The sequence below is a fragment of the Dermacentor andersoni genome, chromosome 4, assembly GCF_023375885.2.
Source record: "Dermacentor andersoni chromosome 4, qqDerAnde1_hic_scaffold, whole genome shotgun sequence".
In the NCBI taxonomy this organism is placed as follows: domain Eukaryota; kingdom Metazoa; phylum Arthropoda; class Arachnida; order Ixodida; family Ixodidae; genus Dermacentor; species Dermacentor andersoni.
In genome coordinates this window covers 125994325-126464365 of record NC_092817.1, presented here as the reverse complement: position 1 = coordinate 126464365, position 470041 = coordinate 125994325, and the positions used below count along the sequence as shown (strand labels likewise).

Below are 470041 nucleotides of genomic sequence, written 5' to 3'. Positions count from 1 at the left end.
CTAAGTATAACCCGAGAAATGTACTTCCGTGCAGCAGACTGGACGCCAGGATGACACCGAGGAGCAAGCGAAGGACGATGAAAGTAAGTAGGCAGTCCGGATGTAGGCTGAGCGATTGCCACGCAGAGTTCGCGTGTTTGCTAGTCGCGCCAATTAACAACCTTGCCCGTGTGCGCTTGGCTGGTGTCGGTGACCATCTCGGCTCAAAAGATACGTTAGCCGATCGCGCATGCCAAGAGGGGCAGCCTGTTAAAATAAGCACGTAGAAAAATTAAACGCTGTTCACTGACGCAATCGGCCACGAAATTCAGATACGTGCATAAAATTAATGGCGTGCGCCCTGATAATCCAGCGTTGATTAACTATAAATGTTCCTCTAAACGCATTTCGCGTATGCATTTATTTGCATGGCTGTGATCTATGCTGTACCGTTCCCTCAAGCTGTTTTGAAAATGCTCTAACATCCACGACCTATTCGTGACGCGGCCCGGGTGCATGCATGTGTGTGTGCGGAAACGCAGCTGCTTCCGAGTGTCGGCCGGTTCAAAGCTGTTTTGCTTGTAACGCAGAGAAGCCATCGACAGGCGTCGGTCCCAACGCGGCTCCCAGCGGCTGGGTCCAGGGCATAGCCTCTGGTGTGTACAACGTCGGTGCCGGAGGAGTGAAATGGGTGGCGTCGACGACTTACAACGTTGGAGCCACCGTCCTCGGCACTGGAACCCAACTGGCCCGCAAAGTAGTCGTGCGCAAGGACAAGTCCAAGAACGAGTGAAGAGCGACACGTGTGAAACGGAGATGGCCGCGGAGACCGTTTACGGCACCAGTAGTGTGCCAACAGTTCCCTCCTGTTGCATCGCGACGACTTTTCCAATTTCTCTTCGACTTCACGATGCTACCGTTAATGCCGTGAACGGTGCAACAAGGGTCAGCACGAGTCCTGCACCAACTCGACACATTGCCAAAGGTGAAGGACTGAATACAAAGGGGGCACAGACAGGTGAATCACGTTAGCGTTCGTGCCATGTGCAGGTCACATGAAAGCGCACCTGTCTGCAATAGGATGCACCAGGCCATATTGCCTCGCGTGGCAAATTTATCATTTAGAAGTGAGGAAGTCGCTGCGGCTAGATTATACTGTGAACCAGAGCTTGCTGTTTAGCTGATGAATGTGTGCTAATTAGGTGCTAAATGTTTTCAGAAAATGGTTTTACACTTGCAGCCGTTCTGAATTTTGATGCACGTGTTTGGAAGTCTACATTGACCAGTGTGCCTTACGAGATGCTTTGCAGTGTCATAGCGAGCTAGAGAGTCGAGCAGCTTTGGCCCAATCACTAGCACAAATGAAAGTCTTCTGTATAAAGTCCTATATGTCTTATTTCTCACGGGCATGGTTTGTAACTAGCTTTTTGGCCGCAACATTTGCTTGCATTGCACATTGGGCCTTTTCAAAGGAGTTAGCGCCTCTGTCTTCAGCTAGTGTGGTATGTGTATGCTTGCAGCATGGCATATTCTTGGCTCAGTCTTGTACAGTGTATTTCTGCAAATGATGTTTTTACTGTCTGAATGTACGCTGCACAGGGGTCTTCATTACGAGACTGACTTCGACATCTGTTATAGCCACAAAAAGGAATTGATGGAAAAGGCGTTGCATGATCTACTAGGGAGTCTTTTGCTCCCTGCCGGTCCAGAAAAAGCACATTTATGTTATTGCACAAGGCATTCTTGCTAGCTATTGTCACTAGTCTTTTTATTGCAGCAGAGGAATGATTTTGCTACACTCCTTTGATTGCTTAATTCATTTTATTCTAAACTGAAAAAGTGTACCTATCAGCACTGAACGTCTAATTGGAGAAGATGAGCCATATAAAATGGATTTTTAATGCTGCAACCTTCCGTTAAAATGCGAGGTTTCAGTGGTTTTATTCTTTACCGCACGGTTGTACGAACTGATGTCAAGTGTTATCGTGGGGCATTCACATTTTGCAAACACCTGCATCACTATCACTCTTCAAATGTAGCACTAGTCGGAATAAGAGCCTCCAGAACTGTGACCTTCGAGGTCATTTGCACTAGCAGAGTTGGAAAAACAGACACAAACTGGTGACCTCTAGTCAGGGTAATAAACACAATTATGGCCTAGATGCAAGAGATGGCTGCTCTGGCACTTGCAATTATAGCATGTTCACTGTGGTAGCACTTTGAAGTCTCGGTTCATGTGCGTGGTGACCCACGGGTGGGTCATCGGAAAGTTGCACTCCCTTTGAAAGTTCAAGGTGCACGGAGATGGCGTGACATGCTAGATCAGAAACAGAATTTTTCTGCTTGATTTCTAGCAATGATGTCACTTGCACACTGTGGGAATGCCCTACACAACCGGACAGAGCGAATAACTGCAGTGATCCATGTTGCAGTGAACATGTTATACAGCAAGTTTTGTGATCTTGCAAGGTTCTTTTGACTGCATCAAGCAATGCTGATAACTGGTAAATGCCAGAGAGCTGTAAGCTTTTGTGAAATACTTTAGCATGATCTCATGTCTTAGTTCTACACCCATTCCGTGCATGCATTTTTCCACAAGCAAATACCCACTGGCATTACAACAGGCAGGAAACCAGTCCAATAAGCATTTAATTTCTTCAAAATATCGCCACACTTTCTTTTTCTTCTCACTTAAATTATGCATCAGTTGTTCATCAAATGGGTACACAATACAAGCTTTCTATGTTTAAAAAAAAAAAAAAAAAACATGGGTAGAAAAGGCAATCTCAATGAATGATATTAGTCTGAAAACAGTGAACTCTACATGCGATGCTTTTCCAAATATGGTCATATTATACTGTACAGGATTCAGCAAAAAAATAAAATGTAGCATGCCCCAGTTGGCAGCTGGGGTGTTTTGCCGATGCTTTGGTTACCTTTTTACACTATTTACAATGGCTCTACATACATAGAACTGCAGTAGGCTGTGCACACAGGCACCTGCAGTGTCCCAGAAGTACAAACGCCCGTGCCTCAACTTTCCCCCTCTGCAGGCGGGACAACAGTACAGCCTGCTGAGAAAAGCAACACTGACACTCTTAAGGCGAAATCTTAACATTCCAGTTAGCAACATTAAAGCAACAATGTGCGGTCCGTTGCCTCTCCACCGCACCTAAATTGAGCATTCAACATTTTTTAGTTGTTTTTTTGCTCCTCCTCCAAGGTGTGTTAAGCCATGCCATATGCTTAAATTTCTGACTAAGCGTGCATTCTTTTTCGACCTCAGCACAGGCTGAAATGACGCAGATGTCCGTCACCATTAACCACTGAACATCGTAACGCCCTTTTGTGCACATAAGGGCCCATGAAACCGGCCAAAGAAATGGCAGCGTGGCTACATCTTCCGAAACGTCACAACTTGAAAATTCCTTCCAGAGACATAGTATGGAAAGAGACAAAAAATACTGCTACACAAGCTGTACAATAGCTATGGAAATGCTTGACAGATCAGTGCCTACAAACAGATGTGATGACAGCAAGAGTTTTTGGTAATTTGTCACAAGACTTGCGGGATAAGGATTGTGAGAGGAAGAGGAAAACCAGACTGCAATGGTGATCAGTTGGCGCTCTTTTTTTTCCTGCCGCATTTTAATTGGTAAGGCACTGCAGTCTTCCTTTCTATCAAGCACACATCTTTATATTCAGCATCTGCCTTGCCGTCACCAAACTTCTGTTAAAGTGCTTGCGCTTTGCATGAATAAAAAACAAACTTATTAAAATGCATCAGAGCAGCTAATTAGCGTGCGCAACATACCAGAGCAAAGCTTTGCACAGTGGCACCACTAAATGTTCACAGCTCGTGCATTATGAAACATACAACTGAAAAATCTCTCTCCCTTCATATTTGCACTTTCAGTAGTGGAAGCTGTCATACACTCTTATCACATTTTAGTCTTCACACAGGAATTCAGTCTCTTTGTCACAGTTCGTTGTTGCACACTGTTTGTCGAAAACACATGAATGATGAGAGTACCAGAAGTCTTCTGTTTTTTCCAACGACTGCATTGTCCCATTTCATTTTTAAATGTGAATAACATTTTCATGTATGTAGCAACACCATATCAAGAAAGCACTTCCTTTGATAGGCACCATTTTCCACCAAACATAAACTGATAAGACAATTTCCAAAAAATAAGTTAGTGAAATTATTATGACTGCTGCTTCATGTATGCATTTAACACGCAATGTGTGCAAATCGCCTTAGATACATGGTTTCCGACAGGCAGAGACACTTCTGAACACAGGACTGCAAATTCAGACACAAGGTGCTTAGAGATGCTAATCACACAGTACACTGTTGGCTAAAGGCATCTAAGAAATGTGTATTCAATCCCCTGTCAATCAAAAGTTTGTTTGCAGACAAGGCCGTTGCAGCTACGCCAGACAGTGTTGCCGTGAGAAGTCCAGCAATATGCCAACACTAAAAGGTGCAGATTTCAAGCAATAAAGGGCAACACCTAAAATTCTTGTGCACTGAAAGTACTTTGGGAAGCATACGAACTAATGAAACATGCAAGGCAGCATCTGCTCCAGGTAAACACATTTTAAAACATGGGAAGATGAAGTGAAGGCGGCTCTACGTTCAGTCCAACTGTAAGCAGCTTGCACAACAATGAGGAGGTGAGGCAATGACGTATGTGTGGTGATTGGCAAGTGAAACAGACAAGCAAAAAGGCTCATGTCTAAAACATCTCCGGCTCCAAAAGATCCCCCCCACTGTACTTGTAGCTCCAGCTCTTGTAAAGCAGACCTGCGCTGGAATATTGCAACTGCTCTATGCCATTAACTCACCAGCACGAGCAGTGCCCTGCCCACATCATCGCAAGGAACAGCCAGACTGGGGACGGAGGGAACTGTCGCGATGCCAAAATCTGCTTTTGATGAGCATCACACACGCAGATAAAAGCTAGACAAGCACATTTAAGAAGCCATAAAACAAGGGCTCAGGTGAGAGCGCATGCTGTACACTTGCTTGGAGCGGCAGCCGATCTCGGCTGCTTCTCCACCTCCACGACTCTGCCCAATTTCCTATAAATGTAGGGTGGCTTACCTAACCTGCCTGGTACCTGGCCTTAAGTCTCGCAATATGCATGAAGGGCATGAACACAGCAAATAGAAAGCTGACTGTCATTCTCCAGTCATACGTGATCACCAATTCATGCGGTGTGTCAGGTTAAAGTACGTGCACAGGTGACGACGGGTGGCAATTGGCTGCTTGGCTGAGTATGCAATGCAGCATCTCACCTGAGCCCGACACAATTCAGGGTCATAGTCATCACCATCATCCGTCTATTTTATGTCCACTAAAGGACAAAGGACTCTCCCTGCGATCTCCAATTACCCCTGTCCTGCGCCAACCGATTCCAACTAGCACTCGCGAATTTCCTAATTTGATCACACCACCTAATCCTCTGCCGTCCTCTACCAAGCTTCTGTTCTCTTGGTACCCATTCTGTAACCCTTAGGGTCCAACGGTTATCTAACCTGCGCATTACATGACCTGCCCAGTGCCATTATTTTCTCTCCATGTTAATTAGATTATCGGCTACACCCACTTGCTCTCTGATCAAGGATCATATGGTACTACAAAATAAAAGTAAACGAAGTAAAAGTTTAAAAGATTTAGGCTGTAAAGATTCAAAAAAGCCCTTGTCCTTGCAGAAACTAGCAAAACCAATTTGGTATAAATTACTAGCACTTTTGTCCATTTTTCTTGTGCAATAAACGACTTGATTTAAAAAAGGGAGCATGTAACTTTCAGTGGTGCCACGCCCGAAACGTTATAGGGAAGGGAGCAGATGATGCGTTTGCGAGAAGGTCATGCCGAACGTTGCTTGCACGCACTAACACACATACACACACACACACAGTAGCCACCACCGAGAAGGAGCCAGTCAAGTTACACAAAAGCTGTCGCCATATTCTCGTCATTTTCACCCTCAGACGAGTCTTCTGCTAGCGATGTGACCGCAGCAAGGGCACGCATTCTTGACTTGGCGCGCACTGTTGTCCGCACAGTTCGAGGAAGTCGTGGGTCAGTGCAAAAGTCAGGGTCGGGAACCACAGGGTTTTCACGCAACACATCACTGGGGTCCTCTGGATACGAGACAGCTGGTGGCCGCTTGCGGGCCTGGAAAAAGAGGAGCAGTTGCAGTAACATTATTCACTAGCCAGCCAATGACTGAGGCGAAACTGTAGCTGCTCAGTTCATCACGGTATAACGAGAAAGGATACCAAGGCAGACAAAATAATTCTTTTCCCACATGGTGTCCTTTTTTACCCGTGCCCATCTTCAGCTGTGCTTCATGTTAGGCGGGGAGGGGAGGGGGGTGGCAATCAACCTGCTTTAGTGTGCTGCGGCTCGGCAGCTCATACGGTTCACACAATAATATAACGAGGACAGGAAGATCAACATTAGCAGATGACAGTTCGAGTGAATGGTCAACCAACGTGTTTCCCCAATAGGTTCCTGGAGGTTTCTGCAGATGATAATTTAGTTTAATAAGTTCTTCAAGCAATCCAAGTCTGTACACACCAACAGGTCTGTTGACACGGTACAGCACCATGACCGTTACACTGGTGATTCTCATTCTCAGCCACCGTCAATATACCACAGTACTGATGCAAGTCACCTTTACAGATTCTCTTTTTTATTTTTATTTTTTCAAACTCGTCCTGAATGGCCCTGAGTGACACTGGCTAACACACTCGGGGTTTGATTTAGTGCACATAAATAGCCACAATAGTGGAAAGATTGATGGCCATCGCAGTATCGCAATTTGTAGTGCAACACATGCATAATGCGAAGGTTGTGGGTTCGTCTCTCAACAACAAGGTATCTTTTCGTCCACTTTCATTTTCCCTTTTCCTTACTACTTTCCACATTTCAATTTCAACCACAGCAAATTAGCCTTATGCTTTGCTTGGCTTCACTGCCTGTTGGCTTTTGTGGTTATTAAGTCCCTATAACACCTACTGAACATGGTAAACGAGATGAGTTTTGAAAAGCTGAACTGACAAAACAAAGGACTAAGGAGGACAAACACGTACGTTGGTATATTAACAACTGAATTAATTTAATGCTTACGGCTACACATATAGTAGCATACGCGCAAAAAGGAAAAAAAAAAATCGTATTGTCCGTGCCTCGTATTGACCACATAAAGGGAGACAATAGGTGACTGCACGTCACCTGCAGGCGAGATGCTCGTTCTTTAGTCGTCAAAACTACCAAGGGCGTGCCTACGCACGTGCTCCACTCCTTAGATATCTCAATGGTATCCAGGACTTCCAGGTCTTTTTCTTCCTGCTGCCGCTTTTCGTTGAAATGCTAAGTCGATTAAAATGGGCTTGGCATGCACATTTCCTGCAATGGACTGCCCGGTGTCCACAAGTTGCTGTTGTCTTGAGTGAGGCTGCATCATTTTGTTTGCCCAATGTAGGCACAGCCACATGATAACGAGGATGTGATACACGACAGCTTGCTGGCACTGCGTCTACCTTCTTTTGTGGTTCTTTTAGCATATTTCTCTTTCCTTGGTGTTCACCCGTCTGCACATGGTCAATGCCACCTTTGGAGCTGAAAATGCAATTTTCAAGCTCTATATGTTAGTGAACTTTCTAAAAAGCCAGCGACTCGCACTGTGAAAATGCAGAAGGATGGCAGGCAGTCTTCTTGCCTCTTCTTCATCTGTCAAAGTCTTGATGTGGTTCTTTTGTTTCAGCTTCTTAAACGTTGTCTCACCGATGGCAACTAAAATCTCTTGGGCGCAACCCACGTCACTCAGCCTTGCAGCCTGTCACTTAAGACTGTCGGGCATCTGTAGGTGGCATGATCTTCCAGTAGTCAACATTAAAATTGCAAAAGCAATTGCTCAGTTCCTTGATCCAACTGCAACTTCCCTAGTTCTTTGTTTTAGTTCAGCTGTTCAAAACTCATCTTAGCTATGAACCAACTAGCTCAGTTAAACACTATTCTGATCCTAAGTGAATCTGCTTCATCACTAGACAATACCATCATCAACATCTGAGCCCAATATTATTCCAGCGCTCAAGGAAAGGAGCTTACAGTGTTGTTGTAAGGCAGCCCGATTCTCATTCAGAATCCAGAAATTTGTGCCACATTCGGCACATGCAGTAAAACCTCATTCATCTATTTACGTAGGGGGGGGGGGGGGGAAGGGAGGAAAAAAATAGTACCAACCAGGAGAATGTGCACAGTTCAATCACACAGAAATTTGCGATTCAACTGTAGTGGACATCAACTTTAGCCAAAGTGTTGCATGATCCAACCCGACGCAAAAATCCTCTTCTGACTCATCAAAGTGAACGTGGATGGTGTACCTGTTACGGCTCTGATTGACACTGGCGCGCACGTATCTGTGATGAATGCTCAGCTTCGGAATTGTCTCAAGAAAGTCCTCACTCCTGCCCCACCACCTGTGGTCCAAGTCGCCGACGGTGGAACACCAGCCGTTATAGGCATCTGTCCGGCTCACCTGAGTGTCGCCGCACATCATACATCTGTTTAATTTTGTGTTCTAGAGCACTGCCCTCACGACCTCATCCTGGGCCTTCACTTTCTGTCTACACATTCCGCTTTGATACACTGTTCTGCTGGTGTTGTGCAACTCGCTCTACCTGCTGCTATTGAGCCTCCCGATAGTGCTCCGATACGGCTATGTTCCACAGAGCATATTCGCCTCCCTCATCGTGCCGTCACCTAGATAGGTGTCTCCGCTGTTCCACCTGTACCAGATGGTGACTACATCGTATCCCCTAATCCGGATGTCCTGCTCTCGCATAACGTCGCTTTTCCTCACACCGTCATTACCATTTCGGACAACACGTCCTGCCTTCCGCTTGTGAACTTTGGACTCTGTACACAAGTACTCCAGCGTGGAATATCCCTGGCGAAAATAATGCCAGCCAGAGACTACCACATTTCGGCTTTAACTTGTGACAGCTCCTTGTGTTCAACTCTCGCTTCGCCCCCTGTCCCTTCAGACTTGAATGCCCTAACAAAAATGATTGCTCCCAACCTTCCGCCCCAGCGTGCTCAAGAACTACGTTGCCTCCTTGCCTCATACTGGGACATATTCAACCTTGGAGGTTGCCTCTAGGACAAACATCCGTCGTAAAACATTGAATAAACACCAGTGATGCAGGCCCGATCCATTGGCAAACCTACAGTGTCTCGCCTACTGAGCGACATATCATCCAACATGAAGTTGACAAGATATTTTCTCGAGACATCATCGAACCTTCTTGCAGCCCATGGGCATCCCCTGTTGTACTAGTTAAAAAGAAGGACAACAGCTGGCGATGTTGTGTCGATTAACGACACCTAAACAAGGTAACAAAGAAAGACGTCTATCCGCTACCACACATTGACGATGCCCTGGATTGCCTGCATGGAGCAAAATACTTTTCGTCCATCGACCGTCGCTCGGGCTACTGGCCAATTGCCGTCGATGACACGACCGCGAGAAGACAGCTTTTATTACTCCCGATGGCCTGTATCAGTTCAAAGTAATGCCTTTCAGCTTATGTAATGCCCCGCCCAAATTTGAACAAATGATGGACGCCCTCCTACATGGTTTCAAGTGGTCCACCTGCCTCTGTTACCTGGACGACGTGATTTTTTTTTCTTCAACTTTTGCGACACACTTCGAACACCTATCGACAATCCTATCTGTTTTCCGTCAGGCGGGGCTACAACTAAATTCGTCCAAATGCCACTTCGGTCGTGAAATTTCTGTGCTTGGGCACCTCGTCGATTCTTCTGGTGTACGCCCTGATCACGATAAAATACGGGCAGTGAAAGACTTGCCCGTGCCAACATGTGCCAAGGATGTTAGCAGCTTCTTGGGCCTTTGCTCCTACTTCCATCGGTTTGTCCAAAATATTGCGAACGTTGCACGCCCTCTCAATAGGCTCCTCAAGAAAGACGCCGCATTCATTTGGGGCCCTGAGCAAGCTGGTGCTTTCACCGAGCTGACTGCGCTGCTTACGTCCCCACCCATTCTCGCTCACTTTGATGCGTCAGCTCCAACAGAAGTCCGTACCGATGCCAGTGGCCACGGTATTGGAGCTATCTTGGCGCAGAAACAACAAGGGCGAGAACGTGTTATTGCCTATGCCAGCCGCCTTCTTTCTTCTGCTGAGCGCAATTATTCCATCACCGAGTGCGAGTGTCTGGTGTTACGTTTCGCCTACGACGCGCGGTATAGCCGGCGCAGATGCAACGGACGCCGGGGCTTCGTTCAAAGCGGCGGACATTTTGGCCCGTTCAACGCCGCCGATACACCTCCCTGCCAAGCGCGTCCAGGCGTGTTTCAGTGCCACGTGTCTTCATGTGTGCGTGTGTGTGTGTGTGCCCACGCTTGTCAAAGCGCGGCAGCCGGGGAGAGGAGCTCCCCAAGTGTGAAGCGAGGAGGTCTGAGCGGCGCCGGTTCGGCGGATGCGTCACTACACTCGTCTCAACATGTCTCTCAGCGTGTCCGTGCCCCGCCGTCACGTGGTCTCGTCACGAGGCCTTCCTCTTGCCCTCGACTCCGAGAGTATAAGAGCAGCTGCCCCCGGACGCCGAGAGAGAGGCTCCGATTTCTGCTGTTGAGTTACGTGCTCTCCACTTCGGTCGACCTGACCGCCCGCTCTTTTGCGATGTTAGAATAAACAAGTTGTTCTGTTACCAGTTGACTCATGCTTTGCCGGGACCTTCGGATGCTTCCAGTGCCCCAGGCCGCCAGGCCAACGCTACCCTTGGGGCTTGCGACCCGATTGCAACAACGGGCGTCAGCACTGAGATTCCAACAACTCGTGCCAGCGGTGCGATATGCAACAACTGGCTGGTAGCGGTGAGATCGCGACAACGGAGGCCAGCAGCGAAGATATGCGGTTGACTGTATGCTGAGCAGCACAACGACCATCCGGGAGCAGTGCAACGAGCCCTGTGTGATGACTGGTTCCCTGCAGCGGAACGACTGCGCTGAATTCTTGGCTGCGAGGTTTGGTGAGTGCGGGACTTTCTTCTTCTGAGTTTTGCCAGGCTTTTGTTAGTGTCAGAAACAGAGCTGGTAATTGTGGTTGTCGTTGCTGCCGGGTTAGTTTGCGGCAAGACAATAGAAGGCAGTAGAGAAAGCAGCATTCAGAGCAGCCATGGATTTGAAGTCGTTGCGCAAACCGAAATTGCTGGAGCTTGCAAGAGAGTTGGGTCTGGATGTCTCAGACAAACTCAGAAAACCAGAACTGCTAAGGGCTATTCTTGAGTTAGAAGCTGAGGATGACGAGCTGTCGGAATGCCTTGAGACCATTGAGGAGAGGGAGACGGCAACAAGACAAGAGCGTGAACGTAAAGAACAGATAGAACGAGAGCAACAAGAGAAAGAAAGAGAGCGCGACCGTCAACACGCTTTGGAAATGAAGCGTCTCGAGTTAAAGATGGAACGCGCTCGTAATGGAAGTCAGGCACACGGTGCAGGAGAACGAGTATTGTTCAAAATGACTGACCTGATGCGGCCGTTTAAGCTTGGAGAGGACATTGGTTTGTTCCTGGTTAACTTTGAGCGAACGTGCGAGAAGCAGGGGTTCTCTCGGGAAACGTGGCCACAGCGCTTGCTCACTTTGTTACCCGGCGAGGCGGCCGACGTAGTCGCTCGCTTGAATAGAGAGGAGGCAGAGGATTTCGACAAAGTGAAATCGAGTCTGCTAAAAAAGTACAGGCTGTCAGCGGAGGCGTTCCGTCGGAAGTTTCGGGAAAATGAGAAAGGTAAAAGTGAGTCATATACAGAGTTTGCCTACAGGCTTATGTCAAACATGCAGGAGTGGCTCAAAGAAGAGAAAGCGTTTGGTGACCACGAGAAAGTTCTGCAGTGTTTCGGGCTAGAACAGTTTTATAGTCGGTTACCTGAGAACGTGCGGTACTGGGTCTTGGATAGGCCAGACGTTAGTACAGTGGCTAAAGCCGCTGAGCTAGCCGAGGAGTTTGTGACGCGTCGGGCTCGCGGAGCTAAGGACGGTCAAAAGGGTGAATTTGGCTCCAAGTTTGAGAGGCCGAAGTTCACACCCATGAGAGCAAAGGGGGACACACGTAGTTCGGATGCGAGTGAAAGCAGTCCGACCGAACGTAAGGAGACGGCGGCAGCCGAAGCCGAACGCAGAAAACGGTTCGAGATGAGGCAAGCGCGCGTGTGTTATACGTGTCAGAAGCCGGGTCACTTTTCGGCGCAGTGTCCAGAAACAAAAACAAAAGTTGTGTTTTTGTCGTTATGCAGCACTGACGAGAACATGAAGCTTCTCGAGCCTTACATGCGAGACCTCCTCGTGAACGGGAAAGAGTGCCGAGTGCTTCGCGATTCCGCAGCTACAATGGATGTAGTTCACCCCTCTTACGTAGAACCCGATATGTTCACGGGCGAGTGCGCATGGATCAAGCAAGCCGTGGAAGCTCATAGCGTGTGTCTGCCCGTAGCAAAAGTGCTTATTGAAGGACCTTTCGGAGCGCTTGAGACCGAGGCCGCAGTGTCATCTATGCTGCCCCCCCAGTACCCGTACCTATTTTCGAACAGGTCCGATCACCTCCTGCGCGAGAAGGGGCTTTTGTTTGGTGAGGCTAGCGTTCAGGCCTTAACCAGATCAAAGGTTCGGGAGCTCGCTGCAAAGGCGGTAGTTGCGGGGCCGACGTTGTCGAACGATGAGAAAGGGTCAGAGGCGCAGCAAGCTGATATTCAGAGCACGCCCGAACTGAATAAAATTGAGCCTGTAGCGTTAAAGGCACCAGATACTGGAGAGGAAATTCCCGATGCGGGAAAGTTATAAGAGCTATCTGCAGATTTGCTCATCGCGCCTACGTCAGACGGACTTAATAGGTTGCTAAAAGTCAGCCGGTCGGCTTTGATAGCCGAGCAAAAGAAGGATGGCAGCCTAGAAAACATACGCTGCATTGTCAAGGAAGGTATCGCCAAGAAAAATGCTCGCTTTGTGGAAAGAGGTGGGGTCCTGTACCGGAAGTATCTAGACCGCAGGGGAGTGGAGTTCGATCAGCTGATCGTGCCTCAATGCTATCGTCAGGATCTGTTGCGCTTGTCGCATGGGGGTTCGTGGTCCGGACACCTAGGAGTTAAGAAAACTAAGGACCGTCTCTTGCAAGAGTACTATTGGCCAGGGTGTTTTCGGGACGCAGACCACTTTGTGAAGACATGTGACACCTGTCAGCGGGTGGGCAAACCAGGGGACAAATCGAGGGCACCGTTGAAGTTGGTACCTATCATTACGGAGCCTTTTAGACGGCTCGTTATTGATACAGTGGGACCTCTGCCGGTAACAACCACGGGGTACAGACACATTTTGACTGTGATCTGCCCAGCGACAAAGTTCCCTGAAGCAGTGCCGCTTAAAGAACTCAGCTCAGTTGAGATAGTCAATGCACTACTGTCCATATTTGCGCGAGTTGGTTTTCCTGCGGAAATCCAATCAGATCAGGGCACAGTGTTTACTAGCGCTTTGACGACAGCCTTTCTCGAAAGGTGCGGGGTAAAGCTGTTACACAGCTCAGTGCACCACCCCCAGTCGAATTCCGTTGAGAAGCTCCACTCAGTCATGAAGCGCGTGTTGAGAGCATTGTGTTTTGAACATCAAACTGACTGGGAGCTGTGTCTGCCTGGGGTGATGTTTGCATTAAGGACCGCACCGCATGCGGCTACGGGGTTTTCGCCAGCTGAGCTAGTGTACGGTCGCTCGCTGCGTTCTCCGCTTCGCATGCTTCGATACGGATCACTGCCCTCTCCAATGGCTGCAGACTATCTCTTCCACAAATGGCCGCCTCCTGCGCTGGAGCCTCGCTTTGCAACAGTATTCCTTTGAGGTGCGTTACAAAAAGGGGAGTCTCAACGGTAACGCCGATGGCTTAAGTCGAAGCCCCTAACGTGGGAATCAGCCTCAAAATTGTTTGTTACTGATGTTTTTCTTCCTGAGGCAGGATTTTTAACATATTGCTTTTGTGTAGTGTTTCAAAGTGATGATGTGCTTTCTAGTGCAATTTTCCGATTTGTGGACGCGTTCTGAGTGCTGCTAAACTACTGTAAGGAACTAGGCAGTAGTATAAAAGGGGAAAGAGCCTGGCAGGGCTTAGTGAGGGTTGTGCCGTGCTTGCTGACTGAGCGGTTGAGTTTCGGCGTAGTTCTAACGCTTGCCGGGAACGAGAACAAAAATGTCAACTCTCCCGAAGTCACTTTGCAGTGTCCTGTGTGAACCTGAACGAGAGAACGAGGCCTTCTCTGTGCGCTGCGCTCAAGAAACGCCGAAGGACGCCCGACTTCGGTTATGAGCATCATCGAGCGACATCCTTCCGGACAGCGGACGCAGTCCCCTGTCCATCGGGATCTCCCTCCCCCGGCGGGGCGGTCTGTTACGTTTCGCCTACGACGCGCGGTATAGCCGGCGCGGATGCAACGGACGCCGGGGCTTCGTTCAAAGCGGCGGACATTTTGGCCCGTTCAGCGCCGCCGATACACCTCCCTGCCAAGCGCGTCCAGGCGTGTTTCAGTGCCACGTGTCTTCGTGTGTGTGTGTGTGTGTGTGTGTGTGTGTGTGTGTGCCCACGCTTGTCAAAGCGCGGCAGCCGGGGAGAGGAGCTCCCCAAGTGTGAAGCGAGGAGGTCTGAGCGGCGCCGGTTCGGCGGATGCGTCACTACACTCATCTCAACATGTCTCTCAGCGTGTCCGTGCCCCGCCGTCACGTGGTCTCGTCACGAGGCCTTCCTCTTGCCCTCGACTCCGAGAGTATAAGAGCAGCTGCCCCCGGACGCCGAGAGAGAGGCTCCGATTTCTGCTGTTGAGTTACGTGCTCTCCCGTCTCTCCACTTCGGTCGACCTGACCACCCGCTCTTTTGCGATGTTAGAATAAACAAGTTGTTCTGTTACCAGTTGACTCATGCTTTGCCGGGACCTTCGGATGCTTTCAGTGCCCCAGGCCGCCAGGCCAACGCTACCCTTGGGGCTTGCGACCCGATTGCAACAACGGGCGTCAGCACTGAGATTCCAACAACTCGTGCCAGCGGTGCGATTCTAACACTGGCTATTGTTTGGGCAGTGGGTAAATTTCGCCCCTATTTGTACAGCCGTCAATTCAGAGTCGTCACTGATCACCACGCTCTGTGTTGGCTTTCGTCCCTCAAAGATCCTTCAGGGCGCCTTGGCCGCTGGGCTCTGCGCCTCCAAGAATACAACTATTCCGTTGTATACAAGACCGGCCGGTTACATCAAGATGCGGACTGCTTGCCGCGCCATCCTGTCGACCCTCCTGACGTTTCTGCGGCCGGCATACCTGTCACCGTTCTCTCTCTGGCTGCTTTTCGCGATATTAGAGCCGAACAACGTTGGGACGCCTCCTTGCAACACCTTATTCAACGGCTCACTTCAACGACGCCCGATCCTTTCCTTCGCATGTTTGAACTTCATGATGGTATATTGTACCGCTCTAACATGCGCCCGGACGGCCCTGACCGACTCTTCGTCGTGACTCAGGATCTGCGTCAGACTGTTCTCGCCCAGCTTCATGATGTACCGACTGCAGGTCACCTTGGCGTGTCACGGACTTATGACCGCATTCGTCGGCGCTTCTTTTCGCCTGGTCTGTACCGTGACATTTGCCGTTATGGCTACGTGTGACCTTTGTCAACAACGCAAAAAGCCGACCACACTCCCTGCTGGTCGCCTTCAACTACTTGACGTACCATCAGAACCATTCTTCCGTGTAGGTGTTAATCTTTTGGGCCCTTTTCCTACGTCTGCTTCGGGAAACAAGTGGATTGCTGTAGCAACAGACTACGCCACCCGATATGCAATCACACAGGCTCTTCCAACAAGCTGTGCAACCGATGTCGCCGACTTCCACCTAGAGAACGTCATCCTTCACTACGGCGCCCCTCGACAGCTCCTCACCGACCGAGGTCGCTACTTTCTTTCTAAAGTTGTCAATGACATTCTACACTCGTGCGCGACTAACACAAACTTGCTACTGCTTACCATCCACAAACGAACGGTCTAACCGAGCACCTTAACCGCGCTCTTACTGACATGCTGTCCCTGTATGTCTCCGTTGACCATCGCGACTGGGATGTTGCGCTGCTGTTCGTTACTTTCGCCTATAATTTGTCTCGCCATGATACCGCAGGCTTCTCTCCATTCTTCCTCTTGTTTGGCCGCGACCCTACGCTACCTTTCGACACCGTTCTGCCTGGTAGTCTGAATTCCACATCCAAGTACGCCCGTGAAGCCATACTCAAAGCACAAGAAGAACGCCATATTGCCCGACGTCGACTTGTGTAGTTGCAGGACAATCAGTGGCGCTTATATGACGCCCGCCATGGTGACGCCCATTACACACCGGGTGCCCTGGCTCTCCTTAGGTTGCCCGTCGCGACGCGTTGGCCTCTCGGAGAAGTTACTTTCACGCTACTCCAGCCCTTACCGTGTCTTGCGTCAAGTAACTGACGTCACATACGAAATAGCCCCTCTTGAGCAAACCGTGGCTCAGCATCGCTCCGACATGGTCTACGTCGCGCGTTTAAAGTTGTATCACTCACCCGTCTCATAACCAGCACCGAGCCGGTGCTTCAGCCGCCGGGGGTCATTTGACACGCTGACGAAGAAGATGTTTTAATCTTGGTCGGAAGAAGATGACGCTGTGAACTTCGCACGCTGTCTACAACATTGTCAGCTGCTATAATTATTGTAAATATCCTGTAAATATATGTCTGACTGTTTTTAACCCCATAACAATACAAGGCCTACGATGCCACCAGAAACATGATGATGACTTCGTGCTGCCTGCAGCAGGAAATGGCAACGAGTTTGGGCGCAGTCCTTTGATACTTTTCTACTGGTCATTAAACTTCAGGTCACATTTGCTATAGGGATGGAAGCTTCTGTTAGGGGCACCACTGAAGATGAAAAGGCTACAATCACCAGTGTCGTAGGCTCGCTTTGGCAGTTTATAACAATTTAGATGTGTTTAGACATGGTTGAACTAGGGCGACACGGCACCGATATTAGACTGTGGACTTCCTGTGAATGCTGTGCAGTGCTGGCAGCCATGTCAGTGAGAGTAGAGTTGTCGTAGGCAGACAAGTCGAACAATTTTGTAGTCACACTGCAATGACACAACGGCCTCTGCACTGATGCAGGTTCCGTGGAATTTTCGCCCCCAGTTCCTGCACGCGCTGCTCGCTTTTTTTGTTGTTTCACTCATTCTCAAAAAGGCATTTCACATATTCACGGCGAAGAATCACTGGCTGAGAAAAAGTGGATGATGTGAGCTACCGGTGATTTCAGGAGCCCCTTGGATACGACGGGGGGCTGTTACTCACAGCTGCTCTTGCTTTTCATACTCTTAATGACCCATGCAGTGTGCTATTGTTAAAGGAAACTATGCATACACAAGCGCTCCCTTAGAGACTGCGTAGCTCTCTCTTGAAAACATCGATGCCAGCTGCACACTTGCATAACAACCAAGTAAGGGGCATTGCAGTATTGTGGTGCATTGTATTGGTCTATTGCCATGGTGGTGTAGTGGCTTTGGCGTTGCGCTGCTAAGCCCAAGGGCGCGGGATGGAATCCCGGCCGCGGCGGCCAAATTTCGATGGGAGCGAAATGCAAGAAAAAAATGCCCGTGTACCGTGCATTAGGTGCACGTTATTTAGCCCAGATGGTCAAAATTCTATTGACACCATACAGTGTCCGAAACTTCGGTCACCGTTTTACATTGGTCATACAGGAGACAAGAGTGGGGTCTGGCTCAGCACCAGCACGATCACTCGCTGCTACCTGAAAGGCAAGGCTGTCCTGTTGCCAGGGTGGAAGGTATTGAATATGGACAACAGCCCACAGAACAGTGGTATGATCCAGGCTTGACTGGAGAGGCTTGACTCGGTCCACTGCGGAGCTAATGCAGTTGCTGGTCCACACCATGCCACTTTCGATGGTGCGGTAAAACAGAGCTTGAGGACTTACTTCCATTTATGAAAGTGTGAGCGACCCTTTTGGCACAGCGTGGGCGCAGATTTATCATATTTTGCTGAAATGTGGCAGGATGGAGCAGGGTTCGCCTCTTGACACAGTTCAGCACAATTGGAGCAGTGGTAGCATCACTGATATTCTGAATTAGCACTACACCTTTCTCTTTCTCTGCTTTATTTCAAAGGTATCTATGTCTGACGATACCATAACCGCCTTTTCACTGCTCACAAATATGACAGTGGTGCCATCATGAGGCAGAGGATGTTACCACTGTGATCGCCACGTGATCTTATAGTCATGCCAATATGAAAGCTTGGTGTAATGATAGGCCTTGTTCTGCATCAACACAATATCGCAGTTCAAATTACAAGGAAAGTAAGGCTATCCTTGTCTTGCGTATTTTTGTCTCCTGTTATGGTTGGTCATAATAAGAACATGTTAGTGTGTGGCAATAAAAATGTGAACGGTGTCCCAACTATACAAGGGTGCAACATGGTTCAATGCAGCACACAATGCTGGCGTTATGTGTGCCACCAGTGGCATAGCAGGCACTGCGCCTCGTTGCTGCAAGAGACGAGACTGACGGGAAACATTTACTGTCGAGACCATAACATACACACAGCAGCTCAACAGCAACGTTGGAGTGCCTATAATGTGCATGCCAGCAGTGGAAGGCAGAATGCTGCCCTTGCTTCGCCACCAAGGTGACTGAGCGCAGCATTGACAGTGAGCCCACTTCACTTAGTCATTTTGGCAGCCGAGCGCACTTCACGTTGCTGGATACCCTCTAACCTGCCACATGCAAATTGCTCATTCACAGTCAGCGGGACGGCATCACAACGGCACTGGCAGCGTGAATGCACCTTGATCATTGCACTGAAGGCATCTCAAAAAGCTGTGGCGATGAGAAGCACCACCAACAGCACTGCAGGCATCACGTCATGGTGGTGCATGAGATGAGATCGTAGGAAAAGCCAAGAAAGGATTAGATTTGCCTCGGTGTTTACTGTCTATTCCGCTCAGACTACCAGTGTATAGTACACCATAGCTGCTCGACAGGAACGCAATTGTAGTGCACACAGTGCTCATACCGGCAGCGAAAGCCAGAACGCCGCGTTGGCTCCGGCAGAGCCGACTGAGCACACCTTGACCGCGCGTCCACTTGGCTTTGTTGCTTTTGCAGCCAAACACACTGCCTGTCTCTGGAGACCTGCTAACCCCCAAGGTGTGGGCCACACACATTCCTTGATACCATGACAGCATGACAACACCTATGGCAACCACGCTAATGTGCCTCAAATGTCCGTATAATTTCTATTGCAATAAGAAGGCTGCAAGGGCACAGCAGCGGCAACATTCTGTTGCTGTACACTTAGCTTAGGCATTTCCATCGGGGGGAAGAAGCACCTTCTCTCCTTTCTGTTGTGCATGGGTACAAAACACGTGCTGCTGCACGTGTAGTCCTCTTGAGCAGGATTTCACGAGGGTTCATAACAGTCCACAGGACATAATGGTAATGCCTAGAGAGCTCTCACTTGAGAGGTTTATGAGACACAATCTATCTTCTGTAGCAAAATATTTCACATCTTTCACAAAAAGTGTTGGGCCTTCTTCTCACCATCATGTTTGCAGCACAACTTACTAAAACAACCTTGGCTACAGTCCAATTATAACTTCCTGCAATCAACACCTACCTGCTTCCCTTTCCTCGCTGGCTCGGATGAGTTTGTCAAGCTGACATTGTTGTCACCAAACTCTTCAAGCTCATGGAAGTGCTGCTTCCGCGAAAGCAACGTGAGTTGCAGTGTATCCATGCCCTCCTCCATCACACCGTCTGTATTGAGCTCCACATTGTAGTTGTTGGCCTGCAAACAAGACGACCAACATAGTATAGAAAATAGACCTAGGTACGTGCGCTATTACAGAGCTTTCGCTTGTATTGGCTTACATGATAGATGGACAGCCAACACTACTGAACTTGGCGACAATGCAAGACAATTACAATAACATCTCACAAGATTGACCCCTGCTAGATAAGAAAATGGGATCATTCTTGTCAATTGAGACATATTCGACCATGCGCCAGTTAATTCACACAACCGCCAAAGCATGGCCAGCGCAGAGCACTGCAATTGAGCAAAAGCGGCATGGGCAAGCCTGGCGTTCCACCGAAATAAATCAGTGGACTGCATCTCCACAGCCGTCAGCAGCAATTGCACAAAAATGGCGAGAACACTTCATGCTTTTTTACTGAAGTTAGCATGATGCACGGCACTGCATCAGGCACATGGCTTCAAGACTGTGCAATTCCTACTTGCGGTAATCACAAAGATAGCAACCGCACATTTTCAGCCACTGTGGTGAGTCCGTTGGTTAAATTTTTATTCAAGTGCAAGGCATGCAATGCTAACACTGTCGTCAAGGGTAAAAAGCAATCATACTGTGGCCCACATACTTGCATCAAACATGCCGGCTACATCGTGGTTGACGAGTAGATGCTGGGGATGTGCACACTGTAGTGAAAAGCACATCTGCTTGGACGAAGACATGTCCTAATCCTCTCGGCGTCAGGTTCTATCGGAGGTGACACACCCCAAGTGTCAGCCTTTTTATGCGTTTGCATTCTTTGGGCACTTCACACATTTTCCGGGGGCTACGTATCTATTTATCTATGTATGTATATCTATGCATGGATTATCTAACTGTTCTCCCGCCTACCTGAGTCACTGGGTAGCCCACCGAGCTGCTGTACTGACGTAACCGGGTTTGACACCTACCATCGGACCAACATGAGTCATTGAGTTAGTAGCAATGTGTACATATGTGCTCCTCTTCAACCAACATCTTTCATCCCGGCATGGGTAACTCCAAGATGTGGAACTGGGTAGATACAGCTGCTCGAAGAAACTCTTTGACGCCGATCCACTGTGTGTGTGCCATTCGATCTGTGCTGGTTTTCAATGAACCTCTTGATGTCAACTTGGGTCACTGAGTATGTGTCAGTACGCATGTGCTTCACTGAACATCTTTGATGTTAACTCTGGTAGCCAGATATCTGCCACTGGGAATGTGCCCACTCTACAACGATTAAAAAAGTATCTTAAGTTCATCCGATTCTGAGTGGAATCAAACCCATGTCACAAGGATTCCTCAAAGACAGCCACCCGACGCATTAGCACGCTGCGCCACGAATTCACTCGGTATGTGCCCCTTTTCAAAGAATGCTTTTGACACCAATGTTTCAGTGAGCTGTGCCATGGATCCACTGGGTGTGTGCCCCTCTTCACTGAACCTCTTGCCAACTTATGTCACCGAGTATGAGCCACTTAGTGCGCAGCAAGCGAGGAAACAATCATGGTTTGCAGGCACCAGCATGCCACGCTTCTTGACTCGGAGGCCCCACATGGACTTTTCGGCAGTGCCACTAGATGGCATAGCACGTTCAGAAAGAAGCACGAGAAAGGAGCCCGTTTGCCGCACGACACATTTCACAGCATGTGCACGCACCGGCGCGCCATGCATTTCAGAGGCCATGCGCAGACTGCATTGCTAGATGGCGCCGAGTGTGCTTAGGGAAGCACGAAAGAGGAGTCCGACTGCAGTAAATGTCTCATACATGACTGCTTTCGGAAGTGGCAATATGTTGTGTCGCTATACAGTCAATGTACAATTTTTCAGGCTCCCTAGGGACTGCGAAAACGTCCGAAAAATCGAGTACACGCAAAAACGCACCATTTTATATGTAATTTTCTCGGATGGAAAGTGCCAAGAACGGCATATCAGACTTGTGTAACTCTGCCAATGCATCATTGAGGTGGCTCTGAAAAGAACTGTTTATAAAAACAAAAAATAAAAATGCGACAGCGGGTGCCGTAAATGTTGCCGGCGCTATCATGAGCTGGGTCGACGCTGCCTCTTGCCACCTTAGCAGGGCGACAAAGATCGTTGATCCTCTTTTGCATGGTGTTCCGCTTGCATGCGATTATGTTTGCTTCAATTTCAGCCAGGGTCATATCATCGTTGTACACTGATGACAGCGTCATAAGTACTCGCGTCAACTTGGAGCTCGTCGGCTCTGCAGGTGCTGGCTCTCCATCCTCGGTGTCGGAGTCATCCGAATCCATTGTCACATGACAGACTATTTCATCACCAGTTAATTTCGCACAGAGTTTGAGATCTTTGTCAGCATCGGCGATTGCTTCAAAAGTTATGAAAAGATCTTCAACTTGTTTTTCATGAAATCTGAAACCATTTGTTTCGAAATTCCAAACTTCTTGCCCACGTCGGCTTGTGACTGGCCGCTTTCAACTAGCTCAACGATGGCAGCTTTCTTTTCCATCGTCGGCCTACAGTAAAAATTTGCCTGCTTCGAAGCCACAGGCAAAGATGACGAACAGGTAGTCAGTGCCATCGGTCAGCAGTGAATACGTTTGAGGAAAAGCACAGAACCAAACAGCGGAAAGCTTCAAAGCGAACTCTGAAGAAAGCGCACAGCAGCACAACACGATCACATGACCTATCACAAGTCTAACCAAAAACACATGTCGATAAACACAAAAGGCTATGGCCATAGCTACGACTGGCTACAGCTGCCAACAGATCGGCGTGAGAGATCACTGGTCTAAGGTTTCAATACGATACGCTGGCCGCGGTGCTGTGGCTGGCTACGGCTGGCGAACCGGCATGTGAGATAATGAAAATGGCGGCGATGGATGCCACTTTGGACCTGCGATTACAGCCTGCAAAATGGGACGGCAAAGAATTTGAGCGTCTGAAATTTCAGATGTTTTTATACATAGGCTCTATGGGGCACCTGATGGAGCCGCAAAGGAGTCCGAATTATGGGGCACGTCCGAATAATCGAGCGTACGGAAAATCGGAGGTTGACTGTATTGATTTACAGTCGCCGACCGTTTATTCGGACCTCACGGGGACTGCGGAAATGTCCGAATAAACAGGTGTCCGAAAAAGCAGATTAAGAAAAAAAAATGAAATCCTTTATTTCCACGCACTTATTCGGGCTCTGCAGTAGGCTTGAAGAAATCGTGAGTGCGCCGTTGCACGCTGTTCCGTTTACGCGCAATCAGATAAACCTGAATCTCGGAGAGGGTCGAACGGTCACTATAGGCGGCTGAAAGCACAGTCACTGCTTGTGCACATTCCGCATGCGACAGCAGCGTAGCACATGGTGCGTCATCTTCCGACTCGGAGTCATCGTCCGGCGGTGCAGCATAGAGAATGGGTGCAGCAGAAACCTGACGAATGATCTTGCCGTCGTCGAGTTCTGCGCATGTCAGTACAGCAGTGTCAGCACCTGTGAAACTCAAATGAGACGGTGTCCGGAATCGCAATGCAACCACTGCGCAGGTCTCAGCAGAACTTTTTCCGCGTCAGTAGGGAGCACATCGGAAGGCGACAAATCTTAGGCCCCCCGGCACCCGCACTGTCGGCGCCATTAGACACTTGACGCGATGTTTCCGTACGCCGCGTTGGAACACCGAAACCTCGACACAGCACACAAAGCAAACACTATCGTGCCGACACCAGTCGCACAAACGAAAAACGCGGCCTGCTCGCATCGTCGTGCGCGAAAGAAACAAATCAGCTGCTGGATTGTCTTGACATGGATTACTAAGCTGAAACCGGAACTGCTGTACGCCCATTCTATCGAACCAAGCAGAAACGATGATGATGAGCGGGGATTTCCAGTAGCGCCGCTTCGTGGGGCAGCAAGGAGGCTCCGTTCAAAACAAAAATGGCGTTCAGCAAGTCGAACTATGCGCCGGTCAGAGTCGGTGCATGATGCCCTCGATCAAGTTGACTCAAGGAGTGTCCGAAAAATCAGACGAGAGGCTGCAAGGTGTCCGAACTTTCGGCAGTTGTTATACATTATGGTCTATGGGGAGAACGGTGGTGCCGCGAAGCTGACCGAATAATCGGGCATGTCCGAATTTTTGGAGTCCGGAAAATCGGTCGGCGACTGTAATGCATTACCATCGACAGTCATCGTAAGATGGGCTCTACTGCAAGTTTATTTTTTGGGGGAGGGGGGGGATATAAAAGGAACACAACAGTTTATTTTTGGTTATGGAGAAAGGAAAAAGAGACAGATAATAGCAAATGCACTCTTGGTATGGTCCTCACATAAATATCTGACAAAAGGAATAATATGCACAGCAGACTCAGGACCACCATTGTTCTCAGTACTTTTTTCACAGTGTCAGGGTCAGAATCTAACGAGGTTGAAGCTGCCTCTTCCTCGTATGACAGTCTGTCATCTTCCGAGTAAGAATTACAGCCAAACCTCATTAATACGTACTGGCTTAATGTGTAATTGCGGTTGTGTAATTGCGGTGTAGTTGCGAAGATCCCTCCACCCAGCCTTCGTTGAATTCCATGTATTGGCTGACCGATTAAGCCATAATCGCTCAGTGCCTACTAAACGGTTAGTGCGTACTATGTTCTTTCTTGTTCTACACGCACAGGCACAAAATCGGCAAAATCTCACGTGCCCAGATGTTTGATTATCGAGTTGTGACACCCAGACGACAGCCGCCACCGATAGAGAAAACATGGCCACCATGACATATTTCCTGCTCATACAGCTGTTGCCGATTACAGCGCACAAAAGCATGGCCTTCGAGATTGGCTTCAGGTAACGCAAAGAAGCTGCCGATAGGGTTGCGAATTTGCTGACACCGTTGAACCCAATCCAATCCAAATCAAGTAGTAACCCCACAGAAGCACTCTTTTTTTTTTAGTGCGCAGGTATTTCTATGTTTACCCAACGAGAAAAATGTCCCTCCGTCCGTCCGTCCCGTAAGACGACCACTTTCAAGATAAAGCCGACAGCAGCGAGCGACTGTACCTTCACGCTGCCTGTCGCTTCAATACAAACAAGGCAGCAAGAGCACAGCGCCCATGAAGCTCTCAGCACAAGCCACACCCTGCCTCTTTTGCAGATTACTTTGAAGATGTGGGCCTGCGTATCTCACTTCAGCGTGCAGCAGTGGAAACACAGCACTTGGAGCTATCAGCAGTCGGCACTCTGTCTGCGTCGCTGATCTCAAGATATGGTTAGTGTGGTCGTGCTATATACGCAGGCGCCGCTGGTGTACGTTTGATTACAGTTCATAATGGTTCGAAGCGGTTGGATAAAGGCTAAACCCCATGAGACCGATTTTATGCGCAACAATGATGAGCAATGGCTTTCAGCAACAAAATGGGCCGTCCCTTGAACAGATTGCTCAGTTCTGGAAACCTACAATCCTTTGCTTGTCGCCCAGAAGTGCTATGAGCAACTAGCCAATAGCGCGAAGCTGGAACTGAATGTATAACCCTCAAATACTACCGACTGTCACATGGAACAAGCAAACGATTGGATTTTTGCACGTGCAAGAATAAGAACCTACTGCAAGACCTTCAGGAATATTTTATGCTGATTTTTACAGTAAAATACATCAACTAAAATTAATAAGCCATGCGTCATGCTAGTTTCAACGCGTATTTGCTGCCCTCATACCGGCAACACTGGGAAGATGTCGCTCAAAATCATCATTCGCATGGAGTACGAATTGTAGGCAACGAGCAAACATGACAGCCATCTCCATCACATCGCTTGTTGCTGTCGCAAGATCACTTGCATAGAGTTTATACTTAAGGTGCTAATGAGCCATAACAGGCTATAATGATTGGAACGTCATCAGTGCACCGGGTGCCACCACCTGTCGTACTTTGCTTGCGTTATCAATGCACCTTGCACCGCCGTCTGTACCAGTTCATGTCGCTGCAGCACTATCATTCGTTTGTACTTGCCGGATCAAGTTTCATAATGTTGATAATGACACCGGGCTGCTGCGTGGAGAGGAGCAAGTGGCACAATGCTCACGCATAGTTAGACAATTCCCACAGAAGTTCCTGCGTGAATTTTTTTTCTTCATTCAGCCAGTGTGTTTACGGTCATGGTGTTGTCGTGATGTTCAATGGTCTTTGCTGCGGCATGTCGTGTTTATGTTATCAAGACGTTGATGGTGTTACATCCGCGGAGTTCTTGGATACCGACATTGTTGCCGCCGTCGCACCTCGCTCATCTTTAAGTGAAAGCAATGACGACAACGACAATGTAGAAGTGGTCCCTGGCCTTTCATTAACTGATGCAGCATGTGCTTTGAGCGTCATGCGAGCTTTTGCAGAGAAGCGGGGCCTCGCGGACTATCTCGCTCGCGGCCTTACCGAGGTCGAAGATGTCACGGCAAGGTCACCATGGCGGCAAGTGAAGATCACCAATTTTTTGCTGCCTACCCACAAATAAAGCCTGTCTGAGTACGTGTATTTGAGAGCATTGTGACGAAGTTCTTTTCTGGCTGGTAAGTAGCTTCTAAACTGGCATTGGCAGTTAATTCATACACCGTTTAGTGCGTGACATAGAAACACATGGCGAGCATGGTGCGGAAACTGCAGCCATTTGTCTTCACTACTATCCTAATACGGCACGTTTCTGCTAAGGGTGGGCGAATATATTAGCTGTGTTACAAGTTTCAGCGTATGAATAGGGTACACTTCTAACGTATCAGTGTAAATGTGGCCACTATAGTTGCTGCTCGCGATTTGTTGTGTGGCCGTGAGTGCAGACGAGAAGAATCGAAAGGAGCCTTTTTTGTTGTTGTTGGCCAAAACCATTATGAAGCCTACAAGTAAAAAAAGCCAAGGCAAGTTTGGTTGTAGCTTTTTTTCATGGAAGTGCGGAAAGTGATGAAAGGAATGAAATGGAGCATCTGCTTAAGAATGTTTGGTGCGTGCAGACCTCTTGGTATGTCTTCAAGAGTCGTTTGCGTAGCATTTGACAGCATTCGACAGATGGTAAGCATGATCATCATTAGCTAGGCTTGGCACACGACATATCCCTGCGACAAGTTCGGGGTGCGATCATTACACAGGAAAAAAATCTAATTTTGACGACAAAATTCAGGGGTGCGGTCATCACACGAGTGCAATTATCATGCGAGTAAATACGGTAATAATTCGTGTTAGCCTTTGTTGGCTGCATCAAAATCATTCCTGGCCACATGGTTTCTAAGCCTCGTTTGACTCGCCGCCGAAACGGAAGATGGCTGATCCCCCTGCTGATCATCGGCAATGCACGACGTTGCCACTATAGATTTGAAAACTAAGTACTTCTAACCAATGAGGCAATCGTCGTGAAAGTGCTTGCATTGGATAGTGACAGCAACGATAACACAGTAGGGCAAGCTGCCTCAGCATTGTCCTCACAGGAGACCCGGCAGATGATTCAGTCTCTCCACTGCTTCGTTTTCGTGAGCAACCTTTCGTTGCACTAGGTGGAGCACCTGTATGCCTTGGAGAAGGATGTCGACAAGCTTTGCGTAAAGCATGCAAGGGTGACGGAGATAGGGTTTTCTTGTGCAAGCTAGTGAGAAGTACGTGGAGAGATGCTTGTGGCGATCTTAGCGCAGCTTTTCTTCTGGATTTCTGAAGCTGACAGGCTGCTGCGGCAACCTCACATTTTGTAAAAGGCCCCTTTTGGGGCCACCAAAGCGATGCCTTGGCGGAGCTTGCATATCGCTTGCCACCCGTGACCCCTCTTTGCAGTTGTTATAGCAGTGCCATTCTTTGACGCTGGCAGAAGTGGCTTGTAGCAAGCATGTGACACCCCCTCAGGCATAATGTTCGTTCGCCGCTAGGCTCAGTGGCCTGCCAAGCTCGGCAGGCAACATTGGTCACCGCACTGCAATAAACACCGACGAGCATGGCTGCTCGGCAGTCAGTCATCGTTCAGCACCACCACGTCGCGGAGCGTCCGTCTATCGGAGGGTGCCTCGAGCCCTCCCTTGTTCACGAACCCGGGTGGATCGTGACACACGCGATTGGAGAGCCCAGGAAGCAGTTAAACGAGTGAACACAATCAGCAGCCGGATGAAGGAAGGTGGTGGGGAGGGGCACTGGCCTGCCCGCCACTATAGTTTTCTCACAATAGCTCTGCCATCTCCCTATTTTGATTTTTTCATGCAACTCGGTTATAACAATGTAATTTTCGTGGCACTTGAATATTGTTATAAGTGGGTTCGGCTGTATACTACCTATCATTCTCATGCTGGCTGGACCGTCATAAGTTCCAGCTCCCAAAGACAATAGTGCCACACTTCTCCCTGGTAATTTTTGGAGGAAGCGCTATACACGAGACATTGCATCCGAGATTCCAACAAAAACGACAAAGTTTAGGCAAGTCCATGTACCAACAATCATTCCCACGCTTTCTGGACCATCGTAAGTTGCAGTTCCCAAAGACAATACCTTTACACGTTGGTCCAGAATTCTCTTAGTATGTGGTACGAGAAAGCCACTCACCAGTTGCAGTGTGGAAGCGAAGTACCGAGACACCTCCCATACGTGCCGGCCCCTGCAGATCTGACGAAAGTAGAGGGTCTGCTTGGATGGCGCGTCGGAAAAATGGTCCAGCACTCGGTTGCAGTAGGTGCGAATGTTGAAGCTCTCCCGCTCCTGCAAGCAAAGGCACAACTCGGTTGTCGCGAACAGCATACCAAAAGACAGGAGGACAGTGAAGGAAGACATAGGGCTTATCACCGAGAATGACAATGTGCAGATGCAAAACTAGCATGTGGTCTCCAAATCCATGCCTGCAGCGACTGTGTAACAGAAGCCAATTTCAGAGGCCATGCATTTGATGAATGCATTTGCTGGAAGCTACTGCGGAGCCACAAACACATCATAGATGCCACATTTAGGACACTGCCTGTACATATAGGTAAATGATAACGCATTAAAGACAAGGGACGACCAAAGCAGCAATAAACACAGGGTGCTGTGTGGCTATGCACAGAATGCATTTGGCAAAAGCTGATTTAAATCGAAATGCAGGCAGCTTTTGCGGCATGTGCTCCCATGAGTAACGAAAGAAAACGCCTGTTTCTTTCAAGAAGCCATTGAGGCTAAACACACTTCCTGCAATAACGGGGCACTGGGTTTCTGCTTATACATATTTAACTAAGGAGCATTTGCCAGTGGAAACTTTTCACCAGCGCGTCAAAACCAAAAACATTTTTTGGCCCTCTAACAACGCCCAGCGTGCGTTGTTTAGTCGCACGGAATGCAAGCTTGCTCAGTTTGCACAGGCATCATCGTGAAGGGTCAGATGCATTTTTCAACCACATCGTGTTATGCCTGAGAATGTTATTTCTACTTTTGAATACTTTGAGCTGCACAAGTAGCATTTGCCACAACAGGTGTGAACTGAAGTCTGGAAATGTAAATGTCACTAGAGAAAGGCAAAAAGTTAATAAAAATTGGCAAGAACGTCCTGCCCTACCTCTTCGATGTCGAGCATAGGCCTGATTCGACTCTCCCAATCAGCCACTCTTTTTTGCAGGTCAGAGAGCTGGCACTCCGACAAAGGTTCCTGCAAATATATAAAAACAGCAGCATGTCAATACATCCCAATAAGGGTGCGCATTCAATATTATTACATAAGACATCACCACATTGAGGAAATAATGAAGGGATCATGCGTAAGAAAGTGTTTACAAGACGGGCATTGATGCATAAAACAGAATGGCTGTTGAAACCAATCCCAGCTACACCTTTCCAATAGTCTTTTGTTGAGTATAAAATTCATCTTTGGCACGTGGCCTACAAAACATGGATCGAGGTGCTTTCATGTGTGTCATCTCCTGTTTGCGTGTGATGACAGCCGTTTGGCAAACTCGATTCTTGAGAAGCACTATCCCACTGGCAACATGGTCAACATTATTTCCGGTGCAAGCACACATCCCGGAGCCACAGCCACAGCAGATACCCCACAGCCTCGCTATCAATTGGACATGAGAATTTTGCTCCCATGACTTCTTATATTCGGTGGAAGAACTACAAGCTGGCGCATTTTTTTTTAAATCCTAAAATTTAAGCCGGCCCTAGAATTTGGTATATGATTATTTGAAAAAACAATAGGCCTAGATTCAAATAAATACGGTAACTGGTCACTGAATCCTACGCTGCATCGACATGCACCTTTTTTTTACCTCGGGCAATCGGCCACGTTCAGGAGGTGCACTGTCTACAGTTGGAACTGCCTTAGCAATGGAGTTGTGACTCAGTGTACAACAAACAATTCAGGTTTTCAAGACCACAACCTGTCCCCAGCTAGACCCAATTTGCCTTTAGTATCCCATCAAAGGTCCCCTCATCATGCCCCATAAAAAAAATTTCTACACTAAGTCGTACAGCATAATCCAGTGAGTGTTCCACAGCCGACTTCCACTAATTCAACCATGATGGGACCAGTGAAATTGGTCAAATTATCTGATGAGCCGAATTAAATGAGCAGCAGAAAAAAACACTGAAACACACCACTGATATATTTGGCAGTATTTTGCCAATTTCAGGATCGAAGAACGAAAGTTTAAGCCCACTGAAATGTACAGGCACTGGCCGAGACCTTCGGTCGAGATAGAATTCGCCGAAAAATTGAATTAAGTGGAGTCGAATTAAAAGGAGCCCACTGAAAAAGGAATATTCAAGGAAGATTTTGCAGTAGTGGAGAAGGAAGCCAATGAAATGTTGAAAGGCACCACAGGCACGATTGTGGCATGGAGCTACGTTTCAGCCACATCGTGGCTTGATAAGGAAGCTCGCTTCATGCTCGTGTGACAGGGAGGCATAAATGCCGCTTCGCTCGTGAGCGTCTGCTAAAGACATGAGAAGTGCGCTCTTTCGCAGTTCACAGTTTTGGTTTTCGAAGTGAAATTGTTCGGAATTCATTATGATGCAGAAAGTAGCAGCATCAGCTTTCTGGATTTCTGGAAACATCTCGACGGCACCAAGCACGCCGTCTTAATACAGTGCCAGTAATGCCTTTGGCTGTAGGCACCGACGAGCCTGGTCCCAATGCACGTGAAAATGACAGATATTACTGGCGACACTTTGGAAAGGCTCCATGTAGTCTATGCATGGCCAGCGGGCTTCTATTTTCATGATTTTGCTTATCTCGAAATTTTTCCCAGTTTTTTACAGCTTCCAGTTACAGGGGTTTACTGTACTTGCCACAATTGCAATGCGGAGAAAAGTGAAGCAAAACACCTATGACATGGGGGATCTGGTAACATGCTTACATGGAACTCCTGCAGGTAGCTATGGACCAGCTTCTCGTAAGAGTCTTTTTCTGAAGACTCATCCGATGGAGGTGGGCCTGAATGAAGAGGGAATTGATTGAAGGCATGAGAAAAATGTGGTTACAACACAGCACTGTCACTTCTGTGCATCGTCTAACAGCACCACCAGACCACATAAATGTGCAAAAACCTGGAGCACCCTCTGAAACATGTTTAAAGTGATAAGGAAGATGAAATGCAAACACGAAATGCACACCACTTTGCTTCTTAAGTGTGCCAGCTCAAGACTTCGAGAACTTCTTGAAACAGTTTTGTCCCAGCAAGGAAAACATTTACATGTAATGTGAACACGCACAGTGTTGGGAGGAATGTGATGCAGCATGACTGTCAAAGTGCAAAAACATCTGGAAAGTAAAGTTCCATAGACACAGCGCTAAGCAAGCAAGATTTGTAGGTTGCATTTGCTCACTTTCCATGAGAGAAAGCAATGCCATTTATTAGGATTACAAAGGTGGCGGAATAAGGTGCTATCATGATTTTAGCATTCAGAGGCATAGGATGGGAATGGAAGGCAATGGACATGGAAAGATGGCGGAGGCACATGAGGCAGTTTTTTAAAAAAAGAAAACAAATATAAAAACAAGGTTTCAATGATTTCAGCAGAAGCAGAGTTACTGGCAATCATAGGTCGCCTATGCGGCTATCCCCTTCGTGGTGTTCCCACTCCTTTAATGCCTTGTATTGCGAAGGCTACGGTGGAACTGGGCGTGCCCAAAACACTCCGCCTGATAAACGTCACTGTGGCGCGCAGTTAAAATTTGATTTTGGGTGTTCACATAGACCGCATTATTTCTCATTTTGGTGCCTATGATGCGCCAAACAAGGTTGTCCTCAGCAAGCCGCAGTGCGCTCAGCGAGCGAACTTGTCACGGCACCCTGCAGCAGCCGCAGTAGCTATGCTACGTAGCAGACAGCAGTTACATGCAACTGTAGTGCGTATGTGCAACATTTGCTTTGTGCATGACACGGCTTGAGTGCACGCTCGCACTCACACGCTCCAGTCTGACCACGCTACATGGTGCGGACTGGCTTTGTCCTGCACCAGCTTGACAAACAATAGTAGCCACATCCAACTTGCGCATTTTGAAGCACTATTAACAGCTCAATACAAAGTGAAGCCAAGGCGTCTAGCCAGGAGTGGCCAGGAGTGGGTACATGCTGGCAAGCATGCATGTGGTCTGACCTTCAATTTCGCGTGGTTCGAGGCTAGTTGAGGTTCGAAACTAGTCTAAATGAGTGAGGCCCGATGGCTACGACAGAGATAAGCATGGTGGCCAAAGTGTAATTCTTACATGGGTGGCCGCAGCTGAAGGTGAGCAGACGACAGTTGGCTTCGTCCGGAAGTATGTAATTACTATCAACATTCAAAAGCAGATATTCGCTTACTTCAGCCTGCTTATTAAACTACGTCAATGAATACACACAGTAACAGTAGGAAGAAGCATACTGATCCAAACACCCTTCTTGATTCACGTCAGCTACTGGCCAATAGCAGCCACGTATGGGAACCTGCTTTATGAAAAAATAAAGCAGCCCGAAAAGAGTGAGGAGGTTTCTGTTGAGAAGAGAGAATTTGAAAGAAAGAAAGGTGACTTCGTGCGCCGCTTGCGAGCTCTATGTGCCGCGCATGACTGCAAAATCTGGCCAAGATTTTCACAGCAGCATCTGCAGGCTTGGAGTGATGCCTGACACCGGCAAAAGATGCCGAGAGCGAGTGGGGCTTTACTAATCCAGGTACAACCAAATTAGGAAGGCCCACTAAGCATCAGCAAAGACACTCCCTGACCAGAACAGGAATTGGCCTCCCTGGTGCAGTATTCGGCCACTTCATCCCTCATGATTCCTACAATTAACCCATGGCCCTCTGTCCCCAGCAGCTGCGGAGTACCTGACCAAGGCGGTGGTGGGACCTGTAACGCAGCAGAGGGTGCTAAGAATCTCTGGACCCGGACAGGCCGCCAATGGAAACTGACCCTGGCAACTTTTAATTGCCGAACTCTGTTGAGTGAGGCAAGCTTAGCAGGACTCTTTGAGGAACTATTGGACATTGTTTGGGATATCTTCGGCCTCAGTGAGATTAGAACTGGTGAGGTTTATACATTGCTGAATAACGGACATGTCCTCTGCTATGGAGATCTCCCAGATAAGAAGCAATACAGGGTAGGATTCCTAATCCATAAGGACATAGGGGGCAACAGTGATGAATTCTACAGCATTAATGAGAGGGTAGCAGTAGTCATAATCCAACTTAATAAGAGGTATAGATTAAAGGTAGTACAGGTCTATGCTCCAACATCCAGTCACGATGATGAGGAAGTAGATCAGTTTTACGAAGATGTTAAATTAGCAATGAGAAAGGTACAAGCTAAGTACAGTGAAACCTTGTTATAACCGTACTTGGCCGGAGCTCGGGAAAGGTATGTACTGAAAGGTAGTACTGCTTAATCGAAATAGCACGAGATCGCCCATTTACCTGTCAAAAACGGAACTCAGAGAGAGTGCGATGACAGGGGAAAAAACATGCAGTATCTATTCACTTTGCGCGACAAAAGTGTTATTTTCGTTTGATGCCGCGGCGGCCTAACAGCGACGACCGCAGCTCAAACTTACTGAAGCTTCGAGCCAGCTTTTCATCCAGCCCCCTCTTCTCGGCAAGCACTCGCATGGCAGATTCCTCTTTGGTGTTGCATATTCTCTGTGCACGGGCGCGGTAACGCAGATGTCGCGGGGTGCCGTTTCCATTGCGGGGTGCCGTTCTCGTCACGAAGATTGCATTCACGAGGCTGCCGTAACGCGCAGCTTCTGCCACAGTCAGGCCTGAATCACCCGTGCTGTCGCTTTCTGTGTCATCCTCATCATTGTTGCTAGGCGACACTTTGGCAACAACAGAGGCAACGATGGCGAAAAGTCGAACCTCATAGCCAACATCTCTTTGCGGTCGCAGCAGCAATGCCGAGGAACTGCTTCGCATTCCGACTCACGTCATGCTGAAGCTCGGATAAAAAAAAACGCCGGATGCTCAGCATAGAAGAAAAATTAGACATCGTTCGTGCTACCAAACGTGACACGAAGAACTCGGCGCTGGCACGCGACAGGGATCTGCTGTTGACTACGGTGTGTGGCATTTGCTTGTTCACACGGCGCCACGGTTTATAACAGCTGTGTCTTACCAGTACTCACGTACGGGGCAGAAACCTGGAGGCTTACGAAAAGGGTTCTACTTAAATTGAGGACGACACAACGAGCTATGGAAAGAAGAATGATAGGTGTAACGTTATGGGATAAGAAAAGAGCAGATTGGGTAAGGGAACAAATGCGAGTTAATGATATCGTAGTTGAAATCAAGAAAAAGAAATGGGCATGGGCAGAACACGTAATGAGGAGGGAAGATAACCGATGGTCATTAAGAGTTACAGAATGGATTCCAAGGGAAGGGAAGCGTAGCAGAGGGCGGCAGAAAGTTAGGTGGGCGGATGAGATTAAGAAGTTTGCAGGGACAACATGGCCACAATTAGTACATGACCGGGGTAGTTGGAGAAGTATGGGAGAGGCCTTTGCCCTGCAGTGGGCGTAACCAGGCTGATGATGATGATGACGGCGCCACAACACTCTTTGGCTTTGCGTTTTCACAGGGCGCCACAACGCTCTCTGGCACGGCACTGAAAATGATGATGATGTCGATGTGGCTTCACGCCCAAATGCACAGGGTGCTTGGAAGCCGTGGTTCTGATCCATGGTCCTGATCTCTGAGGCTTGTTGTTCTTCCGTGCGACCCGATGGAGATGACGCACCGCTGTGTTTGCGCGACGAAAAGTGGAAACATTACGTGTTAACCGATCTGTACGCAATAAGCTGGTATGGTTTATGCGGATACAAAACACAACTATGTTCAATGGCCGCCGAGTCAGGGATTTGAATTTACTGCGTTTAAAATGAAACTACTGTTTAAGAGGGTGCGGTTTAACGAGGTTTTACCGTATACAGTCACCGACCGATTTTCCGGACTCCAAAAATTCGTACATGCTCGATTATTCGGTCAGCTTCGCGGCACCGCCATTCTCCCCATAGACCACAATGTATAACAACTGCCGAAAGTTCGGACACCTTTCAACCTCTCGTCCGATTTTTCGGACACTCCTTGAGCCAACTCGATCGATGGCACTCGCCCCCACTGACTCTGTCCGGTGCAAGGCTCGACTTGCTGAACGCCATTTTTGCTTTGAACTGAGCCTCCTTGCTGCCCCACGAGGTGGTGCTACTGAAAATCCCCGCCCATCATCATCGTTTCTGCCTGGTTCGGTAGAGTGGCTATGAGTGACTACAGCAGTTCCGGTCTCAGCTTAGTAAGCCATGTCACCATAGCCATGTCAAGGCAATCCAGCTGCTGATTTGTTTCTTTCTTTGTGCACGAGGCTGCGAGTAGGCCACGTTTTTAGTTTGTGCGAATGGTGCCGGCGTGACAGCGTAGTGGTGTTTGTGTGCTGTGTCGAGGTTGCGGTGATCGAACGTTTTAGTATATGGAAACATCGCGTCAAGTGTCCAATGGCGCTGATAGTGCCCACGCAGACTGCGCTGGGGAATGCTGGCAAGCGTGGTACCAAATATACCCCAATGTCAATGGCGAAAAAGATCGCCATTGTGGAGCAAGTCCTGAGCGGCTGGTCTCAAAGCGGAGTTGCTCGAGAATTTAACATCTCGAAGCAGACTGTCTCGGATTACATGAGAAACCGGACGAAGATTCTCGACGGAGCAACGAAGTCTTCCTCCAGCTTGGAAAGGAAAAATTTTAGAGACGGCAGCCACCCGAAGCTCGAAGAAGCCCTCCACATGTGGTTGTGTGCTACAGTTGCCAAGTGGATTCCTGTGTCTGGAGACCTTCTGAAGCAGAAGGCAGAGACGCTCGCTCTCCGGATGAACATCGAGGGCTTCATGTTCAGTGACGGATGGCTCCGTAACTTCAAAAAAAGGTACGACCTCGCTTTCAAGAGGATGTGCAGCGAGAGTGGTGCCGTCGACCGGACCCTTGTTGCGAATTATCGCTCGGAGACTCTGGAGTCGCAGTTTTCGCCAGACGACGTTTTTAACTGTGACGAAACCGCCCTATTCTATAAGATGCTGCCTGATAAGACCCTTTCTGTGCCTGGCGATCCCTGCCACGGCGGGAAGCACAGTAAAGAGCGCGTCACCATCATGGTAGGCAGCAACATGTTGGGGACAGAGAAGCTTCCGCTTCTTGTGATTGGCAAATCAAAAAGACCGAGGTGCTTCAAGGGAGCGAAGTCGCTGCCCGTCTGGTATGAGGCCAACAAAAAAGCATGGATCACGCAGCAGCTGTTCAGCGACTACGTCCGCAAACTTGACAGGAAGTTCAAGTCGCAAAACCGGAAGGTATTGCTTTTTGTGGATAACTGCGGTGCACACGGTCACATCCATGATCTCGAGTGCATCCGCTTGGAATTCCTGCCGCCCAACACCACGAGTGTCCTCCAGCCCATGGACCAGGGCATTATAAAAAATTTGAAGGTTCTATACCGAGCACGCCTCTTGAACCGCATGGTCGTCTGCATCGACGCCGGCAAGCAGTACGCTGTTAGCCTTCTGTCGGCTATAAACATGCTTGCGGATGCCTGGAAGGCGGTGGCCCCTGCCACTCTACATAACTGCTTTCGGCACGGTGGATTTGTTATAACCGATGAAGTGAGTGCCATGGAGGCCCCAGATCTGTCGCCTTCAGATGTGCTCCCTACTGAAGCCGAAAATGTTCTTCAAGACTTGCGCAGTGGTGGCATTGCGATTCCGGACACTGTCTCATTTGATAGTTTTACAGATGCTGACAGTGCTGTACTAACGTGCGCAGAACTTGACGACGACGAGATCATTCGTCAGGTTTGTGCTGCCCCGCCGGATGATGACTCCGAGTCCGAGGATGACGCACCATGTGCGCCGCTGCCGTCGCACGCGGAGCTTGCACAAGCAGTGACTGTGCTTTCAGCTGCCTACAGTGACCGTACGACCTTCTCTGAGATTGAGGCTGATCTGACTGCGCGTAAACGCAACAGCGTGCAACGGCGCATTCACGATTTCTTCGCGCCTGCTGCCGCGCCCAAATAAGGGCGTGGAAATAAAGGATTTTTTTTCTGAGTCTGTTTATTCGGACATTTCCGCGGTCCCCGTGAGGTCTGAATAAACGGTCGGCGACTGTACTATAGTAATGGGCGACTCCTATGCAAAAGTGGGGAAAAAGCAGGCTGGTGAACAAGCAATTGGCAAGTGCGGCGTCGATTCTAGGAACGCTAGAGGAGAGATGCTGGTAGAATTCGCAGAAAGGAATAAGCTTCGAATAATGAACACCGTTTTCAGGAAACGTAGCAACAGAAAGTGGACCTGGAAAAGCCCTAATGGTGAAACAAGAAATGAAATTGACTTCATACTTTCTGGTGATCCCAGCATAGTGCAGGATGTAGAAGTGATAGGTAGGATAAAGTGCAGTGATCATAGGTTAGTGAGGGCTAGGATTAACCTCAATTTGAAGAAAGAAAGAGGAAAATTGACCAAGAAGAAACAGGTCAACCTACAGGCCGTAAGGGTAAAAGCAGACAACTTCAGGCTGGTGTTTGCAAACAAATATGCAGCCTTAGAATAGAGAGATGAAGATGACATAGAGGTAATGAATGAAACCATAACTAGGCTGGGTTCCAAGGCAGCAACTGAACTGAGAGGCAAGGCACCAAGGCAACCAGTAGGCAAGCTCTCTCGAGTAGGACCTAATAAAGAAACGACAAAGAATGAAAGTGACTAACTTAAGAGATAAGATAGAATGCGCAGAACTGTCAAAACTGATCAACAAGGCAAAAACAAGGGATATTTGAAATTATAACGTGGGAAAGACTGAAGAAGCCGTAAAAATGGACGAAGCCTGATATCAGTGCGAAGGAAACTTGGCATAGGACAAACCAAGATGTATGCACTGAAAGATAAGCAGAGTAATATCAGCAATCTCGAAGATATAGTAACAGTAGCAGAAGAATTCTATACTGACTTGTACAGTACTCAGAGGAGTCAGGACATGTCCATTCGAAGCAGTAATGAACAGGATACAGAAACTCCTAATTTAACTAGCGATTAGGTCAGAAGGGCCTTGCAAGACATGAAACGGGGAAGAGCAGCAGGAGAAGATGGAATAACAGTAGATCTAATCAAAGATGGAGGAGACGTAACACTTGGAAGACTGGCAGCTCTCTATACGAAGTGCCTATCGACTCCAAGGGTTCCAGAAAACTAGAAAAATGCAAACATTATACTAATCTACAAAAAGGGAGACATTAAAGAATTGAAAAGTTATAGAACTGTTAGCTTACTCCCAGTATTATATAAAATATTCACCAAGGTAATTTGCAATAGAATAAAGGCAACACTGGACTTCAGCCAACCAAGGGAACAGGCAGGCTTCAGGAAGGGATACTCTACAATGGATCACTTCCATGTCATTTATCAGGTAATCGAGAAATCCGCAGAGTACAATCAGCCTCTCTATATGGCTTTCGTAGATTACGAAAAGCCATTTGATTAAGTAGAGATACCAGCAGTCATAGAGACATTACGTAACCAAGGGGTACAGACCGCTTATGTAAATATCCTGGAATATATCTACAGAGATTCCACAGCTACTTTAATTCTGCACAAGAAAAACAGGAAGATATCTATAAAGAAAAGGGTCAGACAACGAAACACAGTCTCTCCAATGCTATTCACTGCATGCTTGGAAGAAGTATTCAAGCTATTAAACTGAAAAGGCTTAGGAGTAAGGATCGACAGCGAATATCTCAGCAACTTTCGGTTTGCCGATGACATTGTTTTATTCAGCGATACTGCAGATGAGTTACAACAAATGATTGAGGACCTTAACAGAGAAAGTGAAAGAGTGAGGTTGAAGATTAATATGCAGAAGACAAAGATAATGACGAATAGCTGGGCAAGGGAACAAGAGTTCAGGATCACCAGTCAGCCTCTAGAGTCTGAAGAAGTATGTTTACCTAGGTCATTATATCACAGGGAACCCTGATCATGAGAAGGAAATTCATAGAAGAATAAAAACGGGTTGGATCGCATACAGCAGACATTGTCAGCTCCCGACTGGAAGCTTACCAATATCATTGAAAAGGAAGGTGTACAATCAGTGCATTTTACCGGTGCTAACATATGGGGCAGAGACTTGGAGACTGACAAAGGAGCTTGAGAACAAGTTAGGGACCGCGCAAAGAGCGATGGAACGAAGAATGCGAGGCATAACGTTAAGAGACAGAGAGTGGCTTGGATCACAGAGCAAATGGGTATAGCCAATAATCAAATTGACATTAAGAGAAAAAAATGGAGCTGAGCAGGTCATGTAATGTGCAGGTTAGATAACCGTTTGACTATTAGGGTTATAGAATGGGTACCAAGAGAAGGGAAGCACAGTCGAGGATGGCAGAAGACTAGGTGGGGCAATGAAATTAGGAAATTCACGGGCGCTAGTTGGAATCGGTTGGCGTAGGACAGCAGTAATTGGAGATTGCAGGTAGAGGCCTTCGTCCAGCACTGGACATAAAATAGTATGATTACGATGATGATGATGATGATGATATGCTATCCGAGGAATGTTTTTTCACCAAGCCCGAGGCGTGGTTCAGGACCCCTTTAACAGTATTTCATGATCCAAAATATGCAAAGAAGCCTTATGTTGCCAACAGGCTCCAAGAAACTTCTGATTTCACCTTTCTTTTTTTAGAAATTAGGAATATTCATTATTTGATTCGATATTTGAAGGTCTTTTTTCTGGAATATTCGTATTTCATTCTATTAGAAAATTTTGTTATTCGAATACTCTTAGTGACAACATGAGAGTGAACCAACAAGGTAGAAAATTGTAAGTGTGTGGATTCGTAAGCAAGTTGCACCATTTCAAGGTGCTTTCATTTTTGGACAGAGCTGCTGCTGATGACGCATCAATTTGTATCCTAGATGTGTGGAGGATCACATAAGAACTTTCTTTCATAACTCAGCAGGTGAAATAGACACCGAGAAGGAAAGAAGAAAAAAAAAACATGCCCAAAGTACGCCTCCAAATAGAGCCCAAATTACACTTTTCAGTTGGAAATTAAACACAAGGTGTATTTTCATCACACTACAGAGGTGTGTGGCGATTTTAGTAAACCAAAATACAAGCACAGAATACTCACAAGTACCATACAAATATGGGCACAGTATTTGCACAAATTTTCATTGCAAGAGAATTTCAAGCAACCATGAGGAAGCACCTTTATGACTAATGTGATAAGGTAGGCTGAACCAAAGTTTCACTGCATGCATACCTTGCTCAGCCACCTCGGGCAGCTTGATGTTGGCACAACATGCCAGATCGAGGTCCTTCTCTTCTTCTTCTGCCCCCGGAAGGTCATCACCTGAAAGTATAGCCCAGAATTTAGAACTGATAATACAGTGGAACCACGATGACACAATCCCATTTCGTACGATTTTCTGGTGCCAACGTTCACGAACAAGAACACAAAAAATGACCCAACACAATTACGCATATATTACTGGTTGATAAGTTCCAGGTAAACACAATCTTTCGGAACCAACGTTCAGTACATCACCAAAAAGCAATCGTATGACACAATTTCCGGCCACTAGATCTCATATAAAACATGACATGAGGTCCATGCAATCAAGAACAGTAGCCACAGCAGCTTCCCCACAGTACTCACTCGCCCATGTCAAGTGAAAACGCTGGTTAGTACTCAGTTTCCTATCCCGGTACCAGAAATCTCCTCGAGGGTCGTCGCATGCCACATTCACAGCTACTGAATCTGCCAACCCTATGCAATAAGTATTTTCACTTATCTGTTCCGTTTCACAGCACACGCGGCATGCTGCTACTGAAAGTGTTCTGGGGAAAACACGGGGAAGGCGGGAGATGGAAATTCAAGACGATGAGGAAAACGAGAACAAGGTGAAAGCAGGAGCCAGGCTCCTGCTTTCACCTTGTTCTCGTTTTGCTCATCGAAAGTATTCTGCACACTTTTAACAGGTGATAACCAAAACACCCCACCATTCCCTGCTGCAGGCGGCGTGAAGTGAGCGTGTTTTTTTTTTTTTTTTTTGGTTCTGGCGGTGTCGTACTCTGGCGACACCTACGGATTACATTTGCTATATGCACAACGAAAATGACAATGCACACCTTGGGCCTCTCGTACCTGCCAGCTCAAATGTGCATTGGCGTCTCACGCCACTACGCTTCGCACTGAGAGGGCACGCCAAAACATCCTACCAAAATGCCCGGTGAAAAGGAGCTGCTGACCTAGGCCCAATTCAAGGAGCAGAAACATATGCCTGCCGAAGCCGCGAAAACGACGATGCATGTCTCATGCCGCTCAAGCCCCACTAGCTCAGCGCACGTCAGCAACTTGTGCAGCAAGAGTTAGCGCAACGCTTTGTATTACATAGATGTCAGCTACAGTTGAGTCTACGAAATGAATTAGTGACTTTGGATCGCACATTTACCCGGCTAGTACAAATTCTTTTCTTGCATTTTTTTCCAAAGCGTATGAACGAGGTTCTACTGTAACTTGCGGCAAACGGTAGCGTGTACAGTAGGAAGCAGAAACAACAGCCGACTTGCATCACATTCAAAGGAGAATGTACTGCCATTTACTTGTGCAATACAGTCATTTTAATTTTCAATATCTTGGCAGGGACTGACTCTTACACTTCAGGCTGGTGACTGTACCTGCTAAAACCACAGACAACATTGTAAATAATGTATACGAAATGTAAACACTGGCTACAGACTACACAAACATTTATTCAAGATTTCAGAGCCACTGATGAAGTTTTACTTCATTATTCATCGCTGCCATCCTCAATATTATTTATTTATTCATAATACCTTACAGGCCCACTGAAAGGCATTGAGTAAGGGGGGTTACATTCGGACATCCCTTCAGCCTTTCCTACTAACTGACCTCGTTACTGCCTCTCCTGTTCTACCATTACATCATTTTATCACTTAGGGAGATGGTTGGGTCGCAGACCAAGAATTCTTTTATATCTTTATATCTTTCTTTATCTTTACTATTTACAGGGCCTCAAAGAACCTCGAACATTTACTTACACATTTTAAATAAGCACCCACATCATGTACTGAATGCCATGACGATAATCTTTGGTGAATGCAGCAAAGCTACACAGTGCGGGGACGCCACAAATTCAGTAAGTGATCCCATGCTTTTCTCCTGGCCTTTTTGGTGCCTCTTCGCACATTATGATGCCAACAGGGTGCTCCAAGTAACATCAACAAGGTAAACACTGTCAAATTGTCAGCCTACAAGGACCTACAACTTCCGGTCCATCTGCTAGCGAGCCTCCATGCAGCTGATGCATGCATGCATGCATGTATGCACATGCATGCAGAGTAGCATGCATGTGCCCACATGTGTTTCAGTTTGCGATTTGCAGTGCAACATCACTGGTGTTTCAAGTACACATTTACGAAAGTTTAAAAAAAGAAAAGAAGGAAGAAAAAGAGGGAGAGAAAGACATAATGCAAGTCCGTTTCCACACCGACACGATGCTTCCGCTGTAATCTTTCTTGGAGGTGCTGATGATGTTCACCCTGCAAACGGTATCTCTGCTAAACACAGTGGTACAGTATCATGTTGCAGATCTGGCAAAGCACTGGCGGATATCCTTCGTCCATTTGCTGGCACTTGCTTCTTTCTGTATGTGCAGTGGGTTGTCGAGCCTCCAATAACGTATTGTAAACAAAATGGGCGGTGGTCGCGTATGATATCATTTGCAGCATAGGGTCTATCGCAGCACTGCTTCGCAGGAGCACAGGGCATGTTTTGGCATGGCAGTGACAATGGGTAGCCAAAAAACAAGAGTAACAGGATGTGCATGGTGCTTAGAAACAAGAAAAAAGAAATGCGAGCATGACGTTGGTAATGACATATTGTCCACGTGCCATTTAGAGGAGTTTAGAAAAGAACATTGCGAGGAGAAGAGACTGCTCAAAAGGGGAGACACAAAGGAGAGGGAGATGCAAGCAGTGGCTGCATGCTTGATCATAAAATACCTGCAACTCTGTTTTGACGGCATCATTCTCAAAAACTTTTGCGGCTACATGTTCACTGCAACTCATACACAACTACCACTACACAAAAAATTTTCAGCCTTAGGGTTGATTAGGGGCCCTTTAACCCTTTGAGAGTCAAAGGCGTAAACATGTCCCATATGATCGATGCCATATATTTACGGCCCCAATCTTATGTATGAAAAGCACGCTAACTTCTCAACTCTTTCTTGCCTAGCTAGTGCTGCCATACTGTGTGGCTAAAGGAATTTTTTTTTGCTCCGTAGTCTCTTGGTTTTCATTCCATGGCTTCTTCACGCTGGCGTTTCAGCATCCACTCAGGCATCCATGCACGCAGCGGCATGCAGCGGTTAGGTTTTGTTTTGTTTTGTTTTGCAAGTTGTTTTTGTTCATTGCACTCGTTAAAATTGATGTCTCTCTGGTTTTAAGAATCAGTGCTCGATGTTTGCTTGTTTATTGCTGACAGGGGTGCGATTACATCTGCTCACAGTCAGGTACTGCTATTTACAAACAATGCTGCCATGCCTGTTTCTTCTCTCAATACTCATGAAAGCTGATTGCCGCTCGTTGGCAATGCGACAAAGAATTAGTGCAAGTTTCTGACTCGTGTGATTTTTCTGTCGGGTGCACAACCATATAATTTTCTTGTGTGCGCTCACATACATGGTTCGATTATGCTATGGGCGTGCAACGCTGGTTGCTCCGCTGCAAGTGAGTCAAGCAGTGATTCATCCAATGAAGACTGCTGCCCAAGTACAAAATCAGAATATATCTATTTCAGTGTACCTACATTTTTATTCTTAAAGGGACACTAAAGGCAAATACTAAGCCGGCGTGGACTGTTTAGGTACCATTCCAGAAACCTCACAACGCTTGTTTCGTGACAAGGAAAGACTTAGTTTACGAGAAAATTGCATCTGGAGGGTCCGAATAGCTTTTTTTGAAATTCAAATCTCCCGCCACCCAACCGGGGGAGTGGTGACGTTGCATACGCCATCACCACCCTTTGCTGCTGTCGGTGAGTAAAACGGCGCCCAACAGGCGGCGGTGCCAAGCCAAGATAGGGTGGTGGATTCGCCACTGCAGCTGCTTTTTGGTCAAGTGGCGTGCGTAGACCATTCGGGCATCCCGCAACATCACATGGAAGTTGAATTCTCTGCTACGTGCAGTTTGTGCGAGTTTCGCAAGCCAGCAAAATCAGCAGAGCCCTATGCAATAACGAAACTACTGAAACGCGAAAGCATGGGTGGCGCGGAGTCGAGCGAAAACAAAACCTTTCGACCGCGCGCGTCGTTGTCAAGGGTAATTGCAATGAGTTCTTTTTTCTAAAAATGAAATAGAAATGGACAAGTAGCATTTTATTTCATGTTATAATATAACACAAGGTTGTTCTTTTGCAACAGGTGGTTGAGTACTAGTGACAGAATTTAACTGAGGAGTGCTTCCGTCATCGAGCAAGTACTTGAATGTCCCGGGGGAGTCTCTAATCATGTCCTGCATTTACCTCAATTTCTCGATTATGAAGGCTCTGTTTGCAATAATATTGACACCTTAGTGTTTCTCGAACACTCATTTATCACTTAAGCTTGACTTAATATTTGTTTTTATTGTCCCTTCAATATAAATATTTGTGCAAGGCCATCTGGACTTGTGAATAAATAATACCTCTTTACCTACAGAAAATATATTTTCGTCATTTTACAGTTACTCTAAAGAAGTGCAGTAATTTTGTTCCAAAATACGCAAGTCGAAAGATTTTAAGTCCGCAATAAAAAAATTCAACCCTACAGGGTCACATTTGGCAAAAAAAAATTTACCCTCAAAGGGTTAAGTTATGGTTCTTAAAATTTGTACATGCATGCTAATTCATGCACTTATTTCGAAAATGAGGTTTGCAAAATATTAGTTCTTCCGATTTCCCTTAACAAGGCATCAATGGCTTCTGCATGAGTCAAGAAATGCAATGAGACCAACCTTACTGCTCTTCCTAACCTAGAACACCAGGCAGAGTTTCAACTTAAGCTTAGCACATAAAACTAAATATACATGCAGAAATATTGAGCACCATAAGTCGAAGACTAATTATTTTATTTTTTTAATTTTTGGTCTAAGATCTAATGCTCCCTTATAGGCTAACTGCCTATATATTTTCTATATCCACATCTTTAGCTTGGTCATGCCCATCTCCGAGTGGAGACAGAACGCATCGAGGCTGTGCTCGCGAAACGAAGACAACCAGATGCAGAAAATCAGCTTGACTCTGAAAACAATACTTCAAGCGATACTTCAAGTGTCTATGCCCCTGTTATTTGTATGTTGTATAGATACAAATAAAGTTCAAAGTTCAAATTAAAACAACATAGTGGGCATGCAACGACATGGGCACAGCTTGCAAAGCAACTAGCAGACGTGCAGGACTTGCTCAGTGATACACGGGAGTGGTACAAGGAAGGAAGCAGACGACCCGTGTGCTGGTTCTCTACAGTTTGTCATACGTCACTTCCGGCGAGTGGTAATGGTACCTTTCTTATTCAGTTTCAATATGAAAAAGAATCATTCTTGCGAGCATTTTGTGACACACCCATTGACATTTCAAGCTTAAAATTATCTACCCACATTTCAAGCGTAACATTATCCCCAGAGGTTACCGTATGTCTAACTTATCTGAAACTGGACTTTTTACATGTTGCAGTTGGCCTTTAACTCATTCCCTACCATGGGGAAATAGGTGTTTTTTGTAGGTTACGCTAGATTTTTTTTTTTTTAAGGAACTACTGCAAACAATATTTGATGTAATACATACACAAAAAGCAGAATTAATGCACTTTCAGGCATAAAAGTTTTATTAACGAGATGTATGCCATAAAAAAGATATAAACTGCCATAATCAAGATTGTGGGATAAAATTGAACAAAGATTGTAAAGAAAAGAAACTACTAAGAAAAATATGTAACAAAAATTGTGAGACATCCAAAATGTATTCCTGTCTAATAGGCACTACCTCTGAAAAACATAAAAAATTTTCATTGAACAGGTATTCCACGACAAAAATTTAAGTGCGAGTAGCAAGAAGAAACAGACAGGACACGTCCGCACGTATACGTTCGTACTTGCTGGAACCCCTTTTACGTTCACCATGCACCAACTGGCCCGGCAAACCACACTACTAATAAAGCAAGCACTACAGTTCGGTGTGCCAAGTTTCAGCCGCTGATGTTCCGGGCTGGTTTGCATCGTCATCGCTCTCAGAGTCAAAAGTCCGCCAAAAAAGTAGCATCATGAGACTGGCTGCTGTTTGATCCATCGATAAAATCAGCCGCAGATGCAGCGGAATCATGACATCTGCGATCTTTCGAAGTGCGTGGGCCGCTCCCTGAGGTGGACATTTTTGTTTAGAACTGCTTAGAAAACAAAAATATAGCTCTCCTCCTTTATGTCCAATGGCACAGTGTGTCCATGAGCGGTGTGGTCTCGAAAGCGGCATTTCAAACCAATATTAGCAGGCCGCCATTTTTACATTCTACTTTGATGATCGTGAAAGTTGAAAGCATGTTCAAAAATCACCGCTTGGTGGGAAAAAAGCGAACTGCTTAGAAAACAAAAATATAGTTCTCCTCCTTCACGTCTGATACCGCAGTATGTCCAAGAGTAGTGCCAAAGGTCTCGAAAGCAGCGCTTCAAACCATCATTAGCGAGCTAACTATGCCCAATGGGCGCGGTACGGAAAGAGTTAAAGGGATGCAGGTCCTAAAAAGCCGAAAATCTGAAAAAAAAAAAAAAATCTGATGATGCACGCACTAGGCACACCTTTAGTCAGCCAGAACCGTGGAGCTGCTGTGGCGTCAGGCAAGCATGCTTGTATCGCAACTTGGAGGCCCAGGTTCGATTCCCACCCAGACCGATGTGTACCAAGCTTTCTTTTCAAATCCATTAATTGACTTTGTTTACAATCAACAATCACAATCGGCATTCATTTTGCATAATTACCTACGTCATAATTAGGATATTCATAATTACTCATGTACGCATTAGTACGTGTCCGTTAAGTTACAGACAACAACCCACTCACTAGGTCACCTTGGTATCCCCCCCTAGCGTCCACAGCGGCTAAGACAGACTTCAAACGGCAGCTGGAAAAGGGGTTTAAATTTGAGTTTCCACATAACAGAACTGTTTTCTCATATATTCGAATTACTATCCGACACTATCATGTCTGTAGGCTGTGTGTAAGTCATACTCTACAAATTTTCCAACACACTTTACTTTAGGAAATTGAATTATTTCAGTAATTCCTATGCGCCACGCGGAGGGCCTGCATGGTTTGGGATGACTTTTCTCTAACGGACAATGCCACCGAAGCCGACACCGGGTTTTCTGCACCATGGGGCCCTTAACGCTATCGCATTAATACAAGTTGGTCTGTTTTCTTACCAAGACAATACTTTCAAATCAATAAAAATAGCAGCACCCCTAGGCTAAGTCTTTGGCATTGGGGCCATGCACTTACGTTTTGTATTCGGCAAGATGAAATTGCCGAAAAACCCTGCAAGAAATATGCATTAAATTTGTTTTCAAATGTTAATACTTTCTGAACCAGTGCAATATATAATAAAACTTATAGATTTGATATCACTGAAAAACTGATCACGAGTCTGAATCTTCATTTAGACTGAACCAAAATTAACAAAAAATACATTTTAAAACCCATGTCCCCCTTTAGGAGCGCTCAGTTCTCAATAAACTATGGTGATCTCTGAATTTCATTTTGAAACATTAATCTACCATGCTAGCTTGACTCAATGTTTTCCCCTTTGGTATACCCCTGAGTGCAGTCATCGTCCAATTTTTTTTACTCCCTAGAGGGCCACGAAAGCGTTTGAAAAATCAGGCAGCCCTAAAAAATGAATGCATCTCTTTTTTATTGCCCTCAATGGCTCAAATCACTACAGGCATGTCCTAAATAGCTCTGAAGGTCTGCCAGCACACTTAGGCGTACCGGTGTTCGTACTATGAATGAAGACAGTGGGTGTGCACGTGTGTAATTAAAGAATACGTACTGTGTCCCGTGACTATTGCCCCTTTCCGACACTTGGCATGCTTCACTGCAATACACTGCATATGCTTCGCCGCGTAACATTGTTGTATCGAGGCGAAGCTAACTTTTAAAAACCTGCATTATGCAACGTGCCGTGTTTCACGAGCTTCGAAGCCATCGGCGAGGATTACAAAGGTGGAGTCGGTGCCATTGCTGACAGCGGCGAATTCTTCAAATTAAAAACACGGCACCAAACAGCAAGAAGCTTGCTAGCAAACACCGAAGCAGCCAGGCATATCGTTGTCGCGATGGTGGCTTCGGCTGACAGGGATCTACGTGCGAGAGCACTTATTCGAGGCTGCGAGATAATCGAAATGGCAGCGGTGGTGGCTTTGTTTAATGCCGTTTCGAACCTGTGACCATGGCAAAAAGTCCGGAAAATCAGATGGCGAAGGGTTCTTGCATCTGAAGTTTCAGACGTTCTTATACACTGACTCTATGGGGTACGTGGTGGTGCCGCGAAGACGACTGAATTATCGGGCATGTCCAAAAAATCAGTCGTTGACTGTAGTCTTGCTGTACTGGATGCACTGAACAGAGGGCTTGCCACGTCTAAAAGCTCAATTCCCTAACGCCGTTGATTACGACTGTGCTCCACAGTGCAAGTAAGCTGTGTCAGCCAGTTTGTACATAACTGAATGACTACAGGAGGTACACGGGCACAACTCATTGCAAATGGTGAGAGTGATTGCAAACACTGCATCGGTAACAAAAAGTGAGAGGGGAAGGGGGCATACGAAAGGTTAGCTAACCTGCAAGGCAGTAGAGAGTGAAAAGCCCATAACATTAACAAATTTCAAGTAATGTTACTGAAACGTTTTCATAAGAATCTGCAAATTTTGTGCATTTGCCCTAATATTTATAAGGAAATGGTAAGGGCTTCACTCTACTTGTACATTGTGCACCCTTCACTTTATCATGCCAGACATGGGCTACATGCAGAACTTTCTCAAGGGGTAGCCATCAAGTCATACATGGTGATATTTTATGAGTAGTACATACAGTTACACTTACATGGCATGTCGTCGATGTCATCCACGTCCTCGGCTGTGTCTTCAAATCCATCCTTCTGTGACCATGCAGAAAATATAAATGAGGCACTTTATGTCCAACAAAGAAGACGAAAAAGTTTTATTCTATTTTGGCTTTCTTCAGAGCACAGACGTTTCAAGACACTGCAATATGCAGAAAACTTGCAAGTGTCAGTAAGAGCAGTTCAGTGTACTGACTTCCTGCATACTGCTAGTACTAACAGTTAAGTCTGTAACAACTATTAACGGCAACTATGTAAGAACTGGCCACCAAATCTGGCTCCTGCAGCAAATTCCCATATCTGAGCAATTATGCTGCTGATTACCACGAGACAGTGCTGCAAATACGGAAGGCCATGCATCCCAAAATTTTGCATGCATAACTGCATCTCGGCCATAGATTCCAGATTTTGGGGCTGTTCCTCCAGCACCAGGCCCTAACAACATGGAAACGTTTGGCTGTCGAAATGTGTGAGCAAGTCTCATTTGCCTGCAAGTCACTTGGGCATCGTAAATTCGTCATTCCGAAAAGTTAACGAGAGAACATGGAGCTCTTCATCGTGCTAAGGCCCAGAGGCTGGTCTGCCACAACTGAACTACCTTTAAACCCTAGCGATAGTTAGGGTTGCAATCGATGACTACTCTTAACCCAAATAACTGCTTGTTTATGTCAAACACAAACAACACGTATCAAAGACATGGCATGTACAGTGTGCATTTTTCACCGTATGTGCAGAAATACATGCAGGAAATGCTCTACGTGAGGCAGGCTTGTCACCAATGACTGTGGGGTGCAATCTGCGTGGCCTCGATTATCTACTCATTTCTAACAAGCACACCAATATTTCTTCCTTTTTTTTTTTTCTGGAGAAAGATAATGCATGCTAGGGTCCAGTAAACATAATTGTTGGGCAACACAATGCAGCAGTTGTAAGTGAGCTCTGTCCTTTCCAGTGAAACGTTCCTTCAGTGGTCAATCATTTGAATGACGCCTAGACTATGCGAGCTGCTTTTTTTTTTTTTTTTCCCCAAGAAGCGAGCCAGTGCTAGAGTCTTACGTCATTGTTGCTCTCTCTTCTTTGTTCGTGCTATGCGTCAAGTCTACACTCTGGGAAGCTGCGGTGCCATGCGCCGAGCTGTTGCTGGCATTGCCAGCTTCTGTGGTGTTCCACACAATGCAACGGCTGTGTGTTCCCTCAACAGACGTTGCATTACGTCACTGTCAGTGACGCTCCCCAAGGCAGCAAGCACAAGGAATCGGCACGACCACAAGAGAGATTGCAGATGTTTGCTTGATCCTTCTGGCTCTCCAAGATGTTCTGAGCAGAAGACATTTAGCCTAGGTAAGCAGAGACCTCTGGTAGGATGGAGGCAACATTCTATGAGTATTACATGCCCCTGGTAGCCTGCAAACAAAATGACCTCAGAAGAGGTCGGGCTTAATTTAATGCTTCGTGCTGAAAATGTGGAACATTAATAACAATAAACTTGTTTATCCTATTTACAGTTTGAACTGAATTGATCTGAAGCAAGCAGCTTCATGTAGGTAGGTCATAGCAGATGCCTTGCCCACTGACTCACTTTTCCGATGAATGGTGTGTGTTCATAATGTTGCTTTAGAGCTCTCCCACTGGGCCCCTGTGAAACCTACCTAAGACCCCCCTAGTTCTCAGACAGTCGGAGTAACACTGGCCTAGGCAATAAAGGCCATGTTCCCCCTGTCCACTAAACTGCCCAAATTCATTCCAGAAGCTTCAATTCATCCTACTGGCTTTCTGTGCCTACATGATTCTAAGGGACACATTCTTCCATTCCTATCGGCTTCTGCCACAATTAAAAAGATGCTTCATGCCCACACAGCTCTGTAATGCAGTAAACCTGTGCTAATGGTTGCTGCCAAATTACACATCCTTGTTGCTTGTCACAGCTCTTTGAAAAGTTTGGTTAACAAATCACTTGCCTGTCCTTTTCCAAAGGCTTTTAATTTCAATGAAGTGCTTGGATTCTGTTAATATTTTACCTAACAATTTCTTATCTATGATTTACAACAAATGTATCATGTTTTTTAATTAGTTGCTGCCTACTTCTTGTTCTTAAATTTTGTTTAATTTTATCACTCATTGCTTTCTCTCATAAAATATTTAACCTTTTCATTTTTTTTCTTTGGTTGGTGATACACATGCCTACTAAGTTGGTCTATTTCACAGTAACATTACTGAACAAGCTCTACTTCTGTCTCGCTGCTATAGCTTTAACTAGCCAAGCAGCATACGAGTCTCAACACTGTTCGGACAAAATACGCCGGACACAGATCAATGGCTACAGAAGGTTCATTATACGAAACTGAATGTGACGAGAGCACACACACATCAGTGCAAATGGTGCACCGAGAGCGATTGGCAGCATTGAACTGGTGAAAGAAAGCTGAGAGGGCGCGGAAGGGTTGACAGCTCAATGTTTAGGAAACCTGCGCACAAAATACAGCTTAGGCTTTGATACCCTGCTAGGCAGGCAGTAGCCAGTGTTGAAGTCCTGCAATGTTCACAACATAAGAGTAAAGCTACTGCAATGTTTCCACATACATTCCTAAATTTCATGGATTCGCCCTGTTATTTTTAAGGGAGTGAATAAAGTTAAAATTTCATTGAAAATAAGTACATAAAATATATGAAAAAAAATGAACGACCTTTGGAGACCTATGCCAATTCAAGCAACTCTTACATCAAAGACAGCAAAACAGCAGAAAGGAATTCTCGCACCTTTCAGAAGTCCATTTGCCACTCCAATATCTACCCAAGCTTTCACATACACCTCCACTGTACCCAGTACAGTTTGTTGGATATACTGAAGCTTTATGGCTTCCCTATAACAAAGCTTTCTACGTAGACCTGCATTTTTCTCTAAAATCATGTAAGAAAGGATGGTACAGCAGAAACGTACTCATAAAATACTAAAATTATTCTTAGCCAAAAGGACTGGAGACTATACCCATAAAATGGTTTTTGAGTAGAACCCCTCTTAGGTTACCTCTAATGTGGAGCCGCTGAAATGCAATTTATGAAACAAAGATTAAGGATTACTGGCTAAAATAAAGCACACAAAGATGTCTATTAGAGTGAAGGACTCACAAGATACCTCTTACAATTTCCACTAATTAGAAGTTTGTTCTTTTCAGCAACACGCTGCTGTCACAAAACTTGATCCATGAGGTGCATCATTTTGTTGTGCACAACAGGCAAGCGACAGATGAGGAAGAGTGGGCGCGCATCTGCACTGCGAAGGCATGCTAGCACACGAATTAGAACTGATGTCCTTCGTATACGGACCAATCCACAGCTTTTATCATGCTGACGTCACGAGCACAACCCTGTTGGCATCACGACGTGTGAAGAAGAGAACAAAAAAAAGCTGGCAAGCAGCATGCAATTTTTCTTTGAATTATCAGAATTGGTTTAGGGGCCCCTTCTCTGTGAAGTGAAATGAGAGTGTGTGATGGCAGGATGCACTTACGCTCTGGTCCTTCCCTTTGTCCATCTTCTTCAGGGCTTCCAGAGTTTGCCGAAGGTACCGCTCCCCTCCCGGTAGGACTTCCCCTTGCTTCCGCAACTGCAGCTCCTTGGTCAACACTGCAGCAAGAGATGGCAAGCTTCTGCAGGACACAGTTCACAAAAACAGGCTGAATCATTACATCCCTTCTCAACCGCTCGCTTGGCAGCAGATTTAATTGAAATACCATAAGCACGAGGAAGGGGTTAGGATGTACATAATCTGCCCCAGTACTGAACTGATTAAACAGGCCACTTCTGGGCAAGAGTTATGATGTTATCACGAGTCAGGCATGGCATCTGCTGCTGAACCTCCAGGTCAAGCATCCCAATGACTTGGGCTTGTTCGTGGCGCTTGAGATAGTGGCTGCCGCATGGGTTGCGACATGTTCGGCTGTGATTGTACATTGTTTTAAGCATGTTGGCTTCATTTCCACTCGGCAGGCATCACGCCCTGATCTAGCAGCACTAAAGGAAAATTTGCCCAAAGGCACAACTCGATGACACTGTTGCCAGTGCAGTGCCGCCATCGCTGACATGGGGTGAACTTTGTGCCATGGAAAACAAAGTTTCAGATATCCTCAATGTCGACAAGTTTGTATGCGCCAGTGAAGATGTTGTGCATGATAAGATGACCAATGAGGCTATCATAAGTAACGTATGTGAAGCTGACGACGCTAAGGACCAACAAGGGCCAAAACAACAGAAGATAAGCCTGCGGGATGTGTTAGATGCCTTTGATACAATTCATTTGTTTATTGACAAGTACGACGATGGTGTGGCAATGGACCCCGTTTTGCAGTGTCCAGGCAAGGCTCGGCAAAGTAAGCTTCCCTACTTTGGCAATAAAGATTTATTTTACAAGCCATTTTCATGTCTTTTTTGTCTCATTCTCGCCCCAACGAAATTCCAGTTAAAGTGAAATTTTTCGCTCTCCCCAGCAGTTTCATTATTTCGAGTTTCAACAGTGTAAGGCGAAATTCGCACTGTCATGCAGCCACGTCTAAAGGAAGAATTTGTATATAAGGCAGAGGGTGACTTCACGGCTAAGCATTCTGGCAACAAGGTGTCTACCAAGTTGACATTTCCAAATTCCCCGAGCTTTCCAGGTTTAACCAGAGTGCCTTTGCAATATTCATAGTGTGACACAGAACTTTCTTTTACGTGAAGACGGGCTGACACCATGTCGCTCAATGCTGTCACTCTCTAGTAAACACGTTAAAAAAGAAGTGATTTAATTCAGTTTCAATAGTAAGAAGTAGTGTTTATTTTATTCAAAAGCGAAACAAAACAGAGGGATTAGTAAAATGCACAGCGAATCAAATATATTCGAAAAGAAATGGTAGAACCCATTGCAAATCGAGTCAAGCATTCTAAAGAAAATAAAAAGGAGATGCATACAGAAGCAAATATTTTCGAATATGAGCTATTTCTATCAACTGGTAGCAAGTTCATGCCTGGTATGAGGCCCAAACTTCGTCACAAGTGAGATTCTCTCAACAGCTGGTAAGTCAACGTCAACTATCCTGACATACCCTCAGCCCGTGCACAATGCCTGTGTTGAAGAAGAACGTAAACTTTATTTTCAAATCAATGAGATTCGAGACCAGCTTTTTTTAGTGGGTCTGGGCACCCGCCGCAGACGAGGTTCCGAGACCTTGTCTCGAAGCGGCTTCCTCGGCTCGCTGGACGGCCCAGAGTTGTGCTGTAAGGTTCGAGCTGAGCAGTGCAGTCATCCAGCGCTAGCGGTGGCTGGCGGTGGAAGAGACGGAGGAGTCGGCGCTGCCCGACTTGTTTGTTAAGTCCTGACGGAGCTAGGCCAAACGTCAAAGGAGCTAGGTCTACTGCTGCCGCGGTGGTGGCTACAGCTGCCAGCAGATTTGTGTGCGAGAGCACCGGTTCGAGGCGGCGAGATAATCAAAGTGGTGGCAGCGGTGGTTTTGATTAATGCCGTTTCGAACCTGTGATCCCAGCAAAAACTCAGGAAAATCGGACGGCGAAGGGTTCTCACGTTCGAAATTTCAGACATTCTTATACATCGACTCTACAGGGTACATGGTGGTACCGTGAAGCCATCCAAATTATCAGGCATGTCCGAAAAATTGGGCGTCCGGAAAATCGATTGTTGACTACAAGGTTCGTCCAGGCCGACAGAACAGATTGAAATGATCAAGCAACGCGGACAGAGGGAACAGTATCGGGCCTTTTTTTTTACTTGATTTGATTCGATATTTGATTTAGAATTCGGTATTTGCACACCCCCAGTAATATTGCTAGTAAAAACAGAATCATCAAAAATTGTCTACGGCAGATAATGCAATTCGGTCCCGTAAGCCGAGTTACCTGAAGAGGTGGACATTACTTGCACAACCAATTGCAATAAGATGTTAGCTAATTAAATAAGTTCCACTAATTACCTATTTGATTATACAAAGTAGGGCAGATGCACCCGATTGCAATATTAAAGCCAAACAATAATGAAATCAAGTCTATTTAACAGAAAACCTGCACTTGGCATCAGTTCTGAGAAATAAATCTTCGAAATCTGTGACAGATAGCACTGATGCCCCAGTTCAGACTTGGCATTGCTGCATTTTTCGGCAGTGTCAAGTGTAACAAAAGGTAAGCAGATTTCCATGTTACAGACGAATCTCGTTAATTCGAACACATTTAATTCGAGCTTCCGGTTTGTTTGAACTGACACTGTGGTCCCGTCAAAGTTATATGCATTCCAATGGGCGAAAATGCCTGGTAATTGGAATGCATAAGCATTTGCGACTTTAATTTGAACATACCGCGCTCCGACAATGTTCTCAGCAGTGCGCCAAATCATCATGTAGCGGACCAGCATTGCTCTTACCCCGCCATAGAGGAAAAGCTTAGGAGAGACTCCCCAGCACCGCACGGAAAGAATAAAAGAAACCATAGCTGAAATTTCACCCTTTCTCAAATGGCAAGGTCACTGTTTCTGCGCCGTGCCATAATGCCCCAGCAGCACTAGCGGCGAAATGCGCACCACGGGAGGGATCAGTACCGTGCCAAGGTTTCGCGGCTTGCCACAGCAATAAGCGAGCCGCGAGTGGAGGAGACCAATAAGAGTGGCCTCTACAGTGACGTAAGTGCGGGAAACTGGTGTCATGCAGGCCCATCCGACCGCTCTATTCGTACTAGAGCTTGGTTCAGCCGGGCCGCTCGTTTCACAATATTGTCTGCTCGCATCAGCTCTCGCTCGCACTTGTTTTAGTTGGCTTGGTTTGGTCTCGTTCGTGCTTGTTTCTTTACAATGGCGGGTCTAAACCAAGACTTCTCGATGAAAAGGTTGTTGGAGACAGTGCATCATATCCAATTCTGTACAACAAGGCAGACCCTGAATACAAAAACGTGAAGGCAACAACCAGTACCTCATACTCTTTGTTTTTTGAACACGGCAACAGAAAGGAGCGCACCAACATGATTATCATCAGTGGAAACGACTTCACCATCTTGATAGGACATGACCCACGTTAAGAACACGGGACGAAAAGAAAAGCACACGAGCATGCAGAAGGAAGCAGCAGCGGAGGCCCAGTCCGGCCTCGGCAACTGTGCTGCTTCGGTGGCTGTCATAGGTGGCAGAGGTAATCAGCGCACTCCACCAAGCTGGCAGGAAAGCAAATGCTTCCCTCCCGCCCTCCCTCTAACTCCCTAACCTTCGATGGCCTGCGCGTGCGCGCCTCCGCACTAACGCCGCCGGCTTGCTCCTTGAAGTTTCGTTTTCTGCCGCTATCGGGAAACGAGCGCTGGCCGGCGTGCACAGTTTTTCATGGTCCCCACTCGCAGTGTGCTTGCGCGCTGTGATATTTCACGACTCGCACCGTTAGTGCATCGTGCTATGGGGCACGAATACTTCAAGCACAAGCCCTTTTTTTAATTCAAATTTCTTTTAATTCAAACAAATTTTTTTTTAATTATCAGGTCCCTTCGAGTTCGAATTATCGAAACTTGACTGTATTTTGGAATCACGTCCCAATAATTCTTGTGCAGTGATTAGGATGCAACAATGGGGCATCAAAGAAATTATATGCCAACCAGATGACTATCAGCTGCGATAGCCAAACACATCACTGGCAGGGAATGAAATGTGCAGCTCACCGCTGCCCTTATGTGCATAATATAGGCGCACCAGCAATTCTAATTCGTCACATCCCGTAGGAACATTCCTTGTGCACTGATGACTGCAGTAGACAATGATCCCATGTGTTTTGCTTTTTTTTTTGCTAGTCTGAGTCTTTTCTTTTATTTTTGCTTGTAGATGTGTGGCACTACAGCTATCCGATACTCCAAGGTGGTGTCAAAGTTGCAACAGTGCAAGAGGTCATGTGACCGGCGCTGTGAAGGCACCTCTCGGAGCCCAATTTTCTAAAAATATTTTGACTACCGCACTCTAGAATAGCGCAATTTTCAGAGCTTAAACTTCACATTTTGTTTGACTATTTCACCACTTGTAGAAATGCCTGAGGACCATGAAAAGAAATAATTAAAAATAGAAAATTGACCAAATTGACTATTCTTGTATGTCCCCATGAAACCAGACTTTCTACCATGCGATTGATGGTCGACGGCTTAGAAAACTCCTGCTTACAATGTGGATAGTGGCTCTGCTTGACCCAGATGGCGGCAACGGGAACGATGACAGTCGAAACAGTCTCGCCATCCAAGGAGGCACACTCGTCGAAGGCTCGCTTCCGCGTCCTCCGGCGAATCACCAGCGGCTTATCCTTCCCCAGCACTTCCTCCATTGGGTCATGTAGCCTCTTGACAACTATAAATGGCTGTGCTGGATGTTGCTGCTGCTGTTTCCATGGCAGGAAAAAATGGAGAAATAAAATTTAAGTCAGAATTTTAGCACGACAGCTATATTTAAATGAACTCTAGCATGACACAAATTGTAAATGTAGTCGTTAAAAAGTTGCAACTGACGTGAAAATCGCCTTGTTATATGCAATATTCATCACAGGCACACACGCAAATATAATAAAAAGAAAGTGGAATCATGTGCTTTCAAGAGAAATGCAAACATGATCTTGATGGTCTGTTGGCAGCTTGATGTGGAAAATGGTCTGTTGGCAGCTTGATGTGAAACACATGGCATGTGGAAAACACTACAACCACATGTTGCACTGTTAAAATACAGCTGTTTGATTGGTGTGATCACACGGAATTGGCAAGTTGGCTGACAGGTTGCACTCTAGCCAAGTCAAGCCATTGCCAAAAGAACAGATGCACGTCCAAGATGGCCTGTTTCAAGTTGCTACGCATTTGGCAATATTTGCTAGCAGACAGGGGTGTAGCCAGGAGAGGGGAGCGGGGGGGGAGGGGGGGACACGGGCCATGTGCCTTCACCACATTTTGTTCAACAGCATGGTGCAGTTCCCATGGTGCTCGACAAAACAAATCCAGATGGCGAGTACGAGAGCTATTTTCATTCCTGAAGGTGCTGAAACTTATGGCATCCTAAAGAAACTCCCTTCAATAACCTGCAGTTTGCCTCACTGTCACAAGCTATGTGGCCCGCATGCTTCTGAGAAATACTGTACGTACTCAATACTTTATGTTCACACTGCGAAACAATGGTAACCAGTTTGCTTCATGCAGATGTGTTTAAAGGCCTGCGCCACCACTACCTCGTGCTTGACACGTTCCTCCTTGATGCGCTTGGCTAGGCTTGACTGCCGGACCGGAGGCACAGGCACTGTGGATGTCTCCTCCACATCTGGCTTGGCTGGGCACTCCTCGAAGGCCCCGATGTCCCCACAGAAGGGCACCATTTCAGCATCCTCTGACATCGGCAGCGGAGAAGCTGGGCAAGGTACAACAGCGGCAACAATTCAATGAAAACGCTTCGTCCTTGAGATGTCCCCCAAATAATGTCCCAATATCCCTGCAACGCTTTGACAAATACAGAATAACCTCGTAAATTTGAACTCCATGAGGACCGGAAATTCGTTTGAGTAAGACAGAGTTCGAAAAAGCCCCTTCAAATATAGGGCCCGAGAAATTGTGCGGTATGGCGGGCGAAACCAACATCACTGGGCTCGCTTTGAAGTCTTTTGTCTTTCCTCGATCAGTGCACGAGACGACATGTGCCGGAACAAGCTTAGGTTCCGTGTAGGGTCCAAGTACGGTAATACAGTAAAACCTCTGTTAAACCATAGCACTTAAACTGTAGTTTCATCTTAAAAGTAGTAACGTCAAATCCCCGACTCAACGGCCATTGAACATAATGTGTTTTGTATCCGCATAAACCGTACCAGCTTATTGCGCACATATCGGTTAACAAGTAGTGTTTCCCCTTTTCATCGAGCAAACACGGAGCTGCGTCGTCTCCATCGGGCGGCCCGGCAGAACAACAAGCCTCGGAGATCAGAACAACGGCCTCCACGTGCCCTGTGCGCTTGCGCATGAGGCCACATCAACATCAACATCATTTCGGCAACGTGCTAGAGAGCATTGTGGCATCATGCAAGCGAGGAAGGACTCACATCATGCCGAAGCTCTGATAGAAAAGGCGCCGGATGCCCAGCATAGAAAAAAAAATTGGACATTGTTCGTGCTATCGAATATGACCCGAAGAAGTCTGCACTGGCACGCGACAGGTATCTGCTGTTGACTACGGTGTGTGGCATTTGGAACGAAAAGAAGTTACTCAGCAGCGGTGCTGCAACCGCGAAGAGATGTCGGCTACGAGGTTCGACTTTTCGCCGTCGATGCCTCTGTTGTTGCCGAAGTGTCGGCTAGCAACAGTGATGAGGACGACACGGAAAGCGACAGCACGGGCAATTCAAGCCCAACAGTGGCAAAAGCTGCGCGTCACGTCAGCCTCATGAATGCAATCATCACGACGAGAACAGTACCCCGCAATGAAAAAGGCGCCCTGCGACTTCTGCAGCGCTGCTGCGCACGTGCACGGAGAATATTTAACGCCAACAAGGAATCTGCGCCATGCAAGTGTTTGCCGAGAAGAGGGGGCTGGCTGAAAAGCTGCCTCGCAGCTTCAATAAGTTTGAGGCTGCTGTCGTCGCTGATAAGCCGCCACGGCATCAAATGAAAATAACACCTTTGTCGCGCGAAGTGAATAAATACTAAATGTTTTTTTCCCCTTTCATCGCACTCTCTCTGAGTTCCGTTTTTGACAGGTAAGTGGTCGATCTCATGCTATTTCGGTTAGACAGTACTACCGTTTAGTGCGTACTTTTTCCGAGTTCCGGCCAACTACGGTTTAACGAGGTTTCACTTTATACCACAGCTGCTCTCGAAGCGAATATCGAATAGCGTAATATTTGAAACTATGTATTTGAATATTCGAATATTCACACAACACTATAGATAGGCTTAAAACAGCTGAAGTAGGCAAAGAATGCTGATGGCATTGAAATTGCCTGCAGCTAAAAATCAGACATGAAAGCAAAACCATGTTTGCTGCACCGGCAACAGCCTACCATCAGAGCCAATGGCGTCACCACTGTCATCACAAAATGACGAAAGAACATGTTTATGTGGAGGCTGCTAATGAAAATGCGCTGCTTTCATTATGAAAGTTCATCGTAACGAGAAGCTATTCACAAGCTAAGCCCGCTAAACCAAGTTGCATCACATGTATTTCGCATTCCAGAGGCTTGCATGGGGGCATCCCAGCTGAATGAATGGGCTAAGTGGTTAGTTAAGGTGCAGACTATTGTCCTGTTAGCCATGCTTGTGGAATGACTCAGAAAATGGGAAACAAGCACAAAAAACTGCACGAAGGGAAACACGTGATGGGCCATAAAAAGCAACAGAGAGCTGTCCGACAGTAGGTATGAATAAAGCCACATTTTGTGCTAACTTCTCCATATTTCATTTTCTTTTTTTCCTTCCAGTTTTTCTTCCTCTCTCCCGATCACAAAACTCAGTGGCACACTACTTTTCGTGTTGTAAAAATAAGATGCCTGTTAGACTCAGGGGCGCATTAGAATCCGGCAACTACAATCCTTTTAAATGGCAGTAGAAAGAAAAGAGAGAGACCGAAAAACAAGGAAAAGCTGGCAATCTAGTTTAAACAGAGCCAATGGCTAGAATCATGCAAAGCATACCTGGTCCACAATCATCGGCCATGTCCAAAGGCGTGTCCATCGGTGACATACAAGGTGAAGCGGTGGGGTCAGAATCCCGACAGCACTCTTGCTGCTGCTGATCCTGGGACTCGGCCATTTCGTGCACGCCGGTGTAAAGCCGATAGTCAACTCGGTAACCCACCACGTCGTTCTTGAGGCTGCACACACAAGAGAATATGTGGTCCCTGTTGAGTGGACTTCACATCCAGAAGCTCCACAGTGGGCTATAGGCAATGCCACAGCGGATGGCTCCAAATTAACTTTGAGTGCCAACCAAGGTGGCTTTAACCTAAATCTAAGTACTGTCGCCGACTGATGATTCAAGCTCGGTCGAGACAGTTCAAAATTCAGAATATCGAATGTTTCAGAATATATTTATTCCATGAGTGGCTAAAAAGATTGTAACATGTTGCTGCACACACATACACTTGCATGCGATCTGTTGCCTGTATTTCGACCATTGTCGTGCAGTCACTAAAGATAGACGAAAGTATAACCAAAGCAGGCACCCAATTTTCATTGGTTGGCAATGAAAACTTGAGCAGAGGCTGACTGCACTCCGACAGCTAAGTGATCACATGCTTCTTTACAACAGTCACTGCACAGCAATTGATTTATTGCGGCCCACGTCAGTGCCGACACCAAGCGTGGAGTTGGTGCCGTTTACGAGCTATAAAAATTTGTAACAGGAGAAAATGAAGGCACACAAAACCATGTCACTATTTATCTAATAAAAGAACAAATGCTTGATGCATATAACATGAACAAGGAACAGCAAATGCAGCCTTTGCAACTTAGCTGCTTGACTTGGCTTTTCCTGAGGTTTGGATGCTGTCGGTGGCCACTGGATCGACTAGGCTTCCTGGTTTTAGTTTCAAAGAGGCACCACCGATGTATCAGAAGAAAAACATTGCTCTTTCTGCTTGTCTCGTCAGCAGAATTAGCACGTGGTTTGTAGGCAGGTGTGCAAATCACCAAACTGTAATCAGTCAGAAATTTTGGTTGGCCTCTAACGTATGTGGGATTAATGTTAGTGCCACAAAGCTGTCCGAATTGTTGATCACGTCAAAATATTCGGCTGGTGACAAAGAGGCACCACCGATGTATCAGAAGAAAAACATTGCTCTTTCTGCTTGTCTCGTCAGCAGAATTAGCACGTGGTTTGTAGGCAGGTGTGCAAATCACCGAACTGTAATCAGTCAGAAATTTTGGTTGGCCTCTAACGTATGTGGGATTAATGTTAGTGCCACAAAGCTGTCCGAATTGTTGATCACGTCAAAATATTCGGCTGGTGACTCCACACATAGATCAGCAAAATAAACAGAACTCACCCAGACTCATTCCTAAAATCAATTTCTCGCACTCAGACCCAGACTCACCAAAACTGTAATCATCTGGGCTTAGCCTGACTGCCGGGTAAGTCTGATTGAGCCTGAGTGAGTTAACTCATGAATGAGTTTGCTGACCTATGAATACAAAAAAAAAAAGGACTACATAGATATTTTTGCATATTGGCACCATTTCACATGGAGGCGGTAATCACTCCAGTGACACCAGCATAATGCCACAGCCACAGAGCCACAGCCATCGCATTGGGTAGAAAACAAGTGGTGTAGCCCTCAAGATCCTGCAAACCCTTCTTGAATATGGTAAGCGAACCAGCCTACTTGTTCTATGCTGAGAATGTCCTAATCACTGGCCCAGCATAGCACTGAAAATCAGCATTAGTGGACAACTTGTTCTTCAATCTGAAATTCCTACTATCATACAAGCCACATGATTGGATAAATCAATAACAAATAACTATTGGCCACTTTCATTTTAGTGTTGTAAATGAGCAGGTGTTAGATATGGGGCTGTTTCCTGAGCCTACTTCAAATTCCCCAGACCACTTCGAATCGCGCCACTTCTAAGTAAAGGATGCAGAAACACGGATGACACATTCCAGAGGATCGCTCGAGCCAACAAGTTCACGTGCCAACAAGTTCGTAGGCCGCGGTAGCTATTCAATGCTTGAGTTTTCCAGAAAACGATGGGATCGCCCGGCATTGTTGCAAGGAAAGTGGGTCCCGAAACAAGACGGCTGTGATGTACCGGGAAGGCCTGGCAGCGTCGCACCGGTCGCCTTTGAAGAAGGCATTTGCCACCACAGAGGGGCCGTACCACCGGGAGCAGGAGGGCCCTCGGACAATGGAGCCCAATCATCCCCCCTTCGCCGCCTTTGAAGAGAGCATTGCACCACAGCGAGGCAAGACCGCGGGGAGCCGCCGGGTGTGACCTCACCGCACGGGTGCCTACCATTGGCCGAAGGTGGCGTCATCGGAGCGGACTCTCCCATTGGCCGAACTTGACGCGACTTCCAGTCCTCGAAGGGTTTAAAAGAAGCATTCTAGAGAGACCAGAGCATTCCCTGATTCACCTCTCTCGAACTTCTTGCCGCGGGCCGCAGCGTCCGAGTTGCTGCCGGCCCGTAATGACTGTACGACTGTTACTTGACTCTCACCTCTCTGTAGATAATGTAAAATAAACCCTCCCAAGTTTGTTTTTCATCCCGAAGTCCGTCCTCAACCCCTACACAGGGCAGTGGAATTAGGCTACAACAAATTGAGTGAGAAAGACTATTTGCATACTTTGAAGGGCACAAGAGAAATACTAAGAAATACAACTACAGTCAAGGACCAATTTTCCAGATGGCTGATTTTTCAGACATGCCTGATAATTTATGTGCCTTCGCGGCACCACCACATACCCCGTAGAGCTTATGTATAAGGACATCTGAAACTTTAGATGTTGAAACCACTTGCCGTCCATTTTTCGGACGTTTTGCCATGACCACAGGTCCGAAATGGCATTAGATGAAGCTACCACTGCTGCCGTTTGGCATTCACTATCATGGCTGTGGCGATTTGAGCCCTTGAGGGCAGTTAAAGGCATGCATTCATTTTTTTCGGACAGTCCTGATTTTTCAGATGCTTTCCCAGTCCCTAGAGAGTTTGAAAAATTCAACATTAGAGAGTTTTAGTTTAGTGGATGCAAGCGGCTTGCGTACGCAAGAACTAGGGGCGACAATGCTGCATATGCGCAGACCACTACATCTACTTGAGTTCTTGGGTTGTTGGGGTGGCCGAAAACATAGCTGCCCCTAAGAGGTGTCACGTTACCCACGTGACACTCGCAGTGCGCGAGAACTTACGAGAAGCGAGACCAGCCGAGACAAGCTGCCCATCCCGCCACACATAAGGAGAACATGATTATGCTGCACGAGATGCCTAACTACAGTTTACCAAACGTATGTTTGGATTGCTTCGGCTCGGCCTCAGTCATATTTTGTCTTGTGTTGACAGACATCGATTTTATATATACTAACAGCTTTTAATAAATATAGTTTAATGTACATTACTTCATACGCTTGATTTCATATTTAAAAAAGAAAAAAGATAATGCAGCAATGATCAGACAATGGCGCTGCGAGCACGTGCGGCCCCAGTGCGGCTTGCATTTGAGGTCACTAACATATAAGGTGTTTCTGCTTGCGTACGCAAACGCACCCAAGCACTAGGGGCCACAAAGCCTCGCGTCCCCTACACTAAAGCTCTCTATTGACTGCACTTGATTCGTAGACAATGACGCTCACACTGTAAATCCATGTCTTACTGTGCAGTGCATAAAAGTGGGCTACTATGTAACAATACAAAATTATTTATTATGATTAAGCATAAATAGCACAATTTAGCTCAATTTTCAATGTGACGAAGGTTTCTAGCTATGCATACAACTTCACTAAATTCAGGTTCAGTAACATTTGCAATTGAACATGGCTCCAAATTATCCACTCACTCGAAGAGCTTGGTCTCCTTTTCTGTGTCAAAGACGACCATGGCCAGAGGTCTCCGGCGTTGCCTCCTGAACTGATTCCGCTGCGCCGCGGCCTGGTTCCGCGCTGCTTGCCTTGGGGTCGGCAGGTCATCCAAACTGTCCGCAAGCTCCATATCTTCGTGCATCATAAACTGCTGCTCTCCACAATGAAAAAAAAAAAAGAAAGTCAAGAACACATGCTGTGAGCTCAGAGCACAATTCACAAAGCGCAACAAACACAATTTTGTCGCATGCTATCAATATCACCAACTTGCATGGATAAGGCCATCTAATTGGTGTTACTCGATTCTAATGCACACTATTTCCTGGAGAAATTTGCTAAAAGTGACGCAGATACCAGATTCGAGTACAAAACCAAAAGTGCGTACCGACAAGCTAGAATAACTCAAACATTTCTGTAACCATATTCAACAGCAGCATGCAACAGTGACGATAGCCGATGCTCGGTCTTCCCTGTCCTGGACGTAATAAATTTTCCTTTTTCCACACGAGAACACATACAATTTTCCACTGCTTTCTCTTTTGACATGAAAAACCGATGAAAAAAATCCGTTCTCTCTCTTCTCCCTTTTTTTTTTTTTTTTTTTTGCGACGCGACGGCGCATGCGCCTTGCCCTGGCGGATGAGTCAAGAAACGTTTTGGCACGGTCGCACGCGCAGCCCGATCACGGAGGAAACTACCCCGAAAAAAAAAAAAAAAAAAAAAAAAAGAGGCGCACCCGAACGCTTGTGCCGCGCACCGCACTGCAGCTCTACCGGTGGCTTTACGTCAGCGCGGCGCCGAAACCGTGCGTAGCGCACTACTGCAACTCCACGTTTAAAACGGAAAGTGGCCAGAGCTTCGTCCGGACTGCACCGTGAAGCATGTAGTATCCGCCTTTCAAGCACTACGTTGCTGACGGTGTCTTCTTGGGCGTCGGCCCCCTCCCGATAGTGGTGGCAGCGCAGGCCCGACTTCACGTACTCGCTAACACTGGCCCGATACGAGACCGACAAGACGTCGACGCCAAATTGGCCGACTATATTTCGCCGACACCATTTTATCACACCAAGCCGACAACGACGTGACCGACGAGCGCGGCGCGTCTCAGTGCGACGGGCTTTCGTGTAGACGGCACCGACAAAATCGGTGTACCAACCGTCGTTCGACCGATCCCCGCGCGATCGGCCGCCCAAACTGACAACGCGAAAGCCGCAGCGCCCTCGCTTGTATATATTGTTACGTAACAATATAATTAATCGCGCTTAACATAAGCCGAAACATGCTTTCGAAGTTGAAATGCCCAAGCATCAGCCCCCTCATGCCGTGCACAGGATGTTTGAGACTCTTGATCCTGTTCGGCGAGAAGTTAGGCATAGCGGAACCGTCAGGTTAGTGCGCCAGCAGCTACCGGAGGACGAAACTGCTAGGACGGACGAAACTGCTACCGAACGAAACTGCGACACTGCTCCAGGGCGTGCCTGCATCGGCCGCACGGTTAGCACAACAGTGCGCTCAGGCCTTCTTACCCTGTGGTGGGCGAGTGCTACATCCATAACTAATCGCCATTCACAGAACGCAAGACAGACGCTCGTCTTCGTTTCGTCAACGGCGCTGATACGAGAGAGATACCAAGCTACATGCACGCATGGTAGCGAAGCTGCCATTAGAAGCATTCAGAAGTGTGCGCCGTGTCGGTTTCGTCCGGCAGCGGCGTCGTCGACCCTAGCCGGGTATAATAATGCGAGGGAAGCCGACGATCGCGGTTATCTCGCCCGCGCGAAAGGGACGAATGTGAAGACGGAAGAGCGCAGTCTTCTCTCGCGCGAGGCACCCAGCCTTGCGGGGCGCCGGGGGGAGGGAGGGGCGTTCTCTCCGGCTGCAACTGCGCACGTGACGGCTGCGCGCGGTCGCCCGGCCGTATCTTGTGAGCGATCTGCGTTGCGGGCAGAGTCTAGGCACGTCGGCGGCTCGTAGCTTCGCGCGTGCTGTATCCTCGACGCTCCCTTTGCGTTGAAGCGATAGACAGCACGAATGTCTTTTCGCTCGCTGCTGCTGCCGAGTTTCCTCACGACAGCGTCTTGACACCAAGTGTCCTCAGTCATCGTGCGTGATGTGCGCGCTGACACCATGCTTATTAATTTATTTAGCAAGCGAATGATTACAAATTCATACGGCCGATAACAGTACTACCCTTACTTCGTATGGCTACCTGCTAATTGCTATCGCAATCGATGTTTAGCATTTTGGGCGAAACTGCGTCTTTTTTTTAAGTGGCGCGCCGATCACACCGAGAAACAACGTCGGCGGCGCGCCGACGTCTCGGTGCACACCTCTAGCTCCCATAGAAGCCCATATGGCCTGCACAAGGAGGTTAAAGAAATGCTGCAAAGTTTTTATTTAACCTCCTTGGTCCTGCAATGGCAGTATGGTTGGATGGATGGATAAGACTGAATCCTCTAAATCAGGCAGTGGCTCACGCCACAAAGCCCGTGACTACTGATATATTTTGGACGTAGTGGAGGGTGAAATTTCCCTCTTGCCTTGATTTTACCCACCAATCAGATAAACTCTGTTTGGTCATTTCTACCTGCTTAAAGTCTATTTTGCCTCCACTGTCCATAAACCCTAATGCTTTGAAAAAATCAGCCCTGTTGCTTTGAACTGTAGGGCGAAGCCCTTTACAGAAAAGTACTACATGCTCAGTAGTTTCCTTCTCCTCTCTACACGCATTGCATAACGTGTATATCCTTTGGTATTTGACTCGGTATATCTTAGTCCAGGCTTCAAACAACAAAGAGCTTCCTCTAGAATTATCGTAGATGGTATTTTCGCAGTGCTGGTTTTGTCTGCATCCCCATTTTCCACAGACCCCTCTGTTTCTTTAATCCTTTTCTTAACCGATGATTCTTGGTTTGCCCCCCTGCTACTGTCAAAACATTTGCTTGACAATTTTCTCATTCGATTCCTTCATATTGTGTGAACATCCCTCATGCACAAATAACTGAAAGATTTCCTAGCGCACCACTTTTCCCCCATTTCTCGCAATTGCTCCTAAAATTCTATCTTGCTGCTAGCTTCTCTGCCTTCAAATGATATTCATCCCATGTCACCCTGTACCTCCTGATTTGGTGTACTTCCGTGTGCACCCAAAGCAAGCCTACCTACCCCACGTTGCTTAATTTCCAACCTTGCTTGAACCTCTGGTCTTATGCACAGGACCACATTGCCGAAAGTCAGACTAGGAACCATCACCCCTTTCCAAATCCCTCTCACCACTTTGTATCTATTGAAATTCCACAGTGCCTTATTTTTCATAACAGCTGTATTCCTGCTACCTTTAGTCATTACATATTTTTCATGTTCCATTAGGTACTCAGCTCCATAGTTTATCCACGCACAAATATTTGTACTTATCCACTGACTACAGCATAACCTCCTGTATCCTATGCTCACCACTCTGATTATCATAAAAAATCATGACTGCTGATTTTGATTACTAAACTTCAAACCTAACCAATCTCCCTCTTTACCACAGATGTCCATCAATCCTTGCAAATCTTCCTTGTTCTCAGCCATTAATACTATATCATCCATGTACATCAGTCCTGGTAATGACTGTTCAATCCATTCTCCTTGCTTGAAAAAAGAAAGATTGAAGCCAAGCCCGCTCCTCTCTAATTTGGTCTCTAATCTTTGTAGGTACAAAATGAACAACAAAGTTGACAGAAGGCACCCTTGCCTAAGCCCGCGCTGTATCTCTATAGGCTCAGATGCCGCTTTTTCCCATTTTATAAGCACCTTGTTCTTTTTCTATTTCGACACACTGCATGAATGAGAACAGATTGTCCTCTAGCCTCCTTTGTTTCCGGAATATATTTTGTAGTTCCCCCAGCACTGCTTCACCCTCCACACATGCCTACAGTCTGTCCTTTATAATCTGCATCACCACCCTGTAAACCACTGAGTCGTTATCGGACGGTAGTTGTTTATGTCAGCTTTGTTCCCCTTGCTAATCCCGCTTAGTCTCCACCCATCGGGGGCTTTAGTGTCGAATTATCGTTTTGCTCACTACCTCTCTCGATGTTTGCTTATTCTTGGGGCTTGTAGAGACACAGCAGCGCCACATACATTTTGTGGGGCTAACCTCTTGGTGGAAAAAAATCTACGTTTGCCATTCAAGGCTTGTTGCGCCAAGTTTTCTACTGCGCCAGCTCACATCACATATCAACATTACATTGAAATAATTCACAAAAACAACACTTTAATCATCACTAACACAGCACACATGCCACCTGTAGTTTTTTTTTCTGGTACTAAAGACCTAGCTAAAGCATAATACTTAGTGAAAAGGCAGTTAAAAATAATATTACTGATCAAATTTGATGAGGTTAATACTATATATATTGACATTACTTTTTATGGCTACACATAAGAGAGTTTTGATGACATAAAAGTGTTAGATACCGTAATACAGTCTCAGCATATCGGCACACATCGCCACGAGCAAACTTCAGAAAGCCGGCACAGTTTCGTACTCATAATAATTCGTGGATGCAAGCAAACAGCCTGTAACTTCACGTTTCCATATTCTTATGACATTGTCTGTACTTTTTCAAATGTTTCCATTGGTGGCACATTGTATGCATAATTTTGATAAACTAGTGTTTTCAATTGCATTCAATTGCATGAATATTAAAGCCTGTCAATGATTAAAAGTAGCGCCATCCTTTGAACTGTTTCGCTGTCGCGCAAGTTCTCTGCCTTTCTCACTTACCCACGCCTTTTGCCATCCGTCTCCCCTTTCCAATTGACAACCACCGTCACGTGACAGTGCGCGCTTTCGAAAATCTCACCGGCACCATTCCCTTTGCAAATGAATGAATATGCACCGTAGTGTACATAGTATGTTGTTTGCATGGTGACGAGACCTTCTGTCGCGAGTGCTTCGTTAAGAACAGCGCGTTTACTTGGCTCTGTTTCTACTTGTCATCATAAGTTGCCGTAATCGCTTTAGCGAAGGAAAAAAGGTTTTTATGCTGCCATCCAGCAAGCATGATGTGGAGCGAAGATATGGATGCACTGGACTGGTCACACAAACCTCAACGGGCTGCCGCCTGTGCACTTTTGTAAGCTACATAGGAGGCTCACAAATAATAAAGTGCAACCAAGGTATTTATTCCCAAGCTTTTACACTGCGCAATGTTACTACGGACGTCGTGCACTCCTCCGTTGTGCACCATGTCGATGCAGTTTTTCTTCCCTATCTATAGTGTGCATTTTATATATATACATATATATATATAAAATGGAGTGATACCTAAAGACTAAAATTTGCCTTTTAACAGCAAAGCTGTGTAATCTTTAGTTCCGCTGTGGAGCTTTAGCATAAAACTCAGCCCAGCTGTGCATCGCCTCACGTTGCCTAGCAACTACCTGCGAGAGCACCGAGTCACAAAGCCTCCTCGCATCCCACGCACATAGGGCGGAGTCGTGATGTCACAGGCGAGTAAAAGCTCAGAACAGCCGGCGCAGCGACATGTTTCTCGGCTCCTATACTCCGTCCGTACGTGCTGCTGCCATGGGAAGACCGAAGAAAGTCCGCACGCCCGAAGAAGCGACTGGAAGAGCGCCCAGGAAGAGCACCGTACTGCCAAGCGAGAAGTGATGCGTCGCCGCTGAGCTGATCCAGAACACTACGCTGAAGCTGCGGCTGAGAAGGAGTGACACCGAGCCGAGGATCCCGAGTTTCAGTCCAGGGAACGCGAGTGCCAGTGCCTGAATGCTCAACGTCAGCGAGAAAGTGATCCCGGCCTGCGACTGCTCGAAAACTGCCAGCGTCCAGCCCCCCAAGACAACAACTTAGCAAAACCTATGAACAACTTACGCAAATTTCTTTTAAGCATGTGTTTTAGCCGTGAAAAAATATACAGAGTCAATTAAATTGTTATAATACTCAAGAAACAAATCAGACTCGCACGCAATGATACTTTAGCAAAAAAAAAAAATTTTTTTCAGGTTTGAAAGTTCTGTGGGGAACGCTGCTCGTTTGATCTAAATTTACAATCTTTTCACTGAGCTTTTTCATTAATGTTTGTCCGTGACAAATCGGTTTCGGGGAATATGATGTTTAATTAATGTAGCACATTTTTAGTGTTTTGTTGAATGTTTAGGACCATTTTTCGGATGATGAATTTGAGCCTTTGATGGCATCGCGAGAGTGCTTTGCAGACAACATTACTGCGGTAATGGAGTGTTCCTTGCTTAACTACTTCGTGAACGTAACTTCAACACCCACAAACTCGGCACTAAGGTCTTCAAAACAACACTTGCATTCTGCGAAAATAATTGGACAGTACAAGTAAGTGTACAAAGTTGTTCAGACAATGTTAGTGTATATCACACTCTGGCCCTCACATGTGAACTCCATTCATAATCTGGCTAACCAATATAGGGTGCCCCTTTCATTCTGAGGTAGGTAAATGAAATAAATAAATAAATAATGTAGCACATCAGTGCAAGCGTGCGTAAACATCACTGAATGCTCCAAGGTTATAAGCCAGGGTGCACATTCAGTGTCAACGTAATAAATTTTAATGTTTATTGTAAGGCATTAAGCAAAGCCATCATACTCAAATGGCTGATGTGGTTTCAGTCACCACTTAATGGCATAGCTGTATAACTTAGCAGTTACAGTCACCGATGCTCAAAACAAATTTTATAGCTTCTATTTCTGATCAACAGATTGGGCATCCATGCTTCAGAGCTACTTGCGACGATTCACAAACTGCACTCAGTGTAAACCCATGCAAAGAAACATGAACACGTGCGCCCATGCTATCCCTATCGTGGCTCCAAAGCATACACATTTTACATTTCCCCCCTAAAATTTTGTTCATGCCCCATTTTCTTCTTACCAGGTTAAAATAAGGCTCACGGATGCAATTTCAGTGCAACAGGAAAAAAACAGGAGCTAAAACAAAAGTGTCAAACTAAAATGTTATCACCCCGCTCGCATTAAAGGGTCCCCGAAATTGTTCGGACAAATTTTGTACACGTGTAGGATACGGCTACAACATTCACGCCACCATTTAAGTGAAGCGTCTCATATTAAGAGAGCTATGGATGATTACAAATGAAGCTTATTTCAAATAATTACTTCTGCCACGGCCAATAATTTTACTTTTTGCCAAATTTAGTAGCCACACAAGCATTAAATACACGCTTGAAATGGCCGAAAACTTCATTAAACAGCAGGAAAGAATAGACGGTTTTCAATGGAACTAAGATTGGGAAATGAAAATAGCTTGTTAACATTGCAGACTTCGTTAAATCTAGGTTCGTTATATCAAGGTTATCTGTGGGCATTTGTGCTTCCAGTGTGCAATGTACTAAATTGTTGCACCAATTGTTACTAAATGTACAATGTTGCACCAAATTACAACAGGTCTGTAGCTTTCTTTCACATGTGTTGCACAATCTCTTGATTTGCGAATGCGAGCAGCACGATGTTTCTCAAACCTTCATAGCGTAGCCTGTTATGTATGAAATGGAGCAGAGTAACCACAATGCACATCCAGACATCCCGCAGCAACCGTACAGGCAGTGGAAAGCAGCAGGCAGCACCTGTGGAAGCTTCTCCATCAACAATTCAGTCATCTGACTGTTTATAGTATAATGAGGAGGCTGACTATCTTACATTTCAGAAATACGATAATTATACATTAGTACAAATGCATTCTGCCTTGATGCCATATAGAGAATCACAAGCAAAGGTTCAAGAAAACAGAAGAGCTACAGACAATTGCTCATGAAATTGCTCAAGCGGCTGTGAGCTGTTCAGTCATTACGTCCTAATCTGTGGACAGCTCCTTTAGCACTATACCCCATAGTGCCAACGTATAAGAATGTCTGAATTTTCAGATGCAAAAGCGCTTTGCCATTCTGTTTTCCAGACCTTTTGCTGTGGCTGCAGGTAAGAAATGGCATTAATCGAAGCCATCACCACCGCTTGATTATCTCGCAGCTTTGAACCGGTGTTCTCAGATGCCGATCCGCAAGAAGCCGTAACCACCACCATGGTAACGCTAGGCCTAGCTACTTTCAGATTCACTGCCATGCTTCCAGATGTTCAGTGCCATGTTTTTCATCGAAAGAATTCGTTGCTCAGCAATGGTGCTGGCTCGGCCTTAGTAATCCTCGCTGATGGCTTCGAAGCGTAGGAAGCATAGCACTTTACACAATTCCAATTCCCAAAAGTCAGTTTTGCCGCAATAGAGAGATGCATCGATTGCGATAAAGCGTACCAAGATTGGAAAGAGGAAACTGTCACGGCACATAATATTATACCTTAATTATACACGCATGCCCGTACCATCGCCGGTCACAGTATGAGCCCCGACAAACCTAATAAGCTTACTGGCAGGCATTCAGAGCTATTTTGGATGTGCCTGTGGTGATTTGAGCCATTGGGGGGCAATAAAATGCATGCATTCATATTTTTGTAGTGCCCGATTTTTCTGACGTTTCCGTAGCCTCTAGGGAGTCCGAAAAATCAAATGTTGACTTTAAATGACTAGTATATACTAAAGAAGCAATCCTGGCAAAGTTGCAAAGATGGCAATTGTCTAATTTTCTTATAAATAGCCTTTAAATAGCACATAAACACACAACACATTCACCTGGTAATTAGCGGATATGACCTAAGTCCCAATATGCCACCTGTCCCAACATGTCCCAGCATGCCACAGGAACTCCATAATCATAGGAGGTGATGCCAAGGAGACACCGTCATTCTCAACAGTCTGGATTACATGTAACAAGCTGTAATGGTGGCGTTTTGTTCAGTTTCGGTACCAAAAATGTTTTTCTTTATTTTTCATCATGCATCCACTCATATCTAAGACGTAAAATTCTGCACGAAGGGCCTGCTCCATATCCACACTATGTAAAAAAAGGCTGTTTACGCAGTACAAAATTTCGCTACAGTTAGCCTCTAAGCCACTGTCGCAAATGCAGGTAAACCAGAAAGCACAGCAACACATTCTCATTGCTTTTGCCTTGTTTGCATGTGAATTTATACCTGTACAAGGAAATCCCGATAATTCGAAATCTCCTCATTTGAATTGACGGATAATTCAAACTGCTCTGTTGGTCCTGGCAAAGTCCTATGTAAATTTGAATCGAGAAAAACCCCATCGAATCCAAACTCCAAGAACTATGCAACAGTTATTTCAAACAACATCTCTCACTCCCGTGTACTGCTTTTCAAACAAACCCAGGCCAAAGGCGAAGGTACGATGCGCCGCCAGCTACCGTAATGACCTGTGCCATAAAAATGAGCAGGACAGAGGCACGAGGAGCCAAGACACAGATCATAAAGCACGCACCACTCCTTTCCCCTCTGCCTTAAAAGGAGCAGGAAGGAGTACCTTATGCGCTCTTGATCAGGTTACTAAGCGTTACCTATGTGCCTCCCCCCCTCCTTCCCTCCCTCCTCTTAGTGCGTGCTTGGTCAAGTTTCTGTCCCCTTCACCTGTCCCCTCCCTTCACACACACGCATGCTTGACCACATTGGCTACGCACATCTCCCAGCACATGCTTGATCACGTCGTCTACAGCATTTGACACGTGGGAGTACGGCGCGCGTCAAGCCATCAAATCAAATCAAATCAAATCAAATCAAATCAAGTTTATTTCAACATACAACTGATGCTGAGGACCGTGGACAAAAAGCCAGCAAGGCTTGACGTGGTCCATGGCCCACGTCAAGTTAGTCACCATTAGCCACCATTCCTTCTCTGTTCACTCTCGCACCCACAGCAAATGGAGCGCGAGGCACAATCCTGTCGCACTTGGGACTTAATATGAAACCTAGGCTTATTTCGGCACATGTCACATACTGATAGAAAATACTTTTTCAATGCGAGCCCAGTGACAGTTTTGCTTTTGCATGCGGTACCACACAATTGATTGGGCGCTATATTTAAAGGGGCTCTCTTTAGTTCAAACTCTGTTTTCGAATAAATTTCTGGTGCCTACTTCGAGTTCCAAGTTAACGAGATTCTACTGTAGTAGAAAATAAATGCCTGAGGGGGATACCGAGTGAACACAAAGCAAGGTGCGCATTATTACTGAAAATTTATCAAAGAAGAGCGGCATTATATTTGCTTGAGCCCTGTGCGCCTGCCATGCACAATGAATTCATTGCCCAAATGTCCATGCCCTGTAGCTCACCGTGTCATCTTTTTTCCGCCGCGCTGATGATCCGCCACCTTCTTTGGCATTCTCCTGTGTGTCGCCTTTTAGGCTGCAATGAAGATAAGGCAAGATTTGGAATGATGAGTGGTGCACAAAGCAATCAGCACAATGAACAGATATGCTACCCGAAAGTATTGGTAAAGGAGCCACAGAATGTTACCAAAAACATGCCTTATTTTTCAGAAGATAACTGGAATAAAGCAAGGCATAAAGCAAAGCATAAAGCCTAACCTAACAGTCTATACTGTTACAGCATATGTTCTTGTTTGCCTTCAGTACACTTGATCCTACACAACCTACTGATATCAATATGATCATATTCTCATGGCTGAGAATCACCACTGAGGCATCTTCATAATACAGGGCACCAATGTCGATTTTTCATAAAACAAATAAAAGCTGCTAGATTGGGAGCTTAGCTGTAGTTGTGGTACACTGGTGTACACACCCAACAAAGAGGATGAAAAATTGGACTTTCATTGTTTCGGCATTGTAGAAACACAATTTCTGAGCTAAAGATTCTGACAATTGCACTATACTACCTTTCCCAGCTGGATTTTTCAGATACCGTATTTACTCGAACCTAACAAGCGCCTTTTTTCCGATAAAACGGGTCCAAAAATTGCATGCGCGTTAGAATCGAGTACGCCCCTAAATATGCATTACCATATCACCATCAGCATTCGAAAAATGGCCGCCTCATACGCGTTTCTAGCCTAGCTGCCATTGCTTCCTCCATGTGCATACCTCCATGTTGTACGTGTAACCAGGCGCTGGTGTAACCTAGTCTACCACCTGTCTTCCCGTTTTCTGCATTTATTCAACCAGATGGAAGCGCTGACTGCGAAGACACACTAAGTCCACCATGATGCCGCATTTAACCCTTTCGCTGTCGGACGTTTCTGGCCGTGACGCACCCCCAGTGTCGGCTTGGTTTCAGGGAACGAGCATAACAGGGAATGAACATAGCAATTTATTTTTGATTATGATTGGTATACAAATAACATAGTCAATGCAATATGCACATTTCAGTGTTCTGCAGCTGTTGTTAGTAAACATCATCATCATCATCAGCCTGACTATAAAATCCGTTCAACATCCGAATCTGACGATGCAGAACCCTCTTCCTCTCATGCGACTTTGTCCGAGTCCGAATCCGAGCTCGGCTCGTATTCTGAATCGGAATTCAGCCACCGCTCCCATGAGCAGACGAAGGTCCCGCGCGCCGAGCCATCCGAAAGTAACCGCGCGCAGGGAGGACGCGCTTTCAGTCGCCCGCGCAACGGAGAGAAATGGGACGTTGCGTGATCAAGAAGACAGAGGGAGATGGAAAAAGGCTAAACAAAGTTCGAAGGGCTTTACGTTTACTGCTGCAAGTCGGAAGCGAGGGTGCGGCGAGAGAGCGAAAGCAGCAATCGAGTCACCTTTTTTGGAGAGGCAACGGCACGTGCGCCTGAACTTGACGCGCCGTAGCAGGCACACCAACAGAAGAAAAATAAAAACCTTCAAACCAGCGGAGATTACAGAACAACCCTTTAACCCATAACCACACGCGCGCGACGCATGATCCAGCGAACGCGGAGCCACCGCGCCACTCAGCAAAGAGAAAGTGGAGAGTGGCAGTCGCACCGTACTCTTCAATACATGGACTAACACAGGTCGGGGCGAATATACGAACTTGTAGAAAGAGTCAACAGATGGCGTGGCCAATCCAGGAGCGCCTGCTTTGCGCTCAGGCGCGAAATTTTGAACGCACGATAGAGAACGTACCGGTACGTCAGTGACACCGTGGGGGGGAAGCGCGATGACGTACCGGTACGTCCGTGACAGCGAAAGGGTTAAAAGGAACATTATCATGCACGCAGAGCCAGACGGAAATTGAGCCACACCACGGGCGTTCGGAGTTCCCAAAGCTTGCATGCGGGACTGGCGCAAACAGAAGGAGAATATTTTCGCCAGCAAAGCAGCAAGGAAGGGTTTCAGTAGACCGAAGCAGGGCCACTTCGCCGAAATAGAAGAACTGCTCGCGGAATACGTGCAAGAGCAGCGAGCGGCACAGCGGCCTGCGACAACCGATCTGCTCAAAGTACGGGCAATGCAGTTAGCTCTACAGAAAGGGCTAATGCAGAGTGACTTCAAAGCGAGCAGGTGCTAGCTATCAAATTTTATGAAAAGGCTTTTCTCTTCGAAGGCTGACAGGGATATGCCAAAAATTTCTCGAAGAATATGAAGAGAGATTGCACAGTTTTCAGCGGTACGTGTTGAAGTTGCGCCATAGAAACGGCTACCACTTCGGACAGAATGGAAATGCCGATCAGACGCCGCTCTACTTTGACATGCCTGACACCACAACCGTTGAAAAGAAGGGGGCGAAGCAAGTGCGCGTTTTGTCTTCTGGCCACGAAAAAACTAGTCACCGCAATGCTTTGTTGCCCTGCCGATGGGCCCAAGCTGCCCCCGTATCTGATCTTCAGGCGGAAGACGCTGCCAAACGGAATTGTGTTTCCGAGTGGCATGATTGTGCACACAAATGAAAAGCGTTGGATGACCCCAGACTTGCTCGCTGACTGGATTGATAACGTTTGGCGGAAGAGACCTGGAGGCAGTTTGGGTCTGCATGGGATGCCTGTGTTTGAAGCGTTCAGGCGCCGCCTTGACATCAAGGACAAGCTGGCTGCATGCAACATCAACCTTGTCGTGATACCCGGCGGTATGACATCGCAGCTCCAGCTGGTCGATGTTTGTTTGAACAAGCCAGTGAAAGATAGAATTCAGGCACTCTACACCGAATGGCTTGTCAGTGGCTGCCATGAATTCACGCCCGCCAATAAAATTTAAGCGTGCCTCACTGCAGGACTTTGCCGGATGGGTGAAAGATGCATGGTGCACGATCCCGTCTACCATGGTCAACAAGGCCTTTATTAAGAAGTGCGGGATTTCGAATGCCATGGACGGCACCGAGGATGAAATGCTTTGGTCTGTTACAGCGGTAAGGAGTTGTCTGCTGTGATGACGAGTAATATCTATTGCCCTGTGCTACTCGTACCGGCGCAGTGAAAATCTTGGCGGCAAGGTACACCACTTCCATTTGTGTTTTTATTCATTGCAACTTTAGTGCATTGGGACACTGTTTTTTCCAAATTAGAGAAAATAGTATTTCTATACAAAAGCACAAGGTGCGCGGTATTGTACTTTTTTTGGGGGGGTCATGGAAAATGGGTGCGGTTACAATCGAGGTTTTCATTTTTTTTATTTTTTGGTCTCGGAAAGCGGGTGCACGTTACAATCGAGGGCGCATTACAATCGAGTAAATACGGCTAGTTACGAGAGAACAAAACAAACAAATTGTAAATAATGCATGCAATCCAGCAGGTTTATTAGCCAGCCCAGCGAAGTGCAAGATTACATTATTCAGTACTTAATCTTATTATCCTCAGGGTAGCTGGCCATTAGTGTAAGTGCCTGTTCTTGCATGACTGATTGGAATAAGCAACGCAAAGAAATATCTTCAGCTTCATGAAGACACGCTGTTAAAGCAGCAAAGATGGAGAGCATGCAAATTACAATGACTCCCTCTAAGATAACTCTGTGCAACAGGCTTTACGAAATGCTTGGACTGTTTGTGTGGCTTAAAAAACCTCTCTTCATGAATCTTGTCCACAAAATTGTGTTGACTACGTTGTCTACGAAGATATCACCAAATTCTGCCTGTACCATGCCCTCACTGCACTTCCCTACCTTGTTTTTGTCATTCAAAATGTACTCAATGGTGTGCAGATCTGAGCTTTTGAATCAGCATGACCTCAAGATTTGAGATACCGCAGTTTCGGCAGAGTGACACTGTCCAAAGAGGCCCAGGACATCTCTGCGTTTGCTTCTGCCTGTCGCACTGCTAAGTCATAATGTCTAAAAAAAAGAACCCAAGTGGCTCTCACATTTTGTACGTGCCTAAGTACATACACGACACGCTTAAAAGAAGGCAGCCGACAGATGGAATAGCACGCTGTCGGACAGAAGTTACATAAATAAAGAGAAAGTGAATCAGAAAGGCTGTCCAACGTTTCGATAGGTGAACCTCTCAAGTCTACCTGTCGAAATGTTTGCCATTTTATTATAGAACCTATTTTAGAACCTTTAATTTCCTTAAATCAAAGATTGTTATGTCGAGATTTGACAGTCTTTCGAAGTGTCCAGTGTCGAGTCTTGCGAAAACGTATGGAAAGTGTGAAAGCACGGGTGAAGATCGAACTGATTAACCACTGGAAGGCACGCAGTTTGTATCGGATATGCATGTTTATGCATGCAGCTCAGAGAATCCTGTCTAGATGCGAGCACACAAAACTTGACCTGCGTCTGTCATTGGGTTCACGGTTTAGTGTGGGTCGTCGTAGGAGACGGGACGTGCAAGGAACGATCGCCTCATGCAAAGACCCTGCCACCCAAGACAAGAACGACACCACAGATGCTGCCATGCCTGTGCCTAGATTCACAGACGTGCTACACAGCACCGACAAAATGTAGAGGTTCATCTGAGAAGGCAATGCCATTGGTGACCTCCTTTCAGACGCCGCTGCACTCAAAAAGAGAGCTCTTCCTGCATGGTTCAAAGAAAGCCTATAAGAAACTGATAAATTTTTTTAAAGTGTGTAGGGGAGAACAAAACCATCACAGTATCACATTTACTTTTTTTGTTGGCTTGGTTTCAGAGTCCTGTAAAGCGTTAGCCTATGGTTTAAATTGAAGCTCCTCACAACTTTGCCACACAAAGTTCTGTTTTAAGACATAATTTTGGTTGGCCATATTACATGACGCCCGGATTATATGACATTCTTGCTTGGTCTCAAGAAAGTCATATAATCGAGGTTTCACTCTGAAATACACAAATAAATATGTAAATAAATATAGCATGCCAATTGATTCACCGAGCATCGCTCACACCAATTTAAGGTTACTTTTCTTTCCTGTCTAGCACCACGCCATCACAGAGAAACTTTCTGTAACAAAGAGCACTTTCTCAGTATAACACTAAATTTGCCCATCAGATTGGGGTGTAAGAATTTTTAGTATTACCCATGTCCAAAATTTGTTGCACTGCCCCGTTTGAGCTAAAGTCCCTGATGAATAGAGCCGTTCTGAAGCTTCTGTTAAGCCTTCGGTAGGTTCAGAGCTTGTCTGTTTGGCCAAAACTTCAGTGAAACAAGTCTCTCTGGTGCCTGCATGTTTTCTGAAAGGGATACTAGTGTTCTTTCTTTTCCCCAGAAACTTCAAATACGTAAAAAAAAATGAAGAAAAAAGTACAGATGAGCAAAGGTCACTTCACTTTACTTTCATTTCAAACCCGGTAACACACACTGCACAAAAGTTGTGGTTTTATAATAAGACGTGAATAGAAAAAAAAAGAGAATGCCTTGCGAACCTACTGCATACTGTTTTCACAAAACTTCGATGATCTGCGTGGAGAAGAAAAAGCAGGCAAAGAAAGAAAAGAGAAAAGACAGTAAGATACGAGGAAAGCCCACACAATCTCACATAAGCATTAGTATAGGCAAATTTGGCAACGAAACAGCAGCTGGTAAGTGCGAAAGAATAGCAACAGAAATGCGTGCAACGACACTGAGAAAACCGAATGATCAGAGAACACTACGAAGTTCAGCAACGTCTATCTACCTAATAGCATGCTCGCCGACATACGCAGGCTAGCTCCTACAGGTGTGCACAAGTCTACAACGGCTCATACGATCGAGACGTTAACCATGCTCACATTCGCACGCCAGTTTGAGCTCAGTGTTGCCAGATCACTTGTATCGAAATTGACCAGCTGCAATCTTAACCATGGTAAACCCTCATGATAACGAAGCCATTTTACTTGGATTATCACTTTATTCGAAATTTCTCGCAGTCCCGACACAAACACATGCATTTTAAACTGGAGTACTTGTAGCACGCCGATAAGCTCACGGGTGTGCACTCACGGCGGCGTTCACAGCCTTTCACGCCGAGCGAAGCATGCCGTGCTGGGCAAGCAACCGACCCTCTCTGTCGCCAGCTACAGCATCGCACTGCCTGCACACCCTACGCATTTAGCCACTGCCAAAGTACGCACGAAACAAGTGCACCGGTGATTCAAATCTACGTTGGCCAACAGGAGCACTCCGTGTGCGCCATGTGACTGCAGTAACAGATCGCTACGCTAGCGTTCCCTCTTTGCAATCACTTTTTCTTGCTTTTATTTTCGAGTGCAGAAATACGGCGCTGCAGCTATCTTAAGCTCGTATCACTTCTATTTAGAGTAATACCAAAATGGCGGCACTGCGTCAATTAAAATTCACAGGATCCGCGGTGCGATGGCACCTACCGAAGGTGGAATTTCTCGCAGGTTTTGATGCCTGCACACAAGGAGAGTGCTGTTTTCTCGATTTCTACCACATAATTTGTTATAATATTTCACCATGAGGTGAAAGAAGGTCCAAGGATCACAACAAAAATATAAATTGGAAGATAAAGAATGTTGACTAAATTGACCATTTTAACTATCTCATAGAACAAAGCCTATATTCTTGGTGCAAAAAAGCAATAAGCCATGGAATGCCAAGAACAGTCAGAACCCTTCTAAGAGTAAAAAGTGGTGTTCATTTGTTCTGATTCAGAGTAAACGTGCTAGTGGAAGAACATCTACAGGACCCACGAGAACAGCAGGGCAAATGATTTACACATTCTTTTTCGGCCTCTTCACTCACCTGCATATTTTGCTAGGACAATGTTTAGTCCAAAGCCATGAACTACAGCATCTTTCATAGCCCCCTGTGTTACACTGATAAGCTGAAACTCACAAATGAAATCAATAAGCATCAAGCATCTGACTGATGTTGACATGCCATGGCTTACCATTTTTTTTTTTTAATGCAGGAACATACGTTTCATTAAGTGAAAATTTACTTTTGAAACACTGGCATCCAGATAATGAAGTGCACTGTGATGTTACTTTTCTTATAGTATTGCGCAAGCTTTGGCGAAACCCTACAATGTAAAATATAATGCGTTGTAAAAAGTGCCCAATGGATGCTTAATGTCAGCGACCCCATTTTGACAAAGGAGGGTGCCTGAGCTACAAATCGTAAGTGGTTGGCCAACAGTGAAATCCGAGTGAACTGCTGTTATCACGTCCCTGTAGCAAATAAAATAGCTTCATTCAGAGATGCAAGGTAATCACATAAGAAGCAGCATTAAATAAAGTAGTACAAGAAGCACCGAGATCAATTCAGGCCAACACACTAGTCAAGCAGAAGCATGCAATGTGCGGGGAAAAAGAAGAAAGAAGGTTACCTGTTATGAACTATTTCTCCCGCCATCTTTTGTACAAGGGAATGGAGGTATTCCACCTGTGAAATAAAAATATCAAGAAGTGAAATAAGCCATACTACAGAAAGTACAAACTGACGAGGGTTGGTCGCACAGCCTAAAAGAAAATGGATTAGCCGAAAGACTCAAACCAGCAGTTGCATTTCACCTAGCTTACAAAATAGCACTGATGCCAATTAGCCTGCAGCAGTGAACATAAGGATGTAGTATTGTTTTTCTTTTTTTTTCACACTTTAGGTTCATTGTCACCATTCACACACACGGGCGACCAAAACAAGGCGCTGAACCTCCTAGCAGCCTCCCTAACACCCAACTCCCCTCGCAAGGTGCCTTCATGTCTCACATTAGCTTCGTGCTTGCTAGTTGCAAACTTGCCAGTGCCTAACCAGTACCACCTATTCAATAACGCTTCCATCATAATGAAGGAATGAGAAAATTTGTGCTCACCATTTTGTGCCTTTCAATGCAGATGACAGTTCCAAAATTACCTTTCCTAGTTTGACGTAATAGTTCTGCGGAAACCCGCAAGGTGGAGAGAAGTATTTAATTAAGGGAAAAATTTGGCATCGACCCAATCGTAGCAATTGCTGTAAAGGAAACCCATATGAGTTCCTCGAAAGAAAAAACCTCACTGTTGAAGGAAAATTCGTTCTGGATAGGGACTCGAACCCGGGACCACTGCCTTGCCGGGGCAGTCGCTCTACTGGTAGAGTGGCGGCCTTGAAAAGGCGGTGTTTTCGGGTTTGAGCCCCGGACCCAGGACAAATTTTTCTTCAACTGCGAGGCTTTTTCTTTCGAGGAACCCGTATGGGTTTCCTTTGTAGCAATTGCTACTATTGGGTGGGTCGAATTTTTCCCTTGATTAAACACCTTTCCTAGTCACCTGCATGTCTTACAGAAGACCAGCTACTATGAAGCAAAGTTATGCCTCTTTTACTAGACATAGAGGGGGCAGGAAGGAGCAATTGCTCCTTGCCCCTTTTCTCTGTGCAGGAGCATTTTCACAGACAGGGCACTAAGGAAGCACGTTATAGCAGCCATGGGCCTTTTTTTCAATCTTTCTCCTTTATTCTGCCACTTGCACAACAGTATTCAAGACTTTACTGATTCCACAAACTGGAATCAGTAAAGAGAAAAAAATATACACTTCCTTATTCCAGAAAATATCTTCTTTACCTGGTTCACTACAGCACCTCATCCATAAAAGTACTTCTCAATATAATACTTTTTACCAGCAAGACTGTGCCTGGGCAGCTTAAGACATAAAAATATTCAAGCAATAACTATGCATTTCATTCTACAAATTGTCAAGCATTATTTAACGTTACCATGTGACAAATTATACAGGAGAAAAAAGAAATATTTTTCAACCCCAATCCGCATAAAAAGAAAGGTGATAAAAAGGAATGGCAGTCTTGCAAAGGACCTGAAAAACTCATTACCTCAAATTTTACAGCTGTGGCTTTGTTAGTAACAAAGAACGTGTTTCTGATCTGCATATACCTCAGACCAGTCATTCTATTCAACATTATACTGTAAGCAATATGCCATGATGCTTTTCTAGATATCGCTGCACAAAGTAAAAAAAATATTTAAAAATTTCTCATATCACCTTTTTGCCATAGACAAAGGCACTTCCTTGGATCAGAAAGGCTGCCTGGGTGAAATTTACACTGGACTCGCCTTCCTGGTAGGTGATCGGAGTTTGTGACAACTGAAAAAAAAAAAAAGAAAGAAAAAGTCTGACTATTATGAAATTGCCACATATACATAAAAATAAAAAATAAGAATTTGCAGCTCCACCCGAAAGGCGAAGCACCAATTGCGTTAGCAAATTAGTAGATAGCTGTACGAAGAATAATAGTAGTTTTATCGGCCGTATAAGCACGTAAACACTCGCTTACTAACTAAATTAACAATGATAGAATGTGTAAGCATGACTCAACGAGAACGTAGAAAGAAACAGACACACAGAGACGGCGCTGTCTTTGTGTGTATGGTTTTTTCTACGTACTTGTTCAGTCACGTTTACGTATTCTATCATGGATTCAAACCAACTAGCCCATCAACGTGTTTTAACTAAATTAACCAGCACAGTGTCACGCGCACACAGGTAAACATGAACACATCTCGCTCGACGAGCGCGGAAACTCGCTGTGAAAATTCTGGAGTGAGGAATCGCGGAAGCAGCAAGCGAATTGACTTTCATGCACGTCTCGCTTCAGTGTGAACGAAAAGTAGAAAGCACAATGCATACGAAGCTACCGGCACTATGCGCACTCTGCAAACATCGCAGATCGTTTTTAAGTGCGCCTGGAGTGTCTATATAATTGCTATCGCAATAAAAAAAAATAAGAAGGTGGACAGTGCAGACTGCCTCCCTCTTCCGTTTAAAAGCAGCAAACATGCCTACCTAAGCTATATACCTATTGACGGTTATGACAACTTGCACTCTGCTTTTTGACATACAATCAGGCTTGGCTTCATAATGTTTCTGAACACTAATGAGAGCTATCCGACTTCCTTCCATCAAGGGAAACCTACCCAACACACCCAAATGCACAGTTAGAGAATATTTCTAACCTCATACGAATACCATAATGCCACCTTTCGCAGCCTATCTGTCAAACGAAAGCATCAAATGTTGGATTACGTAGATGTCAATTATAGATGAGTCTGCGAAATCCTATAGTGACTTTGGATAGCACGTTTTCCCGGTTAGTATGTCTTTTTTTTTTTTCTCACGCTTTATTCCAAAACGTATGATCGAGGTTCTACTGTAGTGCAATGTTCACTAGAATGTGATCCAAGACAGCATATTTAGTTTGCCCACAACAAGATGCAAACACGGCTTTTGACAACCAGCAAGCCCACAATGCACCACTACAGCGTACACAGTCAACCAGTACATGAGATCTCATCTGACACAGAGGTACGGATTTCAGCAAACACCATGGTCACAAAGCTAGACATTTCGACAGAATTACCTGTCTAGTTGGGAAATTGATTACGACTTTCAGACTAACTTTCGGACTTTCGGAGCCTGTTCCTCCGAAACGTCGGGCTAATAAAATTCGCTTACTTGGTTGGAGTCAGCCTGAAAGTCCTAATCCTGATCATAAGCAAGTATGTATTAATATTCTATTGCGATAGTAAAGACAAGTATTTTAATTCACAAAGCCTCTCTACAAAAGTGGTGTGCGAATATTTGAAATTGTGAACATTAGATTCGAATCGGTTCGTATTCAATTCAATTCAAAAGACACTTTTATTATCTGAAATCTTCGAACCCCCAAAAATAGCTGTTGTCGGATTTCTAAGTAAGCTTTGCCACAGTACAGTGGTGTTATGCAGCGAAGCATGCAAACTGTTGTGTTGAAGTATATTTGTCATGCAATGAAGCATATAAAAAGTAATTTGGAGGCACTGTCACAGGGCCTATGCTGGTGCTAATGGCTACCGGTCACTATAAGCTCAAGTACTCACACCGTCATACACCTTCATGCATATGGACAACACCAGCCACCAGGTGGAAAACTTTGCCCGCTATAAATCTGGCTAAGCGTCAAAAAACTGTTTCCAAACTATAAATTTGGCCAAGTAAGAAGCTTGGCAATATTTTTAGATCCTTGTTCTAAAGTATTTAAGTACCACCAGGATACTTCAATGGCAGATGGATTAAAAACCTGGCTTTAGAAGAAGCAAGGAAAATTTCAACACCAAGGAACCCAGATATGTCCTCAACAACGAAAGCTTCTGAAGAGGCTCCTTTCACCTTTAAGTGTATCATTGCATAAAGCAGCTTGAGCCCTTGTTACAGCAATGCTCTAGCCTGCTGCAAAGCTGTTGATAGTATTGTTTACACAAGCGAACTGTTCGTGCCAATAATCAACTACCTTAAGCCAAATTCCCCAGCAGGTCATAACATCATAAACAAGATGGGGCTAGGACAAAGCATAGAAAAAGGCATCGTAGGCATTGAAAATTTAATATAGGCAACAACATTGAAATAAGCATTTATAGCTACGATAAAGGTGTCACTAAAATGTTTCTAGACTAATAGTTCGCGCTTATATGTTAAAAAATCAGAGTATTGATCACTATTTCATTCAAGAGTATAACACACATATGTGAATTAGCTTAATAGTTTGCTTCAATTCACTATATATAACAGAAGCCACAAGTGGAGAGCTCTCAGACAACAGTGCTGTGAGCCCCCATTCACTTTGCCTGGGAGCACTTACAAAATAAAATAAAGTAATAATAATAAATAAAAATAAAAAAGCTGTTGTAGCTGCTGTAAGATGAATATAACACGTCAATTTGACGGAAGTTTACAACATGGAGGGAAAGGGAAAAGTATCATGAACCTAGTAGCAGTATGGACCTACAAAGGAAACAGAAGTTTTGCTTCATAGTTGAATAATTCGTCCTGGTGCAGGGATATAACCCAGGACCAATGCCTCTCCAGAGCAGTTGCTCTGCCATCTGGGCTAACCAGAAGGCAAGCACATCACAGAGCAAGAACAGAGCATCACTGAGCAAAAAAAAAACAGTTTTGCAGAAATCTGCAAGGTGCAGGAAGATTCATGAAAAGGATCATCATCTATCCAACAGTAGCATCAAGCTATAAAGGAAACTAAAACAAGTTTTTTCAGAACGCTTCTGAAAGAAAAAAAAAAAGTTGTGTGCTGATGAAGAAAAACAGGTAAACTGCATGCATTGCTCTGGTGCAGCTAACACCCACCTCCCCGAGGTACTGGTCCAGGTATGCAGCAATATCGACCTCGAAGTTCTTGGTCAGGTCTCGGATGGGCGTGAGCAGGTTGGCATAGCGCTGTTCTATTTCCCGGTCCTGGGCCCGGTGCCGCTGGGATGAGCCCCCCAGCCCATCCATGTTCTAGGACTCTGCATTTGTCAATGTCATACAAAGTGTTAACAGAAGAAAGTCTAAGGAAAAGCCCAAATTATTGAAACAAGAGAATACAGTTGGCACAGCAAGCCGGACTAGTTCTAGTTTGCACGCATAATTCTAGCGTAAGCAAGACAAATGTGGCAGGTAGAGAAAAATGAGTACGCACAAACACTAGGCTTCAACTACCGATTCAACAGCAAGAAAAAAAATAGTTCAAGCGCACAAAAAATATGTGAGTAAACCATACTGCTGCATGTGCACCAGGTGCGACTTTCCTTAGATACAAGAGCTCTATTCTCACTGATTGCAATGCTGACGATTACCACGAGCCAGATACTCGAAGTCTGAGAAATTGTTCGTTTTTTTGTACTTAACGACTGTGCTATTTGTTGAGACACATCGAAGTATTCAGCCAACAGCCCTTTTGGCACTGTGTGAAGATAGCAAAGATAGCAAGCTTGGCACAGCGCTATTGGCCATATATGTGGATGCATCCAGTGCACAGTCTCATGAAAGTTAAACTATCAACAAAAGTGATTGCCCGAGAATACCTCACCAATAGTTGAAGGCCAGAAATTGTGTCTACCTGCCTGTCAGTTTTAGTGATGCACTAGAATAATGCATACTGTGGGTATCAAGTTCGCTATGGAACAAAAGACAGCACATAAAATGGTGCAAACACAAAAAGCGCATTTATTGGGCCTTTTATATTTTAATGCCAGCTATCCAAACAATGTGGGGAAATTAATACGCTATAAAGAATAAAGAAGGTTTGACTCGCCACGCAAGGATACTGTACGTGGTTTGTTTGCCCATTATGTGAACTGTCGCTTGCGGGTGCACTTGTGCGAAAGGAGAAGCATTTGAACGATTGGAAGCCCTTCACAGGTTGGTCCCTCGGGACACACTAACAAGCATGCGAGCGAAGAGGACAAGCAAAGCCGAAGAGGAGAAAGCTAGTCCTTGCATCTGAGTATTCATGGCCAGTCAGGTGGTGCTACCATCGAAACACTCGGGCCATCTCTCATACCAATGCATAACGAGAGTTTCTCCACCGCATGTGTGCTATGCAGGGAAAACATAAGGTAATGCGAGAGAGAGTCGGGCAGCCAGTATGTGGGGCCTCAAGCACTCTAGGAACAAAAGAAATGACAACACAGTAGTGCAAACTGAAAATGGGCACTTACAGCTCCTTTTGTAGGAGAATGCACGCCCATGAACAAAAACCTTTCCATTTGAATTTCAAACCAAAGCACTGTATATATCACAACTTTGGAAGCAACTGCAGTAAATATTGAGTGTTGCAGGTAGCATAATCGCATTATGGCGCCGACAGCTAAAATTCACCTGGAGTCCTAGGTCAGCACACCAACTCGTGAGTACACTGACCTCTACTCGCTGCACATATATTTCGCAAGCTCGAGGTAAAATGTTTGTGAGTGAAGAAGAGTGGACATAAGTGTGAACAGAAGCGAGTTCCAGTCATCATCATCATCATCAGCCTGGTTACGCCCACTGCAGGGCAAAGGCCTCTCCCATACTTCTCCAACTGATCGTGGCCATGTCGTCCCTGCACACTTCTTAATCTCATCCGCCCACCTAACTTTCTGCTGCCCCCTGCTACGCTTCCCTTCCCTTGGAATCCAGTCTGTAACCCTTAATGACCATCGGTTATCTTCCCTCCTCATTACATGTCCCGCCCATGCACATTTCTTTTTCTTCACTTCAACTAAGATGTCATTAACTCGCGTTTGTTCCCTCACCCAATCTGCTCTTTTCTTATCCCTTAAAGAATAAAGTGCATACAAACGAAAGTGAATTCGAGTGGACGCAAGTATAGAAGTGACTATACTCGCGGAAAACTTTCAGCTTTCATTTTCTTACCATGTTCAAAAAGTGTTTCAGGGCTCCTTTAATGTATGAGTCCGCTCGCCTACCCCCTGTGGTAGCTTTCATTTTTGGGATAAGCGCTGGAGAGAGGAAAGGCGACGACAGAATGCACGCCGCAGTTGAGGTGTCTTAAACAAGCAAAATGCTACTACTATGGCTAGCAACATTTGCTGACAAACTGGAGAGAAAGTGTGCATGACATGAGGTGGAGCAAAATCTTGTCTTAAGAAAAATGTAAACAAATGCTTCAAACCATATGAAAGATGTCAAAAACAACACATAGATGCCTAGAATGCACTAGGTTCATAGCTGGGCCCCCATAAGATGCACGAGAGTCTCCTTTTGTTATTGTGACTGCTCATCAACAACATAAAATAAAAAGTGTTTTTGAATAATGTTTACCTAAAAGAAACAGTAGTGATTTTTGGAACCAATGCAGTGTGATTTCAGTTTCGCAATATGAAGGTACTGGTTGGACAACTCAATGTAACTTTCAAACTAATGATGGTAGGAAGATAATTTCTCTTGCAACAGGTTTCTGAATGTTGTACATACATAAAATGTAAAAAATCTTGTGCAAGAAAATGGACTTTTGAATGTGGCCTCCTTCCTTAAGCAAACACGTCTCACTGTATTCCGTGTGCTGCATAGACAAAGACCAGGGTAAGCATGGTAACATTTAACATCACCTCACCCCTCTCGTACTGCACCAGGCGCTGAACAACTTAAACATTTGCTATCAACATCACTGCAAACTATTGTCGATCAACGCAAACAGTACAGAAAGCTACGCTTATGCTGATTCCCAGGGATCTGCACCATTCTTCTTAAATATTCTGGTGCGTTGCCTAGAGAAATGCAAATTTAATAATGTTTAATATTTACCAGCCCATTTCTAAAGGCATAGAAAAAGAATTCATTTCAGGCTGCTCACGTATTTCATCCAGCACAATCTTCCCAATTTTCGAAATGGCTTCAGGAAGAATTGCCAAACCGTAGCAGTGATTGTGACACGTAAAGAAATAATAATTGAAGCCTTTACCAACAGGCAGATGATTATGGGAATCTATCGACATTTTTAAAAGTAACTTGATCTGATGAACCATTCATTACTGCTTCAGTCCTTTCCTTTCGCCCGTCTTTTTCTTGGTGATTTGCATCTTTTTTTGGTGTGTGAAGTCCTTCTGCAGTACAATTCCTTTAATGTAAGAGTCAATATACTTCCCCACCAGTCACCCTACTTCCCATAGAATGGAACAAGAACATGGACCGTGAGGGTAACTGGATTGGATTGGACAAACTTTATCAAAGGTCCTGCAGGACGCACGTCAGCGGACACTGGGCGTCTCCCATGTAGGGACCGACAAGGAACACCTGGCAGCCACCGCCCGATTGCGTAAATGGTATCTCCCGCACTATGCAATGGCTGGCAAGAATACCTCAGAGATGCAGAAAGGCTGCCCCAGAAAAACACTTTGGAAAATAAAATATTGCACGTAGCTTGATCACCTCTAGCACTACAGCACTCAGAAAAGTCAGTCAGTCAAGCAATGAAAGCCCCAAGCTGCTATAGACGAAAGCCAACCCGTAGTCACTACACCACATGCGCCAGCAGATACAACAGCCGCAATCACTGGCCAGAACACATTAGCACACCAGACGCAGTGTCGCCAACATCAGAAATGTGCAGCAAAATGCAGAATTCGCGGCAAATTTGTAGCATTTTCCCATGCTTGTTGGCTCATCTCTTTCGTTACTGTGAGAAACCTGCTCATTATCAGTGCTTTTATGTTTTAACATTTTATTTCAATATGTAGAAGTCGCAAAATACACTGTGATACATAAAATTATAGCCTGATCACTGGTATGTTGAATGGACATATAGCAGTAATTATTGCTCAGACAATTTTTAGAAGTCTTTTTGACTTCTCAAAAACTTTTTTCACCTGACCCCTCTTTTGAGAGAATTCTTATGTGAAACTTCAATGAAGCACCTGAAGCAACATGAATGGAAGTAATAATGTGCCATTTTAGTACTGAGAGCAAAAAGAAAAATCTGAAATATACAAAATATGCACCTGCTTCCTAATTCCCAATTTTGTAAGTCAGATCCCACAAAAATATTATTATGAAAATTTGTTGGCACGAATACTAGCCACAAAGATGCCCATGCTATGTGGGATGGCACTAGCTTCACAAATGTGAAGATGGGCAAGTTCATTTGTACTGGGAGCATTTGTTTTAACTCATTGCAGCAGGCACCTGGTCTGTTTTCTACTGCACTCTTTGGGCTTGCCAGGCAATGGTTGTCAGGTCAGGAAGCATGCAGAAGCCTCCTCAAACTTGATTATTGCATTCTATCGGCTTTTCTGTGCAAGCAAGGTGCACCAGTGTGTGTTCAACTGGCACTGGAGCCTTTTCATGCTTTGTTCAGTTCCTGTACAGTGTTGTACAGTAATGTGGAATTTCACACAATATTGTGCAGTAACGAATAAGGGCACTTGAATAGGCGATGTCCAAAATTAACAGCTTAGACAGCTAGTCAAGCTTTGATCAAAGGTCAGTCTGAAATCGACTGTGTGCTATTGTGTGAGTGAGGACCCCACACAATGGGAAGGATTGCTCTGTAATAATCTGTGCATATGCTGTCAAAGTGCTGACGGATAAAAGCAACCCATGGGTTGCATTTGATATTAGTCGAACACAATTATCAAAATAATACATGCTAATGAGCATCTACTGTTGTTTGAAAAATTGTGAAAGACAGCCTATACATCTGAGCAAAAAAATGACAACCCGAGAGAAGCTTCTGTGTGCTATCTGCTTCTGTCATTTAAAAATTATCATGCAAAGTTGAACAAAGTGCAAGTTTTGAGTGTTGTTATTGAAGAAGTGTCAGCAGCACCGGAGGCTAATCTCCAAGATACCTCCAGTTGAAGATTTACTTTTCCAGGTTCCCCAATATGCCTAGAAATTCTAAAATCTTACAAAAAGCTAAAGTTCAGGTGTAATTTCAGAGGGTGCATGACATTGCTAGTAGAAAAATTCCAACAGGAATGTATGACGTGCAGAAAAACTGTTGATCAAATTGATCAATTTCTGTAGACAGGGTAATGACAGACTTAAAATTACCTGTTCAATTAGTTTAACTCGAGGTAATTCATGTGTTATTTCACAAATAAAGTAAGAATGTGGCAAAAAAATTTTTTTTGCCACATCCAGCAAGGCACATGTCTTAAGCTTTCGTTACTTGGATGCAATAATTTTTTTTTTCTAATTTGAGGCACTTTCTCCACAAATAATGAACAAAAATAGCAAAGACTATGTAACTCATATCCGAAACGTTGGATGTTAATTCGCACTCCCTTAGTTTGCAGAAATGTACTCAAGGTATGCACAGAATCAGCATAAGTGACAGTTACACGCACTCATGTAGCACATAGGTGTGAAGGTCACAGCACGTCATACCTGCACCATTCAAGTCAAACTTCTAGACTCCTTCGAAACGCCAAAAAGTTCACAATCTACATAATAAGATGATATACAACACTGCTATTTAGTAGCATTTAGAATTCCTTGCAAATTTCCACTTTGACTCCTAAGCTTCAGATGCATACATCCAAGTGTCTTGTACCAAAATACAGGCCATCATGCGTACTGGTTATCCACGATGCAGAGATTACCTTGCTTGCAAGAAATTAGCAATGCTCATCAACTACTGGCAGTGCAAGCTTAGTTTGGGCACTCATTTTATTTTCAAGGGTTTTAACAAAATTGTTTGTAAATTACGCAAGCAGTGAGGAAAAGTGTCCTTTTCAAAACAAACCTACCTTCCTTTCTTTCCCACCAATCCATTTTCTTTTTCATCTTATTTTCTTTTTTTTTTTGCCGCAAACATAACAGCTAACTCACAATAGTGTTGCACTGAGTTTTAACACTGGAAGAATGAAAGAAAATGAGATATAAGAACAAAGCCAAATGACAGATGGATTGTGCTTTGTCCTACCAACTTGTGTTCTTTCAATCTCTCAGTGTTAGTGTTAAAACTCTGTGCAACACAATCACGAACTTGCACTAACTAGCCCCGTTCATTATTTTAGTAAAAAGAAAACATATGCAATGTATTTTTAGAATTGATGCCTTATGAAGAAAAATTTGACACAATAAGCAAATTGGGAAAATCGTGCACAATTCAATCTTTTTGGTTAAAAAACAATGTGGGATTTGAAGTATTAGCAGTACTACAATGTTTTGTTACACCAAACTGCATAGCTTCAATGTATAAACATGGCGCGCGGCATTTTCGAGGCAAGATACCACGCTACCATACTTCTGCAAGCCGTTCACTGCCTTACAAATGCTGCACAAAGCTCATCAATGAAAGATTGCAGTGATCACACATGTGGAAGATCGACTATGCCATGCACTCTACCCACAGACCAACCAACCCTAGGGATTTATCCCTAGGTCTAGAGATCTTGAGTTCTTTCGGAGAGTTCTCGTCAGATTTTAAGGATATTTGCATGTTTGCGTGCCGTGGCGATTTCTCGAGCAAAATATCGTCGTAGTATGTGCTACTACTGCCAGCTGCTCCGCTACATGGTGTGCTGAGGAGAAACTGTAAACCTTATCCTATAGATCTCATACGCGAGAGAATGATTACGAGGGCAAATGACAGGGACAAATATGGAAAGAAAGAAAAACGTAGCCACGCGTCCCATTATTGTACAAAATCAGGAGGCGAATACCTACCTTTTTGCCGTCGTAGAGATCAGGGTTGCGTTTTGCTAGGATTCTGAAGTCCGCTGTCTAAAGGCAGACGGCCTGTGCACGAAGTCACCTCACTTCACCTGCATCTTCACTAGCAGAAATCTAACGGACAGGAATAGAGGAAAAAGCCAGACCCCGATCACGAAAAGCAAACACCTGTGACTTACGCGCGCTGAAACATAAATGAAACAAATCGCAATATAGAAAGGTCACGGCGTGTACATGCAGGCATGTGTTCGTCTGTAACTCAGTTTGTGTTTGTCAAACAGCGTAGACTACACTGTAAAAATAAGTAAGCGCGCCCTTATTAGCAATGATTAGGCTCGTAAGGCCACGCCAAGTGACGCTGACAGGCATTAAACAAATTAAACTACTGCATTACATAGATTTTAGGAGGGATCGGCTTCATCCGGGAGTAGACTACATCGAAAGAAAAGTATTTTAGGCATCGAATTAGCTACAATCACAACTTTTTTTTAGGTCCATGCGTATGTCAGTTCTTGGTGAAGCACATCAAACGATATAAAAACGATCTAAGGACGAGCTAAAGACGATCGCCAAAGTTTTAGCGCCCACATCGTCGCGCCAGACATCGGCCGCCATAATTTGCTGTGCCACTTCGGTGTGCCGTCTCAGTTTTCGATGCGCCCTGACAACGTTGCGATCGCATGCAAAAAAGAGATACCGTGCTGTCGCACCGCTGGTTCGGCGGCACAAAAAAGTTTACAAACAAGATATGAATGTCCTGCGGTGGACATCGTGCCGAGGCCATTTTGAATGCACTCCGCGCCAACGGCTTTCTTGCACAGGTCGGTACACGATCAGCGATGCGAGGGAGGGCACGACGCTGTGACAGACAGGCCTCCGAGCGCTAAGCGAGTCCGATGATTCACACTCGGCGTGAGGAATTGTAAACGTGAGTACATTACTTACTCGCAACCACTGCAGTGACGCCAGGCATAGTAGTATTCAAGCGAAACCATTGGAGACCGACATCGGCATCAACAGAACATTGTGCATAGTAGCGGTTTGTTTTGAATGTTTTTGTTTTGAGTTTACGCTTTCCCGCGTTTTATTTTGTCGCAACTCGGATTTGCCGTTTCTCGATAGTCATCAAATCTCGGCTTCTATCTCGGTGTACGCAGTCGTGCACCAATACAAAAATTAGTTACGAAAATTAGCCGCAGATCAGGGTGTGCAACCATAGAAAAAGACATTGTGCAACTGTGCCTACCTTGTTAATTTACTGCTTAGAGCCACCAATGGGACGCTCACACTTGTTTCGTTTTGTATTAATTACCTCAGTTACACACGGTTGTGAATATACTTCAGGAAAAATAAAGTATACTAAATCTGCGAAAACGGAATCTTTCGCATCTTCGCATGCTCTAAAATATTTTTATCAACCACGAGGGGGCGATAGCGCTTTCGAAAGCGAACCCACCCTTCGTGTCTACGAGTACGACCCGTGCGACTGGAAGGGAAACAGGAAGAAAACGAAGCTGCTGAACGAAACTTCTTTCGTCGCCGTGCGGTCGTTGTTGAGGGGCTCAGAATGGGGCCTACGCGTGTTACGCGAGATTCTTTTCTCTGGGCAATGTCTGTAGTATATCTTAGTGCATTTGCGTCCATTTATCATCAAATGCCCGGTGGGTACTCGGAGATCAACACAATCATTAGAGCCGAGTTTCTCCCGAGTTGTTCTTAAACAAGTAATTGTTCTTGCCTTGCAGACAGTGCTAAAGAACTTGCTTTCACTTCTGTGTTCGATCGTGAATGACAACGTTACTTCGGCGTTGTCGCGTAGCGATCTGTTTAAACGATGTTATCAATCTTCTCTACTACGTGCACGAAGGCATTGATTGGCGGGAGCCCTGGTCGGACTCTTCGTTGTCATGATAAACAGTGGCTTTATTTTCTCGCTCTTGCAGGGCTCTATGGGGATCATGGAGTCTTGCCAGTAAGATCGGTGATTCCTATAGGTATGTCGTTAATATAATTCTTTTGATCAGTTTCACATTTCAATGTTATTGTTGTCCCTACAAACGCAGCGTCACGCTTTGCCGCTGTGCACACAAGTTGAGCAGTAGTGCAAATGTTGCGCGTAGTCGTCAGCCAGTGAGAAATTGGAGCTAAAAGAGCACTTGTTTGCTAATCGTAATATAGTGTGGCTTGCTAAGGAAGTGTGAGATATCCCAGTATTAATTAAATCCAAGAATGCAAAGCATCAATCAGTTTGACATCAGCAAAGCTGCAATGTCAGACGAGATATTCCCATGTATTGTCCCTGGCAAAGTGAGAGCAGTGTCTGCAGCTTTGTTTCTCATTGCAAGTCACGTTTTACGTTATGCTTCTGTTAATAAGTGTAAGTAATTATTGGCTCTTTTATTTATAACCTTCTCGGGAAGCATTTTCATACCTCCTGTTATACTGCATAATTGCTTTTAAGTGTGTGCAAATTTTCCTCTAAGAACAGCCAAATAATTTTGGAAGGGCACTTGTAATCATTTCTAACAAAAATTAGTGAAAAACTATTACCTGTTTGGTTACAGGTGCTGACCAAACTGCACTAAGCATCTTTTCTGGCTCCTTTGCTTAATGCTAACCTGTGGCACGTTAAATGAAGCCTACAGAAGGCAAATTTATGAGACTCTGTTTGCTTTTATCATGTGCTCTCCAATGTGACACACTACTGGAACATAAGAACAAAGGTTTTGCATGGTCCCTGAAATTGTTGTAGCACACTGCTTTCTGCATAGCATGCAATGCAGCATGGTCTCATTGCTTGCTGTCAAGTATTGATTGATTGATTGATTGATTGATTGATTGATTGATTGATTGATTGATTGATTGATTGATTGATTGATTGATTGATTGATAACACAAAGATTCTGGCATGCATTGGTAAAAATAAGAATGAATGTATGAAAAGAATAAACCTTGGCATATATATATTCACAAAACCATTACTGCCATGCGTGTGACATTTCGATGTTCCTGTTTTAGACGCAGCTCACTTTCAGACACCTGGACAACTACAGAGATGACACGCCAAATCGTCTAGTGTGTTGCTGCTCGTGTGTGTCAATTTCTGTGGTTGTCTGTGTATCTATAGGTACCAATAAACTTATTCTACTACAGCAGTGGTCAACCAACTAGTTTACCAATATCTCTTTAGTAAGTTTGTTCCTGTATTTTGAGCATTTTAGCATTTGTCATTTATGCTGCAAACTTCCTAGACCCCTGGTTATCAATACTGATGCATTCATACCTTCACCAGACAGCCACACCAGACCACCTCAAGAATTGGCCCAACGAGCTGCTGAGAGGCCTTCCTTAATATGGCTGGCACCAAACTTCGGCCTCAAGGTGGCCACCATGGCCGAGTTTCTGGCATTCCTAGGCATTGTCATGTCCTTCATGGCCTGCGTGTCATCACGCTTCAGAGACTGCATCAACTTTGCACTCCTTTGGATACTCTATTTCTCAATTTACCAGGTGAGTTCTTGCTCACAGCTCTTGCATGGCCTGGAAGTTGTCACTCCCAAAGCCCTACAGTCACTTAACCATTCTTTCTTTGTGACTTTTTTAAACGAGCAGTAGGTGGGCAGTCACCCTGCAATTGTGGCAGTTAGGTTAGGTAATGAAACAAAAAGGAAATTCGCAGTTTTATTCATACCCCAATAGTATGGTGTCCGAAGAGTTTTATTCTTGAAACACTTTCTTTAGGGGCATATCAGTAGTCCGCATGAGAAAAACCCAAAATAGCAAGCAGTACTTGCAGGCGTGATAACCTCCCATTAGTGCTATTTATGTGTCAAGCCTGTATATTAAGCACATTTAGAAAGCTGTATTTAAACTGCTCGCTGCTATGGCTTGTTAGCTGTAGCATTCTGTTAATGAAAACAAAATCACTGGTTCCATTTCTGATCGCCATGGCCAGAATTTGATTCGGACAAAGTGCAGGTGTGCTTGTGTACTTGTATTAACATGCACATTAAGGAACCCCAAATGGTCGAAGTTAATCCCAAACATTCCACTCCGGCATCCTCACTACCTAACTCTTTTCTTGGGATGTTAAACCACACAAATGAATCAATCAGTGCATTGAAAATGCCTGCTACAGTGAATGGTTCTACTAGATATATCATGCGCAAGGATTGTGTAAAATGGTCACACAGGTAGGAAGTAGCCTGCGCACCATAGCCACTTTTCTCAAGCCATCGGTGTGATCGCGATATCATATTTACTCGTGTAATGCATGCAATTTTTTTTTTCACAATGTGCAGGCCTTGCACAAAACAGATGCTTAAGGTAACTCACTGAAACCTTGAATTGCACTCTGACTGCTATGCAGAATAATGCAACCACTGCCACAGCCAACTACAAACACTTTTATTCAGTCATCCTCATCCCTTCTACTGTCTTCATTGTTTGACGAGCTCGCGTTATAGGCACCCTTCCAAAACTGGTCGTCCTCCATGCCATCTATACTGTTTGAGATCATTACCTTGAAACTCTTGATGATAGTCTCAGAACGAAATCGCATGCCATGTATTCAAAATCCACATGCAGACCTCTTACAACAATGCCCTTTTCGCGTGCCTGAAACCATTGTCCAGCTAAACAACGAGCTTTAGCACAGCCGGTACCATAGAGTTTCTCACTATAACACCTAGAGGGTAATCTGGCGCCACCGTCTATGGGAGTTTCTTAAGGGGGCACCGTGTCGTCATGGGAATGACGGTATATGTGTCTGCGAGGCTCGTGTTGGCTGGTGTTGTAAGAGGCTTCGTCTAAAACGTGGATATGGCTACGCAAATAACGCGTTCTCAAAGTAAAATCTTCATAAAATGTTTCCATTCACGAATATTACATCTTTACTCACCCACGATGCATGACCAAGCGAAGAAAAGCAAGAACAGACGACCAACTGTTTTAAAGCGAGCGCGAACCTTGTCATCTGTCCTCCAACTTTAGCGGCCCGCTGATACTTTTTTACGAAACATGTAGTCGTACACACAATAACAAGTTCTCATAGTTAAACAAAACATGTTTTCGCGTAATAATAAAGCTAAAACAGCTTTTCACGTGCTGTTCTAGTAGAAAATGAATCATGGTGACAGACGAAATGGTACTTGCCAAGCGCGTCTTCAAGGTGTCCTGTCTCTACGAGAACGATGCCAATCCGAATCCACAATATACCGGCATTCCCATGCATACCACAGCGCAGCAGCGCCAGATTTCCCTTTAGGTAATGTAGTGAGAAACTCTATGGCCGGTACTACCGAAGCATGGTAGATATATGCTGCAGGATCTGGCAGGATATGGTGATGTTGATGATGCTAATGTTGGGAGGACAGTAACTAGTGTCATCTAGTAGCAGCTTATGGGAATTAACCAGCACGTGAGTATGTGTGTGATGATTAACGATACTTTTTTTTTTTTTTTGCTAAAATTTTTTGCTAAAGGGTGGGTCTAAAAATCAGTCTACAGAAAACTAAAGTAATGGTTAACAGTCTCGGAAGGGAACAGCAGTTTACAATAGGTAGTGAAGCACTGGAAGTGGTAAGGGAATACATCTACTTAGGACAGGTAGTGACTGCGGATCCGGATCATGAGACTGAAGAATAAGAATGGGCTGGGGTGTGTTTGGCAGGCATTCTCAGATCATGAACAGCAGGTTGCCATTATCCCTCAAGAGAAAAGTTTATAACAGCTGTGTCTTACCAGTACTCACGTACGGGGCAGAAACCTGGAGGATTACGAAAAGAGTTCTACTTAAATTGAGGACGACGCAACGAGCTATGGAAAGAAGAATGATAGGTGTAACGTTAAGGGATAAGAAAAGAGCAGATTGGGTGAGGGAACAAACGCGAGTTAATGATATCTTAGTTGAAATCAAGAAAAAGAAATGGGCATGGGCCGGACATGTAATGAGGAGGGAAGATAACCGATGGTCATTAAGAGTTACGGAATGGATTCCAAGGGAAGGAAAGCGTAGCAGAGGGCGGCAGAAAGTTAGGTGGGCGGATGAGATTAAGAAGTTTGCAGGGACAACATGGCCACAATTAGTACATGACCGGGGTAGTTGGAGAAGTATGGGAGAGGCCTTTGCCCTGCAGTGGGCATAACCAGGCTGATGATGATGATGATGATGATGCATTTCAAAGTTCGGGTGCGAGCCTCTGCACAAGGGCAGGTTTTACATGAGTAAATATGGTATCTTTGAATGAGTGAATGCTGATAAAGAAGTGGCAGAAATTGTTCAATCTGAGACAAGTTGTGAAAGTTAGGACAAGTTGTATTGAAGTGGACGCAATTAAAGACATGGTAGGGAAAGGTGGCAAGTGGTGAAATGACAAAGCAAAACAGAGGGGAAAAGCAGCACAGATAAACAAGAAGTGCTGTGAGCAGAGAGCTGCACCAGGTAATGAAAGTAAATGTAGAGTGTGGAAAGACGTGTGGCAGATTGTGTTAAATTGTGCAAGCAGAGAGAAGCAGCCGGAGTTGGAGGTAGAGATGATAACTGATAGAATTTTCATGCACCACTCACAAGCACATGGTATTTTCAGTGAGGAAGGAAAAAATTACATGTTCAAACTTGGTTCGTGCTTTCAGTCAAGCGATGAATGATTTTGACGATCCTGTACAAGCATACTGAGCTGCTAGGGTACGTCCTTCTGATCATTAAGTGGTGCATTTAAGCACTCCACGCAAAGTGTGTAATTTATTATAAGATTTTAAAAATGTGCATCGCTACTGACCAATACAGTGGTGCTCTCGTGAGTTTTCAGCTGCCCCATTACCATCTGCGTAGTTAGCGCAATTGACGTCAGTCGGGCAAGCTATCCAATTGGCTATCGAGGTTGCATCATCGATAATTTTTCCAACTTTATAGTGATCAAATGTTGTTCATAATGATTGGAATGTTGGTTAATTTGTTTCTATAAAAGAAGTAACAGAAAGAGAATACACAATGACAATTTATCACTGCACTCAAGCACATGCCAGCACGCAGCAAGTGTCGTCTGCATCCATTACAACATGCTCAGTGTTGCTGTGAGCTTCACAATCAGTGTTGGCCTCAATGTTTCTCTTTGCGGGGACCATGAATTGCCCCTGTTGCGTTGTGGGCTGCAAACCTAGTGATTGGCGACCTGTGAAGCTGCGACATTGGTCCCTCTGCAAAGCAACAGGCGAGCAGATTGGCTGCAGTGCATCAGGCTGTCAGTATCTGATGGGTGCCACGATCTATGTGTTAGTGGCCGTCACTTGATGCTGGAGGATTATTGCCACAATAGAAAGCTTTATTGAGTCCGGTATTCTGCTAAACGTTGGTGGACTGGCCGTTTTGCAAGATGGGCGGAGGCGCAGAACAGAGGCCTGCAGGGCGCAGCCACCTGGTGGCACAGAGCTCACCCAGACAAGCACAGGGCTAAGATAACAGTAACCAAGTGTATTCTACTTTGCTGCTAGTGTAAATTTTCAGCAATGGTGTAATCATTAACACGACTTTTTAAATTCTTAAAATTTTTTACACTTGGTTACAGCAATATCAGTCTGTGTTTGGCTTATTGAGCTCGGTGCCACCAGGTGGCTGCACCAAGCAGGCCGCTCACATTTTTACACCTCCACCCATTCGGCAAACAAGCCCAGTTCAGCTGCGTTTGCCAGGATACCGGACACGCGCGGCACTGCGACAGAACACTCGCATGCTGCTTGGACAGCTCTCACTGGGAATCGACGGCCAGGCGGCTAGTGGAGAGGTTAGAGAGGCTTCACGCACTGGCTCCAAGGTACCAGAAGTAGACGACACAATGTCACATCCTGACTTGGAGCCAGTGAAGCTGCTGAGCTTAGCCCCGATCGCTCAGCAAATGAGTTGAGGAGGAAAAGCGTGGCTAGCGAGGTGGGTAACTTGTAATCATTAGTAGCTGTCTTAGTAAATGAACAAAAATAAAAACGGAACAGTAGAAAATACAAATAAGTTTATCCAAACAGTAAAATGAATAAAAAAGCTATCAGGTGTTAACACATTACATGTTTCATTAACAAGTCTCTAAATTTTTTAGGATCACATTCATTAACATCGTGATCAGGCGAGCAATTTCATGACTCAGTCAAGGATGGTACGAATAATTGATATAAGCCATGTCATGATGCATCCACCTATTAGATACTCAAACCGAAACTTCTTTATAAAAAGAAAAGTACTATAGTAAAACATTAAGGTGCTCTCCCAACACTTGCCAGTATTTTTTTGGAGATCTATAATGTTTGAATCTATATTTAAGGGAAATAAAAGGAAAAAGGGTTTTAACCGTATTGCTAAATTAGCCTTCTGCAATAACAAAAAAACATTCTTACCATGAGAAGAGACTTGGTAAGATGGAAAAGGCGCAAGAACAATAGACGGCAACATCGTCTTGAAGTTCCCAAACCAGCTTGCATTGACATCATTAATTTTGACAGCGTTTGCTAGGGCCTAGGTAATTGTTTTATTGGTAAGGTGGACTGCATTGTATTCTAAAAGAGGGAACCAATTTTGAGAACTTTTGCAAGCCACTACAACCTAAATATGAGCGGAGATCAGTGATGTCACACTGACATACAGGTGCAGGAGCTACGACGCAAGGTTTAAGAAGCGTAACTTTGATGTTCATTTTCTCTTTTAATAATACAGCGAAATGAATGAAAATAGAGTTTTCAAAGTATAATTTACCGGTCTAAACTGATTTGATGTTTCTATAATACAAAAAGTTCTGTCAAAAATTGTCATGTCAACTCTTCTTGAAGATAGCTGAAGCTGATCAGAATGCTCTTGTGCTTCTATTCAAGCTTTCTGTGTTGTATGAGTACTTCTTAATCAAGCAAAGACGTTTGTAGCTGCATTATACAGATGAGAGCGAGCATCTGTGTGACACTTGTGTTATCTTCTTCTTCTTTTGTCAGGTTGGCCAAGTGTTCATGTGGTTTCAGTGGTGAGTTTGGACTTTTATAAGCATGCATTGCTTATGCAAGCTGGCACTAAATTAGTGACAGCGTCTGTTAATAGCATAGCTTGGTACTGATTAGTAGAGCATCTTGTGGTCTATGCAGCATGGTGTTCACAGTGTAGCCATAATGTTAGGTTACTATGCTTGAATACCAGGTCTATTGTGCGGGTTCTGAAGCTAATTGAATGTTGTAATAGTTGTGATCACAATTGTGTACTCTTTGTATTGTTAGAAGCGAAAACTGCTCCAGTCAAGGTTTTTTTAAAATGTTCACGAGGTTGAAGGTGTCAAGGTTGTGCACAAGCCAGTGTCCACACACGCCAGGTTTCTCCTGCAGCCAAAGGACCGATTGTCTTAGGAGATGTGGCAGGGAATTTTTTACAAAGTCTCATGCTCTAAGTGCTCCATCGTTTACATCGGTGAAACCAAAAGCTTGTCTCACATAATACGCCAGCACGAGAATGATGTTCAGAAACTTGAAATGCAGCGCAGCACTCTCACTGAACATTGTGTGAAGCATGACCATGCGCTTGATTTAGACGGCGCCTCTGTGAGTAACACCACGACCAACCCAGTGAGGAGGCTCTTGCTTGAATCAAGGCACATTCAAAGTACTCACAGCAACATCAATCAGTCATTGGGAACGCTGCCCCCTTTGTACACCCACTGCCTTTGCAACGCTACAAAGAGGAGGAATCACAACACAAGGAAGGCAGAAGCTCAAAGGATGCTGTTTCTTTAGCCGCTTCAGTCGCCCCCTGAAGAAGAGACCGCACCGATCCTGAAACATCAGGAACTTCTTAACCTTAGCTGGAGCAGTTTTCACTTGTAATATTATTACCGACTTACAAAGAATGATTGCGCCCGACTTGCCATCCGAGCATGCTCATGAGTTCTACCGTGTTCTGTTTTTATACTGCGATATCTTTACTTTAATGATCATCCTTTGGCCCAAACAACAGCTTTCTTTTAGACATCTCATAAACACCGGCGATGCCCCTCCTATTCATCACCTCTCATACAGAGTATCGCCGGCTGAGTGTCAAGTTATCCACAAAGAAGTTCGCAGAATGCTTGCCAAGAACATTATTGAACCATCGTGTAGTCCTTGGGCATCACTTGTTGTCCTGGCAAAAAAGAAAAATGGCTCATGTCAATTTTGCGTGGATTAAAAGAGTTACAAAAAAGGACGTATATCACCTACCTCGCATTGATGATGCCCTTGACTGCCTCCACAGTGCTCACTATTTCTCATCAATTGACCTTCGCTCCGGCTACTGGAAGATTGCCGTGGACAATCTGGACCATGAAAAGACCACCTTTGTAACATTTGACATTCTTTATCAATTCAAAGTGATGCCGTTCGGCCTATGTAACGCTCCGGCCACATTTGAGCGCATGATGGACTCCCTTCTTCGCAGTTTCAAATGGTCCACATGCCTATGCTACTTAGACAACCTTATAGTATTCTCCCTCATGTTTGCTGCACGCCTCTAGCGCCTCTCAGCACTTCCTGACGTTTTTCATTGAGCCGGTGCGCAACTAAATGCAACAAAGTGCCACTTTGGCTGTTGCCAGATTACCGTGCTTGGACACCTTGTTGATGTGAACGGAGTGCAACTGGACCCAGCAAAATCCATGCTGTTAGGCGCGTCCCTGTTCCGAAGAGTATCAAGGACATCCACAGCTTTATCAGCCTATGCTCGTACTTTCGCCGCTTCATGAAAAATTTCGTGGCCATCACATGACCCCTTACTGAGCTTTTGAAGAAAGATGCCCCTTTCAAATGGGGCAATAACGAGGCCTCTGCGTTCTCGCATCTAAACTACATTCTCACCTTGGGGCCCGTTATGGCCCATCTTGATGCTTCTGCCCCTGCCAAAGTTCATACCGATGCCAGCAGAGAGAGAGAACAACTTTAGTGAAAATGCCTGCAGAGTCGGTTAGGCTCCCTCCACGCAGGGAGGACAAGCTTTTACCGCGACGCGGCCACTACGTCAGTCTCGTGCATTGTGCTCCTCGAGGCCTTGGTTCCTCGTTACTTCCGCGGATCCGAGAGGGCCGCTGCCCCCTTCCTGGGGGTGCTGTCCCCCTTCTCTTGGGTTTCGCACGGTCGCTGCCTATCTAAAGCTGCCGAGACCTGCTGGACGGCCTTGAGTTGTGTATCTTGGTCATAGCTCCTCGTTGCCGCCTCTAGCTCCGGCAGGATTGTCGTCTTCTCGCTGGCTTCTTGTGGATTTATGCTGCAGTCCCAAAGAATGTGAGCCGCGGTGGCTCTCTCCTTAGCGCACAGTCTACACACGTCACTCGCGTACACGCTTGGACACACATGCTTAGCTAGCACCGGGGTGAGCAGGGACCCCGTCTGTAATTGCCTGTATAACACTGCCTCCTTCCGGGTAAGCCCCGGGTGAGGTGGCGGCATAGTCTGTCTGTTAAGTCTGTACCACTTCACTATTTCGTTGAAGGTGGTCATCTTGTCCTTGGCACTGCACCACGACCAACACTCCGAGTCGGCCATGCTTGCAGCTGCGCGGTTGGTTAGTCCTCGCGCAGCCGAGTTGGCCGTCTCGTTGTGGTTCACGTTCCCGCGTTCCGACACGTCACTGCCCATGTGGGCCGGAAACCACTTGATCACCACAGCGCTTTTGCGTCCGATGTCTTCGGCCTTGCACAGTATGCGCGCAGCCTCACTACATACCCTACCCTTGGTGTAGTTCTTCACTGCCGTTCTAGAGTCACACAACACTGTAGTGCATCCGGGGTCGGAGACGGCCAAGGCGATGGCCACCTCCTCCGCCCGGTGCGCCTCTCGAGTTCGGACGCTCGCCGCGGTCTTCGTTGCACCCGTCGATGCCCCGACAGCCACGACCGCGTATGCATCGCTGCTCCCTCGATACTCCGCCGCGTCCACGTAGACGGCGCCTTCTTCTCTGGCGTGGAGGTCGACGAGAGCCCTGGCTCTCGCCAACCTCCACTCCTTGTTGTGTTCGGGGTTCACGTTCCTCGGGATTGGGCAGACCCTGAGCTTTCTGTTGATGCTATCCGGTATAGGTACGTCTTTCTGCTGCTTGCCTTCCCTCGGCTCGAGGCCAAGGTCCCGCAGTATCTGTCTTCTGGTTCTCCTTTCAGAGAGACGCTCGAGTTGCGCCGTTCTCTGTGCCTCGGCTATTTCGTCCAGCGTGTTGTGGACTCCCAGCGCCATGAATTTTTCGGTGCTCGTGCTCCCGAGGAGGCCGAGTGCCGCCTTATACGCCTTGCGTATGGTGGCGTCTATCTTGTTACGTTCGCTCAGCCTACAGTCGTGGAAGGCGGCCACGTACGTTATGTGGCTAACTGCGAAGGATTGAACGAGCCTAGTCAGGCTCTCCTCCTTCATCCCCACTCTTCTGTTGGACACCCTCTTGCCAGCAGCCACGGAATCGGGGCAGTACTAGCACAATGTCAGTGCAGCAATGAACGTGTTATCGCTTATGCCAGCAGGCTCCTCTTAACCTCCGAGCGCAACTATTCCATCACTCAGCGTGAGTGTCTGGCTGTAGCATGGGTGGTTGCAAAGTTCCACCCATACTTATATGGCCGACCCTTTTCAGCCGTCACAGACTGTCACGCGCTTTGCTGGTTGTGCTCACTGATAGGTCCTACAGGACGACTTGGTCACTGAGCGTTAGGCCTACAAGAACATTCGTATTCTGTCATATACAAATCTGGCCATCTCCACAAGGACGCCGATTGCCTGTCCCGCTACCCAGTCGGCCAGCCTGATGACATCGACAGTAGCACCACCAACGGCATTTTCTCTGTGTCCGCCTTCACTAACATCACTGAGGAGCAGTACCGGGACCCATCGCTGCAAGCACTCACCGAGCACCTGCGCTCTTCACCTACCGATGCCTCTGTTCGCCGATATGTTTTCCAGGGCAGCATTCTGTACCGAAGGAGCTTCCTTCCTGATGGATCTGATCTTCTTGTCGTGCCCAAACATCTGCGGCGGACTGTGCTCTTTGAGCTCCATGACGCACCCACAGCAGGACACCTTTGGGTATCGCATGTACGACCGCATTCGCCGCCGCTTCTATTGGCCCGGTTTAGCTCGCTCCATTCGACACTGTGTTACTTCCTGTGATTCCTGCCAGTGCTGGAAAGTGCCTCAGGTGTTGCCTGCCAGTCATCTCTGATGTTTACTTTCTATTGTGTTGGGGGATATATCGCACCCTAGCAAAAAGAAAAATAGTAAACGAAATATGGTAGTGACATGTGCACAAAAAGTGAAGAGCAAGAAGAAATAGAGAAAGCCAAACATGGAAGTGATATGAGGTAGACTAGAAGACTAGCCTAGACTAGCCGTTATGCTAAAGGCCATCTGAACAATATCAAAGTGTTAAAAGGTGTGGCCAGTCTAGGTAGGATTGACTCAGGTATAACTGGTGAAGTTGGAAGCAGCATGCTTCCAGCTACGCCATTTTACTTACCAGTAAATTGTATATGAAGCCTTTCAAGACAGTCTTAACAAAGTGAATGATATCCTACGGGAACAGGTCATGAGCTTGTGTGCTGAAAAGTCAGCTGTTCCAACATTCACAATAATGGGCCTCACGGATTTCAATATCTGTTTTGATGATCACCCATTGGAAGTAGTACATATCACCACTTTTCACTATTGTTTTTGAACACTACATAGTGTGCACCTCAGCCCTTGGAAGCACTGGAAAAGAAAAGTAAACTGTGTTAACCACGCAAGGTGCTATTTGGTTTGTACCGCTGGTTCTAAGTACACTCTCCGGAGTCATCTCAAAAGCCAAGTGTGGCATAAAGGGTCATCGTGCCATCGTTCTGAGACTAAGTTGTACTCGCACAGAAGCTCCACATGCTGTAGTGCACAGGATGTTGTGACATTGGCTCCTGATATTTATTGAGCATTATTTCCATCGTGCCTTTGTAGGTTTGTAAACGTACACCCCATCGTTTATATGTTCTGCTAGGTGTGTCCCGTGATGAATGTTTACTGTCATTCTTACTGTGCTGCTGTGATGAGGCTTTTACTTACGAGAACAAAGGTATTGTCTACCAATGCCTTGACTGAGTGATTACCACCACTTAATGTTAGATTCACATGAGTTGGTTGCCAGGTTTGCATGTGCACAAACTTTGCCTCAGCATGTTGCCTTACACCAGGCACCAGAATTTTGCAATCATACCGCAGAACTTTCTTACACTAAGCATAATTTTTGAAATTAAGACCAATTAAATACTATATTGTGACATGATGGTGTAAGAATTTATTACTTTTATTCAGTAGTTTGTCATGGCACATATGAAATCAGAAATGTTGCTTACAAAAACAAAAAGGACAGATACAAGATAATTAAAAGAAATACAGTCAATTTCCATTAATTCGACCCTGACAGAACTGACGCTCTTGATCAAATTATCCAGCGGGTCAAATAAAAAAAAATGCAGAAACAATGCCAAGACACACAACTGATTATTAAATTGGCAATAGTATTTTCCAATTTCTAACATGCCCTCGAATCAAACAACCGTTCACTTTGTGTGTGTCCAGACTAGAAAACAAACGTGGAAATGACATATCTCCTATCCAAAGTAGATATGTAATATGCACCTGATCTTTTAGCAAGGTAAAGGGGCAAGAGTCAAATATGTGTTGCACAATGGTGACCAGTTTCCTAAAGTCAGCTCTGCCACACAATTTTTTTAAAGTCAGGTTCCTTGCAATACATCTCTGTTATATGGTAAAGCACACAAACGCCGCGAAGATGGTTTTAGTATCGTGTCCAGTGGCACCGGGAAGGCAATCATCGGCGCAGTTTTCGTGAAAAAAGAAAGAAAGCTGCATGCTAGAATAAGTTAAATACTCTAATCAGGCATTGGGAGCTACGGTTATTTATTGAAGTTGTTCCTAGGGCGTGCCAAAAATGGGCGTTTTCGACAGGAGATTCTTGTTGTGTGTTCAGTGCATTAACTGTCCCCTAAGCTCTGCCGAGACAGATACTGCCACTAAAAAGGAGCTGCTATTGGTGTCACCATAGGGGTTAGGCACGTGCATGCTGACTGATCACATTCGAATTATCCAACAATGGACAATCTTAGAATTGAAATAATGAAAGTTTGGGCTCGCAGAGATGCCTGGGCGCCAGCCAAGACCGTTGGTCGGGATCGAATTAACCGAAAAATCAAAGTAACCGGAGTTTAATTAACAGAAGTCAACTGCACTTCAGTTGTTTCGAAGTCAATGATGTTTGCATACTCTGGTTAATAAAATTAGAATTGGTGGCACAGCTGGCATACATGCATGAGTAACAGGTTATCATCAATGGTAGTTTACTGTCACTGTCAGGTTCAGCAGAAAATGTGTACTTTATACCCGGCTGCAGCAGCCACATTGCAGTGGAGGCAGAATGCAGCAACGCTCTTGTGTACTATGTGTGTGTACTGTGTGTACTGTGCATTAGGTACAGGTTAAGGAGCACCAAGTGGTCAAAATTAACCCGGAGTCCTCCAGCACGGCACCCTCATAGCCCATTGTACAAATTCATAATGTTAAATCCCACATTTCACTTTTTCTCCCTGTCTCTTCAGCCTGAAATTGCTGTCACTTCATCCTGAAGCAGCATCAGTTATGCATTGTCCTTGGTGGAGCTTTTGGTGTTGGTGTCATTATTACCTTGCATGGCGACTTGGATGGTCACACAGCCATACTTCATTATTAGCAGCAGTATGTGAAACCTGTGGCATTTGAGGGGCCCTCTCACACCTCCATCTCATTTTCATGCGTGGGGACAGTCATTTGCTAACACCTCTCTCTGGGAACTGCCATTTCAGCAGGCATGCAGAGGGCACGGTATGGACACACTGTGGAACCATACTTTTTTGCACAAACAATACATTTCCCACCCACGCTTGAGCCTGTGTGATAGCATGAGTGTGCATCACTGGAACAATATCGAGAACTGGGCGAGTCAGCACTGACACATATTTGCGAATGGCACGAAAGACAAGGGATGAATGTCCTATGTGTCGCAGCTATGTGACCATTATTTTCAATAGTCCTTTGTCTTGTGCACCATTCACAAATATGCATCACTGGAATAGGCCTCGATTCCCTTGCATTTGACTACCCCTTGGACTGCCCCCTACCTAAGTTCTAAACTGCAGTGTTGATTGCTCCATTGCTATGGGCAAACACTGCACAGTCCTGCTATGAGTTAAATGCGGCACTTTGCTGCTCATGCTCTGCCTATGCTGCCCAGTCTGCCCCTGCTGAGAATACATGCCCCAGTGGTTTAGTCTCACTTGGCTCTTGCGAGTGCCTTCGTCCATGCTCTCTATCACGGTGTGGTGCGTAGTGTTTTGGGCCTGAAAAATCGACATCCGTTGACCTCACACTACATAGCCTTCTTTGCACTGTACCTGTGAATGCACCATATCTGTGCACTCTGCTGCCACTTTCCTCCTTCTTTGTCCTTGTGTTGTTACGCTACCTGAAGCAGCTACGAACCCAACTCTATTTGGACCGAACAAAATCGAAGCAACACAACTTTTTTAGTAACATCGGTAACATCTTACTGTCAACTGATCCATTAATATTCTGCAAAAGTACTTGCTTTATCATGTTGCACATGCTCACATCAGAACCTCCATATGCAGGGACAGAGAGCTCGTTTCTCTAGTTCGTTCAGATAAAAGTATCTCTTGTTTTCGTAAGCATATGGATCACATACATAGATACAGGTTTAATATCGCGTAGTAGTTCCTCCCTTTCACTTTACATCTTGGTCTGCCACGTCACCTGGTGACATTAGAAGTGTACACGACATTCGTTTTTCGTCGTCAGTGACATTGCAGCAGTACATCTCTCATAAAGTATCCCGTTTTCTCGAAAACTAGTCGCAACAATATTATTACACGCTTGACACATAGTGTCGCTAACACCTAGCTTTGTGTTACACCAGATTATTTTAGCTTATTTCTAGTTTATCTTTGAAAATGATGAAAGCTGTTGCCCACGGCTCTACTGCAATGTCCCCTCTTTGACCATCACATTTTCTACTGACTGTCAATAAGCTGGTGGCCTGTTCACTTATCTATTCAGCTGTATCTGAAGACCGTAAAAGCCCATCTACCTAAATTTTTGACAACACCCTTGTCAATGAGAGTAAGAAAAATATAACTTATAAATAAGGCCTTTAGATCTTTTAGAATGAGAAGTCATATTTCTCTTCTTCAGCTGTTTTTATACTCTGTTAAAAGCTTGTGATAAAAAGGTCATTTTAATGTGGAATTTTTCTGAGTTCTAGCTGCCCTCTGCTGTGGCTGATTTCTCAGAAGTTAGCAGTTATTTTTTTCCTGCCGGCGAGGAATGGAGAGGTTTTTTTCATAGCATCGTAATTTTATTCCACTGGCTTGCTCATTTGTCCAGAACAGGTGGTGCCAGTGTTCTTAGAGATTTGTAAAAGTTTGGGTCCGTCAGCATGCCAGTTTCTTTAATATTGACTCTGTCATTGAGGTTTACAAGTGGTATGACCAAATAGCTCCAATGTGCAGGTTTTCGGCATAGTCTTCGCGTAAACACTGACAGCCTGCAAAAGAAATTATTTTTCTCAGGGACATCCTGCTGCTGGAAGCTGGTTTCCTGTGCATACTGGTGGCGCCACTAGGCATTGTCCACCGGACACTAGGGCTGAACTCGAGCTGGCGTCTGCCACACCGGCCGCATGATGAGGTCAGCCTATGGCTCGTACGATGGCTCCTGTTCCGATTCATGTTTGCTTCCGGGGTGGTCAAGCTCACCAGCGGTTGTCCTACCTGGTGGGGACTCACAGGTGAGCATTGCCACTCGCTGCTGCTGGTGTAAAGGTGTGCAGAATGAAATGCGACAGAGAAACTTTTGAGTAAAACATTCGATATGTTACTCAATAGTAACTTGTCATGTCACTATGAATCTGGTCGCTAATGATGATGCAGACTCTGATCTTAGTGTATGGGTCAAAATTTATCGGATATCGCACAAACTACAGACCTTAAAAACAAGAATATGCACATTAGTCCTAAATTGATGCATTTCAATTCGGGAACATTGCACACCAAATGGAAAATATTAGGTTAAACTGAAGTGAAATGTTTAAGGAAGTATGGTAGCGTAAACACCCCAAAAAATCTAATTTGCCATTTTGGCACAGAAAAATTGACTGCACTATCAGAAACAAACCTGCGGACCCGCGACCTCGAGCGCCTGCTCAAGGCGGTGCAAATGTCGCGCCGAAGTGTGCCGCGCGCCCTGGCGTTTAAAAATGGCGGGCAGAGGCTGGTTTGTTTATCGTTGTCATTCGCAGTTTTCTTCGTTACGCGGGTTTTCTTTTTTTTTCTTTTGTGTGCATGGTAAGTAAATGATTTGTACTAAAAAATCATATATTAATTAAAAGAAAATCAGACATCCACCCAATCATAGCAATTGCCACAAAGGAATCCCATATGGTTTCCTCAAAAGAAAAGCCTAGCAGTTGATGAAAAATTCGTCCTGGTCCGGGGCTCGAACCCGGGACCACCACTTTTCTGGGACAGCTGCTCTACTATCTGAGCTAACCAGGCAGCTAGCAGATGGCAGGGCAAAGTCGAATTTGTTTACAACTTGAAGCAAGAGTTTGACGTAATAGCCCTTTGTAGAAAAGAACTATTACGTCTGTGGGGTTCTCCTCCCATACTCTTGGGACAAAGGAACGACAACACAGTAGTGCAAACAATCACAAGGGCATTTATTGCACCTTTCATAGATCAGTGCCAGCTAGCCAAGTTGCTATCCACAAAACATGCCGATGGGCGCGCGACAAATCTAGAAGTCCAACTCACCGCGACCGGATAGCGAGCGAATATGTTTGCCCCATGCTGGATCCCAACACCTAGTGGTTCGCGTGTACGGTCACGCAAACGGTGGCGCGTTCCAAGGCGGCCACGCGAGACGGTCTCGCAGAAGCATGGATCGGCGCACGCGCGGCACGGCACGTCCGCACTGCTTGCTGTCTCGAACCAAAGAGAGAGCGCCTTGTCCTTCGGCGCCCAAGTAACCCCGCCTGTCGGCGGCATTAGCAGCGCAACACTCGCGCCATCTCTCGTACTGCGCCTCAACCACTCCGACCGCCGCGGGCGCCAGGCCACGCAAGCCGTGCAGGAAAGCCGCGCATCCCCACACGTCAAACTCTTGCTTTTGCTTACGTGGTCGTGGTCGCCTCTGTTTCGAGTTTCAAACTTTTTACTTGCCCAGAAGATGGCACGATCGTCCAGCAAATGGAGAAGAAAGAGACCTTTCAAAAGTAATTGGTCTTCTGAGCAAATGCATTCATGGACGAGAACAGAGCACCGATGAGTCGCTCAACCAACTCATCTGGTGCCGCTGCCCTAAGAAAACTTTGTCACTGCTTACACATTGAAGACAGCAAGTAACAATGCCGTAGCCTACTACAATGATGGTAATTCTGCACGAGAAGCTGTTCTGGAGGCCCTTGGTCCGTTCCAGGTCTGTTTTGTAATATTGCCCTCAACAGGATGGACAAAGAGCGTGTTGAGTGCGAAGAATTGTTTGACTCTGCTACGGGCAAGGAAGGACGATGGATAAAAAGGAACACTAAGAAGTGTTTTGGAGACACCCGCAAGAAAGTCAGCATTGTTATGTATTCTCCTGGGGAATTTATAGCATCCACAAGCAGTATTCGAACATAAAACTTCATCTTTTTCAAATTGCATACTTTATGAATTTTTCAAATTCAGTGTACCCTTTCTCAGAAAGTATTCATCTCATTCCAGTGAAACGTTGTACACATGTACTACAACCGGTCATAAATATTCTGAACTAAAAAAATCTCTGATGATCTGAATGATAACACAAAAAAATTTACACTGCAAGAAATGACTTTGTGCGAGCAGAGATACATATATTTTTTTTTTAGTGCGAACTCCAAAGTGGATATGATATCTCTTTAGTTCAGATATAGCCTATGGGTATTTAGAATAACACAGTGTAATATCATCACATTCCTCTGAGAGGTTGCAGAGAAAAGGTACATCAAATAATTAAGCTCACCTGAAATTTTAAGAGTGGGCCACAGGAAAGGCAAACCATCTAGGCACAAACAAAGCGTCTCTTGTTGTACCCAAGAGCATTTTTTGTAAGCGTGTGAAGTTTGATGCGAATATCTGCAGCCGTTTCTAAAATGTTACGTTCAAACTAACACGTACAATTTATCCTACCATACCTCCTTAAGGCTTCGAGGTATCTGAAGGAACACAACCTTCTTTACAGTAATTGTGGAGTTCATTGCAGTAACATGCGAATCAAGTCCTATAAATGTTGGCCCTCACTCATGCTTTCTTGTGTGCTCTATGTCAGCTCTGCCACCATGCTCCGTTTGCCACACCAACTGTCCTGATGATGAACCCATAAAAATTATCCCTGGAGTTAACCCATGAAATTATCTTTGGTCCTCAGCTCTTGGGAAATGCAATGCGTGCTGTATTTCAGCAAAAGAGGCTTTGTGGGGATATAAAGATAACATCAGTGTCACAACAGCCACTTTTTTTTTTCTGGTATGTGTTATGTAATTAACAGGAATAAGATTGAAAACACTTGCAGCAAAAAGTGCACAATGAAGCTTGTTCAGTGAACGCTATTAACGTAGAAGGATAGTATTATCCTACAGTAAATTACTAAAGGTTGGACAGATGGGACGTTGCGTTATGCAAGGTTATGCAAGCACCACACAGCAGTTCAGGCACTTACTGGGGGAAGGGATTTGGCAGAGCGTTGTCACCTGTGCTCATGCACGCCTGAGTATCAGAGTTGTAATATTCTGCCCAGGTTTCTTGCATAGAACTGTATGCAAATACTATCGGAATTCTTGTGAAGTAAAGCAGGTGAAACGTGCATAGCCACTTAATCAGTGGTAGTTTCTAATTCAGGATAACTTCTTGTTTAGAAGTCTCTGTGCGATACGTTCTTGTAAGTGTTGTGTGATATAGGCAGCCATGGATAAGTATTGTGAATCGAGGGTTGTACAGGTCTGAAGATTTGGGTAAAGCTTGGAAATGGTGGGCAGTAAAGTTTCATTTGATGTCCAGTGCTTGTTATGTCTATTGATCCCATCCCTTGTTCCTTAGCCCTGACTATGCACTCTGGCATTCGTAGAACGAGTAATGTTGGCAGTGGTAAGGGATCTAAACAATGACATTCTGACCTGCAACACCTTGGTCTGAATCACGTGAATGCCCCAGTTTTAAGTTCCTTACTTTTAAAGGTCATGTGATGCCCCGCATTACTCAGTTCATTACTCGCATAAATATAAGCACTGCAAAACTTTGCATGTCATTACTGCAGCCGTAGTGGCAGGGTTGAGTGTTTGCCTAAGCTGCACGAGGATGTAGTTTCAAAACCACTCTACCACCGGTTACCCACCAGTTATTCAAATGGGCACAGGCACCCCCGTCCCGGTACTTGGGCTTTCTTTAGGGGTGAGCTGCCCTGCGAAACAAGCCTGCGCCATGCAAATCCCATCAGACTTTGTGGGCACAACAAAACCCTTTTTCTTGGATAACGTTCTCCTGGCACCACCTCAGAATTTCCAGCCAAGAGCGAACTTTTTTCACCAGACATGGAGCAGAGCAACTATGTTAGACTATGGCTTGTATAATGTTGTGATTCCTTTTGTTCTTGTACTTACAGTGCTCACAAAGATGAGACACAAAAGAATGGCATGTGCGCACAATGCTGTTTGTGTGCATGATCTCTTCTTTTTGTGTGTGTGTGTGTGTGTATTATTGTCTTTCTGTGCACTGTACATAGAAGATCATGCATCACGAATTTACCCAAGCCACCACTCCAGCAGGCTATCATTGCTTTCACGTGATTCAATTTTTTTTCTTATAATCCACCATTCCCAACCAGTCGATACTGGCGATAACGTAAATTGAGCACCACTTAGGGCAGAATGGTTGCGTTGCCCTGGGCCTGTGTGTCATGTTCAGCAACTTCGCCATGAGTGAGCACTCTTAGGATTGCACCTCACTTGTTCCTCTTTCTCTAAGATGATCGTCTAACCTCATGAAGAGAGTTCAGATACTTTCTACCACTGTGTCAGTGCAAACCAGGCGCAGTTTTGTTGTCCCTGTTGTCTTCGTGCCTGCTAAATTCCTTTGGACTCTGATGGCCTTCAACGTTTTTTTTTTTTTTTTTTTTTTCATTACCCATTTCCTTCCCGTGCAGCGCTCAATCACCATTTCCAAAGCCAGTGCATACCAACACCCATTGCATGGTACTTCCACCACCTTCCCGACTGGATTCTCCAGCTTGGGGTGGTCTTCACGTTTGTGATTGAAATAGCCATCCCACTCCTGTTCTTCGTCCCGGTGCGCCCTCTAAGGATATTCTGCTTCTACAGCCAGGTGCGTACCTTCTGGCCAATAGTATATGCTTCACTGTCATGCAGTAATCAAGAAGGCTTTCTTTTTCTGTGTTTTTTCCCCCCTTTCAGTTTAGCGTTATCTTACTGCACCATATGCAAGGCCTTGGCTGTACATGGGCACTTTCAGAATTAAAAAAATGAATGAATGAAAAAAAATTAAAAAGAAACCGCCACTGTGAATACTCTATTAGGCAATATTAATATAGGGAAAGAAGTTCATCAGCTTGTCTCACAGGCACATCAGATGCAAATAAAATGAAGGCATGAAAGGTGCACTTAACTGTAGTAGCCTTTCAATGCACAAGCAGGTGTATGCAAGGAATTGCCATGATGTATCTGTGTGTTATGCTTGCCTTCTGGTAGCAAAGGCGCTGTTTTGTATCTTTTCACTGTAAAATGTAAGTGATAGAATTGTTGAGAATTTTTTATATGTTGTTACTACTTGGGGTACCGTTCCTTTTCTCGCTTTTTCTGTCTCTGAAGCCTGTAGCTCATCTTTGACTACATCTTCAGTAGGTACTAAGAACATTTCTGAAATGCTATGTTATTTGCCTTGCAACCCTGATGACTTACAGAACTGTCCTGTAGTATGCATCAACATGCTGTTGTCAACTCTGAAAACTGCGTGCAGTGCAGTTTCTTCTTACTTTTTTGACATGTTCAAGCCAACATTGACAAAAGGAAATGTGCATTTAGTTGTGTGCCTGATAATTTTCGTACATGTGTTAATAAGCAGGTTGAAGGAATTGGCTCCAACGGAAAATCCTGACTTACGCTGGGCTGGCAGACTGTACTTTCGAAATTCTCCCTGCTTTCGTTTGGCAGAAAATTATTTATCAGCAACAGAAATGAATCTCGTATCTAAGCTGTGGTAAAACTGGCATCATTATGTGATGTCCCAGATTGTTGCATACGTGTGCACATTTATTAAAGGGAAATATTGTCATTCACCCGACTTGTAGCACAAAGCTACAAAGAAACCCATACAGGTTTCTCAGAAAGAAAGCTTCGCAGGTAAAGCAAAATTCATCATCTGGGGATTTAACCCGGCACCAATGCCTCTCCAGAATGGTCGCTCTACCGTCTGAGCTAATGAGGAAGTTAGCAGATAGCAGAGCAAGGATGAATTAATCGACAACGCAAAGTTAAGGGATTCTGAACATGGCAAATCAGTTCTGCAGAAGCCCACAAGGTGGAGGAAAATTTATGAAAGGGAAAATTTTTCATCCACCCGATCTGTAGCATAAAGCTACAGACTAAATCCATGCAGGGTTTGTGTGGATGACTTTTTTTTTTCCTGTACGCTAAAGAAGACTAAAGGGGGAATATTCAGTTTTTCTGTATTAGTAAATTATGCTTCTGCAGTAGCAAAGCCAAGTAGCACTCATGCCATCAGAGAAGGCTTGGTTAGTAAGAAAAGACCCGAGAATGAAAGACTGATGGTGATGACTCCGTGAAGTTCCTGCGTTGACTTGCCGTGACATTACGGATATTGGCAGCGTCTGCTCATAGGTTTACTCTGTTTCAGTAGTTACGTGCAGCAGAGCCAAGGCTACGCAACCCGTGAGCACAGATTCTTGTGCAGCGAGATGTAGTGCCACTGTTTGAAACCCGTTGAATGACTAAATGGCCCTGACAAGTGGTCTTGTCAGCATGCGTTCAGTTGGAACTTCCCTGCAGGTCGCAGGGCAGTTTATTTTGTGATTTTGCTTCATTCTTTAATACAGTATTTATTGAGGCTCTGTGATACTGAAAATAGTGTGCTCTACTTGTTCGAATGAAAACATGCAGAGAACAAAAAAATTAATGCAATGCTGCCATATAGACATAAATTTGCATTTCAAAAGTACAAACAATTAATTGACTTGACAGTAGATAAATTCATACGTATTGGTGGCACAGCCACAATGCCACACAGGACTCCCTCTTGGGTAGTGCTTTGTCATTCACAAAAATGGCGTCCGCAGACTTGCTTGTGAGGTATCGTTCCAAGCTGCTCTTTTACACGAAAGGACCGAACAAGTTGGCGTTGAATGTGCGTGAAACAGCGTGGAAGGAGTTCTGTTAACGTGCACGAATTCTAATTAAGAATATGGATGCAATTGCGAAGGTCAGTGAGCACACCGTGTACAAGTGCAGGGATCAAGAGATGGTGCCATCATTCCGTAGAACACGCTGGTCAAGTGCTCCTTCTAAGCCCACCTTCCCCTCTATATCTCGAAATGTCTTGAAGGTGCTCGCCTTTTTGGTGTCGGAGCAAATATGGAACAAATTTTTTTACAGCTTCTATCGCAACAGCTAATCTCGCTGCGCAATTGCAGTCTTAGTAGATGCTGCTGCCGCCTGTGTTGCACAGCTCGCCCTATGAGACTACAGGGTGTAGAAGGGCACTTTAAGATGTGTTTGCCCCCCCTGATTGGTCTAAGAAGCCTGTAGCTTCCACAGTGCTGCACAAAATTACTGAAACAGAGTATAGTCAGTCAACAAGTCCACTATGACTGCAGTTCTTGAAGTCCTGATTCTTGTCCATGATGACCCAGTAGTGGGTCACTTGTCGTATCCCTCTCGTGCATCGTGACTCACCAGGGAGTTGTGCTCCTTTAAAACTTCCTCGAGGTGCAGAGAGATGGCACCACAACATGTCAAATTGGAAACAAGAATAATTTCTTCTATTTGTTGATTTCTAGCAAATATGCCACTTGCGCACTGTAGGAAAACCCTGTACAATCACACAGAGAGCATAACTGTCGTGGCCCACCCACGACCCAAGTTGAAATGAATGTCACCAGTCAAACTATTACAGCTTAGTTTGCTCAACACCTTGGCCGAATTAATCAAAGCTCAGAAAGTCAATCAGATCGAATGACTGAAACATACATCGACCTGAAGGCACGTACTCAGACAATTAGATATCCAACATAAGAGTTCGCCCCTGCTCGAGCCCCTGTCAATTGCACCAAACATTGGCCCCCATACCTCGTAATATGCACCCCGAACACCATAAAGGCAGGCACGCTGCACATGCAATGGCACTGCACCGAGCTTACGGTAATGGCCGCAACACCTTCTATACAGACGCCGCACGCTACATCGACATTGCAGCTAAAGTGGTAGCGGTGGCCGACTGGAGAGGCGAAACAGTATTATCGGCCACAATACGAACCGACAACTGCATGGAAGCAGAAGAATGGGCCATAGCTCTCGCCATCAGCGCTCAACCCCCAGATAAGATAACATATATTCTTACAGATTCCCAGCAAGCATGTTGAAACTACGCAAAAGGCTGTATTTCCCCGATGGCTCATAAATTGCTACACAAGAACCAACATATCCCACTAGTTCACCTAGTTTGGTTACCTGGGTATGCATCTGTCCTGTCCCTGGCAGTGAGCGGGTTCATGCAACAGCCCGAAGCCTCACTCTCCGGGCGCCAGCGGAAGGCCAGTCCAACCCAGACAAGGTGGAAAAGGTGCCACTTACATACACGGCATATGCTACAACACTACAGACTATCCCGTAGAACGTTCCCTCCACCACATAGGAAACTAAACCGTGCAGATGCAGCCCGCTTGGCACCAGCTCCAAACTAATACATTCCCCAGCCTTGCTCTCCGCCACACTTTTTACCCTACCCAGTGTCCCGATAAATGTCCTTTCTGTGGAAAACACCCAGACCTCTACCATTGTACGTAGGAATGCTCCAAACCTCCTGGCGTTCCTACAATACTCCACACCTCCCAATCCCAGTGGGAAGCTGCTCTTTACAGCACAGCCTTGGACGACCAGCGATACCTGATTGACAGGGCTAGCCAGATATCAGCAGCAAATGGGGCTCTGGACTGAGGGCTCCACCCTCTGGGACTTCATTACCAAATAACAAATAGCAAGTTTCAACTACTTTGTCTGCACCAAAATGGCCCAAGCACGAGGAAGTACTTTGAAATCTGTGATGTAATACTAACATAACAATGCTGTGTTTCAATGCAAGATAGGCGAGAGGGAAGCTTGGTATTCATTTTCTCCTATAATAACTTTTTACTGCCAAACGAATGAGAATGTACTTTTGAACGACCTACTACTTTACCCATCAAAACTAATTTTACTGTCAGTCTTTGGTGATCCTTTAGTAAAGAAAGCTAGCTAGCCTGGGCCAGAACCTTGTCACTGTCTATGGTGTCACAGAAAGCTTGCGGAGCATGCTTGTGCTGGCTTCGCTTTCTGTTTTTTACCTTGCATCATTTTTCACAGTGTTCTCTACAAAAGGCTTATATTCTCTTCTGTGGGGATTCTTACATGCCAAGACCACAATCTGATTGCGGCACGCCATAATGGTGTGCCCAGAATTAATTTTGACCACCTGAGGTTCTTTAACATACACCTAGATTAAGTACACGAGTGCATTTCCATTTTGCCCATCCATATCAGAACACGGCCGACCACAGTTGGGAATCAAACCCAAGACCTCATGATCAGCAGCACAACGCCACAGCCACTAAGATACCGCGGCGAGTCTGTAAAAGTTGCCCCCCTTTGCTGCTTGGAGAGTGTCATCTACCAGTTTGGCTTAATATTTTCCTTCTGGGGCCTTTTGATTCATCTGCCTGACCAGGCGTATCGAATTGTGCTTATCAGAGGGTGTCCTTAGTGCTATACTCACAGGTCCCTGTTTTGTGTTTCAGGTTTTTCTGCAGATGATGATAATTGCCACTGGCAACTACAACTTCTTCAATCTTCTTACTATGACCCTGTGCCTGTCACTGGTCGACGATGAGCAGCTACTCGGTAATGCTAGAAGGAGCAGTTCAGGTGAGACTACCCGGCACATTGGACCAGCTGCCTTGTGGCATTTCTGATGTAGAGCAAGGAGTTGTGCATTCAACTTTTGGATGCAGCAACTGCACTCGTGGAAGTGTAGGATGCAGACATTATAAGCTTTTATCTGACTGCAGATTGTTTTTGGCGAATTCAGCAAGACTGTTCTCTTACCTTATCTTAAGCACATTTATGCGAGTATTTAACCCTTTCGCTGTCACGGACATACCGGTACATTCTCTATCGCGCGTTCAAAATTTCGCGCCTGAGCGCAAAGCTGGCGCTCCCGGACTTGGCCACGCCATCTGTTGACTCTTCCTACAAGTTCGTATTTTTGCCCCGACCTGTGTTAGTACATGTATTGAAGAGTACGGTGTGACTGCCGCGCCCCCCTCTCTTTTTGCTGAGTGGCGCGGTGGCTCCGCGTTCGCTGGATCATGCGTTGCGCGCGCGTGGTTATGGGTTCAAGGGTTATTCTGCCATCTCCGCCGGCTTGAAGGTTTTTATTTTTCTTCTGTTGGTGCGTCTGCTACGGCGCGTCAAGTTCAGGCGCACGCGTCGCCGTTGCCTCTCCGAAAAGGGTGACTTGATTGCTGCTTTCGCTCTCTCGCCGCACCCTCGCTTCCGACTTCCAGCAGTAAACGTAAAGCCCTTCGAACTTTGTTTTAGCCTTTTTCCATCTCCCTCTTCTTGATCACACAACGTCCCATTCCGTTGCGCGGGCGACTGAAAGCGCATCCTCCCTGCGCGCGGTTACTTTCGGATAGCTGAGCGGCGCGAGACCTTCGTCTGTTCATTGGAGCGGTGGCTCTTACGATTCAGAATACGAGCCGAGCTCGGATTTGGACTCGGACAGCGTCTAACGCGACGAAGAGATGAGTTCCGCATCGTCAGATTCGGATGTTGAACGGATGTTATAGTCAGGCTGATGATGATGATGATGTTTACTAATAACAGCTGCAGAACATTGAAATGTGCATATTGCATTGACTATGTTATTTGTATACCAATCATAATCAAAAATAAATTGCTATGTTCATTCCCTGTTATGCTCGTTCCCTGAAACCAAGCCGACACTGGGGGTGCGTCACGGCCAGAAAGGTCCGACAGCGAAAGGGTTAAAGGAATCTGCTTACTGCTTTAGCAGAATGGCAATAATAATTTTTAATGCCTATCTTTGATAGTATATGCTGTTGCTATGGGAATCGCTATATTCATACAATTCTTTCAGTACATTTTGTATTTGAAGCCCAGTGAATTTTTGAAAGGTACTCGGTGAACCGTTTGCTTTCAATGTGAACACATGTCTTAGATGTGCCTTTTTATGTATTAGCAGCATTGCTACCACATCAATAATAGGCCTTAAAAGTGCCCGTTTACTATACTTCATCGTTTTCCTCAGTAAAATTGTTCATAGCAGATTAAAAGAACATTTAGTGGATTCTAGTAGATGTTGAGTGTTCCTTTAGCTTAAGCCTTGCAAGCGAAAAAGAAAATAGCAGTGTCCATAGTAAAGTCATAAAAAAAGGCGACTTAAGCACAGGGTGATCCACACTATTGAGAAAGGACTTACCCATCAATCACAGACATCTCTGCAACACAGTGTAGCAGTTCCTTTTTACTTATTTAAATTTATTCATACAGCTATCTCGATGGCTCTGACATCGGAATAGTGTGTCTGTGCATGGGGAATGCGGGATTACATATTTCTGACAAGAAGCACTTGAAACTTTTGGAAAGTTTATGCAGTGGAAAGAAAAGAAGTAAGAAACTTTTCGTTGTAGGAAAGTTCCTAAGATGCATACTGAAAATGAAACATTAAAGATGACATAGTTGGTGGAACTGTGTAAACAATAACACCTAGCCAAGCAAATATGTCTATAGCTAGGAAAACAGAGTATCTGGCCGTGCCCCAAACATTATAGCATCTTTAGTGTTCACTGGTTCTTCGGGTAGGTCATTTCATTAGCATATGGACACATGGCAAAGAAAATGCATTAAAGGTGGTTAAAATTGAGATCATTGTGCAGATTGCGGGAAGTGTTGTGTGACCTGACAAGTAGCAAAGAAAAAGCACATTTGTTGTAGATAATTTTGTACTACAGACAAAGAAGTGGGATAGTATTTCTGTGCAATTCCAACGATTGGAATGGTTTCCTCCTGTGAAGTAGGGGGACTGCCGACACTGTATTGTAGCTGTAAAGAGGGGCTTTCTTTTAGTTCGAGTTCTCAGCAAAGAGCTCCACTGCAAAAGCCAGTCAGCTTAGGCGGTGCAGAAGCAATGGTTGTTGTATGGTCGGTTCATTGTTCCCCAGTGTAACGAAGCAACCCACTCTGTTGGACTGGTCACAAGTCTGGCAGCAGGAAAGGTCAAGGATAAAAAAATAATTTTAACGAACATTAAAGAGACACTAAAGGGAAATAGTAAGTCAAGCTAAAGTGATAGATTAGTGCTTGAGAATCTTTAACGCGTTGAGATTATCGCAAGCAAAGCCTTAGTAATGGAGAAATTTAGGTAAATGCAGGACACGATTAGAGGCTCCCCTGGGACATTCAAGTACTTGCCCGATGACAAAGGCACTCCTCATTTATATTCTGTCACTAGTACTGAACCACTCGTTATAAAAACATCATTGTATTGCATTATAAGACTAAAGAAAATGCTACTTGTCCAGTTCTATTTCATTTCATTTTTATAAATAACTCATTGACTTTACCTTTGACAACGACGTGGGCGGTCGAAAGGTTTCGTTTTCGCTCGGCTCTGCACCGTCTGCACTTTCGCGTTTCAGTAGTTTCGTTATTGCGTAGTGCTGCAGTGGTTTTGCTGGATCGCAAAGCTTGCACAAAGTGCATGTAGTAGGGAATTCCACTTTCATGCGACGTCACGGGATACCTGAGCGGTCCACGCCATTTAATCAAAAGCAGCTGCAGTGGCGAATCTACCGCTCCATCTTGGTTCGGTTTCTTCATGGCCGCACACATTTGCATTTTCTGCAAAAAGCATACCGGCATCTGTCATGCGCTGTTTTACTCAATGACGGCAGCAAAGGGTGACGATGGCGTATGCAACGTCACTACTCCCCGGTTGGGTACCGGGAGATTTGAATTGCAGTGAAGGTATTCGGACCCTTCAGATGCAATTTTCTCATGAACTAAGTCTTTTCTTGGCGTGAATCAAGCGTTGTGAGGCGTCTGGAATGGTATTTAAATAGTCCACGTCAACTTAGTATTTGCCTTTAGTGTCCCTTTAAGTTGGCATAAAATTAATACCAAATTTTCCAGTCTATAAGTCAGGCCTCCGTCAAAATGGTAATTTTCTGGGAGGAAAAGGTATACAAGTCACATCATAAGACACACCTGTTCATTAGATAAGCGATTTAAAAACTCGTTGAGGATCAGGTCATGAGAAAGCGTGACGAAAATACATGCTTGCAGTGGCCGTCGCCTCTGCATACATCCCGTGGTAGTCAGTTTCGACACGCGTGCAAGGACCTTCGAACGTCTGGACAATACTTTTCAGAAGTATTTTATTCCGATTGCATGAACAATGCTAATAATAGCTTACACGACGGCATTTAGTCAAAGCCATCAAAGTCATCCTCCTCCGAGTCGCTTATAAACAATGCAGCTACTTCAGGTTGGAGTTCTACTGGCACATCACTGTCGTCTTCCGACACGCTGGTGGAGCACACTGGAGGCTTTGCGCCAGTCCCGAATAATTTCCTCATTGACTTCGAATTCCCTCCCTACTGCTCCGTTTCCATGCTGTACTGCAAATTCAACTGCACTGCACGCAGCTCAAATTTCACCTCATAACTTCGCCAACTTTGCTTCGCATGCTGCATCATTGTTCACGAGGCGGCGACGACACACGCAAAGTGCGCAGCGACAACAGCAACGACGGCAAGAAAGTGTAGTTGCTGTGCACGGCAGAAGGTGATGCGCGGTGGTTCATCATTTGATGCCCACTCAATGCAAAGGGCGTGGCCATAGCATCTAATTCGATTTTGACTGTATATAAGCCACACCATTTTAAAGTTGTACTGACAAAAAATTCCATAAAGAAAATGTGACTTATACACCGGAAAATATGGTATCTAGAAATTCTGAAATTAAGAGTTAGCCATTACACATATGCAGTGATAAGAATGACTAAATAAACATTTTCGGGAAAGAAAAAATTAACAGTATAGTAGAAAGTAACATTTGGTGTGCATTCTTTGTCTTGCTCGAGAAATTGAAAATGCCGTGAAGAACTTTCCCTGTCGCTTACACCCAGAGCAGTAGAACTATATGAAAGGGCTGCTGGACAAGCTAATTTCAGGCCAAGCAACAGCTTTTTCTTGGAACTATAAAACGATGACATGTTACGAAGAAATTTAATCAAGGGGACAAAGCCAGATGGGCAAAAAACGAAAGTATAGGGAAGGTGGTTGGGTACTGTCCAACTTAGAACAGTATGAGAGTCTTCAAACTTTCTAGTGGAGCAGGGACAGGGCCTAAACTTAACGGGTCTTCTTCTTCTTTGAGGGCAGTGCTCGTGCTCACTGTTTGCTCTTCTCCAGTATAATGAATCCTGACAGCCTGTCAGTCCTAACTGTTGACAACCCTGCATAAGCAAGCTTACCATTATTACCATTATTAATTTCATTGCGACTTTTTTACGTCCATTGTTAATGCTGTCTGTGCTTCCAGGCAAGTCTGGCCACTTCCGCCCTTTGGCCAGAACTGTTGCATTGGCGGTGTACTGTGGTCTTGTGTACGGAACCATCAAGTTGTTCCACCTGCAGCTTGACGACAGCTGGGCGGTGAGATCAAAAGTCGGTGAGTACATGTAGGTAGATTCGCATATCGCACGCTGTGGGGTTCTCACCTGTGCTCTTGGGACAAAGGAACGACAACACAGTAGTGCAAGCAGTCACAAGGGCATTTATTGCACCTTTCATTGACTAATGCCTGCTAGCTGAGTTGTTATCCACAAAACATGCCGATGGCACGCGACAAATCGAGGAAGTCCGACTCACCACGACCGGATAATGAGCGAATGTGTTCGCCCCATGCTGGACACCAACGCCTGGTTGTTCACGTGTACGGACACGCGAATGATGGCACGTTCGAATGGTCATGTTGATCCGTTCCAGGGTAGGCCTCACGAGACGGTCTCGCAGAAACATGGATCGGCGCACATGCAGAACGTCTGCGCCGCTTGCCGATCCCGAGCCAAAGAGGAAGAGCCTTCTCCTTTCTGCGCTGTTAGGTAGCGTTAGCAGAGCCACAATCGCGCCATCTCTCGCAATGCGCTTCAACCAGACCGTCTGCCGCTGGCACCAAGCCACGCGGCTAAGCTGGATTACAGGAGACGGGAGCTATGTGGGAAAACAACATATCAGGGGACGCGTGAGAGTCACATATCCCCAGAATGCCCAGAATGTTTTCAAGCTACTGTTAATGCATGGCAGAATTTCAGCACACTTCAAAATCTCGTAGAGAGGCACAATATAAGTTAGCCTGTGTGCCTGTCTCTGTTTTCTTTCGTTTCTTGCTCTTTTTTTTTCTTTCTAACATTGTTTTTTTATGGTGCATATTTGCTTTTGTCATAAATTACATGATTTATATTGTGAATAACATTTTTGTATTTGCATTTTTGTGTTACAGCTAGTGTGGTGCATGTGCAAAGCTGCGAAAGGGCAGGACATTGGGCTTTGAGTTGATTAGTTATTTAATTGCTTACCACCCGTGGGGATGCACGACTCTCTCACGTCCTCTGACGTTTCCCCGCATGGGTCTCGCCTCTTTTGGAATCCGGCTTCCTCACATTGCATGTGCGCTGTCGCTATTGGGTAGTTGCGCAGAAGTACGAGAGATGGCGCTAGTCTTCTGATGTTAGCGCCACCTGACAGCATGGATACTCAGGCAAAAAAGGAGCAAGCTACCTCTCTTGGGCTTGGAGTCAGCGGCGTGTGTGGACGCATCATGCACCCGCCATGGGACCACGAAAGGCTTCAGAGCAGGGCACCAGGATGGGCGAATACGATTGTTCAAACACGCTACGGTTCGCTGACTGTACACACGTACGATCACGCACTGGTGTCCGGCATGGGGCAAGCATATGCGCTCCACATCCTGTCGCTGTGAGTCGGGACTTTCTCGATTCCTCAGTGCCCATTGGCATGTTTTGTTGGTTGCAATTCAAGTATCTGGAATTGGTGTATACAGTCAAACCTCGATATATCGAACACGGATTATCGAATTATTGCGTATATCGAACAATTTCTATATCACATGGAAAATCGCATGCATTTTTAATTCTTTATTTCGAACGGGGCCGGATGTAAAATGGATATATCGAAGTCCGCCGCCCCAGACCAAGTGCGCTCTGTTGACAGGAGGCGAGCTTTCCCGCAACACTCTCGAAAATAGCGGCGGCGCGATCGGCGTACCAGACTGCTGCGTACGCAGCTGCCCACATCGGTTGCGCCGAGGGCGCCATTTGAACGTAGCGGCGTACACACGCGGCGGCTTGGAGCCAGCACGGCCGCCTCAATCACGCGCGCACGGCGAGGCTTGCCCCCGCCGTGCGCGCGTGATCGAGGCGGCCGGGGAGCCAGTTGGAGTGCTTTGTCGGTGCTGAGCCACACATCATGTGCATTGCGGACTTCGTTGGCGGTGACGACAGCACCGGAACAGTGGCGGAGTTAACAGACGTGGATATCGCGGCAGAAGTGACTGCTGAGCGGCCAAGCGAAGACGCTGCCGAGGCTGATCCAGCAAGCGCTGATGTTGCCCCGCTCCCGACTGCAACTGAGGCTGTAGCTGCTTTGGCCGTTGTACGCCGCTACTGCGGCGCAATAGAAGGCACTGGACTGTCCCTTGTGGACCGTTTGGACTATGTTGAGGACGCCGTGGTCAAGCACGCGGTTGCCAATATAAAGCAGGCTACGCTGCTTCAGTACTTTCAGCGAACAAAATAAATACTTTGTTTGAAGCTTCATGTGAGTATCTATTGCGCCACGATTGGTTCATTGATTGATTTGCGCTAGTTTTTGACGCGTTTTCTACGTGATTTTATATATCGAATTCCGGCTATATCGAACTATTTTGTGATCACCGCGCTGTTCGATATATCGAGGTTCGACTGTGAAAGCCTCAACAAAAACCCTTTTGATTATTCACACTACCGTGTTGTGGTTCCTTTATCCCAAGGGCACTTTTTAGACTCCACACACCCAGTTTCTGACGTTCGCTGTCATGGATACTATGCCACTAAACAAAAAAACACCCCTTAATGCCAGGCACGTACCCAGGGAGGGGACCTCCACCGAAATTAAGTGACATACCCCCCAACGCCCCCCCACACACACACCACCACCCTTCACACACAAACCTAAAGCGCTGCCAAATCAATCTTGATACTCGACAGCTACTTGGCGGTTGACATTTTGCAGCCTTTCTCTCTCCTTTTGGATGGCGGTAGTTATCGGCATCTCCTGGAGTGTGAAGGCGAATTTTCTCATCGATTCGGTGCCCGCGCAATTAACCCGAGATGCATTCGATGTCACCATCTATTGGAACAATCATGCAAATCGCTGTTACTTCAATCTTCTTTGTTTAGACTGATCCAGGGACCAGGAAAGGGATTCGGCTCGTAGTGAGCTGTCTGTATTCTCGTGGAAAGACTTGCAGCCGGAGAAAATGCCAGTTGCATTTAACTTTTCCTTTTGCTTCATTATTTCCTTAAGAAATGGCTCACCACGACGCTGGCAGATCCTCGGAACCATATACCCGCGATATGGGTTAAATAAAGTGCAAAATAAAATAATGCAAAACAGTGTCCATCATCAGACCCTGCAATAATCCTTAAACCCATAAGCAACATGACTGTCACTCGTTACCTCATCTGGTATTTCCCAAATTGCACAGCACTTCGCGTGCAAAATTGGCAACTAGAAACAAGAGTCGCAAGGAGTTGAGAAATTAAGCAGTCTACTAAGGGAGAGATCCAAGGCAGCAGTCAAACAGGAAGGAAAAGCGAAAGTTAACAAATTTAACCGTTGCTTGCAAAAATATTCATGGATTCAACATCTTTTTTATTTAAGAAGGAACTAGAGAAAATGCGGCTGGAAGTGCAGAACAATTCTGTGTGTTTTGAATGACGTTTCTGCAGTTATCAGTCGAGCCGCCTGATGCAGCCACTTCTCTGCTGTGCTAATATGTGTGTGTTTTTCTAACCTTCCGCGGTGGGTACAGTATGTCTAGAACCACAACGTCCTGCACTCTACGCGGTTGTACAGGACTGGCAACCACGCATTGTTACTCAACTTCTCAAATAACAGTGCGAGTCAGTTTTGGTACTTAACTTGGTAGAGCAGTAAACAAGGGATTCAAAAGAACGGCGATTGTTCCGCAAATATATATTTCTCAATAATTCTTCCAAAGCTAATTCAAAAAACGCTACTAGAAATCCTTATTTTACACTTTCGCTTGCTTACTTGTTCTTGGCAGTGTTCTTCCTGCACGAGTCCATTTGATGTGGTTTCTTGTTTGCCAAGTAAAGGAGAGGTGTATCTCACAGGGGTACCCCCCCCCCCCCCCCCCCCCTAAAGAAATCCTGGGTACGTGCCTACTTATAGCACTGTTTTTGTGTACTAAATTTCTTTGACAAAACATCTAGTCCTTGAATAAGTAAAAAAAAAAATACAATGTTAATGTAACTTAAAGCAGTGGTGGGAATTCTGCTACACTTGCTACAACCTGCTACATTCTGTTAAAGCTGCTACATCCTTGCTACAAATGAGAACTGCTCCAATGCTGCTTCAGGACAAGCTGCGCCGCTCAAACAAGAAAGCCACGGCAAAAAGGAGTTGTGGTCAAAGCCATGTAGCGGTCGCCACCTCCCTATGCTAAGTGCTGTTGCATCTCATGCCATTCATAAAGCTAAATGAGCTAAAGAGTCACTGTGCTAATCCAATCCAGTGCATGCTCACACATTTTCATTGTCTGCCGTTAGAAAACTGAATGAGCCATATTTGTGAGTTGTGCATGGATGAAGTTCTGTCGGGCTCATTTGTGCGCGCTAAGCTCGTTCCGTTGTTAGCGTGTTCCGCATACATAATTCATACCAATGGCGTGGCCTTGGTGGGAGAGGTGTTACCAGCGACGCGTACGTCACGCATTCAGCACGGCGGCTGTGTCATGGCACTTGGTGAACTGAGGCTTATCGCCTTGCATGTATACCTTGCTGTATTGCATTATCCGTGTTTGCACGTTACACAGGGGATTTGTGGCTAGGCTATTTCACTGCCTAGACAACTTTAGGGCTAAAATAATATTGCTCAAACTGCTGTCCTGCGTACCACATCAACGTGTTGCTGCAAGGTTTTGTGCCTTTGTGTGGCTTGTTTTACTGCTGTAGATGCAAGGTATTTTCTGTTTTGAGCATGTAAGGTGTTTCAGTGCTGCCGCGTGGTGGTTATTATCTGTTAGTGAGCAGTCGCATGAACAAATTATCTTCCACGAGAATATTCACTTTGATGAGCGCCAGTACTCTGGAACCATTTTTGACAGGCATGAATAGTGTCCAGCTGATAACCACTCAGAATCGTTATTGTTGGCTGCTAAAAAATCTGCTCTAATTCGTAATTTTTTTCTGCTACAAAGCCTGCTCCAGGACGCTCTTGGCCATTCCCACCACTGCTAAAGAAAAAAAAAAGGAAAAGAAAGTTAGACCCACCCTTGTAACCTGCAGGGAGGCAAACTAGCAACAGCCATAGCCTCACTTGAGTGTGTGTATGTGTGTGTTTGGGTGCGTGAGTATGCACATCTGGTAAATAAAACTTTGTGAGCACTCCACAAGCAGCAACAGCTTTGTTTTGTGGCATCCAATGTTAACTAGCATTTGCATGATTTCTTAGCTGTGAACTGAGGAGGAAAGCCACATGTTTCTTTATACTGTTGGTGCAAACGATGAATACTGGCACTAACAAATGCTTTAATGGCACCATGTGGAGACTGTGGCAACATTTAATGAATATAGGGTGTCTGGGCTTCTGCGTACACACATACGATAGTCCAGGTATACCATATTGTTACATGAAAGTATGCCATACTGCTTTCCTCAATACACGAGGTGACGCAACTGCCTGTTTAATAAATTCTGCATAACTCTTCGCCAAAATCCTTACAAGACATAGGGTTCACAGGGAGATGGAGACTTGGAAGCAGTCAAACAAGGAAGCCTCTAGCCAGAGGCTTCTCATGTTCATCAGTCATGGGTAATTTCTGTGCCCATGTGTCACATATAGTACATTCATTGCAATCAGATTTTTGCAAGACTGTAGTAACTATACTTGTTATAGATGCATGGGTTATTATGTGCACTTATTCAGTGACACGCAGCATTCTTTGGTGGGCCTACTCTCGCAGGAAGTGTACATAGCCAATTTTAAAAACAGCGTTTTGTTGTTACAATGAGACTGAGCAACAGGTGATATTCAATTCCCCACCCCACCCATTTCTCCTCTTCCTACCATTGATGGCTTCCTCAGAGTAATGGAAGCCAATCTCGAAGGCCCTGCTTTTTTGTATGCTAAAGATGCCGGAAGCGATTGCAGGAGCCAGAAACGTGCCATGTTCGCCATATTTTGCACACCACTTATCCCTCTAAATGGCTTATACCAGTAAAACATGGAGCAACAAGGTCCCAAACCAAAAGTCTCAGGGACACCTTTTAAAATAGTCTTCGACATTAGATTTAGCAAGCCATGCAGAAAGCCCAAGAAGCACTTTGCATTATGTGACTTAAATAAGTACACCCATTTGTGCAGTCTAGTATTGGTTGCATAGTCGGAGTCCCATTGCATAGCTAGGCAGTGTTCTAAATTGTTAAACATGCATATTCATTCCCAAATATTTGCTCAGAGGTTTTGAGGTTCCTAGCTGTGGATGCTGTTTGAACTCTTTGCTACTTAGCAAATGTGTTCTTTCATGATCATGTTGCAGATTCTAATCTGTAGTGCACCTTGTCCTTCATTTGCAGCCTTCAACAAAGAAAAGCTTAACCAGTTCCTTCGCACCGCAGTGCCTCTTATGGTGTGGGTCGGAGGTGCATCTCTGGCTTATCACATTTTGATGGCTCTGTACAGGTAATAAGTTAATTTAGTTTTGTGCAGTGTTGGCCTTGTTTTGTTAGTTTTGGCCTTGTTGGTGCAGCATCTTTTCTAGTAGTTAGGGCAGGAACTTGGCTCAAAATGAACAGAAGTCGAGAAACACAGAAGCACTTTTCTTTTTACGTTCAATAATTTTTTATTAGAAGCCACATCACATGTTAATAATATAATCAAAACCACTTTTAACAATCCCAGATATGTATAACAAATTATTGGTTATAATGACCACATTTCACTGCATTTACAATTTGCCGAGCCTATCTATTAAAACTGCATCCAGATATAACGAACTTTTTCAAAAGTGCTGCGCTGATACAACGAACACTTAAAACCCAGTATCAGTAAAAGGAGGACGCACGCAAAGATCCGAAGCACGAAAGTGCTACTGAACTGGATGCACGGCAGTGCACCTCCCACTCCAGTCCAACAGCAACAAACATACGACCAGCCAGATGAGCTGCACACGGATTTCTGAAGCTGCGAGTCGCTTCTTTCAACCATGCTAAGGTAACCATGCTTTCAGGACATATCTCCAGTGTGCCTCAGAGCGAGGCAGTACGGTGGCTTCCGAGCCATGGCCTCCGAGATAAGATCCATCTCTGAGGCCACGGCTTGCGGCACTGCTTGCAATCTCGGGAGGCTACAGCAGCGACGCTCTCGTTCTCGTGCAGTTCTCCATGCGGCACCATGTGCACTATGCCTTTTAGGGCAATTTGGACCAGTGGCTGCTCGTGTGTTGCTATCTCATTGTGGATATTCACAGGGCCCAAGTCAGTATGAATGCATCACGACCCATTGCTGCCTCACAAAGTTGCAAAGAGCCAGTGGTTAACGCTGTTATGGAGAGATCATGGTTCCTTGGCGCTTCGTTTACATTGTTGTGGATAATTATATGCTATGACATTCTATTTTTCAGACTTAGTACATTTTAGGTTGAAGTGGCAACGAAAAACATAGTTTTACGGTTGTCGGCACGCATGTGGCTGATGCTGCAGCCATAACGGCAAGACCCTTGATAAATACTAGCATGCTGCAGTAGTTTACGCTTCCAGCCAACTAGAATCCTTATATATACTATGCAGAATCTACTCATCTCCTGCTGATAGTAAAATATGTCACAAGCCCTCGAAGGGAAACGACGAGTGCACTTGTAGTTTCAAAAGGGCAAGGGATTGCCATGCACCGTTTTAAAAGAGCTACAACACAGTTTTTCACCTTTAGATGACATCTTTAACGGAAACTTGCCGCTAGAGGTGCAAAAGTGCAGCAAACAAAAATGAAGATACTGAAAGGCAAAGTGGTGTCGAATCGTATCTGCCAACGTCAATTTTACTCTCATTAATTTTTGTGTATTTGATGCGTTTTGAAGGCCGAGTTCACATATGACGAACTACTGATAGAACGGCCACTTTTCGCGCAACTGTCGAGATCATTATAAACAGGTTCAACTATATAGCCAAGACATATACCAAGCATGCACAGAGCTGCAAGAAGGGACCACACTTTCCTAGCAAAGGAGTGATAGCACACTCTTGGCCTAGCTTATCTATTGTTGCAGATTAGATTGTTAATCTGGTCATTTCATCTTTATGCCTGTACACGACAAAGCAATCATATAACAAAGAGGCGAGCAACAAGCACTTGTGTGTTTGTCTTGACTTCCATTACTTTTGTCCCAAGTTTCTTTCGTTAAGCACTAGAAAAGATGCCATAACCATTATTATAGCGAAAACATTGTGCAGGTTGAATCAAAAGCCAATCCAACAGTTTATACTTAGTGCCACACTGTGGGTATTCGGATCTGTTTGGCACAGTTCGCTCGGTGGTCGTGCCATTCTGTTGCTGAGCAGGAGTTTGTGGTGGGTCCGATTTCTGGGCGCCGCTGCTGCATTCTAATGAGGACAGAAAGCAAAAGAATGGCTCTATTATCGTGCTTCGGGTGCATGTTGGACAACTTCAAGTAGTCAAAGTTAATCCCAAGCTGTTCCACTAGGGCAGCTCTCATAGCCATTGTGTTGCTTAAGGGATCTAAACCCTCTCAATCAGTCATGGCTTCGGTACCGGCTTGATATTCTCAAAATGTGAGTTCCTTTTTACTTTGTATCCTCACACTTGGAAGCTCCTGATTGTTTTCCGCTATCTTCTTTCCCTTGAACACAAAAAAAATTAAGGTGCGTGAGAGAAAACAACAAAGTATTCATCAGAAAATCTGGCAGACTTATGTGTCTTGCACCTTGTCATCCACTTTGATAGAAAGTTTCCACCAGGATTTGGGCAAATAAAAGATCTTTTACCACCTTGACAAATATAAATAAACTAAGGCATAAAGCTAAGGTGCTACCTAGAACTGAGGACAGGAGCAATCAAATCGGGAAGTTGTAGCTACTTGCCAAACTAGCATGTTAACCTAGGATGACTGACCTAGCACTTTCTGTTTGGTGTTTGATGTATGAAGTGTCCTCTGCAATTTGATCGTCAGAAGCAACAGTTGATTTGGTGGTTGCTCTCTCAGCATTAATTGCTCTCTCTTGTTAATTTAGTGATTGGAACATTTCGTACTTTCACTGTGTCCTTCTGTTCTTTCTTCAGGTCAATTGTGAAAGAAAGAAGTGTCCTGAGTAAAATCTTCTCGACGTTGGGAACTATTTTCATGGGAACAGCAGCTGTGTGGGTCTTCTGCATTTCTCTGGTCCCACTCTCGGAACTGGACCCTGGCTTCAACAGAAAACTCTGGCCCACGATTCGGAGCTGGCATTACAAGGTTGAGCCGTTCCACCTGACAAGTTCATATGGGCTCTTCAGAATGTAATTATTAGACCTTTTGTTCCTCCTGCACACCTTTAACCTCTTTTTTACTGTGACAGCAGTTAGAACGCTCAAAATTGGATTTAATTTGTCCATCTGTCCTCTCCATAATGCCATTGTCATGACATCGCTATTATCATTATTGTGTTGTTGTAAAGCTCCTCTTCATCCCCATAGAAAAGATGAATGGGCACAATATGAAGATGAAGACAAGCTTAGAAATACATCGACAAGACACACTCACTTCCAACTGTTCTAATTTAAAATACTAGCCTCTGTTTTTGTACATTGCCAGCCAATGAAAAACATAACTTTACCTAGATAAAATTACACAAATATTGTGTTTATTTGCCACACGAACACACCGTCTTCGGGCTCGCACAATCCTCTCCTTTCTGAGCGATATAGAAGTCTTCTTTTCAGACTCGTTAATCGTTTCTCTGGATATGAACCAACTAGCCTACCAAAATGCAGTTTTCACCCTCGGTTTCATCTGTACAATACATCACCAAAGAAAAACAAAACTTTTCTGCCCACCACGGCCACATCCTTTAGGTATCAAACACCTGCCCCTGCATCAAGGAGCTATATGCACTGACTACTGAGCTACTGCATAATATTCACACTTGGCAATGTGTGTGCGGTTCTGTTGTGCAATTTGTGTAGAGACTGGAGTGGTGGCATCTGTCAGTCTATCTCAGAGGCCAGAGTAGCTACAGTTGAATCCCGCTACAACAAAATTTATGGGGCGCGCGAAAAATTTTGTTGTCGTGATATTATTAAATACATAGGTGACACGGCACTTCGCTGACACAAAAAGCAAGCTTTTATTCGAAAACTCGGTCAACTTAGCGTGTTTGCACTTCTTGCCAAGCAATGGCGCAACGCGACCGCCAGCAGAGCCACTGCCTCATCGTCATCCTGGGACCTGTGGGGATGCGCGACTCTCGCGCGTCCCCTGATGTTTTTCCCGCATAGCGCATCCCCTGATATGCTGTTTTCCCGCACGGCTCGCGTGGCCTGGCGCCCGCGGCGTGGTACAAGCGCGGTGCGAGAGATGGCGCGACTGTCGCGGCGGGGTTACTCGGGCGCCGAAAGGGAAGGCGCTTGGCCTCTTGGGTTGGGGACGCCAGGCCGCACGGACCTGCCGCGCGTGCAGGGCCGCTCTTTCCCGGCGGGTCGGCGCGCGGCGGAGGACGTCTCCCGCGAGCGCGCGGCGACCGATGCATCTGCGAGACCGCCTCGCGTGGCCGCCTTGGAACGCGCCACGATTCGCGTGACTATACACGCGAACGACCAGGCGTTGGGATCCAGCATGGAGCGAACATATTCGCTCGCGAGGACGCGGTGAGTCGGACTTCTAGATTTGTCGCGCGCCTATCGGCATGTTTTGGGGATATGAACTCGGCTAGCAGGCATTGATCCATGAAAGGTGCAATAAATGCCCTTGTGACTGTTTGCACTACTGTGTTGTCGTTCCTTTGTCCCAAGAGCACGGAGGAGAACCCCGTATCTCCCACAGACCCGATGCAATGCCTGATTCTATCGAATGCATCCATAGCCTGCCATGGTAGTCTGTGGTCCAGGCTCGCGTTGCACGACTGTTTCATCTTCATCCGATGAAACACAGTCTTCCCGGACGGTATCCAGGATTTCTTGGTCTGTCAATTCTTCGCGCACCACCAAGCACGAGTCGGCTTGGATGCACTCACTGGGAAGTACGTCGGCGGGCACATCTCCACTTTCCTGCAGGGCTGCTCATGCAGCTGCGACTTCATCAGACGGCGACCCATCTCTATCACTACCTTCGTTCTCAGAGTTCGAAGTCTCGGCAGCCTGCACAGTGAACCCAGCTTGGTGGAAGCACTTACAGATTATGGCGCTTCTCGATGCGCACCACAAAGCGGCAATCATTTGGGGCACCATAAAGAGGTCCACTTTGGTTTTGCAGTCCAACTGCATGTTCAGAAGCAGCCTTTGAATAAGGCGCTCACAGTAGGCCCGCTTGATGCTCTGGATGACCCCTTGGTCGAGAGCTTGAACGATAGAGGTGCAGTTCGGTGGGAAGAACTTTAGCTGTGCGTTTTCCAGCTCGGCATCCTCTATGATGTGGACGGAACAATTGTCTGAAAGTACACAATCCTTTCGGCCTTGCCTGCCCATATCCCAATCAAAGGCTTCGACCCACTCTCCAAAAATAGTTCGGGTGATCCTTGCCCGAGTGTTAGCCACGTACTTCATGGGGAGGCTCTGATTTCCTTTGAAGCAGTGTGGTTTGGCACTTTTTCCTATGATAAAAAGCGGCCGCTTGTCCAAACCGTCCATATTAGCACGCAGGAGCACGGTTATTCTCTTCTTACTGTGCTTGCCTCTGTGGCAGTGTAGTCTCTTAAAATCCAGGGTCCTGGTGGGCAGCATCTCGTAGAAGAGCCCGGTCTTATCAGCATTATAAATATCCAATAGTGCGTAGTCTTTCAGGACACTTGCGAGGCTGGCTGACATCCACACAGTGATGCCGTCACTATCCGCCGAAGCGACTTCACGGCACAAAACTTTGCCGATGAGGCTGTGGCATGACTTGAATCTGTTCATCCAACCTACGCTGGCCTTAGTCATCAGACGGCGACCCATCTCCATCGCTACCTTCGTTCTCAGAGTTCGAAGTCTCGGCAGCCTGCACAGTGAACCCAGCATGGTGGAAGCACTTGCAGATTATGGCACTTCTCATTGCGCACCACGAAGCGGCAATCATTTGGAGCACCATAAAGATGTCCACTTTGGTTTCGCAGCCCAACTGCATGTTCAGAAGCAGCCTTTGAATAAGGCGCTCGCAGTAGGCCCGCTTGATCACCAAAGAAAAACAAAACTTTTCTGCCCACCACAGCCGCATCCTCTAGGTATCAAGCACCTGCCCCTGCATCAAGGAGCTATATGCACCGACTACTCAGACTACACTAACAGTCTGTCCAACTACCTTTTCGAAGGTCTCGTGCACTGGCTGATTCACTTTCTTGTGCTTCACTGACATCCCAGTAGCTAGCGCTTTGGCTATAGCATCCTTGCTCTTCAATATATTGTCGAAAGCTCACCGGAATTCCAAGTTCTTCCATGATGACTGATTTTTTTTCTTTCCAGCTTCAGCCTGGGCGATAACTCGAGCCTTCCCTTCTAGTGACAAAAACTTGAGTTTCTCTGTCAGCTGCGACATGCCTCAGCTGACGATCCAACAGCTTTGAGGGACAATGACCAAATGGCGTGCAATCATTAATTGTCAAGCGTGCACCACCCGAAATTCTCGTCACACCCTACCGGGAGGTGACCTCGCAAACACTACTTCGTTTAGTAATTGGTGTTGTACACAGGAGCCATTTTTACAAAACTTTGTAGAAGATGAATAATTAAAAATACTATAAAATCAAAATTATTGCGTGTATGTTATTTTATGCGCACCATTTTCCTAACCAATATGACCCAAAACATTTCCTCAGATCTCATATGCTCCTCCATAAGAGTGCGTTATATCGCCATCACCAACGCGGCATGGCGGCTCTCTGTTTTGTTTATGTTGTGTCGTAGCCTGAGCAGCTCCAGTTTGTGTATCTTTTTATGCTATCAAGGTCAATGGTTGGTCAAGGCATGATAAAACAGTTTTAGGGGTTTCGATAAGCTGCAGTTTAAATAATTTTTCTCATGTCTGCTCCGTAAAAACTTCATTGTAGTGAAAATGAGTCCACGGAGTAGTCCATTTTGTAGGAAATTTCGGTGAATTATGTTCTATGAGACATTGATGGGGAATGAAAAAAATCTTTGTTGTGGCGAAAATTTCGTTGAAGTGGACTTCGTTGTGCTGGGACTCGACTGTAATACTGTAATAGACAAAGACAACATTGGCTGCACTCTAATACTTGCCGCAGATAGCTCAATAGACAGCTAAGTGGACAGTGGCAACTTTGTTTAATTTCATTTCTGATGATGCTGGCAAGAGAGACATCTACGGGCAGGCTAATTTGCTGTTCGAACAAGGTGGCATCTGACGGGCTTGGAAAGTTGACTTAGAAAGGGCTTGTAAAGTCGAGATAGCAATGGAGGGCTCAGAAGGTCAACGGGAACGTCATCTGCTCATAGTAAAACATAATCACGTTTTCGTACACGCTTAGTCAGAGCTATGTTTTCATAGGTTTCTCAAATGCAAAGTGTTAAAATATGGCTATAATATGTGCTTTTCTTAGCTTTTCCCTGCTGACACAAGGTGGCGTCATGTCGCAGAGATATCTTCAAGACGGTTCCAGATGTGTTTCATTACTTCGGCTTGAAACAGCTGTTAACATAGACTGTTTCAAATGCTGTCCAGAATTGAAACACACCCATTGTGTGCCTTGCAACTAAGTTTCCAAGAATGGAGCCATGCTCAGTGTGAGAACCTGCTGCTGCTACAGTAAATGAATTGAGAACCATAGGAATTACAGAATTCTGCAGATATTTTTCCCCTTCCTGCATACAGTTAAACCATGATATAACGAAGTCTGTAAAATCAGCAATTTGCTTCCTTATATCAAAATTTCGTTGTATTGGAATTCGACCTTTTGTGCAAATAAGTATAGTCACTGATTGATTTTTCTTACGCGGAAAGGGGCCATAGAATTTTCCAAATTATCGGGCAATCGAAAAAAGCAAATTTGAACCGGAAAACAATTTATTTTGATGAATATGGGCATTGGCAACAATGATAAAGTTTCATGCCACATCGACAATATCTTCACATCGCCCGTACAAATTAAGTGAAGCCCCCGTGGCTGATAGCATCGCCCACACTAAGACGACGCTATCATGAAAAGTGCCGGCAGCAGGGAGCGAATGCTTCGTCTGCCTCTCACACCGAGTCACACCCTCCAATACTAAACGCGCTGGAATATAGCTTACATGATGCCACGCCGTCTCAGCATGCCCACTCTTTGCACATGCGGCAGATTACCTCTAAAGCAGGGTAGGCATCTGCGTATGTGCTCAGCCACACTTACAGCCACTCGCAGCCACGGCCGAGATGCATGCCAACTTATCCCCCCACCCCCCACTCCTCATGCGCACTTGATTGTGTTGCCATGAGCTCGCTCCCCTCCCTTCTTTCGCTTTGCTCATGCAGGAAGGCGGCACTTGTGAAGCCACCGTTTTTATTGTCCCACCCTCGCACACTATCACTCACACCTAAAGTATACAGTGCGTGGGGCGCGATAGGATCTTATTGCACTTGGACTTGTACGGAACATGATGCGGCTCCACTTTGGCGGTCGCTCTTGTCACGCCAAGCACAATTCGAGAGGTGCGTTTGCAAGCAGCCGCTTGTAATTCAGTCATTTGACCATCTGGTGTCCGCGGAAGTTTCCATTTGTCTTGGCATTCCTTTGCAGCAGAAGTGAAATTTCGTTGTATTGAAATCGCATACAAACACACTTCGTTATATTGAGGTTCTAAATATGTGGTGTTCTGTGGACAAGAGATTATGAGAAGTTAAATACTTCGTTATACCGAGAATTTCATTACATTGAAGTTCTTTATATCGAGGTTTTAATGCACCAGAATTCAACCAACTACAGTAGAACCTCGTTGATACGTTCCCGTTACATACATTTTCCCGGTGCCAACGTTCACTATCGAGAACACACAAAATGGCCCAATAGAGATACACTCATTTTTTACTGGTTCATACGTCCCCAGAAAACATGATTTTTTAACACCAACAATTGTCACGTCACCAAACTGCGATTGCGTGATATGTTTTCTGGCCGTTAGAGCCCATGTAAACAAGAAATTGGATGAGGCACGCGCGATCGAAAACTGTATATAGCTACCCACCGCGGCAGCTTCACCACAATACTCATCCGCTTGTCTCACATGAAAACCCTGGCATGCACTCAGTTTCGCACTCAGAATCTAATTTGCTACCTACAGTACCTTAACTGGTGTCCGATTCAGAATTTTTCATGGGTTGTATTAGAAGAGCTAAAATCGTATATGATGTAAGCTTATATAGAAGACCATACAGTTAAACCTCAATATAACAAAATTCTCGATATAATGAAGTATTTAACTTTTCTTAGCCTCCTGTCCATTCAACACCATATATTTAAAACCTCAATATAACGAAATGTGCTTGTATGCGCTTTCAATATAACGAAATTTCATTGCCGCCGCAAACTAATACCGAGACAATAAACAGAAACTTCCGTGGATACAGATGGTCAAAGGGTTAAATTACAAGCGGCTGTTCGCAAATGCACCTCTCAAATCACACGCCTCATGACAAGAGCGATCTCCGAAGTGGAGCTGCATCATGTTCCATATAAAGTCCAACTGTGATAAAATCCTATCACAGCTCCCGCACTGTGTGCTTTAGGTGCATTGAAAGAGTGCGAGGGTGAGACATGAAAGATAATGGCTTCACGAGTGTCGCCTTCCTGTGCGAGTGAAGGAATAGAGTGGAGGTGAGCGAACTTGTGGTAATGTAATCAAGCGCGCCAGTGAGGGTGGAGTGGGGAGCAAGTTGGTGCTCAACTCAGTTTCTGGCGCACGTTTTGGCCGTGGCTGTAAGCCCGGCTGAGCGCACACGCAGCCACACACCCCACCTTAGAGGTAACTGCCGCATGTGCAAAGAGTGGGCGTGCCTAGACGGTGTGGCATCATGCCACTCCTGTGTTGCCCATCATGATAGCATCGTCCCATTGCGGGCAACGCTATCAGCCGTGGGGGCAGAGTGCACGTGAAAGCATGGCTGGCTTCACTTAATTCATACCGCCAGTGTGAAGATATCGTCGATGTCGCATGAGACCGTATCATTCGTTGCCGACTCCCAAATTCATAAAAAGGAATTGTTTTCTCATTAAAATTTTCCTTTTTCGATTGTCTGATAATTTGGAAAATTCTGTGTAAGAAAAATCGATCGGCAACTGTACTTACTTGCGTAAAAGGTCAAATTTCTAAATTTCGATATAACAAAGCAAATTGCCAATTTTACCTACTTCTTTATATCGAGGTTTAACTGTATGTGGAGAACCATGTCACCAAAAAGAAATGGCCTGTTGTGAGCTTCGTTTTCATGTAACTTGCGCAGCATGACAGGTGTTGGAGGGCGACCAGAGCTTGTCCTGGAAGGAAGTGACGACCCAAATGGCCCATGGGTGGAGCTGCCATTCCTGTACAAACCTGGAGACGTGAACCGCCCACCACCAATTATCAGTGTGTATCAAGTGATTTTTGCAGATGTGGGGAATATGTCGTGGCTCCATCAGGGATAACGTTCAAAAAGAAGAAAGTAGCTGGAAAAAAAAATGTTTACGATAATTTTTAAATTGTTAAATGTGCCCTTCAGCACCTTTTTAAAACCGCATACACCCTGGATTAAGTGCGATGCCTCTCAGTGAAAATAGTCCTGAAAATGTTTGTTCGAAAGTGCCTAATGGTAACAAAAATATCAAGAAAAGAGCACAGTGTTTACGATCCCTATTGCTTGTCACCACATTTCCTCACCGCTCGAGCGGTGCTGATAACAATGCCCTGCCTATTGCTTCCTTCTTACTACTTCTTTCCGTGATGCACTTATGGTAACCCTTCAAGGCTGGTGTCTCAAAGAGGTGCCAGAGAGTGACAAAACGGCAAATGGCAGGATTGGCAGGATGCTTCAACCACCACTTCCTCATTTACCAGAAAATTGTAGAGGCATCCATGCACAAATGAGGGAAGTAGCTCATGATCACGAACAGTCTATCCAATAGCTGGCGTCTGTGGGCTTTTGCACTGGTCTATGACGTCATGGGTAGGGCATGATAGAGGGGGCCTCAAAAGCCACAGAAGAGAGCAAGAGGTCTATTATGTGAAATTGGGAGCTACCTGCTGCGATAATATTTGGCTCACATATTTGTGGCAGCATTGTCTGCAGATCACAAACATTTTCTTATGGTGTTCACAAAGTGCTACAGCTTCCCTTAAGCAAACTTATTTTCAATGCAACACGCCTGCTAATTGATGGCTTAGCGGATGTTTACTATGCACAGCAGCTGCAGTTATTAGGTGGAAGATGTTTGTGTGATTGCTCTGGTGCCTTGCCTGCACTATTGACCTGATGCACTTCATTTGGGCAATACCGGGTGCACAAGGTATTTGGGGACGCGGCTTCAAATTGTCATAGGCATTAACATTCTCTTTCTGACTGTCTAGGCACTCAACTTCATCTTCAGCAACCCCTGTGCTGCCCATCTATTTATTTATTATTTATTTATTAACATTTATTACTGGGTAGCAGCTTCCAGTTTATGACATAGAAGACAAAGCTGTACACTCTCCCGGTCACCTTACATGCTAAGCACAGCGACTGCGAGATCGCCACCTTGAATGTCTCGAAATGCTTTGTTTTCGGGTTGAGGCAAGAGTTCATGACAAATTATCATCTATGACAAAGAGAAATAAGCGTTGCCAGTGATTAGAGGCCATTCTGGCAGTTGTGTCTCACCAGCCAGTGGAGGTTACCACGAGTCAAAACCCCAAAAAACCAGTTATGGTCATTGTCAAACAGCTTCAGGTTGCACAGTCAATATAGTCAAGCGTTCTGTGCACAGTTTCATTAATTGCCACATTAAAGTACTGGATTTGCCAGCTTCAACAGGGCCTGCACGACCCAAGATTACCTGTCTGAATTTCTGCAGCCATGTCATGCTCAATGTGGCTTCCCAATTCCCAATATTTAAACCTGCTACGCTGATACGTATGGGGGGGGGGTCACTGAGGGGGAAGCTTAACAAGTAGCTATGCAATGCTTTTAAAAGCTCTCTAGAGGCTGATATTGTGGAAGCACTGCCCAGCATCAGCACGCACTATGTGATCCAAGCATGCAGTCATTATCAAAGCCGAATCAGTCAATACTTGAAGCTGAAGATAATATTATACAACATTCTTAGAAAACAGTAGTAAAGGGAACAACGTAAAAAAAATCGGGACAAATATATTGAACCTTGTCTAAAATATCGTTCCTTACTCTGAAGTCGCCACTATGTCCTCAAATACCTCGCCCAACCAGTAGTCATCATTAGTCAAAATTGCAGCCTTCAAAGTGAGCTCCACAATGAGACACTTGATCTAACTGTAGCACAATGGTTCATTGTGTGTTTGTATAAAGAAAGGTATCAAGAGTAGTTGTGTGCATTGGCAGATCAGTATCTCCTAAATTCTGTTTGCTATTTGCATTAAAACAGCCCCTGCAATAATCGAGAGTTCGACGGAAGCCCGTTTGGTCAGGATGAGACATGACAAAGAAAGGCGTACACCGACCAAGTAAAACTTATTAAAAAAACAAGACGTTTCAGCTTCCATACGGAAGCCTTGTTTACAGTGGGGCGAAAAAAGTTCACAATGTTCACAAAGTTCAAAATGGGGTGAAAAACGTCTTTTAATAAGTTTTACTTGGTCGGTGTACGTCTTTCTTTGTCAAGCCCCTGCAATGTTCTGCATGGATGCTAACCATTGTTTCTGTATCTGCAGTCCCACACCAGCCTAGGCTTGACTGGCAGATGTGGTTTGCTGCACTGGGTGACTACAGGCAAAACCCTTGGTTGCTGAGCCTGGTTTACCGTTTGCTCAACAATGATGCATCAGGTATGCCCCCACCTTCACCCTACCCTTCATTTCTTTTTGTATTCATGGGAAAGTGCACGTTTCACAAAGAACTCTCTTGACAAACATGCCATTACATGAACGATATGTCAGTGATAAACATTTGAGAAAAGGTGCATTGTGGTAGTGCTTTTTGAAACAGTGCAACACAGTAGAACCTCTTTAAAACGATCCCGTTTCATACAATATCCGGGTGCCAGCGTTCGCAATTGGGAATGCCAAAAATGACGTAATACATTTACGCTTCTTTTTAACCGGGTAATATGTTCCAGAAAAGCACGATTTTTTGGCACTAACATTCAGTGAGTTACCAAACTGTGATCCAGGGAAAACACGGGCAAGACAGGTCCACTTGTCGAAACGTTGGCTCCTGCTTTCACCTTGTTCTTGTTTTGCTCATCAAACTGTGATCATATGTTACGTTTTCATCCACTAGATCCCGTGTAAATAAGAAAAGGTGCGAGGCACACGTAATGAGCTGTAGGAGCCCGCAATGGCAGCTTCCCCGCTATACGTGCCTGCCTGTGTAGCATGAAAATGCCGCCACGAATTCAGTTTTCTATTCCAATGTCAGTATACCACCTTGCGGGTCGTCACACAGCACCATTCATAGCTATTGCCTCCAACTAATTGTTATAATTATCTTCACCTATCTTTTTCACAACACATGTGTAGGTGTAGGAAGTATACTGCACACTTTTAATAGGTGATAACTCAAATGCGCTGCCATACCCTGCTGCAGGCGGGTCGAAGTGAGCATCATGTTTCACTCTGGCGGCATCACGACATCATATTTTGGTGTTGCCCACCAGGTCAATTTCGTTTCTGTTTCCCATCACCATCTTGAAACGACAACGCGTGTGTCAGGTCACTGGGGCCGTACGGGCCACACGAGCTCTACGTGCATCAACATCTCATGCTGCAGCAATTCTCGCTGAGTGAGCACATCGAAACTTTCCACCGAAAGGCTCTGCCCGAAGAAGCTGCTGATCCAGGCCGAATTCGACGAGAGCAAACGTATACCTGCCGAAGCCGCAAAAATGACAACACGTGTCTCCATCCGCTTAGGCCCCGTCAGATGGGCTCGTGTTGGGGTCTCATGCTGCAACAGTTTGCACAACGCTTTGCATTACATAGATGTCAACTACACTTGAGTCTGTCGAATTTTCGAGTGACTTCAGATCATACATTTGCCCATCTAGTATGTTTTTTTCTTTCACTTTCTTTTCTTTTTTTCTTTCGTTCTTTTCTTTTTACAGATTGCATTAATGAAGCTCTACTGTACATAAATTTCTTTGTATGTTTTGAACTATGAGATTACACATGGAAGAACTTAAGTTAGCCATTATACCAGTTCTTTCAGTATCAAGAGTGTCTAACTTATTAAAAATTGGGATATGACGTGATCATGGTGTGGACAAGTTCTTAAGGGTGGGATGCATTAGAAACTGTCTTATGATTACTGATGTCTATAATTACAAAAATTAACTATTTAGCTTTAGAATCACTTATTTACCACGCATTTTGCACTCACTGATTTTCTGTGCTTGAGACAAGTTAACTCAGTTGGAATCCTAAGACCAATGTCAGTTTAAAGGTATCTGGCAAAGTGCATGAGTGCTCATCGTACCATTTTGCCATGAGGCCTTCCTTAGCACTGCGAGGCAAAACTATGCATAACGGCAGCATATGTTGCCATTGATTTTGGAGGCAGCTATCTTTAAACCAAAACCATTACTAATTGAAAATAACTTAGTGAAGCTTAGTTGATTAAGGAACTTATTTGCAATTATCAAGCGGTTACTGATGTCCACCTGCTATAGATTTTGGCTGGCCAAAACTGTTCTTATCCTCTATTCTTAATAACTTAAAATGTTAGTTGCAGAAACACCCTGTATCTGGATACTATTGCTAGGGGTTAATGATCATAATAACAGTGCACGTAGTGGATAAGCACCGAGATTGGTTCTGTGCAAACAATAGCCTAAGTTTTGTTCTGCTTCTTGTGCTCCTCGTGCAGCGCTGCGCTTGATGAACTTGGAGCGGTACCCCTTCACCCGCCAGCCTCCCACATACATTCGTGCCACGCTGTACAAGTACTGGTTCACCAAAATGGACACCAGCAGGTAGGGACTGTTTAGCAAGCAAAATGAAATGCCTCTGTGCATGTAATGCTCGTGTGTACCCTAAATTGCTTGCAGTGAATGTTTGCAGCTAGTTAATGGCAAACCCATTATGTAAACCCATTAGGTGAGCTGGCCTCATCAGCTGTCTAGCCATTTGAAAAGAAACCTGCGTACCGTATAAATCGGAATATAAGTCAAGATATTGAAAAGACTAAAAAGGCTAAAGTCACCCCTTGTCTTATATAGTCTTCTTTATCAGAATGTGAGTTGTAGTCAGGCATCCTATGGCATGCATGTTGACAAACACATAGCTAAAACCATATTGCTATCCAAATGTGGTTGCTTTCCTTTTTCTTGTCACTGTTTCTTCGTGTGTGCACATGTTTTCGATCTACCTCATTTGTGATTGTTTTTGTCTGGTAAGTGCACAGCAGCGACAAGCAGAGACATCTTTTTAGCAGGGTTAAAGGTTGTGGACTTCACCAAAGTGAACGGCAACACGACTGCTCAGCTCCAGTTTGCAGTTTCTGAAAAAAATCAGGCACTGTTGGCCGGCAAAAATAGAAAAACTGTTGGCATGCGAACCACGTAAAACGTTATTTCATAGGTGTCGTGCAGTGCATACACAGCTTGTGGACGCACTTGCGGACTTTGTGCGTGCAGCTTCGTGCATGCTCGCTACCAGTGACAGAGCAGTCAGTTCTCTGAAACTGTGCAGCGTCGTCGTGAAAATAAATGCATTTCAGCCATATATATATTTTTTTGTTCTCTCTTTCTCGTTTTTTTTTTTTTCGCATCAAGGTAAGGGGTCGACCTACATACCCATTCGACCTTCATTCCAGTTTATCCGGCACTTAACGGGTCATACATTGAAGTGATTGAGATACCATGCCAGCCGATTTTTGTTCCTGTGATTATCGTTCAAGGCATTTGATCAATGCAGACTTCAGACAGTAATTTCCTTTCAAGCAGCAGGAGGAAAATGTACACAGAATATTAGGTCAATGTGTGCGATCTATTCTCTTGTGTATGTCTCCCATGCACTGTTCGAGAGAATTCAAAGCAAACTGTGTGAACTTATTCAAGAACAAACTTATTCTAGGCCCAACATGGGTGGGGACAGCGCAGGCAGTGGGGCAAGTGATATGGACAAGACAAATGCACTAATAGGAAAGCACATCTGTCCTGTTCAGAGTCACTTGTCCCGTCATCTACACCGTTGCCATCTTGAATGTAAACAAACTAGCCCAGGTTAGAACCCTCATTTTAGGCTGGCAAAATGTGTTTAAATGAGAGCCACTTTTGTTGGGTGACCATATATAGCCTTGATTTTCTTGTGCCGCTTTTAGCCTTTGATTTACCTCTATATGAAATTAATATCTGCTAGCTCTGCCTTAGGTGACCTTGACGTGTTGATTGTGTGCCAAGTAACTTGTCTTTGATAAGCAGCTGCTTTGGCTCTCGTACTGATTGCCACATTTTCCATTAAAGTGGGCGTGCCTGGTGGTACCGTGGCAGTCCCAAGGAATATCTGCCCCCAGTCCACAAGAAGCAGCCTTTCCTCAGGGAATTCCTTCAAGAGCATGGGATTCCCATGGTGAGTGAAAAGTGGCGAGCTTTTGTTGGTATACAGTTGACTCTTGTTACAACGAACCCTGATAATCCAACAAAAAACGTCCATTTTATCTGAAGTTCGTAATATCCGAAATGCCTCTCTTCCAACACTTTCGTTGCAGTGTCTAACAATTTTATTGCAAAGAGTCAGTGGTAAACGTCCAAAGTAAAAAACAAACAAAAAAGTCGCCGTTTCGCCCGAAAGGTGAAGCATCGATTGAGATAGCAACTTAAGCAAGATAAGTGCGGCAGCAGCAGCAAGCGAATTGACCTTCTTGCTGTTTCTCGCTTCAACGCAAACTAAACGTCGAAAGCATACCGCATATGGAGCTACCGGCACTCAGCGCACTTTGCCCACATCGCAGATCGCTTTGCATGGGCGCGCACTTTGTCCACATCGCAGATCGCTTTGAAGATGAGGCCCGTGCGGGCGTCACTTTGTCCACATTGCAGATTGCTTTGAGATGAGGCCTGCGCTGGAGCGCACTTTGTCCACATCGCACATCGCTTTGAAGATGAGGCCTGCGTGGGCTTGCACTTTGTGCACATCGCAGATCGCTTTGAAGATGAGGCCCATGCGGGCGCGCACTTTGTCCACATTGCATATCGCTTTGAAGATGAGGCCTGCACAGACTTGCACTTTGTCCACATCGCAGATCGCTTTGAAGATGAGGTTCGTGCGGGGCGCACTTTGTCCACATTGCAGATCGCTTTGAGATGAGGCCCGCGCGGGCGCGCACTTTGTCCACATCGCATATCGCTTTGAAGATGAGGCCTGCACAGACTTGCACTTTGTCCACATCGCAGATCGCTTTGAAGATGAGGTTCGTGCGGGGCGCACTTTGTCCACATTGCAGATCGCTTTGAGATGAGGCCCGCGCGGGCGCGCACTTTGTCCACATCGCGTATCGCTTTGAAGATGAGGCCTGCACAGACTTGCACTTTGTCCACATCGCAGATCGCTTTGAAGATGAGGTTCGTGCGGGGCGCACTTTGTGCACATCGCAGATCGCTTTGAAGATGAGGCCCATGCGGGCGCGCACTTTGTCCACATCGCATATCGCTTTGAAGATGAGGCCTGCACAGACTTGCACTTTGTCCACATCGCAGATCGCTTTGAAGATGAGGTTCGTGCGGGGCGCACTTTGTCCACATTGCAGATCGCTTTGAGATGAGGCCCGCGCGGGCGCGCACTTTGTCCACATCGCGTATCGCTTTGAAGATGAGGCCTGCGGGGGCTCGCACTTTGTCCACCTCGCAGATCGCTTTGAAGATGAGGCCCGCGCAGGCACACACTTTGTCCACATCGCATATCGCTTTGAAGATGAGGCCTGCGCGGGCTCGCACTTTGTCCACATTGCAGATCGCTTTGATGAGGCCCACATGGTTGCGCGCATTGTCCACATTGCAGATATCTTTGAAGGTGTGGGTCATGGGGCGCACACTTTGTCCACATCGCAGATCGCTTTGAAGATGAGGCACGCACTTTGTCCACATCGCATATCTTTGAAGGTGTGGCCCATGCACTTTGGCCACATTGCAGATCGCTTTGAAGATGAGGCCCGCGCGGCTGCGTGCTTTGTCCACATTGCAGATATCTTTGAAGGTGTGGGTCATGGGGCGCACACTTTGTCCACATCACAGATCGCTTTGAAGTGAGGCACGCACTTTGTCCACATCGCAGATATCTTTGAAGGTGTGGGTCATGGGGCGCACACTTTGTCCACATCGCAGGTCGCTTTGAAGATGAGGCACGCACTTTGTCCACATTGCAGATATCCTTGAAGGTGTGGGTCGTGGGGCGCGCACTTTGTCCACATCGCAGATATCTTTGAAGGTATGGCCCGTGCACTTTGTCCACATCGCAGATCGCTTTGAAGATGAGGCCCGCGCGGGCACGCGCTTTGTCCACATCGCAGATATCTTTGAAGGTGTTGCCCACGGGGCGCGCACTTTGCCCGCATCGCAGATCACTTTGAAGATGTAGCCTGCGGGGCTCGCACTTTGTCCACACGGCAGATCGCTTTCAAGATACGGCAGCCACGCTGCACGTAGCAGCCACCGGAGTAGAACCCCCCTCGCTCTCGCCCCCGTGCCTCGCTCGCGTGATATTGAGCCGAGATCGTTGGCTGACCCTCGCAAGTCAGCTGTCAGCCCGTGTCGACACGACAAAAGTATGTCTTATATGCCCAATTTTGAAAAAAATTGCCGCTAATTTCGTCTGCTGTAGCAGATAGTCCCTTGTAGTGTGGTCCGTAATAAGCGAACTTCGTTGCATTAATAAAATAGGTAGAACACACTCAAACTAACATATGGTCTGTTATATCCAAAGGTCTGTTGTACGCGGGTCCGTTGTAACGAGAATAGACTGTGTTTGGCTGTTTCTTGCTGATGCAGTGGCATTGCAGAACTCTTCTACATGCTACTTTGTGTAAGATGTTGCAACGAGGGAACTTACTACAGTGGTTAAAAATTTAATCTTCACTCTCACTTTACAACTAATTTTGAATTTCAGAAAAGACAACTAAAGCTGCTTTCAACATAAGCACCCAGCTTTTCAGAATTACTTTATCCCATGTATCAACCAGCACAATCCAACAGAGTATTTGCATGTCCAATGTCATAGATTTTGGATGGCCACAGGTCCAGCTTGTTTGTGGCTGAATTTTTTTTTTTTTTTTTTTTCCTTCCTTGAAATTCTGGATGTATTGAGAGAAATTTGTTTGCAACAAAGCAGTTCCTTTTGCACTGTGCACAGAATCCTAAATAAGCACAGTATCATACTATAAATACATTTACTTTGTGCCCTTATCGTTCTGTGAATATGTGGGACAGCCACTATTTTCTTTACTGCAGCTTCAACAGAACTGAACTGAGGGAGCATGTTCAAACTTGCAGAGCTGCGACAAAAATGACAACCTCATTATAAAAGTGTTTATGATGCATCGTAGCTAGCGCAGTGCTTGGAACAACTTTGGAATCTGGATGGCTTTTCCCTGCCATATGTCTATTGCTCTAGCAAATGCAGGAATGTGTGTCTCCCCTGTAGGAGCCCCAAACACTTTTCATCGCAGTTGTTGGCTCTAGTATGCTTTCTCCTGTCATACATTCGATCTTGGATATATCAAACTCGAAAGGGATCGCGAAATAGTTCGATATATCGATAATTCGAAATATAAAATATGCATGTCAAAAGCTTCTCTAACAACTCCGCACATATCAAGGCAGTTTCCCGATGTCGTGACTAATGGGAACTTACCGATCTGTGCCTCCAAGGCACAAAAAAAAACACACACACACACAGCGCAATGACCAGAGCACTTTATTTCGGAAGAAAAAGATTGTGACCTTTGCTTGCTTTTTCTTCTGCACCATCAAGTTCATTAAGCTGTCCTCAAGCTTGTTGACAGTGTCCAAATTAGAAAGGCCAGCTCCTTCCATTGTGCCACAACAGCGGTGAATGACGCTGAAAGCTAATGCAAGTTCAGCTGCAGTGCATGGTGGTTGGTCCTCTTCGTCGGAACCTTCGCCGCTGCTCAAGTCCGCGCCGCGGCAACCGATGACTTTTTCTCGCCAGCCTCCACCCGTCGAATGATGTCCGCCTTTGTTGAAAAATCCAAATCCTTGCGTTTTTTCGCGGCCATGGCTCCGGAACACGTGCCAAAAGCGGAAAGAAAAATGCACTGCACCACACGAGTCTCAAGCCTTCGCGTTGGCCTTGTGAATAAAAGGAGCAAAGCGAATCGAAAGATGCACCGCTCCGCATCTCCGCACTAGCACAAGCCCAAGCTGCACTGACCTCGTTCGTCTCGCTGCGCCAGCGGTGTCAGCCAACCAAAACACGGGAAGCGGGCGCCTGCAGTCAGCGTGGTTTTTCCCTCCCGCTTCCCTTTCACACCCACTCGCACTCCAAGTGCTCCTCGTCACGTGCCTTTTTATCCACACGCACCTTTCTCAGAGTGCGGGGCGGCGAGCGTGAGATCGCGGGAACATCGCGAGATATTCGTGAGGAGAAGCGCACTTGCGGGGGTGGGGTGCGATGGGAGAAGCGCACTTGCAGGAGGGGTGTATGGTGGGAGAAGCGCACTTGCCGGGGTGCAGCTCAGCACGGCGTTCGATACATAGATATGCCGGTGCACGAGAGTTCTATATACGCGAACAATAGCGCTATAATTTTGCATGGGATTCCCAAGGGGATTTTTCAACTGTTCAATGTAGGTAATAATTCGATATATCCGGGATCAACTGTAGACAAATGAAATAGATGATAGCAAAAAAGGCCTCGCATAACATGTCTCTATGCCCAGAACACTAGGCCAGCCGGACAGCTTAAAGGCCAACAATTGTGCTATATGTTTAAGTACCCTTTTATAAGTGCAATATTGAATATTGTTGAATAGAGACAAAACAGGACTTTTGTTTCAGATGTTGCCATCAAAGACATATGTGCTGAAACTAGACACATGTAAGGGCAGCAAGAACAGCAAACTGCACGTCACTGTATTTTTGTGTGGCAGCATGGATGGAAGCGATAAGTGCCCCCATTTGTCATTGGATAGTAAAAAAATCCCCGCTGCTTTTGTGGTGCTGCGAGGGTCCCAGTACACTACTGCCACAACCAAAAAGCGTGGATGACTGGAACTTTTTCACAAGTGGGTCGTAAAGTTCGATGAACGTATCAAGCAAGCAGAGGGGAAGGTGGCGCTCATCCTCGATTCTTGCTGTGCCCATCACTCCATACCGAAGCTCTCAAGTGTGAAAGTTCTATTCCTGCTAACTAACACCGTGGCAGGCCTGCAGCACATGGACACCGGCGCGATCGCCAATTTCAATGTGATGTACTGTCTCCACATCCTAATAAGTTAGTGCTTGTGATGGACATGGCCACGCAGTCAAGCCAGGAGCAGCCAGACTTAAAGATCAGTCTATTTATGGCCGTACAGTTCATTTTTGCAATGTGGTCCGAAGTCTGTGGTTCTGCAGTGAAGAACTGTTTCAGGAAAGAAGGCTTTGTTTGAGGCAGCAGTGACATGGACGAAGCCTGCAAAGCTCCCGCCAACAAAGTGATGTAGGAAGTCTGGTCCACAGTCAACGAGGATGCATTGGAACTCTGTGGGTTTCTACATGTGGACGACGCATTGGAAACTCTGGAAGAACTAGCCAATGCAGCAATCATAGCAAAGGTCCTAGCAGCCGATAACAGCGACAGTGACGATGGCGATAGCAGCGACAATGCTGCTGGGCAGGCTGCCCCAACATTGTCCTCGCAGGAGGTCCTGTGGATAATCCAGTCCCTCTGGGGCTTTATCTTGGCAAGGGGCCTTCCATTGCACTAGGTGGAGCACATGGATGCCCTGGAGAAGGATGTCGGCAAGGTTTGCGGAAAGCAGACAAAGCTGACAGACGTGGGCTTTTTTTGTTCAATCAAGTAAGAAGTGTATGTGGAGAGATCGCGCAAGCATCTTGCTTTCCGAATGTTTACTTGCCCTGTTGTGATTCACAAGGCATGTGGCGCTCCTGCCCCGCTGACGAAAGCATGGCACCCGGCAAATCACGAGAGCGCAAGCGAACGTTCGGAAATCAAGATGCTTGCATGTTCTCACCCCAGCATTTCTTAATTATGCTGCATTTCTCAAGCTGAGAGACTGCATTGGCAATCTACTCTTTCTTTCTTTTTAAAGGCCCCTTTTGGGGCCACCAAAGCAATGCCTTGGTGGAGTTTGCACACTGCGTGCCGCCCATGACCCCTCTTTGTATTTGTTATAGCAGTGACATTCTTTAACAAGCTAGAGCAAAAATTCATTTTCTGCGCAGCTACACCACTGGAATTTTCGAATGCCTTACAGCTTTCAAAAACCAGCCCCCTGCTTGTCGCATGCGATAAAAGCGCACCGGTTAGCTGCTACAATCAATGAAGCTTAGTAGGGAAAGCTATGTGTCCGCATCACGCCTGTAGCAAGGACCACTTATCGAGTTAAATGAGTGAACAAAATCCACAGCCTAAAGCAGGGAGGTGTAGGAGAGGAGCACCAGCCACCCCGCCGTTATAAAGCATCTGTACTGTCCTCCTCCTTTTTCTTGTTTTGTGGAACCTGATTATAACAATTACCAGTTATGACCATGGATTTTTTTTTATGCTTGGGTACTGTTATAGTATGTGGGTTCGACTGTATTGTAGATGCCTCTACAGCAAATATCACTACAATGAATGTTCCTGTACAATGAAGCAATTCATGCATCTCTGGTGGCTTATTTGTTCCTGTATAACAAAATCACATAGTATCACTGCTACTGCCCTTTGTAAGTACCATTGAGTTTTGCTGCGCTTAGGGAGCACCAGTCACACCACAACACAGCCTACACGGGAAGGTCTGGACTCTGCAGCAGCTATGGTACCATAATTTCCCCCTCTTTTCTCGTACCTTCATGATGATCATGGAACTGGTGACTGGCGACATCATAGAAGTCATCAATGACATGAATCAGGTGAAGCTTGACAAAATCAGCAGTGATGAAGAGCCTGCAGACGTAGAAAGAAATTTGAAGACTAAGGAGGCACTATCGGCATTTGATGCTCCACAGTTTGACTTTACATCTCTCCCAGTCTCGTCAAGGAGCATGCCGTGAACCTGGAAACCATGAGAAGAGTAGTGAACCGGGCGAGTTGGTACAGGTTCACGTGTTGAGGGATGGACGAAGTGCTGTCCATCGTATTGTGTCTTTCTTGTGCTTCGCATCAGTTAGAGCGTTACCCTCACAATATGCGACAAGGTCACCTACAGTGGAACATGTCATTAGATGAAGTGTGCAGAAGAAGGTTAGCAATTTCTTTCGCTAAGTTTCTGTTGGATACACTTTCAATAAAGGTTTTCTTTCACTGAGTGTGCTTAGCCTGGTCTATTGCAAGTAGTACAGTGTGCAATCTTTACAACAAAAGTGCATTTACACATTCTCATCAGCCGTATCGGGCACATATTGACTGGGTGTTGTGCACAGATATAGACTGCGATACTGTAATCTCTCTCTCTTTTTTGTGATGTTATTCTTGGCAGCTCATGTGTGCTTACCAGCAGTTCAGTTTCACTGTCCAGCGGACACTTAAAGGACCCCTAAACCACACTAATTTAGAAAAAACAATTTTAGTTAGTGCCAGCTGCACTAGTCTACAATAAACATACAGCTGCAATAATTTTTTGAAGTGGTTTTAAAGGCGTTTGATGAATGTCTACATTCGCTTGCAAGGAGCACATGATTTTTTTCTTGAATTTGTGGCTGGTCTACAGTGCTGCCATGTTTGCCAAACATTATTGTCACACTATTCTATACACAAATGCATGTTTATTTAAAATGTGTTCAAAATGTCAAAGGTAGTTCGGGGGCCTTTCAAAGCAGACATGTGGGTGCTGTAGCAAGTTGAGAAGTGCCCAGCTTTGCAGCAGACACTTTGTGGCAGATAATATATGTTCTTCTCTACAAAGTGTAAGCCATGAATTGATGTGTTTCCTTTAACAGTGCTCTGTATCATACTATCCTAATGTTTGCACATAAGGTTGGTAGGCTGTTTAAAGGCTCATTGCATTGTCTGTGCTGTGGTACACGCTTTCCTTACTTATCCTTCCTATGATCTGTACTCCCCATTGAAGTTGATGTTGATGCATGGGCACTTTGCTAAGTCAAGCTCAAACACTAGTTGAACTTCTTGAGTGCAGCATGCTTTGGCGTTGCATCAGCTTGGAGCTTGAACAGATGGGCACACATTGAAGACGAAGAAAAAGAGCAAATAATTTAGCTGGTCATTTTAATATCTTGTGGACTATGCTCTGGTCAAGTGCCTTTTTCTTTCTCTATGCATTCTTCCACTTGTCTTGCCGTACCAACTCATTGAACTCTCTGGTTTTAATGTATGTTGAGCTACAAAAGTCTCCAAAGGTAGTTCACAAATAGAACTGTCTTAGCAGATGAGTTGTTTCTCTTTTGCAGGATGCACCTAAAACAAAGTCCACAAACAAGTTCCTTATATACATCCTCAAGCACTCGAGGAAGTTTGCAGAGAAGATGTCGCCAACATTGTACATCTGGTCGCTCATCTCTACGTCGTTGGTGCTCAACGCTGTCCGAGGCATGTTTTGACCCGGCCAGCCCAAAATGTGAATTTCAGTATAGCCTACACTTTGTGAAAGGCGCAAGAGTTTGGCAGATGTGTGCACAGGGAAACCACGTGTCTCCTTGAGTGTTTTAACATTTGCACATCATGTAAAGTACTCGTTATCATGTGTGTTGGAACTGGTGAGGTTTTGACAGATTGTCTACACTGTCCACAGCTCTTGCCTGACCATATATTCAGATTTATGTGTGGCCTAACAGGATGCCCAAATTTTCCCAATTATGCATTGTAGTTTCGAACTTCCAGTGGCTGCAATCCTCCATTTGTTTTGTCTACAAAATTATTCAGCTAACTGAGTATAAGCTGTTTAATGATCACTTGCAATGTACATTAGAGAACTTCCCTTGCGAAACTACTGTGTCCACCTGCTTTTGTTAAAGTAGTCACAACTTGTATTGTATCATTTCACATGCTAACTGCTAACATGCTAACTGCTGACTGAAGCAGTATTTCTTATGTGGCATTAATCAGTCAAGACAGCCTCTACAAGAACAAGCGTTTGCCCCTAAAAAGGGGAGTACTGTGTAGAGAAAATTGTGGTGGTCGATAAATATGGGGATAAAGATTTCAGTACTGCTCATGAGGATTTTCGTGTGTGATTTTGTTTGCCAAGTCATGAAGGTTTGTATGTAATCATGGTGCGAGTGTTAGGCTAGAGCCTTTGCCTTATTGCTGTTTCCAAGGGCCAGGAGGCATTGCATTTGTCATGCGAGTTTTAAACCCCACTAAGTGAAAGCAATAGGGATCTGATATGCTTGTTTCTCTGGTGCCATATGGAAGAGGATGTAAAGGGTGTGATGTCTCGACTGAAAGGCCAGCGTCTGGCTTACTTCGAGAGCATGCAAAGTGATACCAGCACTGGTTCTGCGACATGGAGGGACAGCCTCTGGTTGCTCCCGAATAGTGCAGAGAAAGATGACGGTGTCTGCAACTAACTTAAGTGTTTGTGGAGTGTAATACATCGCAATGAAGTGAAGGGCAAGCATTTCAAAACCTAGGAATGTTAAGGTTTTGAACATGATGAAATTGCCTCTAGGAATGCTACATGTGTAGCACAGGCAGAAGAACTCGTCTTGTAGGACAGGTCCATGTTAAGAGATACCTTGTGCTGCCTCGGGGAGAGAAGGGAGGCAACGTGTTAAACACAGGCACGATGGCTTGCACTGAAAGAGAATGATATACAAGAGGCTTCTTAACGCTTCACAGAATTATCAACTTTCAGCTTAAATGTGCAACACGCATTGTGTGTTAATACGGTACATCGAAACATACAACCACCCCTATTCGGCGTTCCGTTGCTACAAGCCTGGTTATTTGAATGTTGTTCGCTTGGCTTCCGTGTAAGACCGGAATTCTGTGTAATTGTTGTACCGTTTGTAAAGGGAACACTACTCTGCAGCTGCTGCACATAGTATTAGCACTAGTATCAAATACAGTACAATTCGGCCACTTTGTGCATTTCTCATTAACATCTGTAACAGGCTGCTACTTATCAGAGCACTTCTTGTGCAGTTTAGAAGTTTGATTGCATGCTTTTTCTACCTTGTGATGAGAAATAGAAAGACGTGATCATGGCTGTTACCTTCACTACAAGGCGCCATAACTAGTCGCATAATCTCATTAGCCTAGTCTCAATACCATAAGATCTTGTTATTGTGTCATGATCAGTTGGTAAATGTTTACATGTATTCATCACTGCAGGTTCAGACTGCCTATTATTCAGCAACATACACTATATTGTATTTTCATTTTGTACTGTTTTTGTAAGCAAATAAAAAAATTTCACAGGAAAAGGACAATGTTGTGCCTTCAGATTACTTTCTGTAAGAAGTTGCAAAGCTACATATATGCAGTCAACGCTAGAGGCTTGGGAAAGTTGGTAATTCATGGCAAAACAAGCACAGTGCAGATGACGATGCAGAAAGACGTGCAAACATGGTGCTGACTTCCAACAATGTTTATTGGCGATGCAAAGACAAACACTGTAGAACTTTGGTGATAAGATCCTGTTTGTGCCATTTCTCGGTGCCAATGTTCACGATCAAGGTCGCAAAAAATGACCAGATACAGTTGCGCTTCTCACCCGCCGTGGTTGCTCAGTGGCTATGGTGTTGGGCTGCTGAGCACTAGGTCGCGGGATCGAATCCCGGCCACGGCGGCCGCATTTCGATGGGGGCGAAATGCGAAAACACCCGTGTACTTAGATTTAGGTGCACGTTAAAGAACCCCAGGTGGTCGAAATTTCTGGAGTCCTCCACTAGGGCGTGCCTCATAATCGGAAAGTGGTTTTGGCACGTAAAACCCCGTAATTTAATTTTTTTTGGTTGCGCTTCTTTTTTACTGGTTAATACATTCCCAGAAAAGACTATATTTTGGCACCGACATTCAATTCATCGCCAAACTATGATCGTATGAAGTTTTCTGGCCACTAGATCCCACGTGGACAAGAAAAGACACGAGGCACGCGCGATTTAGAGTAGTAGGCACCTGCCACGGCAGCTTCCCCGTAGTACTCGCCCACCTGCGTCATGTTAATGTGCCAGCACGCGCCGTTTTCCTTTTACAGTACCACCAGTTCCTCTTGAAGGTCGTCACATTCACAGCTATCATTGCAAGCCCTATTGCAATAAGCATCTTCACTTGTCTATTTCACAGCGAGAGTGGTATAGTGTCGTTGAAAGTGTACTGCACACGTTTAATAGGCGATAGCCCAAATGAGCCGGCATTCCCTGCTGCAAGTGGCATGACGCGAGCCTCACGATTCCACTACTGTGCTGATTGAGTGTAGCATTGATGGTTCATCCACTTCACTTTGTCATTTAATCTGTATAATTGCTATCGCAATAAAATCTTTTTCTTCTTCTTTTTTTTTTTTTATCGGGATGCAATGCCCTTGGTCCAGGGCATTTTCTTGGCACACAGCTTTAGTGTTAGTGCTTGGTGGATTGTGCCACAAGATGTTGGTCTTTTCTAAGGTGTCATTTGCACAAGCCACGCCAGAGAGCAAGTGAGCAGGGTGGCAGTGCCCGCTGCCATTTACTGCTGTCACTGTAAATGAGTTCACTCCTGGACGTATTGCTAAGTCTGCCGATCCCTTTTTTAAGTTGTACATCTGTAAACAGGGCTGAGCAGTCGATAGAGTAAATAACGTTTTGTGTATTACAGAAGAGTGAAGACTCTTGGCACAAGAATGTGTACGTAGTTGCTGTTTAGAGTGATTTTCGTAACGCACTTCTACACAACTGTGCTTACGACCATGGTTAAAACAACCGACTGATCATAATGCCTCTCAAAGTTGTGTAGATAAAGATTTATTGATGCAGTTCAGTGAAATATTAGTGTGCGAAATAGAATCTACTTGTAGGCGTGTATGAATGTCCAAATACAAATCAAATAGCCCTTGCAGTTTGATTCGTATTTGATTCAAGAATTCATTATTCGATATTGCCACATATCGCGTTTTTTTTTTTCTTGAATGTAAGGCATAAAACACTTGTTAACAGTCTGCAGAAAAAAAAGAGACTGATGCAAATGGTGAGTGTTCCGAATTCTTTTGGTACAGGAGCGCTGCAGTTGTTGCACAGAGGACCAGTTTCTACACAAACGCATCAAGCAAGCAACCTCTCACTAATTTCCAGCCATTCAGATAACCATTCCTCCCCTGTATACGGCTTATAAATGGCATCTTGATTGAGTTAAAACAACTTCTTTGTTCAATACCTCACCACATTTGCATCCTTTAAACTCGTGTGCGGTGCTGTAATGCAACACCTTACATGCACCTGGCAATGCACCGTTTCTTTGTTTCATTTCAGTCATTGTCGCAGTGCACCAGATATGTATAACCTTTCAGTTGTTTCTCATTCATAGCTCCTCAGTTTACTGTGCGTGTTGTCACGAATGGCATAACATGTATAAAGTAATCTAAATTTTTTTTACAATATGAATGCCACAAGACCTTTATATATATTCCATTTTGTCCGAAATGAGAAAATATGTGGTATTCAATAACTCATGTATGAAACGAGTTATTTTTCAAGAATATTTGATTCAATTAGGAAAAATCGCTATTTATACAACTCCACTAGACAGAGAAAGGGTTGCGCAAGTACAAAGCAGCAATGTGCTGCCATACAACCATTACATTGCTGACATCGCAGGGCATTGGCAGCACATTGCTGCCAATGTCAATAACTGTCAACAGCTTATCAATAGCACATAGCTTTGGTGTAATGCATTGTGTCAGGAAAAAGCTATTTCCACACATAATCCAGCATCCAAAAAATTTAGATTTGCAATGCTGCCATCACATAAAAGCTGCTTGACAAGCATCTTCAAGCATCAAGCATCTTGGCATGAACATCCAACAGAGTGTTGCAAATATGGGAGGTAGTCAAAAGAGGAGCAGGCACGTTTTCGTTTGGCTGGCAGACAACTGCTCTTGAACAGAAAGCAGGGCTAGCCGACTAGTCGCACCTCATTCTGTAGCATTCTGCTGCTCGGTCTGTGCTGCTTAGGTACTCCACCCAGAAGCTTGAAATTAACTATTGTGAGCAGACCATGACGTCAAGGTCATTGAGGTCTCCTTGTGCTGCGTTTTGGACAGGGTGTTCACTACATCGCAATTTTCAAGTTCTCCGGTTTTTCAGTCTTTTCCCCCCACTATTTCTATTAAATTTTCCTATCAGTCTACGACATTTGAAGTTCAAGTGAAAGAGAAAAATAAAGGATTGTTTATAGCTTACCAAGTCACTATGCCAGCCCATAATTTTTAGCAACTACTAGCAGCAAGCTGTAAATCAAGTGGAATGCTCCACCAGATCTGACCAAATCATGTTTCATGGTATTCCAACCCCTTTGCCAGGCTCCCTCACAAAATCGGCAAAAGACACGGTTAGTTACAGATTGCTAGGTTCAGTTAAAAACTTCACCCGCCATGGTTGCTCAGCGGCTATGGTGTTGGGCTGCTGAGCACGAGGTCGCGGGATCGAATCCCGGCCACGGCGGCCGCATTTCAATGGGGGTGAAATACGAAAACACCAGTGTACTTAGATTTAGGTGCACGTTAAAGAACCCCAGGTGGTCGAAATTTCCGGAGTCCTCCACTACGGCATGCCACATAATCAGAAAGTGTTTTGGCACGTAAAACCCCATAATTTGATTTTTTTTTTTTCAGTTAAAACCTTTGCTTCCTTCTGGCACACCACTAGCTTTGCCAGTGACACAGCAGGCACCAATTTTCCCGATTCAAAGCAACTGGGGTGAAAAGTTTTCCCGCTGAATTTTACATAAATGATAAATTCCCTGAACATTACAGGTTTATAGTGGTAGACACCCCTTTCAGTTAATTTTGATGCTATGCAATGAGACATGAATGCCAGTTGCTCTGTTAAGGCATCAGATTAGACATCATATCCACAAAAGCGTGGCTGTCCAGAATGTGGTCCCGGACCATGTAGTGAATGCATGCAACAGATTAGTACCATGGAGACAGTGTAGCAATCTATTTTCACATGCAGAGCTTATCTTGTTGATTCGTAAATGTGAGAGCAAGAATACAGTATTTGTGACTTTGGTAAACTTAGAGGAAAAGCAGGGATTTGTGTGTGAAGGCAGTTGCCAAGCGAAACAAGCAAGAAAGTTCAAGGCTGCCAAAGTCTATCAGCTGCATCCGACTTGCCAGAAATCCAATGTGGCAGGCACATTACTAGGAGACTAGAGCAAATGAACAATGCAATTTAAGATACTACACTGTCATTAGCACGGAAATTATTTTAATTGCTTGCCAAATCCGTGATCCGATTACGAGGCACACTGTGGTGGGGGACTTCGGATTAACCACCAGACGCTCAAATGAGCACCATGTGCGCTGTGGACGAACATCTTTTGCATTTTTCTCCCACCTGAATGCAGCCACCAGGGCTGGGATCGAACCTTTGACCTTGTGCTCAGCAGCACAGGACCATATTAACATGGCATTCATTCATTCAAATAACTTTATTCAGTGCCCTACGATTTGGTGGGGTGGGCCTGGACCCCGCCTAGGTTTCAGGCAAGGGTTGTTGGCCCTTGGCAGCTTCCTCGGCTCGCTGGACGGCCCAGAGTTGGTACTGCAGGTCCGAGCTGAGCAACGCAGACTCCCAGTGCGCGTGGAGGCTGTTGCTGTTTGAGGCTGCATCACTGTCACCCTGTATTACAGCCGTACATTCCCATAGGATATGCTCTAGGGTGGCTCTATAGTTGCAATGTCTGCACTTGTCCGTTGGGTATAAATCTGGGTGTATTAGGTGCATAATCGCTTGAGTCGGATAGGATCTGGTCTGTAACTGCCGCCATTCTACAGACTGGTTTTTGCTTAATTTTAGGTGCGGCGCCGGGAATGTATGCCTCTGCAATCTATGGTGTGTAATTTCGTGAAATCTGGTCATTCGATCTTCCCACTCCCACTAATCGGTAGTCGATGAGGCGGGGTTAACTGAGGCTCGGTCCGTAAGTTCTCGGGCCATGCAGTGCACCACCTCATTGCTACCGTCTGGTAGTGTGTGAACGGGTGTCCAGATGAGATCGACACTTTTGTCGCAGTTATTAGCTAATTTTAGGCAGGTCAGCTCAAAATTTATTACTTTTTTGCAATAAAGCTCTCCTTCATGCCTGTATGCGTGAATTAGTGCTATGCAAGAGAGCTTCCACTTCAGTGTTTTGAACAGCAATACAAAAACAGGAAAAACACAAAGCTACACCACATCAAAACAAAATTTAATTTTTAATATCTCTTAAACATAAGAAAAACAGCACAAGGGACAACAGCATAAGCATGGAGCACATCACAGCACATTTCGGTGCATTGTCAAATGTGAATGAAACCTCGCTACAACATAAATTGGCATTTCTTTTCTTTTACAGGGAGTTCTGTTCTTTAGACGTGTGCGCGTTCCTGGGAATATATTTTCTCAAGTTTAGTGAAAAAAACATTTTATCTAGCATCGTAGACTTGAGCATGCTATGGAATGCAATGCGAAGGTAAATTATCCGCTGATAAGCTGAAGATACTGTCAATTCCTGAAAATATTTGGATAGCCTTAATTTTAATGTGCAGCAAAGTCTAGCTTATTTGCTCTTTGTTCGTCCAGTGGTTCATTACTGCGAGAGTAGTCATACATACTTTAAAACAGTCAAATTTGCATTGTTGCAGACCCCGCAGGCTACCTCACCACCTGCCTTGCAATACCTACACAGCTGCCCTAACCGTGCCAAATGAACATTTAGCAGAAGATGCTGGGCCTACGGAAGATCTTGGCAGTACTGTGCCTCCCCACCAGAGCAGCGAGCTGATCCAACATCACAGAAACCATAAAATGAAAACTACAACCGAGTTATGGTGCTAAAACGGACCATCCCCCTGTCAATGTTATACATCATGTGCAATTAACTCAATGCACAGCAGAGATTGTAGGTCACTTGGAACAAACAAGAGCAAATTACCATTCAAGATAGTGAGTGCTCAAGCTGGAGGACTAGGCATTATAAATGCAAGCTGCTCCCACAGCTGCACAATTAAACAACAGAAAACCCTGCATTCATCAGAAAAAGTTCAGTCGGCTTGCATGGACTGAGTTCCTCTCAGTCAATGCTGCTGACAGTCTCTGCTGAGTTTGCAGCGCTCGAGCAAATTTTTGCATCCTTGCAAAGAATATGCAGGTTGCAAGCAGCAGTTTCACTTTGTGGCTGATGTGTAGATCTCGTGGTAGACCTTCTGTCGATGCTCGAGAGAGAGCACAGGTGCCAGCACAGTTTCCATAGAGGCAATCCGGGACTGGAAGCGACGGCGGTCCAAAGCAATTTGCTCCCAAGGCCCCTTGCGTTCCAAGTCATCCGCATTGTGCACCTCGATGAGCCTTTCACCCATAGGAAAGTTGACCTGCAACAGAAAAAAAAAAAATTGAAAAACTGCCCAACTGTTGATACACCTGCCAAAATACCATGCCTCAGGCCTTTCTTTCAGTAATATTGGCATTATGTAGTTATTCACTTTACATTATACACCATACATTTAGAAGAGCGATGAATTGGGCTAGTTGGCGTGCATTCATTTTCCTCGCGCTATGTGCTGGAAGACACTAACAGGGGCGAAACGAACACTGGTTGTAAAGAGGAACCAAAGAGACAGAGGAGTGCAAACCTACAGCATTCTATCGATCGTAATACCTACAGTAACCTAACTTTTGTACTAACAGCTGCTTTATCATTGCCCAAATTTCACAATTAGGCTAAATTTTTTGGTTCTAGATCTTCAATAAAGCACTTGGCTTCTTTGTTGGCCCGGATTGGAACACCACTTTTTGTACGCACACCTCACTGTTGAATAAGCCAGCTTCTGCAGACTGGTTTTGCTGCCTCTTGGCAATGGAGAGCTCCTCAAAACTAGGCAAACAATAAGCATTCTACTGAACAATGCAACCCACCACTTATAAAACAAACATGAAGTAGTAGTAAATAAACAAAATAATTTTAATGTTCAAATAAGAACACATCACTGCATAGACAAGCTGTAACTAACAGCTTGGCAGCACATTTGCATTCTAGAATGAAAAGAAAAAGTGCACTGAAGATCAAGGTCACCAGTGACTCATTTTCCTTGAACATTTATAGCTGTACTGGCAAAGAAAGGAAAGGGAATAAAGAAAGTGTCAAACAGTTGGCCAGTTGGAAAAGTTCGCCATGCATTTCTGGATATTGCCTGAATGCCACACTGAATGTGTAGGCTGGAAGAGATAAAACCATCTCATTGCCACTAATGGCTTTAACAGAAAAGACAAAATGATGGCCCACCCCCATTGTGAAATGCTCAAGTGTCTTTATAGCACTGAAAGTTTTCACTTCATTTAGTTTCAATGTCCAAGATGATCTATCAGTGATAAAATCATCGGTGATAGAAGACCATTAACAATGACATGGCTGACACCAACCACTAGCACAGTGATAGGCTCCACATTAATCTAATTGGTTTATCTACAGAAGCATAGTGCAAGCCACGAATGGCTCACCAATACGGCTACCATGATGCGATGTTCAGTCTGTCCTCGTACATTAAAAAAAGAAATTGCCGCCTAGATTATTAGCCGTTTAAGACATTTGTGGTTGTTCTCTGCTTTGTCAGATAGCCACATGTACGTGACAATTCATCAAGAATGAATGAAGAAACTGATACAATGTGTGCCAATTACTCAACTAGCATATGCTATACGTTTATCCTGCTTTTGGAAAATCTCAGGCATAAATACCCATACTTGTTCGATGTGCTACAGGTGTCTTCTTACTATCATTTGCTTTAAGCTGCTGCTTTTTGCATAACATGCAGCAGCTATCCTGTGCTCAGTTATTACATTAACGCTCAGTTCTACTGGTATGCGTAGGTAGTCGTAGCAACACAGTGCTGCCTCCCAGAACTAGATGCAGCCATTGCCATCACAGCCTGCCTAACATCACCTGCTGTCACACTAGTTATTAATAAAAATGCAGACACCAAGAGCTAATGCATCAACAAATTTCCGATTTCAGAACCAGGAGTCTGCAACTTTCGGGCCTTGAATATGTAACTAACAATGCCAATCGCATGCTTGGTTATCTGCGTCGAAACTTTTTTGATGCCCCATCGTCCCTGAAGTTAACACTTTACAAAACCTTGGTACGTTCTAAATTAGAGTACGCATGCGCCATATGGGATCCTACTCAGACTACACTCATTCAAACTCTTGAAACCATTCAGAACCGCGGCGCACGTTTCATCTTGTCGAATTATTCACGTCATTCCAGTGTCACATCTATGAAGGAAACCCTAAACTTGCCTGACCTTTCGTTGCGTCGAAAGTCATCTCGCCTTAGCCTTTTTCATAAAATCTATTATTATAACAACAAGATGAAGGACGTTTTGTTTCATCCACCTCATTACTTATCTTCAAGGACCGATCATCGCTTCAAGGTGGGGCTACCTTCTTGTCGCACAAAATTGTGTAATGACTTTTTTGTTCCTAGAACAAGTGTCGCATGGAACCACCTTTCCTCCACAATCGCCAGCATTGCTGATGACCACCAGTTCAAGATCGCTTTACAAGACGCCTTGTAATACTTGTTTGTTTGTTTGTTTGCTGCACGCCTTGCCATTTCTTCCCCACTCCTTTCTGTAGTGCCTTTGGGCCCTGAAAGTATTTTAAATAAATAAATAAATAAATAAAATGTTTTCAAGGCAAGGCCTAGAAAGCTAGCAACCTCTGACTTGCCTGGAATGTGTTGAATGCAACCTATAAGCAAAGCATAGTCTGCATTTTTCAGAAACAGCTTCACTAAAGTTAACTCTCATAACATCTTAGCACTAAAGTATGTAGATAATGTATGGGCCATTGAAACCACTACAAGCTGTACACAATGCAATACTCCTGCACATAGGCACTTACAAGGGGCTATAGCGATTCAGGATGAATCAGACAGATATGCTGCAGCTACATGTCACTTTTGACTTCCCACTTCAATTTCACTAAATATGTTCAGTGCTGTACTGACTTTGTTGAAGACTAGCTATTACTACACTTGACAAAAATCTCTGGCCATAAATTTTTTTTCACGATGTCAAGTTTCTACAAAAAGCTATGTGAGAATACAAATGATGTATTCAAAGTAAGCAACTGAGAAACAATGTCAAATAAATAAATAAGATTACAAATGCAGGTGCACCAGTGAAAAACAAAGCTTGCCATTGACAGATGGGCAACACAATTCTTTTCTTAAGAGTTTGTGGATAACACTAAGCAAGTGCAGATATTCTGACATAATAAATCATGACACCCAGAAGCCCCAGTCACTTGTCGCACAAGCATACTTCTGTCATATTGTTCTAAAGTACCCTTTCCAAGCTCTTATAAGTTCTTGAATCGCGTGTTTAACATACAGAATTGCTACTAACTCTGGTTTAGCGGCAGAACATAACATTTTGCGATTCTCGACTTTCGGTCATTTTTACAGCTCTACAAAATGCTTAAAAAAACTCCAGCGGCTGGATTACATAGGGAATTTATTATTTAGTGCATATCAGTGAAGTTATAAATATGCTACGTGCTATTGCTTTTACACTAACGAACGAGATTCGGGAGTACGCAAAACGAACAGCTGTTACTGCCGCCACATCACACCGGCGTGGCAACTTTCCAGCCCTTATCTGCCGGCTACCAAGACCAACGAAATAAAGCAATCATTAGCGACTCGCATACGTAATGCCGGCGGGAACTGACTCCTTCAACCGGGGGCAAATGCGCAAACACAAAAAGGGCTCGCTCATTCCCTTGCACTGAGGTCGCGTATCAAGATGGCCTTCTGTGTTTAGAGCGGCCGTACTAGTAGCGCTTATCGGGCACATCACCTTTGCTGCGCGTGGCGGCCTGTCGACGTCTTCCCCATAATACATTCGGTTCCACTTTTCGTTGGCGTCCTGCACCAGCGGAGACACGGGCAGGCGACCGTCCACTTGATCCCCGTTTCGGCACTGCAAACTGGAACACGCGTCGGAGAGCACCGACACCGAAAGTAAACTGTTCAGCAGCGGCATCACCAAGACGTCAACGGAAAAGTCGCTCGTTCCTCTGGCACCGTCGTCCACTTCGTCCCAATCGCTGTCAGTGTCGCTGAGGTCTTCGTTGCCTCCCAAAATGAACGCGATGGCGGAGTTGACGTACGGCGGCGAAGGCGACACCTTCGGCGCCTCGTTGACCTGCTTTTTCTTTCGGTCCACTTTGCTTGGACGTGTCGACGTCGTTCCGACGCGAAATACGATGTCTTTCTTGGTGGGGGACCTCGCAATGCAAATGCCAGCAGCGCTTGGCGGCACGGCCGCACCGGAGCCGTCGGCTGTCGACGCCGCGCGCACAGGCCTCGCGCGTCGCCGCCGACGCCGGTGGTGGTTCTGTTTGGGCGGCATCTCGGTGTTGTTCGCAACACTTTCGAGGCTAGAACCGACCCGGTGTTGGTCGTGACGATTATCGATACACATTGTCAGTCCTTGCGCGGTTCCACTACGGTCGGTGGCAAATCGCTTGCGACTACAATCTTCGCGCGTTTTTGCCGAGCGTCCGGTCAGCAATTCTTCCGCAGAGTTGCTGCAGGCCACAACAGGACAGCTGTAGCCGCCAGTGAAAGGATTCAAGAAGCCATTCTTTATGGCATTCTTCGCAGCGACCAGGTCACACGTGCTAATGTCTCGTTTTTGGCATGGTTGGCTCATAGCACGGAACATGGTTGGCTCATAGCACGGAATGACGGCACGCGATGAGTCAGCTGCGTCACTCAAAATTTTCGCTCTGCGGGAATCTGTCCAGTGTTTCCAGTGGCTGCTGCGCAATCACCATTCGCCTGTGAGAAGGGCGACATGGTTCCTACACGTGGACCGCCGCTTGGACCATGGTTCGAACTTCACGGGCTTGCCGATGGAACAGAGGTAAGGCTTACCACGGGCGGTTTCCCCCTGAACTCGAGGATCCGTGCGAATGCCGCGCTCAGCGATAATCATGCCACAGTCACAACCGCTGACAATGCAGTAATCACCATCGAACACTAAAGAAACACTTGGCGCAACGACAACTTTACAGCAGACCATTTCTTACACGATACCCCACAGCTGAATTCGAAGATGAAAATGGCTGTGTTTCCTACGTCAGACCCCTCCGTGCACATATCAACGTTGTCGACGTCACGAAAAAGAAGAGGAGGAAAGCTGTAAAAGCTTCCGGCAGAAGAAAATACCCACGGAAAACCTTCCGCGCCTACCAAGTGCACGAAGCGATAAAAAAGAATCGACCACCGCACGCATCATTGTATGTGATTGTTGAATATATTTTAATATGATGCGCTTGCGAAATCTTATCACAGGGAGGTACTGCCCTGAACCGTAGTAGCTTTTGTTATCGAAAGGCCCCAATAAAAAAGGTAATGCAACGCAAATTGGCTGCGACTCCGATGTTGCAAATAGTTCTTGACAATATCTCTCTATAGCGACCTTAAGTGATGAAAAGTCACATTGTTAGTCATTCAGTAGCAAGTAGAGATGTGTAGTCGTACACTTTTTTGCTGTAATCTTTAACTACAGCACTTGTTACGCCCATTTTACGCCATCGGGGATTGCATCAGCCCCGGCTGATACACACCCGGCATTGGAATCTAGGTGCTCGTTGCTTATGTCTATGCTACCTTCTAGTCGCATTTCTCTCGCGTCTCAGCCGAGTTGGCGTAAAGTTATATTGCAAGCGAAAAAAAAAAAAAAATCCTAAATGGAGGTGCCGGGGTTCGAACCCGGGGCCTTTCACATGCGAAGCGAACGCTCTACCACTGAGCTACACCCCCAGGATATGCTGACGTGCGAAAATGTTCTATACATTCTTTACAAATTTCAGTAACTGTAAGCTGAGAGTACGTATTGTTATAATGTTAATAAAGATATTGTACATTGCTCCTATGAGCAGCGGTAGCCGCTTTAACAATATATATGCAATCATTCGTAGTCACTACAGAAGCTGTTGCGAGAGGGAGAGAGAAGTTGGGCGAGAGAACTGCGGCATTCTTTATTCCATGGATTCCATGTGCGGCCAGTGCGTCAGGCAGAAACGGCAGGCGCTGTCGGATTGCGGCATGTTGCGGCCGCCAAAAACGTGATCGTGATTCAGGCATCAATGTATCGCCGAAGCGTAGCCCGGGAGTACGCTTGGCCCGTTTACCATATTCTATGCGTTTACTACTGCCCAAATCATACAAGCTAAACGGCAGTCGTTATCAGACGCCATGCGAAGCGTGCGGAGGAAAACCACAAAAACTTCGTTTCGCGCGGAACTACGAACTTTGTTGGCGACTGCCGTGAGACTCAACATGCCACATAGCGCAGTCGATGAATGTCTCGAAGAGGTGTTCTTCCGACAGAAGCGATCGCCAACATGTGCGAGCACTTCAGCAACAAGTGTCTGCGCGCGAGTCACAAACATCCTGATGTGGTGCTCGATTCTCTTGGTATCCTTCAGAGTGATCCTTCACATTTGCTTTGAGGGGATGACTCTAGACAGATTGTACGACAGGTACACGTACCCTGGGCTTCGAACTGCTCGGTTACTTGCCTTACCATTGCTGAGCCAGTTTCCATCGTTAGCACGTAAGTTTTTGGTTTTTCTTTCAATACGAAAGCCATGACACTCAAAGCCGGTCAACGAGCGCGCACTGGGCTTGCGGCCCGTTTCATTTCAGATTACCACGATACAAAGTGCCTGGTTCATAATCCATTTTTCAACCCAATGAACGAATCGGAATGTTGGCCTTGTGAAAACTTCAAGGCAATTGTCGACTTGACCGGTCATTCCGAGATTGCTGTGAATTACGTTTGGAGCCTTGTACCCTTTGTTGTAAAGGTATGCTTTACTTTTAAATTCGGAAACGTGCGTAGTATGTGAAGAACGCGAATCGCACATTTAGCAATTGTCATTCTATGTTTAGGATGCTCTGAAGCACAGCATCAGTGGTGAGCACATGCACGAGTTCTTAAAGGCCCACCGTGAACTAACAGATGATTCGTCTGCCAAGTTCTATTCGACTCTCCATGGTGTGCAAGAACCCCGCCATTTACTTGACTGGCAAAAATGGCAACAGGTGGATGACCGTTATTTTCATATATCGTGGTAAGCTAACTACTGTATTTCCTTGCCTACAATTAAGTTGAATTCCTATAATTGGACAAGTGCATTGCTTGTGCACTGTGCAGTATTGCATCATTCAAAGAAACATGCTTGCAAATTTGGTTTCTGCACTGATATATGTAAGTGTCCCTTTTCCTGCTTTCTAAGAAGTCTCAAACTCCAAGTGAACAGACAGCTTGACACTTATCCTAACTGCCTATGTCATTGTAGGACACCCGCATTATTTAGCCATGTGACACAGTTAACACACCTTGTGAATCTTTTTTTCTTCCTGCCCAGTGCAACGAGTCTAAAAAAGCCCACCTCGTTGACTTTAGTATCCAAACAAATTTTGTCTTTCTATGTGGATGCCTTGCATGTTGTCATGGGCACCATTTCCCTAGCCTCTACTGTGGCATTTGAGACGAGTGGGTCAGGACAATGTGCTGTGTTTAGCTACAGGTACACCATCACAGTGGCCTCACACAGCCAAAATCAACCTGCTGCAGTGACTTAGTGGTTACAGCATTCTGAAGCTGAGAAGCAGAAGGCTGTGGGGCAAATTCTGAGGCATGCAGTATGCATAAAAACCGCTTGTGTACCAAACTCTGCGTGCAAGTTAAACATATCCAGATGGTTAGAATTCATCTGGAGCTCTCTATTTTATGGCTTCTCTCATACTCTTCACTTACATTGCTTTGGGGCATTGATACAAACGAACAATGAAACCATAGGAAGTGTAGTGGTAATTAAATGCTATGTTTAATTGAACTGTATTAAGGTAAAGGGAAATAAATGAAATTGCACGAGATACCTTGCCACAGTATGAACGAAACCCACATTCTATACATTACATTTTAACAAGTTCCTGTTTTCTTTTCGTCTGCTTTCATTTCTCTTTACCTAATTATTTGTACACTTCAATTGAACATCGCATTTAATTTCCACTATGCTTTCTGTGGCTTCAATGTCTGTTTCTACACACTAACAAAAAAGATGCAGCCCCTTGTATTCCCTTATTCTTCTCAATCGGGACATTGACTCCCATGAATCGATCAGTGTAGCCAGATTCAGATTTTGTGCTGACCTAGGCAACTCTAATTAACTTTAGCATGTACCTTAATAGCGTATACATGTAGACGCAGTGCACCATGACATTTGAATTGTGCACGTCTGTCTTACAGGCAACTGGCATCCCCTCCAGCTGCACGCATTCTCAGGCAGGTTTTTCACAGGCCTTACTTTGTGCAAAACATCTCCGAGGTGTCCCTGCAGAGGTTCCTGTTGTTTGATGGTCCCGACGCACCAAGTTACTACCTGGTATGATGCAGAGTCTGCACTATGAACTTTGCACACCTTATCGACTTTGCAATAATATCTGTTTAAAGTTTTTGCTGATTTTATGTGTTCTGCCTATGTCTAGGCCAATCCTTAGTCACAGAGGACCTTAATCATGAGAAGGAAATCTACAAAAGAATAAAAATGGAGTGGAGGTTATACAGCAACTATTACAATGTCATGACCAGCAGCTTATCGCTATTCTTGAAATAAGCAGGGCACCATCATTGCATTCCACCACTACTAACATACAGGAACATGGAGGCTAACAAAAATGCTTAAGCAGCAGCTAAGGGCCACGTGATGAGCAACGTAACAAAAAAGAATGATGGACGTAACCTTAAAGGGGCCCTGCAACACTTAATCAAGGCCACCATTTTTGTTCCAGAGCTTTTCTTAGCATGCCAAATAACCAAGAGTAAAAGGAATTATGATAATTCATCCACACAAACTCAAGTTATCAATTGCAGGAAATTCATAATGCAAGCAAAGTTAAAGCTACCCTTGACTCAAATTTTAGTGGCTCAGAATGCCACATTTCGCTCTCTCATGATGTAGAACTGTGGCACCCAGCAAGGTATTGGTGTTACATTGTGGAAGTCAGCATGTCATGGTTTCCAGGCTCACTCAGCTTGTTGATGGTGTCATCATGGCCTCCGGAGATAGGGCAGCACACGGTCCAATCTCGTAGGCCATGACGTCACTTCCATGCACTTCTATCATCACAGCAGCATCCATGAGGCTGACTGGCGTGCCATGAGCTCGGTGCTTTGATAAGTCATTCCCATGGATACAAACCTTTGTGCCTGGCTGTGTGGTAATTAGGCCATAATTAAAAAACAAAAGATAATGCCGTAGTTCCTTCACAGTACTCACAATATCATGCAAAATCATTACAGTTTTAACAAGTGATCATAATGCTGCGCTCCGACGCCACATACAAAATGCATGAAGTTGCCACACCATGCGGATGCTATCAGCGCTTTAATTTATTGCTTCATTAAGTCATTGGTTGTGATAATTGACGTGGACATAATCTTAAAAAAAAAAAAAGCTGTATAAGACTTTGCATAGCACAATGTTATTCAGTGTTAACACATTGGCACTATAAAGAACATGGCGGCACTTCATATGTCTGTGTTTTTCATTATTACGTGCTCTGTTAGTGCTGCCAGGTAGCGATAATAGTATAGATCCTGCTATGGAAGGCAGGTTACTTGGATCGATAGACAGAGCCCAAGACGTTTGCACACAGATGTTAGGGAAAGTGCGCTTAACTCAATTTCTTAGCATGATTTCGGCCAACTACATGGTCAATACTTTATTATAATTTAGGCATTACTTGATTAATCAGTTGACAACCCCAGTAGAAAAAGCACAGTGTTTTAAACACAGTATGGTGCAACATGTTGCAACAGTGCAAATGCTCAACGTATTCCATGCATAGCGCATGTGTGATGTCCATAAGTAGTACCAAATAAAGCCTACAATCAAATGCGACGCCTGAGTGAAACTTGAGTGTGAATTATCCAGTGGTATAGTTGGAAAAGGCTTTCCGAGCAATGCAACGTGCTTTACTATAGAACTTTCCCATGTTTTATGCTTGCTGTGGCTAGTATAAAAGTATTACCATTTTGTTTCATGTTTGATCTTGCGTACTTAATACTGCAAAGTATTCAGAAACAGTTAAAAATATCAGAATTAGCAAGCAGTGAATACTCTGTACAAAAACCAGATCGAATAGGACAATATCCAACTTGTTCTAAAGTTTCGAAGCCTAATGATATGCCCAGCTGGGGCTAATCAAACAGTATCAGCATGCCTGTGATTGTGTGCAAAACCATTTCTGACACTTGTGCGGTGGCGTCAAGACCACATTTGGCACTGACTGAACTAAGGCTGGATTCCCAATTTGCTATCAATGTTGTGAGGACATTCTCACTTGTCAAAACAAGCTTCACTATATCCGGCACTCCTAATCTCATGTGTGATACGAACACGCCAACACATCTTATCTCTGCTTCTGCTTCTGACACAAGCAGATGGCAGAGAGAACAGCAAACTTATCCCATCGTGGACAAACCCACAAGTGCATCCCAATCACACGAAGGCCACGAGATATTTTTTTTGTCAACTTTCTGCTACTTTCTTTCTTTCCTGTCCTCCTTTTGGAGATGATGCAAGAGGTTGATGAAATTGCCAACAGTCTGCTGGGATTGTTTGGAAATCGGTGTTAATGGCAACTGGTGGTGGTGTCCTATGCAGCCCGAAACTGACTTCTCAAGTTCCTGGCTTGTGCAAGTAGAGGGAAACCGGCTTGTGGTGCTTGAACCCTCAGAACTTTGCATCCGTGACTGCCGTCAGGTGTCAGTGCTTCTGAAGCCCAATGACGTCTGTAAGTGCCTGCAAGGAACAGCCATTGGGATGTTGTATTCTATGTGTTCTAAAGTGTAGTATTTGTTTGCTGCTCAGTGCTCTGTTAAAAAAGTGGGGTGGTCATTAACACTGAAATTTTAAAAAATATGCTTCTCCACCGTGCTAAAGTCGATATCTTTACAACACCATGTTGTCCACAAAAGTTTTGTAACATTTTTGCACTGTGCTTCTTGAACAAACCTTTGCGTTTTCGCTCCTTGGTACCACTGTGCTTCTACTACTGAGGAAAACTGCATATATTCTTAGCACTGCACAATTCTTCTATAATTATGCCATCTACAACCATATGTTGCTTATAATAATAATAATAAACTTCCCCAGCATCATCGGATCTTTTTCTTGGCTCGATGCGATAAAAGACCGAATATAGCAGTGTGCCTGACTTTCAAGTATCGGATGCAGTGAGACAGTTCTGGACTTTCATACAACTTTTGAAAACAGTCGGCATGAAGTAAGAGGAAATATTTCAGTTCCATAAAGTAGCATATGCCAGGTTGGCTGAAATTGCCCGAGAGAAACCCGTACAAGCACCTCTGAAGTTGAAGCAGCAGTGTCACGCAGTCAAAACGATGTAGTGAAACAGCTGGCTGTAGTGCCCACTGTGATTGCCAAGCTTTGCCTCCCACAGAATCAAGCCCTGCTGGACATGTGCACATTCAAATTATGCAGCACAGTTTCACCAGTGCAGGAGAGCAACCTCTGAGCAAATAGTGTAGCCATAGGTCAACGGAATGAGTGAATACTCACTCGTACTTGCTTAGCAATATTTCAGAGTAATTGCCTACGAGTGCGAATACACGAGTACGAGGCTGTGTACTCACACTCTTGTATTCATGCTCATAGTCGATCGCTCACATTCCTGCACCCGCCCACTCAATACTCGCTCGTGTTCATAGTCACTTCCACTCACACTTACCGGCACCAACTCACACTCAGACTTGTGACACTCGCACTCACTGGCTCACTTACGTACTCACACTTGCTGACAATCACTCACATTCATATTTACATTCACTTAAGTCACCATCCCTGAACTTCGTTTGTACTCACGTTAACCGGCACTCATTACCGTTCATGCTTTCGTCCACTCATACCCTTCGTCAGTACCAAACGCTCTTTCTCACAACTGTGAAATGAGTGGAGGGAGTGCACTCACAGGCGAGTATCTATGAGCATAGCCAGAGATTTGTGCAGGTGGGCTTAGGGCTTAATGTTGCACCTGGCGTTTGTCTGACTGCATCGTCATGGTTGAAGGAGGACCATGGCATGATAAGGTGGAAGCTTGGGCGAGTTGGTGATTCAATACCGACCTGTGTGCACAGCACAAAAGACTAGGACTGAAGGAAGAACACAACACAGACGCTGACTTCAACTGATCTTTATTTGCGAAATCGCCAGAACTATATACAAAAGCGAAAGTAATCAAAAACAACTTTTGCATTATGTCACACTGAAACCCTATTGCATCGCAGCGAGATACTTGATTTCGTTTTTGGTCAGGGCAATAGACGGCATGCTGATGCAAAGGTCACCCAGCCACTGTCTTGTCAGCCTCTGATTTCACGTGTAAGCTGTTCACAGTGTTTGGAGATTAAGACAGTTTTCAAATTCAGGGTCACAATGACAGTCTCTGCAGAGAATGCCGAGATTACTTTGCACGGCGGTGTAAACATTGTAAAAATGCTCTTTCAATCGCTCATTTAAACATCTGCCTGTTTGGCCAATCATGTAAACAGCACCCAGGGCGCATGCCACAAACCGCTTCCTATGGTTAGTAGTGCAAATATTTTGCCGTATGGCATGAGCATTCGCACGCCTACAGAGCACTGATAATTTTTCCGGGGCAGAAAAAACAACTTTAACATCTACTTTACTGCCTATCTTCTTCAAGCTGTGTGATATCTTGTGCAAGTAAGGGAGCACTGCGACTGGCTTATTGTCTCTGGCGGCGCAGTCAGCTGGTGCTTTGCCTCCCAGTTTGATTTTCTTTAATAACTTTTCTGCTACTGAAACCAATAAAAGCTCGGCATACTCGGCGAACGTTAGGCAGGAGGCTTGCGCAAGGAGACTGCGCGTTAAAAAGTGAAAGCAAGACTTATTTAGGGCATCTGTGAAGCAAAGATTTACAATGCCCCGTTTAACCAGCTTGGAATGGGTCAACACATACGAAATCTATATGATATAGATACGAATCTATATATACGAATAGGCCAAAAACGAAATTAAGTATCTGGCTGTGATGCAGTAAGGTTTCATGTGTGACATAATGCAAAAGTTGTATTTCGTTACTTTTGCTCATGTATATAGTTCTGGCGATTTCGCAAATAAAGATCAGTTGAAGTCAGTGCCTGTGTTGTGTTCTTCCTTCAGTCCTCGTCTTTTGCGCTGTGCACACATGTCGAGCATGGCACATGGATGTGTCGGCGCTCTGTAGTTTTGTTGAGGTGAGCTCAGGTATAATAGTGGCCAGGGTAGCAATAGGAATTTTCAACTTTGTACATATCATCATGAGCAAAAACAGAATAACCAAGCTCACATTTTTTAACACTTGTCAAGCTTTTGCTCATTGGAGCACCTATTGGGTCCCTGTCTATGCTTTTTTTTTTTTTTTCAGTGCCAACTGCTACAAAATTTTGGTCTGTATAAAAAGCCAAGTTTCAGATTGGGCAGTAGATATAGTGCAGCCTTCTTGCAAAATTTCGCATTTGAAACACAAATGGCTGCATAACGAAAGATTTTTAAAAGTAGACGTTTATGATACTGACACTGCAAAAAAAAACAAAAAAAAAACATCGCCATTACTGCTTGCCAAAAATGGCACATGACTCGGAATGCACAACTCCTCGGCATGGCCTCCAAGATTAGGTGCCGCCCGCGGCGTGCTGAAACATTATGTGGCAGCGTATTGGGACTTTTTATATCCGCTATCCACCAGGTTCACACATTGTTTTAGGTGCTATTTAAACACTTCTAATAAGAAAATTTGACAATTGCCTGCCCTGCCACTTTGCCAAGATTGCTTCAGTAGTGTATACTTATAACTAATTTAGCCAAAGTGAAATTTCACTGCAATTGGCCTTTGAGAAAAGCTTGATGGGTGCTGTTGTGCTCAAGGTTGGACTGCAGCAGGCAGCTTCTGATTCTATTGAAATAAAGTGTGGGGAGCTGGTGCACAAGGTGCCTTCTATGTGTGGCAAGTGTGAAGACTAGGAACACTGCTGTTTGAGAAAATTGTAGCAAACTTGGCAATGTGTGCATTTTTTTCCTAATATATGTCTGAAACATACAGTAACTTGAATAGGAAGCATTGGGAATTGATGTTACTGAAAGGCTGCCACGCAAACACAGACACAAGTAGGAATGAAGAGGAGAAAACAAATGCCAGCAGTGCTTGTGTCATCCTCATTGTTGCTACTTGTGTCCATGCTTGCAGTTACACGAGTCCCTACCAAGTTGATCAACTTTTGGCCATTCTAAGTAGCATTGGGGAACTGGGTGCCACCTTTCTTGTTATTCTAAACAGGTATATTCAAGCCTGTGAAAGATGGCAGAGTGCAGCCTCCTGAGGTGGATTGCTTGAAGAGGCATGCATTATATACTTCTATGATAGATCACAGTGTTCAGACAGGTAACTAACAAAAGTTGCAATAGCTTAAAACTATTCCACTATGTTTTTATTTAAAATCTGCCATTTGGAATGCAAACAGAGTGAAATAGTTTTACATTGTCAAGATGAAAGTTTCAGTAAACTTTTCAGTTGCCCATTTAGGGCATATATGTTGCTATTGTGGAATTGAGGCCAGACTTTAATACAGTAGAACCCCGCTGTTACGTTCCTCACTGCTGCGTTTTCCCGGCTGCTACGTCGTTTTCATCCGGTCCCGGCATAGCTTCCATAGGATCCAATGTATAAGGAACCCCGCTGTTACGTTGTAGCTGTGAAAACGTTCCCGCATGATACGTCGCAACTTAGCACCCCGAACCCGCCTGGGCTTAAGTAGACAACGCGCTCCAACCGCCATTTTGGCTTTTGACGAGTTTTGGCTGGGCTTGGCCGGGCTTGGCTATGGAACTGGCTGTAAGAAGCCGCACGCCAGTTCGAGAGGCCGCATGAGGCCGCCACTAAGTGGCCATTCGTGAAAAATGATCTTACTATCATCACTGTGATTACGGTCACCGCATGGTTGTTGGACGGGTCGACTCACGGAGGAAGGAAACTCGGGAGAGGCCCTGACGTCACTCTTTGTGAAGCTAAAGTGAAACTGGAAGTTGGCGTTGCTCGTGGCGTTGCTCCGCCTATCGGGCCTGCTCTCCTCTCTTGTTTACGTTTCTCCCACGCCGCGCTGCGCGCAACCGGGCTGCTCGGACGCGCGCGCTCCGCAGTAATACTAAACAATCGTTAGCACGTTAGCATGATTACGCCAAAGAGGGCAAAATTTCCCGCGGATATTCGTTCGTTCGTCCGTTGCCATTGCCGTGGCGCGGTGACGACAAGAAGCACGAGCCGCATGATGCCGGGGAGTTGCCAAATCCTAGCTTTGGAGAAGCCGTCGCGGCTCTGGACCTCCTCCGCAGGTACGTCGCACCTCACAGCGACGCTGACAGCAATGCGGCCTTCCAGGGTATTGAGAAACGTGTGGCGATTTCTAGCGAGCGAAAGAAACGGCAAGCCACCATTCTAGACTTTTTTAAGTCCTAAGCGCACTCTGTGGAAATAACTTGTCTATAGTTGAAGCTGCACTTTTTTAATTCATTTTCGGAGCTTTCCTCACTGTTGCGTTTTCCCGGCTGTTACGTTTTTTTTCCCCGGTCCGGTGAAAAACGTATGAACGGGGTTCCACTGTAATGCCCATTTGTGAGAAATCCTAGATTTGAGATATATGTCCCGAACCTGTGCTCTCTAAAATACTGGGTGTTTCAGCAACAACTGTTTCCAATGGTTAAAAGTGGTGGAATTTTCAACAAAAATTATCACTTTTGTTGAAGATTCATAGTAGTGGCATACATCAGAATTTACATGATAACCAACAACAAATCATTGGTAAGTAACTTCTACAAATCAGCTTTTCAATTAAATATGCTTTAAGGGTATGTTACAGTTGTAGATTAACGAATTAGCGAGTTCCGAGAAATTCTGCTAAGCTTTGTACCCAGCTTGAGAAGGAATGTTTTAACTGAAATGCAAACATATTTTGTAGTAAACTTTGCATTTGGATATATTGAAACTGGCACAAGTTTGTGGACTTCAACTAAATGACTCGACTTCAATACTGCTATGCTTTAGTTCTGCAAATGCAACATGTTCCGTAATGTAATTAGAACAATGATTGAATCCTTATATCTTGAATAACTGAACGTTGCTATTGTCTTGCACGTGGCATCCATGTGTCCATGTAATCCAGCTGTAGCCATTGTCGAAATCAAACAGCGCGAAACGAACTAAGGACAATAGACTTAGACAACACGGATGCCGGGCCTATTGTTTTTCGTTCATTTCACATTGATTTCGACAACTTACTACTTGCCATTTGCATCTGTACGACTTCCCAAAATACCTTTATTGCTGTCTTTGAAAGGAATTTGTGCAGCTTAAAAGAAAAGGTGTTATGATATCTAATTTGGTGTCCTCCTTGAAAAAGAAGGTACCATGCCAAGTAATCCTGTACAAAGCTAAGGTGAACTTGTTGAGCTAAGAATACGAAAAATTGTGACAGCTGGACACTTTGCACTCTTAAACCCCAGTTTACTTATTGCACGAACCCACAAAAACTGGCATAGGGGACTAAGATATCAGGAGAAAAGCTAATGTAATTGCTGTACTAATAGAGAAAATTTCAATCATTTTTCTTTACTACCTTGTGTGCATGGATGCACATACTGATTAGAGTCTTAAACAACTATTTAAAGAGTGTGCAAGCATTGAAAGTTTGTTTCATGAGTCGGATACTTATTTATTCACAAATATTGAGGGCGGCAGCATGGACGATCACATCCAAGTTAAAACTGACATTTGGGCTAGTTGGTTTCGCTTCATCTCGGGTAAACAGCGCAAGACAGACATGGACAAGAGGTAAAAAAGTGATGGGACAGGCGCTGACCCGCCGCTTCCTTCAGTGATTGTCCCATCACTTCCTTAGCTCTTGTGCACATATGTATTGTGCCGTTTACCCGACATGAATGCAAGTTAGCCCTGTTCTTATGCAGCGGAGTGTACTTTCAGCATTAGAGGCTTCGATTTCTTGCGATTTAGATTGTAGCGTAAAATCACTCCTTACGGTGTGCAATGTACTTTCTCTTTTTCAGTGTACTTCAGCAGTACAATCTCCAAGGCAAGGTTGATACCTGTTCATGTTGGAGATCTGCCAAGTATCACATATCTGGGCTCGTTCTACTGAAGCTTGTGCTGAAGGAAAACGGTACGACATACCACAGCACTGAAGTGGATAATTTTCAAGGCAGATTTGTTGACCCGTTGCACAGATTTCGGTGTCAGTTAATGTTAAACAGTTCCTTCGGAATAGCATTTACTTTGCCTTTTCAACAACATGGCACGTTATAGTTGTGCAATCAGGTGCACCTGGATAGAATGTCAGGTGTTATACCCACACCTGCTAATCTGTGAACTCTAAAATTAGTGAAATTCAGTGGACACGAACAACATCCACAGGGGAGAGAGGATATCACACTTTTCTTTCTTTCTTCTTTTTTTTTAGGCTTGCCTTAAGCATACACTTTTTATGAGGCACATACAGATTAATGCTGATTTATTTTTTTAGACACAGGACACAAGCAGCAAACTTAGCATAGCAAATATTAAGAAGCAACACATTGTTTTTAGGTTGCGGTGACTCTCTCAATGACTTAGGCGTTTCTGTGAAAACTTGCTTGAAGCAAGTGGCCCTCCTGCATCCTTTCACCATCAGACTTCCAGCGAAAGGTTTGGGGAATGACGGGCAAAGCTTTTTCGCAAACAAAATTTATTTTTCATGAAACTTGCACAACAATCGTAAAGCAAGCCCAAATTCGTGTAAACTTAAGACGAAATTCGGGAAAGTTGGCCGGTATGGCACAACTCGGGTGTTCTGGCTGGTTTTTCACTTTGCTTTAAACCAGTTTAGCTTTTTCGATAGCTTTGCCAACCACCTATAATCTGCAGAGCTGTGACAGGGGAGAGAGAGCTGTGTGTGGCTCAAGATCTCGGTGGAGCGTGGCATTAAGCTAGTACCTGATGCAACACAACGAATCACTTTTGTGATCGCATGTAGGTGCATGGCGTCTCCTGTTCACTTTGCACCAAGCTGTCTGCAAAGGCATGTGGTGCACAGTAGCGTGCCTCGTTTGCCGCCACCCGTGTGCTGCATGCATAAGTAATGCCATCTTTTGTCCTGTGGAGAGTTGTTGACAATCAAGCTTTGTGAACAGCCTGTTGTGCCCATGGAAAGTGCAAATGGTGCCTTTCTTGCCATTCTGTTGAATAGACTGCCATTCTGTGTGTTAAGACCTCCTCATACTCCATTTTGTACCTTGCAGCCAACGCTGCGGAAGCTACGCAAGTGGTGCGCTCGTAGAAGTCTCACTACGCACATTTCAGAGTGCAGTTGTTCTTGATTTGCAACGCTTTCTATGAAGTAACTACTTCATTTATTACTACTACTTGTGGGTCGTAAGGTTACGTCAAATCCCATATTTGGGTGCATCTTTGTGCTTCCAGTATGCCACCTACTATGTTTTGGTCTTACGCACGACCTGCCTCCCCCCACAGCAGTTAGACCTTATACAGAACATGATGCTGTTCCACTTCGACGGTCGCTTCTGCTCCGCTTCGAAGGTCAAAACGCGCGGCACGCGTGCTTTGTGAGGTGCGTTTGGAGGTGGCTGCTTGTAATTCAGCCATCATTCCCTTCGTGGCGGCAGTGAAATTTCATTATATCGAAATCATGTATAAACACACTTCGTTATAATGTGGTTCTAAATAAGTGGTGTCCGATGGACAAGATGTTATAAAAAGTTAAATACTTCATTACGTTGAAGTTCGTTATATCAAGGCTTAACTGTATTATACTGATCTTAGCGTGTTAAAAGGGTGACATAGAGGGTGCTAAATGCCCGCACATTGCGTGCCGATGGAGCAGCGTGAACAGCTAGTAGCATAAATGAGTTCTGCAAGAAAATCTCATAAATTTAGCCAAGATCCCTTTTCCTTCTCATTTAAACCAAGTGCGATTTTCTTTTTATTACCGATAATTGACTGCTTTTGTCAAGATGATGTATTTGCAGCAGAAAGAGCTGTTCTTTCATTTCCAAAATGCTGGTGCCAGCCCCCTCACATTTATGTAACCTTTTATGATATATGTTCAACTGGTTGTTTCAAAGGTGCTACTATGAGAATAAGTAGGCCTAGCAGGTTATAATCTGACTTCATTATTCATGCTCACTCTGAAGCTTGTGCTCCACTTCACCAACTCCATGCAATACAGCAAAAGCTACAGACAGCCATAAAAAAAAGGCTCCTCTATGTCGGCCTGTGATCGTGTGATGTGGCCTCCGTGTGATGCCAACTGAATAGAAGCTTCATGAAAGGATCAGTGACGTGAAATGGGCATGCCCCCCAACCCCCCCGCCCTTCGCAGAACACGCAGCTTACTCTCATTACTGATTGGCTGGCATGCATCTGCTGCAGTGAAAGGAATTAATGGGATGGAATTAACAGCCAAACCTGTGTACGTATAGCGCTGCTGTCTAACATGGCCAGTCAAATCTGCTATTAGGTGGGAATTTCTCTTTGCCGGAACAGCGGCATACTCTTTTATCTTAGAAAACTTGTGTGTTGATTTAGGCAGATCATTCTTGTTTTTGTAGCTGTGTGTTGCTTCAACTGTGCTGCTTCTGCAAAAACTTATGAAACTGTCGGCACTTGTGAACTTGCAGGTAATCCTTCTCCTTATCCATGAAGAAATGTTGCTCAAAGCTAAAGGACACAGCACACATTATATCTCTGCCTTTTGGCTGGCACTCTGATGCACACAAAGATAGGTTGATAGTTTCCAGCAATTGCAAGTGCGCGTTGCACTCGGATAATGAAACGTAAAAATTATTTCCTGAACTGGTGTTGTCTCCGTCAGCATTGTTTTTGCGAACAGTTTAGTTGTGTTGCACATTCACAGGGTTTCAATAAACAGCAACAATATCCCATACATTCCCCTCTGGAAGAGCCAAACAGTTCTGTCTATTCACCACATGAACAAGCAAGCACTGTTGTTGACTGTGTTAGGACATATTACTATTTTACTGTTTGAGCAAAAGGTCACTCAAGGTACTGGGAGAAGTGTTTTAATACTGGTGTCAAAAATGAGATTGGAAATGTGGTGGAGGTTTTGCACTGACTGTGCCGTCATGTCAAAGTGAAGGCATTGCCGAAAGTAATTGTCCTAGACTGTATTCCTTGGCCTTCCAACAGAGGTGCGATCATCAGTTGATAACATCTTGTCAGATTCTGTTATATACCAAAAGGTGACCTGAAGGCACAAGAAGCAAAGAATGGTGTAATTGTTCTGCACCATTATTTTTAATTCTTTCTTCTATGTTGTATTGAATTGCACGGTATTGCAAGATCTTGTGGGACATGGGATGCAACATTTGCTACACAGCAGGTCTGTTTATCTTTTCACAGTTAGGGGTGTCGCATATTGAGTATGCAAGTTTCTTTGTCTTTTTGCTACAAGTGTACCGTATCTGCTGGGATCTACCGTATATACTTGTATAAGGGCTGCACTTTTTCCTCTGTAATCTCGGCTGGGTGCGGCCCTTATAGAAATCAAGTTGATGACGGCCCGCTAAAGGTTCATATTGTTTTCACAGCTGTAGCAGAGGGTAAGAGAGGTGAAAATGACATAATGCTGCAGTAAACGACCTCAGATGCCGGCCCATCATCCCTGACCAGCGCTCACCAATACAGGGCTCCTTTCTCTATAGGTGAAATGCCACAGATCTGACTAGAAACAATGCCAACACAATCGAGAGGATGCGCCACACAAAGAAAGAATGGCGGCCGGCCTGAGTGGCTTAGACGGAAAAGCAGCTAGCATCATCTAGCGGCAACATAACGTCACTTTTCGGCGGGCGGTCTCAATTTTTTTCCCAAAATTTTTGCACTCTAAAGTGAGGGTGTGGCCCCTACATGAGTCTATATGGTAACCTGACCCCAAACCTAGGGCAATGGCCTCATGTTGGAACATCTAGAAACTTAAGCTTCCTCGAATGTAAGCCAACCAGAATGTCAGCAAAACTGCACATTTTTGCCTGTACTGCGCTAGTCACAAATGTTTTAGGTGATTGCATGCAACAGACAAAAGGCTCGCTTTCCTGACACCAGCTTACTTCTGACTGCTCCACCATTTTGAAAAAAGAACAACTAAAAACATTAGATTCAAACAAACACGGCATTTCTCTCACCGATCCCTACAGGTTGTGAAAAATATTGCACATTGTTTAGGAAGATGTCCGTGGCACCCATCTCTAGGGAGCAGCTTGAAATAATGAAGCAGCAAGTCTGTATTACAAGATTCAACATCTGTACCATATTTTTTTCCCTCTTGTGCCAAGAAGTACTTGTGCTAGTTGAGGGTGAACAACTGTTATATTGAAGAATGCAGATGAAAATTAATGGTTTACAGGGGTCAGTTTCAATTTTAAAAAGAGATTATATGCTGGTAGCAGCACGTGCAATTTTCAAAGGTCACGAAATTGACTTGAGATGTCAGCTGATTGAGTTTGAGACGCTTTGTGAACAGCATTTAAGTGAGCCAATATTTTTGCAGTTCATTTCACCAGTGTCGCAAATGTTTGGAAAAGCAGGCTGGTACAAGCAGTGATTGATGCTCTGTTGCATTATCCAGTTGCGTGTTTCTGTTGTTAAAGCATACAAATATTTTGTACATAACAGTGCCTTCCCTTGACAGGTATTAAATAATGCATCCATTTCCAGCAAACAAAAGCCAAAGAACGAAGGTGTTAGCAAAGTCGGGCTGAATTTCTGACACCTATGTCACAAGTGCTCAACTAATTATATATTGACATTTTCATTCTCACTATTACAATTTAACCAAATGTAGTGTGTCACAAGCGTTCTTGTGATGCTAAGTGTTTGTTTACAAAGCTATTTAGGACATGCATTTTAAGCTTGTGTAGCTTCTTTATTTTCTTACTGCTAGCCAGCAGGGTAAGTGGGCCTTTACCAAAATGTTCAGCTTTAGAGACTGGCTGTTCGTTTTTTTTTTTTTTTTTCTGTGTGATTAAGACGAACTGTGGCATTCTAGTCAGCTAATCATCAAGCTTTGACACTAAGTTTGGATTAATAAAGTGGTCTTAAAAAGAGTGTGTCCTTAGTGCATTTTATACCATGAACAAACATGACCTGACAGCTCCTGTTGAACACAACTGAGATTTCATAATTTATTTTGCAGTTCAAATTACACCAATATGCAATCCACAATATTTCACTTGGTATCTGCGCACATACAACTTCTGGTCTGCATGCAGCCAGTACCTTGCAAAGCACACAACAGAAAATAAAATGTACCAATGTAGAAGGCGCGTTAGTAATAAACGGGGCAAAAAAAGAAAAAAACTATACGCAGTGCTTAGATGTATTAAAACATTCCGATTATTTTGGTTGGTTAACAATGGCAGCTAGTAATTGATTCTGACAGGCTCCAAAACTTGATGCTGTGGTTGCTAATACTTAGGTGCACTCGTGAAGACTGCCAGATTCACTATAGCAAAGAAAAAGAAAAAAACTGCAGAGGTTAGTTGCAATGAACGCTTCTTTAACACTGCAAATAAAGTAGACACTACCTTTGTTATCACTTGGAGCATACTAACGGCACAGCTCATATATTCTTTTCACTGTAATAACAAGGGCTTCTCGCCACACACTGCTTGCTAAAACATCGTTATATATAAACAAGCTATAGTCATGACTAGTTTTCAGAATCCAGCTGCGAGAATAAAAAGTCTATTCAAAAGACGAGCTGAAGAAATACTGTTCTCTACCTTTCAACAAAAAGGAAAAGAAGAGGGAAAGAAGGTTTAAAGAAAGCCGAAAAGGTATCGGAAGCATCCTTCACAATTTGCTGCCCTTTTCACAACTGAAGTTTTCTGCTCCTAGAGAATACCAGTATGCAAGATTGAAGTTGGACAACACTGATCACTTGAAACTACTGAACACTGCAGACAACAAACACTTCACGAAACAGGCTGGTGGCTAACCCCAAGGAATGTTTTGTTTAAAAGAACCGATTTCTCACGGCAGTGCTAAAACAATTGTCTTGTTATTGCATGATGTGCAAAATACACTTTGTGTGTCCATCAGTTCCATTTCAAAAAGGAAAAAAAAAAATTTGCAGGCACAGTCCAGTTGTGCAATACCACTAGCGTTTTAGCAAACAGTGTCACCTATGGTAGGGACTCCAAACATATCACGTGGAACATAACACGTGAAGCAGGCAACACTCGAGAAGTATGTACCATGACTGGCATGTTTTGCAGAGAGACAAAATTCTCGATAAAAACTGTTTGAACCTGAAGCATTATAAAGGTGCCCATCCACACAAAAAATTGGGGTGTATGCTAAACAAAACGTTTAAAGTGCAAACATAAACGGCCATGCCAGGAAACGTACTTGCTAAGTGTTATATGTTCTACTTCATCAAAATCAAACAGTGCGAAGGGAACAAAGGACAATAGACTCGCACAGCGTAGCTGCTGACTCACAGCTAGCGCCTGCGTTGTCCAAGTCTATTGTTCTTCGGTCCTTTCGCGCTGTTTGATTTCGATGATGCTAACCTACCAACTTGACGTTTTGATGCTCAATTTGTTTGTCAGTTCTTTGCATTGCTTTCTATTACACTAATTTTCGCACGTTAAGCTGTTGCTGCCAGAAGGCAGAAAGAAAAATTGCCAAAGCTCAGTTGCGTCTCTGAATTCTGGCCTATGCATTTGTGCTGCTTACTTTGAGATTAGACTGATCAGACTTCACATCTTGCTGACTCCAAGGGGCACCAAGATAGCGCACCACAAATGTGATATCTCTCTGCATCATAGAGGGCACTGTGCTTTTATTTTCCACCGTCTTTTGTGCATCTTGATCTTGCAAGCACACAATCAGTTGTGTGGCTAACAGCATTTTCACTGTTGAAAGCTCGAAGTGTCGCTTAAGAAATTAATGCTTTTGTAAAACCCCAGCATGGGAGACTGATCGCATAGTGAGCCCAGTGTGTGTCATGAGCAATTTCGCCTGTTTCATGCGCCATGGACAAATTTCCTGCCATCAGTGGCACTGTTTGTTTCTTCACCCAGCTCAACACAGTGCTGAACTGTGCCTATAAAGATGGGCATGCTTGTGTAAAGCCTCAAAAAATTGCAAGAATAAAAGCTGAAGTTATAACAACAAAACCCGAGTCGGCAATTTCACTGCAAATATGTTCACCAAGATGTCAGTGAAACAGAAATGGCCCGCATGTTGTTGGTCCTAGTGATGACAAAATGCTTGCGGGGGGTTTCTTAATTGCCACATTCATGGCACATAATGTCAAGCACAGTGAGAGCATACAAACGTAGCATCAGCAAGGTCAGGTTGTTATTGCTGTACCAAAATGAAGCCTGTACGCAACATACAACCTTTCATGAAACATTGCAGAGACTCTTGGAACTTTTCAACTGAAAGCAACTGAAACTCCCAACACAGAATAAATTCTTTTTAACTCTTTCTTTTTGGTGGAGACAAGAAAAGCAGGCACACCAAAATGCAACAACTTCAGTACATTGCAATAGGGCATACTGCAGTACAAAATATAGTAGCTGTTCTTGCGAAATAGAAAGAAAAAAAGATTGCACTGTATTTTTCCCTTATTACTTCCTATAGGGAAGACACTTTCCGCAGACCACATCAATCACAGGCACGATCTCACACCGACAGCCAGCCAATGGAACAACACGAAATTGCTTTCTACGAGCTCCGAGGGCTAAGCTACAGACATGCTTGTTTAGTCTCTCACGATCATGCAACCACAGAAACAGTAGCCATGGATGCAGACGAAACACAACGTGCACATCACATACAACGAAGGTTACACAACCTGCAAGTGTCAGGGCATTCAGGCATCCATCCCAAACGACCTAGCACTAAGGCCAGGCGTGCCCTACCCTGTTCGAAGCTGTGCAGATCAAGGCTTTTTTTTGAAGACGTTTGAAACTACCCCAAGTCACTCCTTTACCACTACTGGCTGCCATGCACCTAATGGCATACATTACACTCGTCCTACCGAGATAATGAGCACATGAAACATGCCTGAGCATATGGCAACACCTAAGTAGTGCACATTTCATTGCAGCGGCCAGCTTTATTTGAAATGGGTGTCAAGCAAGTCACATGCAGCTTTTAGCGTATTGTGGTAGGTGCGTTAGCATTACTGTAATACTTGCGAAGGCTTGAATGTGTGAGCCTATTCCATTGGAGGTAGTCAACCTGTCATATTAAGCTCACTTTTGTCAACAACTTTGAAAGCCGAAAGAAAGAGAAAATAAAAACTTTCAGAAATATGGCCGCAAATGCAGCCAGGGCTGCAAAGCTCATCAATTCAGCTCATCAATTCACATGGATGTGAATTGATGAGCTGTCACTGAAAGGTAAAGACGGAGCACATTTGCCTAAGCGCTGCAATTCACATCCGTGTGAGCCACGACTGGACAAGAGGCGGATTCTTGGAAGAAGCAAGGACACCACGGCACATGAATTGTTAGAGGCGTTTCATATTAAAGAGCGAGCCTCGTCTTGTATTGGCGACACACCAGTTTTACTTTTGCATGCAGAAAGAAGGTTTTTTTTGATAGCTGGCTGTGATTAGGGTGTTGTGCTATTGAAGCTGTTTTTGTATGTCGTGCATTCGCCTGCATGTGTATATTGCATGTTATCCAATAGAGAATAAAGAGTCGAAAGTTGACACTCCCCTTGCTCCCTCCCGTCCTTCCTTGTTTGCGCAAAAGCGATCATATTTATCGTCCACTCAGCAAGAAATTCTAGTTACTCTGCTGAATCTTGAAGTGAATTCACTCATCGCATGCGTTTTCTTTTGGCTGCCCATGTAGATACATTTTGCTGAACTTTGGTTTGATGACCCTGCAATAATACAGAGTAGTGCTTTCAGACTTTTGACATTGCAACTTACTGTTGCCCCTTATTATGGGTGCCCCTTAATCTTGGCTTCCACATTAACCTAGTCCGCATGCACTAATTACCATCAACTGCGCTCCTATGTCGCCAAATGTATGTCCAGCCACTGGCACGTCTCGCATGCCATCAGTACCGCAACTAGCCACAACAGGGGTAAGCTTGCTATTATTCCTCAACCTGAACACCTGCATTTACAACATGCTTTGCCTTTCACAATATTTACATGCACAATTCATTTTATCCTGCTGCACTCTGTACAGGTTTGCTTGAAAGAGTACATGCTCTTTTTATGGGTTATGTACTGTTATCCTGGTGAATAACGGAGCTAAGTTTTGAGATGCCTTCACTGCAGCATTTCATTTTTCCCTTTCTCATGTAATTGCGGAATGGCAGCTCAACAGAAAACTGCTTACATGGGCCACCACAACGCATGCTTTACCGCAATGAGTCGCAGGTTACGATTTCAGTCGTAGATGGAGCCTTCAGGACCACCGAAAAAGAACAAAAACCAGGCAATCTTGTTCGCACAACTCTGTAGAACTGAAGTGGCATGCCCCAGTGTGGTTCATATTTATATACAGACTGTGTCACAACTCAAAACTGCACTGACAAGATGGGCTTGCACTTCCAAGTAGTACATTTCACTTGTTTGCAACATGCTACGAGCGCAACGTTGATCAAAACGAGCAAGCACGTATCTGAGCCTTTCTAGATGTACGTTGACGTCACTGGAAGTTACAGGACACAATCCGAATAACTTCACCACCTTCGAAACTGAATTGTAGAAGCGAGCTATTGAAGAAGGTCTAGCAAGAAGGTCTGCTCACAAGGGAAAAAGCAAATGCGCTGCCCTGGTCATGGACAAACAAAAGAAAAATGAACGAAACGTGACAGAAAATGACAAAGGAATACTGTAACGTTGATAAACGTGAGAACTTTATGCCAAACACAAAATAAAAAGAGAATGCGGCTGCCCTGCTGAAAAAAGAAAAAGAAGAGGGGACAGATGACGTCAACCTATCACACAATACCAGCAGCTTATGCAGCTCCCATCATCGACAAGGGACCAAGAGAAACAAGCTAGCCAGTGAGATGATGTACCAAACATGAAGTCAACCAACCAGGCTTGTGTTGGGCTCTTGGAAACACAAAAGTACCTCAAACAAGAGGAAGAAAAAACAACAGGGGCTCGTTTAGACAACAACACAACCTGTCAGATGTGCAAAGCCGAAACATCAAAATGTGCAGTTACTACGATTTCAGTAGCAGGCACTGGTTGCAATTACAATGTGTTTTCTTACATGCAAGTGTTTCGTGTTACTAGTTCCAAGTCACACACGCACAAAAAAGAAAAGAAAAAAAAAACAGATTTAGGTCATACAACTGCTGAGGCACATAAACAATAAAGGCGACGTCAAAATAAAAATGCCTCCAGTCATCTTTTAAATTGTCTCATTTAGTCCACGACATACACAACAATTTTTGAACAGACAGCGGCGGGGAGCCAAGTGTGATGAAAGTAGTACCTCGCAAGAGAGAAACAGCAGGACGAAACCAAGAAACCGGAGAAAAGCTACCTTTCCAGGCAAGTCTCCGGACAAGAAGATGGAGGCCCGGCAAATTTCTTTTGCAAAGAAAAAAAATCTTTAGAGAGTGTTTTACAGTAGGGAAACAAGGGTTGACGGTACGGTGGGAGCAAGGGATGGGGTACACAAACGAGGAAAAATGTGAGAAAAATTGGGCGGGTGTCAGCAAGTCAACAGCGGAGACACGCAAGGAACGTGCATCCTGGCCAGAAGAGGAGCACTAGAGCACTTTCTGCTTGAGCTTGCCCTTGAAGATCACCGGCAGCAGGGAGAGCAAGGCAAAGATGGCCAGCATGGACACCGACCACCAGGAGATTGCGTCTCGGGACGAGCTCAGCTTATGCAACGTGGTGCCGGCCTGGATGGCTACAAATGATGGCGGCGCCACACCTGCAAGCACCGTGTGACAAGGCAATGTCAGGTCCAGATCACCACTGGCAAACATGTTGAAGCCAAGTTCTGTTAACTTTACTTCTTCAACTGTACCTGAAAGACTTAATCGGCAGGAAATTGCTGGTATTAAGACAAGGAATCGGTTTAGACTGGAGAGTATTCAATCAAAAAACTGTTTTCATGTGCCTCACAGGAAAAGGTGGTTTATTCGCAGGAGGCCTGAAGCTCCCTTCCTCAAACTTCATGGTCGGACCACTGTGCCAGCAAATAAACAGACAGTAAAATCTTGTTCATTCAGAAAATTGGTAAATTTAGACTCTCCCTCTGGTGCCAGCAAATGTATGCATTATTTAAGGGCAGCTAACTTTCGTTAATTCGGACACATATTTTGCTGCGTAACAGTCGATTCAGACGGATAACCCCTAGAAATAACGAGCACTGCAAATGTGTGACGCAAAGAGCAGTGTGTATGCAAATGACAAGAAAATTTTGTGCCATTTAACTTCATTTAGCACCGCGCATGGCACTTGTTTAGGAAGCATTTGTTTATTGCTTTCTCAATCCATTTGACAATTTTTCATTCTGTCAATTTGGACATCTTTTTCCAGTGATATGAAGTTCAAATTAACTTGATTTTACTGCATATATAAAACGAACAAAAAAGAATCGACATTAAAGTCTAACATGCATTTTCAGTAGTCAAGTTTCATAAGCACTTCTATATAAAATTTCACACTTATGTTGAACTTATGAAGGCTTTCTTGCAAGTGCCAATATCAATGGGTGTGTCCATACAAAGGCAATCAAATGTGGTTGAATAAGGACTGCGAACAAAAGTAAATGTCAAGACCACTAGACGATGGTGTTAGCATGCAGGCAGAAGCACTGGTGCACCTGAGCGAGCAGCTGAATGGGATCAAGCAAGTTGGGATGCGCTACTGGACTGTTGACTGAAATGTGCAGCTACAACAGACACACATACAGAGAAAAGGACCCAAGAAACAAATAGATAATGTGCGAAAAAGGATGCGTTTTCTATGCCTCGCCCCCCAACCCCCTTTTTCTGCAACTTTGTCATTCCAGCAGCAGGTTTCAGTGAACATGTGCGATCATCTAGCGCCAACCTTGACTCTTTTACTCAACTGCTTCTGCCTGTTGTGCACTGTTGGCACACAAACGCTGACTGGCAAAACCGTCTGACAAAACCAGCTGCTCACCTACAAATGTACCCAGAAAGAAAGGGGCTATGGGCACATCTATGACAGGTGCTGTGACGTTGATGAACCAGTTAGGCAGGAACGGCGTGACGCGCAGGAAGATCATGTAGTTGAGCAGATTGTCCTGATGCCGCGCCACCTGCATTAAAGGCAGAGCAAGGAGTCAGGCAAAGGAGCCTGGTGATAGGCAAGGCCTTTTGATAGGCCAAAAAGAAGAAGAATATGCAAAAGGACACAGACAGCATTTCATGATGCCTTATTTTACTTTCAGAAACAAAATTTTAGCACTGTTTTCTTGTTATCAATATTTGTTTAGAACAAGTACTGGTATTTAAAAACATTTAGTTTTTGTAATATAGAACTCTATATTTTTTGTCCTTTTTTTTCCCACTTTGCACAACTATACCGTGGACCCTTAATAGGAGTCCACAGAATTGTCTTAGCAGACCATACACAGCCATCCTGAGCTTATCATCCCAATGTTATGCCAATGCACTACAAATGCAAGAAGAAAAACTACAGCTTCTTTACAGTAAGCAATTTCCAAGCAGTAAGAGGTGAAAATGGGCTGAGGGGTGATTGTAGGCATTGAATGCCTCCTACAGCACAAGCAATTCCAACTATGGTGAAAAATTTTCAAAAATGTGAAGTGCTTTGGTAGAAAAACATGTTTTCCAGTCATGTGTACATGGAAAACATCACCAAAAGTTCACTGTGACGTTAGTTACACTGTTAGCACAAATTCAGCTCTAGGCTTTGACACTATAGTACAATAATTTAATAGCTGACTTCACTAAATGATTCAGTGCAGTTTTCCAGGACTGCTTCTTAGGTGGATGCTGAAAAAAGTTAACATAGCCACGTTTTCATCACAAAAAGTACAAGGCTTTGTTGTCACAACCAACCCCACTGATCTGTGTAAGACATCATGAAGTGGCCACAGCAATGAAAAATCTGTTGGCCTGTGTAAGAACTTCATGAACAGATTTGTTATGTTACCACGTGTCGTTGTATTACCTCATATACACTGTTCGTTTTCATCAGATTACCATTGTTGTGAAGTTGCTCAGCGAAAGATGCACCTACGGTGTTCAAAATTTCTGTAACATTGTTACCAATTCTAAACCAAAGGAGGCATGCCTGATGAGCTATCACATGTGTTGCAAATAATGTTGTACATTCTCAAATTTACGCAAGCGCCAGCGGTTACTCTTAAATCTACACCTAGTCATGTACAAATAGTGGACGCATATGGTCCGCGAGATTAGATACGACAATCAATCACTCAACTCACTGCTACCACTGTGATTTGAGTCGCTTGTTTTTCTGGGCACAAGTTTGCAACATAAAGAGTTGGACTGTTAACTCAAACTTCTAGCAGTGTTCGGTTCTTCACCGTCACAACAAAGTGACATCTGGTGGAGGTGCTTCTCTGTCAATGTTCATGACATACCTGGCAAGCCACGAGCCAAACCCAAACTCATGAAAAAGAATGCCAGCAGAAAGTAAAGTGACGACATTGCGCTGAACTATAACAAATTGGATGAATCAGAGTAGCCTTGGCCTGGCAATGGCTACAATGTTGTACACAGTAGTACTAATTAGTAAATTCTGATAAGGAGAGAGAAAACTTGGCAGAAGTTTATGATGCAATGCCTTTGACGCCCTATGTTCACATCGTAAGGTGGTAAGCTGCTGCAGTGGTTGTTACCTGCTCGGACCACTTCAAGGCCTTGGCAGGAAAGTACTTGAACACCAGGCGCCTCCCGACCAGGTACGAGAAGAAGTAGCAGAAGGACGCTCCTAACGCTGAGCACTGCAGAGGAGTAGGCACATGTTGCTCACAGATCTCACTGATTGGTTGATTGACATCTTAAAAAGAGAATGCATTAAAAAAAAAGGACAAATTAAGTAAGTGAAAATAATACTGGGCACTCATTGCCCTTCGAACAGACTGCACACACACTGTTGAAGTTTTCAGTCCTAGAGCAGCGTAAGATATGTGAGAGAGTGAGCTGGGGGGGGGGGGTGAGAGACAAAGCCTTGTTAAAAAAAAAAATATGCGTGCATGTTTATATGTAGCAGCATTTGTCCTGCGACGTAAGCCTACGTAACAGAGGAAAAATTATACGTATCAACCAGGGGCATTTACCGAAATCTTTACTGCCTGCACACATCAAACACACAGTATTATCTTTACCCTGAGAAAGTCACACTAATATACGCTAAACATAGCCGTAAGTGCGCTCCCAACTTCAACGGTCTATGCATCCTTATTTAAGGACATATAAACTGACCTAATTTCATTCAACAAGTCAAGTTTCACTAATTTAACATTAGCAAGACCATACAATTTATTCAAATTATATGAAACTTCAGATGAAAAGAAAAAGGTCTACTGGCTAGACATCCACTAGGCATTCATTTGGAGTACCATTGTCTGCATTCAATTTTCATGAGTTGTGCTGCACCAAAGTGGTGGCATCTGCTGACTTCAGGCTAACTTCAGGCTTCAGGCTATCTTCAGGCTTCAGGTTCAGGTTTCTTCAGGATTCAGGCTGACTTACTGGCTCTTGGTCAAAGAGGCAATTCAAGATATAGTACCAGTATAGCTCAGCTACATTGCAACACTGAAATGCTGTTATCAGCCCTTTTGCCGCAATGTTAACGAACTACTCACAGTGAGGACCAACCTATCCTCACAGTCAGTTTTCTATGACGTATCAAACTCGGAGTGACACCATGAGTAATGTTAAGTTAAGCTGGATTCGCAAATTAATTATACTGCTGGAATACCAGAAATGTCACTCCTACTGTGAGTCTTGGTAAACCAGGGATATGCAAAATCAAGTGACAGTTTACAGCTCTCACACTAGCTGCCCATGACATTATGAGGTTTTGGCAATGCCTGCTCAAAACTAGTTAGTATGTTCATCAGGATTACACTGCAGTCTAAACGAAACAAGGACTCAAACTAGTGAACTTCAAAAAGCTTTCTCCATAAAAACAACTTTGGCATCTGAAAACAACCTAAAGTTCGCAATCTGTGGTATAAAGGTTATAAAAAGGAATAAGGTGCCTCAGAAAGGCTGGCCAACGTTTTGACAGGAGGGCCTATATTCGTCGAATGCAGCCTCGTCATCCTCGGTAGGTTAGTTTTGACGGGTTAATAGATTGACGTCATGCGCGGTTGTTATCGGTGGGGCTGGCTGTAAAGGGAGAGACTGCAAAGAAAATGAGCGCTGTTGCCTGATGTCTCTAGGCGTGGTTTCTAAGATGAGGGGACAAGAGCAGGAGAGTGGGAAGGCAGGGTTAAAAAAAACGAAAAGCAACAGAAAAAGAAAGGCATAGGAGGCTGTTGGGGGAGCGAAAGGTTAGCGAGCCTTCAGGGGTGTCGTTGGCAGCATGCTTTTGTGGCGTTAGAAGAGCCCGTCAGCCAGTCAGTGCGCGAGTGACAAAAAAGAAGGAACAAAAAATTTGTGATGTCATACGGAGGTCATTGGGAAACTTTTGCAATATGATGCAACCAATAGTCACACATCGTGACAAGTTCACTATGTTGAGACACTGCCCTAGGGCTGGCAGCAAAAGCACAAGGTTTCAGTTTCTTCTGAGCTGTGCAAGTGCTCAAATTGCTGTCATGGTTGAAAGCAGTTAGCCAGGCACTGTCACGCTACAACTCTGCATGTGGCCTGAGTGATGATCAGGGTCTGGAAGAAATAACTCCTGTGCCAGGTGACCATTGCCCTCATTGCACAACAATATTCAGATGGTGGGTCTGTTCAGATGAGAGTCCACATGCATCAACTTTTTTTAATTCAACAAAACTGTTATATCCTTCAGGCACCATTTCATTAAAGTCCATTAAAGATTTAGTTTCGCCACATATTTTTTTTTTTAATCTTTAGACTCATGAAAAGCAATTGAATTGAATTCTGGGGTTTTACATGCCAAAACCACAATTAGGTTATGAGGCATGCAGTAGTGGGGCATCTCCAGATTAATTTTGACCACCAGGGGATCTTTAACGTGCCCCTAATGCACAGGACACGGTGTTTTTGCATTTCGCCCACACAGAAATGCGGCCACCGTGGCCGGGATTCACACCCGCAACCTCATGCTTAGCAGCACAACACCATAGCCACTAAGCCACCGCGGCAGGTAATCATGAAAGGCATACTGCGGCAGAACAAAATTAGAATTTACAATTCTTCAGTGTGTCTTGTTAAGTTTACAAATGTATGAATGTATAATTATGAATACTAACTCTCAACAGGAACGTAAGATATGAGAGAAACTATTTCATATCCAGCATACTTTGGAAGCACTGATCCTGCCACTTGAAATAGATGCAAGGTGTAAAACATTGTGAAAAACAGTGAAAGATGTGAACATGCTACATGATGACACACTGATACCGAGAGCAAACACTCAGACATCCATATTGCAACACATTTTACTAACACACCAAGCACATATTATTTAAACTTGCATGACAGGCTCAATACGAAGTGTTTCAAGATGTTTGCGACACATTTTAAATACCATTATCTTCATCAGTGCTTTTTCTTTTGATGCACTATGTTGGCGTCACGGTTCTCCCCCACAGTAGTCTGCAGTGAAATGCCACCCACCGTTCTGGTTGACCGGTCACAATTTTCAATTCTTTTTTTTTTCCCTGTTACCCTCGAGTGTTCCTTCATCATTAGGGGAAATATCAGAAAGAAAAATGACATGTAAGTTGAGCAAATTGTACTTTTATGATGCACTGTCGGCAAAAACTGAGTAGAAAATCGAGCGTCAGGGGATGCCATCGCACCACAGTGTGCGAATTCCCACTGATTGAATGCTGCCATTTTGGAACCATCATAAAGAGGAGAGATCTGACCTTCAAATGACCATAGCACCATATTTCATGGCACAGAAATAAAGCAAAAGAAGTGAAGGAAAAATGAAAAATACTAGTGTCAAAACTCATTACTGCTGCCATATGGACACAGGAAGCACTCCTATTAGCTAACGCAGATTTTAATCATTTGCGCGTACTTTGCATGCATTTTGACAGCAATGAGCTGTGCATTTATTTGTCCTGACAAAGTTTGGTGATCGCAGTAGGATGTGTCGCTGGCTCCCACTATTTTCATTATTGCATCCAAAATTGGTGAATTTAAAATTCGAAATGACCGAATGGTCCTACAGAAAAAAGAGAGGGGGCTAATCGTGCGTGTAACCTCCCCACCCTTTCTTCAGTCACAAAATGTCCGCCCCTAAAAAATTTCTGGTGAGAACCCTGCTTGGCGTGCACAACTGTGCACACAGCGCATGAATGGATACACCACAGCAACATCATTCCACACATTGGCACCAAAATTATTTTTCCTAAGTGTCAAACTTACGAGGCAAACCAGGAACAGCGCCAATGGGAACGGAAAGAGGAAACCAGAGAGGATGCTCAGGAAGATTGAGCCTGGGATCGCAAAGGACTGCAAGCTGTACACACACTGCTGTCAAGGAAAAACACTTGTTCTTTTACAATTCAACTCATGCACTTCTCTATGTACGCAGCAGATAAGTGCAACTCATAAAGCTACCACATTTCTCAGTCCAGCACTGCCGATTCGAGAAATTCCAGTTCAAAGGCATTCCTGTAAGCAAGCCAAAGCGTACTATACTAATACAATATACTAGTAACACAGTGCCATGTTCAAAGGTGCAATACTAGTCTCCTATCATAATGCCTGAGCCAAATACATGTACAGCTATTTTTAAACGTAGGACAATTTCTTGTCACTGTGCCCATAGATGCAACCCTCCACGCTCTCCCGATATCACAAAGCTAAGACAAAATCAGAATGCCTGAGGAACCTGAGACAGAAATTTATTATATCAATTCTGTTTTGACTGATACAATACAACACCAGAGTCACAGCTAAACAAAGAACTTCATTTTCAAAACAATGGGAAATGTCATTTGAAACCAATGAAGGCCATGCACTTTGGTGGGGCTGTCTGGAGACTTGCATTCACCATGCCACAACATACCAGTAGATACCTTATAGTAACTTAATGACACTTTTTGACTATATATTTCTTACCTTCTAATCTTTCTTTATCCCCTCTCCCCTTCCCAAAGTGTAAGGTAGCCAACAGGGCAAGGCCTTCGCCTTTCCTTCTTCTTGCTCTTTAATACAATGCATAACATTTTTAGCTGCACAAATATTTCAATTTTTCATTACCATTTGCAGTCTCTTAAAGTGGCCCTGAACCACTTCTTGGACTTGGTGAAAAAAAACGGCAGTTTGCGGATAGCATATGCTGCTGTGAACATCTCAGCCGAATTTTGCAGTATTCATGCACGGCGTGTGGATCTCGTAAGCGGAGAGCGAAGTCACCTTCCTCTCAAATGCCCTCTTTTTTAACAGAAGCCTGCTCTTCACTCTTTTCTGGTTGATGAGGTGACCTCACCTGAGAGTTACGGCGCTGCACTTATTTGTTCATGTTTCCACCTAAAAGACACACTCTCTCTCTTTTCTGGACACGTTATTTCATTATATAGCACATTCCCATACACGGCTGCTATTTGCCAATAGCCAGTATCAATCTAGAAGGGTGTTTGGATCAGTGCACTTCTTCCTACTGTTATTGTGTGTTTATTGATGCAGTTTAATAAACAGGCTGACGTAAGCGAAAATCTGCTTTCATATTTTGATAATTACGTACTTCCGAAAGAAGTCTACTACTGTCTGCTCACACTCAGCCGCGGCTACCCGTGCAGGAATTTAACTTGGCCACCCTGCTTATCATTGGCATAGCCGTTGGGTCTCACTAATTTCGACTAGTCTTGAATACTCAACTAGCGAAATGCGAAAGTTGTGGGTTCGGTTCCCACCTGTGGCAAGTTGTTTTTTCATCCACTTTAATTTCAATTAATTTATCGTTTCCTTATTTCATTTATTAAGCACAAGTAATTTCCCCTATGTTTACCTTGTTGTCAGTGTTTGTTGGCTTCTTACGATATAACTAGCCTAGAGCCACACGAAACTTAAGACCAGGCCACACGCACGCTTGCAAGCGCCCCCTCACACGTTGGCGGCTCCAGGTAGACTTTGCTTCGTAATGAGCAACTCATAGCATTTCAAAGTGCGCAAGTTGGATGTGGCTACTATCCGTCGGTCAAGCTGGTGCAGAATATAGTGAGTTCGCACCACATAGCACAGCCAGACAGGTGCATACGAGGGCAAGCGCACACTCTAGCTTTCTTGTGCACAAAACAAACGCTGCAGTTGCATGTTGCTGTGGTCTGCTACATAGCATAGATAACGTGGCCGCCGTGGGGTGCCGCGACAAGTCCACTGGCTAAGCGCACTGTGGCTTGCTGAGGACAACCGCGTTTGGTCGTCGTAGGTGCCGAAATCAGCAATAGTGGCATCTACGTGAACATCCAAAATCAAATTTGAACTGCACACCATGGTGACATTCAGTAGGCGGAATGTTGTGGGCACATCCCACTCCGCCGTAGCCTTTGCTGTGCAAATCATTGAAGAAGGAGTGGAAGCACCGCGAATGGTATGTTTGATTGCTAATAACTCCGCTTCTGCTGAATACACTGAAGACCTTTTGTGGCAAAGTATTTCCAAAATAGTCAAACTTATCTTCAAATGCATTTCTTGACTTTGATAAAAAGTGTTTCAGGGGCCCCTTTAAATCTGCATTCAGCCCAGGAAAAATTTAGATTGTTGCTGCTCCAACCTTAGATTATATTGGTACACAGGTAACCTGACAACCACGAAAGCAAGGCAGTTGAAGCATGCAAAGCTGCCACTTTTTTCTCAACAGCCTACATATTTCATCATTCACAACAGTACACTTTTAGCTTCTAGACTCTGCTTCCACATGATAGACATTAGAGCTTGCACATTGGAAAATTTTGTTCAGAGCACATTCATCAGATTCAGTGTAAAACTAGAATGTCCCGCCAAGAATTTCTTGCTGCAGTAAACAGTTTTTTAATAGAGAAGGAAGGAAGAAAATAGCTTCAAATTTCAATTTTCAGTCCATGTTTGGTCAAATTAAAACAAGACTGTGAAATGCCTCTGTTTTATACAAATGTAACTGAACTATAACAAGCCTTGCTGTTGCCATACTACAGTCAAAACCTGCAACAACGAAATCCCGCGACAATGAAATTCTCCCAACGAAATATTTCCGTATCCCCGGCGAACTCCCATAGGATTCAATGCACTTAGTCCCTCTGGACAACGAAATGTTGCTGTACTACAATCCCGCATCCATGAAATTTGCCAGAATGTAACCCTACACATTACCTATTCGCGCAAGGCTAGCAGGCTCCAAAATGTGCTCAAATGCGATTGCTTTGCACTAAAATTGCATAAAGTACCTCCAAATTATACTTGCATGGGCGCCACCATTTTTGTTTACAAAAACAACCAAGCACCAGAAGCGATTGTGTGTGCCACTAACATTTGATGGCCACCATCTTTGTTGACGGCCCATTTGAAGTGGGACACGTTGCTACCGACATGTGACGACAGGTTTTGCACACCTAGTGCAGTGCATAAGGTGCGCCTCGGTGACAAAAGTCCAGCAAAAATAAGGAAATACACGTCCTACCAATGTGTAATTGTTTATGGCACTTGAGATGGTGGTCGCAGCATGAAGTGCCACGCATCGGGCTGTGTTTGAGTGATCGTCTGGAAATACGCATCCCCTGCTTCAAGAACACCGGTTTTGGTGCCACCCATAAAGCATTGCATGCAGATTCGGCACCAGACGTAGATTTGCACGAAGGGGCCATTATATTGAGTGACTGTCTTCAGGTATACAACATACAATCTTAGGTATACAACATACAATCACTTTCGAGCTCGGCGCCAGACGCATCAGCGCCCAAGGGCTACAGCGTGTGCTGGAGAAATGCTGCTGCATGCGTGGTGCATTGTTGCTCTGCATCCGGTGCCAAGTTACACAAGATCTCGCAAAACTGATCGTATCTCACAGAGCAAGTGACCGAGAATACTGCTCTAAAGCATTACTGCCACTGTTTATCGATGCATGCAGCACACTTTGTGCCGTCAGAAATGCAGTTCTCTATCCTTGAGCAAGCTTGCCAAATTAGGCTAACAGAATTTTCACAGTAAAGTTACATTCTGCAATGCATTACCTACCTGTGCCATCTCATTTTGCAACAATAAAATTCTCTAAAAACTAAATTTTTTTTTGCTTTCCCCGTTCATTTTGTTATTGCGAGGCTCAACTGTATACCTATAAAACGCAATATTTATGACCATTAAAAGAAGCACATCAGCAACAAACGTGAAAAGGATACAAGATGTAGGTGAAAAAGAAGCCAGATGTGACAGTGAAGAAATAACGATCTGTGTATCTGTTGAGCACTTGTCCCAAGCCTTTGGCATCCTCTATATCTCGTGGCAGCTTCATGTGCTGCTTTTCAGACCTGCAATGTGGGTGGACAGGTAATATCAGAATTTGAGTGATTGAATTCTACTGACTGAGTGATCAACTGATTGGGCTACAGCCAAAGTACACAAGTGAGACTACCAGAAACACCACAGTGGAGATCTATGGATTAATTTTGACCAACTGGGACTCATTAAGATGCATCGTGCTTGGTAAGTAAGTTCTATATTTCCATTCCACTCCCATCCATAATACCAGCAATGGTCAACAGAAAGAAAACCACACACTTGGACAAAACAAACGAAAAAGAATTCTCTCTCTATATAACCGTGACACTACAGTCACATGCGAAGCAGCGCAGTTTTTAGTGATCTTCAAAACATTTGGCCGGCACTATGGCATAAGCTGCTTGATCTGTTGGAGCTGGCAATACTGGAAAATAGGAATGAAACTGGTGACCTCCACGGCACAGCCATGGCAACCACTCTGCTGTTGCCAATAAGCAGCATCGCTGTACAGCAGCCAAAGCTGAATCTCGCTGTTTACGAGTGGTACAACCATCAGCCAGCATGTAGCGAGCAGCATTCGTTGAGTTGTCATATTCCTAATGTGAACGGGCGCCAAGCCGGGCCAGGTAAGCACAGCAATTGCTTTTTGTACTGTCCCGTCAAAACTGTAGTGTCCCGAGAACTCTTGAGGTAGATGGTACTCGTTTGTTCGCATTCTTCACTTAACAATCGGCACATGCTAAACACAAATTTCGAACGTCAGTTAAATTCTGTAGTTTTAGCACTTCTACAGTCACAAGTGCTGAAGTATGAGAAATTATTCATTGGAAAAAAGAAGACGTGCTTTGCAAACAACTTAAGAATTGACTTCTTGCAAAATTCTGAAAGTCGGCTTCTGTCATGGAGCAAAAATTATTGACGAGGCGAAACAGCGTCCGCTCGGGTGTCCCTGTAAAGTCACAGCATCAGGCACGGCGCTGATGCGCCCTCTGTCGCGAGTCGGCTTGCCAAGGCAAATTGCACGTGGCACGCTCTTCAAACAGACAATATATGAGACAATATCACAATTTTTGTGTGTCACGTCCATACAAGAAAATGTATGCACAGTTTTCGCTGCAGCACGACAGATGACGTGTAAGGCGTGTAGTAATCGTTTCCTCCTTGCCCGACCACTACTTTATCGGACGGCCCTCAATTGTTGTCACGGTCTAGCCAGATTCCTCTTCTCATATACTTCTTGCTTCGTGGCTTCTGTGCAATGCTCAAGTCTCACCAAGCTCTCTTGTCTTCAGATTACAGACAAAGACCGGTTGGCATTCCCTGCTTTCACTTTTGAACTACACATACAAGTTAGAAGTGGATACGTGAACGAGAATTTATGGTTAGAGCAAAGCTTTTAAGGGCGGGCAACGCACTATTTTGCAGATAATCTATTTGGATTTTATACTCACGGTTCAAGTGTCGGGAAATTCCAGTATACTAGAAAAAGGCACAGTAGTGAAGATAGAAATATCATCCCAAGAATCAACAATGATCGTCTTGTGCTCCCCCTTCCATGTTTCAAAGGCACTGACAGGGTCTCTGCTGATGGAGAAGAAAGCAAAAAAAAAAAAAAATGAATACATGCCATAAGATTTCACCGCAGTATTTGGATACAACTAAAGCATGTCACAAGTGTCAATGGACTAGTAAGAATTGGGGCTCGCTGGTTTGACAGCATGACAAAACTTATAGTATAGATACAAAGGCAGCCAAAAAAAGATCACAGATGAGCCCCAACTGGCTGGTGGTTAGCTCTCGTCTGTCGTCTATCTTTATGTTTATCTGTGTGTTTCTGTACTACATTTTGTCAGCGCTAATAAGATTAGGCAGTGATATTCACTGCTTTGTTGCGTGCCATAATGTTTATTACATAATAAAAAGCATACTGCACTAAGCCAACATGGTACAGAGATACCAGCAACGTCTGCAATGGGGATGCATGTAGTCCCTGTCATGTGTGTTGTTTATTAATCCCCATTCTCTTTGCACAGTTCTATTTTCATTCACTTATGTTAGGAAGTTGAGCAATGTTAAGAATACCAAGAAAAGAACACAGTGCGGCAACACAAAGTGTCACATGTTGTTGCACCATTATAGCGTTGTCTTCTTGGTGCGGCTCAGTTTTTTAACCAAACAGATCAACTAGCCCAGCCTCCATCTAGTCATCCTATTTAGGCACAGCTGTCCAAACACTAAGTTGGCTCGTCTTGAACACCATAGACGTTGACCCTTTCCATGTCATGGATGAACCTCTCTCGTCCAAGTGTTCTTTTCGATATACAAAAGTGACGAGTTTCACTTTCCTTTCGTCCTCTGAGTGCCCCAGATGTATGGCAGTAATTTTATCATTTTGATATTACTGCTGCACTACTAAACGGCACAAGATTTCCAGAAAACTGAATTGTTGTCACAGTTGGTGGAAATGCAGTTTAAGTCCCGCTCTCCTGGGTTTTAAAAATGGTAGTGCAGAGTTAAGCAGCTGCGGCTACAACTGCCATTCTTTTTAATGCCACAAAGCTGGTGTTTTTGTTCATCTCTTCACCTCAAGAAACGAAGCAGACGCAGAAAGCTTTAACGAGTCGCATTCCACGTTCCCACTTGGTTCTAACAATTGTGAGGACGAGTTTCTGGCGACCCCTCTGACATGGACGCAGCTCGACGGATACGTTTGGCCGCCTGCGTGTCTGCGATTTTCTCTTCTCACAGTGCCAGCAATGACGTGTTTTGTGGAGACATCTAAAGCACACTTGACTTCTGTATCAAAAAATGTTAAGCCTTTTTCTATGGCCAAGCCTATCTGCAACTCAGTGAAAAAGATTGATTGCAACAGACAAGACGAAATAAAAGACTGCTGATATTACTATAACAAGAGCTGTTCTAAATGAATCAGCCCAAAAAAAATTTCAAAAATTTTCGTTATGTTCTGGAAAAGAAAACTTGGCACAGAAAGCGTTTACATCGCTCACATATTCCAAGACAGGACACAAAATTGCACTGTGAAGCATACCTTATGTATGTGATCTTGTGCACACAACTGAGCCTTTTTACACATGAACCAGGTTTAGCAACATTTCTTTAAGGTCACAGAATGACTGCTAGTGAAAGACCCACAAAACTGTTAAAGGAGCCACCTCTGTACATCACTGAACTATAACTGCCCCCCATGTGCTTTTGCTGTGGCTATTAAATAGAAAATTTTTCTCGCCAGTTCCCCTTTCATAACATTTTATTCCTCTCAATGCTTGCGTCACAAGCTCTTTCAATTTATAAAGCAGCAAAGTTATTGTCTTTCTTTTTTTTTTTTTCATGCGATCTTCATGCCATGTTAGTAGTTGACTGATGACGGGGCTTAGATTTCAAGAACTATGGGGTCATGAGTGACACTGTAGTCGAGTGTTGCTGATTAATTTTTAACACCAGGTTTTTTTTAATACGCCCCTAAATCTGAGTACTGCAAAGTGTTTTTGCACTTACGAGCTCTTGCTTAAGAGCAGAGCACCATTGCCACTTAAACGCAACGGCGGGTAAGACATACTAGTGGTTTCGTCTCTATGAAAAACTTAAAAATATTAGCAATGCTGGACAATCTTGACCTAAGAGGCAAAGCATTGCAGTAAAATCTAACAGTCAAGCACTAGATTACATGACTACATTTCTCTAAACGAATGTCTCCATGAAAAATGTGGGTCTCAGACAAGAATGGAACACTATGTGCTTTCTCAGCAATGCTGAGAACACAAGCACATATAAATTATAGTAAAATTATAGTCAATACATTCACCACCATTTTTAATGTGACAGCCTAAACATATGATCCACCCAGCTGTCATCTGTCACCGCCTGTCGCTGCACAAATTCAGAAAAGTAAAAAGTGCTTTAATGTCTGACATAACTTCCCGATTTATGTGAATCTGTGTAAACACAAAACATTGGTGTTCATGCGGGAAACAGTTTTAATCTACAGGAAAGAAACAGAAAAAAAAAGTGGTAAGCAAGTTCTTGTTTCTATGGAAGATTTTGCTTAGTAATGTATTGCAAGATGTTTCAAACGAACTGAAAACATTTCACAAAAGAAAATATAGTGAAGGTTCCAGTATTCCTCTTATAAAACATATTTGATATCTCTTACCCATAGCTGAACATTTATGAAGCTGGCTAAACTTTAGACAGTCGCCTTTCCAAGACAAAAGCCAAAATTTTCTAAAGTGGCACACGTTCCCAATAATGGAAAAACTTTTGTTAGAGAAATGGGGTCATCCGGCAACTGGAAACGTAATGTGCTCGAATATGTTTGCAAAATCAAAGCCTGAACGGCGCGACGCACACCGCTTTTCTCGGCGTGTTACCACAAGTATCGGTCTTACAAGTGACCATCGCAATGCATGTTGCTTTCCTTCTCTCTGTCTTTCTTTTCGTCTCCTTCCAGTGCAATCCGAAAATAACAACCGCCACGCAGTGTAGAAACATTTGGAACACTCGTCCCCTCAAAACATCAGGTGATCTCACGGGCGCTTTGTGCATCGCCGTAGAGCTCTGCGATTAACTGCGCAAAAAAGATCAGAGCCCGAGCATTCGGTCGTTGAAAGTGCAGCTGGCATCCTGCGCGTTGCCTACGCACCAGAACCAAAACCCACATTCGTATGGCGAAATTATGTCAAGAACATGAACCTTTTCTAATCACCCAATGAAACAAACGCAAGTGTACGTCTCAGTTTGCAAATGTCAAAGATACATCTGACACCGGCAGACGAATTTCATTCAAAGGGAAAAGGTCGCACTTGTTGACGCAAATCCTTCATACGTTAACTGCTAGGCGGAGTTTTCATCTAGAACATTATGACATTCGCCTAAACTGGTTATAACCGACAAGTGTACAGTGACGTGTTTCCCTTATCGAGCTACGCAGATCAATAAACCCACTTCTACGTAGACCAATAAGCCCACTTAACCTTGAAACATAGCCGTCGCAACGGGCTACAACAAAGCTCAGTCCGGAAGCACGAACAGACTTCAGGGACGACGCAAGCTTTAGGTCAACCCTATTTTGAAGGACACATATACTATTGAAAGGACATCACATGCACATGACGTTTAAGTATACGTGCGCCAATCTACGCAACGAAAGAATGAAACCATGCAGAATAATCCTGGAACATACCTTGCTTCACACACGCATCACACTCGGCTGCCATTTTTAAGCAACAAAATTTCCTTGATCCACCTGGTGGGGAACAAACGCGGTCCAGAAAGAAGAAAACAAGCCCCGCGAAGTCCCTGAAAGCTCCTTTGACAAAAGAGAAAACTGCAAGCTAAGGAAATGTTATGCCATAAATAGTACAACATAAACTAATCCTCACTACAAAATTTGTTACGAAAATGTGCAGTGAAAGGAATCAAGCAGTTTCAGTTTCATTTCTGCGCATCCCACTACGACACTACGCGCTTAGCAACGTATCGCAAATGGCTACATATGAAAATTTATCAGCCTTTCATCTTTTATAATTCCGATCATCGGCTTCATCATGAAACGCGCTCCTAAGTGAGTAGTGACCAGATGCTAAAACATGACATTTAGCATCATGACATTCGACAGGCAAGGCTCCGTTCTTTCAATGCTCTCAATAATAAACAATAATGCACATCCGATTCGCACGAGAAAGCCACTTTTGTTGATCGATTGATCAAATGTTCTCCAAAATTCAAAAGGTGTAAATGGCCCGATGAAGCTCTCTGTTCCGGCATAGGGTTTGGCTGTCGTACAGCTCTGTAGAAACTAATTACATCAGTGTCCTAGTAAAATAGCCAATAAATGACGTATGGGCACTGTCGACGTACACTACATCCACAACATCAATATACAATTACAGTAAATATATACAATGTTCACATACATTTAACGCAGCAGAGAAAAAAAATTCAACAATGGCACACTTGATGCAAAGATACGATTTGGGCATACCTACGTGTCACATGTCTACAATTAAGCAATGATGCAAAATACAATCGATTGCACATAAAAAAGATGAATTCCGTCACAACCTCGACAGAACTCATCTCACGACGAATGTCGCTGTTAATGCGATTAGCATTAAAGCAATATAGCAACCAACTATACGCCACCGTCGAAATGCGTCATGAGGCCTGCACTGCAGCTAGGTTCCTCTCTCGCACTTTATGATGATAATGATTTATTGGCATTCCCTTTGAAACGGGGCGGTGACAAATAGTCACCTAGCCGGCTTGAGTTAATCAGCTACACTCTACATGATTTTTATTCTAGTATTTTGTATACATATCCTTAATATACTTTTTTTATCTCCCTCAAAGTCTACCTTGTACCACTACGTATGCTTTTAATGGACGATGATGATTTATTGGCGTTCCCTTTTGAAACTGGGCGGTGGCAAATAGTCACCTAGCCTGCTTGAGTTACTCAGTTATGCCATACATGTTTTTCATTCTAGCATTCTCCTTAATCTTTTGTCTCTTTGTCAAAACTTCTGCCTGGGCACGCTGCGCCATCTATCGGTGCCGCCAAGGAGTCCGTGCGTGACCTTCCCGGTGCGCCGCGCGCTGATGCGTGCGAACGCTGAGAAACGCGGGCTCCTCCCTCGTGATTTCCTCTGAACACGCCGCGCCCTCTAGTGCCGCCGCCGCGAAGTCCGCGCGGGATGGCCTCCGAGATGCCGGTGCATGCGAACGCTGAGGATTGGCCTCGCTGCCCGCGCGCATTCGGGGTGCAGCGGTAAAGCAGGGCTGCTTTGTTTGAGGAACCCACGTGACGCGAGTTCTGTTCCGCCCTGCAGCACCGGAAATACATTAAATGATTTTTTTGTCTTTTGTTTTGCACTGAAGAGGCATTGTGAAGGAGGTTGATATCGCGGCGTACCCCACATCATACATACATACATACATACATACATACATACATACATACATACATACATACATACATACATACATACATACATACCACAACGCGGGTTATGTTCCCCATGATGCTAATCGCATTAAAAATTGCATTATCCATAAAGACCGGAAGCGCAGAAACTTGGGAACCGAAACTAACATAGTGCCATAAGTAACTTCAAAAAAATCCACTTCGCGAACGCGTAACGCAATCTTGGGGTGGCTAGCGTGTAAACAAGAGGCTAAAGGAACATAAATGGTCGTTGAAAGGGGCTGCACACATATGCCTCGCCATGCACTGTCACGATTGTGGCTGTATTCCGATTTTGGAAGGCACAAGGATCGTCTACAGACACAGGAAAATGATAACGCTTAAAATATCTGATAGGTTTGGAATAATCAAATGTCACGACGCGTGTCTATAGCTGCCCCTCGCTTGCCTTATGCGATCGCGAAGGGGCCTTTTTGGAAGGTAGATGTGGCACTACGTGAATTTTGGTCCCAATGCTGTCTCATCAAATAAAAATTTGTATGAAATGAGTTTTTGGGTACAGTACGAAAGCCAATGTCCTTTATTGCATAAACTGATGAACCATTTTCCCTTCTTTATTTGTGGGCAGTACGTTCTTACAGCGCAACGATATATGATAGTGTTCAGCGTCATCTGTTCTTAGTTTCTCGAAATTCGGAGTATATTTTTGATCTTTCACTTCCACTACAAAATTTGTACGCTTTCTTTTTTTATTGTTATTCAGAAAACACATATCTTGCAGTAGATCTTCCCCTGGCTTTTTCTCAATGTATAATTTTTCGCGTATACTTAAGCATTTCTAAAAATTTCGCGCAGTTAGTGTTTCTTTCTTTTTGTTCGTTTGTTTTCGGTTTGAACTGAAAATGCTAAACCCTAGCTTTATGAGATAACATAACGAACTATTTTTTTTTTTCAATTTTGGCAAGCTTCGCTAATTCTGTGAGTAACAAATGGCCCATAAGCGCTGAGCGATTGCTGAGTGCACAGGTTTGTGCAATTTTAGATCAGGCACTTCGTCCCGAAATTCGGGCTCAGAAATCTCAGCGTCTCTCGTAAGATCGTGCTTCATATTCATATGATCTCAATAGCGACGTTCAAACAAGACTGTGTTGACTCATACAATTAGGATAGATTAAACGCGACGAATATTTTTTTATTGTTACTTAATATTGCGCAACGAAAACTTTTTTGAGCTTTTTTTTTGTCAATGCGCTTCCCGTTGCCGCGTGAAGATGCCAGTCAGGTGACACGTTTAAATTATAATCCGGGGTTTTGATTACGTGGCAAAAAGCACGGTATTATATGAGGCACCCTGTGGTGACCACCCGAGGTACCTTAACGTGCACCTACATTTAAGTATACACGAGCGTTGTTGCATTTCGCCCCCCACCGCAATGCATGCCGCCGTGGTCAGGATCGAACCCGCGACCTCGAGCTCAGCGGCGCAATGCCATAGCCTGTAAGCTATCGCAGCGGATGAAGTAGACAACAGACAGCGATATGCGGTTGCGCAGTTCCGCTTGACTGAGGTTAGGCTGAGGCTGTTCGTAGTGACCCCATGCGGAGAAGAAAACAACTTGGGATAGGGAGCCTACATGAATCTCAGCACCGAAGGCGGTCATATGTTTATGCTTGGGAGTAAAACCCCTTGATAATTTGAAAGTAGCGACACTCTCCTCCTCGCGGCGCTTTCCTCCTCGATTCTCCTCGCCCGCCGGCTGCACACGGCACGCTTTTTCTCCTGGGCTCCCGCGGACGGGCCGCAGCATTCTGTCGAGGCGTGTTACTTTGGGCCAGTTGCGCACCCAAGTGGTGTTGAACATTTTGAGAAATGCTCTTAACAGCATCTATAATGCTGAAGGCAACGTTTATGAGGAGGTTGGTATTTTCTTAAAGCCGTGTGAACGGGCTATAGTAATGTAAAAGGAGCTTTGAGGCGACTTCTATGCTACAGACAATTTTTTTGCCACGTGATGCGATACTTTACTTTGTGCGTCTGATACAGTGTTACTTGTGGCACATCCATTTGTGTGTGGCTTATTAAGCGAAAAACCTTAGATCTCTGTTTGAAGGTCGCGTTGTGAGCTACAGAAAATATGACATCACCGAAGGAAAGCCGGAAGCGAACCAAAGCATGTGCAGTCGTGTAAAGAGATTAGTATTGATTAGCAAAGTTAATGATTCATTAGTGATTGGATTAAGATGGATGAAGGTGTATTAAGAAGGATTAAGGTGGATTAGGGTGAATGAAGGTGCATTATGGAGGTTATTGAGGATTAGGGAGGATTAAAGTGAATGAAGAAGGATTCGGGTGGATTAAGGTCGATGAAGGTGGGTTATGGTGAATGAAGGTGGATTAAGGTGCATCAAGGAGGATTAGGGTGGCTTAATAAGGATTAGGGTGGGTTAATATTGATGGTGTATTATGGCGCATTAAGGAGGATTATCATGGATTAGGGTGCCATCAAGTGAATGAAAGATGATTAGAGAGAAATAAAGAGGATTAAGGTGCATCAGGAAGGATTCGGTTGGATTAAGGTCGATGGAGGAGGAAAATGGAGAATTAATATGGATTAAGGTACGTTAAGGAGGATTAAGGTCGATTAAGGTGGATGAAGGATTGACATGGATTAAGGTTTATTACAGTAGGCTTTACAACCTTAATCCTTCTTCACCCACCCTAATCCTCATCCATCCTTATTACTGCACCTTAATCCTCCTTAATACAACCTAACCCACCTTATTCCACCCTAATCGGTCTTAATACTTTCATCAAGCCTAATTTACCTTAATCCACCTTTATGCTCTTTCATCAACCTTAATCCTTTTTCATAACCTTCATCCTTATTCATGCACCTTATTTCACCTCAATCCTGTTTAATAACCCTAATACACCGTAATAAACCCTAATCACCTTAATCTACCATGATCCACCCAAATCTGTCTTAATCCTCCTTTATCAACGCTAATCGACCTTAATTCTCCTTCATCCACCTTAATCCTGCCTAACCTTTGCTCATACACCCTAATCGACCCCAATCGGTCTTAATACACCTTCATCAACCTTAATTCACCTTAATCCTTCTTCATCCACCTTAATCCTTATTCATGCACCTTAATCCTCTTTATTATACTCTAATCCACCTTAATCCTCCCTAATTCACCTTAATTCAATCGCTAATGAATCATTAGTTAACTTGGCTAATCATTCTCTTATAGAGGGGTGGACATGCTTTGGGTCGCCTCTGGCCTTCCTTGGGTAACGTGATATTTTGTTCCCAACGCCACCTTGAAACAGAGATCTAAAGGCTTTCGCCTTAAAACTTAAAGTCAATGTGGACTAGCTATAGCGCTCATCACCTGCAATACAACGGGTATACTTGCTACTAATTTTTTCAGGGCTTGCATTCATTGCATGTGACTGACGCACAGAGCGACGTAAGGTAGAAATAATAGCTCCTCTACAAGCCGCTATTTCAATTCAAGGGGCGAGGAGGAGGTGAGTAGGTCGCGCGGCGGCGGCAGAGTTCAAAGAGTGGCGGTACTTTCAAATTATCAAGGGACTTTAGCTTGGGATAGAGTTACTGCATATGCTACCAAAGGTATATGCTACCTTTGGTGGCATATACAGTAACTCTAGCTTGGGAGCAGTCTGGGCTCCCTCTATCGTCAAAGGAGCGCTCGCGTCCATGAATTTTATACTTGCCTCCAGAGGCTATGCGGCGAAGACGAAACACGATGCAAATTTCCAGACCAGCGGGAAACAAATTAAAAAAACAAAGGAAAAAAGAAGTTTAATCGCTTGAAACTAATTTGATAAAGATTTCTCAGTTTAGAAACTATACAATGTGCCATGAGATGTAGTATTTGGAACATTTTTACGGTAACCACCTTAGTATTCAGTCGGTGGCTTAACGTACGCTAGAAATAACTTTCTTTTTTTTTTTTTGCATATGTATCGTCACTTATGCGCACTACTGCGCAATATGTCTGCCTGAAAATATTTATCGCTATATTGTATTCAACTAAAGCTACTGAGAACATGTAGATGGTATAGCTTTTATAAAATTGAAGTTGTTGTGTCAAGCCATCTTTTCGAACAAAAGGCGGAAATATTTTGGGAATTACATTTTGGTCAATTCTAACGGGATATATATATATAATGGAGGAATGAATAATAAAATAGGAATGCAAGTTTTTGTGTAAGGCCTCCCTTTATTCTCCCGAGAAAAATTAGTCTGGCTTTCTTAATGAGTGAGCGCGCTTTATGGCGACGCCTTTTATGGCGCATATACTTTCGCGGCATACGAGTAAGTTCCGGTGGTGCACATGGGCGGAAAATAAGCCGGTGCAAAAAAAGAAAAAAGGGAGTCAGCAAAAAATATTTTACGAAATGACTTTTGCGTTCTCCTGAAGCGCCTAAAAATTTTGAACTCGGAAACCGCAAATGACCAAGAGCCATGGTAGGTTGAGACAGTTGGTGAAAGGCTGAGACAGTTGGTGAAAGACAGTGATAAGGTTGGCGTATTGACGCGTGTACTTGTTTATCTTTCTCGCGTGACCGCTTTTCGCCGGCTAACAAACGATATCGCTCGGCACAGGAAGCGCCTGCGTGTATCGGAAAGTTTCTCGAATGTTATCGACGGTTCCATCCGTTGTCTGTTGTCACGGGACCAGGCGTAATCTGATTACACGTATCCGCGGCGCGAATTGTGCACCACTTTCTGCAGGACACGCGCGCGCACCAGCGATTACTCTGGAACCTTCGACGACCGATGTGCATAAAAGCTCGACCCGCTCGGGACATTTTCGACGATCGCCGACTTTGTTCGCCGCCATCGTCGTGCGCGCGAGTTCGCCCAATAAAGAGTTATACTTGTAACTCGGCGTTTCGACACTGCGTCGCTATTCGCCATCACTGCCACGTGGCAATATTATTCAGCTGTTTTATACCCCAATAAATATATTATTATTATTATTATTATTATTATTATTATTATTATTATTATTATTATTATTATTACTATTCACATTGCGCCTTGTTGTGTGTAGTACAGTATTCTTTTCAAAATTGTTCCTTTTATTGGTCGTCTCTTTTTATACTTACATTCCGCTGCAGTTTTGTTTTGTTTAATGAATGCGTGCGCCAGCATTCAGACCCTATGGTTCTTCCTGGGCACGGTAAATAAATAAATGATTGATGATTTATTGATCGATTAATTATTATCATTATTGCCTTGTTAAAGTAGTCAGCTGTCCTATGGCTGGACTTCAACATGTACGTAGCAAGTATTCTGTCTGTATTGACATATTTTAGAGTTGCTTCTCCCCCCTGTTCTGTAGATCTGTAAATAATCATGCTGTATGATTAACTCCATTTTACGCCCCGACCATCCCGTGTCGCGCCTTCTTTTAAAGTGCGGCAGCACAATAGCTCCGACCTGCTCTTGGGAACTATAATGAAACTTGATTGATTGATTGATTGATTGATTGATTGATTGATTGATTCATTCATTCATTCATTCATTCATTGTGAAAAGAAGGCCGCAGACATCTTAACACCGCAGGAGACATTAGTGGGCGTGGCACCGGCAAGCTAAGGTTTGTTATCAAATTGCGCTTCTGCAATGGAAAAACGGCTACTGTTATCGTGAGATAAGAATTGGTATAAGTCAGAAGTGGCGCAAAAGCGAGAGACGGTTGACGACGCCGCCCTGAACTTTCCGCCACGAGTTTGCTGTGACGTCATAAATTTCGACATCGTCTGCTCGGGCCTAGATTATTGTTTACAGGTGAAAGCGCGACTAGATATCGCATACTAACGAAACCAGGCACTCAACTTTAGCAAGCTTCGGATACTTTTAGTCCTCAAAACGTCCCTAATATAAGGATTACTTTGGCATCAAAGGCGTCTCACAGAATTGAAGCATGATTTAGCATTGCTTTTAGTGTTTAATTCAGTTTTGGGAACATCCCGCCGCTTACACTGTCTCACCAGTTCTCAGTGCAGTGCGGCTGAAGCTGCTCGGTTAAGCCAGTCAGGACGAGGACCGGCTGCCTGCAACAGAGGAAGTTAGAAGGCTTCCTTTATTTTGCGTCTCGAATCCTTGCGTTATCCTTCCATCTAGCCCGTGTCCCGGACTATCAGTGCACGACGGAGGAGCCCTCCTTGTGGTTCTCGTTCCGGTTGCCTGACGCGAGCCGCCCGCATAAACATAGCCTCGCTGCACTGCTGGGAACTGGCGGGGCGGAGCACAGTAAAACACGGTTCCTCGAGCGCTAAATGTATTTCGATATATCGAGTAATTCCATGTATCCGAATTCGGCATAACGAATTGTTATGACGAGTTAGTTGTACACACGCGTACACAATAGAGCTGCGCGACATTGTTGAAACACCCCCATGATGACTGACTCCCGCAGCAGCATGCGGTAAACCCGATAGTGTATCTACCTTTCCGCCGGGTTATACACCATGTACGTCATATCACACCCAGGAGCATAACCAGGGGTGGGAAAAGCACATTGGACATATGTACTCCCCCCCCCCCCCTCGCATCCGCAATTTCTGTGCACCAGGATCTTTCTGTCCAACCCCCCACCCTCTTTTCCTTCCCACCCCCTCCATCTCCGGTCAAGTGCATGCCCCCCCACACCCCGTTCCACTAAAAAATATCCTGTCTACGCCACTGCTATACCCGATTACTTCCGAACATGCTGTCAACATATAGAGCGCAACTCGCTTCACCCAGGTTCGTTATAAGTGGCTTTGAGTTTATATATAATGTGACAGCGTTCATGGAAAGGGGAGAGTATTGCGCCGAGTTAGCGCTAACAATACAAAACCATAAGCGACGGGGATTTCCCACTTTACCATGGAAGAAAGGAAAATAGAGGCGTGGCGATTTCATTCAAATAATATGCGCGTGGCATATAAACACAAAAGCGTCTTTCAACGGCCCACCAGACCGCTTCCTAATCGTTTCTTTCTGGAGTCGTTTGCTTACTGTATACGCCATGCTGAGTACTTTGCCAGTAATGAGCGCAGCGCAAGGCGAAGACACGTCTCCATTGACCCAGACGCATGCCTAATCGTTTTGCTTCCGGAGCCACAATTGGCCGACAGACGTACAGCATATCATAAAGCCGTCTGCTTGAGGCCGCATATGTGGCATACACAACGCAAGCCTCGGTATTTTTTTTTTTTCATAATTGAATGGCGCTGCCGCGTATGAGGTCTATAATGAGGCTGTTATGCCCTCCTCGGTCGATTCATCCACGTCGGAAGTGGCAGAATGATGTCAGCACAGCTCGTTCGGCGAAGTCGTTCCTTTGCATTTAACCTCTAAAACTCTCGATATCGTTTCCACACTCACTAAAAACGGCAAAGAAGCGTCAGAGAACTTTCTTTCTTTTCTTTTCTCGTTGTTTTGAGCCTTTCGTTTCACTTTCTCCATTTCGTGCACATGAATAAACCAACGGTGCGTATACCTTGTAATGCGCCACGGGCGAGCCTTTCCGTTCCGGCGCACACCGCGGGATCGTCCATGCGTGCGGGGCATTTACGGCAGAGATTCCCCATTGCCGAAGCTGTAGCGTGCCTACTCGCAACAGTGGCTGTATCCTGCGAGCGGCGACCATCGGTGCCCAGTCGTCGTCGTCATCGTCGCGCTGTTTTTCGACTGCGACCCGAACAAGGAAGCCACGCTTGCAAGGCAGTGGCGCTGATTGAGAGAGATTGGGTTGAGAGCGCTGGCGACGTTGCACTTCGCAACATTGTTGCCTTCCGTGCAGCGTTCTGGGGCGAAGCTTAAAGCATTTCGCCGCGGCCCTTGACTGCCGTCGTAAAGAGTGAACTGTTGCTGTGTGCGGCACCCGAAAAAAAACGGGAGGAGTTTAACGTTCGTCATGACGCCCAAAAAGTGTATATAGCTCGGTGCTGACGGACATCGGTTCGATCTGACCAGCTGCAACGAAGGGTACTCATTCGCGGCAGCGACTGTTCCTGCCGGCACGGCAGCCATTTGCAGTTATACCATAGTCGCCGACGCGCACTGTGGCAGTTTCGTGCCCGAAGGAGGACGACATGGCGTCCAAGGTGGCTCTGTGCTGCAACGTCAAGCTGGGGCTGGGTGTCGGCACGAACAACGTGAACGCCAGGGACTGTTGCGCTCCTTCGAGGCCCTACGTTCGCGACTGCAGACGGGCCCTGGATGATCCCGAGAACTTCTGGGCCGAGACAGCCGCGAGGCTCACCTGGTACCGCAAGTGGGACAGGGTGCTCGACCAGTCCAGGAAGCCACGGACCAAGTGGCAAGTAGCGTTCGTACAGTGCACTAGATATGCATGCTTTCACGGGTCGCACGTCTAGAGTGTAAAAATTTTCCGAGCCGTCTGCTCCTCCGCGAGCGACAATATCGGTCATCGGGCCTGGTGCTCCGAAACTGGGCAGATCGAGCGAGAAACTCTTATGTATCTCGGCTTAGTATCTCCTACCGGGTTTCGATACGCGGCCCAAGCGTGAGGTCCGGTCTCACGCGTAGCACCTTTAAGGAACCTTAATATAAGAACTTTAATATAAACTCAAAATTCATATTTGTATAGGTTTAGATGTGGGGCTAATATCCGTTCAATGTTTTTTCTCCGTTTCGTTCGGCCAAAGTTCATTGAAGGTTTATCTTTGTTTCGTTCGTCTTGGGCGAATTATTCGGGACCCTGGAACTTGGGTATCAGTGTGAGCTGCGGCAGGTCTGCCCAGTATAACAGCACCCCTACAGTTAAACATGACATTTACCGGAGCAACAGGTGTAACATTTGCGGGATAAGCCAGGTGGCGGCTAAACAGCGACGCAATTAGGGTGCCCACAACTTTTTTTCCCCCTCCGATATCCTGCTTTTTTGCCTTCTTTAATACAGAATGCCAATAAACAGTCGATCAATCAAGGTGTAACTGCGTCCAGGCAAATCGCTGCAACCGGGAACAATAGATGAAGAATCGAAAATCGTCAACGCTCACGTAGGAGAGGTTTAAAACAGATTTTCAAAGAAAACACAAGTTTAAGACAGATACGACCCAATTACATACCACTACCCAGACAATAAAGTATTGCTTAATCAATAACTAACAGTCGATCGTAATTATGCTATTTTTCAACATTAGATATGTGTGCGCAATATGTCTGTAAACAACACGTTGCGCAAACATGCATACACGCCCCCCCCATACTCACAATAAATATAATTGCAGAGAGAGAAACGCAGAATAAAAATAAAAGAACGTATTCGCGCAGCCGTGTGTGAGATAAATTATTAAATATTAGATACGAAATCTGAAATCATCATGTACAGGTGCGAAATTGCGCACTTCCTTTTGTTGGTCAATGGTAGAAACGCGGCTGCTCTAGCTTATTCGGTGGTAACACTGTAATCAAAATATTGCCTCCTGAGGAGCACAACCATAAGTATGGCCCTTGCTCGTTCCAACCTTTATATTTGTAATATGGACTCTCAATATACCAACGATGAGATGGCGTCGAATCCGTCTGTACGTATATAGCAGAAACTTTTAAAGCTGGCTACTCCGCAACGACAGTCCTAATAAGGAGAAGCTTGCTTCTGAAAATCCCATAGATTTGTTAGCGAGGCATTTACCAATGTATGCGTGTAGTTTAAAAAAAATGTTGCCATGGAAACGGCAAGCGCCCTTGTGATTCATAAATAAATAACAAAGGCAGGTCAGCAGCTATCGAACACGTTGCATATTGATTCTGACAACGGTGAACCCAACCGATTGCAACATCACTTGCGACCAAGTGCACCGTGTGCACGCACTCTGCTAAACGCTGACAGCGACTGCAGCGCCCGCTAGAGTAATAGTGACGTCACGATTGGTGCACGTCAAAGGCACGGCAATTATAGCGAGTAGACGCAAAACGGGTGCAATTTGGCAAAAAAAAAAACAGTCACGAAAGCAAGGCCAATCGTCAGTCATGTCGGAAGCTAGTGCAGTCGACTCGTGTTAACTCGAGTACAGAGCCAGGGGCTACAGATATTTAAATAGATAGCACGTTCCCAATAACGGGCATTGAATAAGCAGAATAAAGTAAGTGTGACCCTAGGAAGCTGCCTGGAATCCAGCGGTTTCTTTCCTGATAGGTAGAGATGTCTTCCGGTCTGGTTCCGGCGTGTCCTCATCTGTAGAGTTTTCTGTATATGGGTTGCCGTCTTCCAAACACAAATTGGGCGTGTATTAGAGCACCCGCCAATGTTCGGGAGGCCAACCAGAGCCGCTGCCGGTAAGCCACCTGTGAAATAAGCAGAACGTACTCCCGGCCAGGTGCTCGGCCATTACGGTATCCGAAAGCACCAAGAAAGGGCCTTTTCCCAACCCGAGGGCGCACACATCTGTAAGGTGCCACATGTATGGCACAGAAAATTTCCACAGTTGGCGCTGGTCCCCACATGACGTAGATTAAATTTTGTAAAGTGTGATGCGGAATAGAGTTAGGGCTCATTGCTTACAGAATTGGTGGTGTAGAACCGCGACATGAACAGTTTATGGGGACATACATACGTTACATCTTCTCGCGTGCATGTCGAGGAGGCTGGTGGCACCATTTCCCAGTGGCGATTGAGATAGATAGATAGATAGATAGATAGATAGATAGATAGATAGATAGATAGATAGATAGATAGATAGATAGATAGATAGATAGATAGATAGATAGATAGATAGATAGATAGATAGATAGATAGATAGATAGATAGATAGATAGAAGGACAGACAGACAGACAGACAGACAGACAGACAGACAGACAGACAGACAGACAGACAGACAGACAGACAGGCAGGCAGGCAGGCAGGCAGGCAGGCAGGCAGGCAGACAGACAGACAGACAGACAGACAGACAGACAGACAGACAGACAGACAGGCAGGCAGGCAGGCAGGCATGCAGGCAGGCAGGCAGGCAGGCAGACAGACAGACAGACAGACAGGCAGGCAGGCAGGCAGGCAGGCAGGCAGGCAGGCAGGCAGACAGACAGACAGACAGACAGACAGACAGACAGACAGACAGACAGACAGACAGGCAGGCAGGCAGGCAGGCAGGCAGGCAGGCAGGCAGACAGACAGACAGACAGACAGACGGACACAGACAGACGGACGGAAGGGCAGACAGACAGACGGACAGAAGGGCAGGCAGACAGAGAGACAGACAGACGGACAAAGACAGATAGATAGATAGATAGATAGATAGATAGATAGATAGATAGATAGATAGATAGATAGATAGATAGATAGATAGATAGATAGATAGATAGATAGATAGATAGATAGATAGATAGATAGATAGATAGATAGATAGATAGATAGATAGATAGATAGATAGATAGATAGATAGAAGGCCGGCTGGACGGACGGACGGACGCACTCTTTATTGGAAGCAAATATTTTTGAAGGCGTGCACATTACTGTTGATGTGCTACTTTGCATAAGGAGGGGAAAGGGTATCGAAAGATTCCAGAGAGGAATCAGGGGAAAATGTGCGGGTAAACCTGCAGGTGACACAATGGCGAAAAATTCAGGCCGTTTGACGACGTGGGGTGAACCATGGTTAACGCTTTCCGAGAGGCTCAATTTCCGAGGGGTATCGGAACAATAAATCCAAGGCCCGCTACCGTTCTGAAGGGCAGGGCATAGGACCTATAAGACGCCACGTAACGCATTAGCGGAGTGTGACAAACCATGTACATTTGACGCTCAAGACAAAATCTCTCGTCGAGGTACGCGGGCCGTGTTCCACCGTTTCTAAACTGACGCGCTGTGGTGGCTTTAGTGACTCGTTGCGCTGCTAAGCACGAGGTCGCGGGCTCGGTCCCCTGCGGCGGTGGCCGCATTTACATGAGGGCGAAATGCAAACACGTGCTCCTATACCGTGCATTGGGCGCACGCCCCAGGTGGTCAAAATAATTCCGGTGTCCCCCGCTACAACGTGCCTCATAATCAGATAACGGTTCTGGCACGTAAAACCCCAGAATATCATTGTGGTTTCAAAACTGGCCACAGTTATCGCCTCGCCACCATACACGGTAGCCTTAAGATGTCAAACGAAGGTGTGTTTAACTATTAATGAGATTTAAATTTTTTTCCACTCATTAGGCATCTTCGTCTTTATCTATATTCGAAAAACCAACAATCTTGAATTGACCGAAATCCATCAACCGGCCTATTTGGTTTGAGCCGCTTGTTCTTGAGCGGTTTGAAAACGTATAGCGAGCGTGGTGACAACCAAAATTTTGAAAAAGACGTGTCGGAATTAGGCGGGAATTTCGGATTACACCCGAGTTTGAACTGTCGCGAGTTGACTGCGCTCGGAAATTTGTTAGAGATGAGCCAAATCTAGTCGGAGGCGGTCGCGTCGTTAAACATCGTAAGTCACAACAGTGGCACTGCCTATTAAACAGAGGCTGATCGGCCACAGCCCCGTGAAAGGCCCGATTGCCTTTGCACCATCGAATTAGTTCGCCAACAGGCCCGATAAACAAGTCACTACCGCATCCGCGAGCTAGCGTGCTCATTTTGTCGCAAACAGGAAGACAAGAGAAAAAGGAGGTAAACAAGCCAAGTTAGCGAGAGAGAAAAACAGCGTAATGGCCTCACAGCGAAGAAAGTTCACCGATGAGTGTCTGCCCCCCCTCCCCTCCTCCATTTCTCCCTCAGCGGCGTTTTATGTCAAGTGTTTAAAAGCGACGTTCGGTCCTTGGAACTGCAAGTCCTTCCTCCAGGGCGGCGCCTTTAACGACTGTGAGAGGTTAATTACGTCGTTATAGATGCCGCCCACCATCGTTTGCGCGAAGCATTAAGGTTGAATGCGCACGGAAGCGAACGAGTTGACGCGAGCGCACTGCCTATACAGGGAAGAGAGCGGCTCGAGCGCGTTCTCCCTCGTGCACTTAAGTCCTAAGCACGTTAAGGAGATACTCCTGCGCGGGAAGCACAGCGCGAAACATCACATGCGCAGAAATTGTGTGCACGAACACCTAGCGCGGCCGCGCCTTGCATCGCAAACATCTAACCACGCCGATAGATCGAGCTTCCTGCTACGTGATCTTGGTGTGAAACGCGTATTATCACAGTCGAGACGAAACGGAATGCCAGTGAAGAAAGTGGGGAATCACCCCGCCTGGCCGCATGTCACACAGATAGATATATGTAGTGTTTGCGGCCGAATATTCTATAAAAACGTACACGGAATCTTAATCTTGTCATCATCATCAGCCTGGTTACGCCCACTGCAGGGAAAAGGCCTCTCCCATACTTCTCCAACAACCCCGGTCATGTACTAATTGTGGCCACGTCGTCCCTGCAAACTTCTTAATCTCATCCACCCACCTTACTTTCTGCCGCCCCCTGCTACGCTTCCCTTCCCTTGGAATCCAGTCCGTAAACTTTCATGACCATCGGTTATCTTCCCTCCTCATTACATGTCCTGCCCATGCCCATTTCTTTTTCTTGATTTCAACTAAGATGTCATTAACTCGCGTTTGTTCCCTCACCCAATCTGCTCTTTTCTTATCCCTTAACGTTACACCTATCATTCGTCTTTCCATAGCTCGTTGCGTCGTCCTCAATTTAAGTAGAACCCTTTTCGTAAGCCTCCAAGTTTCTGCCCCGTAGGTGAGTACTGGTAAGACACAGCTATTATACACTTTTCTCTTGAGGGATAATGGCAACCTGCTGTTCATGATCTGAGAATGCCTGCCAAACGCACCCCAGCCCATTCTTATTCTTCTGATTATTTCCGTCTCATGATCCGGATCCGCCGTCACTACCTGCCCTAAGTAGATGTATTCCCTTACCACTTCCAGTGCCTCGCTACCTATTGTAAATTGCTGTTCACTTCCGAGGCTGTTAAACATTACTTTAGTTTTCTGCAGATTAATTTTTAGACCCACTCTTCTGCTTTGCCTCTCCAGGTCAGTGAGCATGCATTGCAATTGGTCCCCTGAGTTACTAAGCAAGGCAATATCATCAGCGAATCGCAAGTTACTAAGGTATTCTCTATTAACTTTTATCCCCAATTTTTCCCAATCCAGATCTCTGAATACCTCCTGTAAACGTGCTGTGAATAGCATTGGAGAGATCGTATCTCCCTGCCTGACGCCTTTCTTTATTGGGATTTTGTTGCTTTCTTTATGGAGGACTACGGTGGCTGTGGAGCCGCTACAGATATCTTTCAGTATTTTTACGTACGGCTCGTCTACACACTGATTCCGTAATGCATCCATGACTGCTGAGGTTTCGACAGAATCAAACGCTTTCCCGTAATCAATGAAAGCTATATATAAGGGTTGGTTATATTTCGCACATTTATCTATCACCTGATTGATAGTGGGAATATGGTCTATTGTTGAGTAGCCTTTACGGAATCCTGCCTGGTCCTTTGGTTGACAGAAGTCTAAGGTGTTCCTGATTCTATTTGCGATTACCTTAGTAAATAGTTTGTAGGCAACTGACAATAAGCTGATCGGTCTATAATTTTTCAAGTCTTTGGCGTCCCCTTTCTTATGGATTAGGATTATGTTAGCGTTCTTCCAAGATTCCGGTACGCTCGAGGTCATGAGGCATTGCGTATACAGGGTGGCCAGTTTCTCTAGAACAATCTGCCCACCATCCTTCAACAAATCTGCTGTTACCTGATCTTCCCCGCTGCCTTCCCCCTTTGCATAGCTCCCAAGGCTTTCTTTACTTCTTCCGGCGTTACCTGTGGGATTTCGAATTCCTCTAGGCCATTCTCTCTTCCATTATCGCCGTGGGTGCCACTGGTACTGTATAAATCTCTATAGAACTCCTCAGCCACTTGAACTATCTCATCCATATTAGTAATTATATTGCCGGCTTTGTCTCTTAACGTATACATCTGATTCTTGTCAATTCCTAGTTTCTTCTTCACTGCTTTTAGGCTTCCTCCGTTCCTGAGAGCATGCTCAATTCTATCCATATTATACTTCCTTGTGTCAGCTGTCTTACGCTTGTTGATTAACTTGGAAAGTTCTGCCAGTTCTATTCTAGCTGTAGGGTTAGAGGCTTTCATACATTGGCATTTCTTGATCAGATATTTCGTCTCCTGCGATAGCTTACTGGTATCCTGTCTAACGGAGTTACAACCGACTTCTATTGCACACTCCTTAATGATGCCGACGAGATTGTCGTTCATTGCATCAACACTAAGGTCATCTCTTGTAGTATGTATAGAAATCGTCAGGTTTCGTCTAGATAAAGAAGAAATATATTACAATGTGAGGAAGCTACACTGCACGAACATGAATGTATTATAAAGCTTTACAGAGCGCGGGGTCCATATGCCTTCATTTTTTAAGGATAATGCACCATCACGAAACAGCATAAATTTTATATCGACTGACAGCGGTTGCCAGACAGGGACACGGTGATACTAATGCAGTGACATGCATACGTAACAATGATTGAAAGTCGCGTATTGTTAAGGAGGGAGGTACTATACGTGCAGTCGTCCGTTGGGAAAGAGGCATCTTTGTCAGGATGCACCTTGGTCAAGTCGATCTCATGCAGGAAGATGGCGTCTTTGTCGGGTGCTGAGTGGTTAGACGAGTGGTCTGCTATGCTGAGACTGAACCCCGCCTCCCCAAACCCCCCTTTCCGCGAAAGGTGTTAATCAGAATGCCTATACACCGCTCTGCACAGGCTGCCTTTAATTCCTCAACATCGGGCAAATGAAAACTGCGCGTCCGAATCACTGTGAGCAATGCGTCACGGTAATCTGTGTTTTGGGTTGATTGCGTAGCCTTTCTCCCGGATTCGAATGCGGTGTACTGCCAGATTAAGTGGCAGCATACATGCTATATAATATAGTACGGTGCTAAAAATAGCAGACTAGAAGCGGCTTGCAATAACCAGAGAGCGTAAGGTGGACGAGCGAGACTATAACCGCGCGCAGGAACGTCTACCATGTATTAAATGTCATAGTAGTGTATACTGCAGCGTTCCTAGCAAGAAGTGTGCTATATAAAGGACGTAATCTTACTGAAACGGGTACTGTCGGCCACTTAATCTCACTTCTTCCGCTCTCCCCTCATCCCACTTTTTTTTCGTCCTCTTTCATGTGTCCAGCTATAGCGCAGACCGCTTCACGCAGTTTTACCAATCCTTTATTAGATATTGAAGGACTCTGCTTTTATGTGTACTGCAGGAGGTCACAGACCACATCTGTAGGGTTGTCACCTAAGTCCGTTTTTCAACCGGTATAGCCGCGGGTTCGATTTCACGGAGCCGGCTCGAACCCCACACCGGCGCGCCGCTTTCTGGTTTTCGTGTTCTCCCATAACTTGCACCAAAACGCTCTCTCGGATGTTCGTGCTACCAGACAACTAAAGTGTCGAAACCATGCACGCGCTCTTTCTTAATTACTCAAACTCTTTTACACGCAAGACCGAACCGTCCACCCCTATCGTTATCATTATGTTTTTTGTTTTTTTCTGAGCGCATCAACTGCTACTCTATGATGCGCGCCTTCTCAGAGATCCCCAATTGTTGGCGCTTGTTGGCGTCAGCTGGCGCAACCATGGTTTGTGCCACATGAGAAACACGGACGCGCATCGTTCGTTCTCCTACCCCCCCACATACCCGGAATTACGTGATCTGCGAGCGGGCTAAATTTTACATAAAGCCTTATAACAAATTGTTTAGAAAGAATCGCTATCGCGCTCACTTATCACTGTTATACGAGCATGTTTACAACGTCCGAGTTCATCATCGAAATCGCGAATGGATGTCGAAAAATACTGACTAAAGAAACTGTTCCATGACGCTTCCCGCGTTGCCACTGCAAGATTGGACACTGTGACCGGTTAGCTTTCCGTTGTACTTACAAAAAAGAAAAGAAAAAGAAGAAAAGTAACCTTAACTTGCCGTTGATTTGCAAACCACAAGAATTAAATAAAGCCTTTCAAAATTTCCTACCGACCGTTAGGTACACCTGAAGATCCCCAATGTATTCTCTCTTTCGCGGCTTCTGCATTGGACCTCAGAGCCAGAGGAACGTCTGCAACGACATTCGCGAATAGCTCTGAGACACAAGGAGGGATGTACCACGTTAGTTTGCCGAATCAATATTTGGATCCTTCGCAAGATTGCCGATCGTTTTCGAAATCATTCTATTACGGGCCAATTTGCTGTATATATGTAGATCGTCCGAGCGTTATTTTTTTTCTTCTTGATCTGACTCTCTAAAACGAACTAGGGCGGTTGCTTGGGCTAGTTGGTTATTCATGATAAAAAATGACGTACAGCGCGAAGTACGAAGTGTATGCATCGTCTCTCGCAGTCCTTGTCCTTCGCGCTGTACGTCATTTTTCATCTCTAAAACGAGTCTACTCCCGTATAATCAGCAGAATTTCCGCTTCCATACCCCGCCTCGCTTCCCCTCTTAAGTTTTCTCTCGTCTCGTTCCCTTTAACCGCCGGGACTCTCGGTCGATCCCCCCGTGTGCTATATAGTGGGTAAGCGCCACGGAATAAGGAGCGAACGAGCAATCGTAGGAGCGGTCGCGCGTCGCTGTAGCGCGCATGCCGGCCGAACATGCTGCTGGTTCGGCGGCTGCTTCTGCCGCGCGGCCACACGTCGCGCTGCTGGTCGCCGGCGCCATGGACCCGCGGACGCCGGCACTGCCACGGACGCGCGTTTACCGAGAGGTACTCGCGCGGCGGGTCGAACCTCTTGGGCGCCGACTACGCGGACGCCTACCGGTCGGCGCTCGAGGAGCCCGATGCCTTCTGGCCCGAGGTGGCCCGCAGCCTCGTCTGGGATCGCAAGTGGATGCGCGTCATTGACAACCACCGAAGTCCGTTCACCAAGTGGTGAGAGAGAACGCTATAGGGGTCCGTTTGTCTGTATGTCTGTCTCTCTGTACAATGGGACCGCTGGGAACGAGGATTATACAGCTATACCGCATAGGAGGTTTACGTACCATCCAAGATTAAAAAAAAAAAATTATCTTGGGTCTTGAAGCCCTGCAGGCAGTGATTCAACACACCAACAGCCTCTCTCCTTTCCTGCCCTTCCCCTGTTATATATGCGCCACAAACGACCCGGCAACGTGTTTTAGTGTTTGCGACGCAACAAACTCTGCAGGCGCTCATCCTACTATATATCGCGCCGCGTCAGCTGTCTCGTCGCACCGCTCAAAAAATTATAAGTAGAGGAAATGCATGGCCTGGCCACGAGTTGGACAGGCCCGAGAAGGCGCCGCCGCAGCAACTGACTTTGCACAGCGGACGAAGGAGAGGGAGGAGGAGGTGTCCTCATGTCAGCTAACGGGGGCGTTCAAAGCCCTGCTGCGTTTTTCTCAAGTCTCCGTGAACGTTTCTTCGACGGTGCAGTTTCTTGCGGCCGTACGTAGCCATATCGAATATCCACCCGCCGTTGTTGCTCAGTGGCTATGGTGTTGGGCTGCTGAGCACGAGGTCGCGGGATCGAATCCCGGCCACGGCGGCCGCATTTCGATGGGGGCGAAAACACCCGTGTACTTAGCTTTAGGTGCACGTTAAAGAACCCCAGGTGGTCGAAATTTCCGGAGCCCTCCACTACGGCGTGCCTCATAATCAGGAAGTGGCTTTGGCACGTAAAACCCCATAATTCTAATTTTTTTTTCATATCGAATATCCGCTTTCCTTTTTCTTTATTTGTCGCGCGCCATTGTGCATAGACTGTTTCCACTCCCACTGTGTAGGGTAGCGACCCAAAATTTACCTTGGTGAACTTTTTTTTTCTTTGTTTCTTCCCTCCTGGAGCACCATGGTGACGCGTCGCCGTCGCCGAAAAAGAAAAGTCCATCCATTGAAAATCCAACTATTGCATCGCCAACCGATACCACCGGGGCCTTCCCCTTTCCAGAAGGGAACGTTCACGCTGCCACACTTTGGGACAATGTCGAAAGAGGGGAGAGTGAATCAAAAGTTGGAGGAAGGAAAGAGAGGATCACGTTCAACAGCTTGTAAGGCATGGGCTCGAGCGGCGCTGTATTCATATGTCGTAGATTCTTGAATACAAAAAAAAAAAAGGTCAAGTAATAAGGCGCAAGATATTGATATGTGGCTTCGCCGTCTTGAAAGTATTCAGATAAGTGGACAACAATATAAGCATCTCATCTTCGTCGCCGGCTCTGACGGGAAACACGCGCTTGAGCCAAATAAACAGTGCCTGTATGGTTCCACCACTGGTCGCAGCTCATGCGCGCCTGGTGATTTAGCCAGTAAGGGCCGATTTACGCTCGAGCCGCCCATCGCCGCAAGCCGCACCGCACGCGTGCGGTCGCGCGAGAGATTGCACGTATCAAACACTTGTGCACAAATTTCGGTTTACAATGTGTAAGGTATACACTGTGCACACAGTGTATACCTTACGCATTGTAAACCGAAATTCGTGCGCAAGTGTTTGATACGTGCAATCTCTCGCGCGACCGCACGCGTGCGGTGCGGCTTGCGGCGATGGGCGGCTCGAGCGTAAATCGGCCCTAAGCACGTTAAGCCCGTAGGGTAAAGCCGCGCACCCGAAGAGACCAATTAAAAAATGAGTCTATAACACGCACACTACGCGCTGTTTCCCCATTTGACTATACGCATGCCTGCCACCATTCGCTATCTGTTCCCGCTCCCGCCACATTTCTCTCTTGTACGCCCTTTGTTCTTAGTTAAACGAACTAAGTTGAATGAACTTAGGAGAAGTCATGATGTGATGCCGTGATCGGCCTTTGCGGGGGTACGTGCCTTGACCGACGTTGAAAGAACAGGCAGAAGCGCGTGATTACAATGAATCAACGAGCCCAAGAATGCAGAACCACACGTCAAACTCGCATAGACAGTCTCCAGTCTCGCCGCTATAATGCGTGTGCATTATAGCTGCGAGACTTGGCGTCACGATTTGCTCTGCGGTGCAGACACCTTATGCAACTGGTTGAGCGGTCGAGTGACGTCAGTAACATACCGGCTTGCACGCGCGCGCTCTGCAGGTTTCCGGGTGGCGAGATCAGTGTGTGCTACAACGCCGTCGACCGGCATGTGGAGGCCGGGCGAGGGGACAACGTGGCCATCATCTACGACAGCCCCGTGACCAACATGGTGGCCAAGATCACCTACAAGGAGCTCAAGGAACAGGTGCGTATTTCCCCGGCACTGATAACTGTTACCAACGTGCGTATTGCCCTCAATGTCGGCGGCACGATCTCCCGACAACCGCGTTCTACTCCGGCGGCAGCTGCGTATGGCGCAGCCGCGCAAGCCGTATCTTGAAATCGGTGTGCGATGCGGACAGTCTATAGGCGCCCAGGCGCACCGAGGTCCGATATAAGCTTCGTGTGCACTACAGCACCCATACGCTTGTGGTTCACCCGCGTTCGCGAAGTGAAACGTCACTGTGACTTTTTTTGAGAAACTCCCGCTTGGGTTTCCTTTGTAGCTTCCTGGTATACGAACACGTGGATGACGGTTCTTTCCCTCTCGTGAACCGTCCTCCACCTTGTTGGCTTCCGCGCCGAACTGATTTGCCAAATGCAGTCGCCCCGCACTTCGAGTCGGCGATTGATTCCACCTTGCTCTGTGATGTGTTGTAGTCTCGTGGTTAGCTCAGATAATAGGGCGACTGCTCATCTCCGCGCATCCGGACTGCGCGTCCAGGGTTAGGTTCCCAACCTAGGGTCAACTTTTCTTCGGTTAGACGATAAAAAAAAGTTGTGTGGTTTTACGTGCCGAAAACCAACATATGATTATGAAGCACGCGATTAGAAGATAATGAATCGCGGATTATGCGAAGGAAAATGTACATACACAAAAATAATTAAGAAAATTGATTGGAGCATAGAACAAAGTCACGACCAGCAGCAAACCGTTACATACAGAGAAACGAAAAGGGTGCAATCATTATTGCATTCTGCCGGTACTAGTATATGGGTCAGAAACTTGGCTGCCAGCGTACAAGCCTGAGAAGAAGCTAAGAACCGCGCAACGGGCGGCGGAACGAAAAATGTTAGGCGTAACTTTAAAATACAGGAAGACATCGGTGTTGATTAGAGCCGCAAGTGGGGGTAGCCGGTATTCTGGTTGACATTAGGAAGAAGAAACGAGGTCGTGCACATAGCCATGGGTTTGTGACGGTTATACAGAATGTGCGCCAAAGTAAGGGAAGCTCATTTGGACATGGCAGAGAACTATAGGTGATCTGACAAAGTTAAAAAAGTTGGCAGGCACAGGATGGTATAGGAGATCGCTGGAAGAGGCTTTCGACTTGCAGTATCCATGAATTATTATTATTATTATTATTATTGTTGTTGTTGTTGTTGTTGTCGTTGTCGTCGTCGTCGTCGTTATAAAATATGTGCGTTTCATTCTTAATTATTGATGTGTATACGCGCATACCCGTATTGTTTGTATAACTGTTGCCATGCTTGGTGTCACAACGTATCTTTGAATACTGCCTTCATTCATATAGTTCTAGAGTTTGCCTATTCTTGTCCTGAATGAGTTGCTTTGACTGGATTTCATGTACACGACCAACTACTTTGACGCGGGCGCTCGATCGACTGTGTAAGTATTGTATGGTCTCGCACGGGCCCTTGCGATAAAGGAACGACGACACAGTGGTGCAGAAAATCTCAAGGACATTTATGGCGCCTTTTATACGCCAGTCTAGCCAGTCGAGTTTACCGATGGAACATGCCGATATAGGCGCGCGACAAATCGAGGAAGTCCGGCTCACCGCGACCGAATAGCGAGCGAACATGTTCGCCCCCATGGTGGACGCCAGCGCCTAATCGTTCGCCTGCACGGTCACGCAAACGGTGGCGTGTTCGAACGATCGTGTTCGTCCATTCCGGTGTCCTGCTCCTAAGCCTTTAGCAGGAGGGTCCCGCGAACGGCCGGCGAGCGTGCGCAATGCCCACGCAGCTAGCCGACCCGAGCCACAGAGCAACAGGCTACTGAATGAGTAGCCCTTTTGCGCCCGAGTAAACCCGCCGTTAGGGGACGTTAGCAGCGCAACACTGGCGCCATCTTTCGCACTAGTCTGCAACTAACCGACCGTCGCCGAAGTTCACGCGGCGAGGCCGGACTGCGGGAGACGCGAGCCATGCGTGGAAAACAATATCAGGAGACGCGTGAAAGTCGAGCGTCCCCGCAATATATTGTGCCCAATTTCACGTGAGCCAGTACCAAGACCAGAATGTCTCGATACTTGGGCACATCAATAAGATCATCAATTGATTGATTGCTTGATTGATCGATCGATCGATCGATCGATCGATTGATTGATTGATTGATTGATTGATTGATTGATTGATTGATTGATTGATTGATTGATTGATTGATTGATTGATTGATTGATTGATTGTCATGATGGAGATTGTCTGTGCCACTTAGGTTAGACTTCGCGAACGAAGCGAACAAACCTCGAGAGTCGTTTCCCCTCCAGGTGTCCCGCTTGGCGGGCGTTCTGAAGGGGTGGGGCATCCGCAAGGGCGACCGCGTCATCATCTACATGCCCATGATCCCGGAGACCATCTACGCCATGCTGGCCTGCTCGCGCATCGGCGCCATACACTCACTCGTCTTCGGCGGGTTCGCCGCCAAGGAGCTCGCTGTGCGAATCAACCACGCCAAGGTCAGTGGTGCGGCGTACTACATATACAAGCCACATCCTCCGCTAAAGCACACGATGCTTATACTAAAAGCGCGTCGGTACGCATACGCAGTATGCAAATGCGCTTCGAGGACGCACGTGTCGTTTCTTGCGCGCTTTTGCGATCTTCGCGTGCTCGCGTGACAAAATTCATTTGCTAGAGGCGAAGGCCAAGGAGGTATAATGAGTTATGATATGTTACTATGGAAGCATGTTGGTACAATAGGTAAACGGCAGCCCTCAACGTGAAAGGAGGTTCCTTAAATCAGAAGATACGTAGGACGCCACATTGAAATTTACGCGACAGCTCATAGTGACGTCAAAGATTTTGACAGCGTCTGCAGTGCTGGGACAGAAGGATAGGAAGAGGAAGCAGGAGAGATCGACCGGAACAACGTGTCTCTAGTGGGCCTAGCCGATTCATTACAATAGCTTCATTTCTCTGGCCACAATTAGGTCGCCTCTATGCTAAAATAAATAAATAAAGTGTTGAGAATTAATGTAAATAATGAAAAAAAAAGCAGAACGGCATTTCCGCGTGTTGTTCAGTAAACCATAGTGAGTGATTATCACGTCAAGATCATTAAACGTGGGTAACTGTACACCTCGAAGAAAGGAACAAACGAACAAGCAAACGATTACGAAGAACAGTGCATTGCACGATGCAACAATGTATCATTGAACCGTGTGATGCGCTGGGTGTGGTTACTCACAGTATAAAGTTTTTGACATCATGATAATCGCTCACTATGGTTTAACCCTTTCGCTATCGGACGTTTCTGGCCGTGACGCACCCCCAGTGTCGGCTTGGTTTCAGGGAACGAGCATAACAGGGAATGAACATAGCAATTTATTTTTGATTATGATTGGTATACAAATAACATAGTCAATGCAATATGCACATTTCAGTGTTCTGCAGCTGTTGTTAGTAAACATCATCATCATCATCAGCCTGACTATAATATCCGTTCAACATCCGAATCTGACGATGCGGAACCCTCTTCCTCTCATGTGACTTTGTCCGAGTCCGAATCCGAGCTCGGCTCGTTTTCTGAATCGGAATTCAGCCACCGCTCCCATGAGCAGACGAAGGTCCCGCGCGCCGAGCCATCCGAAAGTAACCGCGCGCAGGGAGGAGGCGCTTTCAGTCGCCCGCGCAACGGAGGGAAATGGGACGTTGCGTGATCAAGAAGACAGAGGGAGATGGAAAAAGGCTAAACAAAGTTCGAAGGGCTTTACATTTACTGCTGCAAGTCGGAAGCGAGGGTGCGGCGAGAGAGCGAAAGCAGCAATCGAGTCACCCTTTTTGGAGAGGCAACGGCACGTGCGCCTGAACTTGGCGCGCCGTAGCAGGCACACCAACAGAAGAAAAATAAAAACCTTCAAACCAGCGGAGATTACAGAACAACCCTTGAACCCATAACCACACGCGCGCGACGTATGATCCAGCGAACGCGGAGCCACCGCGCCACTCAGCAAAGAGAAAGTGGGGAGTGGCAGTCGCACCGTACTCTTCAATACATGGACTAACACAGGTCGGAGCGAATATACGAACTTGTAGAAAGAGTCAACAGATGGCGTGGCCAATACAGGAGCGCCTGCTTTGCGCTCAGGCGCGAAATTTTGAACGCACGATAGAGAACGTACCGGTACGTCAGTGACACCGTGGGGGGGAAGCGCGATGACGTACCGGTACGTCGGTGACAGCGAAAGGGTTAATAAACAACACACTGAAATGTGGCTCTCCTTTTTCACTATTTGCATTCTTCCTCAATACTTTCTTTTTTCTTTTTTTTTTTACTAGGATAGCGGCTACTCCATTGTGGCCATGGGATTATATGAAGCTATTTTAATAAATCGGATATTTATTCCCCACTAGAGACGCGTTCTTCCGGCCAACCTCTCGTCCTTTCTCTTAATTAATATATCCACCTGTGCCAGCGCTGCAGACGTTGTCAAAATTTGTGACGTCACGGTGCGCTTACTCGTAAAATTCAATGCGGCGTCGTCACTAGTCAATCGCTTCCACGTCTTTTCTGGCTTAAAGAACCTCCTTCCACTGTAAGAGTTACCGTTTAGTTACTGTGCAAACATGCTTCTATATTAATTGACATAGCAAGACTCATTGTTCCTCTTGAGCCTTCGCCTTTAGCAAATGAATTTATAGATAGATTGCAGCTTCTCTTTAAAACAGCAACTTTTTAAAATCAAGGAGCAATTTATAGCCGTCCTTTAGAAAGCACAATTCCTACTAGTGAGCACTATGTATATGAATAAACATGCGAAGTTATAGGGACCCTAATTTTTATAATCTGCTATCTGCACCTGTGCGCGCCGCGAAGTTGAAAGGCCAGCGTAATGGAGGAAACTACAGTTAGCCTGAACGTTCCACAAAACTGCCATCGTTCAGCATAATAGACCACGGAGCAACGCGAAGTAGTAGTCTTCGCTAAATTAACCTCTATACGGCTCTTTACGCACCACGCACTTCGTACGTTAAGAGGTTAGTTACAGTCCGCAAGAAATAGTAACCTAACATTTTGCTTGCGGTTACTTCTTACTGGTATTATTATCTTATTTTTCACAGTTGCATAAACTTCAACACGGGCAAGTCGAGAACTTCCGGAGTGCTTCCTGGCGTTTTCAGGTTCAGCTGGGCATTTGTAACGGTTGTTCATTCTCTCTCCAAAGTGCACAGTGGGGACAACAACTAGCCACCGAGTGCTTGCAGGGTATAGCCGGCGCTAATTTCCGTCGGTTTGTTTCCTGTTCGCGTTTCAAGTAAGAGAAGTTATGCGTACTGAGCTTCAAAAGCTACCAAGAAGTTGTGAAGCACAGCCTTTCCTAGTAGCATCATCTCCCTTTTTGCTCTGTTCACGCAGGCAGACGCCTGCCTGTCGGCCAACTTCGGCATCGAACCGAAAAAGACGGTGCCATACAAGGCCATCCTGGACGAAGCCATCAAGATATCCGAACACAAGCCCAAGAAGTGCCTCATCTTCATCCGCCCGGGACAGGCAAGGCGCAAAGAGACGACGTGTTTGGGCGATCGTTTCATCTCTAATCCGCCGCAGTAACGGTTTTTTTTCTTCCAAGTAATGCAAGTAGAGTTATGAGAGGATATTTAGACAGTCTAACGCAATTTATTTCTGCTGCTTACGCTGGACATTGCAGTTAGACGCAAGAGAATCAGGATAAACGCGTAGCTTTTCGCCGAGCTTTGCTTTACAACATCATGGTAGTCGAGCGAAACATTGATTCGGGATAGTTGGTAATCCAGAACGCCTAGATTTTAGCGCACAATAATAGATGCGATAAAAGGCAGAAGGACATGCGCAACCACTTGTGACTGTCTGTCTGCGTTTTGTCGTCTTTGTAATCACGTATTATAGCCGGTTTATCTTCTGCAGCAGTTGTCCTTGTCATCTGCTCTAGCCGTTTGGTCGTCTGCACTAGTCGTCTCTGCCATCTCCATCAGCCGTTTTGTCGTCTGCACTTAGCCTGCGCTAAATATCCAAGGGTCATGGCAGTCACGACGATTTCAGCGCATAACCCCGTATACTGTATGCCGCCTGTTCACGCAATGAACTTCGGGTGCGCTCAGGACGACATCCCCATGACTTCGGGTCGGGACGAAGTGTGGACGGAAGCGGTGGACGCAGCGCAGCCTGCCGAATGCGTCCCCATCGAGGCCATGGAACCCCTGTACATCCTCTACACCTCCGGAACCACCGGTCTACCCAAGGTGCGCCACGAGAAATCTCATTAGAATTGGGACACCGAGTATGTCCTGGCTGCTGCCTGGCCTAGTAGACAACTTGGACCACTGAGTACGGGGACGTCCGAACTGACAACTTGCTATGTAATGCTAGAACGATCAAAATCTAAATTAAACAGAAAAAAAGATGCCCGCGGGGACCATACAGAAGAGCTGGCAGCACATTACTGCATGCAAGAAGAAGGAAAAATAAGAAAATGAGATATGTTCCGCAAAAAGATAACATATCTACAGCATATGAAAAAGAAAGACAAAATATGCAAAGTTGGAGCAAGTGCATAAAATTATGATCAGTTACGATTACCAATTTACTGTAGAAGGTGCTTGTAATCGCTGTTAATCTACTGCATCGTTATCATATACATACGTAGCCATTCATCGTCATTTCCGATCTTCTGTTTCTCCTCGGAAAGGCCGGCGCGTTGTTTTTCGAATAAAGCGCGTGATCGATCGCTCGGCCTCCGTAGTTAGGCTTCGGACAGCCGTTCGGTCCGAGCCGATGACGGCTCGCAGAGGAAAACGCAGTATTAGTACTGCGCAGTAGTACTTCTGCAAGTGCGGCGACGAAGAAGGGCAAAGCGTCGAGAGAAATAGGTAGACGTTCGGCGAGGGTCGCCACAGTCATTTCCTTAGGCAACAACACTATTCAAGTATATTAGTTCTTTTTCTCATTTACCTTATTTTCAGCCTACGTTCTGATACGGTGCGTGATGCAAACGTTAAGCAAGTATTTCGACTTATTATTGCCTGTATTATTTTAAAAGGTATGTTACAAAAAATTTTAGACGCAAGAAACTATTTCATATCAATTTCAGTGCAGGTTAAAAGTTATAGATCTTCATTTTTTTTAAAGTCAGCATGCATCGCCGAAGTACGTACATCTACGTGGAATCAGCAAACACATACCGCGAAGAATACGCGTTGCACTGCGCGCCATATTGCACTCACAGTAGCGCCATCTGTGAGCTGGCTGACTTCGTCGCCATATTCTCTTAATCGGGCGAATGCTCTGTTTTGTATACCAGTTATAGACTCGGCTGCGTCTGCATTTGCTAGTGTGTTTCTTTATTTCCGGGCTGGCACGGTATACTTAGTATTACATGACGTTTTCTAAGTTGGAAACAAATCTGCGAGGCGTACCAGGGTGACCGCACGCCACGTGGCCGGAGTTCCTGCTGCCGGTGAGGCGTATGAAACACCCAGCGCGACGCATGCACGCGTTTGAACCTATAACGAGCCTCAGAGATCCGTTGCGTAATTATACTCGCTACATTCGTCTCGTAGTTCGCCCAAACTGTGGTGTAGTTCAAGAAACATACGAGACGATCGTAATCGCATGGGTGCCGTTCTACTGTTTACATCGAAAATCGTTCAACTGTTATTTCTAGGTACATTGCGCTACTGTAGTTCGTTAGTTGGACGTGGTTTTGGTTAGTATTAACATCATGCCGTACGAGCCTCAAGGCGCTCAAAGTAATTTTTGTTGTTGTTGTTGTTCTGTCTTGTTCGGCCTGTCCTCTCCGACGCACCCACGCACTTTGCGGAAGCCGTGTCCTCACATAGAGCCGTCGCATTCTTTTAATACGGTAACCATTGCATATATCACAAGACAGCTCGACCTACGTTTAGCCAGGACACCCTGTACATAACCGCTAACAGGCGACCTTCGTGGGAACGGCGTGCGATCACGCATGCGTTTTCCCACAGGCTGTGGTCCGTCCAGCGGGCGGCCACGCGGTCAACCTGCTGTACACTCTGGAGAAGGTGTACGGAGTCAAGGACGACGACGTGTGGTGGGCCGCCTCGGACCTCGGCTGGGTGGTCGGGCACTCGTACATCTGCTACGCGCCCCTGCTCAAGGGTGTCACCACCGTCCTGTACGAGGTACACCGAGTCTCGTGAGACGCGCTGTCGGAACGTTGCCGGGTGGCGGATGGGCGTGGATTAGTCGTCGTGCATATACTTTCCGTACCGTACACGCTGAACTTATTAAATTAATTAAATTATGGGGTCTTACGTTCCAGAACCACGATCTGATTATGAGGCTCGCCGTAGTGGGGTATACTCCGGAAATTTGGACTACCTGGGGTTCTTTAACGTGCACCTAAATCTAAGTACGCGGGTGTTCTCGCATCTCGCCCCCCGTCGAAATTTGGCGGCCGTGGCCGGGATTCGATCCCGCGACCTCGTGCTCAGCAGCCCAACACCATAGCCACTAAGCAGCCGTTGCAGGTATAGCGAACTTATTATTGCATATAAAGGTCACATAATTTCCTTGATGACTGTATGGCGGGAAAGCGAGCGTAACCTTTTCGGCCTCCGAAGTCGTCGATCACTTTCAAATGCATCCGACCAAATTTGAAAAAAAAAAAAAAAAAAAAAACTAGGCGTACACTCCTGCAGCGCGTCCTTTGCTTACAAATGTTGAGCTAATAGAATATTGCAGCAACAGCGTACCGATTAGAATTGGCTTTCCATATTGAATTGTGGGTACGTGGAGGAAGAAAAACAGACTTGGAGGAAACGTCGCGAGTCAATCTTGAAGTCTAAACATAAAAATCTGCAGGAAAAGCTCGTGGGAAATAGGCCCACACTGCGTGATACGCAAGGAACAGTAGAACGGAGAACAGGCGGCGAGGGCCGATCGTGACCAGGGCGTAAGCTGTCTCGAACCAAACAGTGCCTTGAACGACCTGGGCCTGCTTCTCAAGAATCAACGCGCAGCTGGGTCCAGATGCAGTCGGGTGAGGTTATAGCGTGCCGAGGCCTGTCGTTGCGCTCTTTCCTTAGTAGTCGTTTTCTTTCCTCCATGTGGGGAAGTACCGTGCAACGGGACGCATGAATGAACACAGATATGCGAGTGCGACGAAGCTCGTATAGCTTCCAGTGTGTTACTTTTCGTGCCGTTTTTAATAGAATTAAACAGTATAGTAGAGAGCTGAAAGCTGGGCTTACCCGCCGTGGTTGCTCAGTGGATGGTGTTGGGCTGCTGAGCACGAGGTCGCGGGATTGAATCCCGGTCACGGCGGTCGCATTTCGGAGGGGGCGAGATGCGAAAACACACCCGTGTACTTAGAGTTAGATTGCCGTTAAAGAACCCCAGGTGGCCGAAATTTCCGGAGTCCTCCACTACGGCGTGCCTCATAATCGGAAAGTGGTTTTTGCGCGTAATACCCCAGAATTTAATTCATTCTTTTTTAAAGCTGGGCAAACTGACAAGCCGGTCGCGTATTGTCCACAGCAACTACGAAGTTTGGGAGAGGGGTGATGTGTATGCATCAAGAAACGTCGCGAGAAAAAGGAGAAACGATATATACACGCGCCTTTTTCTTTTCCTGATATTTCTTTTTTGCGTGCAAAAACTACGATTCGATGATGAGGCCCGCCGTAGTGGGGGACTCTCGATTAATTTTGACTACCAGGGGATCTTTATAACGCGCGCCCAATGCACGGGTCACGGGCATTCTTGCATTTCACCCTCATCGAAATGCGGCCGCCGCCGCCGCCACCGGGATTTGATCCCGCGACCTCGCGCTTAGCAGCGCGACACCACAGCCGCTAAGCCACCGCGGCGGGTCGAATATTTCTGTTCGCCATGTGCCTGTCTTCTTTTCTTTTAATTGCCCTCTTTCACGATTTTTCTCGCCTCTTCGTTTCTGGTTTCTACATTTCTACTAAAGTAATCTTTTATTTTGCACTTTGACTTCTTTATTTGTTCTTGGAAGTGTTCTTCGTGCGCTGCTTTCGTGCGCAAATCCATCTGACGTATAGTTCCTTGTTTGCCAAGTAAAGGAAAGGTGTATCGCACAGGTGTTCCTGTAAAATACACCTTATTTCATTTCTCTTTTGTGGGTTTACGCGTTTTTATGGCGAATGGTGGACGTTATTCACATTTGTAATAGTAACGTACCCCCCCTAATTTGCATATAAGTTACCTTGTGTTCGGTAATGTATGTATGTATGTATGTATGTATGTATGTATGTATGTATGTATGTATGTATGTATGTATGTATGTATGTATGTATGTATGTATGTATGTATGTATGTATGTATGTATGTATGTATGTCTCCGAGCACGATGTACGCAGACGTCCCGCGCGGCTCGCTTCGTCTCGTCCTCGGTGCGCAGGGCAAGCCCGTGGGCACTCCCGACGCGAGCAGCTTCTTCCGGGTGGTCAGCGACTACGGCGTCTGCGGCATGTTCACTGCGCCCACGGCCATGAGGGTCATCCGCAAGGAGGTGCGCGCGCCGCTCGCTCAGTCGTGACAGCTTCAATCTGTGCCTCATTGCATACACGCAGGATCCCGAAGGACAGCTGGGAAAGAAGTTTCCTGGAAAAAAGTACGCACGGTGCATTGTTGCCTTTTTTTTTTCTCTCTCTCTCGTTCACTGATAGATAGATAGATAGATAGATAGATAGATAGATAGATAGATAGATAGATAGATAGATAGATAGATAGATAGATAGATAGATAGATAGATAGATAGATAGATAGATAGATAGATAGATAGATAGATAGATAGATAGATAGATAGATAGATAGATAGATAGATAGATAGATAGATAGATAGATAGATAGATAGATAGATAGATAGATAGATAGATAGATAGATAGATAGATAGATAGATATGGAGGACTGCCGTGGCCACTGTTTATTTCCTGAACCAACCAGCCAATAAGTTCCCGAAGCGTCAAGATGAAGCGACGGCTGCTAAGTCCGGGTGACTAAGCTAAATTCGACATAGCGTCGCGGCCGTGGCCGCCGGCGGCGCTGCTGAAGCAGACGGTCGCGCCGACGCAGAACCGTCCATGCTCGCTACCGATGAGTCTTCTTGAAATATATGTACTTCAATAGAGAGAAGATGCGACGAGTACGGGTAAAGACTCTGTAGGGGGGACATAATTGGAAACAGGAGCGGCAGTCCATTGTGTCGGTCATCCTCGATTCCGTGCGAACACGAAGGGGGTGGTAAAAGGAAAGCAGCGGTTCTTGGCTACTGTCGCCGCTGAGGTGCGAGACGTCAGCTCTAATTACGTTCTCCGGTTCAACTAAAGTCAGCAAGTTCCCTCGCAATCTGACGGAAGTGCCCGCGGGTATCGATCCCACGGGCCTCTCGCATTACAATGATCAATGAATTGCACCAGAACGCTAGAGCAAAAGAATAGAAAGTTGGGCGAGTCGGTACGGTAACATATTCTTGGTTTGTAGGTCTTATAGTTTACGTGTGTGTCACTTCGCGCTACAAACCAAGAATTTCTTCGTTGCTCGTATACAACATCAGTGCATCAGTGCTTCGGTGTTCACCAAAGCAAACTTCACGCGGCGATAAATATAGGGTTCAACGTTAGACCTCGCTTTTAGCAACGCTTATAAGGCACTGCGATGAGGTGAGACGCACCCGGAAAGAACCACTGACTTTGGTCGCCGCTGTGGAGACAGTCGGTCTGGGATTCCAAGGAACTTCCGAAGTTATATGTCGTACACACGGAAATGTGTTTCGCGATGCGCCTATAGCAGTCGAAAGGGCTCGTGTCTTCCAACTTATGCAGATATAAGGACCGCGGCTTGATTTCCGCGTGGGTGTACTGTGTGCGTGATCTTGTGCGCATTCACTGTAGTCGTAATATCGCCTCGAAACTTGTTCCACACGAGGCACCCTGTTTGAGCAGACTGCTGCCGATTGCCGTCTGAGTTTTTGGCCCGAGCCCGTGGGGGGGGCGCTTCACGGGTGCTGGAGAATGCTCCGTTTCCTCTTTACAGGTGGAGATGAGCTAGGGAAAGCGGATCGAATAGCATTTATTTTGTCTTGCTATAGTATAATACTCGAAACAAATACGCAAATAACTAAATGAATGCAATGTAATTCGTCGTGCTTGTCGTTACGACGTCAGACGCGTTATCTGTAACGAGGAATTGTAGCTGGCGAGACTGGAAGTTTTCAGACGCATGCGCTTGAAGACAGGAAAATATATATCACACGGTTCGAAGATAAAAACACCACGCATAAGAAATTAAACTAAATTTGATTAAATTGTGTGGTTCAGCGTCCCCAAACTGCACAGTGGTTTATGAGGGACCCGCCGTACGTGGTGGAGCGCTGCGGATTCATTTTTACCGCCTGGGTTTCTTTAACGTGCACCTCAATCTAAGTGCCCGAGAGTTTCGGCATTTCGCCCCCATCGAAATGCGGCCGCCGCGGCCGGGATTCGAACCAGCGACCTCGTGCTGAGCAGCAGAACGCCATAGCCACTGAACCATGTGGCGACGGACGGGTGAGAAACAAAACTACAACGACGTTTCGACTCCCTCGCGGGTGCCAATTAAGCGAATCTAAAAAAAAAAAAAAAGATACTGCGGCAAGGCCGTCGCGTCCTTTTAGTTTTATTTCTTGTGGATGACACCTTTGCTTTTTTTAATCTTATACCGTGCTTCATTCCGACCAGACAGGCCTCCGTCAAATCTTGGATTCCCTAGTGAAGTTCTTTGCTTATACGCGTGCAGACACTCTTGACGTCGTGTTCTTCTTATATAGAGATGACGTCGAGCTTGTCGTGCCTCGAAAACTGAGTACGTGTACTCGGTAAGGGGTGTGCGGAGGTCGGTGTAACTGAAGGAGGAGGGCTGGAGAGGATGTGAGGGAGGGGGGGTCTCAGAAATATCTCCAACAAGGGACGCGTCAAGCAACCACCTCGGGATACCCCGCCAGGCTGCGGCACCTGTTCCTGGCCGGCGAACGGTGCGACCAGGAGACACTCCGGTGGGCCGAGCAGGCGTTCGGCGTTCCCACGCTCGACAACTGGTGGCAGACCGGTGAGTACACGCACGCGTCCGCACTATAGTGTCAAGGACCTGAAACCTGTACGCACAATGACCAATAATGAATAGAAGAAAACTGTGGCCGAATGGCTATAGAGCATCGGGCTGTAATGTTGGGAGGTCGTAGTTCGATCACGTGGTTGCGTGTCACGTAACCTATCGCGTGAATTGCGTATCCGCCGTAGGACACGTAATTACGTTATTTTCTGCGTCCACGGAAAGGCAGCAGCAACCGCGGTCAGCAAAGTCCTGGAGGGTTCGCTAAGGAACATTTGCTTTAAGATCTGCACCTTTACGAAAGTTACCGCGTCAGGGTGTAGTACGAGTGCGCAGTTATACGGGGTTGTAATGCACGACACAATCATGACATTTTACAAGCCTGTACGTATCTGCTACTTGCGGTGGACCTCGACAGCTTTCAGTACACAGCATGCCGAACAACGTTTGCGAAAGATGGCTTCTTAGCAACGCTAGTCTTTGCGAGAAGCTCACTTCAACAATTCACTTCGTTTTACAGGAGGCGGCTTTTTCGCTGGGAATACGTATGAACTTGCGTATGTGCCTTTGTAACTGAAAATGAAACTTTTTCTTTGCGTTTATTCCTTTTCTGATCTACCATTTGCGGTCTTACCATTAATTAAACGGTGTTGTTGAAGGTCACCCAATAAAGGGTGATGGTGAGTTACATCCCCAATTTAGATTTAGGAAGGTTTGTTTTCAATTGCAACAGTTTCGCCTTTCTTCGTTTTATGCTCCTTAATTCCTTTCATACTACAGAGACCGGTACGCCTGTGACTTCTACCTGTGTGGGACTAGGCAACACTACACAGGTTCCAGATGAAGCGACGGGACTGCCAGTTCCAGGATGGAACGGCAAGATATTTTCTTTCTTCTGTGTTATTTTTTTTATCTCCGAGCACTGCAGCGAAAGTTACAGGTTGCATAAGAATCATAACTTCAACAAAGGCCCGTTTGTTTCACAAGCGATAAACCTGTAAACTATGTTGTTTTACGCTTGTCGAATGAAAATACCAACAAGCGGCACACAATGGGCTTTCCCTAAAACACGCCGTCGGTTCTCGCTCCTGTTTGGCTGAATACTCCAAGCAGCCGACGTCACGGAGTACAGAACACGTTATCACGTGACTCAGCTAGCTGACAGTGAGCTATGATCCACAACGAACGTCACACTGTCACGGCACTTTTGCTGTCCAGACACTGGTGTTGCTAAAAGCCGAGCAAATCGTTTAAAATCAGTTCGTCGCATTTAGACGACCGTGCGGAATGACGCGTAGAGAACGAGATAGCATTACGGCGTCCATAAATGTGTGCCACGTCCATAAAGACGCGCCACTAAGCTACCGCGGCGGTAAAAATATCTATCTGAACCCAGTGGCCTACAGCTATTGCTAGCCGGGCCAATATTCAGAATTGTGTATATTTTCCAATAAAAAAGCAAACTTAGATAACGCGACTTGGGCCTGCCCCAAGAGTAAGCTAGGTAACATGACCAACGCTGAGCAGTGGGAGGCCGTGCTGCTGAGCTCGGACCCGAAGGAACAACTCCGCGTCATCCAGCTCGCCGAAGACGCCGCCAGGGCCCAAGGGCTCCTGGCCGACGACTAGGCCCTGGGCCGCAAGACCTCCTAAAGAAGGCTGGACAATGAAAAATCTTTTTTTCCTCCTTACATGCACACACAGACACCATCATCGTCAGGCCCGCCGAGCGGAATGATGGAACATGTTTCGTTAGAATGTGAAGATGTCTACCCAGCTGTCGGTTTGGGCTCCACTGGCCTGCTTGAAGCCATTGGGTTCAGGGATAAGAGCGGGAAAGTAAACATGTCCGCAGTAGAGATTAGTAAAATGCGATTGGAGGTTTGGTGGCGGAAAAGTAGGGATGCCACAAAGGTACGGAAGCGTACAATAACGAAGTTCCCAATAGTTATTCAAAAACTTTATGCTGGGAATTGTTTGTCTGTTAACAAGAAAAAAAGATAAGTAATACAATAAGTGAGTGAGTGTGCGAGTGAGTGAAAACTTTATTGTAAATGTCCGGCGAGTTGGGCGGGGTGGGGCCATAAGCACCCCAGCCTAGTTGACGGCCTCGAGTCCTTGGACTCGGGTGGCTGCTTCGGCGTGCCGGACGGCCCACAAACAAGCAAAAAAAAAAAAAGAGCTTGGTGGCGTAGCTTACCTTCCTGTTTCACAGGGGACGCTCATTGCATCTATCGATCCATCCAGGAGGCGCGAACGTGCTCACGATAGGCTTTTAACCGTTGCAATTGTTCTCGGCGTCATTGAAACGCCCGAGCTTTCGCCGCACTTTTGGTAGCGTGACACAAACTGTTTTTCACAAAGGCGGGTAGTAACACTGCCTTGTAAGGAGGGCGCCCGAATGCCAGTCAATTGTGAGCAGGCGGTCAGTTTATGTACAATTTTTATTTCCACTACTTTTTATTTCTTCTAAATAATAAAATTACACTCAAACGAAAGCGTCGCCTAGGCACACTACAACTCTGCTCGATTTTGGTTTTGTCACAAAGATATATTAATGTAGCATTTACCAAATAGAAGTCGAGTCCGCCTAATCATTTCTTGCATTTTATTGTTTTTCCACTGCTGCAGTGAAGATATTGTTGGAGGACGGCTTGGAAGCGGCTCCCAACCAGCTGGGTAACGTGGCCATAAGGTGAACTATTTATTGATCACGACACGTTTGGTAATGACGCGGTAGGCGCACTGTGCATGAGTCCTTTCTTCAAAAGTCGAGCCGTTATTAGGTCCTGCAATTTCTCTATAAATTGGGCAACTTAAAAACGATTCTGCTTGTTACACTTTTTTCGTGAATTTATTCAACGATCTCACTTAACTATTATGCGAAGTCTGCGTGCCGAGGTGTAGCTTACAGGGTGCGCCATAATCACTGGCACGCACTCTGGCCGATAATTGTGCCTCTGATTTTTTTTCTAGCTTCGCCACATCGTTTTTTCAAACATTTCTTCAATATTTATTCTGTATTTTGACCGTGCTTCATGCTGGTTTGCTTATTGCATGGCACGCCCATGCAATCTCGTCACTGAGTGAGGCCAGACACTCTACTTCCGAGTTCGCCGTAATTTTGAAAATTCATTGCAATATTAATCGCCTACTGGGCTTTCAAGGGTGGCACACTTAAGGACTTACCCCTTAGGGTTCTTCCTGTCCCTTTGACTACTTCTGACTTTAAAAAAAAAAACTCTTACGAAGAGGATCCAGTAGCCAACCACGGAGAAGCATCATAAAGATGTCCTTGGAGCTGAATATGTGTCGGCGACAACAACGACAGCGGTAGTGCAAAGGAACGTCAAGATGTTCCCCTACAAACTCCGTAGGAGATATAGACTGACGGAGTTGCGGAGAAAGGGAAGATGGGGGAAAAAAGAGCCGGCTGCTGTTAACACGGGTCGTGAATGGGAAACACTTGGCAACTGTATTCACCGGTGAAGCCGAGGATCTGATGAAATATCGTCTGGTCGGGAAGAATCATGGCGAGAACTGAAAACAGACGCCGACCTTCACTGGGCTTCATGGCTCTTCATTCTGAACGAGGTTCCCCTGTGGGGGCCAAAACGTCAGTTAAGAAACAAAAATTTTACCCACCTTGGACGGTGTGTGTTTTCCTGTTCTCGCCATGCATTAATCACCGGTGGAAAAAATTTCGTGGTAGAGGTCCGTCAAAACCGGAACTCTCGTGCACTTGCTCGGAAGTCAGAGCTTCCTGATGCAACCAGTTGGACTTTTTTTTTTTTTTTTTTGTCGAAACTCGCATCCGGCGTCTGTCTGCGGTAACCACCACTTGGCTGCATTCCTCTTCTTTGTTTTTGTTTTTTCTGCCAAAAGGCTCAAATATCGACACTGACACATACCTTAAAGCTATGCTTAAGCCTCCATTCACTGCCCTGGTCCCATGGTCCCACTTCGGTGAGCAGTCTTTGACTTTGCAGCAGCACTACAATAGAAGAGCAAATCAACACCACAACAGCGGTGTCGCGCTCTCACGCCTGACTTCATTACAGCCGGCGAGCTACCCTGACCCATGGACTTTCGTGTGGGGGATATTCTCGACAAGGAGACCCGTGCCCTTCAGCACACCAGCACGGTGGCCCTGAAAGCATCGCTGGAGCGAGCGTAGAGAAACAAATCCCCCGGGGGATACATTGGGGGCGGCAGTTGAATCGTAACTATAATAGAACGTCGAAAGGCCGTTATCAAGGCCAAGAGTGGAGATATCGAATAAAATGTTTTGCGTGGCATTCCCAATATATAGGGTTAATGCCCTACAACAAGTTTCCTGGTATGTATGTTTCTTTTTTCTTTTTGATTCTAAAGTATACTAGGCATAAACCTCGTGACAGCATTTATGGCGCACCCTGTAAAGGAGAAATAACTACCCCACTACTTGGGCAGATCGAGCTTGCAGCGCCATTTGCAGTTAAGTTTTGCATTGTCCCGCTAAAGCAATAAACAGACAGCAGTGAAAACTATCAGTTTCGCCATTAAGGCGAAACAACTAATGCGATAGCAACATGTTAGAATATTACGGGAAGTGTAAGGCTCGTAGCGGTAGCGGCAGTGGAATTGAAGTAAACGCAAGATGACTAAGTAAACAGGAGCTGTTGCGCTAGGGATCCTCCGTTTGAATCCTGCCATCGGACACTTTTATGTATGCTTATTAATTAAAGCCAACGTATTTCCTAGCGACTTTACCACCTCTTTTCCGTATCGAGTATGTTTCAAACCTCTTTCCTGGGCCGTTCCCGGAGGTAGTCCCGTGGAGTAATTAGTTAAGCACTGTTTAGATGAATTGTTCATTATTCCAACACGCATTCTGATACGCATAGTACATTCGGTGTGCTTGCGCCAATTAGCTCGATTCAAGGTACTGTCTGATTTCTCGTGCGACAAGTATGCAATGTCCGCCTCTTCGTTGAATCCAGCCCAACGACTAGAATTGTGCAAACAACCACGAGGAATCGTATATATATAGTCTAAGGAAATACACTTTGTATATTTGTGCGGTTGACCTGAATATGTGGTGTGCACTTTCCCGTAGGTTGCCAATGCCCCCTGGAGCCCTGTCGACATTGTTCAGAGCAGACGACGTTTTCATTGTCAAGTACTTCGAGAAATTTCCGGTGAGGTTTACAAATACGCGCGTTCTACACGGAAGTGTGAGGCTATAATAAGATGCGTCTCCAACAGGGCTATTACGACACCATGGACACCGGCATGTTGCATAAGAACGGCTACGTCAGCATCTTTTCCAGGAGCGACGACGTCATCAACGTCGCCGGACACCGCCTGTCAACGTCACAGATTGAGGAGGTAGGTTGTTCGTACATTTATGCTGGCCATTTCAGGCTGTTAGCCAGAGAAGGCTCACACTCTATACTTCAACGTTAAGGATAATAAGAACTGCAACATTATGCTACCAATTAAGACTAAAAGGAAATAATAATAAATAAGCTTCAGAAAGAGCGACACGGTTAGGAAGAGAACAGAAACTGACTGTAAAGGTTATCTCCACGGTGAGCACATTAGTATTTAACAAACAGGCAATGCACTTTCGTAAATTCACTTTGAGGATGTCTGCGAATGAATTTGATGTTGGGCCTTCTACAAGAGAGACCGGAAGCCGACTCCATTGCAGAAGGATGACAAATGCCTCCTGTATTTGCGAACCGTGCATGAAAAAAAAAATGCTTTTGTATACCTCAGTTCGGTAGGAAAGATCATTCAGCTGTTTCGTAAAACTATATACGTGCGTATCGTTCAACAAAACCCGGCAAACCGCGTCTTTGTGTCCCGTAGGTTTTCTTCTCGTTCCTATCCTCTTTGTGCTCTAACCCCCCCCCCCCCCCCCCCTCCACATTGGATACACGAAATAATTGCTGCGTGGGGAGTTGGACGGCGTTCAAGAACTGTTGTGACGTGCCACAGCAGTGGCACCGACTGACCGCTATATATATAAGCGGTTGCACATCGTGACCAAGAGCACAAGTAGGTGCACTGAGCTCTTCCGCGCTTTCCACGCATGACCCGAACGCTTCCCGGGCGCGAAGGCCATCATGAAGCACGACGGCGTCGCAGAGTGCGCGGTCATCGGCGTTCCGGATCCGATCAAGGGAGAGGTCCCGCTCGCCCTCTTCGTTCTCAAAGATGGTAAATATGGCGTCGAACTCATCGCGCGTGCTTGTTCTCCTGTTATCCGCAACGGTGGAAGACACGTTCCTGCTGCAAAAAAAGAAAAAAAGAAACTGCAAACGCGTCTCGGCTTATTGTAGTGGAATGCCTAGATATTCACCAAGACGGAACCGTGGTTAACGTTCACCTTCCAGAAGTGCTGTAGAGGCGTTTAGAATGTCGAAGAAAAACAAAGGCAGGGAAGAGATGCGGGAACGATGGTCGCAGGCATATGCAACTTTGCCAAATAAACCAGGGATATGCAAGGGGATAGAGTAGGGTTACGGTAACGCGCGATCAAGCATAGCTCACACAGGCTGACTATATTAATCACCACTCCTACTAAAAGCCGATGCCACCGTAAATCATCGTAATCACCATTAGCGTCGTTTGGTTGTTTCGAGATCGCGCCACTGCTTTAGAAGAGGCATTATATTGGCGTTTACGTTCAGACTATGGAGCGTACCTTAGAGGGCATACAAGCAGTAAATCTAAGTATGCGTAAGAGTCCGGTGTTGTAGCGTTTATACTTCGTGAAAACCACAGCTCATTTTTCGGAGTTTAAATGTTTACTTTAAAATATGTCGTTCTATATTTCAGTGTGAATGTGGTTGCGTGAAAATGTGGAAAAATTGGTTGAAACCATCAGCGTAATATAACCCTTGGGTGCCAACAAATATAAGCGGACAGTTTTTTTTTGGGTGAAATGATAGAGTCGGTGTCTTTTTTTTCTATGCCAGCTGTCGTGAATCTGCATGCATCGGATAATAGATAGCAATAACTGTGATGGAACTCCAAGCGGGAGTACGTCGACGCCTTGGACGATAACCCATGAGAGAGGGCTTGACAAGCTAAGAAAAAAAAGAAGAAAAAACCGAAAGACGGGTGGCGACGCCACATGGAAGTTCGCGCACCAACTCACCGTGACGTCAAAGATTTTGATGGCGTCTGTTCAAGCCTAATTATTCTTTTTATCGATAAAGATGGACTACGTTATTTTTATAAGAGCCACAGATTGGACTGAGTAAGTTTCAAGAACTTTTACTGAACCACAATTGGCCCAAATAGAAAAAAAAATTATTGAAAAATCCGTGACGTCACACTGACGTACCGGCGCTGCGGTTTCGGCTGGAAATAAAGCAAAAAAGAACAAACAAACAAAGTGAAATTTGACTTAGTTTGCTATTTTAATAGACAACTTATTATCGCGAAATTAACTAGAGTTTTCGAAGAATGCATCATCAGTCTGAATTGGTTTAGTGTTCCTCTTTAGTTGATGCGACCAGACTCCTCAAACGCCAAAACGGGACAGGAGGGAACGGTCGGAGGGGGGAGGATGTCGGAGATGTAACATTAATTACATTCAACATTTGCTCCACGTTTGGTTTATGTGAAGGGAAAAATCTTTTCCAAGCTCTTGAGTAAATTTGCACTTGCTTTTCGGCATTATTCCACGTGCTTCCAACACCACATTCGTCACAAGCAAGACGTCGTAAAGACGCCGTCGCCAGTGCAGTTTGGTTTGGCTACGGCCCGTATGTCAATGCATTGATAAGTCCATTGTGGCTGGATCGAGAAAATGTACGAGCCGTAAAAATGGTTGTGCGTTCTTGGACGGGTGCAATCTGATAACTGTTCGGAAAGCGAGCCTTTCCCATGTCCTCGCGTGATTGACGAGAATCCCGCTTTCGTAAGCAAAATGGCCACCACACGCCAAAAGCGAATAGCCGATTCGGTACCGCGGGGCAGGTATTTCGGGACAACTCTCGAGGTCCGGATAGGCAAAAAGCGGGACAAAACATCGTCCCGCAGGTAAGCCGCAGGACATCGGGACCACGGCAGCAAAAACGGGACATGTCCCTCCTAGATCGGGACGTCTGGTCACCTTTAGTGCCCCTTTACACTGTCATAAATATCGGATAATTAATAAAGTAAACGTTGCCTAATTACTCAACGTAAAGCAACGTATGGCGACCTTGTAATGCGTACAGTAGGATTGATTTGTGTCCTTTAGTGAGCTAAATTATCAATGGGGTACAGATGCCGTAGTGAATGGTTCTATCTTGGCCAGCTATCCTAGTGTTTCTGTATATCGACCTGATCGAAATGCGACGGAGGATCGAACCAGTAACCTCGTGCTCAGCAGTGGAACGAACGCCATGGCCACTGGGTCAACGCGGCCAGTCTACGCATGCGTACATGTTTAATGGCATCGAGAATAGAATGACTTGCGGGATCGCCATAATGCGCACCAGAGAGTGATGATATGTGACCTAAAAAGGTGAAATTGGGATTCTTGTAGTCCTCAGATTAATGCCAGTTCTATGTTTCACATTTGATTTAACTTAACTGATTTACGCTGATCTTTCGATCGGCTGAATCCTATTTGTCGATTTCTCTGTCATCGGGACAAGTCGAAATGCTTTGCGGCTAAGCAAGGAAAAACTTTCCTTATAAATGATATAACGATGTATTTAATCATGATAGCAGTATTATTAGCTTTCCTTTGTAGTCCTAATTAAAATTTATTTGGTACCGGTTCTGCTTGTTCAATGCCCAAGCGGCGCAAAGCAACGTTTACAGGGCTGACGTTGGCGCCAAGTGAGCCTTAGGACAAACAAAGGACTCCGAATTGAAACAAGCTCAGAATGGCTCACGTCGAAAATACTCTGCGACGATTGTAAAGGTTGATCAGCTTGACGAAAATTCTGTAAAAAATGCTCATGCGATCATTGGTCGTAATCCGGTTTCTCGTCGCGTCACAACCTGCCCTGCATATAGTTTTTCTTTTTTTTTTCCACAGCCAAATGCTTAAAGTGTTTCAAACTAATGCCCCCCCCCCTTTTATTTTTTATTTGCTGCGGCCTCATTTCGTTCCAGACCTTGCAAGAGGCCATTGTGTGCCTGACGAGGTGGCCGAGTGGTTAAGGCGTTGGACTGCTAATCCAATGGGCTCTGCCCGCGTGGGTTCGAATCCCATCCTCGTCGTAAAGCTCCAATTTCGTCTTTTTTTTTTCAGCATTGGTATCTTTCTTCTTTCCCCACGATTACACCCCTCCCCCCTTTTCGTTTTTTTATTCACTGCGGCCTCCTTTCGTGCCAGGCCTGGCAAGACGCCATTGTACGTCTGACGAGGTGGCCGAGTGGTTAAGGCGTTGGACTGCTAATCCAATGGGCTCTGCCCGCGTGGGTTCGAATCCCATCCTCGTCGTAAATCTCCAAATTCCTCTTCTTTTCTTGCGGCATTGGTATCTTTGGTCCCCGACGATTACTCCCCCACACACACTTCTTTTCCTTTTTTATTCACTGCGGCCTCCTTTCGTGCCAGGCCGGGCAAGACGCCATTGTACGTCTGACGAGGTGGCCGAGTGGTTAAGGCGTTGGACTGCTAATCCAATGGGCTCTGCCCGCGTGGGTTCGAATCCCATCCTCGTCGTAAATCTCCAAATTCCTCTTCTTTTCTTGCGGCATTGGTATCTTTGGTCCCCGACGATTACTCCCCCACACACACTTCTTTTCCTTTTTTATTCACTGCGGCCTCCCTTCGTGCCAGGCCGGGCAAGACGCCATTGTACGTCTGACGAGGTGGCCGAGTGGTTAAGGCGTTGGACTGCTAATCCAATGGGCTCTGCCCGCGTGGGTTCGAATCCCATCCTCGTCGTAAATCTCCAAATTCCTCTTCTTTTCTTGCGGCATTGGTATCTTTGGTCCCCGACGATTACTCCCCCACACACACTTCTTTTCCTTTTTTATTCACTGCGGCCTCCTTTCGTGCCAGGCCGGGCAAGACGCCATTGTACGTCGGACGAGGTGGCCGAGTGGTTAAGGCGTTGGACTGCTAATCCAATGGGCTCTGCCCGCGTGGGTTCGAATCCCATCCTCGTCGTAAATCTCCAAATTCCTCTTCTTTTCTTGCGGCATTGGTATCTTTGGTCCCCGACGATTACTCCCCCACACACACTTCTTTTCCTTTTTTATTCACTGCGGCCTCCCTTCGTGCCAGGCCGGGCAAGACGCCATTGTACGTCTGACGAGGTGGCCGAGTGGTTAAGGCGTTGGACTGCTAATCTAATGGGCTCTGCCCGCGTGGGTTCGAATCCCATCCTCGTCGTACATCTCCAAATTCCTCTTCTTTTCTTGCGGCATTGGTATCTTTGGTCCCCGACGATTACTCCCCCACACACACTTCTTTTCCTTTTTTATTCACTGCGGCCTCCTTTCGTGCCAGGCCGGGCAAGACGCCATTGTACGTCTGACGAGGTGGCCGAGTGGTTAAGGCGTTGGACTGCTAATCCAATGGGCTCTGCCTGCGTGGGTTCGAATCCCATCTTCGTCGTAAATCTCCAAATTCCTCTTCTTTTCTTGCGGCATTGGTATCTTTGGTCCCCGACGATTACTCCCCCCCACACACTTCTTTTCCTTTTTTTATTCACTGCGGCCTCCTTTCGTGCCAGGCCGGGCAAGACGCCATTGTACGTCTGACGAGGTGGCCGAGTGGTTAAGGCGTTGGACTGCTAATCCAATGGGCTCTGCCCGCGTGGGTTCGAATCCCATCCTCGTCGTAAATCTCCAAATTCCTCTTCTTTTCTTGCGGCATTGGTATCTTTGGTCCCCGACGATTACTCCCCCCCACACACACTTCTTTTCCTTTTTTATTCACTGCGGCCTCCTTTCGTGCCAGGCCTGGCAAGACGCCATGGTACGTGTGACGAGGTGGCCGAGTGGATTCTGCTTCCGGCTCCCGAGCTGAACGGATCGCGGGATCATGAGCTCCAGTGGAGCGGCTTATGCGGCTGTTAGCCGCGGCAACAGGCTTTCGACATCGGAAGATAAGGACTACCAGATTATTTTGCCTCGCCTACCTACAGGACGCATCGTGTTAAACACAGTTTTTTTGCACGGCGACACTCGTGTTCGCCCGTTTCGCGTAGAGGATTTTCGGGACGCGCTTCAAGCTCTTGGTATGCTCTCTGGCGTCGTCGCCCTTGGAGCGTACCAAATCAACCACGTATGGGCGGTGACGATGAAGACAGCCGAGATGGCCCAAAAGCTGGCTGCACTGAAGGAGCTTCAGGTCAAGGGGCGTCGCTGCCTGGTCATCGACCCTAAAGAACAGCAGGTGAAGCTTCGTCTTCACTGGCTTCTTCATGGTGTGGATGATGAAGACGTAAAGACTGCGCTGGCTTCCTTTGGCAAAGTCACGGAAGTAACCCGGGAGCGCTGGCGGGTGGATGGCGTTTCCGACAAGGGCTCGACGACCCGAGCTGTGCTGCTGCAGCTGAAGGCTGGACTGAAAGTCGACGACCTGCCCCATCAGATCCGCGTCGCCGGCGAGCTTGCGCTGGTCGTAGCCCCAGGTCGCCCCATGCAGTGCCTGCGCTGCCGGGGCTCTGGTCACGTTCGTCGAGAATGTAAGGTTCCCCGTTGCTCCCGGTGCAGGCTTTTCGGACACAACGACACGGACTGTGTACGTTCATACGCAGCAGCCGCGGGGTCGGCGGAGAGCGAGCCGTTGACATCAGACCACATGATGGACGTGACCGAGGCCGAGGATGCGGCCAAGGGAGCTGGAAGCGGCAATGCGGTGGCAGAAGCGAGCGGGACGACGACGCCGACTAAAGGAGGACCGAATAATGTCCCTCCTCCCGACGAGCCAGAAACCGCACTAATCAGCGTCAGGGTGACCCAGAAAGAAAATGAGAGCCGCCAGCCGGCTACTGATACTACGGAGGCAGCGGAAAACGACAACGCGACCCCTGCTAGCGCCCGCGTCGAAAGCGTCTCGGCACCGGTGAAGAGGTCCCTGCAGCAGGAGGAGAAAGTTGACGGAAAGGCCAGCGGTGACTCCGAGGCGCCGCCCGCTAAGACGCTACCCGGCAGGCGCTCCACCCTCAAGCCTAAGCCTAACCTGGAGGCTGACCGTAGGCTAACCCCGAAGCCGACCAAGGACGACCTCGGACGACGGCCACCGGATGGCCACGGAGGCGTCTAGCGGTCAGCTAGACGTTAAGGTGAGCACCATGCTCCGGGCCTTCTCCCCTCCCGTTTAAATCAGTAATGGCTACCAACCCGTCGCTTAGCCTCGGCACGCTAAACGTTCGAGGTCTGGCCGCCAAAAGGAAACAGAGTCAGGTGTATCGACTGCTAGTGGACCACGACCTCGACGTTTTAGCAGTGCAAGAAACCAAGGTAGACGGCGAGGAGGAGACCGGGAGCATGGTGCAAAGGTTCACGTACAACTACTATACGGTAGTGAGCCACGCCTTAGGGACTTCGGCGGGGTGTGTCTTGTTCGTGAGGAAGCTTCCAGGCCTGGTTATAGACGGTTACTTCTCGTGCTCTTCCGGTCGACTTGTCGTTTGTGATTTCAGCTATTGCGATGTCCAATGGCGCGTGCTGTGTATTTATGCGCCTAATACGGTGCAAGAAAGGGTAAATTTCTTTTTGAACTTGAAGCACCACTTGTCTGTGCACAAAATGATAGCCTGTGTTGGGGACTTCAATTGTGTATTAAACATCGAAGACAGGTCTACGCGACGCGTAATTTACGACAAAAGCAGCGATATCATGGCGCAGATCATACATGAATTTGCATTAGAGGATATCGCTCAGTGTTTCGGGGCTGACCGAGAAGTGAAGTACACCCACTTCCAGGGAACAAGTCATGCACGATTAGACCGTATCTACCTGTCATATCATTTAGTAGAAAAATGCCAGTGCTATGCAGTTACTGCCGTATCCTTTTCTGACCACTGCCTGGTAAAATGCAGGGTGGGCAGCAAAAAAGAACGAAACGAATTCGTCTGGGAACTGTGGAAAATGAATGCTGAGCTCCTACGGGATGATACCTTTAACGAGACGGTAGTGAATGCTCTGAATTCTTTTGGAAAAGACAGTTCTATGAAATTGGGCGAGGAGTGGGAGCTGTCGAAACAAACTATTAAAATCAAGGCAATTGAAAGAAGTAGCGTACTACGATATGAAGAGAAGGCAAGAGAAAGGGATTTAAAAACATTACTGGAAAAATTTGTGACGCTCGAATGCATGCAACCCGGAGCTTATCAAGAAGATATGCGTGCTATTAAGAAAAAGCTCGAGGTTTTCGATGAAGAGCGTTATCGAGGCGCGCTCGTGCGTGCGAGAGCAGAAAGACTAGCATGCGGGGAAATGCCTTCGAAAAGAGCACTGGGATTAGAAAAAAAGCACTCCAGACGCAAACAGATTGAGGCCATCCAATATAACGGGGTGGTAGTAACTGATACGAAGAATATAGGGCGTGCTTTCTTTGAACATTTCCAAAAGCTTTTCGCATTCAGGCCCGTCAGCATGCAAAGATTCAAGGACTTATTTTTGCAGCGAATGCCACAGCTGTCGAGTGACGTTAAAGAAACGTTGGAAGGACGAATAACTGAACAGGAAGTGATAAAGGCCATCGAAGACCTGAACCCTGGCAAGTCACCAGGTCCAGACGGTCTTTGTGCCGCTTGGTACAAATCGTTCAAAAGCCACCTAGCTCCTATCTTGACCGCAATTTTCAATGAAGCATACGAAATGAAAATATTTCCACCATCTTTCGGCCAGTCCCATACAGTACTAATACCTAAAACAGAAGAGACCGAGAAGCTCAAGCAACTTTCCTCCTATAGACCCATAGCGCTTACTAACTGCGACTACAAAATACTGATGAAGGTGCTGGCACGGCGTATGCAGTCAGTCATTAAGGAAGTAGTCGGCCCACACCAAACGTGTGGCATTCGCGGAAGAACCATCTTCACTAACATTCACAAGATGAAGTGTGTGCTGGAGTGTTGTGATGCCATGTGTGATGCAGTAGCGATCCTCCAGCTTGACTTGGAGAAAGCATTTGATTGCGTTTCACACGAGATATTGCTCACCATCCTTGAACATGTTAATTTTGGCCACATAATCACTGAGGGGGTGACCATGGCGTACCGGAGTTGCTATACGAGACTTATAATTAACCAAATGCTGGGGGCCCCCATTAACGTGAAGCGCTCCGTTCGCCAGGGTTGTCCACTCAGCCCACTCCTGTTTTGTGTTTACATAGAAACGCTATGTCAGGCCATCATTGAAAATGAATACATTAAGGGATTTTGCCTCCAAGCAGCAGAGGTGAAGTTATTGGCATATGCTGACGATGTGGCCGTATGTTGTAAAGATACGCAAAGTGTATTGAACGCTGTGAGTATCGTCAGACAGTTTGGTAATGCCACTAATAGCTTCGTGAACTGGCAGAAATGTTTGGGGTTTTGGCACGGGGGATGGGCGTCCACCCCAGACCACTTTTCGAACGTCACCTGGGTCACGACGCCAGTTAAGTACCTTGGCGCACCCCTTGATGCCTACAAGGACAGTAGCGAGTACTGGAAGGAGCGGACAAAAGAATTAAAAGAAAAAGCCGACCGATGGAACGCCGGTCACCTGTCAATGTTCGCGAAAGCAACAGCGTGCAACATGTTTCTCGTAACAAAGATCTGGTACGTAATGCAGGTCCTACAGTGCTCTCGGATTAATGTGCAGAAACTGCACCGCGTGTTCGCTGTTTTCGTGTGGGCATCGAGCTGGGAGCGATGTAGCCGAGATAATCTCTTTCGGCGCGTGAAGGATGGTGGTCTCGGGTTGGCGCACCTCTTCTTGCGTCAACTAGTAAACAGGTTCTTCTTTTTTCGAGACACAAATGACCCATTTCTACGCACCGCTATCCAAATGAGGTTGTCAAGATCACTTCCCGAATTCGTTGTAGGCACCGAAATAATGCCAGGACCAGTTCGTGGTTTCTTTAGGGAAATAATTCAGAGTGTTTCCTTTTTGCGTGTTCGTTTTTCTAATGCATATTTGTGGAGTGTAAAACGGAAAAAGTTATATCGTGATTTATGTGACAGTGTATTGCTTGTACCCATGTACAGAGCCCTGTACAGTGGGGGCCCAGGCCTAGATGTATTGAAAAGGGTGAAGAAGATGCCAGTTCAACCAGCCACTAAATCGTTCTTCTTTAAATTACACACAGGTACTCTACCTGTTAAAATCTTTCTTGAACAACGTGGGTTCTACATGCCATGGGGAACCCACTGCCTTATATGTAAAAAAGAAGAAAGCATAGATCATGTCTTCATCCACTGTTGGGAAGGGGTCTTTTTCTGGGACGTGTTACAAAGGACTCTAAAAAAAGAGCTACCTATAGATCCCCACGGAATCAGGTTTCTGCCAGTATATGACGACGAAGGTTTCCCGTACGACCTGATCATGCTTACGGGCCTCCACTGTTTATGGCGCGCAAGAATGTCGGGTTACCATTGTGACCCGGATGCCCGACCGGCGCGTCTGTACTTTTGTGAATCCATGCAATGGTATGTGGAAGTGCAGAAGTTGCAACAGCCTGTTCCTGAGTGGCTGTCGAGGTTTGAACCCCTTACAGCACTAAAGGAATTTTAATCCGACAACGTCGTGCCACAGTAGCGGACGGCAACGAATGTAAATATTACTGTTCTTTTTTCTGTTTGTGTATTCATTCGTATTTGCTTCTTTGGTCTTTGTTTATATAATTTAGGAATTTGTGTTGTGATATGTCGAGAACTGGCAATAAAGAAAAAAAAAAAAAAAACGAGGTGGCCGAGTGGTTAAGGCGTTGGACTGCTAATCCAGTGGGCTCTGCCCGCGTGGGTTCGAATCCCATCCTCGTCGTAAATCTCCAAATTCCTCTTCTTTTCTTGCGGCATTGGTATCATTGGTCCCCGACGATTACTCCCCCACACACACACTTTTACTTTTTTTATTCACTGCGGCCTCCCTTCGTGCCAGGCCTGGCAAGACGCCATTGTACGTCTGACGAGGTGGCCGAGTCTTCCTCTTCAGCCACCGAGGTGAGCGGACGCGGAATGTCGGGCTCTTCGCGAGCGGCTTCAGCGACCCTTTTGGGCCGCGGTATCAGGTCAACTGAAAAACCAGGTCAGGACTACCAAATGATTTTACCAACGCTGCCAACAGGTGCGTCCGTTCTGCATACGGTGTTTTTACATGGTGACGTTAAGGCGAGGCCTTACAGAGTGGAACATTTTCGAGACGCTCTTACACGGCTGTCTCTCATGCCGGAAGTGGTTGCACTGGGTGCTTATCAAATGAACCATCTGTGGGCGGTGACTTTCAAGGACGAAGAAGGGAAAAAGAGGATTATCGCTGCAGACGCGTTTGATGTCAAGGACCACCGCTGTGTGGTCGTCGACCCGTGTGACAGAGGCGTCCGTATCAAGCTCTACTGGCTCCTTCATGGTGTACCTGACGACGACGTTCGCACTGCCTTGTCGCCTTTTGGCAAGGTGACTGAGATCACCAGGGACAGGTGGCGGGTACAAGGATGCGTTGACAAAGGGTCAACCACCCGTACTGTCACTATTAAGCTGAAAGCAGGCGTCACCGCTGAAGACTTGCCCCACCAGCTGCGAGTGGCGGAAGATGTTGCGCTCGTGCACGTCCCTGGCAGAGCTCCCCTCTGCCTCCGATGCCGTGGCATCGGGCACATACGACGCGAGTGCCGGGTGCCACGCTGTGGGCTTTGTCGTCGTTTCGGCCACGACGAGACCCAGTGCGTCCGAACCTATGCCACAGTGACAGGCCCGGCATTGAAGGAAGATGTCACAGATCACTTGATGGACGTGGTCGACGCAGTGGAAGCCGCAGGCGAAGGGAAAGAGACCCAGTCCTCGGCGTTAACGCCCCTGAAGAAGGCAACGACTGTTAATGAAGACGAGTCATCGGACGGCTGGAAAGACCCATGGTATGACACGGTGGAACCAACTAACTCAACAGAGGTCGAGGTAAAAGAGGCCAAAGATACGTGCACATCAACAGAAGTGACGACCGGCGAACAGCATGACACTGATGACACCGTGATGGCAACGTCAAGTAGTGCACCTGCTAAGAGGCTTCACGAAGAGGCGGATGAGCAAGAGGAAAAGGATCAAGAGACTGCGAATGATGAGCCTCCTCCGAAAGCTACCCCGGGACGCCGACCGGCGTTCAAGCCCAAGCCCGGCGTTCCAGCCAAACGCCGTTCTACAACCCAGACGCCTCCGCGTTAGCGCAGGCGTTCCTGGGTTAGAAAAATTGTTGTTAGGGTCTGGGGACTGGGGTTTGTGGGCAGGATGTGCGTCGGCCGTCGTCATTCGGCTATGAAGTCCAGAAAACCATGGTCCGCCTCCGTAGACCGTCGAGTCATCGCAGCAGCTGTGAGACGGACGATGTGTGGTAATTGGTTTAGTTTCTCCTCCCGTTAAATGGTAGCTAATTTTTCGACTGGTCTTTGTGTCGCGACGTTGAACGTGCGTGGACTTAGCGGGCGTAGAAGGCAATGCCAAGTTAACCGTATTCTTATTGAAAATATTGACTTATTGGCCATTCAAGAAACAAAAATTGCAACTGATGAATGCACGGAGCAAATGGTTAACGTTTTCCGCCCTAGATATACCGTAAGTGTATGTCATGCGGCGGGTAGGTCTGGGGGCTGCCTTATTCTTTTGCGTAGCAGTATTGCTGTAGTTGAAGCCGTCACCTCATCCCAGGATGGTAGAATGGTCCTCTGCGATTTTACTTTTTCAGAGATGCCTTGGAGGGCTATATGTGTTTATGCTCCGAACGTAGCACGGGAGCGGGAAGTATTTTTTGGTGATATTCAGCAGTACTTGAATTGTGAAAGACATGTCATATTACTGGGTGATTTTAATTGTGTTTGCTTTCCAGAAGATAAATCTAAGTTGACTAGTGTTTGTGATAAAAGTGCGTTGCTTTTAAGTTCGATTGTAAGGCAACAAGAGCTTGAAGACATTGGTTATGTGTTGTCAAGCGGAAATCGTACCATGTATACGCACTATCAAGGTCAATGTCATGGCAGGCTAGACAGAATTTATGCTCCGTTAACCCTTGTACCGTTATTTTCAAGTTATCAAGTGCTACATGTTAGTTTTAGCGATCATTGCCTCGTTATGTCAACCATAGGAAAGAAACAAAAACCATCGAAATTCAGCTGGGACTTATGGAAGCTAAATGATAAGCTTTTGCAAGACGACGTTTTTCAAAAAGCAGTTCAAGAAAAGCTCGAAAATTTGCTCAGCATAACTACGTCAGCGTTCTTCATTGCAGAATGGGAACTCTTCAAAAGAGACGTTAAATTAACCGCGATTGAAAGAGCATGCGTAGTCTATCACAAAGAAAAAGAGCGTGAGAAGGAATTACACCTTAGGCTAAAATACATGCTCACCGCAGAAAGCTCTTCGCCTGGCTTATTTTCGAAAGAAATCAAAGAAGCTAAGTCGGAACTTGAAGTCATGGATGAAGAAAAGTACAGGGGTGCGATATTAAGGGCAAGGGCGGAGAGCTTATGGATGGGGGAGACGCCTACCAAGCGAGCAATAAGTGACGAGAAGAAACACGCTGTTTCCAAAGAAATAACAGAAATAACTTATCAAGGGGAAGTCACTAGTGATGTTGGAATGATTGAACACGCTTTTGAGTCTTATTATGAAAGTTTGATGGGGAAAAATACATGTGATATCGAAAGGTATAGAACTGACTTCTTGCCATTAATGCCAACATTGTCAGACGAGGTCTGTGAAGCGCTTGACAGACCAATAAGCCTTTCAGAAGTTGAGGATGCGATTGACGAACTTAGTCCCGGCAAGTCACCGGGGCCTGATGGTCTGGGAGGAGCTTTCTATAAGTGCTTTAAAAGTGAAATAGCTGTAGCATTACATCGCGTGATAAGGGAGATGTACGAGAATAAGGAAGCACCTCCTTCTTTTCGGACGTCGCACGTTATTTTAATTCCTAAAGCAAAAGATCCTGCGCGACTTGTGGCGGTTGAAGCCTACAGACCCATAAGCTTGACGAATACGGACTACAAAGTTTACACTAAAGTACTGGTGCGACGATTGCAGACCGTTATAAAAGAACTTATGGGCCCCCATCAGACATGCGGAATCAAAGGCAGATCGATCTTTTCGAATATACATACTGCAAGGACCATACTGGAATGCTGCGATGAAAGAGAGGACAAAGTCGCTATGATACAAATTGACCTTGAAAAGGCTTTTGACAGAGTCGTCCATGATGTCATATTTTTGCTCTTAGAACATGTTAAAGCCGGTGCAGTGATAACAGATGGAGTAAGAATGGTGTACAAAGATTGCACTGCAAAGTTAGTAATTAATAGGAAATTAGGCGCCAGTATAAAAGTGGAGTCATCAGTAAAACAAGGATGCTGTTTGTCACCTCTTTTATTTGCCTTGTATTTGGAGCCTTTCTGTTTGAAAATAATTAAAAGCCAATCTATTCGTGGGTTTATCTACGCAGGAATTGAGACTAGAGTTCTGGCTTATGCAGATGACGTGGCAATTTTTTGCCGTGATACAGAAAGCGTGAATAACACTATGAAAGAGGTTGTTTCTTTTTGCGCCGCAACTGGAAGTGTTGTCAGCTGGACTAAGTGCCTAGGCTTATGGCACGGCAGCTGGACACAGGTACCCGAGTATTTTTGCAATATGAACTGGAGCGTTACCCCTGGAAAATATCTTGGGGTGCCATTACAACATTATCGTGACAGTGCCGCGTATTGGATCGAAGAAGTAAAAAGAGTTAAAGATGAGACAGAAAAGTGGGGCGGGCATAATTTTTCGATGTTTTCAAGAGCTAGTGTTTGCAATTTGTTTTTAGTTGCAAAGGTGTATTATGTACTACAAGTGTTATGCATGGCAAAGATTTCGGTGCAGAAACTTCACAGAGTGTTTGCAGTATATATATGGGGATCCACTTGGGAGAGAACTAGCCGATGTAACTTGTTTCATTCGGTGAAGAATGGAGGACTAGGATTAACACATTTGTTTTTGAAACAGATTGTTAGTAGGTTCTTTTTCTTAAGGGACCAAAGTGATATATTTCTGCGTACTGTTATTCAAGTGAGATTGAGTTCTTCTTTGCCTGAGTGGGTTGTCTCATCAACAAATGAACGTACTCGAACACCAACTGGCTTTCTGAGGGAAGTTGTTATGTCCTTTTCTTTATTGAAAGCGCACTTTTCGAATGAATTTTTGACTTCAGTGACGCGTAAGAAACTTTATAGTGATCTGGTTGATGTTTTCTTGCCGCAACCTGTTTACCGTATGATGTATAACTTAGGACCTGAACGCAATGTGCTGAAACGCGTTAGGAAAATGCCGGTTAGATCTTCAGCGAAAACCTTCTTTTTTCAATTGCATTCGGGCACTCTCCTTGTGAAGCCATGGCTGCAAAGCAAGGGCTTCTTTGTTCCATGGTCTGTTAACTGCATCATATGTAGGAAACCTGAAACTATTGAGCACATCTTCTTGGATTGCCATGACTCAGTTTTCTTGTGGGATGTTCTCAAACGAACTCTGAAGAAAGACCTGCCGTTAAGTCCTTTCGGTATTCGTTTCTTACCGTGTGCAGACACAGGGGGAGTGCCGGCTGACTTGATAATGCTTTTGTGTATGAGCAGCGTGTGGAAAACGCGTATGGATGTCAGGAATGCCCGCGTAGATGAAAGGTCTGCGAGGGAACACCTAAATGAAAGTCTTAGGTACACGCGTGATGTCCTCAAGCACATGATTGAACCACCAGAGTGGTTTCTGGAGCTTGACACTTTGGTGTCTGTGATATCCTCTTTGAGTGCCTTTTAAATATGTACAGTCTGTCGAAGTGACGTAATATTATTTTTCTGCACCAAGTGACCTACTTTGTACGCGTTTGAGTTGTGTTGAAATCAAGGTAATAAAGAAAAAAAAAAAAAAGACGAGGTGGCCGAGTGGTTAAGGCGTTGGACTGCTAATCCAATGGGCTCTGCCCGCGTGGGTTCGAATCCCATCCTCGTCGTAGAATTACTTTTCTTTTTTTTCGGCACTGGTATCTTTTTCACCACGATATGCATTTCTGGATAATTTGGGTACATAAAGCTGCTAAATCAAGGAACTTGTTAAGATTGAAAACTAGGCATTTTGGTATAGCGTACTAGATGCTGGATAGCGCAACATTTCGACGGCACACTCAGCACTCCATTGTGTGTTTCTCTTCTGTGTGTTCCGTCAAAATGATGCGCAATCCAATACCTAAATGAAGAAACTGCTTTCCGACCGGAAACACGCGGGAACGAAGCGCCCGTGGTAATGAGGCTCGTGTATGGCGGCAAATTTGAAATCGAGTTTGACCATTATTGTTACAAAGGTGGCATGCAATTGAAAGAATCGAAGCACGGGGCTTCGATTCTTTCAACAGCTTGTTGGAGGTGTGGTGCCAAATTTGAATTCGAGTTGCATGTGCCAGTTGCCCTTTCTGATAGAAAAGTGTCACGAGTATGGCGGTGAATTTGAATTCAAGTTTTATGTGCCGATTGCCCTTTATGCTAAGCGTGCAGGTGGAAAAATCAAAGCACGGGGCTGCCCCCTAGTACCCTTCTTCTGATGTATGCTGCGGCAGCTGTGATCTACGTAGCAGCTGTTTCGTAGCATAATTATGCAGGGTGTATCAGCGAACACTTTCAAAATTAAAAAAAAAATTACTTGGGGCAGATAGCACAATTCTAGTTCATGAGCTTTTCTACTCGAAGAGGTGGACATTGCTTGCACAAGAAATTGAAATGCATAAGCGAGCACAATTCTAGTTCATGAGCTTTTCTACTCGAAGAGGCGGACATTGCTTGCACAAGAAATTGAAATGCATAAGCGACTAATTAACAAAAATTCACCACTTAAGTTTTTAAGTAATTGGCTTACGGTACACATTGCAATTTACAAATTCATCCACTTAACAATAATCATATCTACTTGAATATAATTGTGTGGATGGCACCACTTACAAGATATGCGTCGTCAAACTTGCAGTAAAAATGCACTGCCGTTCCACGTACTCACTTAACAAAACGTCGTTTTGTGCATTGAAGCACAAAAGTAACTGGAACGGCATTTCCCCGCGAAATTCGGGAATCAATATCTCGAAATTGGTGTCATCCTGAGAATTCGTTCCAGGCGGATCCGCCTTGCGAACTGCACGGCTAGAATCTGTAAGTTGCCATATGCCTCAAGATAGCTAGTTAAAAACTTAACGAGCAATTTTTTGTTAATTAGTCGGTTATGCATTTCAATTTTTTTGCGCATGTCGCCTCTTCGGATAGACCAGCTCATGGACTAGAATTGCGCTATCTGCCACAGGACATTTCTTTTTTTTTTTTTTTTAAAGGTTCGCTGAAACAGCCGGTATATGTAATAGACTAATCGTTCACGACAGAGGCCACGTGCAAGGAACAGGAGCGGTATACGATCAGCTCGTTCACAATACGTATATAACATGTTTGTTTCGTTATAACCTCCAATCTACACTAAGCACATTGAAGTGACATCGTTTGTTTCGTAGCTAATCGGAACAATTTTCGACCTATAGCATACCAGAGGCCGGACAAACATTTCATATTTACGAGATTCTTTTCTTCGTCCTTGCCTAGCGAAGCCCAACGCAAGCTTCACACACAGCATACGCCAACTTTCTTTTTTCTTTTTTAGCTCGGTCTTCATATGTTGGTTTCTCCAGTGACAGGTGTTCTGGGTTGCAGCTGCTTCGGATTCATCTCTGGCTGCGTCCTCTTATACAGTGTTGTTTTAACAGCTGTTTTTTTTTTTTGAAGTTCACCAAAGTAATGTCTGCAAAAGAAAAAAAAAAGAAACACTAGACCGAAAAAGAGGAAGCAGAAGCGGGGGGACTCGTATGGTAGCAGACAGCTCTTGACGTCCACATATTTCCCCGTTCGAGGATCGACGGACGCGCATGGCCAGATGCCGGAAACAGTGACAACAAAAGAATGGGCCCGCGTCTCGCTCGCCAAGCTTTTGTTGCACTCTACTTTTTAGTTGTGCATGCATGCAGGCGCTGTCCGCGAGATATATTCAGAATATTCCATGTCTGTGGCTCGAGAATAGCGTTGTTGCAAGAAACAAACAAAGGCAACACTTTTACCATTGCTTCATGCTTATTTCTTTAACCGAAGTTTATTAAGAATAAACCGTTTTCGCAAAGACAAAACACACAGGCAGCAGAGGCTGTCAAGAAGTCGCTATATCTCTAGGGATATCTGCGGGTGGCCAACGTGGCTTTCCGCACATAGGTCATCGCGCTCAAACTGGTCATTTTAATCAAATTTTGCGGAAACAAGCCGCCATTCGGCACCTTTAGGTCGCGTTTGCTTGGTCAACAGCTACATAAACCGAGGGATAGTATCAAACAGCGGCCATGGCGCGTTCTAGCTAGCCGCCTACATTGAGTGATGGACTCTCTGTTCCCCAGCAGGTACCTAGGAGCGATCCCCGACAGGATCCCTATGTACGCTCCCTAGAACTACCATGGCTGAGTTGTTTGTGCCAGCCCAGCTAGGATTCGGACACTTGTTACTGCTACCCGGTATTGATACGTAATAAGGGTAACGGTGGTTCGATCGTCATGGCGTGTACGGCCCTGTGAAATTTAATTAGGGAGCTTCTGCATTGGAATCTTGCATAGATCAACATTCAACGGTGAAGCCTACATGCATATACATTAACGACACGCTTACAAAGTGATTACGGTTCCACAGCTATTCGCCTGTGTTCGAACGGACACAGAAACTTGGCAAAAAATATAAAAAATTAGAGAGACAAACGTTCGACGAGGATGGGATTCGAACCCACGCGGGCAGAGCCCATTGGATTAGCAGTCCAACGCCTTAACCACTCGGCCACCTCGTCACACGAACACTGGAAGCTTTATGAATAAGATTCTGCGTGACGTCAGCTGCCGGTACAACTGTCCTAAACCTACAGATTTCGTATATATTGCTCTGGATCCGCCAGTCAGCCATATATCTTTGAACTTGAGTATAGTGCACGGATTGGAACCACGGATTTAGTTTTTCCTCCACGGCGTGAGCCTTGAGAAACTCCTCTATGAGGCCATGGGGCATTACGTTTTGGGCAAGGTGGACTCTTCCCGGAGTAAACCAGCGGACGTTATCTTCCATTTTGTATTAGTAGCACGTCAGGAAAGTTCGCTGTTCGGCTAGTTCGACGAAAACGGGGGAAGAAATAACACAAAAAGCAGGAATTAAAGTAAAGAAAGAAAGGCTGTTTTCATCCTGACACGATGTTCATATGTCAGATTCAGCTTCGGCAGATAGGAGGCCACCCTTGCCCAAAACGACACGCGTTGTTAAAAAAAAAAAAAAGTGTTTTAACGCTTTTCCAACGGTAGTATGATGTAATCAATTTCGAAGCCGATTATTCCGGAGACGTTAAATTACAACTCACGTGCTTAACTCCAATATGCTCAATTTGTTCATCACTAGCCACTCGTGCTGAGCAAAATGTACGCATGCGCGATGCATAACGCCGTTAACGCCAGCATTTTCGGCGCGACACCGCGAGCGCCATTGACAAGTGCGTGCCGATTTGACCCTGTGCTGCAGACAAGTCGAAGGCGCTGGAGCAGGTCCGCCGAGAGATCATCGAACTGGTGCGCAGCGACGTGGGACCCGTGGCCGCCTTCAGCCTCTGCAACCGAGTGCCGGCGCTGCCCAAGACGCGCTCGGGCAAGATACCCAGGAAGACCATCTCGGACCTGGCCCGCGGGAAGAGCGTCAAGGTGTGCAGAGACTGCACTATGTCGTGTCATTCTGTTCCGCACAAATGTTTGTCATACTATCTTCGTACGAAGCAGACACCCGCAAGTCGACAGAAGGCCTACGGGCTTTGAGCAGTGACCTAAAGTGCGAAGGCGAGGAGCCAACTGAAGTTTGTCCCATCGAAACGTAATTGCTTTCGCTTCCTGGCGTTACGTCACTGCCCAAAATGCGCAAGCCTTCCATTTTCAGGTGGAGTGACGTCTAGTCTTGTGGGGCCAGTTGCTCACCTTCTGGTGCCAGTATTGCTTTGTAATAGACACGATACCGCCGTCATACTTGATGCAATGTAGTGAATTTGGCTGCGACCTCTCCGAAGCTTTTCTTTTTTCGTGATCAAAGGTTGCGTGGCAACCTCAGTATAAAGAACACGGACATATATTGTCGGATATGGTCAATACAAAATTTGATTTTTTCCCGTCGATATACTGTACGCTTATAAGAAACATCGGATATAACGAATGTATTTTCGTATCGGATAAGAGTTTGTTGTAACGAGGGTCAAGTGCCAACAGCGACACAATCAAGCAACTCCTGCTCGTGCGTGCCCGCTCATGTTGTCTAGCATCTACAATTGGAGCTTCGCGCGAGGCTAGGCGGTTTACCCTGAGAAATACTACCTTCAGCTTCCGCCGAGACATCTTCACGCGAGAAGGGGGTGCATTTTAGTGACACATCTTTAGCTTACAAAGCCCTTGATATCACGTACGTTCCGATAAGATGGAAAATTAACAAGCCCGTTTAGCTTTGTTTTTCTTTTTGATACAAGTGTGCCCCCGCGGCAATGCCCTGTTTGTGGCGCTGCAGGTACTCGTGTAAATAAAATAAAGCCAGGAATGGCCCATCCTCTACAACTTGATATGAACGGCTTTCTTATGCAAAATGTAAACCAGGAGGCAAATTTTTTTGGTAGTTTTGGTCGGAAAGTGAACCAGTAGACTTGTGCATAAGTTTTAAAAGCATTTCAAGTATAATAGGACCTCGTCCATACGTATTTGAAGCGAGAGCGAAGGAAACGCGAGAAAACCATACTAACCGGGGTAGTTGGAGGAGTATGGGAGAGGCCTTTGCCCTGCAGTGGGCGTAATCAGGCTGATGATGATGATGATGAACCGGGAGAAACGTACAACCCGAAGTAACTAGAACATTTGATAGACGCAAACTGTAGTCGACAGCTACGTAACGCGAAACGCTGCGCGAGTCGTTGCGGCCCGAGACGCGTTTTGCTGTCCCACTGCGGAGTGTTTTACGACGGCGACGGGAAAACGAAACGAAATCGAGTTCGTAAGCGACGCCGGAACGAAAACGTGACGCTCGCATCGCGCCGCCTGCAGCAGGGTATGGCGGCGCGTTTGGATTATCGCCTACTAAAAGCGTGCAGTACGCTTCTAACGGCACTACGCCCCACGCGCTGTAAAACAGATATGTGAAGATGCTTATCGCAATAGGGTTGCTGGCAATAGTTGTGAATGCGGTGTGAGGCGAGCCGGGAGATATGCCGTTACCGGAATAAGAAACTGAGCGCGCGCCGGCTTCGGGTATTGCGGTGAAGCTGCTGCAGTGAACTGTTCTCGATCGCGCGCGCCTTGCGCATTTTCGTGTTTACATGAAGTCTAGCGGCCGGAAAACGTATCATACGATCGCAGTTCGGCATGTACTGAGCATTGGTGCCGAAAGATCGTGTTTTCCGGGAACGTACGAACGGGTAAGAAATCTGCGCAATTCTATTGGGTCTTTATTTTTGCATTCCAGGGAAATCATACGCATCTGGATCGCATCGACGAAGGTCTACTGTACTTTACAAGTTGATAAGCATACTGTGCTACACTTGTCAGCTTGCACGTTGAAGCTTTTGCATTACTAAGTGCTAATGCCAAAATAGGCCTTTGCATCTTGATTTGCTTATAATGCTAGAACATGTGCTGTACATCGTGTTGCAAAAGTGGCTGAAATAAACGCAACACGTCCTACTTGCAGACCAGTTCAGGGTTCAAAATCAGGAATTTTTTTTTCTTGCAGATCCCAGTCACAATTGAGGACCCTTTGGTGTACAAGGCAATCAAGGCAGCACTTACTGAACTTGGATATGCAAAGGATGCACCCGATCCAAAATGAATAAAAAGTCTGCGTAGCTGAATGTAATAAAACCTTGCATTAAAATATAAAAATTTTGAAGCCTGCTCATTGCCCACTTGCATCTATGACATACTATGTATTCTATCAACAGACACAATAACCCCAAAAATTAAGAAAATTTTTATTGAGAGACATCTCAAAACCTTTGTGTAAATCCCAGTTGTAATTTTTTCTAAGCGCCCATCTTGCAGAATACTGCAAAGTGCATTCAATAGAAGGCTGTACTTTGGGCACACGCACATGCACAAATAATGCACAAAACCCAGCATTTTCCAAGCCAGGTTTGGACATCACCACACTGAATAGAAACCATTAACTCTTAAGGCATAGTCAATATACCTGAACAATATCAAGTAGAAATGACAATTTCTTCTAGCTACTAGATGGAAAAAGAGGTCAAAGTTGGAGGGGTTAGTGTTGGTTGTTTTTGTGCACGAGTGTGCGTGCCATAAAGCCACCGGCACTTTTTTGAGTCAGGAGATTAAAAAAAAAAACACACACATTACCACAGTACAATGCCACTTACACAATTTACACAAGCACACTGTTAATCTGGAGCTTAATTTTCAGCAAGGCCACACAGTGTTGGGCTTCATTAAAAACACTTTATTCAGATGTCGTACAAATTAAGCCAACGTTTTGAGCTCGGAAGCATCACATTTTGATGCAGACTGCTACACCAAGGAAGCTTTCCTTGTTCCCTAAGTCGGCAAACACCAGTGACCAGCCAATTGGTGTATTCTGCTTGGTTGTCCCCACAAGTGGGTCATGGCACCCCAGCCTCATACTTGCAAGCCCCACGCGGCAGGGAAGGCTGATCAATCACTCACCTGCTTCGCCTCTCCCCCGCTTTCGTCCCACTCACCCCTATCCCAACCTCACCATGACTACAATTTCACCAGACAGGATTTTTAACAAGGCACATGACGCTGTGCCGTGGATAAATGGCAAGCCAACTAGTGAAGCTGCACGAAAGCTGCATTGCGCAGCCTTGGCCACCAGAGTCTCTTTATTGTTTTTACATCCTTAAATGAATACAAGTGCAGGCACAAAGGAAAAAGGATGTACGCACAAGTATTAAAGTGGGCTTTTAAGCAATCACGCTGCACAAATTACTCTATTTACACTTGATCTCACATGATCAAAAAACACTCCCCGAGCAGCACAATGGTGTAACGAAAACTGTTGGTGCTGTCGCTGGTGGCACAACTGTGAAAACTGCACGTTAGTTTCTCTCTGAGACCACGAAGAGCAAGCCAGAAAAGTAGTCCTAAAAATAAGGAATACATACGAGCCCCGATGTGCCTGCACAATAATAAAATTAAAACATGCAGCACAGCTTTAATTAACACGATGTTCGCATGACGGCACACAACAGCTGTGCGAATTCTGAAACAGAGAACACCCGCTCTACGCTTACAAAAATTCTTTAGCTGCATGCAGTGATAGCTTTACGGCTCAGAGCAGCACATTCACACGGCTACGCTGCCTTTCTAAAGGCACCGCCGATACTCAACCCCACCACAGACCACCACCACCTCATTCACAGCCAGTGAGCAACCGCAACGGAAGGTCACCTACATATTGCAGCCAGCCGCATTGATCTGGCACGGGCCAACGCCACATGCGAAATTTAAAAAAAAAAAAAAGAGAGCCAGCTGTACAGATGTGGCGTTGGCTGGCTTCTGTCGTCTGGCCCTCCCTTCTTTTAACACCTGGACACCGGATTAGAGGTGAGAGGGGGGAGAGGCATCGCAAGGTAGGCAAGCGCACAGACACAATGAAAACATGGGTAGGGGAGATGCTGACAATGGAAGAAGACGTGGATGCCGACAGCGACGCATGTGAGCGTGCGACGCTGGTGAGTGAGAGAGGGGAGAAGGAGATGTGAGAGGATGTGTGGCCCCAGCACCTCGGCCTGCTCACGAGTATATCCGACCCCGCCAGCCTCTGCTGCTGCCCCGGAACCTGTTGAAGCCGCCCCGGCCACCGCCACGGTTTACAGGCACTGCAAGTTTTGAAAAAGTAACAGTGAGACGAAAGCATGCACTTTTGCTGCTGTCTCAACGGCTCGCATTGCATGTCATGCAGGATTATGATACGATACTTTTCTTGCCTGAGGTATCCCAAGGGTACCTACAGAAAGTCTGAAGGGCTGTACAGTTGCGATCATACTTAACCAGAGCATGATCCTTAACCAGAGCCTTGAGTTCCTTTTCATTTCTCCTGCGGAGGGTTCAGGAGATTTCTGTTCTGGGTGCCACGAATGTGCTAGTTTAATGCGTGTTCCTTCCAAAGCATTCTTTTTGTTCTTTTTCTTTGTCCTTACACTCCACATTTGTTAAAAGTAACTATAGATGTGCTTTATTGCTTGGGTCAAGTCTGACAACAACTGTACATTTCAAGCATCTCATCATGCATAAATGAAATGCAAGCAAACTAATGCTAGATTAGGTAGGTTGTGTTTCATTACCCAAAATGGTAGCAAAAGTACAGCCTGTGGCCAATGTTATCTTGCCAGATTGGGGAGCACTCGAATTACCAGCAAAAGTCCATGTCCGATGTCATGTGTGGCTTTAGTGTTCGCCTCCTTTAGCTACTCTATGGCCAGTGATATCATAAGAAAGCAGAAGCAAATACACCACAGTCCAAATTGAAGAGAATTTGCATAACCGCACCAGCCCTTCACTTTCACTCACTTTCGAGGAATCGTAATGGACGCAAACTTCTTTTAACCAGGGGCATGCGAATATCTAAATTTTCAAATATAAATAGAATACAGATACCTAGCTTCCGAATATCAAATAATGATATGCACATGCATGTATTAGCCAGTTGGGTTAATTTGTTGTGTTGGAACATTGCAATTCCATCGTCAATGTTCAAAAAAATAGACTAGTAAGCCGTTATACTTAAACATTGCGCATTTGGCTCATGTTAACTGGGAAAATTTAGTAATTCCCACTAGATGGCTTTGCCAACCTATGCCTTATTATACCGCACCAAATGCCCCTAAACTTGGGGGGATTTGACCTTGTGCCAGTCGTCCATCGCACTTGCTGTCAAGTAATAAGCTCAGAATTGAGAATATGCTGCAATATATATATATATATATATATATATATATATATATATATGTAAAGGAAGAGAGAGAGAGACAGAAAGTTAACCCTCGCTGTCTACAAACCCATGCCCCTTGGTATCGAGAGACTGGCTTTCCCGCAATGTTTCGACGTTTAGTGGCTAAGTGTGCTTTACAGGCGAAATTTTGCTAGCAGCACGAAATCACAAAATTCAGCAAAAAATCCCTTCAATAATCTTAGATTAGAAACAAATGCTAAGAACCATGTTTACTCCCGCACAGGAAGCAATATGTTCAATTTGATAAGAAAATTTGTATCCGAGCGAATATTCAGACATTTTCAAACATATATTTTTCGAATCGTATATGAATATTAAAAATATAATATTACAACTTTTTGATTAATCACGCACCCCTACTTTCAACATCTGCCTCTCTCATCAACAAAGTTTTGGAGCATAGAGGCACACAAAACAGGTGCAGTGTGGCTTTGTCCTTGAAACTTGCGCTGAATAAGAAGGTTGTCACTGAGTACAGTTATGTCATCTCCCTGACTGCAATGAGAGAAGAATGCTCAGGCACTGGTTGTAAGGTGATGCTGGTGGACACAGTGCAAGCGTCCTCAATGAGGCAAAACTTTTAGGTTCAGCACTGCATTTGTACACAGGCTAGCTGACCGAAGGACAGCATCAACAGTCCTGGGAATAGAACAAGTTCACTCCGAAAACCCTACGCATGACTACTGCTGCACTTTACCAGTGTGACATGGGTAAAAACGGCAGTATGACTTTGACAACATAACGACATTGCGATGGCAATTCTAAAGTGTTGGCGATGACATACTGACAGCAGAGTCACAGCAACGGCATGCTGGCATTGAGATGACGAGGACTATACGAGGATGATCGCGTCCTTATCAGAAAAATTCTTGCAATAAATTCCTTGGACATTTCAACCAAACATGGTTTTTAGAGACTAAGCAATAAGCAGCTGCCTAAGGTTCATGAGCCACTGAGAAAACATCCAATGCCGCAATGAAAAAGCAATATTATCATGCCTGCTGCACCTTTATGAGCAATGGCTAAAAAACAGGAAGGTGTACGCAATCACGGCTGCAGTAAAGCTGTGAATGCATTATTGATGCAAGCTTGGCTAAAACTAACGTGTACTGTGATCTATGATTTAAGAAAGGAAGGAAAGAAGGAAGAAAAAGAAGGGCAAAGCTTCTTGCACTTGGAGTTACAAAAGGTACTTCGATTTCGCTGCACTTCCTAACCAGATTCTTGAGAAGGCTGGAAGCTGTGCTACACGAGTTCATGTGCCAATTTAGCTCTACGCCTGTGTTCCTTGTGACCCTTGCAAATCTAGGAGAAAAATGTAGCAACAATCGAACTCTGTCATCTGCTACAGGTGCTTAATATGCCTTTTCTTCAAATGTGCATGTAGTAATAGGGTTGGTATATATTTTAAAGGGGCCCTGAACTACTTTTTATCGAATTGGAGAAAGGTATTTGAAGTGAAAATAGGCTATTTCAGAAATACTTTGCCGCAAAAGGTACTTCAATGGGTTCAGCAGAAGCGGAGTTATTGGCAATTAAACAAGGCCCCTGCTGTGCTCCCGTTCCTTATTCAATGCCTTAAACTGTGAAGGCTGCATGCCCACAATGCTCCGGCTTCTAAATGTCACCGTGGCGCACAGTTGAAATTTCATTTTGGATGTTAACGTAGATGCCACGACTTCTGCCTCTGGTGCCTACGACGCGCGAAACGTAAGCCAAACGCGGTTGTCCTCAGCGAGCAGCAGTGCGCTTAGCCAGTGGACTCGAGGGAGCATCTCACGGCGACCGCGGTATCTGTGCCACGTAGCCGACTGCTGCTTGATATTAGCTATCGGTCAATAGCAGACATCTAAGGGAATGACGAAACAGTGCATCTAAAAAAGATTGCGGACAGGGCATCTGTTGCGTACGACAGCAAAACTTGGCTGAGATGTTCACAGTAGCGTATGCTGCCCGCGAACTACGTTATTTCACAAAGCCCAAGGGGTGGTTCAGCGCCCCTTTAATGCAGTAATCACAACCATGGTAGTACACTACATGACGGCCGTGGATGCTATTTTTTCACTAGAAAATTGGTTTCAAAAGAATACCTGATTAAACAAAAGCTTCTTACAAGCTTTTACCAACATGTACTGACAAGCATTCATGCATCGAACTTGTATTAGTACCTTGCCTCCCTTTGCCAGCAAGCGCCACTGCTGTAACCAAAGCAAGAGAGTTTGTGCCCACCATATCCCCGGGGAACAAGTATGGATACTCATTCACGAATACTGTTGTAGGCTATGTACTTGCTCACACTCGAGTTACACTTGCCGGCCCTCACTCGCATTCCTACTGAACAGCACTAACTCGTGCTCACACTAGTTGTTTCCACTCACACTTACCAACAACAGCTCACGCTCATATTACTTGTGTCAACAGCCACTCACCGGCACTCACTCACATGCAAACTCATCGACTGTCACTCACATTCACACTTGCGTCTGCTCGAAATCACCGTCACTGACTTTCGTTTGTACTTGCGTTAATTGGCACTCAGTCCCATTCGTCTCTCGCTGACACCCCATTTCATGCCCATCAAACCAGTGTGGCCACAGTGCAAGCCGGTCTACTTGTGAGTCGGTCTGATCGTCAGCGAGTATGCAGACCTGTGCCGTGCACATACTGTGAATCAAATAGTGATGCCCTACGTCTGCAAGCAGGAGTTTGCACAACACCTGCACTTTCAAAGTAGTCAGTGCAGGAGAACCGCAAACATGCGCTGAACTGGCCTAGCATGAAGTCAAGTGAGGGACAAAAGTGCTGCACTCCCACAACTGGTGCAGAAAGTGTGGCCAAATCAAAGAGACCTAGGTGACAGTGCCCACCCCCCTATTGTGGCTGCACGGAACAAGAGACCTGCTCACTCTGGAAACCCTGAACTTTGGTGCTGTACTTCCCGCCAGGAGGACTGTAGAGCTCACGCTCGTTCTTGGACGTGGGAAGTGTCCTCTTTGTGCCTTTGTTCGTATCCTCGGGGAAACTGATGCGCCGCTTCTCTCCTTTTGCCCTGAGCAGTGAAAAAGACACGTGGCAGGTGTATCAGCTAGAGGCCCCAGCAGCACAGCTAAGCTCTAAAAAACACTTCACACCCTTTCGGGCGCATCTTTGCCCCACAACGATAATCGTCACCTGTCCTGCTTGCGTTTTCTTGAAAAACTCTGCGTTCGCTACTTTCCTGTCAAGAATGCTATGTCATGCTGATAATGCGTATGCTGTTTGTGACCTGAATAAAAGAAATAGGAAAGACATGCAAGACAGATGATGATTATTAAGGGACAAAAATGTGCTCCCAAAGCATGTGGACTGTTTTTAATTAAATGTGCACCCAACAACCGCCCCTGCATGCATCCTTCCATTAGTGCGAGGCGCCAACACAGCTGACAGACTACTTGGAACATTGTGATCGAACAGGAAGTGGCCTTCTGTTGTGCAGACGGCCAAGCTAGTGTGGCTCATGTGTGTCTGGCATGCAGTAAACACAATTCCTCACTACACGCCTTCTGCAAACACCCAGGCTGTGCAGGCACATAGCCTGATCCTCAGTGATGATACATAGAAGCAAAACAAAGAATGCAAGCAATAAAAACAATAAGTCCTTGCTGAAAAATTTTCATGATATAAGGCCATTAAATAAAACAATCATCAAATGGAAAACCTCGGAGATACATGCAAGGCTATAAATGTAAAGAAATACTGCTTACCCTGCTGTCGGAAGCGTCTGAGCGCTGTCAGAAACTGTCTTCTCCTACAATACAAACAAATAAATAAGCTGTTTAAGTAAATTTATGTTACAAATTCATGTTACTTAAACTGTGCAAGTGCTCTTGTGCACTTCCTTTTCATTCCAGTCCATCATCAAATGTAGCGATGTTCAACAGTGAGTTAACAGAGCTGTACTTTCGGCTGGAAATGCTAAAGGTGTAGATTTCATTAGTGCAAGACACGGGTCAAGAAGGTAAACTTTTGAAGTGTATGCTAGATTTGAATGAAATTCAAAGTGTCACTAATTGGAGGCTGTTATGAGCTCTAGCTTGCACCCAGCTGTTCATCCTTTTCAGCAATCGGTACGAGCGCCCGCTAGTGGTGCCACTAGAGAGCCTTCAGAAAGTACAGTAAAACCTCATTAATTCAAATTTGGTTAATTCGAAGGTTTTCTGCGGTCCTGTATTTTCCAATACCGCATAATTCGAACCGGCGGCCTAGGCCAACTCGGTTAATTCGAAGATTTGAGTGCTATGCGGCCATTCCCGATCCCCATTTCACTGCAAACCAGACGAAACGACGGCCGTTCAGAGCCACCAGGCCACGCCAAATAGCAATCGCGATTATTTATAGACAAAGCACCGGACTCGTAGTACTGCTAGCACAAAAATCTGTCCACGGTATGCCCTGCGCACTGCCAAAACACGCGCCTGGAGAGGAGAAGATGTGCTTCGCTGCCATGCAGTGGGCATACCAGTTTTTGTCACATGCTCTTGTCCCCCACTCCGCACGCTCCTCGTAGTCGCAGCGTCAGCACGTGTTCCATGCCGCTGCCACTGGCTGCCGTTCGCCCATTCTCTCTCTGCGCCTGCGACGCCGGTCTGCACCGTTTCTTTGAGTACGGTGGTTAGGGGTGTTGCAGCTAGCATGGTGTTTTTTTTTTTTCTGAACTGTGCAGAAGTGTCAGTGAGCGAACATGCCAAAGTATAAGACTTTAATGCTGCAGCAGAAGTTCTGCTTGATCCAAGAAGCGGGTAAGAACACGCATTCCAAGACCGAGTTGGCTGAAAGGTGCAGCATGCCCCTCTCGACGTTGTCCACAATATTGAAGAACAAGTCGAAGGTACTGGAGGCCTACAGCAAGACATATTCTTAGAAGCAGTCGCGGGTACGGGCTCCCACGTACCAAGATGTGGAATCAGCTTTACTTTGCTGGCTGTAGAAAGCAAACGCAGCCCATCTTCCTGTCAATGAAACGATACTGCGGGAGAAGGCCAACGACATGGCTCTACAACATGGGCACGGAGAGTTCAAGTGTAGCAATGGATGGCTCAGCCGTTTTAAAGAACACGATAATTTGACCTTCGTAGCTGTCCGTGGCGAGAGCGGCAGCGCAAACGAGAGCGTCGTCGACGACTGGAAGAAGCACACGTTGGCTCCGTTGCTTAGCGAGTACGGTGCAGATGATGTGTACAACCTTGACGAGGCAGCCCTTTTTTACAAGATGCAGCCCACAAAAATGTTCGCAGCGAAGGACACCGCGGTCAAGGGTCAAAAACAGGGCAAGGAATGAATTACCGTTTTGTTCGGCGTGAAAATGTGTAGTAAACACAAGCTGCCGCTACTCGTAGTTGGAAAGAATGGGAAGCCTCGCTGCTTTAAAAATGCACGGCTGCCACCAAAGGATGAGCTTATCTACCGGCACAAGAAAGCCTGGGTCACGGGCGCAATATATTAATATTACATTCGGCAGCTTGACCGTAAGTTCGCGGCCACAGGCAGGAATGTACTCTTCGTTGTTGATAATTGCCTGGCGCATGGTGACATCCCACACCTGAAAGCTATCAGGATGGTATTTCTTTCTCCGAACACCATGTTGATCTCGCAACCAATGGATCAAGACGTCATTTAACACACGAGGAAGATTTACCACCACCACCTGCTCAAGTGCATGCTCCTTTGCTACGACAACGGCAAGGAGTACTTCATCGACCTCCTCGGGGCCATATGTCTCATTGTGTATGCATGGAAGCAAGTGGAACCCACTTTGATCATGCGGTGTTTTGAACACGGTGGCTTCTCAAAGGAAAGCACCGCCGACGCTGATGCTGACTATTCATGTGCACTTGATGAAGAAGGAGCCGAATATTGCAACCGCATCAATGCACCCTGCGCAGAGGATAACGAATCCGGTGCAGTCCGCTTCGCCGAGTATCTGAACTTTGAAAATGATCAACAAACGTGCTACTCAGACTTGGAGAGTGAAGCTACTGCTGATGTGACCATGTGCGATGACCGCGGCGACGACGCTAATGAGCCCTCCTGAGCACCAGCTCTCGGGGAAGTTATCGGATCGCTGAACGTTATCCACAGTTTTGTTGAGTGTCACGGTGGAAATTCTCAAATGCTGCACGTAGTTGGCCAACTGGAAAACATGACCCTTGGAGCCTCGAACTACAGGATGTGGCAAACCAGCATCTCTGATTACCTTAAGTAATCCAATGATCGCCGAATAAAGGCAACGCATTCCTGCAGCGAAATTTTTTGCCTGGGGTGCATTTTTTTGTGTGTTCGGTTCATTCGAAAACCCGCTTAATTCGATAAAATTTTTGCAGTTCTGATGACTTCGAATTAACGAGGTTTTACTGTATCTAACTGTGGAACATTAATTATTAGAGATGTTATGGCTTGCATGAGCCTTAACCCTTTGAGGGTCAATGACGTAAATATACAACGCCATGAACGAATTCCAAAATGGTCGATGCCGTATATTTACAGCGCCGTCTGTATAATTAAGAAGCGCGCCAATTTCCCAACTTCTTCTTTTCTGTCATGTGCTGCCACTATGTGGGAATACAGGGAATTTTTTTCGCGCGCCTCACCATCTCACTTTTCGTTGCATGGTTCGTTTTAGCACTAGTTTGTTCCCGCGCGTCTATATGCTACCACTCGTGCATTGGCACACGCGCGGTCTGGCGGTGGCTTGGGTTTTGTTCCGCGGGTGGTTTCGGCTTCTTGCGCTTGCGAAACTGATGCCTATCTTGTTACTAATCGCTCAAAGGGCGACCGCTTGTTTCTCGCTCGTTTAGTGCTCACAGGGGTGCGCATAGGAAGGATGCCGCCGTGCATGCGTTTCCGTTGCTTTCTTTTTTTTGAGACATGCGAGGCCTATTTGCCTCTGGTTGGCGATAAGATGAAGATTAGCGGAAATTTGTCACACGTTCAGTTTTTTTGACGGCACACAACCATACAGTTTTCTTGAGTGCGCGCACCTACGCAGTTTGATTACGCTATGGATGTACATATTAGTGTAAAAGCAGGAACATTTGGGTCTTGCGAAACATCCTAGTGTGCGCATTTTCAAAGCCTTGAAGTATAACAATAGATACAATTTTCAATTCTTATAAATCTATTTCCTTTTTTTATTGTTGTTATTCAAAAATGAAGAGTACATATATACCAATGCAAAATATTTTTTTCTCACTTTACGGTCACCCTAGAAAAATTACGGTACATTTTTTTCGATATAACTCCCTAAGAAGAATTGGAATCGGTAACAAAAAAATCAACCCTGGGCTGTCGCATCTGGCGAAAAAAATCTACCTTCAAATGGTTTTTTTAAAAAGGACTGTACTTGTTTAGCAAAGCTTTCTTTCTAAACAGGCTCTTCATCAGGCTTGCAAAGGAAGGCTGTTTGCGAGGATGTGGCCTCGGCAAAGCGAGCTATGTGAAGTGTGGCGGAATGGGAGTCGGACGGTGTGCATGGGTAATCCCAATATCTTTTTATGAAAAGCCTTTTCTTTTCATAAAATTTGATAGCCAGCACCTGCTTGTTTCGAAGTCACTCCGCATTAGCCCTTTCTGTAGGGCTAGCTGCATCGGCTGTACTTTGAGCAGATCAGTCGTGACAGGCTGCTGTGCCGATCGCTGCTCTTGCACGTATTCCGTGAGCAGCTCTTCTATTTCGGCGAAGCGGCCCTGCTTCGGCCCACTGAAACCCTTCCTTGCTGCTTTGCTGGCAAAAATATTCTCCTTCTGTTTGCGCCAGTCCCGCACGCAAGTTTCGGGAACTCCGAACGCCCGTGATGCGGCCTGATTTCCGTCCGTCTCCGCGCACATGATAAGTTTCCTTTTAAATGCGCCATCATGGTGGACTCGGCATGTCTTCGCAGTCAGTGCTCCCATGCTGATTGAATAAACGCGGAAAACGGGAAGACAGGCGGTAGACTACCGTATTTACACGATTGTAAGTCGACCACGTTTTTAAAATTTGGTAGTCTGAAGTTGGGGGGTCGACTTACAATCGAAACCAAAACATAGCCCTGCCAAAAAAGCGAGACCAACAGGAGCTACAACGTAGTTATAATTTTATGTTTGCTCTATGGCCCTACCCATATCTTTTCGCTATCCTGCGTGTTTGTTCGCTTTTCGGAAGGGTTTTTCAACATTTTTGAGAGTTTTACAGTGTATGCAACACTCATGGGGGAGGGGGTTGATAGTTGATGGAAGCGCCGCTGTTCTCATTTGCGGCGGCACCCTCAGAACGGCGGCGCTTGCGGGGAGTATCGGTAGTTCATGGAAGAGCAGACACCGCTCGCGGGTTTCTCTTTCTCTGTTGAAAGGCATTGGCCATTGGTTTCACGCGTACCACTTGACTGCCGGCTATGTGCTACTTCTATGCTTCCCCAGTCATCAGGAGTGCTCCAGGCCCACTAATCGTTTGGCACTCGTTCACACCAGCGTTCAAGAGGGCTGCCATCCTATATGCCGAAGAAACAAATCACTGCGCAGCGGGCCGCGATTTCGATGTTTCTGAACGGGTGGTGCGAGAGTGGCGACTGCAGCGAAGCAAAATTTTCACCTGTAACGGCAAGTGAGAAATTTCCCACGTGCCGAAGTCTGGACACTTTCCGGAGCTCTAGGCTAAGCTTGCGGCGTACGTCGCTGAAATGCGTGATCGGTCCCTGCCAGTGAACTGCGACATGCTCATGAAACAAGCCCGGACCTTCACCTTAATTTTAAGGACCTGCTCCGTCGTGAGTACGAGTGGCTGGCGGTAGAATACCACGAAATTATGCCAACCGGACCTGTCAAAAGAGCCTCCCTGACGGCTGCGTGTGGTTGGGTGCATTCGGCGTGGGCTGCTGTTCTACAAGATGTCCTGCTGTGGTCGTTTGCCAAATGTGAAATTTCGCTGGACCACAACGCGCTGTGGGACCGCAGCAACGATGATGATGGCAGCACTAGTGAGGACGAGTAGTCCAGTGACCATGTCAGCTACTAATAAATTTTCGTTATCGAATGCGCCCTCGGTTATGCTTTCGCTTTTTTTTTCTCCTGTCACGCGATATGGGGGGGTCGACTTACAATCGCGTAAATACGGTAGGTTACACCAGCGCCTGGTTACACATACGATGTGGAGGTATGCACATGGAGGAAGCTACGGCCGCTAGGATAGATGCGCGTACGAGGCAGCTATTTTTCGAATGCCGATGGCAATATGGTAACGCGGATTTACGGTCGCACTCGATTCTAACGCGCATGCAATTTTTGGACCCGTTTTATCGGGAAAAAAGGTGAGCGTTAGATTCGAGTAAATACGCTATTTAATATGAACATGCCGAGCTCACTCTATGTTACCATTGCTGTAGCCTCGCCACTATAGCCCAGACCACATGCACGCTTGCGGGCGCGCGCAAGCTCGTGTCTGCGCGCCCATGCATGCGCGAACAGTGTGGCATGGCTCACATGTGTCGAAACGTGGCAAAATCTCGGCGAACAGCTCCTCTCTGTTATCGCGTGCTTGTTTTCCTTATCGCTGTCATCTCGTTGCGGGACATGCAGAAAGTGTCCCCTTTGGCCCCCTCCAATGACGGACTTTTTTCTGATCGATGCTGAAGTCCACACCCGGCTTGAATGTTTGACGATGCCTCCGTGGCTAGCACAATTTTTCATTTGAAAGCGGCACTATAGTGGCATCGCCTGTTTGATGCCATTACGATAACGCCACGCTATGGGCCACACCACATGCCAATACGACACAGGTCAAAATAGCGACATTGCTAGTGTACTTCAGTTGGCTACTGGCGCGGTTAATAGCGGCTGCGATACTGACTTTTCGAGATGGCACTGGCTATGCACCATATTTATCATTTTAAATTACAACCTGGCACGTTCTTTAAAATCCTCGAATCTAAGCCGACCCTAGAGTTTGGCATATGATTATATGAAAAAAAAAAAAAAACTATCGGCTTAGATTTGAATAAATACGGTAGGTATGGGGTGTGTCTGGTGCTAGTAATGTGAAATCTCACAGAAGTGACTCGTATCTTCAAAGGGGGTCGACCGAGAATACTGCCCCGGGAATGTCACAGAGCAGCCCCCCCACTCCTAGCAAACAGAGAGTCCAACTAGCCCAACAAAAAGTGCTGCTTAAGGGGGGACATGGGTTGTGGAGATTATTACCTGCACCTTATGGCCAAATCTGATGAAAATATACAAGCTTACTTAGTTTTTCGTGCTGATTTCAAATATGCAATAATCTTTCTTGTAGGTTCATTAGTTCAGGAGACTGACGGTGCTGCCACTCTATTGTTTCCGGAGACAATGGAAAAAAAACTGCTGAGCAGAAATTGAATATTATTGCATAGCTAGATACTATAATGTGCAATAACTGCAATGCTGCAAAAAAGTTTTCAAATGAAATTTTAATTAGCCATTCTGCAGGTGATCAAAATTCTTTCCTTGACCTAAGGCTACCACACCAAAAGAAAATTCATAAAATGGAAATATACATACGCACAAATTTGAAATTCTGCTCTCAGCACTTTGTAATATGTAGATTAGGCTTTCTGCTAAAGAAAGAATTAGTGCTCTAGCTGTTCTAGATCATGAGATATCACTTCGACAGTCTAGTGAAGTGACCCAAAAACATGTTTTGAGAAAAGTGAGAAAACGTGCAAAACCCTACTTTATTTACAAATTTACAGCTGTAACAGCTCAGTAGGCACCAGGCATGTAGTCCTGCTGACTCCCAGCTCCGGTGTGCCGCTTTTTGAGGGACTGGCGCAAATTTTGTGATGCTTTGCATTTCTTGGCTGATGCTGTCATTTGACGCCTATATTTCTCGGCCATGAGGGTGCGACTTTGCTCGCTCGGATTTAGACATAGTTCTTTCATTATGTCCTTTGAGGCCCTTGCCCTTGCACACAGCGATGTTCCCAGTATGGCCCACGTTCAGTTCGGCGTAAAGTTCGCGAACCGACCGCGCGCAGTCGCTCGTCAGATTACGCGACGCGCGATCGGCCGCTGGCGTCAACTTCGTCTTCACGTAGCTCTGGCACGTTTTCGTGTGAAGAGCCCGACGGCTGATGCCCATCAACGAGACAAACGTCATTGAGCGCGGTCTGTCGGTTCTCCGCTGCCTGCATGGCACGCGTAGCCAAAACGTTCACAGCAAAGGGTTTCATTCGTTCAGCACTGTGAACGCGCGGCGAGCTCCACACCGACGCAATCTCTCCACAATTTGCGCACATAAAACGCAGCTTCACAGCGAGTCCATATTCCCGCTCGTCTCGGACGATTTATAAGGCACCACTGCAGATGTTGCAGTTCGCAAATGTTAATAATGTGTTCACGGCACTCAAATCCACAATCGTAAACGTAGTCCCATCAGGCGGGCGAAGTGCATCGTCGGTGCTGTCACCCACACTCGCGTTTCCTCTCCGTCGCTGGAGCGGAAGACAACTCCGATAGCTTTGCTTTGGCTTTCGCTTCCTCCTCCTCCCGCTTGGAGGGTTGCCGGTAGATCGTATCTTGCCGTACGCGAGCGCTGGGTCGAAGGGTCAACGGCTGGCGGACTTGTCACAGTATCCGCAGCAGCCGATGCGGTCGTTAGGCCTGCCGTTGCTGCATCGACGATTTCGGCATCGGTCGCTGAGGTTGTGGCGTCCTGAGCGTTTTGCAGTGTTGAGCAGCGTTTTTTGAAGTTTTCGATGAGTGTCCGTCCCACTTTTTGCGCACCAAACTTGTGCCGCGTTCGAAATTTGCGTTCCGTTTCAGATATCGCGTTGACACTGGGGCAAGATGGCGCATCTCAGTGCGCGGCTCCAAGCGCGGAGCAGACGATGGCCATGCAGTTCCGCCAATCGGGAGGCAAGCTCAAGTCACGTGCACCGAGTGACGAATAGGAGGGCGTTCTAGTACCTTTCTTTGCCGCGCATTTTATAAGTGGCCAATGGCTGAATGGGGCCCGTTCTGGCGGGAATTTGAAGGGAAAAGTCGGCTCTTTCAAATGAGACCAAGATGTCCGCGCTAGCACACGTGGAAGAGCAGGCGCGCGTTTCGGAAAATATGCCGTTTCAGCGCAAGTTCCGCCTGAAATTCAGCTAGTACATGTCGTATAAGGCGTCACTGCGGCTAAAATACTGATGTTATCGGTATGAAATTAACAATATAGATGCAATAATAGCTGTACATTCCAAAAATGCAAGAAAAAAAATCGAGTTTTTTTCGCGATTTTTGGTCGCCACAACCCGTGTCCCCCCTTAAACAGAGAGAAACTGGAGACATACATTTGTGGTGACAGGCTTCCACGAAAGCGTGATTGTCGACTTGAAAGAGGGGGGAACGTGAAACAGGTCCCGGATGAGAGCATTAATGTTGGACGTAGTCTTCAAGGCAGCAACCTTCAACTTGTTCTGCAGCAAGGGGGAAACAAAACAAAACGAGCAAAGGAATCAGATGAACCTCAGGGCAGAGATGTGCAACATTCCGTAACTCGTGCTTTAAACAAACATTACAATTGTTGACCCTTTGAGGCTTTTCGCTGCACATGTACGGCACCAGTCTTATGTTTGATACTTCACGCATTTGACACCAGTGCTTTCTGAGAGGTGCTCCCATCTCTATTGAGTTGCCTAATGTGATGTGATATTGTGTTTCCACTGACCGGTGTGCATAAGACTTGTTTACCTACCAGCGCTTCATCACACCACGTGTTCGCGCGCATGTTGTCTGCTACTTCTAAGGTGTTGAGCAAGACAAGAACAAGGTAAAAGCAGGAGCCATCGTTTCGAAAAGTGGACTTATCTTTTTCAAGGTGTGTGCATAGAGGAGATGCTATCAATTTTTTATGGTTGCCGCTATCGCATTGCTGGTAGCCCAGTGCTGCCAATGTTCAGATACTAATCAGTTTTCTTCTTCTTTGCCTTTGGTTGCAGTTCGCATATTCCCGTACGCTGGGATGCACACAGTTGTAATTTTGGTACCGCTGTGGCAACTGCTCTAGTGTTTCTTCGGACTTGTTTCTGACGCATTTGTTCTCCTGATAAAACAAGCTTTTGGGACAACGAATTGATAGCCATACATTTTGCTGGACATTTTTCTCTATTTCTTATTGTAAGTGTATGTGAGTGTACACTGTCGATGAAAGTAAAGCATTTTTGAGACAAAATATTGCCTGCAAAAAATTTGTGCTCTACTACTGGAAACTGCAATACAAAAAATTGGCCACACAGCACGGTTTTTGATAAAAAAAATGCGACCACTCAAAGGGCTAATCAGGACTTTTCCCCGACACCCACGTGGCCTCGACAGAGTCAATGCATGTAGTGAGTTGAAATTCTTGGCCCCATGCAAAATACTGTTAACGTTTAAAGCCCCACCTATACTTACTGCATATTGAATGCTGTATTTACTTGGAGATTTAAACGTAGAATGAAGGAACAGCCGGCAAGTCCAAAAAGCGATGCTGCAATAAGCAGCAACTCGGAAAGGAAAAGTAACTGCAGATGTTTGACAAAAGCCATATTGCTGCTATGCGAAGAAGCCCCACTTTGCAGCTCCCCCCCCCCCCCCCTCAGGTAGCTTTTCTGTGGCTCCATTTGCTGAAGAGCATTGTGCAATATGTGTGCCCTCCTCCCGCACAGTGGCTTGTGCTTGAAGAAATGAGGAGAGAAGTTTGCGTCACATCATGTGAAAACAACATCAAATTACGAAGTTTTGCATCCCAAAGCAACACATAGGCTGTGAGAAACACCTTAAGCTCTCTGGATTGATCTTGACCACCCGAGGTTCTTATAACGTGTACACCAAAAGCTCGTAAATTCATAACTCGTTAATTTGAAGTAGCCACCGTGGTGCGTCCAACAATATATTGAAAGCAATATGCAACAGATCCTGCTAATTCACACTGAAATCTGCACCGTCAACAATAATTCGAACTCCATGCTATCATGGATAGGGAGAGTGCTAGTGCATGGGAGCACGTTGGCGACACTGGCACCGCCACGCAGGCCACACAGCTTTGCTTTTTCTATCAGCGACAAGGACGATAACACTGTCGCCGCGCGTTGTGTTCTTTGTGTGCGAGTGAAAGCCTGCGAGGGTGACCTGGCAAATCTCTCGTGTCGTGCACGAGGCACGGGAGTGAGGCGAGCGAGGGAGGGAGGGGGGATGTTCTTTTCCGGCGGCTGCTGCTTACAGCGCGGCCATGCGGGCGCCGTATCTTGAAAGCAATCTGCGACGTGGCCAAAGTGCACGCCCGCGTGGCTCTCATCTTCAAGTGAACTGCAATGCACAGTGCCGGTAGCTTCGTATGCGATGTGCTATCTACGTTTCGTTCGCGTTGAGCTGTACGAAGGTCAATTCGCTTGCTGCTACTGCCGCGTTTCCTCCCTCCAACGTTTTTCAGCAAGTTTCCACGGTCATCGAGCGAGATGCATACATGCTTACCTGTGTGTGCATGACACCGTGCTTGTTAATTTGGTTAGTAAGCGAATGTTTACAAGTTTACACGGCCGATGAAACTACTATCCTTACTTTGTGAAGCTAACTACTAATTTGCTATCACAATTGATGCTTCACTTTTCTGGCGAAGCTGCGTCCTATTTCTTCTCCACGCCAGTCAGCTCGACGAACACGTGGATGGAGCAAGAGCAATCTCGATGTCAGGCACATCGGACCGCATTGGCCGCGTCCGGTTATGTTGGCTGCGCCAGTGCTTCGAAGTATAGATGTTGTTGTTGATGCCAACATGACATAGCGTGTGTGCACACGTGGCCATGCCATGTTGGACTATATACAAGATTTTTTCCTCTGACTTTCATCAGTTCGAATTTCGTATAATCTGAATTTTCGTAGCATCCCCGCGGAATTCAAATTAAGGAGCTTATACTGTACCTAAATCTAAGCACAGGAGCACCTTTTCCTTTTGTCCGTATTGGAATGCAGCCATGGAGGCTGGGTATTGGACCTATGATTTCCTGCTCAGAATCAGAATACCACAGCTACTGAAAAATTGTGGTGGGTCACACAAAAAGAGAGCTCTGCAGAGAACACAGTTCAGAGAACAGATGCAGTGCTAAGCTTGCTGTATTCTCAACTTCTTGCCTCTTACATGCACTCTAAGGGAGGGCACCTACAGTCCAGGAATAAAGTACCATATTTACTCGCATAATGATCACACCTTTCTGTCCCAAAAAAATTGATGCAAATTCAGGGGTGTGATCATTACGCGGGTTAAATTTCCTGCAAAAAGAAATAAATTTTTGTTAGGCCTGCATTTGCTGCGGAATGACAACAGGTCAACAAATAGGCGGCTTCCGCTGTATGTAGCGCGGGACACCAAAACAAAAATGGTGGGCGGCGGAGCAAGCCGAACACATTTTTTTTTTCTACTCGTGAGTACATTACGTGCATTGAAACAGTTTCTTCTGTATCAGTAAGGAATAATATCGTTAATATCGGCAAGTTTGCGGCAATAACGTAGCCATGTCCACTTTGAGGCGACAGAAACAGATGGGCGCGCTTAGCTGCAAGTGACATAGGAACACAAGGCGGGCAGGCTGCGGAAACTGCGGCATTTGTCTTCACTACTATCCTAATACAGCACGTTTCTGGTAAGGGTGTGCGAATATCTTAGCTGCGTTACAAGCGTCAGTGTATGAACAGGGTACACTTCTAACGTAGTGCAAACATGGCTGCTATCGTTGCCGCTCGCGATTTGTTGCGTGCCCATGAGCGCAGACTAGAAGGATCAAAAGGTGCCTTCTTTTGTTGTTGTTGACCACAACCATTATAAAGCCTACACATAATAAAGGCAAGTTTGGTTGTAGCTTCTTTTTCTTTTTTTGTCATGGAAGTGCGGAAAGGGATGAAAGGAATGAAATGGGGGCATCTGCTTAAGAATGTTTGGTGCGTGCAGACCGCTCGGCTTGTCTTGAAGAGTCGTTCGCGTAGAATTCGACAGATGGTAAGCGCGATCATTATTAGCTACACTTGGCACACGACATATCGCTGCGGCAAGTTTGGGGTGCGATCATTACACAGGAAATAAAAAAAAGCAAATTTTGACGACAAAATTCAGGGGTGCGATCATTATGCGAGTAAATACGGTACTAGTACACTTGACATGCTTCATCCCATCCTGCATCCAACCTTTATCAGTAGCTGGCTCACATACTACAATCACCGACCGATAACAAGGGATATGGAAAAGTTGGACAACCTCGCGACACTGCTACTGGTTATATAAACTTAAAATGCATAAGGACAATCGAAACTTCGGACTGCGCCAGTTCAGTAATTAAAACTGCGCCTGCACAACTGGCTGCTAATTTGGCCACAGAGTCAATCAGAAAGAGTGATATTTTTGTTTGTATACACTGCCTATGGTGTACGTTGCAGCATGGTTGCCGGCCATGCTGCTGGCGCCTTCTCAAAACCGAAACTAGCAAGACCTAGTCCCTCCAGTAAGTCATCCGTTGCACAGAACAAGCCAAGCCAAGCAGCTGTGCTCTAAAGGCTGCATCTGCGATTTGTCGTGCCAGTTCCACGTGTCCAGCAATTGCTTATTTACGTCAATGACACGGTCCTGTGCGACCCTGTGTCATCGAGCAGAAGCTTGATGACGCTTGCTTCATTCGCGATGTATGCACCGATGACGGTGGTGATAAGCGAGGGAAGTGCAGAGAAACGACTGTCGAACCTGCAATCATTCGGCTATTGCAACACAGATAACTTTGTCATGTTAACAGGGGTTCGGTGCACGAGATTCCAGGCAAATGTATGTGCGCGCAGAAATGGATTGACAAGGTTTTTGGCCACTTGTGAAATACTTGATTGTTATAAAATCCGATATTTGAGTTTCCAATTATTCGAACTTTTAGACGGTTCCCATCAAGTCCAACTTATTGATCGGCCACTGTAGACCAGTCTTCCCTCTTCTCGTTCCGGCTTTGTAGAACAACTCCGTAAGGTGCCAGGTGAAACCTAGTACCGTATTTACTCGCGTAATGAACCCACTCGCGTAATGAACCCACCCCCCACTTTTGTCGTCGAAAATTGAATTTTTTTTTTTTTACGTCGCGTAAATAACGCGCACCCGCCCGCAGGGTCGGTGTTCAGCATGTTCGCGTTATCTCGGCTCAATTGGCCGGCGCTGTCGACTGTCGACGATCATAAAATTGTCTGATCGCGCAGTGATAAAATAAACATCATTTGAAGCCAACGATGCTGAACACCGGCGACGCGAACGCGGGTGACGCGGGCGTCGACTGCACGCTTTCGTTGATCGTTCATTGACCTTGCATGATTCGTTGGTGGATGCGCAAAGGGCTTTACTGGGGCGTCCTCTTTGAAATGGGGTGACGGCAGTTTCCACCACGCTCGGCTATTTTCTTTGTATTTCTCGAACCAATTTGTCAAACTTCTCTAGATTCTTTTTTTTTACAATGATGATGATGATGATGCAGGTTGCCGAGTGCCATCTATTAAATGCAAAGCAAACCTCTGCTTATAGCGCCATGCATGCGCGGCGGCGGCAGAACGAAGTAAAGACAACGCACTTGGACAGCGTCGGTCGCCATTTCGCCAGTCCTATTTTGTTGCTGTTTAAGTGCTTCGCTACGACCTTTGCATTATTTCGTGCGTGCTGTGCATTTTCTGCGCGTTGTGCGATGGGGCGTTACGCTAGCTACACGGCCGGTTTTAAGCTCAAAGTCGTGGAGCATGCTTTGGAGCATGGCAATCGCGCGGCTGGACGGCATTTTAGTGTAGACCCCGTGCGTGTGCGCTACTGGAGGAATCAACAAGAGGAACTCAGAGCGACGAAGAAAGATCGCCGGGCCTTTCGCGGGCCGAAGCAGGGCAAGTTTCCTCGCGTCGAGGAAGAAGTTCTGAGCTATGTGAAGAGGCTCCGCAACGAAGGATGTGCCGTATCCCACGAGCTGATACAGAATCACGCGCGGGCCACTGCAAGAAGTCACGGCATTGCCGCGAGTGAATTTAAGGCGAGCAGTGGTTGGACGACTCGTTTCATGCGCTGGAACGTGTTGTGCCTCAGTGCAAGCGATATGAGTGGAAGCGTGGATTCAGATAGCGAGCCCGAGTGAGACAGACCATAAGCAGCCAGCAGCATGAAAATAAAAATGAATTTTTAATTCACATTCATCGTGTACGTGTTTTTACTATAAAGGTAAGGTTGGGATTGCGATTTTCCTATCTTCATTGTGACATGAAATTTCGACCTAAAAAATATCTAAATTTTTTTTCCCCGCGTAATGAACCCTCCCCCCAAATTTATGTCAACTTATCTGGAAAAAAGGTGGGTTCATTACGCGAGTAAATACGGTAAGAACCAACCAAGTTCTGAAAACCAAGAGCTCTAGCATGAGAGATAATATTACAATAAAGCTTCACTTTTGTATTCTTGATAAGAATAGCATAGAATAAGGCATAAGGCATCGCTACAAAATAGCGGCCCTTGTTTATATGTTTGGCATTGCTTCCACACAAAAGCAAAAATGCTGGTCATCAACTTAAAAAAAAAAAAAAAAGACAAGAAAAAAAAGACAAGAAAAAAAAGAGCACCACCTTCCAGACTCAAAAAAGTGGCTCATCCTTATATGTACTGTACATCTGAAATGTGGCCACGTACCTCATCTGACTTCAACTCGGAGGGTTTTTTCCCTTGAAGCGCCAAGCGAAGTTTTTTTATGTAGCCTTGGACACCACGTGCAAGGTACTGCAACCTGAAACAAATGAAAAAAAAAAGAAAGCACAGCCAGATGTGAGAGAAAACAGAGAAATGAACTACATTCATTAGGTATGCTCTCTCATTAATGCAAGACAGATGATGATGTGGCTAACATTTGCTTTCTGTGACTGAAAGAATAATGGATGAACTCTCCTGTTCTTTGTTTGTATTGTCAATTAGCAAGACTGCTCAGTATAGGAATCTATGCCACACTTACAAACAAAATCCATGTTCCTCATACAGCAGCAGAATCTCGATGATACGAATCTCTTGGGACGGCACAAAAAAGTCATATTACTTGAAGTTCATATCAACCAAAAATATAAAGAAATCAGGAGACTTCCAACTTGGGCAAATTTTAGGTTTCATAATTTTTTTTTTCTACAATTTTCTTTTTCTGCCATGTGTCTGGAGCCACAGCGAGCAGACTTGTCACGGCACCCTGCGGCGGCCACGGTATCTACGCTACGTAGCAAAAGCAGCTACACGTAACTGCAGTGCGTTGCACGACAGGACTGGAGTGCGTGCTTGCGCTCATGTGTTTCAGTCTGGCTGTGCTACATGGTGCGGACCAGCTTTGTCCTGCATCAGCTTTACCAACGGATAGTAGCCACATTCAAATTGCATGTTTTGAAGCATTGTCAATAGCTCAATACGAAGTGATGTCTGCCAAGGTGTCTAGCCAGGAGCTGCCAGGGGTGAGTGCACACTGGCAAGCATACGTGTGGTCTGACCTTAAGTTTCGTGTGGTTTGAGGCTATCACTGAAATTAGCGAGTCCCAACAGCTACAACACTGATAAGCAGCATGTGCCAAGTTTCCTTCCTGCACGAGCGGGCACGGCTTAGCATGAGCCGACAATCTTCCGGAAGTACGTAATTGTTGTCAAAATTTGAAGCACAGATTTTTGCCTACTTCAGACTGTTTAGAAAGCGGTGTCAATAAATATACACACTAACAGCAGGAAGAACCGCACTGATCCAAACATGCTTCTTGACTGATGTCAGCCACAAGGCCAAACGCAGTGCTCTATGGAAATCTGCCTGCTGACGTCAAGACTGCTGCTGGCAGCCCCAGAATGAGTGAGGAGGCTTCTGTTGAAAAGCGCGTGCTTAAGGGGAGACGTGGGTCCCAAAACTAACTTTGTTAATTTTAGTGTGAACGGGATGATATTTAACAGTATTGTTCAGCTTTTTCTGCTGATTGCAAATATCTAATTAGATTTTGTATATCTTCATTAGAACAAATGATGCAAAGTATTTAATAAAAAAATTCAATCAATTTCTTGCGGGACTTTTCAAAAACTTAACGGGGGACACGGGGATCAGATCGCGAAAATCGCAAAAAAGATCGATTTTTGGCAACGACGCGTTTCGGTATCTGCAATGCCTAATCTACATTGTATCAAAATGGTTTGACTGAAAACGCGCTAAAAGTGCCCGAAAAAAATTAATTTATCAGTGCGTAGGGCGAGAAGACAGCTTTAAATCGCGTAAAATCACCGCAGTTCGCGGAGCCCTAACTCGTCTTTCCCGCCACCGAACGCCGCCATCTTGGTATCGTTCGAAAGCTCGGTTTCGCCATTCCGTTTCTGAATTCTTCGGTCGTCGCCATCTTGTAACAAACACACAAACACAAAAGAAGCGCGGGTCTGCTAGAGGCGGTCACACGGGCCCTGCGATGAAAGCGGGCCTCCGATTGGTTGCCGTACTGAAAGGCGTCTCGCCATTGGTTGCTGCTGCAGCAGCGGGCAAGCTGGCAACCACAGCGGACCGCAGTTGTCTGCTTTGAAAACCACGCCGGCGTCGTTCTTCGTTTGACACTCGCAGAATTCGGAATTATGAAAGCTCCCAGGTCAGTGATGGGTCGTCGCTCATTCGAAAAGAACTTTTAAATGAAGCATGCCTTCGGAAAATGGAAGCGCAAGCCTCCTACGGCGAGAAAAAGACGGCAGCCAGCGGGGGAAGCGGAGAACCCGACTGAACACGTGGATAACGTGCCGCGTTATCTTGCACCGTGCGATTCCAGCAGCGATGCCGACAATCGCCCTGTGACATCGACACTGATAACCAAGCCACCGGAAGACGTGCCCACGGAGGCTCTCGCACCTGTGCGTACGGCCGCGCGAGTCGGCAACCGAGATCGCGTTGTTGGAGGCGACGCGGGTCGAAGGTCTCCATCGCCGGCAGAGACGGCGTGGTGTTTCCGATGCATCGTGCGACAGGGACACGCAGCCTGCGAGTAAGCTTCAACCGTCGACGAGCTACATACTGTATGGTGACTCAAGGCTCACCAGACGAATCGTCGCACGATTCAGACGCGCCTCGAGCCGCGTTTTGTGTCAGCGGTGACTGCGGAAGCGCAGGCATGCAGTGTTCGCGACTCCCTTAGCGCAGTGTCCGCGACTGAGCGGAAGCAGCAATGCCAAGAACAAATTTCGGCCCCTTGTGACTGAATTCATTATCATGCCTGTTTCCGCGATGAACTCTTTGATCGCTAAAACTCTGAGCCCAAGATGCCAACAGCGTTCTGTGGGTGTGCAGTGCGATACCAGGCTCGGTCTGGCAGTGAAAATGGTGGTCATGCACTACTCCAGACGGCGCAAGAAAAGGATAAAGAACGCCTGAAGAAGGCATCCAAAGCCCACCAAACAATAAGGCAAAGGTGTAAGAAGATGCCTGACAGCAATGATTCAAAATATTACAGCCCTGGTGCTTTTTTAATAAATTTGCAGTGCTTTTAAAACTTTGCAGCCAGTTTTCTCAATTGCATTTTTTTGTCAATCACCTCGCTCGTGGAAAGCGTAGCACAACAATGGCTGGACCGATTTTGGCCCAGTTTGTTTTGCTGTGATCCACAAGCTGTGCTGCACTTAAAGACAGTCCTGAAATGTTTCTTTATCTTTCCATTATTTAACTATTTCACAATTACTACATGGCTCCATGCAGTGAAGCACAGTCATGTGCATGTTATGTTGAGCAAAAAATTATTAGCACACTAAAAAAAAATCGAACACTGTCTTGATGTAGATTAGACATCTGGGCAAACATGCAAAGTATTCCCAGCTCCCTATCATGTTTCGTTACTGTGCCAGGCTTTCCACAAGCAAGGAACTTATAAATTCTTATAAAACAAAAACTAATTAACATATCCTAATGAAATTTTAGATTTGTCTCTTTACTGCAATGTGCAGTGTGTGTGCCAAATTTCAGCCCTTTCTGTCAAGAAACAAAAAAGTTAATTCTGATCCCCTCCTCCCCCCTTAACTTTGTCAAAAGGAAAAACAAAGTATACGGCCAGAACGCCAGAGAGCAGCTCTAGCCGGTGATGCTATTTTTATTGTTCTCAGTGCAATTATAATGCAAAAATACCAGATGTAAACATAATTTCAATATTTTTGCTAATTTTCATTTGTATTTAGTGGCAAATAAAATTTAGCCGGCAACTTTAGAAATAAATAAATAGCATCACCGGCTAGATCCATTCGACACAAATATATTGATACCAAACATCTCGCTGGAACTTAGAAAGAACATATGAAGATCCCCTGTAAGGCAGTGTGCGGTGTCCAAAAAAATGAAGCTGAGAAAAACGAGTTTGAACTTTCAGTTCACTATAACTTTTAATGGACTAACAACATGGCAATATAAATTGCACCACCATGTAGCCCTGTCTTTCAGCAACAAGTTCATGACATATATATGGCCATTTTGCAAAAATAACATTGAGATATTGGTTGCAAAATCATGCATAGTCATTGAAAGCAATGCCAGAAAGCTAGCACCACGAGCTTCACATTCCTATTTTAATTCCTTGTTGTACAGAAGGCACACAAATGGCACCCCTATGCAAATAAAGTTGCGCAGAGTTCATGGCCACAACAAAATATGTCCTTTCCACAAAGTTTATGGCTACAACAAAAAATTTGGATCCAATCCCAGTGGTGGTCGCCATATTTCAATGGAGCTGAAATGCAAAAAAGTTCCTTTGCTTGTGTTGTAGCGCTTCCCAAGTGGTCAAAATTGGTCCAGGATCATATCACGGTTTTGGAACGTAAAATCCCAGAACTCAAATTAAAAAAAGAAATTATCTCTTGCACACTCACAATTGTGCATTCAGCAAAAGGTCACACCTATACCTATAAAAGCCCAGGACTGTAGGCAGAGTCTGTTGGTGGCTTGTGTCTCTTTGCAAGCTTGTTTATCAAAGCATTTCTGTTTGTGTGATCCTTGTTGGACATGTGAAGCCTCTGACGATCCTTTCGCGCATGCCACACGTGGAGCACTCCAGCACAAGCTTGGCACAGAGCCCGTACTCCTTCGCGGGGTCCTTCGAAAGCATCAGCGTTTTCTTGGCGCACACGGGACACGGCATAAGTCCAAAAAAGTCTTGCACCACGTATAAATCCACGATCGCAAGTTCCGTTCCGCTGTCGCTGACGTCCTCTTTCGTGTCAACACCCAGCAGCTCAAACTTTCGCTCCGTTGCAGACTGCGACGCCAGGCGCGTTTTCGCCTTATCGGCGATCGCTGCGCGCTTGCTTCTTTCTTCGGTCGTGAAGAAAACGGTATCTACGCGGTCTGCGCCAACACGCGAGGCATGGGTGGACGAAGTGTTGATGCTAGATGTTGAGCGACCAGCCTGTCGGGAACACGGGAATCGGCACTCAAACGGAGCCGGACCAATAGGAGCGAGGCGCGCGGGGGGCGTGCGTGCTTTGGCCAATCAGCGGCACGGGCGCATCCTTCAGAAATGACGCGATAGCGTCGGTTCCTCCTCACCTACGTCATATTGAACCGGCGCAAAATACGCACAAAGAAAACAGCTTCCAAACAAGCTCAAAATGGCGCCCGCCGGCCAACGCGTTCGCAAATGACGATGGGGCGAAGTTCGAACATTTCTGGCGATTTGTTGCTAATTCCGCGGCCACTCTGGCCCGTATAAGTGTTTGTTTTTATTATTTTCCGATTAAATTTAGGTTTTAGATTTCACGGAGGGATTCTTGAATGTATAAACGTAGCGAAAACGCACTTTTCCGAAAATCGACTTTTTTGCGATTTTTTGACATTTCAAGACCCGCGTCTCCCCTTAAAGAAAAGAAAACACACACACACACACAACGCAGCAGCAGCAATTGTGTGCTTTGCTTGTGTTCCCCCTGTGTTGCACACGAGTGCAAAATTTTGATGAGAGGCTCACAGCAGCGAATGCTATCCGCAGAATGCTTTTTTCCACCATGCCGGAAAAGGGGTTCGGCTATAAAGGCTCAAACTAGTGAGAGTACAGCGGACAGATTGGTGTACAGTATTTACTAGATTCTAACGCGCCCTTGATTGTGATGTGCACCCATTTTACAGTACCGCGCACCTCATTCTGCGGCGATGCGTGGCAATGCATTGCACAGAACTATTCCCAGTGACTCACAGAATGTGCACAAATGAGCGAAACGTGAAATTTTGCACAGAAGCTGCTCTACAACAACACTATGTGAAACCAGGGTTTGCACGAGGTCCTAAATGGCAGTGCAGTTGGCCTTTAAGGCCAAGTCTGCGTGACCTACCTGAGTTTGAAGTCCCGGAGCCGTTCAGCCGATTCGTCGGCAGTGAGGAACTGCGGGTTGCGCTTTGCCAGCTGGTGGAAGCCGTACATGAGGCACTCCACGTGGCTGAGCTGCAGCTCGGGCTCAGCCTGCTGGTCTGACGTATTCTCAGTCTCCTCCCCGGCCGGAGGTAGTGGCATGAGCTCCTGTTAAGGGGAGACGCGGGTCTTGAAATGTCAAAAAATCGCAAAAAAGTCGATTTTCGGAAAAGTGCATTTTCGCTACGTTTATACATTCAAGAATCCCTCCGCGAAATCTAGAACCTAAATTTAATCGGAAAATAATAAAAAAACACAGTTATACGGGCCAGGGTGGCCGCGGAATTAGCAAAAATTGCCAAAAATGTTCGAACTTCGCGCCGTCGTCATTTGCGAACGCGTTGGCCGGCGGGCGCCATCTTGAGCTTGTTTGGAAGCTGCTTTCTTTGTGCGTATTTTGCGCCGGTTCAATATGGCGTAGGTGAGGAGGAACCGACGCTATCGCGTCATTTCTGAAGGATGCGCCCGTGCCGCTGATTGGCCAAAGCACGCACGCCCCCCGCGCGCCTCGCTCCTATTGGTCTGGCGCCGTTTGAGTGCCGATTCCCGCGTTCCCGACAGGCTGGTCGCTCTCGTGCGCGCTGCGTGTTTGTGTGGTTTCATCGCGCCGCTGTGAACGTTCGGCCGCTCGCTGCTCTACAACGTTCGATAAAGTGTCTTTTTCGCTGCCCGAATGGCTGGAGGACACCGTCGTATGAAAACTACTACGCGTCAAGTGTTCGGCAAGGCGCGAAGGCGGCCGTGGAATGCGCGACAGAAGACGGATAAGCCTGCCGTGTACCCGGAGTTGCCGGCTGCTGGTCTGCCTGAAGATTCTGCCGGATTGAGTTCCGAGCTGCAACCCAGTACGTCTAGCATCAACACTTCGTCTACCCACGCCTCGCGTGTTGGCGCAGACCGTGTAGATACGTTTTCTTCACGACCGAAGAAAGAAGCAAGCACGCAGCGATCGCCGATAAGGCGCTAACGCGCCTGGCGTCTCAGTCTGCAACGGAGCGAAAGTTTGAGCTGCTGGGTGTTGACACGAAAGAGGACGTCAGCGACAGCGGAACGGAACTTGCGATCTTGGATTTATCCGTGGTGCAAGACTTTTTTGGACTTATGCCGTGTCCCGTGTGCGCCAAGAAAACGCTGATGCTTTCGAAGGACCCCGCCAAGGAGTACGGGCTCTGTGCCAAGCTTGTGCTGGAGTGCTCCACGTGTGGCATGCGCGAAAGGATCGTCGGAGGCTTCACATGTCCAACAAGGATCACACAAACAGAAATGCTTTGATAAACAAGCTTGCAAAGAGGCACAAGCCACCAACAGACTCTGCCTACAGTCCTGGGCTTTTATAGGTATAGGTGTGACCTTTTGCTGAATGCACAATTGTGAGTGTGTGCAAGAGATAATTTTTTTTTTTTAATTTGAGTTCTGGGATTTTACGTTCCAAAACCATGATATGATCCTGGACCAATTTTGACCACTTGGGAAGCGCTACAACACAAGCACAGGAACTTTTTTGCATTTCAGCTCCATTGAAATATGGTGACCACCACTGGGATTTGATTAAAATTTTTTGTTGTAGCCATAAACTTTGTGCAAAGGACATATTTTGTTGTGGCCATGAACTTTGCGCAACTTTATTTGCATAGGGATGCCATTTGTGTGCCTTCTGTACAACAAGAAACTAAAATAGGAATGTGAAGCTCGTGGTGCTAGCTTTCTGGCATTGCTTTCAGTGACTATGCATGATATTGCAACCAATATCTCAATGTTATTTTTGCAAAATGGCCATATATATGTCATGAACTTGTTGCTGAAAGACAGAGCTACATGGTGGTGCAATTTATATTGCCATATTGTTAGTCCATTAAAAGTTATAGTGAACTGAAAGTTCAAACTCGTTTTTCTCAGCTTCATTTTTTTTGACACCGCACACTGCCTTACAGGGGATCTTCATATGTTCTTTCTAAGTACCAGCAAAATGTTTGGTATCAATATATTTGTGTCGAATCGATCTAGCCGGTGATGCTATTTATTTATTTCTAAAGTTGCCGGCTAAATTTTAATTGCCACTAAATACAAATGAAAATTAGCAAAGATATTGAAATTATGTTTACATCAGGTATTTTTGCATTATAATTGCACTGAGAACAATAAAAATAGCATCACCGGCTAGAGCTACTCTCTGGCGTTCTCGCCGTATACTTTGTTTTTCCTCTTGACAAAGTTAAGTTTTTGAAAAGTCCCGTAAGAAATTGATTGAATTTCTGTATTAAAAAATTTGCATCATTTGTTCTAATGAAGATATACAAAATCTAATTAGATATTTGCAATCAGCAGAAAAGGCTGAACAATACTGTTAAATATCATCCCCTTCACACTAAAATTAACAAAGTTAGTTTTGGGACCCACATCTCCCCTTAATGCCAAGGCAGGATATGGTATACAGTGTAGACCGCTTATAGGCTGTCAGAATCACAAATATTTGCACTGTAAGTGGTACTGCAGCACTAAAGCTATAACTTGATATAACGAAACAGAAAGTGCCTATTTTTCTCCACAGCAGGGAAAGAGTTAATCTTTGCACTACCAGATGGCTGCACTGCGCAGGCTGCTCCCGTTTACGCTAAAGCCCCTTCACCATCGCGGTAGTAGTGCAGAGGGGCTTTAGTTTATGCCTCCACCCATTCGTCAAAACGCCCAGGCAGCTCGCTTGGGGTTAGCGGAATACCGCCAGCTGGCTCAAAGACATCCAGAAGTAGACGACACATGGTATCATGATGCAGAGCCAGTGAAGGCAAAGATTAGCCCCAATCACTCGGCAAATGAGTTGAGAAAAAGCATGGCTAGTGAGTAGGGCAACTTGTAATTGTCCATAGCTCTCTTAACATGAGATGCTTCACACTAAATTCTAGTGCAAATGTTCTACTACAGTTGTACCCTATGCGTATACAAATTTTTTTACAAACCATTACAAACATACAAACCAGACATGTTGGAAGCATATTTGTACGACAGAAGGTATGCCATTGCACTTAGTGCGTAACGGTGCTGTACGCTAAGGGCACCAGGCTCACAATGCTTGTGAGTGCCAGTCAGAAAACATGGGAGTTCAGTAGGGAGCTTAATGTTCTTGGTTGTACTCACCAGAAGCTTCTCAAAGACCAGCTTGAGACATGCCTGCAGATCCTCAGCTGAGAGGTTTGTGGCAAAGGGCACCATTTCAGCCAATAGTTTGAGGAGTTCCAAGGTCTCGGCATCTAACAAGGGCTGGCCAGGAAGCACTTGTTGACACAGGTGGGTGACAAACTTCGATGATGACACGTATGGCTGCACAGAGTGGACGGTTTAAATTGATTGTTCTTTGACATTGGTTCGAACAGCAATTCAGGATTCTCTTTCTGGGTACACAGAATGCAGAATTAAATGTCCAAAAGCAAGTTCACATTTCCCCACCTATAGGACTTGGCACATTAGTTTAAGGGACTCCGACTTTACTCATCTGTCTTGTGCGTATATGATCATGTTAAAAAATTGTACAGCCTAGCAAGCAGTTTAATTTACTACTTAAAGAAGTAACAAGGAACGTAATGCAGCATCTGTTAGCTGAAATGCTGCTGCAGTTGTGTTGCAACAAAGCACCAATCGCGTAATTACCCAAAAGTGAAAAGAACCGCCATGGTTGCAAAGTATAAAAGCCTTTATCCTTTGACAGAACTCTCACACTTTTCATTGTAACTAATGCCGATTACATGTGCTGCTGCAAAGGTGTGCATAACATTATTGCTTGTGGGCCCACTGTGGACTTCTACCAAACTGACTTTACTGATGAGGCTTCCTAGGTGAGGCGCTGCCAACAGCAGACTCAAGATCACCTTTTGGTGACAGCAGGCACCTCTGCCCTTGTGTTGGAAAACAAGGCTGTATGAATACACCAAAATGGCACTCAACGAAGCACCATGAATTTCAAAAGTACGGTATTATTTTAACGCGTTAGCAATTATATGAGCAGCCCAAGCATATTTCTGCCGTCGCCGTAATTTTCCGTCCAAGGGCGATAACATCGTCCCTGCGTGCTGTATGCTGTATGTGCTAGTGAAAGTGTGCGAGGGTGAGCCGATGATGGTAGCTCAACCTCGTGCGTGCAAGGAAGGAAAGCAGGGAGCAAGTGTGCAGTTTTCCGTCACGTGCAATGCACTGGAGGGAGGAGGAGGAGGGGGCATTCTACTCTGTCAGCCGCGCGGGCCCTATCTTGAAAGCGATCTGAGATGGGGACAGAGTCTAGGTTCACTGAGGACCGATAGCTTCATGCGTGCTGTGTTCTCGCCCCGTTGTTCGCACTGATGCGAGAGGCAGCATGATGGTCAATTTGTTCGCTCCTGTTGCCGCGCTTCCTCCCTCCAGCGTCATGACAGCGAGTTTCCACGATTGTCAAGTGAGACATGTTCATGTTTGCTTGTGTGTGCAACACTACGCTTCATATGCGAATGTTCACAAGTCTATACGGCCGATAAAGCTACTATCCTTACTTCACATAGCTGTCTACTAATTTGGTATTGCAATCAATACTTCGCCTTTCAGGCGGAACTGCGACTTTTTTTCATATTTGGGCTGTTCTGGTGAAAAAATTTTTTTATCGGAATTTGCTAGGTTCAGTCTTTCTCTTCTTTATTTAGAATGCAATGTGGTGCTTCTTTAACCCTTTCAGGGTCAATGACGTATGTGCATGGTGCCGTGAACAAGTCCAAAATGGTCGATGCCGTATATTTACAGTGCCGTCTGTGCGTTTAAAAAGCACACCAATTTCCTAACTTTTTCTTTCCTGGCATGTGCTGCCACTATGTGGGAATACTGGGGAATTTTTTTCTCGCGCCTCCCTCTCTCGGTTTTCGTTACATGGTTTGTTTTAGAGCTAGTTTGCTCCGGCCCATCTATATAGTACCGCTCACGCATTGGCGCGCGGGCGGGCGAGTGGAGGTTTGGGTTTTGTTCCGCAGGCGGTTTTGGCTTCTTGTGCTCGCAAAACCGACAGCTACCTCGTTACTAATCGCTCAAAGGGCGACCACCTGTTTCTCACTCGTTTAGTGCTCACAGGGATGTGTATAGAAAGGATGCCACCGTGCATACGTCTCCTTTTCTTTTCTTTGGAGACTCACGAAAACTAATTACCTCTGGTTGGCGATATGATGAAGATTAGCGGAAGTTTGTCGCATGTTTTACTTTTTTGACGGGCACACAACCAGGTTTCTTGAGTGCGCTCACCTACGCAGTCCAATTACGCTATGGACGTAAATATTAGTGTAAGAGCAGGAACATTTGAGACTTGCGAAATATTCTTGCGTGTGCATTTTCTAAGCCTTGAACTATGTGTATAACAATACATCAAAATTTTAATTCTTATAAGTTTATTTCCTTTTTTTATTGTTGTTATTAATGAATAAACGGAACATACATACTAACAAAAAATATTTTTTTCCCACTTTACGGTCACCCTAGAAAAATCACGGTAAATTTTTTTCGAAATAAGTCCTTCAGAAGAATTGAAATTTGCAATAAAAGAAATCGACCCTGGGCGGTCACATATGTGAAAGAAATCGACCCTGAAAGGGTTAATCGTAAACACTGAACTAGACCTGAGTCGATTCTGTGAAATTTAATCATGCCAATGTGTGCTGATGAGGAAAGTTGAGCACCATCGTCCCCTGTCTTTCATCTTTGTGTCTTGTCTAGCTTACCAAGACTGATGCTATGGCAAGAGTTCATGCACTGCTCTTGTTCAAACATGTTTACCAATAGAGCTAAACTTATTACAGTTGAACCCGACTATATTATTTCTCTTACATTCAATTATTGCATATATCAGGGAATTTCTAAACACAGTAATGGTCCAATGAGAATGTATAACAGAAAGTATGGTTAAAGTCGAACAAAAGTAGCAGCCACTTCCAATATACAAAGACGCTCTCCCTGCTACTCGGCAGCGAGAGCTATGGGGTGCCCCAGAGGAAACTTTCAACCTCAGAAATTCACCAGCAGCTAATCCGTAGCTCACCTGAATGATGTCACATGCCCCCGCTACGTAGATGGTGACAGGATGGCTGAAAACTCAGGGGAGCGGAGCTGCTGCGATTGGTAGCGAGGCACAATTGTAAAACCTTATAATTAACTACACACTTTACATGGAGCGCTTAAATGTGCCACGTAATGATCAGACTCTAACAGGTCACTGTCATTGTACAAAATTGTCAAAAATCCTTCCTTCCACGGTAAAATGCGCCTACATGAACTCTACAGAGGAAAAAGAGTGGGGGGCGGAGTCAGTTTTGGTAATGTGCATTTCAGTGTCTCAGATGAACGGCTGAGCTTGTTCTTTTCAATGCATATGTCCACCTTTCCAATGCACATCTCACACTCAAATGCCAGTTCCTTGCGATATGACGCTTGTGGTGTCCCGACTGAAAAGTCGCAGTAAAGAAGAACTTGGGTGCCGATCTTTTGATAGAACCAATGAGGTTCTGGCCAAAACTTAAAGGAAACAGGCCAACATATGTGCCAACAACAAGCACAGGCAAAGCGACGCATGTGTTCTGCCATGTGGAAGCCTGGAGTGCATGAGCAATATCTAGAAGGATGATGTTTGACATATGATACAAGGGGCCTCTTAAATGCTATGCAAGGCGGCACCCAACATTGTTTTGAAATGAATACATCATGCAAAATGACCAGTAACTCATTGATTCAAGGATAAATGATTCATGTTAGTCAGTAGGGAAGCCTATTATAGTCATTATGTTGTTACCGTATTTACTCGCGTAATGAACCCACTCGCGTAATGAACCCACTCGCGTAATGAACCCACCCCCCACTTTTGTCGTCGAAAATTGAATTTTTTTTTTTTTTTACGTCGCGTAAATAACGCGCACCCGCCCGCAGGGTCGGTGTTCAGCATGTTCGCGTTATCTCGGCTCAATTGGCCGGCGCTGTCGACTGTCGACGATCATAAAATTGTCTGATCGCGCAGTGATAAAATAAACATCATTTGAAGCCAACGATGCTGAACACCGGCGACGCGAACGCGGGTGACGCGGGCGTCGACTGCACGCTTTCGTTGATCGTTCATTGACCTTGCATGATTCGTTGGTGGATGCGCAAAGGGCTTTACTGGGGCGTCCTCTTTGAAATGGGGTGACGGCAGTTTCCACCACGCTCGGCTATTTTCTTTGTATTTCTCGAACCAATTTGTCAAACTTCTCTAGATTCTTTTTTTTTACAATGATGATGATGATGATGCAGGTTGCCGAGTGCCATCTATTAAATGCAAAGCAAACCTCTGCTTATAGCGCCATGCATGCGCGGCGGCGGCAGAACGAAGTAAAGACAACGCACTTGGACAGCGTCGGTCGCCATTTCGCCAGTCCTATTTTGTTGCTGTTTAAGTGCTTCGCTACGACCTTTGCATTATTTCGTGCGTGCTGTGCATTTTCTGCGCGTTGTGCGATGGGGCGTTACGCTAGCTACACGGCCGGTTTTAAGCTCAAAGTCGTGGAGCATGCTTTGGAGCATGGCAATCGCGCGGCTGGACGGCATTTTAGTGTAGACCCCGTGCGTGTGCGCTACTGGAGGAATCAACAAGAGGAACTCAGAGCGACGAAGAAAGATCGCCGGGCCTTTCGCGGGCCGAAGCAGGGCAAGTTTCCTCGCGTCGAGGAAGAAGTTCTGAGCTATGTGAAGAGGCTCCGCAACGAAGGATGTGCCGTATCCCACGAGCTGATACAGAATCACGCGCGGGCCACTGCAAGAAGTCACGGCATTGCCGCGAGTGAATTTAAGGCGAGCAGTGGTTGGACGACTCGTTTCATGCGCCGGAACGTGTTGTGCCTCAGAAGGCGTACTACGTTATGCCAGCGGCTGCCGGCAGACTGTGGGGACAAAGTGCGTGATTTCCACCGCTTTGTCATTCGGATCCGTGAGGACAAAAAGTTCCTGCTGTCGCAAATCGGGAACGCGGACCAGACGATGGATTCTAGATGGATTCTCTGTCGATGGATTCTAGAAGCATGGAGTGTGATTCCCAGCGAGATGGTCGTCCGCAGCTTCAAAAAGACTGGCATCTCCAACAGCCTCGACGGCAGTGAAGACGACGCGCTGTGGGAAGACGACGACGCCGACGAAGTCGCAAGCGATATGAGTGGAAGCGTGGATTCAGATAGCGAGCCCGAGTGAGACAGACCATAAGCAGCCAGCAGCATGAAAATAAAAATGAATTTTTAATTCACATTCATCGCGTACGTGTTTTTACTATAAAGGTAAGGTTGGGATTGCGATTTTCCTATCTTCATTGTGACATGAAATTTCGACCTAAAAAATATCTAAATTTTTTTTCCCCGCGTAATGAACCCTCCCCCCAAATTTATGTCAACTTATCTGGAAAAAAGGTGGGTTCATTACGCGAGTAAATACGGTATAGCAAGGTTTAAACGCATCAACTTTTTATGGCTTATGTTACAACACAACCACAGTGCATTTTTCCCACTGTGATGGCATTCAGGAGCAGAAGCATGGTGCCTGAAACCAATACCTGTTTCTATATGTTGCACGCTTTGGAACGTATAAACACTTTGTGCAATGTAACTGGCTTGTCTACTGCTGCTGCTTTGCCGCATCACAGCATGCTGAGAGCGAGAGGGTCTGCCCTCGGAGGGATCAAAACCAAGACAACGCCCCGGACATTGAACCTGACAGCACAGAAACCCTGCTCACCGAGAAGTAGGGCAAAGCCTGCCGTATGCACTGGACAAGCTTTGCAAGGGCCTCAGCCCGGGAGGCTGTATCGCCTGCCCCCGCGGTTTCCCCAAGCGGCTTGCCCAGGTCGGCCTGCTCTGCGGCCAAGTCCACAAGTGCCTGCTGACCCGGAATGGTTTTGGCCAGCTTCAGCCCTGACAGCAGCTGCATCAGGCTTGTGAACTCCTGGCCTGTCACATCCTGCATCACCTGAGCATGCAACAAAGACATGCACGCTTTTTGAGAGGGCAACAGGCCTGCTATGCACTGAATAAAAAGATATAACGTTCAGTTAGACTCGCAAGCTAAACTCGTGGAGCAGCAAATATGTGGTATTTACTGACAATGGACATTAGGCATGGCAGAAAACTATGCATAAGAAAAAATATTTACGATGGTAATCCCTTGAAATTGTCACACAGGAACTCACAACATTATAGACTGTAGTGTCTGACTGGGTCTACTTAATAAAACCTACAGATGCTATTAATCCACAGCTATTCTGTAGTGCTAGGGTGTGTGCCGAGGTTGAAGGATCACATGAGCTCAAGTACATTTGTGCGGTCTAATATTTAATCCGGGAGTGTGGCTAATGCTTTATTGCAATACAGAATTTTCAGCGAAAACTAAAACACAAGACTGCTTAAAATATGACAGAAACAAAACCAGCAAGGGATAAGTGTAACAACGACAAGTGAGTAGGGGAGAGAGGGGGGGGAATGCAAGGGAATGTCTCAGTTTACCTTGCAGCACTCCTGAAAGAGGAATTCCTCAACCTCCTTGGTGAGCACATCGACACCCATGGAAGGCAGCTTGGTGCAGAGGAATTTGATTGCCCGCTCCCGCACCAAGTCCTCCCCAGCCACCACTTGGGAGAACACTCCGCCGAGGGTGCCCCGTGCATCCAGCTTGACGAGAGTCACCAGCGAGTGCTGAATCACCACCAACTCCGTGTGGTCTTCTGTCAGCAACAGCTGGGCCAGCACGTCGGCTATCTTTGGCACGTACTCCTTGCTGTCCTTGCAAAAGCTTGGCAAGTCCTTGATGGCCTGCTTCCGAATCTGCAGATTTGAAAGTTCTTTATAGAATTACTTGCACGGCAAAAGTGGCAAAATTGGTCTTGATAAGTTTTCTTGAAGCAAGCACAAGTAAGCCCTGTAGTGCATCGAGCAAGTTATCTCAAATGGGGACAGAAAAAAAAACACTTATCAATTCTGCACTAGTTTCAAAAGTATCAGATGATTCTTGAAAACTATCAGGCATGATTAGGCATACTGCTGCTAAGCATGAGGGTAGCAGTTTCAATTCCAGACTACATTAGCTTCATTAAAATGGAAGTTTAACACGAAAGCGCTTGTGCATTGTGCCTTAACCCTCCCAGAAACCTTGCAGTGTTTGTTTCGTGACAAGAAACAACTTAGATTGAAGTTGTTGAAGATTGAAGATCCGAGAAAAAAAGAAAAAAGGAGCATTTTTTTGCAAGCATTCATTTTTTCGGAGTGCCTGAATTTTTGGACGTTTTTACGTTCCCTAGAGGGTCTGAAAAATCAGTCGTTGACTGTAATTAAAATTTATTACATTTGGTTGGAGCAATATTAGCTTTTTATTTGGCTGGTTATGCTCTGTGCCACCAGGTGGCTGGACCACGCAGACCGATCAGGACGCTCACGTACGTCTACACTAAAGCTCTTTCATTACAGTAATAGTGGTATGTAGGGGCTTTAGTTTATGCCTCCACTCACCCGTCGAGACGCCCAACTCGCCTGTGGTTATCGGAATACCTGACACACTCGGTGCTGCGACAGAATGCTCACAACACATGCTGCTTCGATAGCTCTCGCTTGGGATCGACTGCCAGGCGGCTAAGCTGGAAAGGTTTCGCATGCTGGCTCCAAGACAACCGGAAGTAGACGACACGACATCCCATCATGATGCAGAGCCAGTGAAGGCAGAGCTTGAGGAGTTGAGGAGAAAATGCATGGCTATAGAGGAGGGTAACTTGTAATCATCTGTAGCTCTCTTAATATGAGACACTTCACACAAATTGTGGCGCGAATGATTTACTGTAGCTGTACCCTATGCACCTACAAAATATGTCCGGACTTTTCAGGGGCCCTTTAACAAGTCAAAATGAAATGTGTGCCTATCAGGAACAGGACATGTTGCCATAGACTTTGTTTGTTGACGCCATCGATAATATTTTGGCATGTGATGCTTGCCTCCATTCCAGTGGTGCAAGGTCATTACATAATGTGGACATGGCGTTTCCCTGCTGGTTGCAGTCAGCATGAGCTTCCCAGGCAAAATGAGCACAGAACTACAAGCTATCAAAACTAACCAAACGTGAGAGCATGGGACATACAGGGCTGAGAGAAAACATAACTTTTCGGCGACCCACAGCATCGCAAAGGTCAATGTCAACTAATTCTTTGCGAGGATCATGTAGAAGTGGACAAGAAGCATTTGCTGCCATGATAAAATGAGACGTAAACGTTTTTTTTTTTTTTAGTGGTTGACTACTACTGACAATTATAATGAGGCAGTGTGACATCGGGCTAGTACTTGAATCCTTATTGAGTTGCAAATTGTGCCCTACACTTACCCAATGTTCTTGCTTACTGAATTCTCTGCGCTCTGTTTTCAGTAAAAGTGACCCCTTAAACATTTTCAAGCATTAATCTACCATCTCCGCTTGACTTAATTGCCTTTAGTTTCCCTTTCCACAACATGACCTCCAAAAATTTCTACGCTGTGGGCACCGCCTTGATCTCAAAGGTTGAGGCGTAGAGCTTCTGAACATTCCGTGTTATGATGTCATTTTCGATGCACAGTAATAGTTTCGGTAGAAAAATATCTTTACGACCCTTTCGTGCCACAAAATTCTGCATAGAGACTTCAAAAATTTGCAGCGGTAGACCTTTAAAGGCAATGGAGAAACTTAAAGCTGATACAGCATTGAAAATGACACTAGAAACATGATGCAGTGAAACTTAAGGGTGTGCTAACACTGCTGTCTGCCATGTAGTCAGAGATTAGCTGTGCAGAAGACCAAATCAGTTGGTAATGTTTATGGCAGATAGCAGATGCTAGTAGCTTCTTCTTCATTATCTGTTCTGTTTGCACTGACCTTCATCACGGCTACAAATAAAAATTAAACCCACTTTTTCTTCAAGAAGGTGTCTGTTATACCTTATTAACTTTTTAAAGAATTCTCATGGTGAAAAGCAACACTCCCTCTGCACTAATGAGTGGAACAACGAAACAGCAGCGGTCCTGTGGTGGCATGTGAGATCGCAAGTCCAAAAGTGTTAAGTGCACTTACAGCTATAACAACAAGTGGAACAACTGCTAAGGCAGATGTAGAAATGTGATATTTTTTGAAGACATAGCAAGACAGCCAGGATGTAACCCATTTGCTCCTGATCAGCACCAGTTTGAGTTTGATAAATCACATCTACTATGGCCTAGTGAGCTCTCTCAAACACAACCATTCGTGCTAGGAAGGACTAACACAGTGGTGAGATGAGCTATGCCTCCCTGAACGACAAGCGCGAGGCTGAAATGGGCTCCAATTGCATCATGTGTTGCACAACAATGACACGATCTGTGTACGTGACACATGCATGATCAAGTAATGGCTAGTTTCCTTCACACAACCTGAAAGCAAAGTGCAAGACCTTTATTCACGCATGAGAAAGCTTACGTCTTTTAACTCATGATACAGATAAGGGTGTTCAAACAGTCTAAGCTTGCAATTGTGCTTGCTCCTTATTTGTAGTGTGCCCGCTGTAATCAAAGATGGTGGGTGCCGATTGGCATCCCTCTGTTTTGCTGCCAGAGACTCATTTCTGAACCCTGTGTGTAGAACGTGAGGGATCCATAACCAAGAAAGTGTGACATTTTTGCATAAAAGTACACACTTGTAGGCCTATAACTCCTTATGAGCACAGGTTTGACTTTGACGGATTATGCATACGATAGCTGAGTGAGATCTGTCTAATGAGACAGCTCCTGCTTGGATTGACAAATGTACTGCCAAGCTGTGCGCCTCTGAATGGCGAGCCAGAGGCTAAATTTAACTCAGACGTGTGACGCGACATCGGCGCCACCTGTGCATGCAAGCCATGTATGACCAAGCAATGTCTTATTTTCTCAATGTAACAATACCAAAGTAAGGCCTGTGGGTAGCACAGTGGCAAAGATATAAGTGATGATAGGATGACAGGTTTTCGTTACACATGGTTTTAGCAAGCGACCCCTCCAACTGACCTCAAAAAAATTTCACATTAAAAATAAAAAAGGCAATGGGGCATCATAATAATGAAATGTTAGTATCATCAGTGCATATTTATGGTTCCCCTATCTTGTGTGTCCCTTTTCTATACAGGATTACGCTTTCCGGCTAATCTCTGCCATTTACAGATTTGAAGGATGCTGCAGCCAAAGCTACACATTTTGTCAAAGCCTAGAGACCTGGACAAGTACATACTGTGATGAGTGCACATTGCAGCGAGTGTCATTAGAGGTCTATCTCAGTCTGTGCAAATGGCAATAACATCGAGGCACACTCGCTTGATCGGCCCTGAACCCCTTTCCACTTGGCAGACACATAGGTTGTGCATCTGCTTTGCATGTCCTTTATCACATGCTGTAGAATGTCAGAGGTTGACAACCTTGCGCAAGACCAATCATGTAATACTTATATAGGTTTTTCTTTTCGTTACGTATGTTTCGGCAACACAACCAAAAGCGACTCTGCCACATGTGGATATGATCGCCTTATTGTAACCGTTTTATTTTGTTACTATTATTGTTTTCCCTGAATCTATTTCTAAACTTTGCAATCGGAACTACAGATGCATACGTCACACAATACTGAACACATCATTTCACGAGTCGGTAGTGATCGCACTAAATTAGAGGTGCACGTTCGGTCCACTGCCTTATATGCTGTTTAGCGAAATGCTGATTATTAGAAACACTACAGATAGAGAAACGTATGACGACGACGCTTTCACGCGTGGTTTTACGCAGATCGCATATAAGTCCGGTAAGCAACGAACGAAGAAATCACTTACGGCAACATCAGCATCTTCGCATAAATCCAACTGGGCGTCAATGGCCTTCTCAGACAAATGCGGAAAGCTTTTGCTGTTTAGCGAAATGCCGATTATTAGAAACACTACAGATAGAGAAACGTATGACGACGACGCTTTCACGCGTGGTTTTACGCAGATCGCATATAAGTCCGGTAAGCAACGAACGAAGAAATCACTTACGGCAACATCAGCATCTTCGCATAAATCCAACTGGGCGTCAATGGCCTTCTCAGACAAATGCGGGAAGCTTTTGAAGAAGCGGGCGATGAACTGCGATGCCAGGCGCTTCTCGCTCGGCGTACCTTTGACGGATTCCAAAATGACTAAGTAGTCGCTCTCATGCTGCAAAAAAGCAAAACAAACGAGAAAGCCAGCAGGGTAAGAAAGTTGGAAAGTTAAGCTTGACAACTTTTCGATGGCAATAACGAGTAGAGACGGGCTAACGTACATCGGCGCACGTCACCTCAGAATGCCAGTGAAAGGGACATGCGTACACCTAAAATTTACTTTTCGAAATGAGCGCGACTCTTCTATTCGGTGTCACGAACGAAATTTCAGCAGGAGCTGACAGCAGATGCTCGCAATGCCGGCGTTTTCGTTTGAGTAGGCCTAGGAGCTGCAGGCGAGCATAGGATCTACCATTCATACCGAGACGGTCTCACCTCGGAAACTTTGTCCCCTGCTGCCGCGAGGACGTCGTATTTTTTGTACAGAAGGTCCACTTTATCCATCTTATTCGGCTGTAACGCAAAACGTCAGGGAAAGAGAGCAAAAAGTCACATTAAAATCGCGAAACGTGTTTAGCGCGATCAAGTGTAGACCGCTTCGCTAAACAACATGGCCGAATATTTTGAGCGATGAAATCGGTGATGGAAATCGCAGCTATCTTCCGTAGCAAGTCAATACTTTAAAAAATTAGTAGAAATTGGAATTGTAAGAAATAATTTCTCACTTTTTCAAGCCTAACAAAGCTTCAAGGCTTTGCTCATGAAACAATGTACGCCATCTATGTGGCTTCGAAACTACGGCGCGTACTAAACTAAACGATAATTTAGCTTTAGGAAGTGTCGGCCTCTGGTGGCGCAAATGCAATGCTCTTAAAATTTGGCGCGCGCGGCACCATTGTTCAAGCACGGTTACAGCGTACCTATGTAGAAGGGTGGGCCCCGTGTTGCAGAAAATCCGGTGTCGGCGTCGGACATCGTTTCGGCAAAGAGGTCTTGAGTACACTTTGAATACACGTAAATTGGTTGTCAGTAGACGATTGATGGGTAATTGTTTTAGCTATGTCTTCTTCTACTGCTTCCTCTAATGCTGATTGGTGCAAGCCACTTTAATTTGGAGGACGCTTAAGCTTCGCCTTTAAGTGTGGAGCGCGATACCATTCAAAGATCCCTGACTGCTTCTTACACTTCCGGGCAACTGCAGCTTTTACGTAACCGTAATGTTTACCGGGAAACGCTGGCGGTGAACGCTATGCACGAAGGCGAGCTTCCTACTTGAAACGCGGCCTCATGCGTGGACTGCGATGCGGGAGAGGCGAGCGCCATCTAGAGATGTTTGCAAGGAATCGGGCGCGCTGCTTTGTAGCATCTGAAAACCCCTCGATAATTTGAAAGTAACGACAGTCTCCTCCCCGCGGCGCTTTTCTCCTTGCCCGCCGGCCGCGCGCGCTGCGCACGGCACGCTTTTTCTCCTGGGCTCCCGCGGACGGGCCACAGCATTTTATGAAGGCGTGTTATTTTGGGCCAGCTGCGCGCCCCAGTGGTGATGAAAAGTTTGAGAAATGGTGATAACAGCATCGATAATGCTGAAGGCAACGTTTATGACGAGGTCGATCTTTTCTTAAAGCCGCATGAACGGATATATTCCAAAGACTGTGTTCGGTGTCAGGCAGAACCAGTCAGCGCAAGATCTCTTCCTTCTACTCAAGGAAGACCTCATCGACAACCTGAGTACCAGAAGCAAATCATCGATTTTAGCCATCGACGTAAAGGGAGCTTTTGACAACGTAAGTCACGAAGCTAACTTCTGCAACCTCGAAGACCTGGGCTGCGGTTCTCGGACATACGACTATGTCAGGAATTTCCTCACGGGCCGCACGGCCACAGTTGGAATATACAACCTGCGCAGCGCGCCGCGGCAGCTTCCGACTACCGAGCAAAGGCACCCCGCAGGGTTCGGTCATATCGCCGTTGCTCTTCAACGTCGCCATGGTCAAACTACGTAGCCTCCTCGACGCGATACCAGACCTAAGAGGCGCTTTTTATGCAGATGATATCACGTTATGGACAAGGACCTCAAACACCGGAACACAAGAAACACGCCTACAGGAAGCAGTAGATACCATCCAAAGCTACTCGTCCAAATGCGGCCTCCGCTGTGCTCCCGAGAAATCGGAACACCTCGTCCTCAAGTCAAGAACGAGAGGCAGACCACCCGGCTGCGATGACCCCGATTCCAACGTGACCCTCAATGGAACGCCCATTCCAAAAGTGGAAACCCTACGAGTTCTAGGGCTGCACATCCACAAAGACGGCTCTGGGGCGGTCACCCTCCCGCGACTACAGCGAACACTATCACAGCTCACACATCTCGTCAGGAGAGTTGCAAGCCATAGAAGCGGACTTAAAGAACAAGACATGCTACGCGTGATGCAAGCACTGCTCACCAGTCGAATGACATATACGGCACGCCCTACCTCGCGCTGAAGAATGCAGAGGTAGGAAAAATTAACATTCAAATACGTAAAGCCATCACAATCACCCTGGACCTACCATCTAACGCTTTGACTACAAGACTTCTCAAGATGAGCGTACGCAACACCTCGCAAGAACTAGGTGAAGCCATAAGGCTAGCTCATAAGGTCATAAGGCCATAAGGCCCACCGGAAGATGAGCGCTGCAACGGCTGAGCTACGGTGAAACCTTTATAGCAACCACGGACCGAAAAGAAAGAATCCCTCGAAACAGCCGCGAATCCCTGTGCATAGCACCAATTCCGCGCAACATGCACCCCACGTACAGCAAGGAAAGAAGACAAGCCCGAGTGGATTACCTACGGCGAAGACACAGGAAAGCTCCGGACGCCAGATACACCGACGTAGAAAAAAAAAAAAAAAAAAGGAAGACACTTTGTCGAGACTAAAGTGTGAAACGGCGGAAGCCTGACACCATTGCCAATGGCGATTTGTTGCGTCGGAAACACCACGGAGGCACACAACTCGTACACTGTTATGTGAATGTTTGGTTGTTTATTAAATGCCTGCAACGTCGTTTACGCCTATGTCTATCGTTTCGAAGTCTTCTGAGTCCATAAGTTCAAAGTTGTCATCAGGGAGGATGTCGGCTTGCAACTCATGGCCGGTGAACTCCTTGTGCTTTAGTGGGTCCACATCCAGGATGGCTGCTTTGCAGCGCTGAACTGTTGCAGCGCCGTTTGTGGATCAGGAGGAGACGCGTCTTCCATGGAGGTGTCGGGGTGTAGTTGGCCATCCTCATCATCCACTTCGCTCGAATGACTTGTACTTGCTCGGCTTGCCGCTGGCGGTCACGGCGCTTCCGAGCTTCATTTGCCTTGGTACCTGGAGATGCAGCGAGTCGCTTCAAATGCATTGCCTCTCTTGCGTTGGCCCGTCGCGTCCCTGGACTCTGTGGTGTCGGACGCGCCTCGCCGCGCTGGTGTATGCGACGTATACGCTGATTATAAAATATGAAGACGCCAAATAAACAGACACACACAAGAGAAGAGAACGGGACAGGCGCCCTGTCCCGTTCTCTTCTCTTGTGTGTGTCTGTTTATTTGGCGTCTTCATATTTTATAATGAACAGCTACCAACTAGCCCAACAAGAAGTGCTTTTAAGGTGTAAGCTCAGCCTCTCTTGAGCGCCGCTTGCGTTCAGCGGCTGCCGCACGTCGTGTGTTGGGAGATACTGGTTTGACGAGACGAAGCATCCCTCCCACATGATACCGCAAAATAAACTGCCGACACCGCCGCTGCCACACCACACCCAAGCAGACGGTCGCCACGCTCGACTCGCGACAGTGACGTCAGGCCACACAGCGCCCAATCGGAAGGCCACCTCAAGCGCCTGACAGTGACTTCAGGGCGCACCGTCGAACACACGGCCGCCACGCGTGTCGATGTGGTGAATCATCCTGCGCGGCGCCGAACCACACCGACACCCGCACTTGACGACAGTGACGTCACGCACGCGAGTCAATCAGGAGGCGCACACCTGCGCCTAGCGACAGTGACGTCACGACACAGAGGAGACCAATCAGGAGGCCGGAAAGCTGTGACAGTTTCTGCTAACGGCAGATGACCTTGAAAATGAGCCATTAAAGGCTTCCGCATTAATACCCGAAAAGAAACGCTTACGCCCTGAGCGCCGCAGATTCTCAGGGCAGAGAGCTAGCGTCTGCCACAGACGGGTGCACAAAACCCTTAGACTACAGAAGAGACGGCGATCGCTCTAGCAAGTACCACGTGCATGGACGCAGATGTCATCTTTTCCGATTCTGAAGCAGCTGTCAGGAACTACGCTAAGGGTCGCGTGTCGACAGAGGCACTAAAGATATTGAAGCACCGCAGCACTCCGATCCCATACACCTGCGTGAAGTGGGTTACTGGGCACGAGGGTCTGGAGGGGAACGAAGCAGCACATGCTGCGGCCCGAGGCCACACCTGCGGGCCAACCCTTCCTAGTCTCGAGATGCCCGGTCTATATACGTCGGCGGGGACAGAGACCGTACCCATCACTTACTCAGCGTTCCTTCAACATCACAGGCTGGAACGCAGGGTGTACCCACCACCTCACCCAAAGTTCACCAAAGAAGAAGAAAGTACCACACTCGGAATACTACAGAGTAACACACCCACGGAATACTCACGCACAGACTCTACTCAACGCTACAACGATACCACTGCCCAATGTGCGGCGTACCGGACACCTTGGCGCACCTGATCCTCGATTGTCCATGGCATCTAGACACAGACGCATCGCCTTCACCGAAAGACTGTAACGCCAGGCAAGAAAGGGAAGACCTCAACGAAACGTGGGAGGCCAAGCTCGTCTCCGAGGACCTGGAGCAACAGCGACACCTCGTCGCCAGGGCCAAGGAGGCAGCGAAGGCCAGAGGGTTCCTGGAATAAGGAGACCTCCCACCTAGTAGAACCGGGGCTTACCTCGGGATATTGTTTCAAAAATACACGTTTATTCCTACTCCTCCTCCTCCGCATGAACGGGGTGGTGGAAAAGGAGCTTTGAGACGAGTTGTATACTCAAGACAATTTTTCTGCCGCATGATGAGATGCTTTACTTTGTGCGTCTGATCTAGTATTGCTTGTGGCACATCCCTCTGTGTGTGGCTTATTAAGCGAAAGCCTTAGGTCTCTGTTTCAAGTTCGCGTTGTGAGGTATAGAAAATGTCACGTCAGCCAAGAAGGCCAGAAGCAAACCAAAGCATGTCCAGCCGTGTATAAGAGATGATTACTGATTAGCAAATTAACGATTGATTAGTGATTGTAATAAGATGAATTGAGGTGTATTAATATTAAGGAATACTAAGGTGTATAAAGATTACTGAAGGTGGATTAGGGTAAACTAAGGTGCATTAAGGAGGATAAGGGTGGACTAAGGTGAATGAAGGAGGATTATGGTGGGTTAAAGGGCCCCTCACCAGGTCTGTTCATTTTGAGCTGACAATCGCAGAGCATACATTGCGCAATAACGATCGTGTCTGCAAAGTATTACTTCGCTATGCGCCGCGGGAAGATTTGAAATTTCAAACCGAACGCTGTTTTTCCTTCTCGCGGCCGCCGCGCTCCAAGCCGGAGGATGACATACTCGCGTCCCCGCGCCTACGCACTCGAGTCCGCAGTGTGACGTCGCTCGTGGTGACACGTAACTTCGAGAATTATTCAAGGCACCATCTGTTATTTGTGTGATCTGTTGCTTGAATTGATGAATTGAAGTTTAGAGAAAGAATAAAACACACAAACGGAATGTCTGCGTGTCTTTTTTTTTTGCTTTACTTCGGATCGAAGCAAGAGAGATGTACTTCCGCTTCGTCTGCTTGTTCCCACGCTCGTGCGGTCACGTGCGCAGGTACCGAAACTACGCCATTTTCTACCGCGTTCCAGCGCGTGATCATGCTCTGCGATCCGATTGTTCTGCCTCAGTATTCGTGTAGCACTGAATTATACCTCTGGTCATGTGTCCTTGTGCACAGCGTGCAAAATCGTGCGCTGCGCGAAACGATAACAGCTCGCGCGCAACGCCGCCAACGGAAGCGCGCATCTCCGAAAAAGAAAAAAAAAAAAAAAAAAAAAAACGAGGAGAAAAAAAAAGTGAAGGTGGCGTATGTGTCACGCGATTTTCGGGGTCCGGCATGGGAGAACGCAGGGAAGGAATTTCGCTTGCGAAGGCTAGACGGGGCGAGTAGAGAAGGAGTCTGCTATGCAGTGGAGCCCGCCTACTGATATCATGGGTTCGCGGCACTGAAATATTTCTATTTCGGCTATTAATGAGCCAATTTGAAAACTTCTTGTGGCAGAACGCTCCCTAGAGGACACGTATTGACTTCCAGCGTATAAACAAAATTTGCTATGGGGCTTGGTGAGGGATGCTCCCTTTAAAGAGGATGAAGGTGTATTCAGGTGAAATACGCTGCAGTGCTAAACATTATTGCCTCCAGAATATTCCCTGTATTCATCAATCAATCAGTCATGATTGAGCAATCATGATTGATTGCTCAATCTTTGTCATCAAAGCGCATTGATGCAATGATTTCGGCTCATGAAAAATCAATGGAAAAAGTTTCCCTACAGAAAAAAACCACAGAAAGGTGGTTTTAAAGGATTCGTTATTAAAGCTAAGATTCCCGGCCTCCGCCTGGATGTCGGTATCAACAGCAAGCATGCGCAATCATGTGAACACCCCCTACACATTGTCTGTATCCATGCGAAAACCAAATAATAATCGCCGCCCACTCGTGCGTGCGTGGAAGGACAGTTCAAAGCAAATTCCAAAAATACGAGGAGTCCTTAGGTATCGCCTAAGAGACGCGAATGCGCAGCCTTGTAGAGCCAACTGTAATTCACCTTAATCCACCTCCATAAACCCTAATCGGTTTTAATCCTCTTTCATCAACCCTAATTACCTTAATCCACCCTAATCGACATTAATCCTCCTTCATCCATGTTAATCACCCTAATCCTCCTTAATACGCCTTAATCCTCGGTGATACACCTTAACCCTGTTTTATACACCCTAATCCACCATAATCTGCCTTAATACTACTTCATTAACCCTAATAGGCCTTAATCCACCCTTATCGACCTCAATCCACCCTAATCCACCCCAATCTTTCTTCATCCACCTGTATCCGCCCTAATCCTCCTCAATACACTTTAATCCTTGTTCATGCACCTTAATCCATATTAATCCTCCTTAATCTACCGTAACCCACCTTAATCCTCCCTAATCCACCTAAATTCGATCACTATATATAGTAATGAATCATTAATGAACTTGGCTAATTACTGATCTCTTATACACGGATGGACATGCTTTGGGTCGCTTCTGGCCTTCCTGGGTCACGTGATATTTTCTGTACATAACGCGACCTTGTAACAGATCTAAAGGCTTTCGCCTTAAAACTAAAAAAAAAAAACGCTATGTGGACTATCTAGCGATCATCACCTGCAATACCGCTGGTATATTTGTCACTAACTTTTTCATGGTCTGCATTCGTTGTATGACTGACACACACATCGACGCAAGCTGAAAATAATAGCTCCTCTACAAGCCGCTAAGTCAACTTTCAGTAAAACAGGCAACGGATCCTAACAATCGCGAAAAGTGCAATCGAGAGGTTGTATCTTCGGACATAAATTTTCACAGCAGAAAGCAGAATCTGTAGCGCTGCATTTCCGACTCAATAACAACAGTTGACGAAGTGCGAGGTGGTGGAGTCTCAGCAGAATATTAAGCATACTGAGGACAACCCCATTTTTATGCAACGTACAAATTTCCGCAGCAAAAACGCTGGTGAGCAGGCCGGAAGAATAAAAGAAAATGTAGCATTAGGGTATGATTTGATACGAGCAATAAGAAAGACGCCTCACCTCGCAAACAACATTGTTCTTTGTTGGAACAAAGTTTTTCGGCCAATGTTATGCAGCCACTGCTTCGTGCGCAAGCCGTCACGCTTTCCTTGTGGTATCATGAAAACTGCACAGCCATCTTCAGGCTTCTTGCTGCAGTTATATGCGCAACAGCACGACATAGCACTAGCACAGAGAGCAGGAAACACAGCGTACAACGTTCGCTACGCCGAGCTAAAGCGCCGAGCCAGCAGAGCCGAGGAGAAAAATGGCGCGGACGAAAAAGAAAAACACAAGCAAAACGCAACATCCGCACGTTTCCAAGGGCAACGGCAGGGAGAACAATCTTCGTGCAGAAAAACGGGCGCAAGACCGCTTCCCGCAGGGGAGGCGGGGGAGGCACGCGCAAGGGGCGAGGAGGAGGCGAGGAGGTCGCATAGAGTTTCTCGCTATAACACAATATAGTGAGAAACTCAATGGAAGGTCGCGCGGCGGCGGCAGCGAGTGGCGGTACTTTCAAATTATCAAGGGACTTTATGAACTCTGAGATTTGCGCGCCCCGGCGCGCGCAAATCTCAGTTGTTGTGGTCGTGGGTGGTTGTGGTCCGGAATGATTTTTTGCCAACTGACCTCCGACGCCGACATCGGATTTATTGCGACATTGGTCCCTAACGCTATCGCGTTATAACACGAGTGTATAACACGAACGTATAAACATATATGTGGGCGCGTACCTTTCGTCACGATAACCACCGATCAAGACAATAAATGTGTTCGTACCTTTGTTCAAGCTTCTGTGTTACCCTTATGTCGTTTGGTACACCGCTTAGTTGGTCATCCACCTCCACGGAGGGGAATTGCTCATGCCATTTAACTTACTGATTGTTCTTTAAAGTAAGTCGACTTGTAAGTGGGCGATATTGGCACCACATGCAAATTTAGCTTCTCGCTTAATTCGAACGCCGCACAACATTCGTATGGAAAGCAAACTCGTTTGATTCGAACACGAGTGCGTGCCGCTCCGGGCAATTCGACCCCACCAATTCGCAGCGTTCGCAGGCACCGGCGCGCCACGCGCGCACTTCTCGGCGGCCCCACTAGATGGCGCAGCGTGCCCAGAAATACGCGCGAGAGAGGAGTCCGGTTGCCGCATTAAGAGGAAGCTTTAGCTCGCGTCCAACTCTGACGCGGCCTATTTAAATACATGTAAAATGCAAGAACGTTTTTCTGAAATTACCCCTGGACCGATTTCAATGAAATTTGTTGAATTTGAGAGAGAAAGTTATATCCAAGTGAGTGTTGGAAGCGGAATTTCGATTTAGGGCCTGAATTTTGTTAAAATGTTTTTAAAAATTCGCAAGTTTGAAAAACGAAACAGAAGCACGAAGTTTACAAATTAATATCTCTGCATCAAGAGCAGATATCGCGTTTCATTGGAAGCGGACAAATTTGGTATGTAATTTTATATCTTATGTGAAGTTGTTACAGTGTGTACAAGGGTTCTGCAAAAGCTATACTTCCATATTATTAAATTTTTTGAGATTCATGTGTAAAATATCATTTTTGTCCGCTTTAGATGTACTATGAGATGCAATTCACAAAATTTGACATTATTTTTTCTTGCTGATTTACAGAGTTGTAAACTCGATAGTTTCGTTTACTGAAAGTTTTCGATTTTTCGCTAATGTTTAATACAAGATAAACGACATAAATAAAGAAATTATAGAAACCAACAGTCACTACATTTAAATTTCTTCTTTTAAATGCAACAAATTTCGTCATACTTGGCACAGTGATTGCCGAGGAAAAATAAATTATGGGGTTTTACGAGTCAGAACCACTTTCTGATTATGAGGCACGCCGCAATGGAGGACTCCGGAAATTTCGACGACCTGGTGTTATTTAACGTGCACCTAAATCTAGGTACACGGGTGTTTTCGCCCCCATCGAAATGCGGCCGCCGTGGCTGGGATTCGATCCCGCGACCTCGTGCTCAGCAACCCAACACCATAGCCACTGAGCAACCAAGGCGGGTACGCCGAGGAAAGCGAATTCTCCTTTTAAGTGTATTTAGAGAGGAGCAACCGAGCTATAGCTTTCTGTTAAGCCTAGACCACGCGTACGCTATATATATATATATATATATATATATATATATATATATATATATATATATATATATATATATATATATATATATATATATATATATATATATATAGCTCGCGTCTACGCGCCTAGCGAGGAATGGCGGTTTGCATCCAGAAAGACGAGCGACAGCGCGCGCTCCGAGTGACGTCAGCGTATGGGCGTGGCTTTGCGGCGCTCAGCTGCCGCACGGAGACCGCTGTGCGCGTCTGGAGAGCTGAGGTGGTGAGCGCTGTAGGTCCTGCGCGCAATTACAATTTCGCAATTCCAACAATCAATACTGGATGGACTGACGATCCACTAAGATTTCCTCATTACAATCGAACACATAGCTAGAATAATTAAAATGTTAATTAACAAATCCTGGTTAATTATTTCCATAAATAGCACTTAAACCCGTTTGATAGCGCCCGCCACGGCCCCTGATCACTTCGCGCAACAACAATTTTACCTCCGAAAGCCTATTATTTAAAATTACTTAAAATCTTCCTTGAAAAAACCCTATACTCCCCAGGACAGCGGGCTCAATTCTACGTCGCTCGTCAAACTTCCTTATAACGTTCCTCCCTGCTCCTTACGGGTCTCACCCGTGTAAGAACTGCACCCCGAACTTGGCAGCCCAAAATTTGGAGAAAAAGAAAAATTCCAGCGGAGACGCAGTCGCGTTCGGTATCCTGGTGTTGCGCGTGCGCATCGGCTAATTTTTTTTTTGTTTTTTTGTGCGCTGCGTACTTTTGCTTGCCGCTACTAGATGGCGGGAGCTGCGCGATGACCTCTGATTCTATGGTACATCCGGGGCTCCCGGGTGGACACAAGTCGCCGGCTGTGCCGGTACCGTTTGGACCAAGAGCTTCGGTCCCGTGTAAGGGACGCATCTCGTCAACATCGTGGTTAAAAAAAAAAGAAAAATGAGGCCCTTACACGAGTATATACGGTATATATACGCAATTAATAGCTAAGGCCGCAAACCAACCGACACACTGTGTACTTTGCGTATACACTTTACCCATGACATCCCCCATTTTTCAACCATATATAAACTTCCTGCAATGTAGAGATCTGTCGGAACATTGGGAAATATAGCTGATAACGGTTGCATGGCACATTCAAACACTTGGACTTGAAAATTCTTTTTGCAAAGGCTGTATTAAAGTGACGTTTTCTTTGCCTACCCTCCCTGGTTTTGCGCGGCTGTTGGTGGCGCCGTTGGGTCGGTAAGTATCTCGGCAGATATATTTGTGGATATATATCCGAACATTTGTGGCTTATATGAGCGCCGAATGCTAGTCAGGTATGCTTGGCCTACAAAGTAGGGCGAGTGCGCGGATCTCATTTTTGCGTAATAAAAATACTAATGCATATGTAGAACCCAAACATATATATATCATGCAGGCTCAAGTGTATTGCTAAACCTCACGCACCTCTTAATGGAGATGCATATATTCAACGGGTTCTTAGATTACTTTGATAATCTCCGATTTAAGCGTTCGGAACTTGCATTGTCCACTCTGTACGACTGGCCATGAATGCGCACACAACCATGGTGTGCGCACGTTCGTGGCTATAGTCGTACGGAATGAGGATATTACATTATGACAGATTCGGTATAGATGCGTTAATTGCATTTACGTGTATGGTGCAATGTGACGTACAAGGTAATTATAATCAACAATTTATTTCATTGATTTACGTCCATAACACTTTTAAGCACAACTTTACATTCCACGGCCTCCTTGGTTTATTTTTAATTTTTGTTCTCTTGTACATTTTGCCTACTAAAATATTCACCGACTGGGAATGTGCCTTGCGGGAGGGGTAGAAGGTTATTACGGCTGAAACCGACGCTGTGTTAGCGTATGGTCATATTGCGCCTACGTCATAGGACCGTAGTGGACAACGTGTTCGCGCGAGGTATCAAAGAAATGAAGCTTTACCTTTAAGTTTCATACTTTACCCCTCCCAAATTCTTCTTACTGTTATAAATCCGCCATCTTCCCACTAAGAATCACCCATGGAATGCTGCGATGACACACCCCTAGCCATAGGTCACATTTTTTTTCACCAAATAAGAAGTATTCCCAATCAAATTGCTCAAAATTGATTTTACCTGATACTAAATGCAATTATAATGTTGCCAGAAACTTTAAAACAAACCTTGAGTGATGAGCAGACCAGGGGAGGTATTCTGTGCGAGTCCACTTAGTGGACTGTCCATTTTGGCCACTGCTGATTGGCTGGAGCCGCTCGTCTCCACCTCGCTCGTGGAGCTGCGTTCAATCAGCAGCGGCCTAAGTGGATAGTTCACTAGGTGGATTTCTACAGAATCCCCCCCCCCCCCCCCCCCCCCCACCGGTCTTCACATAGCATAATGCAGGCAGCAAATATAAAGCTTCGCTTTGAATAGATTCCAAAGTTGGATCCGCATATCTTTTTTTTTTTAACTACAGGCACTTAACCTTGCATACTGTTCGGTCGTACGATCCCACTCTTTTTGCTAACTTTGATCTCATTGGCATATGCATCATGGTGAGCGTGCTAAATCTTGCGCCGCTCGTAAGAGAAACTCGTAGCGCTCTGTATCACTGACATACACAATTTATTGCAAAAACTGCAATTAATCTGTACTCTTTGAACTTTGCCTGCCCATTACCCAAGACGTACCTTTTATTTTCATCAAATGTAAAAAAGATACCTTGATTTGTTTACAGAGAACATCAGAGAAACCATTTACAAACCTCGTATAACATACAGGAATAGGAACAAAAACGAGGGTTCAGTTAGTATTTGGAACGTTCCTAATTAAGTCTGACACGTAAACTTTCGCCACACGTCACACTTAACATGCTCTCCATTTCCACCATATTTGAACTCCGCGTTACGGACAGTTCTTTTAAGACTCCGGGAACCATTGAGGATAACGGCAGTATGACACTCTGTAATGTTTGAATAAGTAATTTTCTGCAGAGGCCGTAATTAACCTACACAAATTAAATACTAATCGTTCGTCACAACATGCTTCCTACTTCAACGGCATATAACAAATTTACCTCGCATCGTTCACCGAGGAGACCGGGGAAAAGCAACTACATGCCTTGTATAAGCATAAAAATTAGGAGAAGGCAACTATTCAGCCTTAATCACCCTTAATATTTCCAAAATTTCCACATAGCATAAATGTTGTGAGTGATCTAGTGTTCTCATAAAGCCACGAAAATATTCGTGTAACGTTTTTGATCGCTTGCACATACCGATTATTTCTATGAAGATTTTAAGTAATATTTATAGATATCCATTCTGAAATAAAAGGACGGTTCCTTCGGAGGCGTGCAGTCAGTGGTGGCGACCATGCGGTGACGCGTGATACGTGGTAATCAGTCGCTAATTAACAAGATTACATTAACACCAAACTTTTAATTTCAGCGGGCTCATCGTAATCGGGAAATTAAAGCGAGCTCTTCATACGAGCCACATCACCTTTTGGATCAGGCAAAATGCGATTACCCGCGGAACTGTGGCGCGACGAATTTATCCCATCAAAGCACGCGAAACCGAAACTGGGAAGCTGCAGCGAGCGCTAAGCCTCGAGGCCGACGTTATGCCTACGTCGCGCATCAGCGGGCGACTGGCGTGGTTGGCTCCATGCTCTTCGCTGTCGCAGTGCGCTAGCTTCCTGCTACTGGTTGACGTAGCAGCGCGTAAGTGGGCTCCGGGAAGCACGCGGAACCGTCATACTAATGGAAAGACATTTGACAGCCGATGACGCAGATAGCTTCTAGGCTACTGCAGATACCTCCGCCACCTGCCCGTTGTGAGCAAAAATTGGTCTTTTTTTTTAAATGTTCATAACAAGCTTCGCAACAGACTTGCAAGTAAACGTGTTCGAAAACACGCTTACGTCCCATAAAGTTTGAATGTGGAAGCAGCCGCGACAGATTTTAATACGTGTCCAGCGAGCGACTGGGACGCCTTTTTCTCACTTATCAGATTAGCAATCTTTCGTAGAAGAGAAGAGGGCGTTCGTCTTCGTGTTCTCTCCGTAATCATCGCATGTATTTAAGGAAAATGATTTTATATTGAGAGATATTTCTCCAGTGCCCGTGTGTCGTGCAACTGGGGCGCACATTAAAGAAACCCAAGTGGTCTAAACTAAGCCGGAGCACCCCACTCGGGCCTCATAATTACATCGTGGTTTTGAAGAGCAAAACCTCAGAACTTAACTTTTTTTATATATTTTTATTGGAGTTTCAAGTTTCCTCAAAATTTTCTTAGGAAAACAGGGAAAACTTCTTTCCCTCGCGCTCAGCATTCCCGGAAATGTTGCATCCACAGCTCGGGTGGGGTGGAACACAAAAAGCTTGTATGCCCCCATTAGACCAGATATTTTTCCAATAATAGGAAGGTGGTACGAATTAACCCAGGTGTTTCCGCTAAGGTGCTTCTAGTCCTGTCGTGAATTCCTGCGATACGAAGGGAACAAAAGAGGAGGTGGGTTTCTCCTCGCAAAACCTGTTATTGTGGAGAAGCCAGCTCTAACGACCATTCTTGCAGCGATGGCCGTTGCTAAAGGTACTCTTCGTTACGGATTTTGTGCCATTATGACGACTATGATCACTCTTTATTTAGAAAATAAAGAAACTGCAGGTGGCGAATACACGGGTTCATCGAATACCTCGGAAATTTCAAGAAAAATGGCGCATGAAAACGGCACATAGTTTTGTCAGAATACAAAACCGCCACAGCTTTGGAGCGTGCAGCGTGCATGAGATTAGCAGGTGAAAATGCCATCTGCTAGATTAACGAGTGCAAGTTACGCTCCTTATCACCCGCATATTGCAGTACCCCCTAGCAATGTCTGTCTTGCATATTTTAATGCAAGTCCAAATGAAACTCGGAAGACCCAGTGTTGGGAAGACGCCGAGAAAAGCCCTGCAGCACGTATACATGCTTTAGGCTTTACAACCTCCACAACTAGGCTCTCTCATTCCAGCACAACTTGAAAAGATTCATACCGACAAGTTTCTCGTTCGGTTTGACAGGCTTTTTAAAGAGTCGCATGAAGGGGCTTGTGTAATGAGAAGAACAAAATTTTAGGCGTGGCTGTAGGCATCATTGGGGTGAGTAAACGAGCTTTAATGAAAATAAAATCACTTTCACACACACACAACGTTGGTGGAGCAGGTCCACAAAGCAGCAAAATTATGTACAAGTAAAGAGTCATGCAGGTCAGCAAACCAAGGCGTTCACACTCGTCAAGCCCGTCAAGCCAACGCAAGAAGCGAGAGATGACGCATACCAGAGATCCAGGTTGGAAGTAGGCTTTTAGTGCAACGCGTTTGGTGCCTCGTCTGGTGTTGGAGAGCGTCTCGTGCCGGGCAGGGGCGCGCGAAAGGCACCGACCCCCGCGCTACTGCGGCGGCTTCGAGGCGCGCCAATGCGAGCTGACGTTTCACTGCGATGTCCGCCTGCGAAAGATGGTGAGGTTGGTTCTCTCCCAGAACATCCTGAGAGACATGGAACGTCTGTTTAAGGCATCGCCCGCCAGGTCACCGTCGGCGCAGTCTGCCGCGGCAGCGTCGCCATTGCCGCATCCAGTGGGCAGGCTTTCGCAGGACTTGCGCGAGTTCAGTGTGGGTGACGTGGCGGTTGCAGACTCACCGGCTCTGCTACTGGCGCAGCGCGGCTGGTTGTAGTCTGCACGCTGTTGTTGCTGTTGCTGCTGCTGCCTGCGGGGCTTACGCGATGAGGCATCCCCACTGGGCTTCCTGTTCGATGGATGCCTGCCGCCATTGTTGTCAATGGCCGCCACAGACCTAGCGCCGGCGGACTGGATGTCGCGGGAGGTGGGAGATACATGTTGAGGACTCGGTCTCGAGGCCGAGTACTGCCTCTGGACTTGCGCCTGTCCTCCGCACCCTCCGGCTCCACCGCCACCCTGCTTGTTGTTATAACGGCGTCCGCGATGCGAGGCTGGCGGTGGTGTCGTTACGGCCGACGCGTCTGCTGGGCTGGCCACCCTGGAGCCTCCGGCGACGCTGCGGCAGCAGTAGGGCAGCGAGCTGCGGTGGGCGGCGAACCCGCCGCGACTGCCAGCGTCCGGGCCGGCGTCCTGCCTCGCCCTGTCCTTGTTCCACTGGTTGGCGCCGTTGCACTGGCGGTTGTTATTGTTGGGGCGGTTTCGGTTCCGATTCGCCGAGTGGCTCCCGCCTCTGGGCGGCTGCTGCTGGCCCCTCGCGTAGGCACCGCCGTCCGAGTAATGGTGGTGGTTGTTGTTAGCTTGCGGTCGATTGTTGAAGGCCTCTCTGCACTGCCCGTTCTGTGGGAAACGGCCGCCGTCGGTCGTCTTGAACTGCCTCCCGCCTCCCGGGGGCCTGTCCAGCGAGGAAGGCGGCGGCGGCGGCGTCGAATGGTCGTGTTCGTTGTACCGGCGCGTGCTGTGGTACTCGCGTCGCGGGTAGCTGGGCCGCCGGAAGTCGTTGGAGGCCTTCCGCTGTTGATGCATCGCCGTCGCGTCCACGGGCTCTTGCCTCTGCACGTGCTGCGACGGCGGCTGGTTCCTCGTCACCGGCAGAGCACACGCAGCTTCTTTAACCTGAACCGGCGAATGGCGGTGAACGACGAAGGGGCTCACCTTGCCCTCGGCCTTGCCTCCGCTGGCTTCGTCGCCGCACTTCGGTTCGACGCATTTCTCGTTCCTGTCGTCGTGTGCAGCGCTCGCGGCAGCGTTTCCTGGCTCGGGGCTGCCCTGGAGCGGAGGAGTGCTAGTCCCCACAGCGACGACAGGGACTGGGCTCGGAGTGCTACCCCTCGATGGAGGCGGCGTTGGTGAGCCCGTTGCTTGGGCATATCTGGCAGTTATGTCGTCGGCAGCAAACCGAGCGAAGAAGACGGAAGACGTCCTACTTTGAACCACCCTGAACGGTGGGCAGAGCCTGCGATCACTGCGATCGTAAAGTCCATTATCGGATACCGAACGCCAGACACCACCGTCCACGAAGACTTCCACGGAGTCGCATGAACCGGCTGTGCCGATGATTTGTTGCTGATACAGCAAGTGCTGCGACGGAAATTGAGGCTGTGTGCGCCACCTGTGCGAGTGAGATCAATTGTTTGTTAGTTGTATTCTTGCGTCACGTATAGAGGAAACCCTGTTATGTTGAAGTCAAACGACAGCTTCAACCTCATTACGACTCGTTATTTTCGAAGATGCGCTTCTAATCTAGTACAGTGTAGACGTGTACAGTTCTTACATACTGGGCGGTGACTACACGCCATCATCAGCTAACTGATAACAGCGCCGCCGTGGTGAAGTTACCAAAGCCAGATGTAATGCCTGCTTCCGCTTTGCTCGTACTAGTTTGCAGTGTGTTCACTAACGATTGACTAGGTGTGTCCGGCAGCTATATTAATTGAGAAAAAACATATTTCAGAGTTCAAACCAAGGGTCACAACCTCAATTCATTTGTAAAAAAAAGCTTTTTTTCCCCTCTCTAGAAGTGTGACCTGCCATCGACCACATACACCCCGGCTTTGAGCAGATTATGGAATACCTAAAGTTGACGCGCCAGCTTCTAAACGCAGTATATCATACTGATGAACGTGATACAGTATGCATGCGGCACCATATATCGGTGGCTTAACCATCTTATTGCCGCCAGCCTTCGAAAAAAAAAAAAAAGCGCTATCTACTTCACGTAGCACCGTTAACTGTTTCATCACCGATGACGAAAAAAAGAATCGGTACCACGAAAATGCATGCAACAATCGATTGCGCCTTTATCTCGCGTTCAGGTACACAGAGGTTTTTTTTTTATTTTACCTGACAAACCCGACCTTGAGATGGTCACTTTGTCCGCGTGTGCGTGGATGTGCTGCTGTGTGCGTGTATGCTTCTGGCATTTGATCAATTAAACTAAGGGTACTTCGGGTTGACCAGTCGACAATAAGCAAAGAAAAAAGTTACTGCGGCACCGTTTCGCCCGACTTTTCACGGGTGCACTTAAGGAGGCGCACTTAATGAGGTGTACACGCGCGTTTGAAGTATGCACGAGACACGGTACCGAGCTTTCTGTAGGTCGCACGGCTATACCTGTGCCTCCATAAGGTGGGCTCCCGCTCCTGCAGCACCCGCTCGAAGGCCAAGTGCTTCTCGTGGCGCTCGTCGATCTCCGCCAGCAGCGCCACCACTTCGTCCTGCTCGTCGCGAAGCACGTCGGCATCGTCGGCGCCGCCCATCGCCGCAGCACCGCCCCCGTAGGCGGGCCCGTCGCCGTCGCCCTGCGCCTCGCGCAAATCGAGTGTTGTTTTTAGCTCGAACGCACGTAACCACGCCTGCGGAATGACGCAGACGTGAGCAGCAACGCTGGCGGCGCCATCTCGTGGCGCCGACTTCAACCAGGGCCGCTATTCGTGTACGCGGTCGAAAAAGCAGACGTTCGGTTTCGCCTCACGCGATTGTCCTGGCCGCGTAGATATCGCGGCCTAGGCCAATCTGTAGGCCAATCGCGTGAGGCGAAACCGAACATTGGCTTTTCGAACGCGCAAAAGATAGCGGCCCAGAGGCTCGAATAGCTATTATTGCAATGACTGGCTATGATAAACAGTGGGCGAACAAGGGGAGCCTCAGCCACCGTTTCGACAAAATGGCTTTTCGTGGGGACAAGAAACTTGTCCTAATGAAAAAAAAATCCACTCGTCGAAACGCGGGTTCGAGGTTGAAATTGTCTCGTTCACTCACTGTTTTTATCATTTAGTGTGTGATCTCCATGTGACCACCCCTTTGTCATGTTTGGATAATGAACGACTACGTTTTACTTATCTGTTGGCTTAAAAGCATCGGCAGCAACATTTTTATTTTCATTTTTATTTTTGGGTCCTAAATCGGAAACCCATTGAGTCCGTTCAGACCCATAACCAGTGGCTGTTAGAAGGTTGAAGAAAAATGTGCAATTACTCAGGTAAATAAGAAAGGATCCTAAGTGAAGCAGTCAAATCAGATCAAAGCATAGTCTATTGAAAGATAAACGACCTCACAGTAAACAAGAACACCAAGTAATTTCACATAAAAAAAGAAACAAAGAAAGCAACTGAACGAACCAAGGAAGGTATATAAATATAGTCGAATACAAGATTAGGCATACAGAGACTAGTTGCATAAACATGATATCCACACAAGGCATATTCCATAAAATCTGCAAAAAAAAAAAAAAAAACTTTCTAGGGAGCATTCTAACCAAGCCGTGCTATTTGCATTTGTCGAATTCATTGGTCAAACAGCATATGCAGGCTGTTGCCACTTGATTTCAATCTGCATGTCTAGGCTGCGATGGAGAAAAAATTCGCGCCATCTGTGGTCTCCAAACTTTTTCTGACAATTGTACATCATTCTTAAAATAAAATTGCAGAAGGAATTTGTCTAACAATTGAGTAACAATTGCGATGCCGGCTGTTTGTCTAAATAAATTGCCCGGAAAAAGGTCACATTCCAATGTTTACTGCGCGGTTCATGCCCGTGAACACTGAACGAAGCATCTTTAGCAGAGCCCAGTCACGAATATTGATCTAAACAATGTATAGAAAGTCTAAAGAAAGCCCGTAAACCTGTGAAATATATACACGTAGAATGTCTGACAGCTTATAGACATATGGCCTTACACTTTGTCAACTTTTCTCCTTGCGTATCAATGGTATTCGGCATGATTATTACCAGTCGGTGACATCCCAGAACTGAAGAGGAATGCTCATCGAATGTTTCAACGTGAGCAGCGTGGCACGCTGACAGCTTCTCAGCAGCAATCATGCCAAGAAAAAAGAAATTATCGTGTTACATCCGAGTAACAGCAATGTGATAGCGGCGTGGAGCCCAATATCGATCGAGCATTGTTCGTAGCCACTTACGTAATATTCCTCCCACTTCCATGGACATCCGTGAGCTCTTAGGACTTTATGATTTATTAGGCATTCATTCGGAGCGCGTCACAGCAATATGTTCAGAGAAACCAGTGGCTACATTCACAAGTATTCGTTGTATCCAGCAGCAATTGCTCACCAGAGCAATTCTATTCCATCTTCTATTCTGGGGTTTCACGTGCCAAAACCACGATATGATTATGAGGCACGCCGTAGTGGGGGACGCCGGAATAATTTGGACCAGCTGGGGTTCTTTAACGTAGACCCAACGCACGACACATGGGTGTTTTTGCATTTCGCCCCCATCGAAATGCGGCATCCGCGGCCGGGATTTGATCCCGCGACGTCAGACACAGCAGCGCAACGCCAAAGCCACAACGCCACCACGGCGGGTTGCCCAACAGAATAAACTGTCGACAGCACAGCTGCTCGCTCTGGTCCCGCTGAACATTTTGTTGATGTGATTGCAGACATCGACTTCGGCACGTAACATGTCCCCAGTACATCATTCTGCAGCGCACACTTTGTAATGTAATCAGTAATTCACCATAAGCAGCTGTACTGTCACACCGGTATCTTATACACTTATAATATGCCGTTCATGGCAATTGTTCTGCTGTATGGTTTTTTGCACTCCTGCTTGGGCCTGACCAGGACCTGCACGTATGAATGATAAAAAAACGCACCTCCATTCCATATGGCAGCGAAGACAGGTTTGCAATCACTTACCGGCGCCGCGTCAATCTACACTAAACACGCGAACGAGGCGGAGGGAACCGCGATAGCCTTGGCTCTTCAAGCTGCAAAAGGCCCGACGACCATTTTCTCCGACTCGCGCATGGCGGTCAGGGCTTTCTCGCCCGCTCTAGCTTCTAAACACGCAGCCGACATCAGATCCTTTCGTATTACTACGGGCGAAGAAACTGGAGGTCATAGCCCAGCGTGGTTCCCGGCCCACGTGAACGATATAGCTAACCAAGCGGGTTGCAACCCTAACGAGCGGGCCAACTGCCTGACGCGTGAATTCACGAACCGCGCCAGAGCTAACGATCCGGCTCTCCCACAGTATTGCCCCTTCAAAGATCCTCTTACCACCTATCACGAAATTACGTCGCAATACAGACACAACAGGAGGAAATGCCCTTTCCCAAGCCCGAAACTGAACAGGGCTCAGGTCGTTACTTTCAGGCTCTTACAGACGAGATCCTACCTCAGCCCCACAGGGCTTAGTTGGATAGACCCCAACTTCCTGCAGTCGTGCTCCAAATGCGGTCACGCATGCTGCTCCTTCGACCACATGCTCTGGCCGTGCCCGTACAACGCGGGCTGCGACCTTCAATACAAGTCCAAGTTGGACGCCTTGCTGAAGAGCTCGGATTTCACGCACCAACTACAGGCCGTCCAGAAGGCCCGCGACGTTGCGGCGAGTCACCAGCTACCTGACCCGTCGTGGGCTGAGCCACCAACTTGATTTGAGAGCCCTTCGGCTTCCACCAATCAAGTTCTTCAGGACACTCCAATAAAGCTCTTGTCACTGTCACCTTCATTCTACCCTGTGAAAGTGGTTGCAGAGCGAAGCTGTTGCCGACGTTGGACAAGTGCCGCCACCACGAGCGACGTACGTTACGCGTGCACGTCCGTGTGCGGAAGTGCAGCATACATGATCATTCCTCTACGCCCTCCGCCAAGCGTAAATGCCTCATTGAACCAATTCAATTTCTCAAAGTAAATTGCGTCAGAGAAATCGTAAAGTACGACTTACACACAAGTCTGCAGACATGATAGTTGCGGATTGTAATGCGAATATACCAGAAAACATATTGCTGCTGCCGGGAAACTCAAGGACAAAGCCGATTTCCCTTTTACAGCTGCCGTTCGAGGCCTGCCTGAGTGGCTGCAGCCGCTAAGATTACGGTTTTTGGACAGTGTTTGCCATAATGTAGATTACGGTCGCAGCACACGCAGTGCGACAGATGCAACAAGCAGGTCGCCCACGATCAAAGACAGATACATCACGTGCACACGTGCGCACGCACGTGAGCGGAACAGCAGAATTTCTCAAGTAAATTGCGTCAGAAAATTCATGAAGTACGACTTACACACAAGCTGCAGACATGATAGCTTTGTATTGCTATTCAATATACGGGAATAATAGCATCGTCACGTGACGATACCACCAGATGACGTAATCTGATGACGTTATCACGCCGAACGTGACGCCACGCGATGATTTCTTCGTCAAGTGATGATGCCACCCGGTGACGTCATGCAATGCATCTTGAAGCAGCATACTGTGCGCTTCCCGCTTCTTTTTACTGTCTCCGGGATCGGCCCACATTTGCGTGAGCACCACGCACGCGAAAAATCCCAACCAACGAGAGGCTAACAGCTCCGCTGTAAAAATTCAGTGGCAAGTGAATGGTAAATGCAAGCGAATTGCATTAGCATCACGTCGCTCCCCTTTGAGGTGTCGGATTCGTGCAAAGCGTGTTCACGGCACCGCAAAGTGTTGTTCAAGAGTACACTCGACACACGTCCTACCTGTTCGAGGAACGACGTGCCACTAATGGTGGTCCGGGGGAGACCAACGTATTTGCACGTAGACGAGCTTTTGAAGTCCCCTATCCCTTCTTTACCTCTATCATGTGACCGGCCGCCCACACATACTCTTTTCCACTTTGACACTCCTAATGCTAACGCATTGAAACTCTGATGCTGCCTGGCGGTTTCTCACGATCTTGATATATTGACTACCACTCCTCAAGGAGCTTTGATCGACTGGTTCGGTTGATTAATGTTGCATCGTTTATAGCATCGGTTGAATGCTTTGTTAATGTTATTGCATACTTCAATTTCGGCATGCAACATATTGATAGTACCATCACTCTGCGACACATACTTCCTGTATATTTGTAATTCAACAGAACCAGCTTTGTCACACGTGGCGGTAGCCCAGTGGGCATGGCGCTGCGCTGCTGAGATCAAGGTCACGGGTTCAATACCCGGGCGCACGTCGATGGGGTCCAAATGTAATAACGGCCATGTACTTAGATTTAGGTGCACGTTAGAGCAACCTCAGGTGGTCAAAATTAATCAGGAGTCCCCCACTACGGCGCGCCTCATAATCTTAGCGTGATTCTGGCACGTAAACAATCCAAACATTTTTGAATCTTTTCTGTGATATTGGATTCTTATGCACTTTATATGCTGTTTGTGGTATGTTTGTTGCTTTTTTGCACTCCTGCTTAGACCCGACTGTTCAGTAGGTACGAATAAAGAAAGTCTGATACCTAACAACTCTTTAGGACCTTGATTTGGCGACGTTGCCTATCTGCTCCCCACGATCTTTTGATCGAATGGTTCTGCTGATACATGGTCTATACCGTACGTCTTGCCACAGTAGTTATCACGTAGCCGCAAATGATTGCAAAAGCTCTGACAAGGCTGCACCTCACCTCAACCTCCGATCAGATTTTACGACCTCATACAACCCCATCCAGTGTGGTTGAGGTCCTTCTAGGAGACCACAAATCAATTTTCGGCGGCTGACAGCGACCTCACCTTGACACCTCCACGTCGTTATTGAAGTTGAAGTCGGGTCCTCAAGCTCAACGTCCCTTTCTAATTGAGGTCGGGTGCTAAATGTAGGTTGTTCTTAGTTATTTGGTGAGCGAATTATGTATACTCCAAAATGGCGGTAAGCGTGGATTGTCGGTACGCTGACATACTATTGCAAACAGCGCGAGGACGGGACTAAGATTAACGAAACACACGACGCGGGCGCTAGATTTATTAATAAAGTTTATTGCGTAGGGGCATAAATATCATGTCTCAATTAAAAGTTTCTTTGGTAGGAGTTTTCAGCTGCGAAACATTATGTCAAGACATCTTGAGGCTTAAGTAAGCTATAGCGTCTTGAAGGCATATTTGTGAATATCTGTAAATTGGCATAGGCAAGTCTGCTGTACGCCGTTTGACTCTGTAGCAGTGGCCAGCCTCGCCTTATCTAGAAAAATGAATTCCGCTGAAATCAGTAAGGCGGAGGAAGATTCATGACAGTGAAAAATTTGGACAAAGGAAGACTGACAAACCCGTATAGGTTTCTTTCGTAGAAAGGTTGAAAATTGTCCTTGTTGGTACATATAGAAACTTATTGGGAGGAGCACTAAACGACTTTCCGTAAATTCGTGCTTTGTCAAGACATTTTTAGAATTAGGTAAACTATAGCTGCATGTAGACACATTTCTCAAAACATAAAATTTACGTTAGAGAATCTACTAAATATCGTTCACTCATTTGTCTCGGGTTGACCATTTTTAAAGCGAAAGCTTTACTGGCCGCGAACTTGCGATTTCGCCGTGGCGGTGCTCCGAGGAGGCACATGACGTCAGAACGCGCACCTCGCCGCGGATATTTCTCTCTCTGGCTCTCTAGTCACTACTGCGCATGCACCACTAGTAGCACCGAGCCACAGGTGTTCCGCCGCTGCGCAGCGCTGCGCCTTTCTGGCGCCACCGTTTGGTATGACGTCACACCGCGTTCCTCGTCGTTGCGCTCGCCTCCGCTCGCTTCGCTAGCTGCGTCTCATGCCTGATAACATGTCGGAGGATTGAAAAGGAGAGCTCGCGTGCGCCGCAACCACAATTGAGGCGGCAGTATGGACGGCGACAATTCTGATAAGCAGGAGGACGCCTGGAATCGACATCGGAACGAGATGAAGAGGAAACGAATCGCCCAGGAAACAAACAAACACTGCGCCGAACGACTGGCTAAACGCCGAGACATAGCTAGACAACCAGACTAATGTGGACTTGCAATCAATATTAACCAAGGCTAACCCTTCTATGCCTCAGCTTTCGCTACGCATGTCATGTCGTAGCCGAGCTAAGCCACTACCAATTTTTTCTTTCATGAACCTTACACCTCACCTTGCGGATTTCTGCATAAATGATTTGGCATATTTAGTGTTTCTGCGCTGCGAGTGGTAGATTTACTTGGCCTTGCTTTGCAGTCTGCAAGCCTCCAGGTTAGCTCAGATGGTATAGCAACTACTCCAGCAAAGCTATGGTCCAGGGTTCGGTCCCCGGAACAGCACACTTTCTGCGGAGCTTTGAGAAAAATGTATGGGTTTCCTTTTAAGCTTCATGCTTTACTTAGGTGGATGACCGTTTTTACTATTTGTGAAGTTGACTTCAAAGTGAGGTTTACATTGCGAGGTCGTGACGTCGACCACCTTTGCGCACCAGTGTCAAAAGTTCGACGTGCTAGACGGCGCACGCATTTTCTCACTTTCGGCGTTTTTCGCATCAAAAACCCTTGCGAGGATACATCTACGCCTTTTATTACATTTGCCGCTGAATCGGCAAGCCGATACTGGAACGAATGCTGGCGACTATAGGCGCGTTCACACGAATGTGAATGTGGCGCATCATCGCATTTCTAGCTCATTGTATCGATTTAAACAACGGTAATGCGCTGGGAATTTGCATTAACGCGCCAGGAGAGCGTAGATTGAGGCGGGTAAGTCGACTTGCGGTGGTGCGTATAAACGCTGACGTGTCGCATCGAGGGAGAGAGGGAAAAGAGGTGTGTGTGCGTGCGTGCGTGCGTGTGCGTGTACTCGGCTCTACTGTCCGGCGAAATGCACTCGCGAAAGCAGGTTCCGGCTTGTTCCGGACGATGGGGGCATGCGAATATGCAAGCACTGTAGCAGCATAGCATTACCGTCGCATTCATGTAAACGCCCCTGTACTTTCCTGTACAACACTATCGTAGTTGTAAAGAAGCGAACAGGTAAAAAGCCGTAGAAAAGAAAGCTGTTTCCGCAAGTACCTGTCCGTTGATGCCCGGCACGCCGTCCTGGTAAGGCAGGTAGCTGTCCTGGTCCCAATTCTGCTGCTGTTGGTGCTCCTGGTGTTGGAAGGCGAGGAAGGAGTGCAGCTGGCCCGGATGCGCGAACCCGCCGTCCTGGTGGTCGCTGGGCTCGAGGTGGCCGTCACCGTCGGCGCACGTGGTCTGCCTGATTGGCACGCAGCCAATCTTGGGGCGCATATCCCGCCACGGCGCGTATGGCCCGACCTGAGTATACGCATGCGCGTGGCATATCCAACAATCTCGAAGACGATGTAAAAAAAAAAAAGGACAAGACAAAAAGAAAAGCAGGGACACAAAAGACAAACAAGGACGGCACTCGGAACGGTCGACCCAGTTAACTTTGAGGTCAAGTTTGCGTCAATGTGAGTGTAGGGTTTGTTGAAGAAGTTTGAAGCCACTTCCAAGACAATATATGTAGTCATTTCAGGACTCCCATAGCGTGCATGGTGTGAACCAGATGAAAAATACGACGGACAATGAGCCAGAAATACGCGCGAAAATTTTCTGCTCACATGTCTTGTTGCCGACGAGGTAAGTTACCTGTTATCTAAAAAGCACCCGCTTTTTAACATAAAGACGTCAAGTGCAGCACTATATGAGATAGTTCTCGCTTCCTTCTACAAAGTCGACTGAATTTTTTACGACAGCCAGTAGTTTAGAAATTTGTTCTGACGACAGCTGTACGTCGCCGCATGACTACCTTTCGCTAACAGGGCAAAATAAATAAATAAAATGCTTGCGTACTGCATTCGCAGCACTCGACAGCAAGAAGAAAGAGTGCGTATGTGTTCGCATTTGCGCACAACGGCAGCTCAGGTCAAATTCTGGCAAGACAAATGGCATGGATGTGGGGTACACGTCGTTATTAGCATTCCGTGTTCGTAGTTCGGCTTATAGGGTTGACGTAGATAACATGCCACGGTGTCCGACGAAAGGAACCGTAGTGCGTACACTAGCTTCAGAGACCGTCGCAAAGTTGTCTATGAACGGAGTTCACGTTTTACTGCGAAAGAACCCGGTGGCTTCGCTGGTACGGAGGGCTCGAGACTTTCGATGTATGATGACTGTATCCACAAATTCGCGCACAGAGACTTCCAGAATTCATTAAAAGGGCTAGTCTAAGGGGCTCTGATAAATTTGACTCTATGGTGATCTTTCACGATATGCTGCAGCCGCACGCACTTCTGGAGACGCTTCCGAGCTGTATTAGTGAAGTGTGCCCTTCTAAAATGCTAATACAGCCACTAGCATACCACGGAAACATGCGCGATAAACCTGAAAACACTCAAAAACGGAATACATGTGGAGACGCCGCCTTGAATTAACCGCACCTGCTTTTCGTAACGTCATCGACTTTGAAAGCGGGTGTTTGGGTCTACCCAATTGTTTACTGGTGTAGATGGACAACACTGTGTTCAAGTAGAGCAAGCGACTGCGCCGCAGCTCACCGTAATAGCGCTGAGCAAGTTTCGAGAACACCTACTCGGCCACAAGTGCCCCAATAAGAAAAAAAAAGAAAAAGAAACGAAATACTTTGAAATCCGTGACGTGACGCTAAAGTTTCGGTGCGAAATTCGCAAAAGCGAAACCTTCGCCGTCATTTTCTCTTCTAGTCTTAGAACTATTACTGCAAAATTAACGAAAAATCACTTTTAAACTGATTCGATGTTTCTATTTAGCGTCCATTTAAGGTTGTAGTACAGTTACTTATAGTTCTGAAACGACGACTCACTCAGAGAGGAGGCTTGCTGAGCCAGAAAAATCGCGATAGTGAAAGACAGGTGGCGACACCACATTGAAGTTGCCACGCCTTTTTTATGGCGTCTGCGCGAGTCTATTTAATCCTTGCAAAAGGATAGAAAGTTCGGCGAGTTGCTACGGCATTACGATTTTGGATTGTGGCGCGAAGTGACACGGACAGAGACTAGAAGCAGACAGGACGAGCGCTAACTCTGAACTAAATTTTTATTGAAACTAACAACATATATATAGGTGATTGCAAATACCGCAGCATATGAACATGACAACGTCTAAAGACATCAGTTGAACATATCAAGAGGTAGAGGAGCCAAAAAAGAAAACAACAAAAAGGCACTACTTGAAATTAACACACGTGCTGTGAAGATACTGGAATTCGCATTCTAACAGAGACAATGATGCGTGGCTAACGCAAGTCTCTCCTAATTTTTTGATGTGAAATGCCTCGATTATTTCCTTGTGGTTTGGCATTCGTGTCTTGAAAGAATTTGTCTTCAAACAAAGGTTTATAACCGCAAATGAAACAATGTGACGCTAGATGTGAAGCATTAGGGTTGTTAAGTGATTGCGTTCTTTTAATCTAATAATAATGCACCTGCCGCTCTCTCTAATGTAAGTTTTCCCGCACTTGTGTTACAAGGCACCAGTGTTACAAGGCACAAAAGGGGACACATGTCTGACGCCGCAATCATCTTTTCTTTTTTTGGCACCCTGTTCAAGTTTCCTGTTTATCATAGGGCACATGATAGACAACTTGCGGGGGGCCGAGGTTCGTCTGGGGCCAATGTGCGATAATTGACAAAAAATTTGTTTCAAAAACGACCAACTTAAAGAAAATGAAGAAAACCGCAATTGATTTGCTTGAGCAATTTGGTCTCGAGCATCTCGCGTCGGACGTAAAACAATCCAAGGTACTGCACCTCGACATATATTTTAGTGCCAAGACTAATAAGCCGGAAGTTCCTTTTGAAGCAATCATTTCTGAAAAAGGAACGTGGTAGTACATTGTCTCAACTTTTTTGCATAATGTGCTATCTTCAGTTTGTCTTCAAGACCCCTTCCTGATAAGACATTCAAAAGAAATTTTAGACTTCCTAACCGAACATAATCCAGGTAAATGCTCGGCGATCAGTGTTGATGTAAAAGATCTTTTTTATTCGCTTCCGCAAACGGAACTAATGTGTAGTGTTAAAGAAGCAGTGGCGCTCTATAATGATGTGTTCCGGTTTACTCAGGACTGTGGGATGCCTGTGGAATCTTTTTTTAGAGCTCTTGTTTTACCTAGAGAATAGCTTTGTAAAATGGGGTAGTTCTATGTATGTACAAAAATCGGGAGATTGCATTGGTTCAGAAGTTGCGCCAGTTTTGAGTGATAATTATCTAAGTCGTGTCAATAGAAAGCCACAAAACAATCTTAAGGAATTGGCTGTACATGCATTTAGATAAGTAGATGACTACCTGGTGTTTTGTTCTTGTGATAACTACGCCAAGAAAGCTACGGATATTTTAAAAGTTTTTAGGGAATGTGATGGGGGTATTGGTTTCACGCTTGAGCTTATCCAGAACAACAAATTACAGTATTTAAATCTGTGCTTAACGTTCCAGGAGGAGCACGTCTGTTTGCACTATTCGCCTAGGACAAAAAAACCGCTGCTTGAATTTTCTTGTTGTCATTCCAAACTTGTTAAACAGGGGATAGCACACTCAGTTCTTAGGTCTGCCATTGCTCAGTCATGTGCACACAGTATGCAACAAAGTTTGTCACAGCAGTTAGATAGGCTCGAGAAGGCTGGTTATCCTTTGTTATCACTAACCTTCGAAAAGCTCTCGAAATGGGTAAAAAGCTCCGCTAAGAAACGAGAAAAACAGAAAAAGGAAAAAAAGGTTTGCTACGGTGCCCTATGTACATAGGTTATCCCATGGTTTACGGAACGTGGCCAATAGATATGACGTCAATGCAGTTTATTCTGCCCACCCGCAAATTGTGTATCATGTGCCCTAAACAGGAAACTTGAACAGGGTGGCAAAAAAAAAAAAAAGAAAATGATTGCGGCGTTAGACATGTGTCACCTTTTGTGTTTTGTAACACTAACACAAGTGCGGGAAAACTTACATTGGACAGAGCGGCAGGTGCATTAATATTAGATTAAAAGAACACAATCGCTTAACAACCCTAATGCTTCACATCTAGCGTCACATTGTTTCATTTGCGGTTATAAACCTTTGTTTCAAGACAAATTCTTTCAAGACACAAATGCCAAACCACACGTGAAATAATCGAGGCATTTCACATCGAAAGATTAGGAGAGTCTTGCGTTAGCCACGCATCATTGTCTGTTAGACTGCGAATTGCAGTATCTTCACAGCACGTGTGTTAATCTCAAGTAGTGTCTTTTTGTTGTTTTATTTTTTGGCCTGTCTACCTCTTGATATGTTCAACTGATGTCTTTAGACCTCGTCATGTTCATATCTCTCTCTCCCTATATATATATATATATATATATATATTGTTAGTTTCAATAAAAATTTAGTTGAGAGTTAGTGCTCGTCCTGTCTGCTTCTAGTCTCTGTCCGTGTCACTTCGCGCTACAATCAAAGATCATGTAGTTATTCCTTAATCCATAAAGGACAACAGTGTGTCTAAAAAAACCAAGGACGCAGCCTAGCAGTTCCGAGGTGCGAAAACGGTCCAAATAAGAACAAAGTATGTTGGAATACGTGACGTCATACAGACATACCGACGGCGGGGTCTGAAATTTTTTAACTTGCTTTTCGAAGACGTGCAAAAAAAATACTCTTTTCCGCGCAAAATTCCGAAATGGAAGTTTGGTGTTCATCCTCTTCAGGAGTAATGGGCCTTTTCTCCGCAATATGACTACAAATACAGTAAAAAAAAGAAAATACATTACCTGTCTTAGCTTATCTATAGTATCGCTGTTTAGGTTCCCTTTAAAAGTTAATTCGTTGATTCGGGCTAGTTCGTCTGCCACAGTGGGAACCTCAATAACCCTAAAAAGACAGGGACAGACATAGAAACGACGTAGTGTCATGCGTTGTCGTTTCTGTGTCTGTCCCTGTCTTTTTAGCACTACTGAGGATACCTTTAAATGTCGCATATCGATGTGGCCCGCTTATCTCAGGCAACGTAACTGAAGTGCTCAATGAACCGACAATATGCTGGCCGTACCGTTTTGTGGACTCTTCCTATATAAGGGGTTTCGGAGCATGCATCCAGCAAATACATGGCGTTCGAGATTGGTTCCCGTTGCTGGCAGGGAGCGACATCATCCCTATAGCAGCAGCCCCCGAATAATTGTTCCGGGGACGTAGGCCAGCCGCAAGAACCCTGTGCCAAACAGGATAAACGTTTTGTGCTTTGATTTTTATTAGCCCGGGATGTTATGGATTCGTGAAGCCATCGTAGCCATGTTTTACTGGCGGTCTACTGCGAACAAGAATCGCTAAGCGCGCGCGCCGCACTTCCGGCGCCAGCCACAATCGCACCGGTTGGTAGACAGCTCGGCAGCGGCCTTATATAGAGCCGCGGCAGATATGACCGGTGTGCACAAGTAGCCAGATGTGTCGCGATGACGCTGGTTCCGATATACTTTCAGCACGAATCAATTACAACAGATTCTGGTTCTGTGAGACGGCCAGCGCAACCGGCAGCGCCGTCTACGAAGACGACGACGATGATTGCATTCGTGATGAGCGCGAGCGCGAGTTCGAACAGCGAAAGCCAGCTTGCCACGTCAGTTTTATGGTTCTTTTAGTCAAGGAACATCAGTTTTATTTTAAAGCGTTCTTTTATCTACCGAAGACAGCTACCTGGCAAGAATGCGAGTTCGCCTTTACGTCACCACCCGGTCTTGCGTCTTACTTCATGTCGTAACATTTTTTCATGCAAGCAGCAAAAGATAACCGAGAAATGGCATCGCTTCGAGTACATCGCAGCGATGCACTCGAAGTACATCGATGTACTGAACAACCGGTTTGCGATGTGCCGGCGTGAGGCACCTCATCAGGAGTTGAACGAAAAAGAGGAAGAAGAGGAAGAAGAAGAGAAAGAACATGAATGCGGTGGGTAAATCACCTGCTGGAAAACTCGTTGCTCGGCTGCGGAGGTGCGGTACATGACGTAGGAGTCGTCGGGTTGCTGCTGTTGCTGTTGCTGCTGCTGTTGCTGCCAGTAGGACGTCGTCGAGGTCGCCGAGTAGAACGTTCCCGCCGCGACCACATCGGCGAGCCGGGACGACGGCTGCTTGTGGCGCTGCTGCTGGTGCTGCTGGTGCTGCGAGGCACCTCCACCGCCTCCGCGCTTGTCACGGCACACCAGCTGCATGTAGTTCTGCAGCGCCCACTGCGAGTGGTGGTGGTGGAGTTGCGCAGATGCCTGCGGTTGCGGCGGCGGCGGCTGCGACGGCTGCGGCTCGGCCGTAACCGCGACAGCAGCAGCGGCAGGCTTGGTTCCCGCCACCGGCTTGGCGGCGGCGGGTCGCGTGGTGGCGGCAGCGCCGGCGGCGGCCAGCAGGAAGTCGGACGAGGGCAGCTTGATGGTCCAGTGGCCGCCGCGCCCCGGCTGCATCGCTGCTGCCGTGGCGGCACACTGGCTGGCCCGCTCCGAGAACCGCACGTGGTGGCACGGGCCGCGCGCCATTGCGCCGTCGATGTGGCTTGCCCACCGCTTGCACCGGCCGCACTCCGGGCCGGGCCAGTGGTGGCATCGGCGCTCGTCGCGGCACTTGTTCTTCTGAAGGCCGTGCGCGTAAACTGCGCCCTCCGAAGAAGGGTCGTGCTTCATCGCGATCGCTGTTCCCTGCCGAGCGCTTTGTTCTTTCTTCCGGAGACGGTGCTCCTGCTGCTGTTGCCAACCGTGGAAGACTGGCGTACCTTGGCGACGACTGTTACGCGCGCTCGCTACCCCGCAGCGTGGCCTATCCGGCGGGCGATCACAGGAATGCTTCTGCCAACTCTGTTGGTGGAAGTGCGGCGGTATCCCTTGGGCGTGAACCATGTCACGGCTGTCCCGCGGGGGAAGAAAAGAAGAGAAAAGAAAATTGCTGCGTGTTTGTGGTTCTTTATCGTCAGGAGGGACACTTGGCAATGATGCGCAGCTTCGCGAAGACGCGGCGATTTGGTTAGCCTTACACGGGTAATAGGTATTATGCGGAGGTATACATAAGCGCATTTTGATCAAGATCACCGGGGCACAATCGACGAAATCAGGCTTCGCTTCGAGGCGTTTGTGATAGGCGTCAGACGTATATGTCAGAAACGCGCCTAGCCACTAAGTGCGCCCGGTCATCGTGCTGTCCGATTCAATAACTATTAGGGTAACTATGAAAAAAAAAACACTTACTACAGCGAAGCTGCATACCTCTACCGTCCAACGAAATCGTCGTGTCGTTGTTGGCATGGTAAGCAAAAAAAAAAAAAAGCTCCCCATACGTGGGCCCATCCCGGAGATAGAGCAATGCCGGGCCGACCCGCGGCGGAGGTGAAGCAGGCGCTAAGCACTCCAAATACGCGGGCCGATCCCGAATTAATAATGTATGCCGGGCCCACCCGCGGAAGAAGTGCAGTTCGCCATTAAGGGGCCCACATAAACAGCTTCGCTGGTCATCCTTCTTCACAGAGTGGACGGGAAGTGAGTTTCTCTTCCTTCGGCGGTGCGCGTGATCTGAAAGGGACCCTCACCAGGTCTGACCATTTTGGGCTATCAAGCTCAGTCAAACAATGCGCGCTAACGATCGTGTCTGTTAAGTATGACATCCCTACGCGCCGTGGAGAGAGCTTAAATTTCAACCCAAACGGCGTTTGCCCTTCTAGTCTAGGGCGCCGCGCTCCCAGCCGGAGAATCGACGTCTATTATTCCCTCCTCTGCCAGTCATCCTGAACCTCTCCTTCCACACCAAAGAGCTGTGGGAAGATGTCTTCTGCGACGGGCCTCCCGAGGTCCGCCGGGACATGTTCGACGGGCTCCTGTTGTCGCTGAGATCGTTCTAGGGACCACGGACTAGGGGAAGAATCCCTTCCACACTCTTACTACAATATGTTTGTAAAAAAATGTTCTCTCTATCGCGCAAGTGCGCCTAGGAACATGGCAGTGCTGCGATGTCGCTCATAGTGACACAGGACTTCCAGAATTAAAGGCAACAGCAGTTATTTCCTTGATCTGTTTTTTTGTATAGACACAATAAAGTTCAGAGAAATAATAAAACATACAAACCAAGCGTCTTCGTGCTTTTGTTTTACTTCATACCACAGCAAGAGAGATGTACTTCCGTTTCGTCTGCTTGTTCCTGTGCTGATAAGTGCTTGCGCGATGTTATCGCGCATGCGTTGCATTACGATGTCGCATCTTCTGTATCTGTGCCCACGGAAGCCACGGGCGATCACGTCACGGTGCATGTGTATACGGCTGGTAATAAACGCCGGCGAATCTTCTTCTGCGTGCCTTCGAGAACTGGGCGTGACCTGCGTGTTCTTTCATCGCCGATAGCTTGGTCTCTGCAGCACGCAGCAACACGACATGGTGTCGCCAAACAGGAAGCGCCATGGATTCTACAGTGCATGGCCTTCAGCAAGCCACGCAGCTGGACTTCGACAACACATCGAAGTGGCCGGCGTGGATAAAGACGCCGACAACCATCGCCACGCAACGGGCCTGAACGAGCGCTCGGAGGAGGCACAAGTGTGGAGTGCACAAGTGCGGAGGAGGCACAACGCGACGACAAGCTTGAGACATCTTTTCTACGTTCAACATTACGGTCAACGAAGCGGAGAAGTTCAACGTGGTCAATAAGGCGTTCGACCAGTTTTTCATAAAGAATCGCAACTTTGTATTCGAAAGAGGTCGCTTCCACAAGAGGCAGCTAATGCCCGGAGAATCCGCCGTCCACTTCATGACAGCGCTACACGCTCTGGCAGACCAGTGCGACTTCGGCGACTCCAAATAACGCCTCGTCAGGCACCTTTTCGTCGTCGGACTGCTAGACGAGAAGCTTTCTGAATATCTCCAAATGGACGGCAAGTTGACTCTTTCAGCAGCTCTAGCGAAAGCACGGCTGGAGGAAACGGTTCAGATGAAACAAGACGACCTTCGCGGATCTAAAGGCGTCAGCGACGGTTGCTTTCCCCTGGAGTGCGGCGAGGTTGGCGTTAACGCCTAGTGTCACCAGAAGGAACAGCGGAGGAAAGTCTTCGGAAACAAAGGTTCAGCACTTAGGGATCGAACACTGCAACTTCTGTGACGGCAACATGCACGCCAGGTCTGCCTACCCAACGAAGGCACACAAGTGCGGCAGCTGCGGTATCAAGGGGCACTCCAGCAGAGTGTGCCTCAAGAAAATTTCAAAACAGCGACAGGAGCGGGTCTCGTCGGTGCACATGGACTCGGGCGATATCTTTTTCGGGAACTGTCATCGCATCGAGCGCGCAGTCGCGACTTGTTCAAGTAAGAGTTAACGACGTACCAGTCTTTGCTAAGGTGGACACGGGCGCTGAAGTTTCTCTAGTACCGCCATCTTTTCCAGGTTCACCCACTAGTCTAAGGATGGTGGGCGGGGTGCTGACTGGTGCAAGCGGGGCTCAGCTGAATGTTTTGGGCAAATTCGAGGCAGAAGTTCAATGGGAGGCAAAGTCTTCTCGCCAAGAGTACTATGTCGTCAACCCTTTGCGCCATATTCTTCTCGGTTTGCCGGCTCTCGAATCATTAGGGATAATTAAGGTTGTGGAGCCCTTAAGCAAGCACACTAATCACTAGGCCTTCCTCTCACACGCTTTCAGCAGCTTCGGCACAATTCCAGGCAAGTATCACATCAGACTGAAGCCGGAAGCCGTCGCTTTTGTTATACGAGCACGGCGCCGGATACCGTTTGTACTGAGAGACCGGGTGAAAAAACTGAGAAAATAGAAGGAATGGGCGTCATTCTCAACGTTGACGGGCCAACCGATTGGTGCGCCGACATTGCGCCAGTCGTGAAACCTTCAGGAGAGGTCAGGGTATGTTTTGACTTGACGCAGCTAAACAAACCAGTTTTGAGAGAAAGGGTCACGTTACCGACGGTCGACGAAGCGCTAGGTTTGTTGGCTGTCGCAAAGTGGTTCTCAAAACGACGCGAATTGAGGCTTCCATCAGGTTGGACACCGTTTGGGCGCTACTGTTTTAAGATGTTGTCTTTCGGCATCGCATCAGCGCCTGAATATTTCTAAAAGCGCATGACCGAAATATTGGAGGGCCTCCCTGGTGTAGTTAACCTGATGGACGACGTTCTTGGCTTCGGTGACACTAAGGAGCAGCATGACTCGAGGCTGATGAATGTTCTAGCTAGATTGGTTCGGAACAATGTCACATTAAACAAAGCAAAATGTGTTTTCGGTGTAAACGCAATCTCCTATTCGGGCCATCTCCTGAGTAAACACGTCGTACAACCTCACCCACGAAAGATAGTTGCTGTAAGAGAACTAGCGCCTCCAGGTAACGAACAGAGTTACGCAGTGTTCTGGGCACGGCGAAGCATCATGGGCAATTTTTTCCACACTTGTCACATGTAGTGGCCCCTCTAAGGGCGCTGTTGACAAAAGAACCTGAATGGGTTTGGGGCCCTGCGCAGAACACCGTATTTGGAAAGCTGAAGGCCCTAATTTGCTCGGTTAAGTGTATGGCGATGTATGACCCTAGAATTCCAACGATTCTTTCAGCAGGCGCGTCATCTCTTGGGCTTGGTGCTGTCCTTTTCTAAACACAACGTAATGGCGAGCGACGACCAGTAGCGTTTGCCTCACGATCGCTCATGAAAACTGAGCAGCGCTACGCGCAAGTGGAGAAGGAGGCCTTAGCTTTGACATGGGCTGCTGAAAGATTCGATGACTACATCGGAGGAATCGAAGCTATCTTTGAAACCGACCACAAGCCTCTGCTAACTTTGTTAGGAAAGATTCCTCTTGATGTGCTTCCCCCATATGTATACAACGCTTTGGGCTGACTAATGCGTTATAACGTTCGTGTCGTGCATGTTCCAGGAAAATGCCTCGTAACTGCGGACGATCTTTCACGGACACCATTTGCGAAGGATAAGCGGCTAACCGGAGAAGTATCTGTGGGCGAACTGTCATCGCTTGCCAAATCATGCATTCAAGGTCTGAAAACGGGAAGCAACTTGATCTATAACATGAAAGACGCTGAAGGAAAAGATCTTGTGTGTACAGTATTGCATCAGTTATGTCGTAGTGGCTGGCCAGAGAAACCAAAGCTTCCTTACCATCTAGGGCCATAATGGCAACATAGAGCAATGATAGGTGAGTGTGAAGGAGTTTCAACCCCTTCTCAAAGCATCGCGTGGGAAAGAGTAGGGGCTGATCTTTGTTTTAATAACAATTGCCACTATCTCGTTGTGGTAGATTGCCTGTCACGTTATCCGGAGGTCGCATAACTTCCTCCAACCAAGACTGGTGTCATAATCGAAAGACTGAAAAGTATATTTGCACGCCACGGCATTCCGGAAACATTAGTGACGGATAATGGCCCATAGTTTGCGGCTTTGGTCGCATCACCCACGGTATCCGCAAGCTAACGGGGAGATTGAAAGAACGGTGCAGACAGTTAAGAGCCTCGTGCTCAAATCAAATCCCCCATACTTGGCTCTCCTGGCCTACAAGGCGACACCCGGTGTTGTTGGCCTCAGCCCTGCGGAAATTCTGATGGGCCGGCGTCTTCGAACCCGTGTTCTAATGGCACCGCAGTTGCATGGCCCCGTCAAATCGCGTCTTTCGCACGTGAAAGATAAGGACTTCGCTGAAAGGAAGCGGCAATTTCAACAAACGCCACCATGCCGGACCACTAGAAAAGCTAGGTCCTGTCGATACGGTTTGGGTCACCGACATGCAAACTAGAGCTAAGGTCATTGTAGCAGCTGCTGCACGCAGGTCCTACATGGTGAAAACCGATGAAGGCATTACGCTGAGGCGTAACGGAAGGATGCTGAACCGCCTGCCGAAACGGGAAAAGCCCGAAGGGGGCTACGAATTCCCGGCTAACGATGATCCGACTGAATCGATAGGCGACAATTCCGGCGCCTCATTAGCAGCCTGTCAGGTGCCCTCGGCAATGGGGTATGTGACCAGAGCTGGCAGAGTAGTCAACCGCCCAATCCGGTGGGGGTATTGAATGAGTCGATTGTACCGCGCGTTCTTGTAACGTGCAATATGCCCCTTTAACCTTGGTATGCTTTAGTAAGACACTAAATTGTTTGTTCAAAAAAGGGGGATGTGCTGATAAGTGCTTGCGCGATGTTGTCGCGCATGCTTTTTACTACACTGTTGCATCTTGTTTATCTGTGCCCACGGAAGCCATGGGCGATGACGTCACTGTACTTGTATATACGGCTGGCAATAAGGACGTCGGGGAACTTCCGCATGCCTTCGAGAACTGGGCGTGACCTGCGTGTTCTTTCATCACCGACAGCTCGGCCGTTTGGTGGCTGCAGCATGCGGCAACGCGACAGTTCCCACGTCGTGAAGTCGCGCGTGCAGAGAACATAACTGTCATTTTCTGCCGTGTTCCAGTGCTGCGATCATGCTCTTTCATCCTCTCGCGCCCTCTTCAGCACTCGTGAGTCTGGCAGTGAATTATACCGCTAATCAGATGTTCTCCTCCACTGCGCCAAACGTAACAACCGCAATTGCTCGCGCGCGAGACTGTTGCCGGAAGTGCGCCCCCTCGGCAAAAACGCGCGCGAGAGAGAAACAAAGAAAGCGGGACCCCTGACGTATTCGTCACGCGACCCTTGGGCTTCGGTATGGAAGAACGCAGGGAAGGAATTCCGCTTGCGGAGGCTAGACGGGGAAAGTAGAGAGCTATATGTTGGCGGTGACGCTCGCCTCCTGAAATCATAGTCGCGGCACTTCAAATATTTTTATCTCTGCTATTATTGAAGTAATGTGAAAACGTCTAGCTGTAGAACACTCCTTAGGGTATGTGACAACCTCCAGCGTACCATTCCCAATGATTGCCATGTGGCCTGGTGAGGGGCCCTTTAAAGCTAAGTAAGGTGACTAAGTTACGCTAGTTCAGATTGGGGCGCAAGAAAAGAGCATGCACATACGGACACAACGCTGTTTATGGAGGGAGTTTAATAAAGCGCACCCTTGTCGCGTGCTTATTTCTAAGCCATTGTGAGGAAGCAAAGTACTGTGTTCATTTTCTGTCAACGGTTAATATGCCCGTAGTAACAATACAATCCTATGAATGTTATGCGGATCCCACGCACTGTGGGAATAGATGTAAGCAATGGTCGATGAGCTGTTTGCTTTGATTGACGTTGATTGGCGGTGATGTGAAGGGTAAATGTATTATTTCTTCAGCGTTTAGTACAATACGAGAGTGGTGAGTCGATGTTAAACGTTACTTTGCGTGCAGCACTGCTGTTTGTCTGCGTAGTACCCACAAAATACAAGGACACGTGTTTGCTCGAGGCGTTGTTGTGCACCATTGTTCATGGCCTCCGAGAAGGTAAGCATAGCCATTGCCTCACGTGGCACATCTCAACGTGGCAGACGTGTTAAACTTTAATTGAATTATGCATCTGTACGCGCCAAAAGCACAATCGGATTATCAGGTATGCCTTAGTGGCGGACGCCGGATTAGTTCTGGCCCCCTGGGGCTCTCTAACGGGACTTTAAATCTAAGTACCCGAGCGTTCTTGTATTTCGCCCCCGTCGAAACGCGGCGGCCGCATTAGGGATCGAACCGGCGACTTCGTGCAACGCCATAGCCGCAAAGGTACAGCGACGGGCACAGAAGGGTTGATTTGACATGCGGCAGCTTCCTAGTCTCGCCTGGACGCTACAGAGCTTTTGTGCGGCTTTGCGTCTCCTCGCCCTGCGTCAGTTGTGCGCTTGACAAGTTTGCACGGAGTTTAATTTTCAGAAATAGTGGAAACGTGCCGTACCTTGAACTTAAATTTATTCATTTTGTCCGCAACCGCTGTTAGTCAGTAGAGTTTCCTTGCCTTCTTACGTCGCCTTTTCCTTCAACCGCCCACGCCCATGTATACGAGCGAAGATTGACATTTCACTCTCTACGCGACGGCATCGGGTTTAGCCATTCTCTGCCTCTCCTCCCTACCTCCACTCTACCATTCTATCTACCTCCCCTCTGGGCTGTTGCACGTTGGTAGAAAGGTAAGGGCTGCAGTTTCTGCAAAGCTTCTGCGGGGGATCGCGGGTAATTACAGCAGTCAAGAGATAATTGTGGCAACGCCCAGGGAGCTCCAGAGGGCATTGTAAGCAATGCGAAGGAAAGCTCTAACCGAACTTCTCGCGTCTCCTTTCATGTCTGCCACGATCCTGCTATGTTTACGCACGCTCTGAATCACGCGGCGTGCAAGACGATGACGACAGCAGCAAGCAGCAGTAGCAGAAGAAGAAAAGTCGGAGGAGGCAATGAAAGCTCCGCTTTAAACGAAAGGTAGTGCGGCACAAAACGGCTATCATTCGCGATTCGTCGCAGCTGAACAGCGAGGAAAAAAGAAACACGCACGAAATGACGTCCAAAATGTCATAAATGTCACGCCAGTTCTCTTTAAACGGGACTGTCATTCGTTTATTATATCCTGTACCAATGGAAAGCGGAACCACTCACGAAAGACTCGGCGGAACAACCAACACTGCCGGCTCCGAACATTCTCGTAAGGCAGCCGTATACCTAGCTGCAGCAGTAGCTACATAGAAGCGACCGATGAGATGCGTTCTCCTCGCCTTGGGTGGCGGGGCGTCCCCCCTGAGCGCGCCAACTCGGGTCTGTCACTTCCGATGAGGATCCCCATTCGTTAGCCGCTTCCCCGTCCAGACAAAGTTGCCCGCTTCGCGCAGCCCAGCAGTGCTCGGCACTTCTCTTCATCCGCAGGCTCCTTCTGACGCGGCCGCATCAGCCCCGTAGCCCCCCGATCCTATAGCACCGGTGCTCCTGTAAGCGCACTTCCAAGACGGCAGTGGCACTGGTCTGCGCGCATCGAGTTCGGGTCGGAACAAAATCCCGCTAAGCGCGGGAGCCGAAGTAACGAGGAGGTCGTAGTCGAATAACAAAGACGATGGGCAGGGCGGGAGATTCACGAGGTCTTCTTTCGTTCGTTTGCTCATTGCGACAGCATGAACTGTGTGACTCGAGCCGAAATTAACCGAGCCAGTTCTCGTTTTTTTTTTAGGTGAATGAGCGAATATTCGCAATTTCGAGCAGCTGAACCTACTGAAAAGAAAATTAGGTGCTAGAAGTACAGCGCTCTGTTCAATCCACTGTCCCCTCGGTTACTGTTGCGATGTCCAACAAGACATGAAGTCACTATTCGAAGTTGTCGGGTATTAGTTTCTGTACGAATGCTATAGAACGTAATAAAACTTGCCGCAGTCTACAGGGAAAGATATCGATGCAAGTGGAGACTCTTCCGTATGATTCCGCTGCAGTAGAACGCCGCGGTTGTTTCGAAGACACACTAGGGCCCGTATTACCAAAATTTTCTTACGCTAGTAAAGTTCGTCAGAACGAAAACCGTCAAACAGTGACAGCGAACGCATTATTAGCGAAGGCCTCCAACCAATCAGCAATAACGCTCTTACGAACAAAAACATTTGTGAATTCAGCCCCATGGAGTTTCTCAGAGGACGCATGAAGGAGATTCACATCAGTTTCCACTCGTTAAATAACCGTGCCTCTCCTCAGGTAGCCTACAAATTTGGTGACTCAGCTTAGGCAAAAACAGTTTTGACAATTGGCCGATATCGTCACGCTTGGATGCTTTGAAAACAATGTGCGTCGCTATAGTGTTGCACTTACATCCTTAAACTGGTATATCGCTAGATTCGTCATGGCTCACCAGATACAATAACCGTTAAGTTGTTTAGCTGACAAGCTTCCAACTTTACCTGAAATCCAGTGGTTACACGTCACGACACACACTAAATGATCATGTGTAACTCTGCTTTTATATTTTTTTCTCCCAACAGACGCCACGCAACCTTTTCATTTCACTTTGTTCAGAAGTTAGATATACTTGGCGTTCGAGTCGATATTCGAAGTTCATTTTTCTCGAACTTTCGTGCTCGATTCGTTGCGAATGCGCTGCTTTTCGAACACCCCTAGGTTTTGTAATTATACATATAAATATTACAAATCCCATAAATGTAGGCATCTTGTCTCACTGCGAGAGCCTCTTTATGAAGTGATGTAAGTATATGCGTGCACTTTACGCAGAATTGAAACATTTTGTACGACTTTTAGAAAAGCCGTAAGACCAAAGGTATGGTCGAATAAACTGCATATTAGTCGCATCGTGTTTTCCCCTGCAACTCATTTGCCCAGTCTCGCATCATGTGCATAAAGTGGTTATATGAACCTTGACATTGTCATTGATGACGCAACAAATAATGTGACTACGATGAGAGCACGCGAATGATACCCGGCGTTGGGCAAATTTCAAACTCATAAGTGATATGAAAGGAATGTTTGCACACAAAAGAAGACAACATAAAAAACTGATTATAAAAAAATAGGCACGATAAATAGTTTTTTTCGCGTGTCTTAATGTGTCGAGTACAAGTAACATATCGCAGTAAGGATGAGGGACAAGTCGAGACAAGAGCTAGCTCTCAACAAGGATTGTATCGCGGATCCTGAGAATATATATACACCCATCCGCAGAGAGAAGGTAGGTACACTGCCACATGGCCGACTATGTCAAAAATTCAAGCTGTTCGCCACTGATGGCCAACTGACGCAATCATCTCCTGCCCGTGCGATCTCGGTAGCTTCTATGATTTCCCTAGTTAAGCTATTGCGATGGGGACACAGAAGTCTGATCAAACATGATCTTTTTTTTATGATGAGCTGCCAGTTGGCCGTCTATAGCAATATTGCTGAGTTTTTCGCTGTGCTCTTGCAGACGCACATTCATGGATTCATGCATGCCACTTGTCCCTACTGCCCTATGTCACTTGTGCAACTGTGAATAACCAACATGCTCAAACCTATGCCTCTTTGTAATGTGTCGAGTACGTTAAGAAGAGACTTTCGTAGAAGAAACGTCGCCGAGGTTGCCCTGACGGAAATTAAAAGTCGGTCGCACAACTTTACGGCTTTACGGGACGATACATTTGAGAAAAGGCTGATTTCCTGCGGAGCTTCGAATTCAAAAGTTTCGAGGACTCAATTTTTAAAACTTAAATTAGGGTCATAGACCCTTAAACCTTTAAGAAATACATTGACGAGCCTCACAGCGCCATAATATGTCCTTTCTGCTCATGCCCAGACATGTGCTCTTTGCCCCATGTATACACTGCATATTTCGCGGCCCATGCCGGTGAATATACAATGAGTTTAGCTCTTGTTATACGTACTTTCCCATGTGATTGTGCCTTTTTTCTCGCTACCTCCTGTTACAAGTAACTAATTCTGAAAGCGTTGTTACTCGCAACAAAATTAGGCAGGTGTATGCTGCAGCAAAAATCCGGAGACCACTCAGCGCATCCTAATGGAATGCGAAGGCATTCCCCTAATGAGACCCTGAGGTAACGTAACTCTTCCAGAATTGCTTGGATTTATAGTGGACGGAAGCGCCAACCGGTCAGCAGTCGAGATAAGCAAGATACGTTTAGAGTACTGGTGAAAAAAAAAAGCAGTGATGAGATTAATACGACCGGATCCGTTACAGGCATAAGTAGCGGTACAAGGTAGATAGAGAAGTTTTGAGAAAAAGAAGAAAGATGAAGGATATGTATACAAAAATGATAGAACGCAAAGCATGTGTAGCGTACCTGATTAACTTAAGCAGGCTCGGTGACTATGTCTCACCGCCGCATTTCAAAGGGGATGCGACAAAATCATTATTATTATCATCATCATACTACAGTCGCCACAGGCAACGCCACGCTAATAATGATCCGTAATACGTTTCATATGCTGATAGTTGATGACAGTTAATGAAAGCAGTCAGCGGCAAGAATCTACGCAAACGCATTACTCATGTGTCTATACAGGTTGTCCCAGCTAACACGAAACAAGTTAAAAAAAAAAACAGAAGTGAGCCTTTCTCTGCAGATAAAACCAAATGTACATATTCTCATAACCTCCTGCATAATCCTCAAGTCTGCCTTGTTGTTTTGATAATCGAGGGATGTTTAATAACGATTAGTTAACGATCTATTAAATTGCGAACTGTATGGCTACAATTGAAAATGATGCTTTCAAATGTTATCTACAAACCTTGCTTTTGACATTGGGGCCGGTTACCGATGGCATTATCGGTCGCCTGAAGATTACCCGAACTGCGCGATTTTTGAAGCCGTCAGACGCGTGAGTTGTCCTGATAAGTGCCGTGGTTCAGTGTGCTTAAGGAGCCGTTGTTTTCACTATCAGAGACTGGCATGAGAAAGGCGATTAGCCGTGCTAATGACGATACAATCACGCCATTGGCCAGAACACCGGCTTAACGTTTACAAACGCATAAAATTTCTCGCGAGAAAGGCTAGCAAAATTAAAAGGAACGCAGAAAATAAAGCACACTTACGACCCGATATGACTTGCTTGCCTTGCTTTGGCTGAGTAGTGGCACTTATCCACTACGAGGTGGATTTTCGTTTTGTTTGTAAACAATGACTCTTGCCCACTACGGGGTACTGGCCAAGAAGTTGGAAAGTCCATCTTTTAAGTATTACCATAACCAAAATAAAACCTATAACTTTAGAGTGCGGATAAAAGCAAGAAAATACGCAAATGAAAAGAAAGCTCAAATCTATTTTGAGATAAAATAACATAAGAGTAAAGAAATGAAACCAAGAAATCTAGAGATAGTATTTAAAGCAGTCATTTAGCGTCACTAATGAAGCTTGAATTTGCAATAAAGGCTTCCCTGTAGTTAAATCTAAGTCAACACGCCACAGGCGAGGACGTGGCTGGCGATGCTAGCGATAACCCTAGGCTGGCGAAATAGCACTTCTAAATGTTTTCCAGCAATCTAGCAAGATAAGCACATGTCAGCGGCGCATGCTGATTCACAACAGTTTCTTGAAAGCTCTGCTCCTATCCGATAAAGAAAAAAGACATGCGATCGTTGCCTAGATACTGTAATCGAAGGTCTTGGCTAAAGGTGTGCAAATGGTTATGAGTGAATTGGTTGGACAACGTCAAACATGTGTTATTAAAGGTCACACAATATTAACAAATATTCGCAAGGTCAGGCGCGCGCTCGAATGTTGTGATGCTACAGGCGAAGGAATCGCAGTGATACAACGCGACATAGAAAAAAAAAAGAAACGTTTAGTAGGGGGCCTCACGATGTGCTCTTGTGTATCTCGCAGCATGTAAATGTCGGTTCTGCTACAGGAGATGCTGTCACCATGGCGTACGGAGGTTGTACAACGCGGATTATTGTTACTGAAACGGTGGTAGAGCGAATCAACGTGCAAAGCGCTGTGTGCCTGGGATGTCCCCTCTTGTCACAACTTTCAAGCTTGTACGTTGAGCCATTTTGCCCAACCGTCATCAACAGCACCTACGTTCGAGGTTACCGTCTGCACGCAACTGAAGTACGGCGCCTAGTATACGCTGACGATATTGCTGTTGTAGCGGCGCGACTGTCACCTCCAGAGTAGGCGAAGGAGATGGACTCACGTGCGGGTAGCGCGAGAATAGAACACGCTATAGCGCGCTCGACTTGAGTGGCCACGCGCTGTCTGCCGCTCCCGAGATCCCGCGGGACCATGGCTGGCCGGCCTAAATAAACCGTGGCTACGGCGGCTACCACTTCGCGCCGCCTCCGACACTGTGCTGTGTTCGAACCAAGAAAGCGTTCTTAAGAGTTGTGAACATTGCAAAACATTTTGTTTTTGTAGAGCAAGCGGCAGGGATATATAGTGGGGAAAGTGCTTGGGATTCTGGCATGGCTACTGGATTTCAACCCCAACTATTTTTGCGAACATGTCTTGGGTCGCTAGGCCAGTTAAATACCTAGGTGTACCTTTGCAGCATTATGAAGGCAGTGAGCACTATTGTCGTGGAGATGTTGCTACATTGCGCGAAAGCTCCGAGCGTTTTAAAGGCTTCAATTCGGACGCGCCATAATTTGCAACTTATTCCTTATCAGCCAGTTGTGGTACGTGCTGCAGGTATTGCATTGCTCACGTGTTAACATTCAGAACCTGCATCGCGTTTTTGCTATTTTTTTTACTGGGGACCTACGTGGTAAAGAGATGAGCGAACAAGTATACCTAGGCGTCTCCGCCTTGGAGGACTTGGCTTATCACATTTGTATATTAGGCAGATGGTGAATCACATTTTTTTCGCAATGTTACTGAACCCTTTTTTCTTTGCGAACTGTGTGCCAAGTTAGGTTAGGTAGATATGTGCCAAGTCAAGAGAAGTATTTTAATGATTGGAAATGTAGAGAGGTCGGCCGGATAATGGAGCATCTGGCCTGCTACTCTACGTAAGGGAAGTGGAAGAGGGGAAGAAAAAGGGTCACAATGGGGGATGATAATGGGAGGAACGAGGTGAATGACACATTACACAACTGGTATCACAGGCGTGAGTCCAGGCCCGTGTCACCTAGGAAACGTGAAAGTGCACGCATTGTCTCTGTCGTCTGCCAACTCTGTGGCCACGCGCCTAGCAAGAGGTCCTCCGACAGTGGTCCATTGTGTAAATGTCTCAATGTATCTGCCAATATCAGTCTTTCTCGCGCATACTCAGGGCACACCACGAGCACATGTTCTATAGTCTCTACAGCGCCACACACTGAACAGTCCGGGGAGTCTGTCCGTCCAATAATGTGCAAATATTTGCGCGTGAAGGCGACGCCTAATCGCAGTCTGTGTATCAGGCATGTATGAGGGCGTGGAATTCCACGCAGAATAGGAAATTTCATATCGGGATCCAGGCTTTTAAGGCGGACGTGACGAGCGTCTGGCTGGGCCCAGTATCTTCTCGTCGCACTCCTCATTAATTCCGACAGGAGGCATGTGATGTCCGGTCTGGAGAATGGCACTACAGTTCGCAGGCCATTGCTGAGGGCGCGCCTTGCTGCAGCATCGGCCATCTCATTACCGTTGAGCCCACAGTGTCCCGGGATCCATTGGAACACTATGCGGTGGTGTTTTTCTTGAGCGTATGAAAGTAGCTCGGTGATCTGCAGGGCCAGAACCTGATATGCGGTGTGGCGCAGGAAGCATCCCAAAATTTGCAGCGCGGGTTTTGAGTCCGTGAAAATGCACCACTCTTGAGGTCTTTCCCCGCAGATGTGACGAATCGCTTCCCGAATAGCCACAAGCTCTGCAGCGGTTGATGTTGAATTATGGTCTAGTATGAAACCTCGAGTCATCTGTTGGGCTGGTATCACCACAGCTGCTGTCGATGCCTTAGGTGACGCGGAGCCGTCTGTGTAAACATGAACATATGTCTGGTATTCTGACCAGATGTACGCGAGAGCAAGTTGTTGTAGTCCACTGACGGGAACCAATGATTTCTTTAGTATGCCGGGGACATGTACGCATACGGAAGGTTGAACCATCACCCATGGTGGTTTGACGGGGTGATATGGAAGGGCATAGCCTGATGTTATGTGGGGTAGATGGCAGCGGAGTGCACTTGTGAAACTGCTGTCCGGTCGCTCATGTAGAACCGACGTCAATGGATGGCAATGGTGTCGTGTCAGTAAGCGTAAATACACACGAAGTGGTTCGTGGGACAGGTATATCGGTAATGGGCATACGTGGGCTTCCTCAATTGTGCCTTTGTTGGAGGCACGCCGTGGCAACCCGAGGCATATTTTTAGTGCCTGCGCTTGGACGCTCTCTAATGTCCGTAAGCAGGAAATGCTCAAGTTTGAGAGTATCGGAAGGCTGTATCGAATGTAGCCTACGAAAAGACACTGATAAAGTCTTAGTAATGAGCCTTCCGTGGGGCCCCATTTCATGCCTGTTGCGAAGCGAAGAACATGGCAAAACAGATTGAGTTTTTGCTTCAACATATTAACATGCCTCGTCCATGACAAACCGCGGTCGATGATAATGCCCAAGAATCTGTGGTGGGAGACATAAGGTATTATGACACCGTTAATGGAGATCGGGTAGCGGCAGACGGATTTGCGCGTGAATGCAACCACAGCACATTTTTCGGCAGCTAAGCGCAAACCCTGACGCCGTATGTATCGTGAAGTAGATGACACAGCCCGTTGTAATTTCGCACGTAGTTGTGGGCGTGTTGCACCAGAAGCCCAGATGCAGATGTCATCTGCATATGCACTGATGTGGATGTGAGGTGGAAGCTCGCTCACCAGGCCAATCAGTGCCACATTAAATAATGTTGGGCTGAGAACTCCTCCCTGAGGAACTCCACGGCATACCTGATGACGGTTAGTGTCTCCGTCAGGCGTGGACATGTAAACGACACGGCCGCTGAGGTAGCTCACAATCCACAGGTAGAGCCGGCCGCCAATACCCAAGTCATCTAGGGCATCGAGAATGGCTTCATGAAGGATGTTGTCGTAGGCCCCTTTGATATCTAAGAAAACAGCGGCGACGAGTCGGCGTTGACGTTTTTCATGTTCCACTGTGTGTGGAACATGAAACTTGTGTGTGAACTTACTTGTGTGGTCCGAGTGTCTGCTAGGTAGAATTTATGGGTATATGAGATAAGTGTATCTTTCGTGTCGTATTTTACAAGGTCATTTCTCGCTCGAATATCTCGGTGGTGTTTCTCGCAAAAAGACTGCGCAATGACTTATGTGATGTGCTCCATCCCATTCCCCTGTATAGAACTCAATACAATGCTGGCCCAGGTCAAAGCGTTTTAAAGAGTGTAAAAAACATGACCGTGAAGGGGCGTGTCAAAAGTTTATTTTTCAAACTGCATGCTAATACGCTAGAAGTGAGGACATACATGGAAGAAAAAGAAATGTTTGTACCTTGGGGCACTCGCCGTTTTATTAAAGCGAAACTTTCTATGTCTCGCTGATTCGTCCATGATCGCCGAAAACGCACTGCAGGAAAGCCAACTTGCGTGTCTGCATAGAACACTACAGTTTACATTCGCAGTTGTACCGATAAGAACACTGGGAACAATGTCAAGCTCTCGACCAATGGGAAAACGCCATGCTACTCAGATGAACCATATATATATATATATATATATATATATATATATATATATATGTTGTAGGAAACCTGAGACAATTGAATACATTCTTCTAGACTGTTGAGGAGGTTACTTCCTTTGAGATGTCCTACAAAAAGCTTGAAAAAAAAAAACGACTTCGCCTAGATAGCTACGGCATTAGGTTTTTACTGGTCCATAACGACGAAGGCATGCCGCTTGACAGGATAATGCTCCTCGGCCTGCACGGTATTTGGTTGTCAAGAATGGTGGATCGTCATGCAGATCAGGACGTGAGGCCAATAACGAATTACTTTCGCGAATCGGTATGGTTCAAGTGTATAAACTGCAAGAACCAGAACAAGACTGGCTTCCTAGGTTAGAAGGGCTGACTGTACATGCCAGAGTTTTGATTGCTTCTCTCCTCAGCGTTTGTTGGGCTGGTGCGAATGTACCACCATGGATTGTACCGTCGTCACGCCAAAAGACAGTGAAGGCACTCTTGAAGCTTTTACGTTCCGCACGACCTTCCCTACCTTTATTTTTCGTTTCCTTGCTTTTTCTCTCCGCTGTACTTCCCGCCTTTAAATTCCCCCTCCCCCAGTGCAGGGTAGCAAACCAGAATCTCGTCCGGTTAACCTCCTTGCCGTTCCCATACCGTTTATCTCTCTCTCTCTCTGTGAATTCAGTAAAGGTAATTAGGAAGAAAAAAAGTGATCGTTGCCTAACGGTTAGAGCACCGGATTGTTGCACTCGATGGCAGAGGTTCAATTCCGCCATCGGTCACACATTGTTTTCTTTTAATGCGATTAACATTCTTTCCTTATACTTCAGCCGTCTTGAGTTTATATAATCTGTTCTGATCGAAAAATAGTAGTGTGTGTGAACTGATGGGTTCTTTTTTTAATATTCTACTGTTTTCTCACCTTTTCTGCCCTTACCCCAACCTCCTGTGCAGAGTAGCCAAACGGACACTTAATCTGATTAACCTCTCTGCCTTTCACCATTTGTTTTCTCTCTCTCTTGAACGTATCTATCTATCTAGCCTCCTACGCGACCCATTAACCTAGGTTGTCAACCAAGTTGCGCCGCTAGTTATGTGCTCGTAGTCGTAATGCCGTCGTGGTCGTTGCATCATCGTCGTTGCAGCTTTGTCATTCAACCCTCGTCAAGCCGTCGTAGTTACTCCTGGGCCGTGACACAGCCGCAATTCATTCGTTGTTAAGTCACATCATATTGTTACAGAAGGATGGGAGAAGAGAGAGAAAGAAGATTGCAAGTTGCTAGCTGCTGCGTGCTGTTAGCGGTCAGCCATGTTAACTACTGTGAATCATCTTGTATATATATTGCAAATACAGGGTTCCTATACTCCCAACATCCCCGTAACAATATGATCACACCAGCGCCGTGACGCCTTCATGCTCGTTCTAATGCCGCCACTCTAGCGCCGCCATCCGGTTCTCGTTATGCCATCGTCGTCCCACAGGCTTTGCGATACAGGCGTCGTCACGCCATTGTCATCATACTCTCGTTGTCACCTCCCTGTTCTCCCACCATTGTCATGCCATGGTCGCCATTGCGTCGTCTTCACACAGTTGTCGCGATGCCGTCGCGGCCGTTCCGTCTTCGTCATTCTAATTTCGTGATTCGACTTTCTTCGCGCTGTTGGTTTGCCATCGTCATCACTTCAGTAACGTCATCTGTTGTCCTCATGCCTTCCTCGTCACATCTCCTTCGTCGATCCATCGATGTCATTCCTCTGTCATTCTATCGTAATCATGCTGCCGCCGTTCAGTCGTGATTATGGGCTGCTGTCAAGTCTTCGTCGGCACTGCATCGTCATCGGACAGTCGCCGTCGTGCATTCGTTGTCATACCGTCGTCGTCGTCATGTCGTCTTGGTCGTGCAATTTTCGTCATTCCAGCTTCGTCATCTGTTTGTCGTCGTACCGTCGTCGTCACGCAATCGTCGCCAAACACTCGTCGTCATCCCGTCATCGTCACGTCGTCGTCATCTCACTGTCGTCGTGCCGCGGTCGTCACACAGCCTTTGCCGTTCCATAATCGTCGTTCCTTCTTTGTAGTTCTAGCGTTGCAATTGCGTCGGTGTCACAGAGTCGTCGTCTTGCTGCGATATTCGTGGGAGACTTGGCAAGCGGGTACAATAGGACAAAGTTGGACAATGGCGGAGTATGTCGCATATATACGAAGCAGCGGAAGGCTCGGAATCACCACTACAGGCGTTAAATAAGCGCGACTTTAGAAATACGGCCTGTCACTACATTACTGGAATGTTAATCGCATCAAAGTTGATAGTCATCAGGAGATGAGTTCTGCCATAATTTCTTTTTTATTAAAGTGAAGCGAGAGAGGAAACCGTCTACCTGCTGCAAAGTTCGAAGAATGAGACAAAGAGTGCTTCGCACATAAAATAATTTCTTTCTTTGATGCCACCACAACAGAAACAGCCGGACCATCCATTAATAAAGTTTCTTCTTCTTCTTAATGTCCTTGTACACGTGATCAGTCGCCATGCGTGCGCGATGCAATTTTTCGAGGGTGGGGCGCTCTTGGTTTCCGGGAAAGGCGTTGTCAAAGCACAGGTCACGGTTATAGCAACGCGTGGCCCTGGACAACGCAGCAACGTGATCGCTGACCTTTGAGGGGTCCACGCGTGCGCGGTGTCTCTTTTTTCTTTCTTAAATAGTGAAATGCTACTGCGTGGGTTTTTCACCACACACAGTCTTCGGTTTATTCGTGCTATGCCTTCATGCATAACGAAATATGGCCGAATGCACAGCCTTTGAGATCGGCGCTGCGTAATGCCGGCGGGGGTGTGCACGATAAGGAGACATATTACAGGCACGTGCTGGACAGAGTAATCGTTTGCCATTTTGCGCATTGAAAAAAGGACACCTTAAAAAGGCAAGCAGGAAAGCGGAGTGGCTAGGGCAGTTTTAGATTGGAAAGCTTGAGTCTGTCCATAAACTACTATCGCTTGCGGAATAGATGGTGTCTAAAACACGGCGACCAGGAGGTGCTTCCGGTTCCGCAATATATAGCTTCCGGTAAATGTGACCAGCAAAAGAATAGCATTCGAGCTCTCTTTCCGTTACGCTGGGGCGTGGGTTTGGACACCATTTATATCAGATGCGGCGCGCGCTGGTGACAATATATTGCGACGCGGAGTTCAACTGGAGCACCCGAAACTGATTGATATGTAGTTTTTAGTGGCGCAAGAGCTAGCTATGGTCAAACAGCGCCATGCACCTGGTGATGAATATTCGATGAATTGTCAATGAAATGAAGTAGCTCAACCTCCTTCTTATAGAATTTGTGGAGGGATCGAATACATGAATAATAACTGCATTGCCATTGCTAAAGATGCTTCAAACGAATTCTTAGACGCTAGGCACTGTCAAGACAAGTAAAATATGTATTTTTTGTCATAAAATAATACACTCGTATGTCTCAAAAGTTGTGTCTGAAATAACTGATATTGATGCTTCCATGTTTTTTGTCTATTTAATAAGTAAAGAAAATATCACACAATCTTTAGAACTATATCAGTTCGAAAGCAGCAAAGCAGTGCATGCCGCTTATATGAAAAATGTAAAGGTCATGAAATGAACAAGTTGAGGACAAATGTTTTAATGAAACTTTGTCAGTCAAGAACCTTGTTTACATTTTTGTACATATGCAACGGCCAGGGAAAAATTTCAATGACGCTGCCATTTGTTCGAATGTATTGCTCAGGAGCAGCAGGGTCGTGTATTGTAAATGCAGCGAAATTATAGTCGCAAGAGAGCACAGATAAAAAGCAGGAGTTCTGCAATATATACAAGGGCGAGTCAAATGAAAGTGAGCCAATGCGAATATATGACAAGCGAGGTACTTTATTTAAAAGCAGTCTCCATAAGCATTTAGACATTTGTCCCACTGATTAACGAGTCGCGTGATTCCCGTCTCATAAAAATCCTTGGGTTGCTGCTTCAAAAAGTCTCTAAATTGACTCTTTCATGTCATCGTCCGACACGAATCTGGTTCCCTTGAGCTGTTTTTCCAACTACCCCAAAATAAGGAAGTCGCAAGGCGACAGGTCTGGGCTGTATGGCGGAGGTTGGCGGAGGTTGCAGCCTTTCCCACTTGAATTTTTGCTAGTTTTGTATTAACCACATCAACGACGTGGGCACGGGCATTGTCGTAGAGCAAGATGACCCCATTCGTCAAATTTCCAGGTCGTTTGTTCTTGATTGCGACACGCAGCCGATCCGGCGTTTCACAATATAGGAAACGATTGAGAGTCTCTCCAGGTTTACAAAATTTTGTCAGTAATGGCCCCTGACGATCGAAAAAGAAGTCAACAACACCTTTCCGGCGCGAATGACAGCCTTTGCTTTCTTTTGGGGTTGTGAATTCGAATGTTCCCACTATAGGCTTTGGCGTCGTATTTCAGGTTCGTAGCAGTGGCACCATGATTCGTTCCAGGTCACAATTGCAGACAAGAAGTCGTCACCCTCATTGTGATACCGGATCAGATGAGTCAAGGTAGCACCGAGCTTGTCCGTCTTCTGGCGGTGGTTCAAAATCTTGGGCATCCATTGCGCACACGAGAGCCGATAACCGAAACGTTAATGAATTATGGTGTGAACTGAACCGTGACTGACGTTCACACGCTCTGCCAGTTCATCGATGCGTATCTTCCGTTCATGTCAAATCAGCTCGTCAACCTTTACAATTGTACTGAGGGTGATTGCACGGTGGCTTCGGGCCGGTCTTGGATCGTCTTTACAACTTTCACGTCTGTCTTTTAACCGTTTTCTCCAAGGCTTCACAGAGGCGAATGAAATGCAATGTTCAGCATAAAAGCCAGCCATACAGCGACTAATTTCTTTTTGGGAAACACCTTCATCTGTCAAAAACCTTACGATACCATGCTGTTCAAGTTCTGGAGCGTCCATTAAGTCACGCAACCATGTTCAACCCAGTTCAACCCGAATAAAAGTCAAAGTAGAAATCTAAATAAGAAAGTAGCTACCTTTGCTGGCTTTAGCGTCTTGACATGCATGGATGCTTTGGCGTACGTGAAAAAAAGATTGATATTTTTTTCTGTGACATGACGGCACAAATGAACCACCACAACGCCTCGTCAAATTGTACCTCGTTACGTGCTTTGTCAAATTGTCTGATAGTGTGTTGATTTCGTTTGTCTCGTTGTATGTTCCGATGTACGACTTTAGAAAAGTCAATGCACCTTTGGCGCCAAATGTTTATATCAGCATTAAACCCACAAAGTTCCGGAATTGAAAATCTAAAGCATGGCTTTAGAAATGTCAATACACCTTTAACATCAAAAGTTTATCAGAACTTTATACCCATAAAGTTACGGAATTGAAATCCATGCGCTCCGTGGATTGTGGTGGATTCCGCGGTCTCGGCGAGATGCCGCGACGAGCCCGCTCGCCATCGAAACGCCCTTGAAACTTTGTGCTCGGATGGGGCTCCTTGCGTTATGTGACTCCCGGTGTATGGGCATTGCCATGAAATCTAGCCCGAGTTCGCAATGCACGCGTTAAGATGTCTTTTCGAGCGTGAAAAAGAAATTCTAGACAAAATCCACAATGATTTCCGGCGCCGGGGGCTCTTTTGGTCGGCGGTGCATGGACAGCACAAAAAAAAGTTTTTCTGATTTTTTTTTTTTTGGGGGGGGGGGGGGGGCTGGAGCCCCATAAGCACTCTCCTCCCCGTGGCTACGCCCCTGGACGTTGCTGAAGTGATGGCGATGGTAAGACAACAACATGAAGGCGCATACGTGCATATGCGCTTCTTTCTCGTCATTCCACCAGGGAACACGACGTATTGAAGGCGACTCATTCGTATCTCGGATATATATCGACGCTGCATCGACTACGAATGCTGTTAAGTATGCCACTGAGTCTACAATATTAAGCGCACCCATATCATCCCTGGTCACGTAAGTGAGCTCTCTGTATCGCTTCCAGTTGGCTGAGTCGACCTTATAATTGGGAGCACGTGGAGAGCATTCATCCAGTTTTGTACACTTTAAAACAATAGGGAAGTGGTCCCTTAGATATGGGTTCTTAATAACGCTCCACTCCACTCCAGGTACGGCATAAGTGCACTCGACGCCATGATTAGGTCTACCGAGGAAAATGTTTTTGTGCTCTAGGCTGTAGAAAGTTGCTTCCTTCTTGGCAAGTAAGCAGTTACCTGGGGAAAACAGAAAATTTTCCGTTAGGCGCCCTATCGTATCCCAACGAGTGTCCCCCACAGGGTGCTATGCGCGCCGAAAATCTCCTGCAACTATAACGGGTTCAGGCAGTTCTTCGATAAAGTTCTGGAAATCTGTTCTCAATTGTTGAGAACTATAGCATGGATATACATATAAGGAGGTAATCGTGACTAACTTATTAAACCGCAAAGCTCGGACTGCAATTGCCTCAAGGGGCGTTTGGAAGTAGAAATTGCTGGGAAGCAACTCCCTTACCTACTATTACTGCGACACCACTGGACGACGCGAGAGCATCGTCACGTGCTTAGCGGTAAATGGCGTATGGATGGAGAGAGCGTGTGTGTGTAGGTTTAAGGATGTTTCTCTTGACTGCGCATCACCTTTGGAATAAACTTATGCAGAAGTTCTTTAACGTCATCAAGGTTGAGGATAAGACGCCTGATGTTTCACTGTAATGTCTCAGTATCCGTGTTAAAAAGAATGTTTGTGCTCTGTAAGTAAGAAAAGGAGGCTAGTGTAGCTTAGCTCACAGGGCCCTTTCCGGGTCCCGTAACGCCGGGTTTGTCTTTCTTGTAGCGGTCCTTCGGCGCTGGCTGCGCCGTCTGACTAGCAGTAATGCCCGTTGCCTTTTTTGAGACGCTAGACGTCCGCTCTTGTGAGCGGTGCGTTTGATGTGAAGGCCTCGTCTCAAGAGAGCTCACCTTTGAGCTCACCAACCCGGAAGTCGATGGACCGTCCCTTGTGGATGGCGAAGCAGCGATGGCTCTTCTCACCAAGTTGGCATATGGCACAGTCGTGGTCGCACTCTTTGTAGGGCGGACAAATCAATCAATCAATCAATCAATCAATCAATCAATCAATCAATCAATCAATCAATCAATCAATCAATCAATCAATCAATCAATGTTTCATTGTGCAAGGGCAAAAGAAGATGCGTGCAAAGTTATTTGGACCAATAGCCTTTTCGGCTAGTATCTGGTCCGATACAAAAAGAGCCTTGCAGGTCAGCGACAGGCCTCTTGTGATGATGTGATAACTTTATTTGGAATCCGGTGATTGGGAAGACCGGGTTTGGGGTCGCCTAAATGGCCACTGGGAGATGCTGCTGCTCCCGTGCGGCCTCCTTGGCTCGCTGGACGGCCCAAAGTTGGTCTTGGAGTTCTGAGCTGAGCAGCACGGCCGATCACCGCGTCCGTAGATTTTCTGGGGAGGCTGCCATTTTATATTTCACATCCCCACAACATGCGTTGAAGGGTAGCTTTAACAGACTTGCATAGCTTGCACATATCGCTCTCGTACATATCGGGGTAGAAAGTTTTTAGTTCCACAGGACTCGTATAAGTTTCTGTTTGTAATCGCCTCAGCTCTGTTCAGTTTAGTGTGAGGCGGTGGTAATACTCGCCCCCGATTTTGATAGAATTTGGTAATATCTCTAAATCTTGTCGATCTATCTATTTCTCTCCAGATCTCCTCCTCCGCGTTCTCCTGACCGATGGAAGTCACGCTTTGCTGAGCTCGGCGAGTAAGACCTCGAGCTTCGCGGCGTGCTACCTCGTTGAGATTGATTGCGGTTATGCCTGGAGTCGTATACGCTGGGAACCAGAGCAGTTGGCTGCCGTTCTTCTCTGCTTTGGAGAATTTTGCTTCATTCACTCTGATGATGTGCCATGCCTCAGGAGAGATCCTACCTTTTGCATAATTTCTAATGGCCGCTTGAGAATTGCTAATGACGTACTGAGCATTCGTGGAGACCAATGCTAGTGCAATGGCTACCTCCTCTGCTGTATCGGAATGTTTGGTATTAACTGATACGCTTGTAAGGGGTTATTGGATGTGATCTACGATTACTGCTACGTAGCTATTTATGTGTGGGTATTCAGCCGCGTCTACGAAGGCTGCTCTGTCGTCTGACCCAAAGCTTCGGATTATTCTCTCTGCTCTACTCTTGCGTCTGCCGTCGTTGTAACCTGGATGCATGTTCTTGGGTATATTTGGTACTAGGAGTTTGTCACGAATTTGTCTCCTTATCGTCCTCTTTTCCCCGTATAGATTGTGGTAATTCATTCCTAGTTTGCTTAGTATATGCCGTCCCATTTTGGTTTTCGTTAGTCGTTCTGCCTGAGATGTTTGTTGTGCTTCTATGAGTTCGTCCAGTGTGTTGTGGGGTACTAACTTTAGCAAGAGATCCGTGCTCGTGCTGATGGGAATCCCTAGTGCTAGTTCGTATGCCTTTTTTTTTATCAAGTTGTTAATTTTAGTCTTTTCAGCTGCAAACCAATTGTGGAATGCTGGTATGTATGTGATCTGACTGATAACGAATGATTGTATCAGCCGCATGATACTTTCTTCCTTCATACCCTGGTGCTTGTTAGTAATTCGTTTGATTTATCTCATAGTGTTTGTTGCCTTTGCGCCTAACTTCTTTGTGGTTTCTCCATTTGCGCCTTCCTTCTCGATTACAAGACCCAGCACCTTGAGCTGGTTGACTATTGGGATATTCCGCCCGTTCTTTGTGTGTAGCTTGATTTACTCATGAGCCTTGTTTTTGTCGTCTCCTTTAGGAGGCCTGCCACTAAGTGTGGGGAGGTACAAGAGAAGTTCATATCTCTGCAGAGCATGTGAGGCCTGTTCTTATGAAGTGCTCCTCTACTGTGGTAATTGCAGTCTGGAGTCGTTCTATTGATCCGTCGCTGCCGTCACAGGTCCAGATAGTAATATCGTCCGCGTAGATTGTGTGATTGAGGGACTATATGTGATTTAATTTTTCGGGAAGTCCCATCAAGACGAGATTAAACAGTATCGGCGAGATGACAGCGTCTTGCGGCGTGCCGCAACCCCCCCGCTCCCTATGTCGATCTCGGGCGACGTGAGCCCTCCGACGGAGATGACTGCTTTCCTATCTGATAGGAAGCTCTTGATGTAGTTATACGTCCGTTGCCATAGTCCTATTCGTTCGATGTTTTCCAATATGGTTGCGTGGTTGGCATTATCGAAGACCTTTTTAAGATCAAGGGCCAAGATGGTCCTTGTTATCGATTATTGATTATCTTGTTATCAATAATCGATTATCTGATGCTTAAGTTGAAGCATCGCATTTTGTGTCGAAAGGTTCTTGCGAAATCCTATCATTGTATCTGGGTATATGTTGTTATCCTCGAAGAAGTTATCTACTCTGTTTAAAATTACATGTTCCATTAATTTTCCGACGCAGGATGTTAGGGAGATTTGTCTGAGGTTGTCGATCTCAAGCTTCTTACGAAGTTTTGGAATGAGCGTTATCGTAGTTTTCTTCCATTGGGCTGGCACTTCTCCCTTTACCCAACATTCGCTTATGTATTCTGTTAGTTTGGCGATCGATTCATCATCGAGATTCCTGATAGTCTTGTTGTTTATACCGTCTGGGCCTGGGGCTGATTTGGTCTTTAAATTTTGTAGGGCCGTGCGGATTTCTGCCTCCGTCAGTTCCTGGTCTAATTTTGCGTTTGTGTTCCCGTTGTAGCTAGGATAGCTGCAAGGGGGTGCCTGTGTTAAGTATTTCTGCTCTAATTCATTGAGAATTTCCTCTTCTGTGCCCTCATATGCGTGTATTAACGTATTAATGGCTTGCATGTGATTTTTCTTGTTATTCTCATGGTCAAGCAGGAACCTGAGCATATGCCAGGTTTTGCCGGTGCTTAATTGTCCGTCCATGGAATTACATATCTCGTCCCATTGTTGTTTGGTCAATTGCTTAGCATGTTCTTCGATTTTTTTGGTTTAGGAGTGCTATGCGCTTTCTCAACTTTCTGTTATGCTTCTGACCGCTGTCTATCCTGAAGTGACTGCTTAGCTTCCCACATGTGGAGGTCTGCTGTCGCATTTCTCCAAGTTAGATTCAGGTGGTGCTATTTTTGTGGCAGCTTTGACGTCATCGCTGAGCTCCTTAGTTCATTGTTCTATGTCTGCGATTGATCGTTGCTGTGTCGTCTCTCGCGTTCTATGAAATAGTTCCCAGTCTACTAATTTGATCTGTCGTTCCTTGGGTCTATTCGGCTCTTCCCTGACGTGTAACTCCGATATGCGGTGGTCGCTACCCAAATCTTCCAGTGTGTTGTGCCACTTCGCCTTTTTAATACTCTTGGCAAAGGTTGGGTCTGGGGTTGTGTCCTTGTTTAGCGCCGTACCTACTCTGGTTGGAGTGGCGGAATCTGTGACGAGCATGAGGCTTAATTCTTGCGAGTCGTTCCATAAGTTCATTCCTTTTGCTCTGGTATATAAATATCCCCACATGGTGTGTGGGGCATTAAAGTCTCCTCCTATAGCTACCTGATTTTCTCCAGCAAGTCCGAGTCTTTTCTGGAATAGGTTCTTGAATTTGTGTTTATGTAGCGTGGAGTTGCTATAAATGTTGAGAATAAATGAGCTACGTCCTGTCTTTTTTGTGGGCTGAGGTTCGATAGAATATTGTCGATGTGCGTTATGCCTGTATTGTGTTGCACGCAAGTTAGGTTTCTTTTTACCAGCGTGGTTAGTGCCCTGGTCTCCCCTTCGGCATAGCCAAAAGATCTGCATCCTGCTAGCTTTGCAATCCCATGTGTTTACTGCAGAATTATGATGTCCGGTTTATCCTTGGCTTTTAAATACTGCTGCAAAACTGACTTCTTGTTTTCGTAACTTCTACAATTCCATTGCCATATCCTGAACCCTTTTTTAGCGCGCCTCATTTTGGGTGCGACCATGGGAGGGAGACGGGAGGTAGGAGAGAAGCTGATCTTATATAATTATGTGCTTGTGAAGTGGGTAAGGATTGTGGTGCTGCTGATGCAACAGAGGGGAGTTCATTACCTGGTGATTAGTTTGCCTTTAGGATGTCTAATCTACTTATAATTCCTGAGATATTGTCTTAGCCATTTGATTCATAATTTCGTCCCACTTTTCGTTTGACTTTTGTATCTCTACTATGGTCTTTTGAATATCGGCTAATGCTTTATCTACCACTGTGTTATCTTGTTTATCACTTCTGGCTTGGGCCTTGCGCTTGAGTGGAGGGGGGTCATCCCCTTCGTCCATCTTATTGTCCGGGATTTCAGATGGCTCTTTGATGCTAGCGTGTGGAGCGGGAGTTACCTGATTTATTTCGTTTTTTCCTTCCTTGAGAATTTTTCTTTCATCGCTCATACGTGCTAGCGAAATCCTCAACTGCGCGTTCTCGTGTTTTAGTTGCTTTATCTTGTTATTAATGGCAGTCTCCCCGCCAGCCCCCGGGCGCACGCCATCGACCACTTCTGCCCAGCTCACCGTGCTTGTCTGGTTTGCTGAAGAGGATAGCCTAGTTCTGGACCTGGATCTGGATCCGGGTCGTGTCCTCGGTGTCCTGGAGCCGGACCGGGATAAGGATCTGGTGGTGGATGGAGATCTCGTTCTTGATCTGGAGCGTCGTTCCCTGGCGTTCGGGAGGCCAGGCGTTCCACGAGACTCTGTCCTGTCTTCTCTTGAGGTAGCGTCTTCATGTTCTTCTTGTCGTTCTCGTTACAGTCTGTGCCATTATCTCTGTTTAACGATGAAGGGCTTCTTGAATTTGGCTTTGCACGTCTTGTCTGCGGTCGGATCCCGCGGAAATCTTGTTGTCGGGGCTGGGACATACATCTCCTCTGTGTCCAAGTCTGTTGCATTGGTGACATAAATGCACTTGTTTCCTGTACAGGGAGCAAGGCAGTAGCGCTGCCCTGCATTGGACGTACGTGGGCACTTTGTGTCCTTCAAAGAGCACAATCACTGTGGTAGTATTACTGAGTCTCTTTGCTGCTATCGCCGTTGGGTTTTTGCTCGTAACCACAGCTGCTGTGATGCCTCTTGGGCCCTCGTCGAGTGGGAAAACTCTGATGACTACTTTGGCCGTCATGTCAGGCGCTGTCTCCTAAGCATTGGCCTCGTAAAACGTGTCTTGAATTTGATACGTCCTACTTCCTGATATTTGTATGCACGCTCTTGATCCGATGTACTGACAATCAGGATATTTTGATAGTTGTTGGGGCAGACAATATCCTCCTCCCTTTCGTCTCGAGGAATGCCTGCCGCATCTTGTACCGCCGCTGCGAGGTGAACTATACCGTCCTCAGACATTTTGAGTCCTCCACGCGGTCTGATCACAATCTTGTAATCCCCTCTTCGCAAGTGTGGCATTCTGCATGCCTTGCGTGTTTGCTCTAGCCTGCCTTCCCACGGGTTATTGTTGCGCTTGTCGAGCCGCGTCGGCGACAAGGTGCTCTCGCGATGTTGGGAAGTTTGCTGGTCTGATCTTCTGTGTCTGACCTCCTTCCATCCCTTGCTTATATTCATTTCTCCCTGGGATACGCTGCGCCCCTCTACGGTGACTTCCATTATTGAGAAAATGATCGGCAATTGTTGAGGAAGCCGGCTCCGGCGCGTGGCCTCGCGGCTCTTCCACCACGAGGTCCGGCCAAAATATTGTCGTAGAGGCTTGAAAAATGGGAATCCCACCTGGTTTTCGGGATCCACTTGTTCCTGGGAACGAGCTGAGCCCGTTGGTGTGCAATAGCGGGTGGCTTTTTGGTGATTTGGGCTACAAAAACATTCGTGGAATACGGAGCCGGCGTGATGTGCATCAGCTCCCTCCGGCTTCTTCTTTTCCTCGACAGGCCTCTTAAAAGTATACATTTCAATAAAAGCAACTAAAACAAAGGATGGTACATTTGCAAGGAAGAGCGTAAGTAAATTACTCAAGAAGCTTGATTACAAAGATAAAAGCGTTTACGAGCTCGTTCAACGTTTCTCGCAAGTTTTATATCAGTGCGCCCATAATTACAGGTTAGAGCACATAAAAACTCCAGCAGTCATTCTCCCTACACACTGTTTGAAGTGGAGCGATTTAGATTACCATTAGTCGCTTCTATAGTGTACAGACGAGGGAACGTAAATATGGTATCAGGAAAGGGGGCATTGGTGTACAGCACCTTGTGTACTAAGCAGGCGTACCTACAGTTTCGTAGAGTTGTAACGAAAGCACATGGAAGTCATTGAATGGGATGTTAGTTGGTTGCTGGCTAGAAGAAAAACTTAAAGCTCATTTCTGTAGATGCTGTAAAGAAGTCAAATAAGTTGTGCACGTTAGTCCCCGTGCTTCGCAACAGTAAGTTAGGTGACAGTGAAATAAAGAAAAATACAAAGTTCGAAGTAAATCACGGGGAAGATATTGCCGGGTGTAGGCAAGGGTGTAACAACTATAAGCAAGTTTTTTTTACAAACACTATTGATTTGCTCTCTCTAATGTACACGAGAGTCTAAACTGACCCCTAGGTATTAAAAAGATTAAAAAGTGCCAACTCGCTCTAGCAAGCGATCGTCTAAGGTTAAGTTGAATGACGTATAGTTCAATTTTTTTTCTATGAGAAGGAAATATCATGGGAGGGGGGGGGGGTACTTGGTTTTGTCAGTGTTCAGCATCAATAGATTTTGCAACAACCAATCAGATACGGCTAGCAGTTGATGATCTGTTGTAGCCTGAAATTCTGAGAGTGACTTGCCAGCGTATACCAGTGCTGTATCTTCTGCATACACTATGATATTCGTAAATGCCGGAGTCTGCTGCGACGTTGCCCCCTTACGCGCCATAGTGGCATACTCTGCGGTACTGATGCCAAATGTAAGCGTCAGATGCTTCGGGGGAATTTCGTTGTTGTCTCGTTTAATCTTTATTCTTTGTATTTGAGTCCTGTTCTGCTCTGTAAGTCCCGCTAGGAGCTCTTCTTCGGTCAAGTTCAAGAGTTCTTCATCAGAGATTACACCTTTAGATGTGTTCATCGATTGGTGCGGTGCCACCGTGATTTGTACATCCCCGAATGCTACGAGACTCGAGAGTTGTTCCGTGCTGAGCTGGTCGTAAAACTCAAGGAGGAGGTCACCGCTGGTGGTTTTCGTTACCTTTTAGCCTGGACCTAGTGTGTCGGTTAGACGTTTGGGAACAGTGAAGAGTTAAATTTTGCTGGCATTCTTTTCAGGGTTCTGACTATGAATAACATGAAATCCTGGGAAGGTTTCTTTGCCTTGGCCAAAAAGCTGCAACATTTCTTCGGACGGTGCGCCCTCTTTCGGTAAGAGTGCGATCAGGCAGACGGGGGAAGAACGATAAAGCCATAAATTTTTACTTATGCTTGTTGCATTTTATTTTTGTTTACACGTATTTTTTGTTTTACGTATTTTGTTATTATGTTGGCCCACTACAGAGGCCAACAAGGGGACGCTACGAGACCCGAAGTAAACGCGGCGACCAGCTGTACATAGGCACTGTACCCTAATATACAGTATATATCCAAGGTTGGATAAACAGGTTAGCCCTTACTATTTGGAAAATAGGAAGTAAAGCGAAGTGAGGAGAAGGCCGCGGAGATGGAAAGTGCGAGAGAAAGACGATGATTGGGGACGAAGACAGGAAAAGGCAGCTGCCGGTTTCGCCAGGATGGGTCGGTCTGGGGGCGACGACTGCGTGAAGCCGATGCCGTGTGTTGCTTCCGCCGAGGGGCCTTAAAGGTCCAAAAACTTGGCATCGGCTCAACACTCAGGATCCCCCTCTTCCCCAGACACGGCTAAACCGCGCACGGCTACACCCGAGAGGGTCCGACTCCATGGGCTCGAATCTGTAGAGTATCCTAATTAAATTTCAGTATATATATGTTCTAGCTTGATGCTGGTGCAAATGTGTCGACAGGAACGATCGTTGATGTATTGTTACAACGTTCGTCTTTGCTTTTGTTTCATTTCTTTTCTTTTTTTTTGCGGCAACGACACCGGTGCAATACCAAAACATTCATAGCACGTTATGGTTGAAGTAAGTGTCGCAAGATGTCGCTACCAGCACTGCTGCTGTCCTGAGGTCCGCTAGTGAAGCTCAGTATTACTGATATTGGAACGATGTGCCTTTAAATTTCCAAGCATTATAGCACAGGGATTGGGTAGATGTAGTGCATTGTTATCCATCATTTGTGTCATCCTTACAGCCCAGCAACCAGCTATCTTCCTTTTACGCTTAAGTTTACGAGTCGTTAGAACGTGTAGAGGCTTGATGCCGACGTGGGAAAACCATACCGAGGGCGAACTACTCCTCATTCCAACTTCTTGTAGTTTCCTCCTCTCGCAGTGCATGCCTGCGCATGTTTGTTCATATGCTTCTGCATACTCATGCATACCGCCCCCCTCCCCCTTCCGGTAGTATTCTCAACTGCCCGGATGCATCTAGAGGTGCGGGGCTTCTCGATTATATTAACATCTCTCAGACTGCTGCCAGCACTCGATGGGTAGCGGTGAATAGACTGCAGCTCGAGGTGTTGCTTTATTTTTCCATCGGTTCCACCGGGGGTCGTGAAGCTTCTAGTTTTGTTGCGACTTCCCCCTCAGGTGATGTCGATTAGCCTGAGCGCTGCGAGATTCATAGTCACTGAAGCGTAGATCTGGTTGGCCTGGATCAAGGAAAGGGCAGAGAAAGGGCAGACCGGAGTTGTTGATAGCGTCTCCAAGCAAAAGCCGTTCAAAGCTTTCGGAGCTAGAAGTCTTCGCGTCGAACACGGTAGACCCAAACAGTTGACGAGTTCGATCCGCAAATAGAACAAGCCATGTAATAACAAGCAGGAAGTTTTAAAGTTCATGAACTTCCTTAAGACAATCATCGCGTCAGCTTCGTTTGACACTTTAAGGAGAACATGTAGCGCGTCGCACATTGGCTCATCGTTGAACGGTGGGTGCACAGCGGGTTCTGTATGCCACTCTGATCTTGGCAGAGCTAACCATTCGAGTTCACTCCAGCAGCACCGATATCCCCGGAGTGCACTTGTATATACATCTCGAGTCAAGAAGTCGAATGGGCTGCGTTCCTGTGGACAGTAGCGCCATTCGAATATGTTCTTTTCGCAGACGGGAATGGTGTGAATGCAGAGAACCCGGAAGACGTGCGCGTTTGCGGCGACTCGATGCTATCGAAAGCGAAGCAGGATTTGCAACAGCCGTGAGTGGAGGTTCGCCTCCTATTTAAGGCAGTTATTAATGGGTGGGAAACCTTGAGCGTGCGAGAATGCGCCGAACAATACCTGGAGCTTGGTAATTTGGTGGATAACTTTTTATAGGTGACGACGAGGGTGATGAAGGGCGGTCAAACTTTTCCACTTGAGGGTGAGGTGAGCACGGCAAAGCTTGCGTCGTGAGGCTGAGGGAGGAAAACAAAAAAATGAGGGCATCAGCCCACCCCTTATACTAATGTTGCTAGTGCTTCGTTTGTTTTCACTTTTTTTTTACGGGCCTTTCTTCAAAAGTTCGAACGTTACCTTCCTCTCTTTTCCACTCCCCTCATGAAAATGCGCTAACAAAATTCTTTATTACTGCGCAAGAGTGCGCGGAAACGGGAGTTATGGATCCATTCTCCGTGTATGACACTGTAGGCATAAACGCGGGCCCAGGCTTGTTTACGCGCATTTCAGCCTCCACGTTACGAAATTTCATTGGAGGTGGCGGTTTTTCGCGCGCGTGGGCGCTGCAGTTGCCACGGGGCTCGCATCTACGGAGCTGAGAGCTCGGTTCCGGAGCACACGAGACGGAAGCGAGCACCGAAAGAACAGAATCAAGAATAGAAAAAAAAAACCCAGCTAGGTAATAAGAGGCTACTGCAGAGGAACAAGAGAGCATAAAAACAGAGAGAGAGAGAGAGAGAGAGAGAAGTGTGCACATCAGCACTCGCAAGTTCACCTCCCTCGTTCCACCGCCATCAGAAGGCAATAAAGTTCGATCAGGAGTGAACCATGGGCGTGCGCTGCTCCGAGAACGCGGAGCGCTCGAGGGCAATGTGGGGGGGGGGGGTGGGGGGGGGGGTGACGGGGTCCGCGCGAGTCGCGCGTGTGTGTGCGCGTTCAATGGCCACAACGACGTCTGGCTCTTGCCGTGGCGCGCGCCCGCAGACATGTGGCACTGACTGTCAAATACGGAACCCTCGACGTCCTCCTCCTGTCCCGCTGCTTCTTCAACTCAGCGACGCCACCACCTCACCCTTCCCTCTTTCCCCCCCCCCAACTTCCATCCCCCACCCATCGTGTCCACCAGCGGGCGCTTTTGAGCTCGGCGTTGCTCGCGGGGATCCCGGGGAGGAGAGAGGTTAGCAATCAAAGTGCGAGCAAACGGAACCACCCCGAACGTACGCGGAGGACCAGAGCCACCGCGCGGGACCCCGGTCTGTCAACATGGCCGCTGAGCGCCGCCGACGTTATATACGTACATGAGAGCTTCATCTCGGCGCTCTTAGCCACGGGGAGGGTGCGCGGAGCGTGTGCCATTCTATCTGTGTGTGTCTGTGTGTGCGTGCGTGTCGAATACGCTGACGACAGAAACTAGAGAGGCTCCGAAGGCAAATAGCAATGCGTTTGGTCTGGAGATGGGCGAAGACGGGCGATGGGGAACGGTTAAAAAAGAAAAAAAAAAAAAAAACGGGAGGATACAATAAGGGTGACGCGCAGCGAGTGGGTGGCGCCGTCGCTGGGGGGCCGCCGGGCGGGGAAGTCAACAGTTCCGTGACATATTTCGCCTCTCCTTGGATACATTAAAACGAAATTGAATTGTGGGCGAGGATCGGGGGTAACGCGGGCTTGTTGGTACGGCCTCGTAAGGTATACTCAGCAGCCCGGCAGGAACCGCGGGCAACACACACATATACCACGCTGTGGATTCGTATTCAGGTCCTCTTGTGCCCGCGCTGCTGCTTGGGCTACTAGGACACATTAAAGTGAGTCGTGAGATCTAGCGTCTATAAACTGACGGGCTCCGAGAGGTGCCGTATAGTGGTGGACTCCGGATTACTTTTGATCGCCTGACGTTCTTTAACGCACACTTCTGGCATGTTCGAAACGGTCGCTTTCGAGCGCTCTGTGGCGAACTCTCGCCGTACCGTTCACACTCGGCCGTCCAAATGAAGCGCTCGGAACACATTCGTCTGGTTCAAGCAGTGCGCCGCGCTCCAGTGCAGAGCGTTCGGAGGCGCTCCCAGCTCGACCGAAATCAGACAGATAACTCCGATCCCGCGGCTCCTCCGATTGCTCTACTAGCAGCTGAAGTTCCGGCCGGAGGTGGCTTTCTCTGGCTCTAGTCTCGAGAAAGCTCCTCATTGCTACAAAACGAACTGGAGCGCGGCAGGAACCAGTCGATGGTACCAATAAATCTAAGTACAGAAGCTTTCTTGCATTTCACCCTATCGGAGTGCGACCGGCGTAGCCGGGAGTCGAACCAGCGACCTGGTGCTCAGCAGCACAACGCCATCGACCGTGAGCCCCGCTGCGGCACTTGGACACATTCCGCAAGGCTAAAAAAAATGGCGGCATAACGCATCTCATGATGACAGTTGACGGTAATGCGTCAGCATTGAATTAATATAGTGACACAACATATTGCCACCGCCGAACGTATTGCCACCGCCTCGTATTTTCATTGGTAGTTCGAAGACAACGATGCCTTTGAGTAGGCGCAGAATATTTCTCGTCCTTAGATCTCCGTTCTGGCTATTCCCTAGACAGAGGCCGACCGCACAAAGACCACTTTCGTCACTCCCGATGGCGTGTACGAGTTTAACGTTATGCCGTTCGGGCTCTGCAATGCGCCCGTGACGTTCGAGCGCGTGATTGGTACCATCCTTCGCGGCCACAAGTGGAAGACTTGTTTATGTTACCTGGACGACATAGTTGTTTTTATCAAAGGATATTCCGACACATATCGTCCGCCTGCATGACATCCTAACCTGTCTTACTTCAGCTGACCTACAGCTCAACCTGAAAGAGTACCATTTCGCTGCCCTAAAATTAACTATTTTGGGTCACGTTGTCGCAAAAGACGCCATCCTTCCCAATAAGCTTCGCGCTGTCGCTGAGTTTCCAAAGATCACATCTATCAAGGTCCTGCGAATGCCTGTATTCTTATTTTCGTCGCTTCGTCCGGAACTTGGCCTTTATCATCGCACCCTTGACGAATCTGCTTAACGCAAGCACACGCATTTCCGAGTGGTTATCAGCATACGACGAAGCCCTTGAAAAGTTACGTGGGTGGTTGATTTCGTCGCCGTCTCTTCGCCACTACGACCCAACTGCTCCGACAAAGGTTCACACCGACGCCAGAGGTGTCGGCCTTGGTCAGGCCTTGGCACAACGGAAAGCCACCTAAGAAGAATATGTCGTGGCTTATGCAAGCCGTGCCCTTAGAAAACCTGACTTGAATTACTCCGTCACAATATTCCGTCACGCAAGGAATTACTCCGTGCGGGGAACATTTATTTATTGATATATTTAGCAGCGTTTTCGTAGCGTGCACACGTTGGTGACGCTTGCCCACAGGCAAAGAATGGGCCGCAGCTGCAAGCTATAAGGTAGCCCTGCAAGTGTGTCGCAGCCTTCGGAGGTTGCCTCTGTGACAAGTAGTGGCAGCAGTCAACGAACATGTTGCATGTAACCCAGGAGCCTTATGCACGAAGCACATTGAAGTGTCCGTACACTATATCTTGCGCTAACGTATAGTTCGCCTAGGCAGGGTAAGGCCTGATGCGGCGAAGACTTGCCAATTGATGCTTGGCGGCGTGTGAAAATCACAATACGGATTGATTTTTTTTTATGTAGAGGTCTGCACTGATGGCTCGCATCACGCCAGAGCGATGGCTGTAAACGCCAAGCGACTGCGGAATACCAGAGCAGCAGCGTCTCTTCTCGAGAGCTGCATCTGGATCGATTCTGTCAAAGCGTTGTGTCCGGCTCTTACGACGCGGTCAGCCTGAACATTGCCTTGTATGCCGCAGAGTACGGTAACCACTGTAACACAACGTTGCGATGCAGCTCGTGCAGGCTTCGACACACAGGCATCCGATGTCAATGACGTGTTGTCCCTGTGCCCGGGATGACTTCAGAGACAGTATAGGGGTCGCTCGTGAGTCGGTAATATTAACCCATGACTGAGCTCTCCAGTCTATAAGGCCAGCATAATCTTCCCGCATGTGTAGCTATAGCTCAGTGAATGTTGTTTGGGGGAACGACAGAGAACCGGCTAGGGCGATGGAGGAAGGTGGCATGGCAGGAGTCCATCGCTGCTTACGTGTAGCCACGAGACCATCTACACTGTACTTGACTACCACACTGTTCTCACCACAGGCGCATTTGAGCAAGAATGCAGCACCTGGTGGCCACCGCTTGGGCCAGTCAGAGCGAAGATATAGCCTGTGAAACAGCGCGACAGAGCATGAACAGGGAGAAATAAATAGAGGCAGGCATACGGTCGTTGTGTTTCCCTGCGTCTCTCTTCTTCTCGTCCTTCGCTTTTCGTGCCGTTTCACCTAAGCACGTATACGGTGTGAGAAATGTGGCGCCCTTGCGTACGCCTGCATCCTTTCGCGTCTCTTATGTGCCCGTGCTTTTTAGCGCTGTTTCACCCCAATTCAACTGTTTTCGCCCACACATACACGCTCTGACGGCGGGGCTACCGCATCCGCGTGACGTCACGACACTCTGAACCTCCTCTGCAGTCAGCCAAGGGCGGGTGGAGGTAGGTGGGGGGGGGGGGGGGGGGGGAGGTTGCGGTGAGCGTAGCTGGGGCTTCGAGCGCGCCTGTTGCCGGCAGCGAGTGGGGCACGAGTGGGCGTACGCGTCGCCTGCCTGCTGTTCGCGTCGCCTCTCAAGGGAGGGGACGTCGAGTGCAAAGCGCGCGCGAGCGATGCAATATGCATGCTCTGCACCTCCTCGGGAAGGCTCGCTGGCGCGGCCGCGCTAGGCTCCGAGGTGGGCGGGAGGGGGAGGGGGGCGGCAGGGTAAAAGCGTGCGCTTCCCACTTCTGTACACGGGAGACGTAATACGTTCGGCCTGTAGGCGCCTCGTGGGTGCTTCCGAGTAGCACAACGGAGATGGCGCGGCGCGCACAAAACAGGAAACCCTGCAGCGCTGGCTGACGGCGCTTTACTTTGGTTGATGGAGGCTTCAGTGTGCTCCCCAGCAAGAAGCGCCGAGCATGCGCATATTCTTTAGGCTTTCCGTATTGTTTGGCCGCGCTTGTATCACTTGCCGGGATAAGCTAATGCAGAGCCCGTCACAATGGCGTACGTATGTACGTATACAACGAGCAGAAGGGACGAACGCGAGACCCCTTGGTTTGGTACGGTTTGGTTTTGCTTCACTCATGGCAGGGGCATATATCCACTGTCGGGGATCGGCCAAGACGAGGCCCTTAGCTGTGAATACTTCTCTTTATTTTCCTTGCTTTTGTTCCGCTCCACAGCAGTGTTTAGTAAACAGCGCGGTCTCCAAATACTGTGCATCGTAGGGCATTCAGGCGAGGAATTTGACGATTTCGAGTGCCTACAAAGTTCGACGCACGCGATAATTCACGCGGCAACACTTCCGGCTTAAATCGACGCTCTTCGTTTAGTCTCGTAGTTGGGATAGATGTGCGAACATTTCCTTGGAATGCCTATTTCGTAAGACTTTATTTTGGATCTTCAGTTTCCTGACACAACTGCTGTGCTTTGTCGTTCCGATTTCGCTCGACATTTTTCTCTTCTCTGCTGATTTACAGCTGCCTCGTTCACCGTCGCACGCGTCACAGCGGACCTCGTGTGAGGCACTGGCGACACGTCGTCTATGCTCAAGTCCATCTAGCGTAGTAGCTCTACTTTTCTGCCCCCTCTTGAATATCTTCCTCAATATTCCTGTGGACATTAACGAGACCATCAGATTCCTACTTCCGGCGTGTGTATGGAAATAAATCTTAATTTGTGACTGAATATTATTACTAGGTAAATATTAAAAAAAAGATCGGCAGGCTTGAATAATATCTCCGTCCCTGAACGCGTTTACGGCGGCATCAGCAGGCTTTCGATAAAAAAAAAAATATGGGGTTTTACGTGCCAAAACCACTTTCTGATTATGAGGCACGCCGTAGTGGAGGACTCCGGAAATTTCGACCACCTGGAGTTCTTTACCTTGCACCTAAATCTAATTTCGACCACCTGGAGTTCTTTAACTTGCACCTAAATCTAAGCACACGGGTGTTTTCGCATTTCGCCCCCATCGGAATGTGGCCGCCGTGACCGGGATTCGATCCCGCGACCTCGTGCTCAGCAGCCCAACACCATAGCCACTGAGCAACCACGGCGGGTCAGGCTTTCGAAGCGGACACCATTGTAGCACCCGCCGTGCAGCTCAGTGGCTGTGGCGTTGCGATGCTAAGCTCGAGGTCGCGGGTACGATCCAGGTCGCGGCGGCCTCATTTCTATAGGATCGAAATGCAGGAACGCCCATATACTTACATTTATTAGCACGTTGATGAATCCCAGCTGGTCAAAATTAATCCAGAGTTCTCTTTAACGGCATGTCTCATAATCAGATCCTGGTTCTGGCACGTAAAGGCACAAAAATGTAATTAAGTAATAATTAACACCATTATCTTAACAAGAACAATTTCCTTGTGATGCACACTCCGTCGTTTCCATCCACTGCAGTACTGTCTGCTGTGGTTGTCGAAATACATGCGCATCCGCCGTAACTCTCCCAGTATGCGTCGCACACTAAACTTCATAACAATTTGCCAAGTGCCACATCGTCTGACTGCCGAGTGCACATAACCACAAGGACATCAATTCCTTCTGCCTACGAAAATGGTGGTGGGCGTAGTTTTGGTTTAAAGCGTTTAGCTTACTTTCACACTATTTCGGCCATTTTCGTGGTTCTCGTGGTCAGTGGTTGGACTCTAAAAACCGATACAAAAGAAGTCGTAGTTTCGCCCGTAAGGCGAAGCATCGATTGGGGTAGCAAATTAGCAGACAGCCATACGAAATAAGGATAGTAGATTTATCGACCGTACAAACTTTTAAGCATGCGCTTACTAACTAAATTATTAAGCATGGTGCCAGCGCGCACAGGCAAACGTGAACACATCGCACTCGATGACCGCGGACACTCGCTGTCAAAACGCTGGCGTGAGGAAGCGCAGCAGCAGCATCGAGCGAAGTGACCTTCATGCTGTCTATCGCTTCAGCGCAAACCTGAGCAGCGAGAACGCAGCACACGTGAAGCAATAACCTTCGGTGACGAATACAGCTCTCACAAGATTCTACATTGGCCATTTTCAGGCGCTAAAATAAATAATGCGCCAGATTTCATTAAACGCCCAGGGCTGTTGCGGAGGTTGTGAAAACAGCTAATGGATGACAATGCGAAAACAACTTCGCTCCGGTGAAGGCATGGCTTTCTCAAGCCTTGTTGTGCTCGTTGGCGAATAGTTGGGCCTCTTGGTCAACGCCTCTTAGATAGGAAGGCTGTGCACTGTGCTTAATGACGTCATGCTACTTGGGCCGAAATCTCAATTGCCAAGCTCGGCATTACGGAAGCAGTGGCGCCAAATGCACCGCGGCTTACTCGCGAGATTATGGCAGTCGGGCAACGTAGTCTGACGTCATATACCGCCGAAGTGCACCGGTCTTGTGCTATCTAGGAGGCACGTCGTCCGGGCATGTGCTATTTTGTGAGAGCTCGGGGTGCGGGGGGGGGGGGGGGGAAGGGGTCTGAATTTTTAAGTGCTGCGGTGGAGCGCTCGGTAACCACAGTGCTCCTCTTCTTCCGCCGCTATCTCCCCATGTGGCGGCTGCAGGAGAACGCTGCGGAACCGGTACATATTGTTACGGAAGGATGAAGGAAGAGAGAGGACGAATAACGGATTGGAGACACTGGCTGCTGCGTGTTGGTGGCCAGCCATCTTAACTATTCAGACTCAGCCTGTTTATCTATTGTAAATATAGTCTTTCTGTACTCACAACATCCCCGTAACATATTGATGGGAGGTGCTGGGTACCACGGCTGGAAACGGAGCTCCGCAGTGGACGTTGCATCACCGTCCGCACCATGAATGAAGGTGAGCAAGCGGGATCAACGTTGTTGCCGCCTCCAACGTCACCGTCGCCAGTAACATCGCTGTCACCTTCGGTTGTGGTAGTGCAACCCAAGGATCCTGGAACTTTCTGCGGGACCGATGGCGCCGAGGTCGAAGAGTGGGTGGCTATGTACGAACGCGTGATTGGAATCAACAGATGGGACCCAACGCTAATGCTAGCTATCCTGTTGTTCTACCTAAGAGGCATGGCAAAGGTGTGGCACGAAAACCACGGAGAGGAGCTCACTAGCTGAGACCAATGCAAACAGAAGTTGACAGAGTTGTTTGGCAAACCAGCCGGCCGTAAAATTGCCGCAAAGCAGCAATTGGCCTCCCGTGCCCAATACTCCACGGAGTCCTGTCTCGTACATCCAGAACGTGCTGGCACTTTGTCGTAAAGCCGATCACGGTATGGGGGGGGGGGGGGGGGGGGGGGCAGAAGCTGAGAAGGTCGCACACGTGCTTAAGGGCATTGCTGACGACGCCTTTAATCTGCTCATGTGCAAAAGCTGCTCTACATTTGATGCTATCATTAAAGAGTGCCGACAATTCAAGCAGGCCAAAAGCCGACGCATCTTGCACCCATTCGCCAGACTTCCCAATACTGCCGCAACGTCGACCTGTGAAGATCGACCCGCACAGCAGCATGCATCGCCATCAGAGGATGTGGTGCGAATCATTCGACGTGACTTGATGCGATGGCGCCTGCAACTTTCTGTTCGCGTAGCCTGACGCTACCACTTTTTCCGTTCCTCTCGCACAAGCCATCGTTCGCCAGGAACATTAGAACATTGGTTTACATTCTGTATGTGCTGTCGCCAATCCCAGAGCTAACGAACGCCCTTCTACTATTTTCACTCCACCTCGACGCTTCTCTCAGCGTTATCGCAACCCGACTGAGGGGAGAACTGTGGACGACCAGCCGATCTGTTTCACCTGTCGCCGCATTGGTCAGGTCGCCCGATACCGTCGCAACTCGTGCCCTCAACACCTCGCACGCCGACCAACCTGAGCCGTTTTGATGCAAATGCCCGCAATGTTTCGCCCACCGCCGAGTCTAACAGCGCCGACAACTCTGCTAGGAACGCATGGTATAGTCGCTCACTATTACCGCGCGGACACCAGTCTCGTTCACCACAAACACGTCGTCCACCTTCCCGTTCGCCGCAGCCACGTAGCTTTTCGTCCCCTGTGGTGTTTGGCCGCACGTTTTCGGTCGTCACAGACCCGACTGGATGCCTTGGTCGCTTGGCTTTGCGGCTCCAGCAATTTTCATTTAGTGTCCATTACAAGACTGGGCGACTCCACAAGCACGCTGACTGCCTCTCGCGTCACCCCGTGGATCCTCCCGATCCTGTTGCGCATGATCCGGTGACCTGCGTGATGGCTCTGACTGACATGACCGACATGCGCGCTGAACAACAACGCGACGCATCCTTACAATCCATCATCGCCTGAGTGCAATCTGGCCGCACCGACGGCACATGCTGCGTGTTCGTGCTGCATGACGGCATCCTCTACCACCGCAATATCAACCCTGACGGCCCTGAGTTGCTCCTTGTCCTTCCTGGTCATATGCGATCCGTCGTTTTCGAATAACTTCTCGATGCACCGACGGCGGGACACCTTGGAGTTTTGCGTACATACGACCACGTACGACGCCGGTTCTTCTGGCCGGGTCTCTACCGCTCTGTGCGTCGTTATGTCGCAACTTGCGAATTCTGTCAGCGCCGGAAAAAACCTCCCCTGGCACCTGTCGGACGGCTCCATCCAATTGAAGCTTCCTCTGAACCGTTCTTTCGCGTAGGCCTTGACCTGCTCGGCCCTTTTCCGACGACGACTAGAGGGAATAAGTGGATCGCAGTCGTTACTGATTACGCGACACGCTACGCGATAGCAGAGGCGTTGCCAACTAGTTGCGCAACAGACGTCGCCGATTTTCTCCTTCACGACGTCATTCTCCACCCCGGTGCACCTCGACAGTTACTTACAGACCGCGGCCGCTCGTTCTTATCTCGAGTTGTCGACGACCTCCTCCGCTTTTGTGCCACTGAGCACAAGCTGTCCACCGCCTACCACCCACAAACCAACGGTCTTATGGAACGTGTCAACCGAACAATCACAGAGATGCTGTCGATGTACGTCTCCAACGATCACCGCGACTGGGACGCTACCCTAGCTTACATGATGTTCGCGTATAACTCGTCCCGACATGACACCACAGGATATTCGCCCTATTATCTTTCGTATGGTGGCAACCCCACATTTCCGTTCGACACCATTCTCCATTCTGTGCCGCGTGTTGCAACTGAGTACGCTCGTGAAGTCATCGATCGCGCTCACATGGCACCTCAAGTCGCCCGATCTCGTTTATTAGCCTCGCAGCATATACCAAAAGGGCGTTATGACTGGTGCCATCGTGATGTTAAGTTCGCGTCAGGTGCTTGGGTGCTCCTCTGGTCACCATGTCGTCGGGTGGGCCTCTCCCAGAAGCTTCTCTCTCGCTACACAGGGCCTTATGAAGTCCTACGCCAAGTTAACGACGTAAATTACGAGATTTTGCCGCTACACTTTGATGCATCCTCAAGTCAGACGCCTGTTGACGTCGTGCACGTTTCGCGGCTGAATCCGTACTTCGCTCGCAATTCTTCGCCTGTCATGCGCCGAGACGGCGCCTCGCCACCCGGGGGTCCTGTTACGGAAGGATGAAGGAAGAGAGAGGACGAAGAAGGGAGATCGCGAGAGGCTGGCTGCTGCGTGTTGTTGGTGGTCAGCCATCTTAACTACTCAGACTCAGCCTGTATATATATTGTAAATATAGTCTTTCTATACTCGCAACGTCCCCGTAACAATATGTTCTGTCTTTTTAACGCCCCGCAGGGGCGTCTGCGTAAGCAGGCGTTTGGTGTGTTGCGACACCACGTACCCGAGCACCCTAGGGTTGGACCCTCCCGCGTTTAACCGTGCGTGGCTTAGCCGTGTCCGGGGAAAAGGGGATCCTGGGGGTTGAGCCGATGCTGAGTGTCAGGACCTTTAAGACCCTGCGGCGGAGGCAACAAACCCCTTTGACCTCGGCTTCACGTAGACGGCACCCCCAGACTCACCCACCCGGGGGAAATCGGTAGTTGCCTTTTCCTGTCTCTCTCTCTCTCTCCAACCTTCGTGTTTCTCTCACTTTCCATCTTTCATGTCTTCTCCTGGCTTCCCTTTACATCCAATTTTTCCAGGCAGAGAGGGCTAACATCATGTGGCTCCGCACAGGGTTAACCTTGTGTGGCTATCTTACCTTGGGTACACCATATTTGGTTATAGCGACGGCGTACGACTGGCGTCGTGCAGACTTGTATGCAAGCTCTGCCGCGTCCTCTTGTTGGGCTCCGTAGTGCGCGGTCGGCGCTGTTGCCGAACAAAAACATTTTTTTATGGCGAAGCAAACTTCAGTCTATGATCGGCGTCTGAAAAGAAGCCGCACCGAAGCACCATTCCAGTTCTGCTTTCGCAGCAACGCCCCATCATTTCCGAAGTATTATGTAGTACAGAGTGAAAACAACATACCGGTAAGGAAGCTCTCTCTATTCCTGGTAGCCAAGTGTCTGAAAGACAAAATCAGACCGACATACCAAGCATCAAAAATGTCTAGCGGGGACCTCCTCCTAGAACTAAATGACAAATATCAAGGGCAAAAGCTCTCCGAACTTACCAGCATTGGCGACGCGATAGTGCGATTTCACCACACAGAACACTAAACACAAGCCGGGGTGTGATATCAGAGGAAGATTTTATTGGCCTGAGCGATGAGGAACTCCTTGAGGGTTTCCAAGAACAAAATGTGACAAAAGTACGAAGAATTATCATCCGTAGAAATGACCAAGAAATCCTGACAAAACATGTCATACTTACATTTGGAACAAGCGTAATGCCTACCTCTCTGGATACAGCGTATGTAAAAGTAAACGTCAGACAATATATCCCGAACCCAAGACGGTGTTTCATGTGCCAAAGGTTCGGACATGCTTCACATGCATGCCGAGGCCAAACAGCCTGTTCTAAATGCAGCTTTAATGATCATCAATATGATAACTGCACTTCTTGCCCACATTACATTAACTGTAAAGGAGACCATCCAGCTTACTCGCGGTCGTGCCCTGGCTGGAAAAAGGAAAAAGTAATTGCACCAATTGTGAAAGAAAATATCTCGTTCTATGAAGCCAGAAAGCGGCTATCGTACCTTCCGCGAAGAAGTTATGCCGATGTGACGCAGATGGGGGCAGCGTCACAGTGGCCTCAGGAGTCCTCCGAGCCCACGCGCAGTGGTGCCGCAGTGACCCCTCCCGCCCCCACGCTGGAAGCAGCCAGTCCTGCTCCATCCTCTTCGAAGGGCCTGCAAACACCAGTTCCACAGGGCCCTAACATCAAACGAATTCCAAGGACCGAGACACGTGTCTCGGCGCCCAACTCCCGATCATCCAGCGCTTCAGAGAGAGCGATGGAGGTCGACCCAAGAACGCCGGTGTCATCGATGCCGAAGGACAAGCGCTCTATCGAGCGCGGAAAGAGGGAAAAAGTCTCAATAACCACTCTAAATAAGAAGGCGTTAACCTGAAGGTTATCGCTTTTTTGTATCAGCCTTTTTTAGATCTATGTCACCTAACATCTTTCTTATCTCCTATTCACTTGTTAATGCCATTTTTTTACCATTGAATTCCATAATGGCTCTTATTATCCATTGGAATTGTAGAGTTCTTTTCTAGAGGTCTTAGGTGACATCAAAGACCTGTTATTTAACTGCTCTCCTGTGTCCTTATGCTTACAGGAAACAAACGTAGGCGAAAAACACAAATATATTTTAAAAGATCTCTCTGTTGTACGGCGCGACCGTACTCATGCGAACTGGCTTTCGGGTGGTGTAGCCATTGTTGTGCAGGACGGTATTGCAGCTAGAGAAGTTCCCATTACCAGTCACAAAGAAGCCGTTGCTGTCACCGTTATAGCTCACAAAACCATCTCCATTTGCTCGCTGTATATCCCACCCCACACCCATTTTACCACTAAACACTTAGAAAATATAACAGGTCAATTACCGGAGCCATTTGTTTTAGTGGGGTATTTTAATCCTCACTGTACTCTTTGGGGCAGTATCAAAACTGACCAAAGAGGGCAACTGGTTGAAGATTTTATCCTGTCGAATGATATCTGCCTTTTAAATTCAGGTGCACCGACATACTTTTCACCCACCTTCCGCACTTTTAGTTGTTTAGATTTAGCTTTTGCTCACCATCTCCTTCTAATGATCTTAAATGGGAAGCCCTCGACAGGTCATATGGCAGTGATCACTTGCACGCAATCATCAAACTTTTATCATCACCACCAACCTTAGCCACTAGGCCGCGCCAGTGGAAATTACAGCTCGCTGACTGGCCGGTTTTTATGGAAAACGCGAAACTGGAAGTTGTCTTTTCACAAGAACTAAGCATTGATGAACTTAACAAAAAATCACTGAGGTCATAATCTCTGCAGCAGAAAAGGCAATACCTCAGTCATCCGGTATTGTGCGCAAAAGGTTGAATCCCTGGTGGACGAACGAGTGTACGGAAGCCAACAAGAAACAAAATAAGGCCTGTGGAATCCTACTGAGGTACCCCACTTATAGCAACCTTTTAAATTTCAAACATGCCAAAGCCAAAGCACGATTTATTCGAAGACAGGCAGAGAAATCGTCATGGCAAAAATACATATCTTCAATTAATAATACGGTCACGTCAAAACAAATGACCAGGAACCAGGTGAGGAAATTTAAACGAGAGTACACATCATACATGTCCAGGCACACAAACAACACTACAGGACCAGGCCAACTTATTAGGCGAACACTTTTACAAGGTCTCCAGCTCAGCAAACTACTCAACTGCTTTCTTAAAATGTAAAAAGTCGGCGGAGAAACAGAGACTGCCCACTACTGGGGCATCAAATGAACCTTAAGATAACCTCCTCCCAATGCAAGAATTGATCAGGATTCTCCCTGCCGGTAAAAAAACGGCAACAGGTCTTGACCGTGTCCACTACACAGTGCTGACACACCTATCTCAAGCATCAGCAGAAACACTTCTTAAATTTTTCAACAAGATCTGGGAATCTGGAGTAATGCCTACAGACTGAAAAAATGCAGTAGTAGTGCCTTTCTTGAAATCAGGTAAACCCGCAACCTCCCCAAGAAGCTACAGGCCCATTGCGTTAACAGGCTGTCCAGCCAAAGGCTCACATTCATCCTTGAATCAAGGAGCCTAATAGACATGCACCAGTGCGGATATAGAAAGGGCTGCTCGACAACTGACCATCTCGTACGACTAGAACATGAAATGCGCACCGCGTTTCTACACAAACACCAGTGTCTCGCAGTTTTCTGCGATCTAGAAAAAGCGTACGATTCCACGTGGCGGTATGGAATTTTAAGAGACCTGGCTGGACTTGGGAGGGCGTGGCAGAATGCTAAACTGTCTATCTGATTTTATGGCAAATAGAACATTTCAGGTGCGTCTCGGCACAATACTTTCACGCACATTTACACAGGAAGGAAAATGGCGTTCCACCGGGTTGCATTCTGAGCACGACACTCTTCGTAGTCAAAATGAACTCTGTTAATAAGATCATTCCATCCTCTGTTATGCACTCAATATATGTCGACGATTTTCAAGTGGCTTGCCGCGCCTAAAATCTACCCACTTGCGAAAGACAACTACAAATAACCATAAGTAATCTTACACAATGGGCTGACAAAAATGGATTCCGTTCTTCAACAGACAAAACTGTTACAGTTCTCTTCTCCCAGAAACGAGGGTTACACTGCAATCCAGTTCTCACATTGCATGGTACAACCTTGCCGATCAAAGACGACCACAAATTTTTACGCGTAACATTTGACACAAAGCTGACCTTTCTGGCCCACATTAACACAACTAAAATTAAAGCAAATAAAGCATTAAAGATCCTCAAGGTGTTATCGCACAAGCACCGTGGATCTGACCGAACTTGTCTACTATGTACATACCGGTCCCTTGTACGCAGCATCCTCGACTATGGTAGTGTAGCTTGTGGTGCAGCTAGGCAGTCATACATCAAGCGACTTATCCAGTTCATAATCTCAGCCTACGACTAGCGAGCGGTGTCTACAGAACATCGCCTGTCCAAAGTTTATATGTTGACTGCAATGAGCTTTCCTTACAGCAACGCAGAGCACTAGTTACACTTTCCTATGTACTGAGAATTTGGTCATCACCACAACATATATGCTACAGCATCGTAACACAGTGCAAATCACGGATACACTACACAAACAAACCGAACATGATTCGGCCACTAATCTTACGACACGAAGAATACTGTCAGACTTATGATGTTCCTTATGAGGCCCTGCAGGTTGCTGAAAGGCTACCAAGACTGCCACCATGGTACAACTTTTCACAGCTATATGACTGGACACTAACACTTCTAAAGAAAAAGGACATTCCACAAGAACACATATTACAAGAGTTCCTAGCTATTCAAGAAAGGTATGAAAACTACGCGGAATTTTACGCTGACGGCTCTAAAACACAAGAATACGTAGGTGTCGGGATCATAACAAAAACTGTGGAATATAGCATACGGATAAATAATTTTTCTTCAGTTTTTACCGCCGAAGTTTATGTGATATGGACGGCAGTAAAAAAAATCACCGCCAACATGCAGATGAATGCCATCATATATACCGATTCGTTGAGCGCACTCACAGCTCTAAACCTTAACTCAGCGTCTGAACCCCTGCTTGGCGATATCCTAAACATGGTGGCTTATAATAAATACGGGAGAACCATATGATTCTGCTGGGTCCCAAACCATATTGGGATACCAGGGAATGATGCAGCAGATAGATGCGCGTTCATGGCAGCGCACGGAGGCATAACACAAACAACACTTCCATACAGAGACAGCATCTGAGCGATTCATAAGGCCATGTCATCAAAGTGGCAACTAGAATGGGACTCTTGCATAAATAACAAGTTACACACAATTAAACCCCTGCTCAGCGAGTGGAAGTCGCGCAGTCACCAGCAACGCTTCTATGAGGTGATCATATGTAGACTCCGAATCAGGCATACACACCTGACACGCAATTTTCTACTTCAAAGTGAAAACCCGCCAACTTGCGAGAAGTGCCTTGTACCACTCACAGTAATGCACATTATTATGACATGTCCACATATTGAAACACAGAGACGGAAGCTTTTACAGAATCTCTTATAACTTACACATACCTTTACACCCCGCCTCAATACTCGGAGATAAACCGCTAGTGCCCTTCACTGACTTGTTTAGCTTTCTAGAAGAAACCAGTTTTTTGCACAGACTCCAAAGTAACGCAGCTTTCGCTGCTTTAACATTTGATTTTGTTAATATCTTATGGCTGGCGCAGCATGGCCTTAGTCGCTTTTGCGCCATTAAACCCGAATGAACTAACTAACTGTTTTTTTTTGCGTAATTACGCAATTAAATAATAAGTGCTACCTAAATATCCTCATTGCAACAAACCATGATGATCATCATTAATGGTTTCTGCCCTTTTCTTTATTCGCCATATGGCTATCGCGCAGCTGGGAAACGCGAGTTCGCTTGACGATGACGACGAAGACACCGTAACGACGACAATTGGACGACGATAGAGCAACTCAAAGTACTGGCGGACTCGGCAGACAGAGTTTCGAGCTTTTAACTGCATTTGCAGTAAAGAATATCGTAGTGCAGTTGGAATATGTAAGATGAAATAATAGTAGATTTAATCAAAGACAGAAAAGACGTAATGTCTATCGACTTCAAGGGTCCCAGAGAACTGGAAGGATGCCAACGTTATATAATCAACAAAAAGGGAGACGTTAAAGAATTGAAAAATTCCAGGCCCATTAGCTTACTTCCAGTATTATATAACCTATTCACCAAGATAATTTTCAATAGAATAAGGGCAACATTGGACTTTAGTCAACCAAGGAAGCAGGCTGGTTTCAGGAAGGGATACTCTACAATGGATCACATCCACGTCATTAATCAGGTTATCGAGAAATCCGCAGGGTACAATAAGCCTCTCTGTATTGCTTTCATAGATTACGAAAAGGCATTTGACTCAGTAGAGATACCAGCAGTCATAGCGGCATTACGTAATCAAGGAGTACAGAACACTTACGTAAGTACCTTGGGAAATATCTACAGAGGTTGTACAGCTACCTAATTCTCCACAAGGAAAGCAGGAAGGTACCTTTTAAAAAAAGGGGTGAGACAGGGAGACACAATCTCTTCAATGCTATTCACTGCATGCTTACAAGAAGTATTCAAGCTATTAAACCGGGAAAGCTAACAGGAGTGAGGATCAACGGTGAATATCTCAGTAACATTCGGCTCGCAGATGACATTGTCCTGTTCAGCAACACTGGGGACGAGTTACAACAAATGATTGAGGACCTTAACAGGGAAAGTGTAAGAGTGGGGTTGAAGATTAATATGCAGAAGACGAAGATAATGATCAATAGGCGGGCAAGGGAACAAGAGTTCAGGATCGCCAGTCAGCCTCTAGAGTCTGTGAAGGAACACGCTCACCTAGGTCAATTAATCACAGGGGACCCTGATTGTCAGAAGAAAACTTACAGAAGAATAAAATTGGGTTGGAGCACATACAGCAGACATTGTCAGCTCCTGACTGGAAGCTTACGATTATCACTAAAACGAAAGGTGTACAACCAGAGCATTCTACCGGTGCTAAGGTATGAGGCAAAAACTTGGAGACTGAAAAAGAAGCTCGAAAAGAAGTTAAGGACCGCGCATAGAGCGATGGAACGAAGAATGTTAGGCGTAACGTTAAGAGACGGAAAGAGAGCGGTGTGGATCAGAGAGCAAACGGGGATAGCCGATATTCTGACTGACATTAAGAGAAAAAAATGAAGCTGGGCAGGTTAGATAACCGTTGGAATATTAGGGTTATAGAATGGGTACCAAGAGAAGGGAAGCGCAGTCGAGGACGGCAGAATACCAGGTGGGGCGATGAAATGAGGGAATCCGCGGGCGCTAGCTGGAATCAGTTGGCGCAGGCCAAGGGCGCTTGGAGATCGTCCTGCAGTGGACATAAAACAGACGCATGATGATTAGGAGTGCAGTTGGCTGGAGCATGATCTATTCGAGGAGATGGTTGTACGTTAAAGTCGTTTGCGGCGACATAACGGTTATTACCGGGAGCTAGTATAGAGACGGCATCCACTGAAACTTTTTTTCCTTGTAAGTGAAGCTGAATGAATTCTGGGGCTTTGCGTGTCAAAGCTACGATTTGATTGTGAGGCACGCCGTAGTGGGCGACTCAGGATTCATTGTGACCACCAGGGGATCTTTAACGTACCCCCTTTCCACGGGACACGGGGGTTCTTGCATTTCGCCTCCATAGAAATGCGGCCGCCGCGGCCGGGATTCGATCCCGCAACCTCATGTTTAACAGCGCAACGGCATAGCCGCTAAGCCACCGCTCCGGGTTAAAGGAAGCTGATCGACACCGTAAGTGCCATCGGCCGTAAAATATTCCTGCGTCAAAGTTCCAGGAAACGAGAACGTCGTTGCTGACTGGCTGGTGAGCACCGTTTCGGCATTCGGAATTAGAACGAGCTCTAAGCACTCTGTGCTCGAGTCCAAGATGTATAGCATTGTCAAAAAAAGTATCGTGAGCCATTCCACTTTGTAAGGTGAATGACCGCCTAAGCTGCTTGGCACACGACACAGAGGGGACACATAATTTTGAACAAACGTGCGAGCACATTTATTGCCTTTATCGGTGTTCGTCGTAAAGATAGGTACGCACACAGATTGTCGTATCACCTCAGTTATTATCATAATAATTCCATCATATTCGCATGTAGTCCGGACTACCGTGGAGCAATGCGCCCACGAAGAGCGACGGCAGGAACAAAGACGAGAATGCAATCGTTGCCGGCAGGCGGAAAACACCAGCGTTGAAGATTGTGCACAAAACGCCAAGCGCATGCGGGACGTCGCTCTTCGTGGGCGCTTTGCTCCTCGGGAGTCTGGACTATACGTGGCCTCCTCATTGCGACGACAGAAGAGAAGTGGAATTCGAAATGGGGAACGGCAAACCTGTCTTTCTGCTTTCTTTATATACATTCGCGTGGACGACGGGACAGCCGCCCCGAGGAGCCGGATGAAACTAGACATGCGTGGTGTTTCGACGGCACCACCACCACGGGAGAGTGGAAGGAAAGGAAACTAGATGCGCACACGCTTGGAACGCTGACAAGGAGAGGGCGGTGCGAACGTAGTAGACATGGCCAACGCGGGTCGGCCTTTTGGGTTAAGATCCGATCGTAGCATCTGTTCTTAACCTTCTGCCTGGGACCTCCTTGGATATCAGGTGTGACAAGGGTAGTTCAAGGGCGCGTTAAAGTACCGAAGCCCACGAGCCGGAGTCTACAGGGGTATGTGCGATTGCGATTGGACCAGTTCTGCACTATCACCAGGATCGGCCCACATTTTTGTTGACGCGGGACAAAAGTGCACGGAACCCTAGCCATAAACAGCTTCGCTGTAATAATTGCAGATGTACGCCACTATGATAAATCGAAACCTCAAAATCAGTGAAGCTTAATAAGTGAGTTCTCACGCCTTTCGCAGGAAGTACTGTTTTGCTGGCTCATCTAGTGATGCAGTTGTAGTGATGGTTTTCAACAGCTTCGCTGGACATCCGCTTTCGCAGGGCCGGGATGGAAAGTAAATTTTTTTCTTCGTATTTATTTTTTACATTCAGTGTCCGATGTTTGGAGGAAGAAGACTTCAAGAGAAAAAAATACAATAAGATTAGTTGCAAGGTTTATAAAAATATTGACGCGCCATCCCTGCTCTGCGAAAGTGGATGTCCAGCGAAGCGTTGAAAACCATCACTACAACTACATCACTATATGAGCCAGCAAAGCAGTACTTCCTGCGAAAGGCGCGAGAACACACTTATTAAGCTTCGCTGATTTTGAGGTATCGATTGATCATAGTGGCGCACACCTGCAATTATCTGCAAATGGTTATCGTCCTGGTGGAATTGTTGCCTCATTGTGACTCAGTGTTCGTATCGTCTTTTGTTGAAATAAACTTTTTCTAAACACAATCATTCCGAACCATGCATACCCAACCGCGCAGGCCCTCCATGTAGCGCAAGGAAGTTACTGAAATAATTGAATTTCTCAAAGTAAGGTGCGTCAGAAAAAAATGGCCAACCCTTCCCTTACCGGAAAATCGGGGTAAGTGAAGCTTGTCCTGCGTGCACGTGACCTTCGTCACGGTTAAGTAACCCACGGTAACGGTGCCGGATCGCTTCGGCCTCCCGCTCCCTACGCTCGGGATCTTGTCGTTGCTGTCGGATTGACTGGGCTCGGGCGGCTTTTACGGCCGGATCGCCGCACCTACGGCGAGCCCTTTCACGGGCGAGTTCTCGCCGCCTCTCGTCGAAGGCTGCCTGTTTTTCGGGGGAATGCACAACGCGTCGCCGTTTCATCCGTTTTCAGAAACTGAACTGAAGGGAAACGAAGCCCTGGCAGCGCGAGCGACACCCTTTCCTGCCCTTTTCCTCCCCAGCGGAAGCGAAACGGCTTTCATTCGTTGCCCGCATGGAGTGAACGCGCGCTTATGCAGCTGGAATCCTTGCTAAATGACTCACGCCACGGCGCAGCTGTCAACTCATCAAACCGTCCTTTCCCGCAGCTGCTCTGCTCTGGGAGCAACTGGTTTTTTAAAGCATGAAATCCTTTTAGCACCCGTTGTGGACGACCTTCAAGTGATCTTGAACCAAAAGCCAGAGCCGTTATCCGGGCACTCAAACGAGAACATCCGGGCAAGTTGTGAGAGCAAAGTGAGGTCATCCGGGCAACCAGTGAAGACCGCATTACATACGCTAGTTATTTCCAAAACAAGTTACAAAAAATATTGTTTCCGAGTTCTTACAAATGTCTGTTCACAATATCACTCAAGCTGTAAGTTCTAGTGTTTGTCATTTCCAATATCAACGTTCAAAAGGCCAGATAAAGGGCACTATACACTTGATTGTCATTTTTTGGCGCTGAGAGAGAGTTGCCTGTGCTCTTTTCAGTGCCAGCGGTGCACGACGTCAGCGCCGGTAGCGTTCGGCAGCGTCCAAGCCGGTAGGGTCCTGTGCACCGTGGATCAATGTTCGACCGAGGCGAGACTTGCATTGAGGTTCTGTCTGTGACAGGAAACTTTGCGGCCATATGGACCAGTGCACAGTATGGCGTGGTGCGGTGTTGTGTGGTTGCGTGTGCCCTTGCGAACATGCACTACATCGATTTTAAGATTGTGGCTAGTATCATCTCCAACCAATCTGCTTTGCCGGTAGCCATTTTATGCTTACATCTACTCTAGATTACGGAAGAACCAGCATTTCTTGCGTGATCACAATGGCACCGAAACTTGTGAGCGAATACAAGCTTTGCTTGAAAGTAGTAAAGTACGACTTACACACAACATACAGATGCTACAGACATGATAGCGTTGGATTGTAATTTGATTATACTAGAAAACATAATTATCTTACGCGGAAACTCAAACACAAGTCCCTTTTAATGTGATGGCGTTTTCCAGCTGCCGTTTGAGGTCCGTCTTAGTAGGAGCTGCGCGGAACCCTCGGGTTCTTGCGCACCATAAAAAAAAAACCAACAACAACAACAACAACAACAACAACAACAACAACAACAACAACAAAAAAGAACTACAACGCTCGTCTTCATGCATAGCGTTCACCACCAGCGTTTCCCGGTAAACATCACGGTTACATAAGCTGCAGTTACCGGGAAGCGTGAGAGGCACTCAGGGATCTTTGAATGCTGCCGCGTTCTACTCCTAAAGGCGAAGCTTAAGGGTGCTCCAACTTTTTTGTGGATCGGGATACTTTCGCTAATGTGTACGCTATAGAATGAAGAGTAATACCAAGTGTGCGTACCATTTTCATTGCAGGACTGTGTACGATCTAAGACGAGACCTGGGTAACTGCAGAACACACGAAAGAAAAGGTGTGGGAAGACACTCGTGCTGTCGCAAGGCAAGACGCTTTCCGGCAAGGAACAACGACGGGTCACTGAGCTCCATCTGGCAAGGGAGGTCGCCTCATTGTGCTCCATACAGGCATCGAGAAGAGCTTCGTAAATTTAAATCGCCTCGTCTTTCGGGCAAAGAAGAGTGTTGGTGATTACCGTGCAGAGATGGATGGTCACCGTTTTGAGAAGTGGTTTATTGAACACTTATAGACGAATATTGGTCCCGGAAGCGTTATCGTCTTGGACAGTGCCAGTTATCATAGAGTTCAGCTTGAAAAGGTGTCATCTACGTCCACTAGAAGAAGTGATATTCATTTGTGGTTGAGAAGCAGGAACATTCCGTCTTATACTGACCAGCTAAAGACGCAGCTGCTGAAACTTGTGAGTGAGCACAAGCGTATCAAGTACAAAATTGACACCCTAGCCAAATCAGGTGGTCATGATGTTTTAAAGTTGCTGCCGTATCGCTGCGGATACAGTCCAACAGCGCTAGTTTGGAGCCGAGTGAAAGGATGCGTAACCACAAATAACGCAACATATATGCTTGAAGATGTAGAAAAGCTTTTGCATGCAGGAACTTACTTATTAAGCGAGGAAAACTGGAGGCGGAACTGAGCTGATGTGGAAAGAACAAAAACCGAATCATAAGACAGGGATGGCGAAATTGACTATTGAATATTCAGAGCCTGATAATCGAGCTTGGCTCAGACTCGAGCGCAAGCTCCCAAGGTAGTGGAAATGAGACAAGTGCCTGGGAAGAAATATTCTGAGTGTTTTGCTTATCTTCTTTTTATTCGATTTTGCAAAGGGCACTTACAAACTAAAGTTTTTCTCATTTTTCACGACAGCGCTCTTTGTGTTCTCACTTTTGTCGGTATTTGTTCTCTTGTCGAACTGTGTGTTATAGTTTTATATTCATGCTCTTATTTGTGTATCGTAAAATATTGTATGTTGCTTACTGGAGGTGTAAAGAAAGATAAATAAGTGTATTGAAGCTTCTCAAACATTACTCCACTGATAAACTCTTCATTTTGACACCAGCTCATTGTATCTTCCGGCCACTATTTCAAATAGCGTGAGTATATCAGCTGTATCTCTGACTAAACTGACATATGCTTACTGAAACAAAGCGAAATATAAAGCTGTGGCACGCGCCGCATAATCGTGAACATCACTACGACATGACTATTTCTTGCGCTGAAATGTTCCTCGTAAGTTAATTTTTTACTGGAGGTCTAAACAGCTGAAAACTCTACCATTGTCGGTTCACTATTAGAAATCCTTACTGAATTGTCTTTGCCTGCCTTCAGTCATGCACAGGAGCTATGGAAGTTTGGCAAGCCGAAACTAAAACCGAAACGTGCGCCAAACCGGACTGCTTCGCGTAGGAGTACATGGGCAGAAGTTTCGTCCTCAGAGCATTTCCCTTCATTGCCAAGAAAAGTCCGCGAGGATGGATGGATGGGTTGGAATGGGATTGGATTGAATTAGATTAAACGGACGGACGGACGAACGGATGGATGGATGGAGGGATTGATAAGGCGTTGTTGGAATCGCACCGCTGGCACGAGTTGTTGGGGTCTCGGTGCTGACGCCCGTTATTGCCAATGGGTCGCAAGCCCCAAGGGTAGCGTTGGCCTGGCGGCCTGGGGCACTGGAAGCATCCGAAGGTCCCGGCAAAGCATGAGAAGACTGGTAACAGAACAACTTGTTTATTCTAACATAGCAAAAGAGCGGCCGGTCAGGTCGACCGAAGTGGAGAGACGGGAGAGCACGTAACTCAACAGTACAAATCGGAGCCTCTCTCTTGGCGTCCGGGGGCAGCTGCTCTTATACTCCCGGCGTCGCGGTCCAAAAGGGAAGGAGGGAAGGTCACGGGATGAAGGTCACGGGACGGCGCAGCAGGAGCCCACGACGGCGCGAACTGTCGGGCCGAGAGACCTGCTGAACCGAGAGTAGTGACGCATCGCCAACCCTCACCCACACGACGGCGCGAACAGTTGAGCCGAGAGACCTCCAGGCTCTTCATTCGGGGAACTCCGCTCCCCGGCTGCCGCGCTTTGACAAGCGAGGGCACACACACACACACGCACACACGAAGACACGTGGCACTGAAACACGCCTGGGCACGCTTGGCGGGTAGGCGTTGCGGCGGCGTCGGACGGGCCAAAATGTCCGCCGCTTTGAACAAAGCCCCGGCGTCCGTTGCATCCGCGCCGGCATTACCGCGCGTTGTAGGCGAAACGTAACAGCGTGTTCATGCTGGAGCTCACATCCATGCTTACTTTTGCTGAGCAAAATAGGTTTGGACCTTCAATGACCGTATGCCCACGCACGAGCTTATGCTGATCCGTCTGCAAAAAACGCACACTTGGTAGGCGTTATCGGTAGTTGCCATCTAATTGCCCGCGGACCGAAACTCCTCTTTACGTACGTGGCCATCAGTCCCATCAGTCCCGCGTGATCTCACGCCGGTTCGCTGATATGGTCTACTCGTACAAACATATTAAAGGCAAACTTCCCCCAACGGCTTGCCATGCTACCCACCCACTGGATAGGCCTAACCAGCGCCGTTTTGTCGGGGTCTACGACCAAAGTTGCGGTTTCGGTCTGACCTCGGTTACTTCCCCGCTGCCATGGGCGCTTCGGCACGAAATACGGCGATGGTGATATTGCCATCATCAGCAGGACAGCCAGTGCCATTAAGCAGCGGCTCGCGAAAATGGGCCAACACGCGGTTATGCGCGTTAAGCTTAGTGAATTTCTTTTTCTCAAGGTTTTCATACTACAGATTGGGGGTCTGAGTCTTATACGACTAAATAAGGTAATACAGACAAAATTGACCTGGCAGGTGCAACAATAGTCGGATGCAACTCAAATATGCAGTGAAGCCCCGACCACGCTCTCATAACCGCCAGCCACTGTTCTTCCGCGAGGCTGCAAATAGTTCGTACTTGAAACTTTTCCTGTTACCTAAATAAGGCGGTAACCAAAAAAAATAAAGTAATAAGTGCGTAATTTTATACTTTTTCACTCGTCTATTATAGTGGAACGGCGAAAGCCTAATTCTTTATTGAACTGAAATAAAACTCTTGCTTCGCTGCAACTATTTACTGTCAAGTTTTACTTCAGTTGGCAGTGAAGTTTCACGAGTAAACCCTTACAAAAATGATTGAGAAGGCATTGAAATATTATTTATCAATGTTGAGTTTTGTATTGAGGAATCGTGGAGAGTTTGTTGGAGAATTGTTGAGTTGAGTGTGGAGAGCTTTTGAATATTGGCAGCTGAAATTTAATGGAAGCACCATTGGGTGTCTCAATGTTGAATAATTGTTAAGTTGCCATTGAAAGTTTATTGTGCTTAGACGTCTCGTTGTGTTCGCTTTATTGAATGGTTGTTGGGTTACCATTGGGGCTGCATTGCACTGACGTTGGGGTAGTTCTGTTGACCTGTGGTTGAGTTATAATTGCCACAGCACTGAAAAGTACATTGTGGCCCAGTTGAGAGGGCATTGAGGTTTCAGAAGTCACCATTGAAACATGATTGACATTTCGTTGGGCTGGTGGGTTTTTATTCATATATTGAAATTGCTTTGTTATTCACACTTGCATGTCCCGGTGCCTGCTCATAACTTTTTCCAAACAAACAAAAGCAATGGAAATACTGATCAGCTTAAAGTACCCTTATTTACACTAAATATGCGTGCACATGAAACATTATTACAGTACATAAGGCACCACTACATGGAATATGGAGACATAGGCTAGTACCTACAGCACTCTTAACAGCATAAGTACATCTGAAAAAAAAAGACTATACATTTGAATTCAATCAAAACAATAATTGTGGTCTTCACTTGTGACTTAGGTTTATGACTAAAAGGCAAAGCTACTCAAAAGGCAGGCTTAAGCATACCCTTGTAACAACCAACTTTGAACACATGAACACTTGAAGCTGCTTGCATGTGTGAATACACAAAAGACATCTAAATACGTTACATTAGAATGTTTCGCACACTAACACATCACAGGAAGAGTTACGGCTGACTGTAAGAAATCAAAACAACAAAGACTTGAAACAAATTACTTCACGTAAATATATACAAGCTTTAGCACACGTCTTTCACCACGATTAAAATTTAATGAAGTGCCAAAGTAGACTTGTCTGAGCTTTTTGTCTTCGAGATGTATATATTTCCATGTTGCCCAATTATTTTATGAAATAACATCACTCAACTTAGCTATTAATTGACGAGACATTTAGAAAGTTGTCGGGCATGGTGAACACCTGAATCATGTTTCTGACAAGCCAGGTTAGCTTTGTTCAGAAATAAACTTGTAAAGCTTTTGTGTACTGAATGCAGCTTATCTCCCTGGCACAAGTCAAGAACCAACAGTACACCATTTAAATATGTTAATTTGGGGTACAGAAGAGTTTCTTGGTGGCATTTCCACAATTAAGTGCGCTCATTCTCAGTTAATTTTTCTTGATTTGCACAAAGCTAATGAGAGCACTTCTTGGGGCCTTTTTCCCTATACCCAGCAACTAAGTGGTACCTCAGTCAATAAAGAGGTAAGGCACGGCTAAAACCTTGAACGAAAAGAGAAAAAAATTATTATTTAGCCCAGAAAATTGGTAGTAACACACGGCTAACACAATTCCAAACAGCCAAATAAATGGTCACCTGCACTTGCAGTATAAAGTACCCCGGAAATAGTCATAAAGGATGAGAAAAGGTTCCAATGACTGGACAGCCAGATTGGTGAGACAGTGAAAAACGCAAATAAATGCGTATACGAAACCCCAATCATCTCCATTGTGCAGGTAAAATGTTATTAAAATGCTACCAGAATTTTATTGCATAACATACATAAAAGTTGCATAAAAATTGGGACAAAGCAGTAATAAAGATGGAGGGAGATACAGCACCCGTGTTGAAAAAAAATTACAAGGAAAGTGATATACATGCATACTTAAGGTCACGACAATTTTCGCTCCTATAAATACAAAAAGAACACATGCACTTACGGCATAAAAAGGTTCCTGCGCCTGGAGAAGGCTGCACGGTACAAAGCAGCATCATGAGAACCGAAAAGTAGAGCTTAGTATGTTTAAAAACTACGCATGCGTGCATACCTACAAACAGGCATGTGACATGTCATGCGCTGAATGAATGAAATTAATAAATCTTACACACAAATGAAGTTACCATCACTCTTATTGGCTTCCTCAGGGCATTCCTTGAAGTTGAACTAGAAAAATGTACATCAGTGTTAAAAACAAAGAGAGGATAAGACCCCTATAGCGTTCTTCCTAAAATAAACAGCGCAAATGACTTCATGTATCAATTCTATGGACACCTCGGCAATTCGGTGTACGTATATATTTGACAACCACCCAAACAGAGACGAAAAGGATGAATTAAGGTAGGAACACACATGAACGCTGACTCAACTAGAAGTTTATTCGTGAAGACAAAGATTTTAAACACACTGACCAACTTCGCAAAGAAAAAGCCATGGATGCGCAGCAGAAACAGCCCGGCACAACAAAAAAAGAACCGAGAGACATGTCCTGTAGAATAAACATGTGCGTCAAAAACTAGCAAAAAACACATGAAAACTGAAAGGTGTCTCCTGCAAGTGATATTAACGAGAAATACTGCAGCAACTCTTTCCCACTAAGGGTCACAGAAATCTTGCTTATGAATTTTTCTTCGTCATCAATAAATAATACTTCCATAAGTCCTCTTGTGTTCTGGTCTTTGTGATGAAACAATCGTTCTTTCTGCCCTATAGCGCAACACCAGAGGCGTTCCAGAAGCAATTTTATCGATCACAAACGAAACAAATGCATCACCAAGTTATCTGTTGCCCTTAGTGGGAAAGAGTTGCAGTTCGCAAAAGAGTATTTCTCGTTCGGTAGTATCACTTATCGGACAAATCTTTCGCTTTTTCGAAAGATTTGTCCGGAAGTTCTCGTTTTTCACGGACGTTTGTTCTACATGACATGGCTCTTTCATATTTTTTTCTTGTCGCACGTGGCTGTTTCTGCCTCGCATGCACGGCTTTTTACCTTTGCCAAGTTGACCAGTGTCTTTAATACCTCTGTTAGTGGAGCTTGCGCTCGTGTGTGCTCATACCTGTTTCGTCATACGTCTTCCGCCTCTGTTCGCGCTGCTGTTTTCAGTACGCACGTATCACTTGATTAGGCTCGTAAACATTCTCACAAGCAAAAGGAAATACCTCCCTTCAAAAGATAGCCCCTCCTTTACTACTAAAAGTCAGAGCAAATCGAGTAAGCCTTCACAGCGTCCATGCGGCAGCTAGTACACCACAGGGCAGCACAAAAAAAAGTTAATAATCCCACTTGATGGAGAGTGGCAACAGAGGTGCGAGCTTCCTAGTGAATCAGCCACATATCAACGGGTGTCTCTTGCACGACGCCAAGCTGCTCTTGACATACAACACTTTAGCACCTGGGCATTTGCTGCATGCGTAACCTGTGAGAAGGGAATTTGGACAGAAAATGAGATTACGCGGATTAAGAATCTGCTACACACTGCACATAACTATGCACGAAATAGAAGTACACACTATACTGGCAAGTAAAAATTTGCGACTCTTTACGAGTGCAGTCGAGAAAAGGAAGAAATGGGTTGCTACGGTAAATGTTAGCTAAGACACGCACAGGAATGTTTCACAGCGGGGAAAAATATTCCCGGCTCTCTCACACAACCAAAGACCACGCGACAGTGCATAGCCGATACCAAGCAGATATCGAATCTTTGGGTAGAAGTCCAGCAGCAGGAATGACCTAAAGATACGCCGACAGCGATGCGAGCGTGCCTCTACGAGTGAGAACATGCACCGCTCCTTTGAAGCTAGCCGCTCCGGCGTGGCTCCGATCATCCCACGCGATTTGTGTGCAGAACGTCGCGTACACGCCCTTGCGCGTTTTGCGCGGTAGCGTCTGCGGAGTGAGCTAACTTCATGCGCGCGTCATTCTTCGCCTCGCAAACGGTGCTCGAGTGCGACGCTTAGCTTGAGGCGACAACGCGCCGATTGGCGCTCCTTTCACTTCTGCAATCAACGCACATTCGGATCGGTCCAGCTCAAAGAGGCAGCAGAGAACGGTGGCGGGTTTCGGTTATCGCCTATTAAAAGTGTACAGTACGCCTTCAACGGCAACCCGCCGCGCTAGATAAAGATGCTTACTGCGGTAGTTTTGGCAGTGATAGGCGATAAGGCGAGCCCGTCGGCGGCTGTGTTCTTTGCCGACGTCGTCACCACACCTCTGTTCATTTGCGCTGTGTATCCGTGTACAGTCACCGCGCGGAAGCTGTGACTTATCGGTTGGTTGGCCGTTCTCCGCAAATCCCGAAGAGGCTAAATATATTTTGCGGTGCGCCGCATCATTAGCCGAAACCTAAATCGAGGCGCGCTTAACCGCTACGGCACAAAAGGTGATCACACTAATCGTATGGTATACGATGAGCCACTACGGATTAAAAAAAATAATTCTAATGTCCTACGTGCCAAACCAACGATCTGATTATGAGGCAGGTCGTAGGTGGGGACTCCATATTAATTTTGACTTCCTGGAAATTTTTCACGTGCATACAATGCACAATGCACGAGCGTTTTTGCATTCCTCTCCTTTGGAATGCGGCCGCTGCAGGAATCGTATCCACGACATCGAGCCCCAAATTGCCACGGCGGGCGCCATAGTTACGAAATGCGTAAGCGTGAAGTGCAACACTGCCTTCCGGTACGAGTCTGGTACAAACGTAGCACAGCTGCACATCTGCTGCATAACTATTTCTCGTTGTTCTCCTAAGCTCTTAATGCCTGGCTAAATACCTTGAAAGGCAGCGCGCCTCTCACGTATCGGAACGCGATAACAAGCGCTTAGACGGCCCACGTGAGCCCCTATGAAAGGTGGTGTAGCCACTATTATTACTAATTTCGTTATTTTTACAAAAGCAACACTACTAAAATAGTTTATAGCGCCTTTGCAGATGACGAGGTGACAAGTAAGGTATGATAAGAGTCCGTTACCTGTATTTCTTTCATTTCCCTTTGGTCTTCCTCTATTTAACTGAACATACGAGACCTGTAGGCTTGGGGGATATGAGAGGACGACAGTTCGGCGAGGCTCAAATAAATCGCATGCTTCTTGCAAGACGAGAGTCGGGAGCAGCCGCAGATACAGCGATTAGCTGTGATACTGTTGCGGCTGTTGCCGAATCCGAAGCTCTTTGAAGTCAATTGTTATAGCGGCTGCGCGCTGTGATCTCGAAGCGCGTTTGTTGTTTGATCTGTAGTACAACGGCTGTTGGATAAAAAGAAAACTATATTTGCTTTCCGGACAGAGGGTGCGTCGCAGGAAATTCGAAGACCTCTCATCTGTATGTTTGCAGCGTGTGCGCGCTTGCATCCTACGGTTCCCACAGCGCGTCCGATGCTCGAAGGTAGCGTCGTCGCGTGTCGGCGCCTGTCTTATCGCCGGCTGCGCTGCTGCCGTGTCTACTTTTGGGGAAATCCACATGCGCGTAGTCGCCGTGTTTGCAAGTAAATTTCGCATTCTTCTGCTCCCTGAAACGTGCTCATTTTGGATCGTACCAATGGCTATGTCATATAGTGTATGTTAAAACGACGATGGCATTTGTACACCGGCGAAGAAATGTTAAATCGTTATGAACTTGGGCGGTCATGAAGCTAGTCTAACGTTGCAGTTTTTACGTAGCGAAAACGGCTGCGAAAGTGGGGCGGTCCCGGAGATAGGCGCTTCAAAGCGCCAGCTGTAGCGACAGCACGAGGAAGTGGCACGTGGCGCACGCGCCAAGCATTTCAGAGCTTACTGGCTTTCGAACGAGAGCCGTGTGCGCGCGCTCGTGGCCTATTGGTTAGAGTACCTGGCTCGATGGCCGACTTTCGATGCCACCCCATCGTTCACACATTATTTTATTTTAATGAAAGCGAGGCGAAATAAGAACCTACCTGCCGCAAAGTGACACGAATGAGGCTGGAACGCTTCGCATTATATTTTTGGGATGTCTTCATATGCGAGTCCTGATTATTGTATACTAGACTCAACTGCTACAGAACAAAAAACTAGAAAAATCAACACAAATTACCCAATAAATTGTTTATCGAGAACACTCAACGGTAATATTGTTGTGGAAGGGTTGAGCTTTCGAAAATTTGTTGAAGTCCGTTGTTTCAACAATTGCCCAACAATATATCAATGATTAATCAACAGTCATTTTTGTACGGGTTAAGCGGGCTCAGCAATCAAGTGAACTGCACTGAGGACTTTTGAAGAGTGAAATGCTCGGACTCCATACACTTTATGCATGCCTGTTGCACACCTCACCGCTTCCGCCGATGAAAAGACTTTTCAAGAACAGCAGACGCTGCGGAGGTATCAGGTACGACGCCGTTTTGAAAACGTCGCATGACGACGCCATTGTTTGCTTCTGTGATTAGCTAGCGGAGTAACACAACGCCGCGTGGTGCTTGTGCCTTGGTTGCCAACTGCTGTTATTTTTAAAGTTGTGTCCTACTTAGGTCTAATGCGCCATTGCGGAAATAGTTCCAAGCTGTCTACTTTAAACGGCGCCAGAAGAACCGAAAGGCTTGAAAGTTGCTGCATGTCATTCCGTCCGCGCATGCCTTCAGTATTTCAGCGGTTCCGCGGAATGTTGACGCCAAGACATCGACCTCGTCCGGCTCCTGTCATCGGAGCAGGTTTTGTTCTGTGTATAGCTGCACACCGATCACTTTCGTAGCCCATTGCTAATTTGACTTTAATGACCATTTAGATTAAAAGCGAATTACGGAAAGTAAAATGCGCCGTAACTTTTCCAACGTCTTTCTTTCTTTTTTTTCTGTTCGACACGCAAGCGCTGAAATTAGCTGTTTAGCAGCGTTTAGAGTTCCGCAAGTTGTTTCCAGATGGCGGAACATCTCCTTGTAAGTTCGGGTGCTTCGATTTCTGCCGCGGACATCGAGTCGCCTTAGCGTAAGGCGATACATTATGCGTGTAGCACGAGCGTTTGTGTGACGGCAAAGGCAAGGCGACGACACGGCGACGACCATGGCTTGACGACAGTGATGGCGATACCTTCGCCTCATCTTGCTCGCATATATGTGCAAACAACGCAAACGTGGAGAAACCATGCTCAACACCAAATAATTACGCATGAGCAGTGCCGCTGATGCCATTTCTCGTCGTGTTGAGCCGCTTAATTCCTACGTTTAATTTCACTTCTGAGATAACACTTCCTGATTTTTTTTTCAGGTTACCAGTCCTCGAACTGTTATCTCTGCAGCAAAGAACGGATTTCAATGCCGTTAGCATGCTTTTGGAACGTTATCCGTTTTGTGTTATTCATCCAAACTCTTTGAACGAGTGACCCAAGTTGTCTACTATAGCTTGGGTCACTAGGCATGTGCTAGATGCTGTCTTGTCGAGCAGACAGGCAGCATGGCCCCCTGCATGGTGTGTGCCCTAATAGACAACGTGCTGCTGGCTGGCCTAGTAAACGACTTGGGTCATTGCGTATGTGATAGTAGTATGGGACCGTTCTTGGGATAGTTCCCAGAATGGCTGTGTCAAGGTGACACAAGGTGTATGTGTGAGAGAGAGAAGTCATAACGGAAAGGCAGGAAGGTTAACCAAGTTGAGCCCAGTCGGCTACCCTGCACTGGGGAAGAGGGAAACAGATTTGAAAGAGGGGAAGGAAGAAAGAAGTTCATAGTCTGCCCTGTTACACACACAAGCGTTCATCGCTGAGTCACTCACATGTGGTCATACAGGCTGGTGCACAATGTGTATGTAACCTCAAATATATTACCGCGATAGCGCCCCATCCGCAACAGGCAGATCCGTGCTGCGCGCGGCCGCTTGACGGAGAGCCCTTGCAACTGAGTTGCTGCCAAGATACTAGAGATACTGCGGCGTTTCAACTGGAGAGATTATACTGTGTGGTCGTGTCATTCGACATTGTGGTTGGCAACGAGATAGACACTTGCTGTGTCTGCGGTGACAGTTTGGTGCTTCGCTACATTGCTTGAATGCTAATTTCATTAAAGTCGACATTCATTGTGAGATGGGCTCAGTCGGAATTTTTTTTTGGCTGCTAGTGATATGTAACTAGAAGCGATAATATGTGCCACCGCTCTGAAGCTTGATGACTGCCGAGGCTTTCTTGCCGTAGGGTGGTGTCGCTGATAAAAGAGAACCGCGATAGCGAATGACAGAGTGAGAGACGCGAGCAACAGCATCCAGCCCATCCTGCAGCGTGTTCTCGAAGCGAGTTGTCTCGAACCGGTGGCCTCCGGCAGGCGGCTCAGACTCGCTGCTTTCTCCTTATAGACGAGTGTGCTGGGGGCTGCTCTTGCGAGAGTTACACAGGATGCCGTTTCTGCAGCTGTTGTCGTCATGTTTATTCATTTTGTCGCCCAGCTCGGAGATAGCTTTGAGCAAATGTGAGGAGGCGGACGCGCAGTACGAAAGGAGCAGCGACGGAAGAATTAGTTCCGGTAGGCGGGACGTTCTTCTTGACTGCACGTCGCTCGTGTTCCGCCGAGTCCATGAATATAGATAGCTGCTCATATTTGCACCTCATAAACGCCCACCCTCGAGCCTTTATCGTACTTCCATCGTCAGAATACGCGAACGAGAGCAGCAAATCGCGTCTCGGCGCACCTAGAAGCAACATAGGAGGATGGCGAACACCTCTTTTGCTTTCGCACCGCTCCGAAGGGAAGTCAAAATGCACCACGTCAGACTAAAGCACGACGCCGCGCAAATACATGGAAGACGGTAAATAGACCTACCCTCTTTTTTTATGCATTGCGACGAACCCCACCCACCGAGCAATGCGGGCAGAGGCGGCATCAGAGAGTAGGAGAGGGGGAGCTCCTTATTCCTTATTTATGAAAGAGAGCGTCGAGTGACGGGCGTGGGTGAAGGAATAAAGCAAAGATGGGAACTGAACTGGGGCGGTGGTGGCGAGGCGGGAGCCATGGAAATCCCAGCGGTTAGTCACGGTGGCGGCGGCGCAGCCTGGTAGGATGGCAGCGACAGCAGCATCAGCTTTGCTTCTAAGTGTTATTTATAACGCGTGTCGAAACCTCTGGCTCCCACAGAGCCTTTGTCACGGGCCCGCGGCGCGCCGCCGGATACATTTCGCAGCATCGCCCCTTACTGCCTCTGGAACGCTTAGCCGAGGGAGCGCACACTCCTCCTCGCCCTCGTTCCTTCGCTTTCACAAGAGTTACAAGGTTTGCAATAAAGCTGCGCAGTGTTGCAAAAACAGAACGTCGAGAACGGTGAGATAGAAAAGAAGGGGAGAGGAACGCACCGACAGAGGACCCGATATTTCGCAACTACTTGCAGAAACAAAAGGTACTTCACCCCATGTGAGTAAATTATGTAAATATACAGCAGTATGAGAGGAATTCGGACATGAAATGACTCTTTCGTTGGTTCGCTTACCTCTGCGATGGTGCACTACGCTTGGGTATACAAGAGGCTGATGTAAAATTTCATAAGACCCCTCTATACTGATTAGTTCTTGCATCAAGTATCACCATTGAACATGTTTTCTTGTTGCGCTCTGAACTCGGACGTACGTCTTTCGGCGTTGACACTGGAAAACAAACGATTTACGTGCCACCAGCCAACCGGTCAATAACTCGTTAACTATATCGTCGTCACCACTGTACCGTATTGACAGATATAGAGAATGCCGGCACACGTATGTACATATCATCATTTATGCCGCTGGGCAAACATTCCAATAAAAAGAAAGTCATAATTTCTCCCGAAAGGCGAATGATTGACAACGATAGCAATGCATTATACAATTACCTGAAGTAAGGTTTGCAGTTCTTCAGGTCGTGTGAATTGCGGTAAAGATTGGCTCACTAACTAAAGGGGGATGGTGTCATGAGCGCACCGACATAAGATCAAGAGATTTCGCTCGACGATCACGAGCACTCGCTGCCACAGCGCTGGCGTAATAAGGAGCACCGGCAGATCGAAGAGCGGAGAGCACAAGTGCCTGTCCCGCAGATAACGTTTTGTGGCGCCGCTCGCTTCCCACTGTCAACTGTTCGCCGCGTCTTGAAAACTCAGATCACGCGACCTTCGACACTAGGCGCGAGAGAAAGCAGCGTCAACGAAGCCTTCGTGCTCGCCCTGGCACCCATTTCTCGCCCTGGCACCCAATTTTTTTCTGCTTAGGATACAAAACGCGCTGACATCTGTAACCTGCGCGTTCAGCTAAAGCGAGTTCAGCGGGACTTGCTGCCTCTTCTCCAAACCGGTTAGTTGAGATCGCTGCCACTGCCGCAGCCGTTTCGTCATTCGTTTTCGGCAAACAAGCAACGCAAATACCAGTCGCAAGGATGCTCAAGAGCTCGATCACTCAATATGACCTGAATTCAAGGGATTAGCGCTGAGTGCCAAGCTGAAGTAACTTTTTTTTTAAATTGTCGAGGCAATCAGACCCTGCATTGGCAAAAAGTCTGTTTTGTAAGTACCGTCTATGGTTGGCCATCGCCACGCTTACCAGCCCGTTATCACAGCAACTACTATCATGAATTGCAGGCGCCCGAACACCAGTCAACGAGTGAACAATCGTAAGTGAGAGAAGTTTCGCGGATACAAACACAGCTGCATATCATACATACCTCCACAATCAACTTTGTTTGGCGTCTGCTCTAACGAACAGTTCTAGCGTAACAACATTCTTGCGAATTCTAGCTCCAAGCCACGCGAGTGCTTTAGTTCATCGTAACTTATTTATCCTTACAGAGATACCTATACCCTCTACTTTCTGGTGGCAACACCGGCCTTCCTCGGTCCCACAACGCGCTGAGCCCAGGAGGCGAAATGGCAGCGTACACTGAATGGCTCAGCGGTGGTGGTGCGTGGATTCGACGTAGAGGGGAGGAGGCAAAGCATTGACTGAGATGACGCGCGCGGGTCGAAGGGATCACGGGAGAGGGGGGACTAATAGGTTTGAACGGCACGCGTCGAAAGAAAGGGGCGGGTGGCGGCATCGGCCATTTTCGGCTCCCCATAGTCACCTATCGGGGATTACGTTGAAGCAGTGTGTGTGCGTGCGTGCCTGTGTGTGTGTGTGATGCGACAGGGAAGCGGTGGCTAACGGTACATGGGGGATGCCTTCCCGCTTACCCGCTTCTCTGGTCTAGTAGGGCCTGGCATGGCTGGTTTCCCAGCGCTTCTAATCCACGCCCTGATGTTAGACCGCGACGACTCGCCCTGTCTGGCCGCCTGCTCTCACTGGCGCGTTCACGGTTTTCATGAACCGAGAACTCGGCGTCAAATGAGGCTTACGTGGTCGCAACTTGGAAGGGTGCGTGTGAAGAATAAAAAAAAAAAGAAGAAGACAGTGACGCCACCGGAGGTGCACTATAAGGACGCTCTTCTCGCTGCCGGAAGGAGGATGCCATGGCGACGAGTTTTGGAGAAATGAAGTAGCAGGTGAAACGGAAGACCAAAAGAAGAATAAAAATGATAACACCAACACGAGTAACAGCAGCTACGTTAAGGAGGGAAGAAGGAAAGGGGGCGGGGGGGTGGCAGAAGAGGCTGGAAGTCGGGAAAGCAACGGCAGTCGAGGGGAGTTCCAAGCGAAAAGAGCCGTAACGACAGCTTTATGGCGCCGAACGCGGTGTTTATATACGTGCGCCCGCCCGTGGCGCTGTTTACTCCCCTTCCTACAGGACGACTGCTCGCGAAGCAGACGTCACGAAGTGGTAGCCTCTTCGTGTGTTTCCGTTCAACCCTCACCCCATTCTCCTCCCTTCTTTTTCTTTCTTTTTTGTCTTTTTTTGCTAAGTTGACTTTCGTTCGCTCTGCTGTGTATACATGTTTTATGTTGCAGGTTGTTTTCAGAGCGCTCAAAGAAAGTGCCCTTCGGAATGATAGCGCTACGTCATGGTCCTGCGCGGAAGCGAAGTTACGACGTTGACCGGTCTCGGAGTTTGTGGAAACAACGGAAGCAACGGTGATATAACTCCGGAAATAAAGACGCTCCGTTATGTCGTTCATGGCAGCGGATGTAATGGACCTCTTTTGTTTTGTGTGCTATATTAAATTAGTTCGGTGGAGTATTTTTTGTTTTCCTGCCTTCCGGACCGTCATGAACGTACAGTGTCGAGAACTATAACACAATAAAGTTGAGTATACTTCTTGCAAATGAAAGCACATATTTGAAAGACGTAACCGATAAGGAACAGTATGGACACGTTAAGAGCAGGATGCACGGGACAGTAATAACTACAGCTAAAACATCCAAAAGACACCATTGACGAGTCGCTTAGGCGGACTTCCAGGGCCTGCTGCTGTAGAAACATTGCTCTAGCTTTCTGTTCATTTATGCTCAATTAACAGCATTCATTCAAGTCACTTGTGAACTAGGACATCTGGGATTATATCTGTACTACAACATGGTCAAAAACGACCGCTGCGCCAGTGCAAAAACTCTTTTTGGATTTCATGACTGGCACACTAAGTGCACAAAGTATCCCGTCCGATTGCATCGCTACCTTATAGTGAACATCAGGCTACGGCCGAGGTTTGTACGCGTCTCTTACCGGTGGCACTTTACCGAATCGCCGCAATTTTCACTGTCACCAAAGCTCTTTAGCTGATGATACGCATAAAAGTGGTTAATAGTTGCCTCTAATCCCACAAAGCCGAAACACCGTTCCACATAAAAAAAAAATTAAAACACCTTGTTCACGCTTATTTATGGTGATTAAGAGTACATTCGCACGCACAAAAGAAGAACGCACAATAATTATGAAATGTTATTCAAGTTGTAAATCATTTAATCTCATATTTAATTGATCAGGAATTGGTTCTTCGAGCTATTCACCATTAAAATTTCGCTGCAGTGCATCAGGAAGGCCACCTTGGGCTTTCAGTTAGGTTTCCCTCGGTAATTAATCATTCTGAGGCATCAAGCGCGTAGCGTTAAATATGATACGTTGGGATTGGACTTTGTGGTATTACGATACCCCGGTCATTGACGCTTACCGTGGCGAGAAAGCTAGCGTTATGCCTTTGCACGCTCGTCGGTTCCGTGCACTACGGTGAGGCAGCGTTCTCACGATCCGCGGAAACCGTTGACAACGCTGCCACATCGCATAGTGCCAAGCGCAAAAGTATCCGTTCGAGAAAGCTTTTTCTTTTTTTTTTTTGGGTGCACCTCTTTCTATCATCTTTAATTCCCTTGACCCCTTTACTACGGCTCAGGGTAGCCAGCCAGTCCACTCCGGCTAACCTTCCTGTCAGTGTCGAAGTCGCTGGCCCACCGCACCAGCTCCTGCTGAACCAGCGGGTTTTCGTTGCGTACCACCGTCTGCCTGTTAATTAAAAGCTCAGCCTCCTAATCACATTGCGTGGTAGGCTGTCCTCAAGAAGTCGACACAGATGCCCGTTAGCGATCATATCTGCTGGTCAGGATTGGCGCCATCACTTGATTAGCGCCCTCTGTAGCTATGCCGCATAGCATGCATATATGGCCTATCTCCGCGTCATGGTTCCTTTCTCGGACTCGTTAAGGCCAAAAGGGTGTTGATCACTTCGCCCCTCGTTCAGCGAAAACTCAAGTTTGCATTTCACTGTCACTGAACCGCTTTCACGCGAAGTTATTCCTGCCGGTTCCACACGTCATTTCCCGCTAGCGAAGTTTGTGGCCTCGCTAACTGGCTGGAACCTCTCAACCTATCTTTCCTAAGGGTGTGCGAATGTTCGAGAGTTTGAATACACATCGAATAGTCATCGCTGTTTGATCCGTTCACCATTCGACAATATCGGGGATATAGCAGAGAAAAGCTTAACGGTAGGACAAGTGGAGAGTTCGGCAGGAGAAGCTCGTCTCTATCTTGCTAAAGCACAATCAGGATAAAGAGTTAGGGAGAAACCAGAAAAGAAAGAGAGCAAATTGGAGTTACGAAGCAATAGGTACTACTGTGAACACTAGTGATATGTGTAATGCACGGTACGCACACACAATGCATATGTGTAGTTGTCACATATGCATACACGCGGTGCCTTCAGCTTGTTGCAGACTGCTGCCAAGCGTTCCGGCGTCCGCATGGCCATACGCTAATGAGTCCTGCAATGAAAGTACATTGTCGAATATTCGTTTCCTTTCGAATATCGGGGACAATACCACTTATTGGAGTCTCGAGGCAGAGGGACCGATGCAAGTGAAGACCAGAATAATTCAGCTGCACGAGAGCCATGGTTTCTCTTCTTATGCGCAATAATTTCGAGTAATTTAATCTGTATGCCTCACCTTTAGGAAGCCTATCTAGACTTCGACAAAACGATTTATCGTTTGGCCAGCCTCGTCATATTTCCATTCATTTAAAACGATGTTTGGTGCTCCGGTATCAGACTTCTTTGTTTCAACAAACGCAGAACTTTAGGTGCGTCCAATGACGCGCCGTTTCAATGTTGTCGTTGTGGTGGCGCACCAGACAAGTGAGAACAGATTGTTGTTCATTTGAAAAGCCCTCAATTGCTCGAACGTCCAGCCTAGACTGGCATTGCACGAGTGCGCAAAAGAATGTAAATAAACGTTTTTTTACAGTGAAAGTGCTGTTAAAAAAGTAGCAGTTTTGCCTGAAAGGCGAATCATCGATTGCGATAGAACATAAATGGACAGCTATACGAAGTAAGCATACCAGTTTTATTGGCCGCATGAACATATAAACATAGGCATCCTGACTAAGGTAACAAGCTGGGTGTTACGCGCCCAGAAGCAAACATGAGCACATCTAATTCGATGACTGCGGAAAGTCGCTTTCAAAACGCTGCAGTGAGGAAACGCGGCAGCAGCAGCGAGCGAATTGACCTTCGTGCTGCCGCTCGCATCAACACGAAGTAAGCCACGAAAACACAGTGCGGTGCGAACTCTCTGCCCGTCGTAGATAGCTTTCAAAATACAGCGGCCCCGTCGGGCGCGCATGGCCGCCACAGCTTCGCTGTCATTCATGTGTTAGCTGCTCACACTGAGGTACACCTGCGGAGGATTTCCTTATCAAACGTATTCCGCGCAGCATTTTTGTTTCGTTTTGTTTAAACTGAAAAAGAAACGATTTTAGATGCAATGTCCGATGTTGTTTTCCTCGAATATTCCTATTCCATTCGATTCGAAATTTTCGCTATTCGTACATCCATAGTTCTAACGCACATATTTCTCCCCTGAACGTTGCACCATTCCTATCTGTATCCTGTCGTCGTAAGTGTGTGATTAAGGTCCGTCAAATATGGCGTCGTATGCTTGTATTGAGGCGCCATTTCTTTTCTGAAACCATTTCACTATGGAACAACCTCCAGTATAGTCTTGAAGGTCACCAGTGAAAGGCACAGTTCCACTCACAACCGAGCAGACCTGTACACGTCAAAGAATAAAGGCAACCGATCGCAATTACACATATTTCTTCCACAAATATAATTGATTATGATTACCAATTACCGCCTCACGAAAATAACTGAGCCATTACTAAAATGTATTCGATGACCTTAACGTAACTTTAAACTCTACTTTTATTAACATTGCACAAATACAGTAAATAGAACGAGCTGGACTGGCTCTTTCAATGTATCTTCTGAAGCCATTCACACGTTGTTTATTTTCAGTAAGGATGGCTTTTTGTATTTTTATTCGGTAATATTCCCTCGTTTTCTTGTGAAGACATCAGCAGTGGCAGTGAAAGCCTGCTTGGTGTGCGTGGTGTAGAGAATTGCTGTGTTGTAACGTGCGAACACCTTGCTCACAAGATAGGATCTGCTAATACGCCATCATGATTATCTAAAACGGGGTGTATAGATTCTCTGAATTGTACTGCATGAGAAGAGACAGGAGGCGTCGAACACTAATCTGTGGTCTTGCCCAAAATACCGATGTGAAAAGGGCGCTCTGCTTGATAATCTGAAAAAAAATGACTTTCCGCATGCATGTCTGCAACACCCTGCGATTCGAGAAGGGTCAGTTATAGCTCGCAAAAAGCTTCTTCTTCTTGCATTCCAAGATAGAGATTGGTTTGATCCACATGTGGTGACATACTGCAATGACGTTGTGAGACGCCCAAGGCGGAGCAATCGCCGTCCTCGATAGCCAGGCTAAACCCGTTATTTCCTACAGCCCATCAGTAACATCACCACCGCCCTCACAAGATTGTGGTTACTCAACGCCGCAGTTCTCACGGTATGGGTCCTCCAGGGAGCGCAGCAGAGCTTCATTGTTTCTGGGGCCAGGAGAAGGAACTTTCGACTGTGCCATTGAAAAACTGAGAAACGCTGATGAGCGTCAGTTAGAGTTTGATAAGTTATACCTACTATGGCATAGCGAGCTCTCTCAAACGAAACCACTTCCACTCGGATCAACAAACGTAACATCGAGCTACGCCTCTACGAACGCCGAGCGAGAGGCTAAATTTAACTCCTATGGCGTCATGCGTGGAGCAACAACGGCGCCACGCATGACACACGCGACGCGTGCATAATTGAGTAGTGGGCCGCTCGCGTTACACAACGGTACCAGAGTAAAGCGCGTGGGTAGCACGATCACAAAGACACAAGTGGTTAGTGTGTAATATGTTTTCGTTGCGTATGCTTTTAGCAACTGCTGACATGCTTATCGAATAGAAAGACGTTTCACGTGAAAATAGAAGCGCGCGCGTCAATTGCGGTTATCACACACCCACGCACGCCGATAATGCCCAACAAACACGCACGCACGCACGGACGCGCAGACGCGCACACACATGCACGCACGCCCACGCAAACGCCCATGCAAACGCCCACGCATACGCGCTCACGGGGCTCCTCCTTTCCCTCTCTTTCTTTTTGTATGACTCATCCGAGCGCACAGCAAATATACTTGGAAGAAAACTTCCTGTACACGCTAGAGCCCCCGTAAAAATGTTTTGCCACATAAAAGCTCTTGGCGCAACGATGCACGCTTTACAGGGTCACATATGTATAAAGCCCTGAAATGCTTTTCTAATCATAGAATGGCCTCTCTATTAAACCAGGTTGCTCAGCAATCTCACGCCGCAAGAATTTTGGCCGCTAATATCTTGTTCTTGCCTCTCGTACGTTAGGAATAAATGGAGCATGGAACAAAGCTTTGTTTGTTCAAGCACATTTGTCAAAGACAACCTGGAGCCTGAACCGCATTTTCGCTAAGTTCGCTAAATATTGCTCACTGCAAATCAGCTTGTGCACTCCTTCGTAATCAGCCACGTCACCTACGTTGCAGCCTTCCACAACTGGATGCAATGTGAAAGGAATAAAATCAACGCCCTGATACGTCGAGCTTACAAGGCGGCGCTCGGACTATTCGAGTGTACGAACACCAACAAGCTCCTGAGCCTGGGGGTACACAATACCCTCGAGGAAATTGCGGAAGCGCAACGGACCGCCCAGCTGGAGCGGCTCTGGACCGAAGCCGGCAGGCGCATACTTCAATACTTAGGCTTCACGCCCGGGGCGAAAAAGTCGAGTAGCGACGTTTCTGTCCCGGACGGGACCTGGCGCCGGATTCGGGTAGACCTCATCCCGAGAAACATGAACCCGGAGTTTAACAAGGAGGGAAGAGCGGCGAGGGCCAAGGCCCTCATCGACTTTCACACCAAGGACGAGCACGCAAGGTTCGTGGATGCGGCAGAATACCAGGGAGACTGCGCGGCCTTCGTAGCTACCGTCATCGAGGCGTCGTCCGGCGCGACGAGGGTAGCGGCGAGCTTACGGGTCCGCGAGGCGTGTCAGGCGGAGGAGGTGGCCATTGCCCTGGCCATAGCCGACCCCGGGTGCCAGACGGTGTTGTGCGATTCGCGAAGTGCAGTGCGGAATTATGCAAAGGGCAAAGTGTGTGTTGAGGCTATGCGCGTTCTGTGCTCGGCTGACCTGCAACGAGAGAATCGATATATTAGAGTCAAATGGTTCCCCTCCCACGCGGGCAACGATACGTCGGAGAAGCACGATAACCACAACGAGACGGCACACGCAGTGGCGCGAGCGCTAACCAACCGCGCCGCTGCAACCGACCGTCCAACGAGGTGTAGTGCCAAGGACCGCATGACGACGTTCAACGAGCTTACACAGTTCCACCGCCTGGCTCGAAGGACTTTCCCACCCCGGCACCCGGGGCTGAGCCGAGCGGAGGCGGTGCTGTTCAGACAATTTCAAACTGGTTCCTTACCCACCCCAGTGTTAATGACTCACCTATACCCTAAATTACATGTGAGTGATGTGTGTCGCGTGTGCCAGCGGGAGAGGGCCACCCTGACGCACATCCTATGGGATTGCACCAAGTTCCCCGACGAAGCTTCGACAAGTACAACGATTCCGCCGCGACTCGCGGCTGCGGCGGAATGCTACGACCACGAAAGCCAAACCTGGGCCGTCCAGCAGGTCTCGGCGGCTCTTGAAAGACGAAGGCCGAGCGAAACCAACGGAACGTTGCCCCTCAGGGCGACCGACCGCGGGAGTAACACGCGCTGGAGTTAAGTAGAGACCACCCGCTGAGAAGACGTCAGGGCCCGCGTCACGGCGTCATTTAGTCATGGTGTCGTTCTGCAGGCGACTACATGAAGTTGTTTCTGTCTCTCACTGCAAATTTAGATAACTGCTATTTGGTAATACCGTGTGGGGCGGCCGCTGCATGGCTTCGAGCTGCAAAGTACCTCAATATGTTGTTTTCAATTGTCACTGCTTACAATTGCTCTCATGGAAAGAAAGTGGTGCCATCTTGCTGAAAAAAAGCGAACGCCTGTTTCTCACGAGAGCAGCACGTATAACTCGTCAAGCATGTAGGGTGCACAATGCAAGCGCGCAGACTTAACGTGCGCCCGTGAGACAGGGGGAGGTTCTACAAAGTCTACGCTGGCTCCTTTCAATCCCAAAAGATCTTAATTGCGCTGAAATATCTTCGCACGTGAAACTAAAGCTGTCTTATCTCAGCAGGACAGAAAATTGCGCTAGATGGTATAGACTGAGCATGACGAGCTATAGTTTGATAGACGCGCGACGCAAGACGAGGCTAAAACAAAGTTGAAGCGCTACATCATCTAATTCGAAGCGCACAATAAAAAATGTTAGCATTTGATTAAAAAAGAAACTTCGTATGTGAGTGAAGTGCTTCGTCTGTGTATTGCTCCTACCTTCGTCTTGGGTTACATCTATCGCGTCACAGCTACATCAGTACGAATGTTGGTAGACGATTCAATTTCAAGTTGAAGCCAATGACCGAAAATGCCTTCCTAAGCCAGTTGAGGGTAAGGATGGGGTGTAGATACTGCGCACGGAATTCTATCACATCACCCTTCGCGGGATGGGAAGGGAAGGAGACGGAGTGCCTAAATTTTATGACTGAGCTATCCTCAGGTGCGGCCCATGGAAAGAGGTCAGAAATCCGGTTTCCCTATACCGAAAAGTCGGTGCAACTCGCTGAGGAAGACATTTCTCTTCGAAAAAAAAAAAAAAAGAAATCATTACAGCAGCACATACTCTTGTCATGGCCGATCGGCCGCAAAGCTGGCCACCGAGTTAACCGTTACAGGGGCTCTACCATGCATGTCTGAAAAGTCTAGCAGACGACACTGGCTCAGAGATGACACTACTCCTCCCTGCTTTCACGGTTTACCTGGGGTCACCGGAGCATTGAGTGAAATGCCTAGAAAAATGTAATTGATGGATTCTTCTATTGAAATTAACGAGAAGTTGGTGGTGGTGGTGGGCGGGGGGGTGCATCTCTTCAACCCAGCTCCAGTTGTAGAATCGTTTTATTGATGCCAAATCATCAGATGGCTCATTGAGCGAAAAAGCCAGCGTCTGTCATCTGCAGCAGTGAAACGGCACCTAAATTTCCATTGCCTGCGACGTCACGTCACGTGCGCGTCTCGAAAGAGCAGAGCGGGCGAAAGAGAACACATACTGAAACGCTGGCGCGCCAGGTGTTGCGCGAAGGGAGAGAGCATCGCCGCGACGCCACGTCACACTCGCTCTCAGAAGCCTGTGTTATACGCATGTTTCTCTTCCACGCAAAATCCCGCCTGCGTTTTGACTTCGCCTTGGTGATTGCTATAAAATAAATGTATTAAAAATAACATAAATTGGAAACGAAGAACACTGGTGGTAGTGAGTTTCGGACCTACAACCCCACGCTCAGAAGCCGAGTGTATTACCCACTGGGCTAAACCAGCGCCTCTTGGACAGCAGGCCTCTGAACTCTGCTTCATAACATCATGCTACTTGGACCGAAATTTCCATTGCCAAGCCCGGCGTGAAGAAACCGGTGACGTCAAAAGCATCGCGGCTTACTCGGGAGCATCCCCGTTAGATCCTATGGCAGTCGGTCAAGGCAGCATGACGTCACGGATCGAAGTGCGCCGGCCTTGTGCAATCTAGGAAGTGTTGGCCAAGCATCTCGATGCGCTTGCTTGCCCGCGATGAGTTTGTAACTCGAACGACCGCTCAGTGGTGTTCAACTGGACATTAATGCTTTCGCATTGACAACTCATAAGAAGTGCTTAGGTGTTCAGGGTTTCTTTTACTTTCCCGTCTTTTGTTCACGAGAGGTAAGCGGGTTTGTCATAGTACTAACACAGCACGCTTCTTGCCATACTTGCCTTACAGCTCGCTAAAGTGTGCTATTACCGACGTGCTTTGCTTTAGCGATTGCGTAGTAAAACTCGCCGTGAAATTGGTCAATCTAAAGGTTATACATTATGTTCTGTCTTAACTCTAGAATGACAGCGTAAAAACGTGCTGCTCAGGACGACGTTGCACTCAGTAGGCTCAATAGGCTGCAGATGAGTCTATATGCAGCCGTTTGTACGGCCTTCCCAATGATCTCACCTGTAAAGGACCGAGTCGGCTGCCTGCGCGAAACGAACGTTATACAGGATGCTTCCGGTTAAGTGCCTTCGAAATCTACAAGCTTCATCTGAGCGGGCTTATACTCAAGAACGCCACTTAGAAATGCTATGCGTCGGTAGCGAAGCACACACAATGGATCACAGACTTGTAGAAGATAATTATATACACGCTCTTTTATGGAGTCCAGAAATATAAATCATGGTGGCACAATGCTGACATTTAAATTGTACTGACTAGGAACTTTTGGATATAAAGTAATGCGCATACTTAAGCTCCGTAGGTGACGGCGCGCTTCGTTAACAAACTTTCTTTAAAGATGTTGAACTCAGCTGGCTAATGTACATTCGAGCAGTTTAAAGATCGAATATATATATATATATATTCTTTTTATACGCAAGTTCTTGTGACCTTCAAACAGCTTGAGTGCGCGGCCTAACAAAAATTATGGCGTCCATTAGTATTTTAGCTGACGCATAGTAAAGGCTTTGCTTAATGAACACGATGTCAAAACATGGGCTGTCGCCAGCACAATCATCGTCCCTTCTCTTCATTTCTCTCTCTCTCTCTATCTCTCTCTCTCTCTCTCTCTCTCGTTCGCAGGTAGGACAAGGAATCCTCCGGGAGTGTTGCTTTATTACCTGAGCTTGTGATTTCTGCATTAATTCCCGGTACGCTTGCGTGCGAAGAATAAAGCATCCACTGGGCCGGCGGCAAGTACATGCAACGAGGCTTCGCCCAGAACGCGTAAGCGAGCGAAGTTCGCCGCTGCAGAAGCCTCGTCCAGATAGGAGGTAGATGAGGAGCGATTGAAGACGAGCGTCCAAACCTCAAAAGAAACAAGGAACGTCACGGTCGCCTCTCTGTCGGGATGCAAGAAATTGCCCTGGCATCGCTCCTCCTCTTCCTCACTTCCCTTCCTCCAAAGTTCCACCCGTTCCCTTTTTTCCCTCACCGCCTCCATTATTTTATCCACCCATTCTTCCCCACTTCCCTCCTTCCCGATGCCCTGTCGCGCTCCATCAGCGACTTTTCAACGGTGGCCGTAAAATAACAATGGCGTCCCGTTTCTCGTTTCCTCCCGACTTCGGTTGCTGCTTTCGCGGTGCTTTAAAAGCGGGACCAAGTTGCTCCGGCTTCCATTTTTTCTTCCCGCGTCCCTCTTTTATTTGCGCTCCCTTCGTCCCGTTCTATTCTGCCGCTTGTTGATAGAGGCCCTGATGGCGGGGGGCGCGCGCGAAAATCGATGTTCGAGTGAAACTCAGCGCGGAGAGCGAGAGATGTCCTGGCTGCGCATGATGAGGGCCCGTAGCCGCGCCTTTCCCGGGGGAGAGGTGCTCGCACGAAATCGAAGACCTTTTATAGGCACGCACAATCTGTAGATGGAGAGTGATTCGCCGGCTATAGCTGAGAAAAAGCCAGCGCCCGAAGCCTACAGTTGGGTACTCTTCAACTTCGTCAAACCTGCAGTGACTGCACGGTGGCGCTCCGCGTACAAGTAATGAACGAGAAGAGGAAAAAAATAATAATCCGAGCACAGTCAGACCTTGTTATAACGAAACGGTATATAACGAAGCAATACATATACCCAAGTAAGTGAAATTCCCCATGAAATCTCCACAGTGATTCATAGTGCAGTACACGCTACCTAATGGACATAAGGCAGTAATGGACGTAAGGCAGTAATTCTGACTTCCCCTTCAACTTCGTTATAACGTGGTTTTACTTAAGTTCTTTCTTTTTTCGTAGATATTTTTTTCTGTAGTAAGTGACCTATCCAGCACCTTTTGTCATGATCCTTCTTTCTTGCTGCCGCAGGCGCACTAAGATGCCTTCAAGCCCTTCTCACAATAAATTTTCAGTCAGCGCTTGTTTTGTATCACCCGCCTTTGTCATCGCCTTGCTATGATTATTACCCATGAACCAACGCTGACTTGTCCAGTTTTATATCCTCTTAAACATGATGGGCTCGCTTTCTCAGTTTCTTGTTAATTACAACACCACCATAGCATTGAGTAGTGCTGGCTAAGACCCCCAGGTCTGGATTTAGTACACATTCCCAAATAGTCAAGAAAGCTGCAGGTGGGATGACTGCCTCTGTAGATCAACAGTAAAAAAAAACCGCATGTGTCATGCAGAAGATTGAGGTTCTGCTGTTCCCCGTGGTAAGTTCATTGTTTTCGGCGTTTTCCGTACTATTTATTCATTTCAATTAAATGGACAGCTAAAATAGCCAATGCTTGCTTTGTCATCGTGGTATGCTCACTTCAAGCTCCGCGTAGGTCGAAGAGCGGGACGAGGAAATCAATTGAACGACATTGGTGGGGCAGCGATTCGTGTGTGGGAGGTGCATGTGAAAATGTGCGAGTTGAAACAAACGGACGATTTAAAGCGTGGTCGGGGCAAACACAAGAAATAGTGAAGTCGCACTTGAATGACCACGTTTTTTGGCAGTTCAGGTTGTCTACGTCACAGTCGCGCGAAAGTTCGACCATAGTGGGAGTAGTGCTTAAGGCACAGTTAGACAAGATACCTGAATAAATACAATAAATAAATAAATAAATAAATAAATAAATAAATAAATAAAGAGAATCAAGATACGCCTTTGAACTGCACATTTCTTCGCACGTGATGAATAAATATGGACGCCGACCATCTCAAGGGACGCAAAAGCGCACTGAAAACCATGACCCGCTTACGCGTAACACTTTCAGATGTAATGCAAGAAATCTCTTTTTTTTTTTCCTTTTTATGAAATTTCTCGGAACGAACACGTTCATTCTGTTTTCTAGCCTAGAGGTGCTGCTGCTTTTACAGTTATTGCGAGTACACCATATATTTTTATGGTGTTTTCAGAAAGGACCTATTTATTCCCCTGATACCAGGGGACTAAATATACACGCCATACACACAAATATACACTTATGCACTTATACACACCACGCTGGAACTCTTTCCTTGCTCTGACAGCCGCGAACTGCTCAAAACCAGCCCGGAGAATGACCCCGGCTCCGAACTTTGTGTCTCTGAAGTCACCAAGCCTAGATACGGTGGCAGAGACTGCGATTTCTCCCAACGGACGATCCAGCGGTTGGGATCAGCCTATTTCCTAGCCCCTGACTGTTTTCGGTAATATAGCGGCTCCTGACTCGATCCGAAACACTTACACGCAAGTCATACTGAACTCGCAACTGTAGAGTCCACTCGAGAGCGATCCATGATATGGCAGCTTCCCGAGATGAGAACGAGGGAGGTGGATGGAAGGCGTGATCAGTCGTGATACGCAAGGTATCGGGTTGTTGAAAGACGCAATGCACGGATATTGTTATTAACGCAGTGCAACAGCTCCAGCAGAAACGACTAGCACTCTGCCAGATGACTTATGCGCTGTCTTTCCTGTGTCCCTGGGCACCGCAGCCCAGATGTACGACGAATATAAGGCGACCGAACTCCGTATCGAATATCAAAGCACCCGAGCTTCTGGGGGCGTAAAGCGCAAACACTGCGAGCTAGCTTGTGCGCTGCGGCGAGGAGCGACGGCTTCGAGCGACAAAATGGGACACTGCGCAGGGAGATCGCTCGTTGTTGTCGCTCAACCACTCGCTTCTGAAAATCTAGAATTGGTCGACCGGAAGTGCTATGAGAGGCTAGCCAACAGCGTGAAGCCGGATCTGGATGTTCATCAGTCAAGTACTACCGATCGTCGCACGGAACGAGCAAACAACCGAATTTGGATGCATGAAAGAACAAAAAGAAAAATCTACTAAATGACCTTGATAAATATGTTATGCTGCTCTGTACAGCAAAACAAATCAACCTAAATTACTGGAGCGGGCTCCACGACACACCGGCAATATCGAGGACACGTCGCTCTACGTCATCGCTCGGGTTGGCGTTTTATTTGCAGGCGACGATTGAACGCGAAGGCCATCTCCATCGCGTCGCTTGTTGCCGTCACGCGCAAAAGTCTTACGTACGGTTTATACTTAACTGCATCACCATTAAAGCATGAGTGTATTGAGTTTGCGCTCCTCGAATGATTTTTGCTCAAGAGCGGACAAAAGTGATGCAGTAGAACACGTTGTGGGGCTATAGTTGGTTCAGAGCTTTCAAAAGATGAAGCGCGAAAAGAGACAGCCCATTAAGAACAAAGACAAGACAAAGCGCCTTCTCCTGTCTTTGTTCTTTCTTAGTGTACCGTCTCTGTTGGCGCTTCATTCATTCATTCATTCATTCATTCATTCATTTATTCATTCAAATATCTTTATTGAGTCTTCTGCGATTTGGTGGGGTTCGCCTGGACCCCGCCTAGGTTTCGGCCAAGGGTTGTTGGCTCTTGGCGGCTTCCTCGGCTCGCCGGACGGCTTGGGACTGCAGGTTTAAGCTCAGCAACGCAGACTCTCAGCGCGCGCGGAGGCTGTCGCTGTTTGAGGCTGCATCACCGTTATCGTGTATTATAGTCGCGTACTCCCATAGGATATGCTCCAGGGTGGCGCTAGAGTCACAATGTCTGCACTTGTCAGTCGTGTATAAATCTGGGTGTATTAGGTGCGTGATAGCTGGGCTCGGATAGGATCTGGTCTTTAACTGCCGCCGTTCGACAGAATGATTTTAGCTGAATTTTGGGTGCGGCGGCGGGAATGTGCGCCTGTCACTCTATGGTGTTGTGTAATTTTGTGAAATCTGGTCATTCGATCTTCCCACTCTTACTCATCAGTAGTCGGTGAGGCGGGGCTAACCGAGGCTGGGTCCGCAAGCTCTCGAGCCATGCGGTGCGCCGCCTCATTGCTACCATCTGTGCGTGGGTGTCCAGATGAGATTGACGATTTTGCCGTGGTTAATAGCTAACTTTACGAGTCATAGTGCCTCTAGGGAGATTCGACCGATTCGACACGCACGCACGCGCACGCACGCACGCACGCACGCGCACACAGACAACTTTGTAATTGATATGTTTGCGATTCAAGCAATAATTAAAATATCCACAAATTAAAAGTAATTAAGTAACACATCGTGATGAAAAAAATACTGGCCGTAAGTACATACGACTACGGCTACTATGCAGTCGGTACGATTTCTCCAGAGCTCTTGCGTATATTTAAAATCTAGGTTCAAGTCAGCTGGGACACTCTAAATATATATATATATATATATATATATATATATATATATATATATATAGGAACACGTGTGAAAAGAGCGGCACTTGGTCTCCGACGAAGCAGGCCGGTCCCGCGGCTGGAACTTCAGCAAAGCGACGTCTTTGTTTTTCCTACGTGCTTCTTGATTCCCCCCCCCCCCCCCCCCCCGTTCTGCAGCCGGATCCTGTGATTCAACGCTTGAGTGATATGCTGGGTGCTCCATTTTAACGGAAGTTTTTAAACATCGCCTGTGCCATATTGCGCAAATCTACTTATTCAGCTGGATTTCAAAACGGCAGACATTACTTACACTAGAAATCAATTGCCTATTTTTATAATAATCAGAATTTCACTAATAAACTTTCTAGCTCATTACTTTGGCACGGATATTGCAATACAAGAATTTAAGCCAATGATTTCACAAGACACTACTTCTCAAGGCAAGTTTCGCAAGACTACTTGGAACAAATTTTGGAACTAGCATTTCGAACAAATAACAAATTTGGAACGAATTCTGAGGATGACACCAACTTCTGGCTAAGCGCAGTAAAATTTGCGGTAAATATGCACTCTGGTTGCACTTACTTTCTTTAACATTTTCTTTTTATGGACGGAAGCTCGAAAATTCAAGAACACCAGTGCATTTCGTCGCAAGCTTTAGGAACGCACACAGCGAAATTTGTGTCATCCTCAGAATTCGTTATAAATGGATAATACTTTCCAAGTCACCGGCTATAATTAGTAAATTGCAACACGTTACGTAATACAATTAGTTTACCGGTTAATTATCAAATATTTGTCAATTAATAAATTACCGACTTTCGTTTCTTGTGAAAACAATGTCTGCCTGTGAGAGTATTCGCTCAAAAAGGTAGAATGGTGCTACATATGTCATGTGTGATAAAAAAACTAATTATGTTAAGGATAAAATAAAACGCGATTCATATGCCAAGGTTTATTTACAGGTTGTCCCAGCTAACTTTAGCCAGTCTGCTCAAAGAAAAAGAGTGAAAAAATAACACGGTGCAATATACAATTACGAGACATATGTTCTGACGACCGAATACGATAATTCTTAAAATCGTGTCTTGTCCCATATTTTTTTAAAATCTCTTGATTTGTTAAGCAGCTTTACCAACGTTAGTTGGAACACCCTGTATATACGGTGTCCGAGCTAACTTTAGCCAAGCTGTTCAACAAAAAAATGGATCCGATTCTAAGACCTACCATATTCGGTCGTCAGGCCTCTACCGACCCAACATTGCCGGTGTTGTAATTGTATCTTGCAAGTTGTTCTTTGAATATTTTATTTTCGTTCCTCCACCTCGTGCCAAGATGAAGAGCGTCGATAGCGTACGCCCTTTGTGTTCGGTGACCGCCGCTGTTAGAATGATAGCAGAAGTACTTGGTTTGGGCAAGTCTTCCATTAACTGCACTTTGACGGGAATTTTGGAAATTAAAAAAAAAAATGTTTGTTTCAACATGCTGCCGCAACTGCTGACTCGCTACTTAGCAAGTGTCGCGACGAAAAAAATAATGTGCTGCATTGATTGGAAAGATTCCGATCAAAGCGATAATTATTGCCAGAGGGTCTTCCCCGGTGACGAAACTTGGATCTACGAATACGGCATCGAGTTGAAGTCGAAGTTGATCAAGGAGCGGAAAAAAGAAAATCTATGTCAAGGTCAAAAAAGAAAGTGATGTTCCATTGCACTCTGTGAAGGTGAATGACCAGCGAAGCTGTTTAGCAGACGACACAGAGGTGACACAGAATTTCGAACAAAGGTACGAACTCATTTACCGTGATATTTGTATACACTCGCGTGGACATCCCGACTGCCGCCCCGAGGAGCCGGAGAAGACTAGATATGCGCGACTTAACGCAGCAGCGCCGCCACGGGAGAGTGGAAGGAAAAGAAAGCAGATACGCAAGCGGCTTGGAACGCCGACAAAGAGAGGGCGGTGCGAAAGTAGACGTGGCCGGCGCGGGGCAAATTGTAGCATCTGTTGTTATCAGCTCAATATGTGATACGGGTTCTATTTGGACCCCAAGATATTGAACTTATCTTTGCAAGTTGGCGGAGTGCTCGACGCCTGCTTCACTTCCGCGGTGAGTCTGCCCGGTATTGCACCATCTTCGAGATCGGCCCACGGTTATTGCTCGCGCAGGACAAGAATACAATATAGACCCTAGCCGTAAACAGCTTCGCTGTAAAAAAAAAAGAAAGAAAAGAAAGAAACAAAGCACGGGAGAATAAACCCAAAGCCAAAGTAATGCTGATCCAGTTTTTTTTTTTTTGATTGCCATAAAATGGGGGGTGCATCCCCAATTTATACCTGAAGGTCAAACTGTCACTACAGCTTTCTACGTGGGGTTCCTGTAGCGCATAAAAGAATGCGTGCGCTGCGGGCAACCAAGTTTATAGAAAGAGCTAGATTCTGCACCACGGCAATACCCCCGTGCACTTTGCATTGACAGTGCGTGAGTCTTCGGCACGCAAATCTATAAGTGTGCTGAAACACCCTCCGCGCTCACTGGATTTAGTTCCCTGTGGTTGCTTCTTCTCTTGTTGTTCCCCAAATGCAACTTGGGGCTTCCAGCGCAGCAATTTGGTGGCGTGACGACAGTTCGAAAGAAACTGACATCGCGGCTGAAGCGCTCAACAGAAAAGTATTTTGAAGGCGAACACATTTATGTATGTTTATGTATGTATGTACGCATGTATGCATTTATGTTTTTTTAAGAGCACTGAACAAAGTTGTGGGGCATACCTAAAGTGGAAGAATATATATATATATATATATATATATATGTGTGTGTGTGTGTGTGTGTGTGTGTGTGTGTGTGTGTGTGTGTGTGTGTGTGTGTGTGTGTGTGTGTGTGTGTGTGTGTGCGTGCGTGTGCGCGTGTGTGTGTGTGCTCGCGCAGGTCCGAGTAACGGCGCTCGCTTCCGCTCTAAATGGCTTCGATCGGTTTCTCGTTTGGGACCCGATGAATAGAGCCTATCGACTGCCGGCCCTTTCCCCCTACCGCCCTTCCTTTTTCCTCTGCCGGGCCCACAAGCGAGCACCGAGGCAACAATGACGCCCTGAAAGACGAAGGACCATCATGACGAAGCTGTTGTATTCGTTGCCTCACTCACAGTGTCCGCTTCGCGGATGTCCGATTCCAGGCCACATTCACGACCGAGGAGCTGCCGCAGACGTCTGCCGGAAGATGTAACGCCGAAACGACTCAAAGAAAGCAAGAACAAAGCAACACTGTGTCTTTCGCTGGCAAACTCAGTGGGGCACGGTCGCCCTTCTGAATAAAGTGCTCTAACGCTGCGGTGTAGCATCACAGCAGGCCCATGTTGTGCTCGATTCGTGCGGGTATATGTCACTGGTGAAGCCGTTTGATAAATGTAGGGAGGGTTAATGGCATGTTCATTTGTGGTCGCACGTTGGAAGAACAAGTGAGTCGCAACGTATCAGTGGTTTTTTTTTCCTAATATAAAGATGAATGGAAGAGTCTGTTCATGTTAGAGAAAAGTTAGGCGCGCAGACACAGACACGCGGAGAGGAAAACGGGCAACACAAACACCGTCATTTCTTTTTGTCGCACGCTGAAGACGGCTATTTCTTTGCACTTGGTTGTCAAATAGCATAAGGCCATTCAAGAAAAAAAATAAAACAACAGAAAAAGGAACATGTATGCACTCTTGTCTGCCATACTTTAGCTCTTTCTTTTTCGCTAATTTGCCAAAGTGAGAGGTAAGTCGAAATTTACAGCGACGCCCCCCCCCCACCCCCCCCCCACCCCCCCCCACCCCCTATTTCATACGTACGCTTGTAGATATTTCTATCCCTCGCGCACATGCGGGCTCATAACTTGCTTTCTAAGTTTTCTTTTTTTTTTTACATTTCAGAACGGGGAATGGACTAACAGAAAAAAAGAGCGTTGAATAAATATTGCATTTTTGACCATTTGGCTGATATCGGGATCAGTAAGAATGATAAATGGCACATAAATCTGCAGAAATGACGTCTGTGTTAAGCACAAACAAATCAAAATCCAATCAGCCACGTAAGAGCAAGGCTATTTCGCCTTCCAGATCACCAAGCCTAAACAAGTACATTCGTCCAAAGAACACCCTAAAGACTATTTTAGTCTTGTACGCAGGTTGGCCGTAGCCTCGGGATCCAACGCACGCTAAAGAAAAATTTGTTTTCCGAAAGCTTACTACTATGTAATAAAAAGGAGCCAAGAGATTCATTACTTTTCACAGGAATCGAATCGTCTACAAAAGAAGGAGCAATATTCTCACTACGGAATCACATGTTGGAAATACGAACAAATGTTTATATTTCGGTGAGATGAAAGGAAAGCGCAATGAATTGGATACCGTTGATAAGTACAAGAGATCTGCGTATCTTTCTTTTTGTATATAGACACAAAGGTCACAAAGAAGAAAGTCACCACCCTTTTGATTCATTTCAATGTTCTTTCTGCGAATTTCAGGCAATATCTCTTTTTTTCCCTCTTCCGTTTCAACGCGAACACGAGCACGGAACGCCCACAGACGAATCGAATCGCGCCAGTCGCAACTGCAGAGAAAGCGCTCTTGATTCCAATCCGCTCTTTAACCACCCGTGAAGTGCAACGAGACAGGAACGAGAACTCGAAATCATGGCGCCGATGAACGCGCAGGCAAACAGAACGGCGGACATATGCAAATGAAGGCTTCCAATACGCGAATCCCAGTCTTACTGGTAGATTAATGTGACACAATCAGACAAAATCACACACATGCAAAACACGCACAATTATATATATATATATATATATATATATATATATATATATATATATATATATATATATATATATATATATATATATATATTATATATATATATATATATATATCGTGCCATACCAACACGGTCAGCTAGATGCTGCTAGATCTCGAGCGAAAAAAGAAGCGATAGATAAAGAAGGTATAAACAACGTGAATGAGCAAAACGGAACATTCCTCCTCGCTCGCTTTACTACGCAGACTTAGTTGCGTATTGCAGTGTATAGTGCGTTTTATACTAGATTATGCCACTCTCGAGCGAGTTGTCTCTCTTTGACTCGCGATATCCGTTGTTCTCTATATACACTAGCGTTCCCGAATGTTGGCTCATCAAGTGATACGAATACCATCAGATTGAAAATAAAGGAAAGGAAAAAGAAAGGGAGGTCAAAGTAAAAGTGGCCACCAATACCGTGTTCGTGACGGCCCTCAATTGGAACGGACTGTGCGGATACATCGGGGGCCCAAATCAGATTACGAAGCCTCAGCCCGAAAATCTGTGTTTCCGTTTCAGCGGAGAACTGCGCTGGTGGGATGAAAAGAAGAAAAAAAAAGATATATAGAGAATACACAAATCCAGCGGCGAGAAATACGCTAAGCACAGGACCTTAATGGAACTGTGCTCTGACAGCTGCTTTGCTACAAGAGCACATTCATCCTCGTGAAGAAAGAAAGGAAGAAGCGTTGCGCTCGCTTCCCTTCCTTTCTGGTATAACTGTCTAAACAAAATGAAGCTGTCGGTACGTTGGCGTTCTCGTTCGCTTCGGCAAGATGAATTCACTATTACAGAATCATTTGCTCGTTTAAGAACTTTCAGTGTTTTCATTAGGGGTGTATTTCGACACGCTCGTGCCTTTTCGATGCTTGCTTGGTAATAAAAGCATATCTGTCCTTCTTCAACCCAACGATAGCTTCTTGGCAATCCAAAGAGCCTAGCAGTTGCAGAAGTTCGCGGTTTTGCTCCGCGTGTGCAGACTATCCAGCAGAGCAAGCTAAGAAGATGTTAGCCGGGCCAAATGAAAGAAAAAGAGAAGTTCATGAAATTCTCAGAAATTAAGCGGGATGTTTTTTTTTGACCTGATTTATATGCTACGCACATAACGAACGTCGTGGGGTGCGTCGAGAAGTAAGAGAGGGCTGGCATAATTAAATGCCAGTTACGTGTTCAGCGATGCACGAGAGATAGGTTAAGTATGTTAGAGAAAGAACTCACAGACTTTCTCAGAAAAGTTTCAGGACTGAGCTCGTAAAAGATAATTTGTTCAATATATAACGTAATGAATTCGTTACGTTGTATGTTACGAAGGGACCAAGTAGTCCCTTCGGGTATCTGCGCACAGCTACCACTGTTTCTGAACGTCACTGAAGCAAGCAGAAAAAGATTCATCCGGGATGCTCTTCGACGCATTACTGACCGCAGTTTGGATTGCTTCAATATATTCAAGCCACTTCCCATTCAGCGGCAATTTCTCAAAGGGAAACGAAAATTGGGTGGATCCCACGTGGGCTGTGGGCATCAGTTTAAGCAATGCTTTCATTGGTGCTTGCGAAGAGCTATGTTCTTTTTAAGAGACAACTTTCAAGCATATAATACCACTAAGAAGAAAATTAAGAAGCAGAATACTTTATTGTCCGATGATCTAGTCCACGTCGTCCCCGGTTGTGGAGATGGCGTTAAACGGTGGCGGATTGGCGACAGGTGCAGTGGCCCCTGGATGTGGCATACATGGCGCACCAGGAGGAACCACAGAGTCTGGCGCAGGTCTCCGGGCGGTTCGGCCTAGCTCGTCCCGGCGTAAGGCATGGAAGGGGGGTGGAGCGCGTGTGATAATGTGAAGTGAGGAGAGGGCGTGTGAACATTCCCAGCATGTCTGTACCGCATTATGATGCTGCTCACAGACCTGACAGAAGGGGTCGCCTGGTCTAGGCTCAAGGCGATGAACAATAGCAATATTAGGGAGAATGAGGGTCTGTGATTGTCGGGCGAAAGCTGCATCTGCTTGTGGAAAGAGGTATGAGGGAGTCGGTAGTAGCAAGCGGGATTCACGGGTCTCTTTGAGTGAGGTGCGGCGTTGTTTGTGGTGCTCAGTTGGACAAGCTTTAGGGGAATAGACTTCTGGCCATCGGAATCGGACTCTCGCTGTGTCAATGCGGCCTAGCGAATGAGTTTGCTCGTTGCCTTCTGTCATCCTTTGGCCAAGAATCTATTATAAGAGGACCTGGAGGTTTTGATAAGATGGCGTCTGTGCGCAAGTATAAAGCACACGACAAGGCTGAACACATTTTCGTCGGGAAGCCTCTCGCTCAACATAAACTTGGTCTGCTGGAACCTGCGGATCCCACTCATGACGACGGCGAAATGACACTGACGGTATGATGGCAACGGCGTGACGACAATGGGATAGCGACGCTGGAACAACGACGATGGAACCACCACGACGGCATGAAGACGACTCTATGACAACGACGGAAAGACGATGACGCAATCTCGACGATGGAATGACGACGACACTTTGATGGCGACGAAATGATGACAGTGGGTGATGACGCGAGAATGATGACGACATAATGGTGACACTGGAATGACGGTGACAGAACGACGACACCTGTATTCATCATCATCATCAGCCTGGTTACGCCCACTGCAGGGCAAAGGCCTCTCCCATACTTCTCCAACTACCCCGGTCTGTATTACGCCTGTATTAGGACGACGCAATGACAACGTCGACATGATGATAATAAAATTACGACTGAATGACTGAGACAACCTGACGACGGTGCTGTGATGATGAAGATGGTACGACAGTGACGAAATTACGACGACTGCACGATTACGATGGCGACGAAATGAAAACGCAATGATGACTCCGGAGTGAAGATGGGGGAACGATGATGACGGCATCAAAACGAAGGCACGATCACTATGGAATGAAGGTGATGGAATGACGACGACAGCACGACGGCGACGGCGTGTTTGTGTTAGAGCTCACGTCTGTGCTTACAGTTCATCAACTGCCGCCCCGGGCCGCCTCGGTTTGCACTTTGTCCAGTATTGGGCAGTCGTTCAAGACAGCTAGCACGTGCAAATTAAGAGGGAAAGACAAAGGAATCACACCACGACAGGTCGCTGAATATGGGGCATGCGGTAGAGCTAGAATGTGGCGTTTCGTCAGATATTCCTGTACTTATACAGCAGTGTGGGACCTCACGCTGTGGCACAACATGGACGTCTAGAGGAGGAGGAGGAGGAGGAGGAGGAGGAAGAGGAGGAGGAGGAGGTGTTGCTTGGTTTATTTATTTATTTATTTATTTATTTATTTATTTATTTATTTATTTAAGATACTTTCAGGGCCCGAAGGCATTACAGAAAGGAGTGGGTGAACATAACAAAACATTTGTGCAATATACAAAGACAGATTCAACGTGGCGTTTCATGAATGCTGGTTTTGAAGGTGTCGGTATCCAGGATGGCTGCAACGGTGGCGGGAAGGTGGTTCCAATCTTTGCTTGTGCTAGGGATGAATGCATTACTACAAAGTTTAGTACGTGAAGACGGCACACCAACTTTGAAACTATGGTCAGAGCGAGATGATATGTATGACGGTTGGGTGATAAGCTGTTCTTTCAACAAAGGGTTGTGGTGGTAGATTTTATGGAATAGCGAAAGGCGGAAGCATCTACGACGGAAAGAAAGTTCTGGCAAGTTAAGTGTTGTCTTCATTGAGGTAACGCTAGCATGTCGGGAGTAGTTTGATAAGATGAAACGCGCTGCACGATTTTGAATGGCTTCTATGCTGTTTATGAGTGTAATGTTAGCCGGGTCCCAAATGGCGCATGCGTATTCTAGTTTGGAGCGAACTAATGTTTTGTAGAGAGTTAGTTTGAGTGACGATGGTGCGAATGAGAAGTTTCGGCGGGACCTAGCCTTGCAAAAATTGCCGGCAATCGCTCTGCCTGAACGCCACATACCGAACACCATACGACCTGAAACACCTCGCAGTCCAGCTAACAACACCAGTTGACACGGAGCCCAATACGTAGTGTGTTTTCCAAACTGCGACGACCCGTACAGCTCACCGTTCGCCCTCCAACCCTGTGCCCCGGAGGAACTTCAGTAGGAGCCGAGGCACCTCTCTCCTTTATATATGCAATGTCCTTGCTGGAACAAAATATCACTTGCATTTGAGTGTGGTGCTAAACTACACTCCAGTCCAAATAATAATATCGTACCTTATGCTTCAGGGCACTCTGGTACGTGACGTTCAGTATCAGAATGGCATTCCTAATGTACACACGGCGATGATGGGCCATGTCTTGTCCTGCACCGCCAAGCTGGAAGTGGCGCTGACCCTGTGTGGATCCGATATAGGAGGGCGGCATCCGCTCTATCAAGTCCCTGAATCACATGAGCTTGATGCGGTGGAGACCACAACGAACGGAAATGGCTCCACGTGGCCTTCTTCGTGTCTAGATGACACAGTACAAATGACAAATCAGTGTTAGCCAGCGCTAAACTCCCAGGGTCAGACCTGCAACACGTGCACAAGTGCCCAAGAAATTGGACTGGAGGATCGCCACCTCAATAGTCTAGTTGATAGAGCATCACACATGCAACACGTATTCAATATTTCCAATATTCACACACCAGTACTTATAACCAATTCAGCCAGACTGGAATTTAGTTGCCGTTTAAGTTGTCTCTTCAAGCCTGTTTCGAAGTACATATGCCTCGTCTTTACTGTTTCTTCCGCGTGTATTATAGTTCCCATCTTTATGTGGTGATCCCGGAACCGAACTGTGTTGTAGTGTTCTATCTTGGCCCCCAGAAAAGAAAAAAAAAATTTGGGGCAGGCTTGGATTGATGAGGTTGTGCTCGAGGCAGCAGGAGGCGATAGGGAAAGAAAGAATCGCATCCATTCTTCCCCGGCGTCCTCGGCGAACAGCCCGAGCTGATAGGTGACGCAGGCAGGCTGCGTCGAGAGCGCGGTCCGCTCGCCGCCAGGCATTGTGTGCGTCCGTGCCCGAACCAGACGGCCTCTCGAGAAGCACTCCAAAAGTTCGCACGCCTCAATTTCGCGGTGCGCGCGGGCTTTCACTTCGTTTGTCTGTTTTTTATATCCGTTATCTTATTTCTCACCCCGTTCTCTCAATTCTCTATTGCAAGACCGACACCAAACGAGAAAACAAAAGAAAGAAAGAAAGAAAGAAAGAAAGAAAAAAAAGAAAGAAAGAAAGAAAAAAAGAAAGGAACAGGTGCCCTTCACGCAACAGTTACCTTAAAAGATGGCGGAGGCACTTCTCTCCCCGTCTCAGTTACAGTTCTTGTTTCGATAGTGTCCACGCGTATACTGGGAAATTCGCGAGACGCTAGTAGCTCGTGACCTAACAATTGGAGTTTACTCGGTAGAGAAGAGTTAGGTGTGGGTCAGGGCGTACTTGGTACATATGTTCCAGAAAAGTCTGCATTTTCTGAGCGCTCAGAAAGCAGCGCGGAAGGAGGGGCACGTAAGAAAGATAGAAAAAAGGGATAACTAAAAAAAACCGAATATATATATATATATAGATATATATATATATATATATATATATATATATATATATATATATATATATATATATATATATATATATATATATATATATATATATATATGTTGCATTACCGCAACCGTAGACACGAAACATTCCAGGCGTCGTTGTCCTCGTCGTAATCATAACTGTCACAGTTAGTATGATTAGAATGTCATGTGCAATGGTACGACGGTTACGATTTCTACGCATTAAGTACATACACTTAGCACCTAATTCGTATGCGCACGTATGTATGGTATGTATGCGGCTATGGAGCGAGGAGCTGTAGTAAAGTGGTCTTCATCCTGTTCACAATTATTTCACAAGTCACGGCGCCGAACAGCTTGAAACGAAGAACTTACCTTGTAGTGCTTTTATATAGTGTTATCCGCTTTCGTCAATGTCTCTATATAATAGATGCTGGCCTTGCTGTACTCGCGCATTTTGACATTGCCTGTTAAAGAAACATATTCCAGATGCTCTATTACCATACACGAACCGCAAGAGAAGTCCGCGTCTGCGACCAACCGGTGCATTCTTCAAGTGGTAGTTGTCACCCATTCAGTCAGTCAACCATTCAAGTCAAGTCAAGTCAAGTCAAGTCAACCATTCCTGGAATTCATGCGGCAACTTTAGAGTATGAGAGTAGCACGCTTTCCACTCCGACAATTCTGAGAAACCCCGTGGACATGCCCTGCCGCCACTTAATGTGCGCCATTCCGAAGTGGGTCAGCTCCATCCCGTTGTGTTGTGCACGTCGCCCCCATCTCATCATCCTCAGCGCGACGTAATGGCTGTCAATTACTTCGGGCAGGCGCTTCGGCCGGCGCGTGTCGAATGACCACTGGCTACGACTTTGGATTCGACAGCGGCGCCCCGCGCATGACCGTTTGCTTCGTAGCGGTCGAGCGCCCCATCGTTTCAGATTATGTCGTAACTGTACAGACTGCTGTAATATATTTCCGGCTCGAGATGGCGCCTTTCGCTAAAAATTGGCACTGAAGCTTTATGCGATGACGTCTGTGGTTGCACGTTTTATGAGTGCATTTCGATTCGCCGCGTACAACGCGGAGACGACGCTTACGATGGTGCGCCGTCGAATGCACTCCTGAAGTGTCCAGGAAATTGAAACATTCGATGAGCTATGTCTGCGTCATTACGGGTGGTTCAGTTTCCCCAGCAGGTGTAGGGCATCTTAATTTATTTATAACCTTTAAATGTGAACAGTAGCCAATGTCGACCAGTTTCAGCTGGTCAGTTCAAATGTCAGGCTTACTGCACACAACTGCCATTAGGTGCTGTTTCTTAGTAGTGGATTTGCTTGCTTCAACAGGGCCTGCGCTATACACAAGTGTGGCTGCGGCCACGTCACTCTTAATGTGGTGTTCTTGTTCCCAGTATTTCAATCTGCTATGCTGCTATGTAGGGGGGGGGGGGGGGGGGGGTAGACTAAAAAACAAGCATGAAGCACTGAAAACCCGCCAAATGTTGATATTGTGGAAGCACTGACCAATATCGACATGCACAATTTGATCCGTGCGCACAGTCAATATTAAAGCCGAATTCAGTAATATATTGAGAACAAAGCTGTTTCTTTAGAGAGATACAGAAAGAGATATAGAGAAATGGAAGAGAGGAAAGGCAGGGAGGTTAACCAAACACACGTCAGGTTTGCTACACTGCGCTGGCGAAGGGGGATATGGATGAAAAGAGAGAGAGAGAGCGCGCAGTTTCGAGCAATTTTAAAGGTTTGCACCGAATCTACACACGGTCGCCAAGACCTGTGGATTCGAAGTACTGCAAAAACGCTTTCGTGGCTTTTTGTGCCATCGACGCGTACGGCCATCATCCAAGGACCTTCATTTCTGAAAATGGCTTAGAGTCCAGCTGGTTCGATGCTGTCCGGAGAGCTTCACCCTCGACGTCGTACTTGGGACATAGACATGACACGTGTTCAATCGTTTCTTTTGTTTCACAAGAGTCGCACATGGGCGTTTCCCCAATTTTCATGCAGAACGAGTAGGCCTTTTTAAATGCCACCTCGAGCCACAGGCGGATCAATACTGTCGCCTCAGAATGGGAAACTTTTGATGGCACTTGTAGCTTTAGGTATGGATAAGTCTATGACGATGACAGTTCGGGAGGTTGGGAGAAGCCCAGCATTTGTGTGTCATAGCTTTAGCCACGATATGAAGCTTTCTTGCAGTGTCGGCTCTGCATAAGGGGATTGGAACCAATGAGGTTTAAAAAAAATTCTGGAGTGGAGATGGTGTCTTAAAGGTGAAGCTGGCCGCCACCATCTTGCTAAGCGAATCGATTAACATTAGCACTTGGCGGAGAGTAGGAAATCTTTTTTTGTTTTCTCACTCCCAAACACTTTTACAAGGTCAGTTTTGCCGTACAGATGTTTCTTGATGGATCTATCTGTGTCGCTGGTATTAGGATGGAGCTTGAAGCTCTTGGCAACTTGTATGGGAGATCACGATGTCATTACACAGCCTACGGCAGCATTTTTAGCCCGAAACAAGATTAAATTATTTTTCAATTACTCTAACATTTATATTACCCAATCAAAAGCAGTTGAATTGCGACTGTTCTCTGTGCAGTTTCGCACGCTTTCAAGCATGGAGTAGAGGCAAGTGCCAGCTTCAACTCTGCTCGTAAGAAACTGCGAGGGCTGCCACACCGGCACTTTTTATAACCTCCTTGATTGGAACTGGTTGGGCTTCCAGATAAGCAGACCGCGTGTCTTTGCCGGCGAGGCCATTACCAGCAACGTTGCTATGTTCAGGTAGCGTCTGAAATATACTTTCACGCCCTTTAACAATAGCTTGATGGTGGTCTTCTCTCATGTCATATGTCAGCTGCTCATTAGTCTTGTAACATAGAGAAAAATGCAGACTCTGAAGTGCTGCCTCAGAGTGCAAAAGATGACCCTGTTCTGACGTGTCGCTTGCAGGAGGTATTTTACAGCAGCACGCAGGGCAGCAAGCTCTGCCCCCGTTTATGTTGCCGGGTGTGACAATTTGAATTTGATTGTAGTTTTCGTAGCCCGAATGACAACGGTACGTGAAGAACTGGTAGATGAGACCAAACCATCAGTATAGATGTGTATTCAGTCCCCGTACGTCTCATTGATTAATAGCAGCGTCATCTGTTTCAGAGTTATTGTCGGGTGATTGACCTTCTTCTTTACATCCGATATACTTAGGCGCACCTGAGGTTGTTGGAGACACCGCAAGGGCAATGAAGGCCTTGCTGTTGGTACTTATCCCAGTGGAAGACAATCTGTATAGGTGATTATAACTTCAGAAAACGTTGCACGAGGTCTATGGGATGGCAAGAACACCAAGTGATGATCAGGGACGCGGGAAAGATGACGGATATGCGTCCTGAGACAATCCGCAGCAACGTATGTTTGGATGGAATGATCTTTGGCGAGCACGATCGTTGCAGGCGTTGACGCGACGCGAGGAAGTCCTGAACACGTGAGCACTGCTTGGCCCTGTAAGCTCTCCAATGAGCGAACATTTGATTTGCACGTATTGGACAAAACGGGAAGGATGTAACCTATATGTCCTAGGAATAGAGCTCTCTACAACTGAAGCATGGATCGTACAGATGTGCCCCATGTTTTCCCGCACATGAATCTCAGTACCTGGGCAATCGACGACAGTTGTTTTCTTCAGGTACGTGCAATGAGGGCTCCACGAAAAATTTCGGTTGATTATTACACCCAAGAATCGATGGGCCTTTTCATAGGTGACAATGTGTCCATTATAGCAGACTGGGTATAGTGTCATAGTTTTTCGTGTGAATGCAAGCAATGCACATTTCTCGGTCGATACAGTGAAGCCTTGTAGTGAAACCGTGGTAGATATTATAACGCTTGAGATACCATTCTAGATGTGCAAGGACCATCCTTTGCGTCACCTTTCCGACGCAGCTGGCCGGAGCGATCGAGAGATATGCCATCAAGTTCAACAGAAGATTTACTGAAACACGGGCAAAAATCAAAACAAACAAAAGAAAACAATGAAAACAAAAAACTCAAAGGGAATGTATCTACTCTTCCCGAGAGCTTGCTGCTGTGCTATAGGCGGTACATGATGCGTTGTGCTTGTCGCTCTTTGTTGTGCCGTTTCCGGCGCTGTTTTTATTCAGATTAGGGTCTAATCTTGTCTGAAGTATCTTTGCTATTGCTGAAGGCGTCAATGTCAAACACCTCTTGTGCAGGCTACTGCGCAAGGGACCGCGTCATCCAAGGCTCGAAACTCCCACCAGGCGCACCACTCGCAACGCCACGTCACCGCATGTGGCCATGAAGGCCGTGTGCACAGGCTAAGTGGTGTGGAGCCGACGTGTGGAAAATCGCACAAGAGAGACTTGCCGTGCAACCGTCTTCAAGTGCTCGAACTGCCGGGGCTCTCGCGACGGCGCTTCCAAGGACTGTCCTCAAATTAAGAATTATTCCGCTGCTCTCCAAGAAATTATCTGGCAAATTCAACGTACGCAGAAGCCACTAAAGTTATCCAGCGTCGCCGACGTAGCCTGCGACGGTCTTTCAGGCAGAACTTGGCGGCAGTGAAGACGTCGTCGACGTCCGCAGTTCTTTGTACCCCTGAATCGCCGCAAGCTCCTGAAGACGAGGACACATCCGACACAGAAGCTGACAAGGCTGACTGTTCGGAAGAATGGCCTGCTCTGTCGTGCCCGCAGATCATCATTGAGCCGCAGCGTACCGACCCTACTCTGACAAGCACTACCCTTGCCGAAGAGGTACCAGTTGAAGATGGACAAGTCATAACCGGGCTACGGTTATTAGTGGACGTCATATGTGTAATCTTAAGCAACCAGCACACCACATCCGCTTAAAGTGCGACGTATGTACTGGTTTCACTAAGGGCTGGGCTGACATCCTTTGAGTAGAGGAATTCTCTTCAAGCTACCGTCATTTCGCGCGCAGAAAATCCATAAGTGGCACACCCCAATTGTCAGCACCCAATTTCGTGCACTTCTTTCGGAAAGCTACTGTCTGGGAGAACGACAATACACACTTAAGCGCGTTTTGACTTTCCGCATGTGTTTTGCTTCCCCCCTAATATTATTGTACTCTCTCCTCCTCTTTATCTTCAATCCATCCTTTTCCCCCTCCCCTAGCGCAAGGCAGCATTGTGATCTCGTTGACCTTCCTGCCTTTCCTTTTATTCTTCTCTCTTTCGTCTAATACTTAGTTATTTTTTTTTTCTCGGTCTTCTTCTGTGCTGTAAATTATGAATCTATTCGAACTCGCCCAGTATTTCATTCTTGGTCCATTAGATCACCTGAAGTGGACAATAGTGGTGTATGAGTTTAGAGCTAACGTAAAAGTGTTCCAATATTGACGGGGGTTTCGCAATAGTCCTGCCCGCAGATCAGTAGTATATTTCAGAGCAGTGTTGAATACACCAACTTCGCCCACTTTATATGCCTTAGTGGGTGCAATTAACACAGGTGTGATATCATCTCTTATTACCCAGTTACAGTTGAAAGCTTCATGCTTTAGTTTCTATAGGTTTTTTTTTTTATCTACAACTTCAGTAAAAAAATTATGCTGGCCTAAATTTAAAAAAAAATGACTCTACTCCCTACACTCCATAGACTCTCACATTTTCTCTTAATTACAGAAGACTTCGTCAACCTTAGTGCGGCGAAATCCGAGAAAAACAATTTCTCCGTTCTTGTGAGTATATACAGGCGTTCCTGGGTTAAGCTTCATCTTGAAAGTGACCACTCAAAGGCAGATCCCACGACAGAAACTAAAGTAATGACCATAATGATGTCATAGCGGCGAAGGTGGAACGACGATTGCGCAATAGGCCCGAAAATGCACGCGAAATTGCCATGCGACTTGCCGCTCGCGGATATTTGCGTGTATTTGTAGGCGTCTTTCGCGCTCGGAAAAACTCGTTTATGTAGCTCGTATTCAGCAACATAAAGCTGTATCGGGAGTTTTTCATGTCGCTCTACAATTTTCTCATTTACACTTTTCATCTATCTATAATATTTGACAAGTTAATTAATTAATTAAGACATTTTTCATTCCGCCTAGTTATCTAATCAGGCGGAATGAAAAATAAAGTTGTTTGAGCGACAGCCAACAACATTACTTTTGTTCTGTCCAGCTACGTGACATTTGTATACTTTTTAACCTCTGGCTTAAGTTAGCTGGGGCGCCCTGTAAAACGTCGGCTCTGTAAAGCACGCACAACTCGTAATGCACTGGCACGTTGTATTCAGTGGATTCTTTAACTTACTTGACTTTCCTTAATTTAGCTACTCGGTGCGTACCAATGGGGCAGAAGAGGTGCATAATCCTTAAGCGCAGTTAGATATGTGTCGTGTGTACTTCTCCGCGCGTGCACGCGCCATCACGATCTTCCCTCAACGAGGAGGAGGAGGAAATAAAGAGAGAAGGCAGGGATGTTAACCAGAAATGAGTCTGGTTAGAAAGCGTCGTACATCGCCTTCGCCCTCGTCACACATTTGCGCAGCCGTCTCACCCTGGGCGTCCGCCTGATTTGGCGTTTGCATTTCTGCATACCTTGCGAGTGCTGTTGCGCTTAAGCATGAGAATTGCACGAGAATAATGTTTTTTGACAATTATGGTGCATAAATGTAAACTTTGGATGAATTCGCACGCTGTATAGGATAAAAATAAACACAACTGTACCCATCGCCGTTAGTTTCATAGAGGTCAACAACAGACACTGCTTGACTATAGCTTCACTTGACATTTATTCCACCATGTGCTTTGGACCAGAATTCTGTTGATGAATTCTGTTCGCTCTTTTCTTCTGGATGCTTTTATAATATTGTGTTGGCGGGTCTTTTGACTCGCTGGTTTTAGCACTAGAGGCGCAGATGACAAGAGAGAGAGAGAGAGCTCTTTATTAAAAAGAAGAAAGGTTTGCCGCCATAGAAAGTATTCGCCTACAGTCTACTCTGCAAGAGAGATAGAGGAGAGAGAGAATGACTCTAAAAGAAAGAGGGCAGAGGAAAGTTAAAAAGAAACGTACACTACTTACAATTTTTATTCGGCTTTTGAGTTCTACTTTTCCGAATATGTGAGTCATCAGAACTTCCCTGCTGGCTTTTTATACCATGTACATAGTCCGAATAACAGCTTAAGCTTTGAGAGGAAGTCAGCTGATCAGAGGCAAGCATACAAGAAATCGAGTACTTGATGTTGATTCGATGGAGAGTGCCAAGGACAACGAGGGTCAACAAATTAGACCGTTGAGAACGCGGATCCCAACATTATGCAGAGTGGGATCGCTGCGTGGGCTGTGATAAGGTTCCTACACTTGCACTTAATAAAGGTCGTTTCTTAGGCTTCTGGTTCCAGTGGGTAAACTGAATTAATGAATGAATAATTTATTTCTTCAATGAAGTTTACAAGACAGTTAAGGGAAGTACATATGTAAAACAAGTTGCCAAAGGCAACCCGATGAAGAAAAGAACCATAACGTGAAATGGCTGCTGAAGTGCAGAAAAACAACCCACATACAGTGCTGCTGTCAACACTCCTAAAGCTGTTAAGAGCGAGGAAGTGTTCTTTCTCAATCATAACACCAAGTACAGTTCTTAACGAGTTTCCGTTTGCAATAGAAGTAACGAAGCAGAGTTTGAGAGGTGGAACTGGCAATAATGTGGTGGATACTCTGGAATAGAAAGCGACTTCACGTCCAATAATTGAACGCATTATTTCAGAAATTTATTACGGAAGAATTTATTGGGTGATAGGGCGCGTTTGTCTGGTCGACCTAGCGGTTCCGAAAGAGCCATTTCATTGTATGCATTAAACGCCGAAATTCAATTATACGAAATTTCCCTAAACGGGTGATGAGTGGATATTACGTGTGTTAGCTTTGAGATGAGGTGGTGGCTGATGGTGCCAAGTGCGTCACATCTTCTTTTGTTCTTTGTCCATTGTCAACCTTGAAGACCCACTGTTCGTGTTAACAAATCGTTGACATGGAAAGCAACTTGTTGCCATAATACATAATCTATATGCTCCCTGCTATGGCACCACTAATACTCCCGTGGCTTTTTATTATTCTCATATCTGGTTGACCTCCCTGCCTTTCCTCTTCATTCTCTCTCTAGCTATTCTCCACCGCAGAAGCCGCAGACAGCTTCATTTTGTCGTCACCGTCTCCGCCTCGCTACCGCTCACACCCCGTGCCGTAGGGGGGACCCGCGAGCAAAGACGCTACGCACAAACGGGGACATCGCTTCTTAAAGGGACTGCCAAAATGGCCTCGTCGCGCATCGAGACACGCGAGCTTCGGTGCCGCGTTCGGCCGTCGCGGGACGCCGTCTCCGCCAAAATTCAGCGCCCGCACGGGTCGCGGCAGCAGCCGCGCACGGCAGGAAAGCGCGATCGAAGCATCGCGCAGGAAAGGGACGAAGGGGCGAGGCCGATATGGGGATATATGTTAGGGGTCGATGGGGAAGGGAAGGAAGGATAGTCGGGGCGAAGGCGGGGAGGGAGGGGTTCGACTGCGCGCCTCTTTGTGTCGCGCGTCGAGCGCGCCAATCTGCCTAATGGACCCTGGGGAGCGGGGGGAGGACGACGACGCGGGCCGGCAGAGACAAGCGTCGCCGATGCCGCGTAGGGAGCGCGCTGCCCCCTCTCCCCCAAAACGTCAGCGTGACGCTCGTCTTTCTTCCCCGCTGCCCTGCCTGCCTGCCCGGCTCGCGTGGCTTCGCGAGCGAGCAAGGCCTTCCCGGCTCGTTCGGCCGCCGGTCGTGCCCCGAGCACGAAACGTGCTTGTCGGAGCAGGTGTGTCCGCCCCCTCGTAAGAGCGCGGCCTCATCTCTGGCCTCGACGATGCAGCGGCACTGGGACAGGACGCTAACTGCCCTGCAATGGCTCTTCTAGCTTGACGCGTGGCATTGGTGACGGTGGTTGCGGTCGCGGCGGCGGTGGCCCGTTGCTCCGTGCCTCTGTCTGCGCTTGTTTCGAGCTACGGGCGCGTTCCGGGGAACGGTGTTGTTAGACGACGTCGACACGTAGCAAACTCCTTTTTTAGTTTCGATCGGTATGGTAATGTTGAAGGCGTCAGGTTAACGTGGAGTGCGAGACTGGGGTGAGGCATTAGTGCCGTGGTAACCAGCAACTTATCATTATTAAGATTAGCATTTAGCTTATTCCAGTGTAGTCATAGGGGACATAAGGAGGAGGAGGAGGAAATAAAGGGAGAGGCCGGGGATGTTAACCAGAAATGCGTCTTGTTGGCTACCCTACCCTGGGGGACGGGAAAGAAGGAATAGAAAGATTAGATAGCGAGAGAGGGGGAGGGGAGGCAAGACGCTGTGAGTTCGCGCATGCCCGTGGAGGGTCCCACCGAGTCAAAGTCGTTCCCACAGGCCAGTCGCCCTCAAGAAAGACAAAAATGCCTTCACAGCCTTGTGGGCCGACGATCGATGGGGACGGTCTTCGAGTAGCGCCTGCACGGACAACGGCCGATCGTCCAGTCGTCGCAGTGCGACGACAGTAGCTGAAATCGACGACAGTGGCACAATAATTGTTCGCGGTTCTCTTCGCTGCCACAGACGTCGCGCGCAGCACCATTTCAATCAGTGCAGTGCAAGGCTTCGTGAATGTCACTCAATCACAGCCGGTATAGAAGCATAAGAACAGACTACAGCTACCCGCTCTGGATGGGGCGAAACACACCTGTCTGGCCGGAAAAAAGGAGTTTATTATAAAAGACTAAAAAAAAAACCGAGAGAACACCAGAGGGGGGAATATGTTATCATACACTATTCTGAACGACACCCGGTGACACGTAACCAGATCTCTTGCTTTTACTTCTTCGACCTCGTTCAATGTAGGCTGCGGAATCACCGTGCGTGGAATTATCGCGAACATCCTCCCAGCACTCTGTAAACAGCGCTAGCCTGGAGCTTAAATCGTGGAGCGCTTCACCTACAGAGGAATCACCGTTTCAGAGCTCGGTCGAAATAATGACAGTGCAGCGACTCGCCAGTGGGCTGACGCTCTATGCAAGAACCAAGTCGAAATGTGTACTCGGCTGTCTGCGACAGCTTCTCACAAAACTGCGCGCCCCACTGGCGAGAAACTTGGCGGCACGTGGGCGTAGGTTGCTCCAAATGACATCTTAAACTAAACAGCGCAAGATAACGCCGCGTTACCACAGTGCAGGACAACTCGCACTCAAAGAGCGAACAATATATGCCTGAAAATTCATGGTAAGGAAAATGTCCAAGGCGAGGTGCCGAGAGAGACAGAGGAAAGGCAGAGAAGCTAAACATGGCTGTTTCTTCGAATAATTAGTCTATACACTGTGGGGGAAAGCCAGGGGAAAAAAAGAAGAAGAAAAGAGAAAGCGTTAAGAAGTGATGATAGCGTTCCCCGCGCATTGAAAGTCCATCACACATTCCACTCGTCCGTAAGGATCACAGCTTTTCTGCGAGGATGACACTCGCATGATACCATGATCCGAATATCTCTTGCTCTGTGGCACTCTGTCGTCTTTATTCGTCTTCGTTAATTAAACGGTGGACACGCAGTGGCAGAGGATAATGTTCGATAGTTTCACCCAACGTTGCCAGCAACGTTCGCCTCGATAGCAACCGCAAAAGTTGCACGACGCACCCTGACCTCGAGGTCGGACGCGGCGGAGCTGTCGGAGTTGATCGCGTAAAACACGCGAACACTTCAAATCAAGGAGGGAAGCACGTTTCCAAAAACCATTCCAACTGCGCAGTTGCTGACATTATTTGCCTCCTGATAGCACGGCTCGTCAGTCTCCTCTCGCGAATGGCTTCCTCTTGGCTGATTACAACTTCGATTCGGCTGTGCTCAGAAAAGGTTCTCTCTTCTGAGACCCGTCGCGGCACAAATATGCTCCAGGGCCTGCTCGCACAATAGAATGGTGACATTCGAGACACAGCGACTCTCTTTTCAGCGCGCACGCGAATGAGCTGCAGTCAATGCCGGCCCCGTTCGTGTGGCTCCGCTCTGTTCACCCGACTGTATTGTTTACGCGCGTGACGCATGCATGACGCGTCTCAGCGGTGGCAGTAAGGTGTATCGCTACATTGCTTCAATGCTAATCGCACTAACATCGGCATTCATCGTGAGATGGGTCCTATCTCAATTTTGTTTTTGTATTGTGCGCAATCCACAGGAAGAAGAGACGTATCACTACATTGCGCCAAATATGACTCACGTTGATCAAGGCCTCATTTCTTGTTTTTGGGTAGAAAGAGATGCAGAATTTTACATAATTGCCACTTGGGCTCAGCGTGTTTGCTGCTCTCTTTCTCTCCTTTCCCTAGTTCTTTAGGTTTGCCGCACGCCATTACACTGATGAAACTTCAGTGTGTACTGATAAGACGATCGTTTCAAACAATGCTTCACCAGCAAACTCGCTTCCGCCATTTAATCTGGGTCTATACAGAGGGCAACGACGAATCAAACCAATAGTTTTACAGTTCTAACAATGGAGCATGGCGGCGCAGTCTTGGGAGCAGAACCTTGAGCGGTGCGTCCGTCACTACTAGTTATGAGAGAGAATTGATGCGAAGATAAGTTTGAGGGCAACAAGTGATTGTTTTTCTGGCAAAGCAGTGAGGTTTCAAGGATGGATAGGAACTTGAAAACCAACTTGAAGCAAAAAAAGAAAGCGCTGTGACGCGACAACGACTGCGCGTAACATTATAATTTGGAGCGGATCACCCCAGACCAAACAGCCTGCACAGCCATTGCAGGGGAACCAGGCAGACGTGTTCTTATGTCAACGTGCTTTTGAGCTACTTGATACCAGTGTTTGGTTCATACCAGTGCCATTATTTTGTCACTTTGTAGCAATTGTTGAAAAAGTACATTTTAATAAATCCACCCCGCTTCGTTTCCACAGTGCTAAACATTGTTCCAGGAACCATCGGTGATGACTGTCAAAGTAAGCGAATAGCTCGTGTGGACAGGAAAAATCAAATGAACAGGTCAGCAATACTTCCGAAGTATACTGTTGGCGTCGTTAAGGGTGTTTGATGATAGCGCGGCACAAGTTTTCACCGACATGGTAGACGGCGTAACACCGTGACGATGGTGACGGTGGTGCAGAGACGACGGCACGACGGCAGCACGACCAAGACGGCATGCCGACAACGGAATCACGGCAGCGTGACGATAGTGTTATGTCAACGCCAGCACGACCAAAACAGCAGGAAGATGCCGGAATCAAGACAGCGTATGATGGCCTGACAACGGCAGCACGACCAAGACGACATGCCGACAATAGAATCATGAAAGCGCGACGATAATGGCATGAAAACGGCAGCACAACCAATATGGCACGACGACAACGGAATCATGAAAGCGTGAGGACGATCACATGATAACGCAAGCACGACCAAGACGACACGAAGACAACATAATTTCGATAGCGTGACGATGTTGGCATGAAAACGGCAGCACGACCAAGACGGAATGCCGAACGGAATCACGACAGCGTGACAATAGTGGTATATCAACGCCAGCACGACCAAACGGCAGGACGATGCCGGAATCATGAAAGCGTGACGATGTTGTCATGATAACGCAAGCACGACCAAGACGGCGCGACGACAACGGAAACACGACAGTGTGACGACGATCACATGATAACGGCAGCACGACCAAGATGGCACGACGACAATGGAATCGAGGCAGCGTGACGATGATGGCATGACCATGGCAGCACGACCAAGACGGCGAGAGAGAGAGAGAACAAGGGTAGGAAAAGCAGGGAGGTCAACCAGGACAGCATCCGGTTTGCTACCCTACACTGGGGTTGGGGGAAAGGGGAATAGAAAGAGGAAGAAAGGGATAGACTAAGCACTGAGTACGTGTGGGAGGGACATCATACGCAAGGACACTATAAACGGTCTTTAAGCCCGTGCACTTCAAGTACTGCACTAGTGCACGAATCGCTTTTCGAGCCAGTGACGGGTGTGGCCACGGTCCGAGTATCTTTGACTCGGTGAATGGTCTCGAGTCCAGTCGGCGTAAAGTTGCCCGCAGAGAGAGGCGTTGGACATCGTAGCGAGCGCAGGTACACAATAGGTGCTCGATGGTCTCCTCGCACCCACAGGAGTCGCATATCGGGCTCTCGGCCATTCCCATACACGACGGCGCGACGACAACGGAAACACGACAGCGTGACGATGATGGCATGACAACGGCAGCACGACCAATACGACATGCCGACAACGTAATGACAAAAGCGGGACGGGGATGGTACGACAATGGCTGCGTACCTGCGTTCTCCTCTCTGTTCGTTTTCTCCCCAGAGCCAAAATACTCCTCCCATCATTTGCTTTAGGATCGTGCGGATATCGCGTATTGCGAAAGTATGTCTTTAAGCGAAGCTGTGGTGAGCCGAAAGGACGAACGAGCCCATGTAGACGAGAAAGACTGAGCGGACTTCGGCGATGAATGCGACCGCAGCCGCAATCGCCCAATCGCCAGCCCTCGCGGGCAAACGTGACAGAGCGTGCCAGCACAAACCAGGATACCTAAATCTTTAGAAGCCACGAAGCTCTCGCGCGACAGCACGTGCATATCGATGAGCAAGTTAGCGTTCGGCGGCAAATACCTCCCGCAGCATGGTTGCGTGAGGGCGCGATGCTTTTGCCTCGGCGGAGAAAATCCTGCCGCCGACCGCCATGAGAACAGTCGAAAGAGAGAGAGAGAGAGAAAGGCGGCCTCCCTTGTAACAGGTGCAACAACATGCGAACGGAATGCCTCAACGGAGCCAATGCCATTTCTCTTCTCGTGCGGAGCCCACAAGCGTCAGCAGCCACGGGCTTTAGACATTTGACGCACCATGCCGAAACGGCGTTACATGCCAACTATACGCTTATGCGCGCTAGCCGGAAACCACATATGCAGTGAAAGAGAGTAAACTCGACAGATGTCGCGGTTGTCGTCGCTCTGAAGTGCTGGAAACGTCAGTCGATTGGTGTTACTAACCTCTTTAGGCACCGCCCAGGTCGGTGCCACATTTTGTCCTGGCCACTTCCATATTCTACCAAAGCAATGTTTTAACATAGTTGACTTAAAAATAGCGAAGAAACGTGCAAATATCTGAATTGAAGCCGCCTAGAAGGTGCGGGACTGTAGGGTGTCTTAAGTCTTACGCTATCCTTCAATAGCGCAGTCACAGGCACGGTGATCCAGTAACATCCCGTGTTCCAATTCCTACGTGCGTGCTGTACCGGAAAACTTATGCGTTCATCTAGCCGCACCAAGACGCCAATTTGCTCGACATAAATTAAGGAGTAAGTGCTTATTATTTTGGTCATTGACTGCCCAGAAAGGCTCCATGGCGTTAAAATGCGACGATTCTCTGGTTCGCTTCCAAGTATGGACACTACTCCCCCAGTACGAGACACTATAGTCGTGGCCACACTCATGTGGATTAAGCGGTGAGCCTTCTTTTGCTCATACACAGCTTTCGAAAGCGCGGAACAGGCTTATGTTATTATTATTATTATTATTATTATTATTATTGTTGTTGTTATTATTATTATTATTATTATTGTTATTGTTATTGTTGTTATTGTTGTTATTATTGTTGTTGTTGTTGTTGTTATTATTGTTGTTGTTATTGTTGTTGTTGTTGTTGTTGTTGTTGTTGGTGGTGGTGGTGGTGGTGGTGGTGGTGGTGGTGGTGGTGGTGGTGGTGGTGGTGGCCGCAGCCGGCCCCCCTAGCAGTCAAGGCGGCCCCGTACTTAAGAAGGGATTGCGATTTGGGTCATACGAATTCAACGGCAGGGCGCCAAGTGATGCGATCATCCAGAATTAAGCCCCAGTAACGGTGTTGTCGCACTCAGCTTATCGGCGTCTCCTCAAGGTACAGTCGTCTCATTGTTCGACGAGCGCGTCGTTTAGGATGATATGCTATTACAGAGGACTTAGCAGGCGCTATCTGCAGGCAAGTACTCCTAAGTCGCGTTCACAGCTCTTTGCAAGCTTGCACGAAGCCGCAGACCAAGAAGCGATGGGCCCATTATCCACAGCGCAATATCATCTGCATAGATAGCTATGCCCACAGGGAAGTAACTGTTCCGAGGTAAACGACTTCGAAGCGTGGTGAGTGCGGTGTTAAACAGAAGCGGCGCTAAAACGCTTCCTTGTGGGACACCGCACTTAACAGTGGGGTATTCACTTGTTATTCCTCCGACACGCATTTTCATACGGCGCTCCTACAGAAAATTATGCACAAAGCGGAGCAGACGACCCGAAATTCCCGTTGTTGCAGGAGCGCAAAATAATCGCCTTATGCGGAACCGAGTCGAAAGCTTGCTGTATGTCTAAGAAGATCATGTGCGCGGAGAGCTTGCTTCCTCTAACGAATTTAAGCGCTGAGCAAAGGTTTGAAATGCTGTCCGGAGCTAAACGGCAGCGACATGACAACAGGGAAGAAAGTTCAGCTACTCTATAGCCTGACATCTAGGCGAAACAGGACCATTCGCTCCACTAACTAGATGACATTTGAAGTTAGGCGAACTGGACACAAAACAACACGCGCTGTCGTTATCGCCTGACCTCAAAGCCAAAAGCCAAAAAAACAAAGACGAGTAGAAAGCGACAGGTTCTGCTTTTCTGCGCTTGCACAGTCAGCTATACTGCGTGCGAAAGGGGATGAACGATGAGTTGAAACACGTCTGAAAACGGGAATACTAGGTCTTTTCTTTTTTTCCAGGTCATTCTTTGCTTTCACAGCTCGTGATACTGGCTACGGCGGAAAGGCGAAGAGAGCTTGCCTTTGTTGCGAGAAAAACAAGCGTATCGCGGGGCGTCCTCGCACGGCGACATCGTTGCATCCGAGGCGCGGCGACAATCTTTTCAGCACGCATGCAAATGAGCTGCAGTTGCCGGCGCGGCCGGGTTCGTATGTGCGGCTCGGCTTCGAAGCGCGGGAAAGTGCACTGCCGCGTCCATGTGTTGCACACCCCGTAGTCGACGCCACCCCTTCCACCTCGAAAAAACACGTTGAAGGCGAAAGCGCGAGGGGGGAAAAGGCTAATGGATTAGACTCCCGCATTTGAACCGGACTGCGCGGCGAGCTGGCTTCCCTAACTGGCTCTGTGGCAACAAGTAGCGCGACGTTTATGGTGGAGCTGTACGCAGCCGTTACATAATCCCCAAGTTTACACAAAGTTGTCTCGTTCATAGCGCCATCAGTCGTGATTAGCGCTAACGAGCTTTCGTTCGGTTGATCGCCGCTATTATTCTCAATTTTCAGGGCCACAGCGGGCGCTCGCATTGCCTCGTAAACGACACGGAAGCTTTCTTTTTTTATTTGTCTTCGCAAAGTGCCATTTAAACGCGACGCAGCGTGTTTGCTTTGTTTCCAAGGGTCAATTTGTACGGGTGAAGTTTCACATGAGCGTCGTCAGTTAGTAGTGTCGCGCGCGCGAGGTGGACTCAACGAAAGCTGAAAACCACGCAGGCAAAAACGCAGCAGCGCTCTTTCCTGGGCGCGAAATGAGCCGAAGGCGCGAAAGCAATATGCTACGCCGATCGAATTTTGTCTCGAACCATACGGTATCGTTGCCGGCAAAAAAGAAAAAAAGAGGGGAGGGGGGTTGATAGAATTCGCGTCGTACTATGTCGTTCGCATTTTGAGCACGAAGACGCGGGTTTAACTTCCGGTCGGTCGTGGCGGAGGCATTCTTTTTGGGGTGCAGAGTGCAAAGCGCCCGCATACTGAGATTTCACTGCGCGTCAGGACAGAAAGCCCGATATCTCTTTTTATATCTCCTAAAGGGACAAGACTAAACAGTAACGATAATTTCAGCAGTAACTAGTAAGTTGCCTTACTGCTCTTGTCGTTACAAGAGGCTCGCTAAGCTATAAAAATACAAACCAAAAAGGTGGGCGACGACGTCGCCTCGAAGCCCACCTCGGCATGACGTCACGCATTGTGACGGCGTTTGCTTGAGCATAGTTAAATTTCCATCAGCATAGATGGACAGGCCATTTTATGGTAAATGAGCCAAATACTGAACTCGAAGAGCTTGAAGAACATTTAATGTCCCCCGCAACAGCTAGAACGGCGAAATATATACTTTGAAATCAGTGACCTCTTACTGACGTGCGGACGCATGGCTTTCTGTGTGAAATAGAAAAAAATAAATAAATAAGTATAAGTTCGGACTTCAATTCCTTTTCTAATAGTTGACCTATTGCCGCAAAATAAAAAGAAAACGGTGTTTCGAAAGTGTACAGTGTCAGTACATACTGATTTATTATTTTCACTTAGTGTCCCTTCAAGGGTAAGTATGTGCTCGTGAAGCCGAATCCAAGTTAAACGACAGCCCCCAGCTACAGCTTCCTCTAATAGCGAAGATGTGCACAGCTCCAAAACTTAGTGAATTATGAAAAAAAATTAAGTTATCCATTACCTTAACTAACGAACATGCTGAGCCATGAGCGTTCTTTCTGTAGCTGTATAGGCCTAAAACAGAAATTTCTCATTGGTTCTGTCTTTTGAAGGAAGCAGCGCGACAACATTAACAAATTGCGTCTTTTTAATCAAACCTGCCAGGCGCACAAGGGTGCTTTTATTTTTTCTGCCCCATTGGTTCAGGCTATATGTTCACGAGCCGCTCGAGCAAATAGAAACGTGCGAAAACGAGCAAGTGGCGTTGTCATTCGCCGGGTTTGTGTGTATAAGCAACGACGTCAGTGAGGCACGTACCGAAGGGGGGGCCCGGGGGGGCCCGGGCCCCCCCCCAAAATCAAGTGGCATACCCCCCCCCTCCCCACCCACGCCACCACTCCTTACACATTCCTAAAGCGCCGCCAGATCAATGTTGAGACTTGGCAGCTGTTCACCGGTCAGCATTATGCTACCTTTTTCACTCCTTTCAGATGGCGGTAGTTATCGGCATCTCTTGTAATGTGAAGGACGGTTTTCTCATAGATTCCGCACCCGCGCGATTAACTCGAGATGCGTTCAGTTGTCACCATCTATTCAACCGTCACGCGCATAGCTGTTGCTTTTGTTAGTTCAACCTTCTTTGTTTAGGCTGATCCTGGGACCAGGAGAGGGATGCGGCTGTTACTCAGCTGGTCTGTACTCTCATGGAACGAGTTGCGGCCGGAGAAAACGCCAGTTGCGTTTAACTTATCCCTTTGCTTCATTATTTCCTTGAGTTACGGCTCGCCGCGACGCTGGCAGATGCGCCGGAAGCGCTGCCCGGAACCATATACACGTGATATGGGTTAGATAAGGTGCGAAATAAAATAATGTGAAAAAGCGTCCATCATGAAACCCTGCAATAACCCTTAAACCCATAAGCAAGATGACTGTCGCCCGTTACCTCGTCTGTTTTTCCCTAATTGTATAGCACTTTTCGTGTAAAATTGGCAACTGGAAACAAAAATCGCAAGGAGTTGAGAAATTAAGCGATCTACTAAGGGAGAGAGCCAAGGCAACAACCAAACTGCGAGCAAAAGCGAATAATAAAAAAACCGTTGTTTATGAGAATATTTATGGATCAACATCTTTTTATTTAAAAAGGAAATAGAGAAAACGCCGCCGGAAGTGGAGAACAGTTGCTTGTTTTGAATGACGCTTCTACAGTTATCGGTTGAACCACCTCACGTAGCCGCTTCTCTTCTGTGCTTATGTTGGTGTTTTTCTAACCTTTCGCGGTGAGCGCAGTACGTCTAGAGTCGCAGAGTTCTGCGCTCTACGCGGTTGTATGGGACTGGCGGCCGCACAGCATTACGCAATTCGCGGAACTGTCAAAACTGATCAACAAGGCGAAAATAACTGATATTCGAAACTATAACATGAGAAAGACTGAAGAAGCCGTAAGAAATGAACGCAGCCTAAAATCAGTAAAAAAGAAACCTGGCATAGGACAGACCATGATGTATGCACTAAAAGATAAGAAGGATAATATCATCAGCAATCTCGAAGATATAGTAAAAGCAGCGGAAAAATTCTAAGCTGACCTGTATACAGTACCCAGAGGAGTCACGATACCTCACTTAGACACAGTAATGAACAGGATACAGAAACTCTCCTATAACTAGCGATGAGGTCAGAAGGGCCCTGCAAGACATGAAACGATGAAGAGCGGGAGGAGAAGGTGAAATAACAGTCGATTTAATCAAAGATGAAGGAGACATAATGCTTGGAAAACTGGCGGCTCTTTATACGAAGTGTCTATCGACTGCAAGGGTCCCATAAAACTGGAAGAATGCAGACATTCTATTAATCTACAAAAAAGGAGACGTTAAAGAATTGAAAAATTATGGGACCATTAGCTTGCTCCGAGTATTATATAAATATTTACCAAAATAATCTCCAATAGAATAAGGGCAACACTGGATTTTGTCAACCAAGGGAACAGGCTGGCTTCAGGAAGAGATACTTTACAATGGATCACATCCATGTCATCAATCAGGTTATCGCGAAATCTGCAGAGTACAATAAGCTTCTCTATGTGGCTTATATAGATTACGAAAAGGCATTTGATTCAGTAGATATACCAGCAATCGTAGAGGCACTACGTAATCAAGGTGTACAGAACGCTTACGTAAAAAGCTTGGAAAATATCGCTACATGCGTGTGGTTATTGTTTGTTTGAACGAGGCGCGTAGGCGCCATCACTCCAGAAAAGAGGAGGAAGAACGAACTGGGCTCGCGCTGTGAATCTAACCGGTCAGCGCTGCAACCGTTGTTGTAAATATAATCTGTAAATAGTTTCTCGTCTTACTGACTCGTGCTTCGCGTAAGAATATCTACAGAGGTTCTACAGCTACCTTAATTCTACACAAGAAAAGCAGGGAGATACCTATAGAGAAAGGGGTCAGACAGGGAGACACAATTTCTCCAAAGCTATTCACTGCGTGCTTAGAATTCAAGCTATTAAACTGGGAAGGCTTAGGAGTGAAGATCGACGGCAAATATCTCAGCAACCATCGGTTTGCCGATGACATTGTTCTATTCAACAACAATGCAGACGAGTTACAACAAATGATTGGCGACCTTAACAAAGAGAGTGTAAGAGTGGGGTTGAATATTAATATGCAGAAGATAATGATAAATAGCCGGGCCAAGGAACAAGAGATCAGGATCGCCAGTCGGCCACTAGAGACTGTGAAGCAGTACGTTTACCTAGGTCAATTAATCACAGGGAACCCTGATCATGAGAAGGAAATTCACAGAAGAATAGAAATAGGTTGGATCGCATACGGCAGACATTGCCAGCTCCTGACTGGAAGCTTACCATTATTATTGAAAAGTAAGGTGTGCAATCAGTGCATTTTGCCAGTGCTGACATATGGGGTAGAGACTTCAGAGCAAGTTAAGGACCGCGCAAAGAGCGATCGAACGAAGATTGCTAGGCATAACGTTGAGAGAGAAAGAGAGCGGTTTGGATCAGAGAGCGAACGGGTATAGAGGATATTCTAATTGACATCAAGAGGAAAAAATGTAGCTGGGCAGGTCATGTAATGCGCCGGTTAGATAACCGTTGGACCATTAGGGTTACTGAATGGGTACCAAGAGAAGGGAAACGCAATCGAGGACGACAAAACACTAGATGGAGCGATGAAATTATTAAATTCGCGGGCGCTAGTTGGAATCGGTTGGCGCAGGACAGGGGTAATTGGAGATCGCAGGGAGAGGCCTTCGTCCTGCAGTGGACAAAGAACAGGCTGATGATGATGATGATGATGATGATATGATGATGATGATGATGATGGAGGTGGTGGGCCCCCCCCGAAAAAAAATCCTGGGTACGTGCCTGACGTCAGTGATGACACCTGATTAATTAAAAGGTGCTGATGGGTGGTTTAGTTATGATTAACGTGATACATAATAGCTCAAGAAAAGGAGAAGAAAATGTGGAAGAGAACAAGTAAAGGCGTCAACTTGAACTGGTGTATGTGGAAGCTGAAGTAGTACGTTTATAAAGTAAGACCTGCGAAATAGGCAGCACTCAAGCATCTTTCACAGCGACGTTGATTTGAAGAAATTTGCTTGATTTTGTAAACGTTGGCAACTTTCGTTTCCGGCTTTTTCACAACATTTTATTGTCTAATGACTCTACAAAAGTGGCATGATGAGACAGAGAGAGAGAGGATTGGAGGAGAGGAATGGCAGGGGGTTAACCAGACGCACATCTGGTTTGCTACCCTGCACTGGGGGAAAGGAGTACGGGGATGAAGAGAGAGAGAGAGGGAGGAAGGGAGGGAGGGAGCACAGTTTCTAGCCCATTTGAATGTTCGGACGAGTCTACACACGGCCGCCAAGAACTGTCGACTTGACGCACTGCAACAACGCTTTCGTGATTTCCTGCGCCATGGACGCGTACGGCCATGGTCAAAGGATCTTCATTTTCGAAAATGGTCTAGAGTCCAGCTGTTTCAATGCTGTCCGGAGAGCTTCACGCTCGACGTCCTACTGGGGACAGAGACATAGGATGTGTTCAATGGTTTCTGTGGTTCCACAAGAGTCGCACGTGGGTGTGTCCCCCATTCCAATGCTGAATGAATAGGCTTTCGTAAATGCCTACCCCAGCCAGAGGTGGCACAATACTGTCGCCTCAGAGCGGGAAGCTTTCGAGGGCACTTCTAGCTTTAGGGATGGATCAAGACTATGAGGATGACACTTCGGGAGGGTGGGAGAAGACCAGCATTTGTGTGTCATAGCTTTATCCGCGGCATGAAGCTTTCTTCCAGCGTCGATTCTGGATAAGGAGATTGGAACTGGTCGGACTTCGAGATGGGCAGACTGTCTTCGATATGGGCGACAGGCTTTGTCGACGAGGTCATTACCAGCGATGCCGGCATGTCCAGGTATCCACTGGAGTATAATTTCATGCCCTCTTGCAAAAGCTTGATGGTGGTCTTCTCTTATTTCATATGTCAGCTGCTCATGAGTCCTATGATACAGGGCAAAATGCAGACTCTGAAGTGCTGCCTTAGAGTCGCAAAAGGTTACCCATTTCTGAGGTGTCTGTTGCAGGAGGTATTCGACAGCAGCATAGCATGTAGGGCAGCACGCTCTGCCGCCGTTGTTGTTGTCATGTGTGACAGTTTGAATATTACTGTGGTTTTCGTAGCCGGAATGACAACGGCACCTGAAGGGCTGGTAGGGGAGACCGAACCATCGGTATAGATGTGCATTCGGCCCCCAGGGAATACGTCTCGATTATTAGCAACGTCATCTGTTGCACAGCTAGTTTTGGGAGTCTGGCCTTCTTCATGAAATGATGAAATAAGGCGATTAGGAAAATACACTCAATGACGAACATTCATAGCGTGAGAGCGCTTGAATCAATGAGCCTAATGTTGTAAGTGCTGCAATAAATTTGGTACAATGGGGGGCACACGTAAGAGTTCAGATTAATAAAATAAGTAAATCGAAAAAGCCAATGAAACATAAGTGTCAAGCAACTGCAATTCATTGCCGGAAAAATAAGTAGATGCGTCGCTGATACAATCGGCGTAGCCCTTTAGATACTGAAACACCTTCACTGAACGGATACCTTGTCAACGTTCTCTTATTTCTGCCCACTGTATTTTTTATTGATATGAAAATAAAAGAAAGAGAGGTAGTCATCTTACAAAGGGGACAGCTACTCCTTTTCGCATAGCGGAAACAACAAAAAATATATGCAAGAAACTGAAAAGAAACCTCGTCATAGGACAAGAAATCCACAGCACACAGTCCTATACACCCATGAACATATCAATATAGAAGGCAAATGCAAGTTTCACAACAGCGACTTTGTAAACAAAGTCACAAACGCAAACAAGCGGCCGTGATGTAGACTGCGATGAGCATATAAACAGATGAGGAAATACACAGAGTTAAAATAATGCACGCACAAAATACAAAAACGTATAATACGTAATATACAAGCGCTAATAATTACAAATAATAGAAGCAAGTTATAGTAACATCGTGTGATTATTCACTGCGATATCTCGTACTTGTTAAGAATGCCTGTTTTTTTCGTAAAAAATGTTCAAGTTCGTTCAATGCTTTTCGCTGTGCTATTTTCGATGGCGATGGGCCCAGCAATTTTGCGAGTGAGAAAGGTCGGTGAGGATCGACAGAGTGTAGCTCATGTTCTAGCTGCCGTCTTTGCTTCTCGCATATGGGGCATTCGAGGAGTAGATGGTGAACATCCTCGTCGTCGAGGCCACAGGAGCAAGACGGGGAAGAAGCCCGTTTTATGCGATATAGGAAATGTTTGGTGTATGCTGCAAGGTATCCAAATATTCTGTAACAAGGCACAGTCAATGAATTAGTGTCTCGGTACTTTTCGAAAGTTCTACATCCAGCTGGCACTTGAGTTGAGGGTTCACTTCGTAAAGAATTGATTCCTCAGTATTTTCGTTACACCAGGTTGACATACACAAGTCCTTCTTTAGTACTCTCAATATGCATTTCGTGTCCATGGATGATAAAGGGATGAGTCAAATTTCTGCATCCTTATGGGCCGATTTTACCAACGAGCCCGCTAATTTGTTGCCTGCTGTACCAGCATGTCCCGCGACCTACTGTAATATCACTTCATGTTTTCTTTCATTAGCATGAGTTAAACTAATCAGCACTGCGTATGTTATTCGTACGTATGGTTGACTGTCAATATGTTCAAGACATGCTAAAGCTGATAAGGAATCAGTAGAAATTACCCACTTTGTTGGTGTCTCCTATGTTTGATAAATTAAGTGGCTGATAAAGACGACATGCGTCCTAATCGACAAGTGTACTCTATCTGTAAGGATGGTACAACATAAGCTGCAGTCACACTTTCTTTGATTACAGAGCCGTCCGTAGATGTGAATAGATTCCTGGTACTTGTAAAACAGCTGATGTAACGCTAATTGTTTCGCTGCATATGTGGAAACTTCACTTTTTTTTAAGCCCTTCGATTGACGTTTCTATTTTCGGCGCCTGCAGACGCCATGGGGGGTAGCAGAGGTCTGAGTGCCAAAACACTGATCGTGGAAGTCGTGATTTATGCTCCTGAAACATGGTGTGTATCTGCGCACCCGGATGGTTCTCTATCAGAGAAAGAAGGGGGTGCCCAGAATGCTGGACAGAAATTCTGAAGAGATGTCGGCATGTTTCCAAGCTGCGAATTACGGTGAAATGTGGTTCCCGCGCTTTTGCAATAGTGAGGTGACTGGATGTAGCTTGCGGGACTCATAGGCCCACTCGGAAACTCCGAGCCTGCAACAGCTGTAGCCGGTGGAGGGACATCGAAGATAATTTGTGCAATAGAAGGGCGGAGTAAGCAATTATCTGATGGACAAGTACTGAGTGACCGTCAAGCAGGGATGCAGTTGTTCCACCACACTTCGTACCTGCGATCCTGCAGAAAACATTTATCACAAAACTAATTTGGTCCTCCAGGGCAGTCAAATGATGAGTCCCTCGAAGCTGGTGGTCTAAAATCACGCCTAGAAAATTGTGTTTCCGAACCAGCTTTATCTCATGGCCGTCTGTTGAAAGACTAAAATTTCTAATCTTTTTTCTTGTGAAAGGCAAAACCGCTGATTTGGCATAAGATATCAGCATGCCCCGTTCTCTTAAATAATCGCCTATCGTATTCAAAGCTTCCTGCAGCCGATGCTATTAGGCTCCCGTAATCGTTTCTTTTATTGTATATATTGATAGCTCGTGTCATCGATAGGTTATGCCGGTTTTCGGCACGTAACATCCGCGACAATTCGGGCGACGGCAGAGCGGACACACGTGTTCTTTTTCTCTCTTTCTGGCGGCTTTAATTTGCGTGGAACCGTTATGACGTTCAATATGGTAGCTACCAGCGGCACCATCCTAAAGGGGGAAAAAGTAACCTTAACGACTATCGCTTATAGTCGACAAACTTCGATCTCTCTTTTTGCCCACATCATTCAAAAGAGGCCGTCTAAAGCTCCAGGTAAAGGCTGGGTTAAGAACGCAATCCCTATTAGGGGGAAAAACCACTACGCCCTGCATTTAGTAATATCAAGTATTTAAAGAGAAAATGCAGGCACGAAACCACATACGCACGAAACCACATACGCACGAAACCACATATGAGGCTGTGAGACTGCTTACTGGGTGAGAGTCACGTAAGCAAATACATTACTGGCTTTCTTTTTTCAAATATAATTTACGCCCCCATGTGGGTTGCATGGTGCGTGAATAGCGGTGTTCGCCTCCCTAATTAATACCACGCCTCTCCGAAGTAATAAAAAGTACGTAAAGGTCCGTGTTTTCCAACTCCTTTCTACAACAAGCGCGCATGTTGTAATGTAGGCCGCCAACTGTTCATAGCCGGAAGCATTAAGACCGCGCGGCTTGTCGGCGTGGAACCGATCACGTAGCTAGCTCTCAGGTTAACACGCCGGTGTTTTCTTTTGCGGTCCTGACGCTGTAGTACACTGGAAATAAATCAGTGTCTGTTAGGGATCTACCTCTAGCTCTAACTTCGTGTTTTCGGATCGGAATGGCCACCAGCCGTACATGTGATAACTGTAGCTTCGAGGAAACAATCGCCCACCTTCCCTCTTCTCTGTGAGTGTCCCCGTTCCAGTGCGCCCAGGAAAGAACTTTCAAGAGTGGTAGATAGTCTTGACAAACGCCCTTTGTCGAAGGAAAGGGTCCTGGGACACTGGCCGAGACCGCCCTCAGCACAGAAAGCTTTGAAAGCGTGGTTACGCTTCTTGCGGAGATCTTAGAGACAGACTTTAAGCAGGGCCGTATTGCCTTTCCTTTTTCCACTTTCTTTTTTTTTTGCTCTTCTTTCCTTTTATTTTGTAATACCTCTTTTCTATTATCTTTTATTCCCCTTACCTCTTTTCCCGAGCACAGGGTAGCCAGCCGGTCAGAGAACTGGCTAACCTTCCTGTCTTTCTGTCTATTCCTGCTTACTTATGGCGGTCTGCTGTTTAACACGAGGTCGCGGGTTTGAATCCCGGCCATGGCGACCGCATTTCGAGGGAGGCAAAATGCAAAAGCGCTCGTGTACTAAGGTTTACTCGTGCGTTAAGGAACGCATGTGGTCAAAGTCGATTCGGAGCCTTCAACTACGGCGTCTCTCATAGCGCCAGTGCTGCTTTTGAACGTTGGATTTTAATCAATCAATCAATCAATCAATCAATCAATCAATCAATCAATCAATCAATCAATCAATCAATCAATCAATCAATCAATCAATCAATCAATCAATCAATCAATCAATCAAGCAATCAATCAATGAATCAATCAATCAATCAAAATGTTTAGCGTCTGTACAGACTGCTTCCTCCCTCCTTCCCTCCGAGCACAATACACGCTTGACGTAATAGCTGGTGCCATCTAGGTCCAGTGAAAGAGGAACTATAGGTTGATGACGAATAAATATTTATTGTTCAGACTGTTGTTTTCGCCCTCCGGTGAGAGGCATCCATTAGTAGGAACTAGAAAATAATAAAAAAGGAAGAATTAGTAGTGGGTAAATACAAGTGTGAAGTTTACGGAAATTGGAAACGCAAAAAAAAAAAAAAAGCGACCTTTCTGGGGAAGAGATAATAACTAGTTCAGATCGTCGTGCGATATAGCTTCTGGCTTTAGAGCTTGCTCATTTTGACCACGCGCAAACGAAGATAGAGAGTATAAAAGTGGGAAAGAAGATAAAAATAAATAAGCCCTGGTGGGAGGAGGTAAGAAAGAGTACCGCAGATGTCGCTCGAACAAAGAGAAAGTTTTTTTGCGCACTGGCAGCACTCGCTAATGGGCCGTCGGTTTAATTTAGGCACCATTTTGCGCACTCGGAGCAGCAGCAGCAGACGATGGAGCAGGCAGGAACCAATGCAGAAGGGAAAAAAAGAGACAAGTCGCAAAAGTCGGCCACCCTCTGCACGCATGGGAGGCGCTGTATGTGTGCATGTCCGGGCGCGTGATAGTTGACCATAAAGTAGCGAAGAAACGCATGTCTACCAGATCGCTGACAGCGGTGAAACGGAGGACAGCTCTCGCTGAGGCCGATTAGTACAGCTCGCCGCGCTAGACCCGCTGCGCGAGTAATGGATTGAGCAGTGCACTATGTGCTCGCAACGGATGCGACGGGCGGAGCAACGAGCGGCTGGCTGGACTGCCATTTGTACACGACACGCTAGCGCAAGCGAGTGAAAGTATTAGACGGGAAGCACGGGCTCGGGTGCTATACGCGTCAGAGTTGCCGAGTTTCTGGTGCACTCGCAGCCTCGCGGATTGGAGGGTAGCCAGCGACTGATAAATGCGACGACGGGTACTCGCTGAGATCAGGGATCGAGCTCAGCGGTGCGTACGCATAAGGGAATTATCACGCAAGGGAATTGGACCGCTTGAAGTTCGGTTGAAATATATACCGAGTTCAAGGTAAGTTGCCCTTTAGACGATGCGTTTTGCACCCGCCACGATTATGTTAACATGGTCCAGGCCCGGTGTAACCTCAGCTTGCGATGCGAGAAGCATGCAAAAAGCTTTTACTGCCGCAACGAAGCAGCAGGAACCTGCACATTTCTCGAGCGGTCCACATAAACGACCACGTCTGACGTTGTGCTGACAAAAAGAGGAGAGCACACAAATATTTTTTTGGCACCTCGTAACCGCGCCCACTAGGGCAGCTCTCCGTTGTTTGAAGCTACATTTGTGAAGCATAGCTCGCAGTTACGGACACTGTAGTGCGGCTTGCTCGAGTTCGCTACCGCAAGCTAAGACTCAAAGAACTCATAATTTACCGCGATGATAGAAACAATGGCGAATACTGCGTGCTGCTATAGGTCACTGGTCGGGTGAGCTCTGCGTGCTGAAAAGGCACACAACACGCCGTTCTAGAGAACCAGAAATCTGTGGCACCAGAATCGTTAAGGAATTGTGTGCGAGGTCCATTTTCGAGACTGACAATTACACCTGCGATTTCACTATATAGTTGTGGCTAGTGCCGAGTTTACACAAATACGACTGTAGCGAATCTCACCATATTTCTAGCGCACCAATTATGTCATTATTATTAGCTTGTACGAACGAGTATAAAAATATTGAAGATAGATTGATTGACCTCGAGAGGAGCACAGTGTCTGCCTGCCTCAAATACGTAGGTACAGAAAAAGCGTATACGAAAGGAAGACAAGGAAACGCAGAAAGAGGGAAGTGAAAACTCAGAAAAGCGAAATGCATATAGGAATGTACTGGTGCCGTAAGAAGGAGAATAGCCCCAACTAACCAGTCTGGGACACAAAACGAGGGAGGATTGTAGTTCAGCAAATTCGTATAAGCGACTAGCGCGTTCAGTCAAGGAAGAAGAGAGGGAAAGCAGAACATTTTTGTAGCGTTTAACTCACACAGCGCAACTTACTCTACGTAGAAGAAAAGGACAAATAAACAGCTAGCAGCCCCATTTGCTATGCGCTTGCTACTGCGCCCTTTTCTCTGCACTAGATCAGGAGCTCAGCAAATGTCGCTTGACGCTTGAGAGAGAGGGAAATAAAAGAAGTAGAGAAGGAAAGAAGACAGGAAGGAGAGAGATAGAAAAATATAAGAGAGCAAAGGCAGAGATGAAGACAAGTAGGAAGGACTACAAGGTACTCTGAGATGTTATCTCACAAAATCAAGTAATTAGTATTATTCACAAATAAGGCAACCCATCGAACTAACATTCACCGGCAAAAAGTAACTGACAATTTAAGAGAGACAGAGAGAGAGAGTAACAGCAACAAACCAATTAAACCAACCTGAAAGCAGTAAGTACAAAGAAATCAAAAGAAATGCATGGGCCACCTCAGGCGCATTGGTAGGAACGGCTAAAGAGAGAGCGTGAGAGAAATCACAAGGTAAAGGCAGGGAGGTTAACGAAGCTGAGCCTGGTAGGCTACCCTGTACTGGGGGAGGGGGAAATAGGATTGAAAGAGGAGAAGGAAGAGAGAAGTTCGCACGTTGCAGTTACACAGACAACCTTTCATCTCTGAGTTAGCCACAGGTGGTCACACAGGCTGGTTACTTAAAAACAACAACGCAGCAGCGCCTTTGTAGCCTTGCACATAGCAGATGCATGAGGCTATGGGCCAAAGATCTTCTCCTCCTTAAAGGGCCTGTCATCTAAGTGCCACAAAGTTATCCGAATGGCACTCCTCTAATCTTCGTATGTGGGGCGGTCGCATAAGAGATGTTTGGTGGTTCAACACCATATGTGCTGCAATAGGCACTGTCCGTCATTCCAATTAGGAATGAGTATGCGTCTGTAAGAGGTGAAACTCCTATGCGGAAAGGGCACAGTAATGCTTCTTCCCGTCGGTTAAAACCCAGTGAAAGTTGTAATTTCATATGTGGGCTCATGACATATAGACGCCGGTTGGCTAACTCCAGTGTATTCTATTTTCTCAGAGTTATAATATGGGCGAGGCCGCTGAGTTGCCGCGCTGCATCCGTTCTCGACAACGGAGTCGAGTTTCCGTCACATTCTCCTTGTGCCTCACGGGCAGCTTTGTCGGCACATTCATTGCAATTGATGTCCGCAGTGCCTAGGTAGCCGCTGAAATACAATGTCATGGCCTCTGTCCACCGCTTGATGGTAGCGTAATCGTATCTCTACTATCAATTGTTCATGTGGATTGCGGCGCAGAGCTGATAAAAGTGACCGCGGGGCTGCCTTTGAGTCACAGCCTATCGATTTGGTGACTGTTGGTGCACACAAAACACTGCGCTACGGATGGCGGCAAGTTCAGACCCTGAAGATGTCGTGACGTGGCTGATCTTGAACTCCTTGCAGAATAACGTCCACGGAATAAGGATCGCACCAGTAGAGCTGGTTAGAGTCGAAGAGCCACATCTATAAATGTGAATTCGATTGAAGTACGAATCATGGCAGTAAATGTAGAGTGGCTTGATTCAGGGCACAAGTTGGCAAATTGGACTTCTTTGCAACACTTGGAATGGCAATCCGCACTTGTGGTTGCCAGAGACACCACAAAGCACAAGGTGACCTTGCCGCAGGCGTGAAGTCTGACGGAAGAGGGGATCGGTACGAGGCCACAATTCCCGAAAAAGTTGCATCTGCTCTACTTTCGCAGAGAGAAGCAAGGCCTTCAGATTGGAGTCGGAAAAGCTGACGAAGATGAAGAAATACATCAGGCAATACAGGCACTACAGCACGAACGAAACATAGAAGGGGAATTGAGGAAGGACTACAGAACACAAGCGCTTACTAGCGACTGAAAGTTTAATATTAAGAAATCACAAATAAACAACAACAAAAAAAAACTCCCGCATACTATTTTTTGGTGGTTGGTGCTTTAGTCATGTTGGTCTGCGCATGCGGGAGTTTTTTCCCATTTATATGTAATTTGTTAACAATAAAATTTTTGTCGTTGAACTTTCATTCCCGCTGTAGTAAAGATGGAATTGTACCGGCTAGCCCAGCTACAGTTCGTCAGTTCATACAGGCATGGTGTAGAAGCTCGCAATTTTTTTTTCGCATACGCCACACCTTTTCTGGCATTTTTCGTTGTCCCTGTCGTCTTGCGTTGCTTGCGAAGATGCGCATCGCAATAGTATCAAGATCAGCCCACTGGCGCCTTCGATTACACTGCCCCAGAATAAAGGCAACCTGCAATTCACGGACAGAGGCCGGTGGCTGTACTGCAAACTGTTAATGTAATGAACGAGAAGAAGCGGGAGCTGCGTTTACATAAGTGCGAAAGTGGCGCATCGCATCACATTTCTGGCGCATGATGTCCGTGTAAACGGCGCTATTGCACTGGAAAAGCGAATCGAATTAATGCGCCAGGAGAGAGTAGATCGAGACAGATAACTATCCAGGCAATTTTACGGGCTAGTCGGTACGAATCTATCGTGGCGGAGACAGCGAGAGAGAAATGAAGAGGGGGAAGGGTATTGAGGTTAACCAAGGACACACCCGGTTGGCTACCCTATACTTGGGGAGGGCAAAAGGGGAAGAATCTATAAAAAGGGAAGAGAAGAAAAATGATGAGAGGAAAGAAAAGAGGAGAGGAGAAAGAAGAGCATTACAAAATAAGAGTTTTTCCCCTTTTGGTAACGTGCTCTGACACTTGCGTAGCGAGCCTATGACTTTACAAAG

At 46.3% G+C, this 470041-nt stretch overlaps 8 protein-coding genes and 13 non-coding genes across 28 annotated transcripts; 14 read left to right on the top strand and 7 right to left on the bottom strand.

Moving 5' to 3' along the window:
* Window positions 1–2610: 2610 nt before the first annotated feature.
* On the bottom strand, window positions 2611–95456 carry LOC126537604 (condensin-2 complex subunit H2-like). Of its 3 annotated transcripts, none has more exons than XM_055074392.2 (18): window positions 95175–95456; window positions 94224–94343; window positions 87414–87574; window positions 84279–84380; window positions 82631–82686; window positions 75284–75356; window positions 65029–65201; window positions 61171–61349; window positions 58726–58901; window positions 57684–57891; window positions 53028–53143; window positions 49501–49555; window positions 40609–40698; window positions 31199–31275; window positions 29401–29490; window positions 28422–28574; window positions 19751–19921; window positions 2611–6169 (listed from the first exon to the last, which is right to left on the bottom strand). In XM_055074392.2, the coding sequence occupies exons 3-18, from the start codon at window positions 87561–87563 to the stop codon at window positions 5939–5941; spliced, it is 2100 nt and encodes a 699-aa protein (XP_054930367.1). In that variant the 5' UTR covers window positions 87564–87574; window positions 94224–94343; window positions 95175–95456; the 3' UTR covers window positions 2611–5938. The 3 variants fall into 3 exon arrangements, with proteins under 3 accessions (XP_054930367.1, XP_050040710.1, XP_054930368.1); XM_050184753.3 differs by having other exon boundaries at window positions 57684–57894; window positions 95175–95455; XM_055074393.2 differs by lacking the exons at window positions 75284–75356; window positions 82631–82686; window positions 84279–84380; ... (1 more) ...; window positions 94224–94343; window positions 95175–95456 and adding an exon at window positions 66577–66860 and having other exon boundaries at window positions 57684–57894.
* A 224-nt stretch (window positions 95457–95680) lies between these two features.
* Window positions 95681–159921, top strand: LOC126537605 (lipase maturation factor 2-like). Its single transcript, XM_050184754.2, has 15 exons — window positions 95681–95890; window positions 96173–96223; window positions 97522–97739; window positions 103197–103225; window positions 111866–112083; window positions 116511–116689; window positions 121389–121515; window positions 126220–126348; window positions 132560–132665; window positions 135279–135494; window positions 142600–142724; window positions 145020–145133; window positions 147172–147277; window positions 148769–148874; window positions 156872–159921. Exons 1-15 carry the CDS (start codon window positions 95797–95799, stop codon window positions 157019–157021), a joined length of 1968 nt encoding a protein of 655 aa, XP_050040711.1. The 5' UTR covers window positions 95681–95796; the 3' UTR covers window positions 157022–159921.
* A 3878-nt stretch (window positions 159922–163799) lies between these two features.
* Window positions 163800–169744, bottom strand: LOC126537612 (uncharacterized). The gene is made up of 2 exons (XM_050184765.3): window positions 168466–169744; window positions 163800–164973 (listed from the first exon to the last, which is right to left on the bottom strand). Exons 1-2 carry the CDS (start codon window positions 169333–169335, stop codon window positions 164770–164772), a joined length of 1074 nt encoding a protein of 357 aa, XP_050040722.1. The 5' UTR covers window positions 169336–169744; the 3' UTR covers window positions 163800–164769.
* A 151-nt stretch (window positions 169745–169895) lies between these two features.
* Window positions 169896–186901, top strand: LOC126537613 (uncharacterized). 2 transcript variants are annotated; one of them, XM_055074388.2, is made up of 7 exons: window positions 169896–171234; window positions 171327–171487; window positions 171573–171754; window positions 172936–173071; window positions 175355–175484; window positions 179049–179153; window positions 181829–186901. In XM_055074388.2, exons 1-7 carry the CDS (start codon window positions 170874–170876, stop codon window positions 181918–181920), a joined length of 1167 nt encoding a protein of 388 aa, XP_054930363.1. In that variant the 5' UTR covers window positions 169896–170873; the 3' UTR covers window positions 181921–186901. The 2 variants fall into 2 exon arrangements, with proteins under 2 accessions (XP_054930363.1, XP_050040723.1); XM_050184766.3 differs by lacking the exon at window positions 179049–179153.
* On the bottom strand, window positions 170367–170438 carry TRNAA-CGC (transfer RNA alanine (anticodon CGC)). Its single transcript has one exon. It is a non-coding gene; the product is annotated as a tRNA-Ala (tRNA).
* Window positions 186902–186951: 50 nt separating the features above from the next.
* Window positions 186952–266902, bottom strand: stas (Transmembrane protein stas). Of its 3 annotated transcripts, none has more exons than XM_055074391.2 (7): window positions 266368–266902; window positions 204848–204980; window positions 203297–203425; window positions 199347–199440; window positions 195662–195766; window positions 193951–194089; window positions 186952–192730 (listed from the first exon to the last, which is right to left on the bottom strand). In XM_055074391.2, exons 2-7 carry the CDS (start codon window positions 204910–204912, stop codon window positions 192561–192563), a joined length of 702 nt encoding a protein of 233 aa, XP_054930366.1. In that variant the 5' UTR covers window positions 204913–204980; window positions 266368–266902; the 3' UTR covers window positions 186952–192560. The 3 variants fall into 3 exon arrangements, with proteins under 3 accessions (XP_054930366.1, XP_050040725.1, XP_054930365.2); XM_050184768.3 differs by lacking the exon at window positions 266368–266902 and adding an exon at window positions 208597–208683; XM_055074390.2 differs by lacking the exon at window positions 266368–266902 and adding an exon at window positions 207803–208079.
* Window positions 217441–270805, top strand: LOC126537438 (acyl-CoA synthetase short-chain family member 3, mitochondrial). Of its 2 annotated transcripts, none has more exons than XM_055074385.2 (16): window positions 217441–218691; window positions 230421–230565; window positions 232874–233062; window positions 235963–236097; window positions 236685–236825; window positions 238566–238742; window positions 240989–241099; window positions 241161–241201; window positions 243570–243673; window positions 244457–244552; window positions 246308–246371; window positions 248775–248856; window positions 248924–249046; window positions 249784–249883; window positions 268413–268588; window positions 270645–270805. In XM_055074385.2, the coding sequence occupies exons 1-16, from the start codon at window positions 218465–218467 to the stop codon at window positions 270738–270740; spliced, it is 2007 nt and encodes a 668-aa protein (XP_054930360.1). In that variant the 5' UTR covers window positions 217441–218464; the 3' UTR covers window positions 270741–270805. The 2 variants fall into 2 exon arrangements, with proteins under 2 accessions (XP_054930360.1, XP_054930359.1); XM_055074384.2 differs by lacking the exon at window positions 217441–218691 and adding an exon at window positions 227506–228270.
* Window positions 252811–252892, top strand: TRNAS-GCU (transfer RNA serine (anticodon GCU)). Its single transcript has one exon. It is a non-coding gene; the product is annotated as a tRNA-Ser (tRNA).
* TRNAS-GCU (transfer RNA serine (anticodon GCU)) lies at window positions 253034–253115 on the top strand. The gene has a single exon. It is a non-coding gene; the product is annotated as a tRNA-Ser (tRNA).
* TRNAS-GCU (transfer RNA serine (anticodon GCU)) lies at window positions 253259–253340 on the top strand. The gene has a single exon. It is a non-coding gene; the product is annotated as a tRNA-Ser (tRNA).
* On the top strand, window positions 253484–253565 carry TRNAS-GCU (transfer RNA serine (anticodon GCU)). Its single transcript has one exon. It is a non-coding gene; the product is annotated as a tRNA-Ser (tRNA).
* On the top strand, window positions 253709–253790 carry TRNAS-GCU (transfer RNA serine (anticodon GCU)). Its single transcript has one exon. It is a non-coding gene; the product is annotated as a tRNA-Ser (tRNA).
* Window positions 253934–254015, top strand: TRNAS-GCU (transfer RNA serine (anticodon GCU)). The gene has a single exon. It is a non-coding gene; the product is annotated as a tRNA-Ser (tRNA).
* Window positions 254159–254240, top strand: TRNAS-GCU (transfer RNA serine (anticodon GCU)). Its single transcript has one exon. It is a non-coding gene; the product is annotated as a tRNA-Ser (tRNA).
* On the top strand, window positions 254385–254466 carry TRNAS-GCU (transfer RNA serine (anticodon GCU)). Its single transcript has one exon. It is a non-coding gene; the product is annotated as a tRNA-Ser (tRNA).
* Window positions 259525–259606, top strand: TRNAS-GCU (transfer RNA serine (anticodon GCU)). The gene has a single exon. It is a non-coding gene; the product is annotated as a tRNA-Ser (tRNA).
* Window positions 264721–264802, top strand: TRNAS-GCU (transfer RNA serine (anticodon GCU)). Its single transcript has one exon. It is a non-coding gene; the product is annotated as a tRNA-Ser (tRNA).
* Window positions 267615–267696, bottom strand: TRNAS-GCU (transfer RNA serine (anticodon GCU)). Its single transcript has one exon. It is a non-coding gene; the product is annotated as a tRNA-Ser (tRNA).
* Window positions 270806–271346: 541 nt separating the features above from the next.
* Window positions 271347–313040, bottom strand: cass (apoptosis inhibitor cassowary). Of its 2 annotated transcripts, none has more exons than XM_055074386.2 (11): window positions 312847–313040; window positions 312164–312526; window positions 307829–308146; window positions 307065–307295; window positions 301452–301634; window positions 298243–298427; window positions 292585–292678; window positions 286220–286345; window positions 277646–277689; window positions 276809–276951; window positions 271347–272769 (listed from the first exon to the last, which is right to left on the bottom strand). In XM_055074386.2, exons 1-11 carry the CDS (start codon window positions 312913–312915, stop codon window positions 272684–272686), a joined length of 1842 nt encoding a protein of 613 aa, XP_054930361.1. In that variant the 5' UTR covers window positions 312916–313040; the 3' UTR covers window positions 271347–272683. The 2 variants fall into 2 exon arrangements, with proteins under 2 accessions (XP_054930361.1, XP_054930362.1); XM_055074387.2 differs by having other exon boundaries at window positions 272676–272769; window positions 276801–276951.
* A 14511-nt stretch (window positions 313041–327551) lies between these two features.
* LOC126537603 (uncharacterized) lies at window positions 327552–345983 on the bottom strand. The gene is made up of 4 exons (XM_050184749.3): window positions 344074–345983; window positions 338181–338426; window positions 330529–330716; window positions 327552–329527 (listed from the first exon to the last, which is right to left on the bottom strand). Exons 1-4 carry the CDS (start codon window positions 345166–345168, stop codon window positions 327889–327891), a joined length of 3168 nt encoding a protein of 1055 aa, XP_050040706.2. The 5' UTR covers window positions 345169–345983; the 3' UTR covers window positions 327552–327888.
* An 84470-nt stretch (window positions 345984–430453) lies between these two features.
* Window positions 430454–430643, top strand: LOC126537639 (U2 spliceosomal RNA). The gene has a single exon (XR_007600815.1). It is a non-coding gene; the product is annotated as a U2 spliceosomal RNA (small nuclear RNA).
* The last annotated feature ends 39398 nt before the right edge of the window (window positions 430644–470041 follow it).

Coding starts and splice junctions, on each gene's coding strand:
- LOC126537604 (XM_050184753.3), bottom strand. CDS start 87,563: ATGGATGGGCTGGGGGGCTCATCCCAGCGGCACCGGGCCCAGGACCGG. Junction 84,381..87,413: donor TGGACCAGTACCTCGGGGAG/GTGGGTGTTAGC, acceptor TTTTTTTTTCAG/TTGTCACAAACTCCGATCAC. Junction 82,687..84,278: donor CCTTTGTCTATGGCAAAAAG/GTGATATGAGAA, acceptor TTTATTTCACAG/GTGGAATACCTCCATTCCCT.
- LOC126537605 (XM_050184754.2), top strand. CDS start 95,797: ATGGGGCCTACGCGTGTTACGCGAGATTCTTTTCTCTGGGCAATGTCT. Junction 142,725..145,019: donor CCGCCCACCACCAATTATCA/GTGTGTATCAAG, acceptor CTGTATCTGCAG/TCCCACACCAGCCTAGGCTT. Junction 148,875..156,871: donor AAGAGCATGGGATTCCCATG/GTGAGTGAAAAG, acceptor TCTCTTTTGCAG/GATGCACCTAAAACAAAGTC.
- LOC126537612 (XM_050184765.3), bottom strand. CDS start 169,335: ATGTTCCGTGCTATGAGCCAACCATGCCAAAAACGAGACATTAGCACG. Junction 164,974..168,465: donor GGCCGCCACGCGCAGCAAAG/GTGATGTGCCCG, acceptor TTTCTGTTGCAG/GTCAACTTTCCTATGGGTGA.
- LOC126537613 (XM_055074388.2), top strand. CDS start 170,874: ATGCGAAGCGTGCGGAGGAAAACCACAAAAACTTCGTTTCGCGCGGAA. Junction 171,235..171,326: donor CCAGTTTCCATCGTTAGCAC/GTAAGTTTTTGG, acceptor GTTTCATTTCAG/ATTACCACGATACAAAGTGC. Junction 173,072..175,354: donor ACGCACCAAGTTACTACCTG/GTATGATGCAGA, acceptor TGTCCTATGCAG/CCCGAAACTGACTTCTCAAG.
- stas (XM_055074390.2), bottom strand. CDS start 207,959: ATGCACAAAGCGCCCGTGAGATCACCTGATGTTTTGAGGGGACGAGTG. Junction 195,767..199,346: donor CGCTGTTCCTGGTTTGCCTC/GTAAGTTTGACA, acceptor ACTCCTCTGCAG/TGCTCAGCGTTAGGAGCGTC. Junction 192,731..193,950: donor CTTTCTGGGTACATTTGTAG/GTGAGCAGCTGG, acceptor CGGTGCTTGCAG/GTGTGGCGCCGCCATCATTT.
- LOC126537438 (XM_055074384.2), top strand. CDS start 227,993: ATGCTGCTGGTTCGGCGGCTGCTTCTGCCGCGCGGCCACACGTCGCGC. Junction 244,553..246,307: donor GCCAGTTCCAGGATGGAACG/GCAAGATATTTT, acceptor CCACTGCTGCAG/TGAAGATATTGTTGGAGGAC. Junction 249,047..249,783: donor CAACGTCACAGATTGAGGAG/GTAGGTTGTTCG, acceptor CCGGGCGCGAAG/GCCATCATGAAGCACGACGG.
- cass (XM_055074386.2), bottom strand. CDS start 312,915: ATGGATAAAGTGGACCTTCTGTACAAAAAATACGACGTCCTCGCGGCA. Junction 277,690..286,219: donor GGAAGCCTGTCACCACAAAT/GTATGTCTCCAG, acceptor TTTGTATTGTAG/GAGAAGACAGTTTCTGACAG. Junction 276,952..277,645: donor CAGACGCTTCCGACAGCAGG/GTAAGCAGTATT, acceptor TTCACTGCTCAG/GGCAAAAGGAGAGAAGCGGC.
- LOC126537603 (XM_050184749.3), bottom strand. CDS start 345,168: ATGCGCTTATGTATACCTCCGCATAATACCTATTACCCGTGTAAGGCT. Junction 330,717..338,180: donor TGCCGGGCATCAACGGACAG/GTACTTGCGGAA, acceptor CGCGAGGCGCAG/GGCGACGGCGACGGGCCCGC. Junction 329,528..330,528: donor CCCACCTTATGGAGGCACAG/GTATAGCCGTGC, acceptor TCACTCGCACAG/GTGGCGCACACAGCCTCAAT.